This window comes from Eublepharis macularius, chromosome 8, assembly GCF_028583425.1.
Source record: "Eublepharis macularius isolate TG4126 chromosome 8, MPM_Emac_v1.0, whole genome shotgun sequence".
NCBI lineage: Eukaryota > Metazoa > Chordata > Lepidosauria > Squamata > Eublepharidae > Eublepharis > Eublepharis macularius.
The window spans coordinates 67,273,177-67,783,864 of record NC_072797.1 but is presented as its reverse complement, the minus strand read 5'-3'; the positions used below and the strand labels follow the sequence as shown (position 1 = coordinate 67,783,864).

Genomic DNA, 510,688 nt, shown 5'->3' with positions numbered 1-510,688 from the left:
CCAAGACATGGGAAGTGTTCCAATATCTGTAGTTCAAACTACTATTCATAACAGAACATTGTTTAAATGCTACTATAATTTATTGTCTTCTCTCCTGAAGTTTTGTTTTGTAGGGCTTATCCAGATGTTTATTTGTGTCCTTCACTGTCCTGCAACCTATACATATTTCCCACATGAAAATGCTTTCTTAGAATTGCAAGGTCAATGTTGTAGACTTTTTTTTTCAAAAGTAAATGTTCAGTTAAGCACAGTTTTACCCAGATGCCACCCCAGTACCCCATATAAATTTGATCCAGTTTGCAACAAACAAACAAACTAACCAACCTCAGGATTGGATTCATTCCTGTTCAAAGGTTCCTGAATGTGCCTCTAAAAGGAATTAAAGATGAAATTTATGAATGTGTTAACATAATATTTTTCTAGAAGCTTTTTCAATGTCTATCACTGACTTTCATTCCTAAAAGTATTTATGGAGGTAAAATTAATGGCTTTGGTTCTTCCTTATCTTGCACCCCAGTCAGAAATGTTATTATCTTAAGGCTGCAATCATCCATGGCCATCTACCTGGGTGTAAGCCTCATTGCATCCTGCGGTGAGCATTTCTGCATCAACTTGCATAGGATTGAGCTGCATAGTGGCAATCCTATGCCCTTGTATGTGGGAATAAGCCCCATTGAACTTAATGGGACTTCCTTTCAAGTAAATAATCAAAAAATCATGCAGTCAGGTTGCAAACATCATTGGAAAAAATCATGCAACTATCTGATTTTGTCTGGGCCCTAAAGAAATCAAGTAACTCTTGAATTTTCCTATTCCAGTTGTATGTATTAAGGACTGACAAACACAATTTCACTCTATAGTGGGAAATTTCTGGCTTGTCTGTTTGAATGGTGCATGCAGAGTTTTCCTCTTGAAAATTTTATATGTGAACAGAACTTCGTATATTTTTGAGTCAAGGATACTGTTTGCACTTCTTATTTACTATTACAGAGCCAGCACAACACAGTTATTCTACCAGTATAGACTTGATACTTTCAGAAAACCAGTTCCCTCCCAATATACATCCTTTCCCCACATCCTGTATCTATATAATACAAGGTCATGCAATACAATACCTGTAACAGATGTCCATATGCTTTCATTATATTTGTATGGTTACATCTACTGAAATTATTGGCTCCACCAATTTCATAAGATGATAACTGTACCCAGCCAACAGACTGAAGAAGAAAAACCATCTTGAAGAAGTCTGTGTTGTAAAATAAAAGAAAAACAACTATCACCAGCACTACAAGAATGTAAATTGAGATAGTATGCTATAATGTTTTTCAGAAATTAATGAACTGATGCTCCTGAAAATAAAGTGCTAGAAAAATAAATCCATATATTTACCCATGGTGTCCCTTACCCATGATTTTCACTTCTGAGTTCCTTGCCTTGGTGACTCTTCTCCTATATATTGTACCTTTTCACCTACGGGTATTTCCCAATTCCTAGATTTTCATCTCACTGGGATGTCTCATCCCCCAGTTGTAACTAAATCAAAAGCAAGGATGGCCTATTACCAATTTCCAGAGAAACATGTTAAAAAAATCTTTGCAAGTGTTTAGATGAAGGGATTAAAGTAAGTGAAAATTTCCCCTAGATTACATGGATTATGAAATGCCATCATTTTAAAAAAGCATCCTTACACAATATTGATATATACAGCATTGGAGGGAAAACCCACCTCTCTTTGTCTGACAGTACAAGTCATTAATAGCACTTGAAATTCTGTTTTTGGAAATCTCTTTCTGTTTGTGCAGAATAGCGGGTTGATTTTGCTCATATGCTCCATGTCTTGAAAAACAGTTCAGGAAGCTGTTTGACTTTCTCAAAGATTTTACGGTGTCCTACCTAATTCTGCATTCAGTGTCCTACCTAATTCTGCATCTAGACATTTTGTACGCAAACGTGAGTTGCCCGCGCCACACCTTTCATAGGAAGTTAGCCCTAAACCAAAGCAGCAATCTCCACTAGGTGGCTCTGCCATACACCCAGCCATTTCTTCATCATTAGAATGGAAACTTGCTATTCTGAGTCCAAAGTTTAGTACCTATGAATTGTTAACATCAGGATAATGTATAAACTGAATAAGAACAATTACATTTAGATCCAAAAGCTTTTGTGGACTTATAATTGGCATTTCTCTTTCATAAACTTTTTTTTAAAAATGACAGTTTGGCTGAATTTACGTAGGTGATATGAAAGCCAAGCATGTATAACCGGAAATTAACAAACGTGTTGAACTACATGAGTTATATTTCTTGTTTCATGAGAAAGGTTTTGATAGTCCACAATGACCTTTACAAATCTTGAAAGAGCTTAGAACATACCTGCATAACCAAACGCTAGCTTTTGGCCATTCAGTAACTGTGATCTTGGCAAGGTCCTGTTATGAATTAAGGTGAATTGATCTTTTAAAAAATCCCATTTGTTCTGTTTTCTGCTTTTGTAATTTCATTTTTTGCATGGTTTTAACACATATCATGTCCGATACTTTTTTTGCACTATTTCTAATTTTTGTAAACTTAGTCCTATTGAAAGTCTCATGCTATTTGATTGCATTGTTTCATACTGTGTAATCTGCCCTGAGTCTCAGGAAGAAAGGCAGGCAATGAATGAATGAATGAATATCAGAAGAATCATAAACTGTATCTTGCTCTGGTTAAGTTTTCTTCAGCTCCTGCTCTATCCCACCTTTAGAATTATACAGTTTTGATTCCATTCCAGTGTTCATTTTTCTCTCTCGTTGGTACAATAAGAAGAAGCCCCACATGCTTTTATGAAATCACAAATGCCACTGGGAATGCTTCTCATTGCATGGGGAAGAACCAGAGGGAAGTGGCAGTAGTATCTGTGTGAGCACGTGCTGGCTACTGCTGGGAGAACATAATAATCATGCTGGATCAGACTAAGGGCACAACTAATCTAACATCCTGTTCCAGCAGCAGACTGCCTGTGTTGTACTGAGTTTCCATCCCCACTCAAATGTGACATTTACTGAGAGACCTTGTCATACACTCTGTTCTGGATGACTGGTCAGGCCTGATTCAGATATACACATGCACTTAAGAAGCCTGGAGAGTCTAGCTAGCTTTCCTATATCAAATCATTTAATTCCTGGCAAGAGGTAAAAGGTAGGTAAAAGTAGTCCCCTGTGCAAGCACTGAGTCATTACTCATTACTGACCCATGGGGGGACGTGGCATCACTATGTTTTCTTGGCAGACTTTACGGGGTGGTTTGCCATTTCCTTCCCTAGTCATCTACACTTTACCCACAGGAAACTGGGTACTCATTTTACCAACCTTGGAAGGATGTAAGGCTGAGTCAACCTTGAGCCGGCTACCTGAACCCAGCTTCTGCTGGGATCGAACTCAGGTCATGAGCAGAGCTTGGGCTGCAGTACTGCCGCTTACCACTCCGCTTACGACCTGAGTTCAATCCTGGTGGAAGCTGGGTTCAGGTAGCTGGCTCAAAGTTGACTCAGCCTTACATCCTTCCGAGGTTGGTAAAATGAGTACCCAGTTTTCTGCAGGTAAAGTGTAGATGACTGGGGAAGGCAATGGCAAGCCACCCCGTAAAAAGTCTGCCGAGAAAACATAGTGATGCCACGTCCCCCCATGGGTCAGTAATGACTCGGTGCTTGCACAGGGGACTACCTTTATCTGGCAAGAGATACACCACAGATAACGTCTTAGGTTTGTTACCAGGTATTGTACATGAGTAATACACTTATGGAATCTCTGGTTCCTTTTTAAGCCTTTATTATTACAAAATTATTTATTTATTTATTTATTTATTTATTTACATTTTTAGACCGCCCTCCCCGTCAGACGGGCTCAGGGCGGTTTGACAACAAATTAAAAACAGTAAAACATTATAAAAACATTAAAACATCGTATAAAAAAACATTAAAATTGGCGGGTGTAGAATATTAAATATTAAAATGCAGCATTGTCCTGCATGGGTGGTGGAAGGTCTTCAGTGGTATGGCCAGCGAGAGGACAGCCTAGCCCCCACCAAATGCCCGGTGGAACATCTCCGTCTTGCAGGCCCGGCGGAAAGATAACAAATCCTGCCGGGCCTTAGTTTCCTTAGACAGAGAGTTCCACCAGGTCGGAGCCAGAACTGAGAAGGCCCTGGCTCTGGTAGAGGCCAGGCAGACCTCTCTGGGGCCAGGGACCATCTGCAAGTTCTTAGTGGCTGATCGAAGCAATCTCCGGGGAACATATGGGGAGAGGCGGTCCCGAAAGTATGCTGGGCCCAGTCCGCATAGGGCTTTATAGGTCAACACCAAGACCTTGAACCGGACCCGGTACTCAACCGGTAACCAGTGCAGCTGACGGAGGATAGGTGTTACATGAGCCATAATTGGTGCTCCGGCAACCACCCGTGCAGCTGCATTCTGAACCAGCTGCAGTTTCCGGATCAAGCCCAAGGGAAGCCCTGCATAGAGTGAGTTGCAGTAGTCTAATCTGGAGGTGACCGTTGCCTGGATCACTGTTGTGAGGTCATGGGTCGATAGGTAGAGGACAAGTTGTCGAGCCTGTCTTAGATAGAAGAAAGAGGATCTAACAACCGCTGCAACCTGTGCCTCCATAGACAAGGAAGCATCCAGGACCACCCCCAGGCTCCTCACTCTTGACACCGGCGTAAGTAGCGCTCTGTCGAGAGCAGGGAGCCGGAGTCCCACACCCATGGACCCTAAACCCACATGCAGGACCTCCGTCTTCAAGGGATTCAATCTCAGCCGACTCTGCTTCAACCATCCAGTCACAGCTCCGAAGGCACGTTCCAGGACATCTGGGGCAGAGCCAGGCCGTCCGTCCATCATCAGATACAATTGGGTGTCATCTGCGTATTGATGGCACCCAAGTCCGAAACTCCGTACCAGCTGGGCGAGGGGGCGCATATATACATTAAATAGCAGAGGGGAAAGTATTGCCCCTTGAGGGACACCACACACCAACGGGTGGCGGGATGACAACTTCTCCCCTAGTGCCACCCTCTGTCCCCGACTGTGGAGAAAAGAGACAAACCACTGCAGAGCTGTCCCTCGAATCCCCACATCGGCAAGGCGGTGGACCAACAGGTCATGATCGACCGTGTTGAATGCTGCTGATAGATCTAATAATATCAGCAGTGCCGACCAGCCTTGGCCCAGCTGTCTACGGAGATCGTCCATCAGGGCGACCAGCAATGTCTCCGTCCCATGTCCCGGACGGAAGCCCGACTGGAAAGGATCTAGGGATGAGGAATCATTTAGGAAGACCTGCAGCTGCTCTACCACCGCCCGCTCAATCACCTTACCCAGGAACGGGAGGTTCGAAACTGGGCGGTAACTGACCGGGTCGGTAGGATCCAAAGATGGTTTTTTCAGGAGAGGCCTATTCAGTATTCTTTTTTTTTTTAAAGAATTTTTATTGGATTAGAAACATATAATAACAATTATAATCACATTCTTTAATTTTTTCTAATTCTAACCCCCTCCCTTTCCCCCCCCTTTTTATTGACTTCCAACAGTTTTCCAACCCCCTATCCACTTTTGCTCTACTCCTTCATATTTATTTTATTTGTTTATTATAATATACTTTCAGATTCTTCTAAGCACTATTTCCACTTCCTTTCACATATAAATTGTCATATAAATTGTCATATAAATAAAATCCTCTTAATCTATCTTCTTCATTAAAACTACTAATAATATTCATTTTGATAACCTGTGTTTTATCTTACTCCTTCTATTCTCTTCAATATGGGACAAACAATTTGCCCCCCTTTATACATCAATTCCAATACTTCTATACACATACTTATTATACACACTTATTGTCATTTGCTTAGGCTTCTGTTCTATATGTTGTTCTTTATCTATACATATACCATAAGTCTAACAATTAGACCTATCTTTGAATTTACGTATGTATGTATATATTCACTCTATGTTATACGGTTATCTTTCCAAAAAATATAGATTAGTTAATTTCTATCCCATTAATTCACATAGTATCAACGCTATTGCTACTTAATATAATACTTAAAAATCATATAAAGTTGCTTAGAATTTTTCCATTAACTCTCCACCCCCTCGGTATAGTCACTTCTCTCCTCCTGTGTACCTCAATAATTTTCAAACTGCCACAGTTCTCCTCCCGCCTATTCAGTATTCTTGATACCAACTCAATCAACAGAAGATCATACCATTCTGTTATAACTACATAGATCATTAAAGGAGAGCAATTATATCAGCTGAAAAAGTATCTTAACCAAAGATAAGGTCACAAGGAGCCCCTTCTAAGAGGAAGCTCTCAGTCAATTCAGCTTGTCATACTTAAAAGGTTTTAGAACAATTTCCTTACAATAGCTGCCTGTCCCACTTCAAACGCACACGTTATTGGCTAACAATTTTAAATACCAGATAAGTTTATCCATATTTGAAACATCTTAAAATATATAAAGAAGTTAGTTCATTCTTGCTACCTCTTATCTTAACCAAGGGTGTGTAAAATTAGTGATTACAAGTTACTTATATGTACAAATATCTTTTGACCCTCAACCAATACAGTCCTTATTGAATAATATTGCCAGCTTCTGTGAAGTTAGACATTCCTGCTATTCTCAGACACTCTGCACCTGGGTCTTAGACTACATTGTATATAATGATACAAGTTAGTTGGCTCTTCTACTCTATACTTGGCCATACAACTGTGTTACTCCATTGTTCTTTTCTCCAAGGCTGCTTTATTCTAGACCTCTAGACTCCCTTTGTGGCCTGTCAAGTTATGGCTAGCTCTGTTTCTGTGTGCAAAGACTTTTCTGTGACTTTCTTGGTCATATCCAGCAACTATTCTTTTATAGTTTTAGCTATATCCATGACAATTCTCTCAGCCTAACCTACCACATTCGTTTATTGTGAGGATAAAATGGACGAGGGCAGAAACATGTATGATGCTCTGAGCTTCTTGAAGGGCAGGATAAATGGTGATAGGTCGATGCTTCATGAAAGTCTGTAAGACAGGCATGACAGCAACAGCCTTCACCTGTACTTTGCTGGCCAACCAAGAAATATTCAGAGAGATGCTGAATCCCTGCCTTTCTTGATGATTCATTACTGAAATCTTCCCTTGAGAAAATTAAGACACCTCTGTCCCAGACTGTAAACAGCTATTTGGCAGGCAGAAAATTTTCCCATACCTTTAAAAGAAGCTATTATTAGGCCTATGTTTGGGGGAGGGTAAATCCATTGCTAGTAAATGACCAACTAGCTATAGATAAGTTTCATATTTGCCCTTTTTAAGTAATGTCGTAGAGCAGGTTGTGGTAGAACAAATGGGTGTTCCTGGGTGATACACATGCTCTTGACCCTCTTCAGTCTCATGAGGGATGAAACCTTCAAGTCTCTCTACCAAGAACTTCTGAGTGATGACTCTAATGCCATTATCTGCTTTGTGACTATAATCTAACTTTATTAACACATAAACTGCTTGAAATCACCACGTTTCTGGGCCAAGGGTAGTTTGACTAAGAACGTAGGGCCACTAGAAAATGGTCAGTATATTCCTCTCAACAGTTCCACCAGCAAAAATTTAGTGTATCCTCAAATTATTTCATGCTGCTAAAGTCAATTTACAAAAAACCTTCTCAAAACAAAGAAACTTAATTGTGCAAAATTGCAATGGCAGGAATTAGGTTTAGCCATCCAAGATAATGAAGAGGCCCGATTTTGGGAAATTGTATCATTTGGTCTCACTAAATCTTCCCTGTTTGGAATGCACACATTTCTGCAAGAGATTAGCATACGCACAATAGTCAGGTATTTGGTACACTTTCTTTCTTGGACCCAATCCCTTTGGCTCAGATCCCATTCCTTTACACTCATTTTCAGTCTGGTTTGACATAAGGCTTTATGGCCAAAGCAGGATTGGTTGCTCTGGCAGATAATTTCTGTATGCAAGTGGATGGGGAAATGCTTCCCTGTTGTATTTTTCAGTGGCATTCAACACTGTTGATCATTCCAACTTGCTGTGTTGCTCAGAACATCAGGGGGATATTAAAAGTGTGGCCACATTGGTTCCAGTCCATTTGGGGTGACTGTGAAAAAAGTGGTGAGAGGAAATGTTTATACTTAGGCTAGAGTTGGGTTCTGTCCTCTAACCCATTCAAGATCTGTGCGAGGCTATTTAATGAGGTTGTCTATGACTTTGAGTTCAATGTCATCAATATGCTGATTCCTGGATTCTATTGTCAAGTGGTGAAGAAAAGAACAGGCTAAAACTGAATCAAGATTAGACAAATGCTATTGTGTGATTCAAAATTTTGGAAGGGATTGCTTGCCAGCCTTAGATGAGGTTTCTCTTGATATAGCAAACTACCAAAAGACTGGTAGTACTCTTGGGCCTGACTTTGCTAGCGGAAGAGGTCAATCTCCTTAGTTTTTCTGCCAAATACATTTGTGTTTTAAATTGCAGCCTTTCTTGGATTCAGTCAGTTTAGCCAAACTGATCCATGATACTGGATCCTCAGGACCAGGCTATTGGAACCTACTGTACACAAGGCTGCCCTTGAAGACAACCCAGAAACTGTAATTTGTACAAAATGTGGTATCCCATTTGTTGACTAGCTGCCAGTGTATTTCTGAGCCCAGTTCACGGTGCTGATTTTGACCTTCAAACTTGAAGGCTCACCTTTTTCCACAGAAGAACCAGTCCCCTCTTTCCTGCAATGTCTATTTTCTGCCTCTTCTCTGAAAGAAGTCAAAGCAACCATGGCCCATGCAAGACCTTTCTATATGGCATTCCACTTCTTTAGAACTGCCTAGTGAGGTGAAGGTTCACCACCATCATTGCTCAGTATTATGAGAACTTGTAATGCACTCTTATACAGGGTTTTGTGTGTTGACTTTACTTATTTAGAAAACTTTGTGATGATTGTTTAAGCATTTGTTTTAGATTTTGAATGGGCTTTTTATGACGTATTGAATCTTTGTTGGAAACAACTTTGAGATGTAGAGGAAAAGTAGTATACTAATTGCCTTTAATAAAGAAATGAATATAGAGGTTTTGTTTTGCTATAATTCTGACCAATAATGACAGCTAATGAGTATGATGGATGCAGTATTGGACCAAGGCCACAAACTCCACATTGCCATGGAGCTCTCTGTAAGATAAGCTATTTACTAACAATCTAAACCACCTTGTGAGGTTGTAATAACCATTTGATGCATCTGGCATGTAAAGCTTTGTGTTCAGGTATAGCTAGTCTTTGTAGATGTTGAGAGGTGGCCTGGGCAGATTTGATTATTATAAGGGTACGTTGAGCTATGTCTGATGCTTTTAAAACATTCATTAAATTCATTAAATTCATTAAAGCAGCATTTTCACTACTCTGAACTACAGCCTTTAAATACATGCATGATAAGAAACAAAGCAGCTATATTTCTCCCAGGTTAAAAGATATTACCAGGCCAGAGATCTGTTAACTATTGCGGATCACAGAACGGTTAATTTTTTCAAAGTGTTTAGTGTTGTATGCGCTTGTAAATTCCAGAGTGTTCTCTTCTTTATTCTGCTAGCAGTAACTCATACAATTGTCTTACCTGTTCAGCAAAGGCTGCGATGAATGTCCTTGGATATAGCTTGTAATTGTTTGAGGCTTTTAAGAGCTGTAATTCTAAGTAGCTTCTGTGTAAATTGTTTCTTAACTTCATTGTAAGGAATCAAAAAAGCAAGATCCAGCCCTTCAACCTCAGCAATTTCTAATTCATATTCTTGTGCATTTATCAACAAATGTTATAAACCTTATGTTTCTGCACATCATGTCATTTTTTATGAATGTATTCCACAGCTAATCTCTTGAAAAAAAATCTTGATCTCACACAACCTATTATTATACAAGGTCGATTAACACTGGGTAATCTTTTCCCGTATAGGTGCTTATTAGTGGAGAGAAAGGGGGGCAGTTATTCTGTGTCATTTCCTGTTTCCTTGACACCCTCTGGAAGTGCTTTCTTCACTTGCCAGATTGCCTTTAGATTTTATTTCCATGAGATCTGACTAATGAGATTTTACTGCTGTTTCTTCTGTATAGATGTCAAGTAGGCAAACAGGAGTCCCCTGTTTGTCCCCCTGATACCTATTTGGTTTTCAAGTTTGGGGTCTTAAGTCATATCTCTGCTTAGCTAAGCATCGTAACTTGTACTATGTCTTTGACCGTGGCTATTTGATTTTGGAGGCTGCCTCTCACTTACTTCTGAAAAAAATCTTGAACTCTTTAAGGGTTCTTTTCTTTGGGGGTTTGGCTGTGAGTCATTATCTCCACTTGAAGCTTTTTTCTTATCCTGGTAAGTTCTGGGGCATATGGGATGTCCTAGAGGAACATGGTTAAGTTATTGCATCTATGGTTAAGTTATTGAGACAACATTCTCAAATTCAGCTATATGTTGTCTAGGGTTGCCAGGGACCCAAGCAGGAGTGCAGAAGGCTGGAGGAGGGACAACAGCATACTCTCCTCTGAAGGTAGTTTTCACTGAGCTCCACTTCAGTACTGGAAAATGAGTCACTGGCAATTTCCACACACGTTAAATAATGCACTTTCAATGCACTTTCGTAATCCTTTAGAAGTGGATTTTTTGTTCCACACATGGAAAATCAGTTTCAAATATTCACTAAAGAGTATTGAAAGTGGATTATCCAAAATGTGTTGAAGCAGCCACTCTGTATGCTGAAGTAGAGCTCAGTAAAAACCACCTCCAAAGGGCTGGTTTTCATAGCACCGTCTTCAGCACACACTGCAATTCCTATGTCACTGGAGCAATGGTGGAGTGTGGGAGCATGTGCACGTTCTCCCCACCCCCATGCCACTCCCCCCACTGGTCATGTGAGTGGGGGTGGCTGGTGGGGACAGAGGTTCCCTCGCCCTGTGCTGGGGGTGTGGATAGCAAGCCTAGCATTGTTTATCATCAATCATTCCTCTCAGTTCTCTGTCCATTTCAAGAACAACTGCTGAACCTTGAATATTCTCCTTAAGAATTACCCAAATGGTGGTTAAATTTTGCTCAAATCTCATTCCCATCCGGAAAGCAGGCACAATGCCATCTTTTGTGACCAGCTCAATGAGTTTGTGTAGATTAGCCACCCCTGCTGTGCCATGAGCTTTCTGATACAAAGTTGCCAGAGCAGAATCTCATTAGTCCGATTGTTGTAAAGTTAAAGCCATGGGTTCAGATACAAGAGCTTCACAAGGCGCTGTCTAATTTCAAGCTGGCTGGATAGCCTCCAGTGCCTGTATGTGTCCTTTTATGGATAATGCTGTATCACGTGGGTTTGATGGTATACTGTCCATAAATTCGTCATATTCAATCCCACAACAGCTGGGAGTCCGGCTGCTTCTGGAACTACTCGTACCAATATCTGCTGATTGGTATAGGACCTTAAATTCAGATATTCTTGTCTTACAGTGATTTCTCTATCACCAAATTTGCTACAGTAGCTGGCATCTCATCTTCTGTCAGGGACATATATAATTTTTTCTGGGGATACCATAATCAACATTATGTGTTGCAGCTGGACCATGTCTTTGGATTCCCCTTTGAGCTCCAGGTCAGCCTCCTAGCACCTGGCCTAAGATGCCTTCTGTAACAGGAAGAATTTCCAAAGTAACTTCATCTGCATCTGTTTCATGCCATTCTAGTGTTGGTGGGTCTAAGTTGCTTCCATTCATATCAGTATCTAGCACCTTTACCCAAATCTCTGCCTGTAGCTTCAAAAAGACAATTCCACCCCTCTGTGAGGGCTGTTAACAAGGTCAGTCTCCAAGTATTAAATACATGAGGATTTCTGATTTTTAAAGCCACGAAGTTATCCTTTTTGCACACTCTCCCAATTCAAATGTCTCAGTGAGAAAGGAATTAAGAGCTTTCAGGAGGGTGCTTCAAGAGTGCTAGGAAAAATATAGCAGGGACTTCCCCAAGAGAGGCTGGCTCACCATTTGTTCTGCATGTCTCTGATCAGGCCTGATTCAGATATAGGAATGTACTTAAGAAGCCTTGAGCATCTAGATAGCTTTCCTATATTAAATCATTTCACTCCTGGCAAGACAACATTTTAGATTTGTTACCGGGTATTGTACACAATTAAACAATTAGAGAGTCTCTGCTTTCATTCTAAGGCTTTATTATCAAAACATGATTATTCAGCATTCATAATATCAATCAAAAGAATATCATATCACCCATTATAACAACTACATAGATCGTCATTACAGGAGAGCAATTACATGAGCTCAAAAAGGTATCTTACGCAAAGAGATGAGGTCACAGGCAAGGAGCCTGTTCTAGGAAAAAGTTCCCAATCAACTCAGCTTCTCGTCTCCTTACAGTAACCCTCTGTCTCACTTCAAAGGGCATGTGCTTTCAACTAACTTATTATCTTATAATAACTGCTAACACCAGACAAGGTTATCCATATTGAAACAGCTTCTTAAAGATTCGTTTTCGTTTTCGCAGCCATGTCGGACGCTCCTCTCGGCAGGTCCAAGAGGAAGCAGCCGAGCCGCCTGGCCGTGCGGCTGATCTGCAAAGGTAGCCCCCAGACTCTCAGGCAGGGAGTCTGAGTCCGGGACGCGGCGGGAAGAGCCCTCTGACAGATCGAGGCAGGGGGTAAATTGCCCATTTGTCCCTATGGAGGCCGGCAGACGAGCGCGGCACCCAGTGTGCTGCCGGGCTATGGAAAACGGCAAGGAGCAGGATTAGGCGAAAGCCTGCAAGTAAGCGAATCCCTTCTGTTACTACAAGCGCATGTGAGGAGTGGTGGGGTCTGAAGGTTAGAAGACTCGGATTTTTTCCCCCTCATAGAGTCTCGGAAGATTGGCGGTCCCCCCCCCTAAAATGGCAGCGAAAAAGCAGAGTCCTTCTCTTGGCAAGTCAGTTACGGCGGCCTTGCAGAGGGGCGAGACGCTTGAGGAACTGGTTAAAAGAGCGGTTATGGAAGCCATAAAACCCTTTGTTGACAAGCTGAATGAAACAGATCAAAGGGTGGGCTTAATTGAAAGCGATGTGAAAGCCATTAAAGAAGCAGCGGGGGGGGGGCAGAGAAGTCTGTCCGGGAAAGTGCGTCACTTACGAGAGCAGCGAACAGGGAATTAAAGTTGGTGGAAAACCAGCTGATCGGACTGCAAGTGGAGCGAACACAAACCATTTTGCGTCTCCAGAATGTTAAAGAGGAGGAAAAAGAGGATTTATGGGATCTTGCCTCGGAACTTTTAGCGACACCCGCGAGGACAACTAAAGAAGAAGTGAAAAGCGCCATTTTGGGAGTCCGTCGGGCATCTTCAAAATATGCAATGAAGTGGCAGCTGCCTCGCGAGATTGTTATCGAGTTTTCATCTAGGAGGGTCCGGGACAGTATCCTATATAATTCATACAATGCGGAATTGGACTTTCTGGGAAATAAAGTCAAGATATTGAAGGACGTTCCATTTTTAGTGCGGAAGAAAAGATTTAAGTACAAGATGTTAGCAGCTCTTTTGAGGGAACGGGATATAAAGTACAAATGGCTACTCCCGGAAGGAATCGGGTTTAGTTATAAAGATAAAGCTTACAAGATTAATTCGGAAGATCAGCTAAGGGATTTTGTGGATAAAAATTCAGAATTTGGACCAGACACCAAGCAAAAAGAAGAGGATCCGAAGCCTGAAGGGAGGGGGGAGGCAATGAGCGCTCCGGCGGTAGCTGCACAGAGGGAATTGCGCCCGAGGTCCAGGGGAGGGGAAAAGATTTAATTTGAACTGTAATTTGTATGATCAACCACTCCGTCACTATTTTATTAAGCTATTTTTTACTATGGCAGTATGAAGGGAAAGCATTGAAATGTAGTGTTTAGTGTTTGTAGGTCACCTTCCCCTTTTTTCCACCCCTCCTTCCCTTTCTCTTTTTTCTCCCTTCTTTCCCATCCCCTGTGCTATTGTAGTCTTTTGTAGTTACTGTCTTGTAGGTTATGTATGTATGTAGTAGTTTTGTATGTTAGACATTGAAAAATAAAAAATATTATATAAAAAAAAGAAACAGCTTCTTAAAGTATATCAAAATTGTTAGTTCATACTTGCTACATTTTATCTTAACAGAATCTATGTAAAATTAGTGATTACAAGTTTCTCATCTATATGAATATCTTTTGGTCCTCCAACAATATATCCTTGATTAGTATCTCCAACTTCTGTGAAGTTAGACATTCCTGCCATTCTTCAGACACTGTCTGCCCTTGGGCCTTAATACATTATATATACTGATATGATCAGGGCCGGCGCCAGAGGTTTTAGCGCCTGCGGCGGCGTGCGCCTGCGCCTCCGCGCGGCGTGATGACGTCATCACGCGCCGCAGGGGGGCTGGGTGGCGCACGGACCGCCGAGCGCAGAAGCTGCGGGCTGCTGCTGGTGCGGCGCGCGGAGGCTGCTCCGTGCGTCGCCCCAGCAGCAGCTCATGGCTTCTGCGCTCGGCTGGGGCGGAGGAGTGCGCAGCGGAGCTGGCGTGGGCTGGCTACAGCTGCTGCTGCAGCCATCCAGCCAGCTCCGTGCCACCACCGCCGCGCGCCCCAGCCGAGCGCAGAAGCTGCGAGCCGGGGCTGGGGCGGCGCGCGGAGGCTGCTCCGTGCGCCACCCCAGCAGCAGCTCGTGGTTTCTGCGCCCAGCTGGGGTGGAGGAGCGCGCAGCGGAGCTGGCGTGGGCTGGCTACAGCTGCTGCTGCAGCCATCCAGCCAGCTCCGTGCCGCCACCGCCGCGCGCCCCAGCTGGGCGCAGAAGCCGCGAGCCGCTGCTCGAGCGGCGCACAGAGGCTGTGCCCGGCTGGGGTGTGTGGCGGCGGCGGTGGCAGCAAGGGGCTGGCTGGCTGGCTGGCTGCAGCCAGCCCAGTCATGCCAGCTTCGCTGCGCGCGCCTCCACCCCCAACACCCCCTCCAGCGCCCCTCCAGCGCCCACGCGCCCGAGGCCACCGCCTACCTGGCCTCCATGGGCACGCCGGCCCTGGATATGATGTAGATGGCTCTTCCAATCTACAAAAGGCCATACAGCTGTGTTACTCCTCTGTTCCGTGGTTCTGTCCAAGGTTGTTCTGCTCTAGACTTCGTCGCATGTCTAGTTATGGGAACTGGGCTAGTCCTGTGTGTGTGTGCAAATGCATCTTCAGTGATTTTCTTTGTCACATCCAGCAACTATTTCTAGCTATATCCATGACAATAACAAAAGTGACAGCAATCTTGACCATCCACCCTGAGTCAGGGGGAATCTTAGGTGGGAAGAATGGTGGTGTAGACTCAAATGGGGAAGTCTGGAGAACCGTCCTTTTGCAGGACACCAGCTATCCATCTCTGGATAGTTGCTTTAAAAACGCAACTATCCAGCCGCGCGCCCCAGCCGAGCGCAGAAGCTGCGAGCCGGGGCTGGGGCAGCGCGCGGAGGCTGCTCCGTGCGCCACCCCAGCAGCAGCTCGTGGTTTCTGCGCCCAGCTGGGGTGGAGGAGCGCGCAGCGGAGCTGGCGTGGGCTGGCTACAGCTGCTGCTGCAGCCATCCAGCCAGCTCCGTGCCGCCACCGCCGCGCGCCCCAGCTGGGCGCAGAAGCCGCGAGCCGCTGCTCGAGCGGCGCACAGAGGCTGTGCCCGGCTGGGGTGTGTGGCGGCGGCGGTGGCAGCAAGGGGCTGGCTGGCTGGCTGGCTGCAGCCAGCCCAGTCATGCCAGCTTCGCTGCGCGCGCCTCCACCCCCAACACCCCCTCCAGCGCCCCTCCAGCGCCCACGCGCCCGAGGCCACCGCCTACCTGGCCTCCATGGGCACGCCGGCCCTGGATATGATGTAGATGGCTCTTCCAATCTACAAAAGGCCATACAGCTGTGTTACTCCTCTGTTCCGTGGTTCTGTCCAAGGTTGTTCTGCTCTAGACTTCGTCGCATGTCTAGTTATGGGAACTGGGCTAGTCCTGTGTGTGTGTGCAAATGCATCTTCAGTGATTTTCTTTGTCACATCCAGCAACTATTTCTAGCTATATCCATGACAATAACAAAAGTGACAGCAATCTTGACCATCCACCCTGAGTCAGGGGGAATCTTAGGTGGGAAGAATGGTGGTGTAGACTCAAATGGGGAAGTCTGGAGAACCGTCCTTTTGCAGGACACCAGCTATCCATCTCTGGATAGTTGCTTTAAAAACACCCCATTCCTAAAGCTCGTATTTTCTAAATAAACACAGTCATGTTCCAAATTTTAACATTCCATCCTGCTGTATTTATTAAACCATCCAAAAGAGATCCAGTGTGGTATAGTGGATAGAATCTTGTACTGGGATCTGGGAAAACCAGGTTCAAACCCTGTCTGCCATGGAAGCTCACTGGTTGACCTGGGGCCAGTCACACAGTCTCATTCTAAGTTAGAGTATCTCTACATGAGACATTATGCATGAGAATGCTCAAGTATAGGGAGATACAATGATAGCCGGGAAGCGTAGTTTAAAAAGACAGAGACAGCAGAGATTGCTCCTCAAAGCATTTGTTAATTTCATCTTCACCTCCCCAAAGGGAAGGTGAAATTGACAGAGCCTTCATGGAGGCGAAGATGAAATTAACAAACCCACTGAGGTGTGATCTCTGCCAGCTCTGTCTTTTTAAACTACCCAAGTGTAGAGATTGACTACACTTCCCGGCTAACACTGCATCTCCCTACACTTGAACGTTCTCGTATAAGATGCCTCGTGTAGAGACGCTCTAATTTCACAGGGTTATTGTGAAGATAAAATGGAGATGAGGAGAATAATGCAAGCCATTTTCGGTCCCCATTGGGAAGAAAGCTGAGGTATCAAAGGGCAAAAAACTGGGAGTATACCACAACAAGAAACTGCAAAGCTCCCAGAAAGGTTCTCACACCATACAGTCAACATTCAATGCCTAAATGTATATGCCAGAAAATGTCAAAATTATCAAAGTATTCTATATATTTAAAGAAAGAACATTAACAATCATTGACAGTTATACATCATCAGTACAAAGAAATACAATGAGCCAGTGTAAACACCCTCAGCAAAATATTCTTACAAAGGAATAAAGTCTCAATTCATTAAGAGATCCAATTGAGTGCAAAGAGATGAAATGAATGAGGCAGGGTACATCACCAAGAAGTCTGTTAAGTTCAAAGATACCAGTCCTCTCAGATTTGTGGGTAGGTGCAGTTCTTTTCCGTGTCATGCACTTCTCTCATATAGAAATTCACACAGATGTGCGTAGTAACTCTGCCCCAAAGCAGAGTCACGGAGGCATTTTCCGTCCAGTGAGCCGTTGATTGCTGCAATCCGAGCATTTGAAAAAGGAAAGCACTTGAAAAAACAATACACTGTTGATTATACGCCCATGAGGAAGCACAGCAAGTGTGAAACAGACGGGGCCAAACAGTCTGTAGGGCGCTTTGGGGCAGAGTTACTACGCACTAGTAGGAAACCAACTGGGTGATTTTGAGCAGAAAAGGAGGAAGGGTTAAGCAGACCAGCCACTTCCCAGCACAGTCTCCACAACTTCTGTTTTTAAAGAGGAGAGGAAAATTCATTCATGTAGTTACACCAGAAGTCATTAAAATGTGTATCTCCTCCTGATTTTAGGACAAGCTAACTTGGGTGTATCTAAAATCCACAGCTGTAGGATGCTTGGCACCTTTCCCAGAGCCCTATCAGATGCATTGGAATGTTTTTGTAGCCCTCAGGGGGAATAGGAGCCTTCTGCATCAGGGAACTCCCAAAATACAGCGCTGGAATGTTAAGCAAGGAAGAGAGACGCCTGCTTGATTGGTAAAGCCATCTGACTGCAGATACACACTGCAAACCTTAGCAGGTCCACTTGAAAGTAAGTTCCATCCCACTTTATTCAATGGGGCTTACTCCCAGGAAAGTGTTCTTAGGATTGCAGCTGCAGTCAAGCATACTTCCACAGTGCCACTGCAGCAAAAAAGGTAGTCAACTGGCACATCACACCACCGATGAGAACGGGGGAGGGCAGGGGGGAGGAGAGATTTATCTCCTGACTAACATTCTACACTTTGGCTGCCATAAGTGATTTAAATTTAACTTCCGGAGGAAGCAAAAGTAGGGCTTTACACTTGCACTGTACAAACCAGACACTGTAGCACTGGAAAGTTCCGTGAGAGTGTTCTTTTCTCTTGCTGGCTTCAGGGCTGCTTGATAGGCCAAAGGGAAATGAAAGGTTGCTGGCTGGTCTAGCAGAGAACATTCTATCCCTTTAATAGAAGCGTAACATGAGCAAATGGGCAGTAGAAGCTTTTCATGAAAGTAAATTTATCTCCATAACTAGCATCCAGTTAAACCTCTATTAAAGGGGAAGATCTTTCCCCCCCCCCCAGGCCAGTTGGCATCACTACCAAGCAACAGTTTCCCAAATCATAGATGAGATAGGGGCCTGAACCAGAAATGTCCTGGCAAGTGACCCATGGCTGCATATTGTTGTTGTGCGGTGGAGAGGTGGGGCTCTATGGATGTAGGCATTCCAGACGTAACAGGAATTCTATAGACCTCCGAGAGAATTATAATTTTGAAAGGTTAAAGGAGGGATCTCCTCTGAGGGCTAGCATTGGAGTGTAAAAGGAAATCTTCTATTCCCTCAATGGGATTTCCTGGGGTGTGGCCCTTCTAGTCTGACAGACATGTGCAGTGAAGTAATACATTTCTGGTCACAAAGCCCTTTGCTCTCTGGCTTGTCAGTGCACAGTTGCACAGTGCACTGGAGTTGGTCACTTGTGTTGACCTTCCCTCTGGCTCTTTCTTTCAAAGGTCTCAATGATTTGGATGGAGATTGCAAGGACTGTTTGCCTGGAGAGGGGAAAATGCCTCAGTAAACAAAGCCTTGAGCAAGGCGCCCTTGGAGTTGTGCCCATGGGTGTGGGAAATGGACACAGCAAGGCATCTACTATGACTCAGATCAGTTCCTCTTTAATCTGTCAGGGTGTTCTTTTAGAAATCTGGATCTCCTACACAGCCTTGAAAATTTACAACCTGGGATTGCTTCTAGTTTAGGCCATTGATATACACCTCCCTTTTAAAAATCCCTCAGTGGAAATAGCTACCATCAATTAGTGTTCTTATTTTAAAATGGTGCTTTCACCTTAAGGTGAGACCTTATTTTCAGTGGAATTGACTAAACTTCCTAATCGCAGTTCCTTGGGTCATTTTTTCAATGGAATATTTTCCCAAGTAAACTCGCAGGAGGTTTGATTCTAGTAGCCCCTTTGAGACCAACTTGATTTCCAGGGTATGAACTTTCAAGAGTTAGAGCTCCCTTCATCAGAAAAAAGGAAAGCAAAGAGAGATTTCTCTTAATTAGGTGCTGCAGTTTTGTAGATTAGGGCAAATACAGAAGCCTGGAAACAGCAGCACTCTGCTGTCCCCTTAGGATCCGTCCGGGTTCCTCCCCATCAGTGCAGTCTTGCTTTTTCTTTTGCCAGCCGAAAAAAAAACCAAGATATTTTGCACAAAGTTGCAGCCTTTTGCTTCTGAGGATAGAAATGATATATTTTAGGATGCAAATCAAACACTGCAATCCCCCCACCCCACACTTACAGGGGAGACGGGGGCTGGATCCCATAGAAGCCACTGGGATTTGACTGTATTTTTGCAAATCACCGCGGTCCTAACGTGAGTTAGTTTCCTTGATGACTCAGATTTGATAGTAATCCCAGCGAACACCCAGTACAGATATTGTTAACCTTATAAACACCCGAGTAGACGCGCGGGAGTTCCATAATAAACCCCGCTCCTGTTTTTTTTTTTTTTAAAGCACCCACGTGGGATTGCCGATTTCCTAGAGACGCAGCGGTAGGGGAATGCGAGCATTCGGCCCTTCCTTGCCCTCAGAAGGAACGCCGAATAATGCATAAACTATTCGCCCATGCCCTGCAACTTTCGTTTCCTTTTCCTAGGATACGGATCTAGCATGAGCACCGGCCACTGCAAGAAGAGAACGTGAGTTTCTGATAAGTCCCTTCCGCGTTCCTCGGCAGGGTCACACCAAGAACACCTGAAACCACAGCGACAGCAGCACCGCGCTCAGTTTCTGTTTACAGACCGGATCGCGGTGACTAGCAGGCCCAGGACTGATTCATACACGCCCTTGGCCGGGCTCTGAGTCACAGCGTGGAAGTCAGCGGCGGAACTGGCGCCAATCCTGAAGCGAATCAGCGGGACGCGCGAATACGTCCGCGCGCGCTGACCGCAAGTCTAGCTTTTTCAAAAACCCCTCGCAGTGTTTACCTCTAAACAAAGAAGCCTGATGGGCCCATCCCTTGCAGTTTTCCTCCAAAGGAAGCCCCTCGGTGTTCGAGGGGACTTTCTCTAGCTTTTCTTCGAAGGGAAGCCGCTCTTTTCCCGCAGCTCCCGGGCTTCCAAACCCTTTTAAAACAATGGTACTCCTGTAGCTCCTGGAGAGCTGCTTTCTCAAGTGCCGTCTACCAAGAGAACCCTTTGACTGCAGCATGCCCTGTGCACCATCTCCAAAGTCACACACCCATTAATTGAAGGTATAGTTATTAATATTAAAGATGCAACGACCACACTTTAATTACCAGACTGCTTCTGTGCACATAGAGTTGTCTCTGCCCACCACTGGTGAATCTCATCCAGCAAGGGAAAGGGTTTCCCTTCTTGCTCTCTCACCAGCAGAAGTCAGAGCAGAGATTGCCAAGGCGCCTTCAGGAGACCAAACTGGGCATAGAGAGAGGGGAATCTAAACCACCACAGTGGTCAGGTTGCTCTCCTCCGCAGCCAGCTAGCTCTCCTCCCGCAGTTTCTTCTGGGCAAGGAGCAGGGGTCACTGGAGCAGTGTGTGTGTGTGTGGGGGGGTAGTTGTGAATTTCCTGCATTGTGCAGGGGGTTGGACTAGATGACCCTAGGGGATACCATCCAACCCTATGATTCTATGATTCCAGAGTGCAGGGCTGAAAGTGCAGAAAAAAGTGGTGTGCTTGTTAAAGACAGCGAGCTCTTTACTTTCATCCCTGGCCCAGGAGCTGCAGCTCAGGAAAGCTGTTGGCTTCCCCTGCCCTCCATTCCTTCTGGCAGTGGCTGTTTCAAGGAACCACCTGCCAGCCCCAAGGCCTGCCTGGCAATGCCCTTGCCCACTTTCCTAAAACATGGGATAGCTGCCATATTTAGGAGCAGTGCTCAGAAAAGCCACAAATGGCTCCCACTTACGATTATCACTGTATATAAACAGAATTGTAGTGCCATAATTGGCTAGCTCTGACTCAGAGACAACTAAGCATATGTATTCATCACAGATCATAGCTAATTTCTGAGTAAATGTGTAGAACTGTGCTACTACAACCTGATTCTGTACTTATTTACTTAGAAGTTAGTCCATTGAGTTCAATGGGTCTTCCTCCCCATTTTGGATTGCAGCATCAACTTCTTCCAGTTTATACATAGACTATGTAGACTTACTCTACGAGCTCCACAGACTGCAGCTGAGGTTAATCCCAAGTAAGGGCAAACTGCTTTCTTGCAGTCTTCTTTTGGAGTGAGCTTTTTTGAAACCAGGGGACTGTTTTCTTCCGCAAGGTTGCGATAAGATTACAGTCTTAGGGCCAAGCTACAAGTGACAAATGACACTTGAATGGCAAGTGGATTGAGTGGAGCGCAAGTGAACAGGGAGAAATACACTTGCCGTTCAAGTGTCATTCGTCACTTGTAGCTTTGCCCTTAGATATCTTATATACTAATAGCCAAGTGGCCCTGATATGAGAATACTTAAATTTGGAGACTGGAGCCATGAATGCCACAGTTTGCAGGAAAATATGATTTCTTTTAAAAAAAAAGATACTTTGGATGTTTAAAAAAACCCAAACTGATAAAAGGAGCACCTGTAGCTTTAACTAGATGTCCTCAGTGACTGTCTCTAGGCAGCCATGACAGGTCAGCCAGTATTCCAGGCTTAGTTTCTGTCAGTAAAAAGGCAGACAGAAGGAGCAGGGCCCTTCTGGCGGTGGCTGTTTCAAGGAACCACCTGCCAGCCCCAAGGCCTGCCTGGCTGTGAGGGAAGACTCATGGGGACCAAGCCCAGCAGTATCGACGGGGTGTCTTGATACCACATGACTTGCATAACTCATCCAGGCCTGGCTGCTTGCTACTGTTGAATAATATACACAGAGGCTCCTCCACCACATGAACAGCAACCAATGCAAACAGAACATACCGTATATGAAGGAAAAATAATCAACTCAATCTACAACTCAAGCAATAAACCAAACTATCAATCAAAATATATTAAATACAATGAGAAGTACAATATCAAACTTATTTAGAGAAGCATATTTAAGACACAATTGAAGCATACATTCACAAATGGTAAGCCGCTCTATAACAGAGGTTAAAGGTACAGTCCCATCCACAAAATCAACAGTCACTGAGGAAATTCAGTCCACAGGTAAGTAAAGGAGGTGAGTGAAACAGTTGTACTGCAAAAGCTATGTACTGCTATAGCTGCCGTTTACATTTCCCTGCCTTGTCTTGTTACATTGAAGCACTTTATAGTGTGTTTTACTGTTTATTGGTGAGATGTGTTTCCGCCCCTGAGGAGGATTGGACGAAACAACAGGCAAAACAGCCGGCCCTGGTTGTCGGGAGGCTGGACGCGTCTCTTGGACTTCCTGCTTCGTGCTTCTTATTATTTGGCACAGACCTGTGAAAGAAGAGAGCGTCATTGATTTGCTTTTGCAGTACATCTGTTTCACTCACCTCGTGGACTGAATTTCCTCAGTGACTGTTGATTTTGTGGATGGGACTGTACCTTTAACCTCTGTTATAGAGCGGCTTACCATTTGTGAATGTATGCTTCAATTGTGTCTTAAATATGCTTCTCTAAATAGGATTGATATTGTACTTCTCATTATATTTAATATATGTTGATTGATAGTTTGGTTTATTGCTTGAGTTGTAGATTGAGTTGATTATTTTTCCTTCACATACGGTTTGTTCCGTTTGCATTGGTTGCTGCTACTGTTGAATGGCAACTCCTCATGGGGCCCAAAATTGGCCTGCTGCGAAATGCACACGCATTCCCTGCCTTGCACAATGATGTCACTTCCTGAAAGTGATGCCATAATTCTGGTGCAGGACCGCACATGTGAGAGGACATGCCAGGAGCAACAAGAAGGTAAGCGTTGGGTTCCCCCCCCTTAACTCTAACCACTACGCAAAACTTGTCTTTTGTTTACCCTCACTACTTCAAGTTTAATCATAGTAGCATGCTGTTTGGTCTCTATGTGATGAAAAGAAGGTAGGCTTGTTATATGGATTTAGTCTTACTATGGAGTGTCACAAAAAATCAAGGGACATGTGTGGTTGCAGAAGAGATAGAGGGGGAACTCAACCTTCAAAGTATTTGAATGTGCATTTGGGTAAGTGTTAATGTCAAATAAATGACAAGGTAGTGCTAACAGTGGAGGGAGTAGTCTCACCATTTGCCATTTTATATGACGATTTGATCAATGACCCTTTGGGGAAGTTCATTCTCTAAAAATTATTAGGCCGAATCATAGAGTTGGAAGAGAACAAAAAGCTACTAAAATTTCTCCCCAAAGCATAGATAGCCTCCATGATGAGGGCTTGTCCAGATAGTAATTTTCAGTCACACTATGCAATCTCATTCATGTTTTTGGAGCTGGAAAATAGCTAATCAGTGACCATACTCAGCCAGCTTATCTGCTTCTCTTTTGCCCACCCATTGCCACCCACCTACATTTCCCTCCAGCTCCTCACATCTGCAGGAAATTCTGTTCAATTCAGGGATCTTAACTACACAATAATATCCAACCCTAAGGAAAAGAAGGCTCTTGGGGGCTATTTGTAATGGGAAAGCTGTGCTGAGATGCACAGCATTTCTCCTACAAATTAATGCTCCGCTCCAAATATTCCAAGCTCCCACCCCCGCACTTCCAGATTTATGTTTTCACTTCAGGAGGATTATTTATCCTAGAATAAGTTTTTTGTTTTTCAATTGCCAATGGCCTCCTGCTTTATTTTGCTTCAGGAGGATGAAAGTTGGTCAGGATAGAGAAGTATCAAGTAGGGCAAGAGACCTAGGCCCCTTTCACATTTCTGTTTTAACCCAGTTGTTACCTGTTGCTGTCCCAGCTTCGTGTAAAGCAATGTGGGGGCTGTGGTTTCAAACAGCAGTTACGTGTGTTTATGAACCATATGTAAATCACTGTGGCTGTTTCAAACAGCTCTGCCTTATCAGGCACTGCTATCAGTCTCCTGCTGGGGGCAAGCCCAAAATATAAGTAAGCATCTAATTCACTCCCAGTCACAAACACATACACTCTGTGGCCGTGTCTAGTGGTAGTTATAAATACAAATCAGGCAGCCAGAAATGTAAGGAGCCAAAAGAAAGGAAACAAAAATCAGACAAGCCTTTCTGGAATCGGGCAACAAGATAGTAAGTAACTAGTAGGGTTGTCAAGTCCCCCAGAAACCAAACCAGGGGACAGAGGTGGTTGGGTCGGGTCTGCGGTTTGAGTGTACTCAAATCAGCCCCACGCACAGTAGGGTTGACAGGTTCCCCTGTACTCCCAGCAGGAGGTGGGAGCCCCAACATCTACCTTTTGGGTGTCTCCTTTGCACGTGTGTGCCTCCAGGCCTGCACAACGACATCACTTCTGGGAAGTGATGTTGTCACACAGGCTTTGGTTGCCCCGGGAGTGCTCCCACACTTCACGGGGGGGGGGGGGGGGTGGATTCGGATTGCGCCTGAATCAGCCTGGAATGGGCAGCTGCAGCATGGGGATCACTCCCCCATGCCGCAGTGGCCTAATTCGGGCCCACAGGAGCATGCCACACCACCTGGGAGCGTGCCCATGAGGCCCGTACCTCCCCTGATGGCCAGATAAGCGGGGGCAGGGAGTAGAGGGTGGGAGACCTGGCAACCCTACCCCAGCCCAATTTTCTAATGGAAAAATTGGGAACTTTGGAGAGCACTGCAAACAAAACAGAAACTTCCTCCTAAATAATATTTTTACTTTTGGAATGAGTGAAATGCTTTTTTAAACAATATTTTGTATAGTTGTATCTAAATGTATCATTTTAATATTTTAATCTATGGCAAGAAATATTTCCTGTGTATACTATGAAAATGTGCACCGCTCAGATCCAAGATACATTTCTGCATCAAAGTGGTTGCATAGAACTAGTAGACAGAGTGTGGATTGCTGCTTGTCATCTTCTGGTGACTGTAATCTAGTTTGGCTGCAATTTTAGAAGCCAATACTCTGACTGAGCTGTCCTCTTGACCTTCCATCTGTAGAGAACCTTTATAGCTTTCTCCTCAATCAGTACTTGGATAGGTTACATGAGGCTGTGTGATAAGTGCATGTTGGTCCATCTCTAAAGGGTCCATATCTTGTTTTCAATGGTTTATGTGTACATATTATTATGCTCATGGAGTGTAAAATTTAATATTTTGCAATGCTTTCTCAAACAAACTGCAAGTTAGACTATAATAATATAAAGTGTATTTCACACCCTGCAAAATACCATTTTATTAAAAAGCAAAGGAATTGTATAACTGACCATTAAGCTGATCAGAAACGAACATTTAAGGCGGGGAGGGGGCAAAATTCTTCTGTAATGATGAGTCATAATCATTATTCATCATGCACCCAACCCAGTTTTTCCTTATAATATTCATGGAAAGGCCAAAGTTGACAATTGACTTATACATGATTCAATGATATTTTTTTCTGAAAACAAATCAAGGTTAGTTGGATTTCAGAAATGCTATCTAATTACTTTATTGCTGTTAGTCACTAAGATGGCAATAAGCATGGGAAAGAAAAGTATGTGTGTCAGAAAGCAACTAGCTCTCTTGACTGTGTTGCAATGTACAGTGCACCTCTAAAAGTGGCCTGTAATTTATGCCAAGTACATGTTATATTACAGCATCATTAGCCTTCTCAGTTTACAAGTTTGCTTTGGCTGCCCATGTCCTGTGTGGCAAAGGCAAAAACAAAACTGCAAGTGATCAAAATGCTTTGTAATTGTCTGAAAGTCTCATAAAAAATGGGTCACACCCTTCTGTGCCATCTAGCAAGGACATTCAAACTTTCTTCTTGAAAGGTTTCAGACATTTGTAGTGTGTGTGTGTGTGCATGTCTGTGTATGTATGTCAGTGCTGTACCATTCAGCTTCTGAATGTTTTATTTATTCTACTAAAGCGATTCCATTAAGAAATCCTTGCAATCCAAGAATTTTAGTTTCACATGTAAATTGTGGTTCCGGTTTATAAAAAAGGTGGTAGGAACGACCCTCATAATTTTAGACCGATTAGCTTATTGTCCATCGCTTCTAAATTGTATAGTAAATATTTGAAAAATAAATTAGAGGACAGTGTTACTAAGAACAACTTAATTCATCCCCTGAAGATAGGGTTTAAAAAAGGATGCTATACAATTGAACATTGTTAAACATTATATTCGTTGGCTGTGAATGCAATTAGAGGTCCAACAAAAGTACTTTATGTGGCCTTTATAGACCTGGCCTTGGCTTTTGATTCTCTTGACAAGGATAAATTATGGAGGAAACTGATAAAACTTAATCTTGATCCCAGGTTGGTCTACTAACAGCATAGTAACGCTATTGTTAAGGTTAAAGTTGGAAGGGGAGGTGTGTTAACAGATGATATTCCAGTACAGAAGGGGGTAAAGCCAGGTTGTATCTTGGCTCCTACCCTCTTTAATCTGTATATTAATGACATAGTATATAGTTGTGAGGGCATGGAATTTATGCCCCCGGCAATGGATTGAACTAAGGTACCAATAACGTTATATGCAGATGACATCGTTTTTTTTTTTTTTTTGAAAATTTTTTTATTGGGTTAGAACATTTTTATTTTTACATTACAATCAATTTTCCCCTAATTTTTCGTTTCTAACCCCCTCCCTTTCCCCCCCTTTTGTTGACTTCCAACAGCTTTCCCACCCTCTGTCCCTTTTCCCTTACTTCTATTAAATTCCTCTGTCTAAAACAGATATACATTCTCCATTATATTAAGCAGTGCATCATTAACTCCTTTAATTATTATACACCCAAACTATACGTCTTTAGATAAACAATTTATCCCATTTTCCAGTTTTGAATAATTCTATATAAACCTATAAAAATATATAAACCATAAAAATTTCCCACATTTAAATCAAACAATTTGATTTATTCTCTATATATTACTCATTTCAACTTTTTATGGTAATTCTATATAACTCCTCAGATACTCAATCAATTTAACTCTTCTATACATTCAGTTTGGTGCATATAAATCTTGTCAAAGAAAGAAAATACTGTTAGTTAGTCAATCCTCATGTTTAAACCTTATCATTAATTATTCTCTATCAGTTGACCTATACATATCTATATATATCTCAATCAATTAATCTAACTGCTTATAAATTCACATTTCTCTTCCTCCCCCGGTAAAGTCACCCCTCTCTTTTATACTTTTATTATATTTCAGTAGTTCTCAAACTGCCACAGTTTTCCTCCCACCTCCCATTTCTTCTCCAGGTATTGTTTCAGCTTCTCCCAGTCTGTGTTGAACTGCCCTGAGTCCAGATCTCTCAGTTTTCTTGTCATCTTGTCCATTTCAGCCATATACAGCAATTTGTAGATCCAATCTTCAATAGTTGGTACTTCTTGTACTTTCCATTTCTGCGCATACAAAAGTCTAGCTGCTGCAGTCATATAAAAAATCAACGTCCTATGATGGGCTGGAATTCCCTCCATTCCCAAGTTTAGCAGCAGGAGTTCTGGGTTCTTATTTATTTGAAACTGTAAAATTTCACTCATTTCTCTTATTATTTCCCCCCAGAACTGCCTAGCTACCTCACACGACCACCACATATGATAGAGGGAGCCCTCATGTTTCTTACATTTCCAGCATTTATTAGAAGTATTCAAATTCCCTAGCGCAATCTTCTTTGGTGTCATGTACCAACGATAGATCATTTTGAAAATGTTCTCTTTAATATTGATACATGTCGTTGTCTTCATTGTAGTTTTCCACAAGTATTCCCATGCCTCCATTGTTATTTCTTTATTGAAATTTATAGCCCATTTCACCATCTGTGTTTTAACTATCTCATCCTCAGTATACCATTTCAGCAATACTTGGTATACCTTGGATATTCTTTTCTTGTCTTCTTTAAGAAGGGTCTGCTCTAGTTCCGAGTTCTCTGTTCGTATGCCCCCTTTTGCAAAGTCTGAGTTGTATAAGTCTCTAATCTGTCTATACTGAAACCAATCATAGTTAGGTGATAGTTCCTCTTGTGTCTTTATTCTAAGTTTAGATACTTCAATCTTAGTTATTTCTTTGTACGTTAAACATTGTTGTTCATTATCCACAGCTCTCGGATCTATCACCTCATATGGAACCACCCACAAGGGGGTTCCTTCTTGTAGGTAAGTTCTATACTTCTTCCAGATTGTAAATAGACTTCTCCTTACAAAATGATGCAGGAACATCGAGTTGACCTTTACTTTGTCATGCCATAGGTATGCGTGCCATCCAAAAAATTTTTTATATCCCTCTAGGGCTAATAGTTTCTTATTCTTTAATGTCATCCACTCTTTTAGCCAAACTAGGCAGATTGCATCATGGTAAAGTCTCAGATTGGGCAGTTGCATTCCGCCTCTCTCCTTTGCATCTTGTAAAACTTTTACTTTCACTCGAGGCTTCTTGCCTGCCCAAACAAAATCTGATATTTTCCTCTGCCATTTTTCAAATTGTTTAGAGTCTCTGATGATTGGTATTGTCTGTAACAAAAACATTACTCTTGGTAACACATTCATCTTAACTGCTGCAATCCTGCCCAACCATGACAGGTTCAATCTATTCCATTTGATCAAGTCTCTCTCTATCTGAGTCCATAATTTTTCATAATTATTCTTAAACAAATCTATATTTTTTGCAGTCAGCTCAACTCCCAAGTATTTCACCTTACTAGTTACTTCACAATCCGTTGTTTCCATTAACAATTGTTGTTTCTGCTTAGTCATGTTTTTGCATAATATCTTTGACTTCTTTTTGTTAATGAAGAAACCTGCCAAATCTCCAAACTCCTTGATCTTGTCTATCACTTTTGGCATGTTCTCCAGTGGGTCTTCTACAATTAACATTATGTCGTCTGCAAATGCTCTGACCTTATATGAATAGTCCTTTATTTTTATTCCTCGTATTTCCTCATCTTGTCGAATTTGTATCATCAGAATCTCCAATACTAAAATGAACAACAATGGAGATAACGGGCAACCTTGTCTTGTTCCTTTACTAATCGTCAATTTTTTGGTCAATTCATCATTCACTACAATTGCTGCAGTCTGGTCTCTATAGATTTCCTTGATTGCTCTGACGAATCTTTCTCCCAGTTGTAGCTTTTCCATAGTGGCAAACATAAAGTCCCAGTTTAAATTGTCAAACGCTTTTTCAGCGTCTACAAAGAAGAAACCAACCTCTTTGTCACAACGCTTGTCGTAGTATTCAATAGCATTGATCACTGTCCTTAAGTTATCTCTTATTTGTCTGTCTGGCAAAAAGCCTGCTTGTTCCTCCTCTATGACTTCCGAGAGCCACCCCTTCAATCTCTCCGCCAATATCTTCGCAAAAATTTTATAGTCATTATTGAGTAGTGATATAGGCCTATAATTTTTCACGCTAGTCAGATCTTGGCCCTCTTTTGGGATCAATGATATATTCGCTTCGCTCCAAGTGTCTGGAATTCTTTGATCCCTAAAAACTCCGTTCATCACCTCTTTTAGGAATGGTGCCAGTTCATTGGCCATTGTCTTATAAAATTTAGCCGTAAGTCCATCTGGCCCTGGCGCCTTTCCTAGATTTGCGGATTGTATTGCCATATTTATTTCCTCATCAGTTACTTCACTGTTCAGCTTATTTCTCCAAGCTTCCGAGATCTCTGGAAGTTTGGTTTTCTCCAAATATGATGCTATTGATTCTTTGTTTACTTCTTTTTTATTATACAGCTTAGCGTAAAATTTATAAAAGGCTCTGCTAATGGTAGTCTGCTCCAAATACGTTTTGTTTTCTTCACAAATTTTATTTATTATTTTCTTTTCCCTTTTCTTCTTTAATTGCCATGCCAAATATTTCCCAGGTTTATTAGCACCCTCAAAAGCTTTTTGATTCAGTCTTTTAAGGTTCCACTCCAATTCTTTGTTACTCATTGCTGTTAACTGTTCTTGAAGAATTTTGATTTCCTGATATATTTTCTTTTTCCCTGGTCTCTTTTTTAACTGTACTTCTTTGGCCTTTATTTTCTCCTCAATCTCTTGTCTTTTCTCCTCTTTCTTTTTCCTTGCTCTACCATTTAAGTCCATTAGTATGCCCCTTACAACCGCCTTGTACGCGTCCCAAACTTTACTGGTTGGTACTTCTTTATTCACGTTGTATTGTATAAAAAACTTAGTCTCTCTTCTCAGTGTTTCCATATTCTCACTTTCCTGTAACAGGTCCTCATTTATTCTCCAGGCTTTCCTTTTTCTCCTTTTTCCAAATTTCCACATAATTGGGTTGTGATCTGAGCCTACCATCGGCATTATTTCTACCTCCTTAGTCCATAGCGCTAAGTCCTTTGAGGCCCAGATCATATCAATTCTTGATAATGTAAGATGCCTTGCAGAATAAAAAGTAAACTGTTTGGTTTTAGGATATTCTCTCCTCCATACGTCTTCGAGAGTCTCTTGTTGAATCAACTCAAAAAAAAGCTTTGGCAATAGTCCTCTTTTCTTTTGTGCTTTTGTAGTCTTTTTGTCTAATTCCAAATCTGTCACTCCATTGAAATCTCCAGCAAGAATTATCTGGTCATATACAAGATCGTCTAGGTGCTTCCTTAAGTCCTCAAAGAAGCTTTCCTTTGCACCGTTAGGTGCATAAAGTCCGACTACCAACACTCTCTTTAAGTTCCAATTACATTCCACTGCTACAAATCTAGCTTCCACATCTCTCATAACAAATTTTGGCTGCAGCTCCTCTTTTATATACAACACCACTCCTCTTTTTTTCTTGTTGGAAGCCGCTACAAATTCTTTGCCCAATTTTCCAGATTTTAAATATTTTACATCCTGTTTTCTAATGTGGGTCTCCTGCAAACAAACAATATCACATTTTTGTTTTAGTAGCCAATGAAAAATATTTTTTCTCTTATTCGGTGAGTTTAGTCCATTTACATTCCAAGATAATACTTTACACTCCATATTCATGGTTTTGTTGGTAAGTCTTTTTCATTGTCCTTGATAAATCTCTCCATCTCCCGCTCAGATCTGATGCGTTTTTTTTGCCCCTCCAAACTCAAAGGACACTCCTTCCGGTAACTCCCATCTGTATCTGATATTCATGTCCTTCAAAGTCTGAATTAGCACTCTATATTTTTTCCTGTCCAATAACACTGATCTGGGCAGTTCCTTCATTATAATAATCGTCTTGCCATCAATCTCCAATGGATCTTGAAATTGTTTGGTCACAATCCTCTCTTTCATATTTCTAGTTGTAAACTGCACAATCACATCCCTTGGTAGTTTCCTCTGGGTTGCAATTCTCGAGTTCACACGATACGCCACATCTAGGATAGCCACAATTTCCTCCTCCTCCTTCCCCAGGTAATCAGCCAACACCTCAGTCATCTGTTCTTGCGCTGACTTCCCTTCCACTTCTGGCAGACCGCGAAAACGAAGCTGCTTCTCCATGTGTTTAGTTTCTGCAACTGACATCCTCCCCTTCACCAGCCTCATCTCTGTTTGTTGCGTGTCTATTAAATTCTCCATCGCGTCTTCTACTGTTTTAACTCTCTGCTGCGTTCCTTGTAATTCACTGCTAATCGTTTCCACACCTTTTTTCACTTCTGACAGCTCCGACTTTACTGTCTGTGTAACTTCCTTGACCTCTTTAATAAGCTCCAATTTCGTGTCCTTAAGTTCTTTCATCATGTCTATAAGTTTTTTGTCCAAGTTTTCTATTGCCGATTGCCACTCTTTTTTCGACATCGTGGGGCTTGCTTTAGCTCGCTCCCACAAATCTGCTCTCTTCCTCAGCTCCGTGGCGTATAATTAAACGTTTTCCTTTTTTTAAAATGTCCCAATCTTTGCCAAAATTAATTTTTTATATCCGCAGATGACATCGTTTTATTGTCACTGATCAAAATTGACAAACCAAAGGTGGGAACGGTCACAATTGAAAGCCAAGCTGAAGTGAAAACGGACCGTGAAAGGACGCAAATTCGTTTCCAAAGTTCTTTTATTGGTTCATCTCAGGCAACGTGTTGTACATCCAGTTTAGTAATTGGCTAAGTATCCCGTTTCGCTATATACACGCTTCTTCAAAAGCCTCCATACATTTGCCAATGAAACCTATTTTTTATATGAAGCAGGAGTCGAATAACATGTGAATTTCCTTATTTTAATCCTGGGCAAAACCTCTATCCTTTCTCGATCTCCTCTCCTGTCAGTAAAATTTTTCTTTTCCAAGGGAGGTGGTATGGTTGATCCTGTTATCAAAGTGTTTGAGAGCAAGGTGATCCCCAGTTTGTTTTATGGGATTGAAATATGGGGCTGGGAAAAGAAGATTCTGGATCAATTGGAAACAATTCAAAATTACTTTAAGAGACAAATCCTCGTGTTGCCAAAGGGTTCTCCGGTTGCACTAATGAGGGCTGAGCTTGGTATTCCATCTCTGAAAGTTAGGACAAGTTTTAGAGTTCTATCTTACTGGAAGAAAAATCTAGAGTGCCATCAGGATTCGTTGGGAGGCTAAAGTTTCTGTTCTCTTTTGAATCATGTTAAAACCTATAAGGAATATCTGGAATTTATACAGTCCAATTATATAATACCAAATGACCTGATCAGATATAATAGATGAGGTCACGAGCTGAGGGATTGGGTATTTAAAATGGATGGGAATATAGATAGATATGCAATTGTTCAATCTAAGGTGGCCCCTTCTTTCAATTTTTTTAAAAAAGATCATACTAGATCACCATACTGTAGGACCTTAACAACAATGAAATTAAGGATGGCCTTTATCAGCTTAATATTTCAATCTATGCCTTCTGAGGTACATATGGGCCACTTTTTACATGTTCCCACCCCTCTACGACTTTGTTTGTGTGGTATGGGAGAAGTAGATGATTTGATTCATTATGTCCTGAGATGCCCTCTCATTTTGAACCCCAGAAACAAATTTATTTCTAATATTTTGTCCTTGCAGGAAGGGGTTTCAGATATGGAAAAAATAATATTTTTGTTAGCTGATGAGGATTCTTATGTTTCTAATAGAGTTGCTTTGTGTGTATTAACGGCAAGAAATATTAGATTGAAATGTATGGTATAATACTACAAGTGTGTTGTGGATATGTAAATGTTGGTAAGAAGTGTTTAAATATTAACCTTTCATGCTAGAAGATCACAGGGTGCCTGCCTGTCACCTCTGTCTTACTTGACCAGACTCTGAGAAAGGAGCTATATGTAGAACAAACAACGGGAGGCACTGTTCAGCAAGAACTTTATTAGTGCAAGGAGCTGGACTTTTAGTGTAGTTCCAGATAATTAACTGAGTTAAGTCTTTTGAAACATGGGTCTCAAGAAAGAGCTGCAGAAGAAAGGGGGACTTGCCGAACAGCATCTGTCCAAAAGGTCTCCAAGACAATTATCTTTTGATGGAGGCTAATGTGGTGGTGCAGAATGAAGCCTTGGAACAGGCTGCCTGGCAGCCTTGTGTATCCATGGATATTCAGCAGGCTTGGCTGTCAAGTGTTTGAGAGGATTAAAAAAGGCCCACTAGTCTTGGGGGACAGGGTCTGTAGAACCTGGAGGTAAAACCCAGTCCTAACAGAGAACCCCTAATCCAGTTGCCACCATTTACCCCCAACTAAGCACTAGCACAGAGAATGGGGTAAACAGGCCTCAGACTTTACCTGAGAGTCAGCTATACTGAATTTCCATAAAGAACTTACAAAGGTAGCCTGACTAAATCATGTCTAGGCACTGAGTTAAGCTGGACCCAAAACCCAAGAAACACCACACAGTTTTGAAGAATATTTTGTTTTATTAAAATTGTGCTTATAACAACAACAACAACTGTGCTTATATACCGCTTAGTGCCAGAGCACTGAACAAGTAAGTGTTATTATTATCCCCTCAATACAGCTGGGGCTGAGAGGAGTGGCTTACCCAAGGCCACCTACTGAGCTCATGGCAGTAGTGAGATTCAAACCAGTAGAGTGCTGATTCGCAGCCAAGCCACTTAACCACTGTGCCACAGCAGCTCTCTGTAGCTCAGCTTAAAAGTTTATATTTGGAAAGTGTGCAAAAAGAAGGTGGTTGTAAGTGCTGCCAAAGCATAGCTGAGGCTTTCAAGGCAAAAGACTAACAGAGGTGGTTTGCCTGCCTCTGCAACCTGGGTCATTAGGGTTGCCAGGTCCCTCTATCCTCTCAGCGGGAGGATAGGGGCCTGGATCTTACCCTTGCACGCACGCGCTCCAGCGGCGGCATGATGATGTCACTTCCGGAGGTGATGTCACCATACCAAGAGCGTGGTGATGTCACTTCTGTAAGTGATGACATTGCGCCGGCTGCAGGAGCACTCCTGTGCTCCAATTTGGCCGGTTTGGGGCCAAATCGGAGCACAGGGATGCTCCTGTGGCCAGTGTGAGCTCCTGAGGTGCATGCCAGTGGCGGGCATGCTCTGGGAGTTTGCCCCCTCCTGCCGATCACTCAGCGATTGGCGGATGAGGGGGCAAATCCCTGAGAGTTTGCCTGCCACTAGCGGGCACCTGGTAACCCTACTGGTCATCTTTGGAGGTCTTCCATCCAATTACTAACCAAAGACACCCCGCTTAGCTTCTGAGCTATGGTGAGATCAGACTTGCCTGGGCTATTCAGATTAGGGTACAAAAGATTAGATAAAACAATAAAGCTAGCTAAAAACTACACTATATTTACTGGCAGAGACTTTGCCAGTCTAATCTATTACGGTACTTTGCAAGTATCACACAGCATTCTCAGTCACCATTCAGATGCAAAGTCCAAGACAGTGACATGCAGTGATGACAATCTGCACCTGCATGAGCATCACCTTACACCACCAGGAGCACGTATCCTCTTCCCATGAGAACCACAGCTGGAGGGATAAGCTTAATTAGCTAGGGTGCTTTTGCCTTGCCTCCCCCTAGCCTTGGAGACTTCTCTCTTATTACCAGCACCTGTACTAGGGAATTGAGGAGCCATTCTCATGCTAGCAGGGCTTACCTGTAATGTAACTAGACTCTTGCCAGGAGGCCTTAATTCTTGTGGACAAAGAGACCAGTTTCCCTGCCTCCATGGAAGCCTGCCTCATCTGGGCCCAAGCTGCTGTTAGCAGCCGGGCGCCTCCAGCGAGCCTGGCTAGGCGCTCCCTGGTCAGTTCCCGCCTGGAGCCTCCCGCGGGCCGGTCACTGAGCTTGCCCTTGCTACCGGGCAGCCTACTAGCCAGCCCCAGCCATGCCCAGCCGGCGACCATGTTATTAGGCAGCCAGAAGACCAAGAGAAGAAGCCTGATTTGGGAAGCCATTTTGGAGAAGTGGACACGCCACGTCCACAGCAAGAGAACCTCGCCCCTCTCTGCATATTTTAGGAGCCGCCCCGGAGAAGAAGCTAAGTGCCGGCCATCCCAAGCACTTAGAGAATGCATCTCAAAGAAACCTCCGCATTCCAGAGCTGATGACATCAGGACAAGCCCTGTCCGCTGGAACATCCATTCAGCACGCTCGGATCTCTCCCTCCCTCCTTTGTCCCCTCTTCCTGAGGTGTCGCTATAACACAATCAGATTCCTAAAGTGGCCCATTCAAGACATTCAGTAACCCATTAAAGCCTTTGTTTTAACCTGTGAGAACCACCAAGTACAGCACCAGTCCCAGGGTACGTTTTGGGGTATTTAAGCTGGTCCCTCAGACCGCATGGTGCGTACGCCTTCCCTGTCCAGACCCCTTTTGCTGTCTCTCTGTGGATCCAGTGCTGGCATTGGACCACCTCGCTGCCGTGTCTCTGCTCCGCTTCAGGATTGCAAGTATCACCCTTATCATCGTGGGTACCTGCTCATGCGACCGTCTCTGTATTTCTTACCCTGCATTTCCTAGTTCTTGTATGCTTTCTTGTATGTATGTGTAAGTTCAGGCTTACACCACACTATTAGTAAATACACGTGTTTATTGAATCTATCTGTAGTCTGCCTCTTTGTCACTAGAGTGTCTGGAATCGGGACCTCCGTAAACGTTGGTTAGATCCGCGCTAAATTTAGTTCCAGACTGCTGTGCTAATTTCCCCATTTAAAAGAGCAGTTCTGGTAACAGGGCATCTGCACATTCCAGGCAAGTGACGGCTGAAACTGGGGCCTCTGCAGTGTTTCCACTGCAGCCTGATGGGGCTGCTTTAGGATTTAGGGATGGCTTCAGGTGAGGGTAATAAAAACGCTATGTTTTGGGCCAATTGTTAAGAATCAGTCTTGGTGTGACGCTATTGCTTTTGAGTCATGCTTGAAGTGATATCATTAACCAGGACCATGGGCATGGGCATGCCCATTTCCCTTGGCCTGCATCCTCTCACCATTGGTGGGCAGAGACATGAATTGCTGGGAGATTGCCCGCCAATGGCAGACAACTGGCAGGTGTACCCATGAACAAGATGCCTCCTGTCATCCTACTTGTGGACTGGAAAGAAAAATAGTACTTAAAAGGCCTAAGATCCCTGAAATGCATGACTTCCCCCAGCATTTTTCTACAACAAATCTTTTTGCCCCTAAGTTTGAAAGCCATCCGATCTCTGTCCTCCTAAATGCAGATGATGCAGTCTTATTGTTACTTTCTGAAGTTGATATGCAATGTATTTTTAAAATATTTTCTGATTATTGTAAACAATTTTCTGTATATTATTTACTGTAACTATTGACTTGGACTTTATATTGTTACCATCTAGAGCAAGTCTGTTTGTATCTGGGCTTACAATTCCATTCATCTCTTTTTTGGAATTTGCACCATAAGAGTTCTTTGTCTACAGCTAGAGCAAATCTTACAACTGTTCAGAGGCCAAGGAGATTTTCTGTTGCAGGGCAACATGGCTATCTACCTAAAGCTATTCAAAGACTCTTTGCCGTCTCTATATTGAGCAATATATTTCCTTGTCCTCACAAGTATTCAAAGCAAAGGTAATACTTTAGCTTTTGTATGGAGCCCCTATTTGGATCCAAGACTTTAGCTCCAATGTAAACTATATCCAAACAACATTCCTGTGAGCTCTTTTTGGAACTCCCAGATGGGTAGCTTCATTGGCTGTTTGGTTTGAGATTACGATGAAACAACTTTTCACATTAGCATAGTCAGCAATATTTAAGTTTAGGTCAATTTTGTGCTTTTGGATTCTCTCCTACTTCTGTTATCGCTTTGTTCAGACACTTTCAGTAGAGTTCGGAGACATATTGTAGACCCCACCCCTAAAAGCCAAAAAGGGGTTTTCCTTGTCTGTCAGTGCTGGGTTTAAATAAAGCTTGTACCTCTGTGATTGGGAAGCTTGAAAAACTCTGCTGGCAGCATTTATTAGCTGATGTGTTTGGGGGCTTTTTGTCTTCATCCTATTTGAAGCAAACACCAATTCCATCTTTTGGTTCTGACTTACAGTATGTTCTTGCAGGCATGCACTAATGTGTTCCCTTTGGTGGAACTTAATGGTAGATTTTTAGGGATTCTTCAGGAGTAGAGACAGTTCCCATATAAAGCCCCGATATTAGAATCTATTCCTCATTTTCTGGTTTTTGGGGGTTTTTTTTGCAAGCTTTATTCTAAGACAAGAAGAGCCTCTATGCTAACTCCAGTCCTGGTTACCTCCCCTATTTTGTCTGCAGGTAATGACCAAAGTGTCATGGAAGATGTGGTTAAAAATATCCTGGTAGCTTTGAAAATTTGTGCAATAGCCAATGAACTCTTTGGACAGTCCTTAAATAAAGTGAACATTTCTTTAGATCCTTTCTTTAGATTCTTTAGATATAATTAGGTTATCTAAAATATATAACTAGGCTTTGAACTTACCTAGATGCATAGTTGGAAATAGCTGCAAGTTGGGAAAAAATTGAACCCCTATCTAGAAGCAACAGGTTTAACCATATTTGGCATAGTGTACTGTTAACAAAATTGACATAAAGTTGGACCAGATTGCTAATGGTGCAATGGAACTTTCCTGCCTCCTCCATCCCCACCCCCCGCCCACTGTAGCCCACCGATCTCCACAAAATGCTGGTCCTGGGGCATAAAGGACACTGAGGAATGACATAGAAGGGGGTCTGCAGTGGGAAGGAGTCAGAAATTGCCAATTTAGTCTGGATCAAACTCACATGTGGCCCCACCAGGGGGCAGTGGGACATTCTGTCTTTCCTGGTCACCAGAGCCTCACTGAGACTCAATGGTGTTCATTAAAGTTTGCTTTATTGCCAAGAACGATATCCACACAGGTATCCGTATGAACAGCATTCCCTTCACCTGCCAACTTTGCCCCTTTAAAAACTCAGAAGGCTTAGCTGTGCCTCTGCCATGGAGATTTTCTACCAGGCCTGCCCAAGTCTAGTTGTTTTATTATTTATTTATTTATTTATTTGATTTATACCCTGCCCTCCCCACAGATGGGCTCAGGACGGCTAACAACATTCAAAAATACCTTAAAAGTCATAAAACCATAAAATCAATGATAATTTTTAAAAAGTAAAGAGGCTATTCGGTCGACTAAGTTAGGGAAGGCACCAGGTCCAGATGGAATTACGGCTAGATTCTACAAATCATTGGAAAATGAACTGATACCTTTTCTGAAAGAGGTAATGAATGGAATTTTAAAAGGACAAAAGATACCAGAGTCTTGGAATGAGGCCAACATATCATTGATTCCAAAAGAAAATCAAGATCTAAGTAACGTCAAGAATTACTGACCTATTTCGTTGTTAAATAATGACTACAAAATTTTTGCAAAAATTTTGGCGGAGAGATTAAAGGACTGGTTAGTTGAGATTATTGCAGAAGAGCAAGCAGGGTTACATAAGAACATAAGAACATAAGCAAAGCCATGTTGGATCAGGCCAGTGGCCCATCCAGTCCAACATTCTGTCACACACAGTGGCTAGAAATCCAGTGCCATCTAAAGGACTGTCAGTGAGGCCAGGACACCAGAAGCCCTCCCACTGCCTTCCTTCCAGCACCAAGACAACAGAGCACCACCTCCCCACAAAGAGAATACCATCTATCTCCTGTGGCTAATAGCCACTGATGGACCTCTGCTCCATATATTTGTCCAGTCCCCTCTTGAAGCTGGCAATGCTTGTAGCTGCCACCACCTCCTGTGGCAACGAATTCCATGTGTTCATCACCCTTTGTGTAAAGTATTTTCTTCTATCTGTTCTAACCCGACTGCTCAATAATTTCATAGAGTGCCCACGAGTTCTTGTATTGTGAGAAAGGGAGAAAAACACATCTTTCTCTACCTTCTCTAACCCGTGCATTATCTTGTAAACCTCTATCATGTCTCCCCTCAGTCGTCTTTTCTCCAGGCTAAAGAGCCCCAAGCGCCTCAATCTTTCCTCATAGGGAAAGTGTTCCAACCCTTTAATCATTTTAGTTGCCCTTCTCTGTACTTTTTCCAGTGCTATGATATCTTTTTTAAGGTGTGGCGACCAGAACTGTACACAGTACTCCAAATGAGGCCTCACCATCGATTTATACAGAGGCATTATGATACCGGCTGATTTGTTTTCAATCCCTTTCCTAATAACCCCTAGCATAGCATTAGCTTTTTTTATGGCAGTCGCACACTGTGCTGACGTTTTTAGTGAGTTATCTATCATGACTCCAAGATCTCTCTCTTGGTCAGTCTCCGCCAGTTCAGACCCCATCAACTTGTATTTATATTTTGGATTTTTGGTTCCAATGTGCATTACTTTGCACTTGGCTACATTGAACCTCATTTGCCACATGGATGCCCACTCTTCTAGCCTCGACAGATCCCTTTGGAGTGCCTCACAATCCTCTCTGGCTTCCACCACCCTGAACAATTTCGTGTCATCTGCAAATTTAGCCACTTCACTGCTTAATCCCAATTCCAAATAATTAATAAACAAGTTAAAAAGCATTGGACCCAATTTCGACCCCTGTGGCACCCCACTGCTCACCACCCTCCACTGTGAGAAGTGCCCGTTTATACTCTCTGTTTCCTATTAATTAGCCAGTTTTCGATCCACAAGAGGACTTGGCCCTTTATCCCATAGCTACTGAGCTTACTTAGGAGCCTTTGATGCGGAACTTTGTCAAAAGCTTTCTGGAAGTCAAGATAAACAATATCTATCGGGTCTCCCTTGTCCACTTGTTTGTTCACTCCCTCAAAGAACTCTAACAGATTGGTGAGACAAGATCTTCTCTTACAGAACCCATGCTGAGTTTTCCTCATCAGCTTTTTGTCATCAATGTGCCCACTAATTTTATTTTTGATAATAGTTTCCACCAACTTACCCGGTATTGACGTCAGGCTGACTGGCCTGTAATTTCCCGGATCTCCCCTGGAACCTTTTTTAAAGATGGGGACAACATTAGCTACCTTCCAGTCCTCAGGAACAGATGCAGAGTTTAATGACAGATTACATATTTTTGTGAGGAGATCTACAAGTTCACACTTGAGTTCTTTCAGAACTCTTGGATGTATGCCATCTGGGCCCGGTGATTTATCAGTTTTTAAATTATCTAGCAGTCGCATAACCTCCTCTCTCGTCACCTCAATGTGACTCAGGTCTTTCAAAACCCCTCCCAAAGTCAGTGCTTCCGGAGTGGGCATGCACTTCTTATCTTCCACAGTGAAGACAGAAGCAAAGAACGCATTCAGCTTCTCGGCCATTTCCCTATCACCCTTTAGTAATCCTTTTACGCCTTGGTCATCCAAGGGCCCCACTGCCTCCCTAGCTGGTTTCCTACTTCTAGTATATTTAAAGAATTGTTTATTGTTTTTCTTTATGTTCTTTGCAATATGCTCCTCATATTCCCTTTTTGCCTGTCTGATCACAGACTTGCACTTTTTTTGCCACAACTTATGCTCCTTTTTATCAACCTCACTCCGACAAGTTTTCCACTGCCTAAAAGAATCCTTTTTACATTTTACAGCTTCTATTACATTGCTTGTTAACCATGCTGGCCTTTTCCTAAACCTATTTGTGCCTTTCCTAACCAGCGGTATATATTTAATTTGAGCTTCCAGGATTGTAGTTTTAAATAGTCTCCAAGATTCCCCAAGTGTTTTGACCTTTTTTACTTTCCCTTTCAGTTTCTTCTTCACGTACCCCCTCATCTCAGAAAAGTTACCCCTTTTGAAGTTAAACATGGCTGTGTTGGTCTTATTTGGCAATTTCCTATTTATACATATGTTGTACTCAATAACATTATGGTCACTGTTCCCAAGTGGTGCAATCACATTTACATCTCTCACCAGGTCTTCAGCATTACTGAGGACCAAATCCAGGATCACCTCTCCCCTAGTAGGTTCTGTAACCATCTGTTCCATAGCACAGTCATTGAGACAGTCTAGAAACTCACTTTCTCTCCCCCGATTCGAACACCCATTGGCCCAGTCAATGTGTGGGTAGTTAAAATCACCCATTACAACACAGTTTTTTTGTTTAGCAGCCATCTTTAATCCTGTCATCATTTTATAATCCTCCTCTATTTTCTGATCTGGAGGGCGATAACAAACTCCCACAGTTAAGTTTCCATTTGGGCCCGTAATTTCAACCCATAGCATTTCCAGAAGCGAATCTAATTCAGTTACCTTCTCAATCTTACTGGAATGTATACCTTCTCTGACATATAGAGCCACCCCACCACCAACCCTTCCCTCCCTATCCTTCCGATATAATTTATATCCAGGAATCACCGTGTCCCACTGATTTTCCTCATCCCACCAAGTTTCTGATATGCCCACAATGTCTATGGATTCGCCCAACACTAAACATTCCAGCTCCCCAATTTTACCTCGGATACTTCTAGCATTTGTATATAAACACCTGTAACTTCCCCGGCACACTTTGCCTCGAGACGTAGTTAGGTCATCTGCACTGTTTGTCTCCATCTCAGTTGACAACTCTAATCTATCTCCCTGTAGAAGTGTTATACCTAGCCCTTCATCTCTGAGATGAACCATCCTGAACCAGAGACACTTTATCTCTTGTCGGCTTTCCCCTAGCATTTAGTTTAAAAACTGCTCTGCCACCTTTTTGATTTTAAGTGCCAGCAGCCGGGTTCCTTCTCGGGACAAGTGGAGACCGTCTCTCTTGTACAGCTCCCGCTTGTCCCCAAAAGAATCCCAGTGCCTAACAAACTTGAACCCTTCCTCCCTACACCATCGTCTCATCCACGCATTGAGACTCCTGATCTGCGTTTGTCTCTCTGGCCCTGCGCGTGGAACAGGTAGCACTTCTGAGAAGGCTACCTTGGAGGTCCTGGCCTTGAGTCTCCTGCCTAACAGCCTAAATTTTTGTTCCAAGACCTCATGACTGCATTTCCCAACATCGTTGGTTCCAACATGGACCACGACCGCTGACTCCTCCCCAGCACTATCTACCAGCCTATCTATAACACGCGTAATGTCCGCTACCTTCGCACCAGGCAGGCAAGTCACCATACGGTCAGAACGCGGTTGTGCCACCCAGCTATCTACTTGTCTAAGGATCGAATCACCAACTACCAAGAGCCTCCCTCCCACCCCACCCAGGGATGGTTCCTTGATGCGAAAGGAAACCTGCTCACCAACTGAAGAAGAGGTCCCTTCTGAGGGCATGTTCCCCTTATCCTCAGTACGGTGCCCTGATTCCACAAGATCCTCATTCTCCTTGACAACAAGAACACTGCCATTTTTAGAGTGGGACACATCTATCCTGTCCCTGAGAATCTTGTCCTCGTGCCTATCTAACTGTCTCCGCTTCTCCAGGTCAGCCACCTTGGCCTCAAGGGTACGTACTCGTTCCCTGAGAACCAGGAGCTCCTTGCAGCGAGCACACATCCAGGACTTCTGACCAGAAGGCAGATAGTCATACATGTGACACTCAGTGCAATACACTGGAAAGCCCCCAACCCCCTGCTGGCATTCTGACTTCATTATTCTGTTTTAGGAATAACACACTAAGAGGAAAGAAAACGGCTATGATCCCCCGGCTAAGAGCCACAGGCCAAGAGCCCTTTAGCTCTCGCCCTTCGGCTCACGCCAAGGGCTCGCGCCCCTGCCCAGCAGTTGCCTTTTCAATGCAAAAGGTCACTTCCTGCTAAGCACAGGAGGTGAGCACAAAGGGGGTGTGTGGCTTGTACTCCAGCAACCCCCAGCAGCCTTACAAACACACTCACCCTCAAACACAATCAAGCCCAAACACACTCAGCCTCAAAACTACACTCAAATCAACACAAAACTACACACAAAAAGCCCCAAAGCTAGAGAGGACCACCCTTAGCTTCTCAGCTTAACCCACCACAGCCAAGAAAGGCAAAAAGCCCTTACCTCCTCTAGCAGCTGCAGACCATGTGCTCCTGAGCCCAGGTGACTCTGCTGTTTGCCTTCCAAACAGGCAAATCAGAGACAATTTGAGAACTGTAGTAAATGCTATAGAATACTATGATAAACATTGTGAAAGGGAAGTTGGTTTCTTCTTTGTGGATGCAGAAAAAGCATTTGACAATTTGAACTGGAATTTTATGTTTGCCACAATGGAAAGATTGCAAATGGGAAAATATTTTATTCAAGCAGTAAAAGCAATATATAGAGACCAATGTGCGGCAATTGTAGTGAATAATGAACTAACAAAAAAATTGGAAATAAGAAAAGGTACAAGACAGGGGTGCCCATTATCTCCATTGTTGTTCATTTTGATTTTGGAATTGTTATTGATTCAAATAAGAGAAGATGAGGCTATAAGAGGCATAAGGATTAAAGAATTTACCTACAAGGTTAGAGCTTTTGCAGATGATATAGTGGAAGATCCAATACAAAATATGCCAAAGTTGCTTGATAAGATAAAAGAGTTCGGAGATCTGGCTGGATTTTATGTTAATAAGAAGAAATCAAAGATACTATGTAAGAATATGACTAAACAAAAGCAGCAAGAATTAATGGAAATTACCGATTGTGAAGTAACACATAAAGTTAAATATCTTGGAATTGAGCTAACTGCGAAGAATATTGATTTATTTAAGAATAATTATGAAAAGCTATGGCAACAGATTAATAGAGATATGATTAAATGGAATAAATTAAATTTGTCATGGCTGGGAAGAATAGCGGCAGTTAAAATGAATGTGTTACCACGGATTATGTTTTTATTACAAACAATTCCAATCGTTAGAGACACTAAACAATTTGAAAAATGGCAGAGGAAGATCTCTGACTTTGTGTGGGCAGGCAAGAAACCATGAGTAAAAATGAAAGTTTTGTGTGACGCTAAAGAAAGAGGTGGACTGCAGTTGCCAAATATTAGACTATACCACGAAGCAATATGTCTAGTTTGGTTAAAAGAGTGGATGTCACTGAAAGATTGTAAGCACTTAACATTGGAAGGTTATAAGAAACTGTTCGGATGGCATGTCTACTTGTGGCAGGATAAAATAAAAGCTGATTCTATGTTTTTGCATCATTATATCAGAAGGAGCCTCTTCACGATCCGGAAAAAATATAAAAAATATCTGAGTGAAGGCATCCCCTCTTGGGTGGTACCGTTTGAAGTGATTGATCCGAGAGCTATCTACAATGAAGAACAATGTCTGCCATATAAAGAGATATTGATTATGGAACAGAAAATGATAAGAATTAAATCGGAGGAAGAGTTATCTTCTTGTTATGGATGGTTCCAATATAGACAGATCAGAGATCTTTATAATTCGGATTGTTCAAAAGAAGGAATTAAATGGGAAAACTCAGAGTTGGAAGAGACTATACTATAAGAAAGCAAAAAGAAGATATCTAAAATTTACAAAATACTTTTGAAGTGGTATACAGAGGATGAGACGGTCAAAGTACAGATGGTGAAGTGGGCAATCAATTGTCATAAAGAAATAACAATGGAATCATGGGAATATTTATGGAAAACTACACTGATGATTTCAACTTGTACCAGTATTAAAGAGAATGTTTATAAAATGATCTATAAATGTGTCATGGCCTCTGAGTCCTCGGAGGATGAAGACCTCGGGGAGGACGACAGGAGTGGGAATACTCCAAGCTCCTCCAGCGTCAGCTGCTTGGAAAACCAGCAGGGACTGGAGCAGCAGGAATCCCTGCCAGAGCAGGTTGAGGAATCCAGGGCAGACTCAGGGACAGAAGCTGCCCCTGTACCTGCATCAGCTCCTGAGACTAGGGTAGCATCCCCACCTAGCTCCCCCGAACCTGATAGGCAGCGCAGAGGGAAGCAGCGGCTTGCTGCACAGGAAAGGAGGCGAAGTGCAAGGCTTCAGGCACTCAAGCAGCGTCGGAACAACCTTGAGTTGTAACAGAGTGCAGCACCGTCCTGCAGGTGAGAACTCTTAAGCCAGGATGCCCTCTCCTTCGGTGCAGAAGCACCTGCGCACAGACCCGCCCGGTTCCACTGCGACTCCATTCTGCTCTGACTGCTTTTCGGCTCTGACCCCCGCATTCGGCTCCTTGGACTACACTCCCAGCTCACTCCCTTATCGGCTTGTTTGAACTTGGACTGCTGGAGAGTCTCGTGGCTGTCTCCCTGCCTGCATTCCAGCACAAAATGGTATTTAACACCAAAGAAGATTGCGCTTGGAAATGCTAATATGTCAGATAAATGCTGGAAATGTAAAAAGCACGAAGGATCATTGTATCATATGTGGTGGACATGTGAAATAGCCAGACAGTTCTGGGGAGATATTATAGAAGTAATAAATGAGATATTGCAGATTCAAATAAAGAAGAACCCAAAACTATTGCTATTGAACTTAAGCATGGAAGATGTTCCTACTCAATGCCGAACATTATTATTTTATATGACGACGGCAGCAAGACTTTTATATGCGCAAAAATGGAAGGTGCAAGAAATACCAACTATTGAAGATTGGATGCATAAATTGCTGTACATGGCGGAAATGGACAAAATGACAAGAAAGCTGAGAGATCTGAATCCAGCGGAATTTTTTACGGACTGGGGAAGATTGAAAACATATTTAGAAAAGAAGTGGGACGTAAAGGGGGAACTATGGCAATTTGAAAATTATTAGAATGGATTTGTTATTAGAAGAGATAGAGTCTTTACCATATGAAGTGAAGTATTAGTTAATTGTTAGCCCAAATGTAAGTGGACTTAGAGTTAATAGATATTGTTAGAATTATTAAAGTAGATATTTTATCCGACTGTTAGTTTAAATTTAAATATATGTGGAGTTAATATAAAGTAATAGATAATAGATTTTAAGTTTATAACAATATTTTTGAAGTTAATAGATGGGGCGTAGTTGAATAAAAGAGTAAGTATGTCAGGGCTTGCCGCCGCTGCCGCTGGGCGTGGCACTGGGCGGTCTGCTCCTGACGTCACAGGGGGGCCAGGGATTCTGCAGGACCCTGCTCTGTGGAAGGAGGGGCGGTATACCTCACCCAGACTCCCTCTCAGTCCACTCGCTGGCCTGCTCAACCTGGCCTGCTTACCCTCTGCATCCTCCTTCGTCTCCTCCTTCCAGAACTCTCCTCCAAACCTCCACCCTTGCATCTTACTGCTCTCACTCCACATCATCACTCCTCACTCACACCCACCACCACAGGGCTCTTCCCAGCCAGCTTTTATAGGGCTTCCTTCTACTGCCCCACCCCTCTTCCAGCCTGGCCTTGGGCTGCACCAAGCAGTTGCAGTTGGGGTAGCTGATCTGGCCCCACTGACCAGCACCAGCTGTGCCTTGTTCTCTGGCTGCCCAGCCTCCCTGCCTTGGCTGATTGCTGAAGGCATGTCCAGCTGCAGTCCCCTGGCTAGCAGCCCAGCCTCCCTGGCAGAGCTGATGGCTGAAGGTGGGTCCAGCTGCGGCTCCTTGGCTGGTTGCCCAGGGCTTCCTGCAGAGTGCCTCCAATAGCCCCACCTGGAGTGGCTTGGCTTTTGGCAACTCCTGGGCCCGGCTACTATTTTCTAGCTGGGGCATGGCTTTGGGTTGTTGGGGCTGCTGCTGCTTCTCCTCCTCAGGTAAGGTCTTTGGGTGGGTGACTGCTGGGCTCCCAATCCCTCTGCCCTTGCCCCCTTCCGCCTTGCCTAGCCCCCTTTCCCTCCCTAGGGGAGTGGGACTCGCTGGCCTCTCTCTGTCTCCCCCTGCCTCCTGAGGCCCTGGGCTTTTGCCCCTTGCCCCTGGCACCGGCAGGTTCTGGCTCCATTTGCCTGTGGGAGGGGTTGACCTGCTGTCCCCCAGCTGCCCCCTCTGTTTGCCCGTCAGCCCGGCTGACCTGCTGTTCCCTCCTACCAAGTCTGGGGGCTGGGACCCAGACCCCGGACAAGTAAACGAGATAAGGAGTTACAGAAAAAGGGGACAGATTGGGAATAGATTAGGATATAGGGTTGGAAAGCTGTTGGAAGTCCTGGAAAAAGGGGGGGAGGGAAAGGGTGGGGGGAAAGGATAATGAGATGCTATTTGAAAGTTGTATATTAATATTCTCACCTAATAAAATTCTTTAAAAATAATAATAATAATAAATTTTAAAAAGTCATTAAAATAGTCCAGGAGCAGACTATTTAAACAAATATTGGGAGTCCGTATACGGGCATAGCAGATGTCCCATATTGAATTTGCCTTCTTTTCCTCCGCTGGCTATTTTTACATCTCCCTTTTTATCCCTGGGTTTCCACACATGCTGGACAAGCCCAGCATTGCTCCTCCCTTATTTTTTTTGTATCTACATATTCACAACAATTTTTATAATAAAAATACTTTAAAAGATGAATATCTGGAGAATGGATTGAATAGAAATAATTTGAAGTTCAGAGGATTCCCTGAAAAATTGAGGGTCTTTCCCCTGTGAACTTTAAAAAACAGTATAGCGTTGGCAAGCCATTGTATACATAGGACGGGATGACTCAGATCCCATGGTAGAAGTCTCATTCTTAAATTCTTTCATTTGATAATGAAAGAAAAATCTTGAGAGAAGCATGAACCTAAGGACTTCAGGACATCCTCATTCAAATATCAAGACATAAAACTTGACACATTACTGAGGATTCAGGAAATAAAGTCTGTCAAATGAAGATTTTCACAGAAGTTTTATGAAAAACTGACATGAAGATACTGTTGGGGATTTCTTTTTAAGCTCTAAATAATAGATAAAAGAAAAAATTATCTGCTACTAATCTTGATCAATAACAGTATGGTAGACCTACTATCTGCAAAGGAAATCACTCTAACATTCACAAGAAGAAAGGAATTGCTGGAGCACCTAGGACTTTGAAAAGCAGAGGAAAGAAAGTGTTGCTGCAGAGATCAGGCTTCAGAGAACAGGCTTCAGAGAGCAAATGTAATTTTCTAATTTTGTTTTTACACATTTACACATAAGATGTATGTGCAGTAATGTGTGTGTGCATTATGTGCAGCCAAGTTGCTTCTGACTTATGGCAACCCTATGAATGAAAGATCTCTGAAATGTCCTACCATTAACAGAATGGAGGGAGGAGAGTCATTGCACAAATGTCACGAAACTCTAGGATCCCCTCCAAAACGCAGTGTTGGGGGAGATCCTAGAACATCATGGTAACATGGTGATGACACTTCTGGGTTTGTGCTGGAAGTATCATTATGTCATTGGTGCAATGTCATTCCCTCCTCCCTCTCCCACCAGATGGCAGCCAATCACTGGCAACCCTGGAAGCAATCATTCTTGTCTCAAACAAATGTTCTTTCCCAAACAAAAAGTGCTGAAGTAGTCCCCAAAGAAAGCTATTGTGAAGGGTATTCTTGGTGAGATTAAGGCTTAGATCCTGCAGCAAATCTCTGCATAGGATGAATAGGTGGTCTGCAGTGGAACCAAGGAATCAGCTCTCTCTTCTATTTGCATACATTTACCACCAGATCCAAGCCATAATAATTATTTGCTCCTCACATGCTCCCAAATCTAATTCAGGTTGAATTTCTTTAGGATACCATTCAAAAATCAGAAACATTTGGAGAAGGAAATATTTAAATAAGTGGAGATTTCAATAGTTTTAGGTATTAAATATTCAATAGTATCAAGCACGATCAAGTCAGGAGAGAAGAAAAATAGCAGTTTCAAAGTAGACCAACTTCGGAAACTTCTTTCCCCACATAATGTAAAAGATACAGAATTATTTAAACCAACCAAAGATATGATTTATACATTCCTCACACATACATCATTCATAACAAGGGCTGATCTCATTAGTCGCTCCCCTCAGTTGATTGTATTTATTAAAAGTGCAACCATAAGACCTACTATTCGGTTATCTCATTTATAGCTTTCACATAATTTTGAAAGCTGTGATTTGACTGGAGAGTAAACAGATGGTGCTACAATCAACCCTCCATTTTGGTTTAGATTTACCTTGGGGAGAAAGGGTGGGGACTGGAGGGGCATGGTTTTTACATGGGCACATGCTTAAATCCCAGGGTCAGGGATCTTTGAGTCCGTTTTTTATGTGAGAGCAAACTTAGAACGGCATCTCAGGTTTGAATCATTAGAGAAGACAGAGACAATAGCTGTTTTAAAACTTTATTAAACACATAGAATACAGCAGTGGTCCTCAACCTTTTTGGAAGAGTGTTCACAAGTCAAAATGTACTTGGTATGGAGACCCACTTGAAAAAACAGAGCATTCATGATTAATTAAAACTGCAAAAGCCTGGGATCTAGTTTTGCAGGTTTTGCGAGCCCCTTTTGGGTCAGGAGGACCCATAGGATGGGAAACACTGAAACAGAGGGGAAAGCAGGCAGATTCAAGAGGCATGCAATACACTTAATTTCGAGAATAGACTATGCTAAAAATAACTAGATAGATGCAAAATCATGAAATATTTGAGAAATAAGTGATCAATAAGCAAAGTGACTTATTCCACATTTCCTCTCATGTCATGTCTCATCCCCAAATTGAAAACTCTCCCTTGTAATTGTATGAGTGTACAGTATACAGAGATCTGCACTGAATTCAGCCTTTGGAGAGTGAAAGCACCATTATCTGAAAATAGCTGCAAATTCTCAAATTAGGTCTGCTAAGAAAGCTCTCTGAAAGAGACCTCTTAGAGCACAATGAAATATTTTCAGTCAGATGACAGATCTTTCAATAGCAGAATAAATAAGAGAACTTCTTTGAGTTAATGATTTTGTTTAAAATAAAGCATAACTCTTTTATTAGGCAAGAACTTAACAAAACAGGTGCAAACTAATCCTATGAATCCAGAGTAAATGCATGCGATAAAAATCAGATCTCCTAACATTTCTTAAGCTTTGCTAAATACATAATCATTACAATTCTCTAAAATAAAGGCAAATTAAGTTTTAAGCGGATATGCTGAAAACTAAGTAAAATGAGAAGCCTAGCACACAAGGTCATGCAATATAAATTCTCCTTTGACTGGAAACCATCAACAGAAAACCTGATTATGCCCTTACATGGCACTTTTTATAGAGATGGTTACAAGAATCTCTCATCTTTAATTTGTGTTTGTCCTCTAAATGAAACTATTGGTCCCTAAATGAATCTTGCCAGTTAGGAAGCACCCTGTGAACTAAGATATATCTTGACAACTCTCATTAAACTCCCAAGGCAGGGTTATAAGACTAAAATACTATTGTTTGCACAATAAATTTGCTTTTTTTCAGCTATACTAACAAACTGTCTTATTAAGAGTCATTCTTGAACTTTTGGCACTACTACTACTACTACCGCTACTATTAATATTATTGTTCTTTTATAGTCCACCTTTCTCACTAGGATCCAAGGCAAATTACAAACTGCAAGTGGATATAATATAATCAATAGCGATGACATTCACAGAGGAAAAATGCAATATGATGAACAGTTAGGACTTTCCATGAAAACTGATACCGTAGGGCATGGTAGCAGCAAATTTCAAAACTATCAGAAAGCTGAACCCTTTCTGAATTAGTGTAAGTAATTAACATGAGATCTATGCCTGACCAGCAGTTGAACCTTACATAGGGTATGAAACTACATGAGAATATATAGATTAAGATCCGTGCATATAATTAAATCATGAATATATGACAAGCGGTTCCCAACTGGTAGGCTGAGATCCCCTGGGGGGCTGTGGCAAGGAGTCCACAAGTCTGTCCAGGTTGGGCAGTTTCTACCTCTTCTCTGGGCTCACCTCCGTGGCAATTCTGTTGGGCCATCTGCCAACTAAACTTCATCTGTCAGCTAACTTGCCGCAGTTAAGCCATACCTCCCCAACTGGTCTGGCTGCACTGAGCCGTATCCAGACAGGAGGCATTGGGTCGTTCTCAGGTGGAAGTCCCTAAGTGTGCACCAGCCCAGTTAGGGCTGTAGACCCACTCATGAGAACTGCTTCTCATGAGAGGCTTGAGTGGGATATATTGCCCATCCCCTTCCAATGACAGCTGCAAATGCTCATGCCTTAAACAGAGGTGTCGGTTGTAGCCTTTGAACATCCACTGTTTGGCCAGCAGCATCTTTGTAGGCCTGTTGGGTAGTTCCCCTTGCCCTTCACTCATCTCTGGCAGCCTTGGAAGGCTCAGAGGTACACCAGAAGCCCATCAAGGTCTAGAAGCTTCACCGGGATGTGGTGACTCCCTCTTAAGCATCCCAGTGTTGCCTGGTAAATGTCGGGGAGGAGGGGTCTCCCACAGACGTGTTTGAAATGAACTCTGATCAAGCAAGCTTTTGCTAAAATAAATTGTGTTACTTGTTAAAGTGCCACTGGATTTCTCACTTATTATGTCACTCAGCCATGAAAAAGACCTGCAGCTCAACACGTGTCCAGAGATCTGACCGTGTATTCTGGAGATGAGGTCCCCCCTGGCTCCAACTTTTGAAGGATTTTGCCAGGCTTTCCCTTAGTGATCCCTCCTTCGTGTCCTGTTTTAATTGCTGTATTTATGTTTTTGAATGTGTATTTTAGCTTTGGTTTTTATGGTTTAAAATGATGTTTTTGTTTGATTTTAATGGTTTTTAAGGCATGTTTTTATTGTGTATATTTTTAATCTGTTAGTGGCCCTGATTTCCCTGGTGAGGGCAAAAAGGTAGAGTGTCTATTTTGTAAGTAAAATAAACAAACAATTCCAAGTGCCATTGCTAAGGCCATGGGTGAGGAGAGCAGCCAGGCAGCTCTTGATCATGCCTATACCCAGCACAATTGAGTATTCTCACTACAAGAGTGTATTGCACTTTAATCATTATTTACTTTAGATTCTGATACCCTGCTGAGATTATGGTACACATGCTTTCAGAATAACCTATTTCACTGAGTTGTTGTGAGGATAAAATGGAGAAAGGGTGAATGTTGTAAGTTATATTGGTTGCCCACTGGAGAGAAAAGCGAGATATGTAAAGTATAGTGGTTAGAGTGCTAGACTAGGATCTGGAAGACTCAGGTTTGAATCCCTTCTCTCATGGAAGCTCACTGGGTAACTTTGAGCCAGTAACACACTCTCGGCCTAACCTTATTGTGAAGATAAAATAGAGGAGACGAGAATGAGGGAAGCCATTTTGGGTCCCCACTGGAGAGAAAAATCAAGGAACAACAACAACAACAACAACAACAGATGGAGGAGATGGGCCTGGCTGAAACAATTGAATTACTTATGTGACAGATATGACTATGATATCCCTGTCACAGTGAGTCAGGAGATGGGTAGATGGTCCTGAGTGACCATGCATTTGATTAGTTTCCCAGAGAAGACAGCATTGTAAGGGAAGTTCCTGAGACGTAAGGGTGGCTGTGTTATTGTCTTGCAAGCCCCCAGTTGTTAATCACAACCCAAAATTTGATGAATCTCCAAGTGTCAGAGAATAACCGCATTGAATAGGGTAGGTCATAATTAGAGTTGCTGACTGCCCAGGGGGGAAATGTCCTGTCTCTTAATTGGAGACTTAATAGGATGCTATTCACCAGGTGATGCTAATGCCTCTGTGCCATGAAAAGCTTCAGTTGCCTATTTGCATACATTGAGCTCTTCTTAAAGGGGTGGGACGTTTTTCTTCCAGCCTATTGACAACCCTAGCCAGAGTTGTTATGAAAATTAGACTGCTGCCTATTACAACGTTCTTACTCACCTGTAGCCTGATCATATTTCCCTGGCGTGAATATCAAAACATGGCCATTTCTTACAGCTCAAACATCCTGGGGTCCAAAAACAGACTTTTGAATGTGGGGTATCAGTCCTCTCCCTCTTGATACAGGACCACTTTTCCTTTGTCTTTGGGCCCTTGAACAAGTTTTGACTCATCGCCATAACAAAGACGGAGCCAGCACAGTAAATGGGATTGAATCCAATATCCTCTTACTGAGGAATTCCAGACTGAAGTCGAGCCTTACTGAATACATGGCTGTCAGACCACTAATCAAAGATCCCAGTGACAAATCTGTGTGCCTTTAGTCACAAAAACACCCTGCTGTATTTTGCCAAAGAAATAATATACCCGCTTCATGTTCCCGAGAAACACATTCAAAACTTTAAGAATAATGTTTGTAAGTCTATTTGGAATTTTCAGCCAGAGCTATAAGTCACCAATTACATTAGGACTGTCCAAAATACACTCCCTGTTTGGAGATCCCCCAGCTTCCTTATTTGATAGTACTCCCAGGACCCTGAACAGCTCCCTTTTCCCATTGTCCAGTCACAGGACATACCTAGCTTGCTCCCCTTGCCTGATACCAGAAATGTTCATAGTGCACATTCAAACTCTGTTCACACGTGCACTCCTAGATCTCTGTCTTGAGGGATTCTTTTGTCTGTGCTTGAAACGTGGGCAAATTTGGGTAACAACTCAGGGAAGGGTATGGAATGGTAAAGAAGAAGGAAACAACACAAGTCTAAAACATTATTGAACATATAAAATTAAAGAATGCAATAGATTGAAAGAGCAATGTAAAACATTGAATTTGGGAAATTGCTGAACTGCAAATAATAGATGGCATATAAAACTCAAACCAGCATATACGAAACGAGCAACCACAACCTCATCAGAAGACTTCTAGTGGAAGTTGTCCCAGTTATGCTAGCTATTTCTCTCTCAGGTAAGTCCAGAAAGTCAGAATCCACCCTCAGTGTGGTTATGAGAGTACAGTGTCCCCAGAAAGAGAAGAAGAGAGAGAAGGAGGGAGGGGGAGGATAATAATGTTGTGATAGGTCACTCAGCACACCTTGGACATTAGAGGGTGCTGCATGTCTCTCTGTGTTACTCACCTGATAAGTAAGCTGCTTCTCTTTGTTTAAGCAGGGAATGCTTCTTGATCCCTACTCTCTTCCCTATCTCAATTGAGAGTGATTCTCTCTCTTGTCTCATTGCCTTCTAAAAGGAAGGATGTACCTTTTCAAACTTCTGCCATGAAGGCTTCATCCACATATCTACCTGCGGCCATGATGCTGAACTAGTTGGCTGTGTTATAGGGAAAGTCATACTTTAGACTAGGATTTTTTCTTTCTTCTACAAGAAAAATTGATGTAAAGGGAATCTACCTCAATAAATGTAAGCTCTATCTTTTCTACAATTTAATTGCCTGAAGATTAATTACTGTTCATTGAAGAAAATGCTTCTAACTAGGTAACTCTTCTACCAAACAGTCGGTGAATCACTCAGTCAGTCAGTACCTTTATTGACATAAAATATAGTCAAACAAAATCAGTATTTGAATTCACAAAATGCAAAATACAATCCAAAATCAGTCTAATAGATAGGAGGGTAAGGGGTGTAGATTCTCTTGGAGCAACACTTCAAGCAAAAAGGATGGGACTTGGGAAGAAGGAAGGGGGAGAGGTTTAAAGACACAGGGCAGCCTGGTTCAGAAATCTTAATGCATTTGAAGAAGTTCAAAAATAGTGAGGGAAAGGGTCTTGGTAGTAGGTGGGGGACTCTGTGTAGTGATTTCAATAGACTATCTTGGATGATCAGAGAGAAACTAGTTTTTCCTTTGTAGGACTGCTATGTTTATCCTGTTTTTCCTTGAGTCCAAATCTGAGCATTGAGGTTCTTTGTAAAAGTAATAAAAATAGGAGCATAGAATGTTCAAGAATTTGTGAACTATTATATGCACACCCGCATATAAGTCTGAAAACCCAGTTAACCTGAAATAGTGTCACTCTGGTAAACAAATGTAATACAAGACTGGAAACATGTAAATGTATCTCAGCTAGCAGGAATCAGTGGGATGAATCCCGTGATCTGTCAGCAGAAGGTATCGACAGTCACCATCTTCCTGGCTTTTCCCTCCCTTAGCAGTCATTTGGCCTTTTCTGCACCATCAGATTACACTGATCCAGATTCCATTTTACTTCTCTTGATCTACAGAATTTCTCACATGGAAAGGTGGGATGAGAGGCAGAATAGATTTTTTCCTGGCTTTTCCACAACTTTTCCCCCCTGCTCATTTACCTCGATTTTTTAAATACTGATGAAAAGCCAGTGTTAAAGTGTTTTATTTGAGTGCAGAAATCTTTCGCCAGTAGCACATCCTCCTTTCATTTCCCTGGGTGCTGATTTATTGACCATGAACTGGAAACCACTCCTACCATCCCCTTCTTTCCAGATCCCTCCCCTTTTATTATTTTTTAAAGAAAAAAGGATAATAATTTAGGGGCATCATTTCATTATAAATACAGCTATCTTTAAACAGGGAATCAACTAATTGCCCACATTCAACTAGTACCTGCAAAAATCTTTTCCTGTTTGAATCATTCATGTTCAGAAAAGCAATACACCTTTTTTTTTAAAGGAGGTTACATCATTATAATGTTAGCACATTGAATCAGGTAAATAAAATATAAGTTTGTGCTGTGGTGGTGCTCTACATTCATCCACTGCTTAGACTTCGTTCCTTAGGACACGTTTATTCTCCTTTATTTCAAGGTTCAGGCTTAGGTTCCATTTTCTGATAAAGCAGAAAATAGTGGGCTGGCACAGGAGAGGACCATCATCATATGAAGTTGTCCTCCCCAACTCACATGACCACATGATGTCAGACACCTAACAAGAACCCGGTTTGGGCAGTAAATTTTGAACATTTTGAACAGGCAGTGAAGGACCATTTTTCGCTGTACCTTCAGACTAACAGGATCCTTTGGAGATAGCTGCCTAAACTAAGGCCGCTGGTGACCGAGGTATTTCATGGCATGAGTGGGAGACACTGGATCTCCTGGAACTATAGGGGGAGGAAAAGGTGCAGGAGGCTCTTGCTGTCTCTTACAGGAACATCAATATCTTCAAGAGAATAGTGGAGCAGATGGTGGTGAGAGGGCATATCAGAATGGCCTTGGAATGCAGGACAAAAACAAAAGCACTGTGGCAGGAGTATAATAAAAGGGTGGTTGCACACAACAGCTGCTCTGGGAACTCTCCTGAATCCTGTCCATTTTACCACCAGCTGTATTTTGAGAGGAGAAACAAGCATCAAGCCACCTTGAGTATCCAGAAGCCTTTCCTTCTGACCAAACGGACAACATAATGGGAGGGTCTGAGGAGCTCTTCAGCCATGACCTCATCACCATCAGCCTGCTGGATCTCAGCTCCTCTACCCCATTAGATAGAGGTGAGTAAAGCATGTGTGCTACTTGCAATTTTCTTCTTCCATTCTCTGCAAATATAGAGTGCAAGTTAGCAGACGTGGGGGGTGGGCAGATAATATAAAAGTGTCCATGAGTGTAAAGGCAGCTCTGCAATCATTCCTTTTTTCCCTACCTGGCAGTCATGGTTGTCCCCACTCTGTTTTACAGGATCCTTCCCAGAGGAAAACACCTGTGGATCACAGAGTGTCCTAGGGTCTGGTGATGATCCTGGGATAAGGAGAGAATGTTAAAAAGGGTTAGTTGGCATGTCTTGTTCAAAAAACTTCCATATTAAAGAGCACCTATGGTCCTAGGCCTCTTTTTGATTATATGATTCAATCTTGAATAACTTCAACTTGCTTACTCACTTTCTGAATGTACCATGATATTGTAGGTTCTTAAGTGCCACCATCTTTGCCTGCTACCATAATTCTCCCACTGTTGGAATGTAGAAATGTTCCTCCCCCTTTTCAGGTCAACTACTCATGTGGACAGTATGGTCTGGAGAAAGACAGCATCGTTTGGAAAAACCAGGATGGATGCAACTGGTTCACTCAATCATACCATCCCCTCAAAACACCTATAGTAAAAACAAAAAACTCTTTTTTCAGATATGAAATGTTTATGGCTGTCTTTTGAGATGCAACAGTAGCTTTTTTAATTTATGGCACTAATCTGTTCCTGCTTTTCCACCTTTCCTTTAGCTGGAGAATATTCTCAGCCTGATTCCACACAAGGAGTGGAGTTAGAACATGAAGTTCCTCCAAATAACAATGAGCAGGCAGGTAAGGCAGAACGCCAAGAAACCTGAAATAGTGTTATCATGGAACCATGTCTTTCCCATGGTTTACATGCCCCCCCATCCAATAATGTTCCAGATCACCATTGGATGTTGGTTCTCTGAAGAATGCTACTTTAATTGCATCACTGCTATGAGGTATACCTTGCTCTACACAGAATGCAGTGGCCCAGAACCTAGGAAAGGTGTATTACACATATCATCAACAATTTAATAACCTTTTCTTTTTTATGCCAACCCTTCAAGTTCCTCAAGAAATGTGTTGCTCCATAATATGGCTGAACTTCCACTTGCATCATGTCTAGCTAATGCTAGGTACAGGACGCAAAGGGTTGCATTGTTGACAGAGATTGTTGAGTTTATGCTGGCACACAGGGCCCCCATCTTATATCACTACTCACCTCCTCCTCATGAACAGGAGGAGTGGCAGCAGTGCCACTTAGGGTTTCAGATTGGAATGTGCTTGTGCCTACCCTCCTTTCTGCTGCGTTTGACTTCAGCTTGGCTCTATCCAGAGGTGCCTCCAGGCTCCATCCTACCTGAAAGTAGGACAGGCAAAAAGGAGGACATGTTGCAATGGAACTCACAACTTATACTATTTGCATGTTGGCTGAAGCAGGAAGGAGGGACATCCTCAATAACACCTTTATGCTCCAGCCTAAACCTCAAAAAGACACACACTGGTGTGTTTGTGCCTGGTGATCTCATTTTGACTTTGGATGATGTGAGTGTTCCACCACTGATAATTTCTGATGTTGTCTACCTGATGAGGAGATGGCTTATGAAGCCATATGGTAGACCCAGGAACAGTCAGGAGAGGCATTTCAATTATGGTGGAATGCACCTTCAGCAGATTCAAGGCTTGTTGGTGGCACCTCTGTGCAGATCACAACATTGGCAAACACAAAAGTATGATGGTTTTTGCCACTCCAGCCCACCTGAGCATCTATAAAATGACTGGTGTGGTTGCCTGTTTCCTGGAGAAGAATGGAGCTGTACTTTTGCCTATTGCCATATTGGTTATATTTTCTCCAGGTTGCTGGATTCAAATGTGTGTCTCATCCACCATGCCCATACTGTGTGGAAAGCAGAGTCATAGGAAGCCATCCATAATCTGAAAGGAGACAAATGAAAAAAGGAACAATGGATGTTACTTTAGACACAGGCAAACAAGAACCAACCATGTTGTAATGCCTTTTATAATAAGCAAGGTAATTGCAGAACAGTCAGCAGAGGGGTAGAGCAGCACCGTAATGTTGCTGTTCATGAAAGTATTTTTTAAAACCTCATGCAGCACAGTTCTGTAGATGAACAGGAAGCCTACTACAAATGCTAGGAGGCCAAGAATAAGAATATTTGAAGTTGTAGAAATAAAAATATAACAATGATCACATCACAGAAAGTCAGGGTTTGCATTGATAGCTGTCACAATCAGCTTTGAAATGCATTGAGAAAAGAAAAGGTGATAAGAAAGGAATGGAGTGTGCTACCTTGCCTGATTCTATCTGCAGGCAAATAGTTTTCCAAAGCATGTCCATCTCAAAGCCAAAGCAGACCTCCAGAACTATTTCTGCCACTGTATACAGTGCAACTACAAATTGATTCTTCTGCTCCTGGTAGGTATTGGTGTTGGCAAGATACAACAGTGGGATTTCCCCAGGCTTTTCCATTGGGATAGGACTCCACATGGTGGTTGGCTGTAGCAGTAACCTTCCTCTAATGGATGCCAACACTTTCTGGAATGTTTACCAGGACATTCCAGATTACAAAAACAAAGTTGTCTCACTAGTTGATGCTTCTCTGATAGTCCCAGCAGCAGTGGGGAACAGTCACTCCTGCAAGAGTGAGCCGTCTTTGTTTTTTCCTACAAGGCCGACATGACTATTATTCCATGGAGATCATGCAACCTCAGGAATAAACTTTCCCAGGATTAGAAAGGACTGCAGAGGGAGGGAAAAGATGGGAAGATCAGTGATCTGTGCTCAATCTTTGTGATGGATCCATTATTTTCAAAATTCTCAATCTATTCCTTGTTATATATTATTTAAAGCAATCATAAAAAAATCAATATACTTATCTGAAACAAAGCTTCAAGATTTAGTTCCAAAATATTAACTTCTTTTATAGATAAAGGAGATTTGGGAGTTTGTGATTTTTGCTCACATTATGATGCATCATATTTAGAATATATTTTATGATTCACAGAGACCTCTAGTGGGAATATTTGACTGAAGATGGATTTTTCCCTGAAGTAGCGTATGGCTGCATCAAGCTTTCAGATAGTTTGTACTCCAAACAAATTTCTTTTAATATTTTACTTGTCTCTGTTTGCACAAGGCACAAGGCAAGAAGCCTTCCTACTAGAAAGAGAGACACTTTCATTTAAAATAACCAGATTAAGATTTCTCAGACTGGAATATTAGCAAAACAAGAAAATCAATATATATGGAATTAACCATAAATATATCATAATATTAATATATAACCACAGTATTAGTACCACTCAAAGAAGACGAATTAAAGAAAGGACAAAAAGATTGATCACCAGAACTGAGCATCTTAGTTTATTTATTTATTATATACAAGGAAACAATTGGATTAGCTACTGTATTTCTGTTCTAGATATATAAAACCCTGAGCACACATGAATGAAAAAATGGACTCAAAGCAATAAAAATAGGATGAATATTTCATCATAAATCCGAAGGCCCTAGAAGATCCTAATGGCTTAATCCTGAGTCTCAGGTACCAATCCCAGTGGTTCTGGTGTCCTGTGCTCTCACTGGAAAACAAATGCCAAAAACCCACTCCCAGATGCTGAGAGCATTACAGCAGCCCAGGAGTCCATTGTTACACTGTCCATACCCACCAATAATGGAGTGGCATGATGACAGTGCCCCTATGCCAGCCAAATATGCAAGCAGCATATATGCAAGAAAACATAACACTCTCGGCTTTATGGAGGACTATGGCACACTCAGTAGGAGCATCGTAACTACCACCCTCCTGGGTGATTCACAGATGGGGTTTGAATTCCCTTCTGCAAACACTTTTGACAAGCTAAAACACTGGCAAAACAGCATGACTACTCCAGCCAGATTAACCAGACAGCTTATTTGGCAAAAGATGCTTCCACTCAAAGCCAGTGGCTTCTCCCAAGTAAGGATTCAAGTCTTGGAAGGGGGCAATAATGTCTTGAAGAACAGTGTGTTGCTAGGCAAGGGGTACACAAACACTAGACAGCAATAAGAGAACACACAACTGAACATGCATAGAAGGCATTTCTAGTATCTTCCCAATAATTCATTGTGGGGGAGAAGCACTCATTAGGTTAGCAGGAGTGATGAGGTCAGATCCAACCTTGAAGAAAGATTTCAATAAGGCAAAGTTTAAGATCTGGCCAGCAAGAAGCTGCTCACAGCAGGAAAACAGAAGGAGGTAGTAATAGAACCCATGCCTCTCACACTGCAGAGCATTCATCTGCTACCACACATTCAATAGGGCTCAGAGGGAAGAGATACACCATGGAGCATCTTGTATCCTCTGTTGACTGTAGTGTCAAAGCTAGCCAAATATGTCAAGGTAGAAAAGATTGCTGAGAAAGGCATAGAATTGTGAGCAGCAGATGCTCAGCATGTATGAGGATGTTGGTTCAAACTCCACCTATCCTGAAAGGACTCCCAGGTTTTGCACTGTCAAACCCAGTCATCAGGGATGGTCCACTCATGCTAGTTGTCTGCCCTGGACTTCAGTGATTCTGCTTAGCACCTTCCCATATGGCCATCCACTGGATTTATGGTGGCACCTTTTTGGCATGAGCACTTGCTGCTATTCATCCTGGTAAACTTTGTTCTCCCTCTCTCTTATGTGTGGTTTGTAATATCAACAGTGCACAAGGAGACTGTGAACCTGAGAGCGGAACTACAAGTGACAAAAGGCACAGATTGGACACTTGTCAGCTTCCCTCAAGTTTTGATGGGAAATGTAGGCAGCTTGGCGGAATGTTGGACAAGTGACAGTTGAAAAGTCCATTGGACAGCAGTCAGAGAGCCAAGCTGCAAGACTAGGATGCCTACATTTCCCATCAAAACTTGAGGGAAGCTGACAAGTGTCCAATCTGTGCCTTTTGTCACTTGTAGTTCCGCTCTGAGAAACCTGACCCTACCCCTTGTTAGAGCACATCTATGCAGACATTGGACGACAGTCTCAGTGCATGCACACACACACACCCCACTCAACTGCTTGGGAGTTTGCATATCTAAATTAGCTTGGAAGGGATTTTGATAGTCATGAGGAAATGGCACTCCTACCCTTGTGCCTCTGCTCCAACCAAATAAATATTGTACTCTCCAGTAAAGTGACAAAACCATCAAGAGACATTTTATTTGGCTTCTGTGTCATAACTACCAGCATCATGGGCAGGCTATGGTATGAGAAAGTTGATGCATGTGGACACAAATGGTCATAGATCATATACATGTAGCAGGTTTTCCTTTATAAGTTGAGATAAATTGCTGAACCTGTTCTTACAAATGTTGTCCCCTTGCACCCGCCATATGAATGACATAACTATGAGCCAAGCTACAAGTGACGAATTACACTTGCCTGGCAAGTGAACAGACTCATGTGTATTCCTTCCTGTTCACTTGCCCTCCACTTGCGCTCCACTTGATCACGTAGCGCAAGTGGAGGGCAAGTGAACAGGGAGGGCAAGTGAACAGGGAGGGATACACGTGAGTCTGTTCACTTGCCAGGCAAGTGTAATTCATCACTTGTAGCTTGGCTCTATGTCTCTTTCAGCTGACATACCTGATAGACCTTGTACATGATGGATCATTCATCTGAAGAAATGATTCATCATGTTTTTCTTGCAAGTGGCATGCTGAAGGACTAAGAGAGGCCAATCAAGCCTTGTGATCAATTCATTCAGCTGTCAAATATTTTATGACTTTTTAAAAGGGCTAACTGTATAAACTAGGCCAAATCCACATGCACTCACCATCCATTTATCTTGCGCAGTCATGGCAGTTGGGTTCATTCCGCTACCATGCTGTGCATCATCACATTCACCCTCCCAGTGCATCTTCATAGCGCAATCAGTTCTCCACACGCCACTGAGTAAAGCATTATAGTGGGCGGTTCCCTCCTCCGTCGTCAGCATTGATGGCACACATCACTTCCCTTAAAAAAAAAAAGTTAATTTTGCGCTATACCGATATTCTGACTTTTAAGAAATGACAAGGTCCCTCTCCCTCAACTTTGATTGGACCATTTTTTGCTCATCACAGACCACTTTCTAACTGGCTGGTTGTTATGGTGGGCAAATTTGAAAATAATTTGTCACATTAAAACATTCTCCGGAAACCCTGCTGCTCACAAAGTAGATTTTCTGGTATACCAACCTTTCTTTATTGTGCAAATGCGCTATGAAAGCCCTTTAAAAAAAAGGGGGGGCCAGGCAAAAACAGATTTCCGCCATTATCACGTGGTACGGAAAGGAGGCACAATTGTGGTGCGGTGATGGTGGGGAACATGCGGAATGGGAAAGCGTGTGAGTATCTGCTTGAACAGCGTCGCGGTTGCGAAAAAGGCATGGAAATAAACAGGTAGTGTGGATTTGGCCGGAGTTAGTACCAAACAACACTTGCAAAAATACCTTGCTTAGCAGAGCTTTTTCTGCTGTGTTGGTCAGTAGTTCTTCCTCATTAAATGGACACGTAGAATAAAGCCCTTAATTTATAGCTAAATGCTAATCTTATGGGAACACATGAGATCATAGATGAGTGGGGTATGTTCCAGTTTCTAGCTGTTTTCTAAATCAATATTTAGAAAATATTCCTCCAACAGAAGAAGGGATAACTAGGAAAGCAAGTATTGATCTTAATTTTTCTCACATCCAAGGCATCCAATGGAGGCAAGCCTAACATTCACTGTAAAGTATGCAAACCCCGCTTTGATATGTACAATAAGGACATACCCCCTACAAGCTATTTGGTTTAGCTCAGTAGGACAGAGTGAGTGTTTGGAGCTGAGCAGCCCAGGAGAAGGCTGGTTGCTTGGGAACTTGATAGTATATGGGCTGTTATCACCTTGAATAAGGGCTGTAATTTCTGAGTTGAAGCCTGTGTTCTAGATTGTTTTTTAATTAAGAGGACTGTGTCTAGGGATTCTGACATTTGATGGATCCAAAAAGGTGGACTTTGCTCACCCTAAAGTGATGCCAAGATACAACCAGTTACTTAGCTGAATTCAAAGACAGTGTTTGCTGTAAGTTTCTGTTCTATGTTGCTCCTATGTATTTGGTTATAAAACTCTAGTTGTAGCATTCCGTCTATTGAAAGGTTTTGATTTTAAAAATTTCTTAACTTACATTTGCCTTGCAAGTTTAGTTCTTAATCCAACCCCATAGAATCCATACAGAAATCACACTTACAGTAGATTTCTTTTTGTAGATCATTTTACTGCACAAAGAAATCCAGTTTGTGCAACTATTTTAAGAGGCTGGAAAATATTTCTATGTTTGTAGTACGCTTATTTTTCATAAGCCAGTGCTAAAAGTTGTGGTAACATTTATCTTCCTTTCAAGCAAATGACATAAGCCCCATAGAACCCTTACAGAAATTACACATGCAGTATGTACTATTTGTAGATCATTTTACTACACAAAGAAGTCCAGTCTGTGCAACTATTTTAAGAGGCTGGAAAATATTTCTGTGTTTGTAGTACGCTTATTTTTCACAAGCCTGTGCTAAAAATTGTGGTAATATTTATCTTCTTTTCAAGTAAACAACATAAAAAGCAACTGTGGGGCAAAGTATAGCAGAGCCATTTTAAAAAATCACTCTTCATAGCCAGCTACACAATAAGCAAGTAATGTGTCCCTACCCATCAGAATATGCTATATATGCCTATCTAGTACAGGACCACAATATATTGCTCTAATAGACTTATGCATTAACATAAAAAATATGTTGGCAACTTTTTTATAATTGTAGCCTACATATTAGAATATAGCAAGATGTGTCTGGATTAGACGAAAGGATCCTCTAGACCATAGTTTCCCAACCTGTAGGCCTGAAGCAAAAGTGGGTTAGAAGCATTTGGAAGTGGGTCGCAGGATCTTATAGGCTAACAGCAGCCATTCCCTGCCCCTCCTTGCCTAGTGTTCAGACACATGCTGAATCTCTAAAGTGGAGGAGGTGGGGTGCTGTCTGTCGGAGTGAGGCTGCAGTTGCGCTTGCCTGGGAAAGCAGCAAATGTCCCTTCCTGTGTAGTGCCGCAGCAGCCAGCTCCATCACCTTTGCCCTTCTTTTCCTCCTCTCAAGCAGCAGTTTCTGCAGGGATGTACTAAAATGGATACTCATTGGGAACAATGGGAAATGTCTGAAGTTACACTGGATATAATGGCAGCCAGGAATACCAACTGACTTCCATGGGCAACATTGTAATACACTATTACAGCACACAAAAATGCAAAGAAAGTGCAGAACAGATTTTGAGAAATGTGCTTTGGGCCTAGAATGACAGCCCCTAGAATGATGGTTCTTCAGTTCAGATAAACTGTTCTGGGACTGGGATGTCAGCCCCCAGAGTGAAATGACTGCTGCTGGGAGTGGATCAGTGCTCCGGGATGGGAACAAGAACCTTTAGAGTGAAATGATGGTCCCTGGGATTAGAATCAGTTCTCTGCAACTGGAATTACAAATAGAGATGGGCATGATCCGCATTACGATCCAAAAAAACCCATGATAATGGCGATCGCACGATCGTGACTCAGCGGATCGTGATCGGCCATGGCCAATGATCTAGCGATCAGGAGGGGGCTGGATCAGGGCTGGATTGTGCTCGGATCGGGAAGCCAGACACTCAGTTGCCAGTAATCTATTCCCGGGGCAACGGAGCCAAGGGAATGCCTGAGCTGTGTTTGCCCTCCTTCTGTCGCCCTGGAAACCCGAATGGAAGCCCAGCTTTCCTTGATCAGCAGGGCTTCCTTCCAACCACGGAGCAGCAAAGCAGTCACCAGCTGGGAGAAGACACCCAGGGGAGGGAGGGGGAGGGGGTGTTCTGTAGCCATGGGCACTCCAATCTCATCCCTGCAAACCCTGATAGGCAGCTCTGACAGCCAAACACAGATGGCCAAACACAAACACAGATGCCGCCGGCATCACCCACCGTTCCTTTCTCGCTAGCGCGCTCCTTTTTGGCCTGGTGGGCGGGCACGTGGGGGGTGCCACCAGCGAGCGGCCAGACCCCCTGCCCCCTGAGGGGAGGCGGCTCGTCGCCATCTCCCCGTGCCTGCCGGGCCCAGTGGCCGCCGCCAACACCCACCTTCCCACATAGCTGGGAATAGCAGCATGCCCTGCTTTGGCCTCCACGATCCACGATCCACGATCCACAGATCGGGAACAGGAGATGATCGGTGTGGATCGTTTAGTTGGGATCGTCACCAGCGCCGATCCACAATCAGCTGGATCGGCAATATTTTGGATCGTGCCCGTCTCTAATTACAAACCTTAGAGTGGAATGAAATACCCTACATTTTAATTCATGTTTCTGGAGGTTGTGCAATGATCCCTGAATCAGCTCCTCCTCATTCATTACCCTACTTGTCAGCTAGGGTTCCAAGATGCTCACAGGTGGTGGGCAAACTCCCAGCAGTTTGCCTCTCTGCCTGCTGATCGCTGGGAATTGGAGGAGGTGGCAAGCTGCCTGGTGATCACCTGCCACTGGCAGGCAACGTGGGCAAACACGTGGCGCACATGCCCAGGTAAGGAACTGGCTAACCCCCTCTTCTCTGCTTCTGTGTAGTTTCTTTGAAGTAAATCCTATTTCATTCAATGGGACTTGCTTACAAGGAAATCCTATGCCCACTTACCCATGGATACAAGCCAAAATTGACTTTATTGTGCATAAAACGATTTAAAGGTTCATTATATCTAACAAAGCTTATGTAACTGTATATTTTTAGATAAATTTTTATAGCTCATGATCATGAAGCTATAATCTGCAATCAGATAGTTGTATTCTCACATCTGCTTTAAAAAAACCCTGTGAATAACTTTGTAAGTGCAATAATTCCACATGAATAGGTGAATTAAGTAAATTTTTGCTTGGATAACATAAGTAATGGTTAAAAATAAGCAAGCTTGCAGTTAAAATGCATGAAAGCTATGGCTGTCAAAAACCTATAGCCCAAAATTCATGTGAAAAATAAGTCAATGGGTCACCATACCAAGTAAATTTTAAATTGTGAGTCACCATACCAAAAAAGATGGGAACCAATGCTCTAAACCAACACTCTTTTCACCACTGGCCAGTTATATGCAACGTGAAACCAATAGGCAAGGTGACGCATAGTATATTGTTTGCCCCCCAAACACAACTAAGAAGAACATGAATAATCAGGTTCTTGTTTTATAGACACCTAAGTGAGTTACAATCTGTACATGAAATAGTAATGAACTCAGCAAGTTAATTATACATTGTGTGAAATAGTGCTTCTGTTTTTCTTTTCGAAATCTACCCAAGCATACTAGCTGTTAGTAACTCTAAAAGGAAAGGAAATGCATTTGTAAGGAGTTGTAAGTGGATGTAGATTATATATTAACCTCCTTGTATAATGGGTTTTGGTCAGTAATGAGAATTTTTCGTGAGATTGTCAAGGTATTTATTAACGCAAAGTTCCTTTACCCAGAAAATTAATCAAAGTTTCACTTAGATGGAACATTTGCCTTCCAAGTCCCTTGAGCTCAAATTAGAAATTGCTAGTTTCTCCCAGTCATAAAATGACCACCACGTAGAACTTAGTGCTACAGTGGTACATTTTTTTCAGAGTTAAACTATGTCATGATGTTAGCAGTCAGACCCCCTCTTCATGCATGCATGTAGTTTATCATTAACCCTTTCCTCTTATGCCATAAGTCCAAGGCACTGCCTGGCCCAAAGCAAAGGACATGCAAACTGGGTAGGAGCCTGGAAAATAACCAGAACATGAGTAAGAGGTGGTTAACTGATTGACTGCCCCTCCACGTCCTAGAGGGACACAGAGATAATGAGGCTTCCTGAGAAAATCCCTGTCTAATCTCATCAGCACCCTGCTATACTTCCCCCTCACCCACCTATCCTAATCAAAGCTATTCAACAAACTTGATAGCTTTCACACTCAGTGCTTACCAAGCTTCACTTATAGTCTGTCCTGGATAGGAACCATCAAACCTCTCCCAACTTATTGTTCTACCTCTGGACAAACCATTAAGCCATTGTTTTTGAAAGCAAGACATCAAGCTTGCCTCAGGGAACGTTTTGCCCTGTAATTGGGCTCCCCAATCATGTGCTCTCTCTCTGTTCTGGGACCCATACACACACCACAAATTCATTTGGGCCTTTTCTTTCCTCTTCTTCTGTCTGTGAAATGCTCATCATTTTGCTGCCTCCATAGACATCTGCACTTTGAGACTGCTAACTATCACCCTCCCTAAAACTGCTTTCTCCCATTTTCCTCTCTGATTTTCTTAGTTACCCTTGTATGTGTGCTGTGTGTATTTGTATTATTGCCCTTTTTATTTCTCTTTAATGAAAAAAACCTTTGTGGTTGAACATCTGCCTGACTTATTTGAGAGTTCTCTAAGCAATAATCCCCATAAACATTGGTGGAGATTCCTAGTTACCCCCTCTTGCTTGTCTCCTTAATGTTAATTTCCATAACCAATTGAGACCTCATGTTTGGGTAACAATGACACCTGTTCTCCCAACAAATTATCTATTTGCCTTTCAGGGTCCCATTCAGGGTTCCAATCTAGAAAGAGTCACTAGTAGGTCTCAATCTTATGCTACCTCCTAGGATATTAATCTGGTATCATATTAACTTATATTGTGTCAGTAAGAGGAGAACTGAATGCTATCCCTTAGATCTCAGAGGGGGATAATCACAGAGAGATAGAGAGGTCAGGGATCTATCTTTCGAATACTATGCTTCTACTCTTTGAAATGTAGATTGCTATTCTCAGAGACTTCCTCTTCATGACACGTCATCTTCATCTCTTTGTTCCACTTTTGTCTCTTCTCCATCTTGCAACCACGGGTGCAGGACATCCTGTCCTGTAATTCTCTGGCATCTTTAGACTAGACAGTTTGAAAGAGGCCTATCTCTAATCTTTCCTTTATGGAGTACCTAGGAAAAGAGCTCTCATTCCCCCCCCCCCCGCCCTAAATCTTAACCAAGGCTCTGACTGTGTTTCTCTCTCCACACGCTCTGCTATGCAGGCTCCCATGCCCCATGTTTCTCTGTTTATTAGGCATCTCTGCTAACAGTTTCTCCTGCAATAATCAAGATATCATTCAGAGCAAGAAGCTAAGCTATTAGTTTGCCCAGTATCTTATTCTCACATACATTATCCTCTGATGTGACCTGGGAATCCCTGAGGGGATACCACCATAAGATTGAAATCAAACTCATCCTACCTATTCTTTTATAGGAAGGGAAGAGGGAAAAGGGGGTAAGGTAGCTTTGCATCTGTATGGGCAGTAGTGAAGCTGGTACCCTGGGAAAAGAATACACAACACACACAGGCCACAACTTTATTGATTACAGCCATTGGACAAGGCAGAAGGCAATGAATCTACTGCATTGGGGGGCCCTTGCCATTCAATGGTCACTTCCTCAGCACGCCTGCTGGGCACCATGGGATGGCAAGTGACGTACTCCAGCCCAATTCCTCAAAACCTCCACGAGAGAAGGCCTCTCAAAGCCTGACTTTCCTCAATGTTTCAAATGGCTGCAGCTAAGTTGGAGCCCCCTCCCCCCAGGTGGTCCCCTCAAAACCAATGCCTCGAGGAAGGCAAAAAAAAAAATCCTAGGGACCTTGGCCAATCCAGCCCCGTAGGGAAAAATTCCTTCTTGCCCCCTAAAGGGCAACCAGTACAAAATGACGCCAGGCAGCCAGGTTGTGACCCCCCAAGTCATTAGCCCCTTGGAAGCAATACATTCCAAGTCTGCCTGATGTAGCGATACCTCCTCCACTGTGTGCACTTGCCAGCCAGCCTGCTGCTGGGATCCGAAATGCTTTCAACTAGAATAAAGAAGCATTAGAGCTTGACTGGCTCTGTATGTATCCTTTGTATGCCCTCGAGGCTCAGCCCCCGATGGATTGTATGTGAGATGTGGACAACCCTGTTTTTGCTGTACTGGTAGCTACTCTCATCCTGAAGGAATAGGACCCAAACTCCCCTGCGGGGAACCCTCTAACCCAGACCACAATATGAAGATGAATTGGAATCTGGTAAGGGATGCTCTGTCAGCATGCATGAGCAAATGGCTCAGAACGCATGGGCAGATGACCAGGAAGGCTGATACTGCCTGTAGTAGACAGGGGTGGGGCAGGCCACACAGCAGCTACAAAAGGGCCTCCTGCCCCTGCTGGTCAGCTCTGGATTGCTGAAACCAAGCCTGCAGCCTCCTCCCATCCACAGTCATATAACCCACTGCCAGCGCGCTGCTGGACTAGTCCCCAGCCAAAGCCACCATCAATACCTCCACCTGGACGGCCCTATATAAAACAAGGGTGAAGGCTGCTGGGAACAGCGTGGCCTTGAACTGCAAGCAATAGATGCTGGGAAACTACTCCAGGAGTCCCTGAAGGACAGCACAGTAGTAGCCACCTCACATCCCTGCAAGCTAGAGCTATGTGGGACCAACCAGCCACTGCTCTTCTAGACAGGAAGCTATTGATCGGGTCCCACCCAGTCCACTGTCCTGCAAAAGAAGGAAATGGCTATGTGATGGAGAGAGATAGTCTTGGGGGCACACCCCTTTCTGTGCATGAAGGTCATGTACACCAACACTTCTTCCTCTGAAGCTGGCAAGGCCTTGTGCCCCTTTGATCTGTGGAAAAACTCCAAAAATGATGAGACTGCTGCTGCATTCACCTGCCTGGTGGATGGTGCCACTGAGATTAATACTGCCTGCAACATGAGTTGTTCCCAAACTCCCACAGCTCCTCTGGAAAGGCATCTGGGCAACTTCTAGCTTCAGATGCTAAAGCTTGGAATCTCTCTTCCTGAAAGCAAGATAAGGCATGCACAATGTTGTTATCTGCTCTTGCAACACAGTGAGCTGAAAACACAATGTTAGCACTCAAACAGACCACAATGAAATTCTGGACCAGGCTCATGACCCTCTAACAGTGCAACGACTGCTGATTAATGACGCGAATCACTTGTGGAACAGCCAGGCCCTGGAGATAGCTCTGACTCCTCTGATGAAGAATAGCTGGATTCCGTGCCCACCAGCCAGCTGCAGCTGAGCAATCAGATGAGGTGTCGCAGGTAGGAGGCTATGAGATGCGTGTTTTGTTTCCTGGCCCGGATCTGACAGCCCAGGGCCAGCCAGCTGCTCTGTTCCCTCCAGGATCTCCAGGTCTGCAGGAGTGGCATTGGTGCAAGTGTAAGGAGGGGACTTATAGGCTGGGGACAACTGATTACACCTCAGAGCTCAGCCCTGGCAAGCAGTTGCAGAGGAAGCAGAGGCATCATCAGAGATGTGAAGCAGCTGCCACAGGCGTAATATAGGCTCACAGCATATACAAGTATGAGGGAGGGGATCTTTGGCAAGGCTTCAACATGTTCCCTGGGAGACAGTTTTGTTGCTCTTACCAGATGTGCTCTCTTGGAAAACTGACCTTGGTCTGCTTAGACACCTCTTGTACAATTGACGGACTCTATTTATTCTGTACTGGCATCCTGCCTCTGGCATGCTACCTCTGATAAACAGGCTCCCATTGTCTACATGAATTAACCCTGCAGACGCTGGTACCTACCTGAAGCAGAACAGTTTGAAGTCACCCAAAACACACCACCATGATGAAGAGAGATGCTGCTTCTCCAACTGATCTTGCTGCTCAGAACCAACTGCTACAGGCACAGGTAAAGCATTTAACTCATGTCATAGCCCTGTTGTAGCAGCAGGCACCTCCAGTGTGGGGACCTGTCCCTTCCCTCTCTGGGGAATTCCCAGTGAATCCTCCAGAGTAGTTTGAGGGAGTATTGAAGAGTTCCCTATTTTCCTGGCACAGTGTCAGCTCTGTATGGAGCTTTGGGTGCGAGACTTTCCAGATGACAAAACCAAGGTCTGTTTCACAATAAGTCTCTTAAAGGGGAAGGCTGTTAAATGGTTGACACCCTTGCTGCTCAAGTACTCTCCACTACTAAGCAATTTTGCTGGCTTTGTGGCACACATGAAGTCTGCCTTTGCAGACCCTCTGAAGGCTGAGAGGGCCAACCAGTGTATTTGGTGTCTGTGTAGGGGGGCACTGTGGCTGACTATACTTCAGTATTTCAGCTGTTGGCACAAGACTAGAATGGAATGAGGCTGTGGTCATGGACCAGTACCTAGAGGAGTCGTCAGAGGAGGTACTGGATGAGGTGGCCCAAGCTGAGCATCCTGCCCTGGTATTGCTCTGCCTATGCATCGACAATCATCTGGATAGCTGGAAGCAGGCTTGTGAAGAAGTATGCTCCTGACCCAAAAGCCAACAACTGATTCCAGATTTCCACCCCCCCCCCCCTGCTCCAATAGGCACCAGGGCCAAAGGTGCAGGTCATTATACCAGCTGCCTGGAGAAGGAGAAGTCTCAGCAGCCAGCTCTAAAACCCTGGCCCCAAGTGGGCATGACCCCTGCCACTTGGGACACACTGTAGAGCACCAAGATCCTCCAGATATTGGCCCCTGGTACCTCCTGGTCCCAGTGAAGCTCTGTCTACCAAAGGGGTGCTGTTGTTTGTGTACACAATGATAGACTCTGGAGCCCCTTTCCTATATGGATACCAATTTTGTTAAGTAACACTAAGTACCAACATGCACTAAAGGGACACCTATCCTGGTAGAAGCCATAGATGGTTGGCTTTTACATTCAAGTCCAGTCACTCTGCACATACAGCACTATCAAGAGCTGCTCTGCTTTGACATCACCACCATGTCCCGCTTCTGGGTAGTGCTGGGGATGTCCGGGCTAGAGATGCATGACCCAGCAATTGAGTGGAGCAAGCAGGACCCGCTCTTCCGAGACCCTTGTCTGCGTGAAGCACCCTCTGTGCTCCTGGGAGCTGCCACATGGGTGCAGACCTGTTGGCCCTCCTGGCAAAGTACACAGAATATCAGAATGTCTTCCAGAAGAAGACGAGTCCTCGCATTGGCCTTATGATTGCTCCATCGACCTGGTACCTGATGCCCCCTTGCCCACTGGATGGTTGTACTCTTTGTTGGAACCCAAACTGAAGGCCTTTTGGGAGTTCCTGGCCAAGAATCTGAAGAGGGGCTTCATCCATCTACATCCCCAACCTCAGCCACTGTTTTGTTTGTGCAAAGAAATCAGGGGAGTTACGCCTCTGGTAACATGGCTTATACACCAAGCTGGGGAAATGTGCCTTCAATCTGGATGCCATGGAATTCCTAGGCCACCTCATCACTCCACAGGGCATAAACATGGAAAGTGTGCTATCCTGGCAGGCACCTCAGAATCAGAAGGACATCCAGCAGTTCCTGGGCTTTGCCAACTATTTTTAACAGTTCATCCCAGGCTTTACCTCCCTAGCTGTATTCCTTACCAAGTTGCTATGACCCTGAGAACCCTTCTGTTGGTCAGCTGAGGCTCAACAGGCTTTCCAGGAGCCGAAGGCCCAGTTTGCGACCAAACCGCTGCTACATTACCCAGACCCAAACATACTGTTTGTAGTAGAGACTGATGCCTCCAGTGTTGCAATTGGTGCAGTGCTCTCCCAGCAACCCCCCCCCCATCAGACCCTTACAAATCTGTGCTTATTATTGACATCAACTCAATACACCAGACACCATTCAGGGGCAATTATGTATACCACCCCGGTTCTTCTCGCCAGTCATCCCTGCATCCCTGTTGCTCTCTGCCAATGACTTTGTGAATGAATTGCAGGCTCCACATAAGGTCTTACAGGACCAACTGCAGCAGGCCAAGCAGGCGTACAAGGAAGACTCAGACTAGAGACACCAGCCAGGAGAGACCATCAAGGTCGGGGCCTGGGTGAGGTTATCTGCTTGACACCTCTGAAGCCAGTGGCAAAGATGGGAAAAACTGAACATTTTGTGGCTAGGAAGAATCTCTGCTGTTAAAATGAATGGATTACCAAAACTGAATTTTTGCTCCAAATGTTACCAATTCATATAGATCTTTAAAAAATGGCAGAAAAGGGTAAATGATTCGATATGGATTGGGAAGAAACCAACAATAAGATTTAAAATATTACAAGATAAAAAAAATGAGGAGGGCTAGTGGTAGCAAAAATTAAACTGTATTGTCAAGCAGCTTCCCTGGTTTGGATTTCTGATTGGATTATAAATCCAAACAGAAGAAATATAAAACTGGAGATAATTAATACCAAAGAAGGAATTCATAACTATTTATGGGTACAGAAATCATTATATAATCATTTATACTATTTTCACAGCTAATTTTAATGTATTGCTGTACTGTATTTTAAATGATGTAATCTACCCTGAGCAAAATAGAAATCCAATGAAATAAATTAATTAAAAACTATTCAAAGACAAGATGGCACTCATATTTTGAGGGATGGAGTACTAAGAATATAGTTTCAATGCAGAAATAGATTAAGTCCACCAACTTTGCTGTTGACATCCCCATTTGATTCCTATTATAATGTTATTATGAGAAATATAACTTATTATATAAATTATGAATATATGATGGATAAACAAGGAGAAATAAAAACATGGCAAGAAATTCAAGTTCAAAGAAAAAACATGTAATGACTGATGCACCTGAACCCTCCTGAATGCCAGCCTCTGTAGGTGGGGCTCGTCGATGGGGGTGGGTGGGTGGCGGCAGTGCATGCCTGCCACAGAGGCAGTTGCCCAGAAAATTGCTCTTGATACAGCCATGGGGGGGGTGTCAGCTACCCATTTGGGGGCTCTGTTCAGACTCCATCAGCCGGGGGCCCGACTGGTAGACGAGGAACTGCAGCCGCAGGTCAGGTTGACAGGGTGTTCGTAACTCCCTGTTGATGGAGGGTGCTCAGCCCCTTGATTTTCTCCCACACAGGATAAGACCATCCTGATGCAGAGCACTTTCTCACCTGAGGGTCCTGCATCATCTGGTTACAGGCTGCACCTGTGATACTGGAGCTGCCACTGCCACCAACCATTGACAACCTCCCAGAATGTTGTAGACTGGGCTTGGTCTTGGACCAGGCTGGGTCCCTTGCCGCACATGTGTCTGTTTCTATTGCAGGCAGGTTGCAACTTGTCAGGGAGACCAAGGAGCATGGTTGTTCCACCTCCCAGTGATCCTCCATGAGTGCCATCCAAGTCCAGCCCAGGGAGCAGTTCCACAAGGCAGCCCACACCTCAACCTTGCCCCTGCAAGGGAAGGAAAAGGAATGGATTTTGCAGCTCTGACTGCTGCGCAAACTGCCTTTGCTCCCTTTCCAGGCAAAGGACATTGGCAAGACACATGTCTAGACAACCTCTTCACCTTTCCCCGATTAATAAAATATGAGTTGAAAAACAACAAACTGTCTGTCTGTTTGCTCGCTTGCTTGTCTGTAGAAGACAGTAGACACCCCCATCTCCCTGTAGGGATGTCTTTTCACACATCCTGGCAAATGATTCCAGTCTCAGGGCTGGGATGGATGGGGTGGGCTCCACGGCCATAAGGTGCAGGTGCCCAGTGGCACCTTGGGCCCTATTCAGCTTCCCTGCCCCCTCCCTCCTCAATGTAAATGGGGCGGGAATTGTGATGTGTCCCGTGTGTGTCTGGCAGGGCAAGGGGGTACCACTGAGGACTCACATTCTCTGACAGACAGAGCTGCTGGCATCTGATAAGCCAGGCAGATGACCACTGCATATGGGGGAAGGGGGGTTGCTGCCAGAAGATGGGGGATGTAGAGTAAATTCTTGGGATCTCTGCCCCCCCCCCTCCAGGAGGCTGGACCAACCTGTTCACTGTTTGCAGAAGCATGGATGGACTTGGGAAATCTGGCATGGGAGGTGGGGTGGACAACAGCCATAGGAGCGGTTTCTCTGGTCCTGCAGGCCATCAAGCCACTCTGGGGGGTGCCCCAGCAAAAGGGATCCCATCTCAAAGTAGGGAAAGTCCTGGAGATTTGGGGGTGAAACCTGGAGATGGTAGGGTGTAGGAAGGGGAAGCGCCTCGGCATGGAATACTTCTATAGACTTCCCTGCCCGGCAGCTGAAGCAAGCCGACAGGGTTTAAGCACTCCTTTCTGTGCCACTTTGAAGCTGTCTGGAGGGGACTTCCCCACTAGGAGCAGAAGCAAGAAGCAGAAGCGAGCAGGCGGGGTTAAATGCTTCGAAGCAGCACGGAAAGTGGCATTTAATCCCCAGCTTCAGCTGTATGGTGGGGACTTCCCTGCCAGGCAGCAGAAGAAAGCCGGCAGGGTTTAAACTACCCCCGCCACTTATTTCACCTGATGGGTGGGAGAGGCGGGAACCCCCTCGTCTGCCTCCCATTGGGTGAAATAAGCAGCTGAGCGGGAAGTTTGTTAGGGAAACCTGAAATTTTTTTTGCTGCACTCATGATCACTTTGGAGAGGTGCCGGAATGCCGCTCCACCACGTTTCAGCTGAAAAAAGCCCTGGTTATTATTATTATTATTTCTTTTTTAGGTAATCACAAAGTATTACATCAGTAGAGGTCCACTGACTTTGTGAAAGTCCTGCACTTGTGCCTTTGCAAGCTTGTTTTCACTTCATTCTGTTGCTATGTGGATACCTCACATCAAAGTACTGTAGCTGCTCATGCAAATGGCAAAATTGATTTTGTGTAATCACATGTGAAACAAATAGCATTTTCAAGCCATATGATGAAAAAACAACACACTCTGTAATCTACACCCCCTTCTGATTTCTGTCCAGAAGTGAGAATGCATCAGTGTTAACTCCAAATTCTGTGTACTTATCTAAGTGACATGCAAATGAGCTACATCCCGTTTTTGGACCCTATTTGTAGAGGTTAGCTGGAGTTGGCACACCACCCAGTTTGCCTTGGCAACTCTTTACATCCCTGATTTCTGGTCAGTTGGCACACCACAACAGGAATCAGGGAGTAGTTTCATCTTGTTCTCTTATCATTCACAGAGCACAACATTCCCATACACTCTAAGTAATATTCTTCTATGCTCAGAAGCTCATGATGTACCTTTCTTTCCGCTATGCTTCCTAGATTAGACAAAAGTCTGATCACAGCATATTTTGCTTAGTTGGCTGAGAATGGAATGTGTAACTTGTAACTGTTGCTATAACCATATTTGGGCATCCGGGACTTCCTGCATACAAGCCAATAAAACTCTCGCCTCCATCTTTGGGGGGTCAGACTTTGCATCCAGATCCAGTCTCGTGTCGTTACTACACTATTATATGCACATGGACCTCATGACTGGTCAACAAAAAAAGATGTTTAATAATATGAAAATACTACACACCTGTACTTGGGCCATGGGACATTGGAGGGGGGGATCCAGCTTCTGGCGTTCGATGGGGCACCACTTGTGCCCGTTTCGCTGGTCAGAAGTCTCTTTTTGTGATGCTGGACTCCTCTTTATCAATGGAGGACCAGGTCGCAGCAGTTGCCCTGTCTGCTTTTTTCCCCATATATGAGCAACCATGCATGGTTAAGCCACACCTCCACCTCCATCAGATGCTATATGGTTTTTACACGGCAAGCAGGTGTTTTATTAAAAGGCTGTGTAAATTATTGTGATTTTATCTCTGTATATTTTATTTATTGTTGTGACCCGCCCTGAGCCCGCTTGTGGGGTGGGTGGGATATAAATATAATAAATAATAATAATAATAACTGTGGCTTCCTGGAACACACGAACAGCAAACCTGAGTTTGTGAGAAGGGCAGATGATAAATGAAGTATATCAAATACTTATTAATTTGCAAGGTGTGAAGTAATTCTCAGGTGATCAGGACATCATGACTACAATCGCTTTTCTGAAACACCAAAGAGACCCTTGTATCAGTTGTTTTCAGCTTTCCCCAGAGGTTTGATGGAACGATGTTCATTGCAGGTCCTTTGTTTTATTAAGCTGGCTAACATTTAAAAGAGTAGCAATTTTAGTCTGCTGTAGCAAAGTAAAACAGAAATAATGTGACACCTTTACTTCAGCATAAGTTTGCCTGAATCCACTTCTTCAGCTGCATAATGTGAAAAGAAAAATTCACACCAACCATTAGAGCTACAATCACATTGCAGGAATGACATCTGTTTTAGTCAGGGCTTTTTTTGAGCTAAAACACCCCGTAACGGTGTTCCAGCAGTTCTTTAAAACACCCATGTGGCACTGTTTAGAATTGCCAAAACACCGTATTTTTAAAATGGCCTACTTTGGCCATTTTGACCCTGGATTGGGCTGAAAACAACCTGCATCGGGCCAATGCCAGGCAGGGGAGGGTTCCCTTGCCCAGCAGCTGCCCGTTCCAGACTGTTTCAGCCTCCATCTGGGCTGTTTTAGCAATTTTGTGCCCATTTAGGGCCCAAAATGGCTTGAATTGGGGCCGAAACAGCCAGGATCAGGCCAGTGCGGGTAGGGGGAACCATCTCCCACCCAGCAGATGCCTGATCCTGGCCATTTTGGGCCCAATCCTGGCCATTTGGGGGCCTCAATTGGGCCCAAAATGGATAAACAGGGCACATATCTGCCAGGATTGGCCCCAAAGGGCCAGGATCAGGCCTCTCCTGGGCAGAGGAACCCTCCCCCACTTAGCAGCAACCCAATCCTGGTCTTTTTGGGCCCCTTTCAGCCATTTTGGGCCCAATTTGGGCCCAAAGTGGCCAGGATCGGGCCCAAAATGGCCAGAATCAGGTCTCTGCCGGGCGAGAGAACACTCCCCCTCCTTGCAACGGCCCAATCTTGGCCATTTTGGGCCCAATTTGGACCCAAAATGGCCAGGATTGGGCCCAAAATGACTGGGATAGAGCCTCTGCCAGGTTGGGGAACACCTTCCCCCCCTGCCCAGCAGCAGCATGATCCTGGCCATTTTGGGCCCCTTTTAGCCATTTTGGGCCAAATTCAGGCCCCAAATGGCCCAGATTGGGTCCTAAACAGCCAGGTTCAGGCTGCTGCCCTGCGGGGAAGTGCTGTGCCATGTGGCAACAGCCTGTTCTAGGATGTTTTGGCCCAATTTGGGTCTGAAATGACCCAGATCTGGCCACTGCCGGGCGGGGGAGTGGTCCCGTGGCGAAGCAGCCTGTTCCGGGCTGAATGGGACCCCCCCATGCAGCACAGGAGTGCTCCCAGGGTGGCCACACCTGTGTGATGACATCACTTCCTGGAGCGCATGTGTGCTGTGCGCACATGCATGTATTGAGGTGCAGCACTTCCTCCTGAGAGTTGCCCCAGGTGAGAGTTCCTCCACCTCTTTCCTCAGAATAAAAGCCCTGGTTTTAGTCCCATGGATTGTGACTCATTTAGAATGATTTGCTATAAAAGATTGTGCACCATGCACTTCCGGCTTGGGAATCATGGTGGTCTGATGCAGCTTGGGGAGCTGAGCTGTCCAAGGGCTGTTTGTCAGGGCTGGTGGGGTGCTAGATCGCCCATGGCCCCCTTCTCTCAGGCGGAGAGCAGGCAAGAACGCTTGAGACCCTGAGGGTGTGTAGATCTCATCTGAGGGGGGGTTCTGCACAAAGGATTCCCTCCCAGCCTTGAGGTCCCGCTCTAAGAAGGGTGGCAGAAATCTCTGCAGCAGCTTTGGAGTCATTGAGTTGGCATAGGATCGCCGTACCCAAGCTTCAGTAACTAATTTGGACTAATTTGAACATCTGAAACAGTGATTACAACCCAGAAAAGACCCGGCAAGGTAAAGATCGTTATCTCTTCTACGAGTTTGAAATTGGATTAGAAGATTTAAATTCAAGCAGAAAATTCGGACTAGAAAGTTTAAAAGGACTAATTAAGTTCACCCCAGTAAAAGAATTGTATGAAAAGCTTTTAGAAAAGAATTAGAGGCGAAGAAAGGAGTATTATTTACATACCTGTGGTTTAAAGAGATAGTGAACTGTGGGAACGGAGAAACATTGTGAGAGAAAGTAGCGGTGTGACGATGGGGAAGGAACAGGAAGTGCATAACAAACATCGAGCTGCGAGGTTAGAGTGGCTGTGAAGGGAAAGGCGGAAGAGGAAGTGCGCCATTTTGAACGAGGGCAAGGGCAAGCCCTCATTGCAACCGGAAGTGGGCCATTTTGGAGAAGGGTAAGGGCAAAGCTTCGACTTAAAACCATAGAGAAAAGACACCCACCATTTTGGACAGTTAAAGCGCTAACTTTTGGACAAAATACTAGTAAAACAAGAAATTTAATTTGGGAACTAAAATATTTAAGCCACGGAATTGCGGAAGAGAGCAGACTCATGGGAGCAGAGCAAATCAAGCCCCACGATGTCGAAAAAGGACTGGCAGTCGGCATTTGATAATTTGGATAAGAAAGTGGCAGAAGGCAACAAATAATTAAAAGATGTAATACAAGAGATGATGAAGGATCTCAAGGAGACAATTAAATCTGAAGTGGCGGAGTTAACAAAGAGTATCGAAGAGGTCAAGAAGGAACTACAGACGACGCAGCAAAAAGTTAACGAGGTGGAAGAAAAGACGGATAAGCTAACCACTACATTTAAAGCAGAAACCACAGGTTTGAATGAAAGAGTGGCGGTGATGGAATGTAAATATATGGAGAGACAACTTAGATTTCGTGGCGTTCTGGAGTAGGAGGAGAAGGTAGCCCAAGAGCAGATATCAGAAATACTAGCAGAATTCCTGAATAAAACTATGGAAGAGATTGTAAGACATGTGGACGTAGTGTACAGAATTAATTCAAGATATGCAGCTCAAAAAAATCTGCCTAGAGATATGATTGTGCAGTTTACTACCAAAAAAATGAAAAGATATTGTGAGCAAGCAATTCCAAAACCCACTGGTAATGGAAGGAAAAAAGGTGAGTATAATGAAGGTGTTACCTAAAAAAATCCTGATAGAAAGGAAAAAATATAGAGATCTGACTCAGATCTTGAGAGAGTTGAATATAAGATACAGATGGGAGATTCCAGGGGGGCCTGAGTTTTGAATTTCAAGCAACTAGGACAACTATCAGATCGCGGCATGAGATGGAGATGTTCTTGTTGGACAATGATAAAGACTTACCTAAAAGACCTAGAATTTGATCATGGAGTGTAAAGTAATATCATGGAATGTAAATGGACTTAACTCACCTTCCAAGCGTAAAACTATTTTTCATTGGTTATCCAAACAACGTTGTAACATAATTTGTTTACAAGAGACCCATGTTAAAAAACAAGACCAAAAGTACTTAAAAAATAACAAACTAGGAAAAGAATTTGTTGCCGCAGCAGAACAGAAAAAAGGGGAGTTGTGTTATATATCAAGGAGAAGCTGCAACCTAAAATGATATTTAGTGACTCTGAAGCCAGATATTTTGCGGTGGAAATTATTTGGAACTCCCAAAAGACACTAATAGTAGGGATTTATGCACCAAATGGAGCTAAAGACAATTTTTTCAAAGAATTACAGAAACAATTAGATGGAGTGACTTATTCACAAATAATCCTGGCAGGTGATTTTAATGGAATGGTAAATCTACAGGAAGACAAAAAAACAAAGGGGACTCAAAAGAAACAGGGATTATTGCCAAAATCTTTTTTTGAAATACAAAACCAGGAAAATTTGGAGGATGTCTGGAGAAGAAATAATTTCAAAGTTAAGCAATTTACTTATTACTCAGCAAGGCACTCATCGCTATCGAGAATGGATATGATCTGGGCCTCTAAGGAATTAGCAATATGGACTAAAGAGGTTGAAATTATGCCCAAAGTAAGCTCAGATCACAATCCAGTTATGTGGAGATTTGGGAAATGTACTAAAAAATTTAGATGGAGAATTAACGAAGACTTACTGCAACAGGAGGGCAATTTAGCTTTGTTACAGAAAGAAACCAGATTTTTTATACAATACAATTTGGATAAATCTGTACCAACGTATAAAGTATGGGATACGTACAAAGCTGTTATGAGAGGTGTCTTAATGGACTTAAATGCTAGAGATAAAAAAAGAAAAGAAGAAAAAAGGAAAGAAATTCAGGAAAAGATAAAAACCAAAGAGACTCAACTAAAGAAAAGACCGGGGAAAAAGAAATTACATTTGGAGATAAAGATTTTACAAGAACAATTAAAAGCAATGGAGAACAAAGAATTGGAATGGGAATTGAAGAAATTAAAACAAAAAACATTTGAGGGTGCCAACAAGCCGGGGAAATATTTAGCTTGGCAATTGAAGAAGAGGAGGGAAAAAAGAGTGATAACTAAGATTATAGAAGAAGATAAGACGTTAATGGATCAATCAGCCATAAATAGAGCATTTTATAAATTTTATGCCAAATTATATCAGGGTAAAGTGGTAAATGAGGATAGTATCGATTAATATTTGAGCAAAATCGATTTACCAAAGCTATCTGAGAAGTGGAAGGGAAAATTAAATGCTGAAATAACAGAGAAAGAAATTATGGATGCAATACATTCGACTAAATTGGGGAAGGCACCAGGACCTGATGGAATAACGGCTAAATTTTATAAAGTAATGGCAAAAGAGGTGGTGCCTTTCCTGAAAAAAGTGATGAATGGGATCTTAAAGGGACAAAAGATTCCGGAAACCTGGAATGAGGCTAATATATCATTGATTCCAAAAGAAGAGCAGGACCCATGTAATGTAAAAAATTATCGACCTATATCACTGTTAAATAATGACTACAAGATTTTTGCGAAAATATTGACGGAGAGGTTGAAAGAATGGCTGGCTGAATTCATTGCAGAAGAGCAAGCAGAATTTTTACCAAATAGACAGATCAAAGATAATCTAAGGACTGTAATAAATGCAATAGAATACTATGACAGACACTGTGAAAAAGAAGTTGGTTTCTTTTTTGTGGATGCAGAGAAGGTTTTTGACAATTTAAACTGGAATTTTATGTTCGCCACAATGGAGAAGTTACAGATGGGAAAAGAGTTCATTCAAGCGGTAAGAACTATATATAAAGACCAGTGTGCAGCAATTGTAGTAAATGACGAACTAACTAAGAGATTGGAAATACGGAAGGGCACAAGGCAAGGTTGCCCATTGTCTCCACTGTTGTTTGTCTTGATATTGGAAATCTTATTGATGCAGATATGAGAAGACGATGCCATAAGAGGTATGAAGATCAAGGGATTTACATACAAAGTCAGAGCCTTTGCGGATGATGCAATGGTTATTGTAGAAGATCCAATCCAAAATATGCCAAGATTGTTGGATAAGATAAAAGAATTTGGTGATTTGGCTGGATTTTATGTTAACAAAAGAAAATCTAAGGTATTATGTAAAAATATGGTGAAACAAAGACAACAAGAATTAATGGAAATCACCAACTGTGAGGTAACACATAAAGTAAAATATTTAGGAATAGAGCTTACTGCTAAAAATATTGACTTATTCAAGAATAATTATGAAAAGCTGTGGCAACAAATTGATAGAGACTTAATCAAATGGAATAAGTTGAATTTGTCGTGGCTGGGAAGAATAGCAGTAATTAAAATGAATGTACTACCACGAATTATGTTTTTATTGCAAACAATACCAATAATAAGAGACAATAAGCAATTTGAGAAGTGGCAAAGGAAAATATCGGACTTTGTATGGGCAGGGAAGAAGCCTCGAGTGAAGATGAAAGTTTTATGTGATGCCAAAGAAAGAGGGGGGACTACAATTACCAAATATAAGATTATACCATGAAGCAATATGTTTGGTGTGGCTCAAAGAATGGATGTTGTTAGAGAATCTTAAACTTTTAACACTCGAAGGATATAAAATTTTTTTTGGTTGGCATGCGTACTTATGGTACGATAAAATTAAAGCGGACTCTATGTTTCCGCATCATTATATTAGGCGAAGTCTCTTCACGTTTTGGCAAAAATATAAAAAATATTTGGATGAAGGTATCCCGACGTGGGTGGTGCCAATGGAAGTTATTGACCCGAGGATAATTTATAATAGGGAACAATGTTTGTCATATAAAGAGGTGTTGAAAATGGAACAGAATAAGATTAAGCTTAAAACAAGATGAAGTATCTTATTATAGATGGTTCCAATATAGGCAGATCAAAGACTTATATGATTCAGATTGTTTAAAATCGGGATTTAAATGGAAAAATTCGGAATTGGAAGAATGTATACTACATGAAGGCAAGAAAAAGATTTCTAAAGTTTGTAAGATTTTGTTAAAATGGTATACAGAAGACGAAACTGTTAAAGTCCAGATGGTGAATTGGCTATAAACTGCAATAGAGACATAACAATGGAGGCATGGGAATACTTATGGAAAAACACATTGAAGATATCAACTTGTACTAATATTAAAGAAAATGTTTACAAGATGATATATAGATGGTACTTAACGCCGAAGCAAATAGCATATGGGAACAATAAAATGTCAGATAAGTGCTGGAAATGTAAAAACCATGAAGGTTCATTATATCATATGTGGTGGACCTGTGAGGTAGCAAAGCAGTTCTGGGGAGATATTATAGAAGCTATGACTGCAATTTTACAAATTCAAATAAATAAGAACCCAGAACTGCTGTTGTTGAATTTGAATTCAGAAGGGATTCCCAGGCAACATAGAACATTACTATTTTATATGACAACAGCGGCGAGAATCTTAAACGCTCAGAAGTGGAAGACAAAAGAAGTACCATCTATTGAAAATTGGATACAAAAATTGCTGTACATGGCAGAAATGGGCAAAATGACAAGAAAGCTGAGAGAACAGAATCCAGAGGAATTCTTTAATGATTGGGGGAAACTAAAACAGTATTTGGAAAAGAAGTGGGATGTAAAGGGAGAATTGTGGGTGTTAGAGAACTATTAATTTGGCAGAAGGGAAGAGAGGGGGATCTTTACAGGAGGAGAAGAGATATGTTAGAAATATATTGTAATTGTTAATTTGATATTAGATCTTTTATAGTTTAACATATAATATCTATTTTAGTAGTATATTAGGACAGATAAAAGAAAAAGAGATATAAGTAGTAGATTTAGACAGCGGGTTGGAAAACTGTTGGAAGTCTGAGATAAAGGGGGAGGGGAAAGGGTGGGGGAATATGGAAATGAGGGTATTAATTTAAAAAATTGTAATATTAAACTTTACTCACCCAATAAAAAACTTTATTAAAAAAAAAGACTGTGCACCACAACTCCCTCTCCCCCAACCTGTGATTGTGTCTATATAATTTGATCTAAACTTTTCATATTGTATTATGCATCTGAAGAAGTGAGGTCTGACTCATGCAAGGTTATGCTAAAATAAAACTTGGTTAAAGTTTCACTTGATTTCTCTTTTATTTATATTGCTAGATTTTCAGTGTGAATACATTATAAGTTGACAATTGTATCCTGAATTTTCTTGTTGTCTTATGTAATTTGCAATATAGCTATTTCTTTATCTGCCAAATAGTGTAGCTATATCACAGTTAAATTCCTATCCTGTTCTTACTTTCAATACCTAAGTGTTTATAATATCCATACAAGCTATAAGTAAAGCAATTGTTCTTTAATGTAATTGAGGCACACATTTGATTTGTGGTGAAACTGGTTAATGACTTTAACAGCTGTTTGTAAATAAAAGCTTCTGTACATGACGTCTGAATTTGCACATTAATTTACTGGATTCACACAGATATACTAAGTCTCTTACAATACATGTTCATTTATGAGAAAGGCAGAAACTTTCCAGAGCTTTTTTTAGCATGCTACTGAATTGTAAACACATCTTTCTAAACACCTCCATTAGATCAATCTTGGACACAGAAGCAAAATATGACATTTCATAATCAGAATTAACATTTACGAATCCAAATCCTTGGTTTTTAGAAAGGGAATAAAGTTTAGAGCTCTGCTATACAGCTTATCTACTCCAGAAGAACAATAAAGCAAGGATGTAAATGGCTAAAACTACAAATATAGGGAACACACTAGGTTGTGCTAGAAAGCAAAAATACCACCAAATTCAGGCACGTGTCTTTTTGAGGAACGCGTCTTGGAAGTAAACCCCACTCCCCCAAATCAGCCACATGAGAGGCCAATGGATCATTTTATACTTGAGTGAAATTTTAAAATGAACTCTAATTAAAGGGCCATGATTGTATACTCATGCACAGATCATACACTATTTCTTGGGAGAATGCAGCTATTTTAGGACATATTTACATGGAAGCAAGCCCATTAGATTCCAACAGAACTTTCTGCCATGTATTCTAAGGGAGTCATTGCTCAATACATGTACATGTTTACTCTTTACAACCGCCTGCTTAAGCACTGCACTTCTGTTAATGTTCATCTTCTAAACTAATTAAACGTGGAGCATCTGTTCCTAAGATTCCTACCACTGTGAAACGTCATGCCCCTTTAGGAAAAACACAGCAATTCATCTTTTTTTTTGACATCACATGGTGGTGTTCTGAAAAATGTGACGAAATCTTTGTCATGCTTTTAAACCAATGGAAATCCAATATGGATATTCTTGACCATTACAATGTTTTAAAAATATTGGGACTTTAATCCTTCTTTAGAATCCTTTTTTACAGCAGCTTACATGGAAAAAAAACACTGGGAGGAACTGACAAAATTCATTCTACTCAGTTTTTGAGAGCATTCAAATATATTCAAAGTAATGCTCATTTGAAGCCACAGGCAGAAACTACAAACCAATTCATTGTGCAACGGCCTTGGGGGGAAAAAGAAAGAAAAGACACTTTTGGGAAAGTACAGCTTTACTTTTGCACAGTTACCACTGATTGCAAATGGAGTTTATGCTGCAAAAACTGCTAGTAGGATTGTTTGAAATTACATCAAGAAATGTCCGAAATCCTTCTATACAATAATAGATATTTTAAAATATTTTCTAACATCACACATTTTGACATTTTAAAAGCCATCTTTCATTTTCCTTTGATCAAGTATTGTGTAAAGGACATAGGGGAACATGTGTCTCTATTTACAAAGGAGCATCCTATGTGGTCAGAAAACCACCACTGTGAATTCTAATCCTTCAGATTTCATTTGCTTGTCTGCTCAATGTGTGAATTTTCAAGGGGTGTATCTATTAGCCCTTAAGAAACATTCTGAAGCAATGTGGAATAAAGAATTTTAGTAAGGTGCAACAAAGCTACATGTAATGTATATTGTACAACCACAGCCCCAAATCCTTTGTAAAATCCCAGTATTCCTTCTTCACGCTTAATTGTATTGATGCAGTCTCTCATTCCTTCGTACTGAGTATTGATGGGGAGAACTTCATATCCAAGGTCTGTATTGTCAATGATGGTGCGGGTTCCCTGAATGTGTAGACGGTGTAAGACTGTCTCCAATGGGTACAACATGACATCAGCACAAAGGCTGGCAGCAAAACTAGCAATAAGTTCTGGAAAATAAGCATCCAGCATACTTTGCACAGAACTGGTGCCTTCTGTTGCAAGACTGGAGGGATTTTCTTTTTTTAGAAGCACAAGGACTAATTTCTGAACAATGGAACTAATGATGTAGTGGACAACTCCATGTAGAACAGTTGGAAAGGTCAGTGCCAGAAGAGGGAGCAGCCGTTTGCTATGGGGCACTCCAAAGCCCATTACTCGGCCTATACCCTCTTTTAGGCAATCTAAGATTCCAGGATTATCCCGAATAATTTCACTCTGCAAGAAAGAATATTTACAATCAGTAAGCATTTGTTCACATTGGTGCAATAATCATGAGATTTATTTACTTAAATTCAGTTTGATTACCTATAATGAACATATATGTGCATATACAACCAAATCTTAATATTTATTTATTTTACAAAATTTATCTCCCTCCTTTCTACCCTCTAAAGGATCACCAAGACAGCTAACAAATTAAAACAAACAAGAAAATCACATCTTTAAAACCATCGAAAATATCATTAACACAATTTAAAAACCAGAACTAAAATACAACAACATAAGAACAACAATTAAAGCATTTGGGAAGAAAGGAGAGTTCACTGAGGAAATGCTAAATAAAAAAACGCCTTCACCAATCAAGCCTGCAGAATAGATCCAAGTAATTAGTCTTAGAAACAATTCTTTTCACATTCCTCTGTCCAGTACATTCTTACTTCACCCTTTTTCCAAAGAGCTCAGAGCAGCACAAATGGTACTTTCTTCCTTATTTTATCCTCACAAGAACCTGGCTGCTTCCACAGAGTGACAATTCTGTACGTAGTTTTCATTGCCACTGAGCATGCAGAAGCATTTGCAGCAGCAACAGATAATCCACGCAGCAGTTTTCCCAAAGCTTCCATGCCTCACCCCCTGCCCCCCCAGCCACAGTTCCCGCAGAGAACTTTGGGGGGCTTAAAAATGGCAATCTATATATTGTTACATTATTATATATTATTATTTAGCTACTATTTCCTCTGCGCTCCCAGTTTCTTTAAAAAAAAAACCCTAGTTTTTAGCCTCTTGTAGAAATTTATCTTCACAATGAAGAGAGCTAGAGACTTCCTTTAAATTTCATTTTTTTAAAAAATGAAAGCTGGAAGGTGATAGATTTTTAGATAAATCAGCCTTTATTCTCTTTAGCCTTCTACATCAGAGTATAATACTCCGGCCTCTATAGTACACTGACTATCCAACAGACCAATAAAACTGCTGAACACATTTCAATTCCTATCTTTATTAGTGGTATTATATGATACAAGAAAGAGGCCTATGCAAAAGACAAAATTCCTTCTCCCATGTAAACCTCAATTTCTATCTTCTTGCTCTCCCCCTAGTTTTCATTCCTTCCTCTGGTCTGTATGACCCCCCCCCGCCCCCGGGCAATCTTCCTCATTTTCAGTCATCCTGCCTTTCCTGCTTGCCCACTTGCTCGGCTGTGTTTCCCTATGCCTGCTGTCTTCAGCTCCTAAGATTCCCACAACCCTTCGTGGTTCCTGCTTTCTCACACCTCCACTCTTGGCTGCTATGGTAGACTGGGGGCGGGGGGGGGATAGGGGAATGAGCAGGCACCAATATATTTTCAGTGGGAAAATCCCCCACTCAGTCAAATGCCACTGTCATCTTGAAGGTGGGATTGAGGACTACCACCCACACCTCACTTTCACGTCACACCACCAAGCAAAGTTGTGAAAGAGATCAAAGAAATATTTATCAGCTGGATTGGAACTATTTACAGCTAGCCTCTCCTGAAGTAAATTGTGATGGAACTTTTGAGGCACATAGTCTGTCTTTCCTTGAAACACCCCGGGTTAAACTTGTCTGCCCTGGATTAACCAAGAAGGAAAACAGATTTTTGAAACAAGAAACAGATTTATTGGACTGCAAAGGGTAAGTAAACTATGGATGTTTAAGACCAACTTTATACAAATGTAATTTATGGAGAAAGTGAAATATGGTGATAATTTCTTTATAGATGATATACATTTTTTTCTGAATGGAGAAAATGGTGGTAATTACCAAACTACTTTTGACAGCAAGAGCTGTTAAATTTTCCCACAAGTTTTCTAACCTTTTAGAGTCTTTTAAATGTAGATCTCACAGATCTTCCCAGAAGTTTTCAAATATAAGTCTAATTTACTTAAGACTAAGTAAGTCTTAAACCTGCTTGGGCCACCCCAAGCTACCATGCTGAACAGTCATCTTTTCCCTGATAGAGACTGAAGATCTATTTCTAATCTGACTAGAAGACTTCTACATTCTATCTGAAGAAAAACCAATTAAACAGCTCTTTTTATCCTCTGATCACTCCCTGCCCCCGAGTATTCTGAGGGCCCAGACTGGCCAATGCTGGCTTTCTTTTACCAGGCTACCAGGGTACAAAGCGGATGAACCTGGTTCTGTCTGTCACAGCAGCCCTTGCTTCTTCTTGAAACAGATGCTGCCCTCCAATCTCTCCTTTCACCCCTGCAACCTAAAATGGCACCTGAACTCTCCCCCACCCCTCTCTGCTCATACTCAAAAACTTTTGCCGCCTAAACTATGGATTATTTACACATACTCATATTAATAGCCAAGTCATATTGCTAAGGAGGCAACATGTTTCATTCCATTCCCCTGTCTTTTCAGTCATTTAAAAAAATACTCAAAAGAAACCATTAATTTTGAAATTAAAATTGGATGATTTTTTCATATATGTAGGGGAAAATTCCATAGAACATTTTGAAAGCACACACAGTGCAAATTAATTTACTCTATGGATACTGCCTTTAAATAATTGGTTAACAGAACATGACATTGATTTTAGCTAGCATTGGTCCTTTTGATCTTTTAAGTACTTTAAAGGGTCAAATGCGCCCCCACGTGGTTTGCAATCACGCAAACTGAAATACAGAAAAAAGTTACCTGAAAGGAAAACTAGTCTTTTACCCTAGGAGTGCCATCCAGTAATATACAGGGGTGTCTTGAATTCGCATACAAGTTACAGGTATGTATGTTATAAACTTTTTGTGTATAACTTTTTTTTTAAAAGGAGGTCATCTTAAATTCAAGGCTGCTTTCCTTTCAAGTAAATACAAAGCTAGCTGTGCTGTGAAACACAACTTGTATTACTCTTTTAAAAAGCTTTCCTGAAATACATTAAACTAACTTATCACGGTTAAGGCACAAGAAAAACCAATTAAAGGTATCAGTGAAATCAATTTTTCAGAACTATGAAACAAGCAAGAATTGATTGCTATGAATAAGGTACTAAAACTTTGCATTTAAAAAAATGGCCACTAATAAATGGGGCAATGTATTCCACACAGTATACAAAGCAGCCACACTGGATGATGCAAGGACACTTTCAACTTTTGATTCCTTGTGTAATGATACCTGATGGAACATAGAAGCACTTACTTGTACAGTTTCAATCAGACTTGCAGAATAAAAAGGCATTGCTATCACACAAGTCACCCTAATGGAATGAGAAAGTACAGTTTATATTATGACAATGACATCTACCATTTACTATATTCTCAAACTGCAATCAAAACGCTAATTAAGCAGAGAGATTTTGATTTAAGCCGATCTAGTCTGTTTGGATTAAATGGGCATAGATCTAAGTGGTATGGGTTAGTGTTGGGATTGCTTTTCCTTGAAATTCCACTTCAGAAATTCTCCTGATAGTAAAAATTATCTATTCACTCTATTAAAACTTATTGGTTACAAATTCTTATATTACTACTTCTGAATATTTGTAATCAAGCATGTCCAAATGGATTACTGTTGTTTAAACAAAACAAACATTGCCTGTGTATATTTTAGTAAATTTAGTTGCATTAATTAATGCAACTAATGCAAGTCATATGGAACTAGAATTCAGCTACAACAGCTAGTTCTAGGTGTCAAATCCACGAACACATAAATGCAGTAGCTTAAATACCCCCTTTAATACCTATAAAATTTATAATACAATAAAGTTGGTTAGTCTTAAAGGTGCTACTGGACTCTTTTTGATTTTGCTACTACAGACTAACACGGCTAACTCCTCTGCATTTAATACCTGGAGTTCTGACAAATTTCTATGCACAAAAATGTGGAGACCTGAACTAACTGAATTCATAGTTGTTATGCTGTAGACCAGTTAAGTGTTCCTGATTTAATCTTCTATTTTGCCGGTTTGAAAACAGTTGTTTTTTTGGTCACAGTTTTCAGAAAACAAGATCATTTTCAACAACTATTTTAGGAGTTCATCAGCTTTACCTACCCTTTAAGCAAAAGATGTCCTCCTATTTGTCGGAGACTCCACTTATATGACAGCTCTCTGAAAATCAAAGTAATGACTGCTTATTAACACTCATTAAGATAAACTCCAGAAATGTACAACAGACCCTGCTTTTTCATTTTACAATAGGAATCTACAGACACCTCAGTACAGCAGTGACAAACATACACATGTGCACAGATATGCTCTGTAAGAACCTCCCCCCTCAAAATTTACTTCAGTGTTGGGGAATGCTTTTGGCACTGAAGAGAACAGAGACAGTCCTACCATGCCACACAATTTTAGAACTTTTGTCGCACAAAATTTAATGTACTATGATGAAAGACCAAGCTGAATGCCATCAAAACAATGACTACTACTTTTATAGCTTTACAGTGCTGTTGACAGTTAATAAAATGGTGCAGCCTACAAATGGGCTTGTAATTTCCTCAACCTCTATATGTGCCTCCGTGCCCAGCTGGTGTGGAGTTTCAGGTTGGGTTGTCACCAGTATGCTGATGACACCTAACTTTATCTGTTAATGGATGACCGGACTACTCTCCGGATTATCTGTCCAGGGCTTTGGAGACTGTGTCTGGGTGGTTGAAATAGAGTTGACTGAAGTTGAACCCTGTGAAGAAGGAGGTCCTACACCTGGGCTGCAGGCTATCCGGTCTGGGCATCCAGCTCCCAGCCCTTGCCAGAGATGATGGTAAGGTGTTTGGGCATAATTCTGGATGCCTCTCTCAGTGGAGGCCCAGGTCATAGTCGTTGGCATGTCTGTGCTCTATCTTCATCAGGCCATGCAGCTTGTCCCCTCCCTGTCAGCCTGCAACTCACAAAAGTCACCTCCAGGCTGGATTATTGTAACTTGCTCTATGCTGGACTGCCCTTGGGCTTGCTCTGGAAGTTACAATTGGTCAAGAATACGGCTGCATGTGTTTTGACCAGGACTCTCTTCCAGCCACACATTACACCTGTCTTGTGCCAGCTGCACTGGAGTCCGGTGGGTTCTGAATCAGGTTCAAAGTTCTGGTCTTAACCTTTAAAGACCTTAGTGGACTGGGACAGACATACCTGTGGGACCATCTCTCACCCTATATTCCCCGGAGGTTGCTCTGGTCAGCAGATAAACAGCTACTGATGATCCCTGGCCCCAAAAAGGTTTGCCTTGCCTCAACCAGGGCCAGGGCTTTTTTGGCCTTGGCACCTATCTGGTGAAACTCTCTGTCTGTGGAGGCCTGGTCTCAGCAGATCTGTTATCATTTCACTGGGCCTGTAAGACAGAGATGTTCCACCAGGCTTATGGTGGTTAAGACAGGCGGATCATACAACCAGCCTCCTGCCAGTGTGTGTGTGTGTGTGTCAGGGGGGCTATGTGCTCCCAACCCTGTATTAGTTAGTTCTTGGTCACCCTGCCCCGTGGACCCTGATGATGTCTGAGATTTGAGAAGTGGGATGCAATATGTGCTGCAAGATGCTTTATTACAGTATTTATATTATGGTTACTAGTGTTTTTACTTTATGTTTCTATTATATGTATACAAAAGAGAGGTGATTTCTTGAAAATAGAAATGAAAATGGTGTCCTTTTTTCTTTTTCTTTCATTAACCCTCCCTCTACACTATTAAAAAGATAAAAGACACCGCAGAGCCTCTTTGAAAAGGATCGAACCCCCCCCTCAAAGTTCTCCAAAGCAAGATATTCCCCAGATCTAATAATACTTTGCTTTCCATGGCTGTAGAGAATCTAACTCTACCTGCATCTTAGGCAATGGGGGAGGGAGAATCTCCCCCCCCCTTCCACAGCCAGTAGGCAAGCAGCCTTCAACTTAATTGCAGTCAAAGAAATTGAGGGCTTGTGCATGCCCAAGCTCTGCTCTCTGTATGTGGGGGTGGGTGTTTTTCTGCCTGCTTGGGGTTCTCCTCAGGTATGCAGCAATTTTCCTCTGGTTTGTAGATGGTTCAATTTTGATGGCCTTATGATCAGCACAGTAGCCCATCTACTTTACTATAATTGCTTCAAAGGATTGCCTGAAGAGAGGGACAATTTCAAAATTCCATGCCACCAAGTCTCCAGGATAGTCTAAAGTCTCAGGAACTTGAGCTGGCTATTTTCCCTCCTCTTTTTCCTTTAAAAGATGCTCAGCTGTCATCAACATTCTGTTCCTTCCATCATCATCAAGTTATATTTAGTTTTTTTTTTAAATGGTAGTTTACATTGCCTGTGGAGTCTCTGTGCTTGTTGATAAGTCTTGTAAGGGTCAACCAGTTTACCAATAGGTAATAGTGATGACAGAGGAAGACTCAAAAAGAACACTGGAAGATGGGGTAAGAACGCCATATAATATAATATACATAGAGCAGGTGTACACATTCTTTTTAGTCCAAAAAATCTTGCATCTGATTTCAGTATCTTTGATTTTGTTACAGCTACAGTAATTGATGTGCTGCTCATACAATTGCTTTTACAATATATGCCTTTTGCCAAAGCAACTGGTTTTTGAAGAAAGTGATATGAATGTATTTTTTATCACAAAAGAATAGTGTTAGATTGTTTTTTATCCACATACGTAAGGCAACATAGTGGTGAAGTCTATGGCCTTTAACTCATTAGCAAAGCATCTGAGAGCCCCTCCCTATAATACAAAAGCCTTTTTGAATAATTTGGTTATGCATTATTTGCAGAAAGCTAGGAGAGTGGGGGCTCTCCTGACCTCCTCAGGCAGACTGTTCCACAGGGTGGGGGCCACCACAGAGAAAGCCCATGTATGAGCTGCTGCTGATTTTGCCCATGTGCAGGGTGGCACCTGCAGGAGACCGTTCAGATGAGCGAAGCTGCCGTGGAAGAACATAGGGAGGGAGGCAGTCCCATAGGCATGCCAGGCCAAGGCCACGAAGAGCTTTTTATGAGATAACCAATACCTTAAACTGGGCATGGAAGCTGATAGGCAGCCAATGGAGTGACTGCAGAATGGGGCTGATGTTCATGCTCCTGCTCCCTCCTGATAGCAGTTGCACCACAGCATTTTGCACCAATTGGAGTCTCCTAGTTAATTTGGATGGGAGACTTATGTATAAGGCATTACAATAGTCAAGTCTTGATGTTACCATAGCATGGATCCAGGTGGCCAGGTCGGCCATTTCGAGGTAAGAAGCCATCTTCCAGGCTACAGTGAGGTTGTAAAAGCTGTTTTTTGCAGCAGTCTTAACTTGCTCTTCTAGTAGTAGCACTGGATCCAATATAACCCCTAGAGTCAGACGAATTCCATCAAAAGTGGGGAGTACAATGTCTTTCAAGATCTCTGCCTTCCCAATAAGCATCACTTCTGTCCTGTCTGGGTTCAATTTCAATTTGTTCATTTTTAGCCATTTCATTTCAGCTGTCAGGCAGCAATCTAAGACTTCTACTGCATTCTGAGATATAGAGTTGGGTGCCATCTGCATATTGGTGACATCCTACTCGATTGCTGCGAATGAGTTCTCCTAAAGGCTCTACATAGAGACTGAACAACATGGGAAATAAGATTGCGCCCTGTGGAACCCTGCAAGATAACTCTCATTCTGGAGACAGCTGATCTCCAACAGCAACCCTTTGTGTCCTTTAAGGTCTAAGTTACCTTAAGTGCATAAAATTAATAGCTTGCAGTGATATAGAACACATTTACTATTTAGGAAACCAGTCGTTCATCTCTGTATAAGACAGTGTCATATTATCACAGAAGCCTCTCCTTTCCCTACCACTTTATAAAATTCTCAATTATGTCATTTGAGTAAGTCATATTGTTGTCATAATCAGTGCCTGAACATGTAACAGATACAGTCTTTCAATATGCCAGCAACTGAAGCCCTCTACAGATGTTACGTTGGTGATCAGGCCACACAGAGTAGGAGCCAACCAGAAGTGTTCTGGTCCAGGTGAATGAACACTTTACCTGCATGGAAAATCTGCATACTGTCCTCTTCACATGGCACAGCGATCATACATATTGTGCTTCTAAAGCATGCAGTGGGTAGGGTCTTGCTTTGTGTGAACAGAACACCAATGTAATGCAGAGAGCTATCAGAGAATATTTACACACATGCAGGACTCTTGCCCAGATAAAGTTGAGCTTCTTTGCACACTTCTGAGACCTTCCAAAGGAATACCAACAAATGCAAAAGCAATAAGGAAGAAAGGCAAACTGACACTACCTTGGCAAGGGCGTGAATTCACTTATGATCCCTTCTGCTCCTAGGGTTATGCCTTGAACAATGAATGTGCTTCCCATTCCTTTCCAAAGAGCTTTGGGGCCCTGAAATGTAAGGTATTCAGTTACACGCAACTTGGTTCAGGTCTTAAGTTCAGGAGTCTCTCCCCAGTAGATCATCTCTAATGTTTTAAAACCCATCATTTAAAAAAATGCCTAGTGACTTAAATGTCTAAAGATATTAAAATATTAAAAACTGAGTAATTTCTAGCAGAAAACATCTCTTTCTTTCTATATAGACAATTTAATGTAAATTTTGTACTGTGAAACTGAAAAGCAGGAATCAGTCTCTAGAAACATTGGTTAAAACAAAGAATTCCACTAGATTCTAATGCAAAATGGGACAACAATGGCTCTAATCAGGTGTCATGATAAATATAGTTTATATTACAATTTGCTGCACAAACTTCGACAGTCTACCAAAGGCATGTGACAGCCTACAGCTTATTCAATTACTGGGATGCTTATCTCTTTTCCTTCCTGCATGCAAAATCCTTGAGCTCTCTTGCTTTTCCTGAATTTTTGCAAAGCATCACTTCTTATGCAGCCCATTCACTACTTATCAGCTGCAATAAGCAGCAAATAGGCAAGGAAACCTAGAGCAAGCCAAGCCTCCTTGGAGATTTTCAAGTTCAGGCCACTTTTGCCAAGCCAACTGTCCAACATCTTCCTTTCTCTCTTGCTTTCTTACCACTTTCCGTAAACCTCCCCTCCCCACCCTAAATAAGATAAAAACATATTATCATGGTCATGAGTCTCATTTTCTCTTGCTTTTGAAAAGGTAGCTTTGTTTAAGGGGAAGAATGTACGGCTTAAGATGAGCTGACTGTAACAAAACTGTGTGGGGAATTTTTGTTGTGTATGTTGGCAAACTGAATAAAAGCATATAATTAAGGAAGATGTTTTGTCCTGCTATCTTTTAAATTTCTCCTGGGAGGAGGGTTGAGCAGCCTTATGGGGAGTGAGGGAAACCCAAGCTCTGAGTATTTATTGCCTGCTCTTTTTAGTGATTGTTCATTTTAATGATTTCATCTAGTTCTTATTTGAGAGCCTCCTGGAGCAGGTGTCTGAAAATTGGCATATACATTTTCTAAATAAATAAAGCAAGGGAAGACAAAGGGAGGAAGGATATGTCCTGAGAATGCAGAATGCTGCAGAACAGCTAAGTTAGTCTGCCATTCTGTGCAGTGTAGTCTGTGTGGAGACTAAGAAGGGCAGTGCTACTAACCTGAGATTTGTGAAATTGGGTATCATGAGAAATCCCAGTTTATCACCCCACCAAATCACATAAACCAGAGTTCAATCAAACAGTTTTATAATTAGTTTGAATGCAGTATGATTATGGATCTTGTGAGATATAAACAAATAACTATAAATGTTAACAACTGAATCAAGATAGGACTAGCTTTGGGGGAGTTACATGGATGTGTGCCCACATCCACAAGTACATCCTCATCAAGGGATTGTTTTTAATATTTACAGATAGCAGCTTGTCTCCTACAAGATCCATGAGCAGAATAGGACTTTCCCAACTCCTGCTCCAGCCCACTAAGTCTTTCCTAAATTCTGTTCTTGATCAATTGCACATAGTTCAGAGTGGACATCTGTTCTGGGAAGGGACATATCAGCAAGTTAACTGCCCCCCTCTAGGATGTGCCCTTTTCTATAGTCAAAGACAAACCAATGTATTAAAACATTAAAAAAAATTTGGTCGTTAGTAATATCAAATATTACAGTATTTAGTTTCCAGCATGATGATCCATGCTGGGCCTGTCTGCCCTTAAATGACCTACTGCCTAACCTTCAGTATCTAGAATTACAGCTCAAGATCCCATACTGAAAATAGTTTTCTTAGACATATCTTCCATATTGTGGTTAGGATCATAACTTGTATGCACATCTGCAACATTTACCACTTTTTAATATCAGAAAGCCATGAGACAAAAATAGGCTTAGAGCACCAAATAACTAGTACGCTTTCACGGTCCTTTAAACACTTGATTTTCAGTTACACGTTTTTTTGTAAGAGAAATGAATGCTGTTTGATACTGAACACTGACCTGGGCTTTATTGATGCTATACATGAGGTTGATGATAGTAAATGGAGTGAGATGATAATTCCTGGCATGATAATTAACCTGTAAAAAAGAATATACTAGATTATAAAAATTGCTAGCTGTATTTTCATATATCACCATTCATGCCACTGTTGTCCAATATCATCCTGACCATTTCCCTAAATCCCTAAGGGACTGCTCAGAGGCAATTACCATTAAATTACTTTCCAAATACTGTACTGTTTTAACTACAAGGAAGAAAATCAGCATTCAACTCAACATAGTATTTTAAATACTATGTTAATTAAAGTTTGGTATTAAGTGTGATAAACAGACAAATACGAGATAGCAACTTGAACTATTTACCTGGCACTGCCGACGCAGAACAATACAAGGATGAGCCAGCACATTCTCTGTAAACAAGCTTTAGAAAAATAATTTTAAATTTATTAAAATTTCACCAATTCTTACACATATCTATTTTTTACTTTACTAAACTACATAATTTCAATAAGCTTTAGAAATATGAAAGTTATTTACTAGGTTAACTTGCCCACTAGTTAGAACTAAAATTAAGCTTTACAAAACTGTTAAAACGACTCTAAGACTAATTCATGTTAAATGATACTACATTTATTTCTTCATGTTTTTTTATTACTTCATGTTAAGTGATTTCATATTTATGAGTTGCCTCTTTATTGGAACACTGGAGGTGACATACAAGAAGAAAAAATGTAAAAAGCAACAGTAGCAGCAGACCCCAGTTAAAATACCAATTAATAAATATATAAAAATAACAATAAAGACATCCGAAACATAACAAGCAAGCCAAAACAGCCAATGGTAAAGTCAACATTACTATTAATAGCAACCATATACACATTTAAAAAAAGAACAGCCATTCTACGTAGATTCTAAGTAAGATCAGCATTTTTTTAAAAATGAAAATGTCTTTGCTATCTTGCAAACCCCCCAAATACAGCCAGGCTAGTCCTCTTGGAATTAAATTCCACTGTGTATATTCAAGAATGAGGCAGCCATTGTTTCAAGCTTTGACAGATACTCTTTTGATAAAGGACAGAACATAAGTAAGACCTCTTCCTTAAATCTCAGGGTGGAACTTTAGAAGGAAGATGCTCAAATATACTAGACCGACATCTTCAACTGAGCCCAGAAACCAGTACAGGCAAGCCAGTAAAAACTGCTCTCTAGCTCTCCTTAAAAAAGATGCAGAAGCCTGCATTAGCTGCAGGTTTTAAACCACTTTAAGGAGTTGGAATCTGTTACAGTAATATAAACAGTATGGCAACAAAGCATGGACTCTCCTCCCCATTACTGCCATACATTAAGCAGCAATACAGGACCAAGAAGCATCCTGGGCCATGCACCTGCTCTTTCAAGGCAGAGAAATAGCTTATACAACAAAGAAGAAATGGTTTGCCCTTACCATTAGATCAGTAAACCAAATCAGAAATTCAGCACGGGAGAGCAATTTACAATATATACCACAGGTAGTCCAACTTGGAACAGCTGCACTGCAGCTATGAAATAAAATTAAGACTAGATTTGATAGTGGCATGTCATGTCTCACAATGTAGGTCATATTGCACAATTGTAAAGGTGACTAGGATAGCAAGGCCATTTAGAGTAGAAAAGATATCCCTCTTCCTCTTTGGCAAGCTGGGCTTATTTCTGGTCTTGAAGCATGTCTGGGAGAAGAGTACCTGGTATAGGGGATTTCAGTGACAAGTATGCTGGGCGGGAATAATATTTGGTGCCTTCTGGTCATCATTCCTCCTCTGCTAAAACAGTTCACCATATCTACTAATCATATTGCAAACCTAGCATATGTACATCTCTTGAGCTTTGCCCCAGTGAAGATTTTAATCACACAATAAATCTGTCTTCCATGCAGTCCACAAGCCCTATGTAAACTGTTAAGTACAGAAAAATTAAATCTTGGCAGCTTGGTTTAATTGTGACACAGAAAAAGAAAAAAAGAATTCCAATTTATTTCCATCCCCTTATTCAAAGACTGTTCAGTTTTGGAAAGTGCTGCATTTCTCACAGTTTATTTTCAAATGTAGTGAGTCTTTCATTGTACTGGTATATTGTGTTTTTTCCTATTAGTGTCAGACACTTGCTTGTTTGAATGAATATAAATTACCTACTGCAGCGAAGGACTGCTGGCAGAGGCCACACTTCAGGTTTGGGCTTTTGGGGGAGAGTGTGTGTTTCACAATTCTACCATAGAGACACTGGCCACATGGAAACCAGAGAACTGCATTGCCTTTTGCCTGGTTCATTCCTCTCTTTATTTCCTCTCCACTATTTGCTATCATTTCCCTGGTTTCTGTGATACACCTCTGCTATATTGTATTTTTCTGAATGGCTGTGTTTCAAAAGAACAATAGCATACTTACGTTAGTAAAAATTTTGGTTTCAACTAGAGTTAGTATGTTATTAGTTTAGTAATATTATTACTCTTCATTTCTGAAAGAAGGTAACTTTCAGGATTTTTGCTTCAGTCTGTAGTTGCATATACTTTCTAATATATACATAGTAATACTGTATGTGGTAAATGCAAAAACAACATTATGAATTAAACATTTTTAAACCAAAGATCTTACCTTGCCAGACCAATCCCAAAGCCTGCAAACCTATTCAACTGTTCTGAAAGATATATATGCAAATACTGATGTTTATTTTAAAACAAACACCCCAAAGAATAGCAAGTATCAATACAATCAGTCTTCCTAAGTGCTTGGTTTAATAAATTATACAGTACAGCCTATGCTTGGTTTTGCATTAGCTTACTAAGTACAGACCTACAAGAGTATTTCCAAATGAGAAGCCAATATGCAACTGCCTTAAATCTCTTATGTAAATTGAGACTCTTCATTTGCATGTATGAAAAATTAACTCCATGAAGTTCATGCCTACAGTCCAGCTCATTCAGATATGGTGCTCTAGACTGTTTTAGTATTTTCCTGTCTTCCAATAAAACTAAGGTGTGTCAACTCAGGACCAAAGATAACGTGTGGAGTGATTTCACTACAGAAATAAAATTATTTGGAAGATGTTGTACAGAATTATCTGGTAGGAGTGAAGAAGTGTTTAGGGCATTTCTTCTACAATTAACACCAGTTATTTTAATAATGCCACACCTATACACGAACTTAAAAGGGAAGAAAGAGGGCTTCACTGAACTACCTGGAACATGCCTGAGGTTGCAACGCATCAGGTGTTCTTCACATCCCAGCATCCTAAGCACACTCCAAAGGAGCATACCCTAAAGCAACATCACCTGGTGGTGGTATGGGCATTCCAGGCCACAACTTCCAGAAATAATTATCTGGAACAACATGCCAAAAATAGAGCAGGGGAAAAGCGTTGTAGCTTTTCTACCTGCAAAGGTTTACAGTTAGTAGGAGCAGTCCCCTAAAACAGACACCACTGATAAGCTCGATTCAGGGGCTCGCAGCATCCACTACCGTCCATCCAGCTTGCCCCGCCGCAGAACATTTTTCGTCAGGTTCTGCTGCAGGCCAGACGCACCTCCCCAATAACTCGACACCGGCCCCTCTCATTACATACCAGAGCTAGCGCCGACGCCTCCGAGATAAGGCTCCTCGTTGAGCCCAGACGCCCCCAATGGGGTCCCGGCGACGAACTGCGGGGTCTTCTCCCCCCAGTGCAGGTTGCGACTGCCAGGGATGTCAGGCGGGGTGCTGACCCAGTGGCCTAGGTCTGGCTTGGCCGCGAAGCCCCCCTGCTCCTCCCGGCCGCCCCGGTAGCCCAGGCCATCGAAGCCTTCAGGGCGCCGCGGATGCATCAAGCCGGGCAGACAGAAACACGCCACTAACGAATGACAGCTACAGGAGAGTCCCAGCGCCGCGGCCTCCAGCTTCACTTCCGGGTTCCAAGTGGACGTGATCACCACCCCGGAAGCACAGCTGGGTCATGTGATAAGGGCGAGAGTGCCGGGGCGGTGGTGCGGTCCGGAGTCGCCTAGCCCCGTGGTCCTGAGGGCAAGGGGGAAACAGAACGACGCCTGTCATTGGGCGAGGTTTGAAAACGTTCGCAAGTTAACCTGGTTTGACGTAGCGAATCTCCCGAACATCTTTAGGACCGAGGTGTTTTGTATAAAATGCTTCGATGTAGTGCTTTCTAGTTAACAGTCGCAACCGTGTCCCCCCCAAAGGAGGACGTAAATGAGCAGTTTCTTCAGCTTCATGCAATGAACTTGATCTATTCGTTCATCGGAAGAAAAGAGTGTTAGGAGACAGTGCTGCAACGGACTTGGGAGAAAGTTTCAGTGAATAAACGCACATTGAGATCGATATCTTCCCTAGATAACGCTAGTGGGACCGGGCAGAACAGAACTACGGTATCTTTAACGGGATGTACTAAAACGAATGACAGGATTGCCCATTGGAAATAATGGGAGAGGCTTGAATGCCCATTGGAAATAATGGGAAACCGGAATGCCCTTTGACTTGCATGGGCTCCATTGAAACACATTAGAGCAAAAAAAAAAAGGTGCAACGAAAACATGGAATGGATTTTGAAGGAAAGTGTCTGGGCCCAGATAGACTGTTCTGGGACTGGATTGACAGGCCCTATGCTGAAATGACGACCCCTGGGTGTGACAGAAGGGCTCTGGGACTAGAATGACAGGCCCCTGACTGAAATGAGAGCCCCTGGGTGTGCCAGAAGGGCTCTGGGACTGGAATGACAGGCCCCATGCTGGAATGATGGCCCCTGGGTGTGACAGAAGGGCTCTGAGACTGGAAAGACAGGCACCAGGCTGGAATGACGGCCCTTGGGTGTGCCAGAAGGGATCGGGGACTGGAATGACAGGCCGCTGACTGGAATGACGGCCCCTGGATGTGCCAGAAGGGCTCAGGGACTGGAATGACAGGCCCCTGACTGGAATAGCAGCCTCTGGGTGTGAGAGATGTGGTCTTGCAGTGTAATTTCAGTCCCATTAATGCAGTGATAGCCCTGAGTGTGGCGGAAGCTTTGTGGGAGCCAATTGAGTCATCCTTGAATGCACTGATACTCTCTAAAAATTGTAGGATTGTTCTGTGGCTGGAATGACATGCCCATGAGTGGAATAATGGTCTCCTCTAGAGATAGTAGTCTGCAACTGGAGTCACCAAGACTGGAATCAAACACTTAAATTTCAATTTATATTCCAGGGAGTTGTTTAGCTATCATCATTTCAGATCCTCCTATATCTTTATCCTTCCTCTCACCCAGTCAGTTTCATCACAGTTTCATGAAGTCTATATCAGCCACCTCTTCTATTTTCAGGCATAAATCCTTCTGTTCTCTCCCTTCCTGCTCCCACAGCCTATTCCACAGCCATTCAGACCTCCATGTCCCCCTCAAGTGTCACCCCACTCCAATTCCTTGCTCAATTTTGCTCATTCTGTTGACCACTGGCACAGAGCACACCTCCATAGTCTCTCTGTGAAAAAACCCGTTTCATACCTTAGTTCAACAGTTGACAAAATCATGGTCTTATCTTGTTGCATGCTCTTGCCATTTTATCTATTTACTTAGTTTGTTCTTATCCACTTTTGGTCAGGTTGCAGTGATAATGGACTCTAAATCCAACAGAAAAAAAAGGGGTCCCCAAACTTGCAACCCTTTGGAGCCTGCCGGCATGTTTGTGATTCTGACACACCATGTTGGGTGCAGACACAAAATGACTGCTGCAGCAGGTGAGTGAGCAAGGAAAGACTGGGTGCAGTGTTCCTTTGGTCACACGATGAAGATCCCTGTAATGATTTGTCAGCTGATGCCAAAGGAATATTTTTCAAATTCTGCTCAGCACTGCAGTATACTTGCTAGGCAGGTGCCACATATCTCCCAACTTTATGAAAAAACTTGCTGGACACCAGGAAAACTGGCCTAATCTGCACCGCACACTTGGCAGGCTACACTGAGCATTCACATTGATTGGTGCCCAAATGGCTTCGGGTCCCATTGTTTGACCCAGCACAACCTCTAGGCAATTTGGTGTCTGCTGACACATTTACATGTGTCTGTTTGGAGCAGAATTTTGTTGGGGCTGGAGCTGACATCAATATTTATTTATGCAAATTTCACAGGTATTGCAAGATTGCCATGTTGGAGCCCCTCCCCTCACCTGCAGATTAGACTGGTCTGTGGCTACTGGAGAGGCAATTTGTGGCAGCATTCTTGATAAAGACATGTACCTTTTAAGCTTGTTCTACTTCGTGGGAATTTAGCAAGTGTTTTCATTTCAGTCATGAACGAGTTAAACTGTTTGTGTTACCTACTTAATTGGTAAACATACTTTGAATGTAACCATTAGAGCTTCGAATAAGATTCGTGCCATAGAAAGGGGCGTCACTAAGCATAATGAAGTAGGATTAGGATTTTCTATTGGGCAGTTTGTTTATTGGGGGCAATTAATTGATGCTATATACTGAAGTTTTATTGCTCTTTGTTCACTTCTTCCACTTCTTCACTTCTTGCCTCTACTCAAAGTCACTTATCTAGCAAGATGTAGTAAGCATAGCAATTTATTATTTTATCCAAATGTAACCCTAATTGTTATTCTTTGGTAAAGTAATTTTACAGAGGTACACTGGAGTGTGTGTGAATCTATTCTCATTACTTCCAATGTGCAATCTTTGCACAATCTCTGCTATATTTTCCTCTACTTTCAATCAGTTTTTTTGAGCAAAACTGGGAAAGGATTAACAGTGGTGGTGCTTCATTCCCTCCCAGCAGCTCCCTGCCGCTTCGCATCGTAAAGGGCTGTGCGTCAGGATGGGAGGGGCAGAAAACGAAGTGGCAGTTTCAGCCTTTCCCTGCTTTTAAAGCCCATAGGAATGAACACAAACATTAGGACTATTTCCTGGCTCAGAAAAAGCCAGGAACGAGTCCACAATTTGTTTTACTGATAATGATGGTGATACAGGAGTACAGAGAGCCTTGGCGGATGGTCACGGTTACCAGCAGACACACCAATCAGCTACAAGGGAAAGGACAAGAGAGCAGTGAGAGGCAGAGGGGGAGTATTTGATTTTTCATGAACACGATACGTTACAGCAATGACTGGGCACTGGATTCCAACCTACACGGCCCGAATATACACAAAGGGAAAACCAGGGAAAAGACAGACTAAAAATGTTTATTGGCTCTGCCCTCACCAGACATGATTGGGTCAAGGAGGCCTGGGGCATGCCTGGCTTGACTGCGCTCCGCCTCCCAAGGATCCTGCCCAAGCCTCGGTCTGCTGTGGGGAAGGGGGCGCAGGTGAGGAGAGTGTTGCTTGCCTTCTATCTCCACAGTTCCACCTCCGTTTCCCACCTCCAAGCTTCGATCTGCTGTATGGAGAGGTTGTGTGTGCAGTTGGTAAAGCAGCTTGCGTGCCAGACGTGCAGAACCCAGGTCTACTTGCCATGATATTGTGTAGTAAGTAGACCTGGCCTCCGGCCAACAGAGGCCGGAACAACCTGCTACATGTTTGCTGGGGAGGTAGACCTGGCCAACACATGTCTGAAGGCCAGGTCCACTCACCATGGCTTTGTTTGGTGGGGAGACCTGACCTCTACTCATCTGAAGGCCAGGTCTACTTGCTATGGCATTGAACGGCCGGGGGGGGGGGGGGAGCATACCTGGCTTCTGCATGTCTGAAGGCCAGGTCTATTCGCCATGGCATTGCAAAGCAAGTAGATCTGATTGCACTTCCGAAGGCCAGATCTATTTGCCATGGCTACTTGGCCTCTGCATGTCTCAAGGCCACGTCTACTTGCCATATTTTTGCACAGTGAGTTGACCTGCCCTGCAGACCCATACAGCTCAGGTCTATCTGCCATAGACTTGCAGGGCCAGGCCAATTGGTGTGGGGGAAGCAGGGGAACGCAGGTCCCTGGGCACACTCTCCGATGGTGCAACATGCTCCTATGCACCACAGTAGGGCGATTTCAGACCAAAGCAGTCCCAAATCAACCCACTGTGGAGTGCAGGAGCACTCCAGGGCCGTTTCTGCCCCCAACCCAGATAGAACTCCCAGGTTCCACAGCTGCCTGATTCTGCTCGAATCAGGGCTAAATAAGCCAGCCGCAGGGCTCAGGAGTGCTCCTGGGCCCTTTCTGCCCACCCAGAAGCACTTCTGGTCTCCGCAGTGGCCCAAGTCAGGGCTGAATTGGGTGGCTGCAGGGCACAGGAGCACTCCAGGACCCTCCCCCCCAGCAATGCTCCTGGCTCTGCAGTGTCCAAATCAGGCCAGGGTTGGCTGGTGGAGGGAAGGGTCCACCTGCCAAACCCTCTGCAGCCAAGTTGGGGTGAGGAGGTGGCAGGATGGATGGTCTCGCCTCCCAGCCCTTTCCCAACATGATTGGTCAGACTCAGCACTGGGGAGGGAGCAATGCCAGGCCCAGCCACCCTGTCCTCCCCCCACCCATACTGGAGTGCAGCAGAGGAGGCAATGCCAGGCCTGGCTGCCCTGCCCTCCCCTTGACCAGATTATGTTGTGGAGGAAGTGGCAATGCCTGCCCCACCTGCCCTGCCCTTTCTAGAGCCCATTGTATTTTTTCCCCCACAACGGACTTTATTGCTAGTATAAAATAACAGTTAAAACTTCACCCCCTACCCACCACCCATTGACAAGGCAATATAATATTGATAACGATATGTTTATACCCCCTTCCCCTTTGGACCCCACAAAAACTATTGAACTCAAATTAATAAGCAAGCAATTTTCATACCAAATGATAAATTAAAAAACATGATATATGTACAGCCTCTGAGAGACCCTGTGGAAAGTGACCTCATTTGGGCCTGTTGAACAAAAGTGTGACATCAAGGTCCTGTCATTATTGGGAGCAAGAGAAAATGCCCCGCCCCCTGAACCGCAATAGTGCCGGGTAGCACAAACTGCTAGTGACAAATTAAACTGTTTTTCGAGGTTTGGATTGGTCCCCCCCTTCCCCACTTATACAGCTTTCAAGGAAATGGGGAAAAAAACAATTTCTTGACCCTGGAATGCTTTCCATTTTATTGCCAAATTGTTTATTACTGGAATATTGATTCATTTATGAGGAGTAGATGGCTGATTGAGTTATCTTTTTTGTGCACATTTTGATAGGTCAGTGGAGGTAATGTTGAGTTTATGCAGTAAAGCTTGTCTTGATTTGATAGAGTACCGAACAGTAAATAATTTCAAGTTTAAAGACATAATATTAGCAAGGATCCAACACATAGTCTGACACACCCAGGGGCAGTTGATCCAGTCAGGGGCCATCATTCCAGTCCCAGAGCCCTTCTGGCACACCCAGGGGCCATCATTCCAGTCAGGGGCCTGTCTTTCCAGTCCCCGAGCCGTTCAAGCACACCCAGAGACGGTCATTCCAACCTGGTGCCTGTCATTCCAGTCCCAGAGCCCTTCTCTCACACCCAGGGGCTGTCATTCCAGTACAGTGCCTGTCATTCCAGTCCCAGAGCCCTTCTGGCACACTCAGGGGCTCTCATTCCAGTCAGGGACCTGTCATTCCAGTCCCCAATGTCAGGGCTTGCCACCGCTGCCACTGGGCGTGGCACTGGGCAGTCTGCTCCTGACATCATAGGGGGGGCAGGGATTCTGCAGGACCCTGCTCTGTGGAAGGAGGGGCGGTATACCTCACCCAGACTCCCTCTCAGTCCACTCGCTGTCCTGCTCAACCTGGCCTGCTTACCCTCTGCGTCCTCTTTCACTTCTTCCTCCCAGAGCTCTCCTCCAAACCTCCACGCTTGCATCACACCACTCTCACTCCACATCATCACTCCCTACTCACACCCACCACCACAGGGCTCTTCCCAGCCAGCTTTTATAGGGCTTCCTTCTACTGTCCCACCCCTCTTCCAGCCTGGTCTTGGGCTGCACCAAGCAGTTGCAGCTGGGGTAGCTGATCTGGCCCCACTGACCAGCACCAGCTGTGCCTTGTTCCCTGGCTGCCCAGCCTCCCTGCCTTGGCTGATTGCTGCAGGCCTGTCCAGCTGCAGTCCCCTGGCTAGCAGCCCGGCCTGCCTGGCTGAGCTGATGGCTGAAGGTGGGTCCAGCTGCGGCTCCTTGGCTGGTTGCCCAGGGCTTCCTGCAGAGTGCCTCCAATAGCCCCACCTGGAGTGGCTTGGCTTTTGGCAACTCCTGAGCCAGGCTACTATTTTCTAGCTGGGGCGTGGCTTTGGGTTGTTGGGGCTGCTGCTGCTTCTCCTCCTCAGGTAAGGTTTTTGGGTGGGTGACTGCTGGGCCCCCAATCCCTCTGCCCTTGCCCCCTTCTGCCTTGCTTAGTCCCCTTTCCTTCCCCAGGGGAGTGGGACTCGCTGGCCTCCTTCTGTCTCCCCCTGCCTCCTGAGGCCCTGGGCCTTTGCCCCTTGGCCCTGGCACAGGCAGGTTCTGGCTCCATTTGCCCATGGGAGGGGTTGGCCTGCTGTCCCCCGGCTGCCCCCTCTGCTTGCCAGTCAGACTGGTTGACCTATTGTCTGCTGGCTGACCAGTTGACCTGCTGGCTGCTGGCTGCCCCCTCTGTTCGCCCGTCGGCCCGGCTGACCTGCTGTTCCCTCTTGTCAAGTCTGGGGGCTGGGGCTCAGACCCCGGACACCCAAGCCCTTCTGTCACACCCAGGGGCCATCATTCCATCATGGAGCCTGTCATTCCAGTCCCCGAGCCCTTCTTTCACACCCAGGGGCCATCATTCCAGCATGGAGCCTGTCGTTCCAGTCCCAGAGCCCCTCTGTCACACCCAGGGGCCGTCATTCCAGGCAGGGGCCTGCCATTCCAGTCCCAGAGCCTTTCTTTCACACCCAGGGGCCGTCATTCCAGCATGGTGCCTGTCATTCCACTCCCCAAGCCCTTCTGTCACACCAAGGGGCCATCATTCCAGTACGGTGCCTGTCATTCCAGTCCCAGAGCCCTTCTTTCACACCCAGGGGCCGTCATTCCAGCATGGTGCCTGTCATTCCACTCCCCGAGCCCTTCTGTCACACCAAGCGGCCATCATTCCAGTCAGGGGCCTGTCATTCCAGTCCCAGAGCCCTTCTGTCACACCCAGGGGCCGTCATTCTAGCATGGGGCCTGTCATTCCAGTCCCAGAGCCCTTCCAGAACACCCAGGTGACGTCATTACACTCGGGGGCCTGTCATTCCAGTCCCAGATCCCTTCTGGCACACCCAGGGGCCGTCATTCCAGCATGGGGACTGTCATTCCAGTCCCAGAGCCCTTCTGTCACACCCAGGGGTTGTCATGCCAGCATGGGGCCTGTCATTCCACTCCCCGAGCCCTTCTCTCACACCCAGGGGCCGTCATTCCAGTCAGGGCCCTGTCATTCCAGTCCCAGAGCCCTTCTGTCACATCCAGGGGCCTTCATTCCAGTACGGTGCCTGTCATTCCAGTCCCAGAGCCCTTCTGGCACACTCAGGCGCCGTCATTACAGTCAGGGGCCTGTCATTCCTGTCCCCGAGCCCTTCTGTCACACCCAGGGGCCTTCATTCCAGTACGGTGCCTGTCATTCCAGTCCCAGAGCCCTTCTGGCACACTCAGGCACCGTCATTCCAGTCAGGGGCCTGTCATTCCAGTCCCAGAGCCCTTCTGTCACACCCAGGGGCCATCATTCCAGTCAGGGGCCTGTCATTCCAGTCCCAGAGCCCTTCTGTCACACCCAGGGGCCGTCATTCCAGCATGGGGCCTGTCATTCCAGTCCCAGAACCCTTCCGGAACACCCAGGTGACGTCATTGCACTCGGGGACCTGTCATTCCAGTCCCATATCCCTTCTGGCACACCCAGGGGCCGTCATTCCAGCGTGGTGCCTGTCACTCCACTCCCCGAGCCTTTCTGTCACACCAAGGGGCCATCATTCCAGTCAGGGGCCTGTCATTCCAGTCCCAGAGCCCTTCTGTCACACCCAGGGGCCGTCATTCCAGTATGAGGTCTGTCATTCCAGTCCCCGAGCCCTTCCGGCACACCGATGGGCTTTCATTCCAGTCAGGGGCCTGTCATTCCAGTCCCAGAGCCCTTCTGGCACACCCAGGGGCTCTCATTCCAGTCAGGGGCCTGTCATTCCAGTCCCCAAGCCCTTCTGACACACCCAGGGGCCGTCATTCCAGCATGGGGCCTGTCAATCCAGTCCCAGAACAGTCTATCTGGGCCCAGACACTTTCCTTTAAAATCCATTCCATGTTTTCGTTGCACCTTTTTTTTTTTTGCTTTAATGTGTTTCAATGGAGCCCATGCAAGTCAATGGGCATTCCAGTTTCCCATTATTTCCAATGGGCATTCAAGCCTCTCCCATTATTTCCAATGGGCATTCAAGCCTCTCCCATTATTTCCAATGGGCAATCCTGTCATTCGTTTTAGTACATCCCATCTTTAACGACCGTGGAAAAGGGCTTTTCAGCAGATACAGCCCATGTGCTCCTGATCTCCTTTTCCTCTGATATTGGTTTCGTATTTGCTCGGTCTCCACTAGAATTTATCCAGGCTTAGACCAACTCAGCCACTTTCAGACGAGCCTCTGGAGCACTTTCAGGCATGCGATGAGTTCATGCTGTTAACCCCTCCCCGCATTAAGTAGGTATCTTTGTTTTAAAATATTAGTAGGGCAGAGATTATAAGAGTGGGGAGATCCACATATCTGGGTTTATCCGGAGCCTGTTTTTTTCAACAAGCTCGCCCGGTCTCCAGTGCCCGCTTCGCTCCAGAAAGGACATCAGGCAGCACGGAGCAAACGGGCGTAGCAAAAGCGAGCCAAACGCATTATCCACTGATTAGACCTGACAAGGCAAACCGTGACAAGGACGGGGGAAGGAGTTAAACGGCGTTTGCCAACTGGGAACAGGGGCCTTGTAGGTCCGTGTTTTTATTTTTTTTTCCGTTGCAGCATGTCTGTCTTCGTCCCCCGCACTTCGTAATCTACGCCGCCCTCTGTTAACAGACTTTAGCGGCTACATCTTCGACAGGAGACCCCCAACAGCCAAGTCAACCCTCTTCTTTACCAGCAGCAAAGAGCTGCCTGCCCCTCCCTCCGCTCGGTGGAGGCCAGGCTTGGCCGCGTCCTTAGCAACCTCCCTGGCGACTCCTTATCACCGAAGGAAGGAAGAGGAGCGGGACTGAGCGCTAGCTCGGAGTAAGGTTAAGTACAGGGAAGTTGCTGGCTCAGGACAGAAGAGAGAAAAGCCCGATCCGGCAGCCCTCAGTTACATTGTAGTGTTTGGCCCTGTTATGACAGATCGACCTCTAGGTGGTTAAAATGGACCGTTGTCTTGGCAGTGGCAGCTTACTGTGGGGTCGATGGCTTCAACCTTAGCTTTAGGAAGGCTAGAACATCACTTTGTTTTAATGTAATGGGATTATGGACACCGATGCAAAAGTAAATAAATCTTCTCTTTCCAGTCTAAAGTTGGGCAAATTGACTATTTTGATATGTGATAACTGTGCTGACAAAATTGGGTATCTGTTCATAAGTTCTAAAATTAATATAGAACATATTAATTAATTAATTAATTAAGCAACCTCAGTCCAAATCCTGCTGTGTCCTCCCAAATGAAGGAACCCCTCTGAATTTATTTCCCACCCTGCTGCCCTTCAGAACTAAGCCACCCTCTTGTAAGAAGCAGCCAATTATTAAGAGTTTATCAGTGGGACAGGGAGTTCTGGTATTTGTTTGGAGTTATGTGCCAAAGCACACTTGTTTGCCTTTGCTACCCCTAAAATGTCTGTCTTCCCTATATTCTGCCTTTCATAGTTCTTGTGAAAGAATGAGCATTTATGTGGTCTTTAAAACATTCATAACAGCACTTTAGGGGAAGTTGGACTTCCTTTTGGCAAGTACAGTATTGAGTAGTACAGGAACTGGTAAAGTGCTGGTATGTTGAATATTTACTGCTGCTTCTACTTCCTTAAATACATGGAAACATTTTGCCTGTATGGGATAGATGGAAAATGCTATAAAAAGTGCTCCATGGAGAGGATGGCCATTTGGCTTTGTGGCATTTCCCTTGGTTTTTGTTTTTGTAACAGTATTCCTGGAAGCTATGTGTCTGTCATATATTGGTTGCATATAACAGGACAATCAGAGTTTGAGCATTTAATGAAGCCCCCTTCCCCAGATATTGTGTCATTTATTATTTTCCATGTGGTTCACGGTGACTTAAAGAAATAGTTTCAATTAAAAACAAAATACAAGAACAGACCCCAAAATTCTCCCTCTCTCCTCCCAGTTTGGTGTAGTGGTTAAGAGAGTGCGGGACTCTAATCTGGAGAGACGGGTTTGATTCCCCACTTCTTCACTTGAAGCTAGCTGGGTGACCTTGGGCTTGTCACAGTTCTCTGGAGCTCTCTTAGCCCCACCCACCTCATAGGGCGTTTTGTTGTGGGGATAATAATGGCATACTTTGTAGACCGCTCTGTGTGGACATTAAGTTGTCCTGAAGGGCAGTATATAAATCAAATGTTGTTATTATTATAAGATGCCTGGCATTCATAGCCTCTTAAAAACCCTGGCAAACAAGCAAGCCTTGCAGCGCCTCCTGAAGATCCCCACAGATGGAGCTCCCCTCCCCTCTTCAGGAAGCCCATTCCAGAGATCAGGAGCAAGGATGGCAGAGGCCCAAGCCTTGGATGATGCCAAACGGGCCACCCTTAGCAGTGACATTGCCAGCAAATGGCAGCAAATGCGGACTGTAGTTGTCACACAGGAACATATAGAAGGAGACAGTCCTTCAGATCTGTCGGTCCCAGGTTGTGAAGGGCTTTATTAAAGGTCATAACCATCACCTTGGATTGAACTCAGAAACAGACTAGTGGCCAGTGTAGCTGTTTCAAAATGGGCAATGTATGTTCCCAGCAGCTAGGCCTTAACAATAGTTGGCAGCCACATTCTGGCCCAGCTGTAGTTTCTGGGTTGTCCACAGCAGCAGTCTCACATAGTTCATTATAGTAATCCAACCAGGAGGTTACAAATGCATGGATCAGCAGGGCCAGATTGGCTGAGTGTAGGTAATGAGAGAGTTGGTGCCCAAGATGCAGCTTACATTTAGCAAGCTATTATTTTCTACCTTCAATAGGAACAATTTGGCATGTGTGGCTTTTCCAGTGCAGCTCCTTTCCACCTGCTAAACTTGTCGCTACCATAATGTTATGAAAGTCATAGCAACACTTTTGGGGTCATCATGAGTCTGGACCACAGCTCTCTCCCAGTATGTACTGCAGTGTTCCAGGAATCAGTTTTCATTAATGTCTTAATGTGAACAAATGCTTACTAACTATAAATGCACAGCAGATGGAGCTATCTGTTGTGTTATTACAAATAGTGTACTGAACCCATTGCTTGCTTGTCTCTCCCACTTCTGCCAGCTCAGCATTTTATTTATTTACATTATTTATAGTCTGCCTTTCTCATTGGAGGTGACAGTGGAGGTGTGAGTATAATTTCTCAGGCTCAGTTCCTTTTCTATAAAATCCGCCCTGAGCCTGTGAAAGCGGGGAGGGCGGAATATAAATATAATAAATTAAATTAAATTAAAAAGGTAATTGTATTAACACACTTCGTAGGATGTTTGGTGATAATTGCTTTCCAAATTATCACTTTTTTGTTCGATAAATATATATAAATATACAGCAGTTATTCATAGTGTAGTAAAGTTAGATGCTCCTCATTACAAGAATTTTGTTGCAAGGATAGTATATTTTCATAATGCTTAAATCAGAAAATGAGATTGCCCCCATCCCTCGCTGGTGCTCCTCCATTCTCCTGGCTATTTCAGCATGCGATGTGGTAGGAATCATGTTACTGGTGTTAGATTAGGACTAGCACAAATAAAGAATGAATTTTTAAAAATCCAAGCATTTTAATCAACTTGAAAGATCCTTTGTGTTGTAAAGCACTTTACATGATGGAAATTCTTGTCCTGGGCTTGAACCAGTAACTTTATGGCCTGAGGATAAGGCTTTTCCAAAGGTGATGTAGTTACGTCCTCTTGCAGATTATTTTTAAATCTAAAGCATTCTCAATTCTGATGAACTGCTAGCATTTAGATTTTCAAAGGGAAAATATTCCATTTTTTGTTCTCTGTCCTAGGAGCCTTTGATGTATCTGGAAACCAGCATTAACTAATCTAACGAAGGCTGCAACACCTCCTAGTGTCTATTTTGAGAAAGCTAAAAATGGAAGATTTTGAATTTTTCTAATAAAGCTAGAAACATCCTCTCAATATCCCCCCTCCCCCCACATCGGCTTCCTGGTGGTTTGCTTCTCTGTCAGCTGATCCATCTATCCTGATTAAGGATTCTGGGGAACTCAAAAATTTTTACACACTGTTTTATAATATTTTGGTTGCTCCTAATTTTGAATATTCTACTGTTTGTGGATTTTTCCCCTCATAGGTGGCTGAGTGTGTGGTAGCAGTGAAAAAGGAAAACTCCATACTGGGGATAATCAGGAAAGGAATGAAAAAGGAAATTAGCATATTGTAATGCCTTTGTTTAGAGCTATGGTGGAATACTTGTGTGGTTCTGCTCATCATTATCTCTCTAATAGGATAATGCTAAACTGGAAAAAGTACGGTTGGGAACAGCCAAGATGATTAAGGGGTTGAAGCACTTTTCTTGTGTTACCCAAATGGCTATACAAGTGGAGGCCCTGTAATAAACAAAGGTATCCTTTTGATGGCACAAGACAATATTTTAGGATCTTTAACCTGTGTATACTACGGTTCAGATTCAGCACAGCCTCTGAAGGTATGAGTTCTCTTACAAAGTTTTTATGGAATAACACATAAGCCAAATTAAACTCCTGTTACAAAAAAAAGAGAGGGAGTCCTGTAAAGTGTGGAAATCCTGTAGAGTCATCATCATGTAGAGAATGGAAGAGATGAGGGTAGAGACAGAGGCTAGCACATCTCCAAGGAGCCTCTGCCAAGTTACACAGGGCAATCAGGAACAACTGCTGCAAAGTATTGAGAATTTGGGGGCTATTTATAAAAATGCTGGAGGTGGAAAGATCAGGTTGATCCATGCTCAGGACTGGGTTGGAACCCAAAAGTTTGAATTCTATTGGGTGATTTCAAGTTGTCAGGTGGGAGAATGTTCAGGATGGGGCTGTCAACTAGTACAGATGTTCATGATCTGGAATGTGCTGGTCATAAAGTGGGACAATGATAAGTGAACAAATGACTGGAAGTGACAAGTGGCTGTCTCTGGGAAGATGATGGGTTTATGATAAGGCTGATCACCTGCTAAATCCTGCCCTCCATTAGGGCTATCAGAAAACCTAGTTCTGGAGAATTGCCCAGATTTCAAGTGGGGACAAGGCTGATATGAGAGCCTCTAGGTAGACCCAATTAAGTTAGGCTGCTTCCTTGAGGAGGTTTGGAAAAGTAGAACTATTGCTGGGTGATTGACTTGGCCATAAAAGGGTAGGAATGTTCCTTCTCAGTTGTTTTGGTAAGGAAAGGAACTAGCTGGGGTCTTTCCACTGCTTATTGTGTTGCAGATTGGAGGTGTTCATAGGGCCAAATTAATCAGGGAGGAAGGTCTGAAGTCCTGGGTGGGGGTGGCCCTCCAATTTTAATCTCTCTTGGAGGGCTCTACATGATTTTGATGAATGAGCTGCCTTGCCTTCCATCATGCCCATAGCATGACTCACAGCCATTTGGTCACTAGTCTGGTTCTTTACCATTTAAACACTAGTGTGGCTTTGATATAGGTTTAATGTAGACTCCATCTTTTATCTATAGGCATGCGCTGAGGCAAAAGGGAGGGGGGTCAAAATGGGGGTCCTGATGAGGCGAGGATCCCAGGGTCTACATATATGAGGAAAGACTAAAGTATTTGTATTTTTCTAATTTGAAAAATGACAGTTGAGGGGGGGGGAGGATAGAGGTTCATAAAATTATGCACACGGTGGTGAAAATGAAGGAGCTTTTCGCCCTCTCCCATAATATTAGAACTCGGGTGCTTGATGAAGTTGATGAGCAATAGGACAGACAAATGAAATACTTCTCAATGAGTAATTAAACTGTGGAATTCACTGTCCATGGAAGTAGTGATGGCCATGAACATAGATGGCTTTAAAAGGGAGTAGACGGATTCATGGAGGATAGGTCCATCAGTGGCTATCCATGGTGACTATAGAGGCAGAAAACCTCTAATTACCAGTGCTAGGAGGCAACATGTTCATTGGCCCTCTAGGATGACTGGTTGGCTGCTGTGTGAAACAGGATGCTGGACTAGATGAACCACTGGGTGGATCTAGCAGGGCCCTGATGTTCCTATATTCTTAAATGTTTGTGGGGAAGCACATTTGTACAATATTTGTACACATTACAATGTTTGTACAATGCCAACATTTTTTGGACATACAGTTTTTGGTACAAGTCAGTGAAACTGAGCAGAAGAGTGGTGTGGAGGAGAGAAAGAGGATTGCTTAATTTAACCACTGTTTTCGGGGTGGGGGAGAAGAGAGGTTTGCTGTTGTTCAAAGTGTCTTGTTTTTTCACATGGGAAAAGATACAGGATTGCATTTTTTTCCAGAAGTGGAAAAAATAGGGGGAGGGGGCTTAGAACCAAGAAAACATCTGGAGGAGAAAGGGTTAAACTGCCATTTTTCCTGCTCAGAATTCACAGCCTGCTGAGGCACCTTTGAGTTAAAAACAACTGGGATGCGCGGGGGGAGGAGGAGGAAGTAAACAGGCAGCTGGTCCATAGTGTACAATTTGACAGTATTATACCCAAAGGGTTTGAGAGACAAAGAGTTTGGGGAAATGAAACATCAGCCCTGTATGAAGCCACTTGATTTGCCATTCCTGGCATAAAGGCTAAGATGCCTCAGTATTTTGTCCTTGCCTAAGGTTTTCAGTAGAGTACTAGCTTCTGTATTTCTGAGATCATGGGCATGCTAGGCTACAAAAAAATTCTTGTTCTGGGTCTAGGTCTGGATTTGGATATGATTGCCAGGACCCTGGTCCTGCTAGTGCTGTTGAAATGATTAATATCTTTGTGAATTAAGATGATAATCAGAAGCAGAATGCTGACACGAATAATAAAATATACTTTTATGTTATTAAAATTCTATTGAAATTCTTATAATCAAGGAGAGGGGAGATTTTGGCAGTGGCTGGAAGACAGGATTGAATAAGGTTTGCTTGGGAAACAATACTACAATTGTACTTCTGACAAAAGTATAATGAATGAACAAAGATTTAGTTGATGGGGACCTCAGACTTGATTAAAAATTGCAAATTGCCACTTTACTGGAGCATTTTATAAGAAAGGAACTAAGATGTATTTAGAATTAACATAGGCAGAATGGTGGTTCATCTTAACAACAATGAAAAAAAATCAGACTGATCTTTTCAGAAACGCAAGGTAATCTGCTCTTTTTATTAGGATTTGCTTTTCATTCTCTTATAACTGCAATGAGTGAAGATGGATGGTAGATTAGATTTGGTGAAAAATTTTACACCCTGAATATCTTCATACCTAGTTTGCTGAAATAGCTCTTGGTATTATAACTGGAGCACAAAGTCTTTTTCTGTTTGAGTGAGTGTGTTGCAGAATACAGTAATGAAAGATTTGTATGCCTTCGTTTTGCTTGCATCACCTTGCTTGCAATTTTAGTTAGCATTTGGCCAGGTATCTTTGCTGGATCTGGAATAGTTTGCCACATTTTGTAGAATTCTGTGGGCCAGAATGGTAAATCGGTGAAAGAAATTTAAAACTACAACTAGCCACATTGCATGATCAAATTTAAACATCTGCAACAATGGCTGGCTTATCAAGAAAAGAGGCAAGTTATGCTGTTAGAAGAACCCAACCAAGCATATAAAGGCATCACATTATGGCTGCTATATTTACAAGAGGAGACCACAAGAGTCCACACACCAGGCACCAGTTTCTTCACTGCAACCCCTCTTTCTATTTTTTTGCCCCTCTGTTTTTTTCTTTCTCTCTCTGTTTCTCTCCTTTCCACCTCACCACTGTCCCTTTCTTTCTCTTGTTTTGTCCCCATACTTTCCCCCTTTAACCCCAAACTGGTTCTTTCTCACCCATTTCCCTTTTCCTGCCATTTTCTTTCCTTTGTTTCTTCCCCACAGCTTTCTTTCCCTTTTTAATCCTCAGCCAGCCATTTCTCATCTTTTTTCCTGCTCTCCCACTGCTTTCGTTCCTCTGGTCCACTCCGGTTTCTGTCTTTTTTTCAACTTCCCCCTGCTTTCTGGCTTTTCTCTGGGCTCCTACAGTAGTACCTTTTGTCCGTCTGTTTGCTGAGATTGCTAAGGCATTCCCAGAATACCATCCATAATCTTGTAAGGTTTTGTAAGATCTTGCACAGTATTCTCCAGTTTGGGTTTTTAAATCCTCCTCCCATTTTTTTTTCTTTTTGGATTTTTCTACAAACATAGGGGCTGCCTCAAGTTGGTAGGAAATTCTCTCTTTTTTTTGAAAAATTTTTTATTGGGTTAGAATATTATTATTTTTACATTACATTCAATTTTCCCCAAATTTTTCATTTCTAACCCCCTCCCTTTCCCCCCCTTTTGTTGACTTCCAACAGCTTTCCCACCCTTTGTCCCTTTTCCCTTACTTCTATTAAATTCCTCTGTCTAAAACAGATATACATTCTCCATTATATTAAGCAGTACATCTTTAACTACTTTTCTTATTATACACCCAAACTGTACGTCTTTGGATAAACAATTTATCCCATTTTCCAGTTTTGAATATTTCTATATATCATAAACCTATATATCATAAACCATAAAAATCTTACATTTAAATCAAACAATTTGACTTGTTCTCTATATATTACTCATTCTATCTTTTTATGGTAATTCTATATAGCTCATCACATAGTCAATCAATTTAACTCTTCTGTACATTCAGTTTGGTGCATATAAATCTTATCAAAGAAAGAAAATATTGTTGGTTACTCAATCCTCGTATTTAAACCTTATCATTAATTATTTTCTATCAATAATCTGTTAATCTAACTGCTTATAAATTCACATTTATCTCTTCCTCCCCCGGTAAAGTCACCCCTCTCTTTTATACTTTTATTATACTTCAGTAGTTCTCAAACTGCCAAAGTTGGTAGGAAATTCTCCTTCTCTGTACATGGTCCTGTTGTGCATACTATTTGATTTGTATTCTAGGGCTAAGTTCAGAATTAGATATATTGATATTTTGATCCAACCAAAATATCAGAGCAATCAGGTACAGTAAGCAAAGACTGCTGTTATTCTCTCCATGCTAGAGATTCCCTCGGACATTAGTTTTCGTTCTAATGGGCCAATCAAGTCTCTTTCCCATCTCCATACCCTCTTTCTTTTCTGATTGGAGGAGTAACGTGCTGCTGCTCCCTTACACCAATCAGAAGCACTAATTCCAATTTCCCGACTTTTCTTGTCCTCTGTCATGCCTGTGAAAATCAGCCTGTGTTTTCCATTGTGCTCAGTTGTTGTGAGTACCAGATCTCATGTGTGCCTTAATTTGCCCTTGCTCCCTTCTGAGTGCCTGATCAGATGTGTTCTATGAGTTCATCACTTTGGATCTGTTGCCTGGAATTGCTGCTGAATTACATGCCTTCCGATTCCCTGACACACAAAAGCATAAATCCCTTTCTCTCTCCGTATCTCTCCTCTGTTTAATTTTCACTTCCTTTCTCTTATTTTCTGAGGCATGCACTTGTGGGTCCAACTGCTGGGTGCGTGCCAGAACTGAGTACTACTGACATTGATGGGAAGGTGGTATTTTTATTTGAACATGTATTGAAATAACTGTTATGACAACTTCCCTGTCACTCTAGCTCTCCTTAATCAACTATGTCTGATCATTTCAGCTTATTACAGCCTTTTTGCCTTCTTTTCTAAGCCACTGTGGAGCTCTGCCACTTTTCATCTTAATGGCAAACCTTAGGACATTAAGTATTCAGTCTCCTTCATTAGAGCTTGGACCGAAGGACTGTTCACATGGATAAGGAAGTGTACTAGAGGCATCCACCATCCAGTTTTTAAGTAGCAATTTTAAGTGGAAGGTTGATTGCCTCTGATTAGCTGATTGCTATCTTGTACATTTTAAAATTTATATGGTATTGCTGTGCTGTTGCTGATTTTAAACTGTTTTAAGGTGCAAGTTTTATTATAAATGTTTTTTACTGGATGTAATCCACCCTGAGCCTGCCTTTGCGGGGAGTCTACTACACTCCTTGCATTGTCACCTAGGGGCTATGTTGGTCTGCGTTACGGCTAAATGATCACACCAGACACTTGCGTGGGTTAGAAATGGCCACAAATTTATTGATTACAGCTATATGGAGCATTGGCCTGGCATCTGGGCTGGATCCCCGTTGGCATCGTAGGCCTTCCTGCCGACCGATGCATCCCCCGCCAGCCTCCCGCTGGCCCATCGGCTCATTCTGCTCCGTCGCCGGCTCCGCCTGGCGACCCTTGCTTCCAGCTCCGTCGGGGTGAGCAGTCCCGCAGGCCAGCTCACCCTGATGGGATCCGGCCCAATGCCTCGAAAACCGCCACTGGAGGCTGGCCAAAGGCCCGCCTCCCGCCAACGCTCCAGCTGCTGTAACCACAAAGGTGGAGCCACCCCCAATCCCCGAGGGGGGCCCTGATTTAGATGCCCAGAGGGAGGCGAAAAACCCCAAGTGGCCTCGGCCAATCTGGCCCCTTGCGGGAAAAAATTCCTCCCCGGCCCCCGAAGGCGACCGGCCAAGTGGCCCTGGGGATCTCCACCGGGGCCCTCCGGGGGGCCCACTCTCACCCCCCCGCCTGAGCTGCTCTCGTTGTTCCTCCAGTCATTCAGCTCCGTGATGCCTCTCTCCGGTCGGGGTGGGTGCTGCGCCTGTAACTGAATCACACAAGGTTAGTACGATCTTTCCTGACATAGCCCAAATAGGCTCTGGAAGTCCACCTGCCCACACGCTTTATCCTTTCAGCGGACAGGCCCACTTCTGTTGCTGTGGTGGCTGCTCCGATGCGAAACGAGTGGGACCCGTATGCCTCTGGTGGGAAGCCTGCCGCCTGTAGGCTGGTCCGCATGACTGCTGTGAACTGGTACCTGGTAAGTGGCCTGCCGTCAGCGTGCACTAGGAGCTGACCCGGGATGGCCGGGCGCCTGTCCAGGTATGCCCTGACCGCCTGCACTGGGCACGGGGCCCCCCGCCCCACGGCGTGGAGCTGCACGATCGCCCCACGCCCCAGCTGATCGGTCTTGGACTGCCGGACCCTGATCTTAAGTGTGCCCCTCTTGATTGATACGTCTACTCGCGCCAAGGCCCTGTTGGACTGATCCCTGGAAGAGGCCGCCGCCAGCTCGCTGACGCGGAAGGCCCCATAGAACGCTAGGCTGAAGGCCGCCTCGAACAACGTGGCTTCGAAGGGTGAGTGGCATACCCCCCCCCAGGTGTTGCAACAGGCCCTGCAGGACTCCCGCTGTGATGGGTCGCCGGGTGTCCCTGCGCGGTGGCCCCCGCCGGGCCCAGCTCGCCATGGCCCTGCGGGCCAGAAAGCTACCCGTCGGGTCTGACCTCCCCGTCGCCTTGCAAAAGAATGAAATGGCTGCCACGTGCATCCTGATGGTCTTGGGTGCATACCCCGCTTCGTCCATCCGAGCCAGGTATTCCAACAGGGCCTCTTCCGGCACACCCCGTCCTGGCTGGCCTAGTCTCTCCGAGAGGAACGTTGTAAATGCTGCGACTGCGGTCCCATAGGCCCGCCTAGTCGTAGGCGCCAAAGAATCAAGAACTCCCTGTACTATCCGGTGCTCCCAAGCTCCCACAACTCTTCCGGGAAGGGGTCTGGCTGCTGCTTTGCGTCTGGTGCCATCTCTCGAAACCTGTCCTCCTGAAAGCGAGAAAGGGCGTCTGCTATGTTGTTGTCCACCCGGGAATGTGGCGAGCCCCAAACACGATGTTATTCTGCAGGCACCGAAGCACCATCCTGCGCACCAAACGCATGACGTGCTCTGAGCGTGATGTCTGCCTGTTCACCACCCGCACCACTGCTTGGTGGTCGCACCAGAAGAGAACCTTCTTGTTGCTAAACTGGTCGGACCAGAGTTCTATGGCTGTCAGGATGGGAAAGAGCTCGAGGAACGTGAGGTCTCTGAGAATGTCCCGCCCCAGCCAGGCCGTGGGCCACCTCTGCGCGCACCACTGGCCCACCCAGTACACCCCGAAGCCCACACCTCCTGCCGCGTCGGAGTGCACCTGCAGCTCCGCCCCCAGATCGAGGGGCTCCCGCCACCAGGACACTCCGTTGAAGTCCCTCAGGAAGATGTCCCAGACGCGCAGGTCAGCTTTCAGCTGTTTTGTTATTCTGATGTGGTGCTGTGGCGCCGTAACTCCAGCTGTTGCTCTAGCCAGGCGTGCGCAGAATGGCCTCCCCGGCGCCACTACCCTGCAAGCAAAGTTAAGGCTCCCCAGGAGTGACTGTACCTCCCGCAGTGTTCTCTTCTTGGCTTTGAGCGCCGAGCCGACCTTTTCCTGCAGGCCTTTCAACTTCTCCGGGGGCAGCCTGCAGGTGCCTCGCAGCGAATCTATCTCTATGCCCAGGAACGACAAGCAAGTAGTGGGGCCTTCCGTCTTCTCTTGGGCCAGCGGAACGCCTAGCTCCCGTGCCAATCCTTGGAACAGCTCTAAGAGCCTCTGGCACTCCCCTCCCTCTGCCGGCCCTGACATGATAAAATCATCGAGGTAGTGAGAAATGAATGGAGATCGCGCCCGATCCTTCAGTGCCCATTCGAGGAATGTGCTGAAAGTCTCAAAGGCCGCACAGGCCACCGCACAGCCCATTGGCATGGCTTTGTCCATGTACCATTGTTCCTGGAATTTGAACCCCAGGAGGCACCAGTCCTCTGGGTGGACTGGCAATAGCCGGAAGGCGGATTGTATATCACACTTGGCCATCAGGGCACCCCGGCCGCAGGCCCGGACTAGGTTCACCGCCTGGTCGAATGATGCGTAACGCACGGTGCAGAGCTCTGGTGGTATTGCTTCGTTCACTGATGCTCCTTTCGGGTAGGACAGGTGGTGAATCAGTCGGAATTCTCCCGGTGTCTTTTTGGGGACTACTCCCAGCGGGGACACTCTCAGGTTGTTTACTGGGGGTGCATCGAAGGGGCCAGCCACCCGTCCGGCCTGCACCTCCTTTTCGATCTTGGCCGCCACCACGTCCGGCATGTCCCTTGCTGACTTGAGGTTGGGCGCATCTGTGGCGACCCGAGGGCCCGTGTATGGAATCCTGAAGCCCTCGGTAAAGCCTTTCCAGAGCGACGTGGCGGCCGCTCGATTGGAGTAGCGCTGGAGCCAAGGCTGCAGCGCCGCTGGGGAGACTGGCGTTCGGGCGAGAGAGCGCCAGTCCCCCGCGCCGCCAGTATCATTTTTTCCCTGCGCCCGTGGTGACAGCCTGGCCCCCAGCTGCCGGTGCTCTCGCCCCATCCTCCCCCCTGGCTCCGTTTCCACCTGTGCCGCCCCGAAAGGGCCGCTGCGATCCGGAGCCCTTGTGGCAGTCCCGCCGAGGGTGACGGCCTAGGCAGTCCTCGCATACGTGGTCGAAGCGGCACCGAGCCTTGCGGCAGCCCCCCGTATTGAACTCCCAGCAGGGGCGCTTGCTGGCGTGGTGCCTGTATCCTGAAGCTTCGGCCTTGGCACGCTCCCCCATGCCCTTGCTGTTGACCGCCCGTAGCCAGCCCATGCTGTCCAGCTGGTCCCAATGGGTGAGCTCGTTGCTGGACGCCTTCTTCCGGAAGCTCTCGTCATACTTTAGCGCCGCCTTCTCGCCCGCTGTGGCTTTGATGTGCGCCACCTCCCTCATGTGCATGGTGAGGTGCCACGCGCGCTCGGGGTATGCCGCCTGGACCACTCCCGCATATTCACAGTACCCCAGGACCCAGTTTGTGAACGTGCGCTCTGCCGGCCTCTCCCTATCCTGACGCCTGCACTTTCTGGGGGATCCCATGTCCCCAGCTGGCTCCTCAGCTTGCAGGAGAGTGAAAACATCCACGTAGTATCCATTTAGGATCCGCTCCCTCACGCGAGCCGGCAAATGGTATCCGATGGGGGCTTCCCCCGGCCCAACCTGTGGCGGAGACTTCTCGCACCGGGCTGACGGGGTATGCTCCCACGCTGCCCTGGCCCCTACATGGGCTCTCCCTCGGTGCCTGCGGCGCCGGGCCCACTCGGCTAGCCCCGGGACGTAGGCCGCCGCCTCCCAGTAGTCCCTTGCCTTTCTTTCCCAATCCTCGTCCCCGGAGGACTCACCTCTTGACTCCCTGGACGACGATGTGCTGCGGCTCCGGCTCCTACGGCGCGCCTTCCGTGACCGTCGACCTGAGGCTCTGGACCGCCCTTTGATCCGACCTCGTTCCGAATCACTCTCCCAGCTGCTCTCCGGGCTTAGCTTGTCCACCTCCTCGTCCACCACGATCGGGTCCCTGGCCTCCTGCGACGGGCTCCTATGCGTCGGGCGCCTGGCCTCCCTCCGCTCAGGCCCCCTTAGGGGTGAGTGACCCCTCCTTCGCTTGCCCCCTGGCCCCTTCGGGGGGCTCTGGCGGGCTGGAATGGGAGGGGGGCAGTGGCAGCGACCCCGGCCGTGGCGGCCCGGGTGCTGGCAGCTGGTGCCCTGCCCCCGCCGAATGCCACGGACAGCACAGCCATGTTCTCCTGCATGCTTATCCATGCCGCTTGGATGTCGACCCCCTGCAGAGGGGGGGACGCCCTGCGCGAGCCCGACTCCCCGGAGGGCACCGGCAGCCCCCCGCTGGTGCTTTTGCTGGGGGCCCCAGCCCCCCGGGGGACCCGGCGGGGTTCCCCCCACACCTTGCGAGGGGCCCCCGCCGCCCCCCTCGTGACCGGACCCTGGCGTGCTGCCTTGGCCGCTGCCTTGCCCTTCGTGCTCGCTGCTGGAGACATTCGTCCTGCAAAGTAAAGAAACGCCCGCCCTGCAAGGCGGTCTGTTGGTCAGCTCCCAGGCGACGTTGGGGGGGGGTCCGGTGGCGGCCCTGCGCGCACTGCCGTGGCCGCCCGACCCGGCTTGCCGGACCGGACCTGGCAGTCGCACCTGGGGAGGCCGGCCCGGGGAATGGGGGGGCGCCTGACCCGAGCCATGCCGCCAGCCTGCTTGCACGACTCGCTCCGCCCCGCGCCCCCCCTTCGTGGAATGACAAGGTCCCCCATTCCTGGATGGCCCGAGGCGGCCTGCTGCGGCTTGCCTAGCCCCACCTGCGACACGGCCGCCCCCGGTAACCCGGCTGCCCGGCGGCATCCTGACCGGTTGACCTTGCAGCGGCCGGGCCGCCCGCCCGGTCGGTGCCTGCGCGGCCTGTCCCCCGGAAGCCGCCAAGGGGGGGGCGGGCCCCCTGGGGGGCACTGAGTGCAGATGCCAGCCAGCGGCCACCGAGGAAAAGGCTGCCCCAGGGGCCGCCGATGAAGCTCGGGCCCGCAGCCGCCGCCGCAGCCCGCCAGGCTGGCGGCCAGGCAGCCCATTCGGATTGCCCGGAGTGGAGGCCCCCGGGGGCCGAACTTGTCGCCCCCCGCCGCTACTGAGAACCCCCCCAGGCCCGCACCCAGTGCATGCCGGATCCAGCCGCGGCCGCTCTGGCAGCTGCCGGGCGGCGCACCTGCGCTGCCGCCGCCAGAGGGCCCAGGAGCCTGGCGGGAAGGTGCGGGCCGGCCTCGGAGGCACAGGCCGCCCGCGGCCGCGGTGGCCCGCTCGGGCGGCGGCCGGGCAATCCTCCCGCGCCGCCGCTGGTAACGCATCCGCCCGCGCCGCCGCTGGCCGCGAACCGCCCAGGCCCACGTGCGGCGCAGGCTGGACGCGGCCATGGCTGCTCCGGCCAACGCAGGGGGGCGCGCCAGCGCCGCCGCCGGAGGAGGGCCCGGGGGCACGAAGGGCCGGTGCAGGCCGGCCGGCCGCGAGGGCTCAGGCCGCCCGCAGCCACAGCGGCTTGCTCGGGCGGCGGCCGGGCAACCCGCCCGCGCCGCCGCTGAACCAACCCTCCCCGGGCCCGCAGGTGGCACGAACCGGTTCGGCCGCGGCTGCTCCGGCAGCCGCCGGGCCGTGCGCCCGCGCCGCTGCCAAAGGAGGGCCTGGGGGCCTGGAGGGGAGGCGCGGGCCGGCCGGCCACGATGGCTTGGCCGCCTGCGGCCACAGCAGCCCGCTCAGGCGGCGGCCGGGCGACCTGCCCGCGCCGCCGCTGATCGACACCTCCCCGGGCCCGCAGGCGGCGCGAGCCGGCTCGCCGCGGTTGCTCCGGCAGCTGCCGGGCAGTGTGCATGCGCCGCCGCCGAAGGAGGGCCCGGGGGGCTGGAGGGGAGGAGCCAACCAGCCGCCAACCAGCTGCTCCCTGGGCCCGCGCGTGGCGCGAGCCGACTCGGCCGTGGCTAATCCGGCCCCCGCCGGGCCGCGCGCTTGCGCCGCTGCTGGAGGAGGGCCCGGGGGCTTGGAAAGAAAAAGGCGCGGGCCGGCTGGCCGCGAGGGCCCTGGATGCCTGCAGCCGCAGCGGCCCGCCCGGGCAGCGGCCAGGCCACCCGCCCGCGCCGCCGCTGACAACCTCTCCTGGGTTCACCGCGGCACGCAGAGACTCGGCCGCTGCTGCTCCAGCCCGCGCCGGGCCGTGCCCCCCGCGCCCCCAACCCGTGGCACCCGCCGCCTACCCCCAGCAAGGGGGAGGGGGAGAACCGTGGCGGCCCCGCGGAAGGGGGGGAGAGGGGGCCGGCACCCCCTCGCCCCCCCAACCCCCCTCCAGAGAGACACAGGCCCCTCCATAAACGAGGGGAAGAAGACCCCCAAGGCCAGCCCCCCCCGCCCGACGGCGGGATGGAATCCCCTCCCGAGCATCTGCCTGCCATTACCTGATGCTAGTTTGCTAGTTGATCCGGCAGATGCTCGAACAGTAATGGCGCTGACCATGCGGCTGGACCCTCATGGGATGGATGCTCCGCCTCCACTCCGGTCCCGCCTCCACGCCGTCCGGCCCCAGGTGCCAACCTTGCTTGCAGGTGAGTCTGCCGCTTTCTTTGTCAGTCTGTGAAAGGCTTTGCTCTCAGATAACTGCAGTTTAAGACTAGCATCTATTGTACCTCCACTAGTTTTTATAACAACTGACTTCAGGAAATTGTGGGTTTGTAGTTCACTGAGAAGTCCTAAAATTACATTGATCCATCTTGCTTGTACCTGCGTCTGTCTGCTTTGAAGTAAGTGTAAGAGTGCAAACTCCCAGAAAGTGAGTATAGCATTACAATGCAAGTTTTTAGCCTGAATATGTAAAAAACCAACAGTGACTCTAAAAGCAAGCATGCCAGTCGAGACTGATCATATATACCACTGAAGAAGATGATCAAAATGCATCTAGCCAATGAAAATAAAGCATGGATGTTTGCATTTGCATTTGTAGGAACTAATGTTCCTGCAGTTATTTATTGTTGTGTAAAATTTTACTTTATATCTCTTGGATGTTATGGTTGCCATCTGAAGAGCTCTGAAATAAGAAACATTATGAGGCCATAAGAAAATGACATATTACATGTTTGAGACTCTTAAGAGTATTAGTATATACTGTCCTTATAATTTGTAAAAGATGCTTTTGACAGTTATGATGCATCTTTTCTTTTTCCATGAGTATTGCTATTAATACCACAAAAGAACTGTTCCTTAAAATAAGGAATAGGTGGCAAACATGGTAGGTATTTATGCTTAAAATGCAGGATGACTATGCATTTTATTGAGACACTTTTTATGGATATTTTAATTCTTTGATACTTTATTGTTCTGGCCAGAAGGCTTCATAATTGATATATTTTGATTTAATACGTTTCCACAGAACTATTCTAGAGTGTGAGACTGGAGAGCTATGTGTAACTGTCTTATCAATAAGTAGTTAAGATGAAGCAGCAGGAGAAGAAAACAATGGAATAAATTGGCTTAAATCCAAGTACTTTCTCTTAACTGTGTTGTGGATTGGGTTGTAAATTTGTAAGTTTAAGCATATTGCAGTTATAAGTAAATTATTTGATTGACTTTATTTATAGCTTATTTTTCTTCTGATCTGACAGAAATATAGTTTTTACAATGGATGGACTGAGACTATATACCATAGGTGTAAACTTTGGGGGAGGGCTAAGGAGTTCTCCCTTAGGCAGTCACTGCCAGGCAGTATTAACAAACTCACATGAGAGACTCATGGTGCAGTCCTATGCAGAGTTACTCTTTGGGGCTTTGTTCATGTTTGCTAGTATGTATTTGTGTGTTTATTTAGAATTTATAATAAAAAAGGAGTCGCAGTTTATATAAAAATTTACAAATAAATCTTACAGAAGAATTAAGAGACTTTGAAGGAACATATAGGATCTTGAAAATCAGGCTTCTGTAAGGCAAGATTTACACACTAGCAGCAATATATGCCCCCAAACAAAGCAAGAGAAAATTTTTATGAAAATGTTTTCCAATCTGTTTTAAAATTTCAAGAAGGAGAGTGTATGATCTTCGAAGATATACATGGGGTAATGGATCCAAAAAAATATAGGTGAAAAAAACCAAAGGAGGCAGACTTCCCAAAAATGTGTTTAATTATGTGGAAGATTCTTGGAGGCTCAAAAATCCTAATACTAGAGACTATACTTTCTTTTCCAACAGACACCAAACATGGTCAAGGTTTGATATGTACAGGATTCAAACACCTTAGTTATTAATCTAGAAAAGTGCAAAGATACAACCAAAAACCTTTGCAAGATCACAATCCGTTAGTATTTACCTGACAACAAAACAGTGCCTGTGCTTATGGCCCACACAAAGTAGCTTAGTCCTAGCTGGCTACACCTACTTTCAATGTAGTAACAGTCAGTCTGCAAGGCCTCTGTTGGGCCCAACATACTTGTTTGGCTTCAATTTACATTTCGGGAAAAAGTGAGTTTCCGTTTTATTTTGTTTTTTCGTTATGTTATCATTACATTGTATTTTGGAACTGGAACACTGAGGAAGGGTAGGGCCTATGTTTTCTTGTTGAAATAGCTTTGTTTGCTTGCTTGATGCTGTTGTTGCTTTTTGATGGGTGTGGAATGGGTCTATATATCCTTGATTGAGAACAGTTATTCTTTCAAAGTACTGAGGGGGGTGCTGCATCAGCCACTCCTAAGCTCTTCTTTCAATTTCCATTTTATTTTTAAATGGTGAGGTGGTATCTATTGAAGAAAAAGACAATTGCAAAAACGGCAGCTTGGGTGCTATCTCTTTGAAGCAATGAGAAAGCCAATCTGCATGAACAAGATTGGAGTAGTGGGGAATGCAGATCAGAGGCATTTAAAATTTCTTTTTGCCCTGTATGCAGCCCAGAGACAACATAGACAGGAATGTCCACTCTGTACATGTTCATGCTCTTCATTTTGCTGTTACCTAAAAAAAGCAATTTACAGTTCATTGTCGTGGTTTCTGTTCAGGCAAACACGGGGCTACGCATTCACAGGCTAGCTGTGGAACCATATTGCAAGGGAGATTTTCCCTTGTGGCCTTGAAACGCCCCTTGTGCACCTTTTGGTGTAGTGGCAATCATTGGGGAACCTCAGTAGTCATCTGAGGACGAGCAGACTCCAGCAGTCTATGAGACAGCAACGGAGTACATGGAGATAACACATATTTGGAGTCGATGCTCCTATTGGATCTGTGACTGTGAAGGCAAATGATGGGGAGAGTCCTTACAGGGACGCTTGGACTTCTTTTTAGCCTTTTCAGGCAGTGCTTTGGATCTGATCGGTGGAACTGAAGACGATCTCAGCTCAGAAATGAGTGTCAGATCTGATGGCTGAACCAAGAGCACCGGAGCCAGTGGGGCACAGGCCTTCTCTTGGGTTCTGCCTGATGCTTTTGAGGCTGTTCAGAAGCCCCTAGAGCTTTTTCATAGAGGACTGCTTTTAATTGAGCCACCCTCTCACTCTGAGCCTTAGGTGTAAATTGCCTACAGGCTTTATGTGCGGAGATGTTGTGACTCTCTCCAAGGTAAATTAGGTAGGAGTTATGATCGTCAGACTGAGCCATTTTTGTACCACACTAAGCCTGTGAGATTCTTGCTCGCCCTAGTCATTGGTTGCCCCTCTGGTGTGGTGCTGTTGACCTGTACAGCCCGTGGGTATGGCCTTGTTTCCCCAGACTGCCTGGTTGGTCTGAAACTTTCTGCTACCGTTGGGGTGGTGCTTGGGTTCGAATCAGCTTAGGGTAGGGCTGCCAGACCCCCGGTGGGGGTGGGGGATCCCCCGCCCCTGCCCCCTCCCACCCATGCCCCCATTTACCTGGCCAGCGGGGGGATGTGCACCTTCCATGCGCGCCCCCCTGCGGTGCTGCGTGCCCCCGCGCACAGCAGCCCCAGGATCAGGCCTGTTTTGGCCTGGATTGGGGCCCCTGTGGAGCGCGGGAGCATTCCTGCGCTCCACAGGGGCCCCCAACGGGCCTGACCCATGCGAAAACGGGCCTCATCCGCACCCGTTTTGGCACGGATCGGGTCTGTTTTGGCACAGATTGGGCCCGTTGTGGGCCCCTGTGGAGCACAGGAACGCTCCCACACTCCACAGGGGTCCAAAATGGGCCCAATCCGCGTCAAAATGGACCCGATCCGTGCCAAAACGGGCGTGCATTGGGCCCGTTGTGGGCCCCTGTGGGGCGTGGGTGTGCTCCTGCACTCCGCAGGGGCCCCAACAGGCCAAATCTGCGTCAAAACGGACCCGATCTGTGCCAAAACGGGCCCGGATTGGGCCCATTTTGGCACGGATTGGGCCCGTTGTGGGCCCCTGTGGGGCGTGGGAGCATTCCTGCACTCTGCAGGGGCCCACAACTGGCCTGATCTGCACCCAAACGGGGGCTGCATGATGATGTCACTCCCAGAAGTGACGTCATCACGCTTGTAGGAGTGTGCACTTTGTGCGCGTGCACAACTGCACCTACAAGGTGAGAGCCAAGCCCCAATCTCCCACTGGGAGATTGAGGGGGGGGCTGGCAACCCTAGCTTAGGGAGCTGACTAACATATGCTCTGCTCCTGGCCTGCCCCCCTGGGCTTCAGTGCAGGGACTTACACCACATTTATGTTGGTGCCCAGCTGTAGCTGAGTGCTGGCAGAGGGCCATGGCGAAGTGGCGCTGCATCACTGCACCAGCATAGGAAAGGTTACACCAGTGTAAGTCTGGGATACGCCAGCATAACTCTTAATTGGCCCCCTGAGAGCTTTTGGCCTCCTCCCCACTCAGGATTGCACTGTTAGATGTTTAATGTGTTGAGATATGTTGAAATTTTCACAAGGTAAAGCTAAAATAAAATCAAGAGAAGATTTATCAACAGGAAAATACGTGTCAATGGTTTTCTTATATGTAAATTTTGGAAACGTTTAAACTAGACATGACGAGGCATTAGGATTTTGAGTGATCTAAGATTGAATTTGAGATAGATCTGTGTAGAAATGATGAACATGTTATTGCTAAAATGTATCAACTTTTGTTTAAATTTGAGTCAGAGGAAGAGTAAGTGAAAGAATGTGTGATTATATGGGCAAAATTTTTTGCATGTGATACATTAATGGAACAATGGGAAAATGTGGGGTTAAAAGGGTTGAAATTTTCATTAAGCTCCAGTGTTAAGGAGAATTTTCATAAGATGATGTATAGTTGGTATATGACTCCTGATAAACTGGTTAGAATGTACAAGAGTTATTCAAACTTAGGCTGGAAATGTTCTTAACACGAAGGATTGTTTTATCCTCTGTGGTGGACTTGTGAGATAGCAAAAACTTTTTGGTCACAAGTACAATTACTAATTCAGAAGATTTTAAAGTTTAAAATAAAATGGAGACCAGAGACCTTTTTGTTGGAAATGATGGATATTCAGTTGGAAGAAGCTTTGGAATGTTGCTCTTCTATATGATTATGGCAGCAAGACTATTATATGCACAAATTTGGAAGAGTCCAACACTGCTTGCAATGGAAGAATGGTTGATAAAGATGTTGGAATTTACAATTATCTGAAACATACTTAATTGATAAGAGAGAAGACAGTAACTTCATTTGTTGTCAAATGGAAACCCCTTATAGACTTTTTACAGGAAATAGACAATAATGATTTTGATGATTTGTGGATTTATGGACTAAGGAACTTGGACTTTAGAAAAAGAGAGCCTTTATCTTTAACACAGAGTAAGAGAAAATTTGAAAATGATACTTAGATTTGTTGCAGAGAAAATCAGAAGCCTTTTTGTAGTTTGTTTATTTTTTCTTTTCCCCCCTGTTTTTCCCCCTGTCCATATGTTTTGTTATTTTTGTTTGTTAGCTGATTTTTTGTGTAGTTAGTTTTTGGGTAACTATAGCTTTATGTTTTGTCTTTCTTACTAAATAAAACCGTAAACAAAGAACATCAGTTAGAACAAACACATACAGTGTCATTTAAGTACAGGGTTTTTTGAATGGTTACATCTTAACAAGTGGGTTGTTCTTAGATGAGTCAATCTGTATAAGTTTCCCACTAATCATACCAATACATGCCAACTATTGGGGTGGGGAGGTGAAGGGAAATTGGAAAGGATAGGTAGGATATGGCAGGGGAGGATGCTTGCGGAAGCAGGAGAAGTGGTAATAAGGATTAGGAGAATATTTGATTTTATAGTAATTTTAAAAATGTAACTAAAGAAACAGTTTGCATTGTTAATTAAAAAGTTGTATTTTAGCTGCCTGAAGACATTTGTTGAAGCCAGATGTGTTTTACAAGTTGAACCTAAAGAACAGAAATTAACTATGCACAGGAATGTAGTCATTTCCCATAAACTTAATTATGTATTTTTATTAATAATTTGTTCTGAATGTCTGTGTTTGTAAGGTGGAGTTTTTAAGCAGATTGCTAAGAAAGCAAGATATATAAAATCCTAGGTGGCATATAGAATCCTAAGTGAGGTTTCTTTGACTATGGGCACTGTACTGAATTGCCTCAAGATGTGCTTACCCTCACTTACAGGATATCAATATGAAGTGAGAAGAAGATTGCTACTACTCTGAACTCTGTACATTGCTCAAAAATTGAGTGTATAGCAACTGTTTTGTATTCTGCCCTGGCTCATAGACTTCAACCATGCATTTATCAAATGAAGGCATCTGTGATGTCATAATTTAGTATATTTTGATACTAAGTCACCCTTATGAATAAGGCAGAAACAAGACTCCTGTGAGTGAACAACCAGAAAAACTTAAAAAATATTCCCCTACAGGCATTTCTGTGTTGCCTTTCTTAATGTCAAATTTGTTACCTTTAGTTTGTTCTATGCACATTGTATGTATATTTGCAGATCTTAAAGTGACTATTCTAAAAGTCAATTTCAAAAACTGGACACAGCAGGAGATCGCTGATATACCACTATAAACACTGCTCAACTCCCACCCTTTCCTAGGTTTGGCCCAGCCCGTGAGCACTGTTGGGGGTGTGTGTGCCCAGGATGCCCCCCCTAAATTTCTTGGGAGCCCTTCCCCCCCATGGCCTGGACTCCATAGATAGTGGCAATGGAGGCCCTTCCTTATGATGTCACTGGCCCCGTTTTTTTTAAGGACCTAGCATAGCAAAGCCTCTGGCCCGGGCCCAACCCCCACCCCCCTGGAATTTAGAAAGTCTATGCCCTTGCTACATACTTGAGGACATTATATAATCATTTTTATCCTAGGATTCCCAAATAGCTTTTTTTTCTTGCCATTTTTCCTTGTGGTAGCTGACAAGAAAGAGAAAGTGACATGGTAGAATATTTTTAACTTTACATGGTGGCTGTAATTTGTAGCTGTTTTATATGGCAAAACGACTTATAATTACATTTTTGTATGACAGTAACATTCTACTGTTTTTTTTAGAAGATCAGTTTTAGAGAGAAATGCCCATTGTAAAAGAGCCGGTGGTATACTGCTTTGGCATTTTATCCAATATAGAACATGAAAAACTTCAGTGGAAACTGTGGAAGAAATATTTAAGTGATTCTGCAGAAAAGACCAAGCCAAAGAAGGTACAAAAGTAAGTTTGAATAAAACAGGCACAAAATAATTATATACTAGCACATGGACATTTCCATGCAGAAGTCTTGAGACAATTCGTTCCTTATTAGTCCATTTGAAAACTTTGCAAGTGTTAAGAGAACTCCAGAGTATGGAGAATTTTTTAAAAAGCAGAAATTATATACAGAAGAGAGTGACCCTTGGAGAGCTTTCAAGGAAACAACAGCAGAATGTAGCAACCATGTAGGGATGGGATGACAAGAAATAATCCCAAAGCTACAAATCTTGGAAAATGGGCAAATGATCCTATCAAGACTAAGGGGCTAGAGGTGCTATCCGAAGCAGACATTTATCTTTCAGAGAGTCTCTCTACATGTTACTAAGTATCTAGGGATGCTCAAATGCAGGATTGTATGTGCTGGCTGTTATTGCTCAGTGCACATGAATGCTGCTTTCACAGGAGCTCCCTTTGTGTGACTGCATCTGCAAGTGATTCCGAATAGAGCTCCAATTCAACTATTGTTGCTGGCTGAATAAGTACTGTAGGTTCCTTTGAAGTACCAATCTGCATTTGTCTAAGGTGTGAGAAAGTGTCAAGATAAGTATTTGAATGAATGGATGTTGGGGAAATTGGGATTCTTTTAGCAATTGAGGAGGAGCTGATATGAAACGTGTGAGTGTACTCACGAAGAGCAAATTGAAGTGTGACTGTGCGAGCAAGTGCATGGAAAGTTGGAGGGGGGACACATGAATTGAGGTTCACTTGAACATCACTAGGTAATTAGTAATGTGTAGAGAGACTCTATAACCATTGCTTTCAGTGGGTTTTGAAGAGTGTAACTCTGCTTAGGGTAGCATGGTAGGGGACCTGGTGGGAATTCTAAATGACTCATGTTTAGAAAAGTGAAGATAAGCAGTGCAGTCCTAAGTAGACTTATACCCTTCTAAGTCTACTAAAGCCAATGGGCTTAAAAAGGTATCTCTCTGCTTGGGATTACACTGTAACTCTCCATTAAGATCTATCAGAGGTAGACTGTAGCTGTCAACCTTGTTTTATGCCTAGTGACCATAGGAAAACTGCCTGGTTCCCCAAGAAGAATGTCATTTGCCAAGGTGGAATCCATACAGCCTTTCATATCAGAGTGCAAAATATAAACATGTGAAATGGTTGTAATGCTGCAATTGTCTGTACAGTTGACATAAGCCCTATTATGAATATTGTAGGATTTTCTTGCAATTAAAAATACATACTGGATATTAGTCTCCCCACTGACCCCTCCCCAGTGTCCTCTCAGTTTAGTTTAAATAGATTTTACAGTTATTTTTATTTTGCACACTAGTTTTTCTTTTTTCTTTTGTTATGCCACATTAAGTGATTTTGTAGCTGTTCAGTTACTTTAATTCTCTTGACATTAGCTGATTAGGATTCTTCCCAATGCAGCTACTTTCAGCCAAAGTAAAGTAGCAAAAGTTTAAGATCTCAAATGAAATGAATAATTTTGGTTGATTCTAATTTAAGGGAGCGGTGGTGCAGCAGCGTCACCTAAGCAATCAGTTGCACCTGCTCAGGTTCTTCACAAAGTGTCTCAGAATCTTAATATCTTTCACATCAATGGAATCAGATACTAAGTTATTATGCATGAAATAGATTTTCTATTACTAATCTTAAACATCTCTATTTGGTAGATTGGTAACTGTAACAAGCATGGGATTAGGTAGTTGTGATTAGAGATGGCCACGAATAGCAATACGAACTTAAAAAACCCACGAACAGCCCAATATGCTGTTCGCGAACAAGCTGTTTGTAAGGCCCCAATCTAAATGAACAGGTGGTCGTTGCAAGCCTCGTTGGTTGCTGTTTGTCAAGCCAGACAGTCTGGCACCTGCAATCAATTCCCATGGCAACTCAGGCAGGGATTGTCTGAACTCTTGCTGTTGCCCTGGAAACCCCAGTCTAAGCCCAATTTAGCTTGATAGGCAGGTCTTCCTTCCAAGTGTGGACTGGAGCTCCAAATTTGTTACAAGAGGAAAAGACCAGGGGCAGGGGGGCTCCCAGCTCTGGCTTTCAGGGAGAGACAGCTGCTGTCAGAGAGACAGGGTGAGTGCATTGGAGCTTGAATTTTCTTTGTGTGGTGGGATAGGGATCTACCCTTTCAGGTTCCAGGGCTGCTGCCAGGCTCTGGGGCCAAGCTATTATTTATTATTGGTACCTTTCCTGGTGCCTGCTCATGTAGGGTTTCTGGGAGTGGTGCGGTAGGGATCTACAAGTTCCAGCGCTGCTGCCAGTGCCTGGGGCCAAGCTATTATTTATTATTGGTACATTTCCTGCTGCCTGCTCAGGTAGGGTTTCTGGGAGTGGTGCAGTAGGGATCTTGATGGCTGGAGGACAGCCTGCTGGCCCCCACAAACAACGAACATATTTGTGACAGGATCATGTTTGTCAGTGTTCATTGTTCATTGTTCGTGGATGGCAATGAACAACGAACTCCATGTTCATTTTTTTTCTGTTCGTGCCCATGTCTAATTGTGATAGAATAAAGACTTTGCATGTTTGATTGCTAGACTCAGTCTGTTGATCCCTTAGCAATCTGTTTTCCTTCATGAACGGTCGTTCAAAAAACCTGTAATTGTAAAGAACTAAAACAATTTCACACATGAAAAATACATGGAAATGCCTTGTAAGGTTCTGTGTGTACACCTGATGTTCTAGGGTGCAGCATTCAATTAGCTTCTCAGCACATGTGTGCATGATCGTAAAAATGTGATGATCTATGATTGCTATTTTCTACAGAAATCTGCCTGGAGTGGATTATAAATGATAAAAATAAATAAATGTTATAAATGATTATAAATGATATAAATAAACAACTAACCATAAAAAAGAAGACCATTAAGAAGCTATGATAAAATCCATAATTAAAAGTCTGGATAAAAAGTTGTGTTTTGGTATGGTCCCTAAAAGAAAGTAAAGTATGTGCCAGGCAAACCTCAAGGAGGAGGGCATTGCACCACACAAAATACAATGCCTCTAATTGCCACCCGCATCACCTGCTTAGGGCCTTGAAAGTAAGTCCGGAACTTTGAATTGTTCCCAGAAACAGATGAATAACCAGTGCAGATTTTTCAGCACTCTAACCAACCCCTGACAGTAGTCTAGCCATTGCATATTGGAGAGCCAGAATGGTGTAGTGGTTAGAGTGTTGTACTAAGATCTGGGAGAACAAAGTTTGAATCCCCCTTTGCTATACAAGCTTGACCCTAACCCTGGGCCAATTACACACACTCAGCCTAACCTACTTTACAGAATTGTTGTGAGGGAAAAATCGAGAAGAGAATTAGGACCTTAGGTGATGGGAGATCTCCCGTTGCCAGTGGGCATATGGTAGCCCCACTTCACAAGACTGAGAGCAATTGAGTACTGGGGAAAGGATTAGAAAAATGATGCTGGTCTGGGGGTGGAATGATTGGCTGCTCAAGCAATTTAATTTGTAGTTTCCAGTGTGTGTGTGGGGGGGAATTTTGTTGGGGGAAATTTGCCTAGTTGCTTCTCCCTTCTCTGCTGCATTTTCTTATGGACTTCTAGCATGTAGTCTGACTATTGGCTGTTTTCATAACACTTGTGAAAGCATTTTGCTTTTAGAAACCAAGTTTGCCTTTCTGTCCCTCCTGTGATTAAAAAACATACATCTTGTTTAAAGTCTGCAGTTTTGGTTCTTTAGATCTGGCAACCATGAAGTGTATTTTTTACCCTCTTAAAGCCACAGTGATCTGTCCCTAGATTCTAATGCTCTTATTTATGCTTTTATTTATAAAAGTTGCCTTTTCTGCAAATCAGCTATTGGTTAAAAATAGCGATGTTACTTTCACATTAAATATGCATTAAGGTGAACTGTGACAGACTGTGTGAAGCATCCAATTAAGCCTTCCAACATCTATACATAATGCTATAAATGACTTCTGCCTTTTCTATAATACATCATAGATTGCAGCTAGTATCTGTCAAACAATCAATAGGGCCAAAGCTACTAGTAAAATGCATACAAGGAATGGAAGAGCAAATGAGAGTGGATGATTTTGCCTTGGGTCCTTGACTCGACTTAGAGAAACAGACTATTACTTTGATTCCTCTTTCCACAGCAGGAGATCTCAAATGCCGTAATATAACACTATTTTCTGTGTCTAATATGTACTTTGTATCTCAGCATTCTGAAAGCTGGAGTTAGAAAAAAGTTTCCTTATGTATTCCTCTTGAGCAAATATACTTTTGAAACTGCCCCTGAAAGCAAACTGTGGAATTTGCCACATCAGAAAAAAGGCCTAAAAATCAGTCTTTTCATTCCTAGTTTTTGTTCTGTGTGTAAAGTACCATCAAGTCACAACCAACATACGATGACTCTGCTGGGGTTTTCAAGGCAAGAGACTAACTGAGGTGGTTTGCCATTACCTGCCTCCACTTAGCAACTCTAGTCTTCTTTGGTGGTCTCCCATCCAAGTACTAACTAGAGCCAACTCTGCTTACCTTCCAAGATCTATGAGATTGGGCTTGCCCAGGCCATCCAAGTTAGGAGCATCTATTCTACCACACCAGAAATAAGGCTTGAAAATTAGTCTTTTCTAGGGTCAGTTCTATAATTTTCATGTGGATGTGGTTTGAGATGAATGTTTCCTCAAATAAAACTAATATAGCATTGTGCATGTTTGTAAATAAATATGTCATTGCTGTCTTTCTGGATATGGAACCAGATAATTTGATTAGTTTGTCTTCATTTGAGCACAAGAACTGCAGCTACACAGATTATCCTACCCCTGCCCGTGTTTTCTCCAGGAGACATTTCCTTGAGCTAGGAAATTGCTTCTTAATCCCTTTATTTCTTGCTTTATTATAAACAAGGCAGGCTTTGGGCATTCTAGGATTCTGGCTATGCCATTCAGGATAGAAGCCTGGCCGTGTGATTTGTTCAGTTCTGTAGAGTTTGCAACAGTACAGTCCTAAGCAGAGTTGCATCCTTCTAAGTCTACTGAAGTCAGTGGGCTAACTCTGCTTAAGCACAGTGGTTAAGTGGTTCAGCTGCGAATCAGCACTGTACTGGTTTGAACCACACTACTGCCATGAGCTCAGTAGGTGGCTTTGGGTTAGCCACTCCTCTCAGCCCCAGCTCCCCAGCTGTATTGTGGCGATAATAATAACATTAATTTGTTCACTGCTAGTAGAAGTAGTAGTAGTTATTGTACTGTAACAAAAAAACCCTGTAGTCCTGTGTACGTGCTCCTGCTGCACTGGCCATCCACTTGGAAGTAACACAGACATCTTCAGTGTGATCCTAAGAAGAGTTACTCCAGTCTAAGCCTAATGAATTCAATGGGCTTAAACTGGAGTAACTCTTCTTAGAATTGCACTGTTCATCATCCTCCACTTCTGTGCTAGGCTAATCTGAAGGGCTGTTTTTTTTTATGATGTTTTTGTTAGATGTATATTCCACTTTTTCATAGGCATGCTCAGGTCAGCTAACAAAATTCAAATTCTGTACAAAGTTGTGGCAAATTATCATCATGAGATGATTTTCGACTGAAAGTTGGAGAGTAGGCTCTGACCTCTTTGTTAGCTGCAAACAGTCAAATCGTTACTGGCAATGATGGAAAATGAGTTTTGCCTACCCATCTGCTGCAGACGGTGGTCTTTTGTAGCAGCTGCAGCGGCTGAAAAATTCTGACAGGAAAAGGATTGTGATTTCTGAAACTGCCTTTTTTATGCTACTGTTTTTGGAACAGCGTTTTTCAGCAGAAGACTTTCTTTTATATATTTTCAGAAGATTTTAAATTTAAACAACTGCTTTATGTAGTTTTCATGTTTTGAAATGCTGTCTGTCTTATTAATATTCATTTCAATTCACAACACAGTTTAATTGCTCCGGCCATCTCCTTGTGACTAACATACCTACTTCCTATTATAATGACTTTGTATGGCATGTACTGCTTCAAAATTCTGGCATAGCAGACTACAAACTGTACATCAGCTTTATTTAGATTGCAAACAAATACTTGAATTTCAGGGGGAATCTACATAAAAACAAAGTGATTTTATTAAAAATGATCCTTACATATACAAATATTGATATATGAATTTGAAATCTTGACTTTAGTTTCATTTTAGAAGCAAAAGACTGGACTGCAAATCTCAGTCCATCAAAAAGGAAACTCACACTGAATCTAGTAGGGTTTATTTATTTGGAAAATGTCTGTGACACCTCTCTTGGAAACCTCCCAAGGTGGCTTACAAAACTAAAACACAATAAAAACATAAACCAATATAAATGTTAACAATTAAAACTAAACATTAAAAAGCAAACATAAAACGAACAGATTAAATTCTTCTGATGTTCTGCAGAAGTAGCCTTCAGTTGGATGTTTAGAGTCTTGAATGATTCTATCAGAATGATAATGCTGGTGCAAATAGTCCCAAATAGTAATGGACTGGCACATTATAGTGGAAATTCCATGCTTTAAAAAGTATGCTTGGTCACTACTGCAAGTTTTATCCATGATTCATTAGGACAATCCGGCAAAATCCTTTCTGATGAAATCCCACTAAAATCAATGGGGTGAATTAGAGGATAACTAAATCCCATTCCATGGCTGTAAAATTCATATCTGAGCTTGGGTTTACCTAAACCCATTGTACTCATTGTGTTTACTCACAGCTGACATCATAGAATCTGGCTGTTAGTAGGATTACCAGACTCCAGGTGGGACCTGGATTTCTCCCAGAATTATAACCTATCTCCAGACTACAAAGATCCGTTCCCATGGCGGAAATGGCTTTTTCTCAGTTGTGCCCTTCTGTTAGAATAACAATGTTAAGAGTCAGATTTCTAGAAACACATTACATGTTACAAAGTTTGTGGCAAGACTTATTTATTCATAAATAAAGAATATAAAACAACATTCTACAACAAGTCCTTTTAAAGTATTTTCATATTTGTATTTTATACTTAGAATTTTGATACTATTTATTCATAAAGCACCAATTAAACTGAAATATTTTATTGGGTCTTTTTTAGAAACCCTTTCCAACTTACAGAGGAATTCATTGAGGATTTCAATGACTCACTAAAAACAGATGACAAAGAAGATTTCATAGAGCTAGCTAGAAAAATGCTTGCCAGATGCAAGGTTTGTATACTATAGAGTTTTTAAAAGGACATTCATGACAACCATCTGCTAACCTTAAATTTTTACAGTAGCTTCTCACAATTAAGAATTAATATGAATATTACTGATTTACAATGGTTATTATTTTTAAAGTACCATTTTGTTAAATATTTGATTAGAATATTGTTCAGGTCTGATTACATGCTTTGTTCTGAGCTGTCCTTTTAAGCTTAAAAAAGGGTAATGTGTAGAAACATAACAGTAATTTAAATTGTGAAGGCATTTTAAAAGCAATAACACTGCCATTCAGTAAACACAATCATGAAAGCTGTGGGACTAGAGCAATTTATATTGCTTTCCAGATGAAATTATTATACTTTTTTTTGGCAGGCTTAAAAATCCATTTGCATATCACGGATGTTTACCATGAGTTTTATCTTCCAATTTATCTGCTCTCCCGCACTGTTCATTTGGCAGGAAGAATTCACTGACTAACATTATTCAACAGAAAGCTTTCAAAATTGGCACTGTTCTATAGCTATCAGAGACTCATAGTAAAGTTTGGCAGATTTCAGTTATCTACCTTCTGACAAGAATAGCATTAGATAACTTCTTTGGAACATATTTAGATAGCTCCATAATAGACATGTAAAAGTACAAGCTTCTATATGGTATTTAGTAGGGGTGTGCACCCAAAACAAAACTGTGAAATCCAAATCCAGATTTCAGGGATCCCCCATAAATCTGGGATTCCTGATATCCAGCAAAGATTCTCTGATTTGGTTAAGACATATCAGAGAATACCAGATTTCTTTGGCCATCATTCCCAATGGGTAAAAATATCCAAGGGCTATCTGGGGGACTGGGGGGGGGGATTTTTCAAGCAAATTCCACCCATTCACAGGGAACCTACTCGTGACCATCCTCTAAAGTTTTGGAAAGATTGGATCCCAGTGGCCAATTCTATGGGCCCATGAAGAAAGTGCCCCCAGCCACTTTCCATTGTTTCCTATGAAGGAAACATTTCCAAGCTGGCTCTCCGGCCGAAACACATGGGGCAATTCTGCCAGTGGCCAAATTCACACTCTTAAATGCAAGAGGAAGCCAAGCAGAACCAAACCAAAGAAAGCCTCTGCCTTACTCCCTCCTCACTCTCTTCTCTCTTGGAAAAAAGCAGGAGAAACCTAGGAAGGAGCCAGCTAGAGGCTGAAGCCATGTTTCTCAGATTTGCCTGAATTTATTGAGGGAAGGGGTAGGTTCTGGATCCAGGTTCCTGGATGAAATACAGGATTCTCTTATTTATTTTGGGAAAGCTGGATTTAGCTGAATCTGCAAAAATCTGCCTTTTTTCTGAACCTGACTTGCACACCCCTAGTATTCGCTAACAAATAAATAGCTCTGTTTTACTTAAGAATATGGAACAACACTGTACACTGTACATTAATTCAACAAGGCCTTTAAGGCATTTCATATTCAGATTATGTGTACATTTCCCCTCTGAAGCGCAAGTATAGGATATCCACTAGTGGTGCTGGTGCCATGCCAGCATCAGTGATGTGCTACCGTTGGGGTCTTTGGATGGGGCTGTGATTCAGTTCAATTAACTGATTAGCTAATCTGTTTAGTCAATCATGGGGGGAGGAATCTTGCTTTAAAAAAAATAGTGTGAGTATTTTCTGTACAATTCTGTTAGCTCTCCTCTCCCCAATTAGTACTTTAGATAACAGTGGAGATTCAGGTGTCTGTAAAAAGTACCAGTAGTAGCAATGGAAGGAAAAATCTTATAACAATATAAAAATAAACATACAGTATCAGACCATTGGTTCAGAAAAGTCCATGAACAGGGCCTGTAAACAACAGCTGTCACTTGCTGACTGCAGCATCTGACACTCAGAAGTATTCTGCCTCTGCATCCCAAGGCCCCATTTGGAAATCATGGCTAATAGTCAGCTATAGACCTATCCTTCATAAATCTTCCCAATCCCTTTTAAAATCTACGTAAGAAAGTGTACAGGACTGCAACTGGGGGAGAATCGGTGAATATCATTGCCTGGAGATGCATGAACGGGTTAACTAATTAATTCACATATATATGATTAATTGGTTAAGATGTCTTTAATCAGAGGTTAACCCTAATAAAAACATCAGGAGCTGAAAATGAGAACTAGAAAATTCCTACAGCATGTTGAAGATTTGTAGATTCTGCATTTCTGGATATTTGGCTGTGGTTACCTTAATATTCCACTCAGAACTGTACAAATGATAATTTGGACTGAGATGAGAAACTCGATAAATGCAAGTAACCAGCAGATACCACTGGGGGGCATTATATACTGGAATGCAAGACACAATAAACAGAAAGGACTGTCAATAAAACATGTCCTGTTGTTCATACAGAGAACTGAGAAACTGCAATGGATAATAAAAATCAGGTTTCCTAGGTTGAGGAAAGTGGGTTTTTTTTGTAAAAAATGCTTCTTTTTGTAGCAGATGAGAAAAATATGGTCTGCCAGAAATGACATGTGTTGTGTAATTACTATTGATCACTTTGACATATGTTAATTCATTTAATTAAATATATAAAGAATGAATTTTAAAATGTTAGCAAAAAACACCTTCCACCTTTTTCTTTCATTAAAAACAGTTCTGGATGCAACCCTTGTGCTCTGATAAACTCTAATCCACATAACAGAAGAATCTACCCCCAGTCTAAATTAGGTTTCAAAGAGCAAGCCAGAGATGCTTATGTAATTTGTTTCCGTAAGATCAGCTGATGTGACTTAGGGCCAAGCTACACATGACGAATGACACTTGAATGGCAAGTGTATTTCTCCCTGTTCACTTGCCCTCCACTCAATCCACTTGCCGTTCAAGTGTCATTCATCATGTGTAGCTTGGCCCTCAGTCCTGTATAGACAGCAGCATAACAGCCTTTTTTACAATTTGGTTGAAGTAATTAATTGCTTTTGTTGCTAGGTACTTCAGATGGTAATAATCCTCTAATTATAGTTTAGCATTTCTCTTCTTAGTTAAGTGTTAACTCAAGGGATTAAACACCTTGTAGTTTCAGCTATTGCGATTTGCGTCAGCTGTCTTTAAATATGCACAAATCCAGTTCTGAATTAGTTGAATATCAGTAGAACACTGTTTTGTCTATTTCAGCATACACTGTTTCAAACAGCAGCAACCCAGTTGCTCTGGAGGGCCAAATGAATCAGCAAAGTGGCTGAACCTCCCCTCTGCTGCCACCTCCCACCTCTGTAGGTGGCAGTTCCCTTTAGACACCATGGCTGGTCACCATTGATGGACCTTCCTCCATGAATTTGTCTAACCCCCTTAAAAGCTGTCTATAAGAATATAACTTTTAGAATTATTTGTATCATTTCCCCCCTTTGGCTTCTTGTTCTTTATTACCTAAGCAGAGGAGATCAGGTCTCTGCGCATTAGGCTGTGGGAAGCATGTGGACCTTCCAGTTGCATGGACTGAGACTGTTATGTTATCCCAGTGCAAAGGAGAAATCCAGGAAGGTATGATCGATTACATTTTATTGTTAATTTGTCTTTTCTTTTACTAAGCAAGATCTATAAATTATTAATATTTGGAAGAAAATAACCCTCTCTTTTGTGTCACAATAAGTATAAAAATATTATATTGAGGTCAGCTTTGGTGTGAGAGTTTGCACCAATGGGCTGGGCTTTTGGAATGATTCTTCCGGAAGCAAGCTTGTGAAAACATTTGCTTAGGCTGTATGAGATAGTTTTATTTTTTCTGACTAGGTTCATTTCACACAAATAGCTCTATGCGAGTTGCATGGAGAATCAAGTCAACAAAATGTTTTCATGAATATGTGTTATGGCCCCGTTAAATGATCCACACTATCCTGCAGATGGCTACTGTCGTGTCCCTGGTTCTGGGTAGTAGTGACCCAGAGGTACATCTGGAACATGAGGGGTCAGTTTCCTGGCCGATGATGGAGTTGTATGCCAAAGGAGCTTCCTAGCTGGTGGGCATCCAGAACCAGCAGCTCATAACGACAGAGTGACTATGTAAGCCAACTGAGGAGCCACAATGCTAGTTGGCTAGGGCCTGATCTCCTTTGCCTATGACACAGAATGCAAAAGGAGTGATACTTTCTATGCCACCATGTGAACCCATTCAGAGATCTGCTTCTCACTGAGAGGACTAAACTTGGCGAAGTTTTCAGAGCGAGCTTTCCTACAAGGTACTCATTTCTGCTTTGGAAACTATTATGACAAGTTGTCAGCTAGCTGCTAATCTTGTATCTGGCTGACTTTCTACCCTGAACAGATGGTCTAAGTATATAGAAAAGTACATGTGAAGGGGGTGGGTAGAAATGTATTTATTTAAAGCATTTATATGCCACCCAAATAGGATCCCCAAGGTGGTGAACAACAGATATTAAAACATTTAAAGCATCAAAACAGTATTTAAAATGTATATTCAAATATTTCACAATCTGATCTCACATGCTGGAGGCTTTCATGTGTGAATCATAAGTCTGTTCTGTACATGAACATGGCTACACACTGTACCTTCAAATTTTATGGTGTACAGATTGCACTTTAAGAACTTAATGTCTCCACAGCGCTCCTGTTTCACTTTGGCTCTCTTCCACCTTTGAGTCACCACTACCTGCGGCTTCCAGTTTGCTTCTCTGTGAATTTGTTTGATGAACTTCAGTGGGTCAAAATTGTCCGAATTTGGCCACTGCAGTCACTCCAAAAGCCATCCCACAAATGAAAAACTACTCTGCAACTGAGGGCCAAGCTACAAGTGACGCTTGAACGGCAAGTGAACAGACTCACATGTATTCCTCCCTGTTCACTTGTGCTCTACTTGATCACTAGTAGCTTGGCCCTGCCTCTCTGGCTACCGTTTTATATTTTGATACTTAACTTTCTGCAGTTACAGACTGCATACATTCTGTGTTCTTTGTGATGTGCTTCTTTTCAAGTAGCACTGTTTTACAAGCGCTTTCTGAAATTAGACATTAATTGGGTGTAATTTAAAATGACATTTAAACTTGTGAAGTAATTTGCCTCAAATAACTGCGTTTTGGGGTTTCCAATTATTTCTATGAATAAAATAGCATGATACCAAATTAGTTTGAAGATTAAAAAAAAACTATGTGTAGATTTTAAGTTCAAAAGAAGTATCATAAGATGTTTTCTTTTATAAACGCAAACAGAGAGAAAACACTTCATATTTAGAAGCGGCATCCAAATCAGATTATTAATTTAAATGCTGGCTGGGTATGTGATAGAGTGCTTATATGAAGGTAACAATAATAGTGGTAGGTAGTTACTAGAATTTCCTTGGTTCTTTTGGCTTGAGTGAATGGAAAGTGGTATAGTTATAGAAAGGATCGTTGCTTTCTTATTACATTAAAATAAGATGATCTACAGTTGATATGTAGGGCAAAAGAAAAATAAATTCCCGTCTATTGTATAGATATGCAGTTGGAGCCAAAGTCATCTTCTGCAAGTGCAAGGGGAGAAGTTATTTTGGCTGATTCCCCCCTCCCTTCTGACCCCCATATTGCACCTGCTGTGTTCCTGAGAGCTTCCAATGCCCATGAACAATATTTCAAGGAGTACAGTGGGCTGCACCTTGAAGGGGGAAGTAGCTTACCTCATAGTCCTTTGGATCCAGCTAATGGAAAATGTTTTAGTCTTTATTAATTTTTTCATGTATTTATTGCACAAGCAGAATGGAATGATGTTCAGATAGACCTATAATAGTTAAATTGATTGCTATTAGTAGTATGAAATGAGGTAATTGAATTGCCATAGGTTGTGACCTTTGTTGTTTAATATAAGGTTATTACTCTTAGAAATAGGGATTATATTAATGTTAACGAAAGAAAATCTGAAAGGTGAAAAGATACTGTTGCATAATTTCACTATACAGATGATATTCAGAACATTATATATTTACTGGTTACTCTCCATTAGCTGTTCTTGGATTGCAAGTAGAAAAGCAAGATTAAGTCTATTAGACAGTTAATCCTTATTAAATGATCTTCAATTCTCTCTCTCTCTCTCTCTCTGTGCCAGGACTGCATCCTGACAGGCAGTTTTTTTTTTTTTGGGAGGATATACACTGGTACATAGTACCAGCACCTCATTCCATATTACCAAGCCCTCTTTCATCTGGCAAGCTTGGTCCCCCAAGGTGATGAACATCAAGAGTACTGGCAACCCTCCCCACCCTTTTTTAGAAAAAAAAAGGCACCACTGACTGTTATAAATGTTGTGAACTCTCACTGATAGTAGTCTCCTGGCTGTGGGACCAGCCAGTGTATTCTTGTCATCATCAGAAATGTTCTTAACAATCAAGTCTTCTGGAAACTTGGACTAGAAGTGGTAGTTTGCTAGATTCTTAGGCTATGCTCAGTTTCCCTTGGGGACATCTTGTGGCTAGCTTTTCATGTACATGAAATCGCAGCCTAATTATCATAGTCAATCTTCCTTAAAGTCAAAGTTCCAATGAAGCCAAAACCCAACAAACCCAAATTCTTTACCTCATGCATGCAGTATTCACCAGCACATTAGAATATAAATGTAAGTAACTTTAATATTTTCCAACACCATTTGGGTTTTTGGAGGAACATTTTCTGTTCTCCCTTTCATGAGTGGCTGAAACTTTAGGGAAGCTTGGGTTCCTTTTGAAGAGAGAGCAGAACTTGCAGTGTTATGATTTCTTTTTTTATAAATATGCAGGTTGATCAGATATGGTAGGAAAACAGAGGCAAAATACCACATGAAGAGCACTTCATATAGGGTTACCAGGTCTGGGTTGGGAAATTCCTGGAGATTTTGGGGGTGGAGCCTGGAGAGGGTGGGGTTTGGGGAGCGGAGGGGCCTCAGTGGGGTATAATGCCATAGAGTGCACACTCCAAAGTAGCCCTTTTCTCCAAGGGAACTGATATCTGTCACCAGGAGATCAGTTGGAATTCCAGGAGATCTTCAGCCACTACCTGGAGGCTGGCAACGCTTACTTCATAATCACATAATGTATAGTTTCTTCTATATATTTGTAGAATTCTGAAGTTATTTCATCTGATCCAAGGCCATTATTAATATTTAGTTGGCATTCAACTCAGTGGATGGTTTCCTCATAGAATTACCTTGAAAATCTTGCCTAGGAATTATTTTCTTCAAACAATATTGTGTAATAAAGTCTAGTTTCTCATAACTTTTTTCCAAAGTTTGTGCAATAAGCATTGTCTGCTTTGCTAATAAACCTAGACTTTAAGGTCTCGATCGACTAAGCTTTTCAAGAACTGATGAAGGAAAGTGAAGTAAAAGATTATTATTATTTGACCCTTAACACTATCTGCTGACTGCTGTGATAAGATAGAAACCTTACTAGATAACAAAGGATATCATTCAAAAGGCTCTCTCTAGAATCTATTTGTATCAGCCAGAGCACAGGGAAATCTATTTGGTAAAAAATCCTCTTCCTACTTTATTTGTTCTCTGGGGCAGTATTAATCTTAAACGGGTGCCCTGTCTTCTTCCCTTTCCTAAATATAATATATAATTAATACTGATAACCAGGGTTTTTTTTCAGCCAGAACGTGGTGGAACAGAGTTCTGGCACCTCTTGAACAAACCATTTTCGCCAAGGGTGATTTAAACTTTAAAAAGTTTCCCCCTTTGTTCCAGCTGACCCAAAGTGACGTCATTACACAGTCCTGGGAATGTGCGTGCACTTTGCACGTGCGCATGTGGTAACAGGGGCACCACCTCCCGCCAGGAGTTGCCCCCTGTGCTGGCAATCCACCACCTTTTTCCCCAGAAAAAAGCCCTGCTGGTAACTAACTAATTAATAATTAATATGCTTAATTATTTCCAATTAATGTCAATTTCTTTTAACCCTGCCAAACTAAAATAAATTAAAAACAGGAAAACTAAAACTAAAAAATATAAATAGAACCCTATTTTTGAGGCTTCACTACCTGCCGTCAATGGTCTTCACACACCCAAAGTAGAGCTTTTTATTTATATATTTTTATTTTTTATTTTTTATTTAAGGAGCCAGTTTGGTGTAGTGGTTAAGAGTGGTTAAGAGCACGGGACTCTAATCTGGAGAGCCGGGTTTGATTCCCCACTCCTCCACAAAGCCAGCTGGGTGACCTTGGGCGAGTCACAGTTCTCTTGAGCTCTCTTAGCCCCACCCACCTCACAGGGTGATTCTTGTGGGGTAATAATAACACTTTGTAAACCGCTCTGAGTGGGCATTAAGTTGTCCTGAAGTGCGGTATATAAATCGAATGTTATTATTATTATTATTATTATTATTATTATTATTATTATTAAGTGTTTGATTGCATTTGTTACTTACTATAATGTTATTTCTTCATTTAATATTTTTTTCTTCCTCTTTAAAATTTTTGCATTTGGTAGTCTATTAAAAGAAAGTCACTGTTATTTCAGTGTTTTTTTGTGTATGTTAGTCCTGGAACCCTTTAAAATTTTCCTTTTTATGGATCTGAAAAAAATCATTATTCTTAGAAAACACAATTTCTTTTTTTCTTAATTAGCAGATGCTTTTTAAAAATTCTGTTGTATCACAAACCAATGACAGCATTCATTATACTGAGAATTTGCAATTTCTAGCTGCTCTCACATTATCCAGAATTTCCTATTTATTGTTTCCAAAAATAGATACTTATGCAGCTTTTCTGAAGAAATTATTTATTATTTTACTTTGACTCCATTCTTTTCTTACCTTATGTATACTGTCTAATTAATTATAAATAATCTATATTATCTGACATTACTGTGAACAGAACGACCATAGAATTCAAATAATTTGAGTTTCTTTTTCAATGTCTTTTTGACAAGATTCCATGCCATTAGCCTGAAGTTTCCACTTTTTCAGGTTCCTACTTCATTGTTATTGGGGCCTGGTAGGACATATTTTTGTGCTTCAGCTTTGCAATCAATCTATCTTAAGAAAGTTCAGAAGTTGCAAAAAATGTAATCTTTTCTTGAATATAAATGACGTGATCTTGAATGAAAAATACTTTTTTTAGTTTACTATCTTGGTTTCTCATAATACACTGAGTACTAAACTCATTCTAGTTATAAAAGTCTTGGAATTTTTTTGACTGATTGGTTCCAGATCGTGGATGATCTACTTGCAGATTCATGGACACACTGAAGGCCTTGTTTAACATTATTGTTCATTTAGAGGAAAAATTGTATCTTCAGTGAATTCTGTATAGAAGGTGTTTGTTCAATGCTGAGAGCATCGATTAACTGTGAAGTGATTTTCTGCTGTTCGATATTTCTTCAACCAAATCCCCCTGAAAGGATCAATATAATTTCCTAAAATGGAAAACATAACGTAGTTTTTGTGAGGGGGGAAGAGATATCTCTGTGACCCTCAACATGGGGCATATCCCATCACATCACTCACCTGGTGAAGGATATACCACCTTCCCACACATGTGAATGTGTGTAGCAGAGTACACAGTGAAGTCCAGTGAGAAGAAATATAATTTAAGATAAGTTCGTTTAGTGAAAGAAGAGTTTAATTTAAGAATTATTTACAATAATATATACACCAAACTGAGAGAAACATTCATGTTCATCACTTATACAGGAGAGAGACAGTTTCTGTAATAGACATTTTACAACTGACACAGACACAGAATCTTCACTCACAGCAGGGAGGGGCTACTTCAGGAACTACAGATAAACTATACAAAGTATCAGGCCTTTTACTCTGCAAGCACCCTGCACACTCAAATAAGACTACAGTGTTTTATTCTTACAGTTTTTAATCCTTTCTGTAATCCTCTACCATTTTTCATGCTCTTCTAGTTTTTACACATCAATACTTTTTATATATAAGAACTAGCAACAACATCCATTGTGTGAAAAAATACAGTGGGCTCTAGAAAACTGATTTGGTGGGCCGCCTGTTGGTGGCAAGCAGGTGCTTCGCAGTGGCCTGGAGGCCAGAGCAGAAGGGAGCTGAGGGGTGGTGTGGGGAAGAGTGCTTAGGCCATCAATTCGGCGGGCCCCCACCTGGCAGCATGCGGGTGCTTCACAGCGGCCTCAAGGCCAGAGTTATTGGCAATGTGCATGTGTGAGGATAAAAAATGAGTCATTGCCAATATGACTTGCCTTTTATATAGTAGGACAAGTGCTCTTTTTATAATATTGTTTAATAAATATTGATATTTGAATTGTGTTTCTTGCTTAACACAATGGGTTGGGTCTTATTAGCTTTTCCATCAGCGCAAAAGGGGGATGTGCTTTTTCTCACCTCTGAAGGCTCATGGTTGTCCAGGCAAAAAGTCATGCAAGATGATATTGTGACAAAGAGGAAACTGAGCAATGTCACCCTTCTTTGTTCTTATAATAGCGAGAAAGCTGGTAGGATGTAATCTGGTGTAAAATTTAACTTTCTTCATCAGGTGACTGTTTTAATTGGACTATTAAATCCATCTACTTTAACAGAGATTATGTTTAAGAATGTTGCCATTCTTTATTAATAAAATTCAGAGAATCTATTATATGGATTATCACTGCTTAAGAAAACTATTTAACTATATTAATATGTCTATCTGTGTTGATTATACAGCCTTTTTTGAAGATGAAGTCTTTGGACGTTCTTTAACAAAATTTATAATTCCTTTGGCTTCCTCAGCTCTTTTATCTCTCATTATTCCCTTTTTGTAATAGATTAGTAGTTAAATAGGACAGCTCACTCATTGCTTGTTCTTTCTTTGCTTAATTTAAGCTCTTTATTCATTCTTAACATCTCTAAGTATAGATCTGAAAGCAATTAATGTTGAGACTCATTAATTATTAACTATTCTACTACCCCTGTCTCCTTCACAACTATATCTCACACCTTCAGATTTTTTAGTTTATGCTTTTTTGGCATAATCAAATTTCTTTTTTTTTTTATAAATTTTTTTATTTTTCATAACTACAAAACACTACACCAGACTATCACAAGGAAAGGGAAGAGGGAAGGGACAAAGGGGAGTGGAAAAAGAAAAAGGGGGGGAATGAACTACAAACACTAAACACTACACTTCAATGTTTCCCTTCATACTGTCATAATACAAAAATAGCTCCATAGAATAATGATGGAGTGGTTAATCATACAGAGAATAAACATTTCAAATTCTGATTAAACTTTCCTCCCCCTTCTGGGTCCCGGACGCAATTCTCTCTGTGCAACTGCTGTTGCAATGCTCTCCTCTTCCCCCCCCCCCTCCGGCTCCTCCTTTTCTTCGTTCTTGGTGCAGCAGAATTCTGGGTTTTTATTCTCAAAATCCTTTAGTTGATCTTCTGATAATATCTTATAGGCCTGATCTTTATATCTGAACCATATTCCTTCCGGGAATAACCATTTGTACTTTATTCCATGGTCCCTCAGAAGAGCTGCAAACTTTTTATATTTAAAACGCCGTTTCCGGACTAGAAATGGAACGTCCTTCAAAATCTTGACTTTCAAACCCATAAAGTCCAAATCCGCATTGTATGAGTTATATAGGATGGTGTCCCGAATCTTTTTAGTTGAAAAGTCAATAATGATCTCACGAGGCAACTGTCGCTTTGTTGCATATTTTGAAGAAGCCCGACGGACCTCCAAAATGGCGCTTTTAACCTCTTCTTTAGTCGTCCTCGCGGGTGTCGCCAGTAGTTCCGAGACCAAATCCCACAGATCCTCATTTTCCTCCTCTTTCACGTTTTGGAGACGCAAAATTGTCTGCGTTCGTTCCACTTGTAGCCCGATCAGTTGGTTCTCCACCAACTTCAACTCCTTTTTTGTAGCCTTCACAAGTGACGCACTTTCCAGAGCAGACTTTTCTGCCCCCCCCGCTGCTGCCTTAATGGTTTTCACCTCGCTTTCAATTAAGCCCACCCTTTGATCAGTTTCGTTCAGCTTGTCAACAAAGGGTTTTATAGCTTCCACCACCGCCCTGCGCACCAATTCTTCGAGCGACTCCCCTTTCTGCAAGGTGGCCGAGATTGACTTACCGAGAGCGGGACTTTGCTTCTTTGCTGCCATTTTGGGGGGGGGGCGCCAACAAAATTCTGGAACTCCACGAAGGGGAAGAGCGAGTCTTCTTCAGATCAACCTCTCCTTCACAAACGCTTGTAGAACAGAAGGGATTCGCTTGTTTACAGGCTTCCGCCTGTTTCTTTTACTTGCCGTTTCTCGTTGCCCGGCGGCACTCGAGGCGCCGCGCACATCTGCCGGCCTCCATAGGGACAAACGGGCAATTCCCTCCCCGCATTGATTTCGGGGAGTTCTTCCCGCCGCGTCCCGGACCCTGGCTCCCTCCCTGGGAGTCCTGGGGGCTAATCCTTGCAGATCAGCCGCCCGGTCAGGGTGCCCGGTCGTTTCCTCCCGGACCAGCCGAGAGGAGCGTCCGGCATGGCTGAGAAAACGAAACCGACTCGCATAATCAAATTTCTTGACACAGCAGATGGGCATAACATATACAGCAGACATAGCATATAGTGTTTACTATATCAGTTTCTACAGTATAAACTTTCTCCAATTTCACACATTTAAAAGATTTTGTTTTACTATTGATTTCGTTATTCATGATTTGGATTAAGATTGCATTTTTTACTGCAAATTCTAGTTCCTCCACTCTTGAAGTTGACAGACCAGTAAGCAGTCTCTTCTACTGCTAGTTTTCTATTAATGTTCATACTTTAATTGTACATTTTTCTATACAGAGTCCTGTATTTTGGGGAGTTTGATTGGTTGCTTCCTCATAAATGCACAAGAAGAGCCCTAGTGGATAAGACCAGTGGTCCATCTAGTCCAACATCCTGTCTCACATAATAGCCAAATGGTTACTCTGGAGGGCCAACGATGGGGCATAGAGGCTGAGGCCTTCCCCAGTGTTGCCTCCTGGCACTAGTTTCCAGAGGTTTCCTCCTCTGAATGTGGAACTTCCTTTTAGTCACTGCGGCTAGTAGCCATTGATAGACCTGTCTTCCATTAATTTGTCTAAGATGCTTTTAAAGCCATCTATGCTTGTGGCTAACACAACATCCTCTGGCAGTAATTTCTGCATTTTACTCATTTGTTGTTCCAGCAAATACCTGGAAGTGACATCACATCACCAATGTGATGGTCTAGGATTTGGCCCAAACCTTCTGGTTTTACCATACAGTTTTGGCGAATCCTAGAGCCTCATGCCAGTGTGGTGACATCACTTCTGGCTATGCAGTGGGATAGCCTAAGAGACAGTGACTGGTCAAAAGTCACGCAGGGAGCTCCCATGACAGAGTGAGGATTCAAATGGTCTGATATTTTAATTATTGGCTGTTTTAACTTTCACCCACTTGGCTTAAATAGGACACTGATAGGCAGCCAAAACAACAACAAGAACAAGAACAACAATAATAATAACATTCGATTTATATACCACCCTCAGGATGACTTAACACCCACTCAGAGAGGTTTACAAAGTATGTTATTATTATCCCTACAACAAACACCCTGTGAGATAGGTGGGGCTGAGAGAGCTCCTAGAAGCTGTGACTGACACAAGGTCACCCAGCTGGCTTCAAGTGGAGGAGTGGGGAATCAAACCCAGTTCTCCAGATGAAAGTCCCACGCTCTTAACCACTACACCAAACTGGCTCTAAAAACAAGTTTTTAGAAAACATATTAATCTTCTTCTATAAGATATTTGTCAGACAGTGGCTTACTAAAAGTTGCAATCCAGACTACCTCTTGCAATTAGACATGAGTCCATTGGTTTCAAAAGATTTACTGAATATAAACAACCATTATAGTCCACTATCCAAGATGCAAGATCTTGGCTGATACACGAGTATTGTTACGAACGACAGGCAAAGGTTAAGGTACAGAATAGCAAACCCCTGCAGGCCCCATCCTCCCCACACAGTTCTCAAAACAAACGGCTCGAGGCTGAGAAAGTGAAAGTTTCCCAAGACTGGAAAGGTTGTAGTCCTAACATTCCTCTTCTCTAAGATAGCTTCTACTGAACTGCTTGCCACCTGCAAAAGAAGCACTTAAAATACTGACAGGATTAAAATGGAGTCTCTTTGGTTTGAACATAAATGAAACATATTCAGAACATGACAATATTAAGGCACAGGTCTTGCTGAATCTTCATAGGAATGGAGTTTGACAGTTGTTCTTCTGTCTTGACTGGGTGTATAGAAGGTAAATTCAAGAGGGCACACTCAAGACTAGAGATGGGCACGAACCAGAAAAAAACGAACCGTGCAGTTCTTGGTTCATCGCATTTCATGAATCATGAACCATGAACTTTCACAAACCTGCCCCAGTTCGTGAAAACGTCACATCCAGGTCAGCAAATCGTCACTTCTGGGACAGCAGAAGGTCCCTTCTGGGCCAGCTGAAGGCCACTTCCGGGTCAGCAGAAGATCTGCAGAAAGTCCATCCACTGTTGCCTAGGAAACTGATTGGTGCCAGGCTGTCTGCAATGATGAACCAAAAAACGAACCAAATGAACCGGCTTAAAGTTCATGGCGGTTTATCAGAAATGGGCTCTGACGAACCGCCAGTACACGAACCACGAACCAGCACGGTTTGTTATGAACTTTGGTTTGTATTTTGCTTCATGCCCATCTCTACTCAAGACTAATGCTATATGGTGGCATGCTCTGTGTCTGAAAATATGAGTTGTGCTACTCAGCTGGAAAGCTGAAGTTGGGGCCAATTTAAAGTAAATGAGAGTAGTGAGTAGAAAGAGATTCCTGACTTCTTCCTCGCCCACTGATTTTGCCCCTGAAACTGCTTTCTCTTCATTTTTATTCTAACAGGCTAATTTCTGAGTGCGCCCAGTAGAAAAACATCTGAGGCTGAGGCTGTAGGGCCAAAAGCAGCAAGCTGAATAAGATTTGTGACCCTCATGTATGATAAACGATACAAGCCCTGTTCACATGCATCCTGCATGTATGTGTACACTTGTTTGTAAAAGACAGCTATTGCTTATACCAGGGACCAGTATTTGCTTAAATGTAGAATTAACATCTCATGTTCAGCTGCACGTGTGTTGACGGTAACATGAGAATGACTCCACTCATTATAAAGAAAATCAAGTGTACACTGTACACAGATTGTACCTGTGTTTCCTGTAACTTGTAAATAAGGCATAATGGACCACCCTAAATCTCCCTGTACAGGTTTGGGGGCTTCCTAAAGGGCAGTCATCACACACCACCTGCTTAACTTCTATTATCAGTCAGAGAGTCATGACTGACATTTTCACAGGGTTGCTCCTGAAGCCCATTTCCCCTGTTTACTTCCCTTCATTCAGCTATTGGTGAAGCTATTGGGGAAAGGGAACTTAGAGTTTACTTTCCCTTATGTATGCTGCCACCATTCGCTTTAGATATATTGACCCATTTAACATGACCAGCCCCCTCTTGGATACATACCTTAACAATGGTTAATATTACATACCAGAGAATTTCAGAAGAAAATCAGCCTATGTTTTGTAAATTACAGCAAAGATTTTGAGAGTTCATTATGAAAAGCTATGGATAGTGTTAAAAGAAATGGGGGTGCCATAACATCTGATTGTTTTGATGCGCAACCTGTACTCTGGAAAAGAGTAAAGTCTAGATTTATTAGCAAAGCAGACAATGCTTATTGCACAAACATAGGAAAAGTTTATTACACAATATTGTTTGAAGGAAATAAGTCCTAGGCAAGTGATCTATTTTATCTGTAATATACACTAAGGGTGGGGGAAGAGAGAAGCAAATGTAGAAAGGGACACGCACAAAAAACCTGTTTCAATATGCAGAGCAAATGGTCAGGGAACTGCAGGAGAATTATATAAGCAGCTAAAAGACAAAAGTAATGACTACTGAGGAATTATACCATTTTAAAGATGACAATGAAGAAATTGAAATTGTTCAAGATTTTCAGTTCCTTGATTCAATCATCAACCAAAAGGCAGACTGCATCAAAGAAAGAAGAAGATTGAGATTTGGAAGAACTGCTGTGAAGGAGCTAGAAAGGATCCCTAAAGATATAGAGATCTCTCTGGGAACCAAGATCAAGATGATCAAAACTATGGTATTCCCTGTTATTATGTACAGATGTGAAAGTTGGACGGTGAAGAAAGCTGACAGGAAGAAAATCGAATCATTTGAAATGTGGTGCTGCAGGAGGGTTTTGTGGATACCATGGATGACCAAAACAACAAGAGGGTTCTAGATTAAATCAAGCCTGAATTTTCCCTAGAAGCTAAAATGACAAAACTGAGGCTATTGTACTTTGGTCACATCATGAAAAGATTCTCTGGAAAAGCCAATAATACTAGGAAAAGTGGAAGACAGTAGGAAAAGAGGAAGACCTAAAAAGAGATGGCTTGACTCAATAAAAGAAGCCATGTCCTCCAGTTTGCAAGATCTGAGCAAGTCTGTTAATGATAGGATGTTTTAGAGGTCTTTCATTCATAGGGTCACCATAGGTTGGAGTTGACTTGACGGCACATAACTCACACAGAACGTGACCAGAGTGTTTGAAGTTTCTGGGTGTGATAGTTTCCCTCAGCTAACGACTTCAAGCCAACCAGGGTTAAACAAAACAAAAATACACTTTATTTTACAAAATGGAACAGAGGAGTGAATGTATTGTCGAAGGCTTTCACGGCCGGAAGATTAGCACATCAAGCACCAATCCATATGCAAAAGAACCTCCTCAGGTTACAGTGAAGCCTCCCGCCATTAGCATTCCACACCCTGGGAAACTCTTACAGAATGACTCAGCTCAACCCCACCCCTCCTGAGTAGATACAAATGACCTACATCTTTTCCACACTGTGACACTGAGAGATCTCTGTCTTTTGGTGCTACACCTCTGAAGATGCCAGCCACAGCTGCTGGCGAAACGTCAGGAACTACAATGCCAAGACCACGGCAATACAGCCCGGAAAACCCCCAACAACCAGAGGAGTGAATGTTTTTAAGCATATAAATATACTGGTGTTAAACGGAATGTTTCAATGTAATAGAACAAGTTTGTAAACAGCCAGCAAATATCTCTGCTTCCTTCTCTTAGCAGCTCCAAAAGCCTTTTTTTTTCTCTTCTCCTTCTTTTTCCTGTCACTGGCCCAGTATTCAGCCCCCTCTCATTGGTTGGGTCTTGGGAGAGGAAGAACTGGGACCAGTCACATAGTGCTAAAATAAAACCAAATTGCACAGTTAAGAGAGGTGGTGAAAAAGCACCTTTGACCATCCTTGCAGCTTGCAGTTGCAAGTACAACAGTACTTTAGAAGCAGTCTAAGGCTATTCACTTTAGTGACCCTGGGATAAGGAAGCCATGAATGGTAATATGTACATTTACACAAACCATAGATCATCATTATTGCAAAGTTGTTTGGATTAAGCATTTGGTTTACCTGCATCCTGTCTCTTGCAAGTTGTACTGAGATTGCAGAACATAAATTTAAAAAGGAGTTGAGATTACAGTGAATTGAAAGCAGACTTATTAAAACTCCCTTACATACTCCTCCTTGTTTTTTAACTAGCAAGATAAAACAAAGCCATCAATGTACTAAGCAAAAACTGGCAGAAGACCAAACATTACAGATTACTTCAATAATCAGTGTAAGTTGCACATTCTTGGTTGCCTGTTTAATTTTATTAATTCAGATGGCTTTATTTGCAATAGGATTTAATTCATAGTTGAGCCTAAACATTTCAGCAACTGTTGAACAAAATTATGAAGTAGATGAGTCTTAATTACTTTTTCATCAAAGCGATAATCAGAGAAGGCAAACAGTCTGCAGGAAAATGGATGTAACATTTATTTTATTTGTTCATATAACTTGGCAAGCATTGTGTTGCAGGTGTGACAAGAGTACTGCATGAAATAATGAGGCTAGCTAGATGGAACTCTTTATTGAATTGGTTTTCTGTGTTTTTTTTTACTTCAGAAGCTTTGGACATACTTTTAATTTCCTTGGACCATGCACCTGTTTCCCCAGACCACATCCCAGCTTTATTTTTTGTTGCGGAATCCATTTTGTATAGGATCTGTTATGATGCAGTTCAGAAGCCATATCTGTTTTCCTGTGAAATCAAGTTGTCCAAGGTATGTTATACTTTGATAGTATTTGGCAATGTCCTGATACATTACTAAGCATATGGCTTCCTTATGGGAAATTTTTCTTTAGTGGTATTACTGACATTGCAAACCGCCTCTGCTTCTCACTTGCCTTGAAAGCCTCTTGCTGGGGTTACAAGAAATTTGGTTGTGACTTGATGGCACATATTCATGCATGATTGCCATTACATACAATCCCTGTATTGTCATCTTACAGCTGGAGGGATTTTGCTTCTGGCACTATCGGCTCAGAAAATCATATCTGGTAGTATCTGGGATAGACCCTGTCAAACCAGCAAGACTCAGCTGAGCTCTACTCAGCTTTAGACCCAGAAGTAAATGCGGGCTGAGCCTCTGTCAATATGAAGTGTACAATTACTTATTTTTAAAAAATCTGTCTGTGTATAGATGCTTTCTCTGAATGCTGCCTCATAATCATTGATAGTGGAAATCTAGTGAAGGTATAGTTTCTAGGTCTAACTTTTAAACTGCAGAAAACTATTTGCACCAGTATGTTCAAGTAAAAGTAGTGCTTCAAAAGCTTTTCATTGTCTGGATCATGAAAAGCTATGGATAGTGTTAAAAGAAATGGAGCTGCCACAACATTTGATTGCTTTGAAGCGCAACCTGTACTCTGGACAAGAGGCTACTGTATGGGGAAACAGAATGGTTTACAATTGGCAAAGGTGTCAGACAAGGATGCATATTATCTCCCTACCTGTTCAACCTCTATGCAGAGCATATCATAAGGAAAGCTGAACTGGATCTAGAAGAAGCTGGAGTAAAAATTGGCAGAAGGAAGGTTGTTGTGGGTTTTCCGGGCTGTATTGCCGTGTTCTTGGCATTGTAGTTCCTGACGTTTCGCCAGCAGCTGTGGCTGACATCTTCAGAGGTGTAGCACCAAAAGACAGAGATCTCTCAGTGTCACAGTGACACAGTGACTGTGACACTGAGAGATCTGTGTCTTTTGGTGCTACACCTCTGAAGATGCCAGCCACAGATGCTGGCGAAACGTCAGGAACTACAATGCCAAGACCACGGCAATACAGCCCGGAAAACCCACAACAACCATCGTTCTCCGGCCGTGAAAGCCTTTGACAATACATGGCAGAAGGAACATTAACAATTTGAGATATGCAGATGACATCATGTTACTGGCAGAAAATAGTGAAGATTTGAAACAACTAGTGATGAAGGTTAAAGGAGAAAGCGTTAAAGCAGGATTACAGCTGAACATCAAGAAGACAAAAATAATGACTACTGAGGAGTTATACAATTTTAAAGTTGACAATGAAGAAATTGAAATTGTCCAATATTTTCTGTTCCTTGGCTCAACCATCAACCAACAGGGAGACTGCAATGAGGAAATCAGAAGGAGACTGAGACTTGGAAGAGCAGCTGTGAGGGAGCTAGATAAGATCCTTAAAGATAAAGATTTCTCTTTGGGGACCAAGATCAAGATAATCCAAACAATGGTATTCCCCATTATGATGTATGGATGTGAAAGTTGGACAGTTAAGAAAGCTGACAGAAAGAAAATTGATTCATTTGAAATGTGGTGCTGGAGGAGAGTTTTGCGGATACCATGGATGGCCAAAAAGACAAACAAATGGGTACTAAATCAAATCAAGCCTGAATTTTCCCTAGAAACTAAAATAACAAAACTGAGGCTACCATACTTTGGTCACATTATGAGAAGACAAAGAGTCTCTGGAAAAGTCAACAATGGTAGGAAAAGTAGAAGGCAGTAGGAAAAGAGAGAGACCTAAAATGAGATGACTTGACTCAATAAAAGAAGTGATGTCCTCCGGTTTGCAAGGTCTGAGCATGTCTGTTAATGATAGGATGTTTTGGAGGTCTTTCATTCATAGGGTCGCCATAGGTTGGAGGTGATGACACATAACACACACACAAAAGTAGTGTTTCTATGCCATCATCTGTATATAACTTGTCCTGAATCTTTATCTTTTTGAATTCATATTTGAACCAAGTAGTTCATAAATATATATTTTGTGAAATACAGCTTTCTCCTTCAAGTGATACTTTAATGAGATGCTCTAAAGCACATATGAAAAGCAATTTTTTGTTCCCATTGCATATAACGAGGTTGAATTTTTAAATAATTTCCGTGATCATCTTGCATAATATGCTTTTCACTGTTTAAATGATATGACCTCTTTATTCTCCCGTATGGATTATCATTAACAAAGAGGTATTATGTTAGGTCATACACTCTTAAAGTAGCAGCAAGAGATTTATGCATTCGAGGGAGGATGCAGTTGAAACCATGTAAATGAGAGTTTCCAAATGAGACCATTTACTTCTGAAAGCTGAATAAAACCTGCAGGATAATTGAAGAAAAGAGTAGCACATCAATGTTTAACGGTTTCATCTTGAATGTCAGCAATGTACATCTTTTGTATGGGTCATAGGGTCCTTTCAGACAACACGTTCTGATCTTGACTGCAGTGATTTCCCTGTCCAGACTTTGGGAGAATATTGCGATGGTGGAATCTGTTCATCAACAATCCCAGGAATATTTTCGTTTAAAATTCTAATATACTTCTAGCCAATGAGCATTTTACATGCTTTGTGGGCTTGATCCTTCTCTTTGTGAGCGCAGCCACTTTCATATGTAAGAAGGTGTAGAGCACAGTAGGACCCTTCTTCAAACTCAGTGTTCTTATATGGGCACATGTATATTGCAGTGTTCTATTATGTCATTAGCAGGAACAAAAGGCTTGTATGTGTCTTCCAATGCCCCCCAGGCTCTGACGACCTCAAAAGGGAGCCTGACAAATTGGTGGCCCATATGGGGACTGTGGCACAACCTCAACTGCGCATACCGACCCCAGCCAGGTGGACAGCCAGACTGTCCCACCTAGCTCCAGCCAAACTTCTATCCTCTCCCACAGAGCTGCAACTACCGGCACCAGAAGCCACTCAGACTCCAGTCCCTCAACTTATTCCTCCCCCAGTGACATGGATCTGGCCCAGTTTGAGCGGTGGCTGACCGAGTGACAAGACCCACTTGAGTTGGGTCTTCTGCTGGACCCTGCCGCTTGAAGACAGCCTGTCTTCTCCAGAGGTTTTCTGCTCTCCCTGTGCATTCTTCTGCCATTGATCGGGGGTGGAGGGGGGACCAAGAGATGAAGCATGCCGTTTCCCAATAGGAGGTGGCTAAAGTGTTTCTGGTCAATACTGGAAGCGGCTTCTATGGATCTTAAACTGCAGCATATTAAAAAAAAAATTAAACGGGTATATCGGACACCACAGTGCCTTTTTAGTAAAAGATTAAGTACAGTGTCCAGTTGGTGGTGGTATAAGATACATCACTTAAGCGTATGCTTTCGACATACCCAGTTATTCGGTCCTTTGGGGAGGAAGTAATTAATTTTGTATTAGAATACTCATTTATTTTTGAGGATATTTATGCACTTTTAAACTATTTGCCTGTCTAATGGAACCTATCCAACGGTCAACAGAAATGGACCCTCCGTGCCCTTATAGTCATTAAATGACTTATACTACAGCATTGGAAAGACAAAAGCCCACTTCCCATAACTCATTGGATGGAGGACCTTATAAACTTATCAATATTTGAATGTATTGCATATAGACAACAATAGTTTATGGATTTATTTTTAGCTATTTGGAGACCTTTTATAGAAGCTTATGTATAGATCTGCCTGCATTGTTTTTTTCTTTTTCTTTCTTTCTCTTTCTTTCTTTCTTTCTTTCTTTCTTTCTTTCTTTCTTTCTTTCTTTCTTTCTTTCTTTCTTTCTTTCGCACAAATAATTTTTTTTAAAAAATCCTAGAGGCTGCTTCAAGCCATGTCTTTGGCAGCACAAGTCCTGGAGATTTAGATGCCCCTCCTAAGCCCTGCATCCACAGCAGGAAGTGGCTTGGGGCTCAGCCTCATTTATAACCATGCCAAGCTCCCAATGAAGGAGAGATTGGTTTTGTCAGCAGCAGCAGTTGCCTATTGGGGGTCCGGCTGAGGACATCTGGCCCCCTGGGTAGTAATTAGGGTTGCCAGGCACCTTTCCTTGCCAGTCTACTTTCCTTCCAAAATCAGTTGAAGAGATGGATTTTGTTAACAAAATCTTGTATCAACCATAGTGGGGCAGGGGGACTCGGGTGCAATTTCTATACTCAGTAGCAGTGGAAATCCTAAAATAGATGGAGCTATATCTGTGGTCTGTTGGTCCATATAGCATGAGTGTCAAATGTAACAGTACGTTGCCTAAGCAGATGGATGCAGGCTGGACCAAGCAGAATGGAAGTTATACCCAGAGGTCCATGAACAGATATGCAGTTACTTTGAGCCCTGACCATAGACCCCTTTGCTCCCTACCTCAACCACCCATAAGCAAAGGGAACCAATACTTTCCCTGGGGCTGCACTTACCCTTCCCTGCACCTGAAACTCCCAACAAAGGTGGTACAAAGAGTAATAGATGAAAGACAAAACATAGCCTTGGTTACCCCTCGTTGTTCCAGGAGAGCTCAGTTTTAGGATCTATTCCAATAATCCTGCCTTCTCCCATGGCCAGTTCTATTTCTTCCAGATCTCTTCTCCCAACATCCCATGTATCATTCTTGTCTAGATTTTCTGAAACTAGATGTCTGGAGTCTGAGAGGAAGCTACTGTGGGAACTTGAGGGCTTTGTTTTCTACCTTGATAACATCCTGTAAAACATGCATGAGTGTTCTTACAGTGGTATCTGGTGGGCATTTAGGGATTGATGTTTGGAGATCTATGAATCCATTTTATTTACAGTTAGGGGGCTTCCTTATTTTCCTGTGGGGTGGCTTTGAGTACGGGTTGAGAGCATTCTTACAAGGCAGGCAGAGGCCATTTCAGCTGTGAAAGCAGTTAATCAAAGAGACTCTTTCTTCCAACTCACTCATGTTAGATGTTTCTTCAGGGTCACAACCTACAAGTTTCCTTCCTAGAACCTGATCATTGTATGCTATGGTGGGAAGTCTCCCACTGGCAACCCTCTTTGCCTGCTACTACAGGAAAAAATTACAAAAATCCAGTGTCATCAATACGTCACTTCCAGGGTTTTAACATAGAGTTTTTGGTGACTTCTAAAGCTACCCTAAGTCACTTGTAAGTTTTCCCTGGAAGTGACATAGCATCAGCAATGTTGCACCCCGTGTCCTGCCCTCCAACCCTTTCACTGCTTTCCAGGCTTGGCCTGGCAAACCTATGTTGGTGGCTTTTCAATATCCCAAATGTCTGGACTGTAGCACCTTAGGAACTGCTGGAGAAAGGAAAATTTTTATTCACTTATCACGCATTTCCTGTCTCAGTGGTTCTAGGGAGCTGCAGTTTCCCCTCCCTTCTGGTTACTAGTAGAGATGGGCATGAACCACAAAAAAAACAAACCATGAAGTTCGTGGGGTTTCACGAACCAGGAACTGGGGCAAGTTCAAGAACCAGTTCATGGTTTGTGGGGTTTAAATGCCCCTTTCTGGCTTCTTAGCAGCAGCAGGGAAAGGGGCATTTGACAGTTTAAAAGGCCTTTTCCTGCCTTGCAAGGGGCAGGTCCCTTTAAACTATCAGCTGGTAGGTGGGGGAAATCCCCATGCTGCCTGCCAGCTGATAGTTTAAAGGGACCTGCTGCTTGCCAGTGGCATAAGACCTGCATGCCCAAGCTTCGTTAAGCAGCAAGGGAAATGGATTCGTTTGATTAAAAGAAGCAATGATTACAACCCAAGAAAAGACGTTTAAGAAGGTAAAGATTGCTATCTCTCAAACCGGGACAGATTTAAGCAAGTAATAAAGTTTAAAACTGGACTTAAAAACTGCGACAGACTGATTAAGTGAAGGGGAAGATTCCGGCAAGGGAAAATCTAAAAAGTGACATTTCAAACAGTAGTTAAGGCGGAAAATTGGATATTGTTTACATACCTGAGGTGGGAAGAGATACTGGACTGTGGGAAAGCTTGAATATCGCGAGAACTGCTGCAAACATTAAAGAAACAGGAAGTACGTCAGGACCATAAAGAGACTGGCAAGAGGCGCTCTGTGTTAATACAGGAAGTGGAAGTTTGCCATTTTGGAGAAGGGCAAAGTTTTGGCTTCAAGGAAACAGGAAGTAGGACATCTTGGAAGAAGGTAAGGGCGTTTGCTTCAAGTTAAAACCATCGAGAAAAAACGCCCGACATTTTGGACTCAGCAAAACAACTTTTAACAAAAACTGAGTAAATTGGGACTTTTTAAAGCAATTGGAAGTAATAAATCAGCGCCACGGATTTAAGGAAAAGGGCAGACTCGTGGGAGCATGGTAAATCTAGCCCCACGATGTCGAAGAAGGAGTGGCAAGCTGCGATGGAGAATCTGGATAAAAAAGTTTCTGAAGTTACAGAAGGCAATAAAGAGCTCAAAGGTATGATACAGGAGATGGCAAAAGACTTTAGAGACTTTAAAGAGACACTTAAATCGGAAATGGCAGAACTGGTAAAAGACGTATCAGATATGTAGCAGAGAGTGAAGGTAGTAGAAAACACGATGGATCTGCAGAGGACAGAGATGAGAGGACTGAAAGCGAGAGTGACCATCGCGGAAAGTAAACAAATGGAAAAACAGCTAAGATTTCGTTCGATCCTGGAAACAGAGGAAAAGACCGCCCGAGAGCAGATTACAGAAATTTTGGCAGAGTACCTGGGGAAGGAGGAAGAGGAAATTGCAGCTCTCCTAGATGTGGTGTACAGAATTAATTCAAAATTTGCGTCTCAGAGGAAGTTACCAAGGGATATGATTGTGCAATTTACGACAAGAAATACAAGAGAACTAATTGTGACCAAACAGTTTCAGGATCCACTAGAAGTTGATGGAAAGGCGGTAAGAATTATGAAGGAACTGCCCAGATTGGTGTTGTTGGAAAGAAAGAAATACAGAGAGCTAGTCCAGATGTTAAAAGAAATGGAAGTAAAATACCGATGGGAAATACCAGAGGGACTGACATTTGAGTTTGGTGGAGTAAGAAAGAGCATCAGATCTGGCCAGGAAATGGAGGATTTTATTAGTAAAAATGAAAAGAACTTACCAAAACCCACAAAACCTTGATCATGGAGTGTAAAATTATATCTTGGAATGTAAATGGACTAAACTCACCTTGTAAACGTAAGGTTATTTTCCACTGGCTTGTAAAACAGAAATGTAAAATTGTATGCCTACAAGAGACACATATTAGAAAGCAAGATGTAAAATATTTGAAAATGGCAAAACTCGGAAAAGAATTTGTAGCTGCCTCCAAACAGAAAAAGAGGGGTGTTGTGTTGTATATAAAGGAGGAACTACAGCCTAAAGTGGTGTTCAGTGATGTTGAAGCTCGATATTTGGCGGTGGAAATAATTTGGAATTCAAAAAAGACATTGGTGATTGGAATTTATGCGCCTAATGGTGCAAAAGAAAATTTTTTTACGGACTTACAAAAACAGTTAGATGAACTGTCTTATGACCAAATAATATTGGCAGGTGATTTTAATGGAGTTACAAACTTGGAGGGAGACAAGAAATCTAAGACTACACAAAAAAGAGAGGACTATTACCAAAGTCATTTTTTGCAATCACGAAACAGGAAAGTTTAGAGGATGTATGGAGGAGACAGTATCCCAAGAATAGACAATATACATATTACTCTGCAAGACACTCTACACTATCAAGAATTGATATGATCTGGGCCTCCAAAGAACTGTTGCTCTGGACTAAAGAGGTGGAAATAATGCCAAAGGTAGGCTCAGATCATAATCCAATTGTGTGGAAATTTGGTAAGAATACTAAAAGAAGAGGATGGAGAATAAATGAAGACCTGTTACAAACGGAAGAGAATATTGCGTTGCTGCGAAGAGAGACCAAGTTCTTTTTGCAATACAATTTGAATAAAGAAGTATCGACAAATAAGGTTTGGGACACATATAAGGCCGTGATCAGAGGGATACTAATGGACTTGAATGCGAGAGACAGGAGGAGAAAAGACAAGAAATTATGGAAAAAATTAAAGCCAAAGAGATTCAGCTCAAAAAGAGACCAGGCAAAAAGAAAATATATCAGGATATAAAAATATTGCAAGAACAGTTATCGGCAATGAACAACAAAGAATTGGAGTGGAATTTAAAGAGGATGAATCAGAGGTCATTTGAAGGTGCAAATAAACCTGGGAAATATTTGGCATGGCAACTAAAAAAGAGGAAGGAGAAGAAAATTATCAGTACGATACGAGAAGATGATAAGCTATTAAGTGATCAAGTCGCCATTAGTAGAGCCTTTTTTAAATTTTATGCAAAATTATACCCAAAAAAAGAGGTGAACAAAGATTCAATAGCGGAATATTTAGATAAGATGAAACTTCCGACACTCTCTGAAGAATGGAAAGAGAAATTGAATAAGGAAGTGACAGAAGAAGAAATAAAAGAAGCTATTCAATCAACGAAATTGGGGAAGGCGCCAGGCCCGGATGGACTAACGGCAAAATTTTATAAAATAATGGGCCAAGAATTGGCACCTCTCCTGAAAGAGGTGATGAATGGTGCTATGCAGGATCAAGGGATTCCTGATTCTTGAAAGGAGGCTAACATATCATTGATTCCAAAAGAAGGACAAGATTTGACTAATGTTAAAAATTATAGACCAATTTCATTGTTGAATAATGATTATAAAATATTTGCAAAGGTGTTGGCGGAAAGAATTAAAGGATGGATGTCGAAATTCATTGCAGACGAACAAGCGGGATTTTTACCTAATAGACAAATCAAAGACAATCTGAGAACAGTAATAAATGCTATTGAATACTATGATAAGCATTGTGATAAGGAGGTTGGTTTCTTTTTCGTAGACGCAGAAAAAGCATTTGACAATTTGAACTGGGACTTTATGTTCGCCACCATGGAAAAGCTGCAAATGGGAGAAAAGTTCATACAAGCAGTTAAAGGAATTTATAAAGACCAAAGTGCAGCGATTGTAGTGAATGATGATTTGACAAAAAAACTGAAAATAAGTAAAGGCACAAGGCAAGGCTGCCCATTGTCTCCATTGCTGTTCATATTGATTTTGGAGATATTGATGATTCAGATACGAGAGGACGACACAATCCGAGGTATAAAGATAAGAGAGTTTACCTACAAGGTCAGAGCATTTGCGGATGACATAATGTTGATTGTAGAGGATCCAATTGACAATATGCTAAAGGTAATAAAGAAGATAAAGGAATTTGGAGATCTGGCTGGTTTTTTTGTAAATAAAAAGAAGTCGAAGATACTATGCAAAAATATGACCAAACAGAAACAACAAGAACTGATGGAATTAACGGACTGCGAGGTAACAAACAAAGTAAAATATTTGGGAATTGAACTAACTGCAAAAAATATAGACTTATTTAAGAACAACTATGAGAAGTTGTGGATACAAATAGAGAGAGATTTGATAAAGTGGAACAAGTTGAATTTATCATGGCTGGGCAGAATCGCGACAATAAAAATGAATGTTCTACCTCATGTGATGTTTCTGTTACAAACGATTCCGATTATTCGAGACTCTAAACAATTTGAAAAATGGCAAAGAAAAATTTCGAATTTTGTGTGGGCAGGCAAGAAACCACGTGTTAAAATGAAAGTGTTACAGGATGCGAAAGAAAGAGGTGGCTTGGAACTGCCCAACTTAAGACTGCATTATGAAGCAATTTGTTTGACATGGATAAAGGATTGGATAACGTTGAAAAATCGCAAGCTTCTGGCATTGGAAGGTTATAAGAAAATATTTGGATGGCATGCATACCTATGGTACGATATAATAAAAGCGGACTCTCTGTTTCTGCATCATTATATTAGAAGAAGCCTCTTCACAATCTGGAAGAAATATAAGATGTATCTGAAAGATCAAGTCCCCTCTTGGGTGGTCCCGTATGAAGTAATAGACCCGAGAACTGTCGAGAACGAAAAGCAATGTTTAACTTACAAGGAGATAATACAAATACAATATTCAACATTAAGAATAAAGTCACAAGAAGAATTGTCTCCTTGCTATAGTTGGTTTCAACACAGACAGATAAGGGATCTTTACAAATCGGACTGTTCAAGGGGAGGAATAAGAATGGAAAATACAGAATTGGAAGAAGTAATGCTACAAGAAGGCAAGAAACAAATCTCAAAGATCTATAAGATACTTCTAAAATGGTACACTGAGGATGAAACAGTGAAAGTACAGATGGTGAAGTGGGCAATAAATTTTCATAAAGAAATAGCAATGGAGGCATGGGAGCACTTGTGGAAGAATACAATTAAGATTACAACGTGTACGAATATTAAAGAAAATGTATACAAGATGATATACAGATGGTACCTAACATCGAAGAAAATTGCGCTGGGGAAAGCTAAAATGTCAGATAAGTGCTGGAAATGCAAAAAGCACGAAGGATCATTATACCATATGTGGTGGACTTGTGAAGTAGCGAAGCAGTACTGAGGAGATATAATAGAAGTAATTAATGAGGTGTTACAAACCCAAATAAATAAGAATCCAGAACTGCTGCTACTAAACTTGGGAATGGAGAATGTTCCAGTGCAAAATAGAACATTGTTATTTTATATGACAGCTGCAGCAAGATTACTGTATGCGCAGAAATGGAAAGTGCAAGAAGTACCTACTTTAGAGGACTGGATTTACAAATTGCTGTACATGGCAGAGATGGATAAAATGACAAGAAAACTTAAAGACCTGGATCCGGGACAGTATTTGGCGGATTGGGCGAAACTGAAACAATTTTTGGAAAAAAAATGGGATGTGAAAGGAGAACTGTGGCAGTTTGAGAACTTTTGAAATAAGACATTTTAAACAGAAGAGAGAAGTGACTTTACCATTAAGAATTTATATCTATTTTAATCTAAGCTTGGATTATAACATAGCAGAAGAGGGGTGAAATTTAGAACTGATTTTTTAAAGAATAAGATAGGGAGGTTACGATAAGTAATACCTTTCTCAGAGTATATGAATAAGGGAATAGTTAAATAAATATACTGATGGGGCATACTATATATACTATTATGTTGGTAGATCAGATTGTATATTATATAATGAATGTGCAGTATGGTGCTGTGTGCGGTGCCACATTGGTGGCAGGGCGCACAGTAGGGGTGTTAATACATATTATAATGACAATAGTATATTTGATAGAATATATGTTTTAAAGAAATAGAATATGTTTAAACTAAGATTGTTGTTATATATTATATTATATTATATTATATTATATTATATTATATTATATTATATTATATTATATTATATTATATTATATTATATTATATTATATTGGTCTGCTATACTGAGGGGTATAAGATTTATACTATATTGATAGTATAATTGATAGATGTATATTATACTGATAGAATATTTGATAGTATAATTGATAGAAGCATGCTATATTGATAGGATATTTGATATATATGATAGAATACCTGAAAAAAAAATTAGAATGTGCTTAGACTAAGGGAATTATCAAGTAATAAGAGGGGGTAAGGGTTGGAAAGCTGTTGGAAGTCGATAGAGGGGGGGAGGAAAAGGGTGGGGGATAGGGTTAATTAGATATTGAGGGAATGTATGTATTGAATTTGAAAAGTATACTCACCAATAAAAATTTTCTAAAAATAAATAAATAAATGGCCCAGCCTCCAGCCCCAGCCCCACACTTACCTTGCCCAGCTGCCCTGCATGCCTGTGGCATCTTCCCTCTCCTCCCGCAAGGGGAAGGAAGGCTGTTTTTGGCCTCTTCCACCACTGCATGGGCCCGCAGAGTGGCGGAGGAGGTCCAAAATGGCCTTCCTGCTCCTCAAATGGCTGTGGTGGTGGCCATTTGAGGGGCAGGAAGACCGTTTTTGGCTTCCTCTACCATTTTGTGGGCCCGCACGGCAGTCGAAGAGGCCAAAAACGGGCTTCCTGCCACTCACATGGCTATGGCGATGGCCATTTGAGGGGCGGGGAGGCCCTTTTTGGCCTCCTCCGTTGCCGCGTGGGCCCACAGGGAGGAGGGGGAGGAGGCCACGGGCCTGTAGGGCGGCTGGGCAAGATAAGAGTGGGAGTGGGGCTGGGGGCTGGGGTTTGGAATGTTTAAAGGGCCCTGCTGCTTGCAAGTGGCAGGTCCCTTTAAACTATCAGCTGGCAAGCGGCGAGCCCTCACCACCTGCCAGCTGATAGTTTAAAGGGCCCTGCTGCTTGCAAGCAGCAGGAAAAGTTTATATGGCCATTTCCCTGGGGAAATGGCCATTTAAACTGCCCCTTTAATACTAACCAAACGAACCAGTAGACCAGTTCATGGAAGTTCGTGGAGACGAGCTTCCACGAACCACTGGTTCATGAACCACGAACCGGGCTGGTTCGTGGGGTTTTTTTGGTTTGTATTTGGGTTCATGCCCATTTCTAGTTACTAGTTACTGGAGACATTGGAGTAATTGAATGATTCTAACAAGTTCTCTATGTGGCTGTTTTTGGAGGGGACCTACATGCTTGCTGCAGCTCTAGGTATCTTGAGCCTGTTGGGATGCCTTTTTATGATAAGTGCATTTTTCCTTATATATAACCCAGGTGTGATCAAGGTCAGTTCCAGATAAGTTTGTCTGGGGTCAGGGGCAGCTCTGCAACAATGCGAGCCTAAACTCAAGTGGGGGGCTTACCCACCTGGGCTCACTTTGAGGGATGCTGGGAAGTAGGAACAGCCTGGAAATGACCCATTGGCCAGGTGTTCCCAGGCACACTGACCTCAAGACTAGGTGGCTAGCATTTGCAGGTTTAGTGATGACTGGTAATGCTTCTAGGGTGCAGGCATCAAGAAGGAGGTGGAAGCAGCCGGGGGCCTGCCCCCTGGCTAGGGTGTGGTTTAGAAACCACTTGGCAGAGCTGCTGGAGATGGCTGGGAATGCAGCAGCAAAATTAAATGAGGGAACTGGCCCTGCCTATTCAATAAAAGAAGTGTATTGGGCACATCCATGTTACGGCCATTTGTTAGAAAGAGTAGGATGGATGAGAGGCCCCTCTCGAGCTTGCTTTGGATGCTGACCTTGCTAGCCCCCAGGAACCTCTCGGCTGCAGTGGCAACCCTGACCCAAGACTTAACACCAGATGAATTCCAGGGTGAATGTGCAATACTGGGATTGTTGTGTTGTTATGCTAAGTTGCTTTGTTAGGGACTTTGTCATGTCCTGCTGTGAAGCTGAGAAGAAGCCCCTTTTGTTTCAGTCAGAAAAATGCTTGCAACCCTGCCTGTGGCCAGGAGGAGGTGCTTTTCCTAACAGTCTAGACTGCATCACCCTGGAACTACTGAGAAAGAAACTGTTTGGCAAGTGAATGCAATTTTCCATTAACAGTCAGCTTTCTATCTTGTGTGGGTGCAACAGCTCAGGCAAGGAGGGAACAGAGCTCTTTTGGATCCTACACTGATCCATCCACATTTAAGTAGCTGTATACCATCCTGTAAGTCTTCACTGTAATGCAGTTAACTGGAAAATCCTGTAGTGTCTTCGGATATTTGTAATGCAATGAAGAGCTGAAGTGAAACTTATAGAATCCATAAGATACAATTTCTTATGCACTTTACTTTTTTGAAGATTTGTGAGTGTTTCATGCTAAACAGGAGAGGCAGCAATTTCCAGTTCAGCCCAGTTTGGATTAGGTGTTCTGTGGAAGTCTAAATATCTGTTTCAGTCTTGGGATTCTCTCTTTGTCATTATAAATTGTATCTACCTTGCTTTCCAAAAGCAGTTTATCAAACATGCTTCATCATGAATACAGTTAATGCTTTGTCTGTTTTGTAAAGACATTTTTCATATTTTTGTTTGGATTCTTTAAATGGAGACATTTAATTGTCTTTATGTGTTTTTAAAATATTTTTATGGACTCTCTTGTAGTGCTCAAACTAATTTCCAAGAAAAACAGTGCTGCTCCACCTATTCCAGGGAGCCCAATTATTTTGACATTTTAAGTTCTAATACACTCCCAACACTTCTGTTGTCTTGTTTAGTGCTTTATTTTCTTTAATAATGGCTGTGTAGAGACTATTAACTTTTCCAGGCATTATTGAATTCGCCTGTCAACTGGAATGTTAATTAACAACAACAACAACAACAACAACAACAAAAACAGTTTCACCGTGCACAAGATTTTTAAAAATCAATTTGAAATTACCAGGTGCATCATGAGCATTATTAAAACAAGCCCATATTTCATATGAGATATCTGGGATGATTTGTCATCTGTACTTCAGCACTCTCATTACTTTGTGTGAAGCAATGCTGTTACAGTAATTTCCTGGCCACTGATAAGGTTTTCTTAGAGCCATTTTATATAGGGATGCAAAAATTCTTGCTTCCCCCTCCTCTGAATTAGAGCCCTCTGAATCTTTTGAGAAATGCTGGAAGTCTCAAAGCAGGGACTTCAGCAACAAGGCACAAGTATCTTATTCCCTCTATTGCTATGGCACTTGCATGCAGAAAGAAGAATTGCCCTGGTCATTGCGAGACTATCGTTGCATCACTGCAAACAGCTCTCTAAGTTGCCAATTCTGACCCCTGAGACCTATGTCCAGGGGTCATTTCGTAGAAAAAGAGCTGGAGGAACTCATTAGCATGTGCCACACCCCTTGACATCACAGGAAGTGTGTCATTAGCATAACTGATTTGCATATGCCACACCCCCTGATGACACATATCCTGGCTGTTTTGGACCCAATCCTGGCCATTCATGGCTGAAATTGGCCTTGAAATGGCAAAAATGGGCAGAAAATGGCCGAAAAGGGGCCCAAAATGGTCAGGATCGGGCCGCTGCTGAGTGGGAGAGTCATCCACCACCCATCAGAGGCCTGATCCGGGCCATTTTGGCCCCAATCCAGGCTGAAACGGGCTCAAAATGGCCAAGAGTCAGGTGAGCAGGGCCACCTGACGTGACCTCTTTGGGGAACTGCTGGAACTGCGTTCCTGCGCGTTCCCCCTCGAAATGAGCCCTGCCTATGTCTGAGCTGGTTGTTGTTCATGTGTAGCCTACTTGCTCACTGAAAAGCTCCTTTCTTGAGTCCTCAGTAAACTACCTACATGTCTTTCTCTCTGTACTGAATCATCTGCCTGTCTCCAGATCAACAACTTAGGCAGCTTTCTTCTTATTACCCTGTCTTATCAATCATATTTTGATAGCAATCAATAATACTGTTGCTTACTCCTTAACTTACAAATAAGACTTTTGACTTTCTCCTCTCAGGCTGAAGGATTAACTATTCATTATACGTGAAAATTTGCACTTCTTTGACAATGATAACCAGTAGACTCACCTCAGAGAAAGGCTGCAGTGAGTAAAGTCCACAGTCCAAAGATCTTTAGTATTCTACTAATCTACTGGCCATGTAGCTCCCCAGTAATCACCCTTTCTGAACTGGCTGAGGTGCTCTTGGACATGGTGATGGAGACACTTAGACTGATAGTTCGGGGTAACTTGAACATCCATGCTGAATATGGATAAATATGGCTCTCATATCCCACAAAATGAGGGCCCCACCTAAAATGGTCTGTCCATGAATGCTCATGGATCCTTCTGGATTTCAATAAACACGGGGGGAATCTTAGAATTCCAATCCCAGATGCTGTTGAAGCTGTGGTAGAAGCATGGAATCTGAAGCTCCTAGAAACAATTGGTGAAATTGCTGACCTCTCCCTCCCTTGCAGTGGAAACCAGCCTCATGCTTCGTGGCAGAGCTGCGTGATCTAAAAAGGACTGGAAGACATCTGTAAAGACACTGGGGGAAAACTCATGCTGAATCTGATAGAGCATGCTACAGAGCCCATTGGAAGACTTTATGAAGCAGCAGTTATAGCAGCAAAAAACCATTACTTTTCTGCAATGATTCCATTGGCTAATACACATCTATCCCATCTGTTTAAGATATCTCTGTCCTGGGTCTGAGGCTCAGCCCCTGGACTTACCAGGACGAGAGGACGGGAGACAGCCGGGAACCAGCTACTCAGCCTCCCATGCCAGTGACATGGAAACCCACCAGGCGGAGGGGCAGAGCAAGGCCACCACCACCACAGGAGTAGGAGGGGCAGCGAAAGAGCGCAATTCCATGGCCAGAAATGCCTCTGATGGGGCCGCCTGGCAGCTGGACCGCGCTGTGGGAGTGGGCTGTGGCTCCATTGCCCTGTCTATCCCATCAGTCAGAGGGAAAGAGATGCCCAAGCCATAGTGAGTCAGTTGGGGCAGGTGGAAGCTGGCCAGCCCCGCCCTCCAATGGGATGCTAGAAGCCCAGGTGGGATGAGAGAGGGCAGTCAACCCCAGGAGGGATCCCGGGAGCCAAGGCAGCTGCCTGTCAAGCCTGAGGGAATGGACTTCTGCAGGGATAGGGCAAGGCTGGGAGGATAGGGCTGGTGCTCCTCCCCGAGGCCCCCATAAAAAGATGAGAGAAGAGGAAGATGAGGGGAGAATTGAGGAGCAGATAGAGAGAGAAGGAGAGTGAGTGGCTGAGAGCATGAGGAGAGAGAAGCAGAAGGAGAAGGAGGATGCTTTGTATGGAAGGGAGTTGGAGAAGAGACAAAAGGCAAGCTTGGCAGAGGAATGGACGAGAGGGTGCAAGGGTGATGTATACCCCCTCTCCAGCCATTGACCAGACGCCGGCAACAAGCCTAAGGGCAACCTCCCAGAACCTCCCAGAACACACTCGCCAGTTGTAGTGGCACCCAGGGGAGAGGCACTCCCGATGTGGCTGTACAAGGCCGCATGCCAGAAGCGCGTGCCAGGGCTCCAAGTGCGGCTGTGCCACAGCTGAGGTGGGGCGAGGCCGCCTCCCAGAAGCCCTCGACAGTCGGTAGGGCTCCAAGTGCAGTGATGCCCGGGTGAAGACCTGACAATCTCAACATCTTTTGACCCGTAAATCTGAACCTTCACTGGTTTGAGAACAGACAATTCGCTGCAACACCTTTGCAAAGTTCTTTGCTGATAAAATAGCTTGAATACACAATGACCTGGATTCCACTTTTAATATAGGCAACCCAGAAAAAATGTTTAACACACTATCTATTACATTTCTGAATAGTTTTAAAGTTTGCACAGCACACTTTAAGCTGCCAATGCTGAGCAATCACGCCAATCAGTGCTGAAATGGCTTAGGGTCCCATCGTTCTGCACTGCATGACCTCGAGGTGATTTGGTGTCTGCTGACATGTTAAGATATGTCTGTTTGAAGCTGCATTTTGTCGGGGCTGGAGCTGACATCTTTTTTTGTTGTTGTTGATATTTTGCATGTGTTGTAACGTAGCAATATTGGAAACCATTCTCCCCTCCCTGTATTTGCTGATTGGGCTGTCCCGTGCCCACTGAAGAGGCAATTGGTAGCCAAGTTTTGGGGGAAAACATACTTTCCGTGCTTGTTCCTCTCTCTTTTTAAAGCCAAGCCAGGAAAGGGTTAAAATGCTGCTGCTTCATTCCCTCTGGGCAGTTTCCCTGCCACTTTGTTTTGCAAAGGGCTGTGCAAAATGCTTGGGTTTTTTCCTCTTTGGCATAAGGAGAAGACGCTGGGAGGGAGGAAAAAGCAGCCATTTAACCCTTTCCTGGCTTGTAAAGCCAGCAGAGAATAAACAAAGTTAGGACTTGTCCCTGGCTTTGAAAAAAAAGTGAGAGAGTACGTGCATACCCAGGAGGAAGGAATTGAATGGAGAAGCAGCCTTATGACCCTTACCTTACTTTACTGATAAAAATGGCAGAAAAGGAGTTCAGAGAGCTGAGGTTGGTGGGAGTGGTTACTGGTGGATAGACCAATCAGCTCCTTGGGGAAAGCAAGAGGCGGGCATGAGAAGTAGAATGGGAGTTTTTGATTCTGTATGAACATGCGTCAGCAGTGACTGGACAGCTGCTTCAAAAAATTTATGGAATGTGTGCAGGAAAAAAAAACCGGGGAAAAAACAGACAAAAACTATTTCTGCTTCCCATGAATACCTGGCATGTGTGGAACTGTGGAGAACATGGGAAGCAAAATTGATTCTGAAACACTATAAAGTGACTGTGCAGAACACACCCCAGTCACAATGAGTCACATACTGAAAAATTCTAATATCTGTGAAGACCACTATTTGTACTCTGGACCCTTGCCCATCCTGGCTACTAAAATCTTTCAAAAACCACATAAAGGAGTCCCTTTTTCACTTTTCTTTATTTAATTATTTATATTCCACACTTTACAAAAAAATATGGAAAGTGGTTTCCAGAAAGATGGTATATGATAAAACTAATTAAAAACAATAAATACAAAATGATAAAAAAGCATGCAAAGGCAAATAGTCACCTAGAAACTGTACCAAAAGCATGGATTGACATAAGATAGTGTAAAAATCAGTACAATAGAACAGCAGGAACAGTTGTAGAGCAAGTGGTAAAAGGCTCTGGAAAAACCACAACCCCTCAGGTACTATATTTACAAATTCCTGGAAAAATAGCAAAGTCTAGGCTTGGCACTGTATTAACTTTAAATCTATTAATTTAGCACAAGGTAGAGCATTGGGGGAGGGTATTCACAGAATTCAAATATTCAAATTTAAAATATTAAGTATTGGCACCTACCCCCAGGATTAGCAGTGATGAACAAAAAACAAATATATTCTTTCTATGTCAAAAGTGCAGCTAATGAGCACTTCTCAGGCAGATAGGCAGTGCCTACCTGTACTTCATTCACATCTAACTTAGCAGGCCTCCAACTCTTCCACAGAATTGTCCAGAAAAAATATATTTTGACAGTGCTGGTTTCTAACTCTTGACACAATCAGCAGCTCTTGATACAGTCCTTGACCCCAAGCCTTCATGGAAGCTGCAGATCCGCCAAGCTAACTGTATAAACTTGGGGAAGAGGGTGATGTGTTCAGCATGAATGGTGGAGAGATAGTCGTCCTCCATCAGATGTACATGAAATGCTCCACCAGCTTCCTGCAGGCAAGCAAAGTCATTGCCAGCTAGCTCATATCAACGCCCCCCTCCCCAGGTGCAATCCAGACAAATCTCATACACCATATAGGTAAAGGACGATAAACAATGCTTTATTGCTGTCCAGTACCAAAAAATGTGATCAGCCAGGTACCATGCAGCGTCACTCATCAGCAGGCCCAAGCTCTAGGAGAGATCCCTCCATCTAACCACATAAAGGAGTCCTTGATGTCCATCATAAATTAGTCACTAACTCAAGGGATCTTCCCTCGCCCTCTCAAAAAGGCTGTCATCCTCCCACTACTTGAAAAACCATCCTTAGACAAAAATGATGTAGCCAATTATCGCCCATTCTGTAATTTGCCCTTTCTGGGCAACGTGGTTGAGAAAGCAGTAGCTAACCAACTCCAGGCCTTCTTTGACAACTCTGGTGCCTTGGACCCTTTTCAGTCTGGTTTTAGGCCAGGCTATGGGAAAGAGATGGCCCCAGTGGTTCTAGTTGATGATCGCCACATAAACGTAGACCAAGGCCATGCTTCATTATTGCTCCTTCTAGATCTATCTGCAGCCTTTGACACTGTAGACCATGCCATCCTCTTGAGGCATTTGGAGGAAGAAGTAGGTATCAGGGGATTTGCCTTGGACTTGTTTAAACAGTTTCTCATGGGACGAACTCAAAGGATTCCTATTGGAGACCAGCTATCCTCAGAGTGGGAATTATCTTGTAGGGTTCCACAAAGCACAATATTATCCTCCATGATATTCAACCTTTTGGTAAAGCTTTTAGGAGAACTCATTCATAGTTTTGGAACTGGATGCCACCAATATGCAGATGATACCCAGCTCTATATCTCATTAACCAAATCCTCTGGAGTTGCTGCTTGACAGACGTTGTTAATTGGCTGAGAGGAAACAAATTGAAACTGAACCCAGTTAAGATGGAGGTGATGCTGGTTGGAAAAGCAGAGATCTTGAAAGACATTGTGATTCTGACCGTTGATGGGTTCAATTGACCCTGGCTGCCTCAGTTAAGAGCCTAGGTGTTCTACTAGACCAGCACTCCTGCTAGAGAAGCAAGGAAATGCAGCTGCAAACAAGGCCTTCTCACAACTCAGACTAGCCTGAAAGATGGCCCCTTACCTTGACATGGCTGATCTGGCCACCTGGATCCATGGCACAGTAACATTGAGATTCTACTACTGTAATGCACTTTACATTGGTCTCCACTCAAAGTTAAGTTGAAGACTTCAGTTGGAGCAGAACACTGCAGCTTGTTTACTGTCAGGAGCTATTCAAAGCATGCAGTTCACTCCCATTCTGAAGTCACTCCATTGGTTTCCCATCAGTTACTGGGCACAATTCAAGGTCATCATGACTATCACATTCAAAGCCCTTCATGGCCTTGGCCCCTCATATCTGTGTGACTGCCTCTCTTCCTATGTTTCATCATAGCAGCTTTGCTCATCTGAACTGGGTCTTCTGAGATACCATCCTACAGTTGGGCAAAATCAACATCTGCCCGCATATGTACTTTCTCTGTGGTAGCCCCCACCTTATGAAATGGCCTGCCTGAGGTAGTCAGGAAAACCCCTATTCTCCTGGCTTTCTGCAAATTATGCAAAACTGAATTATTCAGGAGAGCTTTCTATCCAGATTACAAGACTGTGTTATAAGAAATAGCTCAGAGGGATGCCTTGGTTGGGATGAGGACTGAAGCTTCTTTATTGCATACTGTCTGCTGATGTAGATATTTATCTACTACCAAATTTCTACACTGCTAAATATGCCATGATAGTTATGCATTGTTTCAGGTAGATTTAATCTCCGAGCTCGGCTTTATGCTTGTTTAAATTTTTTTCTGCTACCATTCCCTATTGTATCTGTTTCCCTGAATGTCTCGTAACTGTTCTTCCCTATTAAACTTTGCTCAGTGAATGTCCTAGCTGTCAATTATACTGTATTTTCACTTGCACTGTTGTAATCCACCTTGGATCACAGTAAGAAAGATGAACTATAAATAAATAAATAAATAAACCTAAGGCCATTTAACTGTAGACTTAAATCACAAATACTCCAACCTAATGTGTTATGAATCTGAGTGGACTAGCAGACATATCAAGTTTGGATGATCAAAAATTTAAATTTGTAGAAGTGGTATTTATACAAAGCAGTGATTCCTAAAGATTGGTCAAACCCTACCAGTGTGCTTACATAAGATATTGAGGGTAATGAGATACTGAGGGAGTTGGATTTCTGAGTTGTGGGTTTGGGTGGGGCTATTAAGAAGGTTCTGGATATAAGCAAAATTTCTTTAATTGATACTACAAGCCAAAAGAGTTTTGTAAAATGTTTAGAAGTGTGTCACAGTTGAATTATAAAGATATGATACCAATGAACACTTTTGTATTTCTTTTGACAGGTTGGTTTTTTGGTTTTTTTAAGGCTTCTGATTTTACATCTTTCGGGTTACTTGGAGTTTTGTGGAGAACAGAAATCTAGACTTAATATGAGCTTAAAAGGTAGATAAATATTTCTATTCCCCCATCCTAAATCAGAATGTAAATATAAAATCTCTTGTCTATCTCTTTCTGACATGCATAACACTAGCACAATGTTGGAATCTAAAATACTTTAACCACCCCCTTTACTCTGCCTCATTCCAGCAATACTATCAAAAACACTGTAACTTCTCTGCTTACTCTAGCATTTCAGCTGGTAAATATACTGTAAACTTCAAAAGGAGAAATGGCTGTGAACTCAGCAACTGTCATTCACTGAATTGTTTATTTACTCAAGCCATGATTTACTTAAACCCAGGATTACTTACCACACTTGAGGATATCTGTGCCACTTCTACCTTTGCTTTTCCCATCAGATTTACTCCAGAAAAAATCTATAACATATCACTTCAGTGGCTTGTGCAGAATGCTAGGCTTGTGGATAGATAAGATAGGCACAGTAAGTTTTGTCACTACAAAATAAACAATTACTATTTGATTCTGTATTCTGGACCTCTTGGTCTCTTTACGTCAGGAACCTATTATCAAGATTATGTCAACTCAGTTAAAAATGTCTAATGATAAAGGGGCACAATTCATGTGCTGTCGATAGTGGGGGTAGCAGAATGAAATGGTTGTGGGTGAAGGAATTAATTAATACTCTGTAGTGTCTATTTCCTTAAAGAAGTTCTATAGCTTTTGACAATTTTCAGATGCCACAGTAAGTCTTCCCTGTGAAATAAGCTATTAATATTGGATTTAAAGCCAGTCCAGAAACATTATTATATTTAAGGCAGCATTTATTTTAGGATTAGGGAGGAATATAATTATTATAAGTGTGAAAATAAAAAAAATGTTCCAGAGCTAGTATTTTTAAACGCTTTTTAAAAATAGTGTTGCAAATTAAGAGCAGGCTGCATAACTTCCTGGAATTAGGTTGCAAAAGCTAGCCAAGTCAACATTACCCATAGTTCAAAACTAGCCAAGGGCTCATGGTGGAAAGCCAGGATGCCTCTTCTAAAGCTTACAGCTAGTCAGTGAAAAATGTTAATTGAGTTCATATTCCCTGTAAAAAGAGTTTAACTTGCTTACAGTTGCACATCAAACTTCAGAGTAGCCTGAGTTTTCTTGAATTCTATTAAAGCAAGGGGAATATGGTTCTAGCCAATCCCATTCCATTATTGGCGATAGACGGGAGGATTAGTAATTTTGCATTCACCTTCTGATAATTCTCAAAAGGAACATGATCCAGCTTTTTTTTAAATTAAATTTTCAAAAGCAAATATAACAATACCAAACCAACACCAGTGTATATACAAATTTCTCCTTTGTACACATTCAATTAAAACAACCATAAGAAACCCAAAACTTAACAGTCTCTAAAGCGTTCCATAATTCTAGAAATTCAATAGGTCTTGACAGTGAATGTTAGAAGAAACAATTTCTTTTTCCTGCAAAAACTGCACAACAGGAAACCAAATTGCTTGAATTTTTTTTTGATAAGCTTCCAAATTCTGAATGCCTATAAAGCAGTCCACTTTTCCCAATATAAAATGGTTCCAGATGGAGTCGTACCAGTTTCGTAATGAGGGCCCTTTTGCCAGACTATGGAATCACAGTTATCTAGAGTTCGTCTCCCCCCTTCTGCAAGAAGCACAAAGTTTCTTGATTCCAAAAGGTTTATTGAAAGACAATGCTCAGGATACAAGAGTCCATATTCCAAGAACTAGGAAAGCCTTGGCTGAACGAAAGCTTTGTTGAGAATGACACACAAAATGAAAGTAACAACACTTCAAACACCCATTCCCAGCCTCCCCCCTTAGTCCTGTCTAGAAGGCCTGGGAAGGCGAGAATGTCAAGGTTGGCCGGAACGGGTTGATAAGAATTCTTCGCTCCCATGGATATATGCAGCTTGGGCAGCACCTGGGCTTGGAGGGAGAGAACTAAACAACTACAGATTATAACATGAGAACATGGCATAGCTTTGGCTTGAGACCTGACTAGCAAACTGACACTCTGACACCTTTCTTATTTCTCCATTTCTTGGCAATCTCTATCCTAGCAATTGCTAACAAAGTTGTAACCAGTTGTTATTGTAACCAGTTGGTTTTTATCTACTTGTCTTAGCAGATCTATTTGTAAAATAATATTGATCCAGCTTAACACTCTTGCTAACCAAATAATAATAAATCAGAGGAATGGTCCTTAATTCTCTTACTGGGTCAATTCACCTTCCCAGCAAAAATTTGAAGGGAATAGTGAAGGACTGTTGTAATCAAGGATGTTCTGTGAAGGATTGTTGTAATCAAAATGGGTAGCTCAATCCTAAGGCCTGAACCAGTGCCCCCGCCCATGCGTCGATGTAAAAGCGGTGCTGCTCTGCTGCTCCCTATGGACTTTTGCAGGAGAGCCACGCCAGTGCCAGAGCTCGGCAAGGTGAGACACGACCGCCACCAAGAGCACCCGCCTGCCATTACCCTGACAACCCCACCCACACCAACCAATGGCTGCACCGCTCCCTTGGCAGGTGGGTGAGGGGCAAGAAGCGGTGCAGGCAATGGGGAGAATGTGATCCCTGCTGTCCGCAACACCCCCTGTCAGGGAGCAATCATCCCTGCTGGGGGGAGGGGAGAGGTAACACTGAAGGTGTGGGTAGGGCAACCACCCTCTCACCCATCCAACCCCCATTTCCAATGAGAGTCAGGCCGGTGACTGCAGTTCCACACATCTGCAAATCCCCCTCACTGCGAGAAACAGGTTCCCCCTCCCTGAAAAGTGGAACCAGCAAGGTGGCAGGACCTGATGAGGGCCACACTTGCAGCCACCAGCTCTTGGGATCAGCCCCCCAGTTTCCAGAGTGGTGGGGGTGGGGGTGTCCTTCAATGAGTGACAGGAACGCCCATTGGAAGACAGGCAAGAGGCCAGAAGTCCTGTTGGAGATGATAGGAGTGAAAAGGGCCCACAGACTTGCAGCAGTGTCATTTGAACACATCACTGCATCACAAAGATGTGAGGAGAATGTGGGTTGGACCTCGAGAGCCATGCTCCTCTCCTGGGGTGATGCCCCCCAGAGTGGACTGACGACCCACGGGAGCAGAAAAATCCCCTCCCCTCCACCCCCTCCCTGCACCAGATTTCTCAAGTCCACCCCTACCTCTGCAAACAGCGAAAAGGAGGGTGGGTCCATCCTCCCGGAGGAGCCACAGAAATCCCAAGATGTCGCTCCACATCCCCCACCTCCCAGCAACAACCTCCCCCTTCCCCTGTATGCAGCGGTCATCTGCCTGGCTTATCACATGCCAGCAGCTCTGTCTGTCAGAGAATGAAAGCTGTCAGTGGTGCCCCCCACCGCCTTGCCACACTTCAGTTCACACCCCACTGCCTGAAGTTACATTGAGTGGGGAAAGGGGCAGGGAAGCTCGATGGGGTCCCAAGGCACCACTTGACACCTGCTCCTTCTGGCAGCAGAGCCCACCCCATCCATCCCAGCCCTGAGCCAGGAAACATTTGTAGGGATGTGTGAAAAGACAGGGAGTTTGGGGGGGGAACTGTCATTGTCAGGCAAGCAAGCATACAGACAGGCAATTTGTTGTTTTTCAACACATTTTATTAAACTGGAAAAGGTGAAGAGGTTCTCTGGACATGTGTCTTGCCAATGCCCCTCGGCTGGAAAGGGAGAAAAGGCAGTTTGCACAACAGTCAGAGCTGCAAAATCCATCCCTCAACCTGAGGCGAGGTTGAGATGCGGGCTGCTTTGAGAAACTGCTCCTTGGGCTGGACCTGAATAGCACTCAAGGAGGATCACAGGAGGCTGGAACAGCCATGCTTCTTGGTCTCCTGGATGAGTTGTGACCTGCCTGCAAGGGAAACAGACACATGTGTTGCAAGTGAACCAGCCCAATCCACAGCCAAAGCCAAGCCCAATCTGCAACTTTCTGGGAGAGTGTCCATGGTTGGGAGCAGTGGCAGCAGCTCCACAGGTGCAGCTTACAACCAGATGATGTATGACCCTCAGGTGAGAAACAGCTCTGCATCAGGATGGTCTTAGTCTGTGAGGGAGAAAGTCAAGGGGCTGAGTACCCTCCAGCAACAGGGTGTTATGTACACCCAGTCAACCCAACCTGCGGCCGTACTTCCTCCTCTGCCGGGAGGAGCCCCGGCTGAGAGAGTCTGAACAGAGCCCCCAGATGGGTAGCTGGTGCCCCCCCCCCCATGGCTGCATCAAGAGCAGTTTTCTAGGCATCTGTCTCCGTGACAGATGCCTAGACAGATGCCTCCATGGATGCTGCTGCTGCCTGCCCCCCCCCCCCCCCGCCCACCAGCAAGCCTCACCTGCAGAGGCTGGCATTCAGAAGGGTTCAACTCGCACAGATCAGTGAGCTGGAGTAGCCGCTGCCCCAGCTCCTTACCTATGAGTGCTCCCTTGTCACTTCTTGAGCTGGGACTCCAGATTCAGATAACCTGCAAGGGGACTTAGGTGTTTGTTGTTAGTCAGACATTCTGGACTTTGCTTTTCTTTCCTTAAGTGAGTGCAAAGTGCTCCCAATTTTCCACTAAGTCCCCACAGTGCACTTATGGCCCACCACCATGAGTACCCACTCTCCTACCTTGTGCACAAAATCCCCGCAGCAGGGAGCTTCCAGTCAGAGCCTCCAACCCACTTCCTACTTACCTGAGTATTGGTGGCACAGCCAGAGATTATGTAGGGTGCCTGGGCAGCGGATTGGGTGCAGGAAGGGGGGCTTGCCCACCCCAGAAGCACATGTGGATTGGTCCCTGTTGTAGTTGCCATCCTATGCCCCGTTTGGGCCACGTGGGCGGGCCTGGGTGCTGGGAGGGTGGCCCGAATTATCCCATTTAATGGGCGCCTATGAGGTATGCCACCTTTTTTCATGGTGTAACTTGTTGCCACTGCAGGGGGCGTTCACGGGCCTCAGGCAGCTTTGGAAGCCAACTAACCTGCACCCCGTCCCCTGCTGTGCCCCTTATGGTGCCACTGCTGGCATGGGAACTTGTGCTGCTCTTCCGCCTCTGGCCGGCTGCCAACCATGCCCTCCAACAGTGGCCCAGCCACAGTAGCATTCCTCAGGCAGCCACCAGTGAAAAAGGAGTTAAGTGCCATTTATGCCCACGCAAGCCTTAGCTCTCTCCTTGTGTGCTTTCCACCCCCACTTCGGATTGCACAGAAAATGTTATTCCAATGAGACTAACAACAAGGTTATCAAAACATAGACTAGTTCTGTTTCCAAACCAGTGATACTGTGTCTTTTTTTAACTTGCTGGAAGAACAAAAATGAGGAATCTCCACACTGCTTGCATAGCATTGTCTTATCCTGACTTGCTATGAATGTCTGGGAGGTGTAAAATGCCAAAACATCTGTTTTTAACTATCCTCCCACTCTGTTCATTTGCCAAGGCTTTTGCACCTTAACCAAACTACAGAAATAAATATCGACCAAAAAAAAATTGCAAGAATAGTCTAATCATGTCTCTCATTCAATGGTCTGATATTAATTAGTGCTGATAAATAGATATGGGCACGAATCGAAATACAAATCAAATTTTGTGACAAATCAGGCCGATTTGTGTATCACGAAAATGTGTTTCGTGGAGCTGCATTTTTCACAAAATCCATGACTTTTTGGGCGGATTCGTTCAATTTGTGAATGCTTTGTGATGCCAGACAGGCTGACACCAATCCATTGATTCCCTAGGCAACATAGGCACGGACTGTTTACCTGGGAACTGTAGTCAGAGACTCCTTCCCCTCTCTGTTTCCTTTCTCCATTTTTAAGAATGTGATGGTGGAGTAGCGGCTCTGTCATGGTGGCAGCTTCAGCAGCTCTGTCATGGGCTGCTCCAGTAGCACGGTCAGAGTCCATTCCTGAGTCCAAGTAGCAAGGTCAGGCAGTCCAAAGATCAGTTATCAGCAAGGTTTGAGGGCTAAGCAAAGGAAGAGTCAAGGCATGGTCCAAATGTCACAAGAGCAAGGCATTGTTCAATGGTGTGGCCACAGCAATCACAGGATTCTAACATGTTGCTTCCACGCCTCCTGGTCTTCTGTGGCTGGGTTTTGTAGTGAGGCTGGGCTTGCAGCCAGCTGCTTGGGAGCTATCCTGTGCTCACTCTTCATCACTCTCCATAAGCAGCTAGTGTCTGGCCAGGAGGCATGCGCTTTGCTGCCTTTCCTGCAGCTCCATACGTTGCCTTTGTCTGCGGCACTCTCTGGGTGAAGCTGGGGGTTTGGACATCCTTAACTGCACTTCACCAGTGGTGTCGGGGCTAGAGGGTGTTGGTTCTTCTGGCTCAGCTGCTGGCTGTGGATGCTGATCAGCCAGCAGCTGTTCATCCTGATCCCTGTGCTCTGCTGAATCAGGGCTGGCTACACAAGGCTCCTGTCCTCCTGAGGAGTTGGGGCTGGCTACACAAGGCTCCTGTCCTCCAGAGGAGTCAGGGCTGGCTACATGAGGCTCCTCTCCTCCTGAGGAGTTGGGGCTGGCTACACAAGGCTCCTGTCCTCCAGAGGAGTCAGGGCTGGCTACATGAGGCTCCTCTCCTCCTGAGGAATCCACGCTATCCTCACTATCAATGAGCCCCATGACAGGCTCCTTCTGCCACTCCTTGCTGCTTGCCAGCTTCAGGAACCCTTCCCTGACTCTCTACCTCCTGTCCTCCTGCTGCTCTGAAATGCCTCCCCACTCCCCTGCACCCAAACTCCCCAGAGCAGATCCTGAGCAGATCCGCTCTGCTTGGCTTTTCCTTTGAGAACTTGGAGGCAGGGGGAGGGCATGTTAGAGCAGCAGGAGGATGGGAGGGCGGCAAGGAAAAGTCAACAAAGAGAACCTAAGCAGATCTGCTCCGCATGACTTTTCTTCCAGCAGCGGCAGAAAGCAGGAGGCCAGGAGGACGGGAGGGAAAAGTCAGCAAAGAGAGTCTGAAGAGAGCTACTTGGAGGGTGGCTGGAGGAGAGCCTGTCTGAAGTCTCCCTGTGAGGTTGACATCTCTGGGTATGAAGGGGGCTGTTGTAGGGCCCCGGGATCTGATGAATCACAAACCTAACAAATTGTTTCGCGAAACGGAACAATTTCGTGAAATTTCGTTGTTTGTGTTTCATGGAACGAGATGAACCACAAAACGCAGGGTTTGTTTTTTCTCGTTTCGTGCCCATCTCTACTAATAAACTCTAACTGCAAGTAAACATATGGTTACATCCAGACATTCTCTTCTAAATTCTAAATGGAATTTGATGACTATGAATTACTCATTAAAACTTTTCTATATGCTGGCATAACCTAGCTTGTCTTTCAGATCGGGTGAAGTTACTTAGACAAATAGAATAATCAGCACTGCAGACTTCTCTGATTATTTCCCTCAAGCAAGCTTCTGACACAGACAGTGCAAACCTAAACAGAGTTACACATTTGTAAGTCCATTTAATGGGCTGTGCGTGACTGTTTAGGATTACACTGACAGCCTGGTTCTTCAAGATCGTGAACACCACAATGACTGCATGAGGAACTGAGAATGCATGTCGAAACCAGAACAATTGCCACTCATGCATAATACCAGTGTTTCTAAGAAATTAACTTAATGTCAAACATCTTTCAAATGTACTTCAGGATGTTTGACATGAATGCACATTCTATGCAATGACTCAGCAGGCTGTTCCTGTGATGGAGGGATTTGCAGAGCTATCACAGTCTTGCTACTGTTATTGGTTGTCATGGCCACAGATTCATACACAGAATGAAGAATCCAGAATCAAATAATTAAAAAAATGATTTTACACTTGAATCTCTTCATTATAAGGCTCATCTACAGTGGCTAGTTGCAGAAAACAGATCAGTAGATACCTTTAAAAAAAAAGAACCTGTAATTATCATTCTCACATAATACTATAACAATAAAATACATACTGGAAAAACTGCAGGGAGAGAACAGTTTGATCCTCAAAATAATTCATTGATAGAAGCCCATTCACTTCAGTAACAGTACCAGGAAAGAACTCTCAATTTACTATTATTATTATCAGTGAAAATGTTCAGCTCCCTGTCCTTGCATGTGTGTATGTGTGCGTGCATGCATACATGCTATATCAGTTTATAAGAGTGAATCCTAAACAGAGTTATTCCAGTCTAAACCCATATGCTTAGGATTTCACTGTGTTACAGCAGTAAATATTGTAATACAAAGATTCACATCCCATTTATAATGAAAGCATCAAGTGTGAGTTTTATATTTAGATGTTATTAAGTGTCTGATTGTTCTTATACTAATGTGTGTATATAATTACAATTAAAATGAATATGTTTTTTTTACAAAAAGTGGCATCACTGGTTGAAATTTTCCAGGTTAATTGCAGCTGTGCACATACATCCAGTTAGTTATAAGAAGGATTTCCAGTTCATTATTAGTGATAATCTTTCTAGACATCTACTGATATAATTGCATTTAATTAGGAAAGCAATCCTCACAGAAGAATTCTGTATAGGTAGTATGTGACTTTTGTAAGATCTTATGTATTTTTGGTTACTTGGCCACAAGGGGTCACACAATATTTATAAATCTGCTCTGGAATAGTATTCAGCTAGAGTTCCTTCAGTCAAGTAAAAATAATCTTGTGGCACCTTTATGTCTGTCTGTCTGTCTGTCTGTCTGTCATTTATAGTCTGCCTTTCTCACCGAGACTCAAGGCGGATTATACAGTATGAGATTAGTACAATCAGTATCAAGTATATTTCAATACAGTATCAAGGACATTTCATAAACAATACTACAGGGTAAATAGATACAAGCTTAAAAGACATAGTATTAGCAAGAATCCAGTACAGAGTAGAAAAAATACTGAAGCAGAACATAATCAATTCTAGGACTGACATTAGACAACATGGAGCACAGGTGGTACATAGGAGTACATATTTAAAGCAGCAGATAATATGTAAGGTAATATAGTGATGAAGTCTATGGTCCCTAACTCATTAGCGAAGCATCTGAGACCCCATCTCTACACATTTTTATTCCAGTATAACCTTGGTAGATTAGAGTCTACTTTGTCAGATTCATGTGGTAGGTCCTCATTTGGCACACATATATCATTTTGAAGGCAAAAGTTGTTAACAGCAAATAGTAAAGTAGTAAAACCAGATGTCACATACTAAATAAAACGGAAACAGGACAAATGGTTGATTTTTTTTTTGATGCCACAGCATTAGCGGCTTGTGAGATCGCTTACCAGCTGTATCCAAACATCAGTTTCACGGTGAATTTTATGCTGAAGGCTGGAGAAACTATCTGTGAAAGTGCAATACTTTCTGATTCAGCCTTAGCATCTGATGCAAATTTGGAAGAAGTTCAGAAGGAGACATTTCAGGACACGGTAGGTAAAATACTTGGGCAATATCTGATACATTAAGTAGCATTATCAAATCAGCATGCTTATGAATGTTGTAAAAATTATTAAAAATGAGTTGTACTGAATAGTTGCTTAAAGTTCAGCAAAAGACATATTGTATATTGGTCAAAGCCTGAAGCTCTGAACTGGGGCTCTTTAGATTATGATCCTTCTATCCAGATTTAATCTACCCTGTTAATAGTGTGCAATGATGACATAGTGGCACAAATCATGTGTTGTAGTCAGTGGGGATGACAGCATTGCTTAAAAATCCAGAGGAGTTAGCCATGTTAGTCAGTAGTAGCAAAATGATGCATCTGACGAAGAGAACTATGGTTCTTGAAAGATTATGCTACAGTAAAGTTGGTTAGTCTTAAAAGGTGCTACTAGGCTCTTTGCCAGTATTGCTTAAGACATTTAATACTGTGTGTGCATGTAGAAGAGAGAGGATATGAATTAGTACCGTGTGAACTATTTTCTTTAAAACAGCTCCTTTGCATCCAACTATTCTCAGACTTTGTTGCAGTGAGTTTCCACAATGCTAACTGGATGATGATTAAAATTTATATTTCACTTTTGCCCAAAAAACTCTCAAAGCAGTCAAAATCATAGTCACACTTTTTTGATAGTCAGTACAAGAGGTGGCTTGCCCTACATTCTGTACTGTAAATTGAAAGGTATGCCAGTGAATTAAGATTTCTCAATAAGGTATAAGCCAGCCATTGCGGGGTCCATGACAAAGTTATCATCTGGGCCCCTCTTACTCCACTCAGAGCCAACTAAAAACATCATATGATAGTAAATTGCATGATTGTCCAAGCTCCCAGAGCAAGCCTGGTCTCTCTTGTTCTTTCCCCTTCACAGCCCTGCTATAAGGACAATGGCAAGGTTTCCTCCTCCTCAAGGCTCCTTCAGTGCCATTATGCCTCGAAGAGCATTCTTTTCTCAAGGTGGAACCAAATTCACAACAGGGGCAGCTGGACAATGATGATTGCTAGTGACATCACTGATTGACAAGCAGTAAAAGTTTTTGTCTTAATGTGGATCATCTATTGGCCAACTAAAAATACTAAAAGTACTTAGAACACCCAGGACAGACTGTGAAACAGACACAGAAGAGGCAGCATCCTTTGGTATCCCTATCATGCTGAGTATTGTTGACCTGAATGGAATGAGCATGTCGGCCATGTCTCTGGTTTTATGATGGTACCAAAAGGCTAGAACAGCAATCCTTGATCCACCCCAAGATATCATTTAGAGCAAAAGGTGTTTATTGCCCTCTTCTCCCTGCTTTCCCAGGGATGGATTGGAAAAGGTGAATCACAGGTCAGTTTGATATAAAAAGGCCTGTAGATCTATTCCCTCACCATAACACTAGGGTTGCAGGTCCTCTGATGGGCGATCCCCCACTCCCATGCTATGCCACCACTCACCTGGCTGGTGGGGGGAAAAGGCAAGGGAACCAACCTCCCATGGCATGCTCCTGGTGCAGCACAGCAATGTCACTTCCAGGAGTGATATCATTTTACAGGCTGTGGGAATGCTCCTGTGCTTCCCTCCAGGCTTATTTGGACCCCAAACAGGCCAATTAATTAAGAATTGGCTTGACTCAAAGTTCAGGAGCACTTCTGCATAGGGTTGCCAGGCCCCATCAATCTCCCAGTGGGAGATTGGGGCCTGGTTCTTACCTGGGGGGGGGGTGCGAGCGTCATCATGCAGCCCCCTGGCTTGCGCTGTTGGGGGCTGCTGCGGAGCACAGGAACACTCCTGCACTTCGCAGCAGCTCAAAATGGGCCTGATCCACACCAAAATGGGTGCGGATTGGGCCCGTTTTGGCGCAGATCGGGCCCGTTGTGGGCCCCTGCGGAGTGCAGGAACGCTCCTGCGCTCCGCAGTGGCCCCGACCCAGGCCAAAACAGGCATCCTGGCGGCGGCTGTGTGCAGGGGTGCGCAGCTCCGCAGGGGCGCGTGCACGGAAGGTGCGTGCCCCCCGCTGGCCAGGTAAGTAGGGGCGGGGGTGGGAGGGTGGGGGCGGGGGATCCCCCGCCCCCACCGGGGGGTCTGGCAGCCCTACTTCTGCAGCCTGCCCAATGATGTCACTCCCGAAAGTGAGGATGTCCAAAAGGTGAGTGCGGGTTCCCCACCCCTCCTGCTGGGAGTTTAAGGGGATCTGGCAACACCTACATGACACCTTTAAAACAGTGTCTGTGTCGGGGGGAGGATTGGAATTGGCTCTTGTGCATATGTGGAGGCGTGAGGAGCACGTCTTCATTCCTTTATCTGCACCCCTCATGTTTTAACTAGCAGAGAGGGGTCATGGAGGAAAGATTCTTTGTTTTACAGATGGTTCCGTGCGTCTGCCCAGGAGTGATCAGATGATGGAGCAGATCCTGGGCAGACAAGTGGAACTGGCTTTAAGACAAATAGTCCTTCTCCCCTGGCTTTTCCCTGCTAGTTAAAGCATGTAGGGTGCAAAGAAAGGAATGAAAAAACTGCTCCTGCTTCTGCATGTGCATGGGAGCTGATTTGTGCCCCCCCCCCACAGTGCATTTCCTTGCATTTTGTGTAACATGTAAAGACGTCCACAGTTTAACCTACCTTACAGGATTGTTACAAGAATAGAGCACCAGCAGTTTGCAAAGTGGATTTTGTGGGATATCCCACCCCCACCGGTGTGTACCACTGACGGGGGAGGCGAAAGTGGCATCCTAACTGGCAGTCATCAGGAGTCAGTAATGGAGCCACTGGGGCATGCCTGCAGCACTGTGTAGGCCTGAAGCTATTGACTGGCTCTCAGAACTCAGGGTAGGCACAGGTGGTGATGCCGCTTGTTGGTACTGTGTTTTGCTAGCCCCTCAATAGCTGCAGGCCTGCATAGTGCTGCTGCTGCAATGGTCCTGGCTGTTCCACTGTTACTTTGCAATGCCTGCCTGTAAGGATGGTGCCTTAGTGGTGTTGAGTGATGAAGGCTTAGATGTTCCCAGGGATCCACCCTGCAGGCCACTGCTGGGATAGAATGGGGGAACTCTCGTGTACATGCCAGTGAGCTCTTTGTGAGAATGGTTATTCATTGTCTTTGTAGGATAGAAATAGACTTTAGAATTATCACATCTATAGGAGAACAACATGGAAAGGCCCAGTGAATGCATGCAAGAATTTACCTCTAACTGCTCTTGGAAAAACTAAATGGTTTGCAAGCTTCCTAAATATCTCATGTGATTTTCTTTTTTTGGTTTTAAGAAAAGCACTTGTAAAGCAGGAAATGTTTATGAAGCTTGTTATGTAAACTGTTCAAATTCTTGCTTTCTCTGGCCTCTAAAGGCTACAGTTCGACTATGGTCCAATAGGCGCTCCAAAAGGTGGGGGCATTGCAAGTTTAAACCCACTCCCAATGCACCTTCCCTTGACTCCACTCCTGCCTACTCCACCTTGGCTCTGCCCACCCCTTCTATTAGCTATGATAGCTGGATGAAACCTCCATGTTCAGAATCAATACATGTTAGATTGCCTGACCAGATGCTGGGAACAAGAGTTAAGACTGCAGTACATAACACAGGTATGTTCTGAGCCCCATGCACTAAATCACTGTTTGAACTACGAATTACCTACTTCAGCATCCATTTTTCAAAAGTCAAGCTAGTGAGATCAAGTGACAGGTGTTTTCCTTAAGGTCACAAAATTGAATGCAAGGCAAAGGTGGAATATGATCAAATGTGCCAGCAGTGCTATCCAAAGCAGAGCACTTAGAATGTGCTAAGGCACATTGACTTTAATGGACTTAGAAAGGTGTAGCTTTGCTTAAGATTGCACTGAAAGCTGCCCAAATCATTTTTTCTTTTTAAGAACTTCCAATTTCTGATCAGTTAGGGCTGGTTTGCTAGCAAGAGTTGCCTTCTTCCAGTGTGGTGAGATCTGCTGGCCAGTCAGAATCCATGTAATTGCATATTGCTGGCTGACCTACTTCTCCCCACTGCTATCTCTGCTGCTATTATAAATGTGTTCCCCCTCCTGGCTGCCCCCACCCACCCACCCAGTAGCTGTGGGCAGTTTTCATCAGTCTATAGGCTACTGCTACCTCATACCCAGCATTTGCTGCAATGCCACAGTGTGCAATGCTCTGAGTGACTTTTTGCCATCATACCACTTCCTCAAAAAAGGAAATGATATTCAGGCTTTTTTTAAAAAAGACAGGGCTGCACACATTACTTCTTCACACAGTGCTCAGTAGAGTTCATTGCCAGAAAGTGTGGTGGTATCTCTTAGAGTTAATAGCTTTAAAAAGGGTTTAAACAAATTCACAGAGAATAAGTCTGTGACTAGGTATTACTCATGATAGCTAAATGAAACCTCCAGGTTTGGAGGCAGTATATCTCTATCCTTTCATGTCCTGCTTGTAAGCTTCCAGAGGTATGGGGCTGGGCCAGATGCCATTGCCCTAATTTATTTCCCTTCCAGATTATGGCCATCAAATTCATCCCCCTGACAGTCTGCCTTAATTAAATTTGTTCCCAGCTTCCTCAAAGAAAAAAAGTCCAAATTTTTCTTTTCTTGCTGGTGGCAAAAAAACTTCAAAATGTTTTGTTCATCATTGTGTCTTCTCTGCAGTCTGAAATGGGATCTGCTCATGCATAGGCCAGCTGCAAACATTCCAAAGTTCCCAGACTAACTAAAATACTACTGGCTAGGTGACTAAACATTCTCCAAGTTGGTTCCAAAGTTGGTTGATCTTACCAAGGTTTAGCAGAGTCCATTCAATGCCAGCTTACTCTAGGCATCCTGGTAGTTAACACTCAACAAGATGATGAGGGAAGGTTCCTCAGCAATTGTAATAGCCCCATATTGGCTGATGCAGTCCTGGTTTGCCACTCTGTTTCAAATGCTGCAGGGCAGAATTGACCATTTCCCCCTAACCCCAGACCTGCCACAGGACAACATGGTTCTCCACCACAACCTGGGCACTTTAAAACTGACAACCAGGTTTGTTTCTCCCCTGGACTAATTTTTTCCTCTCCAGTTCAAAAGGTCCTGTTAGAGGCTAGAAAACCATTCGCCAGGAAGTAATATCTAACCAAATGGAAAAGATTTTCTTTTGGGGTCAAAGGCTACTACGTGAAGCCTGTCTCCATTAAGGTCCACTTAGTGAACATTTTGGCCTACCATGACAACATAAGCAGGAAATCTCTCTTTGCCCAGCCACAATGCAAGTCCTTCCTTAGAGGTCTAGCGAATCTATATCTTCCAGCATTCGGGTCAGTTCTCCAGTCGAGTCTCTCCTTGGTTCTCTCCTCAGTCATACATAAACCTTTTGAGTCCCTAGCTACCTGCTCCCTTAAGATACTGGCAGCTAAAACAGCCTTTCTGGTGGCTATAACCTCAACTAGGAGAGTGAGTGAATTGCAAGCCCTGAGTATTCTTCGCTACATCTAAGGATGATGCAGAGAATTTTGTGCCCCCAGATGTTAAAACGTGCTTTGTGCTTCTACTTGGACAGAGTGGCTCCTTTCCGAAAGAACCCTAATTTCTTTGTCTCTTTTAAAGGGCCCCAAAAGGGCTAGAAAGTTTCTGCATAGACTATTTCAAATTGGATAGTGTAACTCATTAAGGCTTGTTATAAACAGTCTGTGCCATTGACTTGGACTCCAGAAGGGACGCAGCTGTTGGCAAGGTTGTCCTCAAGAGTCTTTTCCATTAAAGAGATTCACACCCACCTCCGGGGTAAGTTAGTTTGCTAATCTCCCCTGTGGGACAACTGCACAGAAGACATGACTATGAAAACAGGGTTGTACTTACCTGTAACTGTTGTTCTTTGAGTTGTCTTCTGTGCAGGCATACATCTCTCCCTTCTTCACTGTGAGCTCTTTTTTTCTTCCTACTTCATCAGCAGCTTAAAGAACTGAGGGAGGGAGCCGCTCAACCTGCCTTTTATAGGTGTGCCTGGAAGAAAAGCTCACAGAAAGGCTAGGCAAGCATCTCATGCCTCTAGGAGCTTTGGAACGTCCATGGCTGACTTACATGTGCACAGATCCGATGTGGGACTGCACAGAAGACCACTCAATGTACAACAGTTTCAGATAAGTGCAACTGTGTTTTGTGCTATTTATATGTTTGAAGTGACTATTTGTCTCTTCTGCTTCCTGCACAAAAATGAACCCTCCCCCATCTCCATTTTTCTATCTCATTTTGGAACCAGTTGTTAGGAGGAGCTCTTCCCTGCAGTCTTCTCCCATTCCATAGACTGATCCTAATGCCTTTTTTCCCTATTGCTTCATTTAAGAGTGGACTGCTGGTGTCCAGCCAGCAGCCATCCACTCATGCTCTGTTGTCCAGTGTGCTTCTGCCTCCAAGTTCTCCAACATTCCTAAATGACAGGAGCAGGAAGAGATCAAACTCTGCAAATCCTTTTAGCATTCCTGCACTGGAACACTGGTGAAAATAAAACTTATTAAGGCATGCCAGTTATGTTCCTGGACATTGATCTGGGATTTTTGTAACCCTTTTCCAAAAATGACAGTTGTCAATTTGCTCTGCAAATTGAATAACAAATTATAACACAAGGGTCTGCTTCACAGTGTGGCTGGGGCCAGAGCAAAGTGCTTGGCTGATTAAATGGTTCTTGCATAAACACCATTGTTAAAAGCAAATGAAGGGTAGAAGTTGGACACTGGCCAAGGGCATGGAGGAGCTCATTTTCTGCAAGGTGTACAGGTTTCCTCAGTAATCTTAAGGTTTGTATGGCTGGGTTCCCATGCCTTTTGTTCTTCAAGTGCAAATCAATATCCTTTACAGAATGAGGCAACAAAAAACTCTGTGCAGTGGTCTTTGAAGAGTTTCCTGAATACTTTTTTCACTACAGTGATTTATTCCTTCCATATGCTGTGCTGACCAGGTTCTCCATAGTTATTTGATGTACTCTACCCTTTCATTTATATAATTAAAACTTGCCAAATTATATGTGTAACTCCGTTTGTTTTGACTTCTAAAGAGCTATTATATTCTCTTGTGAGCAGCCAATACTTCCTTCTCTTTTCTCTTGACTTAATTGCACATTTACCTCTGAGACCCCAAGGATGTGCAAGAGCTGACCAGCATATTTCTGCTCCTGCCTGAACTGCATAGAATTCTAATTACCCCAAGTGCTTTCTATCCAATGTATTTTCCATTACGATTATCATCTTTTCCAAATAGAAAAATTGAGGGGTGGATAGTTAGGACCACCTTTTCCCATTTTATCCAAAATTACCATCACTGATTCATCAATCATTGTGTGGGGGAAGAAAAAAAAACAATAGCATGTGATACTGAAATTCTAATTTTACTTAATTTATAAGGTTCAAGAGTATATACATGGCCAAAAGGGTGGGGGGAGAGCTAGTTGGAGAAAATGGTTACCAAGACTGAGACAGAGCCATGTAAGATCTTGAACAAGAATGTCCTGGTGTTTCCTTCCATAAATGAAAGCTTTGCAGCAAACTGGCCCATCTGTAAATGCCAGCCTGCTTTAACTTCTGCCCTAACGGCATGGCTATGATAACAGCAAAGGATAAATGTTAATGGGCCAGCCAGTGCTCTACTGCCCTCTGTTTCTGAAGCCCTCGAGTTATATCCCTGCTGAGTTAATGCAGTAGAGGGCTGTAGCAACCCTCTTGCATATTTGAGCATGAGCCAGAAAGGAATGCTCAAGGGGTAAGATATGGACTGGAATGGATTTTGTTTTAAATTACCCAGGGCTCCTGTTAGAGAGCTTTCAGTCATCCTGGTTTGCTGGAGGGTGCTACAGAGATAGTACTCCTCAATTTAGAAAACCTTGAGGAATAATTTATTGCGCAGCTCAATTAAATATATTATGAAGACTAAGCTCCATTAATAGTAATTGAATCACCACCCTGATATTTTTAGCTGTCTCTTCTATAATCTTTCTGAAATCTTTTTCTGCTCTGTTACTTTTTATGGAGAGATTCTGAGCTATGTCAAAGAATGGCAGTTCTTGAAATAAGGAAAATAAAAATAGGCATATAAGGAGAGGCTGAAATGTATAGGTGGATATCATCTATAATTTACTAACAGCACTGCTAGGAGGATTGGTGACATTCAAAAGCTCCAGAGATGTCTGAGTCTGAGAAGACTTTCCTTTGTCTGCTAAGCAGCAGTACATTACAGGGCAGGATATCTAGTGAAAGCTTTCCATTCCCAGTACATGCTGATGAAATCAGTTTCACATCACTGGGTGGCCATGAAGCAAGTGTATCAAAGGCACTGTTTTCTCCAACGGTGCAGAAGCTCCTTGTTACTAGACAACAACACTATTGTTATGAATAAGGTTCGCTTTTGTTGTGGGGTCCACATCTAAGGCAAGAATTTGAATAATGAATCAGCTTGAGAATTTTGGCGTTATTTTCAAACCCAGCCTTTTTCTTTGTTGGAGGTGGTATTTTTTGCTACAAAAATGATGTATAACAACCCACCAATACTAAGCCATAGCAGAATAGCTGCCAGCACACAGGAGATGAAGGTGTGGACCAGGTATGGGAAATGTAGGTTGCAAAGCTGAAAGGGGAAAGGATAAGGGGAAAGGAAGGTTTATAGAAGTTCTTCTAAACTCATACTACTTAGCTTTGTTGCATGCTTGCAATACTTACATCTTTGCCATATGTCTTGCACTAAGAAATCATACCTACATCAAAAGGTAAGTGAAAATGTGATGTTGGAACCTACAGTGCATGTTCAGTGTGTAAATCCTGGACGCCCCCCAAAACAGGCAGTTGCTTGAGATGGCAGTATTTTTTTCAGTGGCGATGAGGCACCCACATGACAGGGCTGGATCGAGGGGGGGCAGGGGGGTAGTCTGCCCCTGGCGCCGCCAGGGAGGGGGCGCCAGGAGCAGCTGCCAGCTCAGCGTGGGCAGCCTCGCAGCCCTCTGCGCAGCCTTTCACCTGCCCCGCGGGACGGGGCGGCCGGCTTGCCGCGCACCCCCTGTCCTGCAGGGCAGGCAAAGGGCAGCACGGCCGCCCATGCCATTCGCCTGCCCCACAGGAGAGGGGGCAGGTGAAAGGCAGTGCGGGGGGCTGCGAAGCCACCTGCGCCATTTGCCTGCGGGGAGGCGAATGACGCGGGCGGCTTCCCAGCCCCGCACGCTGCCTCCGCCGCCCTGTGTGAGATGATGTCACCAAAATGATGTCATCACGCCGCACCAGGAGCACGTGCGTGCTGTGTGCACGCGTGAGCTCAGACTAGGGTTGCCCCGGGCACCGGCAACCCTAGATCCAGCCCTGCCACATGATTCAAGAGTTGTGCCTCAAGATCCTTTGCAGTGTCACCAAAGATGCTCAGTTGCATCCTAACATTACAAGGAATCCTAGGGCACATTTCTCAGACTGCTGTGTAGCTGCTTAACCCAGTAACATGTTTTTTTTGCCAAAGTTACTTTTCCATTGTCTGTTTCCAGAATTGTTTCACTGAGAGAGGGAAATTAGAGATCTGAAAGTATGATGCTTATAAAATCCAATCTTTGTAATTGAAAATATTGAGAAAAAAGCCTGTGCAGAAAATTATCTCGTATTCACAATGTCTTATTAATGGATTTAATTTTTTTCCTAGTCACTCACCAGTACTGGCACACTATTTGTGTTAAATTCTGGATCAAAGCAATCCCAAATTAAGCCGTTTCTTTGGCACAGTCTGCTTGTTTGGGTTTGTGTACATAACAGCTGCTCTGAGATAGATGAAGTGCTCAAGCATGTCCTATTCTATAAGGAACAGCTTCATCAGAAAGACTGGTAAGGACAATCTTATAACTTGATGCAATCTTTATGGAAATAACCTTTATGTCTAAATGTTAATCACCTTGAAGTTGCCTGTCAAACAGATTTATAATTTGTATGCCAGAAGGAGAAGCAATTTATGTATTTTTCATTGCTTCACTTTATCAATAAATCGTTTCTGCCTTTTTGGTTAGAAGCATATCCATATATCTTACCCATTTTCCTGTATTGATAGGAAACTCATTTCACCATTTTAAGGTGCAGTGATTTCTGCAGAAGTAAATAACTGCAATGAAGTATACCATTCTACCAGAATGGATACTTGGCTTCAGTTTCTGGGTGTTCTGTATATGCAAGGTGCAATATAATTAATTTTGAATGCCTACAGTTTATTTTGTTCTGGAAAACTTTTTGAAATGTCTTCTCCTAACTTAAGCCTCAGCCAGGCAACAGTGGCTTTTTGTTGTGGATTGTATTCACTGATTTGTACAATATGCTTAATTTTAAGTTGTTTTACTATGAAAATAATTATGTATTAAAGACAAAGAACATACATTTTCATAACAACCAATGTTCAGAATTCTAGTCCTAATAATTTAGAGTAGAAATGAGATCAAGATCTTCTCAAGGTCTACAGATGTCTACAGAAGCAAAAAAATGGCATTAGTTTATCTGTGTTATGTGTGGATTATCACTTAGAATTGAAGTTGACTGTTGTAGAAGGCTCAAATCCAAGCACAAAGCCCTCCTAAGCATTTAGTGGAGGCCTCCCTAATTCAGATAAGGCATGGTGAGCAGAAGGACAAATTTATCTCTTTTTACTGACCTCTTCAATCAGCAGATAAATGTTTACTGGTGGTCCCCAGCCCTAAGGAAGCCCGCCTCGCTTCAACCAGGGCCAGAGCCTTTTCAGTCCTGGCCCCAGCCTGGTGGAACACTCTGTCAATGGAGACCCGGGCCTAGCGGGACATATTATCGTTCCGCTGGGCCTGTAAGACAGAGCTGTTCCACCAGGCGTTTGGTGGTTGAAGGGGGCGGTGCCATGTCGGCCTCCCACCTTCGGGGTGGGGTGGGGGTTCTCCCCAACATTGCACTTGGTTAATTTATTTCATTATTGTTTTGTATATTGATTTTAGTATTGTTATTTTCTTGTTTTTATTGATTTTAAACTAACTGTTCACCGCCCAGAGCCCCTGGGGATGGGCGGTATATAAATTGAAATATAAATAAAATAAAAATAAATAAATGCCCCCCTAGCTATTACTTGCCATGCTGAAGGAAATATACAGGTTGCCTTTATCCCTACCCCTACCCTCCATGGGCAAATGGCAGGTTGGTGGGAATTCTGTTTTTCAGGGAAATAGAGAAGCAAGGGTCGCATACGTACAAACTGCTGCAGAATGAAATTCCATTTCCTTCTACACATTCCTTATTGCCACTTACATCTTGTGTTCCCCTTCTCCTATATCTTGTGTTCCTCTTCTCAGTGCTGGCTTGGGAAGTTCCTTTAGCTCAGGTGGTGGTAGTGGTGCTTGAGGAGGGCAGAGTTTTGGAAGAGAAGAGAGCTCAAGGGGGATGTGATGCCATAGAGTCAACCCTCTGAAATAACCATTTTCTTCAGGGGAACTGATATGTGTACTTTAGATCAGCTGTAATTCCAGGAGAATGCCAGATCCTTCCTGGAAGTTGGCAACCACACTGTAATCTACCTTTGGCTTCCTGACTGCCTACCTGTCTTCTTTGCCTTTCCACATGTACACTTGTCTTCCCCTCAGGCTTCGCTTCTTTAATCTGCCTGCCTGCCTGTCTGTTCGTTCCTCTCTTTGCTCACTTGCTTTGCCTGCCTGCCTTCTCTTCTGCTCACTTCAACTTACTCTCTCTCTTGCCTACCCAGGCCACTGGAAATTTCCAAATTGAGTTTTCCATAGGAAACAATGGCTGAATTTTACCAAATTTGCTCTGTATAACCAAATTAAATTGGAGAATAAATTCGATATTCCCTGAATTCTGAATTTTTCCCCCAGTTACTGAACCAAATCAACCAATTTTTTTCCTGTGCACACTCCTAGGGGACAGTATCTCTTTTCCCTTCTTAAAGTGAGGCTGGCTTTCGCCCTCCCAGCCACTGGAGTTCCAGGGACTCTGATTGGCTGGCAGTCATTTGAATTTGCATAAGGCTTATATCACAAGGACTGGTTCAGAGTTCTGGAGGATAGGTGGGACTTCAGGGATGATTGCTACAGTTTCCCTCTCCACAAACCAGGATTGCCAAACCATGGTTTAATCCCAGTTTAGAATTTTTGTTTGTTGGGTAGGAAGCAAACTCCTATTTGGCCAGGTTCTTGTATTCAGATGTCATGGCAAAGTGGAGTTTGATTGATAGTTTCCCAAACCAGGAATCTTTGAATTGTGCTATGCATGCAAGAAAAAGGACAGAACAGAGAAGGAAGAATGAAGGAGCATGAACATAATTGAGGTTTGTTGTGTTATTTGAATGTGCTTGTATACTTTTATTTCCTGATACGTTCCCTTTGGAAATCAAACCATGCTTTTTTGGTCATTAGTTTCCCATTTCCCACTCTGACTTTTATCCCCAATGAGAAGCTTGTCCCTTCTTCTCTTTCCTGTTGTAATTGCAGCAGCTACTAATGGTGGTTTTCATTGCTTGTTATTCCAGGTTTTAATTTGCATACATATAATAACCGAGTCTTAATAACAAAGAACTAGGAAAATAAAGCCACTAAAGTTTAATCATTCTCCTAGGCTCCACAGTCTGATTTGATAATTTCCATTTGAGTCCAAATAAGCCAAAGTAAAAACCCTAGAATACAAGCTCTTCTTTCATATGAGATAGGTTGCTGCTTAGTATATAATGTATATAAACCATTCTGTTTATAGACCCTAACATTGGAGCCAGTTATGATGGAAATTCACCAAAATATAAAACTAAGCAGCCCAAACAGGTCTAGGAAAGGGAAGCAGAATAGGTGAAAGTGAATAATTCCCAAGATAGCCTGCCACAAAATATAAATTGTGGCAGATTTAAAAACAAAATCTCTTGATTCATGGTCCCCCTAATGTCTTCCTGCTTTGTAGATGCATTATTTTATTTATTTTTATCCTAATTTTCAGCCAACAATTGATTTTCAAAGTGGCTCACAGGAACAAGCAACAACAACACAAAGTTCAGTACAAAGTGCTCCATGGGGGTAGAATTGTCATCTGGTTTGGATTCATACATGTTAGAGGGGGTCTGGCTTCTTTCTGTACTCCTTCATTACTGATATTTGAAAGTAGGAAGGAGGGAGGCTGCATTTTGGAAAGTATAATGCATACTTCCATTTCAGAATACCTCATTTATCTCATGAGGGTAATGATAAGGAATATAGTGAAATGATTGTTATATTGCCAAAATAAACACCAAGTATTCGGTTCAAATCTAATGACAAACCGTTTTAGCACAGTGGGTTCTGAGTTCATGGTCTACTGACAATTTCAACAAGCTTTGATGTATTTAATATTCAGGTATTAAAAATGCAAAGGGTCAATAGCAGGTGCATTATTAAATACATGAAAGCACCTAGAATTAGATGAAAGATTTCTGTTTGGATCTGAGAGTGATGAACTTTGTAGTGGGGGTGGGGGGTGGGGTGGGGATCTGCCGTGTCAGTTTTGTTGTTATTGTTGACATTGGTTATATTTTCCAGCACTTTGGCCAAAGCTGTGTCACACAGCCCCTTCCTTTCACTGTTGTCATTAAGCCCTCCTGGAATCATTTTTCATTTCTTCACACAGCCAGAGTTTGTTCTGTTATTTCTAAAACATTTCTTTCCTGTACAAAGTCTGTATGGGAGTGTTAATGACTTTTGGTCACTTTTTTTTCTGAAAAGGCATTTTCTTTTCTGGAAACTCAGCTGTATGACTAACTTGGAGTGAAAAGAAAATGTTGCTGTAATGCCATTAGCTTGCCATAGGTTGTTGACATTGATGAATCATTTTTATTCATATAATCATAGAAGGAGCCTTGGGATAGACACGAACAGAAAAACTGAAAGCCCTTTAGAAAAGAGGCCCTTTTAAGACTGCAGATAGTCAGCCATCGATTTAAAGACTATCATCTGCATTTTTGAAATCTGAGTAATCAAAGTGGAAACCCACAACTAAGGGATACAGTCAGTCAGGTTATGAAATTCAAGTGTATTAAAGTGGTGCAGTGTTGGCCCCTGATGCAGTCTGGAAACAAGCGTTGTTGATGACCGGTTCCTTGTTGGGTCTCGGTCCTGCAGAGTGTTCCATCTCATTGTTCCATCTGTTGAAAGAAAATGAGAAGAGTACATCTAATTAAGAACTTACCTTGAACAGGAACGAGGGGTCCTCACGGCTTCTTTGGTTTTCTATCTACGTTTCATCTCTGCTATGAACTCTGATATGAACTTGATTGCACCATTGAACATTTCTGAATTGGCCGACTTTAAGCTGTTTATTGTACATTGTTTATGTGATTTCATATGCCTATAACAGTATTGTTATTTATTTATTGCACTGCACCACTTTAATACATTTGAATTTCATAACCTGACTGACTGTATCCCTTAGTTGTGGGTTTCCACTTTGATCACTCAGGCTGTTGCTAAGGGAGCTTCCTTTTGTTCGATAGAGATTTTGAAATCAGCTATTCCTAGAATTAATGTGCAAATGGTGTATCTGAGCAGCAGCTTAAATTTCTCAATAGATACTTCCATGAGAAGTTGTAACAATGTGAAGCCCAGAACACTTGGACGGCTTTAAGTTCATTTCTTAGGAGTGACTCCTCAATGGTTTGCTTAAGAATTAGAAAAAAATATTTTATTAATGTTATTTAATGTGAATAGTGTTGATGTTGTGGTATTTTCCTATTATGTTGTTAAAATCTTATTTTGATCACCCTTCTATGAAGCTTAAAAAAGTCTTCTAGTATTGTTTTGTACAGGTCATGGGACGGCTGGATCCAGACTGAATTTCATGCTCACAGAAAGCATTTCTCTCAGTGGAACAGAACATTCCTGCCTCCCACCCTCCCACTGAAGCCCATTGATCTACCTAAAGTGCTGCTTTTGGGGGAGAAGGAATCCTCAGAAATAGCATGAGAGGTGAACTGGGGGTCTTCAGCAGAAAGGAGGAATTGGTGGAAATTACCTCATCCTTCTCTTAGTGGAAAATTTAGTCTGGATCCAACCCACGGACTTGATTTCTAGGCCACACAAAGAACACAATACTTAAGGAGTTTGGACCAACTTTCAAAATGTAGATTTCTGCATTAGATTATATGCATATGCATAGTATTGGGAGGATAATAAGTTTCTTGTGTCACAGCATACGCAGAATATACATAATATGTGAGGAACTGCCATAGAGTCCAGCAAGTCAGAACTGCAGAGCTGCTACTTTTCGATATCTCTTCACTTTCTTGTAACCAAACGCAAACAACAGGAGACATGACGTCACTGCATTGTTCAACTCTCCAGCAGTCAATGACTAAGCAACTTGTGATGATCTCTCAGAATGCCTAGTTTGTATTAAAGGTTACAAGAAAGAGAAGTAAAGAAACAAAGAACAATGGCATCTCTGTGTCTCATAATGTCTAGTTTAAGCCCTTGTACTCAGGCCATTGGTATCTCTAGCTTTATACTGTTTGTTTATACTGATTTGCGGTATCTCTCCAATGTCCCTTAGCAGAGGAGTGTCCAGGCACTTCTACCTTGTTATCTTTTAACAGAAAATGCTAGGAATTTAACTCTGGATAAACATTTTAAAAAATCTCTGAGACATTGCTAAGTCATTGTGTGTGTATTTGTGTGTGCGTGCAGTGTGTGTGTGTGGTGTTTGAACCACGGCTTCAAAAGGCAGGCTCTGGCACCTTATTTCTTGCACCACCAGAAGTATGTGCACTCCAAACTTAGCAACTCCAAAGGTTCATCCAGCCCAGCATACTTTTTCTAGCAACAAATACCCAGATGCCGATTAAATGCTGAACGTATTTTCCAAACTGGACCAGCTGTGTTAAAAATTGAAGTCTTAGGATCCTTCCAAAAAGGCTTCTGGAGGCACACATGGTGGTCGCTCTCATTTTAAGCAGCCAACAGGGGTCAAAGACATAAGAGACAACCAAAGTAACCAACACATTCGAATGAGCATTTTGCTGAACATATTTAGATGACTTTCATCCTGTCCTTTGCTATACTAGCACATTGCTTAGGATATGGAGTTATTGTCTCCTAGTGAGAATTTATTTATTTATTTATATCATATTTGTATTCCACCCTCCCCACAAGCGGGCTCAGGGCAGATAACAACCTTAAAATCATTTAAAAACGGTCCATATTAAAACATTAAAACATCATATAAAAATAGCAGCACTCTTTTGCCTGGCGGCAACAATGCATCTAATAACCAACGATACTGCAGTACAATTAGATATAGCAGCACAGCAACAGCAGCTGAAAAAAAACAGTGGTGGACAACTTTCACAGGGAGGGAGGTAGATGTTGCATCCTCCTGCCAGTGGAGGCCCAACCTCAGCGGAACAACTCTGGCGGAACAACTCTGTCTTACAGGCCTGGCGGAAAGATAGTAAATCCTGCCGGTCCCTGGTCTCAGTAGACAGAGCGTTCCACCTGGTAGGAGCCAGGAGCCAGAAAGCCCTGGCTCTAGTCAAGGCAAGGTTGGCCTCCTTGGGGCCAGGGACCGATAACAGTTGTTTTTCTCCTGATCAGAGGGTCCTCCGGGGAATATACGGGGAGAGACAGTCCCTCAAGGATGAAGTATGATACCCTCCATTAGTGTGGTAGTGATGATACTCCAACAGGCAAATACACTGATGTATAGATAGTCAGTACCTAGATGTTAACACACTGAGATCCAGTTATTTTGACATAACTTGGTTTGTCATACCATTTTCAGGTCACATCCTATGGCTAGCCTTCTATCTTTAACAACAAAACACAAATGGATGCGTTATTGCAGTGCTTATATTTATGTACTAACTTCATTGAAAACCTGGCCTGTCTCAGTGGATTAATAAAATGGTGGTAATAATACCTTCAGTGTAGAAATTAAAAGGGACTGTGTACTGACTGTTTGCATCATTCCAGCCATAGTTCACATTGACTTACATTATGTAATCTGCCTTGATTCTTACTAAGAAAGGCAAACTACAAATAACATACATACATACATACATACATACATACATACATACATACATACATACATACATTACCATTCTATCCCTGGAAGGATGCCAACAGTGTGAAATCATATATTGCAAAAGACTTTCTTAACAGTCTTTGCAGATGCTGCCTTTCTCCTACAGGGACATCACAGAAGTCATTCATGCAGGAAGATTCACCTTGTGTAATACTGACTATTATGTGGGAATCTCTTTTTACTAGTACTTGAATTACTAATTGATCTTAATGCTGATAGATATATATCTTTGATTCAAAGAAGCACAACTGTTTCATATGTTTTGTATCTGAAACATGGCTCTGAAAGGGACACAGGAACCTATGGCACTATTTTGAATTATCTGTTGCTTTTAAAAAAACATAGTGCTCAAACACACGTCCTACAATAAAAAACTACCACTACAGCAAACTCCTCATGGCACCCCTTCCACTTTGCATAAGATAGCGATGTTCAAATAGTGTTGGAAGACACTACATTACCCCACTGAAGCAAATTCTTTGTCTGTAGGCCATCTAAAGCTTTACATTTACATCAATATATTCTCTTAGAAGTTGTCTGAAGCCTGAATTAAATGCCACCTGAAAAGCATTTATCTGTGTTTCATGCTGATGCCATCTTGTTTAAATGTGCTTACCTGGCAAACTGGCCCATAAACATGAAGTGTTTGTATGCTAGCAGTCTGTGCCTTGGGTGGTTGTGCCTCTGGCATAGTAACACTGTGTAAGTACAGGCTGGTGCACTCTCTAAGTATATTTAAATGGTATGGCGGCCACATGGAATGCTTACATAGGCAAGTACTTGTGCTTAAATTGGGCTTGCTTCTGGTCATTCTGGAAATACTGATGTTAAGTAAATCCAAAAGAAGTTACAATATTCTAAGACACATTGGTCTGAGTAAGAAACTAATTGTTTCTGACTCCAAAATAGTTTTTCTATATAGAAAAAAAACCCTGTTTATTTTATTTTACACCAATTTTTATCCTTCTGTCTTGAAATATCTAGGTTGGAATCATTATTAGCCTTGATGGTCCTGGGAGAGGCTGCCAAATTAAACATGTCCTGCTTGAAAGTTTTAATGGACCTAGTGAGAGATTTTATTTCAGGCTCTATGCCTCTTCAGAAGCAGGTAAGCACCAAGCTAATTTAGATGTAGGAGGGGAATGTGTCTGTGGAAAACACTAAATTGGATAGAAGTAAAGCATTTATTTTTTTACTGTTTGTCCCTGAAGTTTATGGTCTCAGTATTCCAAGTTGGAAGACTGAATAAACAAACCAGTTCCTTCAACTTGTAATTCTCCTATAGTTTAAAACATTTTGAATGGCTGATGGGTGGGATTCTCTGTGTCCCCTGATGGTTGTGAGATGAAGGATGCTATCCTAAGAATGCATTGCTGGTTGTAAACCCCATTGAATAAAATGGAACTTAGGGTTGCTCCCTAAGTAAAAATTCAATTCTATACATGCTTACTTGTAAGTAATCCCCAGTAAACATGCTCTAAATAAACATATATATGACCTAGCTGTAAAGATAGATTTTAAAGATTGCAGTATATCAATTTGCGCTTACTTTATAATGTATAGTGGTTGTATTGGAACTATGGCTATGTCACTAACAGTCCGTATTTGATTGAAAATTTATATTTTTACCTACAGCCAAAGAGTAACATAATAAAGCTCTCATGTTGGAAGTGGCAAGTGGGATACTTATATACCAATATACTCAGAGAAATCTGTTTGCGTGGAATTAGTGCAGATTTGCAAAAAACTGCTTTTCTTGGATTCTGTGATTGTGCAGAGCAATTTAAAAATGGCAAGGAGTTAAGAGGTGCAAGTTTTCTTGATCTTCTGCACTATTACCCATCAGCTGATGACAGTAAGTATCAAAGTAGCAAATTGACTTCTGCATGTGTGGACGTATGGAAGCAGTGAGGAGGGGAAAGCTGATGGAATCACCCCTGAATGTAATGCTTAGTTTATCATGCTTCCTATACCAGAAAGGGAGGTGGGGGCAATTTTGCCAAATTCTCCTCCTTACTGTAGTTTTCATCTGTGGCTTTTTTCTTGAGGCTGCTTCAGTTCACAATGGGAGTTTTTAGAGAGCTGCTGGACAAATAGGAAAGATCCAGTCCTTTGAACACTTATTTCCTAGGATCCAGCACATTATCTTCACTGACAAGACTGTTAATAAAGAAGTCATGATATTCAGAAAAGCGTTATGGAAAGCTGAAAGAGAAAGTCCTTTTGCTAGTGGTTTCCAAGACTGGAGCTGGGAGAGTTTCCATAACTTAGCCACAAATGTTATTTGCCACCTAGGGGCTATGTCGGACTGCGTTGCAGCTGAGTAAACACACCAGACACTTGTGTGGGTTAGAAAATGGCCACAACTTTATTGATTACAGCTATGTATGGAGCATTGGCCTGGCATCTGGGCTGAATCCCCATTGGCATCATAGGCCTCACTGCCGAACCGATGCATCACCCGCCAGCCTTCCGCTGGCCACCACGGCACGTGCTGTTCCATCGCCGGCCCTGCCTGGCGACCCGTGCCTCCAGATCCATCGGGGTGAGCAGCTCGCAGGCCCGCTCACCCTGTTGGGATCCAGCCCAATGCCTCAAAAACCGCCACTGGAGGCAGGCCAAGGGCCCGCCTCCACACCAACGCTCCAGCTGCTGTAACCACAAAGGTGGAGCCACCCCATATCCCCGGGGGGCCCTGACTTTGATGACCAGAGGGAGGCGAAAAAACCCCAAGTGGCCTCGGCCAATCTGGCCCCTTGTGGGAAAAATTCCTCCCTGGCCCCCGAAGGCGGCCGGCACAAACAGCCCTGGTGATCTCCGCCAGGGCCCTCCAGGGGGCCCACTCTCGTCCCTCCGCCTGCGCTGCTCTCGCTGTTACTCCAGCCGTCCAGCCTTCGTGCAGCCTCTCCGCGGTAGGGGTACCGTGCCTGCAACCTTGCCTGCAACTGAAACACATAACATTAGTATTCTCCTTCCTGGCATCACCCAGATTGGATCTGGATGTCCACCTGGCCACCCGCCTTGCCATGCCAGCGGCCAGGCCCACCTCTGCTGCTGCGGTTGCCTCCCCGATGCGGAATGCCTGGGACCCGCCTGTCCTAGGCAGGAAGCCCACCGCTTGAAGGCTGACTTGCCTGCCAGCTGTGAATTGGTGGTGACTGGCCCGCTGGCCTGCGCTGGCTGGGCACCTGTCCCTGTGTCCTTGACTGCCTGCCCGGGCAAGAGGTCCCTGCCCTACCGCGTGGGGCTGCTCCATTGCTCCATGACGGAGCCACACCGCCGCTCCACGCCCCCGCGGATCGGTCTAGTACTGGGCCCACCTGCTTGCGCACCCCCTTGCTCGCAACGTCTGCCGGCACCATGCCCTGTTGGACTGATCCCCGGCTGAGGCCGCCGCCCCTTCCTACTGTGGCGGCCCCCGCAGCATGCGAGGCTGGGGGCCGCCTCGAACGACGTACCTTCGCGGGGTGAATGGCACATCCCGTCAGGTGCCTGGCCGTAGCGCCAGCGCATTCAGCCCTCCCTGCTCTATCCAGTGCTCCCCTGCTTCGGAAACTTATCCGGGAAGGGATCTGTGCGCTGCCTTGCGTCAGATGCCGCCCCCGAACCTGTCCCCTGCAAGCGAGGAAGGGCATCCGCTCTGTGCTGTCCACTCCGGGTATGTGCCAAGCTCCAACGATTTTGCTGTGCCAACACCACAGCACTGACCTGCGCACCAGGCGCTCGACTCGCTCTGTCCCCGACTCACCACTGCTTGGTTGCTGCCACCACTGAAAACTTGCTTGTCGCTCTGTACACTCCCCGTCATTTACTGGCTTTGAGTACCGACCCGTCCTTATCTTGCTGGCCCCTTTGACTACTCCAAGGGACAGCCTGCAGGCCCCTGGCCCCGAGTCTATTCCTTTCGCCGGGCAGGAACCCTGTTGTGGTTTGACTACTATGCTCTCCATTCCTTGTGTGGTTGCCTGCGGCAGCCATCACTTACTACCAGAGCCCTTTTGTTCCGCCTGGCTGCTGGAAGCAGTCCCTGAAACGGTTCCACCGTCACAACTCTCTGCCTCTGGCTGCGGCTACTTCTTGCCTCTCAGAGACAACTGCAGGATCCTTGTGGTCCTGTGGAACTAATACGACTAGACCTTGGGAACGTCGCGCCTGTGCAAGATGCCAAGGAACCCCACCTTGCGAGGCGGTCTGACAGCCCACCCCGCAATGGTAGGGAGGGTGACTTGTGCCAGTGCAAGATGACAAAAGACCCCACCCTGCAAGGCGTTCTGACGGTCCACCCCGCAGTGGTGGTGGGGGCTTGTGCCGCAAGGTCCTGCAGCCGCAGCCACGGCAAACCTTGCGGCAACAGGCTCTCCGGGGATGCATTGAATGCTGCTGAATGTAAGCAAAGGAGTAGGGAGGAAATGGGAGGTCCTGCATGCGCCATCGGAGGGCAAGAGAGGTGGGCCTGTCCGATACACCAGCGCCACCACGCCGAACGCGAGAGGGGCATCAATGCTGTGCCATGGCGTGCCCAGCTTTCCCAAGACATTGAGACCTTGGCCAAGGTTCGGTGCCCGCACCCGTGCAAACCTGGTTGCTGAGCTAGTAACTATAAGTCCATTTACTTAAATGCCAAGTTGATTTTGGGTATACGAGTGGTATCAGCTCAGGTAGCAGCCGTGCAGCCCACCCTGCACCTCTGACGTGGGAGGCCCCGAGGGGCCCGTGCCAGCGGCTCTGGCCAGCAGCAGACGTGCCAGACCTGCTCAGGTGGCGGCCGGGTGGCCCGCCCCGAGCTGCCCCTGGAAAAGACCCTTGATGGGGCTGCCGTTGCGGTGCGGCCGCGTGCGGGCATGCCGGGGCCGGTAAGGCAGTGGCCGGGCGGCCCCCTCGCACCGCCGCCGGGCGGCCCCCTCGCATCGCCGCCCTGGAAGGCCCCCCGAGGGCCGAGCACTGTGTTGCGGGCCGTCCGCCGCTGCGGTGGCCCGCTCAGGCAGTGGCCAGGCATTCCGCCTTGGGCTGCCACCAGAAAGGCCCCCCGGAGGTCCTTGCGCATGCAGGACATGACCGCGGCGGCCCGCTCTGGCGGCGACTGGGCAGCCCGCCTCTGTGCCACCACCCTGGAAGGCCCCGGAGGGCCGAGAGCTGCGTTGCGGGTTGTCCGCTGCCGCCGCGGCCTGCTCAGGCGGCGGCCGGGCAGCCTGCATTGGGACACCGCCAGGAAGGCCCCCAGAGGCCGGAGGCCCCCGTGCAGGCCGGACGTGGCTGCGGCGGCCCGCTCGGGTGGCGGCCGGGTAGCCTGCCCTGGCGCCACCCCCCGGAAGACCCCCCGGAGGGCCGAGAACAGAATCGGAGGCTGCCCGCTGCCGCCGCGGCCCGCTCAGGCATCAGCGGGGGCAGCCCGCCCTGGGCTGCCAGCAGGAAGGCCCCAGTAGGCCCAAGGCGCCCGCGTGGGCAGCTGCCCACTGCTGAAGTGAACAGGCCCACTGCCGCCGCCGCCATGCGCCCTGTGCGGTCAGTGGCCGGGTGGCCCGCGCCATGCTTCCATCCCGGAAGGAAGCTGTGTCATGGGCCGACTGCGGCCGCCTGCTCGGGCAGCGAACGGGCAGTGGCCCCACACCGCTGCCCCTGAAGGCCCCCGGAGGGGCTGAAAGCTGTGTCACGTGTCGGCAGCGGCAGCCCTCCCAGGCGGCAGTCGGGCAACCCGCCCCTGCACCGCCGCCTCGGAAGGCCCCCGGGGCCGACAGCTGTGCTGTGGGCCAGCTGCGGGTGCGGGGTCCAGCTCAGACGGCGGCCTGGCGGTCCGCCCTACCACAAGTGCCCCAGAAGATCTGCCCGGGGGGGAAGGCTGAGCCATGAGGTAGCACCACCGCGGCGGCCCACCCAGGCGGCCGGGCAGCCCACCATGGCCACCACCACTGAGGGCCAAGACGCCTATGTTGCGGGCCGTCCGCAGCTGCGGTAGCCCACCCGGGCGGCGGGCGAGAAGCTGGCCCTGTGCTGCTGCTCTGGGCCGCCGCCATGAAGGCCCCGGAGGCCGGAGGCCCCAGCGCAGGCCGGCTGTGGCCGCGGCAGCCCGCTTGGGCGGCAGCTGGGCAGCCCACCCCGGCGCTGCCACCCCCGGAGGGCCCCCGGGGGGCGCAATCCAGGTTGAAGGATGGCTGCAGCAGCTTCTGTCCGACCCGGCGGCAGCCAGGCAGCCCACCACGTGCCGCCGCCAGCAAAGGCTCCTCAGGGAACGATGTGTCTTCGTCGTCCGCCACCACGGCGGCCCGCCAAGACAGCGGCCGGGCAGCCCACCCTGGGCCACTGCCATAAAGTCTCTCAGGAGCCGGAGGCCTGGCACGGGCCGGGTGCAGACGCGGCGGCCTGCGCGAGTGGCGGCCAGGCAGCCCGCCTTACGCCGCCGCCCCGGAAGGCCCCCCCGAGGGCCGAGCACTGTGATGTGGGCCGTCCGCCGCCGCCGCGGCCCGCTCAGGCGGTGGCCGGGCATTATGCCTTGGGCCGCCACCAGAAAGGCCCCCCGGAGGCCGGAGATCCCTGCGCATGCCGGACGTGACCGCGGCGGCCCGTTCTGGCGGCGGCTGTGCAACCCGCCCCTGTGCCACCGCCCTGGAAGGCCCCGGAGGGCCGAGAACTGCATTGCGGGCCGTCCTCTGCCGCGGCGGCCCGCCCAGGCAGCAGCCGGGCAGCCCACCTTGGGACGCTGCCAGGAAGGCCCCCGGAGGCCGGAGGCCCCCGTGCAGGCTGGATGCAGCTGCGGCGGCCCGCTCGGGCGGCGGCCAGGCAGCCCGCCCTGGCGCCACCCCCCGGAAGACCCGAATCGGGGGCCGCCTGCTGCCTCCGCGGCCCGCTCAGGCATCAGCGGGGGCAGCCCGCCCTGGGCTGCTGCCAGGAAGGCCCCAGTAGGCCGAAGGCGCCCGCGTGGGCCGACCGCGGCCACAGCCGCCCGTGCGGGCAGCTGTCGGGCGGCCTGACCGCGTGCCGGCCGGGCAGTGGCCGGGTCGCCCCCCTCGCGCCGCAGTCGCTGGCATGGAATTCCCACCCCCCAGGAAGGGGGGAGGCAGGCCCGCACCCGAGTCCTGCGGGGAGCCGGGATTATTGTGGGATGGACACTCCGCCTCCGTTCTTCGTCCCGCCTCCACTCCGTCCGGCCCCAGGTGGCACCCCAGCTTGCTGGTGTGTCAGCCGCTTCCTTTTATTTGGGGTATTTATTAATCACATCCTTCGCAGAGCACTTGAAGCAGTTAACAAAGTTGATTAATAAAAGTAAAATATAAAGATAAAATACTGCAAAAGTAAGAATAGATGTAATTTTTTACCAATTAAAATCAATGAAACATTGTATGTTTCAGATTCACCTCTACCCGTGATGACATTATGAGAACATGTCTTCCATTATGCCTTCCCATAAATCCCCGCACATTTCTTGAAGATACACATAGGGAAAAGTAAATTGGAATCTGGCTTGAAATTCAGAGGCAGAATTTTTTTCACCAGTAACTCTTGCATGGAGGCTGAAGGAGAGAGCAGCTCACTACATTTTTTCCTGCCCTGGCTTGATTGGCTGGGCCACCTACCTCAGCCCCAACCTATCATACATTGAGCCAGGGCTTTTTTTAGGGGCAATGTTCCGGAATGGCGTTCCGGCAGCTCTAAAATCTGCCCACGTGATTCCTACCTCCTTCGGCCCTGTGGGCTCTGCCGAGGAGGCTAGGCTGCTTTGAGTTCGTTCTGTTTTCTTTCTTGAGTGAGTGAGGGAGAGAGAGAGCGCAAGCAGATGCTGCTCGGGCCTGGCACGGGCTTTGCAGAGGAGGCTAAGCAGCTTTGAGTTCATTCTGCTTTCTTTTCATTTCAGACTCTGGGATATTGAGAAAGAATTTTGAATTTTTTTTCCTACGCTGGCAGAGGGAATCTGTTAGAATTTAGATTTGTGAGATGGGTTTTGGATTTTTAGAGGCCCCCTCCTTCTTGCATATTTTAAAATATGATTCCAAATAAATGAAATGTTTGGGGAAGGGAATGGAAGATTTAACTTCTTGCAGAGGATACAGAAAGGAAAAAAAACCTTTCTCATAATAGTCTAATTTTCCAAGCTTACTAACATTTATCTCGTTGTAATGCATTGTGCTGGGTTCCAGGAAGCGGTGCCACTACTGGGAAGCGGCATCACTTCTGGGAGTGATGTCACTTCCGGAAGTGACGTCATCATGCATTTCCGGGAGTGCGTGCATGCTTCGTGTACACACATGTGATAATAGAAAAAGGCTCAGAAAAAAGGCCTGCCTTGAGCCATATTCAAATTACGTGGGCTGGAGCAAAACTGGTCCATCACTGAATGCAATGAGTCACTTTTCACCAGTGACTTTTGTATGTTTTTGCATTATACATGTCTTAAAGTTGACAGTATTAAAGATTTCTATTACATCCGCCTGTGAATATTGTATGTTCATTCAATAACCTGGCAGGGTTAAGACCCTCATTACTAATGCACTATGCTAAGTTTGGCCATCTAGGCTCATATGAATACTTTTAGTTCTCAGAAAAGATGCTGTATAGTAAGTGATATGCTGGCACTTGGAAGCAAGATGAGTAATGGAAATGATATGAGGAATGCTTGATACCTCTTTGAAAGGTTTTGACATTGCAGTGTCAAATAAGAGAAAGTGGTATTTTTGCCATGTCAAGTGGTGCAAGTTGTTCCATTAAGGATTCTTGAAATTTGACTCTGGTAAGGAGGCAAGGTGACCTTCCCAGTGGATCACTTAGCAACCTGCACAATACAGGATTCTTCATGCTTCAGCAATTTAGGCATAAATTGAGGTCCTTCATAGATTGTATAGCAGCCCACTTGTGGGATACCTAGGGAATATTAAGTCTCTTTTACTCTTCAAAGCCTCTTGTTCTGAAATATAGGCAAAAACAAATAGCACATTGATTTCTCTTATGATACATACTTGTGAATATTCCACATTCACAAGTGATTTTTCTGCAAAATCCAATCTGCCTTTCTAGTTGTCTAGCACCTTTCAGAGATATTACCTTAAAGAGTAACATGTTCAAAATAAGACAGCCCTCCCCACCCCAAAATGCCTAGAGAAGGAAAGGGAGAATTGGAGACCCACCAACAGAAGAGAAAGATGAAAGGAAGGGAGAGGCAAGGGTTGCAAGCAAAGTACAAAAGAAAGGGAAGGAATGAGAGAAGTAAGACTGACACGGAACCATTGTCAGCACAGTAGTGAAGTTTTTCAGTGGTGGATGTGGATTGAGAAGGTTGGACCAAAGTTTGCATTGAAGGAATGCATTTTAAGGATGATTTGAAAGAACGGACAGTGATGTGGTGCTGCACAGTTGTAAAATAGTGGTCTCTAGGCATAAGGATCAGAAGGGGAAATAGGCAGAGTCATTTAAGAGAACTTCATGGTATGCTATTTACAAAGTTCTTTTGGAGAACTAGTATAAGTGAACAACTTTTCTCCAAAGTGCACATTTCTTGGCATGATCTTGTGTCTGCTCCCTTTTGGTAGGGGCACAGACTCATCCAAAAGGGGAACTGCGTCCCTCACCAGTTCAGTGTCCAATATGTCAATTCCAAAATGCTCAAAGGCTAAATAATTCAGTTCACTGAGTCAATGGACCAACCCGGTCCAAATGGTGAGGTGCCAAAGAACAATCCATGTTGGGAGGCAGTGTTACAATCCACAAAGGAAGATGCCTGATGGAAAGGCGGTGGGTGAAATGCAAAAACGGAGTTCCACAAACGGGGTTCTCCGCCACCCTACATGGCTCCGGATTCAGATCTTGTTTCGCGGAAAATCCACTTCATCAGGGGACGGTATGCATCACACCACAATCACGTCCTATACAAAATCAATGTAATATTTACAGTAACATGCAGATTCATACATTCAAAACCCTTAAGGACCACCGTGAAAAATACAGCACTCACCCCAACCTTCTATGTGTCCTGAATTCTTGTGCCTAGCTTCAACGCACATGGAGTGTTTATTGTAATTATGTATATTGTACACCTTCAATACTGGATCTTTAGTGATTAAGAGGACTGTTGATTTATTAAATGTGACTGTATATTTGCTATACATACACAGCTCCTTGCTGATATTTAAGATCCCAACATATTTTAGAAGGAAGTGAGAGCCTGAGGGACATAGGAAGGTGGTAAAATGTCATGTTTGCTGAGGTAAGTCAGCAGCGGAAACCAATTTTGTGTGAATTTGGCATGGGAGTGCTCTGTATCAGATTGTTTCAGACCTTGTGAGATTTTCTCATATGTAAAAAAACTCCCATAATTTTTTGTGCCATGTGTGAATTGTGGGAGAACAATCATCTTTCCATTTAGCTGCAATGACCATTTTGTTGCTCCTATTAGATTAGCTATTATTTCTCTCCATGATGACAAATCAGGCCTGTTCTCCCAGACATTTGGCAGCAATGATTCTGGTGAATTTTGTAAGGCACATCCAATTATTTCATGATTTTTTAAAAATAATTTCTTCCCAGAACTTACTCATTTTTGGGCAAGTCCACCTACAGTGAGCATATGTGCCAGGGTTTCTACAATTCTTCCAGCATAAGGGAGATCTGGATTTATCAGCATAGTGTAATTTTGGGGGAGTGAGGTACCAGTTTGTCAAAATTTTTGAATGCTTGCAATCGGATAGGGAAGGCCTTCCTTGAAAATGATTTCTAGATGTGATTCCCAATGTTCTTCTGTCAGATCTATGGAACACATGTTCTGCCAGGTCTTTTGATATTTAGGAACCTTAACTGCATCTTCTTTAAGCAGGATTTTGTAAATAATTCAGAGCAAACCTCTGGTTGAGTCATGGTGGATTCTATAGCTGCTATTTCTGCTGATGTGCGTAGTTTAATTATTCAGGTTTCAGTCTACATTTGCATGCAAAGATTCTATTTCTGTGCTAATCCCAGTTTAATACCAAACAAAAAATTATGGAGGAGATCTGTGACTGGTATCCTATAAAATAAGCACATGATGGGAATGGGTCTGTTTTTGATCAGGAAAATAGTGCAGGAGAAAGGGTTAAACATACCTTCTCCCAGCATGTCTTCAGCGGCTGTATTTCATTAAAAATTAATACCCCATCATTTAATGTGTAGTTTGACTCTTACGTCAATCTTTAAGACAGGAGTGGGGAACCTTTTTCCCACTGAGGGCCAACTTTATGTTGTCCCGTGCGGGGAGGAGCCTTTTTCTTGCGTGTGTGACGTCACTTCCGGGAGCGACGTCATGTGCACGGGAGAAAGGGCGCTTGTGTTCCCTTTCTCCCTGCCACTACCACTGCGGCCCGCTTGCGGCAGCGGCAGCAGCAGCAGCTCTGTCATCGGCACCAGTGCCCCCCCCGCTGTCACCGCCACCGCTTGTTTTCGCCGTGGCAGCACAGGCTACTTTCACCAATGCTGTGGGGCAGTGGTGGCAGTAGTGGTGGCGTTGGCGGCAGCAGCTGGCGCTGGCAACAGCGAGCGGCGGCACCAAAAGCGGCCTGCTTTTACTGCTGCCGCTGCCTGCTCTCGCAGTGCGGGAGCACGCACCCTGGAGAGGGGTGCCCCAGGGAGTGCGCCCCCTGCCAAGTGGGTAAGTGGGAGCAGGGGGAAGGGTGGGAGCGGGGGGGGGTTCGCCCGCAGCTCCGCTGCTCTCTGCGGGCCAGTCCAAATGACTTCGCGGGCTGTATACAGCCTGAAGACCAGACATTCCTCACCCCTGCTCTAAGAAGTTAGCCCAGTGGAAAGTGTTATTTGTGTCCTGAATATATTTGGGGCCTATTTTTATTTAGTACAAATCCATATTTGTCATGCTAAGCATTGAAAATGAATCTTGTTAATTCTTCCCATAAGTACTCTTGTACACAGCCCCTTCTGCACAAGGGACATAACTATTCACTATCCCTGAAGTTAAGCTGAAAGGCATGGAAATCAGCTTGTATGTGGCCGTTCGCACCTCTCATGTTTGGTTGGTGTGGCCCTGTTGTTGTTTTTTAGTCCACATCATGCCAAAATGAGTTGGGACCATGAGTGCTTGCATTGTCATCATTTGTGGCTTTACAGCACCATCCTTTTCTTCTTTTTGTGTGTGTGCATGCACTGATTCAGTGCATCACAGGAGCACTGGATTTCCTGGATTTCAGCCTCTCCTTTTGTTGATCCTGATTTGCCTGTGCTCCTCTTTTTCCTCTTTTTCCTTTTAAGGAACTCCACATGTGATTGACTGTGAGAATTACCTATTGGCCAGCCAAACAGTGGAAACAATGGGGGAGGGAGTGTGATTCACACATGTACTTGAAGCATGCACGTGTATGTGTTTCTTTCCCAGAAACAAATAGCAATAATATTTTTTAAAAGGAATTTTATTTTGAAGTGATCATCTCATTGGAGCAGCAATACATTGCTAGCAAAGCTCTGTTCCTGCTTCTTTCTGTTTTGCCCCTAAGCATTTGTTTCTTCACCATGGGCTAAAAAGAGAATCTAAAACTCAGTGTTAAAATCTTTATATCTGTTACTCAAATATTTAGCCCCCCCTTACAATATTTCCACCCGTGCCAAAGCAAAAACAATAAAAAGGGAACTTCCACCTCCATGCTTTCAAACAAGTGTTTCATCAACTGGGCTTAATTTTTTTTTAAAAAAAAAAAGGAAAGAGGGGAGCTGGAAGAATGGAAAAGAGGGAAGGGGCATGGAAAAGAGGGGAGAGGGAGTGGCTGGATAGACAAGAGTAGCCAATCTCAATGCAGTGGGCCGGCAGGGCGCAGGAGGGAGGGAAGAGGGTGGAACACCAAAAAATGGGATAAAGAGTATGCACGGGGAAACAGCCAGCTGAAAAACAGATTTTTTTTTTAAAAAGTTGGGGTATAAGATCTCCCAAGAATGCTGTGGAAAAGCTGCATAGTGGCCGGAATGACTACTCATGGCAGCAAATCAGGTGCAGATGATCACAAAAAAACACTGCCATATGGGAACTGAATTGGCAAAACTGGCCCATGCAGAAGGGGTTCACATTTATTTTTTTATCTACTGTGTTTGATTTAGCATAATATACAGGCATACCTTCTCTACAAGTGAAATATCTATTTTGCTTTTTTGATCCATTTTAAAATTCTGGATATGTGCCTACATTCCCTGGAGAATACAGTAAAAAATCTTTTACACATTCTTTGTATCTCTTTTTAAGGCAAGGTAACAAGCCTCATGTTCTTCTTGTCAAAGCTTAAAGGAACTTTCATCCTTTTCTCTGCATCTTAACAAGAAATATACTACACAAAAAGCCTATTATTAACCTTGCTTTTTTCTCTAATAGTCCTATGCTTCTTAAGAGATCTTCCCACATAGCAATGTCGGTGACATCTGTCATAAAAGTGAAGCCAAATATATGTATGTCTGATTTTGAAGGCTGCTTCTAAAAAGCATTGCCACCACTACTGTCAGACTTCAAAAAATGTTACCAAAAATCAATGTCATAGCAATAAATCTGACCTGGATACATAAAATTTCATGTTTATCTTTTTTGAGGCATGCATGAAATGTATTAAATCTCAGAAGACTGGAAAGCAGAAGTGAGGAAATTGGACTCTGTCTGCACAGTCCTACAAAACGTCCTCCCACATCCAAGGAGTCCTTCAACCATGGCAATAGTGTCCATCACCCCAAAACATGGTTGGGTGAAAATCTTACCATAGAATAAAACATGTATTTATCCCACCATCATGTCTAGTTTGATATGGTTAGATCATGCTCCTTTAAAGGGATAGCCTGTTCTGTTCAATTCAGTTTGTAAGATGAGAGGGCTTTTCAAGTCCAGTGGTGAGTTGGGTGGCAACTAGAGACAGGTCATTTTCTGTGGTGACACATTGCTCTTGGAATGCCCTTCCTTGTGAGGCTTGCCTTGTGCCTTCTTTACTATCTTTTAGGTGCTAGGCCACAACATATATTTTAACCCAGGCTTTCAATTAGGAGCTTTATCTTTCCAGCTTTTTAATGGTCTGCTTCTGATCAGAGGTCTGTATGGATAGCTTTATGCCAATTATGTCCATGGGCTTGCTTTAACGGTGTGTTGTTTTTATATGGGAGCCAATTTGGTGTAGTGGTTAAGAGCGCGGGAATCTAATCTGGAGAGCCAGGTTTGGTTCCCCACTCCTCCACTTGAAGCCAGCTGGGTGACCTTGGGCTAGTCACAGCTTTCTGGAGCTCTCTCAGCCCTACCCCACCTCACAGGGTGTTTTGTAGTGGGGATAATAATGACATACTTTGTAAACCACTCTGAGTGGGCATTAAGTTGTCCTGAAGGGCGGTATATAAATCGAATGTTGTTGTTGTTGTTATTAATATCTTATTATTTTAATTTAACCCTGTCATGAGCACGATTCTGATAATGAGGCATATAAATTTCCTAAATAAGTAAATATGAGAAAAGGTAAGAAGAAGTAAGGACATTGTAAAGGAAACTACATGTATTAGGAAACGTTAGTAGGTGTAGAAATACTTTCCCCTAACTTTTGGAGATAGTTTACCAACTTTTGTTTATTACATCTGGTTAAGAACCTCACTTATTATGCACTCAAGACATGTCAAAGGGAATAGCTCTAAAATGAGGGTTGCACATGGCTGTACATCTTATCTTTGCAATGCCACACAGGCAAGTCAACAGGAGCCCTCAGAGAGTGCTAATGTGTGTGTTAAATACTGATTCATAAAGAAGAGTAACTGACTCACCAGTATGCTTTTGGTTTTCCCTAAACAGCTCCTGTCAAATTATTGACCACTTTTGACCTTGCCTAGCTAATTAGTTCTGACAAGATCATGCCCCAGGGCACTATGGCGGTGCCTCACTGCAGTGTCTCTCTCATTTCTTTGCCTATTTACCAATCTACATGCAAATATATGCAATGGGAGTGAAATAAAGGCTGTCAGAATTCCCATCACCCAACAAAATACTTGTCTTTCCACCACTTTGAAGAGTTCAGTTTTCAAATTTTACTGAAGTTGACAGGTCTCTCATCCATTATCACTGTCTCATCAATCATTGCAACAACAGCAGGGCTCCTGTGGAGAGGTTATTAAAGTCTAGCTTCAAGATATATCCCCTGTATTTATGCCAGGATATTTGCACATATCCTGGGGTAAATATATATATAATCATGAGCAAAGAAACCATCCACCACAACAGACATAAAATGTAGCAGATTTCTTTCCCCCCCAAATTCTGTTTGTTTTCAAAATCGCCAACAATACAAATAACTTTTACAAGAATAGATATCTATAAACAATTATAGGTATATATAAACAATGATAAACAATTCAGTATGTTTTCTAAATTATTATATATTCATGCAATCATAAATAACATATTTACAATTCGTATACAATCATTTAGCAATTATTATATCTTACTGCATTGAATATCCATCCTGTTCATCTTCGTTCTTCTGTGCCTCCACACATGGGACTGCGCAGGCGCAGGCCAGCCGCCGGAAGATTCTTTACCGCTTTTTTGAGCTCCGAAGGGGCCATTGGTCGCGTGCCTAAGCGACCGTTTCCCGCCCAAACGGTCACATGCCCTAACAGCGACCAACGGCCCCTTCCCTCAGTTCTTCCTTGCCACCGCTTGAAGTGAACGTCCGCTTCGCAGCTCCGTGCTTGTTAGTGTATGTTGGGTTATTTCGGTATTGACTCGGACTTCGGATTTGACTTACTCTTCTTCTGACTGATTTGGACTGATTCTGGCCTCGGTGTGTATTGACTTGGACTGTTTCGACGACGCGTATTGTCTGAACCCCTTGATGGCCTCTAAGGCCTTATTCAAGCACTGTGCTCAGTGCCAAATGAAGATGGCCCAGACCGATGGGCATGATCTGTGCCTGTTTTGCCTTGGGGAGGGTCATAATGTCCCAGCTTGTAAAATCTGCCAGAAGTTTACCCATAAGGCCAGACAAGAGAGGTCCACGCGCTTGAAGGTGTCGTTGTGGCAGAAAGTGCTGGATGGGGAAGAAGCTCCCAGACCCCCTTTGGTGGTGGAAAAAACTCCATTATCCTCTCCAAAGGCTAGCCACAGCTCTACTCCTGCCGGAAGGCAATCTAGAGCAAGTTCGGTGGCGTCTGCTAAGTCGGTATCGACATCTCCGTCGACGAGTAAAGCAGCCTCAAAAGCAGGGTTGCAGGTGGCGATGTCCCTGGACTCACCCAGACAGAAGGCGTCGTCACATTCGGATCCGAAGAAGTCAGCGTCGAGATCGGAGCCAAAGGGGTCAGTTCCTACAGCGTTGGCTCTGACGTCGGATCCGAAAGGTACCGCGACTCCGAGACCGGAGGCTGCAGGTAAGAAGTCATCCACCAAAAAGGCTTTGGATCCGAGGGCCAGCTCGGAACCTCCGCCGAAGAAGCCGAAGAAGTCCAAGCATCGGCATTCTCGGTCCCCACGGCACTAATCGGCTGATGATGTAATGCTGGTGTCTCCACGTACGCCTTCGCCTCATCTGAATTCCCTGGTCCATTCTGCTCCTGTGGAGGTGGTACCGGATCCGGGTGCATTCATCGTGGTCTTGAGTGGACATCGTTCCCCTTCACCGGAACCAAGCCCGACTACCCACCGTCGGATCCGACATGCAGCCAGAGAGCCGTCTCCCGCGTCTCCGGCTTCCTTCACTCGGAGTCGACGCCGTTTTTCCGATGTGGAGAGCGCAGGTTCAGAGCATTCCCTAGCATCACGACACCAACAGGCCTCCTATCTTCCGGCTGCATACCGTTGTCAGTGGAAGGGGGCCCCAGCAGGGTATGACTCATCGGATCCGAGAACATCAACATCAGGGCAGCGTGGATGGCTACCTCCGCCGTTTCCAGCAGACGATGTGTCAGCCCCTGCTTCCGAGGAGGAGGAAGGTGATGTCGACTTCGGGTATCGATCCGAATCATTGTTGGAACCGTCTCCAAATGACAACGTGGGCCCAAGTACGAGTTCCCCCTTTGAGGACCTCCGTATCTACGCTGACCAGATGGCCCATATGGCAAAGGCATTGGAGATTGATGTATCGTCAGCGGTGCCTAAGACGAAGGACAAGCTCCTGTGTTGCATTTGCGGTGACAACCCAGTGTCAGAACTGTGGCTAGATAAAATCCTTACTCCAGTCTGCCTTCTGCAATTAGACAAAAGTCCATTGTTTCCACAAAGCATTTAATGAAGGAAAGATTATTATAGTCCACTGGCCTGAATGCAATATCCAGGTTGGTACATATGCATTGTTACCAATGCCAGGCAAAGCAAAAGATACATATTAAATATCACAGCTGACCCATCCTCCCCCCACAGTTCTCAAAACAGTCCCTTTGAAGCTGCAAAAGCGAAAGCTTCCCCAAGGCCGGTTCTTGGTGGAACGTCGGTAGCCAAAACAATGCTGGTCTGTGAGATAGCTGCCTGGGAACCTCTGCACCTGGGGAAGAAAGCACTAAACACTGAAAGGATTAAATATGGAGTCGGTTAAGCATAGGTATACAAAAGAGCATTCTGATCCTGACATTCTGCCCCCCCTAAGAAACTTCCCCCCGGTTTATGTGGATAGCGAGAGTGGAACGCTTTCACCAGTCTAGGGGCATGGACATGTACAGCACTGACCCACTCATCAAACCCAGAATCAAAGTCCTTCCACCTAATTAGGTAAAACAGCTGGTTTCGTTTAATTTTGGAGTCCAGGATTTGTCGTACTTCGTAGTGGGTCTGGTCATCGATTAACGTTGGAATGGGGGGCCCTTTGGTGTGCCATTGATCATCTGTGGGAGCCCTTTTTAGGAGGCTGACATGGAACGTATCATGCACGTAGCGTAGGTTCTTTGGCAGATCTAAAGCAACAGTCACTTTGTTGATTACTTTACGTACTGGGAATGGTCCTAAAAACTTCAAAGCTAGTTTCCTGCTGGTTTGCGATAATTTTAGGTTTTTTGTAGACAGATAGACCAGATCGCCAGGTTGTAGATCCCATTCCGCCGCATGGTGGCAGTCTGCGTATTTCTTGTAGTCTTGTTTGGCTTTGTTGAGGTGTTTTTTGATTTGAGTCCATTGTTGAGCTGCTTCCCCCCACCACTCGGTGACGTCTTGAGAAGTTGTAGTTGGAGGGGGGAGCGCTTCGAACGGAAACGGCTTAAAGTGGAAGCCATAAACCACTTTGAAAGGAGTTTCTCCTGTAGACGCGTGTACACTGTTATTATAGGAGAATTCTGCTAACGGGAGCAAATCAACCCAATTGTCCTGTTGGAAGTTGATGTAGCATCTTAGAAATTGTTCTAATATCTGGTTAGTTTTTTCGGATTGTCCGTCCGTTTCTGGGTGATGGCTTGAACTGAGCCCTTGTTCAATTCCCAGTAGTTGCAAAAGCTCCCGCCAGAAGTTGGCAACGAATTGCCCGCCGCAATCCGAAATCACCTTGGATGGAAAAGAATGTATTTTCACAATGTTTTTCATAAAAATATCGGCTAGTTTTCTAGCGGAGGGGATGGTGGTGCACGGTATAAAGTGTGCTTGCTTGGAAAACAAATCGACCACGACCAAAATGCAGTTATGTCCCCTAGAGGGGGGTAGGTCAGTAATAAAGTCCATAGAAATAATCTCCCATGGTCGACTTGGCGTTTCTAAGGGTTGCAAAAGCCCCGGAGGTTTGCCCTTTCGGGATTTGGCACTGAGACAGATGGGGCAAGAGGCTACGTATTGGGAAATGTCCTTGCGCATGCCTGGCCACCAAAATAGGCGTTGCACCAAGTGGAGCGTTTTTCAGTAACCGTAGTGTCCCGCTGTGGGGGCATCGTGACATCGTTGCAAAACATCCTTTCTCAGACTGTTAGGCACATAAAAACGGTCTCCCCAAAGCCATTCCCCCGTGGCGGATTGTTGCAGTTTGTCTTTGGGCACCTCCCCCCCTCCTTCTCCACTTCGGCTTTCAGCTTTTCTCTCCACCCCTGATCGGGTGACGGGGAGGGCTTAGCGCGGCTGCGCGTAGTCATCACACCCCCTAATTGCGTAGGCGAAAACACCGTGTCGACTGTCTCCTCCCTTTTGCTTTTATGTTGGGGCATGCGTGATAGAGCGTCAGCGAGGAAGTTAGTTTTGCCTGGTAAGAAGTTTAAGGTAAAATTGAATTTCGAAAAGAATTCCGCCCACCGCAATTGCTTGGCGTTTAGTCTGCGAGGGCTGCGCAGGGCCTCTAAATTTTTGTGATCCGTCCAGACTTCGAACGGATGTCGGGTTCCTTCTAGCCAATGCCTCCAATTTGTGAGCGCCGCTTTAACAGCGAAGGCTTCCTTTTCCCACACATTCCAATTTCTCTCTGCCTCCGAAAACTTTCTAGAAAGGAAGGCGCAAGGTTTGAGATTACCATTCTCTCCACGCTGCAATAACACACCCCCAATTGCCATATCGCTGGCATCGACTTGTACTATGAAGGGGCGGTTTTCATCGGGGTGTTGTAGGACGGGTTCTGAAACAAACTGCTCTTTTAGCTGATTGAATGCTGTCTCGCATTCGGGTGTCCACGAGAGCTTTGCCCCAGGTTTTTTTGCTTGCTCCCCCTTGTCCTTCGTTTTTAACAGTTCAGTTAAGGGGAGCGTGGTCTGGGCGAAATTAGCAATGAATTCCCTATAGAAATTGGCAAACCCTAGAAACGACTGCAATTCTTTTCTGGTTGAGGGGTCTTGCCAATTTAATACCGCTTGTATTTTTTCTGGGTCCATTTTCAAGCCCTCTGACGATATACAATAGCCCAGATAGGTGAGTTTTGTTTTGTGGAACTCACATTTTGAAAGTTTAATAGGCAGTTTGTTATTCATGAGTGTGGTTAGGACCTTTTGTACAAGTTCTACATGTTCCTCCTCCGTTTGTGAGTAAATCAACACATCATCAAGATACACCACTACCCCCTGGTACAGAAATTCATGTAGGACTTCATTGATCATGGACATGAAAACCGACGGGGCGCCAGTCAAGCCGAAAGGCATTACCAAATATTCATATTGTCCGAGTGGGGTATTGAACGCGGTTTTCCATTCATCCCCTTCTCGAATACGGACATGGAAGTAAGCATCTTTTAAGTCCAATTTAGTAAAGATCTTACCTTGGGCCACAACGTTGAGCAGATCTTTGATGAGTGGAATGGGGTAGGCGTTGCTAGCGGACACAGCGTTTAGTCCCCGAAAATCAGTACACAGTCTCAAGCCCCCATCCTTCTTTTTCACGAACAAAACTGGGGCTGCATGGGGACTATTAGCTGGGCGGATGAACCCCCTTTGCAAATTGAGATCAATGAACTTCCGAAGTTTGTCTCTTTCGTTGGGGCTCATAGGGTATAACCGACCCTTTGGTAGTGAAGCCCCTGGTAAAATTTCCACAGCACAGTCTGTCCTCCTATGCGGAGGGAGTGTATTGGCCTCTTCTTCTGTGAAGGCTTGAGTGAATGCCCTATATTGTTTAGGTATTTGGTTAATTTCTTCTTTGGTGAGTAGAGCTGAATCAGATATAGTGGGATTTCTTCCCCAGTTTTGATCCCAACGATGATTTTTGCAAGATTCATGGGTGAAAGTAATACTCCCTTCTGCCCAATCGATGTGGGGGTTGTGATCACACAACCATCGGCTTCCCAGTATCAGGGGATATTTAGCTGTGGCACTAATGACAAAAGATCTGGTTTCCCAATGTGATCCCATGCCGGTTATGATTGGAGCAGTCTCTGTGGTAACCGGATTCATGTTAGTGCCATCCATTTGTTCAAAAATGACAGGTATATCCAAATCTTTCACTGGGAGTACTAGTCCATTAACTAAGGCAGGTGCAATAATGTCTCTAGAGCAGCCCGAATCAATAAGGGCTTGCACACGGATGTGCATCTTCTTGTCAGCATTTACTAACGTTACAGGAATGAACAGTATGGACCCCGGGGGTCGGTTTAACACCGGACCAGACTTACGTGTGATCTGCCATTTGGGTCCTTTTACGACAGATCCATTTCGTTTCCCGACTCCGGGCTCTCGGGATTTCCTTCCCCCATCAGGGCTGTTTGATCGTCTTCGGTGATCTCCTCCAACTCCAGTCCTCTATCTGGGAAACTTTTTCTTGGCGCTCCCCTACTCCTCGGGGCAGCTCTGGGTACCGGAGAAGGGCGCGGCAGCGCTGGGCTGGTTAGGGGAGCTGGGCATCGTAATTGGAGCGGAGGTCTTTGCACAGGCCGATATGGGCATTGCGCTGCGAAATGGCCACCCTGGCCGCACTGTAAGCACAATCCCTGTTGCCATCTAGCATCTCGCGCTCCCCGGGTGGCATACCCAGTTCCCCTGCTCCCTCTCAGAGACAAAGGTGTGGAGGAGCGTCTTTGGCTCGGGGGTTGCTGATGTTGTTCCGCAAGGCGAACTTCCAGGAGTCGATTTTCAACTTCGCAAGTCAACTGTATCCATCCTAACAGTGTAGGCGGATTGTCTTGCATGAGCGCTCGGTCTAGTAATTTTGGATTCAATCCTTGTTTATACAAGATGATCTTGGTGGACTCCTCGCACCTCGGACATTTGGCAGCGAGCTGTCGGAATTGTGTGGCATAGTCTCTAGCCGACATGCTGCCTTGCCTAATTGCTTGCAACTCCGTCCTAGCCCGAGTTTCCTCCAAGGGATCTTCATATTGCGCCCGAATAGCATCCACTAACCCTTGGAGAGTTTCTAACTCGGGGGCCCCCACACTATATAGTCCCACGTACCAGTCCGCAGCTTTACCTTGGAGACGCGATCCCAGATGCTCTATCTGGCTGGCTTCGCTTCCAAACAGGTGTCCCCAACGATTAAAAAATTGCACCACTTGTACCAGGAAAAATCCCAATTTGGAAGGGTCTCCATCAAAAGTAGCGTCCAGTTTGACCCATCCATGGGTAAATCCTGTCTGGGGGTTTGGTCTGGCATGGGATAAACGTCCATTGGCCCCAGTTGCAGCGGTGGCTGGCGCGGGTGGGAATACGGTTGAGGTTGGGGGACCGGTTGCCTTGGCGTTGGCTGCGGGTGCAGAGGTTGTAGGGGCGGAGGGGCCACTGGCCCCGTTAGCTGTATCGACCCCAGAGACGGCAGGGGTCCCCTCGGTGTCGGCTGGCGTGGCGTCGGTCGGGTTGGTGCTGGTCGGGTGGGGCGAGGTCCCCTCGGCGAGGTCTGCATTCCTTGAACCACCCGCGGCATAATTGGTTGACTTGCTTGGGTTGTCGGTGGGTAAATTATAGGGGAAGTCGGCCCGCGTGGTTGGGCCGGCAAAGCTCCTGGAACCACCGTCGGTGTGGTGGGCTGACTCGCTTGGGTGGTTGGTGGAGGAATTATAGGGGAAGCCGGTCTGCGTGGCGGTTCTTCCTCCTCCTCCGTTTCCTCACTGCTGCTGGTATCAGTGGTTGCAGGCTGGTCTGGGTACCGGTCCTCCGGACACGGTCCACCACCTTCTCCCGTCAGGAGGGATCCCCCTCCAGTGGCCCCAATCACCTCACCCGTTTCCGACGGTTGCTGCGGCCATATCTGGTCTTGCAAGTTAGCCAGACTCTGGCTAATGCCAGACAGGCCCGTTGGCGGGGCCCTGTCTCTGTCTCCCACCACTAAAACTGAAAGCAGATGTACGGCGTTGGCTAGACTCTCTTCCATATTCTGCAGTCTGTTCTCCAACCTCTGTACTCTGTCTGTGGACTGCTGCAGATCCCCCGTATCCCCAGTAGTTGGAGGGGTTGTCGGGTGGTCCGTGCTCAGCGTCGGTTGCCACGGCAGGGGTGCTTCCACCCCTTGTTCCTCCTGCGACCGTGCAGCAAGTACACCTTTGGTTAACCCAGTGATTGCTGAAATCCCAGAATCAATGGCAATGGTTCTGCTCTGGAGCTGTGCCCATTGATGCTCTCCGACATCTGGTTCCCCCGCTCTCGGGGTGACTTCAGCATAGTCCCAGCTCAGAGCACTTCGCTGGGAAGTATCCCCTTCCGTTCGCTCGGCCGTCCGGTTCCAGAACAGCCATGGACGGCCCTCAGCTTGCTCTGGTATAGATCCCAGGCTACGCCGGCTAACTGTATTTGGGTAAACATCGCGCTGATCCTCCGCTCCCTCGTCTCTCTGGGCCGGGCGCCCCACTGTGTCGGGGTCGGCATGCTGAACAATGGAACGGCTGATGCGCTGGGCCTCGTTCTCTCCGTACTGGGAGTGAGGGTAAAGATGGTTGTAACTGTGGATCCTTGTCTCCTTGGCACAACTTGAGAAGATTCCGAGCCTCGAGGACCGGGAGAGACATACGGATCGAACAAAGGGTCCCGGGGTGGGACAGCTTTGGAGTCCGTTTGATCCGGTTGAGGCATTGGAAAGATGATTGGTAACAAAATGTCAGAACTGTGGCTAGATAAAATCCTTACTCCAGTCTGCCTTCTGCAATTAGACAAAAGTCGATTGTTTCCACAAAGCATTTAATGAAGGAAAGATTATTATAGTCCACTGGCCTGAATGCAATATCCAGGTTGGTACATATGCATTGTTACCAATGCCAGGCAAAGCAAAAGATACATATTAAATATCACAGCTGACCCATCCTCCCCCCACAGTTCTCAAAACAGTCCCTTTGAAGCTGCAAAAGCGAAAGCTTCCCCAAGGCCGGTTCTTGGTGGAACGTCGGTAGCCAAAACAATGCTGGTCTGTGAGATAGCTGCCTGGGAACCTCTGCACCTGGGGAAGAAAGCACTAAACACTGAAAGGATTAAATATGGAGTCAGTTAAGCATAGGTATACAAAAGAGCATTCTGATCCTGACACCCAGCTACGGTGGGTTTCCCCATGTTGGAAGGCTTGGAGGAGATAGTGGAAAAGGTATGGAAGGTGCCTTCGGATCTGCCAGCTACATCAAAACGCATTGAGCAGATGTACAAGATCAAGCAAGGCACGTGGCAATCCCTTATCAAACATCCTCCTCCATCATCCCTGATAGCTGAGGAAATCCTGCACCGATGGTCTGGCTCCTCTTCCGCCCCGCCAGATAAAGAGGGAAGGAAGCTTTATGCCATGGGTAGATGCCAATACTCCACCTCGGCACTGGCCCTCCGGATAGCCAACTACCAAACCATCATGGCTGGCTATCAGTTGTACCTGTGGGAGAAGCTGGTGCCATATGTCGCTGACTTACCTGCGGATAAGAAGGCAGTGGTGTCCCTGCTGCAGAATATAGCCATTCGCCTTTCAAAGCAGCAGATGAATGCGAGGAGTCATGCAGCTGATACTGCTGCCCGTGGTATGTCAGCAGCGGTGATCCTGAGAAGGCACTCTTGACTGCGGTCAACGGCTCTCCCACAAGAGGTGAAAACCAAGATTGAGAATCTGCCATTTGAGGGAAATTCCCTGTTTTCCAGCACCATGGATGAGGCGCTGAAGAAGAAGGAGGAGGATAGGCAGACGGCTCGGTCATTGGGAGTGACCTCGGCAGACAGGTCTGCATTTAAGCCACGGTACTCTACAAGATACAACCCGTCTCAGTACCATGGAAGATACCAGCATCGTCCTTACTTCCAGCAATTCCCTGCTTCTCAACGCCATTTCACTCCTGCGCAGCAACTCAAGAGGCATAGGCCTTTCAAGCCCCGTCCATCTCAACCTCCTGCTCAGCAAAAAGATCAGCAAGGAGCAGGGAGGCAATTCTGACAGAATGAACCAACCGCAGCCCTGAATTTCTCGGACAGGCTGAAGCCTTTCCTGTTTGAATGGGAGTCAATAACATCTGACTCATGGGTCTTAACAATTGTGAATAAAGGATATGGGCTGGAATTCGCTGAACTGCCTATGTGTGTTCCACCAGCAAGGGCTGTAAATAATGCCTTGGTTGAACTAGAAGATGAGATCGTATCTCTCTTGGCGAAGGGTGCTGTGGAAGAAGTGGCATATGAGGAGTCTGAGAAAGGATTTTTTTCTCGTTTCTGGTACCCAAAAAGGATGGGGGTTTACGTCCCATTCTAGATTTAAGAGGACTTAATGCCTTTCTTAAAGTGACTAAGTTTAAGATGGTCACATTGCCTGCAGTAATTTCCTTGTTAAAGACAGGGGATTGGTTTGCTGTCCTTGACTTGAAGGACGCCTACTTCCATATTGGAATACTAGAGGAGCACAGAAAATTTCTGTGCTTCGTTTACAAGCGAAGGGTGTTCCATTATAGGGTTCTTCCCTTCGGCCTATCCACAGTGCCACGAGTATTTACCAAGTGTGTGGCGCCTGTGGTATCTTTCCTTCGAGAGAAAGGCTGTACCATCTTTCCCTACCTCGATGATTGCCTTATCGTAGCAGACTCGAGGGCTAGGCTATTGCAAGATGTGGAGTTAGTACTGAGCACTTGCAAATGTTTGGGTCTCCTTGTAAATTTTGAAAAATCTAAGCTGGTACCTAGCCGTAAGGTATCTTACACTGGTGCCGTATTGGACTCAGTAGTGGGTAAACCACTACTGCCTCAGGAAAGGGCTAAGTCTCTAAGAGGCTTGATTTCCATGTTTAAAGGAAATCGTTTCCAATCTGTGTGCAAGATTCAATGCTTACTGGGTCATATGGCAGCTGCTACCTCAGTGGTACCCTTTGCGAGACTGCGTATGCGTCCGCTTCAAAATTGGTTTGTGCGGAGGTACAATGCTCTACAGCACCCTCCATCTCTCAAATTCTCCATACCTAGGGTCATATTATCCTCGTTTGATTGGTGGCTGTTGGATGAAAACTTGTTTAAGGGAACCCTGTTTGGCTAACTGCATCCGGAAGTTGCAGTGACCACAGATGCATCCTTGCAAGGATGGGGGGGCCTATTGTGGTGCTGCATGTGTGCAAGATGTATGGTCGGAGAGGGAAAGGAACCTGCATATTAATGCTCTTGAATTAAGAGCTATTCGTTTTGCACTTGTGTCCCTTGCAGCACTTCTGCAGAACCGTCAGGTGTTGGTGCAGAGGGACAACATGACTGCCATGTATTACCTAAACCAGCAAGGGGGCACAGCATCTATGATTCTCCGCAGGGAGGCCACGCTCATTTGGCAATGGGCGATCCAGAATGGTGTGATGCTTCGGGCTATACATGTAGCGGGATCAGACAATGCTCGGGCAGATGCCCTCAGCAGAGTACACATGTTGGGCCACGAGTGGGAACTAAACGTAAAGTACATTGGGCCGATCTTCCAGATGTGGGGCCAACCGAGCATAGATGTGTTTGCGACGTCAGCAAACACCAAAGCCCAGATATTTTGTTCAAGGGCAGGGAGCGACCCCCTCTCTATTGGGGATGCCTTCCAATTTACGTGGACCCACAGGTTGCACTATATGTTTCCATCATTCCCGCTAATACCAAGAGTGTTATGCAAAATAGAGAACGACAATGCAGATTGCATTCTGATAGCACCCTTCTGGCCAAGACAGGTGTGGTTCCCCAAACTGTTGCAGATGTCCAATCGGACGTATGTGAGTCTACCTCCCCGGCAGGATCTCCTGCTGAACGGGATCTTGTTCCACCACGAGCCCAAGAAGTTGCACCTGTCTGCTTGGCGGATTCTACCCCGCCTGTGACTTATTCTGAGCAAGTGGAGAAAGTCTTGCTAAATGCAAGGAAACTTTCCACTAGACGGTCTTACAAAGCTAAGTGGCTTAGATTTGAAGCTTGGGCAGTTTAAAAAAATGTAGTGTCTAATAGTAGCCCCTTAGGGTTAATCTTTGACTACCTATGTCATATGAAGGACCAGGGGCTTGGGGTTACCTCCCTAAAAGTACATCTTGCGACAATCTCCGCATTTCACAATCAGGTTGACGGTTGTATGGTATTTTCACACTACAGGTCTTGTCAGTTTTTGAAGAGGATGTTTAATCTCTACCCACCGGTAACACCACTGGTGCCCCAATGGTCTCTCTCCCTAGTGCTATCTAGGTTGATGCTACCTCCCTTCGAACCATTGGCTCTATGCCCTTTGGACTTATTGTCCTATAAGGTATCGTTTCTGATGGCTGTAACGTCTGCCAGAAGGGTTAGCGAGTTAGCAGCACTTAGGGCTGACCCTCAATTTCTTCGTTTCCATACAAATAGGGTGGTTCTGTGACCGTGCCTTAAATTTCTACCTAAGGTGGTGTCTGCCTTCCACCTGTCACAAGAGATCACTTTGCCTGTGTTCTTTCCGAATGCATCTACTAAAGGAGAAAAGGCCCTTCACACTTTAGATTTGAGGAGGGCTTTAGCCTTTTATTTAGACAGAACTAAGGAGTTACGTAACAGTCCCCATCTCTTTGTCTATTTTGGGATCAAGGACAAGGGTCACAAGGCATCGTCACAGATGGTATCCCGATGGATAGTGTCAGCCATTACTAAGGCCTATGCTTTGGCCAGGGTAGATTGTCCATTGGGGATCAATGCCCATTCCACATGGTCTCAGGCAGCGTCATCAGCACTTATCAGGGGTGTGCTGCTGGTTAGCATTTGTAAAGCGGCTACGTGGTCATCTGCTGACATGTTTGTAAAGCATTATACTATGGATGTCAATGTACAACAAGATGTTGCTGTGGCCAAGGCTGTCCTACACTCCTTGTTCTCATAAGGGTACACTGGAATGCCTTACTCCAATGATGAGAATGAAACTTTGTGTGTGTGTGTGTGTGTATAAAATGGACCAACTTTAATAGTTTTGAACAAGTTTTTTTTGTACTACTGCTTGTGGTATATAATAAAATAGAGTTGGACTTCACCCCACCTTCCTTATTGTATGAAGCTTGGTACTCTCCCATGTGTGGAGGCACAGAAGAACGAAGATGAAAACAGGGTTAACATACCTCTAACTTATGTTCATCGAGTTCTTCTGTGCTAACACACATCCCTCCCTCCTGCCCTGCTGTGAATTCCAAAAAAAAAAAAAAAGATAATATTCTAGGTATATATTTCAAAGCGGCGGCAAGGAAGACCTGAGGGAAGGGGCCGTTGGTTGCTGTTAGGGCATGTGACTGTTTGGGCGAGAAACGGTCGCTGAGGCGCGCGACCAACGGCCCCTTCGGAGCTCAAAAAAACGGTAAAGAATCTTCCGGCGGCTGGCCTGCCCCTGCGCAGTCCCATGTGTGTCAGCACAGAAGAACTTGATGAACATAAGTTACAGGTATGTTATCCCTGTTTTATGTGCTATTGTATCTGAGCATGTGGAAGAAATGTAGCAGATTTCTAAAGGAAGAATGAATGTTTCCCCTTTTTCTGGTTTCACTTACCTAATACCTGCTGCCATATCCCATTTTATTTTTAAAAATGGTTATTAAAGCTGTCACATAAAATATTTAGAAACCACTATCAGTACAAATGTTTAAGTGACAGGAGCTGTGCAGCAAACTCCTGTAGAAGGTGGTTGCGTTCCTGTTAAAGAGGCTGTGCTGCCCATATGATGTGGTAGAGGAGATACAGGAAGCATATGTTGTAATACAACAGCTCAAATCCCATCTTCTTTATTTTAGAGCAGGTCAGGTCTTTTGTATTTGAGGCAGTCTTTGTCCTGATTCTGACCTTTGAGATGCATGGGACAGGTTTAGTACCTGCGGAATTACTAACCACATTCCTGCTTCTCAGTGGTTACTCAATTAGCAGTGAGCAAAATTGAATTAGAATATGAAAAGAATCATTTTTCTTTTCAGGTTCCTTGAATATCTAATGGACCTTTCTCCTTCAACTTTCTTTCTCTTTAAAGGGCTTTTGTTGCCAAGGCTTTTCACACCCCACCCCCAGCCTATTCGCTTGCTGAGCTGTCAGAAGCATATTTCTTTCAGCATATTTAAAGCAACATTTTTTGATAGCTGACACTAGGTCATGCAAAGCAGTACAGAAGAGAGCGTCGTGATGCTGCTAGGGACCTGAATGAGTAGTCTGATAACAGTCAGGTTTCTCTCACAATGTCTAGACATGATTATTTGATTGCAGTCCACTCTTTATGACAGTCCTAACATATTGCCAACTGTCTTTAAAAGATTTTTTTTGTATTAACTATGTGCCACTTGTGTGTGATAAGACCCTTTTCACAAATATTTTTCTTCAGATATAAAGTAGCAGACCTTAAATCAACTCTAAAAGAGCCATATGTCTTACTAGGTAAATCATGAGTGGATTTTAAAAAGCAGTTTTGAGTGGCTAGAATATAGTTTGCTGGTTCTATAAGATTTGTAATTTATCTTGTGGATTTCAAGGCAAGCTGTAGTTAGATTGATGGTGATTCTGGTGGGCTTGCAGTATTAAGTTTTAGAGTAAAGTTAAAAAAAGAAGCACAATTTTTACAAAATGGTGTTGATAGTATGTAGGCCATAATTTTCCAGTGCAACTTTAAGGTTCTGCAAAAGATTATGGTCATCACAGGGGAAAAGGGATCTCAACCCCAGATCTATAACTTTGAAGGGTAAGCATATCTATTCTATATGCCATTCTTAATAACAACAACAAACAACAACAACAAACAACAACATTCGATTTATATACCGCCCTTCAGGACAAGTTAACAGAGCCGGATCTAGGGGAGAGGCAGGATGGTCACCTGACCCGGGCGGCAGGTCAGCCTCTTTGAAACTGGGGCAGCCACGTAGGCCTCTTCCCCAGCAAATAGGCGCTCGTGCATGCCTGGCTCACCTGTTTGTGTTTTTGCTGTCTCTGGTAATACTGAGGCGAGAAGAGCTTGCGACGTGCCAAAAGGTGGAAAGGCGCAAAAAGCATGTGGAGGGGAAGGGCTCCGCAGCCACTGCCCCAGCAGGCACCTCTAATTACTCGGCAGGCCCGGAGCTTCGCCTCCTTCATTTGGCCCAGGCTTTGGTGCCTTGGGGGGGGGGGGCGGGTTGTGGCGTTCTCTTCCTCTCACTTCTACCACAGGCGGCTGCTGTGAAGAGAGTTTCTTGAGGGCTGTAGCACACGCACGCACACACACGCTGTCATCCGGAGGCCCTGCCAAGGCAGCATGTTGGATGCCTGCTTCTCCTCTGCTTGCCCTGCAAGTACCTTGGGTGGACCTGCAGGGCGCAGAGCTCTGAAAGTGCTTCCATGAGTTTGGCACTGAGATGATGATGATTACCAAGACGGGAAGGAAAGGGGCGGGAAGGCCCTTGGCTTCGGCCTGGCAAAAAAATGCATATTCCTCACATTCAGGAAATTGCCAGAATTCAGAGCAAAAGTGTACCATCCTCTAAGTATCTCCCCTCTTCAGGATTCCCTAATCTCTCCCAGGCGTGACAGTGCAAGCCTAAAAATACTTTCCTGTGAATAAGCTCCACTGAAGAAAGTGGCATCTGTTTAGGATTGATCCCCTTTTGATTCTCAGCTGATCTCAGTATTCTGTGCTTTCACCACCTCTTTAAATGGGATGTACTAAAAGGAATGACAGGATTGCGCATTGGAAATAATGGGAGAGGCTTGAAGGCCCATTGCTGCTCAGGTATTCTAGGACCAAGGAGTTTTTCTGTGCTATTTTATCTGTTTTTTCTCCTAAAGACATGATGCCCTAGCAAGAGACTTTACTTTCCTTGTATCTTTGCTTTGTATCTGCTGTGGATTCTTTTGGGTGTCAGAAACTTGCCTTGGCTAACCAATAAATGTTATTTTTCTAGAATAAAGAATTTGAATATACTTTCTTTATTTGGGTAGTAGGCTTCCTTTGTTGGGGTTTAAGTTTTCCCCATCATAGTGAGTTCCCTACCACATTTGTCTTACCAGAATATTGACAATATTATTGGAATATTATTGGAAGCTTGAGCTTCCAATAATTCACCACCCTTCACCCACCCTTCACTTGCTCCTCTCCCTTCCAAGATTTTTTGTCTTCCTAATATCTAACATGCATGTTTGCTTATGAACTCCATTAACTCCCTACAAGAAAAGGAATTCTAGAAGGAATGCTTAACTAATGACGGATAAGATAATGTAAAAGTGTTATTATTAACCATTAATAGAAGTCAATGCAATTTATTCTGTTGTTTAAAAGAGTTGTTTATTATATATCTATATTAAAAACATTGACCATATACGTATACATAAAGAAAAAAATATAAGGGGGCACTATTTTTTACTTTTGGTGAATAAATAAACTAACACACCCTAACACGTCTACTAGACTGTTCTTAACTATCTCCTGGCAACTGGCTTCCAACTGCCTTACCCCCTCTAGTTGAGGGATCACTCCGTCTGCAACAGCCTCTCCTCAGCTCTACTCCCTAGGAGTGAACCCCCTCCCACTGTGGTGAGGCCTTTTATCCCTTTTCTCAGAATCCCCTCTTACCCAATCACAGGGGCCAAAGGGAATCTGAGAAATGTAGGCCGTCCAGTCACTTTACTGCAGGTTTCCCCAGAGCCACTAGGTCTCACTAGGCCCAGGCTTATAACAACTGTGCATTAAAACAAAAACATCTGTCTCACTGAAAGGCCATTTTTGGGTCTGAGGTGAAGAATAATCATTAAATATATGGGAGAGGTTTAACCCTTCTTCCGGCCTGCAGATTCTCCCCTACAAATGGTCTTTCTTATTATGATCATTTTTTACCCAGCTACTAGGCTCTTAAACCAAGGCCATTTTCAGAGAAGAATTAGTGGCAAGGGTTAAGCAGCCCCTGTCAATTCTCCTCTGCAAAGGCCCTTCATTTTACTTGTCTTGTATCAGTTGAGAACAAAGGTCATCCTTTCAACAGACCAACAAAGGAAAGTACCCAAGTATGAAGGAAGTACCCAAGTACAAAGGGAGACACAGTAAAAGTAGAAAAATATACAATAAATCCAACACTCACAGAAAATAAAAAAGTAAGATTATAGTAAGGAATGCAGAAATAGAAAAAATGTTACATCGGGTATCTCACTATTCAAACTATGCATCAATAATGGCATCAGTAAAGTTCTGCAATAAGACCAGGTGGGGCCATTTGTCCATTTAGCTTAGTATTGTCTCATCTAACTGAAAGCAGCTCCCTAGCTCCACAGGTAGGGTTGACAATTGCAGGTTGGGAAATCTTTGGAGATAGGGTTGCCATCTCCAGTTTGAGAAATTCCTTGAGATTTCCTGGAGATTTTGGGGGTGGAGCCTGGAGAGGGTAGGGGTTTTGGAGGAGAGGGGCCTCAGTGAGGTATAATGCCATAGAGTTCACCCATCATAGCAGCCATTTTCTCCACGGGAACTGTTCTCTGTTGCCTGGAGATCAGTTGTAATTCTAGGAGATCTCCAGCCACCACTTGGAGGCTGGCAAACCTATCTGGAGATGTGGAAATGGAGCTGGGGAGGGTGGGGTATAATGCCACACAGAGTCTACCCTCCAAACCAATCAGTCTCTCCAGGGGATTTCTGTGCAATCTGGAGATCAATTGTCATTCCAGGAGATCTTCAGGCCCCACCAGGAGGTTGGCAACCATGTTCTCGGGCATAGAAAAAAGTAGATATTTATCTGGACATCCTTTAAGTGGTGATATCAGGGTTCAAACTTGGGACTTGTTGCATGCAAAGCCACTTCTGTGCCAAAGAGCCATGATGACCCCTCCTCATCTCTCCTATATCACTTCAGGATTACCTCAGCAAATGCAGGTTTGGGCCTTTGTTTTCCAAGGCAGCATGTAGTTGCACCTTCTGTCTTTCCAGACAAATAAATCTTCCGCATCAGTGCTGTGTGTGTTTATCTATAGATGTGTGCTTATGTATGCCTCAATATAATTTGTTAGAGAATAGACTGCTGTAACTTTTGAATCTATCAACAAGACAGTAATAGAAATCATTATAACAATTTTGTATATAACTAAAATTAATTCAAAAGCCTGCCTGTCCAAAATTAAACAATCTCTTTTATTAACTTTACTTCTGTTCCTATTCAAGTCTATTTTTTTAAAAAAGAATCTTCATTGCCATTTATAATTTCCTTCAAAAGAAGTTCTTTATGCAAAGTCATTTTCTTTGTTAAAATCTATATATTTAGTACACTTCCAAAAAATTCAGGATGGTATACTTGATCCTCTCTTTCTTATTTTATCCTCATAACAATGTGATGTGATTTTTATTCTCACAACTCCATTAGGTAAGATAGGCTGAGGGAGAGACAGAGTGGACATTTTCCCACAACCTTAAAATAGTGCAACATTCACTGAATGCTAGTGGCTTCCTTGCACTATTTCTTTTTTTTAAAATTATATTTTTTATTATTTTTCCAGATAAGAAAGAAAACAGATAAAAGGAGCAATGAAGTTTTCAGTACAGTTCAGTACAGTTTCAGTAGGCTTGCTTAACTCAACATTATAATTCTCCAAGGCTTCTAGAATTTATAACTGTAAGTTCTGATATTTCATGCATTGTTGCCATCATGTTGGATTCTATTCTGTACATTCTGTTCTGTACATCCATTCATAAAAGGGATTCCAAGGTGTAAAGAAGTCTTCTTCTACTTGTCCATTCAATATAGAAGTTAATTTGTCAATTTCTGCAGTTTCCATTATCTTCTCTATTCGTTCCTCCTGTTTGGGTATTGCTTGTCATTTCCAGTAAGACGCAAATAAAATTCTAGCTGCAGTTATTACATAATAGTAAAATGCATCTGTTCCTTGTCTATGTCTGGTATACAGTTTAGCAAAAAACTCTCTGGTTTGAGAGCAATTGAAATTTGTAGCACAGTTTGTATGAAGTCATGCACCATTATCTAGTACTTATGCACTTCCTTACAGGACCACCACATATGAAAAAATGTCCCTGTATGTTTCCCACATTTCCAACATTTATTTGACACATATTTATACATTTTGGCCAATCTATCCGGTGTTAGATACCACCTGTAAAACATATAAGTTCTCTTTGAATGCAACAGATTTAGTTATTTTTACATTCACTTTCCATATTTTGCTCCATTGTGCTGAGTCAATGTTATTTCCTAGATTCTGCATCCATAAAGTTTTACATTTTTCCACCCCTTCATTCCTTTTCATTTGCATTAAAAAGAGGTACATTTTCTTAATTAGTTTTTCATCTGAGTCGCATAATAATTTGCACTATTTCTGACGTCACCTGGAGGCAGACAGTGATGATTCCATTATTGTGGCACCACGAAATAGTGCAAGGAAGCTGCTAGCATTTGGTGAATGTCACGCTATTTTAAGGATGTGGGGAAATGGCCATAGACTGACCCAAGGTTACATGTTTCTATGGCAGTGTGGCAAAAGGCAGAGTGGTGATTTGACCCTGTGTCTCCCAAACCTAGTCTGACATTTTAACCAGTATGACATGCTGGCTATCTCTAATTACTGTACCATACTGGTACTAGGTTTGAATCGCCGCTCTGCCATGAAGCTTACTCTTGTGCCAATCACTATTCCTCAGCCTAACCTATCTCACAGAGTTGTTGAAAAGGAAGATAAAACCATATACAACCTCAGCTTAAAATTTACTGAATATATAAATAAATGTGTGACCAGTTGGCAGAAAAGGTAGAAGTTCTTGCATTATATAGTCCATCCTTCTGTCCACTCATCTCTCTCTATCCTTTGATATTAGTACTAACTGGGATACTAAGCCTGTTTGAGTTGTTTGCTAAGATTAGGGAATCACTGGGCCAGTCTTTTATTGTTTCTGTAATAGTATTTTGCTTCTCAAGAGATGCTCTCTTGTTTCTGGGTTCACATCGTTTACTTCCCTTTCATTTCTTCTGAATTGTTCAGAGTCCCTGGACAGTGATAAACACTTCTAGACAAATCACATCTCTTTATTTTGTCAGAGGAAGCATAAATTGTCTAAAATGTGGAAGGATTAGTGGTCTTTCTCTAGATGGTTGATTTTCTCTTTTGTTTGTGGAAAGAGGAGTAAAGGTGATCTTCACTAATGTAAGACCAATCATGTTGGAGATGTAAATTGATTTGTAGGGCAGGTATATGCTAAAGCTACCAGGCTTCATCACACCTCAAACACTGTATGCATCTACCAATTTGGTCCTGTAGGTTGATTCTTTGCAGAAAAAAAAGAATCGCCATCTGATTAAACAAACTTTCTAAATAGACTTAATTTTTTTTTGCAGAGATTTTGTTTATGACTCATCACTGTACTCTGTGTGTAAATATAGTTCAGTTCCTACCCATTCATTGATTCAACCTGCCTCATGCAGTGTATAAGACCTTCCTGGCATCTGGAAAATAAAAAAACACACCTTGCTTCAAGCTTCACTTCCTTGAAAACCATGTCCAAACCATCATATAGTTTCTTTATTTTCTTTATTTTCTCTAGTTTCTTTATTTATCTTCCTTGTCTCACTGTTGAATGCCATTGTAGCATTTTAATTATTCTATTGCAAAATCCAAAAGCATTTCAAGATAAAATTTGTATGAAAATAATTTGGATTGAATTTCAAGCCTGCACGACACCATTTGTTCATTCATATTCTCAACATGATCTCATCAGTTCTCTTCTAATTAATCTTCTATAGTTTTAAAAAATCTGCCTATGATTGCCTCTCTCTCTCTCTCTCTCTCTCTCTCTCTCTCTCTCTCAGTGCTTCCTTCTTCCCTACATCTCTTTTTATATTTTAACATTTCCTTCTTAACCAAAAGACTGGTTAAATATTTTTACAGAACAAACTGCTATGATCCATAAACAAGTATTCTTAGACTGAAACTGGAATGCAACCAAGCCTATCCCTGCATATTCAGAAGTCAGTCCCAGTACCTTCAGAGGGATAGACAAGATTGCAGCCTTAATCTATAAGGCTATAATCCAACTGAACCATTAACATGCTTGCTTATGAGAGGATGCGTATTCTCTTCAAACTTGTTCATGATCTTTATCATAGTAGTTTCCTGTGCTGACCAACTATGAAAAATAATTTTGTAGATCGTTACTGAGAATTGCTGCAAGTGAAAAGAAAGTGAAACAGAAGTTGTGGAAAACATGGCCACTGCCTTTTACAGCTATATGCTGCTTTCATTCTGAATCAGGCTCTTATTCTTATTCATGTCCAAAGACCTAAATGTGAATTGTGGAAATTATCTGTAAAATTTGTTAAAGTTTTATTGGCTCTTGGACAATATTTTGTAACAGTGCCACACTGTTTGTTCTGGCTAAACATCTACAAAAAGCTGTACTCTGGGGATATTGTTTGATTTTATTTGCAGTGCAGTCTGCTGTATTCAGATACTTATAGTGGTATGAGAAAAGGAGACTAAAATGAAATAACGAGAAACTGGAGTAAATGGGAGCAGTTATATGATCTGATTTTACAAACCTAGGCTTAGGAGGATATATTGGACACCACAGTGCCCTTTTAGTAAAGGATTAAGTAAAGTGTCTACATTCTGCTGTTGTAACTTACAGGACATGTCTCTTAAACATATGCTTTGGGGCTTTTCAGTTATTTGGAAGGAAGTCATTACTCATATCAACTTTGTGTTAGAATATTCATTGGTTTTTGAGGGTGCTTATGTACTTTTAAACTATTTGCCTGTTTCTTGGAAGCTAACTTACGGTTAGAGATGGGCACGAACCGAAATACGAACCAAAATTGAGCATGAACTAGGCTGGTTCGTGGTTTGTGAACCACTGTTCGTCAGATCCCATTTCTGACGAACCGCCACAAACTTTTAGGTTGGTTTGTTTGGTTCATTTTTTGGTTCGTCACTGCAGACAGACTGGTGCCAATCAATCAGTTTCCTAGGCAACAGGGGATGGACTTCCTGCAGACCTTCTGCTGACCTGAAAGTGAACTGTTGGCCCGGAAGTGAACTTCTGCTGACCCGGAAGTGATGATTTTCTTACCTGGATGTGACGTTTTCATGAACCAAATGAACCGGTTTATAAACCAGAGGCAGGTTTGTGAAAGTTCGTGGTTTGTGGTTTGTGAAATTTGACGAACCATGAACCGCATGGTTTGTTTTTTTTACGGTTCATGCCCATCTCTACTTACGATCAGTGAAAATTGACCCTCCCTGCTCTTACTGGAGCCAAAAGATTTATGTTACAACACTTATATTACAAGACTTATATTACCTGCTGTAATTCAGTGGATTGTGAACCTTATAACTTTATCAGTATTTGAATATATGGCATATGAGAATTGCATATGGATTTGTTTTTAGATATTTGGGAGCCTTTTATATATGCATATGTGTAGACCTGTCACTATTGTTGTCATATTTCTATTTCTATTTTATACAAGGTTTGTTTTAATTTAAAAATTTGCAAAACCTGATTGCTGTGAGCCTGTTTATCAAGAAAGCTTCTTCAAATACAAATTAGAAAAAAGGGGCAGTTTACCTGGCAGCATTTGCTCTAGTCCCCAGGCTAAAATCAAGTGATTCAGGGGCAAAGAAAAAAAAATGGAGCTGAGCTGTATGGCTCCCAAACAGCTTTGCTCCTCCCTCCCCTCCATTAAAACTAATAAATTTTGGTTATTCACTTTGCATTTATTGTATTATTGTATGAAGCCTGCAATTTCTACCTTCCCATCCAGCACATTCCCCTATCAATTGAAGAGCTTTATATGTGCATCAGAACTGCTGGATTTCAGCCAACACACTTTAGAAGCTACTCTGCTTCAGGAGAGTAGATTCCTAGTCTGAAATTCCAAGCTTGTAAAGTGTGGTGGCTAAAATCCAGCAGTTCTGATGCACATATAAAGCTCTTCAGTCGATAGAGGAATGTGCTGCATGTGAAAGTAGGAATTGCAGACTTCATACAATAAATGCAAAGTGAATAACTGAAAGATTAGTTTTAATGAAAACTAATTGGGGATTTACTTAAATCTGTGAAAAATGCTATTTCACTAAAACACTACATATATATTTATGTTCTTTGCATCTATGGACAACATTTCAGTGGAACTGCCTTAAGCAGGTCTCTGAGGGTCTCACCACACAAGACAAAAAACGCTCGAGTTACATGGGTAATTCAAGTGTATTTCGTAATTTGAGTGTAATTCAAGTGTATTTTGTCTCGTGTGGTTTGACCCTGAGGAGATGGAATATGCAATTTCTAAATAATTAACTAATACCTATGTCATTAATGCTTGGCAATAAGCAACAAAAGTGTCAATAGAAGATCATGTTTTATATCTATGAAATACACTATGTGATTATTTGGAAAGAATAGGTATAAAATTTTTTGCATTCAAGCAAACAATTTGTCTTCTTAATATCAAGTATTCCGGGTACAGTTTCTTTAAGAAAACACATTACAATCCTTTTATTTCCCTTGTTCAACCTGAATATACAGTAATCATCATTAAGAGTTCTTTTTAAAATGTCTCTAATAATCTAATTCTGTGCACAGATGAGAATGTCCTTTTACTGATGGCGCATACTCAGGTGCCATTGACAGTGATAAGAATAAATGACACTGAGATCTATTTCAGGAGACACTCAGCACACTAGAGGAGCAGGCCCTTAAAAAGTTGACTAATGTTTCCTCACTATTTGCCCTATTCCCAGTTCTAATTAGAAGGGCATGCAGGGAATACTGCATATGCCAAGGTAACATGATATAAGGCAGGACAAGAAATTTTTAAGGACGAACGCAGTAATTTAACTTACCTGGAAATCTAACACTTTAAATACTATTATCGTTGCTTGTGGAGGGTTTTTTTTAAAATGCTTTTTCTGTTTTCAGCAGGAAAGGGAACAGCAACGTTTCCCATACAAGCTGAAGAGCTGTGATGGCTGGTCTCAAACCTTTTGTAAATCCAGCATATTCTTCACAGTGATATAACTACATAAATGTAGATGTAGTGTATAAGCACCATTTTTGCACACACATAAAGAAGCACAGACAGCTTCATTTGATATGCTCCTAATCTTCACTGCTGCACAACTATTTCTTTATCTTTGACAACTGCTTTTTTGTACCATCAGCAAACAAAATCTATGGGTGAAAGACTGGATTATGGTTCAGAATTAAACCCTTCTGCCACATTAGGCAAAGGCCATGTTCTTTACATACTGCTGATCAAGACTAGAGATGGGCACGAACAGCAATATGAACAAAATAAAAGCCGCAAACAGCCCAATCTGCTGTTCGCGAACAAGCTGTTCATGAGGCCCCATTCTAAATGAACAGGTGGTCATTGCAAGCCTCGTTCGTTGCTGTTCATTGCTGTTTGTCAAGCCAGACAGTCTGGCACCTGCAATCAATTCCCTTGGCAACTTAGGCAGGGATTGTCTGAACTCTGTCTGAACTGCTGTTGTCCTGGAAACCCCAATCTAAGACCAATTTGGCTTGATAGGCAGGACTTCCTTTCAAGTGTGGAGCTTCAAATTTGTTACAACAAGGGAGCAAAGAGCAGGGGGAGGGGGAGAGCTCCCAGCTCTGGCTTAGTTTGCAGACAGTGAAGAGGGAGAGACAGCTGCTATTGGCATTTTGATAGAGTGCATTGGAGCTTGAATTTTCTTTGTGTGTGGTGGGATAGGGATCTAACCCTTCAAGTTCCAGGGCTGCTGCCAGGCTCTGAGGCTAAGCTATTATTTATTATTGGTACCTTTCCTGGTGTCTGCTCAGGTCAGGTTTCTGCGACTGGTGCAGTAGGGATCTTGACCAAACTTGGATGATGGCTGGAGGAGAGCCTGCTGGCCCCCACGAACAGCCAACCACGAACATGTTTGTGAACAGGGCCATGTTTGTGGTTGTTCGTGAATCCCTGTTCGTGGATGGTAATGAACAATGAACATCATGATCGGGTTTTTTTCTGTTTGTGCCCATCTCTAATCAAGACCAAATTGCATGCTTCCTTAATATTCCATTAATACTACATTTTAGTAAGAATTGTGTTTCTTTTCAAAGCAATTAACACATGAAACTTTCATGTACAAATGACAGTATATTTTTCAGTACCTGATGCCAGGAAAAAACAACCATGGATAGCCATGATCTTCATACTAGGCTAAAATGTGACAAGGCTGGATAGGTAGCTTGTCATGAATACAGCTAAAACTATAAGGGAACTGTTGCTGAATTTGACTAAGAAGGCCATATAAGATGTCTTTGCAACAGAAAGAAGGCTAGCGTGGCCCCACAGCTAGACATGCCACAAAGGGAGCCTGGAGGCACAATCTTGGGCAGGGGCATGGAACAAGTGACACAGTTGCATAGCCTTGTGTAGATTAGAAGAGCCATATAACCCATATCAGTAGATACTATGTGTTGAGGGTGAGCTACAGAGGGCATCTGAGAATGACAGGAATGTCTAAATACACAGAAGTAAAGAAATGATTCACGGATGGGTGTTTTGATTGAAGGTCAAATATATTTATATGCATGAGAAACTTGAGATCACTAATTTTACATAGACTAAGATAAAAAGTAAGCAAGAATGAACTAACAATGTTTATATACTTTAAAGAAAATGTTTCAAATATAGATAACCTTGTATGGTGTTTGAAGTTGTAAGATAGTTAGTCAAGAATGTGAGCCCTTACCAAGCACTCCCAGGGGGCTGTCCCCCAGTGGTCCACCTTCCTAACATGCCCTGACCCAGGGATGGGCCAGCCAGTATGTCCAGTAGATGTATTAAGCCTGGGAGCCTGGATGCCATTGCCGTCCCCAGTGCCCCCCCATATACCCTCGCTAGGGGCAAGTGTACTTACTGACCTTGTCAGTAAGGTTCACTGCCACCCCAACAGGACCGGATTATGGCAGACTAGCCCAGATTGACTACTGTCCATCAGTTGCACTAATCTGTCAGAAAGGTCAGATAACATCTTAGACTTCTGTGCCCTGTGCCTGTGTGACAGCTTTGCAGGTTCTGCACTCCCTCTAGAAGATTCCCCACCTAGCCTCCTCTTCTGGCCCCTGGCCTTTCCACTAGGTCCCTGATGCCTCCTCATACTCAGAAGATGAGGAAACTTGCCTCGGGTCTCCTGGTTGTGGGGCGCATACATTCTCCCCCTTTCTTTTGGGTGACTTTTGGATAGCTTTCTTTGGTGGCAGTCCACCATGCTGTTACAGCAACCCACAAAGCCAAACACCTAGTAACTGTGACGATTGTACTTTAATGTCAGTTTGTTCTGTTATAAATTAAATGCTATTCATGAAATCTCACACATTGCCAAACAAAAGGGTTACTTCTGCTCTCCACTTCTGTTCCTCTATTTCTTTGCACAGAACCCCAGTTTTTTCTAAAGCAGGTGCAATAACACAATATGCCATTAGGTGGAGTGAGTGAGAAAGCTTAATAGCAGTTCTTTAGGCCTTAAAAAGGCAGCAAAATTGAGAAGGAAAAACAGAGGGGGGCATACCAGCATCCACTCTGGGAATGGAGACCCCTACTATGTAGCAATAATGTGTGAAGCAATCTACCCTTCAGATCGCTGCAAGCCACCCCTGCAGCCTCCAGCAAGGCTTTTGCTGTTGCTGCTGTAAGTACTCCCTCTCAATAAAGTGAAAACAGTGTGTGTGTGTGTGTGTGGGGAGAAGCCTAGATAGTTCAGAGGCCTGCAGGGGCTAGGTCTAACCCTGCGTTAGCCCTTCCAAACTGATAGGCAACAGGCAACAAATGTAAATAAGAAAAAGTCTCACCAAACCACTGAGCCTGGTGCTGGGCCCTGGCTTTCATCCTGGAGTTTGCAGGTAGCAACCAGGGGAATAGCACAGCTTCTCCCAAGTAGCTACTGCTGCCTAGACATGACTGCCTTCAGCAAAGCCAGCTGTACCCAGCCCTCTAAAGTGTGTTCTCTCCTCCTCCTGTTTTGTATGAGTCCTACTGACTGTGCTAGACCAATTCATAGCTCTGAAAGGCTCCAGAAAGCTCTCAATCTCTGCAGGTCAAGCTCAAGTGCTGAGCCAGGGGGCAGAGCCACCTTTTAAGGCACCAAGCTCCGCCCACTTCCCTGAGTGCCCGGATGGACGGGAATGGGTCCTGCCGCTTTCCCCTTCTGCGGTGGCAAAGGCGGCTTCCCCAGCCCTAGCAGCTGTGTCTGCTGGCTGGGAGGGCCGGATAGTCAAGAATGTGAGTCCTTAGATATTGTTAGGGAATGCTTTGGAAACCTTATAAATAAGAGAAGTTGAATTTATTGGGAGCTTCTTAGAAGGGGCTCCTTACCTGTGACCTGCTTATCTTTGGGGTAAGACACTTTCTTGGGCTCATGTTATTGCTCTCCTTTAATGATCTGTGTAATTTCAATGGATGGTATATTTTCTGTTGATGGAGCTAATATTAAGAAAGTTGAATAATCATGACTTAATAAAGGCTTAGGATGGAAGCAGAGATTCTATCATTGTATTTACTTATCTACAATACCCAGTAATGAATCTAAAATGTTATTTGAGATGTACCTCTTGCTAGGATTTGATATAGAAAAGCTAACTAGACTCTTAGGGGTTCTTCAGGGTGTGCCTATATCTTAATCAGGCCTGATCAGAGTTATTCAGAACAAGCTTACCTATGTCAGTTTTCCGTGGTGGTGGTGGTGATTCTGGACCTCCATCTTGCTGTTCTACTACAGAACAACACAGCTACCCACCTGAAACTATCTACATGTATGCATGTTTCCTAGCCCTTATTTCCTAGCCAACCCAACATTGGGTTGGATCCAGACCAAACTTTCCAATGACAGAATGAAATTTCCCTACTACTGCAGCCCACTGATCTCTACGAAGTGCTACTCCTAGGGGATATGAGATTTTGAGGAATGACATGAGTGGGGTCTGCAGTGGGATGAGTGGATCAGTGGAAATTGCCAATTTAGACTGGATCAAATCCGCTATGTTTAAATTGTTCCTGAGCTTTCAGAGGCATTGACTGGTTGATGATGAAAACAGCATTCTAAACTAGTAGTCTTCAGTCTATGGCTCACAGAGCCCCACCTTCCGGGTTGTGAGCCTCTATGTAGTTTCTATTTTGTTGCTGCTTTTGGAAAGACTTGTAGTCAGTGCTAGTGTAGAGAGCATGTATGATGAGAGACAAAGCAGGATGTCAAGGCAAGGTGACTCAGTGCTAAAAAGTGCTTTACAGAAACCACTTTGTTAGTCTCTTGCCTTGAAAACCCCACTAGGAGTTGTCATACATCAGTTATGACTTGATGGCACTTTCCACCACTACAACTCCTTAAGTATCAACAAGATTTCCAGGATTTAAGCTTTCAAAAGTCAAGCTCCTTTCATATCTGATGAAGGGTGCTTGACTATTGGAAACTTATACCCCAAAAATCTTGTTGGTCTTTAAGATAATACTAGACTCAAATCTTGCTATTCTACTGTAGAGTAACATGGCTACCCACATGAAACTGGCAAGGTCATAACTTTAGTTCCTCCTCTTCCTGTTACAGGACTGTAAGACCACATGTTTGTTGCTTAGTGGGTTCTGTGCTTCATTTTTGGGGTCCAAGTAGGTTCCTGGGTTTGAACAGGTGGGAAGCCCTATGTGGGAAATATTCTAATCTAATTAGAAAAATGTAATATTCATGGCACACTAAAATATTATTTGCAGGTCATGACCCATTCTGGGTTATTCGTTATGGTGTGGTCTATAATCTAGTTATCCTGCATAGTGAACTCTCTGGAGATGCGATTCGAGAAGGATTACGAAATGCTGTGTGGAAATCTTTACAGAAACAAAAGGTCATTGAAAAGGAGGGTCAGGTCTTGGATGCTTTGAAAGTAGCAGAGGTAGGTGTGAACTGTAGCAACTAGTGTACTTCATTGTTCTGACAAGATTGTCACTATTGTTTAATTTTAGATTTTAAAAAATGCAGGTTCTTTCAGTTACAGGAATAATCATGGGGCCATGCCCTAGTTTAATATTAGCTGCATACTTATATACTCTGCAGTGTGTCAAAACATAAAACACACCAAGCACATTTTTAAAGGTTAACATTTCAGTAAAATATTCTTTACATTGCTCTAATCCATAAATAATATATACATCAATTGAAAGCATTTCCTATTTCATTAAGGTAGAAATGTTTAGTATTATAAATAGATTGATATTATTTAGATATATTGAAGCAGATGGATTAAATTGTCTTGCAGGCAGCCAGTTAACTATTATTACAACTGCTGTTGATACATTTTTTGACGGCGTCTACATGAACATTACTAAGAGCATATTACTCCATGTCATTGATAGTGAATGAGACTTGATATCTTCTCCACACTGATTGCACTTGAATATTTGTGGTTCCTGAGGTGATGCATAAATGCTTAGGTTGGTAGGGTAAACCAGCTTAATGACCAGTTTACACAAACAACCTTCAGTTTTTCTCATTGTCATCCTGTAGTATGAACCTGATGCTACATGAAAACAGTTACACAAATTTTCCATGGTCAAGGTTGCTAGAAGAAAACCATAGTAATGTAAATGGTTGATGTCCATCTTTTTGTACACCCCTATCCATGCTAATCTTTCTCTGTGTTGTCAGGTACTCCTGTAGTGAACACACAGTGGTAGCACTGGAAAAAATTGAATAGGAAGGGCACGGTGGATTCTGAGGAAACAAGCTGTGTCTGATATGTTAAGCTTTCTGAAACTGAACCACTGTAAAGATTCTGTTTATGATTTTATAAAATTGTAGTCTGCATGTTGCTAAATTTTTGAATGTTTTTAAAATAGGAGGATCTGTCTTATAAGGCAATCAGTGTGGCTTGTAAATCAGTGGAAACATTTCAGGGCAGTGGAGCAAGTAAGGACATATAAAAACACTGGACACAAGATTTCTAAATCAGAGAGAGAAGAAAGAAGGGTTCAGGGGTGTAAACTTTCCAATTTCCTGGAGAGGGGGCCTGGGGCTGGGCCAGAGGCATTGCTATATCTGGTCCTTAAAAGAACCGGGGCCTAGTGACAACATAGGGAGGAGCCAATGACATCACAGGGAGGGGCTTCCATTGCCATCATCTATGGAGGTGGGGCCATGGGGGATTTAGGGAGGGGCTCCACACAAATTTAGGGGGACCCGGGCACCCATGGGGACCCTCCTAACAATGCCCCTGGGCTGGGCTAAACCTAGGAAAAGATGGGAGTTGGCCAGTAGATATAGTGCTTGTGTAGAAACGTCATTCTGTTTGTGGAGTTAACTTTCTATGGGCCGCAGGGGGGAGGGGCCAGTTCTGGAGTAGAATGTGATTGGAGGGAAAGTGAGTTGGTGGAAGGGTGTTGGAAGTTTACAGTTGGTGGCTGAAGAGAGAGAGAGAGACAGAGAGCGATGGCTCTGAGGGGAGAGGTAGATCTAATGTAGCCCCAGGTATCAAAGGATCATGCCTGCCATCCACAACATCTAATTAGGTCATGAGTATAGAGAAGCAGAGGGAGAGAGAGTAGGGGTTTCTTTTTATGTTGTATTATTCCTTCCGTTCACTGTATATCTGCCTGTGTATAGTTAGAAGTTAAATAAATGATTTTTGGAATTTATGAAAGAAGAAAGATGTTCTGTTCCACATAGTCCCCCAACTGCTTGGGCCCACTAGCAGAGGAGGGAGGTTAGGAGGCTGTCCCGCCTAACCAGGACCCACTACAGGGACAGTGGTGGCAGCAACTACCCGGAGACAGGAGACAGCCCTTTCAGGTGCCTGGCCAGAGTCGAAAACAGAGGGTAAGCAGAGCGGGGTCTCCCAGTGGGATGAAAGGCCCCAATTTGCCACATCTTGGTGAGCAGTGGTGGGATAAGGACAGACAGAGGGAAAGAAAACTGAGCCAAAAGTCTGATGGTGCAGGCATTTAAAATTGGTGTATCCACCAGACAGTGACGGAAGCTTTATTTTATTTTCTCGGGTTTGCCAAAGCAGGGAAAGGTTAAGTTAGTTAGGATGGAGCCTGCCACGATACGGAACATTCTAAAGATGACAAAACCACAGCTCCAGGAAGAATGCGCAAAGCAGAATCTGGAGTGTAAAAATATGACTGTGGCAGATTTGCATGCCCTCCTAATAGACCAGAACCAGCAGGCTGGGGCATCTGCAGATGTGCGCCTAAACCAGCCAGAGGCGAACTTCCAGCTGCAAATGGAACTGGAACGGATGTGTATTCAGGCAGAGAGGGAACTGAGAGAACATGAACTGGAACTCCAGCAGGGCAAGCAGAGATCCGCAGGCAAGAGCAAGAAAGAGAGGCAGAGACCCTCAGGCAGGAGCGGGAGGAGCAATGGAAACACAAGCTCAAGATTCTGCAACGGAAAGCAGCCCAGAGCAAGAAAATACAAGTTACCCCCAAGGATTTTGTGGCATACAAGGAGGGAGAAGACCCCTCCGTATACCTTTCCAACTTCGAGAAGCCAGCCAAGCAGTGGGGAGTTGCAGAGGAAGACTATGTCTTACCTTTGTAGTATCCTAACTGGGGAACTCGCAACTATTTATCACAGCATGCCTATGGGGGACAGCGGGATAACTTTTGCAGCATATAAAGCCACTGTCTTTAAAAGATTTAAACTAGGGCAAACCACTTTCGGAAGCAGTTTGGGGGCTTGGCCCCACAACAATGTAAATCGTATTATGAATTTGGGGTAAAGCTAAATGAGTTGGGGAGGAGATGGGCAGAGGAGGCAAAAGCCCAGGATTATGAGGCTTTGTTCCAGTTGTTGGTTTTAGACCAATTTTACTTTAAACTTCCGAAGGAGTTAAAATGCCTGGTAAAAGATAAGGAGCCAAAAACCGTTGCAGAAGCCTCAGAACTGGTGGACAAGCTGGTGCTGAACAGGGAGGGGTTGGATTGTAGGACTTCCCATTTGGGAAGGAAAGAGAGGGGTTCCCAGAGGGGTGGGAAAGTACAACCTTCCCCCAAAAGGGAAGGGGCACCTGCCAAGGCAGAGGGCAGGAAGTCCCCCAATTTGACAAATTGGAAATGGCCCCAGGTTCGCAGGTGTTACAAATGTGGGGAGGCTGGGCACCTGAAGTCAGCCTGCCCACAGTTGCAAACTGAGACCTCCAAACTCCATTCAAACGTACCAGTTACACAAAAGGAGAAAGAGGAGAAGGTGGCAGTAGTAAGCCATGAGAGCCTCTTTACCTGAATGAAGCCAGCAGAAAACTGGAGTGATTTTGTGGAACCAGTGAGATTGAAAGACCAGTTGGTTTTGGGACATGCTGACACTGGCTCCTCGGTAACCTTGGTGAGGGCAGATCTGGTGTCAGAAACTGATATTGTCCCTGATATGGCATACAGAATCCAGAGGGTTCTGGGTCCACCTGCCATGATTCCTGTGGCCTAGATACCAGTGGAATGGCGAGGGTCAGTAGGTCTCACGGAGGTGGGAGTAATGAAGGAACAGGTGGTTTCAATGTTATTGGGCTGGGATTTGTTGGCTGGCCAGTATACCATTAATGCAGTAACATGCAGCCAAACCCTCAGAGGGGGGTGGGAGGAGGAAGGCAACTTCACAGAAGCCTCGGGAGGAGGGAGTAACCAGGTTACAGAGGTTGAGGACAGGGTAGTCTCTCAGGAGTGGGAGAACCAGCCAGTCTCCAGCCCTGAGGGAGAGTGTTTCAAAGGGGAAGAAGGGTGCCATTCCACTCAGGAGCAGCTGGAAACTGTGGAGCCTTCCAGACTGGAAGGGTGTCAGTTGAGTAATGCTAAAAACCCCACTGAGGGAACTGAGGACACCAACCAAATCTTTGCCAAGGGTCCTGGAAACAGTGGGAGTAGGGGTGGTCTAGAGGAACAGATGGTAGAAAGTCTGAGGGATCCAGAAATGTTTCTGTCAGAGGTTCAAGGAGACCCTAGTATGGAACAACTGCGCAATGGGGCAAGGAATCAGGAAGTGGAGTTCTCAGATGCTCTTTCTGAGCAAGTAGTATGGAAGCAGGGTCGATTATATAGGCTCTGGTTACCACCGAATAGAAAAGGGTCTTGGGAAGCAGTTTGTCAGCTTGTGGTTCCAGAGAATTTTGTTTTCTCTTGATATGACCAAAGTATGATAGCCTTAGAAGTCTTTCGCACTCAGCCTTTACAGCGCATTCATTACCATTTCGCATCCCATGTTTTCCTGTCTTTTACACTTCCGAGCTAGTCATGTGATGCAGCTCTGGGCTAAGTTAGGTTTTCCCTGGGGTATCTGACTATGGACATATCGCAACTTTTTTTTTTGCCTCAGATGCTGACTCGCACTTGGGCCGGTGAAAGTAAGTGTAAAATGTTTGCCTCTTCCCCCCCCTTTTCCTTTCTTATCACAAGTTGATTGGTCAAAGCAGATTTAACCACACCCACCCTTGTCAGCTCCCCTAACCCTTCTCTCGCCATTTGCACAAAGCAGCAGCTCAGCTGTGCCCATTGCTCGCCTCCTCTGCCCACTTCCCTTCTCATCTCCCCATCTGATTTTTTTTTACTGCTTCTGAAGGGCAGTATCGTTGTGGCATCAACCACTTTAAAACAGAATTGTGGGCATTTAACAGTCCCTTCTGATGCGTGGTTGAGCTAGTACAAAACAAGCAGAACAACGACTCTAATGCATCTGACAAAGAGAGCTGTGGTTCTCGAAAACTTATGCTACAATAAACTTGGTTAGTCTTAAAGGTGCTACAGGACTTTTTACTATTTTGCAACTGCAGACTAACATGGCTAACTTCTCTGGAGCACCAAGAGAAATTCTGAACAGGACTCCAAGTGCCCTCCTTCCAGTTACTCTGGCAGTTTCCAGACAGGGTGTTGAAAGCAACTCTGTTTTGGACGGATCCTGGGCAGGTGGCAGCAAATAACTTGTGTACCTGCTCTTGGGCTGCCCGGAATCCACTCAAGGCTGTGATAGTGGGCTTTCAGGTTTTACAAGAATAAAAGAATAAAAGAACATGAAAGACACTGCAGACTCGGACAACCTGAAAAATCAGCAGTGGCTGAACATAGCCTAACGCAAACAGGGCACAGTATCTTATTCCAGGACACCAAAATACTGGACAACACTTCCAACTACTTTGTCAGACTGCACAGGGAAGCCATTGAAATTCACAAGCATAAGCAAAACTTCAACAGGAAAGAAGAAACCTTAAGAATGAACAGAGCATGGTTTCCAGTTCTGAAAAACACCAGGCTAACAAAACATTCTATCCCCGACAATAGCCCTGCAGAGAAGATTAGCACATCAAGTACCAATCCATATGCAAAAGAACCTCCTCAGGATACAGTGAAGCCTCCCGCCATTAGCATTCCACACCCTGGGAAACTCTCACAGGATGACTCAGCTCAACCCCACCCCTCCTGAGTAGATACAAATGACCTACATCTTTTCCACACTGTGACACTGAGAGATCTCTGTCTTTTGGTGCTACACCTCTGAAGATGCCAGCCACAGCTGCTGGCGAAACGTCAGGAACTACAATGCCAAGACCACGGCAATACAGCCCGGAAAACCCACAACAACCATCGTTCTCCGGCCGTGAAAGCCTTCGACAATACATAGCACATAAATGTATATAAAATAGAGAAGGTTTTTTATAAAAAAAATTTAGGATGGAAACTAAAGGGTACAGAAATTTAAAAAAGAGAAAATGAAAGATAGAGCTGGCAAAAAGGAATTATGTCCTACAAGTGGGACTTCACAACAAAATGTCATAGCTTGTTATTACTTATAATATCCTCTAAATGTACCCCTATATGGAAGACTGCAATATGGACATGAATTACGGAGTTGAGGGGGAGCACATTAAAAAGATGGCAAATTGCTGTGTCTATGTATAAATGTAATCCTAAATTATAACTCCAACTTGTGTATCTTGATTGGGCCAGAAAGGAGGACAGTTCATGCAATACAAGGACCCTGGTGTTGTCTGTGAACTCATGGACCAACACTTTTCAGTTTCTTGTGCTAGTCTACAAATGGACCTAGATTTTTTCCCTCTTGAACTTGATTATAACAATACAACTGTAAATTCATTCTGACATCCAAGCAATTGCTTGTTGTTTCAGAATCAGTCTCTTTCTAGTTTCTTCTCTACTGCCTTACATTTTATACATTAGTTCCACTTTCCCAAGCACTTGGAGATTAAATGTTGGTATTTTCGGTGCGCTAAAAACTTGTAACTGGCAGTGCTAGTGAATATACATCTTTATTTAACATTTTAAAAAGCACTTTGAAATGTTTTGATGTACCAGGGACTGTGTAATACCTAAATGAAGAATATCCTTCTGGGGAATAAGGGCAAGCCAGAGCTCATCCACCTTGAATTATTTGCATTTTTTGCTATAAATTTCCTAACACTTCAGAGGCATTAAAGCAACAGAGTGGGGGAACCCAGCGGAGCCCATGCTGGTGCTTATGGCAACATAGAAAGGTGGCTGCTACTCACAATGCAGACACAATTGCTGTGAATTAGTGGAAAAAATCCAATGAGAATATTTTGTATATATATATATATATATATAATGAGAATATAATGAGAATATTTTGTGTATATATATATATATATATATATATATATATATATAAATACAAAATATTCTCATTGGATATATATAAAAATGAAACATGCTAAGTGAATCCCAGCATAAACATGCAAGTGGAAAGCATCCATAATTTGGCTAGCTCTTTTATCTCTACGTGGAGACCGGGTACATGTCTAATAGCTGGAGAAAATGCATGTTAGTACCAATACGAGGATGGGGCTAGATATTATGGAAGATGTGAGGCTGCTCCTGAGGCAGATCCTCTGTGTCTCCTTCTGCCCCTTTGTCATGGCCAGGGACTCTCAATAGTAATTATGACCTAATTCTACTGCAAGTTTTTCCCCAGTACTTCACTATATTGGCTGCAGCTTATGGGACAGGGTGCATGCTAAATGCCCCTAGAGAGGGGGTTCATGAGGCTGGGATTGCTGTTTTAACACCAGTCCCATAACCTTTATAACATTTAGCTCCAACCTAAGAGAAAACAAGAAATTTCATATTGTGACCCTACTCCTAAACCTGGAAAGGGGCACTGGGTGAAAGAGTGTTCAACTCTCTCCTCCTTTGCCTTTTCCACAATTTTGAATATTGTTGGGTGGGGGGAAATCCAAGTAAAAGCACTTGAACCTGTCATACCCCCACTCCTGATGCAAGTACAGCATTGGATGTGCATTTTAAATCGTAGATGAGGCATGGGAGGAAATAATGAAACATACTCCTCCCCTTAAGGACGTTTCCAGTGACCTGGGTTTGTGAATTAACTTTTAAAACACTGTGTAAGATTGTAATTATGGATCCTTCCTGTCGTATCTTTTTTGGCCATAAATAAAATGTTATGATTTGATTGCAGTGGAGTGATTTAGGTTACAAAGTATTAAATAGAATTTAAGATTCTCCATCAATTGAGGGAAGTATCCTTATTGTGGGTTGTGCTTGCTCTTTGGTCTATGGGCAGGGTATATTCAATTTTTTTTGTGTGCAAAGGCTTCAGCTATCCTTAAGAAGTAGGCCCCCAGTCCATGCCCACTCCATGGCTTGATGAGGGCCCACAGCTCTCCCTGGTAGAGCTACTTTGCTTAAACATCTGAAAAAACCTGAAAATATATAGCCCCTTCACTTCCTGCCTGTTTGCAGCAGCAGTGGGGACAGAAAAGAAGGAAGTGGCTCACTGTCATCAAGAGCAGATGCCATCCTGGTTACTATGTAATCCCTGACACAGTCTCTAGCTCCCAACATTGGCATCCATTGCAGCATGTGGATGAACCCCTGGTAGGTGGATCACTTCTCCGGTACCAACATCTCCATGATTCCTTATCAAGGAAAGAAACTGCTTCTCTGGGTGGAAAGCCACCTCAAGTTTTTTCAAGTCCAGCATCTCAGGGCATCTTGAACCTGAAAGTAGATGGACTGAGCCACTGAGGTCTGGATGCAGGAATATGATCCTGCAACCCCAGAGACCTTTGCACGAGGTTGAACCTTTCTTGTCTGGGTCTCTGTGTGTCTCTGGTCAACAACAAGGACCCTAGATTCCTATTAGATTTCATTTGTAGGGAATGAAGGCAAGATTGTTCTCTAAGTCCACTGCCCCCTGAGGCTCCTCTATGCCTTTCCCCCAATGTACCATTTAACTAGGACTCTCAAAAGAACAAAATGGAATTGACAGGGTTCTTCTTCACCAGCTTGCACTGGTCTTAGAGACCAAGGTCTCCCCAACCTAGTGGCATCTTACATTCATTATCCTGAGTGTGCATGACATTCTCCTTCAAGGACTTCTGTTTCATCCCAATCCTGGGTGGCTCCGCCTCTGCACCTGGAAATTGATGGAGGCCGCTACAGGGCCACAGATATCCAGTTAGGATCATCTAAATGGTCCTAGCCTTTAGGCAGCCTGCTACTCACTGAGCTTATGAGGTCTTTTGCAGATGAGTTCCAGGAAAAAGACCAGGGCAGCATCAGGGAGCATAATAGAGATACTTTGCTCCCTTCAAGATAGCCCGAAACTAACCCAACACACCTTGATGACAGGTGGTGACCTTGTCCTTGCCGTGTTAAGGGCCAGCCACTCTCCAGGTACAGCCTAATAGGGTTGTTCCTCCAGTGAGTGTCACTATCCAACTACCAATCAACACTGTTTCCAATCTTGAGACATAGACAAAGTTCTGCTGGTCATGCAGATGCCCCATTTAAACATTTAAGAAACTTTTCTTTCAAAAAGGTGTCCCTAAAGGTAACTTTTTTCATAATCATCTCTTCAGCCAGAATGTTCCCAGAACTCTCAACTGCCTCAATCAGGGAAGAACTTGTTCCTTCCAACAGCCTATGTAACACTACTCACTGATCCTCCTTCACCCTGAAGCATTCCTTCATCCTCAGCACTCTGGAACTCCCTCTCCCTTCCTTCTGCTCTTACTCCAGCCATTCTAAGGAATGGGACTGGCATTAACTTGACATCTGGAGAGCAATTTTTATCTCATTAAGCACTGGCCTGCCTTTCAGATCTCATACTATTTATTGGTCCCCCTTTCCTCCCACAACATGGGAATGTCTATAGACAGATGGGTCAAAGCTCACATATGGCTGGTATAAGAGGTACAGCATCAGCTCCCCTGCTGTATTGTGGGGATAATAATAACACTAACCTGTCTAGAAGAGCAGTATATAAGTGCAGTTATCATCATCACCATCAAGTCACCATCCACACCACCAGAAGGGCTACTACTCCAGCAGCATTCTTCACCAATACCTCCACTAGGGAAATCTGTAGGGCAGAGACTTGGTTTTGTTCACCTCAACTGAGGAGGCACTTGACAATGGGTTGGTTGTTGCCCAGTAATTTCTCTCCTTCAGGCTTGAGCTGCCTGGGATATCAGAGCTTTTCAATATCTTATTGTAAGGATACCTTCATTCACTGTTGGAGAATAAAACAGTGGACTTACTGTGCGGGTTTTTTCTGCTCAGTGGATTAGAAAGTATCTTTCCCCATCATTGTGGCAGAGGAGGAATGGGGAGGGGGGGGTCTTGCCCCCATCTCTGGCTGGGATACTGTCAATTTACTCACATGTATTTTAGCAAGATATGAATGGGGGGTGGTCTGCCTCCTAAGAATACTGGAAGGCTTTGCAAACATTTGTATATGCCCTGCCCACAGAACGAAGAGAAGGCACAATCCACTGTAAGGATACTGTCCAATCTACTAATGAGAAGAAACGCTCATGGCAAGTTTTTCTTGCTTTCCTTCATCTAGACTTGGCCAGAAACAGAACCTGAATGGCAAGAGTTCATGAAAAATATAAACAACAACCTCTTTACTCAGAGACTTCACAATAATTACTTTTTGCTTTCAATAAATGCAGATCTGTGGTTTATTTCCATTTTTTTCTCAAGAAAATGCTTTGGTTACAGGAGCAGTGTATTTCCCAGTGCTGAAAACATGGACCACATGTATCTTTCTCATCAGCATAGGTGTGTTCTCATTTTAATGGGACTTTTCCTCTCAGCACATTGAGGAAGCTTTTTCCCACTATAAAGAAATAAAACTTTTTACTGGACAGTACATGTCAGGCATGCATAAAGAACTCTTTAAGTCTAATATACATATTTTTAAACATTATGAAATGAAGTTAAGATGTATTAAGTAATTAAATTTTGAGGATATTAAGCTGTGATAATACAACATTACAGACTTAATTTGGTTAATGAGACAAAAGACTTACGTTCCCCTCCTAATTTCTCTAGTGGTTGGTTGTTTTATGAGTTTCATCTTTCTCAAAGATTATGGTTCAGATAGCTCAGTGCTTGAAAAATGGGGCAACAGCTCATGTCAAATATAAGATCAATTAGACTTACTTGTATGATAAGAAATGCAGGCATTATCTAATATCCTTACCTCTGGGGGCTTTATATCATGGAATATTTTGTACTTGAGCACATGAGAATGGAATACATACAGCTATGTATGAGGATGAGGATGATGTATAAAATCACTTTCCCCATAGGAAAATTTATTTATTATTATTTATTAATGCACAGAAACCATGGCTTCTGTTTCTATGTATTTTGTCAAGACAGTGTTTAAAATGCCTTTGCACTATTCACAAATAATACAGTTAATTAGGGAGTATTTTTTAATATAGAAAATGTCCAGCCTGCCTTTTAAATCTCACAAGAAAAAAACCAAGAGGTTGTCACCTAGTCACTGTAGCATAATAAATGAGCTTAGATGTTGATGGTCCCTAGGAGATTTGCAATGAGAATGATTTCTCACTGTGGGCAATCCTGAAGCATATGTTGGCACATTGAGGAAGAATAATCATGTCTAAAAGCTTTCTGCCATCTGCCTCAAAACATGAAATGCAGAAAGAGAGAGAATTAAAAAAAACACCCTCACATCTAAATGTTCATCCTTAATACCCCAGCTCTCTATTATGATTATTGTGCAGAGCTTTATTTTAAGTAAAGCCTTTTCATTCTCCTTTTTTAAAGGCCTTTATTGAATTATGTTACAGCAGTAAATTGTAAAAAGGAATGCAATAATGAATAACATTCTTACTAGAGAATGAATGAGTATCACAGATTCTTTTGAAATATTCCATGATTTTATCTGTAATTTAAGGAGAGAATAGTTCTTCACTTGAAGAAATCTGTCAGTCATTTTAATTTTAATTTTTAGTCTTACGGAGGTCTATGCAAAGGCAGAGGCCACAAGTGTCAGCTGCATGTGGCTTAAATGCAGAGAACACTTTCCAATTTCTTACTCCTGCTAGAGGCTGACAATTGGATTGGATCTTGAGGGCTGCCTGATGCTCAAGCCCAGTTTGTTTTGGCTACAAAGCAAAGAGCAGCAGCATTGTGTTATGAGCTCTTTCCATAAAGAATATGCCTGCATGCTATCTTTTTGTCTGCTCCTTTGCTGAGCACCATCTGTGAACTCTCCATGTTGGGAATAATTCCATATTTTTGTTTGCAGAAATGATACAAAAATGCTTTCTTACTGTTCATGATCCATATTCATGACTGTCTGTCCTGCATGTGCACCTGCATTATACAGAGGACGATGCGGGGAGCGGGGGCAGTGCACAGATCTGTGTAGATACACTTCCAGGCCATGGTAGAAGAGCTGCTCTAGAGGCTTCATTTGCTGTGTGATGGACATCCAAGTGGTGCGTTGCCCACACCCCAGTCTCATTGTGTAGAACTACTCACCATGACCTGTATAAAAGGAATTCAAAGTATGCTCCCTCAAGTACAATAGAACTCTTCAGTAATGTACATAAAGGAACAACCCCCTTTAAAACAAACCATGTGTGCAAAAATTAAGCAAACAGTTTTGGGCACACAAGGTGTTATTCTGAAGGGTTTTTAAATTTAGCAATTTAAAAACAAACTAACCAAAAATCCTTCAAAAGGAAACTTTACCAGCAAAAAAGAGAGTTTTCTTTTTTTAAAAAAGTGTTACGTATGTTGGTTATTATATTACACTAGGACACAATTGAACTCTGTAACATAAAAATAAAAACAGAAGAAATGCCTTGAAAAAGACACCCTTGTAAACTAAAAAAAGCACACCCTTTTTTGGGGTGGGGGTGGGGGTTATAGAGTTCCTTTTGGAGTTATTGTAATGTTGCATCATGTTGTATACTAATTATGTTGTTTGTTGCAATAAACAGAAATGTTTGTATCCTACACTATTGTCTTGCTGCCTTAAATAGATGTTTGTACGTGTTGTTTTGTTTCTTTCCCTTTTCTACAAACCGAGCCAAATTGCATTATTTTGTCTTACTAGGAATCTTTGCTGTTAGATACAAATATTGTAGAAAAACTCAGAGTTCTGGTACTGTGATGAAGAACTCCATGAAGGGCAATTTAAGACAAAATCACTTATGGGATAGGTTCTCATGTAACTTTTTCCATGCCAGGAAAAATTACGTAAAACATTATGATTGGCTGCATAAGTATCTGCTCTGAAAGGGTATACTGAGCCCCATATCCATAGTGAAGAAAAGAAATGTTAACAATGCAATTCTAAGCGGAGTTGCACACTTACACCTAGTACTTTTCTTGGACTTAGGTACTCAATTCTCTTTTTGAAAATGAAGCATGGGAACTATTCTTTAGGGTCAGTTTTTATTTTACTTTTTGCAGTTTAATCTTTATGGAAAATGTGTGATGAATTAATTCTTTATCTGCGGTTTCATAGTCTGGTATTTAACATCCATAATTGTGCAGATACCTCGGTAATCTCATCAAGATTTTGGAAGAGGGGTAGGAATGGGTTCGGTTCCCCTTACCAGAGTCCAAGATTAGCCTAGGCTGATATGTTCTATTCATGTCATAAAATTTTAAAAAGTCTTTAAACATTCATGCAATTGTATATATAAGATATCATCGCTGGGGAGATGGAGGTGATATGTTACAAGTTTGTACCAGGCTCAGAGGAAAGATGCTTGGGTATTAATTCTCACAATTCCACAAGCATGGAATGTCTGGGATGTTGTGCAGTTCTTGACTATGTTGTTGCATCCTCACTGACCACTTCCTGATCTGGCAGGAGACTTACTCAGCTCCCAGAACTGTCCCATCAAGGCCTCCTCTCCTCCAAAACTATTTCCATCCTAATGACTTTCAAATACACATGACTGCTGTGTGGTGTTGATAATAACTGCAAGATGTACCCCTGTAAGAGATTAAAAATACAGCCCAGAAACTTGGTATTTTCTTTTGTGCAAAATTCTGGGGATTTGTCTCTACCATTTTTTAAAAAGTGCACCAATTATGTTATGAATATTAAAAGATGAAGTACCAGTGTAAGTCAGTGATAAGATTCCCCCTGCCCAGAGTTCAGTTAAGCCTTGAAAAGCAGGTTTTAAAAGGAAATATAAGGCAGCCATAAGTAAGCAGTGACACTAGCAGAAGCTACTATAGAAAGAATTTAAAAGTATTAGGTACTGGAATGAAATGTAGCTACATCTGGCCAATTAAAAAGTGGGTATCAACACAGTGTATCTGCAAAATGACATTAATAAACATGCTACACTGAATCAGATCTCATTAATATTTAAAAAATACATCTAACATTCAATTTTTTTTTAAAGCAAAGCACCTCCTGTTCCATCTGTGTGCTGTTAGGACTAATAGGCATATAAAGTGAAGTCTGCCTGATTAGTTAAGGGTTGCTTAAGGATTCACCATATTCCTGCCATTGACAGGATTCAATATCCAATTTCCTTCCAAGAAAGAACAACTGTATTGTGAGCATAAAAACTACGGCTGATGACGACATTACATGACACTAAGCTAAGAGCTTCATTTTCTTAAACCAGATTTTGGCTAAGACAAATGCACCTTCTGGGCATCCCAAAGGATGTCTGAATTTACAAAGGAAATGGAATTAAATACTTCAAATAATTAAATGAGCAGATGAACTCATGAGTCCAGTGAATTTGGAGAGTTTGCAATGGATCTGCATATATAAAGATATAAGCTCTCTCGCTCGCTCTCTCTGTGACAATAGTAACCATTGCCTCATATATAGAACTGAATGGGGAAGCTTTATGTGTACATACCCCAATGTCTGCAATGGAATACCCAATCACAGCAAACTCCCCACTTTTATGCACTCTGCCTAATGGTATTATGGATTGCAGTTGTTATATATTAAGGGTGTCAGTGCACATCTGCACAAAATCACAGATAAAGGTTAACAAGTACATTTTCTAAGACAGTAAAATATGCGTCTTATAAAAGATGCATTTGTGGTTATTGATGCGAAAAACTCCTATGTCAGTCAAGAATACCAAAGTCCCCTTGCCCAGTTGCTTGATCTGATGACTTATTTTTGTTGTCATGTTCTTATTTATTACATCTGTAGCTTACTCCCCTCCCACAAAGGAAATAACAACAACAACATTTGTATATGTATATTTGTATATACTGCCCTTTAGGATGACTTAACGCCCACTCAGAGCGGTTTACAAAGTGGGTGGGGCTGAGAGAGCTCCTAGAAGCTGTGACTGACCCAAGGACACCCAGCTGGATTCAAGTGGAGGAGTGGGAATTCAAACCTGGTTCTCCAGATTAAAGTCCCATCACTCTTAACCACTATACCAAACTGGCTCTCCATAGCATTCCATAGTAGTCCACATAACAGCCAGGTCTTAAAAAAAGTTATTACATGAAGCACCTTCAGGTGATCCTCACTGTAATATGAACATAAAAATACACCATCGAACATAGCTGCTAGCTGGAATTTGCATCCAAACCAATCCAAGGGCTTATTCGCTCCAATCCAGTTATTCTTTCCTAATGAGCAACAGGAACTCTAAATTTTAGTAACTATGCCATAACCCCCAGGCAGCGCCGGATCTAGGGTTGCCCGCGCCCGGGGCAATCCTGGGTTGTGCACGCGCGCTCCCCGCACTGCGTGATGGTGTCACTTCGGTGATGTCATCGCGCAGGGCGGGACGGCGGAGGCAGTGTGCGGGGCTGGGAAGCCACTCGCGCCATTCGCCTCCTCGCAGGCGAATGGCATGGGTGGCCTCGCAGTCCCCTGCACTGTTTTCACCTGCCCCGCAGGACAGGGGGCAGCCGGCTTGCCGTGCACCCCCTGCCCAGCAGGGCAGGCAAAAGGCAGTGCGGCCACCCACACTATTCGCCTGCCCCGCAGGACAGGGGGCGGCCGGCTGTCCCCTGTCCTGCGGGGCAGGTGAATGGCGCGGGCAGCCCCACAGCCCGTGCTGCTGCCTGCGCCCTCTGGCTGCTGGCAGCTGCTCCCAGCGCTCCCTCCCTGGTGGCGCCGGGGGCAGACTACGCCCCCTGCCCCCCTCGATCTGGCCCTGCCCCCAGGAGCTTCCCCATTCATTCTAATAGTAAAGTAAATAGTAAACAGTAAAGAGATCTACATGAGCATTTCTTTGCACACAGGGCTTATTCCTTCTTTTGGGATAAGTAATGTGGCCCCCAGTTTCAAGATATTTGGGTGCTCATGATCTGAGTTTTTATGCATATCTGAGTTGTGGTGGTTTTTTATCTCAGATCTGGATAGAGAGAAATAATAATGACCCCCTCCCCTATCCCAGGGTTCTTGTGGGAATAGATAGTATAACTATTTTTGAAAAAAAATTAACCTGGTCCTAAAATATGCTTGTGTTTAAGATAGGAAAGACTATCTTTAGTGCACCAATGTAACAACTCAAAACTTGACATTTTGCCAGGTCTGCAGGCAGATTATCTGGCACAAACTGTTATTAAAGAACTATGTAATTAATGCAGAATTATAACACTCAAAATTATATCTGCAATTTGAAAGCATATATCAAATCTGGCCTAATGGCTTGTGAAAGTATTGAATTGTTCCAAATGCCTCAATGTTTCTACCAATTAGAAAATGCATTCTGTCATTGGCATTTTAGTTATTACCTCCTTGAAACTGAAAATGGTCTTATTTGTGTTCTAAATAATGGAAGCTGTGCCAGGGTCTCCTTATTTTCATCATTTGATTTCCAATCTTCTTTGTAGATTTCTGAGTAAAGCATGATCAGTAAATCAAAGTGAGCTATGGAAGGCGGAAATAAACATGAGAATGCCTTATTTATAATTCCCTCTGTAGATGGATTATAGCTCAGATTGTTCCTGCCATTACCTTGTTTCAGGCAGTGCATTGTGCATGCTCACTTTAATCTGTTCTTTTCACTTCTTAGGTTGAAACCAAAGGTGTGACAAACCCATTTCTTGAAGGCAGAGGGAAAGTTCCAGCAGCTCCCAGAGAACGCCCTTCTTCCCAGTATATAGGGTGGAGAATCACCACTGCCTTGTCTCATCATTTCCTGCCACCTATTGGGCCAGATATCCCTTTGCCACACCAGCCTGTTTGGAAGCCACAGTTAGTGCTATACCAAGAACCAAAAATATCTGTTAAGCAGAAGAAATATGCACGCCAGTCTATAAGGTACCAACTTCTTAGGGTTAAAATTCTGCCTCTACATGTGGCTCATGTGATACATAAAGGCATTTGCTTTGATATTCCTATAACCAACCCTTCCTGTTTCTATCAGAGAAGATTTGGCAAAAATCTATTTGGCATTGACATTAATCTATATAGATCACATTTTAGGAATGAAACACTTGTCTTCCTCTCTGACATTTCATCCTAACTGTCCTCTAACGACCACCCCCAAGCTTCATGAAGCTTGGACTTCGGGGGGGGCATTTTATGGCCCCCCCCAAAGAAGGTGCCCCAGCCACTTCTACTTTCCATTATTCCCCTATGGTGAAAACTATGGGGGCTATCCAGGGGGATGAGGGTGGGATTTTGCAAAGGAAATCTACAAAATGTACAGGGGACATAATCCTGACTGTCTTCTGAAGACCCCTCAAGTTCCATGAAGATTAGACCCCTGGGAGTCATTATATGCCCCCCCAAATAAGGTGCCACCAGCCCCCTCTAATCTCCATTATTCCCTATGGGGAAAACTAGGGGAGCTATCTAGGGAGCTGGGGTGGCATTTTGCAAGCAAAATCCACTGAATTTGCAGGGGACCTACACCTAACTGTCCTCTAAGGACACCCCCCGCCCCCGCCCCAAGCTTCAGGGAAATTGGACTCTGAAGCAAGGGACAATCTTGCAACTAGAAGCAAACTCAAGCAAGGGAATGCCCCCACCCCGAACCAAACTGATGCAAGGGGAACACTTCAAATAAATAACAGAAAATTAGAATAATAATTTTAAGTTTACTAAACAATAACTCAGCTGATCTTTCTAGATCTATTTTGAAGTTAGCAAATGCTTATTTTTAAGACCTTCTTTTTGACTTCTCAAATCTAGCTAGACTTTTTGCTTTTCTCTTTTGTAGCATGTGGAATAACATGATTGTTTTAAAAGCCCAAGGTTCTATCCAGCCAAGTTAAACTCTTTTAGTCATGGGTTTCAGTAACAGATTTAAGCCTGTGTTGCATTTTTTTCTGTTGAAATAAATTAGACTGGAAAATATTATGTTATATAGGAAGCTGAGGTTGTTGAACACTTTGCCTAGACTTGCTTAACTGTATTTCCAGTTGCAAGACTGTCCCCCTTTGCTTCATTTTGGTTTGGGTGATTCTCTAGTCTGAGGTTGGTCCTCATAGGGAACAATGGAGAATGGCTGGTCAGCCTGCTCACGGGGTACAGGTTTTTTTTCGGGGGGGGGGGGCTTCAGTTTGATTCTGTTGGGCTGTCTGGTGTGTAGATTATAATTGGGAGTGTGTCTCTAGCCATGGCAGCCATAATTCATGTGTTTCTGCAGTGGGAATCATATTTTCCCCACAATAGAAACCAATGGAGAGTGGCTGGTCAACCTGCTTGGGGGGAGGGGGCTTCAGTTTGGTTCTGTTGGGAGGTCTGGTGTGTAGAATGTAATGGAGAGTGTGTCTCTGGCCATGGCAGCTATAATTCATCTGTTTCTGTAGAGAGAGACAGTTTTTCCCCACAACAGAACCAAATGCGGTGGCCGGGGGCACCTTCTTTGTGGGACCATAAAATGACCCCCCAGGGTCCAATCTCCGAAGTCCAATCTTCATAAAACTTGGGGGGGGGGTCATTAGAGGACCATTAGGAGTAGGTTCCCAGCAAATTTGATACAATTCTGTCCCAAAAGGCCCCCCTCAGACCACTGGAAAGCCCCGAATCACGTTTCTCATTTAATGGCCGAATTTTACCAGATTTGCTCTGTACTGCTGAGGAAGATTTGAGCATGCACAAAGAGAAGGTGCATCATGGGATACCATCCCTTGTCGCCCCCTATGCTGACCAAAATCGGCACCTTGCACTTGAGACTCACTGATTATGACCATGGACACTTGTAAATGCAGCTACATGAAGTTGCAGGACACGTGCAGAGACTGAAGTTACAGAACATGTGCTCATCTTGGGGAAAAGTCAACATGGGCACATTGAAGCACATGTACTTCTAAACACTTGCACAAACTCACATAAGTCCTCATGTAGTTTGGCCCTTAGCCCCAGCTTCCCAGCTGTATTGTGAGGATAATAACACTGACATTGTTTACAGCTCTGAGTGGGGAACTAATGTGTCTAGAAGAGCAGTATATAAGTGCAGTTGTTGTTGTTAATTATAAGCTCCTCCCAAACATCTCTGTGGTGCCATCTTCAAATCCTGTATTACAAGTATCCTCAGGGCCTTTGCATAGATACCTTCTGACCCTGGTATGGTATCCTGTGTAAACACAGGCATGTACTTGAGGAGATATTTGGGGGAATATGAGAGAGGGGCTTTAGATTTGAACTAAATCATTATTGAACACTGCTGGATAGAAAAGCAATGGGGAATGCAATGACAAAGATTTTAAACATATAAAAACAGGGAATTGAAGGAATTAAAAGCAATTTAACAGTTTCTACTGGAAGTGATTACATTAAGCTAGATGTGTCAGCTCATGGCTTTTCACAATGGAACCCATCTGTAGTTGTATATATGGTGTCCCCAAGAGAGAAGGATAAAATAATGTACTTAAGATATTTTATAATTGTTTATTTGCAGGTGTATTTACTGAGCACATATTAGACATTGCAGAAAAATATGGTACATGCCAGGTGGCAATTATTCAAACAACAATACAGTACCCTTGGGTTGGATCTGGGCAGTCTGAGGAGAGGCCCAGAAATAATCTTTGTTTGAGAGCCCATAATGGCTCTCAAAAGCTGTGGTCAGAAGCAAGATTTTGGTCAAATAATTCCACCTTTACTCCTCAGTCTCTTAGCTGAAATACACACACTGCAGCTCCATTATGGACTTTGGCTTACGGAGTAACTGAATGGAAAATGGATGAACAGTTTAACATCAGACAATATAGCTCAATAGGACTTAATTTTTGGAATTGTTTTGTACAGCTATACATATTCTGCACAACCTTGTTTTTTTCCCCTCAGGGAATTTCTGTCAGATCAACAATAGAAGGGAAGGAGATGAAATGGTTAAATGTTAAACAGATATCTTCTCTTGGAGTGATAAAACAATATTAGCAGATATCAATAGGCAAAACATGTATGTGTATACTATACACACATGTGTAACTATACACACATGTGCATCTGCATACGCACACACATGCCCAGCCACACAAACTGCAGAGTTTTTCAAGAAACAGTGGGGACATTTCAGGTTGTAAAAATGGTGTACGGGTGGCTTGAGCTTCCCTTCTTCCTGTGAACAGTGGTCCCAGCCTTGGTTGGGCCTGCATGTTCCTAGAGGTTGAGTTCTAAGCATGGAGTTCCAGAAATTCATTTAGTCAGTGGTCCTCATATCTGCTTCGTGATGTGTGAATCAGCTCCCGACAATATTGCTATGGGAGGGAATAGTATGGAAGCTAAGCAGGGTCAGTGACTACCAGGGAAGAATGAGGTGGAAAGCAATGGCAAACCACCTCTGCTTCTCACTTGCCTTGAAACCCCCTTGCTGGGGATACCATAAGTCGGTTATAACTTGGCACATACAAACATCTCTCTCTCTCTCTCTCTCTCTCTCTCTCTCTCTCTCTCTCTCTCTCTCTCTCTCTCTCTCAACTTATTGAGTGGGAAGCACTCATTACCTATTTCAGGCTGTCCCCCACCCCCATCTTAGAATACAGTTACCTATTTCATCCTGCAGAGAGAGTATCAGTGCAGTCCTAAGCAATGTTAAACCCTTCTAAGTCCATTGAAGTCAATGGGCTTAGAAAACTGTAACTGTGCTTAGCATTTCAGTGAAAATTACCTTTTCATACAAATATATATATACTGAGAAAGAGAAGGGAGGGAATGGTATTTTGGGTTCTATCTCTTGAAAGATCTAGCAGGCTGTTAGGTCCTACTGATGCACACCTGCCTAGTGCCTACATATATTGGCTATGCCCTTGTTGGGCTATAATGATTTAATTCATATTTCTTTGCATGTCATCTGGAGGGAGTCTGTGCAAATCATCTACGTGGAGAAAAACTCAGAAAAGTCAATTGCTCTATTTTTACTTAAAATAAATAGAGATTTGGTCCAATGGTCTAACTACTGTAAGCGCTCTTAATGACAACTTAATGAAGAAATAACATCTTTTAAAGTATAGAAGTCAGATTAGATCTTATGCAACACTGTGTCTCAGAATACTTAAAAGAATGGGAATTGCTTATATGAAATATGAGTTGAGATTGTTATGTTTCATGATCTTTGACCAGATTCTTGGTGAAGTGAATGACATCATAACTTCCTGAGCGCCTCCTGCCCCAATGAATTATGCTACAGCTGAAGTAAAAAGCAACTCCTAGCCAAAGAACTGAAGCGAGACTCTTCATGAGGCGTCCCCAAAACTGCAAAGCTACTGCCTCTTTCAAGCTTTTATATTACAGTCACTTATTTTTTTTAAATCCAGAGGAGTTAGCTATGTTAGTCTGTAGTTGCAAAATAGTTAAGAGTCTACTAGCATCTTTAAGACTAACCAACTTTATTGTAGCATAAGCTTTCAAGAATGACAGCTGTCTTCGTCAGATGCCTGTTTTTTTTAAAAAAACCTGCATGTTAGTTCTTTCATTTTTTACCATAGCTTAGTTTACAGATTTCCTTCATTTCTAATATGGTACATTTCTATGCAGGGGCAATTGGGTGCTAGCTGAAGCATCATAGTTCAAGTGTATTTGAATTCTGATCCTCAACTCTGCTTTCCCTGAGCCTTTCTAGGTAGTTTTTTTTTAAACAGTTGATTATTCATTAATATTCAGGATCCAGGCATATTCACATTGAAAAAGCTTTTGTGGCTGGTATATTGCATTCTTCCAGGAATTCAGAAAACAATATCTAACGGGAAGATGAGATTCTCCCAAAAGGAAGCCAGCCATATCAGAGATGACTGTCATATGAATGAGGGCTGTGTGAACACAATGAGTACCACTGGACAGTGACTGTGCCATGAGGAACATTCCCTTTTCCCTTTCTGTGTACCATTTGGCATCTTATATGTACATTTTTTCTTTACTAAATGCTCTATATCTTCAGCTTGAGAGTGTAAATCCAAGCAAGGGATATGGCAGTATTTTTGATCTATGGTGATGTGCTGTAAATAAAATGCATTTGGAGGATCTATGACCGATTCATCTGGAAAAGACCTCATATGAACTCAGATACACACCATTCAGCTCAATAAGTTCTTTCCTGTGATGACTTCGACAATTATCACTGCCTTTCAACCTTTGAGTCTAGATGAGTGCTACAATCCTTAGGCCCACCTAGAGTAAAATAAGAAAAAAAATGCTCATGTAAAATAGTTTATTTGAATACAGCACTGCCTCATTTCAGGCCCCAAATGCACACTATTGCCTGTCCTGTCAGTGTGTGTGTTTGTAATGGTCAGGAAGACAGTTTTCCATCTCTTGAGACATCTCGGGGGAATAGTTATACCTTAGTTTCCCATTTCACTCTATTTTTCTTTCAGAGACTGAATTTGGCTTTTTAGCCAGTAGTGTGCATGAGCTATTTTTGTTGGCGTTTAAAGACAGAGGATTTGCTTTGTTGGTTGGTAAGCAGGGGCTCTGACACAGTCTAACAATTTGTTATTGATTGCTTTTATTGATAGATGCCATTCAGAGATTCAAACAGTGTTGTCAACATCTCAAGGCAGAAACAGATGTGACAGCAGCCACAGGTCACGTACTTGCCTGTGCAAATGCTCCACATGTACCTCACTCTATATAAATGTACTCACCATATGAATTGTCCTGTTTCTGAATATATTAGAGATTTATTTATTTATTTATGTTATTCAATTTATACCCCACCCTCCCCACAGATGGGCTCAGGGTGGATAACAACATTAAAAAAATACATTAAAATCACAAAAACATAAAATCAATAATTTTTTAAAAAAATCATTAAAATATTCCAGGAGCAGGCTATTTAAACAAATATTGGGAGTCCATATACGGGCATAGCAGATGGCTGAGAGCAGCCCCAGAAGAAGTGGTGGTCTTAGATGGAAGAAGGAGGACACCCGCTGGCACTCAGCCGAAGTCCCAGCAGAACATCTCCATTTTACGGGCCCTGCAAAACTGTAACAGGTCCCGCAGGGCCTAGATCTCCAGCGGGAGAGCATTCCACCAGGCCGGGGCCAGGGCAAAAAAAGCCCTGGCTCTGGTTGAGGCCAGACAGATGTCCTTCATGCCAGGGACCACCAGGAGTTGCTTGTCTGCAGAGCGCAACACCTTTCAGGGGACGTAATGGAAGAGTTGGTCCCGTAGGTATGCAGGTCCCAGTCCATGAAGGGCTTTAAACACCAAGGTTAACACCTTGAACCGGATCCGGAACTCCACTGGGAGCCAGTGCAGCTGGCATAGCACAGGATGAATGTGCGCTCGGATTGGCATTTTGGCAAGGATGCATGCCGCTGCATTCTGGACCAGCTATAACTTCCAGGGCAGCCCAACATAGAGTGAGTTGCAGTAGTCTAGCCTGGAGGTGACCGTCACATGGATTACTGTGGCTAGGTCCTAGGGTGAAAGATAGGGCACCCATTGCCTGGCCTGTCGAAGATGAAAAAAGGCAGACCTGGCAACAGTTGTGACCTGGGCCTCCATTGAAAGTGTGGCATCCAAGGTTACACCCATGCTCCTCACCGTCAGCGAAGGTTTCAATAATACCCTGTTGAGGGATGGGAGCCGGGTCCCCAGCTCGATTGGCCCACGACCCAAACACAGAACCTCCGTCTTCAGGGGATTCAATTTTAGGCGACTCAAGACCCTTGGCCGAGGAATCCAGAGCGAGGTCAGACTGGCTGTCCATCAGCAGATAGAGCTGAGTGTCACCCACATACTGGTGACAACCCAGCCCAAAGCTGCAGGCTAACTGGGCAAGGGGGCGCATATAGATGTTAAATAGCATTGGGGAAAGAATCGCCCCCTGAGGGACGCCGCATACCAAAGAATGGCGAGTGGACATCTGTTTCCCAAGTGCCACCCTCTGTCCCCGATTGCGAAGGAAGGAGTTCAGCCATTGCAGGGCTGTTCCACGAATCCCCACATCGGCAAGGTGGTGGGTCAGAAAATTATGATCGACCATGTCTAACGCTGCTGTAAGATCTAAAAGTATCAGCAGTGCCGACCTGCCCCAGTCCAGATGTCACCGCAGATCATCTGTGAGGGCGACCAGAGCCATCTCTGTACCATGGCTAGGCCTGAAGCCGGACTGGAAGGGATCCAGGATAGAGGCATCATCCAGGTATACCTGCAGCTGTTCTGCTACCACCCTCTCAATTACCTTACCCAGGAACGGAAGATTCGAAACTGGGCGGTAATCGGCTGGATCAACAGGATCCAGTGATGGTTTCTTTAATAAGGGCCACACTACTGCCTCCTTCAGTGGAAAACAAAACTAGAACTCAGAGAAAGATTAATGATGTCAGCTAATGGTGCCCAAATCCCATCACCACCAGTTTCACCAGCCATGATGGGCACAGGTCAATCAATGGGTGTGTGCATCACTGGTGGGATGAATGTGTAACACATAGGTCACTGCTACAACTCTTTCAGACCTAACCAGCTGACATACAGAATAGCCAGTACCCAATGAAATGAGGAGGGTTGGAGTAGGGGCTGAATTGTACTAATTTATGTTGAATAAGAACTGAATCCAGTTTCTGATTTAATTTCTTTAATGCCTGCATCTATGTTTTGTTTTAATGCATATGTATCCAAATCAAGTGAAGGTATATGGCTGTCCAGTGTGAACAACCGTGTTTGGGTGTAGACATAGCTTAAATGCTCTCTGTACTGACTTAAAACTCACAAAGTGGAATTCTTTGCAAAGCCAGGTATGTGCTGTGTATAAGAGTTCTAAAGAAGAGGACACTTTAAGGTTTGCTGACTGCTGCACAAAAATGAGCCAGTTGTCTTCAGATGCAATCCAAACTCTATGGTGTCGATAGGAAATCTTTGATTTAATTTAGTGAGATTAGAAGTGAGCTGCAGTGTAACTTCTAGTATGCCTGTTGTGCAGGGAAAATTTGTTCACTCTGAGAGATTATGAGCAATGCTCCCTCTAAGCTGTGCCGTGTTGTGAGCTAAATATCTACTTTGTGAGCCGAAAAAACAATTTGCATTAAAGTTTTGAGTGTGCCTCGTTTTTTTAAAAAAAAAAATTCAGTTTACAAACATACAAAACATACAAACATAAACTACAAACTACTTTAATTTGTATTGTTTCTCACTTAGAAACAACAATGCAAGCAGTCATTCATACATGGTTTCTAAATATCAAACTAAATTTCTCTGCAGGTAAAGTTATTAATAGTTCTCCTTCCCAGCTGTTTGATATACAAATATAAATATATCTGAGAGCATGTGCTAGGGTGTGCATCCCATCTTGGACACATGTTAGCTTTCTCTATTCCAACAAGATTTCATCAGGTAGGGTGGAGAGATTTACAATATAATTCTGTACAAAGTAACTCCAGTCTAACCCTATTGATTTCTAGCCTCTGTAGAATCCAAAAACAAAAACCATGTAATACATTTTGATCACAATCAAAACAAATTAACAATAAAAGACAGTTGTCCAGGACCATCTAGTCCCATTACATGAAAGGGCCACAAAAATCAGAGTATACTTCTGTATAAAAATGAAAATGTTCATGCTGATTGCAAAGTAGTGGCAGTGTTAGTCTGTTGCTGCAAAATAAGGCAGACACCCAGCGGCACTGTAAAGACTAGCACATTTATTTCAAAATGAGCTTTTGTAAGTCAGTGCTGTTGACTTCTTCAGATATGTATGGAAATCAACCTGAGAATCATTCTTATGTTTTCTGTTCTCCACAAATGAATCTGCACTTGAAAGATTCGTGACAGAATTCGTCCTTGATCTTAATCCCCACCCCACCTAACCTGACCCATAAGAAAGATTCTAAATTTGATTTCCACTAGGGGTGTGCAGTTTGGGAATCCGAATCCCGAAAAAATCCTGAATCACCCTGATTCGGGGTGATTCAGGGAATCCCGAATCGATTCGGGAATCCCGAATTGGTATGCCCCGAATCGATTCGGGGCGATTCGGGAAAGCTTTTTCAATGGGAAAAAGCCTCCCCAGGCTTCTCTGAAGCCTGGGGGAGGCATTTTCCCACTGAATCAAGCCAAAATTGGTGGGGGCCTTCCTCTAACTCCCCTCTAACAACCCCCCAAGTTTCAGACAGATTGGACTTTGGGGGGCCATGTTATGGCCCCCCAAACCAGGTCCCCTATCCTCACCTATAAAAGGGCATAGCTTTAGGTTGCTGCTGCTAATCTCCTATTTTGTGCTTGCTGCTGCTGATCTCCATTATTTCCTATGGGGAAAAAATGAAGAGGCAGGCTTCCTTTGCCAGGGGTGGCATTTGGCATGCAAAATGCCCCCCAACCCTCAGGGGCCCTTCTCCCACCTTTCCTCCCACCCCCACCAAGGCATGCAAAATGCCACCCCTGGCAAGACGAGCCTCCCCCAGCTGTAGGTTGTAGAGAAAAGGTCACCTACTTGGGGAGGCCATGAAATGGCCCCCCCAAGTGGGAGCAGGCTGAGCCTTGGTGGGGGTGGGAGGAAAGGTGGGAGAAGGGCCCCTGAGGGTTAGGGGGCATTTTGCATGCAAAATGCCACCCCTGGCAAAGGAAGCCTGCCTCTTCATTTTTTCCCCATAGGAAATAATGGAGATCAGCAGCAGCAAGCACAAAATAGGAGATTAGCAGCAGCAACCTAAAGCTATGCCCTTTTATAGGCGAGGATAGGGGGACCTGGTTTGGGGGGCCATAACATGGCCCCCCAAAGTCCAATCGTTCTGAAACATGGTGGATTGTTAGAGGGGGGTTAGAGGAAGGCCCCCACCAATTTTGGCTTGATTCAGTGGGAAAATGCCTCCCCCAGGCTTCAGAGAAGCCTGGGGAGGCTTTTTCCCATTGAAAAAGCTTTCCCGAATCGCCCCGAATCGCCATTCCCGAATCGGCTTGTCGATTCAGGGACAGCGATTCCCGAATCGGCTTCTCAATTCAGGTATACCCGAATCGGGAAAGCCGAACCACTGTACCTTTGCACACCCCTAATTTCCACATCTGAAAAAGTGAGCAGTGACTCACAAAAACTCATACTGAAATAAGTTAGTCTTTAAGGTGCCACTGGACTTTTGTTTTACATTCATGCTGACTGGCTTCCTTGTGGTTCAGGTGCAATTCTAACTGTGAATTTCTCAGCTCAAGCAGTTAGCCATTACCCTATATAAGCACTTGGAAATCTAACACCATACAACATTTGGAACAATTGTGCTTTACACAGTTACAAAATGCATTAAAACTGTCCAAATGCAGTATCTCTCTCATAGTTTCTACTCCTTTCCATGTCACAATGTGGCCCTTTCATTTTAGACAGAAGCTCAGGAATGGCAAACCTGGCACCTTAGTAACTTTGTGCATGCAACTTATATAGCCTGAAGTCCATTTGCCAGTTTTCTGGGGCAAATAAACAAGATATGCACAGTGTTGCAGCTAAGAGGGACATGGCGTACAAATACAGAATTGTAAGCTTTGATTTTTCTTCAGAATATTTATGTACGACCTGTATAGAGAGGTGCTTGAGGTGGCTCACAAACAAAAAACAACATAATTTTAAGAAGTCAGGATGACAGGAGGAAACATTTCCAGAATGCTTCCATCTATCATCATTAGGATACCCTAAAACTGGACCCGTCAGCAGGTTGCTAGCCAGTTAACATGAATAGTATCAAAACCTAAACCTCTGGGATTGGTTAGTAACCACTGGTTTTGGACAAAACAAAAGAGGAGACTTTGTGGCACCAAAAGAGTTTCAGTTTAGTAGCTGTCTTGATCTGCAGTAGAACAGCAGGATCAGAGTCCAGTAGCACCTTAGAGACCAACAAGGGTATAAACTTTTGAGAGTCAAAGTTCCCTTTTTCTTCGTATCTGAAGAGAACTTTGACTCTGGAAAGCTCATATCCTGAAAGTCTTGTTGGTCTCTAAGGTGCACTGGACTCAAACCTTGCAAAATCTTTAAGGCTTCCTGTTTAATTCTGCACCTACAGACTCCCTGTGAACAAGGAGGCCTTCCCTCGGCTTCTGCTGCAGGAGAGAAGCCAGTCAAGTACAGCTGCTGTTGGAGGCTCACTTTAGCTTCAGATCCACATTTGGGGTGGGGAGTGAAGAAGGGCTGTGAGCCTAGAGAAGAAGGCGGCTTAAAAAAAGAAAACAAGATAGCTAAGCTGGAGCCAGCTCCAAAGTGGCTGTGATAAAATAAACCCCAATAGTATAATCCTAAGCAGAGTTACCCTGGTCTATGTCCGTTCATTTAATTTTAGATGGAGATGCTCGGCTCTATTCTGTTCTCCAGCTAGAGAGCTAGTGGTGGCTGGAGGCGCTTGCTGGCTCCACCCCAGGGGCCAAGCCAGCCACAGCTGAGAACAGAGGAGAGAAGCGGGTCGAGTCTCCATCCCTGCTCCATTCCTGTAGGGCCCGCCCACGGGCGCCAGCTGAGTGGGAGGGTGGAGATGTCTGAGAGTTAGTACTTGTGAGTGTCAGCTGAGAAGTTGTGAGCAGAGAAGTAAGAAGCTGCTCACATGAGCAGGAACAGTGATTATAATCATTGGCTTTCAGACTTTTCATCTATGGCAAACATTTACCATTTTAGTCCGGTACAGGCAGTCTGAGTGACACATACTGTGTGTTTTTCTCAGGAAAAACAAAATATCGAGCCCTTAGTGGGTGTTCATTTTGACAAACTGCCTCAGAGTGCAAGCCTCTAAATATAGCAAGAACTGAAAAGGAAAAGGTAACTTTAGCTTGTTGCAAACTAGCCAAGGAGCAGTGAATTCTAATTGTTTCTTAATGTGACTTCTGTAAACAATAGTGGCTTAAGATATTTGTCCTGACTTTCCTTTGCAAGAATGAATTGGAGATTTCCCACCAGATTCTTCTGTGACTATGGCCAGGACTAAAAAAAAAAAGTATAAATAGTTCTGAGTTCCCAAAGGGTTTTTTCAGAGACTAGCTTCCAATGGCAGATGGGAAGTTGCTTTTGAAACAGAGCTATTTAAAGAATGGAAGGTAAAAGACCCACTGGTCATGCCCACACGCAAAGGTAGCCCATTGAATACCTGATACTGCATCATAGGCAGATGAAGCAGTAGGCAAGATAAGAAGAGTCCATGTGTATGAAGACTTTTTTCAGTGTGCTCTTTGCTTGCTAAACATCCTCATCTTATTGTAAGTGTAGCCTTTCTCCTGGCTACTTTCTTAGTCTGGCCACCCATCAATTCAGAGGCATTAAGCCTTGATCACTCCACTTGATCAAGCCTTTTGCCTTGATCACTCCAGTTATGCAAAAATGTCAAATCCTGGCAAAGAGAGGAGTTGCTTAGAGACAATTGCTCTGGTGACACGCTGTTCTGCATGACATGCCTTTGCTGCATCTGGCCTCCATTCTTTGACATCATAATACCTAATAGGCAATTTATTTAATTGGAGGGCTGCACTTGGACGATTTTCCTTTGAAATACAGATATAAGAATTGAATATGTCTTCCAGAGAGAATCCACAAAAGAATTTTGGGATAAAGTACTAAGTTATTCTTACTAAATAGAAAAAAGGTGTTCTACACAAATCCCTTTTTTCCTTCTCAGAGGTTTTAATGATATCTTTCAGTTGCTAAGGAATCAAGGCCCTCTGTCACAATGGTCCCCAAAGGCTACATTTTAAGAGGTGGTCAGTTTCCCTTCTAGCTAGTGAGCTCTCCAGAAAACTTGCTGTATGTGAAACAGCTGGAAATGCTGGGTGCCCACTTTTGAAATGTGGGCTTCAGAGTCTGTCTACACAAGACATCTTACATGCGGATGCTGAAGTGACTTAATTTCTGTGTAGTCTTATATTCAAGTGTATTCTGTCTCCCTAGCCATACATGTGCACCTACAATGAGAGAACAAATGTAAGATCTTTCACTTGATCCTACAAGATGTCTTGTGTAGAGAGACAATGAGTCCCTGAGAGTTGCTCAGTCTTTTTACTGGAGAAGCTGTTCAGATTGTGGCCACTCTCTTTGTTTTAGTGCTCCAAGGAGAACTAGAATCGACAGAAATTCTTGTGTTAAAACCAGTAGGATTTCTGTCATTGTCTTTAGCTATCATAATAACCTCTGCCCTGATTTTCGCTATTATAGGATGTATTTGCCTCCTGCTTTTGCCTGCTGGCTAAGAGAGAGCAGGATGTGGTTGTTAATATTTATTTTAGATTTTTAGCCCACTGTTCATTTGACATATATCTTTAACATCTGTTAAAGATCCCTGGCCCTAGGGAGGCCCGCCTAGCATCGACCAGGGCCAGGGCGTTTTCAGCCCTGGCCCCAACCTGGTGGAATGCGCTGTCTTGCGAGACCAGGGCCCGGCAGGACTTGTTATCATTTTGCCGGGCCTGCAAGACGGAGCTGTTCCGCCAGGCATATGGGTGATGCTGGGCGGTGCCCCTCCCCCCAGTGGGGGGAGGTGAGTTTCTGTGCCCTCCCGCCCAAAGTCATCTCACATCGTTATATGATCATCTATAGGTGAATGTATAACATGCTGCTATGTTTGCAATTTTTATAGCTGTATTTATATGGTGCCAATGTTTTAAATGAATTATTTGTATTATTTATATTTTAAATGGCTATTGCTGATGTATTGTGTACTGTGTTTTAAATTGTTGTAATCCGCCCTGAGCCCACTTGGTTGGGGAGGGTGGACTATATATCTAAGTAAATAAATAAATAAATGCCATCCTCCTGTTTTGCCCTCCTAACAACCTTGTAAAATACGCTATGCCCAAGTTCACTCAGCTTTATGGTACAGTAGAGATCTAAACCCAGATGCACCTAGTCCCAATCCAACTATTACACCACACTGGCTTTCCATTGCAATCTAGAGAGCCAGTGTGATGTAGTGATTAGAGTGTCAGAAAGGATGTGGGAGACCCAGGTTCAAATGTCAGCTTGCTGAGTGACCTTCAGCTGGTCACACACTCTCAGCCTTACCTACCTCACAGTATTGTTGTTGAGAGGACAAATTGGAGAAGGGAAGAACGTTGTAAGCCACTTTGGATCCCCATAGAAGATAAAAGTGGGCTATAACTGGAGTAAAAAAAAACCTCCTATGCTCCTTAAATAGCTCTAAACACTGCTGGAGTTCCATCCTGCCCCCCTTTGATCTCTGCATGAAATCCAGAAATACTTTTTTTAGTGCATGTCTTCATTCCAGCAGCATGCTAGCATTAACCATTTTCAACCAAAGTGCTCAGTGCATTGTAGCTTTTCTCCCTTCACTTTGGCACTATTACTTGTCTCCCCTTTTCAAAGTCAGTCTAATGCATTGCTTCTTGCTAAGAAAGCACAGCTGCATCAAGTGCTAGCTATGTATCTTTAATAAATTGTCATATTCATTTATCTTCCTAAGCAGTCTCCAGTTTTTACTCCAGCTGTGTTGCTGCAATTTATGATTAGTAATAGTTTAACATCTATCATATACAAAGACAGTCATCTTTACATACTTAACTCTTGACCAAAGAGCAGCCGCCGGAACTTGTCACTTCTTTTGTCTCCATTAGAGAGAAAGAGAGAGAGAGAGAGAGAGAGAGAGAGAGAGAGAGAGAGAGTAAGGGGGGGGGGACAAATCCAGTTTTTCAGGCAGATACCTTTTTCTGTTTTTTTCTTCAGCAAGGAAGCAAGCCCTATATGATAGAAGATAAACAAATACGTAGACAGAAACAAGCTAGACACGGAGATAAGGAAATCTATTAGACAGTGACAGATATGGCCTTAAGACACTTGAATTGCTCAGCTGTAGACCTGCTGGGTGGCCCTGTGTCTCTGCCAACAAGCCCTAGATTGCATTTCCTGGGCCTTTAGTTATAGCTGGAAGGCTGATGGACCTGGGGATTATTAGAAATGCCAACAGGCCTGGAGAAAAATGTCTTCTCTCTTTAATAGAGGTGTAATGTGCTGAAATGGGCAGTTGAAACTTCTTACAACATGGAGGTAAGTAACTTCACTTGGCGAGTAATATCCCATTAAGCCATTAAGGGGTAAGACATTTTTTCTCCAGGCTGTTGGCTGCCCTAGATGTAGGCAAAATCAGTACTTAAGTGAGGAAACAATTTGGCTGTATCCATGGGAAACATGTTTCATACCATGTAAGGTTCCAACAGATGGCCACTCCCACAGAATGAAAATGATGGTTTTCAGGGGTCATTTTGTAGAAAAAGAGCTGCAGGAACTCATTAGCATAATTCATTTGCGTATGCCACGCCCCTTGCCATCACCGGAAGTGTGTCATTGGCATAACTTATTTGCATATGCTACACCCCCTGACATCACCTATCCTGGCTGTTTTGGACCCAGTCCTGGCCATTTAGGGCTGAAATTGGGCCCAAAATGGCAAAAAGGGGCTGAAAATGGCCGAAAAGGAGCCCAAAATGGTCAGGATTAGAGTTGCCAGCCTCCAGGTAGTGGGCGGAGATCTCCCGGAATTACAGCTGGTCTCCAGGCCACAAAGATCAGTTCACCTGGAGAAAATGGCTACTTTGGGGGGTGGACTGTATGGAATTATGCCATGCCAAGGTCCTTTCCCTCCCCAAACCCCACTTTCTCCAGGTTTCTCCAGGTTTCACTCCCCAGATCTCCAGGAATTTCCCAACTTGGAGCTGGCAACCCTAGTCAGGATTGTGACACTGCTGTGCAGGAGAGTGATCCATCACCCATCAGAGGCCTAATCCTGGCTGTTTGGGGCCTGATCCTGGCCATTTTGGGCCCAAATTGGGCTGTTTTGGCCCCAATCCAGGCCAAAACAGGCCCAAAATGTCCGAAAATCAGGTGGGTGGGGCCACCTGACATGTAACCTTTTTGGAGAACTACTGGAACTGCGTTCCTGCATGTTCCCCCTCAAAATGAGTCCTGATGGTTTTATTTTTCCTTATGATAAAGCTTTCTGTCCTGTTCTTCACATGTTTACCCTTGACACACACAGTGTGGTTATTTAGTTTCTTAATGTCAATTAAAATAAGTTCTTCAGGACTCAAATAATTGACAATTTGCTTGTGAGGTCTAGGAATTGCAATTACAAGACTGATGGACAAAATACTTCTGTTATAGAAGCCTGGTGCACATGACAGCTTCATGCATTCCCTGAACATGCAGGGATAGAGAGCAGGAGTGAACGTGCTGGCCCCACCCGCTACCTTTGCATGGTCAGCTGGGCCATTTCCACATGACTTACTGGCCTCCGGAATGTCGTGCAAAACACATGGAAGATAGCATCTTCTCATGCAAAATCGTGCCAGGAAGACGCTATGTCGCACAATACTCCCGGATGATAGTGTCTTCCTGGCATGATTTCACGCAAGAAGACACTATCTTCCGCGTGTTTTGCACAACGTTCCGAAGGCTGGTAAGTTGTGTGGAAATGGCCCTGGTTTTGCAGATGTGAACACGTTGAGGAGGTGGCCGCATGAATTCTCCCTCCCTGTAATTAGTGACATTCCAAAGCCAGCATAACTGTTCATGGGGAGGAAGATTTTGCATAGTCACTTCCTCTCTGTGGCAGTCCCTGCAGGCAATAAGGCGATTGCATGGAGGCAGGTGCAGGGCCAACATGCTTACTCATGCCCCCCCTTCCCATGAGTTCAGTAAACGTGTTGGAAGAGCAAGTTGAGAGAAAAATGTTTTCAAGTCTTTTTCTGATGGTTCTTTCCCCTGACTATACAATTTAGAGTAAAACTTTAGAAACTACAAAGTTATTTCAGTTGAAGTAGTATGCATTATATTCTCCTCATCCTCCATCATAGGAATATAATTCTTGTTCTTTTGCTGCCTTAAACAATGGGCCAGTAATCTGCCAGCTCACTCTCCTTGTTCCCAATATTACTTGCACAAGCATATCAAAGCATGTTCTGCTTTCACTGACAATATATTATTTAACATATTTAACCTTTTGCAACTCTTGATAGAGATCTGGATTGAGAGATGTAGCAAATAAGGTTAACAATTATTAAAACTTATTTTTTATGTTAATTTCTTCCCTTTCTCTAAGCTTCTTCTTTTGAGATGCATATGCAATAATCCTTCCTCTGATAAAAGCTTTACAAGTTTTCTATTCAATAGGATGAGTATTCACGGTTCCTTGGTTAATATTAAAATACTGTGCAAGCTCAGCTACCATCTGTGTTTTAAAAGTTTCGTCATTAAGCAAAGAGACATTAAGACACCATAAGCTTGGTAGTCTAACCCAATCAGGAAACAAGAACTAATGAAATAGGGACATGATCAGAAATAACAATTACATTTATATCATATGCTTTAATCTGCGGCATCAACACAGCTGAAACAAGAAAATAATCTAAAACAGTTATCATGTACAGAAGAAATAAAAGTATAGTCTCTGGCTGTTTCCACACTGCCAAATATACCGCAAATTTTGTGGACTGAATTGCTTACCTGAGATCTGCCTCATCGTGCTTTGTCACGCCCCCAGCAGATCACACTGCTAATCAGAAATTGCAGGACTGTGGGCAGTATGTGTTCGCGTCACAGTTGGCGTCAGGGCCGTACTGCTCGCTTTCTCTGCCTTTTAAAAAAAACTCAGCAAGATTAGCTCCATATCGCAAATTCAAATATAGAAATGTCCTGAGCCTCGTCAATCATCCTGACCCGTTTAAGCCCCTTCACACTCTTCCGCCTCATTTCACCCATGGGGGAAGGGAGGGGCATGGAGGGGCGAAGTGAAGCACTGCAGCGGGAGGCTCGGCCAGCGCCAGAATGCCTGCACAGCCCCCGCCTCTCACTCACTCGCTCGCTCGCTACTTTGGTGCCTTTCCAAAGGGCCGCAAAGAGAGCACTGGGCGGCGGCAGCGGCGTTGTGAAAGGCAGGAGAGGGGAGAGCTGGGAAGGGCAGAATTAAGTGGACTCTTTCAAGGCTTCAACCTTTATTTTCACTACTGGCTCCTCTTCCTTATCTGAGACAACGCAATTGCGCAAATCACTTCCCTTAAAAAAAAAAATTGGTTGGCTCTTGGTTCAAAGCAACATTGCAATAGCGCAATTTTCATTTTTCATTTAAAAAAGGGGGGAGGATGTCACTGGGACCCCACAAAGGCTTGGGGGGGATCTCTTCCAAGGGTTCCGGACAAAAAAAGAGGGATGGGCTAAGTGGGACGTTTCTGAAGAAGAGTTCCAAATAGTTGCTAATCATCTCCTGTTGTTCCCATAGATAGCTAAAAAAGCATAATGAATCAGAATAAATGGAACTCCATGATTGCAGGATACTACAGGTATTCATGGGGTTTAGTGGAAGAATAGCGAAAGAATGTGCGAGGTTTGCGCTACAATAAGGCCGTGTGGAAATGGCTTCTGTTACATCTTTGTGTGTAACATACACTAAGGATCAATCAAATCTAGTTCAATCTTTTAGGATTTAAGTGTAGATCTAACCAATGAACATTCCTTATGTGAAAGTGTACTTCAATCTAAAGATGTATTTAGTATTTCATTAAAACCTTCCTTCACTTACAATCATCTATGATATACCAAATATCCTTAGCTACTTCCTGAAGATTGGCAGTGAGTGGGCCAGGAGCACCTCCCTGAGATATGGTTTCATAATCATGGGACTGCCACTGAAAAGGCCGTTTCTCATGTACCCACCATCTTTAGCTGATGGAACACTCAGGAGGACCTTTCCCTGTGTCAGGTTCTGACTGTATTCAAACCAAAGAAACTCCATTTTGATCCTGTCTGTATATTAAGTGTTTTCTTTGCAGGTGACAAGCCTTCCACTGGAAGCTCACAGAGAGAAGAGGAATGTTATGTCTACAGATATCTGCCTTTCCGACGCCCTTGGGAAACTTTCGCTTTCTCACCCTCGGGCTGATTGTTTTGAGAACTAAGGGGGAGGATGGGGCCCACAGGGAACTGCTATGCTGTACCTTTGCTTTAGCCTGCCATTCGTAACAATTTCTAAGCTCAGCCCTGATCTTTGGATCTGGGAGTGTGGACTTATATTAGTTGTTTATTTTCAGTAAAGCCTTTTGGAATCAATGAACTCTTGTCTCATTGCAAGGGGTAGCCTGGATTGCAACTTTTATTCAAGCCTCAGTCTGACATTTTGTTACGAATCACACCTGTTCCAATGCCTAGGCCGGAGGAGACAGATTCCAAGGCTGTGCCCAACAGGGACCCTTTGTTTGATCCTTATGTCTCTAATACGGAAGGACTGGAACCTACTAATACAAGGCAACCCGTTCGGGGGGAAATGGAGTCAAGGTTTGCAACAGTGTATACCCTCGTACCTGACAGAGCTGGCACCCAGGATGTCCGGATGGACTGGGGAGCTCAACCAAGGGCGGCGGCGGAACCTCTGATATCCTTGCCTACACCGAGGTAGTGGGATTCGAGGCCAAGAGAAACGAGGGAGAGGAGAGCAAGCACGGTGTTTACCAGGTCGCAGATGGATGGGAAAAGGACTGCCGGTTCTTCAAGGGAGCGGACCAGTAGCCAGCCATGGTATTACTGGAATAGAGAATCCGACCAATTGGAGTGGGACCCAAGAGGTACCAAAAGTACCCAGGTTTGGGAAACTACCCGTCGCAATCTGATGAGTTGGGACTACGCTGAAGTCACCCCGTGGACGGGGCAACGCGAGTCCAGCGATCATAGTTGGCAGCAATTACAAAGCTGCACGTTAGCTGTGGATGCTGGAATCTCGGCGATAACGGGACTAGCGAAAGGTATCCTGGCTGGCATATTGGAGGAAGAGGAGAGTACAGGGGCCACTAAAATGGGAGAGATTCGGCCTTGGCCCCGAACAACCATCTCCTCTGAAGAATATATAGACAATACACAATTCCCAGCAGATATGCCCCAGGAACCGCCATATGAGGATGTCAATATTTCCGTACCGCGACACGTACAAAGATTGGAAGATAGGCTTGGCAGTATGGAGGAGAGCCTGGCACACGCAGTGCACTTGCTATCCGTACTGGTTGTGGAAGGACCGGGAGAAGATCCCCCACGAGAAGTTGGGGAACATCCAAGGATCTCGATCGGTTGTGGGGTGGCAGCTCTCCAGAGGGGCCCGCCTGGATCATGGCCAGCACAAGGTCAAGTGCCCCCTCAGGATGAGCAACTGCAGCCCTTGCCCGGGGATGATCAGCAAGAACCGTTGATACCACCGCCTGACCAACCTCAAGATCCACTGGACGGGATACTAGATGAGCGCCCTCAGGAGCTCCCACTAGATGATAGTCTTGCCCCACCAGTGCTCCTGGGAGATGATGGAGGGGAACAACTGGCAGAGCAACCTCCTCTCCAGCCGCAAGAGCTGCCGCCTCCCCCTGGTGAGCAACCGCTCTAGCCCCAGGAACTTCCCCCGGGACTCCCACCGCCGCAAGAGCAGCCGCCTCATCAACTTCTTCCACGGGGCCGAGTACCAAGGCAAGTACCGCAGGGTCCTCTGCCTCCGCAACGCCAGGGTCTCCTGCCACCTCCGCAAGGTCCTCTGGCTCCGAGACCGCAGGGCCCTCCGCCACCGAGACCACAGGGTCCTCCACCTCCAAGTCAGCAGGGGTACCCGCAACCACGACCTCAACAACCCCCAATACAACAGGGTCTGTGACATCCAGATGTATGGCCTAGGCAGAGGCCAGCGCCTATACAATACTACCCATTGCCGTTTCCAGTTGCTAGACCCCAAGAATTACCAATGGGATGGGTGAAACTGGAAGCCACATTCGACGGAGATCCCGCGAAGCTGGGGTTTTTCCTAGTGCAAGCGCTTCAGTTTTTCAATCGTAGGGGACATTTGTTTGAGGATGAAGCCAGTCAAATCTAACATCTAGGATCCCGATTGCAAGGGAAAGCAGCAGAATGGTATGTAACTTTATATGAATTGGGGGCCCCGGAGCTAGACACCTTACAAGGCTTGGTAACAGCTCTCCGTGCGCAATACGAAGACCCGTTAGAAGAAGATAGAGCCCGAACGGAATTACAAACCATTAGGCAAGGCAATCTGTCGGCCAGGGACTATGTAACTAAATTCCAACAGCTAGCCGCCAAATGCCCGAGATGTGAGGAGTCTACAAAAATAATCTTGTTCAAACAAGGCATGAATCCTAAATTATTGGATCGGGCTCTTATGCAAGACAACCCCCCAACACTACTGGGTTGGATCCAATTGGCGTGTGAAGTAGAAAACCGGTTGCAGGAGGTACGGCTCGTAGAGCAACAACAAGCAACAGGACATAGAAGAACTTCGATAATTGTCAGAGGGGGAAGAGGAGCCAGATACGCAGCTAGAGGAGCGCGAGAAGCTAGATGGCATCAAGGACTATGCTTACATTGTGGCCAAAGTGGTCATTATGCAGCACAATGTCCACTCAGGCCTGTGCAACAAGCTCCGTTCCAGCCAGCACGTCCAACCTCGACCACCCTTCCCCCGCCATACCGCCCAACGCCAGCCCCTCGGACTACTAGAGGGTGCGGAGCCACCCGGAGAAATCCTCCAGAAAAGGGATTGGAACTGGAGGAAGTTATGGAATTCGATTCCACCTCTCTGATTGGAGAAGAAGGACCCGAGAGCCCAAGTTCGGGAAACGAGATGGATCTGTCGTAATAGGACCCAAATGGCAGATCACCAAACGGTCCGTTCCCCTAGTGGAAAGACCACGAGGGTCCATATTATTCATGCCTGTTACACTAGTTAATCCTGAAAGAAAGACTCACATCCGTGTTCAAGCTCTCATCGATTCTGGATGCTCCCGAGATATTATTGCACCCGCTCTAGTTAATGGACTAGTCCTTCCAATGAAGGAACTAGAAACTCCAGTTATTTTTGAGCAAATGGACGGCTCCAATATGAACCCAGGCACCACTGAAACCATACCGGTAATCACAGGAATGGGACAGCATTGGGAGATGAGATCCTTTGTGATTAGCTCTACAGCCAAATACCTGTTGATTTTGGGTAGCAGATGGTTGTGGGATCACAACCCGGACATTAATTGGCCAGCTGGGAACATTACTTTTGGCAAGACGGCTGCAGAGATCACCATTGGAATCAAAATTGGGGTACCAATCCTACCCTAATGGAACAGGCTCTCTTAACCCAAGAGGAAATCAACCAAATACCTAAAGAATACCGAGCCTATCTACAAGCATTCACAGAAGAAGAAGCTAACACATTACCTCCCCATAGGAGGACCGACTGTGCAATAGAAATTCTTCCAGGAGCCACTTTACCCAAGGGTAGATTGTACCCAATGAGCCCTATCGAAAGAGAAGAACTACGCAAATTTATTGATACCAATTTGAAAAGAGGATTTATTCGGCCAGCTAATAGTCCTCATGCTGCCCCAGTACTATTTGTGAAAAAGAAAGATGGAGGATTAAGATTATGTACGGATTTCAGAGGTCTCAATGCAGTTTCCTCCACAAATGCTTATCCAATACCCCTCATCAGAGATCTACTCAACGTCGTGGCTCAAGGTAAGATCTTTACAAAATTGGACTTAAAAGATGCTTACTTCCACGTTCGCATAAGAGAGGGGGATGAATGGAAAACCGCGTTCAATATGCCCTTAGGACAGTATGAATATTTAGTCATGCCATTTGGCCTGGCTGGAGCCCCTTCAGTTTTCATGTCCATGATCAATGAAGTACTACATGAATTTTTATATAAAGGGGTGGTCGTTTATCTGGACGATGTTTTAATTTACTCTGAGACAGAAGAAGAACATATCCAGTTAGTACAACAAGTACTAACCACCTTCATGTGCAATAAATTGCCCATCAAATTATCTAAATGTGAATTTCACAAGTCAAAACTCAGTTATTTGGGATACTGCATTTCAAAAAATGGGCTAAAAATGGATCCAGGCAAAGTTAAAGCAGTGCAAGAATGGCAAACCCCCACAACTCGTAAAGAACTACAATCCTTCCTGGGGTTTGCCAACTTCTATCGCGAATTCATACAGAATTTTGCCCAAATCACTCTTCCCCTCACTGAACTACTTAAAACAAAAGACAAAGGGGAGCAAGCCAAAAAGCCATCCTCCAAGCTTTTATGGACACCTCAATGCCAATTGGCTTTTAATCTTTTAAAACAGCAATTTATATCCAAGCCAGTACTACAACACCCCGATGAAAATCGCCCCTTCTTTGTACAGGTAGATGCCAGCGATACGGCGATTGGGGGTGTGCTCCTGCAAAAAGGGGAAGATAATAGTCTTAAACCGTGTGCCTATTTATCTCGCAAGTTCTCAGACTCAGAACGAAATTGGAATGTCTGGGAGAAGGAAGCGTTTGCAGTAAAGGCAGTTCTCTCCTCTTGGAGGCATTGGCTTGAAGGGGCCCGTCATCCTTTTGAAGTTTGGACAGATCACAAAAACCTGGAAGCCTTACGCAGCCCCAGGAGATTGAATGCAAAACAATTACGGTGGGCAGAATACTTTTCCAAATTTAATTTCACTCTCAAATTTTTGCCTGGCAAAACAAATTTCCTAGCGGACGCTCTATCACGCATGCCCCAACTCAAAAGTAAGAGGGAGGAGACAGTAGACACAGTATTTTCACCTACGCAATTAGGAGGTGTGGTCACAACGCGCAGCCGTGCAGCCCAACCTCCTCACCCAGATCAGGGGTGGAGACAAACACTGAAAGATGAAGTGGAAAAGGAGGGGGGAAATGTGCCCAAAGAGAAACTGATGCAATCTGCACAAGGGGAATGGCTTTGGGGCGATCGTTTTTATGTCCCTTCTAGTTTAAGGAAAGAAGTTTTGCACTGTTGTCACAACACCCCAACTGCTGGCCATTATGGATGTTTGAAAACTCTTCACCTTTTACAGAGACAATTCTGGTGGCCAGGCTTACGCAAAGATGTTTCCCAGTATGTAGCCTCCTGCCCAATTTGTCTCAGCGCCAAAACGCGAAAAGTGAAACCTCCAGGACTTTTACAACCCCTTGAAACCACAAGCCGACCTTGGGAGATTATTTCGATGGACTTTATCACTGATCTTCCCCCTTCCAAGAACCACACATGTATACTGGTCATAGTGGATTTATTTTCAAAACAAGCCCATTTCATTCCTTGTACCACTATACCTTCAGCTAAGAAATTAGCGGACATTTTTATGAAACATATTGTAAAACTACATTCTTTTCCATCAAAGGTAATATCCGACTGCGGCGGACAGTTCGTTGCCAACTTCTGGCGGGAGCTCCTTCAACTTATGGGCGTGGAACAAGGTTTGGGCTCCGCCCACCACCCACAAACCGACGGGCAATCGGAAAAAACTAATCAAATCTTAGAACAATTCCTCAGATGCTATATTAATTTTCAACAAGATAATTGGACTGATCTTTTACCTTTGGCAGAATTTTCCTATAACAACAGTGTACATGCCTCTACTGGAGAAACACCCTTCAAAGTAGTTTATGGCTATGACTTTAAACCCTATCCTTTTGAAGCTCTCCCCCCTCCGACAGCTCCCAAAGATGTTTCAGAATGGTGGGGGGAAGCCACACAACAAATTCAGGCACATCTCAAATTCAGGCACATCTTGACAAAGCCAAACTGGACTACAAAAAATACGCCGATCGCCATCGTGTGGCCGAACGGGAATTACATCCAGGAGATCTTGTTTACCTTTCAACAAAGAACTTACGAGTAAGTTCTTTGGTCTTTTGGTGCTACACCTCTGAAGATGCCAGCCACAGCTGCTGGCGAAACGTCAGGAACTGCAATGCCAAGACCACGGCAATACAGCCCGGAAAACCCACAACAACCATCGTTCTCCGGCCGTGAAAGCCTTCGACAATACAACTTACGAGTAGCTCAAACAAGCCGTAAATTGGCTCTAAAATTTCTAGGACCTTTTCCTGTTCGCAAAGTGATCAATAAAGTTACTGTAGCACTTGACTTACCAAAAAATTTGCGTCAAGTCCATCCTACATTTCACATCAGTTTGCTGAAAAAGGTTCCCCATGCAAACCAATGGCGTACCACTTCTCCACAAATACCTACTTTAATTGATGATAAAATTCACTGCGAAGTGCAAGAAATTTTGGACTCTAAAATTAGACACAATAAATTGTTTTACCTCATTAGGTGGAAGGACTTTGACTCTGGACATGATGAGTGGGTGGAGTCTATTCATATTCAAGCCCCTAAATTGTTAAAAGCATTTCACACTTTATATCCTCTTAAACCTGGGGGAGGAGCATTTTAGAGGGAGCAGAATGTCAGGTTCTGACTGTATTCAAACCAAAGAAACTCCATTTTGATCCTGTCTGTATATTAAGTGTTTTCTTTGCAGGTGACAAGCCTTCCACTGGAAGCTCACAGAGAGAAGAGGAATGTTATGTCTACAGATATCTGCCTTTCCGACGCCCTTGGGAAACTTCCGCTTTCTCACCCTCGGGCCGATTGTTTTGAGAACTAAGGGGGAGGATGGGGCCCACAGGGAACTGCTATGCTGTACCTTTGCTTTAGCCTGTCATTCGTAACAATTTCTAAGCTCAGCCCTGATCTTTGGATCTGGGAGTGTGGACTTATATTAGTTGTTTATTTTTAGTAAAGCCTTTTGGAATCAATGAACTCTTGTCTCATTGCAAGGGGTAGCCTGGATTGCAACTTTTATTCAAGCCTCAGTCTGACACCCTGTGATCTTAATTCCCAGGCAGGAACATATGGGAGAAGACAGTCCTTCAGATGTCCCAGTCCCAATTTGTGGAGGCCTTTAAAGGTCAAAACATTATTAGAGTCACAAATAAAAACACTGGAACTCAGAGCTACATGCTGCCATCCAGTTAATAAAAGCTTTTGCCCCCCCTCCCCTTTTATTGATACTGGGATTTAAATAGAAGGAAAGTTTAGGTCAAAGTGCTGGGCTAATTAACAGCATTCAGTCCAGAGAGTCTTTTAGCTTAGAGGTCTCCCCCTCAGCTTTCACTCCTTTTCCTTCCCCTATCACATCAGGGCTATGTCACAAATAAAATCAGTGGCTGCCCAAGCTATGCATTCACAATATACAACAAAAGTGGTAACTACTATGTGCTAACCATCACAATTAGTTTGTTTGATCATTTACTAGTTGAAGGTTACTTAAGTTACTTTGTCCTACATTCTCCATAGTAAAGTTTTCTTATACATGTCCTCTACATGAAAAAAGACCATCAACTAACTTTTTGTAGGCCACAGTTAAACATAATTCTGGCCACATGGGAATGTAGTTCATAATAAAGCACAACAAAATCACATAAATAGTTCTATAAACTCACCCTACCACATAGAATCATGGGGTTAGATCTTCTGTGCCACCTAATTTAACTTTAACCAAGTATGAGGGCATCCAGTCTTCCTGTTTCACAATCATCCTTAGCCAACTTATTCTGGTTCCCAACAGTTTTTTATCATCAGGATATGCTTCCCAGTAGCTAGCCTTCATTGACATTGCTATATCTTGAACACACTTCTTTTTGTCTTTCCTAGAAAGGAACTGATATTTAGTTGTCCACTCTCTTTATATCAAGTTTCTGTCTTATATCTCTTCTTAGACTTGTCTAAACCTTCAGCTTTTTTAAATACATTCTAAACAGTTTCAGGTGGGTAGCTGTGTTGGTCCACAGTAGAACAGCAGGATTTGAGTCCCGTGGCAACTTAGAGATCAACAAGATTTCCAGTATATAAGCTTTTGAGAGTCAAAGCTCCCTCAGGGCCACTGGACTCAAATCTTGTTGTTCTAAACACTTCATCGTTTTGTTGTTCTCCTAGGAATGGTCTCCAGTTTGACTACTTTCTCTAAAAATGGTAAACATGGTCCAGACAGTATTAGAGATGCCTGTATTTCACTGTCTATGTTTTATTTTTATTTATTTTTAATTTATTTATAGCCTGCCTTTCTAAATGAGACTCAAGGATTACACCATGTAAAACAATGGAATCCAACAGCATGATCTAAGCAAACTATAGGTAAATCCAAAGACATCCTAATGCTAAGTGAGGAGGTTTGTTCCAGAGGTGGAAGACTCACTTTGGTGGATGAAGACTCCTCAGTTAATGGAAGGAGATTGTTGGATCGAACCCAATGAGTTTGTTAAGAATCATTGGCGTTTTGTGCAACGGCATTGCATTGCAATCCACTATAGCTCTTACGATTTAATAGTCTATTCAGACTTTCTGCCGCTGGAAAGCCTTGGACTAAGCTTAACACTGACAAAACACAATGGGTAAACTTTGACAGTGCCATATCCCAGTCCCAGTTTGAATGCACAGCTGTTATGCCAAAAGTTAGCTAACACAGATACTCAAGGGCTATAAATGTGGAGAAATTCTATTCTGTTTGTGGAGTTAACTTTCTATGGGATGCAAAGGAGAGGGGCCAGTTCTGGAGTAGAATATGATTGGAGGGAGAGTGAGTCAGTTGGTGGAGGAGAGTTGGAAGTTGACAGTTGGTGGCTGGAGTTGAGGGAGAGATGGCTCTGAGGGGAGATGTAGATCTAATGTAACCCCAGGTATCAAAGTATTGGGCCTGCACTACACAACATCGAATTAGGGCATGAGGGAGAGAGAGTAGGGGTTTCTTTTTAGTTTGTATTATTCCTTCCATTCACTGTATATTTGCCTGTGTATAGTTAGAAGTTAAATAAATGATTTTTTGGAATTTAAGAAGGAAGAAAGATCTTCTGTTCCACATAGTCCCCCAACTGCTTGGGCCCACTAGCAGAGGAGGGAGGTTAGGAGGCTGCCCTGCCTAACCTGGACCCCATACAGGGACAGTGGTGGCAGCAACTACCCGGAGACTGGAAAGTGAGACAGCTCCTCCAGGTGCTAGGCTAGGCAAGGGAGGGGTAGGCAGAGCGGGGTCTACCAGTTAAGACAAAAAAGAAAGGAGAGGCCCCATTTCACCACAGCTGCCTATGGCAGCAGCGATGAAAACCATCACTCTATCAGGTAATTCAGTCAGGAGAGAGAGTGTATATGAGAATGTGTTTCTTCATCATGAAGGAAGAGGAATATAGCAGGGATAGAAATAGATCTCAAATTTCATTCTGATCCCTGCTAGATGAAATGGGAGGTTAAGGTCTAGCAGGGATCAGCATTGAAAACAGCACAATAGAAAACAGCAACCACATATAAATCCATGGTAGATTGTGCTTCCAGTATGTACAACCCCCCTCTCCTCAATCAGCCATAGGAAAGCTACCATCTGGTCAAGTCCTGACTTCCATACAAAGCAAGCAATCAAGAAGTGAAGTGATACTAGAAGCAATTTATTAGCAGACATGTGATGTGGATTGCATCAGCTTCTTCCACTGTTTCTTGATTGCGCAAAAAATGGAGGCAAAACCTGAGCTTACTTTATTATATGATTTAACATAACAATGCTTAATTGATAGTTTATTTAATTTGATAACGTGACTAGAATATTTCCTGTCTGTCTGATGCTAATGCATGATAATGTTTACTATTTACATAACACTGTCTTCAAAAGTTCCACATTTACTGCATTTTCAGTTATTCTTAGAACAACACTATAGATTAGTATATTATACCCATGTGGGGCAAGATATCGGTACACTTACTGGGGCAGGGGGAGGGTTCCTGACAACATGGTGACATTGCATCCAGTGTGATCTAGAAGTGATGTTAACGCATAGGGAAAACATTCTAGCATTCATTCACTAATCTATGGTTTAGCCCCTGCATGGTGACAACACTTCCATGGTGCACCAGAAGTGACATTACCACACTGCCAATGATGGCAGTCCCCTCTCCCTCATTTTCCCTTCTGCTGGTCCACTGAGCAGCTGCAGAAGAGTTTCTGGTGGTAGTCTCCCATCAGTTCAGGAGACCTGGTGGCCCTAGCAAGATATCTGCCTCTATTACTTTTAACTCGAAGCACGACTTTCACATCTCTAATGTTAGGAGGCTTATAATGTTATTGTAGGCTGAAAGCATGACATACCAAAGACATTCTTTGAAAAGACGTTTGGTTGTTTTTGTTTCAGATGGCTTTCAGATGCAACTGTGTGGCATGTTTTCAAGTTTTAAGAATACATTGCCACTAGAAGTAATTTGAGATTATTACCTTTTCTTCTTTCAGTTATCTCAATAGTAACTTTGTAATTGATATTTCAGTTTACGTTTAGCAGGTGCATGCATTTGGTGATCCAAGCTGGTCCCTTGAATAAATAAGAACATTTTGTTTTATATGACCAAGTCATATAATGTTGTAATGTTAATGCTTGAACAATATTTGGAAAGGAGACAAGAGCTGCAGGATGCAACACTAATGAGCAAACGGGTGTCACTATTCTAATGAATCAGGCTGGAACCAAAGTTCTGAGGGAATAGTGACAGGCAGATTTCATGAAATGGGTTTCAGCTTAATTAAAAAGTATTTCCCATGAAGGAACTTAGAAAGCAGCTTGGATGCAATATCTACCAGTCACACAAACCCTGGTGAACAGGAAATTCACAGTTATAGGCTCTGTAACTCAGGTACAAATATGGGGATCACTTTTCATACTACACATTTTACCTGCTGAAATGTTTTCAGGTTGTCCTCTGTGGACATACTATCACAATCATATTTTTAATAGGCATCTTGACTAGGGGTGTGCAGAGCCAGGTTGCTTCGGATTTCCTGATTCGGATTTACCTGAATTGGGAAACCACTTCGGAATAAGGGTATTTCTGAAGTGGCAAGCCGCTTCAGAAATACCGCTTTGTAAAGATTCAGGTTTGCCTCGGAAAGATTCAGGTGTCAATTTCAATGGGGAACTGGCTCCCTGCTTTCCGGGAGCCTGGGGGGGCATTTTCTTTCTGAGGCAAACCAAGCTTGGTGGGGACCTTCTCCTAACTCTTTTCTAACTACCCCCCAAGTTTCAGAAAGTTTGGACTTTGGGGGGGCATGTTATGGCCCCCCAAAGAAGGTCCCCCATCCTCCTCCACTCGCCATTATTCCCTATGGGAAAAACAGGCGACCTTTCTAAGTGGCTTGGTGTGGCATTTTGCAAGCAAAATGCACCCAACTTTCAGGGGCCCCGCTCCCACCTGTCCTCCCACCCTCCCCCAAGTTTCAGGGAGAAATCACTTTGGGGGGCCATTTTATGGCCTCCCAAAGAAGGTGCCCCTATCCTCCTCCACTGCACCATTCCCTATGGGGAAAAAAGGGGCTTGTCTGGCTAGGGGCTTGTCTGACACCCAACTTTCAGGGGACCTGCTCCCACCTGTCTTCCCACCCTCCCCCAAGTTTCAAGCAGATTGCACTTAAAGACCCTATTTCACACCAAGGATAGGAGAAGGGACTCACGAATTCGCTGGTCCATTAAATACACCCTGATGGTTAAAGACATATCTGGAGCACCTTGCACTTTAGATAAATAATAAAATCCTTTAAAAATTAACTAAAAAATAAATATTTAATTTATTATTATATTGTTGCATGGTGCACTTTAAGAAAATTCAGGTTTATAGATAACTTCCATGGCAGGTCCTTTGCTTAACCTCCAGATGGGGGCTGGATTTCTCCCAGAATTACAGGTGATCTCCAGACTACATTTTTTCCAGACTCCCTGGAGAAAATGGCAGCTTTTGAGTGTGGACTCTATGGCATTATACTCAGCTATGGCTCCCAGTCCCCTGACGGAGGCGGGGGATCCCCTACCCCCAGCCTGTGCCCCTCAACACCACTCACCTGGCTGGTAGAGGGAAAAGGCCCCAGGGAACATCACTCCATGCAAGGAGTCTAAAAAGGTGAGTGCCAGGTCTCCCACCCTCCTGCCGCGAGGGTAAGGGAAATTGACAACCCTATACTCAGCCAAGGTCCCTTTTTATGCAAATATATTCCATAGATTGCATCTGCAAATTCCTAGATTAAATTATTCTACTAGTTAGAACCAATAACATGAAACATAGTGATGCTTTAATGATTCTTTGCCCTTGAACATTCAGACTCCACTGGTAGCATTTTAACATAGCCTACAACATTAAACTGGCTTTCACTAGCTTTTTATGCTTTGATTTCTCTCTTCTGAATCTTCCAGGGTATTTCCAGTTTCCTTCAGTTAATTTGTTCCATTTTAAAGGCATAGAACATTTAATACAGCAGCCATTTAATATAGAACACTATTTTAAATGCACAGGTTGTTTCAGAAACATGAATCACTTATCATTCGTCTGAATTCCTTCACTTAAAGTAACATGTGATAGCATTGATCTTTCCTAAAGTAAGATCTATTTGTTCTAGAAGAACAAGTAGTGAGACCTATGCCTTGCTGTTCTGCACATTAATTTAAATACAGAGATTCTGTAGCCTGAGTGATGCACACTATATCTCTGTTTACACATTACAGTGAATGCCCGTGCATCTTGCATGTATATGCGTACATCTGTTGGTAAGAAAGAGCCAACATGCATTCACTTTACAAATGAAATGAGAGAGCAGTACATGGATAAATGTGCAGTTTCTATCACACATTCACCAGTACATGCATTGAAAGTAGCATGAGAATTACTCAGCGCAAAAATCAAGTGTACACTGCACATGGATTTTACATGTGTTCATTGTAACTTGTGAACTGGACTTTTGGAATCTCCCTGTTTAAAACAACATTCAGCACAGTCTCTACATGTGACCAATAGGTGTTGAATAGTTCTTGGGATATGAACATTCAGATGCATCATAATTCCAACATGTGTAAAAATCAAATGTGACAGACAAGACTAGCTCCAGCTCTGCCTCTTCTGAGAGACAGCCAATGAACGTGGGCAGAATGCTGAGCCAATGAGAGTTAGTGTCCATGGAAGAGAGAAAAATGCTTTAACAGGCTGAGAGAAAAGATAATGGTTTTGTCTCTGCTGAGGGAAGGCAGCAGAGAGAGAGAGAGCTGATTACAAACCTGTTCTGTTACATTGGAAAATTCTGTTTAGCTCCAGTTTGCTTATTGGTTTAAAATCCATTTACTCCTATGTCCCATCTTGTAAATAAAGTTTATTTTTGTTTTGTTTAATCCTGGCTGGCTTGAACCTGTTGGCTGAGGGAAAATTTATTATTTATTTATTTATTCATTGAACTTATATTCCACTCACCCCGCAAGCAGGCTCGGAACAGATTACAATCAGAATATAAAAAATAAAACATGGTAGCAAAACAATAACATTACAATAAATAATCATTAAAACAGCAGTGCACATTTTGCAGTGACTCTCCAAAATCAACAGAGCCCATGGGGTTTCCTCACACAGGTCTCAAACACTCTCGTCATGTTAAATGACCAAGTTTTAATGGTGGCAGAACATTAGCTTTGGTCAGCTAATAAGCACTTGCTGATGGTCCCTGGCCCCAGGAAGGTCTGCCTGGCCTCTACCAGAGCCAGGGCCTTTTTGGTCCTGACTCCGACCTGGTGGCCCTCCGACCCTCTGTCTGAGGAAACTAGGGCCCAGCAGGATTTGCTATCTTTCCTCCGGTCCTGCAAGATGGAGATGTTCTGCCAGGTATTTGGTGGGGGCTAGGCTGTCCTCTTGCCAGCCATACCACTGAAGACCATCCACTACCCATGCAGGAGCTCGTAAGTGTGCTACAGGGCATGATGCAAGAGCCAAGCCCTGTGTCTAAAATGCTGTATTTTAAAATTTATATCTGCCAATTGAGAAATTTTAATTGTACATGGAATAGTGTTTTAATGGTTTTTTATAATGTTTTTATTGTTTTTAAACTTTATGTAAAAATTGGATGTTGTTACACCTCCCTGAGCCTGTCTGACGGGGAGGGCGGTCTAGAAATGTAATAAAATAAATAAATAAATAAATATAGGGAAAGTAACCTCTAAGTTCCCTTTTCCCCAATAGCCCTGGGCAGTAGCTGGGTGAGGGGAGATAAATACAGGGAATGGGCTGCCTGTCTGGTGGAGCCTGCGGAAGAGGAGAGATGATTTAGGTCAGAGGCCTGTGCTTGCTATAGTGGAGGCTAGACAGGTGGGGTGTGATGACCCAGCCTTTACCTGCCTGGGAGACCCCAAACCTGTGAAAGAAGGTTTTGGGGGGGGGAAGGGATGTGACAGGCTGAAAGAGGGTCATCACCAAACCAGTTTATGTTGAAATTATGTAATATGAAGCAACTCATGCAGTGAAATCCTAAGCAGAGTTACTCTAGTGTAAGCCCATTGATTTCAGTGGACTTAGATTGGAGTAACTTTGCTTAAGATTTCACTGTTAAACACCTAAGGGCCAAAATGCACGATACATGTGACATGGGTGCCTGACCCATGTTGTAGTCACCTGTATGATTGGGGAACTCATCATCAAAGTGTTTCAGTGCACTGTTCAGCTCAGGAGTAGGTGTTTTTCTGTTTCAGTTTTGGATTCATGGGTTCTGAACCAACTATGAACTGTTACTGTTTATTTTTGGCTGGGGCATGGCCAGCTTGTATTTAATCCAGTTGAATTTTTTCATTATCATGAGTTTCAGGACTGTTCTTTGTAATGTGATCTTCCACGCTCTTTGAGGCAGCTGTTTTTGCATTGAAAGGCACCAAAATCGTGCAGAACACAGTCCTCTCTCTAAACGATCGACCCCCTGAGTTTTCCCTCAGTTACACTATACACATTACACAACAAATACTGAAGAAAGTGAGTATTGGTGGGTGCACATGGCAAGAAACTGGCTGGCTAAGGGAAAGTGGTGTAGGGGGGAGGTGGCATTAAAAACAATCCTGCTTTATGTTAATCTTTTTCTATGGTGCCACCCTTGGTGCCATGTTTCCTTGTGCATATTCCCATCTTTAGAATTGCGGCGTGAAGTCTTTTATCAAGTTTGATTCAATCAGGCCATTCTTGTCAACCCCCCCCCCGCCCTTGTTCAATCAGACCCCCGCCCTTGTTCAATCTCCCCCCCTTGTTCAATCAGACCATCCTTGTCAAACTCCCCCACCCCCCGCCCTTGTGGCACTTATCCTCATAGTGATAATCCAACTGCCCTGATTTTGGGAGAGAGACCTGGGTAGTGTTGCAAAACAAACCAAGATGCACCTAGGGATCCCATTCCCATGGTGGGACCATGGGATCCTCTGCTGCCAGCCTCCGCCCCTCTACTTTTTACTTGGTCATTGGGGAAAGAGGTGCAAGAGCAGGTCAACAACCTACCAGAGCATACCTCTGAGTGCTCCAGAGTGCTTCCACATCACACTGGGAATTACATCATTCCTGGTGCCATGTGGAAGCACTCTGGAGGGGAAAGTACTTCTATTACATCCCCCCACAACTCCTCCATCCCCCAGTTTGAGCTCTGAGTGACCTGGCAACCCTAGATGTACCTCTACAAGTCTCATGTTATTCAACAATGCTTACTCTCAGATTATTATATTTTGTATTGCAGGCTATGATTGAAGTCTCCCAAATGTTTCCAAAGCTGATAGGTGGGGAGGGGTCTCTCCTTATGAGGATCCAATTGGCAGGGAGATCATTTTCTGGGTAGCAGTGAGAGGATTTCCTGGATTTGGTTCACCATTTCAGAAGCGGCTTTAACAAAACAAAAAAAGCAGTTCCTGGGTATATTTTCACTTTGTTTTTTCCGTTACACACACTCCTACTCGGGAGCATCACAAGAGTGTGTGTGTGGGGGGGAAGAGTTTCTGGCTTCCCTCCCATATCATTTTCACCAGCTGAAACAGCCATGGGGGTGCTGTTTGCCCCTTCATTGGGTCCTGCATGTCCATCCCAGGAAGCCTGAAGCCTCTCCTCCCCACTCATAGCCCTCCCAAGCCGAATGGTGTAACAGAACACCTTGAAGGCGAATTCCTTCAGTCCTATATGTAGTCAAATTGGGTGGGGCACACATGGCTTAACTCAGTCACACGTATTGTGTACTTTGGTTCTAAGATTGCTATAAAAAGGGAAACAGATGTACCTGAAGTGGCATTCTCCATTTTTTTCCAGCCACCTTGGTTTTAGTTATATAACTCACCAGTCTTCAACACTCAGAGCAGGTACTGTTTTCTTCTCACAAGCATCCTGACCTTTTGATTCCTTCTTTACAAACAAGAAAATGAGACCAACGTGACTTCACAGTGCTTCTCTTTAGCACCATTACAAAGCTTGCATTTTAATCCTAATTTTAATCCTTCACTCTGTGTCACCCATAGCCACATTTTTGTGCCTAGCTAAAGGGACATTTCATTTGTAAGCCTCTGAGTACATTCTTGACAATAGTGCTTCATGAATCACAAACCTTTTATTATAGGACTACCTGGGTCACTGTGTAAAAAAAAAGAAAAAGTCCTAAACCAGTTTCCCCCCCCCCAAATTGAGAGAGAATGTGGTCTTATTCCACACATACAGGTAGATATGATTCTATTTAAAATGAAATTTAAGTGTGAGCAATTAGACTTGGTAGTGCATATAATGGACAGAGTACCAGGGAAGAAAACCAGTCAGAGAATAAAAAAAAGCATTATACATTACAGTAAATCCTCAGAAAGGGCAAATTAACTTAGACAGCCTAGGGCTCCGGTGCATTTCATGCTAATGTGTGTTTCTTTCTTCAGCTATCAAAATTGGAATTATTAAGAACATAAAAATTGCCTTCCTAGATCAGGCCGAAGTCCATGTAATTCAGCATTGTTGTTTGAACAGCAGTGAGCCAATTATTTCTCTTGGCACAGATTTTATATTTTCCCCAGAGATGAGCAGATTTCCCTGGTTCTGTTCCTTTTATCTTCCAGAATTTCTTTGTCCTGCATTCCACTGTTCTTCAAATCTGGTTTAACTGAGAAGATTTCTACAGTTTTAGAACTGCATCGTGCAATTTGTTGCCGTTTTCATTTCCTTTAATTTTCATCTCCCCCTTTGCATTATTGAGGTGCAAAAGTTCACTTGGTAAAACACTGCAAAAAAAAAAAAGACACCCCTTTAATCTGACTGCATTAAGGCTCCTTTTCTGATATTGTTTGCATAGGCAAAACATCACACAAGAAGAAACTTTTTACAACTGTACTTATAATATCAAAATTGCTGTTATTTATTTATTAAATGTTTATACCCCATCAATGTAAAACTCCCAGAGTATCAATTTATCAATGTGTACATGCAGATAAGTAATGTGGGGAGGGGCAATAATGCTTATAAACTAAAGTGGAAACTGTAGAAAACTGCAGATGCTCAGCACTCTCTATAGAATAGAGATTTTAAAAAATTGAGAGTCCCTGATGCCTCCACTTCAGAAACATGCTCAGGTATTTGGAATTCCAAAATATGGGAAGTTCAAATAAGGAGAATTTCTGTAATTGCCTCCAGGATTATAAATGACCCATAACAAATGGTGGCCAAGGCAATTCAACCCTCCACTCTCACACAGAACAGTTATCTATAAAGGACAATCCTAAAGTTCAAAAACCAGTACCAATGTTTGATATTTCATACGAAATTCAATTAATCAAAGAGATAAATATTACCCACCTCTTAAAGCAGACTTTCATTAAAAAGCCTAAATATCCATAGGTAGATATGCTCGAGGAATATATTCCAGAGTTCTAATATACCTTTCTTGGATTTTTCTTGTGGGAAAGGTGACATTGTCAGCAGTGAGATTTCTCCTTCACCTGTGCCCTGTCCCTCAAAGCAGCGTATATTTGCCACAAGATGGCAATCTAAATCAGTCTTCTACTACAATGACATTAGTCATGATTTTATGTTCAGAAAAAAGCTTATTTATATTGATCTCATGCTGCTAAAATATACCAGTCACATTTAGGAAATGACTAGGCTTGTATATTTGAGTCATGATGTATACTTGGTAACATTTTTTGTTATCATGAAGTCAATAGTTTACCTAGTGGAAAAAGTAGAATTAAGCTAATCTTCTACTTGTTGAAAAATGAGGAAATGCCATAAAACAAAGGAATGCGAAGGCACAGATTTGGCAGATGAAATGGAATTTTAAATCAAGGACTTCCGGTTTGGGATCCATGAAGGTCTAACGCAGCTCTAAGAGCAGAGCTGTCCATGCCGCTGTTTTGAAGGCTGGAGGGGCGCAAATTGCCCGCAGCCACCTGTTCTCAGGCGGAGAACAGGCGAGAATGCTCGAGAACCTGAGGGCGCATTGATCTCGGGTGGGGGGGGGGTTCTACACAACGAACTCCCACCCACCCTTGAGGTCCCACCCGAAGAAAGGTTGCCAAGATCTCTGCAGTGGCTCTGGAGTCAAATTTTGGCATAAGACCTACATGCCCAAGCTTCAGCAAAACAGCAAAGGGGCTGGATTTGATCAGATAACAGAAGCAGCGACAACAACCCAAGAAAAACGCTAAAGGAGGTAAAGATCGCTATCTCTCAGTACGGGACAGATTTTAAAAAGAAATAAGAGGCAAAAGTGGATTTAAGAACTGCAACAGACTAGTTATATAAGGGGGAAGATTCCGGCAAGAAAAAATTTGAAAAACTAAATTTGTAAGGAGAAGCTAGTGCGGAAATTGGATTATTGTTTACATACCTGTGGCGGGGAAGAGATAGCGGACTGTGAGAAAGCTTAAAAATCACGAGAACTGCTGTGCAATGTAGAGGAACAGGAAGTGCGTCAGAACCATAAAGAGACGGAAGAGAAGGGCCCTTTTCTTAAACGCCGGAAGTAGGGCGACGCCATTTTGAAAGAGGGCAACTGGTGACTTCAATGAAAACGGAAGTAGGCCATCTTTAAAGAAGGTAAGGGCGAGCGCTTCAGTACAAAACCATAGAGAAAAAACGCCCGACATTTTGGATAGTCTAAAACAGCGTTTGAGAAAAACAAACTGGAATTTGACTTTTAAAAATAAAAGAAAGTAAAAAAGTAGCGTCACAGATTTAAGGAAAAGGGCAGACTCGTGGGAGTGAAGCAGAGCTAGCCCCACGATGTCGAAGAAAGAGTGGCAAAGTACAATGGAAAATTTGGATAAAAAAGTTTCAGAGGGAAATAAAGAGCTTAAGGACATGATGCTAGAGATGGCGAAAGAATTAAAAGACTTTAAAGAGACGCTTAAATTGGAGATGGCAGAACTGACAAAAGGTATGGATAAAATACAAAATGACCTACAAGCTACACAGCAGAGAGTCAACGCAGTAGAGGAAATGGTGGAAACTTTAACAGACGTGCAAAAGACTGAAATGCGAGGGATGAGAGACAGAATGGCCGTTGCAGAATGTAAACAGATGGAAAGACAACTCAGATTTCGTGCGATCCCAGAAGTAGAGGGAAAATCAGCCCAAGAACAGATTACAGAAATTTTGGCAGAATACCTGGGGAAAGAAGAGGAAGAAATTGCAGCTTTCTTGGACGTGGTGTATAGAATCAATTCCAGATTTGCAGCTCAGAGGAAGTTACCAAGGGATATGATTGTTCAATTTACGACTAGAAGCACAAGAGAATTAATTGTGAGCAAACAATTTCAAGATCCATTAGAAGTCGATGGGAAAGTGGTGAGAATCATGAAAGAGTTGCCCAGATCGGTGCTGTTCGAGCGGAAGAAGTATAGAGAACTGGTTCAGATGTTAAAGAAGCTGAAAATCAGATATAGATGGGAAATACCAGAAGGACTGACATTTGAGTTTGGTGGAGTTAGAAAGAGCATCAGATCTGGTCATGAGATGGAGACTTTTATTAGGGAAAATGAAAAGGACTTACCAAAAACTATAAGAAAGTGATCATGGAATGTTAAGTTATATCTTGGAATGTTAATGGACTAAATTCACCTTGTAAACGTAAAGCTACTTTCCACTGGCTATCAAAACAAAAATGCAATATAGTTTGTCTGCAAGAGACACATATTAGAAAGCAGAACGAAAAATATTTGAAATTTGTTAAATTGGGAAAAGAATTTGTTGCCGCCTCTAAAAAGAAAAAGAGGGGAGTTGTATTGTACATAAAAGAAGAATTGCAGCCCAGACTAGTTCTAAAAGATGCAGAAGCCAGATATTTAGCAGTAGAAATTATTTGGAATTCTAAGAAAGTGTTGATGATCGGGATTTATGCACCTAACGGTGCAAAAGAAATTTTTTTTAAGGACTTAGAGAAACAATTAGATGAATTGACGTATGATCACATAATCTTGGCGGGTGACTTCAATGGAGTTACAAACCTGGAAGAGGACAAGCAGTCTAAACCTGCTCACAAAAAAAGAGGACTATTACCAAAGGCGTTTTTTATGCTTAAGGAACAAGAAAGTTTAGAAGACGTATGGAGGAGACAATACCCTAAGAATAGACAATATACATTTTACTCTGCAAGACATTTCACACTATCAAGAATAGATATGATCTGGGCCTCTAAAGAACTGACACTATGGACTAGAGAGGTGGAGATAATGCCAAAGGCAGGCTCAGATCATAATCCAATTATGTGGAGATTTGGAAAAATAATAAAAGAAAAGGATGGAGAATAAATGAGGACCTGTTACAAATAGAAGAAAATATTGCGTTACTGCGGAGGGAGACCAAATTTTTTATACAATATAACCTGAACAAAGAAGTGCCGACCAATAAAGTTAGGGACACATATAAAGCGGTGATAAGAGGCATACTAATAGACCTGAATGCAAGAACTAGGAGGAAAAAGGAGGAAAAGAGATCTGAAATTTTGGATAAAATAAAAGCCAAAGAGATACAACTTAAGAAAAGACCGGGGGGAAAAAAGACATATCAGGATATTAAAATTCTGCAGGAACAATTGACAGCAATGGACAATAAAGAATTAGAGTGGAATTTAAAGAGGATGAATCAGAGGTCGTTTGAAGGTGCAAATAAACCTGGAAAATATTTGGCGTGGCAACTAAAAAAAAGGAAGGAGAAGAAAATCATAAGTAAAATTCTAGAAGATGATAAGGTGCTTATGGACCAAGCGGCTATTAGTAGAGCCTTTTTTAAGTTTTATGCAAAATTGTACCAAAAAAAAGAAGTGAGTAAAGACTTAATAGCGGAATACCTAGAGAAGATGAAAATTCCGACAATTCCTGAAAAATGGAAAGAGAAATTAAATAAGGAAGTGACGGAAGAAGAAATAAAGGAAGCTATACAATTAACGAAGATAGGAAAGGCGCCAGGACCAGATGGACTAACGGCAAAGTTTTATAAAGTGATGGCTAACGAACTGGCGCCATTCCTGAAAGAGGCAATGAATGGAGCGACGCAAGATCAAAGGATTCCTGACTCATGGAACGAAGCCAATATCTCGCTGATTCCGAAGGAAGGTCAGGACTTGACCAATGTTAAAAATTACAGACCAATTTCGTTGTTGAATAATGACTATAAAATATTTGCAAAGGTGTTGGCAGAGAGGTTGAAAGGATGGATGTCGGAATTCATTGCTGAAGAACAGGCGGGATTTTTACCTAACAGACAAATTAAAGACAATTTGAGGACAGTAATAAACGCTATTGAATACTATGACAAGCACTGTGACAGAGAGGTTGGTTTTTCCTTCGTAGACGCGGAAAAAGCATTTGACAATCTGAACTGGGATTTTATGTTTGCTACTATGGAAAAGCTGCAAATGGTAGAAAAGTTTATACAAGCGGTCAAGGAAATTTATAGAGACCAGAGTGCAGCAATCATAGTGAATGAGGACTTGACAAAAAAATTGAAAATCAGCAAAGGAACCAGACAGGGATGCCCGTTGTCCCCATTGTTGTTTATTTTGATTTTGGAAGTATTGATGATTCAAATATGTGAGGATGACACAATTCGAGGTATGAAAATAAAAGAGTTCTCTTACAAGGTCAGAGCTTTTGCGGATGACATAATGTTAATAGTAGAGGATCCAATTGAAAATATGCCAAAGGTAATAGAGAAAATAAAAGAGTTTGGAGATTTGGCTGGATTTTACGCGAATAAAAAGAAGTGAAAGATTTTATGTAAGAATATGACTAAACAGAAGCAGCAAGAGCTAATGGAGATAACAGACTGTGAGGTGACTAATAAAGTAAAATATCTTGGCATTGAACTGACTGTGAAAAACATAGATTTGTTCAAAAACAATTACGAGAAACTGTGGATACAAATAGAGAGAGATTTAATAAAATGGAACAAACTGAATTTATCATGGCTGGGAAGAATTGCAGCAGTAAAAATGAACGTCTTACCACGTGTGATGTTCTTGTTGCAAACCATACCAATTATCCGAGACTCCAAACAATTTGATAAACGGCAAAGGAAAATCTCAGATTTTGTGTGGGCAGGCAAGAAACCACGAGTGAAAATGAAGGTTTTACAAGATGCGAAGGAAAGAGGTGGCTTGCAACTGCCCAACATAAGACTGTATCATGAGGCAGTATGTCTTGTATGGTTGAAGGACTGGATAACTTTAAAAACCGTAAGTTGCTGGCCCTGGAGGGACATAAAAAAATATTTGGATGGCACGCATACATGTGGTATGACAAAGTAAAAGCGGACTCTTTGTTTTTGCATCACTATATTCGGAGAAGCCTCTTCACGGTCTGGAAGAAATACAAGTTGTATATGGAAGATGGAATTCCTTCATGGGTGGTTCCGTATGAAGTAATAGATCCGAGAACTGTCGATAATGAACAGCAATGTCTAACTTACAAGGAGATTACACAAATACAATATCCAAAGCTGAGAATAAAGACAGAAGAAGAATTGTCTCCTTGTTATGGATGGTTCCAGTACAGACAGATCAGAGACCTTTACAATGTGGACTGCCAGAGAGGAGGAATAAGATTGGAAAATTCGGAGTTAGAGGAAGTGATACTACAAGAAGGCAAGAAAGAAATATCGAAGATTTACAAATTACTTTTAAAATGGTTTATGGTGGACGAAACAGTAAAAGTCCAGATGGTGAAGTGGGCAATAAATTTTCATAAAGAAATAACAATGGAAGCATGGGAGTACCTATGGAAAAATACAGTGAAGATTTCAACTTGTACGAACATTAAAGAGAATGTGTACAAAATGATTTACAGATGGTATTTAACACCAAAGAAAATTGTGCTAGGAAATACTAGCATGTCAGACAAGTGCTGGAAATGTAAAAAGGATGAAGGATCATTATATCATATGTGGTGGACATGTGAAGTAGCTAAACAGTACTGGGGAGAAATAATTGAAGCAATAAATGAGATTTTACAAATACAAATAAATAAGAATCCAGAATTGTTGCTACTGAACTTGGGAATGGAGGCAGTTCCAATGCAGCACAGAACATTGTTATTTATATGACAGCAGCGGCAAGACTTTTGTATGCGCAGAAATGGAAGACACAAGAAATACCAACTGTAGAAGACTGGATTTACAAATTGCTGTACATGGCAGAAATGGACAAAATGACAAGGAAACTCAAAGATCTTGACCTAGGACAATATATTGTTGATTGGAGGAAACTGAAACAATTTTTGGAAAAAAAGTGGGATGTAAAAGGAGAACTGTGGCAGTTTGAAAATTTTTAAGGAACAATGTTGCAATGAGAAGAGAGAAGGGATCTTACCATTTAGGGGGAATGTAATTATAATCTAAGCTAATATAATATTTAAGGGGATTTTACATTGAGTATATGGGATAACGAGAAGGGGTAAACAGATATCTCAATGAGGTACACTATATATGATAAAATAACGGGTTAGTGGATCAGATTCTACATTATAACATAATATGTGGTAGTGCTACATTGTGCTGTGCTACGTTGGTGGCATAGCATACAACATATATATAATATATTATTATAATATATACTATATTGATAGTGTATTTGATGGAGTATATGCTTAAAAGAAAAGAAATAGAATAAGTTTAAAGTAAGAGATAGGGCGATCCCTGCTATATATTATATTATATTGGTATGTTATATTGATATGAGATATACTATATTGATAGTAGGTTTGATAGAGGCTATGTAAAAGAATAAGAATGTGCTATATATCATATTAGATTGGTATACTATATTGATATGAGATATACTATATTGATAGTAGGTTTGATAGAGGTTATGTAAAAATAAGAATGTGCTTAGAATAAGAGATATTATGATTTAAAGTTGGTAGGAAAATATAAATGAAATAGATTTAAGTAATAAGAAGGGTTAAGGGTTGGAAAGCTGTTGGAAGTCAATAGGGAGGGGGGAGGAAAAGGGTGGGGGACAGAGCAAGGGGAAAAATGGGATTATATGTGTTAAATTTGGAAAATTTTCTTTTGTTTTTCCACTCACTAATAAAATTTTATTAAAAAAAAAAGAATTTTAAATCAAGTGTAAGAAAAAAACTTTTTCATAAAGCAATATGGCTGCAAACCTGCTGGTCCCACAGACACATGGAAAAGCATAAAAAGTCATTCCCTAAAAGCTAGTATAACCTCTCTCCTGCTGTCTGCTGCCATATTGCCTGGCACCCAGCATCACAGTCAATGTGTCCTCTTGAAAGTGAGAGCTTCTGCATCTCCCATTGGAGTGTAGACAGCATATAGTTATATCAGTCTGGGGCATTTGTTAATAAAATAGCTGTAAGAGGACCCAATTTAGATCAGACGTTTGTATGGCAGGGGGACTTATTCCTCCCTGGTGCTGCTTTCGTCATATACCACCTCCTTAAATGATCCTTTCTTCCATTTGATCTGACCATTTATTTATTTATTTATTTATTTATTTATTTATTTATTTATTTATTAGACTTATAGTCCGCTCTCCTTGAAATGCAGGCTCAGAGTGGATCACAACCTGATTAAAACAATACAATATACAATAAATAACACAGCTACAAGCAATTTAAAACTGGCAGCAAAATTTAAATAGACAGTGGATTTCACAATCCTGCAAGATCATGCCATGCCATCTCTGTGTTTAGCCAAACAGGTACACATAGAGGGACCTCCACACAACTGGCACCCTGCTTTTTTGGTGTTTCCAGTTGTGTGAAAGTAACTATACGCGTACACTTGTGTATACCTACAGGCTCACTAGATGCATTTCACTGAATGCATGGACATTGGGGAGGGGGGGATCAGTGTGTCAATCCTGATCCCTTCCACACATGCTTGGGGAACATACAGGTGAACATCTGAGGACAGCTAAGAAAGGACAAGAGTGAAGCAACAAGAAAGAAAGGTGGACAGCTCCGTAATGGCAAAAGTAATAATACCTCAAACCGATGCAGTTTGATTGTCTTTGCTGTAGTTTCATTTATAGTTATCACCCAAATTTCCTGTGTTTTAGAATCAGGATCTCCTGACTCTACAGGGCAATGTATGGTTTTGAATCCAGGAGGACTGGGGTGCAAATGAGTGCATCACTATTCACAGCAGCAGATCCATGGCTTCAGGAAGTATTGGGTGGCATCACTGCTTCAGAAATATGGCTCTCTTTTGAATGTCCTCTTTCATTATTATTATTTAAATGCAAATCTTTAGCTGTTTTACTTACAGAAACACATTGGGGACAGTTTCTGGTCTCATTTACAGGACAAACAACCTGAGTTACAAAATAAAAGATTCCTATCTTTCCAGGCTTGAAAATACTGGTGAAACAAGTTGTCAGGTATGCCATTTAATTGATTGAAAAGGGAGAGAGAGAAAAATATTCTGAGAATATTTCCACATTTGCAAACAGATGGGTAGGAGGTGTGCCTGAGGGGTAATTTTGTCTTATGGTGATGTGTGGTTTGGACAAGGAGTCTTAATTATATTATTTGACCTATTTGTGGGAAATATAGATGTGGATACCATTTTTTCTTTGACATTATGTCAATACAGCTGATTAAAGGCACACTGAGAAGCCTTGATTGATAATTTAATTGTTGTGTACCGAACAATAATTGGCTTCTCTTCAACAACTGTTTTCCTCATAGTATATATGATATTAGGTGTGATTCTGCTCAGCCTGTTGGCTCTCTTGCTTTTGCAATGGACCAAAACTTGTTTACTGGCCTGTTCAAAACCAAGAAGATGATAGGCTAGGTCCCATGTTAAGATGAAGAAGGAAGAGGAAACCAACCCAAATGGAGGCTTGTTGGCAACAGATGTGTTTTGACTCCCTTTCAATATAATTTAACTCTGTCAATATACTTTAACTTTTAAATTTCTACCCTTCTTTTTCTTCGTTCTTCATTGCCTACTTTTAATTTTCTAAGTCAGATGTCTTATAGTAGCGAATACCATCACTTGTCTAATTACCATGAGATGTATTCATTCGCTTCCTTACTTGCAATGTTTGAAATTTTTAGGGTATTTCTGAAATAATGTGATTTAAAGATTTCACCACCTTATTCCAGAATTTCTCCTGCACCTGTTCTGTGCTCAGGCCCCATCAGATTCCCTCACAGTGGCACTAGACCATTGGCAATCTTTGGAGTAGAGCTAGAAGTACAAGGCTAGTTGATCCAGCAAAACAGTGTTCATCAGATTTGGCTTAAGTAGGCTATAATGTCAGCAGGTGCTGGAATTCCTGAGCTGAGTTGTGCATTGGCCAGGATCCTGCAAGGAAGTGTTGCTCTCAGCACTCTGCTCTGAATCTGCAGGAAAGTTATATGCAACCAGTTTGACACTGCTCCTCCTTTGTGCCATCTCAGCCTAGGCCTTCTGCTATTCCTGTGGGGTGGGAAAAAGTCCTAGGGATGAAAGGCCTGAGTGCTGCCCAGAGGTGTAGTAGCTAACCCATGGGTCTATGGCATGGTTTCTCTTGCAGGCTCTGGCAGTGTGGCCTCTGGCTCTGCTGGTTCATCCTTAGCAGGCCCTTCTTCAGCACTGAGCCCTCCTTGGTCCTGCTTGTCCTCCTCAGCCACCAACTTTGGCTCCTCTTCTCTGGACTCTGAGTCACAATCACTGAGGTGGTGGGATGGGGCCATGACAGCACCTTTCACAGCTATATGACAATTTAAAAAATCCAACAACTGTGAAGAGTTCTATCACAGAATTTCCTGTTGAGAAAAATATCATTGGCAGAATTTTTCTCATGGTGTATAGGTAGAACAGCAAAACAGTACAGGAAAGTATCCCACAAGACCCGGAAGACACCGTCTTCTCATGTGAGATCACACCAGGAAGATTCTGTTATCTGGGAGTTTTCACGGTTTTGCGCAAAATTCCTGGATAACAGTGTCTTCCTGGCACAATTTCACATGAGAAGACGGTGTCTTCCAGGTCTTTCACATGATGTTCCGCAGGCAGGTAAGATGTGTGGAAACGGCCAATAATTAAATAAAAATAAACAGAAACTTTAGTTAGACTTTAATTAAAGCTATCTGATTGTCACTACTTTTGTTTGAGTTTTGTGACTGCACGTCCAAGGGCTGCTTTTGATTTTATTTGTGTCATCATAGCCCTGATGTGATGGGGAAGGAGGGAGAACGTAGGGGGAGAGTTCTGAGGTAAAGGTTCTCTGAGCTAAATGCTGTCCTATTATCCTCACCCTCTGGCCTCTACTTTCCATCTGGTTAAACCCAGCTGCCACAATATCAATAAAAAGATGAGGTATTATTAACTGGATTGTAGCATGTAGCTATGTATTCCCTAAACGGCTTGTAGTTGTGACCCTAATAACATGGTACTTGATAGTGAGGTGATTAGAACCCCCTTTCCCACAGCTATTTTTTAACTGAACAGACAGCACACAGTTAGAACAGAACAACCAAAGATTTATTTGCAGGAAATAAGTTACAGAAACAGTTAAAGGGTTTTTTTTATAGAATAGTAAGAACAAATGTACAACTGGCTCACAACCTCACTCCCCAGAAGTTATGCTTTTCTTCTCACTGGTTGTTAACTGGTTGAACCTGAGCCTAAATTAAAAACACAAACATTGAAGATAGGGTTGCCAGGTACCTCAGGCAGGAAAGTGGGGGAAGGGGTGTGTGGGTTGGGGGCTTGATCTGGAGACTTACTAGTGGGACCAATTTTTATTAAATCAGCTCCTTTTGCAACCCATCACTTTTGTGCTGTGATGTGACTGATGTCATTCCCGGTGCAATGTGCTAGTCTTGTGGAGCACATGGGTGTAAGCTGTGGGGCTCCCTGGAACCATTCCTTTTCCTCCCCCCCTGCTGGCCAGGTGAAGGGAGGTAGAGTCTGGGAGCAGGGGATTCCTAGCCACCACTAGGGGAATGAGAATCCTAGTTGGGGGGAGAAATTAATAAGAACATAAGAACATAAGCAAAGCCATGTTGGATCAGGCCAGTGGCCCATCCAGTCCAACATTCTGTCACACACAGTGGCTAGAAATCCAGTGCCATCTAAAGGACTGTCAGTGAGGCCAGGACACCAGAAGCCCTCCCACTGCCTTCCTTCTAGCACCAAGACAACAGAGCACCACCTCCCCACAAAGAGAATACCATCTATCTCCTGTGGCTAATAGCCACTGATGGACCTCTGCTCCATATATTTGTCCAGTCCCCTCTTGAAGCTGGCAATGCTTGTAGCTGCCACCACCTCCTGTGGCAACGAATTCCATGTGTTTATCACCCTTTGTGTAAAGTAGTATTTTCTTCTATCTGTTCTAACCCGACTGCTCAATAATTTCATAGAGTGCCCACGAGTTCTTGTATTGTGAGAAAGGGAGAAAAACACATCTTTCTCTACCTTCTCTAACCCGTGCATTATCTTGTAAACCTCTATCATGTCTCCCCTCAGTCGTCTTTTCTCCAGGCTAAAGAGCCCCAAGCGCCTCAATCTTTCCTCATAGGGAAAGTGTTCCAACCCTTTAATCATTTTAGTTGCCCTTCTCTGTACTTTTTCCAGTGCTATGATATCTTTCTTAAGGTGTGGCGACCAGAACTGTACACAGTACTCCAAATGAGGCCTCACCATCGATTTATACAGAGGCATTATGATACCGGCTGATTTGTTTTCAATCCCTTTCCTAATAACCCCTAGCATAGCATTAGCTTTTTTTATGGCAGTCGCACACTGTGCTGACGTTTTTAGTGAGTTATCTATCATGACTCCAAGATCTCTCTCTTGGTCAGTCTCCGCCAGTTCAGAGCCCATCAACTTGTATTTATATTTTGGATTTTTGGTTCCAATGTGCATTACTTTGCACTTGGCTACATTGAACCTCATTTGCCACATGGATGCCCACTCTTCTAGCCTCGACAGATCCCTTTGGAGTGCCTCACAATCCTCTCTGGCTTCCACCACCCTGAACAATTTCATGTCATCTGCAAATTTAGCCCCTTCACTGCTTAATCCCAATTCCAAATCATTAATAAACAAGTTAAAAAGCATTGGACCCAATACCGACCCCTGTGGCACCCCACTGCTCACCACCCTCCACTGTGAGAAGTGCCCGTTTATACTCACTCTCTGTTTCCTATTAATTAGCCAGTTTTCGATCCACAAGAGGACTTGGCCCTTTATCCCATAGCTACTGAGCTTACTTAGGAGCCTTTGATGAGGAACTTTGTCAAAAGCTTTCTGGAAGTCAAGATAAACAATATCTATCGGGTCTCCCTTGTCCACTTGTTTGTTCACTCCCTCAAAGAACTCTAACAGATTGGTGAGACAAGATCTTCCCTTACAGAACCCATGCTGAGTTTTCCTCATCAGCTTTTGGTCATCAATGTGCCCACTAATTTTTATTTTTGATAATAGTTTCCACCAACTTACCCGGTATTGACGTCAGGCTGACTGGCCTGTAATTTCCCGGATCTCCCCTGGAACCTTTTTTAAAGATGGGGACAACATTAGCTACCTTCCAGTCCTCAGGAACAGATGCAGAGTTTAATGACAGATTACATATTTTTGTGAGGAGATCTACAAGTTCACACTTGAGTTCTTTCAGAACTCTTGGATGTATGCCATCTGGGCCCGGTGATTTATCAGTTTTTAAATTATCTAGCAGTCGCATAACCTCCTCTCTCGTCACCTCAATGTGACTCAGGTCTTTCAAAACCCCTCCCAAAGTCAGTGCTTCCGGAGTGGGCATGCACTTCTTATCTTCCACAGTGAAGACAGAAGCAAAGAACGCATTCAGCTTCTCGGCCATTTCCCTATCATCCTTTAGTAATCCTTTTACGCCTTGGTCATCCAAGGGCCCCACTGCCTCCCTAGCTGGTTTCCTACTTCTAATATATTTAAAGAATTGTTTATTGTTTTTCTTTATGTTCTTTGCAATATGCTCCTCATATTCCCTTTTTGCCTGTCTGACTTGCACTTTTTTTGCCACAGCTTATGCTCCTTTTTATCAACCTCACTCCGACTAGTTTTCCACTGCCTAAAAGAATCCTTTTTACCTTTTACAACTTCTATTACATTGCTTGTTAACCATGCTGGCCTTTTCCTAAACCTATTTGTGCCTTTCCTAACCAGCGGTATATATTTAATTTGAGCTTCCAGGATTGTAGTTTTAAATAGTCTCCAAGATTCCCCAAGTGTTTTGACCTTTTTTACTTTCCCTTTCAGTTTCTTCTTCACGTACCCCCTCATCTCAGAAAAGTTACCCCTTTTGAAGTTAAACATGGCTGTGTTGGTCTTATTTGGCAATTTCCTATTTATACATATGTTGTACTCAATAACATTATGGTCACTGTTCCCAAGTGGTGCAATCACATTTACATCTCTCACCAGGTCTTCAGCATTACTGAGGACCAAATCCAGGATCACCTCTCCCCTAGTAGGTTCTGTAACCATCTGTTCCATAGCACAGTCATTGAGACAGTCTAGAAACTCGCTTTCTCTCTCCCGATTCGAACACCCATTGGCCCAGTCAATGTGTGGGTAGTTAAAATCACCCATTACAACACAGTTTTTTTGTTTAGCAGCCATCTTTAATCCTGTCATCATTTTATAATCCTCCTCTATTTTCTGATCTGGAGGGCGATAACAAACTCCCACAGTTAAGTTTCCATTTGGGCCCGTAATTTCAACCCATAGCATTTCCAGAAGCGAATCTAATTCAGTTACCTTCTCAATCTTACTGGAATGTATACCTTCTCTGACATATAGAGCCACCCCACCACCAACCCTTCCCTCCCTATCCTTCCGATATAATTTATATCCAGGAATCACCGTGTCCCACTGATTTTCCTCATCCCACCAAGTTTCTGATATGCCCACAATGTCTATGGATTCGCCCAACACTAAACATTCCAGCTCCCCAATTTTACCTCGGACACTTCTAGCATTTGTATATAAACACCTGTAACTTCCCCGGCACACTTTGCCTCGAGACGTAGTTAGGTCATCTGCACTGTTTGTCTCCATCTCAGTTGACAACTCTAATCTATCTCCCTGTAGAAGTGAGATGAACCATCCTGAACCAGAGACACTTTATCTCTTGTCGGCTTTCCCCTAGCATTTAGTTTAAAAACTGCTCTGCCACCTTTTTGATTTTAAGTGCCAGCAGCCGGGTTCCTTCTCGGGACAAGTGGAGACCGTCTCTCTTGTACAGCTCCCGCTTGTCCCAAAAAGAATCCCAGTGCCTAACAAACTTGAACCCTTCCTCCCTACACCATCGTCTCATCCACGCATTGAGACTCCTGATCTGCATTTGTCTCTCTGGCCCTGCGCGTGGAACAGGTAGCACTTCTGAGAAGGCTACCTTGGAGGTCCTGGCCTTGAGTCTCCTGCCTAACAGCCTAAATTTTTGTTCCAAGACCTCACGACTGCATTTTCCAACATCGTTGGTTCCAACATGGACCACGACCGCTGACTCTTCCCCAGCACTATCTACCAGCCTATCTATAACACGCGTAATGTCCGCTACCTTCGCACCAGGCAGGCAAGTCACCATACGGTCAGAACGCGGTTGTGCCACCCAGCTATCTACTTGTCTAAGGATCGAATCACCAACTACCAAGAGCCTCCCTCCCGCCCCACCCAGGGATGGTTCCTTGATGCGAAAGGAAACCTGCTCACCAACTGAAGAAGAGGTCCCTTCTGAGGGCATGTTCCCCTTATCCTCAGTACGGTGCCCTGATTCCACAAGATCCTCATTCTCCTTGACAACAAAAACGCTGCCATTTTTAGAGTGGGACACATCTATCCTGTCCCTGAGAATCTTGTCCTCGTGCCTATCTAACTGTCTCCGCTTCTCCAGGTCAGCCACCTTGGCCTCAAGGGTACGTACTCGTTCCCTGAGAACCAGGAGCTCCTTGCAGCGAGCACACATCCAGGACTTCTGACCAGAAGGCAGATAGTCATACATGTGACACTCAGTGCAATACACTGGAAAGCCCCCAACCCCCTGCTGGCATTCTGACTTCATTATTCTGTTTTAGGAATAACACACTAAGAGGAAAGAAAACGGCTATGATCCCCCGGCTAAGAGCCACAGGCCAAGAGCCCTTTAGCTCTCGCCCTTCGGCTCACGCCAAAGGCTCGCGCCCCTGCCCATCAGTTGCCTTTTCAATGCAAAAGGTCACTTCCTGCTAAGCACAGGAGGTGAGCACAAAGGGGGTGTGTGGCTTGTACTCCAGCAACCCCCAGCAGCCTTACAAACACTCTCACCCTCAAACACAATCAAGCCCAAACACACACAGCCTCAAAACTACACTCAAATCAACACAAAACTACACACAAAAAGCCCCAAAGCTAGAGAGGACCACCCTTAGCTTCTCAGCTTAACCCACCACAGCCAAGAAAGGCAAAAAGCCCTTACCTCCTCTAGCAGCTGCAGACCATGTGCTCCTGAGCCCAAATTAATGCTTTCCTCCCAGGAAAATCTCAGCATATCAGGTTCTTTGTAACCACTTTAACAGATCTGACGGACTTCTTATCTGGCTTCATTACCAATGCCAGAAAGTTTTGGAAGGGTGCTAATCTAATTACTTAGAACAAGATCCCTACAATACCTTGTGGGGTTGCCAGGTCCAGGTTGGGAAATTCCTGGAGATGTGGGGTGGGTGGGTGGGGGTGGAGCCTAGAGATGGTGGGGTTTGGAGAGGGGAGGAGCCTCAGTGGGGTATAATGCCATAGAGCTCACCTTTCAGAGCAGCCATTTTCTCCAGGGGAACTGGTCTCTGTTGCTGGAGATCAGTTGTAATTCTGGGACATCTCCATCTACCGCTTGGAGGCTGGCAACCCTAATACCTTGATCCTAAAATTGTAACTAAGAAGTCCAAAAGAAAAAGCATAACTCAGCTTATGTTAAGTCAAAAAGAGTCCAGTAGCACCTTTAAGACTAACCAACTTTATTGTAGCATAAGCTTTCGAGAACCACAGTTCTCTTCATCAGATGCATGGAGAGCAAGAAGAAACTGGTCAGATATATAGGTGGAGAGGGGAGGGTGGAGTAGATGCAAACAGTAGCTTCTGATATGGAGATCAGTTTGCTTCTGTTAAGGAAGTCAGTACTTCTGATAATGAGATAACCATTCATGCATCTACTCCACCCTCCCCTCTCCACCTATATATCTGACCAGTTTCTGCTTGCCCTCCATGCATCTGATGAAGAGAACTGTGATTCTCGAAAGCTTACGCTGCAATAAAGTTGGTTAGTCTTAAAGGTGCTACTGGACTCTTTTTGATTTTGCTACTACAGACTAACATGGCTAACTCCTCTGCATCTATCAGCTTATGTTCTTACCTAAACTTGTGATATCCCTTTCCAAAGGGAAATGTATAATTTCTCTTCTTTTTAAGCTGAGGTGAGTAATTCCCCTCTCATTCTGAAGTCCCAGGGGTTCTGACTGGCTGACCAGTCTCTAGGGTTAGCGTGAGGCAGAATCCCTAGGATTGGTTCAGAGCCCTGGAAACAGGCAGAACTTTGGGGTTGATTGTCATATTACTATTCTAAACATGCATACTCAGATGTAAATTGTATTGAGATAATGTAAATTCTGACTAAACAAATGTAGTTTAGGATGTGAAATGTAGAGGTTCTTCTGTTTTAGTAAGGTTAATATGTGAGCTTACTGGGGGCATCTAGCAGCACCGGCTATTTGTGGAAAATTCAGAACTAGAGTTGTGCATACTCTTTGGGAAGAATGAGCTCTGGCTGTTGCTAAGACATGTACAAAAAGGCTTTGTCTTCTGATGTAGTTGTGCAGAGGTAGCCTAATGTAGAAACAGTCTTTCAGGGGATTGGATGAGAGAGCAATAATGGCTTCCATGAGGCAGCTCTGCACACTATTCTACTCAGTCAGCAAAGAAACAAAGTGGGTGGGGGATGTATATTGAAAGCCAGAAAAAATACTGCGGGAAAAGCCAGAACAGTATAAAAGAAGTCTAATAGAAAATTTCCTATGCATTTCATGGATTTTAAGACAAATCTACAAAGAAGTACATAACTTACTTAGCAGTTAATTGGGTATACATTATGTCTCCTTCTTATAAAACAGGAACTATCTTGTAAGGAGACATAATATGTGTTTAATTAACCACTAAAGCTGTATGTGTCTTTGTAGATTCCTTTGAAGAGTGCTTTGCAAAACACTGGGAATTTTCTATTAAACTACTATTGTACCTTATTGACTTTGCCCTCAGTATTTTTCTACATATGCAGGATCAGCTGCACTCTAAGAAAGTAAATTAAGATCCTGTTCTTTAGTAATTTTAGTCAGATGTAGATACACCTCTCAGCAAGCAGTGTTGAACCCATGGCTTTAGTGAGGTGAAGTGAGCTGGTGGTCTTTTGTGGAAGGGTGGTGATGGTAGCTTCAACTAACTTGCCTTGTCACAGTGGTACTGCCCATCTCCTATCCAGAAGGTGGTCAGTTAATCTTCCTTCCTTCCTTGTTCTTCAGATGTCTTACAGTGCAGTAAACCATGTATTTCAAAAGGGGCTTCTTGAACTTAGGGAATGTGTGGCTTGCTATGCTGTCATTTAAGATATCTGGGGAAAGAAGAGGGAAGAAGGTGTGGAACTTGGATGGCGGCAAAGTTGATAAGCAGTCACAATGAGGGAAAGTGGGGCATGCCAGAGATGGGCAGTTAGAGCTAGCAATGGCAAGGAGTGGAAACTTCAGTCCATATCCCTTATTGAGTTGCTAGTGGTCCAACCCTAGGATACTGTCTTGAATCTGTTGGAATAAATTATTCACTCCTATTTACTTCAATAGGATTAAGGACATACTTGTAATTGGTGTTGCAGGGTTTTTAAAATTGGAATAATAGGAAAATGGATGCTTGCCAGTAGATCTAAGTCTTGCGTTGAGTAAGGAGTGTTCTGCTATCAATTAAATCAGGGCCATAATATTTTGTTTATTCATAGCTACAGCTAATCCCTTGTGATACAGGTAGAGTTGACATTTCATTTTTGTAGTAGAATATTTTAGAGATTTATATTTATCTTAATCTCTCTGAAAGATTATGAGTCTTGTATCTTGTGGCAGATCAATTACAGGGAGCACACTGGAAGTAAATTAAGTTCCCATCAGAACTTGCAACAGAAAAGCTCAAAATACAGCTGATTTTGCAACAAGCTTTATCTGAATGATTGTCTAATCTACACAGTCATTTATCATAGTGGTGGGGCAACAATAACAATAACTAGTGTTGCATTTACAATTCTCCCAGTGCTAATAAACTACTAAGTAACAGATGAATGGAAAATACTTGCAAGGTAAAATGATCTTTGTTCTGGACCAATAGAACTTACCTTACTCAAAAGGGTTAGAAAACATTTTGCCCTTCCGTTGGTCTTCACAGGATAGGATCATGCCCTGATCTATATGTGCAGCAGAATGAGGTGCTAGAATGGAATGTGTCCCTTGAAGTGCAGGAGGAGATGCTATTTTAAAAGTTTCTCCATTAAATAGCCCCACACGGCAAGTAAAAAACCAATGCATCAAAAGTCATTGTTCAAGCCCAGCCCACTGTTTGCTTTGTATGTTTTTTTAACCATAAGGAGTGTTTAAACAATGGGAACATTCAATTTGTTATCCTTGCCTGGAGTAGGAACTTGCACAATTCCATCTGTCTCCTAAGAATTCTACCACCTTATTCTGACCAGGTTATTTATTTATTTATTTGCATTATTTATAATCCACCTTTCTTATTGAGATTCAAGGCAGATTAAGTCAACATGATAAATGGCGGGGATATTCAATAAATAATACACTAGGGAATGGACTTCAGAATTTGAAAGCAAGCAGCAGTCTGATACTTAGAATCATAGAGCTGGAAGGGCTCTTACAGACCATCCAGTTTAACTCCCTGCCCAACACAGGAATAGTCTAAAGCATCCCTGACAAGTATTCATCTAGCTGCTCCTTGAGGGGAAAGCCACCAAATCTCTAGACAGCCAATTCCCCTGCTGAACTACTCTGAACATGAAGAAGCTTTTCCTAATGTCCAGCAAGTACTTTTCCTCCTGTAGTTTAAATCCCTTGTTTTGAATCCTATTCTCTGTTGCCAACAGGAAAAACTCCCCTCCTCTAGGTGTCAACCTTTTAAATATGTAACAGCTTTACCTGAAATACTTAACAGCCTTATAAATACTTACAGATTACTTACAGAGCTGAAACAATGCTGAAACAAAGCATAAGAAATTTAACATGACATATTAAACAACATGGAACTACCCAGTAGGAACATACTTACAGCAACAGACAGTACGCAGTAGTATAGTCTACAATCCCTTATTAAAGCATTTCTCTGAACCATTTCCTTACAGCATAGCCCTATTACCTATAGCCCTCATGAATAATTCAGTTTTGCACAGTTTGTGGAAAGCCAGGACAATGGGAGCTGTAGACCTGAAGACTTATAAACTAATAACCTATATACATCTCAGACTTGCGTGTTTTGTAAAAATAGGCACTTACATATGAGTTCCTTATATTATCTGCTTCTTGGCAACCATCTCAGAGCATTAAGCTTCTTGAACGTATGAAGGTGGCTGTCCAAGAACCTGCCTTTTTCCCTTTGTCTTTGTTTTGTACTTTCCTGAGCTGCCATCCGTGGTCCTGGAAGCCCTGGACTTAATTGTCATGCCTCCTTGTGTTTCTGAGCACACGTGTGATGAAGGCAGATGGTTGACATTGGGGTGTGATTCCTCCAAGAGCTAGAGATGCTTGAATGGTTCAGCTCATGTCCTGTTTATCAGTTCTGAACATGGAGCCAATTTTTCAACAGATTGTTCATCTGCTCATCAACCCATTCATGGTCATTTGACAGAATGCTTCAGTGCATTCCTTCCTAATAGTATAGTACAGCACAGCTGGCTTTTTGCACATGCTCAGCAGGCAATTGTTTAAATAGACAGTTAAATCAGCTACAAGTATAAATTAGTCATAAATAAATACTGTGTTTAAAATCAATACTTCCATTCAATGTTTGTGTAAATAATCCTCACTGACATTAATGGCTGCCAGTCTATTTGGACAGGCAGTGTTTTTGAACATGCACAGTTTTGCAAAAATCCATTGTAAACCTGAGCTGTTTAGTGCTGAACCAAACAGACTGGGTAATCAGCTCATGTCTGATAGTTGTGGGAAAACTGATACGTTCAACTGTCGACACGTTTGCTGCAAAATTTGCAGCAGCCCTACTGGCTACATTGGTTGGTTACTGCAGTTGAACTGGTGCAACAGAGATTGTGCTGACAGCTGCTGCTTTACATATTTTTAGAGTGTAACCCAGAAAGTGAGAGCTGATACATTTGTCATTAGACATGCATGTACCTGCTCACATTAGTGATCTACTTGCATGAGGAAAATAGTGTCAGAAAAGGGTATTTCTGCGAGTTGGCTATGAACTTAACTTTTTCTAATCAAAGAAGAGGAGCTGTGCAATTATTTTGTACAGTCTGAGGATAAATAACTAGCAACCCAAATGAAAGGAATTAGGCCTCCTCTTCTTCATCCTCCCTAGACAGTTCTGCATCTCTCTCCATCTGCAGCCAAAGCAATTCAAGTGCTATAATCATTAAGGTTCTCTTTTTTCCTGACAGCTAAGTTTTAATCAATGGCAGGGTACTGAATTTCTTAAACTTCCTCTTCTAATAGTGAATTTACCACAGCAGCCTGCCACTATATTAATTGAAAATATAAATCATGGGGTCCTTATGCTTGTGTGGCTGCATGAAGGTTTTTTCCCTTTAAAAATAGTGCATTATATGCAAGTATTAGTGAATAAATCACCATGCATGAATCTTGAGCATGTTTCCACTAAAAACAAAAAGACCCCAAAATCATAGTATTCAGGACAACTGGAAGTATTGATTTTTTGTATCTTTTTTATTTGGCATCCTGGATTATTTCATTGTGGGTCTTTTATTTGTACAGTTTTTGATCTACAATCTTAGGGCCACAAATTTATACTTTGGATTTTTGAATACTATGTATTCCTCTTGAATCCTGTGTGTGAAGCTCTCTTCTGTTGGAAAACAACAAAGGCCATGGATTGAATTCTGATGATCCAGTGGTGGTACTTTCCTGTGGTGCAAGGAATCTTCCCTGGAACCAAGAGGAAAGCATCACTGGCCGTGGAGTGGATCTTTGGCCAGTCCTTTCATTTGATTTTTTAAAATAAAAATTTGAACAATGTCAGTAAACAAGTTGCACAAAGATACCTAAGTTTAAAACCTTTAGAACTCAACCCCATCCACATTTATCTATGAGAACTCTATTGCATTCAGTTGGGCTTAATCCCAAGGAAATTGTAGTCTCAGGATAGTTTTGCCAACCTCCAGGTAGTAAGCAGAAATGAGAAAACCGTAACCAACTAACTAATAAAGTCTTGCAATAACCAATTCACAAGCCCGGCTTCCCCCCGCCCAGCCACCCAATTGTTTCAGGGTCGGACTCAATATTAGAACCTTTGGCCAAATACCTGGATTCATTTTGTCAGCCTTTTGTAAAGAAAATCAAGTCTTACATACAGGACACTCATGATTTCATCAACACAGTGGAGGGACTGATCATCCCCCAAGAAGCGATTTTTGTCACCTTAGATGTAGTATCGTTATATACGAATATACCACACAAGGAAGCCCTGGACACGGTTCGGGTTTTTTTTTGGAACAACGGGACTCACAAAATCCCCCCACTAATTTTTTGTTGGAACTATTGGATATAGTCCTTAGTCAAAATTATTTTCGTTTTCAGGACACATATTACCTCCAGACTCGCGGGGTAGCCATGGGCTGCTCCGCAGCGCCAAGTGTAGCAAATCTATTTATGGCGCGTCTGGAAGAAAACTCTTTTCAGAATTCGGATCATAATCCCTTTTTCTTAAACATTTTGTTTTACTGCAGATTTATTGATGATTTATTTGTAATTTTGTCTAATAAATCAATTACACATGACCTATGTACCTGGATGAACACTGTGCACAGTAACATCCAATCTACTTGGGCAGCCGATAGTGATTCTATTAACTATCTCGATGTGTCAGTGTTTCGCTCAGAGGGTAATGTTGTGGAAGCCAACAGACAGGAATGCCTTTTTACATTTTAGGTCGTTCCACCATCCACATTTACAATGCAACTTACCTTTTAGCCAATTTTTACGCCTCCGCCAAAATTCCACCACGTTAGAGGATTTCTGTGAGAGTGCTAAACATCTGGGCAAACAATTTTTGGCTAAGGGATATCCAGATCATATGGTAAAGAACTGTAGGGAACGGGCTATACAGCGCAATAGGCAGGAGTTTTTGAAAAGTAATCATATGAAAGAGGGAGCGAGATTTTGTTTTGATCTCAATTACACTCCTCTAGCGAAAAACATCAAACAAATTATATATAAGCACTGGCCATTAGTAGAAGATTTTCCAGGCTGTAATAATAAACCTTTGGTGGCTTTACGTAGAACTAGAAGCTTTAGGGATCAATTAATACACACTGACCTTATTTGGAACAAACAGCTTAGGAAATTGCCGGTTGGTCATTTCAAGTGTGGGAATTGTAACACCTGTGATTTGGTGATGTCTCCGCAGTACTTTAAGGAAAAAGGGCTGTATTGGAAGGATTTTTCTAACTGTAATACTAAGAATGTGGTATATCTGATTGTATGTCCTTGTAAGAGATTATATATAGGCTGTACTACAAGAACTATTAAAACACGTATACAGGAGCACCGTTCCAGACTTCGGCGGGGAGTAGAGGACGCATCGTTGGTTTAGCATTTTTCTGAAAAGAATCACAGGGAGAATGATTTCCTCTACACGGTTTTACATGTGAGCAAGTTTAAGGATGACATCTTTGCACAGCGGGACCTTTTAAAAAAGGAAGCGTGGTGGATTTACAAATTAGGCTCTGAAGAACCACATGGACTTAACATCAATTGTGATCTGTCAGCTTACCTTTGAGGACTTCTACTGGGACTCTGGCCCTTTAAGGAAATTAACTATTGGCTGCTAAATGGTTTACAAGTGTATGATTTAAGGACTCTGATGTACTGAGACTATTGTGTACGCCGATGAGCAAGCCGCTACTATGCAGATGTATGGGCTGTGATTTTTTCTGAGATATTGTGTGTAAGTATATCTTGTGATATTTGTATTGAGTGAATATTCTTTCAGAGAGATTGACATGAATTATTTATTTTTTACAGTTGTAACTGCTTTGAAGAAGGGGCAACCGGAAACGGGACCTCTTGCTAGAGAACCCGTTAGCGGTTACAGTGTAAATATTCACCTTATAAAGCATTTTTACATTACAAGTGGTTTCACTTGTTTTGTATTGATCAGCTGTTCTGGCACTGTAAATGTACTATGGATGTACTGTACTTGGATAAACATTGCAATTTCTGTTAAATGTGACATATACATTGTATCCATGCCCTCAATGTTGTAACCTTTTGGAATTTATATGAGCTTTTCAGCCTTTTCAATTGATTTATACTTCGTGGACAATATACTGAGTTGGTGGTTAGGGCGTTTCCCCTTCCCCCCTTCCTTTTGGGTGTTTGGGAGATTCGTCTTACCACAGCCTTTCTGAAGCTTTATGCCTTGTGGTCCGCTCAGAATTTTTCACTATTAAATAATTTCATACTTTTGTATATAATTTCTTATTCTTTTGAATTGGTTATTACAAGACTTTATTAGTTAGTTGGTTACGGTTTTCTCATTTCTGCTTGTTTCTTCCGTGACCCTCTCTACTTCGGGTAACCTCCAGGTGGTGGCTGGAGATCTTCCAGAATTACAACTGATTTCCAGGCCACAGAGATCAGTTCCCCTGGAGAAAAAGGATGTCTTGGAAGGTAGGCTCTATGGTATTATACTCTACTGAGGTCTCTTGCTTCCCCAAACACCACCCTCTTCAGGCTCTACCCCCCAAATATCCAGAAATGTCCTAACCCAGAGCTGGCAACTCTGTCTCAGGCTATCCCAGGATGTGAAGCAGGAGATCCATAAATGAGACTTTCCAGTGACTTTAAAAGGCAAATTGGAGTTACAGAAGTCACCCATTCAGATATGTCTCAGTTTTTAAATTTTTTAACTTAGTTTTGCCAGCTGAAATTGACACCCCATCTCCACCAAAAAAGAAAGAAAGAAAGACTCTTTGGTTTTTTCTTTTTCTGTGTGCACATAGGAAGAGGAAGGTGGTGGGACTTATTCCTGAGTAAACTTGCTTAAGATTGTACTGCATAGCTACAATCCTAAACAATGGTCATGGCAACCAAGGCATCAGTACAACAATAATCTTTTCATCCATGTAAATATGATTAGGGTTGTGATATAAGTTATCCAGAAGAATATATGGAAATACATTATAGATTATGTAGTAACAGGTCTATATGGAATCATTGTGAGAAGTACATAACTTTTAAAAAATAAGAACAAAGAGAAAAAGAGAAATCATGTTCGAGTTAATTCTATGACCATTGCTATATAGTAGGTAAAACTTTTAAACTTATTTGCAGAAGATGCAAATTAGTTAAAAAAAGTTTTAGAAAAATTATCTGATGATCTGGAATTGTAAAGGCACCAGGTGTCATTAATTTAGCTCTCTGTCTAACAACCCTGTTTGATTTTTATTTAGCCATGCTAATTATCTTGAAATCTGCAGAATGCATCTCATTCCCTCAGATCACAGCCAGTCATTCACCATGTGTCATTACATATTTTCACCATTTAACTAATGACCTCCCCATACATCAAAACTGCAATTGCAAAATCAGTTTTGTTTGTGATTTTAGTTGAGCATACACAGATTTGAGTACTCATTTGTAGCCTCATTAAGAAGGCTGGGGAGACACTTGAGGAGGATTGCTGATGCGTCTCTTCCCTTCTCTTCTTGATGAGCAGTTGAGTGCCCTTGAGCTGTAATCCAACTGACCAAAACAGTTGTAGTCTTTTCCTGACTTTCGACCCTCTCTCCTCTGTTCTTCCAAATGTTGCATGTCAGGCAGAAATTCAACATGTGTTACTTTCTCCATCACTGCATTTTGTTTTATCACTGATCCTTTATACAAGAACAAAACTAACAATGTGAGGGCTCCTTTGGTGCAAAACCAGTAACAATTAAGGGGAAAGGCCCTCCTCTGGGGGGAATATATATAGAGAGATTCTTCAATAGTACATTAATAAATATTTTTTGTATATTTATAAAAAATATTTCTTGTTATGTAAAGTGCAACGTGCTAAAATGTGCAATGTAATAATGTTACAATATTACAATAAGTTAACACTACAATGAAATATATAGTCTACAAGTCCAATAGGTGAAAAAGGTGTCCTCAAAGTTAATCTTGCAGGTAAGTATTCTTCAGTATCTTATTAGTAATTTATATTCCTTCTTTTTACAGGTACAGTCACTATGTGTCAACCAGATGTTCCCAATTGGAATGATATTCCTACTCAAGAATATAAAAATCCTGTTCCAGGGCAGAGCCTGACGGGGCTTGCTCGCATATCAACTTATTGTAATATTGTAACATTGATTGTATGTGATGACAGGAAGGATTTTTACATAGTCTTCTCATATAAGGTTACATTATTATATTTATAGGTATTCCTGTTAATTGATTATTACATTGCACATTTCAGCACTCTGCACTTTACATAACAAGAAATATTTTTTTAAAATATACAACATTTATTAATGTACTATTGAAGAATCTCTCTCTCTCTCTCTCTCTCTCTCTCTCTCTTCGGAGGAGGGTCTTTTCCCTTAATTGTTACTGGTTATCAGTGATCCCTGCAAGAAAAAGTGCTGCTTGCTTTTTGTAACCTTTCATTGCGAGTGCTCAAAACAATCTTAAGTTTTCTTCAAGCATTTGGAAGCAAAAATTGCAAAATGAGTGCAAATGAGATAAAAGAAGGGGTCTTTGCCCATCACTAATTATAACTGCTTAGGAATCATTATTTTATGTCACTATACCTAATGATCAAAAACAACACCAGACCCACCCACAAACAACATAGGGATTTCTTAATTCTTGGAGCATGTCCTTAAATACACAGAAAATTTGTGAATTTATTATATTTGTGAATTCACCATTAAAAAACAAAACAGCCTGATGAGAACTAAGCATGCTCCAGGAAGCATGGGATATTTACAGTGGTTAAGAAAATGTGAGGGGGGGCAGTGAGTTCAGAAAGATGCCCTGCTGAAGCCCCAAGAAACTGGAGAATCCTGGAAAGGGAGATTTGTATGAGAAGAAGATCCCCTATTCCGAGAGATGTGTTGCTTGCCGGGAGCCAGAGTTCAGGATATTACCGACCGGCTGCCAAAACTCATCAAGCCTGCTGATAAGTACCCGTTTGTGCTGATTCATGTGGGAACGAACGACACGGCTTCGAATACTGTTGCAAGAATTAAAGAGGATTACGAAGCCCTTGGAAGGCAGTTGAAGACATTGGGGGCTCAGGTGGTATTCTCTTCTATCCTTCCAGTCACAGGAAGAGGAGCACGCCGGGAGCGGACCATACTTGAGGTGAATTGCTGGCTGAGATGGTGGTGCCAGCAGGAGCGCTTTGGGTTCTGGGACCATGGGATAGCTTTTCTTAGAGAAGGCCTTCTAGCACATGATGGGCTTCACCTCTCAAGGGCAGGGAAGAAAACGTTTGGAACGAACCTGGAAAACTTCATCAGGAGAGCTTTAAACTGATGCCGCAAGGGGCAGGGGACGATCGACATGGCGACTTCAATGATGAAGTGAACACAGTGGGGACCCACCTTGGTAGGAAAGGTCAAACAAAGGTACAAGGCTACAAGTGTTTATATACCAATGCCCAAAGGATGGGCAATAAGAAAGAAGAGCTTGAGCTTCTATTGCAAACAGAGGGCTATGACATAGTAGGAATTACTGAGACTTGGTGGGATGATTCCCATGACTGGAATGTGCTAGTGGATGGGTATGAGTTGTTCAAGAAAAAACGGAAGAGTAGAAGAGGAGGTGGAGTGGTGTTGTATGTGAGGAGAGGGCTTGATTGTCAAGAAGTTATGGAGAATGGGGCGGACAGCCCGGTGGAAAGTATATGGGTAGAAATAAGGGGAGGAAGGACAAAGGGTATTATTGTTGGAGTCTGCTACAGACCACCCGACCAGCGAGAAGAAATGGATGCTGCCCTCTTTGAACAAGTTGGCAGAGTATCCAGACATCAGAACCTTGTAATTATGGGTGACTTCAACTTCCCCGATGTGTGCTGGGAGACAGGCTCAGCAAAGCGTCATGAATCACGCAATTTCCTGACCTGCCTGGCTGATAACTTCCTTTTTCAAAAGGTGGAGGAAGCTACAAGGGGTTCGGCCATACTAGACTTGATATTAACCAACAGGGAAGAATTGGTCGATGAGATGAAGGTGGTGGGGACCTTAGGGGGAAGTGACATGTCCTTCTTGAATTCCAGTTGCTGTGGGGAGCCAAGGAAGTTCGTAGCCAGACTCGTAGGTTAGATTTTCGTAGGGCCAACTTCGATGAACTCAGAGGCTTGATGAGAGTCATTCCGTGGGGGAGTGTGCTGGAAGGAAAAGGAGCGAGTGAAGGGTGGGCCATTCTCAAACACGAGTTTTTGCAAGCTCAAGCCTTCACTATCCCAGCAAGACGAAAACATGGTAAGGGCTCCAAGAAACCGATGTGGATGCACAGAGAGCTCCAGAATAAGCTAAGGGAGAAAAAGGAAATGTTCAGGAAATGGAGAGAAGGACAGACCTCTAAAGAGGAGTATATGAGGGTTACTAGGTACTGCAGATCAGCCATCAGAGAGGCCAAAGCTCAGTACGAGCTGGGTCTGGCCAGGAGGGCTCGCTACAACAAGAAAAACTTCTACAGATATGTGAGAAGCAAACGCAAGGTAAAAGAGGCAATTGGACCACTGTTGGGAGTAGATGGAGAAACTCTGATGCAGGACAGAGAAAAAGCAGACAGGCTTAATGACTTTTTTGCCTCTGTTTTCTCCCTGAAGAACTCAGGCACATCTAGAGAGAGTAGAAAATGTGGCAGGACACCTGAGTGGCTAATTGACATTGACAGAGAGGTAGTGGAGAGGCATCTGGCTGCACTGGATGAATACAAATCCCCTAGGCCGGATGGGGTGCACCCAAGAGTGCTGAAAGAACTTTCCAGAGAACTTGCAGAACCCCTGTCCATCATCTTCAAGGCCTCCTGGAGGACTGGGGATGTGCCACAAGATTGGAGAAGAGCGAATGTTATCCCAATCTTTAAGAAAGGGAGGAAGGATGACCCGGGAAACTACAGGCCACTGAGTCTGACTTCTGTTGCTGGGAAGATATTAGAACAGATTTTAAAGGGATCAATCTGTAAGCATCTGAAGGACTGCTCAGTGATCCAGGGAAGTCAGCATGGTTTTGTTCCTAACAGATCCTGCCAGACCAACCTGATTTCCTTCTTTGATCGAGTGACCAGCTTGCTGGATCGGGGGAACTCTGTTGACGTGATTTATTTGGATTTCAGTAAAGCTTTTGATAAGGTCCCCCATGACATTCTGATGGGCAAACTGGAAGACTGTGGAGTAGACTATAGGACAGTTTGGTGGATAGGGAACTGGTTGGAGGACCGCACTCAAAAGAGTGGTGGTCAACGGCGTTTCATCAGATTGGAGGGAGGTGTCCAGTGGGGTGCCGCAGGGCTCGGTTTTGGGCCCGGTACTTTTCAATATTTTTATTAATGATCTGGATGAAGGAGTGGAAGGGCTGCTCATTAAATTTGCTGATGATACCAAATTGGGAGGGGTAGCAAACACCCAAGAAGATAGAATTAAAATTCAACAAGACCTGAATACTCTGGAGAAGTGGGCAGCTGTGAATAGGATGCAATTCAACAAAGACAAGTGCACAGTATTACATCTGGGCCACAAAAATGAGAAGCACAAATACTGGATGGGGGATACACTTCTGGGCAGTAGTATATGTGAAAGGGATCTTGGGGTAAGAGTGGACTGTAAACTGAATATGAGCAGTCAGTGTGATGCGGTGGCAAAAAAGGCTAATTCAATCCTGGGTTGTATCAAAGGGGCCATAGCATCGAAATCGCAGGAGGTCATAGCCCCTCTCTATACTGCCTTGGTCAGGCCACACCTGGAGTACTGTGTGCAGTTCTGGAGGTCTCACTTCAAAAAGGATGTGGACAAAATCGAGAGGGTGCAGAGGAGAGCGACGAGGATGATCAGGGGTCTGGAGACTGAGCCCTACGAGGAAAGGCTGAGGGCCTTGGGAATGTTTAGTTTGGAGAAGAGGAGGTTGAGGGGGGACATGATTGCTCTCTTTAAATATTTGAAAGGCTGTCATTTGGAGGAGAGCAGGGAGCTGTTCCAGTTGGCAGCAGAGGGTAGGACGCGAAGCAATGGGCTAAAACTACATGCACAAAGGTACCGACTGGATATTAGGAAAAACTTTTTCACCGTCAGAGTAGTTCAAAAGTGGAATCAGCTGCCTAGGGAGGTGGTGAGCTCCTCCTCACTGGCAGTTTTCAAGAAGAGGCTGGATGAATACTTGTCAGAGATGCTTTAGGCTGATCCTGCACTGGGCAGGGGGTTGGACTAGATGGTCTGTATGGCCCCTTCCAACTCTATGATTCTATGATTCTAAGTTTCCTGATCATTTCCCCCTTCCTCCATGATTCCTTGTGGGTTTCTCCAACTAGTTCCTCTAACAGGCAACTTGAGAGTTCAGTGTGTAACAATAAGATGAAGAAATGGACCCACCCACCCACAATGTAGGGTTTTTTTGTATATTTGGGAGACTTTTCAGTCATGTAGAAAAATATTACTTTGTAAGTTAAAATAAGAAAAGTGCCACATGGATTACTGATGAGAACTGAGTACATTTGTCCCCCTCTTAATACTGAGTGTAACTGAAAGCCAGGGGGGGGGGGAGACTTACTCAAATCCCTCAGAGTATCTAGAAGGAGAAGATTTTGAGCAGACCCTTTAGTTTACCCTTTCTCTAGTAATTGTTCATGTCCTCCAAGTTTGTTCCTTTAGCTTAATGCCTATGTAGCATAGAAAGTTGCCGTTTAAGCACCATGGATCCCAAAAGCCCTTGGTTCTGAGAAACTATTTGTTTGTTCTTTAGATCCAGGCCATGAAAAATAGTTGTGAAGATTCTTGAGAATTTATTTTAAATATAAGTACTTAACATTTTATATAATAAAATACAGATTTTCAAAAACCTAGCATTTTTTTGTCTAATCAGTAAGAAAATGTAAAGCATCATCCAAACAAATTATGAAGACCAATTAACTAGGAAGGCCAATAAACATTTTCAAAAATGGCTTCTGTTCTTTTGATAAGATAAACCACTGAGATAAACTAAAGGGACTTTCATGTTCCATAGTGTTGTGATGTTTTGTAAAAGGAGATATATTAAGGGATGTCCCATTCAATAAAAAACATAGTGGCAATAGTACCCCAAATAACAATTTCTAGCATGGTGAACACAATTAAGTTTTTGAAGGTTCTATGCATCTAATTTAAACTGAAAGTGACTACCTAACTATCTTCTCATGCAACCAAGATCTGAGGGGGTATATTATATGCACATCTGATTTTAACATTCAAATTTAAAGCAGCTGTCTTATTAAATAATAATGAACTATTCATTAAAACTGCGATAGCAGACAGCAGGTGCATATTAATAGGTTCTTTGGAAGCAAGACTTTGTTGTAGTGAGTTAAGTTACAAGTATACCAAAAAAAGTTGTTGCTTGTAAAATTATGAAGTCCAAGTAATAATTATTGACTATTGATGTGAAAACAAACCTGACTGCTTTTCATATGTTCTTTCTTTGAAAAAATCTTGACATTTGAACAGTGCAATCCTAACCCCCCAGGCTGCACCGTCGCTTGTGCACCGGTGTAATTGGGGCGGTGTCACGGGCTGGGCCAGCCCAAGCAGGGTGGTTCAAGTCCAAACCTTAATGGCAGAGTCTGAGGGGAGTTCCAAGAGCAAAAGCCAGGTCAAACCGGTGGTCAGAGCACAAGATAACGCCAGGAGTGAGTCCAGAGTCCAAGAGCAAGGTCAGGTGCAATCCAAGGTCATTTACCAGTAGTGTCAGGTCCAAAAGCGGGCACGGGCACGGGCACGGGCACGGGCACGGGCACGGGCACGGGCACGGGCACGGGCACGGGCACGGGCACGGGCACGGGCACGGGCACGGGCACGGGCACGGGCACGGGCACGGGCACGGGCACGGGCACGGGCACGGGCAAGGTTCACAGAACACGGAGTGGTTGCAGGCAATAGACACGTTGCTTCCACGCCCGGCAGTTCCTCCAGACTGGCTCTTATAGCCAGGCGTGGTTTTCAGCCAGCTGCTGGGGCTCCATCCTGACACTACTCATCATCACTCTCCAGCAGCTGGCGTTGGCTCAAGAGGCGAGCACTGCGCCGTCTCTCCTGCAGTTCCAGTCTCTGGCGCTGCCTGTGGCGTTCCTTGGGTGTGGGTGAGTCTGGGGGGGTGGAGGCTCTTGGCTGCGCTGCACCTGTAGAAGTCCCTGGCTGAGCTTCCCCTGTGGTGTAGGGGCTAGAGGGTGCTGGTGTCTCAGCTGCTGGCTGCAAGCTCTGATCAGCCAGCAGCTGTTGCTCCTGATTGCTGGCTTCTGCTGAATCAGGGCTAGGGCTGGCTACACAGGGCTCCTCTTCTCCTGAGGAGTCCTGGCTGGCTACACGAGGCTCCTCTCCTCCAGAGGAGACCTCACTCTCAGACTGGGCCATGACAGGCAGCGCTGGACGGCACCCTAATGACTTTCGCAGGACAGTCCCACCAGTGCCCGAGTGTGGGAAGGCAAAATGCAGCGGCCCCTGGGAGGTCCCGCCCACTGTTCCACTGACAACCCCGCTCACACCAGCCAATGGCCACACCCCTCCCCTCACATCCCGGTGAGAGAACAGCAGCAGTGTAGCCAATGGGGAGGCTGCGATCGCCACCGCCACCACCACCAATAGGCCCCCGTCAGAGGGCAGGCATCCCTGCCAGGGAGGGGGCAGAGGTGACAGTGAGGGTCCAGATCGAACACTCCCCCCTCACCCATCCAGCCCCCATTTCTGATGAGGGCCAGGCCAGTAGCCGCAGCTCAGTGCACCAGCACATACCCACTTCCACTGCCACCACCAAAAGAAAAAGGTTTCCCCCCCCTGAAAAGTAGGGCCAGACAGTAGGGAGCTGATCTCTGTTGCCTGGAGAGCAGTCGTACTTCTGGGAGATCTCCAGCTACCACCTGGAGACCGGCAACCCTAATTAGTCCCCAGGTTCCAGAGAAGCAAGCTGGTGGGGGGAGGCGGGGCTATCAATGAGTGACAGGAATGCCCATTGGGAACCATGTGGGAGGCCAGGAGGCTGTTTGGAAATGAGGGGAATGAAAAGCGTGCTTAGACTTGCTGCCGCGCAATGGGAACACATCACTGCATTTCTACAAAGCGAGAGCGGGGGCTGGGCCTTGATAGCCACATCCCAGTACTGGGGAGATGCCCCCCCAGAGTGAACTGAGAGACCCTCCACATGCCAAGCCCATCCCTGCTTCCGCAAACGAAACCCCCACCCCCTGGCAGCAGCTTTCCATCTGCACCCCATCTTCCTGGCTTATTAGATGCCAGCCACTCAGTCTACCAGAGAATGAAAGTCCTCGGTGCCTCCCCCCTCCTCACAGACATTCCTGGGCCACGGTTCAAGTCCCACCGCTCTGCCTGACATTACATTGATGGGAGGAAGGGGGCAGGGAGGCTTAACGGGGTCTGCTTGATATATTTGGAGGGATATGCAAGTGGAAATATGTGACGGGGGTGTTCAGGGAGGGGCTAAGGACAAAGTCAGGCACGCAGACACAGAAGTTAGTTATTTTTCAACTTGTTTTATTAAACTGGGAAAAGCGCCATTGTTTCTAGGCTGGAAAGAAAGCCAAGGCATTTCACACAGCCCTCCTTCTTGCTCCCAGGGGCGAGGCTGAGATGTGGGCTGCTGTGAGATATTGCTTCCTGGGCTGGATCCGAATGTCACTCGCAGAGGATTGGGGGGGCGGGGAGGAGCAGACATGCTCGGGATGTGCCTGCAAGAGAAAGACACACATATGGGCTTTGCCGTGGTCCACGGCCGAGGCAAACCCCACACTTCAACATCTGAGAAGATGCACATAGTAGAGAGCAGCAGCTGCAGCAGCAGCGATCAGCTGAGAGCAGCAGCTGCAGCAGCAGCGATCAGCTGATGCCAGACTGTCTGGCAAGGATGCACTCTGCCTTGGGGTGCTTTTACCTTTAAGGGAGGAAACGAGCTGGTAGTTACAAACACCTGGTCAAGAGTAGCTTTCTGGGCAACTGCCTCTGGGGCCGGCAGGGATGGCCACCATTGCCCCCTCCCCGCCGAGCCTCAGCTGAAGAGGCTAGTGGTCAGGTGGGTTCAGGTGAAGGGGCGGTTAGCACTAATCAGCGGGACAGGTTCACCGTCACCCCATCTCCTCCATACCTGTCAGCGTTACCTTGTTCCTTACCGACTGGAACTTCAGAGTCAGGACACCTGCAAGGAAACAGGAGTGGCTGCTGTCAGTTAGCCAGATATTATGGACTTGTCCTTCCCTTCAGCGAGTGCAGTTCTCCCACTTTTCTTGCAAAATCCCCAAAGTGCGCCCAGTGCCTGCCACTGTGCGACCCTCTCCCCCACCTCATTTTCAAAGTGGCCACGGCACACAGCAAACGGGCAGAGATTCCTGCCATGTGCTCACTTACCTGAAGAGTGTGGGTGGCGCTGGCCGGATGTTTTATAGGATGCATTTGTGGGTGATTGGGTGCAGGGAGGAGGGCTCGTCCACGCCGGGAGCGCACGTTGATTGGTCCCCATGATAGTTCCCATCCTATGCTCCTTCGGGCCATGGGGGCGGGGCTGGGTGCTCGGAGAGGGGGCTGGGTTTTTGCCGTTCCATGGGCGCCTATGGGCTATGCCTTGTTTTTTCATGGCGTAGCTCTTTTGCGCCACTGTGGGCGTTCCCGCTTCTGGAAGGGCTTAGGGAGCGAACTAACTCCGGCCCCACCCTCCTCCCCGCCCCCTCCTGCGCCGATGCGGGGCTCTATGCTGCTTCTCCACCTGCGCCTGGCTGCCTCTTGCTTGCACCAGTGGAGGCCCAGTTGCAGCCGGGCGCCTCGTAGCACCGCTGACGGAAGACCTTTTACGCAGACGTAGAGGCCAGATCCGCTGTTTCAAGGCTTAGTTTGGTTCCTATTCACTTTCCCCGCCCTCCTTAGGATTGCACTGCCCATATATGATCAAATTTGCATGATCTTTTCTGTAAATACGGCAGCTTTCTTTGAATGCTTAGTATGCATTATATAAAACAACTTACAGGGCTTTCGGTTGTTTTTCTAAAAAATCTGTATATGTGACACCATTCTTCACAAAGAGGGCTTTTTTTTGCACAGAAGAATAATTTAATTTTAATTTAATTTAATTTATTATATTTATATTCCGCCCTCCCCGCTTTCGCAGAATATAATCAGTTATATTCTCCTATCTCATATCACTTAATAATATACGTATGTCTCTATATATAGTCAAATCGCAAACAACTTATGGTGACCCTAACATGGGACTTTCAACGTAGAGGTAAGAAACAGAGGTGGTTTAGCATTGACTTCCTCTTCACAGTAAGCCCAGTCTTCCCTGGTGGTCTCCCATCCAAGTTTTGACCAGGGCCAATGTTACCCAGATCGCTATACATGTGGAGGCCCTGTAACAAGCAAAAGTGTTAGTCAAGGCTCATGTCCAAATTTATATTGTTAGTTCATATCTTTTATTTCTCATCTTTATCTATAATAGGCAAAATAACTCTCCCATTTTTTTCAAATTCTTTTTTTTAAATTTTTTATTTTCTAATTACTAACATCAAAACTACAAACAGAAAAAGGAAAAAGGTAACAAGGGGAGAGGGAAAAAACAACATAAGAACACAAACTACAAGTATTGAATTCCCTTCATAATACAATTATTTAAAGTTAAACTTTCTAATATGCTATTAGATTGGTAGATCTTATAAGATACAAACTACAGTCAGGATCAGGTCTTCTCCCCCCCCCCTGCATCTCGGTCTCAGTTCTCTTTGAACAGCTACAATAGCTGCGCTCACTCCCTCCTCCCCACTCCCCCCTTCAGATTCTGGATCTTCTTCTTGCTCGAACTCTTGATGATTAAGCACAAAATCCTTCAGCTGTACTTCCGATATTATCTTGTAGGCTTGGTCTTTATATCTAAACCAGATGCCTTCTGGAAATAACCATTTGTATTTTTATATCACGCTTTCTCAGAAGCGTGTCCCGAGTCTTCTTAGATGAAAAATCAATAATAATCTCGTGAGGCAGCTGACGCTTCATTGCATATTTTGAAGGTGTCCGACGGACTTCCAGAATATCACTTTTTAACTCTTCTTTAGTTGCCTTTGCGAATGACGCCAAAAGTTCCGACACCAAATCCTTTAAATTTTCACTTTCCTCCTCCTTCACATTCTGTAAACGCAATACCGTCTGAGCACGATCCACTTGTAGTCCTATCAATTGATTCTCCAAAAGCTTTACTTTTTGTAGCTCTCATGAGTGTTGCATTTTCACGAGCAGATTCCTCTGCCTCGAGCGCTACATCTTTAATGGTTTCCACTTCATTTTCAACTGAGCCAACCCTTTGTCCGATTTCATTTAGCTTATCAACAAAGGGCTTCATAGCTTCAATGACCGACCATTTAACCACGTCTTCAAGAGTCTCTCCCTTCCCCTGCAACACAGCCGAAACCGATTTGCCCACAACAGGGCTCTGCTTTTTCGTCGCCATCTTGGGGGGGGGGAGTCCGCCAACTAAGTTCCAAAACTCAATGAAGGGGAAGATATCCGAGCCTTCTTAAGCTTCAACTCCCACCAATCCTTCGCATATGCTTAGAGTAACAGAAGGGATCTGCTTACTTACAGGTTTTCACCGTAAATCTGCTTGTTGCCATTCTCCATGGCCCGGCAGCACGCGATGTGCTGCGCAAGTCTGCTGGCCTCCATAGGAGCAGACGGGCTATTTACCCCCTGGATCGACTTCAGGGGGCTCTTCCCGCAGCGCTCCGGACCCTGACCCCCTACCTGGGAGTCCTGGGGGTTAACCCTCGCAGGTCAGCCACCCAGTCAGGCTGCTCGGCCGCTTCCTCCCGGACCTGCGGAGAGGAGCATCCGACATGGCCGGGAAAACAAAACTGAATCCTTTTTTTTTTCAAATTCTTTAATGGGTCTTCTATTTATATAATTCATTAATTTTGTCATTGCCACATATTCTATAATTTTATCTTTCCAATTTTCTTTAGCTGGAAATTTTTCATCTTTCCATTTACTTGCCAATACTACTCTTGCTGTTAACATATATCTAAGCAGTTCATATAATATTCTATCAACACTATTTGGCAATATTCCCAACAGCATAGTCTCTAGTTTCATGGCAAAATCTTTTTAAGATCTCCTGAATTTCTGCATCTATCCTTTCCCAATTTTTAAAGGTTTTTTGCAAGTCCATCACATGTGGCAAAAGGTGCCTTCTACTGCTTTGCCCTTCCAACACATCCTAGTATATTTCTTGTCCATTTTTGCAATATTTTTGGAGTTATATACCACTGATAGAACATCTTACAGAAGTTTTCTCTTAATGTTTGATTTGCAGTAAATTTTATAGTCTTCATCCATAAAGCTTCCCACTTTTGGAATGTTACGTCTTCTCCTAAATTCTGACTCCATTTTAACATGTACATTTTCACTTGTTCTGTTTCTGTGTCTTATTGAAGTAGAAATTTATAAATTTACCCTAACATATGGGCCGTTTCCACACTGCTTACCTTCCCTCGGAATGACCTGAAACATCACGCAAAAAACACGGAAGATCGCATTTTCTCACATGAGATTTGCATGACATCACGCAAATCTCGCACGAGAAAACGTGATCTTCCGTGTTTTTTACGTGATGTTCTGGGTCGTTCCGAGGTAAGGTAAGCAGAGTGGAAATGGCCACTGTCTTTCCGCTGAATGATTATCTTTCCAAAATCCATTAGAACTCTTAGTCAGCCTCTGGCATCTTTCATAGCTTCCTTTAATCTGGAAATTCCCTGGAAATATACCAGTTATTGTATTTTCTTACCTTCATTAACTGATTGCCATGTTTTTATTTTTCCTTGAGAATTTATTATAACTTTATAAATTATATAATCATTAGTTTTCCTTATATGTTTATTGCTAAAGGCATCTATTATTGCCATTATTGGTGATATTGGAGGACTAATCCTCATTCTCACAGAATCCCAAATTTTGAGCAAATTTAGATCTGCCGCTTCTAAATTTTTTAATCTATCATTTGGATTTTGAATCCAGTCTGTAATCCAGACCAGACCATCAGCTTGATAATGTCAGGCTCTGGATGACAGGATATGGCAGAAAGATCTCTGGATCATTATAGCAAGACACAAGTCCTTGGTTAAATGAATTTTATTCTGAAATCAGATCTTTTCCATACTCAGGTCCTTAGGACTACTTAGGAGCAAGGCAAGCACCTAAGCAGCTCGAGTAGAAAACTTGACAGGAATGACAACATGGGAAAAATATATCTCTTTTCTACCCTGCTTTTCCTTCCTATCCCAATTCCAAACAATCCTTTGCCGCTCTTTCTTTGTGAGAACATTTTACATATTTGTGCTATCACGATGTGTTGCTAGGACGAAAGACATATCATAGTCTGAGAGGAAATACAAGGTCATAAACATTGGATTCCAACAGATAACCACCTGTGAAAGCTTGAGAAACAGTTAGAACACTAGCAAAAGGAAATTGAATCACGTCAGGATCACGTTTACAGTAACTGGACTAAGCCTCAGAATCAGAATTGAAATTGGCATGGATGAATGGATACATGATATACATGACAGATAATATAACTTATATTCTGTACAGCTAGGCCTCCTCTTCTTTTTTTCATCTTGTAACATCTTGAATCTGATCCTTGTTTTTTTGCCATTCCAGATGAATATATTTATTTGTTTTTGCCAATTTCTTAATGTCTTTTCTTGTATATTTATTGGTATCATTTGAAATAAAAAATTAAATTTTGACAAAATAATCATTTTTATTGTAGAAATTTTTCCTACCCAAGATAATTTTAATTTAGACCATTTTTCTAGATCTCTTTGAATTTTCTTCCAGAGTACCTCATATTGTCCCTGAATAATGTGTCTGTTTGTCCTGTCAAACTAATACCCAAATATTTCACTTTATTTGTTGCTATCTTACATCTTGTCATTTCCTTGATTCCTCTTCTTTTCGTCAAAAATTTAGAAATTATTTTAGTTTTTTTCATATTAACTTTAAATCCAGAAAAGGAACTGAATTTTTAAAGATGTTCTATAACATAATGTAATGTCTTACATGGATTCAAGATTGTCAGAACTACACCATCAGCATAACTTCTCAATTTGAATTCTTCACCATTTTACATTTAAACCCTTAATTTTGGAGTCGTCTCATCTTTGATGCGAAAACTTCCATTACTAAAATAATTGTGGTGATAGTGGACATCCTTGTCTGGTCCCCTTTTCAATTTGAAGTCCTTCTGTTATCACTCCATTAATCAATATTTTTGCATGCTGCTTTGTGTAAATTCCTTGTATCCAGTTCCCAAATCTAAGATCATAATTTAAATGTCCTAATGTGTGTTATGTACCATCAATTCGCCTCCAATCTATGGTGACCCTATGAATGAAAGACATCCAAAACATTCTATCATTAACAGACTTGCTCAGATCTTGCAAACTGGAGGATGTCACTTATTGAGTCAAGCTATCTTGTTTTAGGTCTTCCTCGTTTTCTACTGCCTTCCACTTTTCTTAGCATTGTTGACTCATTGTTGAATCAAACAACCAAGGAAAAACAGTCTCCTACAGGAAAAGTGTTTTTGCCATATATCAAAGGAATTACAGATCAGATGGGAAAGCTTATGCAAAAGCATAACCTTCAAGCAGTATTCAGACCCACCTGAAAAATACAACAGATGCTACGATCAGCAAAAGACAGTAGAGACCCCCTCACCTCTGCAGGAGTATACCGTATACCCTGCAGCTGTGGACAAGTTTACATCGGGACCACAAAGCGTAGCATCCAGACAAGAATAAAAGAACATGAAAGACACTGCAGACTTGGACAACCTGAAAAATCAGCAGTGGCTGAACATAGCCTAACTCAAACAGGGCACAGTATCTTATTCCAGGACTCCAAAATACTGGACAGGGAAGCCATTGAAATTCACAAGCATAAGCAAAACTTCAACAGGAAAGAAGAAACCTTAAGAATGAACAGAGCATGGTTTCCAGTTCTGAAAAACACCAGGCTAACAAAACACTTTATACCCGACAATAGCCCTGCAGAGAAGATTAGCACATCAAGCACCAATCCATATGCAAAAGAACCTCCTCAGGATACAGTGAAGCCTTCCGCCATTAGCATTCCACACCCTGGGAAACTCTTACAGGATGACTCAGCTCAACCCCACCCCTCCTGAGTAGATATAAATGACCTGCCAACATCTTTTCCACACTGTGACACTGAGAGATCTCTGTCTTTTGGTGCTACACCTCTGAAGATGCCAGCCACAGCTGCTGGCGAAACGTCTGGAACTACAATGCCAAGACCATGGCAATACAGCCCGGAAAACCCACAACAACCATTGGGAATACCATTGTTTGGATTATCTTGATCTTGATCTTCCGAGAGACATCTTTATTTTTAAGGATTTTTTCTAGCTCCCTCACAGTTGCTCTTCCAAGTCTCAATCTCCTTCTGATTTCCTTGTTGCAGTCTCTTTGTTGGTTGATGATTGAGCCAAGGAATAGAAAATCTTGGTCAATTTAAATTTCCTTATTGTCAAACCTATGGTTTGGTCCTTTCAATGGAAGGCAAGCTCTCTGTTTTCTTCAGGCAGGGCACGGAGTTATCTAATAAATAATAATGGCATATATAAGAGGAGGGTGAAGCGGGGTGCAGAATTTTACTGTTGGAAGGGAATGTTTCTAGGGGACATGACAGTGGCACTTTAGTTTAGAGATGAAAGAAAATGTAGCATTTGTGAAGGGGATGGCACAGTGACAACCAGTTCAGTACAGTGGTTGAAGGGTAAGCCAAGGTTAGGAGAGACTTAGGATCAAATACTCCTCAAACTGTGTAGTTCTTTGAGTGACCTGAGCCATCATGCTGTCTCAGCCTAACCCAGATTTGTGTGCCTTTGAGCACCAGCCGGAAGGAAAAATATAATATCCAATAAGTAAAATCACGGTGGTGTGAAGTGGCTGGGAACACTAGGCTGCCAGAGAACAATCAACTATAAATGCATATAGATGCACATCTCATTGAAACAGAACTATATCTACCCAAGGATGATTCCCTAGAGAGAATTCAGCACTATAAATTAAATTTAAACATCATTTACAACAAATTTAAACATAAACATAAACATAAACAACAAATTTAAAATGTATAAATTAAATTTAAACATCAAAATAAATAAAACGTTTTTTAAAAACCTCAAAGGCAATGATATCCTTACTGGGGAATACCCAGAAATGATGTGGAAGCTATAGGAATCGCTGGAAACTCCATGATAACCACAGCTTCTGGTGATTCCTAGAGCTACTGCCATCACTTTCAGGTATTCCCTGGAAGTGATGTCATCATGCTGGTGACAGTACCTCCCACACTATGTCCTCAGCCCTCCACCTTCCTATCAGTTGCTGGGCCCAGCCTGGCAATCATACTACCACAAGGGGATCAGAAAGGCAAGTTTTCTTTTATCATAGAGGAAGTAGGGCTGGATGGTAGAAAGGAGCTTTGGTTCCAATGATGCAGCTATTCTGCAAGGAGATTACCTTTTTCTCTATACGAGTGTGTATTTAAAGGGGGAGCAACTGTGGCATATGAATGTTCCAGCTCTGGAGAGAAAGATTGTAAGGTTATGTTAAAAAACAATAACTTGAAGCCTGCTTGCTAAATAGTATAAATCATCACTGCATTTCAGTAGTGGGGGAGGGCATTTTAACTATGTACACTCCTTCACAGTAAATTGAACCTGCCTTCTTGGTGCCCATCCACTCTAGATTTTAGTCTAAGAACCTAAACATTTCCCCACTGAAAAGCATAGCAATCTCTTCACAGAATTCCAGGGGAATTAGATAAAGTCCATTCATATAAAGATTGGTTTTCAAAGAAAAGGGAGGGAGGGAGCTTATGCAGCAATTTCAAAGAGAGCTAGCAGCTTAAGTGTCATTTTTGCTTTGGAAAATCTGTCCCAAAGGAAATGAGCACATATCTTTTCAAGATGTTCTTTTATAACCTCTTTCTCTGAAATCCTTAAAAAAGTTTTTGTTCCGTCTTCAAAACAGAAAAATATTCATTTGCAAATAATCCCTTTTGGATATCCAGTGAGGCTGCTCATGTGAGTAGTCCTAGAATTTATATGCAAATACATACTTAAGTGGATAACGCATGACAATGATGTTAATGTACAAAAAGCATATATTTGCCTTTTGAAGGAAAATATATCCATTTTTCAAGACTTTTTCAAAAGGAAAAAGTCCCAAAATAATACACAACCTGTGGTAACAGCTATTCATGCCTTGAGGCTTGCACATCAGTTCCTGCTTCTTTTTATTCCTTAGTAGATAAGCACAGTATCCTCTGAGTTTTGAAGCCAAGTTCAAACCATGAAGCAACTGCTGGCTGAGCAAACTTCCCAGAACAAGTTGCACCTCTGCTCCTGTTTCCAACTTCTGGGTCATAACGGGTGTAGATTCTGAGCAATCCTCCTTCCTCCTGACCAGTAAGAGTTACTATTTATCAGCAGAAAACTTATTACATAAATACTGTGGATATGTGCAAACTAGTCAAAGGTCATAAATATTAGTTATAGCATGAATTAATCCCAGACGTGTTTGGAATGCAATGTTCAATTACACATTTAGAAAAATGAATACATTTCAGTTTCATGAGAGTTTCTAAATGGTTCAGGCACTGTGGTGAAGTTTTAAGCACTCTGTTTCAGGTGTGATTTTTGGTAGTTCTGTGGCAAAAAGCCATACATTTTGGGGAGGTATTTGGAGAAAAGAGGACTTGATGTTTACTCACAAGTAAGGGATTGAGGCACAACAAGGGTGCAATTTATCAAGCAATGCTGCAGCCCAAACTTCCTCCCCTCCACCCAATTCATTGCAAGCCCTAAGAACATGAGTGGAGGCTGAAAACTGCCTCAGAACAACGGGGTTGTGCTGGTAGTTATTATGCAGAATGATTATTTATTATGCCTGCCTAACAAAGCTGAAAATGAGGTTATTGTATAAGCATTTGTTTATCACATTTTTGTCCATTAATCAGAACACTACGCAGAATAAAATCTGTGTCAGCTAATCATATTTCTTAGTGACTAACCATTCATCATGTTATAGGTTTGGGTTTTTTTTATGATGAAAAATATCTAGTTCGTTTGAGACCTGATTATTCGTGACAGTGTGATATGCACTTTCTGACCTAAAGTTCCTGTTTGTTGCTATTGGGTTTTTTTTTTTGCTTATTAGCTTGTATAGAAACTGAATTTGTGCTTCCTCTGTTGAAATGCACTGGAAATCTGGTCCCACTCCACATCAGTAATTGTGAGTCATACTAGATATGCAGGTTTTTAAAGAGCTGAGTCTGGATTCCCCAGACCCAGCCTGGGTTCCCCACAGCCATACAGCAGTTGTGGGGAATGGCTGTTCAAAAATAAAGGAGAGCCCAAATGGCCTCATAAAGCCACTGCAGGGGAAAGGAAAGCTCCTGCCTCCCCCCGCCCCCGGCCATTTCTTCTTGTCAAAATTGCATGGGGGAAGGGTATTTTCTTGTTTTAACTGCTCCATGTGCACAGAATACTCAATGTGGAGCAACAAAAACATAGGACCCCCACCCCCACCCATACACACACACTATTTTGGAAAATGGCATGAGGGTGGAGGCAGGAGCCCTTCCTCTCCCTGCGATGGTGTTAGGAGGTGGATTGGGCTCTCCTTTATTTTTTTTTTAACAACCATGCCCCACAGCTGCTGCATGGCTACAGGAAACCCAAGTTGGGTCTGGGGAACCCAGACCCAGCTCTTTAGAAACCTGCACGTCTAGTTTGACCATTCGTCAGTTGCAGCTTCTGTGGTTTTCGGCTGCTCCCACCAGATATAGCTGCCACTGCACCAGTAATACCACAAGAACCAACATGGTTTAGTGGTTGGATCTGGGAGATCCAAGTTCAAATCCCCCTGTGCATGGAAGCTCACTAGGTGAACTTGGGTCTCTGTCTTTCTCTGCCTCTCTCTCTCAGCAAAACCTACCACATAGGATTGCTCTTGTAAAGTTAAAATGGAGAAGGGGGAGAATTATGTGAACCTAGGCTTGCCATTTGCCCACTGAGGCCCCAATCCCTTGCCCTCAATGATTGGAGGCGTGTTGTTCAGAAGTCACATTCTCCAAACCTCCACCTAGAAATGATGTCACATTCTCCATGATGCTCCAGGAATTTCCTCAGTCTCTTTACAATAGAGATTGGGGCAATCCCTAGAGTGTCGTGGAGGATGTATCATATATATATATAAAACACTTTGAGTACCTACTGGAGAGATAAGTGGGATCTAAATAGAAGATGACTCCAGGTAGGAGAGGTGGAACTTGTACCACAAAATGGCTCTGGTCTGAAGGGATCTGTTGTCATGTGGTAACAGCTCACCTCTGCAGCTGAGAAGCATGTTTTCTAAATGGTGGGTGTGTAGATTTATTTATTTTAAAGCACTTTCCTCACTTCTCAATCAAAAGGTCTTTGTTAAAATCATGGTAAGAAGCACAACATTCTGGAAACTGTAGTTGCTTGAGAATCTTGATCATAGCAGTGGCCCTCTTTTATGTGAACACACGGGTCTCCCACAGAGAGAACCTGAAGAAACAGGAGAAATAAAGGCTACTTGTTACTACATATGCTGCTTCTTTTGACACCAACAGGAGGCAGCTTAATTTGTGCTCTTTTGTAAACAGATATAGATGAAAACTATGCAATGAAAGGGATTGAGATAAATGTGTACACCAAAGGTTCAATCTGAAACCCATTTGGCCATCTATGTTTTAATTAAAAGAAACCCTTTTGTCTCACTCAGCAAGGGGCAAAATTGAATGTTCACAGCACTGCAAGCACATAGGGTAGCAAAGCAATAGACAATCTAGAAAATAAGCAGGCCAATCCCACACAGTTCAGCTAAAATGGCTGCTACTGAGCTAGTGCTTTCTTTAGCATAGCTAGCTGGTATGCAACACCTCTCCAACACCTTCAAAAGCACAACCATATCATCTGGGGTGGGATGGTGGGTGGAACATAAAACAATGTCCACACCTACAGCATTCCTGGAAAATGTATTGCCACCTGCAGATCATAATGTTATTTATTGATCATGCTCTCACCATAGCCATCTATGAAAGGTGCTAATCAACACACTGTGATGGATAGTGGTGTCACTTAACGAGTTTCATAGTTTCATGTGCATACAATGACCAAGCATACTGCCTGGAAGACCCAGAACACTTCAGCTAGTACAGCTGCCACAGACTGCTGATTTGGAGGACAACTACTAAAATTTCTACCCTCAGGTTCCAGGATTCTCTTCTTGTAAATGGTTTACTTCCTTGGCAGATCTAATGCCACCTCCAGACAGGGAAAATGACTATTTTAATAACATTCATCTTCGTTCTTCTGTGCCTCCACACATGGGGACTGCGCAGGCGCAGGCCAGCCGCCGGAGAATTCTTTATCGCTTCTATAGCTCCGAAGGGGCCGTTTGTCACACGCCTCAGCGACCATTTTCCCGCCCAAATGGTCACATGTCCTTCCAGCGACCAACGGCCCCTTCCCTCAGTTCTCTTCTTGCCTCCGCTTGGCGAGAACGTCTGCTTCGCAGCTCCATGCTTTTGTGATTGATCTGGTGATTGTTCTGGTTTTGACTTCGGACTCTACTATTCTTCTTCTAACTGATTTGGATTTGACTGAACTCGGTAATTATAAACTCGGACTGTTTTGACAACGCCTTTTTTGCCTGACCCTAATATGGCCTCAAAAGCCTTATTCAAGCACTGCATTCAGTGCCACACAAAAATGGCCCAGACCGATGGCCATGATTTGTGTTTGTTTTGCCTGGGGGAGACCCACAATGTTTCGGCATGTAAAATCTGCCAGAACTTTACTCACAAGGCCCGGCAGGAGCGCAAGGCCCGCTTGAACTCCTCCTTGTGGCAGTGGGTGATGTCCGAGGGTACTCCGTTGCCTTCCCCCCAGGCTGGCCCTAGCCTCTCCGCTGAAAAGCATTCCCGAGCGGGCTCAGTGGCTTCCTCGAAGTCGGCATCGAAATCCCGGCCGACGAGTGCTGCGGCGTTGAAAGCGGCCTCTCCAGCGCGAGGGCTGGTTAAGTCGCCCTGAGACGCGGCTTCGGCGTGTTTGGATCTGAAGAAGGCTTCGGGGTTGGAGCCAAAGAGGGCGGATCCGAGGCCACCTGTGGACCCGACAGCTGGTGCGGCACCGACACAGCAACTCGCTGCCGGGAAGTCGACCCCTAGGAAGGTGTCGGATCCGAAGCTGGGCCCAAGCAAAAGGCCACCCACTGAGAGGGCGTCAGTTCCGAGGGCCTCTTTGGAGCCCCCTTCGAAGAAACTGAAGAAGGCTAAACGTCGGCGCTCTCGGTCGCCTCGTCAGGCTTCAGCAAATGAGGTCGTGATGGTGGTTCCTCGCACGCCCTCCCCTCACTTGGGCTCGCCAGCTCCAGAAGAGGTGCCGGATCTGGGGGCTTTCATTGTGATCCCTAGTGATCATTCCCCTGTCGCGGATCTGAGCCCGTCTGCCCACCGTCAGAGCCGACCATCGCCACCTCCAGCTACTCTCCGGTCTCCGGCGTCTTCCGTACAGAGTTGGCACCGTTTGGAAGCGGGGAGCGTCGGTTCCAGGCACTCCCTTGAGTCTCGGCACCGACAGGCCTCATACATCCCTCCGGCCTATCATTGCCAGTGGAAGGGGCCCCTGCTGGGTTCGACTACTCGGAACTGAGGCCATCCACCTCGAGGCAAGGTTGGCTGCCTCCACCCTTCCAAGGAGAAGAGTCGGTGCCTGATTCTGATGAAGAAGGGGCTGAGGACGTCTGTAACTACGGGTCAGAGTCGTGGTCGGAACCGTCCCCAGACGACAACGTGGCGCCAAGTACCAGCTCCCCCTACGAGGATCTGCGGATCTACGCGGATCAGATGGCTCGCATGGCTAAGGTATTGGAGATGGATATTTCCTCGGCCACGCCACAGACCAAAGACAAGCTCCTGCGTCGGATCTACGGGGACAACCCGGCTACGGTGGGCTTCCCCATGCTGGAAGGTATTGAGGAGATAGTGGAGAAGGTGTGGAAGGTGCCCTGTGACCAGCCTGCTACGTCTAAAAGGATTGAGCAAATGTATAAGATCAAACAGGGCACCTGGCAGTCGTTGGTGAAACACCCTCCACCCTCCCCATTGGTTGCTGAGGAGATCCAGCCTCAGTGGTCGGGCCCCTCTTCCGTACCCCCAGACAAAGAAGGCCGGAAGATCGATGCCATGGGCAGGCGCCAGTATTCAATCTCCTCCTTGGGCCTTCAGATAGCCAACTACCAGACTATCATGGCTGGCTATCAATTATACCTCTGGGAAAAGCTGGCTGCCTACGTCAGGGATTTGCCTGGTGACAAGAAGGCGGTGGTGTCCCTGCTGCAGACAGAAGCCATCCATTTGTCCAAGCAGCAGATGAATGCTGGGAGCCATGCTGCAGACACTGCTGCACGGGGAATGGCTTCGGCGGTGGTCCTCAGGCATCACTCTTGGCTCCGGTCAATGGCTCTCCCGCAGGAAGTGAGGACAAGAGTCGAAGGCCTACCTTTTGAAGGGGAATCTCTGTTCTCCACGACCACGGATGAGGCGCTGAAGAAAAAGAAAGAGGACAGACAGACTGCCCGGTCCTTGGGACTGGCCCCGGTGGACAAGCCTGCTTCCAGGCCTCGGTATGCTGCAAGGTACACTCCGTACCACCATCAGGGCAGATACCAGCGGCCCTATTACCAGCAGTACCCTGCCTACGCTCAGCGCCACTACACTCCTGCACAACAGCCCAGGAGGCATAAGCCTTTCAAGCCCCGCATGCCTCAACCCCCGGCCCAGCAGAGAGATCAGCAGGGGCCTAGGATGCAGTACTGACGGGATGATCCAGCCGCATCCTTGAACTTTTCAGACAGGCTGAAGCCTTTCCTGTTTGACTGGGAGTCAATAACATCTGACTCATGGGTCTTAACAATCGTTGATAAAGGATACGGGCTGGAATTCTTAGAACTGCCTAGGTGTAGCTCACCTCTAACGGCTGTTAATAATACTATTCACAAAAGAAATTTCCCGTGTACAATCAATGTCTCCTTCCAATAATATTATAAACAATCTATTTATTAATTATTGGCAAATGAGAGAGAGAGCAATGAATTGGTAACTGACATGAGGAAGCATACTTGTAAAGTCTGACAACTGTGTTCTTTGAGAAAGAACCTTGGAAACGGACTTGATGGGAATCTGGACCGTCCGTTAGAAAAATCATGGTCACAGAATCTTCTATGTATACCAAAAGAATATAACCAAGGTCTACGTATGATCTGTGACCTTCACAGTGTCTGGGATACTTTTGGACCGTACCCATATTGAACTGAGATATAAGGCGAAATTGACTCCATATATGAAATTTTGTGTCAAACGATGCTTAAAACAATTGCACTTTAAGTAGTATGAACCATAGGATTTGGAGCACAGGACACTTTAATTGATTAATCTGGAGTATATATAACGCCTATGAAATTGTAGCTATTTTGCACTGTAATATGTGGTATGAGTCGTGATATTAATTTGCCAATAATTAATAAATAGATTGTTTATAATATTATTGGAAGGAGACATTGATTGTACACGGGAAATTTCTTTTGTGAACTGTATTCACCGTGTTGCTCTACAATTGTTTGTTAATAATACTATGGCAGAGCTGGATGTGGAAATAGTGTCGCTCTTGGCCAAGGGTGCTGTGGAAGAGGTGGCCTACGATGGGTCTGAGAGAGGTTTCTTCTCTCGGTTCTTAGTCCCCAAGAAGGATGGAGGTTTACGCCCCATTCTGGATTTGAGAGGCCTTAATGCCTTTCTAAAGGTGACTCAGTTCAAAATGGTCATGCTGTCAGCAGTAATCACCTTGCTGAGGAAAGGGGATTGGTTTGCTGTCCTTGATTTGAAGGACGCTTATTTTCATGTGGGAATATGTGAGGAGCACAGGAAATACCTGAGCTTCGTTTACCAGCAAAGGGTGTTTTGTTATAAGGTGCTCCCCTTTGGCCTGTCCACGGCGCCACGGGTATTTACTAAGTGTGTGGCTCCTGTGGTCTCCTTCCTTCAGGAGGAGGGCTGTGCCGTCTTTCCCTACCTTGATGACTGGCTCATCGTGGCTGGTTCAGAGGCTAAGCTGCTGCAAGATGTGGAATTAGTACTGAGCACTTGCAAACGCTTGGGGCTTCTGGTAAATTTTGAGAAATCTAAACTGGTGCCCAGCCGTAAGGTCTCCTATATTGGGGCAATTTTAGACTCTGTAGAGGGTAAGGCACTACTCCCCCTTGAGAGGGCTAAGTCGTTGAAGGGTTTGGTATCCTTGTTTAAAATGAACAGGTTCCAATCTATTCGCACCATCCAGTGTTTATTGGGGCATATGGCAGAGCCACCTCTGTGGTCCCCTTTGCTAGACTCCAGATGCGCCCGCTTCAGAATTGGTTCGTGAGGAAGTATGATGCCTTTCGTCATCCTCCATCTCTCAAGTTGTCCATACCTAGGGCTATTCTATCCTCCCTTGACTGGTGGATGTCAGATGACAACTTGTTTAAGGGAACACTGTTTGGTTACCAGCATCCTGAGGTCACAGTGACCACTGATGCATCCCTATTAGGATGGGGTGCTTACTGTGTTGCTGCATGTGTACAAGATGTTTGGACAGAAAGGGAAAAGAACCTGCACATTAATGTACTTGAGTTAAGGGCTATTCGTTTTGCACTTGTGTCCTTCACAGCACTTCTACAAAACCGTCAGGTGTTGGTGCAGACGGACAACATGACTGCCATGTATTACCTAAACCAGCAAGGGGGCACAGCATCTATGATTCTCTGCAGAGAGGCCAAGCTCGTTTGGCTCTGGGCGATCCAGAATGGTGTGATGCTTCGGGCTATACACGTAGCGGGATCAGACAACATTCGGGCAGATGCCCTGAGCAGGGTGCACATGTTGGACCACGAGTGGGAACTGAGCGCAGAGTACATTGGGCCGATCTTCCAAATGTGGGGGCATCCGGACATAGATTTGTTCGCAACTTCAGCGAACACCAAGACCCAGATATTTTGCTCAAGGGCAGGGAGCGACCCCCTCTCTATTGGGGATGCCTTCCAGTTTACGTGGACCCACAGGTTGCACTATATGTTTCCACCATTCCTACTAATACCGAGGGTGCTGGACAAATTAGAACACGACAATGCAGATTGCATTCTAGTGGCACCCTTCTGGCTGAGGCAAGTATGGTTCCCCAAACTACTGCAGATGTCCAATCGGGTGTATGTGAGTCTGCCTCCCCAACAGGATCTCCTGCGGAACGGGAACCTGCTCCACCATGAACCCAAAAAGCTGCTCCTGACTGTCTGGCGTATCCAACCCCGCCTGTAGTGTTTTCAGAGCAGGTGGAGAAGGTCTTGCTGAACGCAAGGAAGCCGTCCACTAGACAGGCCTATGAGGCTAAGTGGCGTAGGTTTGAGGCTTGGGCACTTGCTAAGGAAGTGGTGCCTGCCAGTAGCCCCCCTGGGGCTAATATTTGACTACCTATGTTTGCTGAGGGACCAAGGGTTAAGAGTTACCTCACTTAAGGTCCATCTTGCGGCAATTTCCACTTTTCATGATCGGGTCCTGAGGACACTGAGAGATCTCTGTCTTTTGGTGCTACACCTCTGAAGATGCCAGCCACAGCTGCTGGCGAAACGTCAGGAACTACAATGCCAAGAACACGGCAATACAGCCCGGAAAACCCACAACAGCCATAGTAATTTATTTATTTATTTCTTAGTCCTGGTACTAGGACTGGTGTTATATAATAAAATTGAGTTGGATTTCACCCCACCTTCCTTATTTTGTGAAGCTTGGTACTCTCCCATGTGTGGAGGCACAGAAGAACGAAGATGAAAACAGGGTTAACATACCTGTAACTTATGTTCATCGAGTTCTTCTGTGCTGACACACACCCCTCCCTCCTACCCCGCTGTGAATTCCAATGCACGATAATGTGATGGCTATAACAAAATTGATGTTTTTAAAGGATTATGGCTATGTGTATTGGATAGCAGCGGCAAGGGAGAACTGAGGGAAGGGGCCGTTGGTCGCTGGAAGGACATGTGACCGTTTGGGCGGGAAAACGGTCACTGAGGCGCGCGACAAACGGCTCCTTCGGAGCTATAGGAGCGATAAAGAATTCTCCGGCGGCTGGCCTGCGCCTGCGCAGTCCCCATGTGTGTCAGCACAGAAGAACTCGATGAACATAAGTTACAGGTATGTTAACCCTGTTTTTCAGCACATTCACAGTCCAGTGTCTAGGAGACCTGCATGTAGAACTGATAGGTCACAGGCCATGTCCTGGAAAAGAGTTCTGAATCTACTACGGAATCAACAGTATAATATTGAAATGTTGCACACACATTTCTGTTGGTGTTTGCATGGGGTAACCAAGCATTTTGCAAGGGAGGGAAGAGAGCCACATGGACAAGGAAGAACACATACTACAGCCCTAACGGCACAAGTGTGAGCAATTTCACTAATAACATAATGGAGACATGTGAGAGAATAGGAAACCTGGTTTGATTCCCACTCTCAAAGATAGAAATGTGACATCCACCAGAAGAAACCAACCTAGTATTTGTTGAGGGCCTCCACCACAATATGTCTTCTGCTTGTTGGTTTTGTCTGGTGGAGGCTACAGTTCTGTTGATGTAATGTGAGTCCCTCCCCCCATTTCCCCTCTGCTACCCAAATAAGTGTTGTCAGCAAAGCCGGCAGAGTGCTGAAGGGAAACTTGGCCTCTCTATAACCACATTATAGTACAGTACTCTGTACTGAAGGTAGGGTTGTCAGGTCCCCTCACCCTCCCAGTAGGAGGGGGGACCCAGCACTTATCTTCCTGGTGCTGTCAGAATGAGCGTGTATGACTGCATTGGAGCGATAATATCACTTCTGGGAAGTGACATCATTGTGCAAGGCCGGAGAGCACACACGCACTTTGCAGTGGGCTGATTTGGGCCTGATTCGGCTCATTTGAGGCCCAAATCAGCCCTCTACAAAGCGCAGGCATGCTCTTGGGGTAGCATTCTTCACATTTCCCCCCACCGGCCAGGTAAGTGGTGTGGGGGGGGGCAAAATGTGGGTGTGAGGGATCCCCTGTTAGCAAAGGGAAGGTCTCCTTGTGAGTTGGGGGAATTAGCAGCAAGATAGCAGTGAGAGGGGGTAACTGAGGGATCTCCACCAATGTATATGAGGATTGTCCCAGCTAGAGAACTTCTTTCAATAAACAGACAGATGTTTCAACAAAAAAAGGAATTTTTATTGAGAACAACAAAGATCAACAGCACACCAGACACACACACAACATGTGTTCAGGGCTAACTAGGAAAGAGAGTAAAGGCTAATGTAAGATCAATAGGGCAGGTTGCATTGATTAATTCAGGAACTCCGGGAAGACCCTATTGTATCAGGATCTTTAAGCTCACCTCTGGGCCGTGGGAGGGGATGAGCTGGCCTCACCTGTTGTTCCCCATGTTTGCACCTCCATTTCCTGGCCGGGATCTGGCTTCCAAGTGTCTGCCTGCTTGGACAGCAGCTTCTAGTAGCTTCAGTCCTTGAAGTACAGTTAGAGAAGTAACTTATGGCATATCCATAATCATAAGCCTTCTAATATCATGGGGGCAGGTTTGACTGCTAACATCCCGCTCCCATCAAGGGAATGGGATCCCTAACTGAAGGATTTCCACATGATTTTGTACTTCAGTGGAAGTAATAGAAACTTAGCCTGCAAGAAGCCTTATGTTTGACCCATTGTTAACAATCTTTCAGGAGAAATCGGTTGGAAGAAATATACAGAGAGTGCAGTGTGATTGCCAGAGTGACCAGCACATGTGTTAACAACTCCATTCAATAACATGTTAGGGGGCTGAAGTTGTGTTATGCTTCATGTGGCTGATGTCCTCTCTTCTCATGTGGTGGAGCAGATGGAATTGCCTTAAGGCTCTCCATTGATTTTAGTGGCTGATTGTTTAGTTACGATTATTACAGCTATTTTGTTCTCATAACTTTACACTGGAATAGAAGGTGGGACCTAGCATTAAGAAGGGAGGAGTAATGTTCTGGCTAAACTGGGGTTGCTGGTCCCCTGGTGTGGGAGGAAGATCCCCTGCTCCAGCTTCTTCCCCCTGCCACCACTTACTGGGCTGGTGGGGGGAAAGGTATGGAAATGGGCCTTCCAGGCATGCTCCCAGTGTGATGTGATGACATCACTCCCGGGAGTGACATCATTGCCCAGGCCCTGGGAGTGCTCCCAGGGTTCTTGCTGGTCTGATTCAGCCTGTTTGAGGGTCCAAATCAGCCCAGTGTAAAGCCTGGGAGCACTCCCGGGGCATGCACAATGATGTCATTCCTGGAAGTGATGTCATTGTGCTGCACTAGATGTGTATGCACCCTTCCCTTCCTCCAGGAGGGTAAGAGGACCTGGTGACCTAGGACTAAACCAATGATTAAGTATGACCAACATGCTCCCAGTTCTGCTCACTGTTTCCCTTTTGTGGCTACGACAGCATAGTAGTATCTGGAAGTGGCATCCCCAACCCCACACTTACTTACTCCAGAGGAACCTCCTGCAGGGGACAACCTCATCCAGGCACCACAAAAACAACTCAATCAGGGACTGTGGGGAAAGAAGTAAGGGGAAGCACCACACCCAGAGATGCCCCAGCAATCCCAGAGCTTTGCAGGCCCTATTCCTGACTTGAGAGAGAGGCAGAGCTCAGGTGATAGGCCACAGCTGGGAACAGGCCAGAGGAGGAGGACAGCAGCACCTGGAGATTCTTGGGGCCTGAGCAGGCAGGCACAGCAGTCTCTTAAAACCTCTAAGGAGGGTGAGGCAGGAGAAAGGAAAACCTAGACAGAGAGGCCATTGTCCCAGGTTCCCTTCACTCACCTTGGGCCCACCTCTGAAGAGAGAGTGTTGGGGGAGTCTAGGGTCAACCCACCCTCAGACAATCCTTTATTCAGAAGGCCCAGGGAGAGGTTAAAGAGGAAGGGTTAGACTGCTTTCAAGATGTTAGTGGAGAGCAGAAGAACTTGAGCGGGAAGAACGAGGGTGTAACAGAACCCTCTTCCTCTCTGTATCCTGAGTTTCATGTATGCTGGGGCTTGAAAAAGGGGATGCTGGAGGGTGCTATGTCCCCAGGTTCTACTGCTGTAGCAGAGGAGTCTGACAAGTAATTATGCCAATTTAAAGTTATGATGACATAATTACATTGCAATGCAGCTTTAACTTGTGTGGTGGAAAGGTCTATCAGGTCACAGCTGACCTATAGCAACCCTGTATGGTTTTCAAGGCAAGAGACATTCAGAAGTGGTTTTCTATTGTCTGCCTTTACATAGTGACCCTGTACTTTCTCACTGGTCTCTCATCCAAGTATGAATCAGGAGGACTGACCCAGCTTAGCTTCTGATGAGATCTGGCTGCCTGGGCCATCCAGGTCACAGCAGCTTTAACTTTACCACACCATAATAATTTGAGAATATAGTAGCATGGAAGATTTGGTGGCAATCCTATCCTTGTTCAGGCAAAGCAACTCAAGGATACCGAGTACTGTAAGATGTGAACACCCTTGTTAGGGTTCACAGAGCAAAAGGCTAAATATCCATGCTTTTGTGTCAGAAAGATTAAATGGTTTTGCAGAAAGCAAAAGTACCATTTTGATAAGGACATTCTTCTCTAAAATGAGTGCAAGACCCTGAGAATGGATTCTCTCCAAGCATCAGTAAATCACAATCCCACTGGTCAGCTGAAATGTCTGAAAGAACAAAATGTATTCCTAAAGTAACAATGGGAGCTTCTTGCTCTAGAAAGTACAACTCAAGAAACTACAAATTCTTGCTAGCTTCTTGTTGTACTTCATTTTATACCCTACCTTTCTCCCCAATGGCAGTTTACATAATTTTTGTCTCCTTTATTTTATCTTCGCAACAATTCTGGGAGATAGGTTATGCTGAGACAATGAGAACACCCAGTGAGCTTCCATGGATAACTAAGGATCCAAACTCAGTTGTTGCAGGTCTCAGTCCTACACTCTTGAACACTATGCTACACTGGAGTAGCTACTGTTAACAGTTTCTAAGTATTCTAAGGATACCAAGATCTTTTGGTATCTGCTAGCTAAAACTAACTAGCCTTAATCAAAGAATGTCTTGCTGATATACAGCTGTATATATTTTTAAAAAGCATTGTCCACTATTGAAAAGCCTTTATTATATTACCAAGAAATTATGAAAGTATAAGAAACAACTGAGATGGATCTCTGGATTTTTCTGGATGGAAGGAAACCGATATTAGTTAGGTGTCTAAATTAAGTCCCACTTAGATGAATTCAATAGGTTAAATGTTTAGCTGTTCACTTTAGTTCTGCTTATTTCAATGAGATTAGACGTGCTTCAAAACTATACTCCACAGTAAGAATTCTCATACTATATAGCCTTTCTTCTGTTGTACCACTTCAGACTGCAGGTAGGCAATTGTTTCATGTCCTACATACAGCTATTTATGAAGATTAGATGCTCATGGCAGGCTGATTGGCATTATAATGACAAGCTCCATCCCCTAGTGTATACACATTTACTGGAACATGTGCAAAGGTTTTGCTTTTTCAGGCTTCCCAATTACATGAAGAGGTGCCCAGAAATACGCATATGTCTGTACATAAGTTTATGAACCTTCAAGTGAGCATGTGTATGCTGCAGACGTATCTTGAGGCATGAGGCTGCTCCTCCCTATGTGTATTTACATGCCACCTGAAGCAGGTCTACTCAGAATGCTGGGATGAAAATGTTAGTAATTACCACAATGTTGTGTGAAAATGGCAGTAGAGAATGAGAAGGTATATTCACATCAGAAGCTGCCTTCCTTTGATATTTAGGGTGGGGTATGCACTTTGGGATTTAGACTTTCAGAATATCAAAAATCCATTTGAATTTAAGATATGTCACTTACTGAAATTAAAATAAGAATGTTAATAGATAGTCAGAACTGGAATTTTGCTGAAGTTACAAGTAAATGTCTAAAACTTGTATTTTCCACTTACATCACTGTAGTGTTTTCTCACCATCCTACCAAAAACCAAACATAATCGTACTCTTAACATTCTGAAAGAGATGATCAAAACTACGGGGCTAGAAAAAAGTGCCATAGAAAGTTAGATCACATTTCTATGATAACGAGAGTGCAACCTACATTTTTAATGTCTTTCATTGACAACTGAGCAGAGCAACCATTACTAAAATAGGCAGAAACCTCTACAGTATACTTCTGTTAACAGGGAAGCCTTTGACTAATCAGAGTCCCATAATAGCTAAGATGCAGCTGGGGAACAATTGAACCTGCAATTAAGGCTGATGCAGATGTGACGGTGCTGATGTCAGGTATTGTGACCTAAATAACATTTCAGAAAAGGTTGGCAATGTTTCAGTTGTTTATTGTTTATTGTACTACTTTACATGAGGTTTATTGACAAAATGTCATGGTTTGCAGCTATCTACTTCTGTCCACTTAAAGTAAACTGTAATTTTTTTTAAAAAAGCTCCATGTTAGTTCTGAAGCATGCATCACTTTACGTTAGGCGATGTCAGGTCTCATCACCCCCGCATTGTTTAATGTACATTAGCCCCATACTGAGAGTGCATAGTACTGTCGTGCAGATTGAAGGAGTTATTATCTGACACTTTTCGACTTAAATGAAATGACTTCAATTAGCAACCTAGCAGGAAGTCAATAGGAACTCTTTCCTCAAAATTAAAAAATTACAATTCAGCACATCCCTTGGCATATAAAGAAGAATCTCATAGGGTGGGATCCAACTGCAACAAGCAATCAAGACTGACTCAGGGAAGCATTAATTTACTGGCACAAGTTCAAATGAGACTATCACACATCTAAAACCACAAATCAGAAGAAAATTTAGAAGGAGAGAAAAATCTGATTGATGCAGCACCTAAGACCATTTGAAAAAATGTCTAAATGTCTAAAAGGTTGGTGGGGGGAGAAAAACGAAATATATTAGAAAAAATAAAGCTCTAAGGAAACAAGTGTAACCAGAAACAGGAAGGAAATTGTAATAGTCACAAACATTAAGGGTAACCAAGGGTCTTTTGCCTTACATTCTATATTGGCATAGAATCAAACCATTGGAGAATGCAAGGCTATAAGTGCTTTCAATAGTCTGAAACTGATTCAAAGGGATGGAGGAGAGGCCCATTTAGCCATTCAGCAAGGCTACTGTAGGGATGATGATGATGATGAAGAAGAAGAAGAAGAAAATCCAAAATGTTGACTTTGCCTGGGAAAAGATGAAACTCTGTCCCACCTTATCTTTGAATGCAGCAAAATTGCGCAGAAGGACTAGAAAACTTGACATGACAAGGTCGCAAAGCTGATTCATTGGTCATTGTGTAAAAAGTATAATTTGCCAGTATCAAAGAATTCATAGGAACATCAGGTGGAAAAAGTGCTTAAAAAAAGAACAAGTCAAGATCTTGTGGGATTTCAGAATTCAAACTGATCAGCACCTTGAACATAATACACCAGACATATCAGTCATGGAAAATTGAAAAGTCTGGATAATCAACATGGCAATTCCTGGGGATGCCAGAGTCAAAGAAAAAGAAAAAATGATTAAATATAGAGATCTGGCAATAGAAACCACCAGACTATGGAAGAAGAATGCAACAGTAGTCCCCATTGTCATCGGGGCACTTGGAACCATCTCGAAAAACTTTGCAATTCATATGGAAAAACTGCAGCTTTCTGATTTAACACCTACCGAACTGCAAAAGATGGCACTACTTGGAACAGCGTACATATTATGCCAATATCTGGTTGATACTTAGGTCTCCGGTGGAAACTTGTATCAGCTTAGCAAGGCCAATCAATAGTAACATGTGCCCTCTGCTTATTGTTGATTGTGTTTCAAATAATTTGAATAATAATAACTGTGCTTATACACCCTCTTCTAGACAGATTAATGCCCCACTCAGAGCAGTGAACAAAGTCAGTGTTATTATTATAAGCCTCACAATACAGCTGGGGAGCTGGGCCTGAGAGGAATGGCTTACCCAAGGTCACCTAACTGAGCTCATGGCAGTAGTGGGGTTCAAACCAGCTGAATGCTGATTTGCAACCCAAGAAGCACTATGCTATAGCAGCTATCATAGAACCTGAATGAGTAAAAAACTTTGTGGGATGAGAGTTGTAGAAAGGAGTTGCTGGATCCAACCCATGTTTTTTATGGGGTAAGTACATAAACAGATCTCAAATATAATTAAAACATTTTAAAGGATAAAGTCATAAAATAATGGGTCATGTGTTTATACATTTGAGAAAATTTGCAGTGTTTATAGTGTAAATTGCATTTATTATTCTTTTATTCTACATTTTATATAGGGTTACCAACTCTGGGTTGGGAAATTCCTGGAGATTTAGGGATGGGAGAGACCTCAGTGGGATATAATGCCATAGTGTCCACCTTCCAAGGTAGCTGTGTCCTCCAGGGGAACTGATCTCTGTAGTCTGGAGATCGGTTGTGATTCTGGGAGATTTTTAGGTCCCACCTGGAGGTTGGCAACAAAGCAGTCTTGGGGGGGGGCTGGATGATTGTAAATGTTAAAGATCATGCATCTTCTCTCCTCTCCAGTGGATCTAGCCTGCAGAGAATTGCTTTTTAACAAAGTACACCAGCTTGTTGGAAAGTCTGTAATGACAAATAAGGGACAGCATCTTCTCCTCATGGACTCTGGAAGACAGGCACAGAAAGCATCGTTGCTGTCCACATGTGTGGTGGAACAGGGCTATGACATGCCCGTCTTTCTGATATTTTTCATTAATTTGTCCTGCACTTAAAATTCTAGTGTATTAATACAATATAATAGAGAATGTTTCCTACCTGTTCTGTTCGTTGTCAATAACAGTGTACTATTTTGTAGTCCTAACCAAATGTGAAAGGATTAATTGATTAAAGTTATATCTTAAATAAGGAATCTTCAAAAAGATGATTCGATTGGAAAGACTATGTCTATTTTCTGCTTCACTGGAAATATTGCTGTTCTCCCTGTGGGTCACAATACACTGAATCAGTCTCTGCTTACCAGGCTCATCTTAAATCAATTCAAATCTATTTTGTGTGCACGCTTAGCAAACTACCGATTGCGCTTCAGGTGCTACAAAATCAATACCAAGGGAAAACTAAGCAATTCAAATGGTTTCTTCAATTTGTGTTATACTTTGCAAAATGTAGAGGGAGCTGACAATGGACTAAGAGGTTGAAAGGAATTTAACCAACCAAAGAGTCAAAAACAGTGTCAAGTTGGCAAGATTAGGAGGTATCTATGACACAATCAATAGTATCTTTGACTTTTAAAACCATTCTTGTCTCAGTACATTAAGTTCTACTTGGAAGTTGAAACTATTAAGATAAAAGTAGAGAAAGTTAGAAAGTAATCTGTCTTGGTGGAAGTTGGCAAATCTTTTGAACTGCAGCATTTCTAGTGAAGCAGAAGAGTGACATTGTCTTTCTGAACGAATCCTCTTTTTGGAGATACATACAGAGGATTATAACTTGAAACAATCTGTTCACCTTTGGTTAGATCTGTAAAATACGACCCCTCTATTGGTGACCAACAGAAAGGATAGGATAACTTCTCTATTATATTGCATTAATAAATTGGAGTTATGGGTAGAGATGGGCACGATCCAAAAAATTTTAACGATCCAGCGGATTGTGGATCGGTGGCGCCGCCTATCCCGAATTAATGACCCGCGCCAATCATCTCCCGTTCCCTAGCCATGGATCGTGGAGGCCAAAGGGGGGCACACTGGTATTATGTGGGAAGGTGTGTGATGACGGCGGCCGCCAGGCCTGGCGGGCACGGGGAGGCGACGACAAGCCACCTCCCCTCAGGTCCCATTCAGCAACACAGGAGGTCTGTGTCTGGCCATCAGAGCTCCCTATCAGGGTTTGCAGGGATGAGATTGGAGTGCCCATGGCTACAGAACACCCCCTTTCCCCTCCCTCCCTTGGGTGTCTTCTCCCAACTTGTGACTGCTTTGCTGCTCCATGGTTGGAAGGAAGCCCTGCTGATCAAGGAAAGCTGGGCTTCCATTCGGGTTTCCAGGGCGACAGAAGGAGGGCAAACAGAGCTCAGGCATTCCCCTGGCTCCGTTGCCAGGGGAATAGATTGCTGGCGCCTGAGTGTCTGGATCCTTGATCCAAGCCCGAACACCCCAATCCAGGCCTCTCCCGGTCGTTGGCCATGGCCAATCATGATCCGCCGGATCGCGATCGCGCGATCGCCATTATCGTGGGTTTTTTTCAATCATAATGTGGATCGTGCCCATCTCTAGTTATGGCCTTTTGGCTTGCCAAGTTCCTGCCAAGGGTGGGCAAACTCCCTGCAATTATAGACTTTACCTGTCAATCACTGGCAATTGGCAGGAGAGAAAGCAAGCCAGCTGGAGATTGTCTGCTGTTGGTGGGAATCTGTCAAGGAGGACAGGGATATGGATATGAATGGGCTCCTGTCCTCTGTTGATGACAGAACTTCTGGTGGGAGTGACTGCATCACACTGGGGATGATTCTTTAGGAATTTGCCCTGGTGAAATGCTGATGCTTCTCGGTAGCACCAGAAGTGATGTCATTGTGGGGTGCTGCTGGTGCTAATGCATAGACAACAACAGAAAGTATTCACCCTCCTAACCCCTGCCACCCCTTTCCCAGTTGTTAGGGGGGACCTGGCAACCCTACATGGCCCTGCCTGTCACACACATGGAAAGCAATGATCTTTTCACCAGGCTTTTCTGTCTTCCATTTCAAACTGTGGCTATACAGTTGTAACAACAGCACTCTCATTATAAAAGAAGGATCAATCTTGCTGGCACAACTGGGGCCTCTGTAGAAGGAAATTAAGTGGGGCCAAAGTTCAATAACTACAATAAACCATAAAGTAGTTCTTCTTGACAAAGGCCATGAGCAAGCTACCCTGCTTCTCCCTAGGAATGCATGTACCAGCTATACAGGTGGACTGTGTAGAAGGTCTTAGGTTCCTTTATGGGCAGAAAGCATGGGCATCTACTCTAAATAATGGCTGGGACATTGCAGTATTCCTGGCATTGATATGCACCTGACTGAACATCAGAAATGGAGTTAGACTATTCAACTTTGGAGATCTTCTCCTGTTTATAGCTGCACATGTTGGAAGGAATGAATCATGTCCACTATGCCTAAGGATTGTGGATGTCCTGGATTCTGATACCTGAGAACTCATTCATTAATCATCACTTGACCATTCCTTTTTGAGGATGTGCTTATTCTGCTATAATGCTATTAAAAGGATGTTCAGCCAATATTTTTCCTACTTTTGAAGAGATAAAACGTAGAAACTTTTTTCTTTGCTCTTTGAAGATTAACACCCCTCAGCATGTCTGAGAGGGAGCAAAACCCACCCCGAAATATATCTGCAGTGCATGCATGTGGTATATTTTAGTCACAAAACTGTAGTGACTAGTGATCTTATGATTATAATTATAACCTGAACTCAGAGTAATTACAGAGCTAGGCATAACTGCAGAAATAAATACGCAATAATAGACTAGAACAGATTAGGGGTGGGGGAACTCTGCAGGCATCAAACCGAAACAACACAGAGCAGCATTATGCTGTGGAAGCCATGGTTTTAAAGGAATTAGAAAAATTCTTAGAGGATAGGTCTAGCTATGGCTGTTAGTCATAATGGTTAACTTCTGTGTTCTGATGCAATGTCACTTTTTATCACTGTACCTGTGCATGCCGGTTGTTGGAAGGCAGCAACAGGGGACAAGGTTTGGTGTTTCTTGTTTTGGCTTTTCTTGTTTTCTGGAGGCATCTAGTTAGCCAGTGTTGGAAATAAGATGCAGGACTAGACAGACCTTAGTTCTAATCCATCAAGTTTCTTATATATGCTCTCATATAGTAATACAGAGTTAAACTTTTCTCCATCCTCTGTCAGTGTTCCACAAAAACAGCCTTATGCAGTGTTGGATTAAAAATGTAGAAACGTGACATCTGGCAATCTTAATGAGTTGTGGGGATTTTCAAGGAAAGGGTAGGCATGGTGCCATCAGTCAGAACCAGCTAATACTCGAACAAGGGTGGACATTGTCATATAGGCACAACAATGCAGTCAAATAACAGATTTCTCACTCTTTTTTTCTTAAGGGAAAATTTTTTGCAGCCAAAGGTACCAAAACATCCAGATTTCTTTACTCGCACTGATAAGCAGCTAAAGAAAATAATTGATGATCAGGTAAGAGTAGGTTGTAATATGTGCATCTGATTAAATTTAATGCTGGGTATTTCAAAACTCCCAATTTGTGGACATGATTATCAGCTAATAGACTTCCGCAGCCTCTTAATTAATTTTCCGAGTTTTGCCTTCTGTTTTTTTAAATAATATTCTAACTAAAGCATGATTCTGTCTAATAAAGACCTGCTATGTAAGTGAAGCACTGGTATCTTTTATGTATATTTCTATGAACTGGACAGTTACTGTTGGACTTAGTTTTCTGATGTCTGTACTTTGTCCTTGATAGATCAGAAAGGCATTTCTTTTAATTGTTTCATTGAAAAAAACTTAAAAGCAAATGGGGAGGAACTCAAGCCTATGGATCTCCCTATCACCCCTATTGATATCTGGCTTCATTCCGTCCCATATCGATGTTCTCTGTTTTCTTGGCGTGGTAGCCGTTGTTCAAGAGGATTTTCCAGAGCAGTACTGAAATAAAGCAGAGTGCCGTCCAACCTGTCATTCATAACTGGAATATCTTCCTTGGGGTTATTTTGATACAAGCTCCTATCAAGCTGGAGCTGATCAAAAAGAGAGGAAAAAGAATACATGTGTGTGCATGCATGCATGATTGAATGGAAGTTCATGGTAGTATGGTGCATAGGCCAGAGAGCATATTTAGATGTTTGGAAATGAATGCATGCTTGTCTTAGAGTCTGTCTTCAGGCTAAATTTAAATGTGGTCCCAACACAAAAAGGCCACTATTTCTTGTTAGAAAATAGCCACCAACAGTTCAGCAAATTAAGGTATCACTTCCAGCTAAACATACACTAGTAAGTTTTCAGTGAAATCCTAAGCAGAGTTTCTCCAGTCTAAGCCCATTGAAGTCAATGGACTTAGACTGGAGTAACTGCTTAGGATTTCACTGTTTATGTATATTTGTGAGTCTAAATAACCAGCTTTGGCTTGTTACCTATTTACATCTTGCCTGCAAGAAAAGCTTTAAACTTCTTACAGCTCTATTCCTGTACTAAAGTTGTGTACACACACTGAAATCAATTCATACCTATTAATGCTAATAAGCTAGCTGCATGTCTATACATTAAACGATTTGTGCACCACAGCCTTCTGCATTTGGAGATAAATCATTTTTTTTGTAAATTTGGATGGTGAATATTCTTTCCAGTTATTATTTTGCAGTCTGTGTCATTTGAATGGGTCTATTACTGTAGGTTTGACCTAAATTGATACACCTATTAAGAGTCTATGAGAAAAAAATGATAGTATTCCTCAAGGGGCACTAATTATGAGGAGATGGAGATGGTCCATTGATAGCTCATGACAGCTGAGATGTGACCCCTCTTAGCTGAGGAAAGGGGGGCAGTGTGTGCATGTGAAGAAACAACAGGTTCCTGTTTTCAACAGAAATAGAGAGACAACAGAGACGGCTGTGAGTTGGCTGAAGCAGGTGGAGGAGCTCCCCCTCTCTCTCTCTGGAGGTCTGATGTGGGCTAGCGGATCTGCTGCCTTATGGGAGTGCCTCTTTGCCTCCAGCTGTGTTTTGCTTGCATATTGCTTGCAAATGAAGTAAATGCTACAAACATGTTTAAGTCTTTAGTGGTCTCTCTCTTTCAAAGGGAACCAAGCCCAGGTTTTATTTATTTAGATCAATTTTAGGTACCTCTCCTTGGAGCTTCTTACTGCACAGGGAAGTAGGGAGTAAGGAACAGTATATTTGGCACCATTGTTTAACACAGAATTTTTGCAGAGAGCTCAGGCTTGTACAATATCTGGAAGCTAGCTTGAGTAGCACTCACCATAGAAAATAGCTCTAATATAGGGGTCAGAAAGTAATGCTTCATAGCTGACAGACTGTAGTAGTGAGTATTTTACAAGATCTGACAAATGACATACAAGTGCCAACATCTGACTGTCAGTATTTAACAGCATCTGATGGCTGACATGCAGTTGCAATCAATATTTGACAGTAACAGATCAGACGCATTGCAAAAGACTGTAATGGATTTTCTACTAACTGCATTAATTCATGTAATACATCAAAACATGTAATACATCATGCTTCAGTTCCAAAATGTGAATGTCACATTTCAAGGTTAGATTTCAGCATTAAAATCTAAAATTTTATTAGATTTTGAAATCTTGAAACTTTAATTTATGTCTTAAATTTCAGAACACCCAGATGCAGATAATAGGTTGCTGGCTGGGCAGCTAACAGCAAACTCTGACATGGAGCAGTTGCCAGGGCCCAGGGCTTCTGGCATGTCCCACTGCTTCTGTCCCAGTCACTTGCTAGCATCTGGCACTTGTGCTCCCAGCTGAATGTACCAGCAAGTGCCACCAGGGAAAGGGTTGTGAGTGGTGCAGCCAACTGTGAGCATGGGCACACTCACAAGCGAGTAGGGGAAGGACACATAAGCAGTTGGGAAGCAGGCATGAGGATGAAAGGGAAGGAAGGTATAGGCTGGGTGTTAGTGATAGGCAGAGGAAAGAGGGGGCCCTGGGAACTCTCTGCTTGGTGCCCCCCCCAAACCTGGAACTGGCCCTGGCAGCTGTGCATTGCCTGTGTGTGTGTGTGTGTGTGTGTGTGTGTGTGTGTGTGTGTGAGAGAGAGAGAGAGAGAGAGAGAGAGATCCTCTCAGATCTCGGTGCTCTATTTGGAACACACAACAATCCATAATTTAAGATGGAAACAAGTAATAGTATTTCCCCCCAAGAGAAAACTCATTCCATATTTGCATTTGTTTACAGCTTTTACAAATTTCTACAGTCTTTCAAAACCCTACAAATCTGTTTGACTACAGATGAATGTGGGACAAAAGACATGAGTGTGTACATGATGGAAATGACATCTCTTTCTTACCGCCATGACCTTTCTTAAAACTATAGTCTGTCCCTAACCAGAGACTCAGGCCATGTCTACACATGTCACAGAATGACATATTAGAATTGTGGCATAGTAAAATGAACTTCAGACTGTATATGGGGGGATCACTCATTTTAAATGCTTGCTTGTGTACAAAATTCCCTGTAAGTAGAAAACTGTCACCAGGAAGTAGACTGGGCTGGACCCTTTCTCGCTTGTACTAGTTTTTTACTTACAAGGAATATTGTATGTACTGGATCGTTGATAAATGGCTGCCCTCTTCTGTAGGCTGGAGCAATACAATCCACTCTAACATTCAAAGCTGGCTCAAGATATTTTATTGTCCAAAGTCAGGCAACCCAATTGCCCCTCCCATGCCACCACTAGCCTGATTCATCCTGTGGTGCATCAGTGTTCTCCTCATTGTACCACTCCAACTAATTGCTTTGGTGGCTTGTCTGGAGAACTGGTCCTGCTGCTATTACAGACATCACCACCTGCCATTACATCACCACCTCATTGTCCTGTATATGGAGACCACTGCCCCCCCTCTTTTTTTCCAGGCTGTGACTCTTTATCTTTTAGCCTAACTTATCTCTTTAAGCCAGGACCTTCTCACTATGTGGAGCAATTAGGGTTTCCTGGTTCTACTGATTTTAAGGAGTACATCTGACATCACGGCTCCAAAGACCATAATTACCATCCTTCATTTCAGAGACTCTCTAGTGAGTACTTCCACTGCATCTTTACTTTTTAAATTTTAATCTTAGATGCAATTGAGTGGAAGGTAGTACTTCTGCTGCTGCTTCTCTTGCCTCATAAAAAAGTATGTTAAACAATTTCTCTTTCTGACTATTCTTCTGGGACTAGTACTCTGCAATAGGTTTGTTACAGAAGAACACTGTTCAAATCCCCATTCACATTTGAAGCTTACAGGTTTGTCTTGGACAACTCTGTCATTCTTGGCCTTATCCATCTTTCAGTGGAGTTAATATTTGAAAATGCTATAAACATTTGTATTAATGATAACAGTCACATAGGATTTGGAGACTTGTTCTGACATTTGCGAACTGGAACTTATTCTTGCTATCTCTCAGGTAACTGTCCTGAGTGTTCTTTCTTTCAAAAGTTTTTCTACAGCTGCTATTATTAAGCCTCTACGGGGGCTGAAAGAATCATACCTTTCGTGATACATTAAACAAGCATTTAGAGTTAATTCTCCATTCAGTTCCTACTCTGTGGACAGGAAAACTACCAAATGTTCTGGAATATATTTTAGAACTCAGGGCAGTTTTGTCAAGTAGTAATAATGGTAACCATGGCAAACATGCCTACGAGCTACTGGTTTGCTTACAATACTCTGTTAGAGTAAAGACATTTCACTATTTAAGATAGGCCAGTCCCTAATGCAATTGTGGGCATCCCATCATATCAATTACCTCCCCTGAAACAGTTTTCTTAGAATGTGAAATCGCTTCCCTTATGCGTCAGAACCTTATCACCTCTTTTTATGTGGCCATTATTTCCAAACCCTTTCTCCTTTCTCCTCCTCTTTAAACCTAAGCTGCACTTCTTCCTTAATAAATGACACGTTTTTATTACTGTTTTACTCTGAGCTGCAGTTTCTGCACATAAGACCATCCCTTCAGGGCCTCCATTAATGCAGTAATGATGCTGTCGTTGAGGTTCAAAACAAGAGATATGAACTTCTCCTTGACTGCAGTACTAAAGACTTTTAGTCTTTCCTGCACAGTATTTTTACAAAGGACATAGTCTGTATTCTTGGCAAAGGTTGCACTTGATTCCTGCCCTTCATTTGCTTGTGTTGAACAGGTGATTAGACCATGAGTTTAGGAAGGAAAGATGAATGCATATGATGCTCCATTATACAGTTTTCTACATTTTGAAATCCAAAGGCCACATGGATCCTTTTAGTCTGTCTGTTTTACAAGTAATCTCAAAACTATATTTTTGCCTTTCATGCGTTTTCTTCTTCATCAACTTCCATATGCTCTCTTCTTCCCTCCCAATAGCCCACAATGCCTTCATCTATTGCTACTTCTTTTTCTTCTCATTTCTTCTTTTCTTTTCATAGATAGTGCTTCTACCACTGCATTTCTGCCACCCCTCATGTGAGAAGGTTTGATTTTCACACCACTTTTTATATGACCACTTTATTTATTTATTTGTAGTCTGGTTTTCTCACTGAGCCACAAGGCAGATTACACAGTGGAAGTCAATACAATATAATCAACAGCTAGGACATTCACTGAGCAAAATACAATATGATCAACAGTTCAGACATTCAGTGAACAGATACAATAGGGTATAGTTGTAGAAATTTGAAAACAAACATAGGTCCGAACACAGAGATAAAACCTTTCTGAAACGAAGTGTAACTACGTAAGATGGCATCTTTGACAACGTGGAAACCACCCAGTAGGCACATATCTGCATCAGCAGATAGTACCCAATAGCATCGTCTATTGTCCCAGATTTACAACATATAAATACATATAACAAAAACATCTAATAAAACATTGATAGTAATCATATAAAACAGCACTAAAGTACTGCGCTAAATACATCTAAGGCGTTCACATTGTACCCCACATCTTCAAACATCCTCAAGGTACACGGGGCAGGATGGCTAGGATTTAATAGAATAGATTGAGGTGCACCCCCCCCTCTCCGGGAGGGGCCGGTTGGACAATTTGTCTACCTCAACAACCATAAACCTGGCAGAACATCTCCGTCTTACAGGCCCAGTGAAATGATAACAGATCTTGTTGAGCCTGGGCCTCCACAGACAGAGAGTTCCCCCAGGTAGGTGCCAGGACCAAAAAAAGCCCTGGCCCTGGTTGAGGCAAGGCGAACCTCCTTGGGGCCAGGGATCGCCAGTAGTTGTTTGTCTTCTGATCAAAGCAGCCTCTGGGGAATATAGGGCAAGAGACGGTCCCAAAGATATGTTGGTCCCAGTCCGCAAAGAGCCTTGAAGGTTCAAACCAATACATTGACCCTGACCCGTAACTCCACTGGAAGCCAGTGCAGCTGGTGCAGAACAGAGCTGTTTCCACACGGGCAAAAATTGCGCAAGTTTGGCACAATGAATTGCTTACCGGCTACCTGCTTCATTACACATTGTCCTGCATCGTGCTGCATTGTTCCACTCCCAGCAGTTCACATGCATCATAAATCACGGGGCAGTGGGCAGTGAGTGCCCCTGTCATGGTTGATGTTGGGGGCCTTACTGCCCCCTGTCTCTGCTTTTTTTTTTGTTTGGAGACTGAGTTTTGCGTAATTTCCGATTTCAATTGGTCAATCCAGTGCACATCCCACAAGGTGGCTTGTGATAGGCCTGCTCTTTTGCCTGCGAATTTTTCTCGAGGGCTATTGGTTGCACTGGTTGGTAGGTGAAAGAGTTCCCTGAATGACCCACCTTTCTTTCCTTGCACACAAGGAGACCAGTGCCAGATTGCACCAGATCCCTCGCAAGGAGTGGGTGGCTGGAGGGGCTGGCTTTAGTCAGTTGTTGCGCTGCCGACCAGAGAAGGGACCAATTCCTGCAGCCTCTTCTTTCCGCACCTCCGAGGAGACCCACCCGCTGATGCTGTGGGTGGATCGAACCATCACCCTGGCCTCCTCAAACGACCCCCTCCTCCTGCCACTGCTGCATCTTCCCAACCTGGTGGCACCAAACAGCAAGGCAATTCCCCCCCCCAACGAAACAGCCCCATTATATAACGAATTCCTCTGCTAGTTTAAAGCCTTGGTCGGGGAACCACTTCAAATACCCTGCTAAATACATGCTAATCTGGATTTAGATGGTCCAGTGCATGCAGCCCATATAAGTACAGCAAATATTTTGGACAGGGAAAAAGGGAAAGAGAATACAGCTCCCCCCTGCTCCTTGGTCCCAAGCATCCATATTAGGTGCTGCTCTGCTACGATCCCTGCAGCTAAAAAGCTGTGCAAAAGGATCTCCTTCCCACCACCCTCAAAACGGTACTTTGAAAATGCACAAGGAAGTTCTCTTTCCTCCCCTGCTAGAATTTGTTAAAGGAAGGGGGGGGGGAGAGAATCAAATAGAGATAGGCGTAACTGTGCAAATTGCCAGGCACTCACGGTAAATAAATGAAATAAACAAAAAATTAGGTCATTCACTCCAAAAAACATCAACTCATAATTGCGTAATTGCACAAAATCCGTCTTTTAAAAAAAAATTGTTTGGACTGCCTGCCGACAAAAGAAAAAGGGGGGTGGGCTTCCACAATGGCGGAACATTCCCAGAAGTTAAGAATCGTCTTCAGAAGTTCCCACCAACTGTGTATAATGCGGAACAACGCAGAATAAACGGAACCGGGATAAGACGGGTATTCTCGGGTTATAGCAGGGGGAGAGAGAAAGTATGTGTGAGATTCTTGCTATAATTGGGATGTGTGGAAATGGTCCAGGTGTAATATGTGACCAGAATGGAGTCCCGGTCAATCACATTTTGAACCAGTTGTAACTTCTGGAGCAGGCACAAGGACAGCCCAGCATAGAGTGAATTAGAATAATCCGGTCTGGAGGTGACCGTTGCACCGTAATAATCTTTCTCTTAAACATCTTGTGGATATCATTTAATATGCTTTGGAACTGCATGAGCTTCCCAACTCATAGTCTGGCCACTCCTGCTATTGATGTTTTAAATTTAAGCAGGGTAATGCTAAACCAAGTTAGCTCCATAAACATTTCCTTTTCTCACTGAAAAAATAACAGATTTCCCATTTGTAATATGAGAAAGAAGTGATAAAGCATTGACTGGGAACAGGTTCAGCACTGAAGGCCAGTTTGGAAATACATCATGAGCTGGAGGGTGGCAGATGATTTGCATATTTTAATGTGCATAACATTAATATAACTTGCATAGAATTTGTATGCATATAGCAGTTGCCAGGCCACAGCTGGTAGATGTGTTGCGTTGGTTTTGTAATGCTGATAACACAAGCTGTGTACCTTTTGACTCCCTGTCTTTCCCACATTTCACTTTTAGGTAACAGCTCCTGGCATATTGGGAAGCATGAAAATTCTCCTGTTTTAGTAAACCTCACAGCTAGCTGGGATAACCAAAAGCCCTGCAGTTGCTAGCCACATGAGTTTCCCATCACAAGGCAGACTATTTAAAATAATGAGACAAATTTCTTTTTGGAAATGTAATAATGATGTGGCTCTTATACCTGCTTTTCAGACATTTGATACACTCATCAGTTAACTGTGTGCTATGCTGAAAGAAACTCTGATGATGCTATCAGGAGGCTGTGGGCTGCCCAACAGCACATTAGGGAATGAATTAAGATACTCTGCAGGGTAGATATTGCTCCTCCTAATAAAAACTCATGATCCATCATTGTTCATGCAGATGCGCCTGCCTTTAAATTATCTCCACTTTCTACTGAGTCATTAACAGTGCAATCCTATGCAGTTACTCCAGTCAAAGCTCATTGAAATCAATGGGCTTAGACTGGAGTAACTCTGCATAGGATTGCACTGTAAGTCTGATGTTTCTACCTTTACTGAGGTGCCTAATGAAGTAACCCTGTTTTTTGTAACAGTGGGAAAAGGAATTACGGATGAGACTTGAGTTAGAAGAACAGCTGCAGCAGCTAGAGCTTAAGGAAATACAAAAACTGGAAGAGGAACGCTTCAGACGAATAACGAAATGGAGGTGGGCAAAGCTGCACAAGACAACAAAACCATATGAGCTTTCCTTGCAGTGTGAAGAGGAAGAGAAAGACCTGACAGAGGAAAGTGGTAGCACTGAATTGACAAATGTGTTGGAAGCATCACATATCTGGGAACCAGGCCTCTAAGGAACAGATTCCTCATTGCAAGCAAATATGTGCCAAGCTTAAAAATACTTTTTAAAAATAAAAGGCTGTCTCTGGAGGTGATGATTTTGATCAGAGAAATGGCTGGGCGAGGGAGCACTTAGCCCTTTCCCTACCAGCTGTTTTCTCATGGAGCTCCAGATGTGTTTATAAAGGTAAAGTCATATCTTGAGTCCTGCCGAGGGGAAGTGAAGCAGATCAATGGAGGAGTGATTTTGAATGGAAAAAAGCAGCCAGTGGAGAAAAGGTTAAACACTCCTCTATCCAAAGTTCCTCCACTTAGAACTATAGATTCTTGGTGATGTTTTTAATTCAATATATCTGCCAGGGCATTGCTATACACACTTGCATGTAACGTGTAGTCTGTCCCTAATTCAGATTTCCTCCTCTGAAATAAAAGCAAGCACAATGTTTATGGGAAAGGTTTTTCATAGTGATCAGTTTCTGGATCTTTGTTTCTCAGATGTTCAGCATAAAGTTAAGAAGAAACCACATTGATTAAGACTATTATATGATTAACATCTCTGCTGCCATCCTTAAGCCCTCCCTCTCCTTTATTCTCCTTTGTCATACTATAGCTTCATTTGTGCCAGCCTTGCTTGTTTGCTGTTGCTTACATCCCATACTTGGTTCTCACAACTGCTGTACCACTGGCTCGGTCTTTTCTGAAACCTTGGTTTTCCATTGATTTCAGAATCTAGTTTACTGTCCATTTTCTTGGCACGCCTTGCCACATTACTGGTACTAAAGCAGAAGCTGAATGAGAGGCAGTTTTGCTAAAGCAGGGACAATGTGGTGTGGGAGAATGTTTCTCAACATCTCTCCTCACCAGGCACCATATGTGTGGCTTGTATTGACACTACATGTTACCCAGATAGGAGAACTCCTTAATTAGTTGGGGAATTTGCATTAAGGAGGCAAGTGAGGGGGGGATAACTGGGATTCCCCACCTATGTCTATGGGGATTATACCCTTAGAGAACTCTCAAATAAATGGACCGATGTTCAACTGAAAAGGTTTCTTCATTAACTGAGGAATAACCACACAGAGCATACACACAGGGCTAACTAAGAAAACAGTGAGGAACTGGGAAAGCAGTTTTTGGGGAAAGGCAATAATAACCAGTCTCAAAGAGGAGGGGATCTGCAGAGAAGCAGCAAAATGACCAGCACTTCATGGAAGAGAAGAAAAGAAGCCCAAATGAGTTTGGGGGCTTGTGTTCAGCAACAAAGGCACACACATACACAGAGCACATGGCTGGGAAGCCCAGTTATAGGTGAAAGGTTCCCTGGGGCAATGCTGACATCTTGCTCCCAAAAACAGTAACTTCATGGTTTGTCCAGAGATAGAACGATAAGTGGGGAGAGGTTTGCAGCGACTATCTGGGATGGGCTATAGGTGAAAATATTGCTTGATGACCTGGTAGGTACTGGACAGGGAAGCTATCGGGCTTGCTAAATAGCTTTGATTAGGGTAAGTGGGTGAGGGGAGGTAAAGGAAGGCATTGACAAGATTATGCAGGGGTTTTTCCTTAGGAAGCCTCATTATCTCTGCGTCTATTTGGGGTGTGGAGGGACAATCAGTAGCCACCCACCTCTGATTCATGTTCTGGTGGTAACTTTCTAGTCTCGAGGTCAGCTGGTACACACTCTGCTTTGGGTCAAGCAGTGCCTTGGACTTATGCATGGAAGGAGTTTATGATATTTCATCTATAAACTTGCCCCTCAAGGTACAAGGGGGCCGGACGGTTAAAATACATTTCCCTCATTTGACTTGCACAGCTTTGTGACAAAATATAATTAGGAACTGCAGTATGCACCTGACACATCACAAAGCTGTTCCCCTGTCCACTCAACTCATATTGCTGTCCAATCAGTTTGTCCCTGGGAATAGATCCAAACAAGCCATTTGTGTGCAGGCTCCAAAATTCCTCTGGATGCAATCCATTTAAGTTGTGGCATCTGCTAACAGCAGTTACTGTATCTTATTGCAGTAAGTCTTTGTTAAGTCTTTCTTATAACAACAGTTGTCCCATAGATTTACTTCCTGTATGCTTCCAAGGCAGTAACGCTTAGCTGCCTGAACACCTATCTTACCCCAATTCACATTTGATACTGTTGGCAAGGGTGATGATGGCTGACAGTATTTAGGGAGAGTTCTGGAGTGAGTGATGGCCAGAGAACTAGTGGTTTTCATCAACATTTTAAAAAATGGTTGGATTAAGCAAGAATCTGAGGTTAATGTGGTTCCTTGACAGATGCAGAAAACTTTGTGGTAAATGCTTATTATGTACACCATGTTAAGACTCCAGTCCATCTAGACCTCATCTAGGCAGGAAAAGAGGAACAGGAGCAGTGAATTCTTGAGGGTCAAGAAATCCCCAAGGACATGCTTTTCCTTATGGAAGAGTCAGACAAGAGCAAAGAAAGTATGCAGACTTAACTGAAAATAAGATGATGGCAGTAAGGATGCCATTATCTCTTTATTTATAATAAATTGGGAAGACTGAAAGCCCATCAAGAACCAGTGGAACACCCACTTTGGGGTCAGTTTTATTCCCCAATCAAAGCACTTCCATCTTGTCTGGATTACATTTCAGTTTATTTTCCCTCAACCAGTTCTTCATTGACTCCAAGCAATGATTCAGCTCTTCCTCTATCTCCTTGGGTTTTGCTGGAAAAAATCGAGCTCTGCGTCAAACTGATGACACCACTTTCCAGATTGCTAAATGATCTCCCCCCCCCCTTACTTCATGTACCTGTTAAAAAGGCTGAGGGGGGAGGGGGCAAGATGCACCCTTGCTGCATCCTATATACCAATGGTCACAAGGTTTACTAGTAATCCCAAAGCAATTGTTGGGACCTATCCACCAGGAAATGAATGGAGCCAGTATCCTACTGCTTTACTCAGACCCATTTTATCCACATCATATTTGTGTCTGAATCCAGACTGAAAAGGATATAGATAATTAATGTCCAAGAAAACTTACTGTTCTCTGTTGAGAGTTTCTTGTAAATTTTCACAGTGCAAAAGTTATTACTGTCTTCACCTTTGTTTCTCTGCTATTTTGAGACAAGATTGGAGAAAAGATTATTATGCCTACATCAGCTGAGAGTCCCACTAGGGTATATTCTTAAATTGTTTGATTACCATTCTTTCCAATTAAACTCTTGACATACATGACCATGCCGCATATTTTTGCCTTTATAAAGAAGTAATTGATAATATTCATTATGAAATAATGAAATATGAATTAGTAGTAAATTATTGATTAGAATAGTTAAAGCAATCCATTGGGAAGGGAAATAACGTGCATCAGCTGTGGCTTGTTGTGTGAGAGAAAAATCTGGAAATAAATATGAAAAAGCCAGGGTTGTAATAACAGAAAATAATTAGCACCAGTCTCAACACATTCCATAATCAACAAAATAGATTTTTTATATCAGTGAATCTGCTAAGAGTTCTTCATTCCCATTTTCATTGTACTTCCATTAAGATCAAGATAGAGTATGTGTTTCTCTCTTCTCCTCTTTATCATAATCCGGACAGGTAGATTAGCCTGGAAAACAGTGACCCAAGTCACCCAATGATCTAGTGGAAGAAATGAGCTGCAACTCATGAAAGCTTATAGTGAAATAAACCTTTAAGGTGCAACTGGACTTTTGTTTTATTAAGCTGGATTTAAATTTGGCTGTCTATAGTCCTAAACACTTTTACTACACCACACCACACTTGTGCAAATATTTTTAAAAGAAGTTTCTCAGTATGAAAGGGATGCTTCTATTACATTTCTAGATATAACTTCTCATGCCTCCTAATTGGCATGAAATCCTCAGGGGGCAACACTCTTCATGTAAAGGATCCACCCTGCGAAACAGTAACTAAATAGGTGAAAACATTCCAGTTTAAGAGATGATTAAACTTCTTTAATCGGTGTGTGAGTTATTCCTACTTTCCAAGTTCTGAGGGGGGATCTATTTATTCCATGAGAGCAAAGGGCACGGGAGAGGGGAAATAACTCCCTAAGTCTCCCCACTTTGTCTGACTGCATTCCTGTGTTTTCAACATTCTCTTCCTGTTCTGGCTTCAATATCAAAGGTCAGCTGGGCTGCAGGGTAAGTGCAGAAAGCACCAGAGTAAGGCCTGGTTTCAATGGAATGCTGGTAAGGCAAAAGAATAAACTCTCGTTTAAAAAGGTCTGCTATCCATGCATAGGTGCTGCGCATGCTTCATTATAATGCCAACAAAATACCTGCACAGGTCACAGATCTCTTAATATACTGGCTAAGGTCAATCTGGCAACCTAGATCCATGCCCTAGTAACATTGAGACTCAACTATTGTAGCACACTGTACATAGGCCTCCCCTCTAAGTTAACTTGGAAACTCCAGTTGGTTACCAGATCTGCTATTTTAAGGGGAAATTAGCAAGCAGTTTGACTTAAGTTATTGCGGATCTTTACCAATGTATACCAGAGTCCGAACTTCTGGATTGCTCACGCAATAAAGAGGCAGCAACTAATCAATACAAAACGAGTTTACTAGGATGTTGCATAAGCCTATAATAATACAGATGTACAAGAAACACTCAAGGGCTAGGAAATAAATGTTGGAAAAATAGAGCCGTTTGCATTAGCAGGGAACCCACTTGAGATTGAAGAAGTGGGGCAATACTTCACCTGATCATGGCAAGAAGCAGAAAGACAGCAGCGAAGTGGGGCAATATCCAGTGCCTGCACTAGATGTGCAGAGTGATGGTCGGGGGTCAGGAGAGGAATGGCGCACACCTCATGGCAGGCCGAGCCTGCTTAAGTACCCAAAAATGTACCCTGAGGCAGGGGCCTTCCAGGTGGTTCTCAGGAGGGGAAACAAAAGCTTGATGGTTTTATGACTATAGCTAATGGGCCCTTTTAGGGTCTGAATGTATGATTGTGACACCTTAGGAAGAAGGGACAAAGGAGGGGAGGGAGTGCCGGGCGGGTTGATTAGATCTGTCAGGAAGCTGGGAGTTGTCTTGATAGAATCTGCCTGGAATGCGATGGCTGTATTGATATGCGTCCATTAGGTGTTCTGGACAGTTGGCACGTAGCCTCCATCTCAGGGCGGCTTCCAGCGATATGCATATCAGGGCGAGGCTGGACTCTGTGAATGTGACAGGGGCCTGATCTCGGAATGGCAGTCTCAGAGCAAACTGTCCATGGCGACTCTCTGCTACCTGACAGCATGGCTTCTCTCCTGGCACTCTTCGTGGGCTGGCTAGCAGGCTGCCCAGTGGCGGGGGCAGAATCAGTGACCATCCTGCAAGGAGCTCCCCACGGGAACTGACCAGGGGGTGCCTGGCCAGGCTCGCAGAGGGTCTTCCCAGATGGCACTGTGTTGCTAGTGGCATTGTTCCAGGCCCAGGTGGGGTATGTGTCCAAGGAGGCAGGAAACAGGCATTGGTAACACAGTGTATAACAGCAGAGAAGCAGGAAGCAGGCAAGGGCAATGCTGCCCCTAACCGAGTTCTTGGCAGAGTCTTAGAGCAGCAAGGCAGGAAGCAGACTCCATAACAGGAGGTCACTGGCAACAAACACTGCACCTCAATTATTATTGCAAGCTAGGAAGGACATAAATATCACTCGCATTCTGCAGCCACTCTATTGGCTACCTAGCAACTACTGGGATCAATTCAAGATTGGCTATCACATACGAAGCTCTTCACGGCCTTGGTTCATCATATCTAGGGATGTGCATTTCAGGATCAGTATTCAGTAAAAATTACCAAATAATACCTGATTGCTGTCTTTTTTATCGGATGGGAGGGGGAAGAAGGGAGGGGAAGTAAGTCAGAGGCAGAAAGGGAAGGAGGAAGGGAGGAAGGAGCAGCTCTCCTGCTCTTGCAAATGGAATTCTCAAGAAGGAGAGTGCTTTTTAAAAATTCTGCAAGGAGGTAAATTAGGAGGCTTGCCTCAGTCAGCCTCCATTTTGCTCTGGCTTGGAGATTGAGAGACACTTCCTGCTTGCTGCTGCTGGCTGTTGGCTTTCTCTCCTGACCTGCTTTGGACTGCAACTGGATCCTGCTGACCAGTGAATGGAGTGGATTCCTGGTTGCTACCTGTTTGAGAGTCATAGACTCCCTGTTTTTCTTCTCTGTTTGGGGAGAGGGTGTTGGCCTGGTGTCTGGGAGGGGAAAATGAAAAGTTAATTTTTTTTTTAAAAAAAACTGCTTTTTTGCTGTGCAGGGGGCTTTGGTTGGGCTTTTGTGCAGGGGGCTTTGATTTCTGGCTTTTGAAGTTGATTATATTTGCTGTTCGTTTTGCTGCTTGTTCTTCTGGGCGGAAGTGGGGGCTGTTTTCCCCTGTTGCTGGGCTTTTTTCTATAGAAGTTTGGTTGGTGTTTTTGCTGGGTTCTGTTTTCTGTTGGCATAGAAGTTTGGTCTTGTGTTCAATTGTTGGTAATTCTTCTGGGGGGCATGTTTGTTGGGGTGCTTGGTTCAGTTTGTTAACACAGTGGTGTTTGAGTGTACTTTTTGGGTATCCTAAGAGAGTTGTGATGTGTGAACTTTTAAAAAGTGTTTTTAAGATAGGTCAATTGAACGTTTTCCCCAGAGGGATTAATGGAGATTGGAGGTGGCTGGGTGCACCTTCCTTGGGGGGGGGCTATAAAATGCCCCTATGGTACAATCTTCATGAAACTTGGGGGGGGGGTGTTGTTAGAGGACAGTTAAGAGTTAGTCTTCTGCAAATTTGTTGAATTTTGGTTGCAAAATGTCACCTCCACCCCCCTGAATAGATAGTTTTCCCCATAAGGAATAATGGAGACAAGAAGTGGCTCCCCCCCCCCCGAGTCCAATCTTTATGAACCTTGGGGGATCATTAGAGGACAGTTAGGAGTAGGTCTACTGCATATTTGGTGAAATTCTGTCAAAAACGATCCCCCTAGATGACCAGAAATTTCTGAATTGAATTTCACATGGGAAACAGTGGCTGAATTTTACCAAATTTGCTCTTGTGTTACCAAGCCAAACTGGAGAATGAATTTGGTATTCTGTGAATTCTGAATTTTATTTCTAGTTGATTATTACTGAATCAAATCAATTTTTTCCCTGTGAACATCTTTAATCTTATCTATGTGACCCTCTGTGTTCCACCACAATAACCTTGCTCATCTGAACATGGCCTTCTGCAGGTGCCACCTTGCACAACTGCAAAATCAACAGCCTGCCGTACATGTGCCTTCTCTGTGGTGGCCCATGCCTTACAAAATGGCCTACTGAAGAGGTCAGGAAAGCTCCCATTCTCCTGGTTTTCCAGAAAGCATGCAAAACTGAATTGTTCAAGAGGGCTTTTTACTCAGATAGGAGAGCTGTACTAATACTATAAGGAAGTGGTCTCAAAGAGATCTATTAGTAAAGAGATAGGGACCATAGACTTTACTTCTATGTACTGTCTTGCTATATAAGTATGATCCTACTGGTTAATTTCTATGTTGTTTAATATGTTTGGTACAGAATGTCTTATGCCCTGTTTCGTCATTTCTTCAACTCTGTATTGAATTCTTGCTAGTTTTAAATCTTTGCAAATATTCATTTATATACCCTATTACATTATTTATTCAAATATCTTTGAAATTGGCTGTACTGACTCACACTGTGTAATCCACCTTGAGTCTCAGTAAGAAAGGTGGAGTAATGTAAATAAAATAAAATAAGCAAATGTAGCTGCTTTGCAGAGGTAGGAGCCACGTTTGAACAAGAGGCTGGTTGTGTGCAAAGTCGCATGGACAATTGCTTTTTTGCATGCCAACATCTCATTTAGACCTACCTAAAACACAGGATAGGGCAGGCTTTAGATCTCCTTGCCCGTACACTCCACTTTTGTTACCAAACAGACCACATCTGCTTTCTTTACTTGTGAATCAGAGGCTGCTTGCCTTTCCCCCCTTCAGACGCTAAAAGCAGCTGGGGGGATTTTGTACTGAGAAATGGTGTTTCTGCAGGCTTTGATGCTTTTAAGTGAAATTAAAGAGACATCGTGATTGAGATCTTTCAGACGGTGCAAACAAGTGGTTTGCTTCCCTCCCCCCCCCCATCTGCTTCCATAATAGTATGTTGTGGAGAAGGAGGCAATGTAGTTCGGGGGGGGGGGGGTAGCCTCTGTTTCTATTCCCCAATCTCCAGACCAGGGTGGGAGGAAGTAGCCTGAGCCTCTATCATTCCTGAGTGATAACTTCTAGCGATGCATGCTTGCCTTCAAAACGTCTTTTTAGTTGTATGCTTTGGGGGGGTCAGTGTGATCAGCTACCTGCCCAAGTTCATAGGCCACTGACTCCTGGCCCAGGCCTAATGGGACATTGATAACAAAGGAATGGTCTTACATGATCTATCTTCGTCTGACTAGAACTACCTTATGGTGACTCTAAAAATGAGAACAAAGTCACTTCTTCAGGGCGGGAAGTACATGATACAAACATATTCTTCATACAGCAATCTGTCTGTTGTTCCTTGTAACTTTGCTAGAGATCTCCCGATGAAGGAGCCATGTGGCTTAAATGATGGGATCAAATCCACTGTGACATAATTGTATCATCAGGATGTTTATTTTACATTGGCACCAGCAAGAAGATGATCAGGGGCAAACTGTCTTCATACAGAGCCGATGCTGTTTTCTTACTTTGGGATGTGAAATGCAAGTAAACCAACATCCTTATTACACAAATTATTCATTTATGAGCCTGCTGCCGTCTGTTAAAAACAAGAGCCGATACACTTATTAAACGTTGAATATTTTATCAGAATATTGTGTTGGCGTTGATATATTTTATCTTATCAGCTTTTACAAACAAATATATGTGAACTGCATATGGGGAAATGATTTTTTGATGAATTCAACCCACGCTCAACCTATGTAAACCATAGGCTGTACTCCTGAGATTTAAAGCATTTGGAAGTCTCATTATACTAATTCCAACTGTCTTCATTGATATACTGAGCATGTTTGGAGTCTTATTTATAAACAGCAGAGCTAATTTAGAAATGTCAGATTCTCTAACACAAATTCAAATATTTACATAAGTTTGCAAATTCCATTGACGACTATGTTACTTTTGAGCAATATGCCTTTTTCAAAGTAACACAACAGATTTTAAAGATAATTTAGTTTTAATATTATTCACTTGATTAGCATTAGCTGCAGGATTAGTTTCCATACTACCTGCTGCAATATTATTTTTCATATTCCCACCTCCTTAAAAGAAATGCAAAGCAGATGTAATCATCTGCATCTGTAAGCGGTCGGCCCGGCCTCCACCATTTTAATAGCAGTTTTACATATGGCTGCTTGTAATATTAAAAATGTTCAGGACTCTGGCTGCTGTATTGCCATCCACGAACAACAAACAATGAACAGAACCAAACATGTCCCCTTAACTAACATGTTCGGTGTTTGTGTTCGTGGCCCTTTAAAGATCCCTTTAAACTATCAGCTGGCAGGTGGCAGGGGGGATTCCACCTTGCCGCCTGACAGCTGATAGTTTAAAGGGCCCTTTCCTGCCACATGCAAGGGGCAAGGCCCTTTAAACACCCTACAACCCCCAGCCACCACCCCCTGCCCCACCCCAGCACCGCTTGGCTGCTGCTGCCAGGTGCGACAGGGATGGAGAGAATCTCTCTGTCTCTCTTGCACCCAGCAGCAGCTAGTGCCATGGGCCGCTTCTGCCCACTGTCAGAGGGATGAGGAGGCTTGCCTCGTCCCTCTGACAGTAGGCAGAGCCAGTGCTGCCGCGGGGCTGCTTCTGCTCGCTGTCAGAGGGACGAGGAGAGACTCCCCTCATCCCTCTGACAGTGGGCAGAGCTGGTGCTGCAGCGGGGTCGCTTCTGCTCGCTGTCAGAGAGACGAGGAGAATCTCCTCATCCCTCTGACAGCGGGCAGAGCCAGCGCCGCGGGCTGCTCCTTCCTGGTGCCAGCGGGACGGAAAGATTCTCTCTGTCCCTCTTGGTCTGGGAGAGCCGGCGCCACCCCCTTTGCTGTCATTTTCTCTTCACAGTGGCAAAAACTGTACTGCCTGTTGGAAGCTACTTTGAGGGGTTACAAAACTGACCTTCCCAATGTCCAATACCCACCAAATTTGCAGGGGACATAGTCCTCACTGTCCTCTGAAGACCCCCCCCCCCAGGTTTCAGAGAGATTGCCGCCCAGGAAAGTTATGATCCATAGGTTCCCCCCCCCTTTGCTGTCTATTTCTCTTCTGAGTGGCAAGAACTGGACTGTCTGCTGGAAGCTGAAGGGTTAAAGCCAGAAGGAAAGTCAGAAGGAGTTCAGACAGAGTCTAGTCCTTGCTGTTGCCAGGGGAATTGATTGAAGGCACCTGAGTGTCTGGCTTCATGAACAGTAGCCAAATACAACGAATGAGGCTTGTGATGACCACCTGTTCGTTTGGAATGGGGACTCACGAACGGCTTGTTCGCGAACATGAATGGGTTGTTCTTGGGGTTTTTATGTTCGTATTGCTGTTCGTGCCCATGTCTAGTTGTAATCAGCTCTATGTCTTCTTTTCATTTTGGTCCTGAAGTTGTTTCTGAGCTCTGTAATAGATGTTAAGAATAAACTGGAACTCAATTCAGACAGAGCATGAGTATTGATAATGGAGGGCTCTCTGGATGGGAAAGACCCACCTTGAACAGAATCACACTCCTAATCAAAGATCAGGTTGGCAGGTTCTCTGTATCATATGTGGTGGACGTGTGAAAAGGCTAGGATGTTTTGGTCTAAAATTTGTGCGGAAATGTCATCAATTTTGAAAGAAAGTGTGTCAAAGAGTCCTGAAATGTTATTACTAGGTTTAAACATGGAGAAAATGAATAGTAAAGATAGAATTTTGTTATACTATATGATAGTAACAGCAAGAACATTATATGCACAATATTGGAAACAAGAAGAATTACCAGAGGTGGAAGATTGGATTCAAAAACTGTTGTACATGGCGGAAATGGACAAATTAACAAAGAAATTAAGAGAACAAGATCCAAAGGAATTTATTATGGACTGGGAGAAATTTAAAAATTATTTCGAAAAGAAATGGGATGTAAAAGGACAATTGTGGTCTCTCGATAATTATTAAGAATTCAGAATGAAGTAGTAAGAACTTTGCCTTTAATAATAGGGACGGACGAGATCTAGAGTTAACGATAAGAAATAAAGGGGTTATAGTACTGTTGGGAGTCAATATAGAAAAGGGAGAAGGGGGAGGGGGTGGGATGCATGTATTAAGATAATGGGGAATATTTGAAAAGATGTATAATGAATAATGAATAAAAAAATGAATGAATAAAAAAAGATCAGGTTGGTAAGCTCTTGTCGAAGGCTTTCACGGCCGGAGAATGATGGTTGTTGTGGGTTTTCCGGGCTGTATTGCCGTGGTCTTGGCATTGTAGTTCCTGACGTTTCGCCAGCAGCTGTGGCTGGCATCTTCAGAGGTGTAGCACCAAAAGACAGAGATCTCTCAGTGTCACAGTGTGGAAAAGATATAGGTCATTTGTATCTACTCAGGAGGGGTGGGGTTGAGCTGAGTCATCCTGTAAGAGTTTCCCAGGGTGTGGAATGCTAATGGCGGAGGGCTTCACTGTATCCTGAGGAGGTTCTTTTGCATATGGATTGGTACTTGATGTGCTAATCTTCTCTGCAGGGCTATTGTCAGGGATAGAATGTTTTGTTAGCCTGGTGTTTTTCAGAACTGGCAACCATGCTCGGTTCATTCTTAAGGTTTCTTCTTTCCTGTTGAAGTTTTGCTTATGCTTGTGAATTTCAATGGCTTCCCTGTGCAGTCTGACAAAGTAGTTGGAAGTGTTGTCCAGTATTTTGGTGTCCTGGAATAAGATACTGTGCCCTGTTTGAGTTAGGCTATGTTCAGCCACTGCTGATTTTTCAGGTTGTCCAAGTCTGTAGTGTCTTTCATGTTCTTTTATTCTTGTCTGGATGCTACGCTTTGTGGTCCCGATGTAAACTTGTCCACAGCTGCAGGGTATACGGTATACTCCTGCAGAGGTTAGGGGGTCTCTACTGTCTTTTGCTGATCGTAGCATCTGTTGTATTTTTCGGGTGGGTCTGAATACTGCTTGAAGGTTATGCTTTTTCATAAGCTTTCCCATCTGATCAGTAATTCCTTTGATATATGGCAAAAACACTTTTCCTGTGGGAGACTGTTTTTCTTTGGTTGTTTGATTCATCCTGGGTTTGATTGCTCTTCGGATTTCATTTCTGGAGTAGCCATTTGCCTGAAGTGCGTGGTTTAGATGATTCATTTCCTCATTGAGAAAGTGCGGCTCACATATCCGTCTTGCACGATCCACTAATGTTTTCATTATGCCTCTTTTCTGTCGGGGATGGTGATTGGAGTTTTTGTGTAGGTACCGATCAGTGTGAGTTGGTTTCCTGTAGACCTTGTGACCTAACTGAAAGTTTGCTTTGCGGATGACCCAGGTATCCAGGAAAGGGAGTTTTCCCTCGATTTCTTTCTCCATGGTGAATTGTATGTTCAGGTGGATGTTGTTGAGATGATTAAAAAACCCCATCAATTCTTCCTCCCCATGGCTCCAAACGATAAATGAATCATCCACAAACCGGAACCATACACTAGGTTTGTGGGGTGCTGATTCTAGAGCTGTTTTTTCAACATTTGGAACATGGAACATTTTGAAAAAACAGCTCTAGAATCAGCACCCCACAAACCTAGTGTATGGTTCCGGTTTGTGGATGATACATTTATCATTTGGAGCCATGGGGAGGAAGAATTGATGGGGTTTTTGAATCATCTCAACAACATCCACCTGAACATACAATTCACCACGGAGAAAGAAATCGAGGGAAAACTCCCTTTCCTGGATACCTGGGTCATCCGCAAAGCAAACTTTCAGTTAGGTCACAAGGTCTACAGGAAACCAACTCACACTGATCGGTACCTACACAAAAACTCCAATCACCATCCCCGACAGAAAAGAGGCATAATGAAAACATTAGTGGATCGTGCAAGACGGATATGTGAGCCGCACTTTCTCAATGAGGAAATGAATCATCTAAACCACGCACTTCAGGCAAATGGCTACTCCAGAAATGAAATCCGAAGAGCAATCAAACCCAGGATGAATCAAACAACCAAAGAAAAACAGTCTCCCACAGGAAAAGTGTTTTTGCCATATATCAAAGGAATTACTGATCAGATGGGAAAGCTTATGAAAAAGCATAACCTTCAAGCAGTATTCAGACCCACCCGAAAAATACAACAGATGCTACGATCAGCAAAAGACAGTAGAGACCCCTTAACCTCTGCAGGAGTATACCGTATACCCTGCAGCTGTGGACAAGTTTACATCGGGACCACAAAGCGTAGCATCCAGACAAGAATAAAAGAACATGAAAGACACTACAGACTTGGACAACCTGAAAAATCAGCAGTGGCTGAACATAGCCTAACTCAAACAGGGCACAGTATCTTATTCCAGGACACCAAAATACTGGACAACACTTCCAACTACTTTGTCAGACTGCACAGGGAAGCCATTGAAATTCACAAGCATAAGCAAAACTTCAACAGGAAAGAAGAAACCTTAAGAATGAACCGAGCATGGTTGCCAGTTCTGAAAAACACCAGGCTAACAAAACATTCTATCCCTGACAATAGCCCTGCAGAGAAGATTAGCACATCAAGTACCAATCCATATGCAAAAGAACCTCCTCAGGATACAGTGAAGCCCTCCGCCATTAGCATTCCACACCCTGGGAAACTCTTACAGGATGACTCAGCTCAACCCCACCCCTCCTGAGTAGATACAAATGACCTACATCTTTTCCACACTGTGACACTGAGAGATCTCTGTCTTTTGGTGCTACACCTTTGAAGATGCCAGCCACAGCTGCTGGCGAAACGTCAGGAACTACAATGCCAAGACCACGGCAATACAGCCCGGAAAACCCACAACAACCATCATTGGTAGGCTCTGCTTCTGGATTCCCAGGTTTTTTTATTTTATTTTATTTTTATTTTCATAACTACAAAACACTACACCAGACTATCACAAGGAAAGGGGAGAGGGAAGGGACAAATGGGGGTGGAAAAAGAAAAGGGGGGGGGAATGAACTACAAACACTAAACACTACACTTCAATGTTTCCCTTCATACTGTCATAATACAAAAATAGCTCCATAGAATAATGATGGAGTGGTTAATCATACAGAGAATAAACATTTCAAATTCTGATTAAACTTTCCTCCCCCTTCTAGGTCCCGGACGCAGTTCTCTCTGTGCAACTGCTGTTGCGATGCTCTCCTCCTCCTCCCCCCCCCCTCCGGCTCCTCCTTTTCTTCGTTCTTGGTGCAGCAGAGTTCTGGGTTTTTATTCTCAAAATCCTTTAGTTGATCTTCTGATAATATCTTATAGGCCTGATCTTTATATCTGAACCATATTCCTTCCGGGAATAACCATTTGTACTTTATTCCATGGTCCCTCAGAAGAGCTGCAAACTTTTTATATTTAAAACGCCGTTTCCGGACTAGAAATGGAACGTCCTTCAAGATCTTGACTTTCAAACCCATAAAGTCCAAATCCGCATTGTATGAGTTATATAGGATGGTGTCCCGAATCTTTTTAGATGAAAAGTCAATAATGATCTCACGAGGCAACTGTCGCTTTGTTGCATATTTTGAAGAAGCCCGACGGACCTCCAAAATGGCGCTTTTAACCTCTTCTTTAGTCGTCCTCGCGGGTGTCGCCAGTAGTTCCGAGACCAAATCCCACAGATCCTCATTTTCCTCCTCTTTCACGTTTTGGAGACGCAAAATTGTCTGCGTTCGTTCCACCTGTAGCCCGATCAGCTGGTTCTCCACCAACTTCAGCTCCTTTTTTGTAGCCTTCACAAGTGACGCACTTTCCAGAGCAGACTTTTCTGCCCCCCCCCGCTGCTGCCTTAATGGTTTTCACCTCGCTTTCAATTAAGCCCACCCTTTGATCAGTTTCGTTCAGCTTGTCAACAAAGCGTTTTATGGCTTCCACCACCGCCCTGCGCACCAACTCTTTGAGCGACTCCCCCTTCAAAGTAGCCGAGATTGACTTACCGAGAGCGGGACTTTGCTTCTTTGCTGCCATTTGGGGGGGGGGGGGCGCCAACAAAATTCTGGAACTCAACGAAGGGGAAGAGCGAGTCTTCTTCAGATCAACCTCTCCTTCACAAACGCTTGTAAAACAGAAGGGATTTGCTTGTTTACAGGCTTCCGCCTGTTTCTTTTACTTGCCGTTTCTCGTTGCCCGGCGGCACTCGAGGCGCCGCGCACATCTGCCGGCCTCCATAGGGACAAACGGGCAATTCCCCCCCCCCCCCGCATTGATTTCGGGGAGTTCTTCCCGCCGCGTCCCGGACCCTGGCTCCCTCCCTGGGAGTCCTGGGGGCTAATCCTTGCGGATCAGCCGCCCGGTCAGGGTGCCCGGTCGTTTCCTCCCGGACCAGCCGAGAGGAGCGTCCGGCATGGCTGAGAAAACGAAACCGAATCTGGATTCCCAGGTTTTGGCTGTGGATCAGCTTCTGCTGATTCATCAACTGTACCCCTGCTGGAAGAGGAAAGCATGGCCACCATCATTCGTATCCTAATGACCTCAAGAATAGACTGTTGTAATACATTCTATGTTAGATTGCATGTGAAGATGGCTTGAAGGCTTGTGATATTGTGGTTGTCTAGCAACCCCCTCAATGGCCACTGAATCAGTGAGACCATTTTTTTAAAAAAAAACCTACAGACACTGCCTTCTATCATTTGAGAAGTTTCTAATTCCTTAATGCCATTTTTTCAGATTTCAGATTTTTCTGCAAACCTGGGACTTTTTTTAGATTTGTAGAAAGCTCTATCTTGTCAGTTCATGGCACCAATCTTTAAGTATCCATAGATGGGGCTGTGTTGAGAATTAGATATACAAGTGAGAGATCCACAAAGACTTGCAAGGGGTATATTATTTCCTACCCCCATTTCCCCTTTTCCTGCCCCCATAGCCTCCCCTCTTTTCCTGCTCCCTTTTCTTCTTCCCACCCACCTTTGTCTGCCCCTGTCTTCACCTTCTCCCCTCTCCCCCAGGCAGCTGTCCCCTCTGGGTCAGATGAATGGTGTTGGCTGTGCTGGTGGGGAACGAGAGTGTGTGACTGAATCAAAGTCACCCAGTGACTCCAGAGTGGTGATTTGAACTTGGGTCTCCCAGATCCTACACTGAAATTCTAACCACTATACTACACTGGCTTTTGGGGGTGGGGGGTGGGGAACTGTTTTTGAACAGTAGCAAGCAGTCAGGCCTTGGTGAGTCATACAAGTTATGTGGCATCATGTTGCCCACTGGTTGCTTCTGGGCCTAACCCCAATGAGTCCTCCCTCTAAGGTCAAAATAGCCCTGGGAAGGGCCCTGCCCCTCCCCCTGTCTTTTACTGATAAGCCTGGATAAACTGTTATGGTTGTCTAGTAACAGCCACTGAGGGCATCTGATTAAAGCTACAGGAGTTCTTTTTATCATTTTGGAGTTTTTTTAACCCCCCACCCCATGCACTTTTTTTAGATTTCAGATTTTTCTGCAAACCTGGGGCATTTTTCAGGTGCATAGGAAGATCTGTCTTGTCCATTCATGGTGTCAGTCTCCAGATTTAAATATCCTCAGATCAGAATGTCATTTGGCTATTAGTGTATAAGATTTATAAGGGTGTCTAGGAGACTCAGTACCGTAGTGGGGATGGAGAAAGTAGAGGAAGCTTTCATTCACCCCAGTCTGATCAAACAGACAATTTGTTATAGGGGTGGGAGAGAGGAAGCAAAGGATTAAAAAGAGGTGTTTCCTCATCCCTTTCCATCCTATCATAATTTCTCATAGGCTCTCATTTGTCTGTACTAGCTTGCAACTGGAAAATCCTGCCTGTTTTAAGCAAGGGGGCTAAAAAACCAGACTGCTACATCTCCTTAGAAAGAGACAGCGATTTGTTCTTGTCAGGAAAAGCAAAAGGAGCACTCAATGCTCAATCTGTGACAACCTATAAGGTGTCTGATATGTGCAAAACATTCTTTCTGCTTGACATCAAGGATGTTATCCCATTGACTAAATCTGGACCTTTATGTTCATTGCAACTGCTGTGAATTTCTGCAGAGAGAAATGGCACACACGGTTTGATCTTTTTGTTGCCATCTGGCTTTTGTTTATTTGTTGAACTATGATGGAAAGGTGAATGAAAATTAATATTTGGTTCACAGACAGTGCTAGCAAGCGCATCAGGAAGGTGAGCTGGGGGGCCTGGGAAGAAGCTGCTTATTCTTCTTGGTTTAAGCATCTGTACGCTGCTCATTATGTAGGAAAAGTATATAGGGAAGGAGGACTACTTGTTACACAAGAATTCTGAGTTTATTCATTCTCCATGCCAACTCCTATGCAGAAGTTCAGGTTCAGATGCAGTAAATTTTTCCATTAGATTGCTCATAACCACAGCATTACGGAAGTAGCATCTGGCCTGAGGAGGTGTTGACAGCTGCTACTTCCCAGCAGAGTCAAACGACTCCTATTCCTCACTCACTGTGCTCACATAACAACATAGTTATGCTGAGCCCGAAATGTCTTTCTCCATATTGCCACATCTGACATGGAGTTTTCAGCACCTCAAGTAGACCCACAAGTAATATAGGTGCAGCAAATGAGGATGAAATAGGGGGGGAAAGGTAGATCACAAAAAAAGAAAAAAATGATCACCTGTTGTCAGGGCTGGTGCCAGGGTTTCTGGCGCCTGAGGCGAGATACCTACTTGCACCCCCCCCCCTAATCAATTTTTAAAAACAGAGGAAATGTGGGAAAAATGAAAAGCACAAAACTTGAAACTTTTTACATTTTTAATTTAATTTGCATATCTTAATTTAAATTTTAATTTTTTTAAATGTGTGAGAATAACAACAATCTTTGTTTTTCTTATTGTGAGCCAAAAATCTATTTTATGATCAGAAACAGCAACTTGCATTGAAGTTTTGAGGACACTTCCTTTTGTGTGGGTGTGTGTAAAAAAGTTTCCCTCTCTCTTCCCACCCCTCTCTGAACCCAGAGACTCTTGGCAGTAGACGGAGGGCTTCTCTTACAGGGCCTGCTTGGAGGAGAGACATGTTTGGAAGGGGGAGACTGAGCTGAAGCCTTCTCTTTCTCTCTGACCCTCTCTAAACCTTAAAATATTGATCACCTTTGTCAGAGATCCCTTTTGGGAACTACCCTCCATGCTCATCCTTCTCCTCCCCCCTTGGGTTTGAAGTGAACGGCAGCTGACAGCTAAGCATGTGGTGAATAAATATTGAAATAAACTATTGGGGAGAGGAGGAAGGTAGGGTGCTATATGTAAACTAGGGAATGAGAGAAGGAAGGTGATAAAAGGGGGGGCGCAGTGCAGGGCACTGCTCTGTTGAAGTGAAGGAGGGAACAGCATTGAGATTGGAGAATAGGAAGGGTGAGGGAGAATGAAAGGGAGAAGGGGGAAGGAAAGTAATAGAATTTAAAACAACTTTAAACCCAACAACAGTGATTTGCTCCTACCTGTTGCACAGGGACTGAAAGGGAATTGTGTGTGTCTCACCTCACTTTCTCCTTCCTCTGTGGTGGTGCACATACAACCAGCCACTCTTTCCACCAAAAGCAGCCCCCCCCCAAAAGCCTGAGGAAAGGTGAAAAGTAGAATTGATGCCAGCTGGGGAGGGATGTACTAAAGGGATGTACTAAAAGGAATGACAGGATAGCTTATTGGAAATAATGGGAGAGGCTTGAAGGCTCATTGGAGAAAATGGGAGCCAGGAATGCCAATTTACTTGCATGGGCTCCATTGAAATGCATCACAACACAAAAAAAGAGCAAGAATCCAGTAGTGAAGAAGTGAGCTGTGGCTCATGAAAGCTCATACCCTACCACAAATTTTGTTAGTCTTATAGGTGCTACTGGACTCTTGCTTTTTTCTACTGTTACAGACAAACATGGCTACCCATTTTGATCTATCAACACAGGCCCCAGAGTGGAATGACAGTCCCTGAGAGAAGAATCAGTGGTCTGGGACTGGAATGGTAGTGGGAGTGGAATGACAGGGATTGTCATTCCAGTCCCAGAGCCCTGTCCCTATTCCCAGGAGTAGTCATTCCACTCTTTGACCTGTCATTCCAGGCCCTGAGCACAGGTTCTATTCCTAGGGACTGTCATTGCACTCGGGGCTGTCATTCCACTCCCAGAGTATTCCATCTGGTCCCAGAAACCTTTATGGAAAATCCATTCCACATTTTCTTTGCAACTTTTTTTGTGTTGAGATGCATTTCAATGGAGCCCAGGCAAGTAAATTGGCATCCCTGGCTCCCATTATCTCCAATGGGCCTTCAAGCCTCTCCTATTATTTCCAATGGGCAATCCTCCTGTCATTCCTTTTAGTATATGGCGGGGGGGGGGAGCAAGAAAGAAAGGAGGGAACAAAGGGGACAAAAGGTCAGATGGGAGCTTGCTGCTCTCCAGCCAGCTAGAGTCTCTCTTGCTCGTGGAAACTTCGCCCAAGGCTTGAATTGAGAGAGAGAGAGATGATGAAGAGGAAAAAAAGGCAGAGAGAGAAATGTCGCCGCTGATGGGGCTGAACTCGAAGCTCCTCGGGCGCTGGATGAGCAGGAAGACAGAGCTGCCCTTATGCACTACAGAAGAAATCCCTTGCGCCAAGAGAGGATAATACTTGCGCGGGCCAGCACGGCGCTTCCTTCAGAGTTCAGCACCCAAGGTGGGGGCTGGCTCCGCCTCAACAGAAGCGTTGGCAGAGCCTGTTGTATCTCACTGCCCTTGAGGGCAACAGAGTAATAGTTAGCTGTTTCATACGTTAGATAGCAACCAACCTGGGTTTGCTTTGGGGAAGAAGTAAAGGAATGTGGGAGTGTTCATTCAACAGGAAACCCTAGCCAATCCTGGCTTTCTGACAAGTGAATGCCATATGGTTTCAAATTTCTGCCAGAACTACCAATATAATTCTTCTGCAGTTGGTACGTAACGTATTTTTATATAGTATTTTTGAACATCTTCCCTATGAAATGTTCTGTGTAATACTAAATGCATGTCATTTGCAGTTTGACTACATTGGTATAATTCCATATGACATCCTATTATCATAGTTTCCTTCAGCTATGTTTTTAAAATAAACTTCATAGCAAAGTTCAGAATCTGGAATGTTCAGGTAGCTGATGGCTTTTATTTTTCACCTGGAAAACTGGATTTATAGATGCTATGAGTTCACTGAGAAAAGAAGCCAGATAGATCAGAATACAATTTTTTTTCCCAATAAAAAAGTATTGGTAGCCAGCAAAAAGACTTCTTCTGTATCTGGAGGTAAGGTCTTGCATCTGAAGATTTCAGCAGATAATGCTGTGTCAACTAGACACTTTCCCACTTGAGGATTACATGCATTTTTTCAATTGATATATGTTAAGAAATTGTCTTGCTTACTTAATACAATATACATCTTTTGAACAGGAATTCTCGCTTGTATTGATACTCTTAAGTTAATAACATTTGATTTATATACTGCCATTCAGGCCAACTTAACACCTACTCAAAGTGGTTTATGAAGTATGTCATTATTATCCCCACAACAATCACCCTGTGAGGTGAATGGGACTGAGAGAGCTCCGGAGAGCTATGACTAGACAGGGGCATGAACGGAAACCCCCCCCCCCACACACACGCTGTTCGTTGTTCATTGCCATCGATGAACACGAACAGTAACGAACATGTCCCTTTAACAAACATGTTCATTGTTCGTTGTTCGTGGGGGCCAGAATGGCCCCCTTCAGACTTAGAGAGCCCATTTTCACAGGGAGTGTTCAGCAGGCTGTCCTCCAGCCATCATCCAAGTTTGGTCAAGATTGCAATACGGATCTTGGAGTTATACAGTCCCAAATCCAACGCCCCCAGGAAACTCCCATTCGATACAATTGGAGTCACCAGTTGACTTTGGCCCCGTGTACAAATGGTGGACTTGAAGGTGGGCCACATCCTTTCTAGGGGGTGGGAGGTTTGGCCGCTCACCAGCAGCACCAGCATGTGCCCGCCCGCCAGGCCTCCAAGAGGCTACTTTCCACCAAGGCATTAATTTGGGTCATGTTGACAGCCGCTGGGCCTGGCGGGCTCAGGGAGGTGGTGGTGGGCCACCTTCCCTCTAGGAGGCAGGGGGTTTCGCTGCTTGCTGGCGGCACCCCCCATGTGCCCGCGTGCCAGACCTCCCAGAGGCTACTTTTCGCCAAGGCATTAATGTGGGTTATGTCAGTGGCCGCCAGGCCTGGCAGGTTCAGGGAGGCAGTGGCGGATTGCCTCTCCTCGAGGGGGTGGGAGTTTGGCCACTCGCCAGTGGCACCCCCCATGTGCCAACTCACGAGGCCTGAGAGAGGCTAATTTCTGCATGGCTGGAAGGTGGGTCAGGTTGGCGGCTGCCGGGCCTGGTGGGCTTGGGAAGGTGGTGGTGGGCTGCTTCCCCTCTAGGGGGTGGGGGGGTTGGGAGCTTGCCAATGGCACCCTCAATGTGCCTGCCCGCCAGGCCTCTGAGAGGCTACTTTCCGCCACAAGGCAGAGAGGTGTGTGATGTCAGCGGCCACTAGGCCCGGCAGGCTCAGAGAGGTGGTGGTGGGGCAACTCTCCTCTAGTGGCAGGGGTTTTTTTTGCCGCACACCAGCGGCACCCCCTGTGTGCCAACCCGCGAGGCCTCCCAGAAGCTACTTTTCACTACAAGGCCGAAATGTGGGTGATGTTGGCAGCCTCTGAGCATGGCAGGCTCAGGAGGCCATGGCAGGCCACCTCCCCTCTAGGGGCAGGGGGTTTGGCCACTCACCGGTGGCACCCCCCATGTGCCCGCCCGCCAGGCCTCCCAGAGGCTAATTTCCACCAAGGTAATAAACTGGGTCACGTCAGTGGCCACTGGGCCTGGTGGGCTTGCAGAGGTGGTGGCAGGCCACCTCCCCTCTAGGGGGCAGGGGGTTTGGCCACTTGCTGGTGGCATCCCCTATGTGCTCGCCCGCCAGGCCACTCAGGCCACCCAGGCCACCTTTTCGGACTCCAGGGACATGGGTAATTTTGGCGGCCACTAGGCCTGGCGAGCTTGGGGAGGTGGTGGTGGGCTTCCGCCCCCCTGGGGGGCAGGAGTTTGGCCACTCGCTGGCCCTACCCTCCATGTGCCTACCCGCCAGGCCTCCCAGAGGCTACTTTCTACCAAGGCATTAATGTGGGTCATGTTGGCGACCGCCGAACTTGGCAGGTTGGGGAGATGGTGGCAGACCACCTCCCCTCTAGGGGGCAGGGGGGTTGGCCGATCGCTGGCAGTACCCCCCATGTGCCCACCCACCAGGACTCCCAGAGGCTAATTTTCACCAAGGCGTTAATGTGGGTCATGTTGGCGGCCGCTGAACCTGGTGGGCTCCAGGGAGGTGGTGGCGAGCCACCTCCCCTCTAGCAGATGGGGGATTTGGCTGCTCACTGGCAGCATCTCCCATGTGCCTACCCACCAGGCCTCTCAGAGGCTACTTTACGCCAAGGCATTAATGTGGGTAGTGTCAGCGGCCGCCAGGGCTGGTGGGGTCAGGGAGGCGGTGGCAGGCCACCTCCCCTCTAGGGGATGGGGTGGGTGGCCGCTCGCTGGTGGCACCTCCCATCTGCCCACCCGCAAGGCATCCCAGAGGCTACTTTCCACATGGCTGGAAGGTGGGTCAGGTCAGCGGCCTCCGCATAACTAAAGGACCCAGCAACAGTCTGAAAAGAAAACCCTCCACATACAAACACACACCCTGGTGGGTCAGAGACACCAACATAAGTCCACCAGATGGGGACATCATGGCATCGGGGCCAATGCTGTTGTCCACAGCTCACGTGATGCAGAGGCTGTTGCCGCCCAAACACACCGGCTGGACATGGAGCATTGGATGGTTAGGTACATGAGATAGATGCACAGCTGTATGGGATAGGTGTATAGGATAGAGGGATGCATGGATACATTGAATACCTGTATTGGACTGACAGGTGAGACAGATACCCTGTACAGGGATATTGGGGAGACAGGTGGATTGCATAAATATCTGGCTTATCCCATCATTAGAAAGTTGGAAGGAAAGAACCAAGGGCGGGAGGTGGGTGCCCCCCCCCCAACATGTAGAAGTGGAGGCTCACATGCTGGTTGAGGTGGTGAAGGATGCCTTCCCTTCCCTTGTAAGGGAGGTATTGGTTCCCCTAGGAAAGTGGATTGTGGGCAGACAGGTAGGTGCCCACATGGGGAGCTGTGGGCTGCCCCCTGCATCACCCACTGGCCTGCCTTCACAGATATGGCAGTCTATTCAGCACCCTACAGAAGACGGCAGTTTCACAGAATCCACACCACTCAGAGACACCTTACCTGTGCAGGAAGTATAGGCACTACTAATAAATAGTGTAGGCTGCTGCAAGCATCACCCACCTTCCTGCCTTCAAGGAAATGACGGGAGTCGTGGCTGGGCCCCATTTCCTCTTGCTCAGAGGGGACAGCAGGTGCCCTGGATTGGGGGCACAGTTCGGCACAACTGTATCTGCAACACCTTTTGAGCTGTCCCTTGTGCCCAAAAGCGGCAGCTGCAGACATGACCCAGCTTCCTGCCTTCATGGAAAGGGCAGGGTGGACAGGACAGGAGAGGTTGGGAAGGGTCGTAGTGGTTCCATTCAGAGAGGGAGAGGTTGAAAGAGGGACCGTCCGGGAACTTGTCAGAGAGAGGAGGACAAAGAGTTACCAGCCGCATTGTGGAGCAGGATCAGGAAGACCCAAAGGTGGCGGCAGAACCGTGGTAATCCCTCGTGCCCAAAAGCGGCAGCTGCAGACATGACCCACCTGCCTGCCTTCGTGGAAAGGATGGAATGGACAGGACAGGAGAGGTCGTTAGGAAGGGTCAAAGTGGTTCCGGACAGGGAGAGGTTGAAAGAGGGATCAGCAGCCCCAAGAACTGAGGGAGGCTAGATTATTCCTACAGAATCCACACTGCTCAGAGACACTGCACCTGAGCAGGCAGTACAGGCACTACTAATAAGCAGTGCAGGCTACCGCCAGCATCACCCATCTTCCTGCCTTTGTGGAAAGGAGAGTCACAGCCAGGACCCATCCCCCCCTGCAGCTGAGGTGTCCCTCATGCAACAGCAGTTGAGGTGTCCCTCATGCCCAAAACCAGAGGCTGCAGACATGACCCTCCTTCCTGCCTTGGCAGAAAGGATGGGAGTTTTGGGACCCATTCCCCTCTGCTCAGATAGGACAGTAGGTGCCATGGATAGGGGGCACTGTGCTGTGCAACCATAAGTGCAACAGCTCCTGAGCTGCCCCCTCATGCCCAAAAGCAGCAGCAGCAGACAGCACCCACCTTCCTGCCTTCATGGAAAGGACGGGAGTCATGGGACCTATTTCCCCCTGCTCAGAGGGGACAGCAGGTGCCATGGATAGGGGGCACCATGTGGTACAGTCATATCAGCAATAGCTTTTGTGCTGTCCTTCTTTCTAAAAAGCGGTGGCTGCAGGTATGACTCTCCTTCCTGCCTTCGCAGAAAGAGCAGGATGGGCAGGAGAAGTTGTTGGGAAGGGTTGTAGAGGTTCCATCCAGAGAGGGTAAGGTTGAAAGGGGGACTGGGAACTTGACAGGGAGAGGACACGATGGGCAGGACAAGTCATGGAGAAGGGTCGTTTTGGCACCATCCAGAGAGGTAGAGGTTGAAAGAGGGACTGGGAACTTGTCAGTGAGACGAGGACAAAGGGTTACTGTCCGCATCGAGGAGCAGGACTGGGAAGACCCCTTCATTTGCGAGCCATGAGCTGAGAAACCCACAGAGCTTGGCACCAGAACTTGAATGCGGTCCTGAGAACTGAGGGGGGCTAGAGCAGTATGCCACCACTCACAAAAACCTGAGCTGCCACGGGACAGGTGATATCAGTAAGTAGCTTTGGCCCTAGAGCCAGGCAGCAGGCCAGAGATCCAGAGGGGCTTGGCATAGAACTACAGTAGACCGGGGTGGCTTAGAGCCCAGCTAGGTCAAGGTCCATGGAAGGATATTCCAGCAGGTTGAGGTTGACCTTAATGAAGATCAACATGGCCACTAGGTCCGGGTGCAGACGAACACAGCGGGGACAGAGGAGGTCTCCCAGGTGGCAGAACACCTGCTCACTCTGCATGCTGGTGGGAGGGCAGGACAGGATGTTGGTTGCCATGATGGACAGGTCCAGCCATACAGCAGATTTACTTGCCCGATACTCCAAGGGGTTGGATTGGGGGGGCTCGGGGGGCTCCACAAGGTACTCTTGCACCATGGCCCCCGCCAAGTCCTCCACTGCGAGAGATGTGCTCTCTGTGCTGTGGCCAACCACACAGCCCACCGATGAGGCCTAGAGATTGAGTGGGCCTGTTTGGGTGGGTCTCTCTTGGCGTGGCTCTCTTCCCACCTCCTCCCCATCCTTCTCCTCCTCCTCCATCACCTGACCCTTGCTGCTGCCCGGTTCCCTCCATCCTGCCTTCTCTGCCTGGAAATGGAGCACCGCTCTGCAGAGCTCCTTTTCCCAGCACTGTAGCTCACCCCCCCATGGCAATGTTGCCCTTAATATGTGGGTCACAGAGGGAGGCCATTTGGTACAGCACCTCATGGCACAGAGGATCAAAGCACTTGGCCACACATGCCTGCATCCTCCTCACAAAGTCCCTGACCCTGGGGAGCAGCTTTTGCTCATGCTCGAGTTCCTTGGCCAGGAATTGGTTGAGCCCGTGGATCAGGGAGATGACCTGACCCAGGCTGGCCTCATAGGAACACAAGAACTCGGTGGCCTCCTTAAAGGGTTTCAACAACCGGGACATCTTTCCAAGGACTCTCCAATCCATGGAGCTCAGGCTGAGTTCCTCTCCCTTCCTCAGAACGTCCGGCGATGACAAGATGTCCTGCAACAGACCCTTCTGCTTCACCAGATGACTTATCATGTCATAGGTGGAGTTCCAGCGGGTGGGCAGGTCCTGATAGAGGTGGTGCTCAGGGTCCCCCCCTTCCCCTGCGCCTGAAGTAGCTCACGAGAAGAGTTGATGCTGCGGGAGAAGTGGGAAGCAATGCGCTGGCAGCTGTCCAGCAGGTTGCACGTCCACAATGTTCCTTCATCCCAGCTGTCCCTTGGCTTGCTCCCTAGCCTGAGAACATCCCTCATCACCAGGTGCAGCTTGTGTGCCATGCACATCAGTCCCAGGAGGGATGCCTCTTTTGGGGCTGCCAACATGTTGCTTCCGGCTGTCCACTCCTTCAGAACTGCCTTTATAGTGGTGATGTTCTTCCCAGTATGAACATCGTCCATCCCCCGGGCCTGGAGAAGAACTACCCTGTATCCCGGTGTCAAGCATGGCACCTGTTTTTGGGTGCCAGTTCTTGGCCTAGGGCAGTGGAGGTCCGCTGGTTGCCACCAGTGGGCAGTGATGTCAAGATAGCCATGATAGCAGCCGCTCCAGAGGTCTGCTGTGAAGAGTATAGTACGGCCTTTGGCAGCCGACAGCTCCCTAAGCACCATGTCTCACACAGACTGGTAGAGGGCAGGCAGGACTCAATGGCCAACTGTGCACCATGATGGCCCGGAGAACCATGGGGCGAAATGCTGAAGCAGCCTGTGGAAGCCCACACCCTCCATGATGGATAGGTGGAATCCGTATAGGGCAATCGTCTCTGCCATGATGCAAATGCCCGCCTCCTCAGCACTCGACCTCACTGTTTTCAGTGGCACTGTCCCCGACCCCAAGGAAACAACCTCCACAAGGTTGGCCTGCCTGACCATTTCGTGCCCACCAGCAGCAGCCTTGGGTCAAGGCTTCTTGCTTGGGGTGGATTCCAGTGACCCTACCACTGATCCCTGGTCAGAAGAGCAGGTAGTCCTTTTTCTCCCCCCAATGGATGTTTCGATGGCTGAGGGCGGAGACCACAGGCTCGGGTGGTGTGTCTTCAGATGCCTACTCAGGATCATTGATGACAGGTGGTTCGGGTCATTGCCCCTGCGCACCAGGCCATCACAAGCAGGCACTGCACCACACAGGCGTCATTCGGAAGGGCCCAAAAGTGCCTCCATATGAAGAACTTGAAATGTGGCCCGCTAACTGTTTCAGAGGAAGGAGGACGAAGGGTTACAGGCTGTGCTGTAGAGCTGGCACTAGAAGATGGAGTGAGGGGTGGACTGGAGGCAGAGACAGCACTGAGATTTTGGGATGGGGACAGGATGGATGTTCATCGAACCCCAACCATTCCTCCAAGGACCCCTGGCCCTCCTCCTCCTCAAAAAGTTTAAGAAGATCCTCTTCCGCCGGTGGCAAGAGCTCTTTGGTCTCCTCCACAGCCCCCACAGCTGAATATTGGGGAGCAGGAGGTTCTGCTGCCCCAGAGCCCTGCCCAGTACTGCTTCCCGTGGGGCAACCAGGACAATCTTTGCACTTCCCCTTATGCCCACCCCTGGCCCCCACCTGAAGCCTCGTTGTGCCAGCAAACAAGAATTAAGGAGGAATGAGGAGAGAACACTGTGAGCCCTCAGCCAAGGTGCCCACTGAGCTTGGCCCCAGGGCCTGGGAGCAGCCCTGGAACCAGAGGGAGGGGGTAGAGCCCTAGCCTAGCACTCCCAGAAACCTGACCAGATCAGGCACTGATAGTAATCAGAGTGACCCCTCAGCCAAGGTGCCCACTGAGCTTGGCCCCACGGCCTTGCAGCAGCCCTGGAACCATAGGAAATAGATCCCTATCCCACCGCACACACAAAAAAATTCAAGCTCCAATGCACTCTCCCTGTCTCTCTCCCAAAATGCTAGCAACAGCTCTCTTCCACTCCACTGCTTGCTGAAACTGAAAGCCAGAGCTTGGAGCATGCTTCTTTTTATAACCGGAGGTCCCACAGAGAAAAACAGGAGGTCTGTGCTGGCAGTCAGAACTGCCTAACAGGGTTTGCAGGGATGAGACTGGAGTGCCCGTGGCTACAGAACCCCCTCCCTCCCCCCGGTCTCTGGTCCCATGTAACCAATTGTAACCAATTTGGAGCTCCACACTTGGAAGACCAGCCTATCAAGCTAAGTTGGGCTTTGATTGGGGTTTTCAGGGCACCAGAAGGAGTGCAGACAGAGTTCAGGCAGTCCCTGCCTCCATTGCCAAGGGAATTGATTGAAGGTGCCTGTCTGGCTTCATGAACAGTGGACAAACACAGCGAACAAGGCTTGCGACAACCACTTGTTTGTTTACAATGGTGTCCCACGAACGGCTTGTTTGCGAACAGCTGATCGAGCTGTTTGTGGTTTTTTTTAGTTCGTATTGCTGTTCATGCCCACCTCTAGCTATGACTGACCCAAGATCACCCAGCTGGCTTCAAGTAGAGGAGTGGGGATTCAAACCTGGCTGTCTAGGTTAGAGTTCTGCCACTCTTAACCACTATACCAAACTTTGTTATTCCTATATTACACTTTGTTAGTTGCTTTACCAAGTTGCATTGATTGTGTTTACCTTCAGGTAGATCCAAGGCTACATGTGGATCTGTTACCACCCATTACATGAATGGGACAATGCTTACTAGTGGAAATAGCTATCCAATATATATCAATTCATATCCAAAATTCCGTGCAAACAATTTTTGTTTGTGACCAACATCTCTGGTCCCTTTGATAGAATGAATTTGTATCTGTATACATTATGGTGATGATAATGTACTCCAGGATCCACGTATGTTATAATTATGTCCTATTTCTATAATTATTTAATTTTAGAACACTCTTGAAAACAGTACATTTGCTCTCACACAACATGTAATGACACCAAACAACAATACGTGTGTTAGGATAAGGTTTATACATTTTATCATCTGAACTGCAATTTATTAATTTTAATTCATTTGTGTGAGTCTGCTAAGAGAGTGTCCAATGGTTCACTAGTGTTTGGGCAAAACCACTGGAACAGCACTATAACTATACCTCACTTTTCCTTTGCCTGCACATCAGAATTGTGCTTAGAGATGTTGCTGCTCAGCACCTTTCCCCTAATGTGGAGGTTCAGATTATGATACCACTGAGACACTTTCCTCCCAGGCACCTGGGCTGGTCAGCCCTCAGTGGTTCATTTGTTTAGCTCCCTCCCTCCCAATCCACACATATTTCAGAATGCTCACAGATCTAGTTAGGTAGAAGTACCTCATCTACACTTACCCTACCTACCCTTTATGTAGTATATAAATATACCAGGGTAGCCCGATCTTGTCAGCTCTTGGAGGCTAAGCAGTCAGCACTGGTAAGTAATTGGATGGGCGACCACCAAGGGAAGTCCTGAGTTGCAGAGGCAGGCAATGGCACTCCACCTCTAAACACTTGACTGCATTTTCTACCACCAACAAGACTAACCAGGCCTATCTTGTTAACAATACCATTTTCATAAACAGCGTAAAGCAGAAGAAAAAGACGGTGCTTTATGTATTGTTTCTTATGGTACATGGTTTTTTTGTAAATAAATGAAGCATTTAAACTTATTTCCTACACTCAATTCCTCCCCCCCCTCCCGTGATACTTCAGCCTCTTAATGGCTCACAGCCTGGAAAGCAGGAAGAAGGCGGGCTGAAGAATTGCGGATCACAATGACACCAGCAGCTAGCAGAACCTGGCCAGGAGTGGGACACATCTGTTTTACAAAACAAATATTGCGCTAACTCTGTCAGAGAACAGTACCCTTTTCCCCCTGAGAAGACAGGTGTATTTGATAGTTGCTGTGGGAGAGAGAAAAGCATGCAGTTTCCTTCATCCACACAAGAGACTATTAGAAGCCATGTCAGGCAGAAAGGGCATCACAGATCAAAAGCACTCCTAGATCTTTTGCTTCAGCCTTTGCTGTTGTTATTACACATGACAACAGCAGTGGTCTGATCCTTAAACTAGAACTCACCATCCTAAAATAGACATCAATGTTCAGATTCATTAGTCAGGCTTCAGTCACTTTAGGCAGGTAGTTACAGAATACATCAGTTGCATTTAGATCCAAAAGCAGTAAGAAAAAAAAGCGAGAAGAGATTTTTCCTAACAGTAAAAGTTTCTCTTGTAGGAGGTGAGGCTTGCATCTTCATTATTGCTACTACCCAGATACAGAAGGGAAAGTAATGAATGCCTGAGGTACTCCTCTACGACTATTGGTTTCCTGTCAATAACTGGGGGGATTTCTGGGGTTCCACGCAGTAGGAGGCCTGGCCAAGTCCTACCCTAGAGGAACTTTTCCTGGATAGTAACTTTAACACTGTAATTAGATTTCACAACCTAGAGGTGCTCATACGGCTGTAGATATTTTCTCCGTTGGAGATGTACAGAGCTCCAAATTAGCATTTGTATTGGTTATCCAGTTCAGTGGGCTGTTTTATGTTCATTTAGAATGCTACACATTAAAAAAAGAGTCCTAACAATTTTCAACACATTTTGCATGAGACTACACAGAACCTGGATACAATTTTAACTAGCCTACCACCTCTACTCACCCTTTGGTCACGCCATCTAAAATATAATTATGCTGTATATATTGTTTCTTAAGGTAGATTTGTTTTATCAATGGAAACAAATGAAGCATTTTAATTTCTTTCCTACACCCTTTAGAAAGAATTCAAAGTGACTACAAGGAAACATCTGTTCTACCCCCACTCCCTTTTAACTTCTCATTTTCTAACAGTACAATCCTATGCCATGTTTCTCCAGTCTATACTCATTGAAATCAATGGGTTTATATGGGAATAACTCTTTTTAAAGATTATTTTGTAAATTTCTGAGAAAGTAAGCTGACAGAATTAAAGTTCCCCTTCCCACTAATTGAAATGTCTTGTGTTGAAAGATAATGTATTGTGGCAGCCTTGCCCCCTCCCCCAATCCCATACAATAAGTACGATCTCATGAGTAGAGATGGGCATGAACAGGGGGGAAAAAAAGAACATGATGTCCGTTGCCATCCATGAACAGGGATTTATGAACATCAATGGACATGACATGTTTACGAACATGTTTTTAGTTGGAGATTTGTGGGAGCCAGAACAGCCCCCTTGGGACTTAGCTGAACTTGAGCCAGGAAAGGCATGATCCATGGGTCTCCCCCCTTTAATGTCATTTTCTCTTCACAGTGGCAAAAATAGGACTGTCTTCTGGAAGCTATTTTGAGGGGTTGCAAACTGACCTTCCCAATGCCCAATACCCACCAAAGTTGCAGGGGACATAGTCCTCACTTTCTTCTGAAGACCCCCCCACCCAAGTTTCAGAGAGATTGCACCCCGGGAAAGTCATGTTCCATGGGACAAAGACACATGCATGATCAAATAATTAACTAGCAGCACATTCTGTTACCGCACTTCAGTAGTATGGTATTTCTTGAAATAAGTGGAAGTAAGCCATTCAGGGATGCAGGCATAGTCCTGAGAACTATGCAGATGACAGTTCTACTGATGTGGCAAAAAGCCTGTCAACTTACCCACCGAAGACAATCATGTTTGAGACAGTTAGAAATGGTTTGAGATAAGCTTCATTCTGACAATGTCTTGTTGCCTCTAATCCAACAGGTTTTGCAGGTTTTGGAAGAAATACAAAACCCAATAATGCTTGTGCATATACCATAAATAGTGAGCTCCTTTTCAAAAACAATTGTCTGCCTCCAGCCTACATATCTATTGTGATACTAATACGAGTATTGGTGAAACAGCAGACCAGGCAAGGCGGAAAAACAACAGTGTAGACTAACTGAGGTGAACCAACATAAATGGCATTTTAATAGCAATTCTCATTAGAGGCAATCTAACGAGTGTTCACACCCCAATCCACAGTCAAGACAAGGACTTGCATTTAAGCAAATTTGTACAGTCGAAATCAATGAGAGCAAAACCCCCCCCCCCAGTCCTAACCAATTTTGTTTGCAGGTCCTCCTCAAACCAGGTGTGACTTTGCTTCTGTGCAATGGGCTTTGGATTACATGCTAATCAGTTGAAATTAAACGCAAATACTTCAGTGTAATTGTGAACACCACAGGATGGAAAGAGCATCCTTGCTTAAAAGTAGGGAAAATAGCTGAGTAGAAGTTTGTGCAAACATCTGAACATTTTAAAGTAAAACTCCTCTCTATGTTTGATCTATAATTCTTTCAGCCAAGTGGTTTGACATCTCTGAGCACTACTCTTAGCCAGCATGATGCTCCAAGCACATTGATTTTAATGGCTTTCTTGCCAGCACAAGTACTTAGAGAACTGCAACCTCAAGTCTGACCCAATACTCTAGAAATCATCAATAATCTGCCCATGTCTTCAGCAGGAATTGGACTAGGAGTTAAAGTCCTGCTCTGGCAGACATACTCACAGAGCTCTTGATATTTTTTTGAAAATTATTGCTTAGTAGTAACTATGATGTTTAGAGGTTCAAATACATATGTCAATAAGTAGATCAATATGAGCCATCACAATCTTAAACCAAGAACAGATTTTATTTTCTTGGAAAAAATGACCATATGAAGATTGCCTCCTTGGCTGGATCCACACATCATTGGATAATGTGCTACTGCTGTGCTATAGTAATAATTCACAACTGACTTTTCCTGTGTGGACAAGGCAACCCCATTAGAAATGATGGCTAGAGTGCAATGCTAGTGCACTATCCCATGTTGTGTGGATCCAGCCCAGAGAACACATTAAGTTATCACAGTTTTAAGGATTTGCAATGAAAAAGCGTCCAATTATCCCATATAGTATAGTATTGCAAAAAAGCATGTCTCTCATGGTTGTCACATAAAGCAAATCATTTCTTTGTGACCCCATTTACAAAGGCTATTGCACTATAACCAGTTACTCAGGGATTTATTCCTTTCTCCTTCTTGAAGGAACATTTCACAGTCCTTTTGAGGTCTCAAGTGTGGACCATCATTGGGTATAGAAAGCCAGTCCCATTACTAGAATATTCTGACTCAGCTCTTGCTCCTACTACCTGACATAGTGACAAACTTCTAACAAGAGGTCCCTGTGCTGGCTGGAACATAAACCCTCTGAATAGAAAGCCCTGCCCCCTACTGTCAGATGCATTCATCCTTAAGGAATGTATGCAATGGAAAGGAAATGCACCTAAGAGTCTCCAGGATTTCCTACATAATGTATACATAATGGGTTGGATCCAGCCAACTTTTTTGCTAAATCTTGCTCATTTTCCTTCTCTATTACAGCAATCACACATTGCTTTTTTCATACAGGTCACATAATAATCAGCATAGCCTTTTTGTTGGCCAGAGGGGATACCCTTCTTGATTTTTCACCATAGAAAAGCTGGCTGGGTCCAAGTGAAAAATACATTTCTAACAATATCCAGAGGAATAAATATATGACTTGGTGACAGAAAGCAACAGAGTATCTAGCAGCACAGATGTATTATGGTGTAAATATTTGTTGCATGGAGCCCACTTCATTAGATGCATGATCTATCTTCTGTTTGCAGATATTTAATATTAGAACCAAATGGTGTAAGAAGTGAAATATATGATATAGTGATATATATATAAGATATCCAGGGAAGAAGTGATATGATATGCAGGGAAGAAGTGATATATATAAGATCTGCAGGGAAATGTGTTTATAATCAGAGTTTTAATCTCTATGGCCTCCCTGCAAACCCATTCAATTGGATTAGAAGTATATGCTTGTCTAGGAAATGCAGGATATGGTGCTACTTTTTGTTTAAAAGAGTTTCTTCTTCTTCTAACACTGCCATCCTAAGTAGAATTAGAGACTTCTATGGCAATTCAAGTCAATGGACTTAAAAGGGTGTAACTCTGCTGAGGATTTTACTGTAAGTCGTGCTCCATCAAACTCTGCTCACCAGCCTTTGGTACCTGTCAGTGTGTATTTCTATGACCCTGATGTTGAATTAAACAAAACAAAAAACAATTCCTGCTGATCATTCCTTGTTGAACACACACAAAAACGAGATGTAGAGAGAACAAGGCTTATTCATATAAATGGTTGGTTTAACACACAGTGAACAAATAGATGTATAAATTGGCTGTGATAAATGCTTGGGTTCAGTGTGGTTATTTATTATGTGTTCCATTACATAAATTGGTTGCAGAATTATAACAAATGTTCTTTATTAATCTTACCTTCCCTGTGGTTGGAGAATGACTTGAGGCAATTATCTACACTGTGGAACTCAATTCCATTATTGCTGATGGGCAAAGCAAGGCAAGCATCCTCCCAGCTCTGCACAGACAGCTGGAATTATCAGGCATCAGCTTTTCAATGTCCTGCTTTGACCCTTTTTGTTTTAGTTTGATGTATCACCACTTTTCATCCCCAAAATATCAGTTCTCATATCAAGGACTCTGATTCTCTTATACCAAGAAATTTGATTCTTTTGTTTCCGTATCCAGGCTGTTTTCAACCCTTTCATCTCAAACTGGGCTTGGCTTTTAAAAATCTACACCTCTCTCTCTTTGCAGATCTATACAAACCAATGGACCAAAACTATTCCCTCCCCCCCACCATATATTGGTATATTCATTTAAAGATGTTAAATTTGAATTGTAAAAAATGTAATAATTCAGAGAGCTCAGAATTTGTTGCTTTAACCATTTTGCTTCAGCTTTCTTTTGTGCAAAAGACTGGAAAGGAGGCATTCAGACAAAGGCAAATAAAACTTGACTGCAGCACCCAGAAAGAAGTGCTCTGCCATGCTGCACTCAGTACCAGCAGAACCCCATGCTCTCAACTGAGCCTTCAAGAGTCAGCTGAACCTCATTGAGAGTGGGAAGCACAATGTCCTTCAATGTCTGTGCCTTCCCAACCAGCTTCACTTCGGTCTTGTCTGGGTTCAGTTTCAGTTTGTTTGCTTTCAGTCACTTGATCACAGCTGTCAAGCTCTCTACTGCATCACCAGGGGATTTGAATAGAGAAATACAGAGTTGATGAAGGAAGTTGCTAGCCTGAGACTAGATCTCTAGAGGAAAATGGCTGAACGTAGATTCAAGTTGTAAGTGTTGTAAAGATTTGTGACCTAGCACAGGAATGTGCTTATTATTAGAGCTGATTGGGAACTCCTGTGAAACAGTCTGAGTTCCCTAGAGATTGGACCTTGAAGGGGCTGTTCTCAAGAGAGCTCTGTGCTTACTCCCTAGATTTCTCACAGCTGTAATGCAAATTAACAGCTGGTTCTTGTGTTGCCAGGTGATTCAGTGAGGCTTGAAAAAGATGGTTTTTCAGTTTACTCAATCTTAACTATGCTACATGATGCAAGATGCATGAGCAAACAGTAGTGGTGCTATTTTATCACCCTTAGCATGTCCTTACGTTGAATCAACGGAGTGCAAGAGAGATGGCTCACTGTGTGATGGATAAGAAAGATGTAACTATGGAAAGCACTTAGCTAGCTAAGCTTTTGAGTCTAGATAGACAAGTTTTAGGTATTTAGCAACAGTTAAGCTCTTGTTTTGTTGCTTGCTGTCTGAAGAGAACGCTTCTTGTTTTGAGGAGATTCTCCTTAACTAATAAACTTATTTATCTTTTATTAAGCTGAAGTCTGGAATGCATGTCTTGTGCATGGGTACACCCTAGAAATGAACCAGAGATTGGGAAGTATGGCCTTCGAGAAAGAGAGAACTTCTAGTCTCACAAAAATCTCAAAACTGCATTCTGCCTGCCTGGTCTCTGGAGTGGCTGTGGATCAGTGCTCAGAGCTGGGAGGGATGAAGTGTGGGTAGGTGCAGCTGGGTATCATCTGCATACTGATGACATACAACTTCATAGCTAGGAAGGATTTTTTTAAGGCTTTACATAGAAGGTGAGTAACATGGTGGACAAGATTGCACCTTGGCCGAATCCACATTACCTCCGCGCGTCCCGGTGTTGCACTAAATGTCTGCGAAACTCCCGGAAGTATAGCATCTTTCAAGCGCGATTCAGAAATCATGCTTGAAAGACGCTATACTTCCGGGTGTTTTGCGGACATTTAGTGCAACACCGGGACGCGCGGAGGTAATGTGGATTCGGCCCTTGTGGAACCCCGCAACATAATTCCTACATTAATAGCTGGTCTTCCACAGCAACCCTTTGGATATGTTCTATGAGAAAAGATTTAAGCTGTTCCTGGGCAAATCACTTGATTCCTACTGCTGCCTCCAAATGCTTCAACAGGATGGCATGATCTACTGTGTCAAAGGCTGAAGATAGATCCAGAAGGAGCAACAAAGAAGCATGGCCTTTGTCTATATTCAGAGGGAGATCATCCATTAAAACCATCAGAGTCATCTCCATCCCATAGCCTGGCCTGAAACCAGACTGAAAAGGGTTCAGAGACTGTACATTCACATTCTCTGTGGTGGCCTCCACTTTATGGAATTGCCTGCCTGAAGAAGTCTGGAAAGCTCCCACTCTCTTGGCTTTCTGCAAATTGTGCGCAACCAAATTACTAATGAAGGCCTGTTTAGATAGGTAATAAGGCTGTGCTATAAGGAATTGGGTCCAAGAGCTGCTTTGATAAAGAAATGAGGACTGTAGATTATACTACAGCATACTCTGTTGCTTTAAGTATGTTCCTACTGTGTAATTTCCATGTCAGCTAACATGTCTTGTCAAATTGCTTAAATTTTTGGTTTCAGCATTGTATCAGCTCTGTATTGGAGTTCTGCTTGTTTTCCAATTTCTGCAGTCTTTACATTATTGTATTGTTTCTTTGAATGTTACTGCCACTGATCATGTTGATTTACACTGTGTAATCCACCTTGCGTCTTGGTGAGAAGGTGGATTATAAACAACAACAACATGTGTCAGTTTATATTAGAATCATTGTATCAGCATCACTGTCACTATGTAAGCCGCTATGTAACATTTTCTAAATAATCTCTTACAGAATGTGCAAAGAAATTTACATTGCATGTAAATTTCAAACTGCAATAAAAAAGAAGTTCAAAATCTCTAGCTGTTTGAGGTAGTTATTTCCAAGACTTCCTTTATTTATCATTTCCCATAGGCTGGCCAGGATTCTCTGTGTGTATAGATAAGCACTTGACAGTGAAGGCAGTTGAAATTTATGTATAGTATTTGAATATTTGAAGTATGAGTGTGTATATCATTTAGAGCCTACCCTTGCAGCCATAAAGTAGATCCCCAGTGTGTGTGTTTGTTAATTTGCCATATGAAAAACATCTCATGTGTGTGTGTAAAGAGGAGGAGGAGGCTACAGCTTCTAGGTGGCACATGTTAAAAGTTACATGGCTTTCATTCAGGGTTGTATTCAAAGAAGCCTCAAAGAATGCTTCTTCACAATGGTACAACTCCATCATTTTTATAGCTAAGAAAGAAAGAAAGCTCTCGGTATCAAGATAACTGATCAATGTCAGTCACACTTCTCACTGCATCAGCACATATGCCTACCCAGATGTTTGCAGTTAATATCCTGAATTCCTTTCTAATTATCATTGTAGATGCTTTTCTTGTACTTTTACACATATATAATGACATTTATATACTGGATAGAGTGAGAAAATATGATGGCTTTATGAAATGTCAACATATGGAGAAATCTCACTAGGGTAAGAAAGCCGAATCCCTTTTTATTCTCAAATACCCAAACAATTATAAGACTTAACTTTTGTATTAAAATATATCATAGATGTAAAAACAAGAGTGATAGTCACTTTACAACAGACCAATGGTACTTAACCTTTTGTTTATTAATGCCCACCAAGCACACAACAGTATCAAAGACCTCTAAACCACAAGTAAAAAATTGGGACATAAAAACCTCAGTCCAGACAAGAAACTTTATGCAGGTTTATTTATGGTAGATGTCTAAGATACAGAGCTCTTCATTGAGCAACTTGTTCCTAATTAGAGATAGGCATGAACCAGAATAAGAACCAAAGTTTGTCACAAACCATGCCAGTTCGTGGTTCGTGAACCAGCAGTTCATCAGAGCCTATTTCTGATGAACCACCACGAACTTTAGGGCGGTTCATTTGGTTCATTTTTCAGTTCGTCACTGCAGACAGCTTGGCACTGATCAATCAGTTTCCTAGGCAACGAAGGATGGGTTTTGCGCAGATCTTCTGCTGACCCAGTAGTAACCTTCTGCTGACCTGGAAGTGACCTTCTGCTGACCCGGAAGTGGTGATTTGCTGGCTCGGAAGTGCTGTTTTCACAAACCAAACAAACCAGTTCGTGAACCGGGGCAGGTTTGTGAAAGTTCGTGGTTCGTGAAACATGATGAACCACGAACCGTATGGTTCATTTTTTTTCTGGTTCGTGGCCATCTCTATTCCTAATAGCCATTAGCCAGCTCTTAAAGCTATGCTTGATTCATGTTTGCCATGTGACACTTAAAAAAAAAAAGCTTATGGAGAAATCTAGGCTCTGGGATTTCATTTCAAGGAGAGTAGAGAAGCATAAATTAATTTTTTTGACACCAACAGTTGTAAAACATTGCAGATAGGTGAAGGGGCTGCCTAAAATCCCAAATGTATGTCAGCATACAGAAGTTCTGAATTCTTCCCCAAGATTTGTAGACCAACCCCCCATTGAGCTTCATGTCTCCTGTTAAGAATTACTGTGATGAAACTGTAAAACATAAAATAGGACTGTTTTTTTGTTGTTGTAAATGTCATTCCAATGATTTTCAAAATTATGTTTGGGGTGATGAAAATTAATATTTAGTAGAAGAAATGCAAGGTTTGCAAACCATCTTTGAATGGGGGTGCTAACATAAGTAGTCTGGGTATTTTAAAAAGCATATCTAAAATAAGATCTCATCTATTCTTTTTGGCCCAATTAACTTTCATATTTTTAAAAGCATCTCTTCTTCTTGTATTTTGAGGTTGACAAAAACCATTCCCATCTAATTTTGTTTTCTTACCAGTACAGTTATCTGTCAGTAAGACAGTTACAAGAGAGATGGCTTATGAATCTGCTGTTCTAATGCTAAAAGGAGCCAGTCTGGACCTGGTTCTCTCATTGCAACAATTGAGCTTACCACGACACTTGCTCACGCGCTAGAATTAGGTGGACTTTGCACAGGGAATCCAGGTATCTATGTGCACAGAGACACATTTCTTCCCCCAGCTGCTCATAAAACTCACACACTCAAAGTATTATGCCAACACCATCATGGAAATTGGATCTGGGGTTTGCAGGAGTGGTGAGCCAGAACATTCTGTTCCCTATATAGACATTATCAGTATAGATCTACAAAAAGAAAGAAGGCACCCTCTGCTCCTGACAAACTCTAACCCAGCACTTTGCAACCAGCTTCCCTCAGGGAAGATGTAAAGGACCGTGGGGGTCAGACAACAGTCCATCGAACTGGTATGCCCCACCTGACTTACCCAGGTAATGTATTACTTCTATTGACTCACACTGAGCTTCTCTCTCTTTTCCCTCCTAGAAAATAAGTAAGCAAGGCACAGTGCATGAAAACCAACATGTGGAAAACTTAAAAGAATGGATCTGTTTTTTAAAGAAATGATTTGGATAATGCTGGTTAATATCAAGGCAGAAAAGTAAGTGTCCTGACTTAAAACACAAGTTGGTCTGAATTACCTGAATCCATTGCCTTTCCAGCTTATGACTCTTAAGCCCAGGTGTCAAGGATGAAACCAGAAAAGCTTTATTATGAGTTGGTCCTGTGGAGAACTCTTTTCCTCTCATCATTAATGACAAACATTATCTCCGTTATTTGGATGTAAGTTCCTTCCTCTCTTTCCCCCTTTTTTATAAGACAAATGTACAAAAACATAATAGAAAACTGTTACATATACCCTGCCATTCATTGATATTCCCTCCATGAAACAAAACATGTTCAATTCGTAAGATTAACCTTTTATTCTTCCACTTCTCCAGAGCGATTTGTTGGTTCATAACCTAGACTCACCTTGCTGATATTGCCTTGTCAGCAGCACCTTTACTTTAAAGGAAATGCTACATTATCCTGTAGTGAAATGATATCTTACTCAGGCCCAGGCAATTTCTGAGACATTGGGTGAACTCTATTCTTTTTAGTGGGAGGTGATAAAAAGAGAAGGTTGTGATAATTCTCCATTAGAATGTTTTACTTGGTCCTTCAGAGAAACCCAACAGATTGGTACCTTACTATAAACTGCACGCAAGGACAACAAATTCTGTGTTTTAAAGTGACCTGACTTTTAACAAGATCCTGTGAAATGCAGTGCAATATCATTTACTCGGGAATCTCAGGGGAAATGGGAGACTCCTGTAAAAGAAGTATCCAAATCAGAGAGGGTATGCAATAAACAGTTGTTTAGCAATAATCAGTTTTCTTGCGTTAATCAGCTGTTTGTGTTCTGCTCCTGCATGTCTTCTCCACAACTGGATAATTAGCTGTTTAGTGCTAACAACTGATCTGCTTGAACATTGCATTGCATGCAAAAGTGCTAAACAGCTAATTAGATGCTGGTGGAATATACAGCCAGCTTGGCAATTAGAAGCATCTGCACAGGGGATGCTTGTCTAAATGAGCTTATATTTAGATCATTTTCTTTCTTTTTTTTTTAAAGTCTCAGAATGAAACATGGTGAGTCACATTCAATTATAGCAATGGAGTTCAAACTGTACCCTCAGAGAACCTTTCTTACAATTATCTGTCTGCCACAGAACTTCTGCATTTTTCCTTAGGAACCAGGGCTTGTCTCAGAGGCTTTTAGGCTTGTTCTATAGCATGCACTGAACTCACTACTGGTACCAAAGAGACCCTGGGGACCTAGAGCCATTGTTCTGCATTATAATCTTACACGCTACAATTTTTCCAGCTCTCTACTAAGGCCAAATATTGCTTGAGAAAACAGACAGTAGGAGACACGCTATCTTTTGGCTAACTCGTCCACCACTAGAGATGGACTGAGGGTCGCACTACAAGTGACGAATGACACTTGCCTGACAAGTGAACAGACTCACATGTATTCCTCCCTGTTCACTTGCCATTCACTTGCTCTCCACTTGATCAAATGGAGCACAAGTGAATGGCAAGTGAACAGGGAGGAATACACGTGAGTCTGTTCACTTGCCAGGCAAGTGTCATTTGTCACTTTTAGTGCGACCCTCAGTGCAGAATCTAACATTTCCAGAGAACTTAGGGTCAAACCACACGAGACAAAATACACTTGAATTACACTCGAATTTCACTCAAATACACTCGAATTACAAACTACACTTGAATTACCTGTGTAATTCAAGTGGATTTTGTCTTGGGTGGTGAGACCCTCAGCTTCACATCTGCTGAACTATAATGACTAAATCCAGAGCTGTAGGTATTGGGTTTTTTTTTTAATTTTGTGTATGGATTTAGTGATTTTGTATGCCATCATTCAATCAAAAAGATGACTTTTCAATCAAAAAGATGGCTTCAATCAAAGGTGGCTTTTAGTAGTAGTAGTAGTAGTAGTAATAATAATAATAATAATAATAATAATAATAATAATAATAATAATAACTCTCCCCTGCTCCCTGATTGGTTGAACAGCAACCAATTCAGTTTTTTCTGTTAAAAAATTATTTTAAAACAACAATGTTGCAATGTTGCAACATTAGTGCATTAAAAAAAACACCTTGCACGTTTCTTAAGCATATAAGCTGCAATATGGTTGAGAGAAATTTTAAAATGGACTAAAGAGTATGTTGTGTGTGCACACTAACCTTGGCAGTAAGAAGTAACTAATAATAATAATATTCACTCTCCCCTTTATTTCCCTGCACCCTGATTGGCTGAACAGCAACCAATCCAGTTTTTTCTGTTAAAAAATTCTTTTAAAACAACATTACAATGTTGCAACATTAGTGCATTAAAAAAAAACCCTTGCAAGTTTCTTAAGCATATAAGCGGCAATATGGCAAAGAGAAATTTTAAAATGGACTAAAGACTATGCTGTGTGCACACTAACCTTGGCAGTAAGAAGTAAATCCCTTTAAAAAAATATTGCAAGGTTGCAACATTGGTTCATTAAAACAAAAACAAAAACAAATCTTGCAAGTTTCCTCAGTCAATCAATTGCAGAAACTGACTTGTCCTCAGCTGATCAACTGAGGAAAATGAGGGGTCCTTAGCTTATCAACAGATGAAACTGACAAGTCCTCAGCTGATCAACTAATGAAACAGAAAGCCTGAAGCAGAAACGGGACATCGTTCTAGTGCAGAAAAATAAACAGACATCACTGGTTTGACTTCCTCAAGTGCAGAATTACAGAGGCCCAAAGCAGATCCAATCCTTGAGGACTGAATACCAGAAAACTCAGTGTAAATGTGCATGAGGAAAACATCAAGAAAAACACCACACAGACTAAAATGGGTGCCCTCCCATGATCAACACAAAAACCTGGAACACAAATATCTTCAGCTTATTCCAGAAGGCCTGTAGGGATGACATCGCTCTTACTTCCACGGGGAGGGAGTTCTTGATTTTGTGGACAGGTTGGTTTCCACAGGAAGACACCATTTCAGAGGATTTCAGAACTCAGGAAGGTTGATATGGATGGAGATGATCCTTCAGGTACTTTGGATCCAAGCCATCAAGGACATTAAAGGCACTTTGAATTGAACCCAAAATGCAGTTGGGATATTACTGGCATAATGTGCTCATCTATAGCATATCTATACTCTCACTGCTAAGATTTGTAAAAAGGTAAAGGCAGTCCATTGTACAAGCACCGAGTCATTACTGTCCCATGGGGGGAAGTCACATCACAATGTTTTCTTGCAGACTTTTTACAGGGTGGTTTGCCATTGCCTTCCCCAGTCATCTACACTTTACCCCCAGGAAACTGGGTACTCATTTTACCGACCTCAGAAGGATGGAAGGCTGAGTCAACCTTGAGCCGGCTACCTGAACTTGGCTTCTGCCAGGATCAAACTCAGGTCGTGAGCAGAGCTTGGGCTGCAGTACTGCAGCTTACCACTCTGTACCATGGGGATCTCTCGCTAAACTTTGTACCATTTGAAATTTGTGAACTGCCTTCAGGGTCAGCCCCACATAGACTACATTCCAGTATTTGAGTCTAGATGTTACTAAGGTCTCCAAGGTCTGCATTAAGCAGGATTGGCCATAGCTGGCATATTAGCCCAAGCTGGAAAAAGGCACCCCTGACTAGTTCAGTTACAATAAATAGGCATCCAGAAGTACCCCCCTCCCTCAAATCTGTTCCTTCATGAGGAGTGTTATCCATCTAGGATGAACACTAATTCCTGTTTTACTCCCAACCCACAGTAATCCATTTTGTCTGGAGTACATTTCAAAATGTTCACCTTCATCCAGTCTTTCACTGATTCAAAACATTAATTTAGAACTTCCATCATCAGCTCACACCTTAACTAGAATCTGAGACACTTGGCAGAGATTTGAGATGTGGGAGGCTAGACTGTATTGTCCTCGAGAGCTCAGGAAAGAAAGATTTGACCCATAGTTATTCTCTGTACCACATAGACATTCACCATTTAAACATGCTAGCTAAAACAGGCATCAGGAAAAAAAAGGTGGTTATTTGCTAGATAACTAATACCTTGGGACTGCAGAAGTGTTACCAGTCATTGGGTACCAGGAAATGTGGGCACTAGTGGAGTCTTTAAATGTCAACACAGAAGGGAAGCTAGGACTGCTGGCCTCTTGGCAGGACTTTCCAGAATTGACCAGCTGGTTGCAGGGTACTGAAGGAGAAGCACAAGAAAACCCCTACAAGAGCTGGGTGGACTCCAGAGAACAGTAAATTGCCAAGCAGAGACTTGAAACTTCCAGTGAGTGCTTAGATGCTTTGGAGGCCCAAAGCAGAATGGGACTTTTGGGTCAGTGGAGCCATTCTGTGACACCCTTTCTTTGTACATGCAGGTGAAACCATGTTGGTATGGAATAGATGTGACCAAATCAAGTAGAGAAGAGCATATTTCATGAAGATGGTGCAACTGTTCTTTTAGCATGCTCTGTGAAAACCATAGGAAAAAAAATCACTTTACATATGGACCATCTAGTGAATGAAAGCTCATTTCTTACTTCACCACACACTAATCCAGAAATGAACTACAGTTCTCCTTCGTTCAATGCTTTTATCTACTTTCTTTTCTGATTGCCTGATTCCTTATCTCTGGAAAAAGAGAGATATGTCCCACCAGTTTCAAGAAGAGGGACAAGACTGATTACTCTCCCTAAAATAAAATACTCATACTGCCATAATATCTTGCTCTCAGCTTCCTAGATAATCAGGTAGCCAGACACTTCCTCTCACTCTGGGTGAAGACAGATGTTAATTTTCAAAGTGTGGAGCACTAGTGATAGGTGAACTCCTTCAGGCTTGAGCTGAATACTTGAAAAGATTTGATGGGCATTTGTGAGTGTTTAAAAAGAACATGTACAAAATGCATTCTCATGTGTGGACACACATGCATACACAGACCACACAGATGACCATCACCTCCCTATGTTACTTCCCTTCCAAGGCACAAGCTCCTGGGGCTGCTGGTCCCTCTTTCAGCCTCTCCCTGTCCAGAACCACTCAGACACCTCCCAACCTCTCCTGTCCTGCCCATCCCATCCTTTCTGCGAAGGCAGGAAGGTGGGTCATGTCAGGTGCCGCCGCTGTCCCACAACTCAGTGAGTTTCTCAGCTCATGGCTGTCAAATGAAGGGGTCTTCCTGGTCCTGCTCTGCAATGCGGCCAGTAACCCTTTGTCCTTGTCTCCCTGACAAGTTCCTGGTCCCTCTTTCAACCTCTCCCTCTCTGGGTGGTGCCAAAACGACGCTTCCCCATGACTTGTCCTGCCCATCGCATCCTCTTCCTGACAAGTTCCCGGTCCCTCTTTCAACCTTACCCTCTCTGGATGGAACCACTACAACCCTTCCCAACAACTTCTCCTGCCCATCCTGCCCTTTCAGTGAAGGCAGGAATGTGGGCCGTGTCTACAGCCACCACTTTTGAGCATGAGGGGCAGCTCAAAAGCTGTTGCTGATATGGTTATACCGCACGGTGCCCCTTATCCATGGCACCTGCTGTCCCCTCTGAGCAGGGGGAAATGGGTCCCACAACTCTTGTCCTTTCCGCGAAGGCAGGAAGGTAGGTGCGGTCTGCTGCTGCTGCTTTTGGGCATGAGGGGCAGCTCAGAAGCTGTTGCACATATGGTTGTACAGCATGGTGCCCCCTATCCAAGGGCACCTGCTGTCCCCTCTGAGCAGGGGGGAATGGGTCCCGACCATGACTCCCATCCTTTCCATGAAGGTAGGAAGGTGGGAGATACTGGTGGTAGCCTACTCTACTTATTAGTTGTGCCTGTACTACCTGCTCAGATGCAGTGTCTGAGTGGTGTGGATTCTGTGGAAATGCTCTGGCCTCCCTCAGTTCTCGGGGCTGTTGGTCCCTCATTCAACCTCTCCCTGTCTGGAACAATTACAACCCTTCCCAGTGATCTCTCCTGTCCTGTCCATCCTGTCCTTTCCACAAAGGCAGGCAGGTGGGTCATGTCTGCAGCTGCCACTGTTGGGCATGAGGGACTACCACGGCCATAATGGATTATATTAAAAAAATTTCCTCCCCTCTTCTTATTTTGTTACAGCTCTAGATAAAACATGGGGAGCATTGCATGATTGGTTTCTATATGTGTGGGTGTGTTTGATCATAAATTGTTTACAATTGACCACTGAGGAAGGCCTTAGGGCCAAAACATGTCTGGTTCGTTTTTACTGTACCTTGGTCTATTTGTGTTGGTCATTGCACCCTTTCCATGAAGGCAGGAAAGTAGGTCATGTCTGCAGCCACCACTTTTGGGCACAAGGGACAGCTCAAAGGCTGTTGCAGATATGTTTGTGCCGCATGGTGCCCTCTATCCAGGGCACCTGCTGTCCCCTCTGAGCAGGGCAGAATGGATCCCGGCCCCGACTCCCATCCTTACTGCAAAGGCAGTTAGGTGGGTGATGCTTGCGGCAGCCTACACTACTTATTAGTAGTGCCTGTACTGCCTGCACAGGTAAGGTGTATCTCAGTGGTGTGGATTCTGTGGAAATGTTGTCTTCTGTAGGGTGCTGAATAGACTGCCACATCTGTGATGGCAGGCCAGTGGGTGATGCAGGGGACAGCCCACAGCTCCCCACGTGGGTACTTAATTGTCTTCCCACAATCCCCTTTCCTAGAGGAACCGATGCCTCCCCCATGATGGGGGGGGAAGTCATCCTCCACCACCTCGATGGCCAGTACGTGAGCCTCCACTTCTACATGTTAGGGGGGAGCCCCACCTCCCACCCTTGGTTCTTTCCTTCCAACTTTCTAATGACGGGATAACCCAGATATTTATGCAATCCACCTGTCTTCCCAATATCCCTGTACATGTTATCCCTCTCTCCTGTCAATCCAATACAGGTATTCAATGTATCCATGCATTCTTCTATCCTATACACCTATCCCATACAGCTATGCACCTGTCTACCAAGAAACCTATCTATCCCATGTACCTAACCGTCCAATGCTCCATGTCCAGCTTGTATGTTTGGGCGGCAACAGCCTCTGCACCATGCGATGTGTGGACAACAGCATTGGTCTCGATGCCATGATGTCCCCATCTGGTAAATGTATGTTGGTGTCTCTGACCCACCAGGGTGTGTGTTTGTATGTGCAAGGCCTCTGTGTATACCATCATGTCTTGCTGGAGGGTTTTCTTTGCAAACTGTTGCTGGGTCCTTTGGTTATGTGGCAGCCACCGACATGACCCATAATCTGGCCATGTGGAAAGTAGCCTCTGGGAGGCCTGAAGGGCAGGCACATGGGGGGTGCCGCTGGCGAGCAGCAAACCCCCCATCCCTAGAGGAGAGGTGGCCCACCAATGCCTCCCTGAGCCCGCCAGGCCTGGCAGCCGCCAACCTGACCTACCTTCTGGCTGTGTGGAAAGTAGCCTCTCTGAGGCCTGTGTGGGCAGGCACATGGGGGGTGCCGCTGGCAAGCAGCCACACACCCCACCCCCTAGAGGGGAGGCAGCCCACCACTGCCTCCCCGAGTCTGCCAGGCCCGATGGTCACCGACTTGACCCGCAATAATGCCTTGGCGGGAAGTAGCCTCTGGGAGGCCTAGTGGGCGGGCACATAGGGGATGCTGCCGGTGAGTGGCTAAACCCCCTGTCCCCTAGAAGGGAAGTGGCCCGCCACCGCCTCCCTGAGCCTGCCAGGCCCAGTGGCCGCCAACCTGCCCCACCTTCCAGCTGTGTGGAAAGTAGCCTCTCTGAGGCCTGGCGGGCAGGCACGTGGGGGGTGCTGCTGGCGAGCAGCAAACTCTCCACCCCTAGAGGGGAGGTGGCCCACCAATGCCTCCCTGAGCCCGCCAGGCCCAGCAGCCACCAACCTGACCCACCTTCTGGCTGTGTGGAAAGTAGCCTCTCTGAGGCCTGTGTGGGCAGGCACATGGGGGGTGCCGCTGGCAAGTGGCAACCCCCCCCACACACACTGCCTAGAGGGGAGGTGGTCTGCCACTACCTCCCTGAGCCCACCAGGCCTGGCGGCCGCCAACATAACCCACATTAATGCCTTGGCGGAAGTAGCCTCTGGGAGGCCTGACAGGCGGGCACATGGAAGAGGTGTTGCTGGCAAGCAGCCAAATACCCTGCCCCCTAGAGGGGAGGCTGCCCGCCTTCACGTCCACCACTTGTACATAGGACCAAAGTCAACTGGTGGCTCCAACTGTATCAATCGGAGTTTCCTGGGGTGTCGGATTTGGGAATGTACAACTCCAAGATCCATATTGCAATCTTGACGAAATTTGGGTGATGGCTGGAGGAGATCCTGCTGAACACTCCTTGTGAAAATGGGCTCTCTAAGTCTGAAGGGGGGCATTCTGGCCCCAATGAACACCAAACATGTTTGTTAACGGTATATGTTCATTACTGTTCATGTTTGTCGACAGCAACGAACAATGAACAACGTGTTTGTTCCCCAGCCCCCCTGCCCTGTTCATGCCCGTGTCTAGTCTAGAGCTTCCAACTGCTTGGAAGTTTTCCATTCATGTTCCAGATATTCATAGAGATTTACAGAATAATATTTTACTCCACCTTTTAAATCTTAAAGATCCCAAGATGGAATGGTTGCTATTTCTTAATTGGTTGGTTTTTGTGTGTGTGAATATATTTCTTGTTTTATACAACCCATATTCTCCTTAAGACTTTTGCAAGTAAAATATGTATGAAAATCTTCCATTTACATGGCTAAATCTGTATTTGCCCATTTATTTTCTGTAACTCATTCTGGTCTATTGCTTTGCTGACTTTTTATTAATGTAGTTTTTATTCATTTGGGTATTTGTAGAGGAAGCAATTCTATGGCTAACTGAGCATGTACATTCTGTTATCCAGAGCCCTGAGGGGAAGGCAAACATTATTTGCTCTTGTTTAATGGTCAAGCAGTCATTTGTATCCATCATCATCACTCCTCATCAGGAGGAAGAAATTACATTCATGAGAATAGAAATAAAAAAAGGCTGGTTTCAGTTCCAAGAATAGTAAGGCTGATGAATCCATTATTGTACATTTTTTGCATGTCTGGTAGGAATTTAAAGACTGATACCTGTGGTAGTGTTCATGCATATCTGATACTGAACAGGATAAGACAGGAGATTTTCTTTTGATTTTTGTCTCATGACCTTCGTCTAATTAATGTCATACTTGGAGTCAAGAAGGAATTCTTGGGCAAAACTGGCTGGCAGTTTTGGGTGTCTCCTTTTTGAGTTCTGAGTGTCTCCTTTTCACCTCCCTGCCATTTGATTTTGTAGTTTGCTGCACAAACTGTTTGACTGCACTGTTGAGGACTATTTCAACAGTTTAGGAGATGCCTTATAATATGAAAAACCCCAACATAAAAATGCAGTCTTTCCATCGTTGTGCCAGAAATCATCCAATGCTAAGTCTTGCTCCCAGTATCTCTACTCTTTCCCAAGTGCACCCTCGTATTCTATTAAACACATTCCTCATTGTATAGGTTGCAAGTTGGCTTCCCCCTCCCCAGTTTTCACTGGTGACAGCTGATGATCTTGGTGATAGTACACTCTTGAGGAGTGTTTGAGCATGGGAGAAACTTTGATGCAGGATCTCAGCCAGGATAACACATTCTGTATTTGTCACATCATCATATGCCTGTTTTTTTGTTTATTTCACACTACTCAAACTATTAGCCAGAGACACAGATCTTCAAAATATATACACTTCCCTGCCTGTGTAGTACCTTTGGATCATTACAGGGCCCATATTCTGCTTATGACTTCCATCTTTCCCAATGACAACTGCTGCAATTGTTTGTTTGTTTTTAATATCCCACCTTTCTCCCCATTCTGCTCTCCTCTGTTCTGCTCTCCTCCATTTTATCCTCACAATAACACTGTGAGGAAGGTTAGGCTGAGAGTATATGACAAGCCCAAGGTCACCCAGCACACTTCCATGGCACAGCTGGGATTCTAACTTGGGTCTTCTAGTCCGGCACTCTAACCACTACATGGCTCTCATGTCTTGACAAAGGGAAAGTTTATAAGCCTGTAGAGGCCTATGTTTTGGTAGGGCTATACTTTGCTGGCTTTGGTGTGTGTTGCAGAAATATGGTGAAGGTTGGTTGTTCATTTTTGTATCTGTGACATTTGTGCTTGTATATGAACTATATGTGCTCCTTATATCGTACAGGGCTTAACATTATTTTTTTTAATTCTCTGAAACAAAGTTTTGCATGGGTACAAATTAGGGTTACCAACTCTGACTTGTGAAATTCCAGAAGACAGAGTTGGGGGGGGGGTGGATTTAACAAGGATGCGATTCCATAGCATCTGCTCTTTGAAGATGCTATTTCCTTCAAGAGAATTAATATATGTAGTCTGGACATCAGCTGTAATTCTGAGAGAACTCCAGCCACCACTTGAAGGATGGCACTCTTAGTGAAAATTAGTGTTGGAAGAAGGGACTGGTGATGTCTCTTGCTCAGGCCTTTAGGACTGCCAGCAGAGAAGAAGGAAGGCAACAACCATACAGTCACTTACATAGATAGGCTGCTATCAGTCTCCTCCCTGCCAGGGGAACTTCCTTCTCTCCCCCTCCTCTCTCTCTTCTTCCCTGCAAGCACCAGGAGAGGCAGCATGGTGTCTCCTCCTGAGAGAGACGGCCTACTTTCAATCTAAAGGCATCCTAGCTAGTTAGATCAGTTACTAGTTCTTTCTCTCCACTAAACTTATGTAAATATATTTCTTTAGATAAATAAACAGTTATTGGTTTTCTAACTTGAATGAGAGCTTTCTGCATGCAATTTGTTTAGTTAATGTGCCTTAACTAAAACCCAATAATGGTTATGGGCCCAGCCTCACCAAGTTAATTATCAGAACATACTACTTGAGTTTAATTAACCAAGTAGAACCTCAAAACTGTGGAGAGAGAAAAAGAAAGTATAAGGCATAATGGCTGCTACTATAAAGGATCAAGACACACGTCTTTGTTCTTAAGGATGATAACTTTGCTGAATGGAAAGTAAGGCTGAAGTTTAATCTCAAGAAAAAGCACCTGGAGAAACACCTCACAGAAGGCCCACCGCCGAGGGCAATGAGAGAGTGAAGTGGAACCAGGAAGACGATGTACCACAAGCAGTCATTGTAAGTTCTGTCTCTACCAATTATCTAGAATTGATTCAGGACTGTGAAACAGCTAAGCAGATGTATGACCTTATACTTAAAGAGCATGTGACAGATAATTGGGCAACCAGGTCACTTTTTCAAGATCAATTGCAAGCATTAAGATATTCAGACAGATAATGCTTTAGAAGTCACACGAGAAAACTACAAGACCTGTTTTTTCAGTATGCCGAAGCAGGGGAAGAAAAAGATGACTCTGCCAAGGTTGCAGCTTTGTTTAAATCTCTAGACCACATGTTTCTGCCAGTAATCTCCCAACTTGAAATAAAGGGAAAATTAAATTTTCTAGAAGCAGTCATACAAATTGAAAAGGAAATTGCAAGATGTAAAACTTTAAACTCAAATTTACAAGAATTGCCCGACCAGTTTGTTCATAAAGTCGCCCTAAGAGCAAAAATGCAAGTTGCCACCTCCAGCCCTGGAGAAAGACATTTCTCAAACTATCAAATTGGCAAGCATCCTAAGGGGACTACATTGGCCAGAAACAGAGGATCCTTAAGCAAACAAAGGTTCACAGCAACCCAGTATGAGACAGGGCAAAACTCATTTACGCTCCAAAGGCAAGACAACATGTTACAATTGCAGGGGGTATAGGCCATAAGCAAATCAACTGCTCTTCCCCCAGAGCAATGGGAGCTTCCCCTCCATCTTCTAACATGAAAGCAAGTAATTTTAAATGCAAGACAGATCGGCAAAAGAAGTTTAGTCTGAATTCAGTCAGCACCAGCCTTACAAATACAAATACCATAGTATTAGACAGTGGAGCATCTGTACCAGTCTTTCACTGTAAATAGTTCTTCAAAGAATTAAAGGACTTAGAACAGCTCATCAAGTTAAAACTGGCTGACTCACATGAAATCCTTGCCATCAGATGTGGAACTATCAGCATTCCTCTTCCACGAGACACTTCCAAAGAACAGCTAGAAATACAACATGTTTTGTATGCTGCTGAATTCCAAAGCAATGTGCTTTCTATAAAGCCAATCTGAACAACATAACCTGGAGGGACACTTTGATAAAGAGAACACTGTACTTGCAAAGAATGGAAAGGTGTATCTCTCAGGCAGTACCAAAAGTGGACTTCATATACTGGACAAAATATCAGATACTGTCCAAAATAATTTTTACATGAACAACTATCAAGAATAATCAGACAGAGGAAGATGTTGAAGAGAAAGACTTTACTAATATGTTGCAGCAAGAGTCCTCTGATTGTAAAAATAGAGAAGAGCAAGTAAATTTCACTACAACCTGCAACCATAAAGAATGTACCACCCTTTGGCATCTAAGATTTTGTCACAGGAACTTAGAAACTATAAAGGAAATGCATACAAAGGGGCTTGTGAGAGATGTGTGTTAATGATTGCAAAATTAACCAAAGCTGTGTTTCTTGTTTAGAATGCAAGGCAGTGCAGCAGCCTTTCCCAAAGGGAAGCCAGGAGAAGACAAATGCCCCAATCCAGCTGGTTCACACAGACTTATGTGGACCACTCCCAACCACAGTGGGAGGAAACAGATACATTCTGAATTTTATAGATGATTTTAGCAGGTATAGTGTTTGCTATCTCTTAAAGGAAAAGTCTCAAGTGTTTTGCAGGATCAAAGAATACATAGCGATGGTGTCCAACAGATTTGCAAGAAAGCCAGAAGTCCTACGCTCAGACAACGGAGGCGAATACATGTCCAATGAGCTCCAACAGTTCCTGAGAGACCAAGGCATCGTTCACCAAAGAACCGTCCCCAGATGTCCAGAACAAAATGGTATCGCTGAAAGGAAGAATCGCTATCTACTGGATGCGGTGAGATGCATGATTAAAAGTTCACACCTACCACACCCCTTTTGGGGCAAGGCTGCTCTTACTAATTACACCGTACCAACTTTGGTTTGGCTACAAGCCATCAGTTGAGTTTTTGGATGCAGAGCTTATGCACGTTCCAAAAGAAAATAGGCACAAGCTAGATGATAGAGCAGTGGCTGGCATATTCATAGGTTACGGTGCTAGCTGCAAGGATTACAAAATCCTGAATCTTCAGACCAAGGAAGTGATAGTAAGCAGATCAGTTAATTTCGAAGAAAACGCAGAACCTCTCGGTTCAGAGGGGGTCACTCCAGACGAAGCCAAGACGCAGCTCCAATGTCCTGCCATTCCTTACGTCCAAGACACAAGAGAAGAGAGGGAATCAGGTAATCCAGATGTAATCCTGACAGATGATGCTGCCCAACAAGCAGTGCCTGAACCAGAGGGGGAAAGTGAAGACATTCTACCAAATGTACAAACAGTACCTGAAGAGCAGAGGGAACCTGAAAAGGCCACACAGGAGATGCTGGGACGGTCAGAAGGCTCCAAGAAAGGTATCCCAGCCCTAAAATTAAACCAGATGGTTAGGGCTGAGGAAGAACTGGAGCCCAGATCCTGGACAGACATCTCAAGCTTGCCACCTGCTCAAGCACAGGAATGGAAGCAAGCTGCAAGAACAGATTTAAATGCCATGCACAAGAGTAACACGTGGACACTCACTGAACTCCCTAGAAATAAGAAAGTTGTGGTGAGCAAGTGGATTTTTAAACTGAAATGAGACAATGAAGGTAAAACCCAATGTTACAAAGACAGACTTATTGCCCAAGGCTACACACAAAGGTTTGGTGAGGATTACGACGAGACATTTGCACCTGTCATGAAACACACTATGATAAGAACAGTATTGCAGCATGAAGAGGATGCAAGCAGAGCACCTAGATGTTGAGACTGCTTTCTTACACAGTGAATTAACAGAAGAAGACTACATGAAGCAACCACCAGGTTTCATAGAAAAAGGCAAGGAAGATCTTGTATGCAAGCTTCAGAAATACAGCGTAAAACAAAGTGCAAAATGCTGGAACAACAAACTAAAAGACATCCTTCTAAAGGCAGGCTTCCAAAGACGTGAGTATGACCCATGCCTATACACATGATGTAAAAATGAAAAGTGGACTTACATTCCAGTTTATGTTGATGAAGTCACAATCAAATAGCTTGGGAACGTGACTAATTATTTATGCATTCAAATACAGAGAGAAGCTAATGGAAGCTTCCTTCTCAGCCAAGAACAAAAGATCAGAGATTTATTGAAAGATCTGAAATTGGAAGACAGTGCTCCCAAATACATACCAATGGAGCCTAAATATATCAAACAAAATGAAGCATCTGAAGAGCTACCCAAAGAGAACAGATATCGTGAAATCTTGGGTAAGATCTTAGACATTTCAACCCTGACACGACCAGACATCAGTTCAGCAGTAGGAGTATCATGCAGAAAGTTTACCAAACCCACAAAGAAAGACTGGAAAGCCCTAATGACTTTAGTAAGATATTTAAAGCAAACTGCAAGCCTTAAACTCAGGCTACCAGCAGACAGCATGCCTAAATTGACACTTTACGTGGATGCAGATCACGCCGGGGACAAATCTGACAGGAAGTCCACAAGCGGCAACATAAATCTTCTATGGTGGTGGAGCCATAAGCTGGGCAAGTAAGAAACAGACCATCACTGCTGGATTTACTGAAGAAGCTGAATATGTTTCAGCAGCATTAGGATGCAGAGAAATTCAGTGGCTACTCAAAACAACTGAAGACTTAGGCCTAAATAAACCTACACCTGTCATCATATATGAGGATAATGAAACATGCATTCGTATGTCACAAACCAAAGATGTCAGTACATTTTCGAAGCACATTGACCTGGAGTACCATATAGTTAAGCATCTGTACAAAGATGGGACTATTAAATTAATCTATTGTCCTAGCAACAAAATGATTGCTGATGTTTTAACTGAACCTCTCCAGAGAGAACGTTTTGAAGTTCTCCGAATGAAGATGGGCCTGGTACACTGAGCCAAGATCAATCAAGAAGGGGTGTTAGAAGAAGGGACTGGTGATGTCTCTTGCTCAGGCCTTTTGGACAGCCAGCAGAGAAAAAGGAAGGCAACAACCATGGAGTCAGTTAGATAGATAGGCTGATATCAATCTCCTCCCTGCCAGGGGAACTTCCTTCCCTTCTCTCCCCCTCCTCTCTTTCTTCTTCCCTGCATGCACCAGGAGAGGCAGCATAGTGTCTCCTCCTAAGAGAGATGGCCTACTTTCAATCTAAAGCCATCCTAGCTAGTTAGATCAGTTCTTTCTCTCCATGAAACTTATGTAAATATATTTCTTTAGATAAATAGTTAACGGTTCTCTAACTTTGATGAGAGCTTTCTGCGTGCAGTTTATTTAACATGCCTTAACTAAAACCCAATAATTATGACACTGATTATAGCAGTGTAAAATAAGATGCACACCAGCACTCTCGCGTCCTTCCCACACTATGCTTCTGTTCCACCCTCTTGGAATCCATGGAAGTTCTTGTAGGCACCGATACCCTGTTTAAACTCCTTGTACTATTGCAGGGGATGAGCCTTCTAGATAGTTACACCTGTGCAAGACATAAACTAGTTTCTTTATATGTTCGCTACTAGGCAGTAGAGATGGGCATGAACTGCATTACGAACTTCAAAAACCCACGAAATTGGCGATCGTGCGATCACGATCCGGTGGTTCGTGATTGTCCATGGCAAACGAACCGGCATTTGGGAGACACCTGGTTCGGCGCGTTCGGCCGTGGTTTGGGAAGCCAGACAGTCAGGCGCCAGCAATCAATTCCCCTGGCAACGGAGCCGGGGGAATGCCTAAACTCTGTCTGTGCTCCTTCTGTCGCCCTGGAAACCCGAATGGAAGCCCAGCTTACCTTGATCAGCAGGGCTTCCTTCCAACCATGGAGCTGCAAAGCGGTTACAAGTTGGGAGAAGACACCCAGGGGAGGGAGGGGGAAGGGGGTGTCCTGTAGCCATGGGCACTCCAATCTCATCCCTGCAAACCGTGATAGGCAGTTCTGACGGCCAAACACAGACCTCCTGCATTGTTCAATGGGACCTGTGCTTATAAATAGCCATGGGCTCCCAGGCTGGGTTTCACTTTCAGCAAGCAGTGGAGTGGGACAGAGCTCTTGCTTGCCACTTGCTAGCCTTTGGGGAGAGAGACAGAGTATAATTCAGCTTGGATTTTTGTGGGAGTTTCCTGGGGGCTTTGGACTGGAGAGGGTATAACTCCAAGATCCCTTTTGTAATCTTGTCCAAACTTGGGTGATGGTTGTAGGAGAGCCTACAAAAGACTCCTTGGGAATATGGGCTCTGTAAGTGCCACAGGGGCCATTCCGTGACCCACGAACCACGAACCAGTTCGGTAACGGAAAATGTTTGTTGCGGTTCGCGACCTCGGGATCATCGTTGGCACCAAACCGCGAGTCCATTAATTTTTTTGGTTCGTGCCCATGTCTACTAGGCAGCTTAGTTGCCATTCTTATTCAACTCAGATATATTCCACCATCTTATCACAGTGGTTCCTATAACTAAACAAGAGAAGCAGGTAACTGTAAAACTGGTAATAAAACTCACAAAAATCCCAGCAGCATTCAATCTTAAATCATCAATAAAGACAGCAATCAAATCAATTGTTTAAAAATAATCAGGCAGGGTGGGAGGAGGAGGGGAGATATTCCATGCCAGTGGATAAAATAAGGACGCAGTTCTTCTAAAATATTGGCTCCAGCATAATTGAAAAAGTCTGAGAACACATCTTGGGTAGAAAGATGGGGTGGGGGGTGTAATCCATCTTTTGGGATCTGTACCACTATACTCCACTTTAGCTAGATGGGCAGGAATGATGTACAGACATATTGTGGCACCATTGTTGCAAAATGGCTTTATCCCATTTCTCCTTCCATCATATGTAGCAGTGCAGGTAGGCAGCCCCTTACTTTTCTACTGCCTGTTTGCTTTGGCATTTGCTCCAAATAGGGCATTTCACAGACTCCTACCCTACTACTTATTTCTACATTCTTTTCTGCTGGCACCACTCAGAACTATATTTAAACTGCACCTGTGAGTATGCATATTCATTTACCTTAACCTTGTTAGGAAGATTTTAAGGAAAATCACTTTCTGCATTATTTCTGTGGTACATTGGAAATAGGTGTGGGAGATTGACTTGATAATTTTAAACATTTTCTTTCAACAGAAACAATTCATGATGAAGAAAAACACAAAGTGTTCAAACTTTCATTACTAGTAGACTACTTTAGCAACAAATTGAGTATGTTAATTTACAGGCTTCTTCATATATACTTCTCAGCTGTTTAGATTAATTGTATTATATCTTGATATACTAACATTTCCTAATTTTAGTTGTTTCTGTCCAGTACTATCTTTTAATGCAAAACCTCTCTCTGACTAATTCCTTAAACTTCATAATAAATTTATCTTCAATACCTCTGTCATGTCCCCAGTTGTCATTTCCTCAACTGTCAATTCTTATCTGTCTCTTCTGCTTGTTCTTCCACCCAAGATTCTAAAATGTGGACTCCTGACCTGGTTGCATAGCTACCCATTTAAACCTTAACCCACAGATACTGCATAACAAAAAAAATATGATTTTCTGTGAACCATTCTCTCATAATATAATGTTTCTGTTTTTCTTTATTCATATACCCTTACTCCCTCACTGTGTGGAAATAATTTATTACCAGACAATCAGAACTCAGATTAAGAAGTTACTAATACTGGTATCAAGAGTTTACAGAATAGCTACAGAGCACCTGATGACACGAAGGTTTATGAAATTATTAACATGGTGAAATGTTGCTAGTAGAGGTGGGCATGGAACAGAAAAACCCCACAGACCATTGGACCATGGTCTGTTGTGTTTCACAGACCATGGACCATGAAATTTTCACAGACCCGCCCCGTTCACAGACCAGTTTGTTGATCTGTGGTCTGTCACTTCTGGGCACCCTAGGACCACCCCCTTCACACTCAGTGATGCCAAACTTGCAGTGAGGCATCAGCAGCCTCTCCTCCAGCCACTCTCCAAGTTTGGCCAAGATTGCATTTTGGAAATCTGAGTTACAGACCCCTAAAGTGGCTGCCCCCAGGAAACTTCCAGTAGATACTAGGAGTTGCAAATTGACTTGTATTGGCTTGCAGCACCAAAAAGTTGCAATGAAGCAAAATCAAACAGATAAAAGGGAAGAGCCCCCTCGCTCACCACACAGACACCTTCCCAGATGTTGCCTACAGAATTAATTCTTGCTCCTTGTTTGCATAGAGAAGAATGGGAGCTCTCTGGTTGGCAGCCAGAGCTGCCAATCCAGGTTCTGAGGGCTAGGATTGGTGTGTTTCAAGAGCTGCAGAAGGTCTGCAGATGTCCATGTTAGGGCTCACCACAGACACTGCTGGGCGGGGCACTAGTGTGCCTGGCTCCGACTTCAGGGGGTGTCAGGGACACTGCAGGACCCTGCTCTGTGGAAGGAGGGAAAGTATACCTTACCCTGGCTCCCTCTCAGTCCACTTGCTGGCCTGCTCAACCTGACCCCATCACCACTCTTACCTTCCTCTATCTTCTCCTTTGTCAACTTTCCTTACACTCCTCCATCACTCCTACACAACCCACCACACCCTGTGGGTGGACAGCACTTATATCCTGCCCCTCATCTCAGGCTCTGCCTGCCAGGCCACATCCTTCTTTTGCCTTCCAGCATTGGCCTGGGCTGCCTCAAGCAGTTGCACCTGGGGTAGCTAGTTTGGCTGCATTGGACAGCTACAGCTGTGCTTTCTTGGCTGGCTGCCAAGCTTCCTTGGTTCTGAGTTTCCAGCAGCCTCAGCTGGTCTCTATTACTCCATTCCTCCCTGTTTGCAGCTTGGGGCATGGCCCTGTGCTGCTTCTTCTGTCCTGCTGGTAAGGTAGCTGTCTGGCTGGCTGAGGGCTGGCTGCCCCTATTTCTTGTACTTTCTCCCTTTGCCCTGGTCCCCTCCTGGCTGTCCTTACTTCCCCTGTCAGGGCCCTTAGTCTCCCACTGGAGGGTGGGGCTGGCTGGCTTCCACCTGCTTCTTCTGATCCTCTGGGGCTTGGGAGCTGCTCCACCTTCCTGTGGCTGGGTTGCCTCTTTCTCCCCTAGGGCTTGAGTAGGGGCTTCCAGTACCTCTACCCCCTTGTTGGCACTCTGGACAGGTGTGGGTGCCTGTTGCCATTTGCGATGGGGCTGGGTGGTGTGTCCCTGGCTCGTCTCTCCCTCTGGCTTCCTTTTCCCTTCCCTTTCTGCTGGCTGGAGCTGCACCCCCTCCCAGGGGCTTCCTGCGGCTGCTGCTGGTGTCCCATAAGCTTTTAGGTAGGGGGGCTGGGGCAAGTCTGGGGTGCTTGGGGTGCTCAACCCCTGACAGTCCATTTCATTACCTAGGGAATTGATAGATTGGCACCAGGATGTCTGGACTCACAGACCATGGACCAACAGACTAGTCCAAATGGGCCAAAGTTTATGAAAAATGTGAGTCCTATGAACTGTATGTTTGTGAACTACGAACTGGGCTGGACTATGTCAAATTTAGGCCTGTTTTGCTGTCTGTGCCCACCACTAGTTGCTAGTATTAACAGAAGTTTTCCCAGCTGAATTGTTAGCTGCAATTGAGTTTGTGTAATTTTGTTTGCTCCAGAGTAAAATATCTTGTGCAATGTATACTATTCTGCAAAATGGCAAAGAGCACAGTACCACTGTTAATAGACTGGTTTGAAGTCCTTTTCTGCACATCCAACGTACATACATTGGAGACAACACTAATACTCGTTGAACTACTGGTTCTTAGTCCTTTGTCACATTTGTCATGAGCTTGCAGTGCATAGGAAGCAAAATTCTTAGCACTTAAGAAGAGAATCTCCTGAGGCTGCCTGCAGAGCTGAATTACATCAATTGACTCAAAAGGTCCAGCTCTGGTCCCTGAAGGAGCACTTGGCAAATCACAGATCACTTGCTAAGAGGATTAACTTCTAATATGGAGCCTCTATGCTGGCAATTCATTTTTTGCAGAACTTGGCAGCTGGGGCAGAATTCTGGCACAAAAGGCCTGTGATTACAAATGGCACATTTCAAAAGCAGTCTGTCCCTACCTGTTGTCCTGATACTAATGTATTCCATCCAAGATTTGCTCTACCTAAATCCAGTGGGCAGTTTTCTGTATTAGCAGCATTTCTGCCACACTTTCCACTATTTCTCCCAAAATGTCTACATTCTACAATGAATATACAACACCATTTGTAAAATATACTGTGGTAGAAGATTTTGAGTTTTCTGCTTAAATGTAATGGAGTTTTGAGGTACAGAATGTTCAGGCCCATAGCTAAATGCTAAAAAAGAATCACATAAGGAAGACCAAAGAAAATATTCCTGAATTTCAACAGCATTAATGAAATGTGATAAAATGCAATTCAAGGTGAACAAATAAATTAGCTAGCATATGGATATGGACAGATAAGTGTAGTCTATTTCTATTAAGGAAAGGCCACAGGCAATAATCCCACTAAGATTGGTCAAAGGTAGTATAAATGACAGAAGAAATTCAAATCTCAGTGTGGAGCTGATCTCCTAATGCAGGTTGATTACTTAAAGCCTTACTGGATGTAGTATCAGCTGATGATTTTATGGATATTGAGGTATAGGCTGTATTTATTTGTCAGATAATTTCACTCATGATGTATCTGTTGCATCAAATGACCTTCCACATCAGAAACAAAAGGCACCTATAGAGGAAGGACATTGAAAATATACAAATAAAGCAGGGATTTAATGGTTGTTATGATTTAAACATATGTAATACTGAACAACACATTGCCATGGTTTATGAGTGGTTAGAGGAAGATGCTAACAGAAAACAGTATTAGAGGACAGCAAAATCTAATTGAATATACATAGTTAGAACAAACTATTTGTTTTGATTGAATTATATATTATTATTTCAAGTCTTGTCCAGAGATTTGTAGTACTTCAGAATTGGAATTCAATAATTCCACAAACTACAGATACATGGCTAAAAGACTTTATTGATCTAGCCAGAAAAGAAAAAGTTGCGTACATTAATTTATAACTGGAGGATAAAAGTAGATTGGGACTTTGTCTGAAATTTCATAATTTATAGATCAAGATCATTGAATTTTCTTCTTTCTTTTCCTCTTCTTTTTGTACTTTGGTTGCTGTCCTTTGTCTTCAGGTTTCTCTTCATACTTTCCAGTTTTATATGGTGAGGGTACGTGGATGGTTGGAACACAGTTGTAACATCATTGACCGTCAAGAAAAAAAAACTGAATAAAAATCTTAAAGGTAAAGAAGTAATCAGAAGGGTCTAAGAACAATGATTTTTGCATGGATACGGGAAATAAACATATAGAGCTCTAGAATGACAGGTGTGAAAAGATCAGCACAACATTCCTTGCCAAGCTCTTAAAGGTAGCCCTTTAAGCCTTGGTAAGATTCAGGAATAAGTCAAGTTCCTAATAAGATTAGAACCATGTTCTTTGAATTACTAAATACAGATTTTTCAGTGCAATCCAATTTCTAAGCAGAATTACATCCTTCTAAGCCCACTGAAGTGAACTCTATTTAGGGTTGCATGGTTACGTTTCTTGTACTGTGCGGTGAATGTGTTTCTTCTGTGCTTAAAAGAAAGTAAATAGTAATTATTCTCTGGAATTACTACTATTCTCTGGAAAAATTATGGCAGTACCACACCATACCAAACCTACACTGGTAGTGTACTCTCAGATAGATGATAAGTTTCCTGAAGCAATTTATGGTCAAAAATACAAACTTATGTGAACCAACTATAGGAGGTAACCATGGCAATCGCTTCCTTATCTTGTCTGAATTGCATTTCAGTTTTTTGATTCTCCTACAATCCCTTACTGCCTTCTAATAGTCATTGGGGAATCAGCTGACTCAGTATTTTTAAGCACAGTAGCTGCAGAAAATTTGGAGGACATAGGACAGTTCAGTGAGAGGAAGTCTGAGGAATCTTTTGTTTAGGTTTTAAACACTATAAAACCATATTAAATCAAGTGTTGGCTTTGGTCTAGCAAAGCCTTGAAGTTCATGTTCATCTTCAATTCACAAGTCTTTAAGCATGTGAATGCTCTCTTATGAATTTCAAAGTTAGTGGTTGGAAGGCTATTCCCTGGGATAATGGCTTATACTGGTGAATCACATTTGTTTTAGCCTATTCTTTGTATAGTGTGTAGAAAAAGGAGTGATCAGCATTCCATGCTAGAACTGAAAGTGAAATGCTAGTATGCATTCTAGACAAAAGAGCTATGAGGATAATAAAGTCTAGATGGCAAATTCTACAGTGAATGATATTGGACATAGTTTAGGTGAGTAGCCATGCTGGTCTGCAGTAGAACAGCAGGATTTGAGTCCACGGGTGCCGTAGAGACCAACTACCTTTTCAGAGTGTAAACTTTCGAGAGTTCCCTTCTTCTGACACAAGTAAGAATTGAAATTCCTGAGCCTTTATATCCCAGCCAAAGGTGGGTGAGATATAACAAGGGTGGGCATCAGGTGTCTTTACATTCTGATGCCATCTTTTGTAACACCCCACCATTTTGAATGGGATATAAAGACTCAGGGATCTCAATTCCTACTTGTGTCTGAAGAAGGGTGTTCTGACTCTTGAAGGCTTACACTCTGAAAATCTTGTTGGTCTCTAAGGTGACACTGGACTCAAATCCTGCTGTTATTGGACATTGTTAGTCTACAGAGCATTCAGACAAGATAAGGCTATATTGATGCTTCTTCCAGTACCACCCCATCACCCCCGCCACCAGTGAAATTGGTGGTACATTTGCAAGCATAAAAAAATTCAGAAACTAAATTTTTGAACTGGCTCTTTGGCTGTGGATACTAAGGTTACCAATTCTAGCCTGGAAAATTCTTGGAGTTTTTTGGGGGAGGGAAGTGCCTGGAAAAAGCAGAATTTAGGGAGGGGAGGGAGCTCAGTAGCAGTGTGATGCCATAGAGTAATCTATCTCTGAAGCGGCCATTTACTACATGGGTACCAATATCTGTAGCATGTATTAACAGTTGTAATTCCCAAAGAACTCTAGGCTTCAACTAAAAATTGGCTACCCAATTCCTCATTGATTAGTTATTAATTTTTTTTTTTTAAGTTTGGTCAGGTAGCTCCAGCTCTTAGGCCCCAGAATGGCTCACTTAGTCCCATTAACAGGTGTTAAAAATTGCTTACAAGCAGTCAAGTGAGGTCTGATCTACCATGTAGCAGAATGAAGTGACAAAATTCATTGGTGGTAGAAGGAGCTCTACTTCTTTTCACATTGCAGATGTCCAGACCTTCAGGGAACCCCCTAAACAGCAAGGCCAGCCTGACTGCACAAGCACTTCCATGTGTGCAAGAGGAAGGCCCATTGTTCCCACAATTTTCTTTCTGAAGTTTCCACTTCAGGCCATTCCCAAATGTTTCCTGATCCTCAAGAAAAGGGGCTACTCCACATGCAGAGCGCTACTCGCAGTTCTTTGGATACACTCAGTGAGTTTTTAGGCAGCTGCAATGGGAAAAATCATTGTGTAATTCTACTTATGGGCCCTCCATATTCTGCAGCAAGGCCTCATCAGCTCTGTCCTATGGATATGAGGTTTTGAAGTTTTTGTCTCTTAAATTACTTCATATCCATATGGTATAACAATTTGTTTAAAGGTATGAACAAATTTGAGGAAGCTGAGCAGTTTGCTAAACTTTTGTCTCAGTCGGCCTGAAATATTAATATTGTGTGCTATCATCAAATTAAAGCAGCATCAGAGATATTTGGAGGACTTTTAAAATCCTATTAGCTTGGTACTTGATGAATGAAACAGAAGCTCCTTGAGTCCTGCTGAAGGAACAAAAAAAAAAGTAGGAAGTAAATCAATCTTCTCCACAAGGATACTTCTCCACTGTTCCCAAACCAGAGGAAAAATAGACAGCCAGATGCTTTGACAGCATGCAGATTTACAGAAAAGGAGGAAAAGTTTACATCATAATATGCTAATATCGGTTCTAATCAAAATCAAAGTCTATTAACATCATTAAAATAAACCACCTCTCCTTTGACTAGAATTCTTCTCTTGCAAATAGTGTAGACTCAACTTCTAATGCTCTAATCAAGGTGGGAATTGGAAGTAGTACTCAGGTCTCATTGAAGGACCTAATGAAATATACATCTTAAAACCCCCGGAGCATTACTTTATTCTTATTAAAGGAAAATGCTTTATTATCAAAATTAAGTTTATTGATAATGGCTAGGGAAATGCTATTGAACTCAAATCCTGTTATTCTACTGCAGACTGACATGGTTATCTTCTGAAACTATCAAAGTTGCAAGGTTTGCTTGTATGCCAGGGCTTGTGATGGGCTACGAACAGCAGGCATGTTTAGCAGAGGAGGAAGTATTTGGGGTTTGTTATGTTATTTTGGTTTTAACTTGTAATAGTTTAATTATTACTGTAAGGCACTTTGAGTCATGAGGAAAGGCAGGGTATAAATATTTTAAGACCTAAATAAATAAAGATTAGTGCCCCTTTCCTCCTGCCCTGTGCCTCAGTTTAAGAGGGATAGGAACCACATTCTATATTGCACTCTTCCCTTTTTCTGCAGTAACCCTGAAATCAGAGCTTTTGCCTCAGACTCTTCCCAGGCCAAGTCCTTCCTGAAATAGGCACAGTGCAGGCAAAACATGCTACCTATGTTGTGGAGAATCCCTATGAAACATCCAAGTTCCCTTTGTGTAGAAACTATATCAAAAGAGCCAGTTTGGTGCCAGTTTGGTGCAGTGGTTAAGAGAGTGGGATTCTAATCTGGAGAACCGGGTTTGATTCCCCACTCCTCCACTTGAAGCCAGCTGGGTGACCTTGGGTCAGTCACAGCTCTTCCAGAGCTCTCTCAGCCCCACCTACCTCATAGGGTGTTGTTGTTGTGGCGATAATAATGACATACTTTGTAAACCACTCTGAGTGGGTGTTAAGTCATCCTGAAGGGTGGTATATAAATCGAATGTTGTTGTTGTTGTTATACATGTGGGAAATTGCCTAGGGAAATCTTTAATGTCACCACTGCCTCAACCCTGGAGTATATGAAATAACCTTTGCCTTTCAACATGTACATGGAGTCTTTTTTTATTACTGTAGAGAAACAGGTTTCCTTTTTCCTTGCAGGTTTAGGAAAAAGAGGTTCAAGTCCCCTAACAAGAAGTAAACCATACCTTTAGCAATAACTTTCAACCACATCAAAATAAGTGACTGTGTGTGTGTGTGTGTGAGAGAGAGAGAGAGAGACTGGAAGAGAGAGAGACTGGAGAGAGAGAGAGAGCGAGAGACTGGAAGTGGTTCTTCATGTTCTCAGGCAGAGAAGAGTCTTTTCTAGCACCTGCAACCTGGCACCTTTTAACTAGATACACCAAGAATGAAACCAAGGGACTGTGCAGTCAAGGCATGTGTTGGTTCATTGAGCCCCAGTTCTGGGATAAAATCTGAAGAGGTTGAATAATTTCCCCAATCCTATTAGTATTCATTGATTAAATGATTATATGAAATAATGCTTACTTATTCTCAGAGTTATTGGGACCAGTTCATATGCTCAAAAGTCATCCATATTGAAAAGAGCCACAGATAACAGCCAAACAAAGTGCCAAGTATGTACCCATTGACAGGTGCTACTTCCTGATGTTAGTTTGTTTGACCAGGATAGCTAAGGATGTGCCTATACAGTAATGCAAAGCCATTGCTAAGGAGGAGTATCTGTCAATATAAGCTATATTGATTCATATGTTTCTTCTGGCATATAATGACCTTTGGGTCACTATGTATAAAAGATCTTGGAAACTGCCGCATTTTACTTCAGTACAAAGACCAGCATTTTGAAACCTAAGGGGACACAAACAAAAAGGAAATTGAACAAAATAGTTCTGATGGTAAACTGCAAAGGAGCTGAAGTAGTTCTACACTGGCAATGTAGGAGGCTTGAAGAAAGGTATCTGGTCTAGTAGTACCAGTATAAAATGGTGTGATTTCATAATCATATTAGCTCAATAAGGAAAGCTGCCCCTTGCCCCTGCCCTGAGATTCCCAAAGAGAAAAATAGTGTGCAGATATGACTGAGGGCCAAGCTACACATGACGAATGACACTTGAACAGCAAGTGTATTTCTCCCTGTTCACTTGCCCTCCACTCAATCCACTTGCCGTTCAAGTGTCATTCGTCATATGTAGCTTGGCCCTCAGTGTTGTGATCAGAGAATCATGTTTCTTTATTATTATTATTAAGCATTTTATATCATTAAAAACAAGCCTAAAAATGCTACATTTATACATATACTAACAAAACACACAAAACAACTACTCAACAAACAAGAATAACAAAACATACATAATACAGGAAAAAACAATACAGGGAAAACAAACGATCTAAACTAAAAGGTTTCTGATTTTCTCCAAAACAAATATTAGTATCATGTCAAATTTACACTTTCTCTAGATAATGGTTAAAAGCTCTCTTTTTTCTAATGTCAAAATCCCTTACCCCATAAATCCATGTATCATCAAATCATTATTATCTATTTCATGTAAATAATCTATGAAGGGTTTCCATTCATCAACAAACGTACTTATTGCCTTTTTCCTAAATAGTGAAGTAAGCTTTGCCATCTTTGCCAGTTCCATCATCTTTGTCAGCCATTCCTCCATTGTGGGCAGTGTTGAATTCTTGCTGCTATAATCATATATGTATTGTTTTCAATTAAAAGAGTGCTCAGGAAATGATAGCAAAATGTCTGTGACTAGCATCTATTCAATTAATAAAGTGTTTTGTAAAATTAAAAAAAGTTATCTCTCTAAGTTAAGACATTCTGTTTCAAGTACAGGATGTCTTAATTAAAGGTGGAGTAACTGCTTTTTCTTTTAATAAAATTAAATTCATTAGAATTCATTAAAAATATAGTGCTGCTTTTCAGATATCCTTTAGCTAATATCTGGAATGTTTAGTTGTTGCTTCATTGAAAGGAGCTTCTAATCTGCAGCATTACAAACCATTTTTTGCCATTGGTCATATATATTTATCTCATGTGTAATGAAGTAAAGCTCTTTCTGAAAATTCTGATGGCTGAGTATGTTTACTGCTGAAATAAAAGACATAATGGAGACATAATGGAGTTCAACTCCATGACAATAGCAACTGGTAGATCCTCAGCTCAGGCAGGCTTTGGAAAATCTAAAATATCATGATTTCTGCTACTCTCCCAATCCCTAACAAAGGTGATATTTAGCATATTCATTTGGTTGGATCATATGCCTTAAAGTATGCAAAAAACTGAAATATACATAAGGATGGCCATTGAAACTGAGAACTAAAGTTATTTCTATCTGCTTTTATTCAAAAATTTTCATCCAGTCTCTCTTGTGTCCTTTTCGCTCTGGGACTTTAAAGCGTTTCAGTATCTGTTCTGCTTCTCATGTTTGCAGGAGTTTCACACTTGCAAGGTAGTCATGGGATGCAGTACCGATGTTTGTCCATGGTACTCCTGATTCCTCCCCCTGCAGACATACCATGATCTTATTTTGAAGCAGCTGCCAAGTTGCATCTGGCCCGATCAATGTCAGTGCAAACTCTGTACTCCCCTTCTGCTTCTCTTCTCCCCCCTCTCCTTTTCCTTGGGAGCTGATTGGTCTGTGTGGAATTAACCACTCCCACCCTCCTCAGCTCTCTGAACTCCTTGTCTGCTATTTTTATCAGTAAAGTGAGGCAAGGGTCATAAGGCTCCTTCTCCATTTGCTTCCTCCCTCTCGGGTATGCAAGCACTCTCTTGTTTTTTTTTTTCCAAAGCCAGGAACAATTCCTAACTTTGCTGCTTATTCCCTGTTGGCTTTAAAAGCCAAGAAAGGGTTAAATGGCTGCTTTTCCCTTCCTCCCTTGGAGTATGCACACACTCTCTTTTTTTTCAAAGGTAAGAATGGGTTATAAAGTTGCAACTTTGTAACATTGTAACGTTACTGTACATTCCTCCTAGCTTTAAAAGTCAGGAAAGAATTAAATGGCTGCTTTTTTCCCCCTCCCAGAAAAAAACCCAAGTGTTTCGCACAGCCCTTTGGAAACAAAGTGACAGGAAGCTGCTGGGAGGGGATGAAGCAGCAGCATTTTAACCCTTTCATGGCTTGGCTTTAAAAAAATAAATGAGAATGGAACAAGCACAAAAAGTACATGTTTTCCCCCAGAACTCCAGCACCAATTGCCTCGCTAGTGGGCACAGGACAGCCCAATCAGCAAATACTGGTGATGGGTTTCAACATTGGAACATTACTACACCTGCTCAGAGTTAAAAGTGTGATGTGAATTGCAAAGCCCCGAAAGCCCAAAACTGCACTGAGGCTTCAAAACCCGTCTAAAATGAAAAACAAGATGCTAAATCAAAACTGCTTCAGACAGTGTGGAATGTGGGGATGTCATGTCAAAGCCATTGCGATCACAGCAAATGTCCATAAATGGCAGTTTAAACCGTAAGTGTGAAAAAGGCCTTGGATGCTTTGTTGGATGGGAGGAATGGGAACAAGCAGAGAAGTATGGAAGTACAAGCAGAGAAGTACTCTATCCTATATCTGTTCCAGTGGTTTTGGCCAACCACCACGACTTACAGCACTAATGTATGAACACTTAATTGGCTTGGTTGCAGGAAAGGACACATCTCCACACTGTCACTTGGGTTCACCATGTCCAGGATGTCGCATGAAAGTGAAGAGGTGGGAAGTATTCTTCCCAAAGTAAATGATAATACACAGGATTTTAAAACAGGACCCATAGGAAGGGCGGGGGGATATTTTCCTGTGTCTTTATTTTACCACTGCTTCACTGAAGGAGATGAGGAACAACAATACATATTTTGTCTTGATCATGCCATGGTACCCTATTGGTCTGATAAATATTTCATTAAGTGTTTTGCTTCAGAAGGAATAGGAAACATCCATGGGAAAGATTTTTTAAAAAGCATTTTCTCATTCCTGGAAAACTTGTTAGTTCTTTTGTTGTGTGCTTATTTATTTATTTGATTTTTATACTGCTTCTCTTCAATTAAGAGCTCAAAACCATTCACAACAATCACCTCTGTTAAAACCTATACAAAACATATTCAATAAAATGAAAATATAACAGCATAGTAAAACTGCTCTAGTCCCAACACCAGACTATAAAACCCTGAGCTTATAAATTAGAGGCCAAAAGAGGCACTGCAGTGACTCACTATTGCCCACTTTCAGTGGTTAAAGCCTTCTGATACTAGACACCAGCCATCTGATGAAGAAAGAGGGGGAGGCAATGCTGTGGACTCTATAATGTATCAGGCTGGAAATTATGTAACATGATTGACTTCAGAAATCCAAAGGAACAAAACATCAGCCATTAAGTTTGTGTGCACATGTACGTATGTGTGGGCTTCTTAGGGCTTTTTTTCTGGGAAAAGAGGAGGTGGAATTCAGTGGGTTGCCAACACAGGGGGCAACTCTTGGCAAGAGGTGGTGGCCTTGGTACCACATGTGTGCGCGCAAAGTGCACACATGCTCCCAGGGCCAATGACATCATTTTGGGTCAGCTGGAACAAGGGGGGGGAGTTTTTAAAAGTTTAAATTGCCCTCAATGAAAATGGTCACATGGCTGGTGGCCCCACCCCCTGATCTCCAGACAGAGGGGAGTTTACATTGCCCTCTGCACTGCTCCAGCTTTGTGGAAGGCAATCTAAACTTCCCTCTGTCTGGAGATCAGGGGGTGGGGCCACCAGCCATGTGACCATTTTCAAGAGGTTCCAGAACTCTGTTCCACCACGTTCCTGCTGAAAAAAAGCCCTGGGGCTTCTCATGAGTAAACTCTTGTTTCCTTTGCAAATAGTATAGGAATGTTCTGGAGCTAATCTGGGCCAGGATGTTCCAAGTCCCATCCTGAAGCAGGTGGCCAGTTTTGAGATGCTGAGGTTTATTTCCTGATGGAAATGGATGGATGGATGCACAGATCTTTTTATTATTATAGATTCATGGTAACAACAAAGGGTCATATTGGGGGTGGGGGGCAGACATAAACTTTGTCTGGCATCTTTGTTCCTGTATTCATCCTCCTCGTTAGCTGCAGGACTTCTTGCACAGCCCCTTGCCTTTCCATGTTTTTGTGTGGCACTATTTTGCTCTAAAAGAGATCAGTGGGGATGGTTATCAAAGAACAGAGATGCTTAGGCGGGATCAGCTTGGCAAGGAGCAATGAAAGGAGGTGGACGTGGCATTTCTGCCAACACCTTTTTGTCTGTGCTGGTTGCCTCCTTGTAGTTGAAGTGTTGGAATATTTTATGATTTAATATTAATCTGCTCAATGGACTGTTTGTTGAAGCAAAATACAGACAGCACTGCTACTGTGACTTTCACAGCTGGGTGGGAGATACATAGCTTATATCTGCCACCCCACCAATAATTCTCTGCCTATCATCCCTCTATATAGAATTGCTGGGGAAATTGGGTGCCCGTGAGAGAAGAAATATTGAATACAGGGTCATGTGCGGCTGTACATTAAAATATGTGTGTGCTTCACTGAGGTTATAATCCTTTTCAGAGGTTTTAATCACCACTGTTTGCATGACATACCTGGCAGAAGCTCAAAGTGAGGTTATTAAAATGGCACCCGTAGAAGGGGTGGAGCAGGGCCAGGAATGCCAGAATATCATGTCAGAATATCATGACATGGGTATTGACCCACAACGTAGGGTGCTTGAAAGTGAAACTCCACAATGCCCCCCATTCATATGTGACAGCACGTGTTGAGTGTGGTTGTCTGAATGGCCCTGCACATGTAGCATAGGAGGCAACACATGTAGGCTATAAACAAATTCAGCACAGGTATAACTCAACACCTGCAGAAGTCCCCTGTATGTATGCCCTGCATATATTAGAATGTAGCATAGAGATGAAAAGAAGCTATTGGGTTGAGGAGACATTTGGAAAGGCACATCAGTGTATAATAAAACAGCAGAAACACACCTGTTAATACTCTCAAATTGCCTTTATAACCTTCTAATGGTAAAAATTCAAATAAATCAAAAATACACCTTAGCAAGTGATCCTGATGAGAAAACCATTATATTTCCTTGACATCTTTTAAATTATATCATATTTATATTAATATTTTGGATCAGATTGGTTAATGTTTCATCTTGTCATATTAGCCGTATTCATGAAAGCTACTGAAGTATCTAGCCTCTGAATCAGTGTGTTTAGTTCTAAAATACAGTGTGTTTAGTTCTAAAATACTGCTGTGGCACAATGTATCTGAAAATGTGCTTATATAATACAAGAAACTACATTTGTCGTATACTGTTTGACTTTTTTTTCTTTTCAGATTGAGTCAGGCATCTCACTGAAAAGCAACAATTTAATCAAATACTTGGTCAAAAATCATGAAACAGCTCAAAGGAAATAGGCTCATGTGGCCACATTGCTCCACTTTGCTGTTCTGGAACCAAGACCATCAGCGGGCAATGCAATTGATCGCCAACATAAATACTTGCAGGGTGAAAGGAACTTGATTTTTTCACTGGCATAGTTTCTCTCATGGCACTGAAGATTGAAGATTGAAACAGAACATTGGAGGTACCATTCTGGTAACTTTCTTACTTCCACCTGCCGGGGTCAGGTCTGCTACATACTTATATGTGCCTGTAGCAAATATTCCCCTTGAGGACAAAATGCCTGAGTGAGTGGTGTCTTATTGAAGCCAATGATCCAGACCCATTTCTAATTGCCTTTGCAATCAGTTTAGGTACAGAAACTGCTTTAGTTGTCCTCACTAGTGACCTTCACTGAGAGAGGAAGAGGAGAGAACCTTTTTGATTCTTTAGGATCTTTCAGTAGTCTTTGAAACCATCAACTATGGTTCAACAATCTGAGATGCGGTTTGAGGGCACTGTGCTCCAATGGTTTCACTCCTATCTCACTGAGGTTAATGCTAAAAGACTGATGCCCAACATCATGACACAATGTTATGATATTCTGTAGGATCCCACCTTGTCCTCCATGATGTTTAATACCTACATGAAGCTGCTGGGATAGGTCATACATGGCTATGGAGTACAATTTCATCAGTATGAAAATTGTTTTTCCTTTTTCCTTTTCATCTGAGTTAGGAAATACCCAGGATTAGTGTTTGAAGATAGCAATGGGATGGATGTGGACCAATAAATTGATGCTTAGTCCAAGGAAGATTGAGGTATTTTTTAAATACAATTAGCAACAAGAACAACAAAACTGATGGAAGAATTTAAAAAACAGACTGTTTGAGACAGTCACGCATGCTTTGAAGAAGCAGGTTGGTCAGTTTTAAAAGAAGGTCACTGGTTTCTATTTGCTCTTCAATGCAGTTCAAGGTGTTGGCAGTTACCTTGGGACCTGAATTCTTAAAACAATTGTCCTCTTCCATATGTTCTTTCCTGATAATTAAGATCTCCAGGACAGGTCCATTTCTATATGCCATCACCTGCTGAAGTTAGGTGAGTAAGGGCTTTTACAATGATGCTGTCCTCCTTATGGAACACTCTCCCAGTAAAGACTTATCTAGTACTGAGCTTTGTTGATTTTAAGTGACAGGCTAAAATCTTCCTATTTGGCTACAGTTCTAACTGTGATGTTACTGAGGTAGTTTTATATGCATTTTTTCTTCTTTTGTATTTCTGTGGTTGTAAACTGTCTTGTGAATCCATTAGGGTTGAAATTATGGGTATGATGTATCCATGCACCCTTAGACCAGGGGAGCCTTGCAATTCTTTCTTGGGTTCTGGGTGCCTATCCCCACCTCCTCATAAGATCCTTTACTTACAGTGTCTCTGTTATTTTTTTTAACTGGGACTCCCCATTTCTAATGCTTCCTGTACCTCTAGTCTGTGTCACCATCAGATAGGTGTGCCAGCAGCCTGCTCTGTCTAAACTGGTTAGCACTTGGATCTTAGTTGGGGTGTCTTCTTAGCTAGCATTCTCCACTGGCCACATCTATTCTTCTGTTTCCCATTATGGATTTTCTTGTGGCTCTATCAGCCTTCTCAGAGGTCTCATCTCTTGCTGGCTTGAGACTTTCTTTTAATGATCCTTGAGCCATGGAGATGGCTTCTGCCTATCTAATAGTGGCATGCCATCTCTTGCATCCTGGCTTTGTTTACATCCAGCCAGGCCATTCAAGGCATGACACCACTGCCTGATATACATGAGGCTGCTCTCTGCTCACAGTGGGGTATCCTACTATATAAAAGGCTTAGTGTGTTCCAGACAACTCACTTCCTACCCTGGTGTGCCACCAGAAGGCGCTGCCATGGAGGGAAGACCAAGCGAGGCAGCTCATCCTTCCAGAGAGTATGTTGTGGCAGGAAGCCGAGGCTGGGATCAGACGCAGAGCAGGTGGCAATGCCCACCCCCACCTTCATCCAGCTGGGATCAGAAGTGGAGCAGGCAGCAATGCCCACCCCCTGCCTTCACCCAGCTGGGATCAGAAGTGGAGAAGGTGGCAATACCTGCCCCCCGGCTTCACCCAGCTGGGAATCAGGTGTGGAGCAGGGGGAAATCCCCCCCCACTTTCACCCAGCTGGGATCAGGAGCGAATCAAGGGACAATGCTCTCCCCCTGCCATCACCCAGCTGGGCTCAGGAGCAGAGCAGGTGGCAATGCCTACCCCCCCTTCACCCAGCTGTGATCAGGAGCGAAGCAGGTGGCAATGCACGCCCCCACCTTCACCCAGCCAGGATCAGGTGTGGAGCAGGAGGCAATGCCTGCCCCCTGCCTTTACCCAGCTGGGATCAGGAGCAAAGCAGGGGGCAATGCCCACCCTCACCTTCACCCAGCCGGGATCAGGTGCAGAGCAGCTGGTAATGCCTGCCCTCCTTCACCCAGCTGGGATCAGGAGGGGAACAAGTGGCAATGCCCCCACCCTCTGCCTTCACCCAGGTGGGATCAGGAGCACAGCAGGTGGCAATGCCCATTTCCTGCCTTCACACAGCCGGGATCAGGTGCAAAGCCGGAGGCAATGCCCACTCCCCACTTCACCCAGCCTGGATCAGGACAGAGCAAGTGGCAATGCCCACTCCCCCTTCAACCCACCGGAATCAGGTGCAAGGCAGGCAGCAATCCCCCCCTTCACCCAGCTGGGCTCAGACATGGAGCAGGTAGCAATGGCTGCCTTCCTTCACCCTGATGGAATCAGGCACAGAGCAGAAGGCAATCCCCACCCCCTTCACCTGGATGGAATCAGGCACAGAGCAAGTGGCAATGCCCACCCCCCTTTCACATAGCCAGGATCAGGCAAGGAGCAGATGGCAATGCCTCATAGAATCATAGAATCATAGAGTTGGAAGGGGCCATACAGACCATCTAGTCCAACCCCCTGCCCAGTGCAGGATCAGCCTAAAGCATCTCTGACAAGTATTCATCCAGCGTCTTCTTGAAAACTGCTGGTGAAGGGGAGCTCACCACCTCCCTAGGCAGCTGATTCCACTTTTGAACTACTCTGACCATGAAAAAGTTTTTCCTAATATCCAGTCGGTACCTTTGTGCATGTAGTTTTAGCCCATTGTTTCGCATCCTACCCTCTGCCGCCAACTGGAACAGCTCTTTGCCCTCCTCCAAATGACAACCTTTCAAATATTTAAAGAGAGCAATCATGTCCCCCCTCAACCTCCTCTTCTCCAAACTAAACATTCCCAAGGCCCTCAGCCTTTCCTCGTAGGGTTCAGTCTCCAGACCCCTGATCATTCTCATTGCTCTCCTCTGCACCCTTTCGATTTTGTCCACATCCTTTTTGAAGTGAGGCCTCCAGAACAGCACACAATACTCCAGGTGTGACCTGACCAAGGCAGTATAGAGAGGGGCTATGACCTCCTGCGATTTCGATGCTATGGCCCCTTTGATACAACCCAGGATTGAATTATCCTTTTTTGCCACCGCATCACACTGACTGCTCATATTCAGTTTACAGTCCACTCTTACCCCAAGATCCCTTTCACATATACTACTGCCCAGAAATGTATCCCCCATCCAGTATTTGTGCTTCTCATTTTTGTGGCCCAGATGTAATACTGTGCACTTGTCTTTGTTGAATTGCATCCTATTCACAGCTGCCCACTTCTCCAGAGTATTCAGGTCTTGTTGAATTTTAATTCTATCTTCTTGGGTGTTTGCTACCGCTCCCAATTTGGTATCATCAGCAAATTTAATGAGCAGCCCTTCCACTCCTTCATCCAGATCATTGATAAAAATATTGAAAAGTACCGGGCCCAAAACCAAGCCCTGCAGCACCCCACTGGACACCTCCCTCCAATCTGATGAAACGCCGTTGACCACCACTCTTTGAGTGCGGTCCTCCAACCAGTTCCCTATCCACCGAACTGTTCTATAGTCTACTCCACAGTCTTCCAGTTTGCCCATCAGAATGTCATGGGGGACCTTATCAAAAGCTTTACTGAAATCCAGATAAATCACGTCAACAAAGTTCCCCCGATCCAGTAAGCTGGTCACTCGATCAAAGAAGGAAACCAGGTTGGTCTGGCAAGATCTGTTAGGAACAAAACCATGCTGACTTCCCCGGATCACTGAGTGGTCCTTCAGATGCTTACAGATTGATCCCTTTAAAATCTGTTCTAATATCTTCCCAGCAACAGAAGTCAGACTCAGTGGCCTGTAGTTTCCCGGGTCATCCTTTCTCCCTTTCTTAAAGATTGGGATAATGTTCGCTCTTCTCCAATCTTGTGGCACATCCCCAGTCCTCCAGGAGGCCTTGAAGATGATGGACAGGGGTTCTGCAAGTTCTCTGGAAAGTTCTTTCAGCACTCGTGGGTGCACCCCATCCAGCCCAGGAGATTTGTATTCATCCAGTGCAGCCAGATGCCTCTCCACTACCTCTCTGTCAATGTCAATTAGCCACTCAGGTGTCCTGCCACATTTTCTACTATCTCTAGATGTGCCTGAATTCTTCAGGGAGAAAACAGAGGCAAAAAAAGTCATTAAGCCTGTCTGCTTTTTCTCTGTCCTGCATCAGAGTTTCTCCATCTACTCCCAACAGCGGTCCAATTGCCTCTTTTACCTTGTGTTTGCTTCTCACATATCTGTAGAAGTTTTTCTTATTGTAGCGAGCCCTCCTGGCCAGACCCAGCTCATACTGAGCTTTGGCCTCTCTGATGGCTGATCTGCAGTACCTAGTAACCCTCATATACTCCTCTTTAGAGGTCTGTCCTTCTCTCCATTTCCTGAACATTTCCTTTTTCTCCCTTAGCTTATTCTGGAGCTCTCAGTGCATCCACATCGGTTTCCTAGAGCCCTTACCATGTTTCCGTCTTGCTGGGATAGTGAGGGTTTGAGCTTGCAAAAGCTCGTGTTTGAGAATGGCCCACCCTTCACTTGCTCCTTTCCCTTCCAGCACACTCCCCCATGGAATTACTCTCATCAAGCCTCTGAGTTCATCGAAGTTGGCCCTACGAAAATCTAACCTACGAGTCTGGCTACGAACTTCCTTGGCTCCCCATAGCAACTGGAATTCAAGAAGGACATGGTCACTTCCCCGTAAGGTCCCCACCACCTTTATCTCATCTACCAATTCTTCCCTGTTGGTTAATATCAAGTCTAGTATGGCCGAACCCCTTGTAGCTTCTTCCACCTTTTGAAAAAGGAAGTTATTGGCCAGGCAGGTCAGGAAATTGCATGATTCATGACGCTTTGCTGAGCCTGTCTCCCAGCACACGGCTACAAGTGGGATCCGACTGCGATCAGGAGCGTAGCAGGTGGCACTGCCCACCCCCTTCACCTGGCCTGGATCAGGAGTAGAGCAGGTGGCAATGCCCACTCCCTCTTCAACCCACCAGAATCAGGCGCAAAGCAGGCAGCAATGTCTGCCCTCCCTTCACCCAGTGGAGATCAGACATGGAACAGGCAGCAATGCCCACCTCCCTTCACCCTGACAGAATCAGGCACAGAGCAGGAGGCAATCTCCGCCCCCTTCACCTGGATGGAATCAGGTGCGGAGCAGGTGGCAATGCCCCCCTTCACCTGGCCAGGATCAGTCACATAGGAGGAGGCAATGCCTGTTGCATTTCCCCCCACAATGGGTTTTATTACTAGTAATTTATAATAGAGAAATAATAAAGTTCTGCTTCACATAAAGTCATTTTTTCTAACCTTCCTATTCTTCATTCTTGTAATTCAAGAATGTATCAAAGATCTTCTCTCTCTTTCCTCACCTTGAAACACTTAAAAATTCATCTCAGTGCAAGAATTCTTCCTACTGTACAAACTCTGCTCAATAATAAATTGCAGTTATGGGGGGACTTCCGGTTTGGGATCATGGTGGTCTGACGCAGCTCAGAAGTGGAGCTGTCCAAGCCGCTGTTTGTGAGGGCTAGTGGGGTGCTAGATCGCCCGTGGCCCCCTGTTCTCAGGTGGAGAACAGGCGTGAATGCTCAGGATCCAGAGGGTGCATTGATCTCTGCTGTGGGGGGATATCTGCACAATGATTGCCCACCCAGCCTTGAGGTCCCACTCTATGAAGGATGGCAAAGATCTCTGCAGCGGCTTTGGAGTCATTGAATTGACATAAGATCATCATACCCAAACTTCAGCAATTAATTTGGACTAATTTGGAATATTTTGAGTACTGAAACAGCGATTACAACCTGCAAGTAGAACTGTTAAGGTAAAGATTGCGATCTCTCTTTTCGAGAAGAATTTTGATAAGAGGAACTGAATTAATTTGGAAGACAAAAATTGCTAAGTTTTAAAAACTTACTGGCTATGTTCCAGCAAACTTGAAGAAACATGAGAACTGCTGTGTGGCTGTGACGGAGCAGGAAGTGCATCAAAGCAATAGAGTAATGGGTTGGAAGCGGCAGCTAAAGGAAACCCGGAAAAGGAAGTGTGCCATTTTGGAAAAGGGAAAGGGCAAGACCTCAACCTAAGCGGAAGTGGGCCATCTTGGAGAAGGATAAGGGCAGAAACTTCGAGTTAAAACCATAAAGAAAAGACGCCCGCCATTTTGGACACCGGAATTTTTTAATTGGAGAAGAATTTGTTTAAAATAGAGGACTTAACTTTGAAAATAATAAATTATTTTTGCCACGGAGTTGTGGAAGAGAGCGGACTCGTGGGAGCGAGGTAAAGCTAGCCCCACGATGTCAAAGAAGGAGTGGCAGTCGGCGTTGGAGAGCTTTGATAAGAAAGTGGTGGATGGAAATAAAGAGATTAAGGATATGATAAGGGATATGGCGAAAGACTTTAAAGAGATGCTTAAATCGGAGGTGGCAGAAGTAGCCAAGAGTATTGATGAAGTCAAGAAGGAATTACAAACGACGCAGCTGAAAGTTAAAGTAATGGAAGATGAAGTTGATAAATTGTCTGCTTCTTTTAAGATAGAAACCAAGGGTTTGCAAGGAAGAATGGCCGTGATGGAATGTAAACACATGGAAAGACAACTTAGATTTTGCGGAGTCCCAGAAGTAGAGGGGAAATCAGCCCAAGAGCAGATATCAGAAATACTTGCAGAATTTTTGGACAAGGAAGTGGAAGAAGTTGCGGCTCTTCTGGATGTGGCTTACAAAATTAATTCAAAATATGCAGCTCAAAAAAATCTAACAAGAGATATGATAGTGCAATTTACAACAAAAAGAACAAGAGAAGATATTGTGAGTAAGCAGTTTCAAAACCCTTTGGAAATTGCTGGAAAAAGCGTGCAAATAATGAAAGAGCTACCAAGGGGAGTTTTCTTGGAAAGGAACAAATACAGAGAATTGGTCCAAATGCTGAAGGATTTGAATATTAGATATAGATGGGAGATACCAGAGGGTTTGAGTTTTGAATATCAAACAGTCAAGAAAACGATCAGGTCCAGTCATGAGATGGAGAGGTTTTTTATGGACAATGAAAAAGACTTACCTAAAAGATCCAGAATTTGATTATGGAATGCAAAAGCATATCTTGGAATGTAAATGGACTGGACTCACCTTCTAAACGTAAAACTATTTTCCATTGGTTATCTAAACAGAATTGCAATATAATTTGCTTACAGGAGACCCATATTAAGAAACAAGATGTGAAATATTTAAAAAATGCTAAATTGGGAAGGGAATTCGCAGCTACATCGAAGCAAAAAAAAAAAGAGGAGTCGTTTTATATATTAAAGATGAATTGCAACCTAAAATGATATTTAACGATGTGGAAGGCAGATACATAGCCGTGGAAATTATTTGGAATACAGAAAAGATTTTGCTGATTGGGATTTATGCACCTAATGGTGCTAAGGACAATTTCTTCAAGGATCTACAGAAACAATTGGATGGATTAACTTACTCACAAATAATTTTGGCAGGTGACTTCAATGGAGTTACAGCTTTAGACGTTGATAAAAAAACCAAAGGGTGCACAAAAGAAAAGAGGACTTTTGCCAATATCCTTCTTGGAAATTAAGGATCAGGAGAATTTGGAGGATGTTTGGAGAAGGAATAATCCTAAGGTAAAGCAGTATACGTATTTCTCGCCAAGACATTTGACATTATCAAGAATTGATATGATCTGGGCCTCTAAGGACTTGGTTGTATGGACAAAGGATGTGGAGATAATGCCAAAAGTAGGCTCAGACCATAATCCAATTATGTGGAAGTTTGGAAAATGCACCAAAAGATGAGGATGGAGAATAAATGAGGATTTGCTGCAGCAAGAGGGCAATTTAGAATTGTTACAAAAAGAGACCAAATTCTTTATACAATATAATTTTAATAACACCGTTCCAACCTACAAAGTTTGGGATACTTATAAAGCGGTTATTAGAGGAGTATTAATGGACTTAAATGCAAGGGATAAAAAGAGAAAAGAGGAAAAAAAGAAAGAAATTGTGGAGAATATAAGAACTAAGGAGGTACAACTGAAGAAAAGACCAGGGAAAAAGAAACTATATCAAGAAATTAAAATCTTGCTAGAACAATTGAAAGCAATGGAGAATAAAGAGTTGGAATGGAAACTGAAGAAATTAAATCAAAAGTCATTCGAAGGGGCAAATAAACCTGGGAAATACTTAGCATGGCAGTTGAAAAAGAAAAAAGAGAAAAAGGTGATACTAAGATTCAAGAAAATGGAATGACATTGATGGATCAATCAGCGATTAGTAGAGCATTTTTTAAGTTTTATGCAAAACTGTATCAAAGGAAAGAAGTAAATTTGGAAGCTATTGAACAATACTTAGATAAAATTAAATTGCCATTGATATCAGAAAAATGGAAGGAAAAGCTGAATGCAGAAATTACAGAGACAGAGATAAAGGAAGCTATTCAGTCGACTAAATTAGGCAAAGCACCAGGTCCAGATGGAATTATGGCCAAATTTTATAAATCATTGGCAAATGAATTGGTACCCTTTTTGAAGGAGGTAATGAATGAAATTTTAAGAGGACAAAAAGTTCCAGAATCTTGGAATGAGGCCATTATATCATTGATACCAAAGGAAGAACAGGACTTATGTAATGTTAAAAATTATCGACCTATTTCGTTGCTGAATAATGATTATAAAATCTTTGCAAAAATTTTGGCGGAGAGATTAAAGGAGGGCCTCGTGGAATTTATTGCAGAAGAACAAGCAGGTTTCCTTCCAAATAGACAAATCAAAGACAATTTGAGAACTGTTTTAAATGCGATAGAATATTATGACAAACGCTGTGAGAAAGAAGTTGGTTTCTTCTTTGTGGATGCAGAGAAAGCCTTTGATAATCTAAATTCCACAATGGAAAAACTGCAAATGGGAAAAGAGTTTATTCAAGCGGTAAGAGCGATTTATAAAGACCAATGTGCAGCAATTGTAGTTAAAAAGGATTTAACAAAAAAATTGGAAATCAGAAAGTGTACAAGGCAAGGTTGCCCATTATCTCCATTGCGAATGACGTGATGGTCATTGTTGAGGATCCAATACAAAATATGCCAAAGTTGCTAGATAAAATAAAGGAATTCGGAGATTTGGCTGTATTTTATATGAACAAGAGAAAGTCGAAGATATTATGTAAGAATATGACCAAACAAAAGCAACAAGAATGGATGGAAATTACAAATTGTGAAGTAACGCATAAAGTAAAATATTTAGGAATTGAGCTGACAGCGAAGAACATTGACTTGTTTAAGAACAATTATGAAAAGCTATGGCAGCAGATTGATAGAGACTTGATTAAATGGAATAAATTAAATCTGTCATGGCTGGGAAGAATAGCAGCAGTCAAGATGAATGTGTTACCACGGATTATGTTTTTATTACAGACAATTCCAATTATTAGAGACAGTAAGCAATTTGAAAAGTGGCAGAGGAAGATTTCCGATTTTGTATGGGCAGGCAAGAAACCCCGAGTAAAAATGAAAGTTTTGTGTGATGCCAAAGAGAGAGGTGGACTGCAGTTGCCGAATATCAGATTATACTATGAGGCAGTTTGTTTGGTCTGGCATAAAGATTGGATGTCATTGGAGAACTGTAAGCTACTAACTTTGGAAGGCTATAAAAAATTGTTTGGATGGCATGCCTACTTGTGGCATGATAAATTGAAAGCTGATTCTATGTTTCTGCATCACTATGTTAGAAGAAGTCTCTTCACAATTTGGAAAAAATATAAAAGACATCTGGGTGAAGGTATCCCCTCGTGGGTGGTACCATTTGAAACTATCGACCCGAGAGCTATTTATAACAGAGACCAATGTCTGTCCTACAAAAAGATTCTTATCCAGGAACAAAATATGATAAGAATTAAAACAGAAGAAGAGTTAGCTTCTTGTTATGGATGGTTTCAATATAGGCAGATAAAGGACTTATATAACTCAGATTGCTCAAAAGATGGAATTAAATGGAAAGACTCAGAATTGGAAGAAGCTATACTACAAGAAAGTAAGAAGAAAATTTCAAAAATTTATAAAATACTTTTGAAGTGGTATACAGAAGATGAAACTGTTAAAGTCCAGATGGTGAAGTGGGCTATAAATTGCCAAAGAGACATAACAATGGAGGCATGGGAGTATTTGTGGAAAAATACATTGAAGACTTCAACCTGTACCAGTATTAAGGAAAATGTTTTCAAGATGATATATAGGTGGTATTTGACACCAAAAAATAGCTTATGGAAATGCTAAGATGTCTGACAAGTGTTGGAAATGTAAAAGTCATGAAGGATCATTGTATCACATGTGGTGGACTTGTGAGGTAGCTAGGCAGTACTGGGGAGATATTTTAGAAATGATAAATGAGATTTTGCAGATTTCAATAATAAAGAACCCAGAACTCCTGCTACTGAACTTAAACATGGAAGATGTTCCTATGCAGCACAGAACATTATTTTATATGACAACAGCGGCAAAAATATTATATGCGCAGAAATGGAAAGTGCAAGAAATACCATCTATTGGAGAGTGGATACAAAAGTTGCTGTACATGGCAGAAATGGACAAAATGACAAGAAGGCTGAGAGACCAGAATTCTGAAGAATTTTCAAGGACTGGGGGAGATTGAAGGAATATTTGGAGAAAAAGTGGGACGTGAAGGGGAAATTATGGCAATTTGAAAGTTATGAACTGGGAGAATGATTAGAGATAGGGATCTTTACCATTTAAAGTGAAGTTTTAATTACTGTTAAGTTTAAGTTTTGAATAGATTTGAACTTAATGGATACTATTAGTTTATTAAGGAAATACGGGATAATATTATATAGAGGGAATAGTTAAGTAAGTAATAAAATAAGATATGGGTTGGAAAGCTGTTGGAAGTCTGAGGAAAAGGGGGGAGGGAAAGGGTGGGGGGAAATTGATATTTAGGTTCTTAAATAAAAATTTTATTTGTAATCTGTACTCACCTAATAAAAATTTTCATAAAAAAATAAATAAATTGCAGTTATGATTTACTGGAAAATAGTGATATAAGGAAGCTGACGACTTACTGGCAAGCTGGGTTGGCACCGGGTGCAGGACGCAGTGGAGGCGGGATTACCTGAAGGGGAGGAGCGTCCATCCAGCGCTGGTCCAGCTGTGTGGTCAGCGCCATTACACCCGAGCATCCACAAGAGCAGCTGGTCACCCTCCCACCCTCCGCTGTTTAAGGACTATTGGGGGGCACTGTCACAACGTTATAGGTTGGCAGTTTTGAGGCATTGGGCCGGATCCCAACAGGGTGAGTGGGCCTTTGGGACTGCTCATCCCGATGGATCTAGAAGCAAGGGTCACCAGGCAGGGCCGGCGACAGAACAACATGTGCCGAGGTGCCAGTGGGAGGCTGGCGAGTGATGCATCGGTCGGCAGCTAGGCCTCCAATGCCAATGGGGATCCGTGCCCAGATGCCAGGCCAATGCTCCATCCAGCTGTAATCAGTAAAGCTGTGGCCATTTCTAATCCAAACCTCTGGTGTGATTTATTAGCTGCAACGCAGTCTGACGTAGCACATAGGTGACAACAGAACAATGTATCAATACTTGCCTGATTTAAATCAAGAAGTATTGTCTCATGTATATTGTCTCATGTTTCAGAATTTGGAATGAGAGAGACCTAGGTCTTTATCCTGATTTTGCACAATCTTTTATTGAACTTACATGAGAATTCAGTACTAAATGAATAACAGCCCATAACTTGGTGCAAAGTCCTCCAGAATGTAGCATAAAGATATTGTTTCATGAAACCATAGGAGACATGGAACAAATCTACATTATACATGACCAGTACAACCAGCAAGCTGTGAAAGGTCAGTTTTAAAACCTCTGTATGTCATTGAAACAGAAAATTACCTTTCAGGCTGTTGCCATTTGCCGATGATGTGATATTATCCTCAAAGTGGCACTATTTTTGGCTTGATTGTTCAAAGTAACTGTCAAACACCTTCATATATCACATCTAGTTCAGTCCAATATCATCTCTACTGACAATTGATATAAAAGATATTGAGTCCTTTGAAACACTCTGATGATGTCTTATTCCTCCTGAAAGTTTTTGCTGGTAGAGTTTTACAAAGGAAATAGATTTTCTCTGTTTTATATCACCCTGACAAACTGAAATGCTAAGCTATTCAATTATAGATCTTGTCTGCTGTAGCCATAGTTTTGAATATTTTGGCAGCTGTGATAGGGAAAGGAAAGGGAACAAATGCGAATCCCATAGCTTCTGTACAGTGAATTATAAGAAGGAAATAAGCTAGTAAAGATTAGTTCAGAAACTGATGTTACAGCTTTATTGGAATGGCTTAGTCTTCATGTGGGAGCCATTCACTCTTCTTTATACCAATATTTACAACAAATATTTATGATACACCTCTGAGAGGGCAGAAATTGTGTTGTGAAAGTAAAAGATGAACCATCCTGAAGAAACATTTTAATACCTACAAGTTAATCTTTGAAGAAGAGGTTCAGAAGGGGCACTTAAAAGCCACCATGCTATGACTTTCTCAAGGAGAAGGCATTAGGGAGAATGTATAGCATGGAGTTTTGTTTGCTTTTTAAACATTTCCCTCTAAGTGGGGCAATATGCTTAAAGGATAGCTTAGGACTATCTTTCAATAGTAAAAGATGTTTAATGCCAGTACTGGTTGCAGGTAATTTTACTAGTCTACTAGAGAGTTTCAACTGTTCTGACTGTTGAACAATAAAACTGCATTCTCTTCTTATGGGTAATCAAACATGCAAAGCAGCTCTGAACATAAAGACTGAATGTTCTTTTTTTAAAGCTACAGGCACTGCTGCTGTCTTTTGGGAAGTTTTTAACCCCCCTGTTAACCCCCCTGATGTAAAGGGTTTGTTTCCAGATTTTTCTGCAAACTGGGCCATTTTTCAGGTTTGTAGGAAGATGTGTCTGTTCATGGCTTCAGTCTCTGTATTTATGAATTGACAGATGAGGCCATGTTGAGAATTAGATATATTAAGAGAAGCTCACTGACTCACCGGTGGGCTGCATTGGCACTGGGAGCAGGATGCAGTGGAGGCGTGGTCAGCCCAGAAGAGGAGGAGTGTCCATCTTGCCTCCCATTCAGCCGTATGGTCAGCACCATTCCTTTTGGTTCCCTGGCAGGAGCAGCATGTTCCCTGCCCACCTTCTGCTCACTGAGCAGAAGGGAGGGCAGTCACTCACAACGTTATGGGTTTGGCAGGTTTGAGGCATTGTACCAGATCCCAATAGGGTGAGTGGGGCATTTGGGCAGCTCACCCTGACGGATCAGGAGGCAATGGCCATCCAGCATGGCTGGCAGCGGAAGAACGCTTGCTGTGGTACACCAGCATGAGGCTGGCATGATATGCATCAGACCGCAAGTGGGCCTTCTGATGCCAATGGGGATCCATGCCCATATGCCTGGCCAAGGCTCCAGTTAGCTGTAATCAATAAAGTTGTGGCCATTCCAACCCAAGAGCAGTGTTTGTGTGTTATTTGCCGGAATGCAGATGGACGTAACACATAGGTGATAATGATACATATGCTTGCATAAAACAATAGTGAGCATATAATGTTGACTGAATAACATGTTTTTGATCCATTCATCTCCATTGTTGACCAAGCCACCTTTAATTTAAACCAAAGTTGAAAGAACCTTTTTCTTTACATTTTCCCTAATTGCTCCCATGAATGGAAACAGCTTAAAACAGTTTCCTAGGAAGAATCTCTGTTATGACTCTAACATAAGCTTTTATATACTGGAGACTAGACACATATCAAGATCATATTCAAGATGCTACAAAAATAGTTTGTTTTTGCTGCAACAGTCTAATATGAATTATCTCAACCAGAATTTCTCCATCACTAGCCTGGGCTAGAGAGTTCATGGAACACCAAGATAATGTCATTTAACACATTTTGTTTTTTATTTAGAGAAATTTTGATTAGCCAACAACAGGCCTGCCATCATCCTGTTTTGGGATATTTAAGGACATAAGACATTGGGGTTTTCTGTACAGCACACTTTAAGCCAGTACTTTGAAGTGCTCGTGTCGGTCGGTGCTGAAATGGCTTGGGCTCCTTGCATTCTGCACTGCATGACCTCAAGGTGATTTGGTGTTTGCTGACGAGTTGAGATGTGTCTGTTTGAAGCCCCCTTTTTGGAGGCTGCAGCTGACATGATTTTTTTTAAATTGTGCATGCATTGTAACATTGCAATGTTGGAGCCCGTCCCCACCCCCCAAATCTCCCTATCCCTGTATTTGCTGATTGGGCTGTCCCGTGCCAACTAATCTTTTTGGTATTTTGGAGAGGCAATTGGTGGCAGAGTTCTGGAGAGAAACATGTATTTTTCGTGCTTGTTCCGCTAAGTAAACCCAAGAAGTGGGGAATGTGGATTGCCATCAAGGAATGGGGCAGACACTGTGGTTAAAGGAGTCACAGCATTGCGACTTTCCCAGAATTAAAAAAGGGGGGAGGGGAATGGATGCTCAGTCACTTGAAGCTTGTTTCAGGCTTCTCCTAACATCAAAGAGGAAAAAAAAATAAAGATGCATGTGAATAGCTGAGGTGGGAGAGAGCGAATGAAGCAGCAGCCTTATGACCGTTCCCTTGCTTTAAAAAAAAATGAGAGAAAGTGTGGATAGCCAGGAGGGAGGGAGTGAATGAAGGAGCATCATTATGACCCTTCCCTATATCTGCTTAGGATTGCTCTCAAAGAAAGGGATTCTTTAAAGGGGACTTTACTTACGGGTTACTTGCCCTCTAATCACTAGCATGATCTAATCTGGCTTCTATTCTCAGTTTACCTAGGGCATTACCTAAAATTAATCTTAAGGACCATAGCATTTTTCTTCTTCTCTCTGCCTTACAAGTAGACATGGGCACGATCTGAATTACGATTTCAACCCCCGCCCCGATTTTGGTGTTTGCGCCATCGTGACTCAGCTAATTGGTTCCGTCCATGTCAACCGATCCAGCAGTCGGGGGTTTGCTTGTTCAGGACTTGATCGGATATATCGGTTTCTGTTCGGAATTGCAGACACTCTTGCGCCAGTAATTTATTCCCGGGACAACGGAGCCAGGGGAATGAGCTGTGTTTGCCCTCCTTCTGTCGCCCTCGAAACACGAATGGAAGCCCAGCTTTCCTTGATTAGCAGGCTTCCTTCCAACCAAGGAGCAGCAACCCAGGGGAGGGAGGGGGAAGGGGTTGTTCTGAAGCCATGGGCACAAAGGAAAGGCAAAAGGCAGCGCGGGAGGCTGGGAGGCCACCTATGCCATTCGTCTTTCCCCAGGACAAGGGGCGTGTGGGCAAGCCAGCCACCCCTTGTCCTGGGGAAAGGCAAAAGGCAGTGTGGGAGGCTGGGAGGCCGCCTGCGCCGTTCGTCTTTCCCCAGGACAAGGGGCGCACGGGCAAGCCAGCCGCCCCTTGTCCTGGGGAAAGGCAAAAGGCAGTGTGGGAGGCTGGGAGGCTGCCTGCGCTGTTCACCTTTCCCCAGGACAAGGGGCCCGCTGGCAAGCCGGCTGCCCCTTGTCTTGCGGGGCAGGTGAACGGCATGGGCAGCCGCCAAGCCACTCGCGCTGCCGCCAGCTCCGCAGCACACTGGGACAGCCGGCTTGCTGCGTGGGCGGGGGGGGGCGACCCAGGAGCGCGCACGCGCGCAAGAGCCTGACTACGGTTGCCCTGGGCGCTGGCAACTGTAGATCCAGCCCTGGGAATGTCCCCTCCCTGAGGGGAGGCTGCTCATTGACGGGTTAAACCCCCCCTCTACTCTAAGTGTGTGTGTGTGTGAATGTCCCCTCCCTCCCTGAAGGGAGGCAGCTCATCGCCGCCTCCCCCTGCCTGGTGGGCCTGGCAGCCGCTGCCACCAACCACCATTCCTATATCGCTGGAAACAGCAGGGTGCCCTCCCGCTTTAGCCTTCCCGATTCCGGATCGGAAATGGGACTTGATCGGTTAGAATCGGTGGCCTGGGTTCGGCAGCGGCCCGGATCCACGAACAGCTTAATCGGTATTTTTTTTTGGGATCGTGCCCATCTCTACTTATAAGGAATCAGTGTGTTCTGATTAGTGATGGAAAGACATGTCATTAACTGTTGACCTCCATTTTTGGTTCTTTATCCAAATAAGTGGCCTTTGGGTATCTTGAAACCTGTTTGCATCTAATTCCGTCTAATTCAATAAAGTCTGCAATACATCCTGTATTACATGGTAATGCTTTACCAAATGCAGACTACAGGCTTCTAGGATGCCCCTTTTCACCCCTTCCCCATTATTTTTTGTACTGAACATCCAGCCAGAGGAAATGTTCTAGGGAACTTGAAAGCTCACTCACAATTTATGATATTTATATTAATCTTAATAACAAGGTATTGTACTGCTGCTGTTCTTATTTTAGCTAAATGTCATATTTCTCTGCATATGTAAGAAAAGTTTCACTTTCCTTCATTGTCAGATTTGTGAACCACAGAACACTATGAGTAGAAGGAGGAGGAATTTATAATTAATATGCTAAAATGCTTTACTTTCATCTTGATATGGCACCTACCAATTAGTGCAATAGAAAAACAGTAAAATATTGTGCTTTTTACAGAACAATGGACCCTGAACTGGCACAAGCAATTATGGTAGTAAATTAGTTCATTGAAAAGTTAGGAAAATGAGATTTCAATCCAGCGTGCCTTGAGAAGACATATTAAGGATAGGGAGCAATTCAGTAGCAACTATTTTAAAAATGTTTCTTCATAATTAATGCTAATGAGACCTGTTAGTGCAGAACACTTTCCTTCAGGAAGGGCTCTTGTGTGGCATAAATATTTGGGGAGTCTGCAAAGGGAGAGGGAAAAGATTTTTGTTCACTATCTGAAAACAAAAGTAAAATCAAAATACAGAATAATCGTTTCTCCAAAACTATTCATTCTGTATTGTTGTGTATCCCACATTGGTCTGAGAAATACAAATGCTGATAAGTTGAAGAAAGCAAACATTGTCAATCTTAGTCAAACACTTCAAGCTTGTTGAGACATGAATAGTGGAATCCTATGGAGTTACTCACCATAGGATTGCACTGTTAATCTTAAATGATGTCAAGTGGTTTTGTGATAAGAGAAGAAAAAATGGAAAAAATGATTCTGTGTCTCTCTAAAGTACTCTACTCTAGACATTTGGGAAAGATTCAAAGGAAAATTGAATCCTAGTTTGTCCTCGTTAACATTGACAATTTATAATTCTATGACAGATGTTTGGCAAAATTGGCATCCAGAAAAGTTGATAGTTGAGAATTGGTTAGAAAATGACCAAATCCCGGTCGGTTTCGTTTTCTCAGCCATGCCGGACGCTCCTCTCGGCTGGTCCGGGAGGAAACGACCGGGCACCCTGACCGGGCGGCTGATCTGCAAGGATTAGCCCCCAGGACTCCCAGGGAGGGAGCCAGGGTCCGGGACGCGGCGGGAAGAACTCCCCGAAATCAATGCGGGGAGGGAATTGCCCGTTTGTCCCTATGGAGGCCGGCAGATGTGCGCGGCGCCTCGAGTGCCGCCGGGCAACGAGAAACGGCAAGTAAAAGAAACAGGCGGAAGCCTGTAAACAAGCGAATCCCTTCTGTTCTACAAGCGTTTGTGAAGGAGAGGTTGATCTGAAGAAGACTCGCTCTTCCCCTTCGTGGAGTTCCAGAATTTTGTTGGCGCCCCCCCCCAAAATGGCAGCAAAGAAGCAAAGTCCCGCTCTCGGTAAGTCAATCTCGGCCACCTTGCAGAAAGGGGAGTCGCTCGAAGAATTGGTGAGCAGGGCGGTGGTGGAAGCTATAAAACCCTTTGTTGACAAGCTGAACGAAACTGATCAAAGGGTGGGCTTAATTGAAAGCGAGGTGAAAACCATTAAGGCAGCAGCGGGGGGGGGGGCAGAAAAGTCTGCTCTGGAAAGTGCGTCACTTGTGAAGGCTACAAAAAAGGAGTTGAAGTTGGTGGAGAACCAACTGATCGGGCTACAAGTGGAACGAACGCAGACAATTTTGCGTCTCCAAAACGTGAAAGAGGAGGAAAATGAGGATCTGTGGGATTTGGTCTCGGAACTACTGGCGACACCCGCGAGGACGACTAAAGAAGAGGTTAAAAGCGCCATTTTGGAGGTCCGTCGGGCTTCTTCAAAATATGCAACAAAGCGACAGTTGCCTCGTGAGATCATTATTGACTTTTCAACTAAAAAGATTCGGGACACCATCCTATATAACTCATACAATGCGGATTTGGACTTTATGGGTTTGAAAGTCAAGATTTTGAAGGACGTTCCATTTCTAGTCCGGAAACGGCGTTTTAAATATAAAAAGTTTGCAGCTCTTCTGAGGGACCATGGAATAAAGTACAAATGGTTATTCCTGGAAGGAATATGGTTCAGATATAAAGATCAGGCCTATAAGATATTATCAGAAGATCAACTAAAGGATTTTGAGAATAAAAACCCAGAATTCTGCTGCACCAAGAACGAAGAAAAGGAGGAGCCGGAGGGGGGGGGGGAAGAGGAGAGCATTGCAACAGCAGTTGCACAGAGAGAATTGCGTCCGGGACCCAGAAGGGGGAGGAAAGTTTAATCAGAATTTGAAATGTTTATTCTCTGTATGATTAACCACTCCATCATTATTCTATGGAGCTATTTTTGTATTATGACAGTATGAAGGGAAACATTGAAGTGTAGTGTTTAGTGTTTGTAGTTCATTCCCCCCCCTTTTTCTTTTTCCACTCCCCTTTGTCCCTTCCCTCTTCCCTTTCCTTGTGATAGTCTTGTGTAGTGTTTTGTAGTTATGAAAAATAAAAAAAATTTATAAAAAAAAAAAAAAGAAAATGACCAAATCCCTTCATACAATGAAATAGTAGGAAAAAATGGACGGATGTTATCTGCCACTGTTTCCGCATTTTCATCTTAGAGTTTTTGCTCAAGGCATAAAAAACAAACTCTACTGACTAGGAATGAGATGGAAAGTGAGTTTTTCATAGAGAAGAAACTATTGGTGATTCTGCACATGTTGGATAATGCACTTCCAATCCTCTTTATAGATCATTTGGAATGGATTTTTTCATGTGCGGAACAAAAAATCCACCTCAAACGATTGATAAAGTGCATTGAAAGTGCATTATCCAACGTGTGCGGAATCAGCCTATGTAAAGTATCAATAGGAGGATTATATAATCTATTGAATGATGATTTATAGAATAAGGGACAGGGGTAAAAAAATTAAGCAGGAAAAATATAGGAGATTCTATACTGCAGTATGAATGGGAGTGGACTTAGGGCAATATTAGCAAGTGCAATGTTTTGCATGTAATGGATTTATTTTGGATTTTATTTCTGCTTGATAATGTAGGGTTTTTAATAACTACGATGAATTTAAATGCAGACCTCTGAGGCAAGAAGGAGGGGAGCTGGATGAGTAAAAAGGATTCTAGCTAAAGCAGGCAAACTGTATAGAAGCCTGATCAAGATGGGTAGCCGTGTTAGCAGGGGCGGCGCAAGGGTCTGCTACACTCGTGGCTGGCCGTCTGGGCGCCCCCACGTTCGCATGAGCGCGCGCGCGCGCGCATGCGTGCACTGGCCTGCGTGATGACATCACATGTGACATCATCACGGGAGCGCGCGCGCCACCACCGGCCTGATTGCTGTGGCAGGCGGCCTCCGAGCTCTCCCGCTCAGTTGCCTGTGCCGCCGCAGATGCCTACCCATGGTGGCTGCGCCTGGCTGGGGGCTTGTGCTGGCGGCGGCAGCGGTGTGGGGTGGGAGGGATAGGAGGCTGGTGCTTTGTGGCATGCGCTCCCGCCTGCCGCGCCTCCTCCGGCGCTCCCTCCGGCACCCCGCGCCTGCAGCCACCGCCTACCTGGCCTTAATAGGCGCGCCGGCCCTGCGTGTTTGTCTGTCTGTGACAGTAGAAAAGAGCAAGAGTCCAGTAGCATCTATAAGATTAACAAAATTAGTTGTAGGGTATGAGCTTTTGTGAGCAGCAGCTCACTTCTTCAGATGTATAGAAGCCTGATAGCCTAATTCTGTTGAAGACAGGCAAACTGTGTATGAACCTGGTTCAGTTTGTGTGTATCTGGGAGAGATTAATCTATCTAGGTCAGGCAAGCTGAATGGAAAGTCCTGAGTGAATGTATGTCTGTGTGGATGAGAAGAGAGCTTATTCTGTTAGCGAAGACCTGTATGGAAAATTACTCTGTGTGACTGAGTCTGTGAATATACCTTTGAGAAGAGATAATTATTTTTGCAACCATCAAGCTTAAGAACTGTTATGAAGCCAATACGCTTATTAAAACTCTGCAATCCTCACACTTATATACTTTCAAATAAATTCCACTTTTGTTTAAGAAAAAAAATCCCCTTTGTACCTCACAAGCAACTTCATGTGCTGTCAAACTACCATCTATAACAAGCCTTCCTATATTACCAATTAAACAGAGGAAGGCTAAGGTGAAAGCCTTTGGTGGCAACACCCTGAGGGAGGCAGCAATATATAGATCACACAAACAAAAGAAGGGAATGTGTTCTCAAGGGTAAAAGCCTGGGTAAAGTAGAGAACACCTGAAGCTTTGTGAGAGTTGGGGGGGGGGAGGGAAGAGTGTTGGTTGTGACCAGAGCTCTCTTGAGGTATAAGTTTAAGATAATGTAAGGAGGAGCTGAATTGAAAGTCCGAAAGCAAAGATTTCAAATCTAAGCAAATCATTATAGTAAGAATGAGATTAATGTGATGAACAAATGAATAAAGAAAGGTTGTTATAAATTACAATGCAGTTGGTATTTAACATTTCTAAGGGTAAAAAATATCTATGATCAAGCCATAGCAAAATGTTAACAGCGTCAAGCATCAAAGATGGGTATAAATGTATTTTGGAACTGTCTGATAATTGCCGCCCTAGTCGGAATGAAGAGACAGACACCAAGTTGGATCTAAGGGCCACTTTATTAACTGCTCAAAAACAATAAAACACAGTGGCAAGGACCTAAAGCGGTACAGGTCAGGCCACGGGACCCCCGTGGACCTCCGCCCTGACCTGTCTGGGCAAGCCCCGAAGCCCCGGTTGCGCCCCATCCGTTGGATGGAGTGGACCCGGCCGGCCAGGCAAATTTGGTTACCCCCCTTTCGAGCTCCTAAAACCTCAGCCGTATAGCAGTTTGGTAAGGCCTCTCCAGCGGGGGTTCCCGAAGGCAGCCTGCCTCCTACCACTGGCAGCCGTCAAAGCAGTACCAGGCCTTTGGGCAGGCCCCTCTTCCCACTAATGGGGAAGCGCCAAGGGTGCTCACCGGCCCGCACCTTATCTCAACCCAAACCTGCCATGGCTTACCTAAAAGCCACACCTGGAGCCAATAACCCCAAACCCCTACTTGGTGCAAGGTAGGCGAAAAAACCCCTCTGTCCCCGTGCCAATTCAGACCGAGGGGAAAAAATTCCTACCCGGCCCTGTAAACAGCAGCCAGATATTCCTACACCAAGTATAGGGTGAGGAGGGTGGGCCGAGCACAACGAACGACTGCGACTGGGTGGGGCAGCGCAGCCTGCTAGGCTCCTGCTCCGCCCCACCCAGCAAGGCCATTTATGGAGGAAGGGGGGAGGGGTATGGTGCTGCCTCCCTCCTTCCAGCTCAGCAATAATCGGCACCCAGCTTCAGCAGCGTTGCTGCACGCCGGGTAAGTGCTGCATTGCCGCCCTAGTCGGAATGAAGAGACAGACATCAAGTTGGATCTAAGGGCCACTTTATTAACTGCTCAACAACAATAAAACACAGTGGCAAGGACCTAAAGCGGTACAGGTCAGGCCACGGGATCCCCGTGGACCTCCACCCTGACCTGTCTGGGCGAGCCCCGAAGCCCCGGGTGCGCCCCATCCGTTGGATGGAGCGGACCCGGCCGGCCAGGCAAATTTGGTTACCCCCCTTTCGAGCTCCTAAAACCTCAGCCGTATAGCAGTGAGGTAAGGCCTCTCCAGCGGGGGTTCCCGAAGGCAGCCTGCCCCCTGCCACTGGCAGCTGTCAAAGCAGTACCAGGCCTTCGGGCAGGCCCCTCTTCCCACTAATGGGGAAGTGCCAAGGGTGCTCACCGGCCCGCACCTTATCTCAACCCAAACCTGCCAACGCCATTGCCAAGCCTCTGCTTAGGCTCTGGCGCCCCACTGATATTCTAAAGCTAACCTGAGTCCTTGCCGCAGATCGTCCAAAAAGATGTTGTTGCCCTCAACAGACAAATGCACCCCATCACCTCTGTAGAGGCCGGGTACTTCGGCCCTGATCCTGGGGTGAGGCAGATAAACACCTAACCCCCCTTCCAACGCCTTTTGTACTGCCCTGTTGGCCTTCATCCTGGCCCGCTCAATGGCCTGGCGGCCACCAGCCTCCCTCCAAACCAGCCGTGGAATCGTGGCTGACCACATGATCAGCACCCCCGGCCATCGCTCCGAAATAAGGTGCAGGTCCGCCTGCGCCTGGGAAGACAAAGCCTTACCCTGCATCAGCCCCAGGTCGTTTCCCCCTAAATGGATAACAAGAATGTGGGGGGGGGGTTCTCTCCCTCTTCCACTAAACAACAATGGCAACAGGCCAGACCACCGAAGGCCCCGGCGACCTTGCCACTCAACCGAGGCCCATTCACTAAGCCCCAACTGGGACCCAACTGGCGTCCTCCGTGCTTGATGGGCCGCCCAAAACACGTAACTGTGACCACAGATCAGGATCCTCTGCACGCTGCCCTGTGGCACAGGACCTAAGAAAAAACAACCAATTAGTAACAAGCCAACAACAACATCAGAACCGGGAAAGAGGACGTACATATGAACGGTAGGCCGAGGATCTCCACCTGCCCACCCTCTGAATCACCTGCCCCGAGTACCCCATGGCTGCGGCCGTCGACGCCGCCCCAATCCTGAACGAATGGGTGCCAAAATTAACCCCATCCAAGCCAAGCTTGGACAGGGCACGCTTTGTCACCACCCAAAATTGGTAACGGGTCAATGGAGCTCCACTCTGGTGCCGAAACAGGCAACCTTGCTCCGAGCCCCGCAATTTCCAATACTTCCGCAATGCCTGGACTGGGCATAACTCCTCCTCAGCACAGGAACCTAACTGAACCACCACCCCCTTACGTCCCTGATCCGTCTTAGACCACCGCACTGTAAGGGAAACGCTGGTCCGTTCAAATTTCAGGTCTGTGGCCATAAGCGCACGACCAGAAGTGTCCCTAGCTCACCCCAGCTCACTCACTCGTAGGGCCCCGAAAAAGGCCGTGAGAGCTGCAGCATGAAAGAGGGCAGCCTCATACCGGGAACTACATATATCCCCCCAAGCAGCATTAAGACCCCTAAGCACCGCCGGGGAAATAGGTTCCCTACTGTCCTTACAAATAGGGGACTCTCTAGCCCAACCCTCCAGCATCTTCCTAATCCGGAAATCACCTGTGGCCTCCGGCAATCCCCGGGCCTTGCTAACAAAAGCCAATGCGGCTAACTGCCCCCTAATTGACCTGACTGCCATGCCCCTGCCCTTCTGCCATACGCAGAAGTGCATAATGTGCTCCACTGGGATCGGCCAACCATCCCCCAACCCCGCAGTTTTTCTGAACTCTGCCAACTGGCCTACCGCTCGCTGATACGCTCTCTGCGTGCTGGGCACGATGGCTAACTGGATGGCCCGAAACGCCTCGGCCTCCCAAGCTGCCACAGCTCCACGGGCATTCGCTCCGGCTGCCGATCGGCCTCCGGTGCAAGCCGCCAAAAACGCTCCATCTGTAGGTGAGACAAAGCGTCCGCCACACCATTATTGACACCAAGAACATGCTTGGCCTTAAACAAAATATTTAACCGGAGGCACAGCAGCGTGAAAGCCCTAACCAACCTCATCACCCTGGGCGACTTGGAAGTCAATGAATTAACTACCTGCACTACCGCTTGATTGTCACACCAAAAGTGGACCGTGCGGTTTGCCAATTCCCGACCCCACAGGTGGACTGCCACTAGGATAGGAAAAAATTCCAAAAATGTCAAATCCCTCGCTATGTCAGAAGACTTCCAGTCCGGTGGCCACTGTTCAGCACACCAATGCCTATGGAAATACACTCCAAAACCAGTGGAGCCGGACACATCTGACGTCACTTGCAGCTCAGCTTCAAGCAACAACTCGTCACGCCACAAGGAGACCCCATTAAAATCTGCCCCCAAACAGCCAGATCATCCCGTATGCCCCTCGTAACCCGCAATCGGTGATGAGGAGCACGCAAATGGGCCATAGCATCACATAAACGACGCAAAAAGGCCCGCCCAGGCGCTATTGCCTTGCAGGCAAAATTAAGGAAGCCCACTAACTGCTGAATTTCAACAAGGGAAACCTTGCGCTTTCCTTCAAATTCACGCAAACGAGCCTTAAGCTCGTCCACTTTATCCATAGGCAACCTCATTGCCTGCTTGATAGTATCCAACTCAATCCCCAGGAATGTAAGAATCGATGTTGGCCCCTCTGTTTTTTCCTGTGCCAATGGGACGCCCAGCTCCTCGGCGAGTGCTACAAAGGTAGCCAGGAGACCAGCGCACTGACCAGACCCCGCTGGCCCCACAAAAAGAAAGTCATCCAAATAATGAGCCGTATGGCGGGAAGCCGCTCTGTGCTGCACCTCCCATTCGAGAAAACAGCTGAACTTCTCAAAGGCTGCACAGGAAATGGAGCAACCCATTGGCCGGGCCCTATCCATATAATACATTCCCTCAAAAGAAAACCCTAGGAGCTCAAAATCAGCTGGGTGCACTGGAAGAAGATGGAATGCAGACCTGATGTCGCATTTCGCCATTTCCGCACCCAATCCACAACTGCGCACCACCTGGACCGCTTGGTCAAAGGAGGTGTACCGGACAGAGCATAAGTGCTCTGGTATAGCATCGTTTACTGATCCCCCCTTAGGGAAGGACAAGTGGTGTATCAGCCGCCTTCTTAGGCACCACTCCCAAAGGTGAGACCCTAAAATTAGGTGTTGGTGGGGCCGAAAACGGCCCCAGAACTCGGCCTTCCGCGCATTCTTTCCTGATTTTTTGCCTAACTATGTCCTCTTTCCCCAACACCGAACGCAAATTATCAGCCATAAAGGGGGACCTTGGTCCCTGAGCCGGAATCCTAAAACCATCCCTAAACCCCTGAAACAAATAAATCGCGTCTTCTTGCCTAGGGTAACGTGACAACAGCCCCTCAAGGACCTTCAGTTTTACTGGGCTGGGTCCCTTTACCAAGGGGACCTTGCCCACCAGCCCCTCCCCCTGACTTCTTACCTCCCCAACCTTGCTTGTTCTTGGAGCAAGAGTTATAGGAGTGGGGGCCAGCACAAGAGGGGCATTCATGCCTGAAGCGACAAGGCTTCCTAAGGCAGGTTCCCTTGTAGGCGAACTCCCAGCATAGCAGCTGGGGTTGAACCTGCTGCCCCGCGCTGCCGCGGGTGCTGGAGGCCTGCGAGGAATGATGGACTACATGCCCGCTGTCTGACCTGTCCCCTAAATTGGGTTTGGCCGGGGACATCACCTGCAGCCATAGCTGTTGATGGATGCGATCCCACGGCAAGTTAGGGTTCATTGCTGCTCTCATCCGGAACTCCTCGTCATACTGCATCCATGCAGCACCTGAGAAGCCCGTGTACCCTTTCAGAATAATGTCTAGGTACTGAAACAACTGAGGGGCCCGATGAGGTTGGGCCCTAGCGATCACCCCCGCATAAATCAAAAACCCTGGCAACCAATTATTCCAGGTCCTATCCACCTGCCTCCTTTTCAGGCGCTCCTTGTCCCTGTCATCCATCTCTTCCTTATCTTTTTTTTCTAGCTCCCGAAAGAGAAGAGAAAATATGTCAATATATTCACCCTTAAGGATCTTATCGCTAGTAGCCTGGGTCAAGTGGTCCCCCAACGGCAAAGCCGTATCTCCAAACGGCATAGCATTGAAGGGAACCTGCCCATAAGCCACAGATGGATAAGGGCCAAAGCCCCAAGGAGATCCGGGAAACCCTGACCAGCCCATAGGCACACCCATGTAAGCAGCCGGTCCAGGTACCCCCAAACGTGCGGAGGCTGACAAGTGCTGCTGGGGAGCAGACCCCCATCCTTGTCCCAACCAAGTTGCCTGGCTCCCCCCGTCAGGAGGCCGAGAGCAGGGCGGGACAGGCCCTTGAGGTAACCCTGTTGAAGCAGAGGACGCAGCCTGGCCCCAAGGGCCCCAAGGCCACTGAACACCCATCTGTGAAGTGGGGTCCTTACCTCTCTCCTCCACCGGCTCAACTGCCACTGCCACAGGAGGCGCATCCTCCGAGAACTCCTGGTCCACGTCCAAAGCCGTCTCCTGGAGCTCCATCGACGGGGCTGCCCGAGCGCTGCTGCTTCCACTCATTGATGTCCCACCTGCGTCCTCCAAAAGAGACAACCGGCATAATATTTCCCTGTTAGTGGCATTCCTGGATGCACCACGCACAGGCCTAGACCTACCCCCACTTTGAGATGAACTACTGGGAGCGCCCCTAGCCTGCTCCAATGCAGACAAGCGCCTCAATATGTCCTGCTGACTAACAGGAGTCCCCTCTTCATCTGATGAAGATACAGCTGCATGAGGCCGCTTGGCTGCAGCCTTCTTTGCAGGCTGCTTCCCCCTCTTAGGTGGCATACTCCTATTTCACAAGCCCCAACAAAGGCACAATCCCCTTCTAACCCCCCTTCTCACCAACAAGATGGCCGCCGAGAGCTACCACAAGGCTTCCCAAAATGGCTGCTGCCCCGCCCACCTACCAGTAGCCTACAAAATGGCCACCAGGACGAAGCAGGCCACACCAAGCACTTCTCCCCCGGCCCACAGGCTTCAGCCCCTGGGAAAGCAAAAGCCCAACCAACAGAGCTGCCGCCCTTAAACCCACCAATGTATACTGAGTGAGTGGGGGGGGGAATCGTATAAGGGCCCAAATGCTGGGGGGGGGATCACAGTGATGCCCCAACCCACAGGCGCCCCACTCACACACCCCAGCCAGAGGGATTCAATCCCGTGCCTGCCGCCCCCGCTCCCAACAGGCCGCCCACCGGTGCGCTGCACTGCAGGAGCCCTCTTTCCCAAGCCACCCCCAGCTAATAAGATGGCTGGCGGGGAAAGAACAGGTGGGCCGCAAACACGCGCCGCCTGACCGGCGGCAAGCACTTCCCCGGCGCCGCCCTGACAAGGCCAAGCGGCGGTGCGCAAACTGCGCAGCACCAACGCTCAGCCTCCCAACCGTGCGGGGGAAAGAACCGCTGCCGAAGCCACCACGGGCCAGCCGCCAAAGAGAACGTCGTCCGACGCCGACGGCCCCCGTGCCACTCCGTCGCCGCGCCTCTCCGCTCGCCCGCTGCCGCGCTGCCTGCTCGGGGCTGGGACGTCTTTCACCTCCGAGCACAACGAACGACTGCGACTGGGTGGGGCAGCGCAGCCTGCTAGGCTCCTGCTCCGCCCCACCCAGCAAGGCCATATATGGAGGAAGGGGGGAGGGGTATGGTGCTGCCTCCCTCCTTCCAGCTCGGCAATAATCGGCACCCAGCTTCAGCAGCATTGCTGCACGCCGGGTAAGTGCCGCATTCTCTTTTGAGAGCAGATTCTAAAAGTCATCAGAGTATTGATAGGTTATGTAATACCAAGAGATCCAAAGGTAGTCTTGATGATTCTTTTTTAAAAAGTCATGGAAAAATACAAAATAGAATTGGTTATAGCTTTAACAATAGCTGCAATAATGTGTATTGCTGCAGAATGGAAATCTATAACCTCACCATCAATAATCAAATGGTACAGGTGAATATGGAAAATAGCATAATTAATAAAGTTCACTTATTAAAAGGAAAACAAAGCGTAATCAAAACAATAGATTTGTAAAGAACTGGATATTATCCATTTCATATTGGAATAAGAAATTTACAGACCATATACAGCCTTATGTATTATATACTCTGACATAAAGAAATTTTTAAAAGCGTATAGATGATTCCATGTATTGATCAATACTTATTCATGGACAATCCCCCACTATTTTACAGGGGAAATGTTAATGTGCTTGCAGCTAATCCATTCTTTCACCAAGGATCACTGCTCAAACTGTCTTCCTTCCACACATTCATTATACATTACATTTACTCTATGCTAGCCTGGGCATCAGTGACTTCAAGAATAAGAAGATATTTGTTCTTAAGTTCAAGATAGTCTAAAAAAATTATAATTGTCCAACCAAGTTATCAAGAGATTAAAATACACTTCCCCAGTTGCAATATATGAAAATGCAGACTGTGCATCACATTGTGCCTTATTTGCTCGTGAAGGATCAAAATTACAATAAGGTTGTGCAAAACAAATCAAATGAGCTGGAAATCCATGTGGAAATCACTGATTCAGTTGCTTGAAGTGGATTCCAGAATGATGAAACAAATTCAGGAAACAAAGCTGTAATGACTACCCCCACCAAAAAGTTCATCTGTAACTGTTTCCTTAATAGCAGCCAACCAATTAGATCCCAAGGGGAGAAACTGAGCCCTAGCATAGCATAACTCTGGCAGAAGAGGGAATGTGTGCATTGTACATTAGTGCATTTTTTCCTTTGGGATTTCCCAGGCAATGGCATTGGCATTGAGTGGTTTGTAGAGACTGATTTGCAAAAGACTTGCTTTGTGCTGGGGAGGGGAGCATCAGAAGACATGGCACCATCAGCATTGCCAATCCCTTTCTGTGTGCTTTTACACACAATGCAAGGAAAGGCCAGCCAGCAACTAAACCAAACACACGGGTTTGAGGAGGGAGGGGTCTCCTCCAGCCTCCCAGTCCTAGGCTGCCACAAAGGGGCATGCAATACAGATTAGGATGAAAATTGGAGTTAATAAAGAATGATTAATGGAAAGCTACTTTGAGAAGGACCCCGGCACATGTTGACCAGGTTGCTCCTTCAGTGGCCTTCTGCTGTTGTCCTTCACTTAGGTGCCACCACTGTGACTTTACTAAAGAAGTCCTTGAAGATACCAGGTCAAGGTACGAGGAGGAATTTCACTTGTCTTTTGTGATTAAAACTGTTAAAACAATGTCTAACCAAGGAAATTTGGAAAGACAAGATGGCAGAATATGCAGTGATGGCAAAACTGACAAGTTATATAAATAGAAGACCAATCAGTGAATTTGAGGAGAAATGGGGGAATTATTTTGCTTATAAAGAATAAAATAAATAAGATGTTGCAGTTTTATAAAGTAGAATAAGATCAAATACTGACTTGTTGCATATAGCTTATAAGAGCTTATAGCCTAACAAGGGGGAAAAGGTATGAAAGGTATAAAAGAAATGGCAGATTTAGATATAGAATTGGGCTGGTGTGGCCAGGCACAATTGGAATCTAGATATAAAAAAGATAAGACAATGGGTTTCTATGAAACAGAAGAGAAAATTGATATGATAATGTGTGGTACCAATGTTAAAATGATAAAGAAAATACATGGTGAGCTTTTAAATGTAAAACTACAGGGGGAAGAAGTCAAAGACAATATGATACAATTGGCAGAAAATGTGGGGCATTCAATTGATTTGGAGCAATGGTCACAAATGTGGGGAAAAATTTAAAGATGACAAAATCTGCCTCTTTAAAAGAAAATATTTACAAAATGTTTTATAGATGGCACTTGACTCCTATTAAGATAGCTAAAATGTCTCTAAATATACCAAACAAATGTTGGAAATGTGAAATTAAGGTGGGTACATATTACCATATGTGGTGGACATGTAAAAAAGTGGTGGAGTTTTGGAAGATGACTCATAGAATGATCCAGCAGATTCTCAAAATTCCTATACTACTGAACCCTGAACTTTTTCTATTAAATCATATAATGGCTCAGATGAATAAAAACCAAAAACATTTGATTCTGAATATAATTACAACAGCTAGAATTTTATATGCGAGATTTTGGAAAACGACTGATATCCGAACACAAGAAAATCTGATTGAAAGAATACTCGATACAGCAGTTTATTGAAATATAGAGATAGTATGATATATGATGATATTTGGGACCCTTTTTACGATTGGATAAAAAAGAACTTTGAAGGAACTTAATTCCGAGTTAAGTTGAAGACCTTTATGGACAGTGCCAAAAATGAATGGAAAAATTGTAATAATAAGCTGACCTATGGATTACAAAAAGATAATAAAAAAATATATCTGACTGAACGGTGCAATGTATTTGAATTATGTAACTTGTATTTCCTTCCCCTACCCTTCTTATTCTGTATTCCCCCAATTATCAATAATAAAATTAAAATATCTAGTAAAAAATAAACGGAAAATCATACCATCCATTATAACAAATACAAAGATCATTAAGAAGAGCAATTACTTGAGTCCAAAAAGTATCTTACCCAAAGATAAGAAGGTCTCAGGCAAGGAGCCCCTTCTAAGAAGAAGCTCTCTATGAGTTTAGTTTGTCATATTTACAGGGTTTCAGAACCTTTTCTTAACAATAGCTGCTTCAAAGATTCAATTTTTTGGCTAACTACTTATTTTAAGATTTCATACACCAAACAAGATTATCCATATTTGAAATATCTTCTTGAAACATATAACAATAGCTAGTTCATTTTTGCTACTCTTTGTTTTAAGAAAGTCTATATAGAATTAGTGATTGCAAGTTTCTCGTATATCTGAATATCTTTTGGCCTCCACCAGAGTCTATAATATTACCATTTTCTATGAAGTTCCTGCCATTCTCAGATACTCCCTGCACCTGGGCCTTGGTACATTGCATACATTAATATGAGTTAAATGGCTCTTCTCATCTACATATGGCAATACAACTATGTAACTCTTGTTTTATGCCCCTCTCCAAGGTTGTTTTATTCTAGGCCTAGACTCCCTTTGCAGCCTATCTAGTTATGGCTCTGTTTCTCTGTACATAGGTGTCTTGAATAACTTTCTTGGTTATATCCAGCAATTGTTCCCCTATAGTTCTAGCCATATCCATGACACCTGGGTTAAAAATTTTAATCAGAAGAGCCCAGAAAAGACAAAAAAATTTCCAGGAAGGGTGATGTTCCTCTTGATATTCCTTGACCTTCTATCTTCAGAGGACTTCTTTAGTCACAGTGGTGGCACCTAAGCAAAGGAAAGCAGCAGAAGGCCAAAGAATGGGCAACCTGGGCCACACGTGTGAATATCTCTCCTTTAATAATTGCTTCCCAGCCTTTCCATGCATTGTACATAAATGCTCACAGAAAGGGAATGGTGAGGTGATGCCAACAGCACCATGAGGTCTGCTGCTCCTCTTCCCAGTGCAAAGCAAGCCTTTTGCAAATTGAAGCCACTCAAGTACAGTGCTAATGTCATTGCTTGGGAAGCACTGAAGAAAAAATGAATTCATGCTCAATGTGCACATCCCCCTTCCTGCTAGGGCTCAGTCTCTCCCCTTGTGATCTGATTGGTAGGTTGCTGTTAAAGAAAACAGTTACAATTGCTGCTGCCCATCACTGGTGGCTCAATATCTGCCTGCCTTCCTGCGCTGCTGCTGCATGGTAAAAACTGATTGGAAAGACACCAACTTTTTGGGGGGGAAGGGGAGTTCTTTGTTTCCTGAATAGACATGGGCACGAACAGCAATATGAATGAAAAAAACCCACGAACAGCCCGTTCGTCTGTTCGCAAATGGGCTATTCGTGAGTCCCCATTCCAAACAAACAGGTGGTCGTCACAAGCCTCGTTCGTTGCGTTTGGCCGCTGTTCAGGAAGCCAGACACTCAGGTGCCTTCAACCAATTCCCCTGGCAACAGCAACGACTGAACTATGTCTGAACTCTTTCTGGCTTTCCTTCTGGCTTTAACCCTTCAGCTTCCAGCAGACAGTCCAGTTTTTGCCACTCAGAAGAGAAATAGACAGCAAAGGGGGGGGAACCTATGGATCATACCTTTTCCAGGCTGCAATCTCTCTGAAACTTGGTGGGGTGGGGTGTCTTCAGAGGACAGTGAGGACTATGTCCCCTGCAAATTTGGTGGGTATTGGACATTGGGAAGGTCAGTTTTGTAACCCCTCAAAGTAGCTTCCAACAGGCAGTACAGTTTTTGCCACTGTGAAGAGAAAATGACAGCAAAGGGGGCGCTGCCGGCTCTCCTGGTGCGAGAGGGATGGAGCAGCCCTGCAGCACCAGCTCTGCCCACTGTCAGAGGGACCAGGGGAGTCTCTCCTCTTCCCTTTGACAGCGGGCAGAAGCAGCCCTGCGGTGGCGCCAGCTCTGTCTGCTGTCAGAGGGACCAGGGGAGTCTCTCCTCATCCCTCTGACAGAGGGCAGAAGCGGCCCTGTGGCAGGACTGGCACTGCCTACTGTCAGAGGGATGAGGCAAGCCTCCTCATCCCTCTGACAGCGGGCAGAAGCAGCCAGCAGTGCCAGTTCTACCCACTGTCAGAGGGATGGAGAGAATCTCTCTGTCCCTCTTGCACCCAGCAGCAGCAGCCTGGCAGTGCTGGGGTTGGGCAGGGAATGGGGGCTGAGGGTTGTGGGGTGTTTAAACGGCCCTGCCCCTTGCATGTGGCAGAAAAGGGCTCTTTAAACTGTCAGCTGGCAGGCAGCAATGGGAAATCCCCCCTGCCACCTGCCAGCTGATAGTTTAAAGGGATCTTTAAAGGGCCATGAACATGAACACCAAACATGTTCATTAAGGGGACATGTTCAGTTCTGTTCATTGTTCTCTGTTCGCTGTTTGTGGATGGCAACGAACAACGAACAGGGAATTTTCCCTCCGTTTGTGCCCATGTCTGTTCTTGAATTTGTTTCACAATTCTGGAATCTGCTTTAATGAACTGAACCGAGCCAAGATAAAGGACTCCTCCAAATATAGCTGAAATGGAAAGGCATCGCCTATCGGAGGGACTACAATATATAATATGAATTTTTAAAATTTTATACAAAGTGCAAAAAGTGCTCAGTAATACAAACCATCACAATAATTCAATAAATACATTCAATACATATTACATACAATAAATATATTCATAAGAGGTCCAACAATCAATCACACACCACTGGTAAAGATAAGGTAAATTTGCAATTCTGAAAGTTTTAATCTTGCATTTTCTTTATATTTCTTTTTGAAGATGTAGAAAAGTGTTTCTGTTGTTGAGTATTTACAGGAAGGCCAGTAAGTGCACATTCTGACCAAGATGTATGAAAAAAGCTTTTGTTCAAATTGAGAACTACACCAACTGGAAACGGTTTGATATAGTGATTGATTGATTGTCGTGGTCAAAATGAACTTTTGAAAAAGTGTTTATCATGAAATGGGACTATAATGCTGGCACACGCCCGTCAAGCTCCACCCCTTTTGAAAATCTCAAATACAGCCATATTTGCGATTTGAACAACAGCTTTATTGACTTTTCATACATCTTAATGAACTGAACCAGCAATTTCTGGGTGTGTTTCCAGCTTGTTTGTTTCATGGTGCATATTCCTATATTATATCTCCCAAATTCCTTCACAGTTTTTAAAGGAGATGTTCCCCACATTCTTTGCCTCTAATGAACTGCTGCAGTATATTGGGGATATAAGGGCTGACTCATACACTCTCAATTGATATTTTTTCCAATCAGTGATGCCTCAGTGAAATGTATACGAAGCACTCTTGGTGTTAATTTTGATTACTGACTGACCAACTTTACACATGTAGACTGTCTCCTTGTGATCAAGATGGAGTGCCGCTTTCCCAACATTCCTGTTACATCAGTGAAGCCTATGTGTACAGTTTGTACATGTGCAGGCACAGTGTCTGAGTGCATGGGGGTGAGAGACAGACCACGTGCTGGACCCTGGGAAGGGACGAGGCCAACATACTTTATCCAAATCCATCTATGTGCATTTTCTGGTACACACATGAAGTGTGTACAGGGATACATTTCTTACATGCACAATCAGTCAAATTTAAATATATCAGTAGAGACTGGATGTATCATCAGTCACATGTGACTCAAAATTCCTGTTGAAGTGAAAATAGAGTTTACTACAGTTCTCCTTTCAAGCTCTGTGGCCACTAATATGTCTCCCTAGTGGAATATTTTGTAGTCTGTATATTGTCGGGATAAAAGTGGAAGAGACAGACACTTTGTTTTTCTGTTTGGGTTATTTCAATTTAGGTAGTTGCAACAACCTCCCCAAAGCAAACCTGTCACCATCTCTGTGATGTGTAGGGGCCCAGGATCCCTATAGTGTCAAACTATCTATGACTTTCACTGTTATGTCTGTGATGAAGGAAGAAGAAATTGTCTTTTCTTTTACCATTACTGGATTCGTATAACAGTAAACATTGAGGGTTTTTTAGAAAGCAACCCTGCTATCATTGCTAAGCACTGAGTACAAGAATGAAGACTACACAGACTAACTGTAGATCAGTAGGATATGAAGAACAAAGAAAAAGAGAGGCATACCCATTTTAAAAACTGCTGGGCTAAACTGGCAAACTTTACTTTCTTCACTGTGTGTGCGTGTAAACCTATATTTTTACCACAACAGTAATATAACTTCATATCCATTTCAGGAGATAATTACTTAAACCCTATAAGGGATGGGAGCAATTTAGCCAGAGTTGAAGTCTGGAAGAATCACAGTCATCCCATCCTAATCATTGCCTGTTCATGCGTTATAGTCTCATTTTTATGTAGCCCCAGCAAACTGTAATTATATAATGTCATTAATGCTAAATGGGGAAATGTATCATTGCTGATTAGAAACTACTATTCAAGGCATAGACAAGAAAGTAATGATAAATCTAACACTGATGGACAACATTTCCATATGCTATTAATTATCAAGAAACTGGCTACTCAGCATGTAAAGTGTAGGGAGGGAAACAGCCAAGTCCTCATGCAGGCAAATGCTTTCTTTGGATCCCTAGTTTTCCTATGAGCTGCCAGATAGCATTGGCAGGGGTAAAAATCAGAAGGCAAGTTCTACATCAGTCACATAACAATATTGGCCATGCAAACACACCAAAAGATCCAGAACACAACCTAGAGAGACTTGTGGTGCTCTGTCAGAATCTGCATGGGATCCAGAGCAGCTGAATGCCAAGTATTTCAGTGCCACCCTGTCTCTTGTGCATCACTTATTTTATTGCGAGCCGCATTCTCAACACTCTGAAAGTGCCCTCTGGTTCACAAGGTCTACTGTTCTACTTAATCAACAACAGCAACTTAGGGAAGAAAAAGAAGTCAGCCTGATTTATCTAGAATTTAAAGTAAATTTAAAATGCAGACTGAGAAGAATCATACTGTTATAAGTCCATCAAAGTCAATGGACTTAGAAGGGTATAACTATGATTAGGACTCCACTGCTCACATTGTAGTATAAGTGCTTATAGATGTCTCATCCCGTCACAAGTTTCTTTTCTCTAATGTAACCTTTCACCACCCCGGTTTCCCTTTCTATGGCTCGACAACCACACTCAGTTCACATTTACTATTGAAAAATTAAATTAACACTAATTTAGATTAGTTTCTCAATTTAAAAAAATGAAAACTGAATCTGGTGACTGAGCCATAAACTGATGTAGAGAGGACAGTCACGCCCTTGAAAGTCAGAGTGAAGTTATCACTGCTGAAATCTTCACAAATATCCTTGGCCTGTCTTATCTTTCTCACATCCTTAAGAAAATGATTTTTCAGCCTTTAAATAGCAGGTGTAAGGTAATTGCTCAATTTGGGAAGACAGTGATGTCCTTTTGAAGCCTCATTATCCATGCTGTATTACACAGGACGGCGTGCTCCCCCATGATGACTCACAAGTTACTCCAGTTTCTGAAAACATTATGTGGGAAGGATTATTTCAAATAACTAACTCAGAGAAAGTAGTGTGGACTACAGTAGTTACAGATATTAATCATCCACACATTAGGTTTCTGACATGGAAGTGATCTGGAGGAGTATTTCTCAGTAATGAAACAGTGGGCTGTGTGGAAACAAGCCTCAGCTTGTGGTACTTTTCAGGAAACTTAAATTCTCAGTAACCCCGCTGGTATCACATCTTGCACTTTTTCTTAATTTATGGCATACATTTTATCTAAGTTTCTATTATAATTGTCTGAAGGAACATCAAAGCATTCTGAAGAAATTGGACTCTCCTGCCTCTTCTTTCAGCTTGCTTTCGAATAACCCCTTCATTTTTATTTATTTAAAATACTTTTAGCCCATGTTTATAAAAAAAAGGATCTTTTTTGAGAATTCTTCTCACTAGAAATTAAATTTTATTTATGGGTAACTTTCCACTTCAGTTTAAAAAAATTAACACAATCTATAGTATATATTTTACTTAAGTGTTATTTGTCTATGACAATGGAAGTAAGTCTCTCTCTAGTCATGCAGGTTTTTAAAGAGTTTGGCCTGGGTTGCCCAGACTCAACTCAGGTATCTGCAGCCATATAGCAGTTAAAAAGTAAATGAATGTTAAAAATAAGAGAAAGCCAAAACAGCCCCAGAATGCCTCTGCAGGGGGAGGAGGGGCTCCCCCTTCCCCCTCAAGCCATTTCCCGGTGCCACAATAACATAGGAGGAGTTTTCCCTCCTGTTTTTACTGCTCCATGTACAAAGAATACTAAATGTGGAGCAGAAAAAATGGGGGTGCCTCCGTGCCCCGCTATTTTGACGTGGGGAAATGGCTTGAGGGGGGAGGGAGGAGCCCCTCCTCCACCCACGGAGGCATTCTGAGGGTGTTTAGGGTCTCCTTTATTTTTAACAGCTATTCTCCAAAATTGCTTTGTGGCTGCAGGGAACTCGAGTCGGGTCTGGGGAACCCATACTCAAACTTACACGTCTAACTTGGCCCTAAGTCTTCTGTCAGTATAAGAAATAATTTAAATTATGTATGTTCATTTCTTCACTTCTATAACACTGCTATCCAAATATAACAAAGAGCATGCTCATGCACATGCTCACATACAGACACTTTCACACACAAAGTTTCTCACAGATATATGGTGCATCCACAAACCATGGTCTTTCCACTGCTGTCATGTCAGGCAAATCCATGAAATATTTCCATTGTGCTTCAGAATTGTCAACACTTTCCTACATAGTCCTATGTATATTTCAGCCTTTTATGCTATTTCCCCATTAAAGGTTAAATTATATTTTGTGTTAGGTAACTCCCTCAGCATTATTTCTTCCATCCAGTTATTTGTAAGGTGTTAGATTTAAAAATATCTATACTCATAACTTCCTTGTGTAGTCATGGGGGGAGGGGAATTGCTACTTATTTATTTTACCACTCCCTCCAGTAAAGTTCTGCTGCATTTGATGGCTACTCAAACACAAGGGTATGTGCATGGATCTGTCCCCATTGGAAAGGCATGCTAAAATTAGCTGTTTCCTTCAAGGCCCAGCTCTATTCAGTATCTTCTGCCAAAAGACCCCCCCCCCGCCTTTATATTTGTGACCTTAAATATTTCATATAGTTGACCTTCTACTATTTTCCAATCTTCAATTATTTTTTGTTTGAAACATGAAACAAGAGCTGTCACAAGTGAAATGACTAGTTTCTGCTGAGATAAAGCATGCATCCTTCAATTAGTTTATCTGTGCCTATTGTTTTTCACATCTCTCATGTTTTGGCTGCACCGTTTCATTTATAATGAGTAGTATAGGTTCAGATAATGGATTATCACCTCTGTCTTCCAGTCATACTCTTCAGTAGCCACGAGTGACTGCATTTTCTTGACTAATTTTCAAATATGCTTACATAGTCTTTGATGGTTGTGCAAAAGGCAAGTCTTCAATAACTTTGCCAAAAACATACTGCTTTTCCATTGGAATATGTACTGGTACTCTGACTACTGTATGGGTTTGGTCATGTAAAAGAAATTCAGATACTCCCAACATTGCTTCAGTAGGCCCACTATGTATATAGCATTATTCTTTATGGTTATTGCATTGTATTTATTTATCTAAAATATTTGTTAGCCTTTTCTCCAAAGGCAGCTTAGAATGAAAATATCAAAAAAAAAAAAACCAGTTAAAATACATTAAAAAGCAATCCTAAATAAAACAGTTTTCAATTGTTTCCTGAGCTAGAAAGTGAAAAGGCCAGGCATTCCTCCCTGGGGAGATTGTTCCACAGTTGTGGGACTGTCACCAAAAAGACCCTCTCCAGCATACCCACAACCGAGTTGTGGGAGAAGAGTGTCTTTCAGATAACTGAACCCCAAGCCATGAAGGGTTTTAAAGGATAAAACTAACATTTTGAATTAGGCTCAGGAGCCGATTCGGTTTTGTTTTCTCAGCCATGCCGGACGCTCCTCTCGGCTGGTCCGGGAGGAAACGACCGGGCACCCTGACCGGGCGGCTGATCCGCAAGGATTAGCCCCCAGGACTCCCAGGGAGGGAGCCAGGGTCCGGGACGCGGCGGGAAGAACTCCCCGAAATCAATGCGGGGGGGGGGAATTGCCCATTTGTCCCTATGGAGGCCGGAAGATGTGCGCAGCGCCTCGAGTGCCACCGGGCAACGAGAAATGGCAAATAAAAGAAACAGGCGGAAGCCCGTAAACAAGCGAATCCCTTCTGTTCTACAAGCGTTTGTGAAGGAGAGGTTGATCTGAAGAAGACTCGTTCTTCCCCTTCGTTGAGTTCCAGAATTTTGTTGGCGCCCCCCCCCCCCCAAATGGCAGCAAAGAAGCAAAGTCCCGCTCTCGGTAAGTCAATCTCGGCTACCTTGAAGGGGGAGTCGCTCGAAGAGTTGGTGCGCAGGGCGGTGGTGGAAGCCATAAAACCCTTTGTTGACAAGCTGAACGAAACTGATCAAAGGGTGGGCTTAATTGAAAGCGAAATGAAAACCATTAAGGCAGCAGCGGGGGGGGGCAGAGAAGTCTGCTCTGGAAAGTGCGTCACTTGTGAAGGCTACAAAAAAGGAGCTGAAGCTGGTTGAGAACCAGCTGATCGGGCTACAGATGGAACGAACGCAGACAATTTTGCGTCTCCAAAACGTGAAAGAGGAGGAAAAAGAGGATCTGTGGGAGGTGGTCTCGGAACTATTGGCGATACCCGCGAGGACAACTAAAGAAGAGGTTAAAAGCGCCATTTTGGAGGTCCGTCGGGCTTCTTCAAAATATGCAACAAAGCGACAGTTGCCTCGTGAGATCATTATTGACTTTTCATCTAAAAAGATTCGGGACACCATCCTATATAACTCATACAATGCGGATTTGGACTTTATGGGTTTGAAAGTCAAGATTTTGAAGGACGTTCCATTTCTAGTCCGGAAACGGCGTTTTAAATATAAAAAGTTTGCAGCTCTTCTGAGGGACCATGGAATAAAGTACAAATGGTTATTCCCGGAAGGAATATGGTTCAGATATAAAGATCAGGCCTATAAGATATTATCAGAAGATCAACTAAAGGATTTTGAGAATAAAAACCCAGAACTCTGCTGCACCGAGAACGAAGAAAAGGAGGAGCCGGAGGGGGGGGGGAGGAGGAGGAGAGCACCGCAACAGCGGTTGCACAGAGAGAACTGCATCCGGGACCTAGAAGGGGAAGGAAAGTTTAGTCAGAATTTGAAATGTTTATTCTCTGTATGATTAACCACTCCATCATTATCCTATGGAGCTATTTTTGTATTATGACAGTATGAAGGGAAACATTGAAGTGTAGTGTTTAGTGTTTGTAGTTCATTCCCCCCCTTTTTTTCTTTTTTTCTTTTTCCACCCCCCTTTGTCCCTTCCCTCTCCCCTTTCCTTGTGATAGTCTTGTGTAGTGCTGTGTAGTGTTTTGTAGTTATGAAAAATAAAAAAAAATTATAAAAAAAAAAGAATTAGGCTCAGGAGCCAGCGTCATTGTTGTAATATCAAGATCACATGATCCCTATGGCTGGCCCCAACCAGCAATCTAGCTGCAGAATTCTGCACTAGCTGCAGTTTCCAAATTGTCTTCAATGGTGGAGCACATTGCAACAATCCAGCTGAGATGTAACTAAAACATGGATCACTGTGGCTAGATCTGACTCAACCAGGAATGGTTGCAGCAGACACTCTAGCTAAAGCTAGGCAAATGAGTTCCAAGCCACTGCAGTCACCTGACTTTCTAAGCAGTTCTCCTAAGCTATTAACCTGACTTTTCAAGGGGACTGTAACCCCATCCAAGACATGAGAGACCTCACATCACTAGTCAGCCTTTGTGCTAACCCACTGAACCTCATCAGGATTAAGCTTCAGCATGTTCACCTTCATCTAGCCCAGTGGTTCCCAACCTGGGGCCCTATGGCCCCCCAGGGGTCCCCAGGATATTCCAAGGGGGTCGCAGGTAAAAATTGCATAAATGGGGGGGGGCACGGCACGAGACTAGGGGGCCACAGAGGGAAGTGAGAAGTGGCAGAGAAAAGAAAACAGAAAAGACAGTGTGTGGGGTGCTGTTTCTTCATGCAAGTGTAACCCTGAGTTCACTGGGGGGACTAAAGAGCAGGGGTATTCCATATGAGGAAGAAAAAGTGCAATTTCCCCAGAGTTATTGGGAGGCCTGAAGGACTGTACATATTTGATATTCTAGGTATGAGAATTCCCATACGTTGATTGGCTATCAGTTTGTATTTTGATTGTTGTTGTGAATGTTTGTAATGGAAGTTATATGAATCTTCTGAGAGTTATTGGAGGGCCTGAGCTGCCCTCCAGCTTTATTATAAAAGCATGTATTCATAGGCCAGGGCTACATGGAACTCTTGAAAGGAGGAGCAGACAGACCAAGACAGCGCAGAGCTGCAAGTGTGTTCACCTTCAAGGGACTACAGAAGCCAGAAAGGACTGAGCCCCTGGTCTTGTTGAACACAGCAGGCCTGAACTGTTACATGTTAATCAAGGTGGGATCACATTGTCAAAGACTTGAACTCCCTTAGTTCTTAACTGAAAAGAAAAGCTTTCTTTGGTACCCCTCTTTTAATTAAATTAGAGTTACACAAGTATTACTGTGAAAAGAGGTACGTTGCTGCATGCAAGAGTTCTGCATGAAATCTTCAGGTATTTTTAGCCATTGTGTTGCCATTCCTTTTGTGGTTGCCATGTTCAGTTGCTTCTCATTGTAAAGAACTATTGGAATCAGACATAATTTTTCATTTGTGTTTGTTCAGATTTTCTGACACTGTTTTATTTCTGAGAAGTGATCTTCCTTATTAGTTTGTAGTTGTAAACATATGTAAAATTAGTCCCCATCTGTATCGACTTTTTTATTTTTAGAAACCCTATGGCTGCTTCTGCAAAAAAGAAATGTTGACAATACTCAGTCGAGTACCTTGGCTACGGATTTATTCCGTCACCACAAGACTGCACTAAACCTATGTGTTGGATATGTATGACTGCACTTTCCAATGAGAGTATGCGTCCAGGTAAACGTCTCATAAAGAAAAGAAGGATAAACCACTGGAATATTTTCAAGCGTTGCGAGATAAATTTGAAACTAGACTTACACTGAAGAAAATGTTTGCTCAGAAATTGGTTTTAAAAGACAAAGGTTTAATCGCATCTTATGAGATATCCAAAATGATAGCCAAGGAAGGAAAACCACACACTGTGAGGGAATCCTTGATTTTGCCAGCAGTGCCTGTTGTTATTTCAACTGTCATGAACCAAGACGCTTGTGAAATTATCGAATCCATCCCTTTGAGCAATTCATCGGTGTCGAGGCGTATTGATGAAACGGCAGAAGATGTTGAAAACCAACTAGTTTCGCAGTTAAAAGTTCAGAAGTTTGCTTTGCAAATGGATGAATTGTGTTTACCAGTTAACACAGCAATACTGATGGCTTATGTTAGATATTTGCATGACGACAAATTGAAAGAAGAAATGCTATTTGCATTCTGGCCTGTGCTACTGATGGTGCCACTTCTATGACAGGTAGATACAGAGGATTGAATGCATATTTGAAAGGTGTTGTGCCAGAAGTATTCTGTTTTCACTGCGTTGTTCACTGACAACACTTGGTTTCAAAAAGAGTAGCAGGGTGCTTGCATGAGTTTCTACAGATTGTAATAAAAGCAGTAAATTATATTAAATCAAATGCACTTCCAGACCGCTTGTTTCGATAGCTTTGCGAGGACAATAACGAAGACTTCACACGCTTATTATTGCATACAGAATTCCGTTGGCTGTCCAAAGGTTGTTTTGTTGTTTTGTCGTTTTGTTGCTTTGTGGGACTCAGTTGTGACAGTTTTCAGAGGCAAGGAAATGGAAGAAAAGATGTCCTCTGCTAAATGTAATATATTTTACCTGAGTGATGTCTTCGAAAAGCTCAGTTTGTTAAACAAACAACTACAGGGCAGAAATTGTGACCTTTTTTCAAGCAAGGAGATTATTACAGGGTTTCTTGGAAAACTCAAGCTGTATGACACCAATGTTGGACGCCGAGAATTTGCACAGTTTTCCTCTTTGGCAGCAGTTAGTGATGGATTGAAAGATGATGGAATAATTGTGTAAGTGAATCATTTGAAGTAGCTTTATAATGATATGGAAGTTCGTTTTCGTGATCTGCTGGACATGGATATTCTGGCCTGGGTAGTTGATCCATTTGCTGTGAATGCTGCTGACGTTGATGTTTCTTTGCAAGAAGTGCTCATAGTGCTACAGAGTGACATGGCAGCCAAATTAACTTCCAAACAAGAAAAACAGCATTTTTGGATAAAGATTACAATATCTAAAAAGTTTCCACAGCTTTGGGATAAAGCAAAATTGGTTTTCATGGCATTTCCAACTTCGCACTTGGTAGAATCAGGTTTCAGTCATGTGAATTATTTACTCAGCCTAATGCGGAATCGCCTTAACATAATGGACAGAGGTGATCTTCGGTTATCCCTCACAGCAATAGAACCAGATATAAAAAAGCTTGCTTCTGCTAATCAAGCACAGGGGTCACATTGATCGAGAAATACGTAATTGTGTTTTGTATATAAATTATAAAAATTATAAATAAAACATGTTCTATTTACAAACAAATGCTAGACAGCCTGTGAGCAAGAGACCGGAACAAAGATTGGTACTGCTTTACATGTAAACTTTTTCTTGAATGTTTTTTGAAACGGCAGATTACGACTGAGAGCCATAAACTCCTTGTAGTGCTGCAGTTTTCTCTTGGGCTGATTTATTGCCCTGTGATGTGAAAACATTGGTCTTGGTCTGATACCTTGGAAAGGAGTGACAAGCAAAAGTTTTACTGAAGAGGACTGAAAACCTAACACATGACTTTCTTCATTCTATGCACTTCTATGCATCTTTTGCAACTGTGGACTTTTGCATCGCTGTAATCTTGTGCAACAGTGGTAGAGGCTTTGTTCTCCCTTGTAAGTGAACATTGTTGTTTATTAGCCGTGTTGTATTCCCTTTTTGTGGGGTATTTTTTTGTAAATTTGTAAATTTCAGTTTCCCAATAAGAACTGCATGTGTGCATTGTGTGTGGCTGTTTATGCTTATTTGTTCCTTGGCTATTTACAAACAAGACATTGAAATAGCTACCTTCAAGTACAACACCTTTATTGGCATATAAAATAGCTACCTTTATACCGGTAGGACAGGGGGGCCACAGGAAAGAAACAAGGTCGGAAGGGGGCCATGGTCGAGAAAGGTTGAGAAACACTGATCTAGCTTATTACTGACTCCAAGCATCAGTTCAGAACATCAACAATATCCTTGAAATTAGATGAAAAAGAAAGGTAGAATTTGGTGTCAACCACATATTGGTGACACTACAGCACCAACCTCCTGATGACCTCTTCTGGTGGCTTCATGTAAATTATAAATAAAATGGAGAATAAGATCAAACCCTGTGGGACTCCATAGGTTAATAATGGTGGACAGTGTTCCATAGGTCATAACAATGGAATGTGTTCTCCACTGTTGCTAAATATCCACAGTAACACCCTTATAAATGCATTTATGCAGCTATTTCAGAGTGACATTGCTTATATAGGTTTTAAAACAAGTCATGAGGAGCTTCATATGTATTATCCTCATAAAGAATGTGTCATGTTTTGAGGGTTGAACTAGGGCAGTGGAGGTCCTGGATAAAATCCCCACACTTCTGAGAAGCTCACTGAGTAAATCTGGGCCACAGCTACTCTCTCTCAGCCTAGCCTAATACTCAGAATTGTTCTGAGAATAAAATAGAAGCAGAAAGTACCACAGTCTGAGCTCCTTGGAGGAAGGTAAGAATTTTAAAAAATTTCCCTTGTACTTCTTCCTGTGTTATTCTCCTCTTCTTACATTTTTCATTATGAATATATCCAGATAACACATCTTCAGAACTTGTTGAGACTTTCTTAATGCACATTCATACTTTTGGATTAATACTACCACCAAGATCATGATTCAGAAACATCCCTCCTGCCCGCCACTTCTATCATTCTACAGAATGTACAAAACATTCAGAAGAGCATTTCTAATGAGAGATTAGAGCTGTAATAAAATGGAACAGTCCAGGAGGGCACCTTATAATGGAACTGGATTGCACTGCACTGTGATGATTCTTGTAGGTGCCACTTGCCTTTACTGCATTGTCTTACGCATTGCAATCTACCTTTTGTATTGCTTATGGTATACATTGACTTAAATAGTCTGTGGTTTCCATTGTTTTCAAATTCTCTGATGCAAGCCCAGTTTGTTTATTGGCTGTCTTGTGATATCTGGTTGCACTGTTTTATATCGTGTAATACATCTTGAGTCTTGGCCACAAAGGTGGAATATAAATAAAGTAAATAAATAAATTTGTGAAGGGTAGATTTTCTTCTGGATCTTGGAGTTTTGCTGAAATTTAAGAAGTTGTATGATATTTTACATAATTTCACCCTGTCTTCTAGACCAAAAATAGGTAGCTGAGTAGTCATTAAAAAAAGATTTTATGATATACAGGTTATTTGTAACTTTTATAAATATTGCTCCTTCAATTAGTGTATACAACTACAAAAATGGACCTTATTCTTGAGAGAACATCTGACAAATCAACATCACTTTCCACATGAAAGTGAGTTTATTTTTTAAAATGTGAACCAGTCTCTCTCCTTCTGGGCAATGGAAATAGAGCCCTGTATCCAGCCACACACTCCAAAAATAAAAGGGTACAACTTTTTGGAAGGGGAAGGTATGATTTCCACTGATTCTCCTCTCCCGCTGCAGACCTCCACTTTGCCCCTTTGACTTTCTAAGTCTCCTGATGCCCAGTAGCAAAATATTGAGGGTGGGGTGTGGGCTGCTGTGGATAGGAGGAATTGGTGAAAGTTGCTGCCCTTTTAAAAAAGTATATGAAGTGCTATTAAATTTTCAAACCTGCAGGGGTTAGCTACAGCTAGTCTACTGCTGTATTGGGAAAGCCAGTTTGGTGTGGTGGTTAAGAGCAGCAGGACACTAATCTGGAGAACTGGGTTTGATTCTCCATTCCTCCACTGGAAACCAGCTGGGTGACTGCGGGTCAGTCACAGCTCTTCCAGACCTCTCTGAGCCCCACCCACCTCACACGGTGATTGTTGTGGGGATAATAATAACGTACTTTGTAAATCACTCTGAGTGGGTGTAAAGTTTTCCTGAAGGGTGGTATGTAAATCAAATGTTGTCGTTGTTATAAAGAATTAAAAGTTTTACTAACTGTCCAACCATAAAGCACAAACTGCAGCTATGTAAGTATATTTCTCTCTTAGTCTGTACAACTAAATGCTGTGATGCCATTCTAAATCAGGAATGCTTGAACACTTGCTGATTAGGTGCTCATTCTGCTCACCAGTCAGGGAACTGGTTAGTCAGTAAGCAGTTTGGCTGTTCATGAGGAGCTGAAGCCTGTGGAGGAGGAGGGCTACTTTTCATATATCCAAGCAGCAATTTTGCACTGCAATCAGCAGCATTTCAGACATGCACATTCTTGTACAGTTGGGAGTCCTAGTTTCCCCTTCCCACAGGGCTATCATTGCTGTATATAACACAACATCCACTTTAAAGAGTGAGTAAACCAATCAGTCAGTCAATGATCATAGGTGTTGAAAATGGTGCTCTTGTCTGTTGAATATGTTTACCATGAAGTTTGTTCCATCTCTGTTTTGAACCACCCTTTGAGAAGGCCAATACATTGGTTCCTGGTTCCTTCGTGGCGAAGGTTGGTGCCTTCACGGAGCTCTGCTCCTGAAGGAGAGCTAAACCTGGTAATCCAGGGGCTTGGGATACTCAAGTCTAGGGGGGCCCATGGAGAGGGGTCTCTGAAGCAGGGGCTATATGGAGGAATCACTCTGGATGATGACCGGTAGCTGGGACATCAGGAATTAGCCCTGAAGCATGGACTGCTGTGGGCGCCATTTCTTTGGCAGCAAGCTGTGAATGCTGGCAGGGGTGAACAGCAAAAAAGAAAGAAAGAAGGGTATCTCTACAAACAACTAGGAGGAAACAGTGAGAAATAAACTGTAAGTATACGGGAAAAGAGAGCGGATGGCATTACAAGAGAAAAAATAAACGCTTGGAGTAGGGAGAGAGATGGGTGGGTTGGATTTCCCTCCCTCTCCCAAAGAGATGGTGTGTATGTATAGCTCAATATTGGCAGGAGGAAAGGGAACCAACCTCCTAGGAAATATAGCTATGGAAATGGAAGCAAATTGCTATTGAGTGACTGAGTGAAGACAGAGTACGCTAAGTGGTGTGGAGAAGGAGGCAAGTGGATTAGGCGGCCCCCCTTTCTTTTTGAAGAGATGGGAGCTGGGAAAATCTCCAGAAGGCAAAAGACAGAGCAGACGAGGTGGGTTAAAGAGGCGAGGTGTGGACTGGATGTCCCCATCACCTCTTGAAGTAAGTAAAACACCCGGCTAGAGGGAAGTAAGAAATACCTCTTACCTTGAAAATTGTTGGTATGCCTTTAAGACTAAGTGAAGACAGAACTCACTAAATGGAGCAGAGAAGGAAGAAGTGGGCTGAACATCCCCCTTCCCTCTTGAAGAAACAGAAGTGAAAGAAGGGAGGTGTAATGATTTTAAGTAAATGGGTGCATGTGTCTTTAAATGCTTGGTGTGAGATAGGTGAAGAGTGGGGGTGAAAGGGAAGGATGAGTGAGTGATATGATTGGTTGATGACTGAGAGTGTGGGCAGAGTGAATGCAGTTTAGACTGAGAGTGGAGAGCAAAGTTTCAGTCAAGAGAAAGCAGACAAGCTGTGTGCAGCCTGAATAAATGTAAGCAGTTCTGAGAGAGACATTGAGTCAGAAGAAAGCAGGCTAGCTGTGTGCTGCCTGAGTAACTTTAAGCACGTCTGTGAGAAATATTAAATCAGAGAAAGAGGCTAACTATGTGAAGCCTTAGAAGAGATCTGTGTGAATGAATTTAAATGAAGTAACTTTAAGAACCGAGAACTACTTTTATTATACTGATACGCTTCTTGAAAAAAATAAAAGTCTATTTTGTTTTTGTTATATCCTAGAGTAGCTGTCATTGCTATATCCCATTCCTATCCTCAGGGCCACATAGAACCACGAAGGAGCCTGAAGCTTAGGCATGTTACTAAAGGGAAAACAAATAAAAACCTTGGAATATAATATTCCTGGAGGCAGCAATCTACCAAGAGGGTGTAAAGGAAAGATTAAAAGCAAAATCTACCCAAGAGAAGTAAGGGTCATAACAGGGGGGTTGCAATTTGACTTTAGAAGAAGAGTGTGTGTTAAGACAGAGCTGATGAGGTGGATTAAAGAGGTGAGGTATGGGCTGGACGTCCCCCTCACCTCTCAAAGATAGCAAGTTAATTTGTCTTAAAGACTAAGTGAAGATGGAGTGCATGTGTCGGCGGGATGTCCCCCTTCCTTTGTGAAGAAATGGAAGCAAAAGAAGGGGGGGTTGAGGCAATCTAACTCTAGAAGAAGAGTGTGTGTTAAGATATAAATATTGAGTGGGTGTTAAGACATAAATAGTGGTAAATAGGAAGACATAAATAGTGGTAAATAGGAAGAAATTTAGAATAGTATTTTCTGTTTGTGATTGTAAGCTGCTGGTTTAAATTATATAGAGTAAATCCTGTATAGAGCAATTTGACTCCGGAGGGAGTGAAATTTAAAGCTATAAACAGTTATTAATAGAGAGTGATATAGAAACAATACTAAATAGTTTTAAACTAGATTATAAACCAACAAGAACAAGGTCTAGAATGAGTAAATCTACAAAATTAAATTCCTCTCCAGGCTAGCCAAAATCTGTAGGAACAATGTTGTCACAAGAGGCTATAAAAGATCAACAAAACTTATAGAGCTTGTATACCACAAGCACGGCACAGATCCAGAACAGTATAACACAAATGTCAGAGCATATAAGGACTTCAAGGGGAAAATGGATGACTTTCAGAAACAATTGGCAGAAAATAAACAAGAAATGACAAATTTAACACAAGCTATTACTAAAGTAGATAAGATGTACAAAAAGAATGGTAAGGGATACAATTTTGAGAGTAATGGGAGATAAAACTCCGAATATAAAAGGGAATGAAGTGCAGATACTTAAAGAGGTACCATGGAGAATGAGACAAAAAAGAAGAGACTATTTCTTTCTCTCTTCACTCCTGAATTACAATTCCATTACTTACAGATGGCTGATACCGGAGGGGTTGCTCTTCACATATAAGGGTCAGAGATTTAAGATTGATTCTATACCCAAAGCGGAAGACTTTTTAGACAAACAGGGAAAGAACCTCAAAAAGAAGGGAAGAAAAAAATAAGAACAAAGGATGTAAGAGAACAGAACCTATGAGAAAGCTCAAGAGAATCAGAAACTGAATCGGAAGGAGCCAAACCACCCCCACTGAAATCGAAAGGACAGAAGAAGAAAAAGTAAATAAATAGTAATAAATTAGATCTGCAAAATGGATAAGAAACAGGTTAAGATCCTCTCTATTAATATTAATGGTTTAAATTCACCACAAAAAAGATTGATTGGATTTCTAGCCCGCCCTCCCCGCAAGCAGGCTCAGGGCGGGTTACAATCATAGATAAATTACAACAAATAAAACCAGTAAAATACAACTCAGTACCAACATGGATTTCAACATTCCAGGTAGTGCCCCCTTCCCCCTTTCCCTGCCCACCATACACAAGGGAAGAAAAGGGCCGATTCCAGACGGCCCCCCGCCTCGCGAAACGTTGCGCGTCGTCGCGCAGAAAATGCGAAATATCGTGTTTTCTGCTCGACGACGCGTGACGTTTCGCGAGGCGGGGGGCCATCTGGAATAGGCCAAGGGTGGAGGTGTGGGTTGGTGAACTTCTAACTCCTCAAGCATGGAGAGGCAGATGGACCATATGCTTCCCCCCCACTGGCAGGAGACCAGCAGGGAGGCTAATTAGATGGATCCAGTGCTGGCCTCAACCATATGCCTGGCGGAACATCTCTGTCTTATAGGCCCACCAAAAAGATACAAGATCTTGGCGGGCCTGAGTGTCTTCTGATAGAGAGTTCCATCAGGTTGGGGCCAGGACAAAAAATGCCCTGGTCCTGGTTGAGGCCAGCCGAGACTCCCTGGGACCAGGGACCACCAGTAGGTGTTTACTTGCAGATCTAAGAGCTCTCCGAGGTACATATGGGGAGAGGTGGTCCCTCAGGTATGCTGGTCCCAGTCCGTTTAGGGCTTTATAGGTCAGAACCTTGAACCTGATCCGGAATACCACGGGGAGCCAATGCAGCTGCTGCCAAGTTGGAGTCACATGTGCCCTGAATGAAATTCCTGTCAGGACACGAGCAGCAGCATTTTGGACCCGCTGCAGTTTCCAGGTCAGGCCCAAGGGAAGCCTTGCATAGAGTGAGTTACAGTAATCTAATCTGGAGGTGACCTTTGCATGGATCACTGTCGTTAGGTCATGAGTTGAGAGATAGGGGGCAAGCTGCCTGGCCTGCTGAAGATAGAAAAAGGCAATTCTGGCAGCTGCCTTGACCTGGGCCTCCATTGACAAGGAGGAGTACAGTGTCACATCAAGGCTCCTGACCAATGAAACAGGCACAAGTGGTTCCTCCTCAAAGGTCGGGAGCTGAATCCCCATATCTATCCCCCCATGGCCCAGGTACAGGACCTCCATCTTTGTAGGGTTCAATTTCAGTCTGCTCTGCTTCACCCATCCAGACACAGACCCCAATGCTCTACTTAGGGCCTCGGGAGCAGAACCAGGCTGGCCGTCCATCAACAGATACAACTGGGTGTCATCCACATATTTATGGCAACCCAGTCTGAAACTCCATGCCAGCTGGGTGAGAGGGTGCATGTAGAGATTAAACAACAATGGGGAGAGTAACGCCCCCTGGGGGATGCTGTACACCAAGGATTGACGTGCTGATAACCTCTCCCCCAGTGCCATTCTCTGTCCCCGACCGTGGAGAAAAGAGACAAGCCACTGCAAGGCAGTCCCTTGAATCCCCGCATCGGCAAGGTGGTGGGTTAACAATTCATGATCAACCATGTTGAACGCTGCTGAGAGGGCTAGCAACACCAGCAGCGCTGACCCGCCCTGATCCAGATGCCTGCAGAGAAAGGGAATGTTTGCACAAATTAAAAAATTAAAGGTAGATATAATCTGCCTCCAAGAGACACATATTAGAAAGGATGATCAGAAGTTTTTGGAATGTAAGAAACTGGGGAAAACCTTTGCAGCATCGGACCGGAAGAAGAAAAAGAGAGGTTTTGTAACATATATTAAAGAAGAATATAATCCAAAGTTAATATATGCCTCAGAGGATGGTAGACTTTTGTTAACAGAAATCCAAAAAGAAGGAAAGAAAACACTGTTGATAAACCTATACGCTCCTAATGAACATCAAGAAGGTTTCTTCAGAACAATGCAACAGATAATAAAAAATTATGAATAAACAGAATATTGTTGGGTGGGAGATTATAATGCGGTGTTTGACAGGGAAATTGATAAGAAACTATCAAAAACAATAAAAAAGCCCGCAATACAATTGCCAAAAAAATTTCTACAAATGGTAGAAGAATATAGTCTAGTTGATGCCTGGAGAACAACAAGAGACTACACATTTTATTTGCAGAGGCATGAATCAAGAATAGACATGTGTTGGATCTCTGCAAGCTTGATGAAAGATGTGAGGGAGGTAGAGATACTACCGAGAACTTTTGCAGATCACAACCCAATACTCTTGACAATGGCAGATCTCCAAAAAAAAACCTAGGTGGTGATTAAATACATTGTATTTGAAAAATGAGAAGTTTGTGGAAGAAACAAAAAAAGATGGAACTATTTTTTAAGCAGAATATGTAGCCAGAAACTGTGATTTCAACAGTCTGGGATGCAAGTAAGGCCTATTTTAAAGGGCTAGCAATTAAATTTGCTGCACAACAAAAAAAGGAAAAGCTATGGAAATACCAAGAATTGACAAATACTCTAAAGAGAAACAAAGAAGATTTAAAGAGAAATCCTACAATCCAAGAACTGAAAACAAAAATAAAAGTATTGCAACATCAAATCAATGATCTCTTGATGGAAGATATAGCAAAAAAAAAATTAAGTTTGCAAAACAAAACTTTTTTGAAAATGCAACTAAGCCAGGGAGATGGCTAGCATATAAACTGAGAAAAGAAACAGAGAAAAGAATTATAAATGTACTAAGAGATGAAGAAGGATCTGAGAAATATGAGAAAGTCTAAAAAAGATACTAGAAAACTTTTGTAAAAAACTGTATCAAAAAGTCAAAAAGAGTCCAGTAGCACCTTTAAGGTGCTACTGGACTCTTTTTGATTTTGCTACTACAGACTAACACGGCTAACTCCTCTGGATCTGTATCAAAAAGTGGAAATATCCTTAGAAAAGCAGAGACAATATCTGAAATCAACCTTGACTATAAAACTAACGGAAGAACAGAAGATAACATTAAATCAGCAAATTACTATAAGGGAAATAACAGAGGCAATTATGAATCAAAATAGAGGGAAAACACCAGGCCTGGATGGAATCCCCGCCGAATATTATAAAACCTTTGAAGAATATATTGTCGAAGGCTTTCACAGCCGGAGAACGATGGTTGTTGTGGATTTTCCGGGCTGTATAGCCATGGTCTTGGCATTGTAGTTCCCGACGTTTCGCCAGCAGCTGTGGCTGGCATCTTCAGAGGTGTAGCACCAAAAGACAGAGATCTCTCAGTGTCACAGTGTGGAAATTACCTGCCAACATCTTAGAAACAGCAGAAATGGATGTCTTAACAGATCTGATAAAAGAACAAAGTAGGGGTGATCTGCAGAAAAGATGGACACCCCTTTATAGATGGATTAAATCAAAATATGGAACAAGAAATTAAGTACAGGATATGAAGATAGGAGTGAATACTTACTAGAATCAAGCAGGGTAGCCTTACAGGAAAACTAGGTTTTGAATAAGGAAAACAAGACGTAAAGAGGAAGGAACTGTAGAGATGAAAAATGAATATAATATATAGTTTGTTGTTATTATCACCTTTGATTTTTATGAGGTTGTGTTTGATATCCCCTGATGTGATGTCTATGTGTATATGTATGTATTCTTTTTGAAATCAATAAAAAAAATTTAAAAAGAGAGGCCAATACATTGATAATGGATCACCATATTGATTCTATGGACCCCTATGCAACACATATAGCAATACTTTTAGGTACTGGTGCTGCATTATCCAGTAGTTCAAAAATTGTCAAGTTTCTCCAACTCATGGAGCATTATAACACTTTACATTTCCTTTGTTTCTTGATGTAACCTCATGGAATTTTTTCTGAATCATATACAGAGTTGAAGAAATGCTGAAACAGAGCATAAACAATTCTAGGACTGACATTAGACAACATAAAACTACAACACAGAGCTATGTTGCGTAAGGCAACATAGTGGTGAAGTCTATGGTCCCTAACTATAATAATATAATAATAATAATAACATTTGATTTATATACTGCCCTTCAGGACAATTTAACGCCTACTCAGAATGGTTTACAAAGTGTGTTATTATTAGCCTCGTAACAATCACCCTGTAAGGTGGGTGGGGCTGAGAAGCTCTGAGAGAACTGTGACTGACCCAAGGTCACCCAGCTGGCTTCAAGTAGAGGAGTGGGAAATCAAACCCAATTCTCCAGATTAAAGTCCTGCCACACTTAACCACTACAACAAACTTATTACAAAGAACATGTTTGAGATTATGTCCCTCCTATACAGCCTTCCTATCTGTGTAAAAAAGTCCTTTTGAATAATTCAGTTATGCATGTTTTGCAGAAGACCAGGAGAGTGGGGGCTCTCCTGATTTCCTCAAGTAGGTCATTCCATAGGGTAGGAGCCACTACAGAGAATGCATGTGTGCGGGCAGCTGTTGATTTTGCCCATATGCAAGATGACACCTGCAGGAAGCTGCTGTGAAGGGACATAGGGAGAGAGGCAGTCCCATAGGTATGCTGGACCAAGGCAGTGAAGAGCCTAGTATGTAATAGCTAATACCTTGAACTGAACACAGGAACTGATAAGTAGGCAATAAAGTGACTACAGGATGGGAGTGATATTCATGCTCCTGGTCACTTCTAATAACAGCTGATCCGCAGTGTTTTGTATCAACTGGAGTCTTCTAGTTTGCTTAGACAGGAGACCTATGTATAGTGCATTACAATAGTCAAGTCTTGATGTTACCATAGTATGGATCCCGTTCCTATTTACCAGATGGAGAGCCAAAATACACACAGGATTTCCTCTCTCTTCTTCTCAGAGACTCCACCAGACAATCAGCCAGTTTCCTAAATTCACCACTCCTCACCCAACTAAATTCCCAGGCCTGTTGGAGTATTTATTTCCCATACAGCCAGCCAGGAAAAAGACAGCAAATTTTTATTTACAAGTTTAACAGAAGAGGAGTGAGTGAGTGGGTCAGATGCAGGGATGCATTGTTCCTAACATATGAACTTTTAATCCCAAACTTTCATAATAGTGTAGGGTTACAATATAATAGCTACCAGCTGTTAACTATTCCTGCTGTGTCATTCAGCAGCCATCTCTTCCCTGTAACCATTCTAACGGATCTCAACTGCCAGTAGCTCCAACATTCTGTCAGCTCCATTGGCTGTTCATTGGGAGAGGAAGAACTGGTCTGATCTATCAGTGTTATTACTCTTATTGTTATCATCCATAAATATTGCTAAAACAGTGTTAAAATAACTTTTCTCTCTCAAGTTACTAGTCAATGGTCACAGATTGTTCTTCAGGTTGTAAGATCATTTGATGAAAAAGTCTTCTGTATTCAAAAACAGTATACTTAATGTCCAGGTTGAGATTTTGTATATGCTGCCATGGAAACAAAAGAAATTTAGTAAATATTATTTAGGTAAAATGTGAAAGAGGATGATGGGCTTGTGGGAAGATCCAACAGTACCAAGAATCAGGAAAAATTTAATATTCATGCTGCTTGCTGCAGCTAAAATGCTGTTAGCATCAACTTGGAAACAAGAGAGATTGCCAAGCATAGTACAGCACAGTGCTATGCCAAGCATAGCACAGTGGAATGGGAAACTGTGGGGAACCATGGAAAAAATAGCTGATCATCTTCATTCTATAGAAATCCACAACATCAACCAACGTTTTTTGAACAATGGTTTCCATTCCTAAACTATGTGCACGACGTCAATCAGTTACCTAATACGGACCCTTATACATTCAATCTTTTTGCTACAACTTGAACATGTATATTTACTGTACTTCACATAATGTTATTATCAGTAATCTTCTAGTCTATGAAACTATCTTTACTTCCAAGAATTGTTAAGCTTTTGTATCTTGTTCATGTTATATGTTGTTAACTAAAGTTTTAGAAAAGTTTGGAAAAAATTACAAAATTAAAAGTTTTTTAAAAAGAGATTGGCGGGGGTTTGCTCATTCTGTTAAATGGATATAAAACGTATGATCTTCAGGCACTGCTCTTTAAAAGGGGGAGAGCAAAAGGGGGTCTGGGTATCCTAATCTTAACTGCTATGAATGTAAGGGTTAAACAACTGGCTTCTTTTGAGCGTTTGGCCACGGCATTAGTGTTGATGTATTCTCAGTTATTATGTATAGTTATTAATGTTTACTGTCCTCCTCAGAAAGAAATAGACTGGGCAGATCTTGAAATGTATATTTGGAAATTAATTAGTGAGAACCCAACTGCATATCTGATAATTAGCAGAGATTTTAATGCGAGGATAGGCCCAAATAATGATTTTGTATATAATTGTCTCAGGTAATATGCTAGGATTGGTTGAACTATTTGAAGTTTCTTCTTATCTGGACAGTGATCATTTACCTATTATACTGAGATGTGAGATGCCGAATTTTGACTTTCGAATTGTGGATTTACATTTGGAAGAAAATGTGAAAGCAAATGAATACTATAGGGTGCCATGGAATGAAAGGAGGCAGAAAGTAATTGAAAATTTTTTGAGTTCGGGTGTCCTTGATCATCTGCTAACTAAGCTGGGAAGTGAGGACCATGAGAAATTACATTTGGATGCCTATGCTCAGATTATTAAGGAATTACAAAAGGTTATGGGTAAACCTTGTTCTAAACAAAATAGACCAAATAATAATAAGAATTCGAAGTCTTGGTTTGATAAGGAATGCAGAATTATGAAAAATACTCTTAATTATATGTATATCAAATATAGGTGTGAGGATGATGAAGATAGTTTAAAGGAGATGAAAAATTTAAAAAATCAATATAAAGACTTGATACGACGGAAAAAGAAAGAAGCCATAGCCCTTGTATGGGATTAGCTTAGTCAAGCAATTGTAGATAAAAATCCCAGTTTATTTTGGCGTATGGTCTCTAATTGTAACATTAAATCTCCCCCAGTGTGCAGTAATATAATTCTCCCTGAAACCTGGGAAAATTATTTTGAGCATTTTTATTATCAAGGTCATGATGAGGCTGTAATGGAGAATCTGGATATTGATAACTTACCTTCTTCGCCCCCTGTGCATCCTCAAGAAATTTAGCACCTTATTCAGACTTTGAGAGTTAATAAAGCCCCTGGTGCTGATCTTATACCTGCAGATCTGATTAAGAGGAACCTTGAATGGTGGATTCCGGTTCTTACTTCTTTATTTACAACTATAGATAGAACAAGTAGACTACCTAAGGACTGGGGGGTGGCAATAATTGTGCCTATTTACAGGAAAGGTAACAGGGAGGATCCCACTAATTATAGGCCAATCAGTCTTTTAAATATAATAAGTAAGCTCTATTCGATACATCTACAATGGAAGTTAAAAGACTGGATGGGCCAGAAAGGTTTTTTGGGACAGGAGCAAGCAGGTTTTAGAGAGGGACGGTTGTGTTTAGATCAATGTGTCATTCTGGACCATTTAATCTCAAAATACTCCTCGAACTCCCTAATAGAGATGGGCACGATCAGCATTACGATAGAAAAATACCCACGATAATGGTGTTCGTGTGATCTGGACCCAGCGGATTGGTGCCGTCCACGGTGACCGATCCAGCGTTCGAGGGGGGTGCTTCATCAGGGCTTGATTCGGACCATTGGGAGCTGATCGGGGATGCAGACAATCAGGCGCCAGTAATCTATTCCCGGGGCAATGGGGCCAGGGGAATGCCTGAGCTGTGTTTGCCCTCCTTCTGTCGCCCTGGAAACCCAAATGGAAGCCCAGCTTTCCTTGATCAGCAGGGCTTCCTTCCAACCACGGAGCAGCCAGCAATGCATCACCATTTTGGAGAAGAGAGGGGAGGGAGGGGGGAAGGCGGTGTTCTGTAGCCATGGGCACTCCAAATGTTTTTTGCTTTTTTAAAAAAACGGGGCTTTGTAGAAGGAATGGCTGTTTTTCTGTCTGTCACTCTCTGTTTTTAACCTGCTTTTAAAACACTGTGTTTTGTGGGAAAACCTCATTCACAGCTCTCTGTGTGTGTTTAAAATATGCTTTTGGAAGACTGGCTGCTTGCTTTTAAAATTGGGTGGGGAGGAATGGAGGATTCTGTCCCTGCTTTTTTTAAAAAGCTGGCTGAAACATGTTGATGGGGTGTCTCTCTATTTGGAGAGGCAGGAATGGGTTAAAAACATTTCCCCCCCCCACTCTAAGTGTGTGTGTGTGTGTGTGTGTGTGCGTGTGTGTGTGAACATCCCCTCCCTGTGGGGAGGCAGCTTGTTGCCGCCTCCCCGTGCCCACCGGGCCCGGCGGTTGCCGCCACCACCCACCTTCCCACATAGCTGGGAACAGCGGGGCGCCCCTCCGCTTTGGCCTCCCTGATCCGATCCACAGATCAGAAACGGGAGTTGATCGGTGTGGATCGGTGATTTGGGTTTGTCGCCAGCGCGGATCCAAGATCAGCTTGATTGGTAATTTTTTTTGGATCGTGCCCACCTCTACTCCCTAACCTCTTTATATGCAGCTTTTATAGACTTTAAATCTGTGTTTGATTCTATTTCGAGAACTATTCTATGGGGTAAGTTGAAATCTACTACAATAGATAGGCGTTTGTTGTTCTTATTGAAAGCTCTGCATAAAAATACTTCTATAAGGGTATGATGCAATCCAAACTGTCACCTAAGAAAGATGGTTAGAACAGACAGAGGAGTAAAACAAGGATTTTACACCACTTTTGGCACCACTTTTATTTAATAGTATATGAACGATATGGCCCAGTGTTTGTATAATCTTGATTTTTCACCCCCTGAAGCTTGCTGATAGACATATTCCCCTATTACTTTATGCAGATGATGCAGTTTTACTCATACTATGATGCAAGATAATTTTGTTTCCCCATGGCAGAAGAAGATAGAGGTCAAATTGAACTATTATGGTCTCTTTAAGCAGTATATACCGGCTTTGTGTTATGCTCAGGCTAGAACTATGATAAAACAAAGAATAATGGATGTTGAATGGCAGATGGATATGAGTAGGATTAGGAACCCTGTATTTGATGTAACTACACTTACATCACTTAACTACACTTAACTTTGAAATCTTATATTAAATTTTTAGATAACAGTAACCATAGGAGAATTTTTACTCTTTTAAGGTATAATGCCCCACCTTCAGCTATATTAGAGGCCAGATTTATTATTATTATTATTTACTAGATCTTTGAAGAAAGGCTGCATGTGCAGGATGGAAGCTGATGAAACATTAAAACATGTTATTTTTGAATGCAGCCTATACCAAAATATTAGGGAAACTCTGGTTATGCCTATTGTCAATTCCTATCCAGATTGCAGCAGAATGATACCTCTGTCAATTATGCTCACAGGTGATAATCAAAAGCTGACTAGGATGGTCGCCAAATTTGGTTGGTTGGCTTACTGAATTAAAGAAGAGACAAAGAAGCACAGATAGAGTCATTTGATCTTAATATTAACTTTTAGATCTTAGAAGTTTAAACTCTTATGTGCAATTTTAGATAGTATTCTATTTAATAATTGTATTGCTTTTACTCATTATTCAGTACTTTTATTGTACTTTTTGCTGGTCTTGGGCCATAACAATAAGTCTTCGTCTATGAATATACAATGCAGAGACTCTGTTTTTGATATTAAAAGTTTATTATAGCAGCCGTTTCATTACTGATGCATGGTGGATTAGATTAATGCCCCCTGATTTGTTGTCCCCTAAATTGTCCTAATGAAACAAGGGGTTCAAGCCGGCCCCTTGTTGGGATTATGATGGGTTTTCCCCCCCTGGTTCTGGCTCCACCTACAATAAAAGAAAAATAAACGGTTAATGTAATTTTGTGGATACTTACCTACTGTATTATTTGTTTCCTTCAGGAACAACTCGTCCCTACACATCTATAGAGAGAAAGAAAGAATCTACAACAAACTCTCGGTCTGATTTTTCACACAACCATGAAAAGACTTTGTTAGTCGTCTGTTTAACTATATTTGTTATGGACTGGGGATGTTTGTAGGACTTTTAGATAGTTATTGTGTAGAATTGTATTTATATTGTATTTATATGAAACAGTACTTAGCACTTTGCACTTATCAATTTATAAAATTTGACATGCTTTATTACCAGTTATAATTGTTCTTTACATTTCTCCTAGTTGTGGGATCCCACTTTGGATTTGGACTAATTTCAGGGTGGCTGCAGTTGACAGGGAGGGGCAGGGATAGGCATATCCAGTCTGTGGACTGACAGGGAAATCCCTGTGATCAGGTTTTCTGCACCCCAACAGAGAATCCTGCCCCAAGAGAAGCCCTGCCCCATGGGCAGGGGGACACTCAAGGTGCAGACAGAGCACCTGACCACCAACTTGCCTACCCCCCCTTTCCTGACAAGGGCCAGATTGGCAGTGGAAGCACCACATATGCTTGCAAACTCCTTTCCACTGCCACTGCCATTCCAAGAAACATGTACCCCCTCCTTAAAGACCAGAAAGATGGTGGGACCCAGGATGGGCCTCACCTGTAGCCCGCAACACTCAAGATCAGCCCCCCAAGTCTTGGAGAAGCAGCTCCTTAGAGGCAAGCAGGGGCAGGTTGTATAATGTATGACAGGAATGTCCACTGGAAAGCATGGGAGAGGCTGGAAGGCCCAATGGATGTGATGAGAGAGACAAATGTCCATCAACTAGAGGCTGCTCTATTGAAACACATTACTGCATTACAAAGATGTAAGGAGAAAGCAGGGTGGACTTCAAGAGTCATGCTCTGGTTCTGGGATGATGCCCCCCAGAGTGGAAGACAGCTTGCAGGACCAGAGAAACTGCTCTGGGGGCCATCAACCCATCCCCTGCTACAGCCGGGTACCATCGTGTGTGGGGGGGTTACACCAACATAAATCAAGGATATACTGGTGTAACCCTTAGTCAGCTCCCTGAGTGATTTCAGCCCCCACCCCCACGATGGGGCTGTTAATTATCTTTAAATTCCTTTAGTTACCCTAAGTAACAGACTTTCAATATTTGTGTTTATCTTGGGCAAGACATTTTCTTTCTGTCTGTATTTTGTTTATGTCAATCTGAACTATACATATTAGGAATACTTACTAACCTATCTTGAATTTAACTTTCCATCATCAATGTGTTTCCTGTGTATTGTACTCCCACCTTTTTTGAGAGGGTAAGTGAATCCTCTTTTACACTTTCTTAAACTCCTTCTGGGTTGTTTTTAAACAAATATTGATCCATGCAATTGTTGCTGTCACTGAGTTTATTCTATACACTTTGTAGATTGCTTGTTTTTCATTTCTTGGAAAGTAGACACTCCTGTCAACATTCTTTTTTTGACAGCATTTCTTTTACTGTGTGGGCATTTCTCAGTGGAACATACCCAGATCTTTCAGTCACTGGCTATACTATATAAACTATTTCTTCTCTGGAACAATTGCATTGCTGTAGCCAACTTTTCCTTTTAACCTCACAGACAGCCAAACTAAACATGATGGCAAACGTGTGACCCCCTCACGGGTTCAGTAATTTTAAAATGCCCTGGGTTGTGGCACTCTCCACCCCTGCTCTTTTTCCACCATAGAGTTTCTATATGTACTTTTGTATTCAGATCCTTCTTTTCTTAATTAACTTTCTAAAATTTATTTTCAACTGTTAATTCCTATTCTCCTAACTCAGGATGTTTCTGCATAGTCAACTTACTCCTGTTTTTCTTAGCAGTTGATCCACAAACACTGGAATCAGTTTGGGTACAGTTTTTCACATGTCTGCCTCCTTCTGCATTTTAACAGTTGTGGAGTCAGTTTATTTCTTCCTCCTGTCCCATAAATAATCAGGATTTTTGAGTAAGAGTGCAGTGTTAAAGGTGGCATTATTGGTGGCATCAGAGCACCCCTTGCCTTTTTTATGTTTAGTGCATGCTTAGGCTGCCCCCACAGGACATAACCATTTTTTTTTAAACATCATCAATTTCATAATGTTATAGCAACCTAACATTGCAATAATAGATGCAGCAGATTCTTTCACTCCCCAGCTTTCATTAAATAAAAAGTAAGTCTCTAGCCCCTCACATTGCAGAGATATGCCTTTTTCCTTATCTCTGCAAGGGAAGGGGCTAGAGACTTTTCTTTTAAAATGAAAGCTGGGAATTCATAGAAATGCTGCATCTATTATTACAACATTAGGTCATTATAATTTTATGAAACTGAGGATTAAAAAAAAGATTAAAAAATCAGGAGAGGGAAAGAAGGCAGATGGAGGATGAAGTAGTTTGACTATGATGAACAACAAATCATCATAAAGTGGGTTGGAGTCAGAAGAACAATGAAACTGAAATATTCCACACAAGGAACAAAGGTGACGCAGATCCGGCTTCAAAAAAAGATCAGGGTAAAAACGATCTCAGAAGAACTGGGAAAAAATGGGGGAGGGGACCCAAAGTGAAACTTCAAGGCAAAAAATGTGTGTGGAAATCAGGGGACAAATCAAAGCTGCATAGGGCCAAAACTGATGAAAATACTTAGTGTGGAAAAGCCCTCGGGCATTTTATCTAGAGCTTTCCATCAGTATCTCATTTTCTTGTTTCCCCCTAGATACACTATGTGTTTCCATCTTTTTTATTTTACAGTGTTGCAAGGTCTTTCTCTGATGTTTCCTTCTTCTATATGGTCTGTTGTCTATCTTATACATTTTGTCAGTTTCACCCTCAGCCTCAGACCTCTATCTGCTTAAATCTGTATCTGTCAGTTTCCTCTCAAAGTCTGTACAGCCAGGTTAGGTGGTTTTTTTATTTTATAAAAATTTCTAGCATGTCAAACCAAATGTCACTTTGCCAGATCTTTGCCAAAAGTCTCTGCCATCATTTTCCATTTTGTCCATATCCTCATATTTCCCTTTCTTTGTTTGCAACACTATCAATTTCACTCCACATTTTCAGAAAATCTAGCAATCTAATTCTCAATGTGGTCAAACCTGTGGTTACACGAATCCAGAGACAGGACTCCGAAATCTTTTTTTAAAAAATTACATGGGTGGTGGTGGTGGTATAAAACTTCCCGAATTACAGAATCAGCTCCTGGAGCTTTAGGGCCATTGCTAGACTCTAGGAAACCACAACAGCATTGCCAGTTGAAACCTTGATTTCTGTGAGTAAAAGGCGTCAGGAGGGGTAGGACACTTTCCAGGGCTGCTTTGCCTTTGAGGGAAGTCTCATTGAGGCCAGACCCAGCAGCAACCACCAACTGACATGTTACCACCTGACTTGCATGATTCACCCATGCCTGGCTGCATGCTACTGTTCCTCCCTATGAAAGCTAGTGTGGTGTAGTGCTTACAGTTTTTCAGACATTCCCAATCCAACCTATCTGACAGGGCTATTGTGAGGATAAGATGGAGGAGAGGAGGATGATATAAGCTGCTTCAGAGAGATATAAGTCCCCATTGGGGAGAAATATGACGTAAATAAAGAAATAAATGTAATACATGTATCAATAAATAAATTTAAATAAATAAGTAATAAATATAGTTGAAGATGAGAGGCAGATAAAAGGTAGATTGGTTTGTGGGTGGGAAGTAAAGAAGGAAGCATGGAAAAGTTGGCAGCATATGGGGGCTGAAAGGAGAAGGGAAAAGTGAAATAATATGAGGGTTGCCAACCTTCAGGCGGGACCTGAAGGGACGTCTAGAATTACAACTCATCTCCAGACTATGGAGATCAGTTCCCCTACAGAAAAATTGCGGCTTTGGAGAGTGAGGTTCCTCTCCTTCTCAAACCCTGCCTTCCCCAGGCTCCACCCTCAAATTTCCAGGATCCCCCCCTTGAAGTCTTTGCAGGTCCCCAGTTTGTGTTGTCTTTCCTTTTAAATCTGTGAATTGTCAAATGACAGTTTAATAATTCATGCAGACTATAATTTCTTGGCACCTTTTACTTGCATTCCTTTCAGCTAATTTCTTCTCTAATTAAGCTGCATTGTACCTTTACATTCTGATGCCCTCCTTTGTAACAGCCCACCCACCTTTGGCTGGGATATAAAGGCTCAGGGATCTCCATTCCTACTAGTGTCTGAAGAAGGGAACTCTGACTCTTTAAAGCTTTCTTTCAAGCTTACACTCGGAAAATCTTGTTTGTCTCTAAGGTGCCACTGTTGAGAAGGGTATCAGTGTTCTGCACAAAACATCTGTTCTCTGGGAGTCTCAAAATTATTTCTGTGTTGAATTGTCTATATACTACTAATACTTGCCAGAATCTATATATATAAATCTTCACTTTTTGTCTTTGTTTAAGGTGTGTGTATCAATGGGCATATAATACAGTCATTACATTCTTGTCCTCTGCAATAATAACACAAGGTTACTAATTTCTGCAACATTTTTGTGCAACAAGTTTGAAGTTAAGTTCTATATATCATAAGCTTAACAGCCATTGCTGCTGCTTCTGTGTTAACAACACTGTGAGTTAGCAACACAGTTTCGTTCTCAGCTTGTGTTACTGCTATTTCACAGTCTAAGATTTTAAGGGTGTCAAGTCTCAATGCCTCAATATTTGCCTTGTGAGGCAAGGACAGAGACCTCCCTGGAGTATTTGCAATTCTTTGTGTTGCTAAATTTACAGGATGCTGCCAGGTGTCTCAAATGTGTGTGACATTCCTCCCTGCTTCTGTATGGCCTAGTGATACCTGTACAGTTTGAAATCAGTGTTCTTCTTTGGGGAAGAATACTTTGTCAGTGCCTCTTTTGCTTTGCTGTAATTATCATCAGCATCAGCATTTGGGAGGATAGTGAGTAGTGATGATATCATACATGTTGATCTCTAGCACAGGGAATAGGAGAACTCGCTGTCTGGTGTCATGGTCTATTTCTATAGCATGAAACAAAATTCTCATCATCAAATGCATTTATCCCAGTGGGAGCCTGTAGAACCTTGTACCCTCACCGCATGGTGACCCCTATTTTAACCACCCATTTTGTCTCAGTATGGGCCTAGGAATAAAAAATGGAATCTGCATCAAACCAATATCAAGTGGCAAAAAGCTACACTAGGTAGCCAAGAATAGAGAGTCATACCAAATGCGTAATGCCATCCATCCAACATACAAAAGCCCCGCAAGAGAAATTAAACTGGACAGCCATTTCCCCAGGGACTTTGGAGCCTTCTCTCTAAGCAATTTGACCCTAATGAACAACCCAAGATTTCTAATGCAATAAGGAATGGGCCTATTCTAGCCAGCTCACTCTGGCCCTTCCCAGATCCTATCAACCACCCAGCCATGATTCTATCTTTCCTCAAGGGAGCATACTTTTATTTTTAGTCTTTCTTGCTTGTGCTTATTGCTCATTTTGAAAAATACCCCTTTACAATATTAACATATTCTCCAGAACTAGGTTTTCTGATAGCCTCAATGCAGGGCAGGATCTAGCAGGTGATCAGCCTTGTCATAAACCCATCATCTTCCCAGACACAGTTTTTGCTTAGTCTTTTGTTCACATCACTGCCTCACCTGATGACCAGCACATTCCAGATCATGAACATCTGCACTAGTTGACAGCCCCATCTTGAACATTCTCCCACCTGACAGTTAACTTGAAATCACCCAATAGAATTCAACCCAGTCCTGAGCATGGATCAACCTGATCTTTGCACCTCCAGCATTTTTACAGTATAAATATAGCCTCCAAATGCCAATACTTTGCTGCAGTTTTTCCTGATTGCCCCATGTAACTTGGCACAGGCTCCTTGGAGATAAATGCTGGTCTCTGTCTCTGCACTCCTTTCTTCTGCTCTCCCCATCAGGACTCTACAGGATTTCTATACAGGATTTCAATACTCGTATATTCTCATTTATCCCCCCTTTTGTTTTCCCTTATAGATAGGTAGCTGATAGGGAAAACTTTTGGTTTGCTATTTTAAAATGTTCTCCCCCACACACACACACACATTTTTGAGACAGTTCTTTAATTTGGCTTGCGTGTTTATTCAATGAGAACCCTTTCATTCTTAAGCAAATTTATTCCTCCTCTTTCTTTTGGATGCTGTACTTGGTGTACCCAGGTTAAAGATCTCATAATATTGTCTTAAAGATCCCAATACACATTTGTTCTTTGCCAGCAAGGGAATGCCCTTGCTAGCTACAAGGCCTCCATGTGTGTAGCAATTTGGGTAATAGACTCAGAGTTGCTATTTAGTTTTAGTTAAGGCATGTTAATTAAACAAACTGCACACAGAAAGCTCTCATCCAAGAGCAGAACCACAAGTGACGAAAGACACAGATTGGACACTTGTCTGCTTCCCTCAAGTTTTGATGGGAAATGTAGGCAGCTTGGTGGAATGTTGGACAAGTGA

At 43.5% G+C, this 510,688-nt stretch overlaps 2 protein-coding genes and 1 long non-coding RNA gene across 5 annotated transcripts; 2 read left to right on the top strand and 1 right to left on the bottom strand.

Annotated features, from left to right (window-relative positions):
* Positions 1-85,054: 85,054 nt before the first annotated feature.
* SLC25A46 (solute carrier family 25 member 46) lies at positions 85,055-101,701 on the bottom strand. The gene is made up of 8 exons (XM_054987670.1): positions 101,386-101,701; positions 100,419-100,461; positions 98,155-98,212; positions 97,792-97,869; positions 95,676-95,776; positions 91,486-91,542; positions 90,636-90,693; positions 85,055-87,470 (listed from the first exon to the last, which is right to left on the bottom strand). Exons 1-8 carry the CDS (start codon positions 101,621-101,623, stop codon positions 86,892-86,894), a joined length of 1,212 nt encoding a protein of 403 aa, XP_054843645.1. The 5' UTR covers positions 101,624-101,701; the 3' UTR covers positions 85,055-86,891.
* A 9,187-nt stretch (positions 101,702-110,888) lies between these two features.
* Positions 110,889-374,590, top strand: TMEM232 (transmembrane protein 232). Its single transcript, XM_054986937.1, has 14 exons — positions 110,889-110,931; positions 133,667-133,823; positions 140,863-140,974; positions 144,376-144,481; positions 158,918-159,075; positions 180,460-180,559; positions 189,745-189,914; positions 199,524-199,702; positions 207,917-208,040; positions 208,568-208,787; positions 250,335-250,513; positions 266,903-267,150; positions 365,166-365,253; positions 373,712-374,590. The coding sequence occupies exons 2-14, from the start codon at positions 133,687-133,689 to the stop codon at positions 373,967-373,969; spliced, it is 2,079 nt and encodes a 692-aa protein (XP_054842912.1). The 5' UTR covers positions 110,889-110,931; positions 133,667-133,686; the 3' UTR covers positions 373,970-374,590.
* Positions 374,591-413,253: 38,663 nt separating this feature from the next.
* LOC129334971 (uncharacterized) lies at positions 413,254-504,421 on the top strand. Of its 3 annotated transcripts, XR_008597550.1 has the most exons (4): positions 413,254-413,335; positions 413,415-413,529; positions 434,759-434,868; positions 504,227-504,421. It is a non-coding gene; the product is annotated as an uncharacterized LOC129334971 (long non-coding RNA). The 3 variants fall into 3 exon arrangements; XR_008597552.1 differs by lacking the exon at positions 434,759-434,868; XR_008597551.1 differs by lacking the exons at positions 434,759-434,868; positions 504,227-504,421 and adding an exon at positions 417,859-418,085.
* The last annotated feature ends 6,267 nt before the right edge of the window (positions 504,422-510,688 follow it).

Excerpts from the sequence above, each read along its gene's own strand:
- SLC25A46 (XM_054987670.1), bottom strand. The coding sequence starts at position 101,623 with ATGCATCCGCGGCGCCCTGAAGGCTTCGATGGCCTGGGCTACCGGGGC. Across the intron at positions 95,777-97,791 it reads ATAGCATCAATAAAGCCCAG|GGCCCCAAAGCTCTTTGGAA; the intron begins GTCAGTGTTCAG and ends CTTACATTTCAG. Across the intron at positions 87,471-90,635 it reads GTCTGATTGAAACTGTACAA|AGTGAAATTATTCGGGATAA; the intron begins GTAAGTGCTTCT and ends TCTTTCTTGCAG.
- TMEM232 (XM_054986937.1), top strand. The coding sequence starts at position 133,687 with ATGCCCATTGTAAAAGAGCCGGTGGTATACTGCTTTGGCATTTTATCC. Across the intron at positions 199,703-207,916 it reads CAGCTTCATCAGAAAGACTG|GTTGGAATCATTATTAGCCT; the intron begins GTAAGGACAATC and ends TGAAATATCTAG. Across the intron at positions 208,788-250,334 it reads TTACCCATCAGCTGATGACA|GTCATGACCCATTCTGGGTT; the intron begins GTAAGTATCAAA and ends TATTATTTGCAG.